Source organism: Plecotus auritus, assembly GCF_963455305.1.
Source record: "Plecotus auritus genome assembly, chromosome: 7".
Taxonomy (NCBI): Eukaryota; Metazoa; Chordata; class Mammalia; order Chiroptera; family Vespertilionidae; genus Plecotus; species Plecotus auritus.
In genome coordinates, this window is record NC_137774.1 from 170,972,763 (window position 1) to 171,549,478 (window position 576,716).

The 576,716-nt window shown below is 46.5% G+C and overlaps 2 protein-coding genes and 1 long non-coding RNA gene across 5 annotated transcripts; 2 read left to right on the top strand and 1 right to left on the bottom strand.

The window, feature by feature from the left end:
- The first annotated feature begins 83,591 nt into the window (after positions 1-83,591).
- Positions 83,592-193,449, top strand: LIFR (LIF receptor subunit alpha). 2 transcript variants are annotated; one of them, XM_080678467.1, is made up of 21 exons: positions 83,592-83,678; positions 85,465-85,510; positions 142,442-142,602; positions 144,643-144,757; positions 149,312-149,451; positions 153,628-153,791; positions 157,148-157,322; positions 159,499-159,753; positions 163,845-163,974; positions 164,599-164,768; positions 166,025-166,170; positions 167,349-167,511; positions 170,090-170,160; positions 172,530-172,743; positions 176,639-176,818; positions 178,412-178,513; positions 179,505-179,672; positions 183,901-184,062; positions 184,659-184,752; positions 186,566-186,644; positions 187,014-193,449. In XM_080678467.1, the coding sequence occupies exons 3-21, from the start codon at positions 142,464-142,466 to the stop codon at positions 187,635-187,637; spliced, it is 3,291 nt and encodes a 1,096-aa protein (XP_080534593.1). In that variant the 5' UTR covers positions 83,592-83,678; positions 85,465-85,510; positions 142,442-142,463; the 3' UTR covers positions 187,638-193,449. The 2 variants fall into 2 exon arrangements, with proteins under 2 accessions (XP_080534593.1, XP_080534592.1); XM_080678466.1 differs by lacking the exons at positions 83,592-83,678; positions 85,465-85,510 and adding an exon at positions 119,731-120,013.
- A 4,849-nt stretch (positions 193,450-198,298) lies between these two features.
- LOC308252961 lies at positions 198,299-203,692 on the top strand. Its single transcript, XR_013961086.1, has 4 exons — positions 198,299-198,591; positions 200,629-200,907; positions 201,148-201,221; positions 202,198-203,692. It is a non-coding gene; the product is annotated as an uncharacterized lncRNA (long non-coding RNA).
- Positions 201,104-336,850, bottom strand: EGFLAM (EGF like, fibronectin type III and laminin G domains). Of its 2 annotated transcripts, XM_080677919.1 has the most exons (23): positions 336,661-336,850; positions 286,787-286,896; positions 285,755-285,835; positions 283,043-283,069; positions 278,605-278,722; positions 277,118-277,253; positions 260,370-260,536; positions 245,836-245,951; positions 244,941-245,259; positions 243,722-243,822; positions 242,108-242,208; positions 241,085-241,229; positions 237,576-237,765; positions 236,622-236,747; positions 234,554-234,797; positions 230,893-231,004; positions 229,188-229,304; positions 226,184-226,364; positions 217,312-217,390; positions 214,202-214,342; positions 206,179-206,262; positions 203,467-203,570; positions 201,104-202,675 (listed from the first exon to the last, which is right to left on the bottom strand). In XM_080677919.1, exons 1-23 carry the CDS (start codon positions 336,755-336,757, stop codon positions 202,521-202,523), a joined length of 3,051 nt encoding a protein of 1,016 aa, XP_080534045.1. In that variant the 5' UTR covers positions 336,758-336,850; the 3' UTR covers positions 201,104-202,520. The 2 variants fall into 2 exon arrangements, with proteins under 2 accessions (XP_080534045.1, XP_080534046.1); XM_080677920.1 differs by lacking the exons at positions 226,184-226,364; positions 229,188-229,304; positions 230,893-231,004; ... (13 more) ...; positions 286,787-286,896; positions 336,661-336,850 and adding an exon at positions 217,471-217,557.
- Positions 336,851-576,716: the final 239,866 nt, after the last annotated feature.

Consider the following 576,716-nt stretch of genomic DNA (forward strand, 5'->3'; position numbering starts at 1 on the left):
TGGGGCATCCTCTTTCCTAGAGAGATGGCTCACCCATGCAGGGCAAAGGATTCTTCCTTTACCATGTGCAAGGGGAGGTCACACTCACCCCACTAAGTATGCAGGAGATGTCCTCATGTAGCTCAACTTCCTCTCATCTCCTGAGGAACAAGGCCCAAGGTTGCAGCCGCTTTCCTTCATTCCCCTCTGCCCCAGGACAGAGCTGGCTTGCTCTGGAGAAATTGTATGCCTCAAACAACTCGACTTCAAACACGCTGATTCTCTCTACCAATGTGGGGGAAGACTGCGGTGAGAGTAATGGAGCTAGACGTTAGAACTTTATCCTACAACAGCCAATACTTACTGCTGGACTCACTATGCATAGTTAGTAAGCACTTTCCATGCATCTCATTTAATTCTCACAACTCTTTGCGGTAGCTTTAGGATTAAGCAATTTTATAGTATAACTGGGGAAACTTTGCCTTTAGACACACAGTTAGGAAGTGGTTGATCTGGGATTCAAACCCAGGCAGATGGTCTCCAGAGTCCACATCCTCAGTAGCTATATTGTACCAGGATTTCTTACCAAGTCATCCATTGCAGACCCAACTCCAAGCTACCTGCTTACTCTGCTTTCTTTATGGTCCCAGGTCCTAGGACTGTCCTGAAAATGACTCCAGGGAACTTGGTTACCACCTTAACTGACATCACTTACATTCTTTTTATTTGTACTAAACCTTTAGAATCTAATGTGTGGTTTACACTTACAGCGCATCTTCACTCGCACTGGCCTCACTTCAAGTGTCCTATAGCTACCTATGGCTACTAGCTGCCATGCGAGAGCACATCTAAACCGTTGGTCCCCATGGTCCCAGCATCCTCAGACAGTTGCTATTCGAGGTGTCCATTTTAACAGTGTGAGCCTGTAACACAGTGCCAGGCCCGCAGGACAAAGGCAGTGCATGCGTTAACTCTTCCTTCAGGTCTTGCTGTTACACAATCACCCCCATACTGACTGATCCTTTTCCTCTTGTTATGTTTCTTCCCCCTTTTCAGGTGCTTGGAAGGGTGTTGGGTGACCTTTCTGAGGCCAAAACAGTTAATCTGGCCAGAACTAAAACTGGATCCCCACTCTGTAGACTCTTTACCCAGCCCTGTTGTATTTATCCAGACTGACTTTGAACTAACTACCGGCAGTAGAAAACACTTATAGATAAATAGTATTAATGTCCAGAAAATACATAGACTGTTTTACTAAAAGAACACCAGAAAGCTATCCACGAGAGCTGGCTTCTTCTCCCAGAAGTGCCAGATGGCTCATTCAAGGACATGTTTTCTTATCTCTTGTAAGCATAGGTGGTTGAGGTTAACTCTCACACTTATACTAATGCAGTGGTTTTTAATCAGGCAGCGTATCTGAATCACACCTCCAAGGAGATTTCTCAGAACGGGCTCCGCCCCAAAAGTCTGGCATAAATTAAAGTCACAGAACCAGGGACACGTGTGTTTTGAATCGGACCCTATCCCCCGCTCCTTACCCTAACACCAGCTTTCTAATCAAGAACCCCCATCACGGTGGCTTTTCAGATAGACGGCGTCCGAACGCTCGGCTCTGAAAGGAACGTTGAGAAAATGAAAATAGTCAAACTTCTGGCAGAGACCGTTCTACCTGCTCCCTGATGCTCTGCCTTTTCAAAGCAACCCCTCTTTGCAGGCCACACGCAAAGGCTCTGCCTTAACTCCCTTTTCCCAGCATCATCCTGGCTTCTCCAGCCTCTGCTCTTCCCCCCTGTCTCCAACGTGAGACATGAAACGTGACAATAACTCACTACGGACCGCCAAGTGAAGGATGGGGCCCAAGTGGAATCGGGTCTCCCGCCTCTTCTCCATTTGCCCAGGAACATGGTCTTTCTCTGTCGGGGTCACTCTTTTATGCACGTAAATGCGAATTCGAACATCCCTGCCCTGCCCCCGTCCCCAGGGCAGCTCTGCGATGGCGCGGGCGGGGCGGCACATTTGCCATAAATTTGCTTTTAAAAGACATTCTCTTACAATACTGTCAGTGGTCCTTGCATTAAGAATGAGAAAAGTATGGAAACGTGCATTAAAATATTCGGCAACAAATGGCTTCTCTGTTACATAAAAGCTCTCATGCATCTCAGAGGTACTGAGAATAGAATAATTTATCGTAAATGAGATTATTATTGCTGGGAAAAGGTCTATTTTAACGCCAGTTTTCTTGGAGATGAAACCAAACTCTCACAGTCCACTGGGGGTGTTCACAAATGTGTAAGTCAAACACTTAAAAGCTTTGAGTGGGAGTATATGCCGAGGCAGCAATCTTGGGGGAGACAGAAGACATTCTGTTTGTTCTTATCTCTGGGGGGGTCAGCTACAGTGTCCAGGAAGGAAAAAAAAGAGAATGACTTCTCTGAAACCGAGACGATCCGCTGTGCTCTGGGGTTTGAATTGCAGCGGCGGAACCTCAGCCTCTCCGCCTCCAGGGTCCCGGCAGCTGGGTGGTGTCCAGTGTCAGGAATACACTGCAAAACAAATATCGTCTTGAGAAAATGTTACCCTGGTGTCCTTTTGGGTGCGTGTTTCGCAAGAAGATAAATGGGGACTCGAAAGGAAAAGTGCAGATCTGGGGTCAGGGAGGAGAGTGCACTGGGTTTTCGGGTAGAGATAGGAACGAGGGCGTTTGGGTTCAGATGCACAAAGGATGTATGGCCGAATTTCAGAGACGCAGATCAGATGTATTTCTCATGAAAATTACATGAATGTGACTTGATCTTCCTTTGTTGAACCAGGATCAGCTTTATAAATATTAATAGTCATTGTACAGCGACCAAGGACAGAGTCAGTGATTAGAATGCCACTTGAACCAGTGTTTTGGGACATGGTTTTAACGGTCCTGGGAGGAGAATACAAGCCTTCGCACTCCCCCGGGCTGCCCGCTGGCTTATGGGAGGTAAGGGGAAAGTGGTTTTGCTGCCTGGGTAACTCCATGGAGGACTGGCGTGCTGGCCATTGTAGTTCACATTCCCTCTCCTCTCTGCCTCATCACAGCCCCCAGCATTGCGAGAGCAGCTGAAGGGGATCCTGTTGGGCGCCCTCCTTCCCCTCCTATGTCCTATTCCTTCCCAGCACCCTTTACCCCAGGGCCTTTTGCAGCTTCGTTTCTGTCCTGTGCCCTGCCACCCTTCTGGAAAGATGCGTGGAGCTGAGTGCTAAGAATGTCATGATTGCCCTTGGGTTGGAGGCAGTGGGGAGGGCTGGGCAGCCAGGATCCAGGGCTGGAAGAGAGGAGCTGGCAGGGAGGAAGTTTGCCTTAAGGACAGGCCTCCCAGGACTGATGCCTTGGCAGTTTATCCTAGTCCTTGGATGTCTGCACCGGGGTTATTATAACAAGAGCCAACACTTATGAAGCACTTTGTGTGTGCCAGGGGCTGTGTGTGCATTATCCCCTGTAATCCTTACACAACCCCGAGAAGTAGGCACTTATCTGTGTTCTAAAGAAGAGGGCCGAGGCTTAGCACGGTTGGGTGAGTTTCCAAGTGCACACATCAACCTTGTGGCTGATCCCGATTGTGTCTTATCTCACAGCCTGAACTCAGACCACTGTGCTCCTTGCCCCCTACTAGACGCAGCTTCCTTCTTTACCTTATCCCCTTTGTCTCTCTCTTCTTTAAGGTGATGACGACTTCAGAGAATGTGTCCACCTCATCTCTGGTCTTTGTAAACTCTTAAAGGGCGACATGGCAGTTCCTGGACTCAGACTCACAGGGCCCAATTCTTACCTCTGTGTAGCCGCCAGCTCACTGTAGCATAGTGACACCGGACCATTGCGCCTCCGTTTTCCCATCTGTAAAATGGGGGAGGTGGATTAGATGGTGTCTGAGGATAACTTGGCCTCTGACATGGGTGACTCTCCCAGGTTTTAAGAAGGGCTGTGGGACATGACTTTCCTGGGTTGTCCCCACCTGGGCTCCGAGTGCCAGGAGGACAAGACCTCTGATTGCAAAGACTGGATTCCCAAGCCCTGAGTCAGAACACCCATGGTCTGAACCATCTGTAATAATAACACTAAACATGTTGCAGGAATTCAACAGCATGGGAAATGTGGTGGATGCATCAGGACCTACCCTCATGTGAACAGTGAGTACATCAGGGATTTCTTATTTCTATCACCTTATCTCTCCTTGGACTCCCAGGCCCTGAACTGCTCCCCTGCCCTGAGCTCCAGCAAGCAAAATAGAGCTGAGAGCAAGCAATGTTTCCCCTCTGTTATAACAGCATTCCTAGGATTCTGGGTGGTAGAGCTGATTTGCATATTATTCACACCTGTTTGCATGTTGCTTTCTGTTAAGTGGTTCCAAGTCCGGTTTGTAAAATAAGAAATTGCAGCAGATCAGAGCAGACAGGGCCGCTGCATTCCCGTCCAGAGCAGACACACCCAGAGGAAGTGCATTTTTGAGCCAGTCCATGGAAACCTACCCACTGTAGGAGAGAGAAAACATAATTAAGCAAATTTGCCAGGGTGAGAAGCCTGGCTCTCCCCGCCTTTAATGGGGATAGAGCACTCAGAGAGGAAAAGCGACAAATGGTATGTGAATTCTAGAATCCTGTGTTTAATAATTAATCCTTGTTTTCCTTCCATTCTTCCCCTCCCCCTCAAGTCCTTCCCCTACTCAAGTACAGAGCTTTGATATCCTCTCAGGAATTAGAGTATCTGGAGTTGTTTACATAACCAGAGATTAAGTCCACTTTTAAGAAGAAAATTGGCAAAGAAAGAAATCGTCATGATAAGAAAACCATTAATGTTGTGAGCCGCGGGGTTCGGTCCTCAGGATCAGTGTTAGCAGCCCCTGAGGGGCACGGGTGGAAGGGCTCTGGTGGGCTCATGGGTTGGGGTAGGAGCAGTTGGTTGACTATTCTCTGCAGAGCTGGGTTAAGTGAAAGCAGATGGTAAAGGACACCTGGCCTCCTCTCTGAAAGGGATCTACTGTGCTTGTGAGAGAAGATAAAATTCGAACACAAACAATACTGACTTCCTTTCTCCTCCTTTGTGTTTGCTTGCTCTGCTGGGTTCTTGTTGTGGGCTTGATGCTGGTGCACCTTGCGATTTTCTAGGTGGACAGTTGTTGCATCTTTGTACCCGGTGGGTCTTGTGCATGGAATGGATGTAGCCCAACCTTTTGCCTCTCCTTCCCCCTTTCCCCCGCACCACACCTTCTCTGATGGGCCCGACTCTCAGGCAAGACGAGCCATTACTTCAATAAGCCATTATTCAAAGCGGATTGGAATGGTGAGTGCACACAGTGAGCTGGCATCTGTCTTGTGTTGCTGATCCTGGAAGAGCAGATGGGGGTGTGCAGGGGAGGGAGGATGTGTGGCAAGATGGATTCGGGCCACTTCCAGTGTGAAGGGGAGGTGGGGAGGACTGAGTAGTGGAGGACTGAGCAGTGGTCAGCCTGGCTCAGTGGCTCTGACCTCCTCGGGTACAGAAGAAGCAGCTTGGCCGCTTGTGAAAACGCAGAATCCTGAGCCTCAGCTCCAGAAAGTCTGACCCCACCCATATGGGTAGAACCTCAGATCATTCTGATGCAGGTTACTGGGATCAGAAACAATGCCAAGGGCAACGGGAGGCCTGCCAAGGAGGAAAGGTCCAAGAGGAGGAGAAAGAGCAGAGGAGGGAAGGCAGCACAGAGTAAGGGCTTTGGAGTCACACTTAGGTGCCAGTAGGGGTGATAATAGGTAATAGGCCATGATGAGTTCTCATTTACACACACCTCACAAGAACACTAGAAGGAAGGCAGGTCTTTATCTCCATTTTACATGTGATGAGACCAAGGACAGACGACTATGTAACTTGCCTAAAAGGCCACAATGATAACAAGTATTGGAGCCAGAAGGCTGAATTGAGGGAATTCAGTGAGAAAATGTGGCGAAAATATGTAGCCCCCACCCTCACCCCCATGTGACACAGGGGGAAAGGGTCTTCTCTGCAGTTCATTCCTTCCCATTCTGTCCTATTCCCTTCAGTACAATTTGATAAACACTAAGGAACTGTTGTAGGTCGGGGAACTGGTAGGTGCTGGGAGACAGAAGTGGAAGCAATCCACTTGTACTTCTGTTCTCCTGCATCCAGACTGGAAATGGGCATCATTGAGCCAAGGGGTGCTCTGTGTTGTTTGTTTGTTTGTTTGTTTGTTTTTGGATAGAATGAGATTAGAGAAGACAAAAAGGCCACAAACAACCAGGATCCAAAATATGGATTTAGACTTTGGTGATTAGGCAGAGGGACTAAAGTAAGGGGACATGAAGACTTACCTCTATGCAGGCCATCTGGGTGCAACTCCATGAGTATTTTCACAGAGATAATAGAATTTGAGAGTTTATAATGTACTTTCCCATGCAGTGCTTCACTTCTTCCTTAAAACAACCCATGTTATCACCTTGATGAAGACACTAAGCTCAGTCATGACTTACCCAGGATCTTGAAGTTCTTACATGGCCAAGATGCTACATTGGACTCATGCCTTCCATTTCCAAGTCTGTCATTCCTTCTGCTCTGTCACAATCTCTATGAACACCTTGTATTCATAGAACATCTTGCCCCATTAAAAGTACTTTACGTTATATTGTCCTATGAGTAATTTGTTTATATTTTACTTAAACCCTCCACCAGGGATAATGTAGCCTTTAGGAACTGTGGTTTTATTGTTGTCTTGTTATTTAACAAAGTCTTGGTTTCCTCACCTTTAAAAGTTGGGTCTGGACTAGGTAATGTCCAGCATTGTTTAAGTTCCAGCATTCTGGGATTCTGAAATCTGTTATTACATTAGTTCACACTCCATTTTTTTTTTAGTCTTCCAAAAAAAATCACATTTTGTGAAATGGTGTTCATGCCAAATTCATTAGAGTTTGAAAACAGAGCTATATTTCAGCTCTTTGGAGGCAAAAATGAACTTTGATATTTTTGCAAATGTGAGAGTTCTTTCAGTCATGCCAAATGAACTTAAAACATCTGAATGGTCTGCCTCCAGGTACCATAAAATTTGCTCTTTTAGGCTTGGAATTCTATTTTAGAGAAATTCTATTCTCATAGATGTAGTAAGACGCTGAAAAGTCACAGAGAACTCTGGGGCAGAATGATATTTGCTGGGTGGGCTGAGAGCCAACTATTGTTCTTGCTGATCCTCAATAGAGAAGGAAGAAGTATTTACTAGCTATCTCTGGAATCTCTGTCAATTAGCTTGGAATTCGAGGGATTTTCCTGATGTGTTTTGTGGCGGTCATTTGTCTTGGAGGGGCCCAGGTGACAATTCTTAACCCTGCAGGGTAAGGCAGGCTGACTCAGAAGACCAGTTTAGGGTGGAAATCCCAGTCATTTTATTCAATCAGCTGGTGGCTCAGCAGTTTGATACCATGGGTGACACAGAAGCAATTCAAGACCTGCTCTACACTGAATAACTTGAGAGTAACTTTCTCAAGGTGCTATCTTCCAGCCTAGGTTTCTAGGCCCAACCTCAGACCAAGAGTTTCTTTGGGTGGCAACCAAAATCTGTTTTACTGAGTATCCAAGTGATACTTCAACATGCTATAGATCAGTGGTTCTCAACCTTTCTAATGCCGCGACCCTTTAATACAGTTCCTCATGTTGTCGTGACCCAACCATAAAATTATTTTCATTGCTACTTCATAACTGTAATTTTGCTACTGTTAATGAATCATAATGTAAATATCTGTGTTTTCTGATGGTCTTAGGCGACCCTGCTAGTGGTTCTCAACCTGTGGGTCGCAACCCTGCTAGTGGTTCTCAACCTGTGGGTCGCAACCCTGCTAGCGGTTCTCAACCTGTGGGTCACGACCCACAGGTTGAGAACCGCTGCTGTAGAGCCTAAGACCATCAGAAAACACAGATATTTACATTACGATTCATTAACAGTAGCAAAATTATAGTTATGAAGTAGCAACGAAAATAATTTTATGGTTGGGGGTCACCACAACATGAGGAACTGTATTAAAGGGTCGCGGCATTAGAAAGGTTGAGAACCACTGCTATAGATGGACAATCACTGCCATACAGTCTTCTGAAGGAAGCACAATTTATAGTCACACAGAAGCACGAAATACTCATCACAACAAAATCCCCTGCCTTGTGGAGTGACAGATAGTAGGGCAGCAGCTGTATGACCAGCTCCTATGGACTCTATGAGTTGCTGGAGAGATGGAGAGGATCCCCTGTACCTGTTAGGGCCTATGAGACAAGATGCACCAAAGAGGCAAAGAATAAGGCAGACAGGAAAGTGAAAGATGGGTGCCAGTGGATTGTGGTAGAGAAATGTATGGATGCAACTGAACTCAAGCATAGCCTTGAGAGCGAGCAAGTGAGAGAGAGAATGTGGATATAACAAAGGGGACAACTAGAGGTGATCTATAAAGTGCCAAACAAGAGCCGTGTCATTCCTTGAGAAGTGAGCAAGGACATAAGGGCTCACAGGGATGGTGGGAAGTGGGGAGGCCAGGGGGAAATGAGCTCAACTCTAGGGTTAGGGGGAAGTTACATAAAATAAACAGGAGAGAAAAAGGACTGAGAAGTCTCCCTCTTGGGGAGCAAAGGCTGGGAGGGGAAGGAAGGGTTCGGAAGGGACATCCAATTCTCTTCCCCCTGTCTGGCTGTGGGTAGAATTCTGAGTTTCCACCATCTTATGCTGGGCCATCTTGCGGTCCTAAAGGCAGGGTCAGCCCCGGCTCAGTGTGCACAGACCCAGCTTTGGGTGGCAGGGGGACGGGGAGATGGGGGGGTAGGGGCCTCGGCCTGCTTGCAAGCGTTCCTTCATGAGTTCCAATGGTCATTTTATGTGTAGTTTATCTCTGGCTCCTCATTTGCAAAAGGGAGCCAAAACGTTAATGAATACAAAAGGTTAAGCGGGTGCTTGACCTCCTAGTTGTGCAGAGAGGGAAGGGCCGGAGCCAGGAGGAGGGGGCGGCCTTTGTTTATAGGAAGTGCCTCCTTGCTCCGGTCCCAGCCTGACTGTAAAAGTCCTGGAGGGTGTGATTACCAGGCTGGTGGTAAATGGGGACACACTGCGGCTTTGTTTGGGCTTGTGGGGAGTTCTGGGAGAGTTGTGTGTTTTTGTTTTTTTGGTTTGTTTTTTTTTTTTTTTTTTGCTTTCAACCCCCCTGTAAAAATATTTGGAGACTCATTGATGCTGACTGTGCCTTTCTCACCTCAAGCCCACACTTTCTCTTCTTGAGTCTCCGTGTGGTTCCGCAGTAGCCCTTGCTGCCCCACTGGACCCACTCCTGTAACTTTACACAGACCAGATGTGGCTCAACAAGTCCCCACTATTGCACCCGGCCAGGCTTCCCTCCTGAACATGAACAAGAGCTGGGGAATGTCGGTTCCTGGAAGCTCGCAGGGATTCCTCTCAGCCAGCAGGACATGTTTATTTTATTATTAAAAAAGTGGGTTTTTTTCATTGAAAAGGGGACACTGCCCACATTGAGAGACTCACTCGTTCTTTCGAGTCAGTAGAGTTGAGCGGCGCTGGAGCTGAGTGCCCAGAGCCCGGGTCCCACCCGCGCCCAGCTCTGGCCCGAGAGCTCACCCCTGGCATCAGGAGGGACCACCAGGCTGGCCTTACCCTCAGACCCGGGGTGAGTCAGGGGTTACTATTTCAAGCTTCTGTTTTCAGGGATAAAAAGAGAGAGGTATTTGACATCTCTTCTTTAGGGTTAGCTAAAGCTTGGCTCTGCCTGGCACCAATTTTTGCCTTTGTCACCAAGCTCACGGGACAGCCCGAGGGAATTGTGGCCTCGGTGACACAGACCTCCCTCCTGACCGCACTGCCTTGCCCAGAGCCCGGGCCTGTGCTTGGCCCAGCTCACCACCCGGCGCCACAGGATGCACACATGGGAGGCAGCGCATCCCGCTTCCGAGCGTCTCGGAGGGAAAGGTGCCTGTTGAGAGCAGGTCATTTGACAGGTACAGAGGCCCAGGGAAGTAGGATTGAGTTTCCCCCAAGAGGAAGGGAGGTAGCTGCCACCGCCTCCTGGACGCGCACCCCCCCCCCCCCCCCCCCCCCCCGCCTCAGCAGTGTGCTCTCCTAATTTCCGTTTGGCTTCTGTCTGCCATCAGTTCCACAAGTGTGTGTAGTCAAGAACTATGCCATGCAGAGGACCAGATGCTGACAGTTATCCCTTAATTTGTCTTTTGTGTTATAATTTTCAAGCCACTTCACCACCTGTGGTCCCAGGGTTTTCCTCTGTTGCTGAGCAGGTGCTCAGAGCCTCATGGGAAAACGAGGTGGCAGAGGCTGCTGCGGGGTACCTGCAGCCACAGAAGCAGGAAAGGTAGAGTGGGGCTGCAACCCGCGTGTTTCAGCTGCAGGAATAGAGCCTCTTCCACGACACCACCGCCCCTACAGGTCCAGCCCGAGGGTCTGCGAAGAGATTGGCTGTGACCGCCCCTAGAAACTGGCAACAGTAAAGTCGGGAAGCCAGGTGGGCGGGGAGTCAGAGACGGGTGTCTGGGGTGCCCACTGCTCCTTCCACGTGCCCGGAACTGACAGCAGCGGCTCAGTGCAGGGTGAAGAGCTGCCTCGGCTACCCCCTGGCTGTGCGACTTGAGCCACTTACTTAACCTCTCTGTGCCTCAGTTGGGGACAATAAAAACTCTCGGTTCATAGGGTTACAGGCCTTAAATGAATAGTCTTGGAACAGTGCCTGGCACACTGTAAATGGCAGGTAAGAGCTGGGAAAAGAAATAAATAGAAATCTTTGCTCCCAAGCTGAGCGTGGGCAGCTCCTGGGATGAGGGTGTGAGTGGGCACAGCATCCCAGCAGACACTGGCCTGGAGGCTGCGCGGGACATGTGCGGACAAACAGCCGGCGTCATTGTCAGGAAGCAGGAGCCTCTCCCGAGCTGACAGTATTTTGTAAAGTAAGAACTGTGCACGTGCTTTGAGAGTTAGAGAAGATCCTTGAAGTCTTTGCTGCGCCGGGGGCGCTGGCCTGGCTGAGGAAGAACTTCTTTGTAGAATCACAGATGCTCAGGATGGAGGAGATCTTCCTAATCAGCTCGCTCGGGCTCCTGAGATTCCCCCCTCTCCTTCACAGATCAGGAAGCCGAGGTCCAGAGAGGGCGGTCCACTTGCCGGAGGTCACACAGCTCAGATGCCAGGTCACCTGACCTTCTGAATTGGGCTTTTTCCTCTACAAATGGAAGACCTAGCATCCGGGTCCTTGGGAAACTGGCTGAGGACCCTTGTTGTCCGGCTCTGTGCTTATTATGGACCCACTGTGAGGGCTTTGATGGATTGTGGGGTTCCCCTGGAAGTTAGAGCTCTGTTTGTTCCTGGAAGACTGGGGACACCTCCCAGAGGGAGAAGAGTTCTGTATCTTTCCACCCTCCCCGCCCCCCCCGCCGCCAATCCTGCTGCTCATGGGCACTAAGGTGGCCTACTATACTCTCAGGCGATCTTAGCAAAATAGGCACAGACTCCAAAGGCATCCTGGGGGGTCTTCGAAATTTTGAGATCGGCCCCGAAACCTAACATACCCCTGAGTTCTTGGGCCAAATGGTTCAAAACAGGGATAGTTGTACAACCTACCATTTTTTTCTTTGCCAATGACAACCCGTGCCTGACACACACACACCAGTTTAAAACATGAGGGTGGTGGTGGGTGGTTGAATAAGCATCTATATAGCTGCCAAAGTGCTGGAGCCAAATTGTTGAAGACAGTGACAGCTAGTGTCACTGCTCATTATGAACTAAGTACTCCTGTTGCCCCTGCTTCACAGATGAGGAAACTGAGGCTCAGGGATGTTAAACGACTTGCCCGTGATTACACAACGTGGCAGAGCAGAGCATCCAAATGCAGGCTGACACCCAGCCAGGACCCTGGCCCTCCATGCTGTACTCCCTCTGCGGACATAGGGAAGTAAATAGGCCCATGAAACCTAGTGACCGCACAGAGAAGGGACCCGAGACCTCAGTGCAGACTGGGATGTGCAGGGCGGAGGCGATTAAAGAGCCTGAAAGGGAAAGGAAGGCCCATTTATAACCCAAATGGAGAGGAAGCACATTGCAAGAGCAAACACAAAACGCCAGGCAACAGAGGGACCATTAGGAAGAAGGCGGGAGGACAAGAGAAGGCCAGGAGAAGCATCCTCTGCCACCCGCCTCATCTAATAGCTCAGGAACCAGGTTTTATCTTCGTAAGTTACAGCTGGCTGCAGCCAACTGTTTGCATAGTGTGCGGATTGAAGTCTTTTATTGCTTTATGGATGCTGTAAAATAAATGTGATTAAAGGCAGCAGTGACACTAGTTCTGAAGGAGGCTGTAATGCTAGGGCCAGAGTTTTATCTGGGCAAGGTTTTTAATCAGAGAGAGGAGTCAGCTTCCACTCTTGTGTTGGGAAGATAACCTCAGAATGGAGGATGGAGGATAAGAAGTTCTAAAGCGTCAAGATCTGAAAATGAGATGAGGGAAATGCCTATCTCATTGGGAGTGAGAGGCAGAGGTAGAGAGGCATTAATGGCTCAACATATGAGGGCAGGTACATGGAGGGTGGCTGCCCTCTTACAGGAAGCAGGTGTAGGGTCTGAGACACCCAGGGGAATAAGATGGAAGACATCTTGAGCATGCTAAAATGATAACTCCCCAAGTGATTAGGGTAAATGTTTCTTTCCCAGCAAAGGAAAGTTCTAACAAGGAATTATGAAATATGAAGAATTGGGGGATTCAAGTTGAGATAAGGCCAAAGGTCTATGGTAGGAGGAAAGGAAGAAGCAAGAGACTCAGAGAACTGGCATTCACAACTGGAGGGAATGGTGAGTTCCAGTAACGGTGAGCTATGGAAGAGCTGCTTTCACTGAGAAAAATGCACGTTGGATCCACAAATATTGACAGTCAGGAACTGTGCCAAGTGTTCAGGACTAGAGGAGGGAGTGAACAGGGGGAAACACAACAAGAATGAATCAGGTAAACACCTGCCATCTTCATGAAGGATTTTGTACCCACGTGAGGTGGTGATGTCAGCATCTCACTCCATAACGTGACACAGAATGGCATCAATATGAAATGTGGTCACTGGAATAGCAGTTTGGACGGTAAGTGGAAGAGTACTAGACACATAGCATCCTGGTGACATGGAGAGAGTCAAGGAGGGTGTCACAGAGGAGGTGGCACTTCAGATGGATCTTGAAGGGTGAGGACTGTGTGAAAGAAAGGAATCCAAGACTTCATAACATGCCTTCTTAGCAGAGACACGAATGCAGGAGAGCCCAGGTACAAGTGTGGAAATTTGGAATGGCCCGGTCCAAAGCTGTTTGGAGGTTTGAAGAGAAACCAGATCACATGGCATTTTGGAACCATGCTGAGGAGTCTGGGTTTCATTTTATAGGCTGGTTTTCTGCCTCACACCATTTATAAACACAATATAAATTCCTGGCTTCCATAGGCACCTGCCCCCTGAGGGATCAGATGAGAATTGGGGAGTAATGGCCCTTTAAGGAGGAAGATGGTAGGATCAGAGCTGGGAGATGAAATAACCAGGATGGAGACTTGTAAGGAATTATGGTTGTCCAGGTAGATGACGGCAAAATTCACCTGAGTGTATCGAGATAGAGATGACTGGGTTTCATTCATTTTTGCCTTCACTGAACACCCACAATGGGCCAGGCGCCATGTCTGTTATTGGGGATACAAATATTAAGCCCAAGACCTACCACACATTGCTTATAGTCTATGGGGCAGGTAAACCAACACCAAACCATGTGGAGACCATGGTAGAGGCAACAGAGGGACCTTTAGAAGCACAGAGAAGAGGTGTTTAATGACATATCGTTTCAAAAAAGGACTTCCTGAAGTAAATAGGCTTGAGCTGAGGCTTAAAAGGTTAAGTAATCTCTACCCAGGTGGAGAAAGGGAAGACAGGCCGAGGAGGGAGTGGGGAGAATAGGAGAGTGTGTACAAACACACAACGGCATAGAATGACATACAACATAAGAGAAAGAGCAAATATCTAGGCCAAAAATTGAAAGTAGTTGCTATATATTGAGCTAGGGTCTATATCAGTAAATTCACATGTGTGACTGCATATGTGAGTTTTGGGGTGTACATAGCGTGGACAAGAGGACCATGGCCAAAGGTTGAAGACTGTCATATCAAGGAGTTTGGACATTAAATGGAAAAGTGGTGTAAATCATTTGTGTTTTAGAAAAACTGTTCTGGCTGCAGCATGAAGGATGGATGGAAGGGGCACAATTTAGGAAGCAGGCCAACAAGTTAGGTCAGTGGTCGGCAAACTCATTTGTCAACAGAGCCAAATATCTACAGTACGATTGAAATTTCTTTTGAGAGCCAAATTTTTTAAACTTAAACTTCTTCTAATGCCACTTCTTCAAAATAGACTCGCCCAGCCCGTGGTATTTTGTGGAAGAGCCATACTCAAGGGGCCAAAGAGCTGCATGTGCCTCGCGAGCCGCAGTTTGCCGACCACTGAGTTAGGCGGATAGTGAGGTCATAAGAATAGCAGAGGGGACAAGTATGAGACAGTGTGAATAGGAGCAGTCAGCATGAGTGGTGATGGATCATACCTCACAGAAGAGGAAGGCACCTAGGAGGAGTCCAGGGTGCTTATCTGATGGTTGTGGTTGACAGTGATATAATTCATAGAGCTAGAATATAAAGACAGACAGGTTTGGGGTAGAAGAAAAAAAGAGGTAATGGGCTCTGTTCTGAACCTATGGAGGAGGAATTGTCTGGGAGTGATTTCTAGTAAGCAGTTGGGTACACAATTCTAAGCCAAGATAGAAGCCTTGGCTGAAGGTCTGGCATTGGGAGTCGTCCTCCTATGTCGGTGGTTGAAGCCAAGGGGGTGGCTCCGATCACTCAGCCTCATGTGAAGGGAGAAGAGGGCCAATGACAAACACTTGGGCAATAGTCACATTTTAAGGATGCGTAGAGGAAGAGGCAACTTTGAAGGAGACCAAGAAGGAGTAATACAGGGGTAGGAGGTAAAGGAGGAGAGAGCGATACCTAGAAAAGGAAGGATTTTCAGTAAGGAGGGGGTGGTCAACATCGTCCCAATTAAGCAAGAAGCTAGAAACAAGAGAAGGTTCAGCCAAGCCCTGTAATGTGTGGGCCTTTGATACCAGCAGGGAAGAAATAAAACGTATTCCTATATTGTGAATACTTTGTGAGGGCAAAAATAAAAATGATAAAGGAAGATGTGATATTATGATTTATAATAAGAAATATACTTTTGCTCTTCTTCCCATTTCTGGCAGAGTTCCTAAAACTCTTGGAATTTCCTGATAAAAGCAATAAAGGTTTCTTGATATTCATAACAAGCCCCTTTCAATCCTATCGTAGTTTATGTAACAGGTGACTTTTGGAAAGCACCTAAGGATGGGAGCTGGCTGCCAGGGAAACCAACCATATGCTTGAGGGTTGGAATTTTCAGTCCCACCTCCAGATCTGGAGGGTGGGAGTGGAGGGAGATTGACTGGACGTTGAATTCAACATCCATGGCCAATGACTTAATCAATCTTGCCTGTGCAAAGGAGCCTCCATGAAGCCCTGCAAGGACCGGTTTGGGGCGATTCCAGACTGGTGAACCAGAACTCGGCCATGTGCCATTGTGTTGGGCCCGAACGCCACAGGAGAGGAGCTCCTTTATCCAGAACCTTGCCCTATGTATCCCTTCATCTGGCTGTTGATTTGTATCCTTTAATATCCTTTGTAATAAACTGGTAATCTAATGAGTAAATGGGTTTCCTGAGTTCTGTGAGCCACTCTAGCAAATTAATGGAAACCAAAGAGGGGATCTTGGAACGTTTGATTTATCGTTAGTCCATAGGAAGCACAGGTGACAACCTAGACATGCAATTGGCATCTGAAGTAGGGGGAGGGGAGCAATCTTGTGGGACTGATCCCTGAACCAGTGGGATCTGATGCTATCAGATGGTGTCAGAATGGAGCTGAATTGTGGGATACCCAGCTGGTGTCAGAAAATTGCTTGGCGTTGTGAGGAAAAACCTACATGTTTGAATTGATGATCAGAATCTTAGAAGGCAAGTGTAGAGGCCTCAGAAATGGGGCTCTGTGGGACAGGCAGAGAAAAATGCTGTCAAAACAAAACAATATTCTAAAAGAATCATTACAAAGCCCACTGCACCATCATGATATTCCTTCATAGGGGGAGAGGGGTGGGCAGGAGGTAGAGGAAGGAAGAGTAACCATCTCATTGCAGAAGACATAACACACTAGCATGATTGATGGAATTTTGGAAACTGATGCTTAAAAGAAAGAATGTTATATAACTAATGGAAATGAAAATGGGCTAAGACAATAAAACTCACAGGTATTGTAGTGAATATATTTTTTTTTATTTTTTATTTTTTTTATTTTTTTTATTATTTTTTTTTTAAATAAATCTTTATTGTTCAGATTACAGGTGTTCCTCTTTTTTTCCCCCATAGCTTCCCTCCACCTGATTCCCCACCCCACCCCATGCCCTTACCCCCCCCCCCCCCCCCCGCCACTGTCTTCATCCATAGGTGTAAGCTTTTTGTCCAATCTCTTCCCACACCCCTCACACCTCTCCCCCCTGAGAATTGTCAGTCCACTCCCTTTCTATGTCCCTGATTCTATTATATTCACCAGTCCATTCTGTTCTTCAGATTTTTTATTCACTTGATTTTTAGATTCACTTGTTGGTAGGTATGTATTTGATGTCATTTTGTTGTTCATAATTTTTATCTTTACCTTTTTCTTCTTCTTCCTCTTCTTAACGAACACCCTTCAGCATTTCATGTAATCCTGGTTTGGTGGTGATGAACTCCTTTAGCTTTTTCTTGTCTGTGAAGCTCTTTATCTGACCTTCAACTCTGAATGATAGCTTTGCTGGGTAGAGTAATCTTGGTTGTAGGTTCTTGCTGTTCATCACTTTGAATATTTCTTGCCACTCCCTTCTGGCCTGCATAGTTTCTGCCGAGAAATCAGCTGACAGTCGTATGGGTGCTCCCTTGTAGGTAACTAACCGTTTTTCTCTTGCTGCTTTCAAGATTCTCTCTTTGTCTTTTGCCCTTGGCATTTTAATTATGATGTGTCTTGGTGTGGTCCTCTTTGGATTCCTCTTGTATGGGGTTCTGTGTGCTTCCTGAACTTGCAAGTCTATTTCTTTCACCAGGTAGGGAAAGTTTTCTGTCATTATTTCTTCTAATAGGTTTTCAATATTTTGCTCTCTCTCTTCTTCTGGCACCCCAAAAATTCGGATGTTGGTACGCTTAAAGTTGTCCCAGAGGCTCCTTACACTATCTTCATATTTTTGGATTCTTTTTTCTTTTTGTTTTTCTGGTTGGGTGTTTTTTGTTTCCTCATATTTCAGATCTTTGGTTTGATTCTTGGGGTAAGTTGATCTACAGTTGAGTTTCTGTATATTCTTTATTTCAGACAGTGTATGCTTAATTTCTGACTGGTCCTTTTCCATTTTTTTGGTATTCTCATTAAGATCCTTAAAGGTCTCACTAAGATCCTCAGCGGTTTTTAGAAGATTCTTGAGTAACCTTATAAATGTGGTTCTGAACTCTATGTCGTCCAGTAGTTTGCTTTCCTCCATTTCTCTCATTCGTGACATGTTTCTTGGTCTCCGCATTTTGCTGCTTCCTTGTGTTGATGGAGTGGCTTTGTGTGATAGGTGACCTATAGGGACCAGTAGCTCAGCCTCCCCAATCACTTGAGGTGGACGCCTTTGGTACACCCCTTTGTGGGCTGAGTGCAAAGTCTTGGTGTAGTTAAGCCTTGATTGCTGTTGGTACACTGGGAGGAATTGACCTCCAGGCCAATTGGCTGTGAGGACCCGCTGTGTCTATAATGGAAGAACTGCTGCGCTGGAGACACGCTTATGGTGCAAGACTTGTTCCAGTGGGGCTTTGGTGCTCACTGAGTCTGCCTCTTGAATGTGTCACTTATGGATGTGAGGAGTTGAAATCTGGTGTCTCACTCTGACCAATAGGTACACTGGCTTCTGGATCTCCAATGGAGTGCAGGTCAGCTACTGTCTGAGGCCACCCAGCAGGCGCTACAGCGAGAACTGCAGTTTTTTCCTCTTTGCTTGGGGTTTGGAGGTTTTGGAGCTGTCTGACCCGGGCTGCAAGTTTGCTAGGTTAAGCTGCGATAGGGCAGACCATTCATATGCTAAAGCAGCTGCTTGGAGCTTGGGTGGGTTCGTAGATTGTGCAGGGCGGGGTCTCAGGGTGTGACTAGGCTAGGGCGTGGCAAACAGCGATGGCTGCCAGTAAGCCAGCTCTGCAGCTCTGTCTCCGATCGCGTCCCGCGCCCAGCACAGTAAACAATTATTCCTGCATGCAGCCCTGCAAGCAAGCCTCCCTCACTTTCCGACCCCACGGCAGACAGTCCAGCTTCTCCCCGTAGGAGTTTGGGTCCCCCGCGTCTCCCCAGAAACTGGAGTTTGGAGTAATTGGGAGCTTATCTCCCTTCGGGTTGAAAACAGCAGTGCTCCCGATTCGCGCGTCTCTGTACCTCAGCTTTTCCGCGCTTGTGCACCCCTCAATGCTGTTTGCTCTTTCCTTCTAGTTGTAGAACTTCCACTCAGCCAGCTTTCCCGTGGTTCTGGGTGATAGACGTTTTGTCTTTTAGTTGTAGTTTTGAAATTGTTGTGCGAGGCAGCAGTTTAGGTGTTTACCTACGCCGCCATCTTGGATCCTCTCTGTAGTGAATATATTAAACTATGTATCATATCACCCCCAAAATGTGGGGTCTAAAGAGTTTATAAGAATAGATGATGACTGCTAACATCACAAAAGAGAGAGAATAATGATGTGCCTCCTGAAGACTGTACATGACACCGTCTATAAATGATTCTCAACCAAAACACAGAACCTGAGTCAGATGAGGCCTCTAGATGCACCCTTCAGTTTGCATGAAACAAGGAGGCTGAGGAACAGCTTATACAACAGCATGGAAATAAAATTAGCAAAATCTAGACAGTGCGAAGCTCTGCAGGATGAGTAACCTGGTGTCTTCAACAAGTTCATTGCAAAAACAAAAGACAAAAGAGAGGGGGCCTTGACTGTGAGACTTGAGATGTGTCAATCAAATGCATGTGGGTGGAATTCCTGAATCCTGATTTCAATAAAGCAATTATAAAAACAATTTGGTAACATAAGCCAGAGGAATTTGAACATTAATGGGATATTTTATGACATGGAGGGATTATTTCAAATGCTTTTACGTGTAATTTTCTAAGAATTCTTATTGCATACATATATTTATTGATTGATGAAATGACAATATCTGGGATTTGCTTCAAAATAATCTAGTGAAACTAGGATGGAAATATGTATGTGTTACAGATGAAATAAGGTTGATCCTAAGATGATAAGTATTGAAACTATATTTTGGGTTCATAAGAATTCAGTGTACTATTTTCTTTATTTTTGTGTGTGTTTGAAAATTACCATAATGAAGGGTTAAAAAAAATCAAAGGGTAAATATGAACATACCCATGACTTTCTTTTAGAACTATAAAAGGAATAAGCTTGAAGTGTTATTATTTCAAATTGTCATTATTTCCTTTTGATGTTGAATCTCTTCTGGTTTTAAATGTTCCTAATTAAAGAGCTTCCACCAATTCTTAAAAGTTAGATTGCTGCTGGCCACTATCACACAATGAAATGTGTGAGGGATGTGTGTGTGTGTGTGTGTGTGTGTGTGTGTGTGTGTGTGTGTAATGTATAATTATGACCCAATAAAAAGGAAGACAGTGTTCTCATAAAATATGGGATTCTGTGAAAACAGAATAAACAGGACAGCTGTCTGAAGACCTTAGGGAGTTTAAAAAATGTGTCATTCTTCCTCCTCTGGAGGTCCCTTATTTACAGAAGTCAACAAATGGTTGCTGATGCCTTCCAAGTGCCAAGCACTCTTCTGGGTTGTGAGGATATAACAGTAGACCAGATGACCAAGATCCCTCCCTCTTGGAGCTTACGTTCAGGTGCAGAAGCATTTCTAAACCCACAGAATGGTGCAGAACATCCTATATAATAAAAGGCTAATATGCAAATTGACCGAATGGCAGAACGACCGGTCACTATGACACACACTGACCACCAGGGGGCAGATGCTCAACTCAGGAGCTGCCCCCTGGTGGTCAGTGCACTCCCACAGGGGGAGCATTGCTCAGCCACAAGCCAGGTTGATGGCTGGCTGGCGAGCACAGTGGTGGTGGCAGGAGCCTTTCCCTCCTTCATGGCAGCACTAAGGATGTCCCACTGCGGCTTAGGCCCACTCCCTGCAGCTTAGGCCCGCATCCCCTGAGGGCTCCCAGACTGCTAAAGGGCACAGGCTGGGCTGAGGGCCCTCCCACCCCCAGTGCACAAAGTCGTGCACTGGGCCTGTAGTGTACAAAGAAAGCATTTGACGATTGAAAACTCTCTACCAATGTCTGGTATTGTCGTAGTGAGATGCCAGAGGTAGGAATGAGAGATTGACTTGAGATATCTGAAAACCGCCTGGCAGAATCCAGAGAAATGCTGCAGTGTGGACAAATGTAAATGGCTCTTGTTTCTGTTGGGGTTTCCTATGGGTTAAATTCCTGGAAAAAGTTTCCTGAAACTTTTGCCCAGTGAAAGGACTTATCTTAAAGGCCTGCATTTGGCACTGTGCATTCTCCAGAGGTAATGGGAAATGCGAATTTAATGAGTATCATATTAGAATGAATGCATTTTAGTCTCCAAATAGTCCAACCAGCTTGAATTAATCTAAGTGTAAAATTACTCTTCTGAATCAAATGCTCTTCTGATACCCAAATATGTAAAGTCCTATTTGTTTTCCTTCATTCCCTAATTTTAAAGTTCTGTCCAAAAGAATTAGCAAATTTCCCTGGCTTCATCTTCTCTTTTTAAATCCCCAAAGTAGCTTATTTCTTAACTGGTTTGGGTTGCAATATGTCTGCATTGGATCTTATCAACTCACAAGTTGGCTTGTTGACAGCGTTTAAAGAATCAGCTACTCCTACTAGGGAAATTACTGCCTCAATGAACTTCCTAAGTAATACTCTAGTGGCTTGAAAGAGTTAAAATACGTTTTGAAAACAGCCTAATTTCCAAACGGGGAATAGCTTATTTGCTGGCAGATTCTGTCCAAAACAGAATAGTGATGAATTCATCATAAAATAACTGTCCAGAAGACTGAAACCAGAGTATGCTATACAGAGACAATGGAACCTGCTCGAGCCAAAATATGAGGGGAAAGATGTATTAAGCAGGCCCACAAAGGAGACAAGTCCACAGAGCTAAGGCTTTCAGCCCTCTGCAAATGAGCACCCGAAGGTGGTGATTCATTACCTTACTCCTGGACTGCATCCGAGCTTGCCTGCAGTTCATGTTTAGCATTGTTATTAGGGTGATGGTTTCACTGCTTTGCTAAAGAATCCAAGATTGAATATTCATTTTACTTCATTGATCCTTGCTAATGTGCATGGTCGGTTTGTAAACTGTGCTTCTGTTGATAGGGCTAATCTCAAAAAAAGAAAAGAAAAGCTTAAGGCTTTCATTTTGACTAAGTCGTAAGCAGATGAAATTCCTTGCTAAACCCAGGTACCTGGTCTGATATGCAAGGCTTGTACATTTCAGACATGAGGCAGGAATAGAAAAGGATTCTTAAAAGAAAAAAATCTCCCAGAACTTAGAACCCAAAGGAATGCCGTCTCTTTTCAGCACATTCTCACTGGGAGGTCATATACTTACTCTAATTACGTTGTTTTTCCTCTAAACATTTGGAACTGCTCTTGTGGAACTGTCTTCGGAGCCTGCAAAGCATTTTTCTGAGGGCCCCGCTCTGTGCCAAGTCTCCCTCCTTTGGGGTGGGATGGGGGATGGGAGCCATGGAAGGGAGTGGATTTAATGATTTCTGGAAAGAGCCATAAGTCATCCAGAGGCCAGTCTAGTGAGCGGCGTGAGTATAACCGTTTGGGGTTAAAAGGAGAGAGAAGAAAGGCTGTTTATGAAGTGCGGGGGCCACTCTGAAGGCCGAGGCGTCCTCAGCAGGCCCTCCCAGCAGCTCTGGCCCGGGACTGACATTCTTGGAATAAATGTATAGTCTCCGAAAGTGGCTGCTTTTGATGCAGCACCTCAGACACTCACTCTCTTCTGTAACACGCCCCGTGCTTCCTCACGGACGAGCATGGCCACCTGTAGAGAAGAGCCATCCTGTGCTAAGGCTGGCAGTCAAGGTGAAGACTGTTAGGTAAACATACTTCCTCAATGTCACTGAGGAAAGAGGAGAACTTGCTGTGAAAGTGTGGGTGGTTCTTTCCCCACAAACCTCCTTAGGATTGGCCATTGTCTATGGATCCACCGTGTAAGCCCTAGCATAAGGCAACGCCAAACGTGAGACCCGCTTCCGTTTTCCAATAAGTCCTTTCCTTCCCATCCCCCAAAATATTAGAAACGTAGCAAAAAATCACCAATTATTTACTTATCAATACTTTATCAATTAGCTATGTATATTTAAATGATTGCATATACCTATAAAATGGATACATTAATATCATTTATATATTATTTTATATGTTGTATAAAGAAATATTACTATATATAGTTCTGTTTTTTCCACTCTCATATTTCAACTTTGCCCCAAGCCACAGCACAGCATTAAAATCCTTCTTTTCTTTCTTCTTCCTGCTGTTGCCTATTCTCAACATCTACACACAACCAATTGCTGTACCACTTTAAAAAGTGATGCTTATGAAGAATTTTTTTTAAAAAAGTGATGCTTAAAGGCTTGTTTTTTTGTTTTTTGTTTTTTTTTAAATATATTTTATTGATTTTTTACAGAGAGGAAGGGAGAGGGATAGAGAGCTAGAAACATAGATGAGAGAGAAACATCGATCAGCTGCCTCCTGCACACCTCCCACTGGGGATGTGCCTGCAACCAAGGTACATGCCCTTGACCGGAATTGAACCCGGGACCCTTCAGTCCGCAGGCCGACGCTCTATCCACTGAGCCAAACCGGTTTCAGCTAAAGGCTTGTTTTTAACACCCACTCTTGCAACTGTGAGGCCATTCACCCAAGTGAAAGAATACTTAAATATGTATTACAGTTCACTGGTTCCACTTATAAACATCAGAATCTGCATTGATTCAGGGTGTTTCAGGATAATGTGTCTTCTGTGAAAAGAACTGTGTTGTTTGATATAAAATAATGATGAGAAGGCCCTATATAGCAGGAGATGCTCAATACAGTTTAAGATGATTCTTTTTCCAACGAATGGCTTTGGGGAAACCTTGCTTGGCATCTGAGTGAACACAGAGTTAATGATTTGCTCTCCGTTACCCCACAAAGAGCGGACTTCTCTCTGAATGTTCATGTCTCTTGAAAGGGTGAAAACAGATTTTGAGCAAAAGTCAGAGCCCTTAGGGAAAAATTTGAGAGGAAGACAGTGTAAGGGATAGAACAGAGTCCTGTTGCTTTTCTCTTGGCGTACCGTAGGGGGGAAACTAAACTCGGTGCAATGGTTGCCCCTGGAGATGGGAACGCGTGCCCTGGATCACAAAGCAAGCCCCACAACACTCTGCATTTCTGCACGTGGGGGGGTAATAGAAACTAGCTGAGGGAGAGCGGGAGGAGGAAAGGAAGCAAGCAGGCAGGAGTCTGTTTAGTGAAATGATGATGCCACGTACACCGGGGCAGGATCAAGAGGCTGGCTTTGACCTTGCAAACGCTGGGTTCTTGTAAACCATTCTGTTTTGATGCTAAGCCCCATACAAACTCTCACTATGGTATTTAGCATTGCGGCTGAGGCTGGTGTTCTCATCCTGGCCGGGGCCCAGGTTCTGTATGGCCTTGGTGGCTCTCCTCATGTTCCAGAATGGTCCATGGTCTTGACACCTTCGTGGGGACAGCAGCATCCAGCAGGATGGCAGGCTTCCCGCGGTTGGCAGCCGTGTGCTGGCCTCCACATTGCATTCTGGAGACAGAAATAAAGGCGTTCTTCCGGAGGAGGGCAGAGAGCCCTGCTTTTCAATTTCTCTTCCCTTTCTACTTTGCTGGGTCTCAATAAAGGCCTTCAGCCTGATATGTCCACAGCCTGCTGGCCTGGCTTACTGCACCCCGATTCCTAACAGCCTGCCTCCTAATTTCCTCTTCCTAACTCTATAGGCACCTTCCCTCCTAATTTTGGACAATCATTGGCATGACTTGGAAATTGCATTATATCTTTGAAAAGAGCTATTGTGGTTAGTCTTTTCTATGTTCCATATTTTTTTATTCCCTTCACTGTGCTTTATGGGCCAGAAATGTTGACACCATGCGGATTTAAACGCCAGGAATAAAAATTCCTCTTAGTCCCAGGAAAACGCGTTTGTGTAAGTCTTCTCGGGAAGCCTGGGGAGGCAGGGAGTGGAAGTGGACAAAAGTGGGTGATGAATGAGGTGAGCTGGCATCTTCTTTCCGTTCGCTGCTTATCTGCAGACTGTGGGCAAGTCCCCCAAGCCCTCGTGTTGTCCAGCCTCACAGGAGAGGGACAGAGTTGACTCGTTGGCCAATCAGATGTTGTCAGATCCTAACATTCTGCGATTTCAAGTAACAGTGACGGCTGGGCACTGACCCAGACACTGCGTGGGGACTGCGTGTCTGGGCTCTTTCGATGCGCCTGTCAGACCTGGCGCAGGGGCACTGCTACTCGCAGGGGATGACACTGAGGCCTGAGGGCTCAGCTGCAGGCCTGGGGAGGGGGGACAGGTTGTCTTTGACTGGGTCCTAGGAAACGCTTCCTTTTTTTCTGAAGAAGCAAGATAGACATTTCAGGACAGCGAGACAGAGATCGGCCCGAAAGGTTTCTTTCCTTTCTTCACTTGGTCTTAGGCCTGGGGCAGGCAGAATTGAGCTATGAAAAGTCTTTCTTCATGATCTGTGGTCAGCACTGGTCCATGCAAGGCCCCGCTCACTATCTTTATATCTTCCCCCTTTACTCCTCCTCTCACTCCCTTCCTCTCTCTGACTCACTATAGTGTATTCAGTCTACATCTGTGCCATCTGTCTTCCTGGTGTTTATTTACACATAGAGATCCTGGTGTTTATTTACACATAGAGATCCTTAAAACGTAATGGTTTTTTGCCCTGGCTGGTGTTTCCCTGTGGTTAGAGCATTTGTCTGTGCACCGGAGGGACAGTTTTTTTCGTTTGGTTTTATTTTTTAAATGTATTTTTATTGATTTCAGAGAGGAAGGGAGAGGGAGAGCTAGAAACATCAATGATAAGAGAGAATCATTGATTGGCTGCCTCCTGCACGCCCCCTTCTGGGGATTGAGTCTGCAACCTCGGCATGTGCCCTTGACTGGAATCGAACCAAGGACCCTTCAGTCCGCAAGCCAATGCTCTATCCACGGAGCCAAACCAGCCAGGGCTCAGAGTTTCGATTCCTGGTCAAGGGCATGTGCCTGGGTTGCGGGTTTGTTCCTTACCCCCCAGTCCAGGTGCATGCCTGTGGGAGGCAAGGGATGGAAGTGTCTCTTTCACATCGACATTTCTCTCTCTCCTCTCTCTGTCCCCCTCCACCCTCCCTTCCACTCTCTCTAAAAAAATCAATGGGAAAAACATATCCTCAGGTGAGGATTAAAATACATATATATATATATATATATATATATATATATATGTATATATATATATATATATATATATATATATATATATACATATATATATATATATATAATGTTATTTTGTATCAGTATTTTTGATTTACATAATGCTATCAAGCTTTGACTCTCATTCCCTGATTATTATTTTTTTACTCAACGCTTTGTGTTGAGGTCTGTCCATGTTGCTACGTGTAAATCTTGTCCATTATGTCTGGTGGTCACACAGAATTCCATGAATCATAGCACACATTTTGTTTGTCAGTTTCCCTGATCAATGGACATTTAGATTGCCTCCCAGTCCCTGCTCCCACAAACCACTGGGCACGAGCCTCCTCGAAGAGGTCTTAACACTCACTGTTTAGAGGATCCTCACAGGAGTAGGATGTTAGGGGTGCCGTGCCAATGCCTTCTTCATTTCAGGTGGCATGGCTAGGCTGCTGCCCAGGAAGGCTGCATCGCTTTGTGCTGCCCCAGGGGTGTATGAGGTGACTGCTCTCACATCCACACCAGCACTTGTTATTTCCGGCTTTCTCATGTTGGCCGATCTCTGTGTAGTAAGTGGGATATCATTCTTGCTCTCGTTTACATTCATCGGATTACTAGTGAGGGAGAGCATTCTTCATATAATTACTAGACATCTGGTTTTCCCTCATGTGATTCATCTGTTTATACCTTTGTCCATTTTTTTCTTACTGCATTTCTTAACGTGGCTGGTGTTTATAATGTGGTTTTCTAATTTGTCATATTATCTATAAAGGAGGGTTCTTCTCTCCATGTTCTCTCCTTTGAACTTCACCTTCAATGTTGACTTAATTGAATTGCAAGAGAATCTTAAAATTTAATTATTTGTGGGTTTTAGCTATTGTCCTTATTGTCTGCCACTTTTGTTAGCTTTTTCGGTTTTGCCTTAACTCTTTAAGAATTCTTACTTTCCTACATAAATTCTAGAATCTATTTTATGTTTTAAAAAATCCAGCTGGGATTTTGATTGTAATTGTATTGAATTTAGGGATTAATCAAGAGAAAAAATGAACTCTATAAGATATTAAAGCAAGCTGTTAATCTACGTGGTATTTAACGCTCCATTTATTTAGGTTTCCTGCTATGTGCTTTAATAGTTTTAAAGTTATTCACTATAAAAATCTTGTGTTTTCTTTGGTTAATGTCTGTATACTTTGTAGCTTTTGATGCTACTATGAATGGCATCTTATATCCTGTTGTATTATTCGCTGGGTAATTGCTTGCTTATAGTAGCACTGTTAAGCTTTATATCTTGTTTTTATATCTAACAAATTTGCTGAACTCCCTTTTAACCCTTTGTACACCGTAAGCGTCTATAGATGCAAGCGGAGAACCTTCCCCACACGCCACGCACGTCTATAGCCGCAAACCTCGCATATCAACTCTGGTCGCCCAATTTTAAAATCAGACTTGTTAGTGACATCTGTGAGTTTGTAGAGAAATTATGGTAACTTAAATTCGTCAATATTCCAGCGCATATGGAAGAAATTCCAATATCGATATATAGGGCTGCCACTCAGACACGCGAGAGATAAACACTGCGACACTTGAGATTTTTTTGTTCATTGTGACACTTGAGATCTGTTTGTGTTATCATGAATTTCACGACTAAAATGGTAAACATGGTGTGCATTCTTCATTATTTTTTTACAGATTTCATCTTTGGAGCGTCAAAAACATTTAGTGTTTTTGAGGCTTTTCGTGTCGACGGTTTTTTATTTCGCACTCGCTTTTGTTGATATTTCCATAGAATTGAAAATTATCATTATTTTATTATTGAATTTATCGTCATAATATATTGTGCAAATAAAATTCAGCCCCCATAAATGGCACCAGATGAAGAAATAATCGAACCAAGCACCTCACAAGAAGAAGCTGACACCCTTTATTCGACTCCAGAGTCAGATGATTTTTTAAATTAAATTCAAAATATGGTTGCGTGTGGGGATGGTTTCCGTTTTGGACGCGTGGCAGTTTACTGGTTTTCCTCTCTTTCCCCTGCATTTGACCATGGTAGTGTAACTGCAAAGAACAGCAATTTGATCTCCTTCCTTCCTGGTCTCGGTGCATTGACCAGGACTTCCTGTGCTGTCCCGAGGCAGCGGGCCAAGGCTTTCCTGTCTCCTTAGCTGCAACGGAATAAGGAACGAAATTTGAGGATTGTAGTAGATCATTGCTAGAAAGCCTTCGTTAGGTTAAAAATGTTTCCCTCTGTTCCTAGTTATCAAAGAGTTGATTTAAAAGACATAGATGTTGAATTTTATTTGATGCTTTTCAGGCATTTGTTGAGATAATCATGTAATTTTGCCCCTTTAGTCCATGAATGGGATAAAATATTTTAGTAGTTTTATATTTTCTTTTCTTAAACCATTTTTCTTGAATGGGCCCCCTTTGATCATGTTTTATGCCTTAAGTTTATTACTGAACTCTGATAGCTGATATTTTAATTATGATTTTCATGTTCGTATTCCTAAGTGAAATTCGTCTAGAGACAGTTTCATCTTCTTGACCTGGATTTTGTATTAAGACCGTACCAACCTCACAAAATGAGTTAGACTCTTTCCCTTTTATTTTTATTATTTCTGCCACAGTTTATGTAAGACAGGGTGATTCACCAGAAAACAGCCCTTCTCCCAGTTTCTTCACATGAATAAAGTGCTATCAGTTTTCAGAGCAGACGCCTCTCTCTCGTTTGTAGCCACGTTTGATTTCTGAGCAAATCATACTGGGGGTGCCTTCACAGTACTTCTCAATCCAGACACATCTCCCCATCGCCACTCCCACTCTCATCTCTGCAATGAGAAGCGTGTCTAGATGATGCCACAGTCCCCACCCGGTCTTGTTTTTGCCTCCTTGTAGCTCATTCGTAACACTAGCTGGCATCCACGTAAAGCATAAATCAGCTCACGTGATTGTTATAACTCCCTCCTAGTCACCCCATCGATGCGGTAGGATTCCCGCCTAAACTTACGGGCATGACTGATAGTCACAGTACTGGACAGATGGCATTGATGACAGTTTATTAGTCACGTATGCTTGCAGTCTGGGGGAGGAGTACATTGCAGGCCATGGGGGTTGCACTCAGGAACAGAGTATGCATCCAGGGTGGGGGGAGGCTGGCTTTATAGTATCAAGAGGATGTGGTGCCCCGTGGTTCCCACAGGGGGATGTGCTGGGTTGTTTGAATAATCGAGGGATATGCAGGGACTGCACCTCGACAATTTGATCGAAAGGCTGTTTGGCTAGGGGATCTTAAAAAGAGCCTGTGGGTAGTCATGTGAGGCCTTCCCCCAGATGTCAATGCAGAACATAATACTGGACCTTGATTTTTGGCCTCACACCTCCGGGTTTCTGATCAAAACTTTCCAATGGCCTTTACAAGGCCCCTGTGGTCTACAACTGGCTCCCTCTCTGTCCATATTTTCTATCCTCACCCTCCCCGCAAATACTCTCCTCCAGCCATAACAGCCTGTTTGTTCTTACTCAGACCCATCAGATGTGTTCTCACCTCAATGAATAAGAAGAGGCATTATTTTGCATGCTTTCAAACTTTGTATAAATGGTATTCTGCTCTATATTGCTTTTCTTTTTCATTATTACATATTTTTACCGATTGACTTAGAGAGGAAAAGGGAGGAGGGAGAGAGAGAGAGAGGAAAAGTGAATTTGTTGTTCCACTTATTGGTGCATTCATTGGTTGCTTCTTATATGTGCCCTGACCAGAGGTCGAACCCGCAACCTTGGTATATCAGAACAATGCTCTAACCAACTGGGCTACCCAGCTGGGGTTCTTCATTATTACATTTTTTAAATTCATCCAGATTGCTGCATGTATCCCAATGTCACTTATTTTACCTACTGTATTTATTCCATTCTATGAATGCAGCAACATATATTCATCATCTCTTATGGATACATGTTTAAGTTGTTTCCAAGTGTTTTCCATTACAGACAATGCTTCAATGAACAGCCTTGTCAGGGTCCTTGTGGACATGTGTGAGCTTTTTCTCTAAGGTACCTATGTGAGTATGAAAGTGTTGGTCAAAGGGCACTGAGGACTTCGGAGATTTGGTCCACAGAGGAGGGGTAGAGGGAGTCCTATGCAGTCTTCCACCTGCTGAACAGCACAGAAACTGCTGGGAGAGATGAGAGACCCCGAGATCCCAAAAGACACCGACATGAGTAAGCCCTGACGGTTGTCTCCATGCTTCGCTGGAGGAGCTTTCTCTCTGTGTGAGAGAAGTCATTGCTCCCGGATGCTGTCACTAAGGGCCACCCTCTGTGAAGCACATGTTGCCACTGTGTCACGATGCTCCCACTGGCAAGGGTGGCTGCTGTGACAAATGGTTAGGCTGGGGAGCGGGAGAGTCTTAACTCTTAGAGATGTTGGACTTTCTCCCTCAGCCATCCATGAGTCACTCTTTACCTACAGGGAAGAATAGAGAGACTTGGTCTTTGTCAATAATCCTCATTAAGCTGAGGAAAGAACAATTTCTCCCATGGGAATCCTTGGTAAGACTCAGATGCCTACAAACTATGAAAAAGAACTCAAAACAGATTGGCTCCTGAATTAGAGCCCAGCTTTCAGATTTCTGGTGAAGGGTGCGGCCCAGGAAAAATGGCTTTGTTAGCATATGTATCTACTCTTTCCAGTTCTTTTTTCTTTTTTTTTCCCCCGGGTTCTTTTTTTTTTTTTTTTTTTAAACCCTCACCTGAGGAGTGAGGATATTTTTTCTTTCTTTTTTTTTTTTAAATAAATCTTTATTCAGATTATTACAATTATTTCTCCTTTTTCCCCCCATAGCTCCCCTCCACCCATTTCCCACCCCACCTTCTGCCCTTACCTCCCCCCCACTGTCCTCATCCATAGGTGTATGGTTTTTGTCCAGTCTCTGCATGAACCCCCCATACCCTTTTCCCCCTGAGAATTATCAGTCCACTCCCTTTCTATGCCCCTGATTCTATTATATTCACCAGATTATTCTGTTCCTCAGGTTTTTAATTCACTTGATTTTTAGGTTTGCTTGTTGATAGATATGTATTTGTTGTTCATAATTTTTCTCTTTACTTTTTTCTTCTTCCTCTTCTTTAAGAATACCTTTCAGCATTTCATATAATACTGGTTTGGTGGTGATGAAATCCTTCAGCTTTTTCTTATCTGTGAAGCTCTTTATCTGCCCTTCAATTCTGAATGATAGCTTTGCTGGGTAGAGTAATCTTGGTTGTAGGTTCTTGCTATTCATCACATTGAAAATTTCTTGCCACTCCCGTCTGGCCTGCATAGTTTCTGTTGAGAAGTCAGCTGACAGTCGTATGGGTGCTCCCTTGTAGGTAATTAACTGTTTTTCTCTTGCTGCTTTTAATATTCTCTCTTTGTCTTTTGCTCTTGGCATTTTAATTATGATGTGTCTTGGTGTGGTCCTCTTTGGATTCCTTTTGTTTGGGGTTCTGTGTGCTTCCTGGACTTGTAAGTCTATTTCTTTCACCAGGTGGGGGAAGTTTTCTGTCATTATTTCTTCAAATAGGTTTTCAGTATCTTGCTCTCTCTCTTCTTCTGGCACCCCCATAATTCTGATGTTGGTACGCTTGAAGTTGTCCCAGAGTCTTCTTACATTATCTTCAACTTTTTGGATTTTTTTTTTGCTTTTTGCTTTTTCAGTTGAGTGTTTTTTGCTTCTTTGTATTTCAATTCTTTGACTTGATTTTTGTGTTCCTCTTGTCTGTTTTGGGGTCTCTGTATAATATTTTTTATTTCAGTCAGTGTATGTTTAATTTCTAGTTGGTCCTTTTTCATATCTTCGAGGGTCTCGTTATATTTATCGGCCTTTTCTAGGATATTCTTAAAAAGCCTTATAACCGTGGTTTTGAATTCTATATCCAGTCGTTTGTTTTCCTCCATTTCTTTCGTTTGTGATCTGATTCTTTGACGCCGCATTTTCACTGCTTCCCTGAGTTGGTAAGGTAGATTTGTGTGCTAGGTTTCCAATATGGCCCAGTGGGTCTGCCTCCCCAGTTAACCTGAGGTGGACACTCTTGGTGCACCCCTTTGTGGACTGTGTGTACAGCCTTGTTATAATTAAGTCTTTATTGTTGTTGGTATCACTGGGAAGAATTGACCTCCAGGCCAGTTGGCTGTAAGGATCAACTGTGTCTATGCTGGGAGAAGTTCGGTGCTGGAGACAGCCTTATAGGATTAGACTTGCCAAATTGCAATAGCCTCTGTGCTCAGCTTGGATGGGGTGGAGTCTCAGTCTTGGCTTCCTGTCAGCCTTGCCCTTGCACGCACGTGCGTGCCTTCAGACCTCTGCCTTCCCGGCTCCCGAGTCTCCGCCCGAGAGTCCAGACTCCCCCCACAAGAGCGTGGGTCCCCAGGGGCTCACCTGGAACTGGGGTTCACTGCAGTCAGAACTGGGGCTCAGTGCATTCAGGAGCCTCTGACTCCCTTCCACTAGGGAAAGCCTGTGGCAACCTCCGCAGCCTTTGTGCGCACTGGCATGCGCGCGCTTTCAGTCCTCCGCCTTCCCCGGCTCCCGAGTCTCCGCCCGAGTGTCCAGACTCCCCCCGTAAGAGCGTGGGTCCCCAGAGGCTCGCCCGGAACTGGGGTTCAGTGCAGTCAGAACTGAGGTTCAGTGCGGTCGGGGCTTCCTTCCCCCTTCCGCCAGAGAAAGTCAGCCAGGCTCTCAGCCGCCCTTTCTCTCTGCGCGCACAAAGACCCTTTGCCGTACCTCCAATTCTCTGTGAGCTTTTCTCTTTCCTTCTAGTTGTAGAATTTTCACTCAGCCAGCTTTCCTGTGGTTCTGGATGGTGTCCGTTCTGTCTTTTAGTTGTAGTTTTGAAATTGTTGTGCGAGGCAGCAGTTTAGGTGTTTACCTATGCCGCCATCTTGGTTTCTCTACTCTTTCCAGTTCTTGTGTGTGTGTGTCTATATCTCCTCTATCTCTGTCTCTAGCACTAGCTCTAGCTCTGTCTCTATCTCGCTCTAGCTCTCTCCTTCCTTCCCTCCCTTTCTTCCTTGGTCTTCACTTCCTTGGTCCCTTGTATGTGTTAGTATTTCAAGACTGTGTTTTGCCTCTGTGGTGTTCGTGTTTTGGCACCAAAGGAAGCCAGAGGAAATGTTTAATACTTGCAGTAACAGGACAGGGTCCAGAAGAAACCCATGCATACTGAGCCAGCCCCTACCCAGGAACGTGTCCTTTGGCTTGAATGTTTGAGCCATGTTCTTGGTACAACTCTCCTCAGTGCATGATGGAAGTGATGCTTCCCCTCCAGGGTGTTTTCATGGAGATCTCTTGGTCACAAGCACTTCCTAGAGGCCCAGACAGATGGCTATCATGGCCTAATTGGCTAACCATTTCTCATAAAATACCATGATGCATGTATACCTAATTTCCTCAGAAACAAGGGCCAAAAACAATGTGGAGTGAGGGGTAAAACAATTAACTGCAAGACAGAAAACTTGAGTTCTGACTCTGCCACTATCTAGCTGGTGACCTTGAGCCATTTACTTAACCCTTCGGGGCTTAGTTACCTCATTTAGAACATGAAGGCTTTGGGATAGCTGATCTGTGCACTCTAATTTTAAGCATCTACTTTAAGCACCTGTTGGAGGCTGTAATCTACTAAGCAACTACTAGATACATTCCAAGGTACATTTTAGGGTTTAAGTGTCTTGACGTTGGAAGGAATTACAAACTTTTTTGTATGCTCGAGGTCACTGGTGTTGTAATCATTTGAGGTCTTGAGTGATTTTACAGATGCCATGTGGCAAAGAGGTCACATGATTTCTCTGCTCCAAACTCATGCCTATTTTCTCATCTCAGCAGTTACCATGTAGTCGTACTTATGGGGACACACAATCATATCAGAGTCAGATCCGTTCTGTCTTACATGACCACTGTTTCTCAGCCCTTCCCCTGTGGCTCAGGGGGAGTGGTCCCAGGCCTACCATTCTGTTCCTGTTGGGACCATACACTCTAAGCTTAACAGTGAGAGGCATTGTTTCAATTAAATACTTTCCACTAAATAAGGTCTTTAGTCTACTTCTGTGGCTTCCCACGGGGCATTTTCCATGAAATTGGAAGGAACATTCTTTTAAAGAGGTTGGCAAAGGCTGGCATCTCCTATTACCCGTTGTGAGAACTTGCTTCATATAGATATGGCTCCATATTTTTGCCAGAGCAGCACATTCCTCATATCATTTCCTATCCAAAAAACGCCATCAGCCCTTATCGCTGACCCCCCTTTTAAAGGAAAACCTTTATTTTCTGGCCCTATCTTACCTCTTTATCACGATTTCCCATTGTTCTAGTTCGCACATTTTTTCTTTATTCTCCAATGAACACATTTCCACTCCCAGGAAATGGGGAGAGGACAAAACTTAATTGATTACCTACGCTGTGCTCATCACTGTCCTAGAGATTTTTACCTTTGTTATCTGATTGTATAGCTGAGGAAATGAAGGCTCAGAGAGGTTAGATACATTGCCCCACTCATAAGTGGAAATGCTATTGTTACTAAGGACTCTTTGACTTTGAACCCATGATCATTGTGGTGTAACGCCTGCCTCTAGTCTAGGGGCCCCACACCCCAGCGGGTTCATCAGATTCACTCTTGGCGGAGCGGCCAGTACCTGCTCCTCCAGCCCTTTCAATCACCTCTGTGAGCACCTATCTCCCTGAATTACATTTCTGGCTGACATAGCTATAGTGAATCTGGACTGATACACTCATTATTGAGGAATTTTTTTTTTAACTCTCTTTTTTGTTGTTTTTTTAAATATATTTTTATTGATTTCAGAGAGGAAGGGAGAGGAAGAGACAGAAACATCAGTGATGAGAGAGAATCATCATTTGGCTGCACACCCCTCACTGGGGATGGAGCCCAAAACCCAGGGCATGTGCCCTTGATCAGAACCAAACCCGGGACCCTTCAATCCATAGGCTGACACTCTATCCACTGAGCCAAACCAGCTAGGGCTTGGGGAATATTTTTACATAAGTATAAATACAAAATTATTTTACAGCTTAACCTTCTTTTAGCCCTGCCTTTTTATGGTATTCTTCACAGTTGAGGTCACTGAAGCCCAGAGAGGTAAAGAGAACTGCCCAACGTCACATAGCTAGTCGGGGACAAACTGTAAACCATATCTTTGCCCAGAAACAAGGAACCCAATGGCAGCATGGTAGTATTTTAGAGGTTTAGAAGTCTTTAATGGATCTCAATTCTGACTAACACTCACGAGCTCAATCTTCATTCTCTGGGCCTCAGTTTCTTCATCTGTAAAATAGGAATGATAGCCTTTTGCACCATTGTTGTGAATATTGGGAGATTTTACATGAAAATGCCTAGCAGAGCATCTGTCTCATAATATGGGCTCCATAAAGGAGAGCTCAGTGCATTGCTCTCTATTATGCACAATCAGCAAGGCCAAAGCTCCTCATCGGGGACCAGCAGGAAGTTGTCCAATGAAAACAATCATCCTTTAGCTCCCTCCTGCCTGACTCAACAAAGCAAAGCAGGTGTCCGCGGGCTACCACTAAAGAATACCATGTCTGAGCCCAACCATTGGCTTAGTTTTGCTCTCTCACTGCAGAGGAAAGAGTTTCTAATCAAGTAAGGAGTCCTAAGTTTTGCCCCACAGCACATATAGTGCAGAGTTGCAGGGAGTGAGGACATTACTTTTGTTCCCTCTTGCTAAAGAAATGCTCAGTGCACCCCAATTTTTAAAACCATGTCATTTGTCTTTAATCTCTTGTCTTAGAGCAGGGAAGGTGGGGACATAAAAAGCTCTGTTTTTCAAATACACAGGAGTTAATCATGATAGTGTTATTTTGCATTTTCAATTGACATTCAGCAGAATGCAAAAGGCGCTGTGACCTTTATAACCACATTAGAACTCTTTAATCTCTGATTTCTGGGGGTTAAAGATTCCTAGGCCCTCTCAGGTTCTGGGTCATGTGGAGCTGCAGGCATTTGTAAGGCACAGGTGTTCGGGTACTGAAATGCTCTCCTGCCTGTCGACTGACTTGAGGCAGCTGTGAGCTGTGTGTGAGGGGCGGAGCTTCCCAAAAAGGCATCTCTAGGAGGTGACTGGCTGCTGGACCCACAGGGAATGTGTGAGCAAGGACAGGACCCTGGACTGAAATTCATGTGTCTTTGAATCCACCATTGGTCGTGTAGTGTAGTACTCAGGTCTCACCAGAGAACAGAAAGTGTGTTCAAGGCAGTAATTGAAGAGTGTTGAAGAGGGGACTGGCCCTGGACAGTTTTTCTCAGTGGTTAGAGCATTGGCCCTCGAACTGAAGGGCCTTAGGTTCTATTTCTGGTCAAGGGCACATACCTGGTTTGCAGGAATGATCCTCAACCCAGGCCGGGTGCATGCAGAATTCAACCAATCAATGTGTCTCTCTCATATCAATGCTTCTCTCTCTCTCTCTCTCTCTCTCTCTCTCTCTCTCTCTCTCCCTCCCTCCCTCCCTCCTCCTTCCCCTCCACTCTCTTAAAAAATACCAATGGAAAAAATATCTTTAGGTAAGGATTAAAAAAAAAAAAAAAAAAAAAAAAGAGGGCCTGTGTGTAGAGATTGTATGGACCCAGGTGTGGAGTCAGGAGGGAGGGTGAGGCACCAAGGGCCTGACAGTGAGCGGCCATGACCACTCCTCGGCTTGAAGGTCAAGGGGAGAAGGTGTGGTTATCAGAACATAGTAGGAGCTGTGATGTGGGAGAGGGTCTGATAGGAGTGTGACCATCAGTAGGTGAACAGGCCACCACAGCCAGCAGAGAGGAGGTCAAAATACCCTGACTTCTTTCCCACCCTCTGGCCTCCTACCAGTGCCTCCCACAGGCCAGCTTCCCGGGTGCCAGGCAGAGTGAAGAGGGTGGCAATGGACTCGAAGGGGCAAGTGGAAAATGCCTCTGCGTGGCCAGTTTGTGAGTGCAGGGGGAGGTAAAACGTCCCTTCCCTCCGTTTTCCCTGCGTTATAGTGGCTCTACAGCTCAGTCACACCACTGATGGATACAAGTACCTATTACACTCTTGCCCCAGGTCATGTTAGAGGTGGCTGTTGGAAGGCTAAGCTCAGTTCTCTCAGGGAGCTGAATTCTCTGAGCTTGGAGGATGCTCAGCTTTTAAGCCATAGAATGATCCCCAAGGGTTCAAGTTCTCAGTGGTCCTCTGTGTATGCAGGAGCTTTAAGGGGCCCAGAAGTCACACTTTCGTGCCTTACTCAACATAGACACAAATTTTTTAAAAAGTCCCCTTTAGTATCGATAACGGTGACATTAGAAAGCAAGGTTCAGTAGGAAAGCCAATGGGTTCCTGAGATGGCTACGGAATACAACGTGCCGCCCAGGCGGGGGCAGGGCTGGGAAACTGCAGGCCGTGCCCACGGGGCTGGGTCTTTACTGCTAGGCCCTTGAGCAGATGAAAACACGTGCTCCATGCAATGGACAGACCCCAAAAGGGGAGAGGCAGGAGCTGAGGCACCGTCCTTCATTCCTTTTCCCCAACTCAAGGGACAAGTCTGTCCTCGTCCCTGTGGGGAAGAGTTCCAACAACTTTTAGAAAAGTATAAAAATAGACCGATCAGTGGGACTCCTGGTTAACCCATCCCTCTTTCCCTTCCTGAGAGCAGCCCCCGGGGGACATCTGTAAGGGAAGGGGCCCAGTGGTTTCCCAGCTTCCTGAGTCCTTACCTGACTTCCAGGTTCCCTCGCTGGACCTGTGGACACTGATTTGCACAACTTCTCAGGGAAACCAGGTCCTTGTTCCCCACCCCCACCCCGCTCCCGCCCCCGCTCCATGCACCTGCACTGAGAGGCAGGAGCAGGGTCCACCTCCGCTTCTGTCCTCCAGGTGGCAGAAGCAGCCTGGCCTGGCCCGCTCCTGGGCAGCCTCAGGCCAAGCCAAAGACAGCACTGTCCGAGCACACTGCTCGTGAGGTTCCCAGAAAAGCAAATCGCAGTCAAGGTCAGCAGTGGTGTTGGACTGTGGATAGCTCCCCTTTAGGGTTTGAAGGACAGAGATGAGGCCTTAGAACGTCCTTTTATCAAGGCTCAAAGCCCCCTGCCAGTCCCCTCTGAACTTTTGCTAACTGGGTGCATGCAAGCCCTGTCTACTCAGCTTCAGGAATTCTCCACCAGCCAAGTTCAAGTACCCAGGGTAGAAGGCTGCTCCAGTTGCTCTGGATGGAGAGCAAGTTGTTGCAAAGACCCTCATGCCCTGGTCCCACTGATTCTCTTCACCAATGTGTCCCCCTCCCCAAGGACCATGCTAAAGCTGGTGCCACCTAAAGCAGGAGACCTTTGCACATCCTCAGGGCAAGAGATTGTCAGAAACTAGAGCCATGTATGCAACTGCCTACTTGACAGATCTTCCTAGATCTCTCAAGGGAACTTTCCTCACCTCCATCCCTAGCCTGGTCCTTGCGCAGTGTTCCCTGTCTCTGTGAAGTCACCTGCCCAGACAGACATGCAAGCCAGACACCCAGGAGTCACGGCTGCTGGCTCAGCCCATGCCCAAGTCGTGGCCAGCTCATTCCCAGTCGGTCCCCTACTGACCCTCTGAGTGCCCTTCACTGCCATCCTGGTTGGAGCCAGCATCATCTCTATCCCTAACTGTGGTGCCTGCATCTCCTCTCGCCCTGTCCCAGGTTAGCCCCACACTGCAGCTAGGATGCTTTCTTCTTTCTTTTCAGAATGCAGCTCTCGTCACTGCACTTCTCCTCTGGAAAGCCTCTCAGCAGCCTCCTCTTGCTCCTGGGACAGAAATGAAGGTCCTGCGATGACCCACTGGACCTTGCTCTTGCCCTTGCCTCATCGCCACCCCCTTGTCCACCTCTATGCCCCTCCACCTCCCTCCACACGCCAGGCTCCTGGGCACCATTTCTCCTCCCATTAAAGGGCCGGACACACGTGCTTTCTCTGCTTGCGACACTCTGCTCCTGCAGGTTTGAGGCTCGGACACTTCCGTCCTCAGCTGGCAGTCCCTGCCTCGGGGCCCCCTCTGGCTTTCTGGAACACCGAAGCTCTCTTTTCATGAACCAATGCATCCATCCCTTTAGAGCACTTACCACATCACAATTTGGCACTGGTTGGTGGGTTGCTTTATTGATGTCTGTCTCCCCAACTGCAATGCATCCCCGTGTGTGCAGGGACCACCCCTACTTCTGCCCACAGTGGACTGCACCGCAGCGCCTGGAGTAGAGATTAGTGGGCTGTCTGTATTATTTGTTGAGTGAATGGCAAGGTCCTCAGATGCCCCCTGGAGCAGGGAGGGAGCACCGGGGACTGTTACTCCCACTCTGAGCTGTTCCCCGCCGGCTCCTCCTGGCTCCTCAGATGGTCCAGCTTCTACCCTCGCGGAGGCCTGTCCTTCCTTTCTGCTCTGAGCCCCACAGAGTGACACTGTCAGGGTGGCTTCCAGAGCCCGAAGGGCCATCACTGAGACTGCTCCGCAAGACCCCACCGACGTCCCCGGAGCCACGTCAGTGACTTAACTGCTTTAGGAACTTACCTGCCCTCAAGCTGCCAGTGTCAGCTTGACTGAACTTGCTAGGGCTTTCCTGGCCCTTCCTCTGTATCAGGCAGAGCACAGAAAGGAGGCCTGTCATATAAATAAGAAACTTGGCGCTCTCTCTCTCCCCCTCTCCCATTTTCCTTCTCTTCTGTCTCCTCCTAAACTCCTCAGCCAATGCCGCTTCTAAGACATTCTTCCCTCCCAGGAGAAATACAAACCAAACCTCTTCAGAGCTGGTTGTGAATAATCAGACCAGTATGACAGACCGAGTCCCACACCAGCGCTCCAAGCCCACACACCTGGAGCAACTGGAGCAGCCTTCTACCCTGGGTGGAAGGGAAGGGAAGGGAAGGGAAGGGAAGGGAAGGGAAGGGAAGGGAAGGGAAGGGAAGGGAAGGGAAGGGAAGGGAAGGGAAGGGAAGGGAAGGGAAGGGAAGGGAAGGGAAGGGAAGGGAAGGGAAGGGAAGGGAAGGGAAGGGAAGAGCTTGGCTGGTGGAGAATTCCTGAAGCTGAGTAGACAGGGCTTGCATGAACCCAGTTAGCAAACGTTCAGAGGGGACTGGTAGGGGGCTTTGAGCCTGGGGGACTTTCGTGATGCACACTGTTTTGTAGAAAAGTATCTGTGCCTTTCAGAAAACATAAATCTCTCATTGTGTGCATCCGTAGCGTGTGTGTGTGTGGGGGGGGGGCACGCACGCGCACATGTGTGTAGGGGACCTGGAGAGGGGTCAACCCCTATTTTCGTCAGGCGGCCTCTCACTTCTCCAGCTGCCTGAGGTCTCTGCCATGAGAACACACCTTGCAGACCTGCAACATCAGGGAGCGAACTTGAACCTGGCTGCTGTGATCTGAGAGCCATCTCCGGTTTGCCCGAAGATCGTACTTTCTTCAGGTTGGTCCCAGCTGATAACTGGACACAGCAGGGATGCCAAGGCTGGCTTGCTCCTGGGGGGAGGAGGGGCATGGGACTCCTCTGACCTCCTGACCATCTGGAAGAACCACTGTAGACTTCAGGGTGATCTAGGATGCACCCACCCAACCTTCCTTCCCTCTTTCCTCTATTCAGGTCAGACCTGCATTGCCCCTTCCAGCCACACCAACTCCTTACATGTGGTCTGTCACAGGCATCTCCCCTGTCAAATCCTTCATGTTCAATCCCACTTTATCATCTGCCTCTCAGAGGACCCAGGCTAATTCATCTTACCCATCTCCCAAAGAGCAGCATGTCAATAACAGCAAAGCTTTCCAACCATGCTTTTGAGATAAGAAGGCTGAAAAAAAAAAACATTAAAAACTACACATATACAGTGTGTAGACATATGGATGTGTTAGTAGTGTCGGATCTCAGTACTTGACTTCATGTGGAAAAGATTTCACAAGTCCAGGTGCTTTTAAGAGTACATTTATTAAAGCTGGAGACAGTGAAACAAAGGAAGGGCAAGATCATAGGGAGGGACTGAGCCTAGGTGTGGATGCCTTGGCCCTTTAGAAAGAAAGTCACAGAGGAAGAAGTGAGCCAGCTGGGCTGCGTGGACTCAGGAAACAAGTTAGTGAAGCAGAAGAAGGGCTCTTGGAGAAGGAAAACAAAGATACATGCCTTAGGAAAGAAGGAGGGGAAGGCATGGGCATGTTCTACAGAGAGAGAGAGAGAGAGAGAGAGAGAGAGAGAGAGAGAGAGAGAGAGAGAGAGAGAGAGAGAAAACACGTGTGCATACTGGGTCCTTGCCTTAAGGGTTTTCTAAAAGTGGTAATTTTAGAGGAAGTCTTGGGAGGATCTCAAGAGAATATTTATCAGCCTTCTAGGTATGCCCTTTTAGGGTCATGGTCGCTACTGATTGGTCGGCTCTAGGGTAAAGGGTCATTAGTCATTGCATCTGGTCCTGATGCCAGCCATGGAGTCACCTTGTCTGGTTTTGCTGCTTTCCTGAGCCTGGAGCTGAAGCACAACTAAGGCCTAGATGTTATCTCTAGTTTGACCAAAACTGTTTCTGTGGTCAACAGACCCAAGGCGTTGTTCCTAAGATTATTTGATGCTGAGCAGAACTTCATTGTCCTGATGACTTAATGCTTAAGAAAATGGCCATGCAAGGAAGAAGGGGGCAGGTGAGTCCTGGGGCTGGAGGAGAGCAGTCTGAATCAGCCATCTGTCTCAGTGTCCCCATTCCACTTGCCAAGGAATTTTCCTGGCTTCTTACTATCCTGCCTCACATGGACCACACACTATATGTATTTCTTACATAAATTAAAAGACGGCGTATTTCTTTAAATGTCCTTTAAAAGGCATGAAAGAGCTCAATCAGCTGGGATTCAGAGGCAGTCTTGCCGAATTTCTTCCCGACTTTGAAAACCATGTGACATGTCGAGTCCTTCAGTGGCCTCAGCAAGGTCAAACTGCTGTGCATAAAGGCCAGGCCACCTCAGCATTCAACCCAGGCTCTGAATACTCTTGGTCTTGTGAGACTTCCCCTTCATAGGGTCAGAAACCAAAATGAAATGTTTTGTATTTCAAACAGAAAGGAGGAAACTAGTGAGAGAAAGAACAAAGCATCAATTTGGCCGCGGGGATCGCCAAGGCTGTCCTGTGGGAGATGAAGGTGAAGTTCATGGCTCCGCCAACATCCTGGGACTAACCGATCCATTGGCAGAATGGTGTCATTTACATGTGTATGGTGTTCATTGTCATTTTAACTCATACATGTACTTATAAGCAACATCCTTTTAAATCTAGGAAATGATTGCTCTATGCTTCTAATCAGAAAAGTATTTATTATGAAAATAACTAGAGCACTTACTGAATACTTGAATATGTCTTAAGTAAGTCACATACAAATGCCCTTACATTTCATTTAATTTCCAACTTATGGGAGATGAAGTTATATAATAGGATAGGATTCTGCACACCAAAGACAATGTTATTCCCTATGGTTTATTTTCTAAATAGATTTATTTTTAATCATAAAATCAGTAACCAGATCAACTAATCATAAGGTTCTAAGGAGAGAACCACCTGGAACGCTTCTGGAATAACCAAGGCAAGTTTAAGAACTCACCCTGGTTCCACAGCTAGCAAAGCCAGAAGCAAGATTCAAACTCAAAAGTGTTCAACTCCAAAGATTTCTATTAGAATAGCAGCAGTGAGCTCTTAACAATAGAGTTAGATGTCTGAAAAACAAATAGCTGAGTGTATGATTAAGGAGAGAGTCAGACAATTCAATATGAGACATTACCATAGATTTCAACCTGAGTTCTGGTTCAGTTGTTAAATGACCTTGACAAACAGAGCTTTGTCTTGGGAGAAAATCACCTATTTTCTTAAACACACAAAAAGGGCTCATGGTATTGAAAAACACTGCCTTCTCTCAGAAGCAATAGGGGGAATTACCAAAAAAATATAATAACACATCAATATTGCATTCAATGTAATTGCTTCAACCAGTCTAACAACAGTTTAGCGTTCTTATGGGTGTGGGAAACATTATCGCGGCTGAATTATATTTTCCTCTCTTCCTCATGGCCCCAGCAATTCCAAGTTGCAAAATGAACTAGCTTTAAAAAAAAAAAAAATCCCTACTTCTTTGAAAATTGTTCACTCTTTTCCGCCTGTTTTCTCCCCGAGAAATATTTTTGAACAGTGTTTGCTACCCCTATTTATAGCTTTCCAGTTTTGGCAGGTATGGGAACATTTATAAGTGGTTTGGGGTTTTTTTTGTTGGTTTTTGTTTTTTTTTTTCTCTATCCAGTGTTGATTTCAGTGTCTTTAGCCACTAAAACAATTGGAAGCACTTTCAAGGAAGGTTGAAATCTGTTGATGACTGATAACATTGTGAAATCTAGATCATCACAATCAAGATTTCGGGGCATGGGGGTTCGGGTCAGTTAGACAATCTTACTCCTGCTGTGGTTTGAATAATTACCTTTATTTCTTTTTTGGTGACTGTTACTTTTTGTGTGTGTGACAGTAGAAAGAGCATCTCCTGCATATTTTCCCAGTTGTTGGTAACTCTGGGTTGGACTCTTAGTTTGACAGTGAGGTAAAAGAGCATGTGACACCCAGCCTGTGTTGCTCAGTGGTTAAGCATTGACCTATGAACCAGGAGGTCACAGTTCAATTCCTGGTTAGGGCACATGCCTCGGTTGCAGACTCCATTCCCAGTATGGGACATGCAGGAGGCAGCTGATCAATGATTCTCTCTCATCATTGATGTATCTCTCTCTCTCTCCCCCTTCTCTCTCTGAAATCAAATTTAAAAAAAGACATATTAAAAAAAAAAAAAAGAAAAGAAAGCATGTGGCCTGCAGGCCCTCCCTATCTGAGCTCTGGCCTGTAAGGGACCCTCCTTAGGAACCTATGTCTAACTTTTGGGTTTTAACCAAGTTTCACATGCTGACCAGAAGCAAACATTAGCGGTTCTTTTGTTTGGGAGAGATGCCTGGAATTTCTGGGTTTTGTTTCATAAATGACTGAACTAAATACATAGGAAAGCCAGTAGAATTATAGGCATCTTCCCCTCCCATTTGGCATATTTTTATGGGTGGTATGGTTGATTCTTGTTTTTCGTGTGCTTTTTTTTCTGGATTTTTCCACCCTTTGCCTCCCTATAATTTGTGGGCCTTGAAAAAGTCATGGTTTTCCCTGTAAATGTAGAGGGAGAACGAGTTTGGGGTCGGCTCACCCTTTCTTGTCGCCAGGCTCTTGTTGGCCACAGGGAGGGGGACCACAGGGCCCCAACACAAAGAGATGATTTCCAGCTTCACAAAAGTCAGAGAAAACGGCCCTTGTCTGAGATTCAGTGGCTCCCGCCCAGCCAGCCTCACTGGGGCCAGAAGCAGGGCGGGGTCAGCCCGCTGGTCATCGCCTCCAGGAGTAGGACCATCAGAGCTCATCAAGAGACTTAGGAGAGTTTGAGGCCCTTGAGTAGCTGCACCCCATTCACTGGGGATGGAGAGCACCTGACAGGCAAGCACTTTCCCAGTTCTACCCGAGTAAGGGACTTCATCCAAGGTTACTCAGTCAGGCTAGGTCAAGTCTAGAAATAGGTCTGAGGCAGCTCCATACCCACCATCCCCCCTCCTCCCCACTTCCCTCCACCCATCTTCTAATGTGCAGGTCAGTTCTTTCCTTTCCTCTTTGCTCATCACTGTGATGTATGTCTCTCTCCTCTTTTAAAAATGTTATCAGTACTTTAACAAAGTCTTTAAACCTCTTTTTATTATGAGAACTTCAAATATATACAAAGCTAAAAGAATGGTATGCTGAACCTCATATGCCATGACCCAATTAAACAATGGTCAAGTCTTGCCACAGTTGCCCCGTGTCACCCCCACCTCGGTCAGATCCCCACTTCCGTACGCATCTCTAAGCTTTGTAGATATTTTCATGTGTAGACATGCCATTTTCCCTCTCATGAAATTCCTTAATATCCTCTCCCCTAGCTTTCTATCTAAAAGTTCCCAGTTGTCCCAAAGAAGTCTGTTAGCAATGGACGTGATTGAGCAAGGAGCCCATGAAGGACCTCTCATTCTTGCCCTGTCATTGCATTGCATCTTGCATTGATCCCTCTCTTTTTCTTCCCAACACAATTTTGTTTTAAGGAGACAAGTCCACTGTCTAGATTGTTTTCCCACAATTACATGGATTATTTGAGGACTAAGCATTGGGACAGCCTCCCCCACCAGAACTCTTGCGGCAACCAATGAAGAGCATTAAGTATCCAGAAAGAAGATATTATTGATGTGTAGTCAATGGATAGCTAGTAATGGTATATCACAAACACTTAAGAATTTCTTTAGATGGTGACACAGGTTAGTAAGAAGGGTTGTCATGAAAACCACTTGCTGTCGTTGAGGTATAGCTCTTTTCCACAGATACAAATTAAAGTAGCAGGACAAGAGCGCAGTTTGGAGACAGTTGGTTGAAACTGGAAGGGAGTGCCCACCAATAAAAGCGTTGAGCTGCACTAGGAGAAATAGTACATTCATTGCACATTTTGCCCTCTGGGCCAGTTCCCTTATCCTGTTATCTACTTTTTCTATCAAAAAGCTGTTTTAAAAACAGCTTTATTGAGGCAACATACAATAAAGTGCACATATTTAAAGTGTACGATTTGTTGCATTTTGAGGTGTGACTATATTCATTAAACCAGCACCACAATTAATATAATGATCATATCATTCAACCCAAAGTTTCCAGATCCCACAGTGTAATTCCTCCCCACACTATCTCCCATCCCCACCCTGTGGCGATTCAGTGGGGACAGGATGTCTTTTTACTTAGAAAAGCTTATCTTTGCCAAGAAAGCAGTCTGATTTGCTTGGCCTCTACTCCTATCTTCTCCCTACTCCAGGCAACCACTGAGCTGACTACTGTCACTCTAGGTGAGTTTGTATTTTCCGGAAATTTATTTCAATGGAGTCATAGAGTATGTACTCTGGTCTGGCTTCTTTCATTGAGCATAATTATTTTGTGGTTTATTGGTGATGTACTACTGAGTATCAGTTATTTCCCCTCCTTTATTGTTGAGTAGTAAGTAATCCATTCTAGTCCTGATTAACCGTGGGAAGGATTTAGAAGGAGACCATTAAAGTTCTCTTGGGTCTTCAATGGCTTCAGTACTTCTGATGACACACTGGCTTTGGGACAAATGACATTTGATCCATAAACCTACTCCTGAGAGAATACATTCTTGCCCTGTCAGTACATTCTTGAACTTCTCTGACCCTAGTTCAGAATGATAGGGATCTGAAGTCAACGTCCTCTTCTGATTCTGTAATCACATGAGTATGTAGGTGGTGGTGCTGGACTTGGGTGGGGTGAGGGGGAAGAGTAACATCCATTTGATAAATCATAGTGACACCAAATTTATCTTTAAGGCAACACCGAAATCCCTTTACCCACCAATTCTATGAATGCTGCCGTAAACTACGGAATATTTGAAGGGTCCTGTTTCTTTAACTAGTATAATACAAATACCTATGCCTTTTCTAAAGATTGAAGCAATTATCATAGTGAGAATGACTTTCTTTCAATCATATGCAGAAGGTGTTGTTATTGTTCATGACTCATTATTACTTAAGATATGCTAAGTATTCTTCTAATGTGGTTTTTAAGCACAAGCTCAGAATGATGATCTGATGATTGTGAGACACATTGGTAGAGAACAGTTCCAGAAAGGAAAGGTGAACCAGCATGATCCTGGTGAGAAAAGAAAGAATGAGTAACACTGTTTTTTGTCTTGCTCCTCATCCAGATTATAGAATGAGAACCATGTCCCCACACTATCTCCCGTCCCCACCCTGTGGCGATTCAGTGGGGACAGGATGTCTTTTAACTTAGAAAAGCTTATCTTTGCCAAGAAAGCAGTTCTGATTTGCTTGGCACACACTGGCCTGGAGCAATTCAGCCTTCTTCCTTAAGGAGTCAAAAGGCGAGTGTGAGGAGGGTGTGGCAGGCGATCCAAGGTCACAACAGCCATTTCATTTCTTCCTAGAATAACATTTTCTTTGCTGGTTGCCAGCATGCTTATTTTTATGTAGATTTGACCTTGGTGGCAACCTTGAACAACTAAAATAGAATAAAAGAACTATAAGCTACTTCAAAAAGCTTGACCTTATAAAAAGTATATAAAAATGTAAGACAAAGGCAGGAAAACAAACCAGGCCGCAGCTTGGAGCCCAGAATCAGCGAGCTTCTTAGGTCTAGTTAAAACCCCAGCTTTGTGCATATCAGATTCCATCCTGTGCTTGATTATTTCTGCAGTGAGTGCCGCCTTCATCGATTGTGAGAGTGGAATGTTCACCAGCATTATGTTACGATCTGCCTCCAAATGGATCTTCGGAAAGAAATTTCCTGTAACTCCGAGGCAGAAATTATGCAGGGAACTGAAGGGGAAGAGACTGGACAGCTGAATTGCATCCAGACTTTTGCATCTGGGAAGGTGATGGAGTGTTTGCCCAGAGAGAACTCCGACTGGTCTTCCTAGAAAAGAGGGTCAGTTTCAGCTCATTATTATCGCATCCCCAGACACTGTACTGAATACTCCATAAAGCCACGCTGACGGGGTGGTGGTCCTGGAAGCGTGCTGTACAGCTGACGTAGAGGCCAGGGCCTCTGGGCTCACCTGGCTCCCTGGCCTTCTCTCTCCTTCATCCATCTGCCTCCTACGTGTTCTTGCCTACATCTCGCCTCCTCCATGCAGCCCCTCGCCCTCCTTCAGAGACTGTCTGAACTGACTGCCATCTGCACATGCTTTCTAACAGTCACTTAAGCGTCGGCTTTAAGTCACAGTCACACTACAAGTACGTCTTACACATGGCTGTCCCCCGAGGAGAGCTTGCATGCATCATGCAGAGAGGGAGAGCTGCATGCGTGCGCGCGTGGATGTGTGCGTGCGTATCCCACCCCATCACCCATTAGTGCTCTTAGTCAAAGATGCGGTTTGTCTAAATTAATACTATTTGGGTTGTGTAGACCAGAAACTTCAATTAAACTCAGCTTAAACAATAAAAGGAATTTATTGGCTTCATGTAACCAAAAACATCCCGTTGTTGGTTGGGTTTCGAGTGAGGTTCAATCCAGTGGCTTAAGGATGTCAAAACAGACCTGGTTTCTTCCGGAGTCTCTGCTTTGCTGTCCATGAAACTGGCTGTCTCCTGTGATCTTTTGGTGGCAGGATGACCGGGACAATGTGGGTGTCCTTGTTCACATCCCAAGGAGAGAGAGCATCTCTGTCCCAGCATTCCCAGCGGAAGTCCTGGGAACCGTTGCCTGGATTAACTTACGTCCGCACATTCACCCCTAATGACCCCCTGGATACACAAATTCGCTTCGGCCGGCTTCCCTGGGATGAAAGGGATCCCCGAACTGAAATTGGGGAGGTCAACTTAGTACATGGGAGCTTGGGAAGCGACCAACAAATGCTGTCACATTTCAACAGACTTTGTTTCTCAGCCTCCCACAATCTGCTCAGATTGAGTCTCATGTGGAAGGGATCTGCTCTCTGCCTTTTAGGTATTTTTATCCCGGAGAAAATAAAAGGAACCAATCAATCGCTTGGGCATCGTCTGGCCTCCGCTGAATCTGGCAGATTCTCATGTCGGCACATCACTAATAAAGTTCTCCAGGGACCACAGTTCCATTCTATACACTGCCCATCACTGCAGTTATATCTTCAAAAAAAAAAAAAAAAAAGTGCAAAGAGGCATGAAAGAAAGAAGGAAAGGAAAGAAGATAGGAGGGAGGGAGAGAAGACATGCACTTGAGCTTGAAGGCAAACACAGAAGCCCCCCTGGGTCTGGTTCCCTCAAACTGAGGACACTTCCTGGACCAGGTCTGCCAGAATGCATGTCAGCATTGCAAAATGAAGAGCCACCTTCATCGGCTGGACTTCTGTGCCATTGCTAGTTTGCTGCCAGGTGAGTAGCAGGTATTTTTGAGGGAGACTGGGCTCCTGAAGGAGACATTCGCCGCCAGTGTGAAGCTTGTTTTTTTTTCTTGGCCCCATTTAAAAACCCTGCAGAGGAGGGCCCCATGGATCCAGTTCCTGTGTCTCTATTCATGATGTGATCTGAGCTCACTCCCGCTGGCAGGACTAAGCTACTGGTCCATGGCAGGACTAACATGGATTTTCAGGTTGTGGGATTGACCAAGCAGAGCCTGGGTCTCGGACATCTGCCCACAGGAGCTAAGAAAGGGGGGGAAGGCGCCCAATGAAAGCGATCGTTCCTGCCCTGATTTTGCCATCTGAGAAAGTCAGTCTTCAGTTTGAACCCACGGTGGGAGAGGGTGGCAGGCAAGGGAAAAGATAAACCTCTTCAGAAGGAGAGTGTGTGGAAGCCTTTGGCACACACCAACTTCAGGCTTGTAAACAATAAATACTCTCCATTTGCACAACCCTGGTGTCTGAAAATACAGGGCGGGGCAAAGGAGGTTTACAGTTGTGAATACACAAAACACGGTTTATTCTTGTATTATTATTTACTCATTTTCCACACAAACAGCCATAAACCTTCTTTTGCTCCACCCTGCATAATTTACAAAACATCAAAGAAAGAACTAAAGGCGATGGAGTAAGGAAGGAATTCTTTCTTTTACAATAAGATATCTGCAGGGATCACTTAAATGACAGGCTCCCCTGAGCCTTGTAAGTTGGTTCAGCACTCCCCAAACTTTTCTGGAACCCATCTACTTCATAAAAGGAGGCAGACATAAGATTCAATGTTTAGCTACTTGTTGAGACTTGAGTAAAAATGTGGAGGACTGGCTTAATCTGCCTAGGAGAAGACTTCAGTGTAAAGAGAGCTGAAATGCATTTTTCTTTAGCGCCTGACTCAAATTACTGCATTGAAAGAGATCTGGGAGATAGGAGAAGTTCTTGCTTTGGGGAAGTCTGATGAAAGAGCTACAGACTTGACTGAAACAAAAGTGATGTTTGCAGACACCTCGTTCCATCTTCTCCCAAGACCTGTCTTGACAAGAAGAAGCTGCAATCTGGTCCCGCCATCCATACAGTGCAGGGAGGGGGTGCATCTGCCCATGTCAGGGCCCTCTGGCCCTGTCAGTCTTAGAGTCTGTGTGCCTGGGTCTGCCCAGCAAGTATGGAGACTGACACAATGCAGGCATTCAACCAGCCCGTTCTTCTTGCCAACTGTGCCTCCCGGGGAACTGATTGTCCCAGCACAAGGCGATTCCCACATTCCCAACATTGTTTGTAGCATTGGAGTGCCTGCTAACTACTTTCTTCACAGCAAAACACCTGTGAAAGGAGCACTCTACAACAGCAAAATTAGAAAAGTCATTTATATCTAATGTTTGGATAAGATAAGCTGGAGGTCATGGAGGTATGGCCGTTACTAAAACATTGTTTAAGAACAAGCCGTTGCTCTCTGGAGGACTCCAGCGCGGTCAAGGCTCCATGGTTAGTCCTGCTGTGTTTTAAATTCTTAAAGGAATGTTCATGGCTAGATGTGGACCTGTAATAGAGGCTGAATGTCAAGGGCAAGGTAGTTTTCACAGCTATGTTACGGTAGAAATAATATCCCCTGGATCCTTCCTATAAGATCAGGCTCAATTCTCGGTACCAAATGCTAGAGGGACCCACAGAGAACCTTGGAAAAGGCACAGAGGAGACCAGGAAATTTGATTCAATCTTATTGGAAAATAAGAAGGAAGCTGATATAAGTCTTGGAATTATTTAGCTTAGGGAAACATGAAGGTTGCTCTGAAGTTATGGTAGCTGGTGTTTCTTAGAAGGGAGAATGTGAATGTCAAGGAGTTTGCTGAACTGATAATTTATATTTAAAAAAAAAACTGTGCCTAAGAGTAGAAGAAAAACTCCATAAAGCTGCCTTCTCTCCATGGAACTCATGTTTCAAAAAATTCTGTAAATCAATTCTACTTACTATAGAATCATATATTCACTTTGGTTTTTCTAGGATACTCACAATTTATGCCTTTTGTCCAGTGCACTTATTAAGAGCTTCCCCTTTCAATCTCTAACTATCCCATTTGAAAAATAAGGTATATGGCTATCCTAATGAGAACCAGCATGGTTTGATTTTGTAAATATATATGGATCCCTCAGGCTATTTCTTTTTAAAAGTTGCTGAAAAGACTCAGACTCTGTTTTTTGGAAAATTGTTCTAGATAGATTATTTTTTTTTAGCCTGAAAATGTGTGATTCTGTGACCCTACTGGAATTATCTAGAACACCCATTATTCATGCCATGAGAGTGACATGGACAAGTACCCGCAGCCTGTTCAGCCTCATTTGGAACAGACAAGAATAACAGAGTACATACTTTAGTCAAGGGAGAGAAAACCTCCATCTACCAACAGTATGATGATTGCCAGAGGGAAAGGGTGGATAAATAGAAACCAAAGGAGACTTGACTTAGGATGGTGAACACACAATACAATATACCAGCAATTTTAAACAGGTGTGCTGTGGCACACTGGTATGACACAAGACTTTGTAAAACATGCAATGCCTGACTATTCAGTCAGGGGCATTGACCTCTTTTCCCTTAGAACACACACACACACACACACACACACACACACACACACACACATATATATATATGTATATCCTATATAATAAAGAGGTAATATGCAAATTGACCATCACACCCTCATACAAGATGGCTTCTCCATGTGGTCACAAGATGGCCACCATAAGATGGCCGGCAGGGGAGGGCAGTTGTGGGCAATCAGGCCAGCAGGGGAGGGCAGTTAGTATGTGTGTGTGTGTGTGTGTGTATGTATATATATATATATATATATATATATATATATATATATATATTTCCAACACAACAACAGCCTTCTGCTATGAATGAATCAAAATTATACCTATTTGCTCAGATTGGCCAAAAATATAATTTTTTTGTGTTACAGTATTTTAATTACTTTATGTGTTCCATGAGATGAAAAAGGTTGATAATCACTGCACTATACAGATGATGTAATACAGAATCATACACTTGAAACCTATATAATTTATTAACCAGTGTCACCCCAATAGATTTAATAAAAATGTTTAAAGAAGATAAGAATCTTAATCCCATCTTCTTGGTACTTACAATTTCATTGGGAGACAGACAGTAAACCCAAAAAGTGAATAGATCCATATTTTGAGGTGTAGTCACTAATATATTGTAAAATATTTTGAAAGAATGTAGGCCTGAACAGTAGAACCCAAGCCACTAGAAAGAGAAAGCAGAAGCGCCCATTCTCCAGTCCCGTCCTTGGGTTGAAGGTTGCGCCATGGGCTGCAAGATGCATGCTTCATCCCTCAATACAAATAAAATGATAACTGCTGGTGACACAAAGCAAGTGATTGTCATTGCTTCAGGCCATGCTGGGGAGTTGGGCTCCCCAAATGCGAGGGTGATAGCTGTGGTGCTTCCCTGAGCTCTCAGGGGGTGTGGCCAAGCAGCACTCAAAGGAAAGGCCATAGCTGCCCAAGGGTTCCATGCTTCCCAAAGGCCAGGGAGACACAAGTTTTGTTTCTGAGAAATTAGTGGTTTGGGGATTTGAGTTCATTATTTTCTTCTCCATTCTCACGCACTGGTTTCATCTTCAAGCCTCCTCCCCTTTGTGTTCCATTCCTTGGGTGTCAGTCAGAGGGAGCATTATTAGCTAAAAGAGGGCTTGGGTTTTATTTTTTGCTCTTGTTGTTTATAAGTCACAGAAGAATTTTAGAAGGGAAAATGGTCAAAAATAGAATTTTAAGAATTATACCATGACTATGGTCTTAACATGTTTCACAAATGAGCAACAGAATGAATGGCACAGTTGTTATATGTGTCCTAAAGAAAACCAGATGGAGCACTGTACCTGGGTTTTACAAGATAGTTGCAGGTGCATGGACGGTGCTTCAGAAAAACATATTGAATCCAATGGAACATTTAATGTGTTTGAGAAACAAGGGTTGCAGTGGATGGAGGGCCTCACCAGCACTTTGTTCTGGCTGCATTCCAAGAGTTGTTGTCACTAAAGTTGTTATCACCAATTCCAAGAGTTGTTGTCACTAAAGTTGTTATCACTCACCAATTCCAAGAGTTGTTGTCACTAAAGTTGTTATCACTAAACAATTCCAGGAGTTGTTGTCACTAAAGGTTAAAATGTATGAGGATGGTCCAACGGAATTGACTTCCATGGAAGTAAACTGATTCACACACCACAAGCTGAATCACTTGGTTTTTCAGGCGCATGGAGAGGAAGGGCCATCTCCCCTCGGCTAGGACACACTGCCAGCTAGTCGATGTACAGTTACTTCTTGTTTGAAAAGGAGTAAGAAAAGGACCAGAATCGAGAGCTAAAACTACAGAAACCACAGAGACAATTCCCACAAGGACGAAGAAGGCATGGCAGGTCCACTGGGTTGTCCAACATCACAGTCTGGCAGCATCAGGCTCTTCTTCCTGTGTCAGAGGAGTGGAGCTTGTCTCAACACAAGGATTCTTCCAGGTTCACCCGGTCGACCTCTCTCTCCCATTCCCCAACCATCCTACCTGTCTCCATGTCTTCAAGCCCAACAACACCTTCCCATCCATTCCAGCAGAGACTTTCTCTCCTGCCTCACAGGTAACAGACAAGACAAGCCTCAAGCTCATCACCTCTGCCTCAGCACCACCAATCTTCTCTGGGCTCTCCTTAGACAGTCGAAGAGCTGACTTTCCTCCAATGTCACCTCCACCCTGTGCTCAAGATCCATTTCTCCTCACGTCTTTAGGAATTTGCTCCTTTAACCACTATACTCTTTCCTACATCCTATGCTCACATAGGGATGTGCCCAATTCTCTCCAAATTTATTTTATTTTTTTAAGTATATTTTTATTGATTTCAGAGAGGAAGGGAGGGGGAGAGAGAGATAGAAACATCAATGATGAGAGAGAATCATTGATCAGCTGCCCTCCTGCACTGCCCCTACTGGGGATTGAGCCAGTAACCCAGACATGTGCCCTGACCAGGAATCAAACCGTGACCTCCTGGTTCATAGGTCGATGCTCAACCACTGAGCCACACTGGCTGGGCGATTCTCCCCATCTTTAGAAAATAAAATAAAATCCTTCAATTGTACATTCCTCTAACGAGGGACCTTAAGCACTTCAGGGCCAGGATTCTAGAAGAGGTGGCGTCTCCTCTTCCTCACTCCATTTCCTCCTTACCTGCAGTCCACCCACCCACAGACATGATTCTCCGTAAGGGCTCTGATGCCTTTCTGGTTGCTAATCTCGTGGACGTGCTTTCATCCTGGCCTTTCTTGACCTCTCTGTGGCATTGGCACTCTTGTGTCTTATTTCTTAAAGCACTCTCCTCCTCGTCCACAAAACCACTTGCTCTTGGATTTCCTTTGAATTCTTTGGCTTCCCCTCTCCGCCTTCCTCTTGGCTCTGTTTCCCTCATACATGTGGGAGTTCCCTGGGGATCTATTCTGATACATTCTTGTCCTTCTTCACTGTTCCCAGAGCGATTTTTTTTTAAGGCAAATAGAATCCTTTCACTCTCCTCAAGGCCTTTCAGAAGCTCTCAATTAACCTCAATAAATCCTGAGTCCTCTTGCCAAACCTCTCCTGATCAGACTCATGGTAGCTTCATCTCTTTCCTTTTCCCTACAAACTCTCTGAGCTCCAGTAAAATTAGCAATTAACTGAACAAACCATATTCTTTCTGGCTTCCATGTTTTAGAAAACATTGTTTCCTTTGCTCAGAGCACACTTTCTTCCCCCATCTTCACCTAACCAATTCTAAGATTTTCTCCCAACGCTCAGCACCCATTTTTATCATAGGGTTTATTATTTTGTATTGCTTTTTTTCATTAGAGTTTGAGTTTCTTAAGACAAGGACTCTTTTATTTACTTACTCTTTTAAGCTCTGTAGACTCCCTGCCTAACACAGGCCCTGCATGAGCAATACATTTGTTGAATGAATGAGTGAATAAATGAAAGACCTCATTCCTCTTGATTCCAAGTCCAGTAAACTAAGTTCCAGTCACATAGACTTTTCTATCAGACCTGAGTACAATGCTTCTAAACCAACTGCACATTCTCCGCAAAATAAATATCTTGGATATTGATTTTCTATCTTCAAAATAAATGTAGTTCCTGTTGAGAGTAATATGTTTGTTCTGGCCTTCCTGGTAGTCATGGAAATGAATTACAGCCTTGGGTAAAAGGGCATCCCTCAGTCAAGGGGATGTGGTGTGATCTGGTGGGTAAAGAGGGCGTCTTGGAGGCAATATTCTATTTATAATTGGCGTTGACTCCTCCAGGCCACTAAGGTGACAGGCAGTAAGGACTGATCCCTCCTCTCCTCTTTTCCAGTCCATCCCTGACATGATGCTAGCAGAAGGGATTTGCTCTTCTATTTCCAGTTGAGTTTTTTTCTAGGTTAGAAAAGCATTTGCTGAGAGATGGAGGCCAGAGAGAACTTTGCTAAGATTTTATTCTCATGGTTTCCTGTTTGGTTGCTACATCTGTGTAGTTCTTATGAGCTCATTAAAGGTTCGTGCTGTTTTCCTCACAAAATATTAATGTCTTTAAGAACAGGTACCAGCTATTTTTCTTTCTTTGTAGTGTCTCTCAAGTCAAGTTTAGCTATCTACTTTCAGAGTTTTTGGCTAACAGATCTTAATGGTTTATGAGTATAGTTACCAATCATAAACTTATATACCTTTCTTGAGTAAAAGTGGAAAATAATGATAAAACCACCATTTAATATTTAAATCTCCAATATGATGACATATAAGCTTCTCTATGGAACCCTAGAGAGTGTGAGAATACCTCAATCAGAAAAGATGCAATTTCATGGCACAAGCTTTACAGCATAATGATATGATTTTCCAACCTATTTCTAGGACAATAATGTTTTTAAATTGTGGCATAATCTGCTGCAGTAGATTACTGCAGTGATGGATTGCTTCATGTAAACATAGTTGTGTGTAGCAAGAAGAGAAATTATGGTCCACATATAGAATGAATTTCAACCACACCCACGTTCTGGATATGTGTAGCTCCTGAGTTAAGTAATAAAAAGACTGAGTATTTGATAGAAGGACCTTTGGTTCAAGACTTCTAGATCGATGAATTCTCTTTGTGGTGTCTAGTCTCCAAGACAACCCCCTTTGGTCTTTGCCTTCTGTTATTAATATTCTTGTGCAGTCTCCATATACAATGAATAGAGCCGGCATGCATACCCAATGGGATTTATAGACATGACAGCGTGCAACATTTGAGGTTGGCTTATAAAAGACATTGTGACTTCTGGATTACTCTGTTGGATTTTCACAGCAGCCCTATGGAAATGTTCATGTGACCAGCCATTTTGGCCTCTTGCCTCCATTGACTTGCTGGCAATATGCATGAGCCATCTTGAAAGTGGACTCTCCAGTTCCGGTCAAGTCTTAAGATGACTGCAGGCTCAGCCAACATCTTCACTGCAACCTTGTGAGAGACCATGAGCTAGGACCAACCAGTTAAGCTGCTCCTCAATTCCTAATCCATAGCAACTGTGAGATAATAAGTGCTTACTATTGTGTTAAGCCACTAAATTTTGGCTAATTTCTTACACTGCAATGAATGAAACTCAAATCTGAATTAGGACAAACCGATGGTCTAATGCTGTAGTGAATACTATGATCACTGCCTAGATTGCTTCTTCAGAACTAACATAACCATCAGCCAACAACACATAGCTATGTCCCTCACTAGAAATTGTTCTCAGCTGAAGTTACGTCTTATCCAAAATTATGTCCCCTGCCTGGGGCAGCCTGTGACCAATGAGTAACTGATGTGGAGATAAAAATATTTCGCAGTCTTGCTTTATTCTGTCCTTCTCCCCAGCCTTGCTTCCTTCACTTCCTTAAAGATGAATCTCCTGAATGTTCTCCAAAAGAAACCTTCTACATCCAACCCTGTCTCAGAGTCTGGTTTCCAGCGCACTCAGCCTAAAGCAATGGTGCCTGGATGGTCCTTGGAAGCAGAGTACATGGCAGATGGGCTGGTTAGCCTGGGAAGGGGACAAGGATACCTGGAGAGCAGGCCCTTGGATGGGCCTATGTGGGTGGCCACCACTAACCTATACTGCAGAAGAGGCATTAAATAGCCAAGTGACTCAGCTGGTAGATGTCAGGCAGCCTCTGTCCTCTCCAACCTGGTGCTTATATGATGGATTCTTGAACAGAGCAGCCATGATGGCAGAGATGATGGCTTATGCCTGGACCCAACAGCACACTCACAACAGCCAATGTACCAGTAGCTCACAGTGCTGCCAGCAACAGGGTCACACTGGCTCTCCAGTAACGCACCTTCACTCAGGACACCAGCAGTTGTTCGGTAGCAAATCAATTCCTTCAGTTTGGTCAGAGCAGCCTTAGCCCTTTACAGCACGTTGCCTGGAGGGTGCCACCTGCTTGAGTTGCTCCTGAGACGCCATTTCAGCGCCACCTTCAGTTTGCAGGTCCCGAGGCCTCTGTGCTTTGCTGACTCCCTTAAGTGAATAAACATAACCAAGGGGCACAGTGTGCACGATCCTACTTCCGGGTGCAGTCCTTTCCTACAAATACCTTTGCCACGTCCAGGCCCATTGACTTTAAAGAAAAGAGGGGACAGCGAGGGGGTCCTCCTCTCCGTTTCCCAGCCTTTGGGGCCTAAGCAAGGAGTGAGTTAGGATGGAGGAAGTTAGGTATCCAGATGCCCGACACTTGTTCAGGACAGAAGCATGTCCTCCTTCTTCTCGCTGTGAGAAGAAGCCATTGAAAGAACAAATTCAGGCCCAGCCAGCGTGGCTCAGTGGTTGAGCGTTGACCTTGGACCCAGGAGGTCACGGTTCGATTTCTGATCAGGGCACATGCCCAGGTTGTGGGCTTGATCCCCAGTAGGGCCCATGCAGGAGGCAGCCAATCTATGATTCTCTCTGATCATTGATGTTTCTCTCTCTCCCTCTCCCTTCCTCTCTGAAATCAATAAAATATATATTTAAAGTAAAAAAAAACAAACAAACAAACAAATTCAGCTGATGCGGGTAGATCCTGGCTCCACTGGGTGATGCTGAGCTGAGGTTCTCCCCACACGGGCCACGTGGCTGGACACAAAGTGGTGGGAACAGAGCCCCTGCGTTGTCCCCAGAGGACAAGGCATCTGGAATGTGAACTGGATGGGCAGGTCCTGGCTCCAGAGGGTCTTTCTTAGAGTAGAAAAAGGAAATGTTACTCAGAAGTGGGCGGGGCCCAGAGAAGTCCTGTGTGACCTAAGGAGGACCCGGAAGGAAACAGCCCAGCTGCCCCACAGGCTCTGGCTGCAGGACTCAATCTGCCCTCCCAGCCACGAACACTGGGATCCTTTCTATGGCTCTTTTAGGACCTGTTTGGATGGGGGGAGCAGAGTCAAAGAGTGCATTTCTGCTGCTATTCTTGCTCCTTTCCCCAGCCAACCCTCAGTCGCCAGCAGTTTTCAAACCATCGTTTAGCTGTGAATACCCGAGATTTTCTTCCTGGGCTGACCACAGTCGCCCGGTGGTCATGCCACTTTCTGGCAGAGCCGGGCAGAGGGCCAGCTGCCTCAGATCCACAGAGAGGAGGGGCGAGGAGAGACGCCTCCCCTTCACGGGCCAGAGGGGCTGTGGGTTTCAACCGCCTGGACACTCAGGGTAGAATCAAGCCGAACAAATTATAGGGAGTAATTTAGGGACAGCGTGGGGGTGGGGGTGGAGCCTGTGCCTCCATCCAGACCAGAGTTCTCAAAGGCCTTCATTTTGCGAAGGTGTCGCAGCCAAATTTTGGCTTTCTTTTGTAAAGGAACCTATGTATGGAAAATTCTGGAAATAAAAGACTAAGAAGAAGGAAACAAAGAGAAAGACAAATGGGTCTTTTCAATGCTAGCTCTCAAATGACCCTACAATTTCAGAGCCCGTGTCCCCTGGGGGTTTTCTGCCCCTGTTAGCAGTATTTTGGGCTCCCACATCTTCTTCCAAATGCCAGGATGAAACCTGGTCCTCTGGGAGGCGGGCAATGCAGAGAGACCACTCAGTGTCAGCCGCTGGCCAGTGGTCACTGAGCAGGGGGCAGCCTGTGCTGGGCGTTCACACGGCTCTTCTGCTTTGGTTTGAAAGCTACAACTTTCATATGTAAAGCATTAGAAGTAATCTTAGATCCATACATTAGCAAGGGTGGTGGATAAAGTTATAAGAAAAGAGGGATTTGACGTTAACATTCCCTCCCTCATTCCCTCCCTCCCTGCATCTCCCTCCCTCATTTCCTCCCTCATTCCCTCCCTTCCTGCATCTCCCTCCCTCATTCCCTCCCTCCCTGCATCTCCCTCCCTCATTCCCTCCCTCATTCCCTCCCTCCCTGCATCTCCCTCCCTCATTTCCTCCCTCATTCCCTCCCTTCCTGCATCTCCCTCCCTCATTCCCTCCCTTCCTGCATCTCCCTCCCTCATTCCCTCCCTCATTCCCTCCCTTCCTGCATCTCCCTCCCTCATTCCCTCCCTCCCTGCATCTCCCTCCCTCATTCCCTTCCTCCCTGCATCTCCCTCCCTTCTTCCCTCCCTCCCTCATTCCCTCCCTCCCTGCATCTCCCTCCCTCATTCCCTCCCTCCCTGCATCTCCCTCCCTCATTCCCTTCCTCCCTGCATCTCCCTCCCTCCTTCCCTCCCTCCCTCATTCCCTCCCTCCCTGCATCTCCCTCCCTCATTCCCTCCCTCCCTGCATCTCCCTCCCTCATTCGCTTCCTCCCTGCATCTCCCTCCCTCCTTCCCTCCCTCCCTCATTCCCTCCCTCCCTGCATCTCCCTCCCTCATTCCCTCCCTCCCTGCATCTCCCTCCCTCATTCCCTCCCTTCCTGCATCTCCCTCCCTCATTCCCTCCCTCCCTGCATCTCCCTCCCTCATTCCCTTCCTCCCTGCATCTCCCTCCCTCCTTCCCTCCCTCCCTCATTCCCTCCCTCCCTGCATCTCCCTCCCTCATTCCCTCCCTCCCTGCATCTCCCTCCCTCATTCCCTTCCTCCCTGCATCTCCCTCCCTCCTTCCCTCCCTCCCTCATTCCCTCCCTCCCTGCATCTCCCTCCCTCTTTCCCTCCCTCCCTGCATTTCCCTCCCTGTACTGAAATCTTTCCATCCTCGTTTAACCCCCATCTTCTTCACGTAGACCATTTCTGCACCCTCACCCCACGTTGATTTCCCTTCTGGAAGCTCTCCTTCTACTTGTAGTCAGCATCACCCAGCTAAGTGCTTAGTGGATTTCTGTTTATTTCAAGTGTGTGCCTTGTTGATCTTGACAAAGGATACGGCCCTTCAGGACCAGGATCCTGTCTTCCAGGGGGACGAGCCATCGCAGGAAACAGTGGAGCCACTTGGCAAACACTGACTCGATGGACTGAGAGTTCAGGGCCTTGTTTTTCTGGGAACATCCTTGTGCCAAGTGTCCCCTCTGGAGCCGCTTCCCATCCCCTGGCCATTCCACCAGCAGCTCCACAGCCCGCCGCACGCTCCCTATGGCTCTGCAGTACTCACTCCCTCCTCAGCCCGGTGGGTGAGAGTGTGAGCTCCCTGCAAAATGTTTTAGAAGACGGATGGCATTGTTCTTCCACGACAGAGAAGAGCTGCTGGCCTGCTTTTTGTACTTTATACATAAATCTTTGTCTAAGCCACGTTTGGAGACTGCACACTCAGCATGGGAAGGAGGGCAGGTCAGTTGGTGATCTTTTCAGCTACACACAGCAGTGTCAGCTTCCAAGTGGGGAAGAGCTGACCTTGGTTAATCAGTGTGTGATGCAAGACCTTCGCTCTGGCTCAGGTCTCTCCTGTCCTCTTTTTACCCTTTGAGTTTCTAAGATTTCTCCTCTCCCAGGGCGCCTGGAGGATAGGAAAGAGGAACAAAGAGAAGAAGACAGTTAACAAAGGCGCCTTTGTTAGTGGCCACACTGCTCTGCTTGGAGACTTGCTGGAGGGAAGGCTGAAGGTTATGCTCAGAACAAAAGTTTGGGGTTTGGGACCCCCTTGACACTTAGGGGATGTATGCCAGCCATGTCCCATGGCCCTGGAAATGACCAGAATGGTAGTCTGAAAACGAAGTGGGCCACATGCAGAATTTTAAATACATCATGAAGAACTTCACCCACTGCTTTAACTTTATTCCAAGATGTACTCATAATGACTACCATTTAATACATGGCCGTTAAGTGCCACTTTATGTAGGAGATTATCTGATCTGCAAACTACGGTTCCCAGTGAAAATAATCATATACAGATCGGGACACTGAGGCTCCGCGGAGTTAAGTAAGCGTCATCTGTTCAGCAGTTACTGAGTGTGAGCCTTCCCTGTGCCAGGACTTAGGACCGGAGCCAGGTGGGGCCTGGGGCGAGGGCGGATGCGGCTGGATTCCCAGCCAGCAAGCTTTCCATGGAAATGCGTTCCCCCTTCGGGAGGAATGTCTCCATCTTCTCTTCCATCCCCATTTCAGAAACATTCCCTTTGAATTCTGGAAGCTCTGTGAGTACAGGTGAAGACTCTTCACTACGTTCACCAAGTGGCAGTGACCATATTGGAATATGTCTGGCTTGTTTGTTGTTTTTAAAGCAGAGAGAGACAGGTTTTGGACTTCATTTCATGCTTCTTCACTTGGGAGCTGATCTGGGGAAGCACAGGAGAGCCTGCCAGGAGTTCCTAAGAGCAATATTTTGGCTGTAGAAGCCTCCTCAGTGGGATTATCAGAGTGGAAGGGATCGGGTGGTTTGCTTAAAGGGACTTAGTCTGACAGTTCAATTATCTTCTCCAATTGTCCTCTAGGTTCTGTCTCAGAGAAGCTATCCTGTTCCCCAAGCCACACCCCTTGGAGTCAACTTGGACTCCCCTCATATGGGCTTACCGAGGGAAGCCACCTGTCCAATGTGCCACTTCCCATCCACACTGCCATCCACAACTCAGACCATGGGTTTTCTTGCCTATTTTTCTGCAACTAATAAATTTCCATAGCTCTGGTTTTATTTCCCTCAATTCCATTTCCCACACAGCTGCCAGGGTAAATTTTCTGATATGTAAATATGTAATATGTAAATTAGATCCTGTTTCTTCCCAATGCACTTAGGATAAAGCCCAAACATTTTAGCAGAGCAAATAAGCTCCCTCATAATCTGGCCCAGCCCTGTTCAGTGTGATGTGAGTCACATGTACTATTTAAAATAGTCCAGGAGCCATATTTAAAAAGTAAAACAGGAGAAAATATTTTTTCATATCTCTTATTAAACTCAGTATATTCAAAATATTATTATTTCATGCAATCAGTATTTTAAAAATACCAAGGAGACACTTTTTCAGTCTTTTTCCTTGTAATTTATCTTCAAAATCTGAAACCAAATTTCTATCAGAAATCTTTGATCTGTACTTAGATTTCATAAAATTTATACTTGAAAGAGTCAGTTCACATGTCCAAGTTGTCCAAACATACTTACAATTATTCCAATAACTGAGTCAAGCTTTGGTTTAAATTAAAATGAATTAAAATTCGCCATAATCCCAAATTCAATTATGCTGTCACATTGGGCACACTTGAAGCACTTGGTAGCGACAGGTGCCTAGCGACCACCATATTGAACTACACAAATCTGAACCTGGTTAAATCCTCAGAAAGACCTCAAGGTCATCCTGCTAAGTAAGGTAAGTCAGACGGAGGAGGACAAATACCAAGTAATATCACGTACATGTGGAATCAGACACATAAAAAACGGAAGATTAGATGGCAGTTACTGGGGCCTTGGGGTGGGGGAATGAAGAGATGTTGCTTAATGGGCCAGACTTGCAACTCTACACGAACAAGTCTGGTAGTCGAATGCACAGCCCAGTGAACATTGGCAGCAGCATTGCGTCGTAATCACCAGACTCGCCAAGAGGGTAGATCTTCATTATCCCCACCACAAAAAAGAAATAATAATTATGCTACATGGTACAGCACTATCTTTACAATGGCAATCATAGTGCAATGTATAAATGTATCAAATCAACATGTTGTACACCTTACATTTATTTATACAATGCTATATGTCAAATATATTTCAATTTCTAAACAAAAAGGTAATAGCATTAACAATGCTGTATGTCAGGTGCTGGTCTAAGGGTTTTCGTATATTAATTTATTTTAAGTGGAGTTGTCATGGAACAACAATCCTATGTAGAACTATTATGTCTACAGCTAACGAAGGCAAAATTGCGACGCAGAGAGGTTAAGTAATTTGCCCCAATTCACACACCTAGAAAGTAGCAGAATTGAGGTTTGAACCCAGGTTGCCATGCCCTTGAACTTGTGCTCTTAACTGCAGCAATCTTGACTGCCTCTGATTCCTGGACTCTCAGAGCTTCCTCTGGGCTGTCACATCGGGTTCCCCCCTGTGCTTTAGTGATTCTCCCGTGGCCGGAGGCTCACTGGCTCCTTCAGGCTGGGAGGGTGCCATTTCCCACACTGCAGCGCTATTTTTCTGGTAATTGTTTGGTGCTTATCTATGTGGATTGTGGAATGTCAGGATTCATAACAAATTCCAGGGCAGAAAACATAGTTAATTAGATGTGCTTATCAGGGCTCCCCTCCCTCCCCCGCTTTAGAGATGTCCAAGCTGCTTTTAAGCCCGTACTGTCCCACCAACGAAAGCCTTCGATCAACCCTCGGGGTTACATAACTCGGTGTGAACTCTGGGCTCCAGCCTCAGAGATGGTGGTTCTCGGACTGCTGACAGGACCATTTCCTGTCCTTCCCGGCTAATGGAGAACAGCCCTTCCAGGAAACATGTGCTTTGTAAAATCTGACATGAAGAGCACACTAAGTCAGCCCGAGAATGGGGCGCAGTTAAGTGTGATTGAAAGTAGAAGATTAAAAATGTAACAAAAATATTACCACAGGAAATGAAAAAGCAGGAGAATTATGAGCAAGGTGGCTCTTACTGCTCTTTGACCTCAAGAAGTTACCTGGTAACGTGAGAAGGTAAAGGAATGCTGTTGCCATAAATCACTATTGAAATTCACATTAACAAAATGACATTTAAAAAATTAGATGGGAAGAGGCAATGCTAATTGGATTCAGGTGTAGTCACACTAATTGATATGCTTTTCACAGACGGAAGATGGGATTTATACAGCCATGCCACTGACATGTTAATGGTGAACAGCACCCAACGGTTTAGCGAAACCAGTAGAAATGAATCAGCTTCTTAATTTAACCCCAGAGGCATGAACCGAGAAAGATTATCTTCTAAGGTGCTAGCCAGAGTCTGGCCTTCACGTAGCTCCAGGCTCTAAACAAAATATGTGAGCATCTGCGGGCCTCAAACCGTGGGTGGATAGCCTATGACGGAAATCCTGAGGTAGCATGTGAGTTGTTTAGAGAAATAGTATATGGTTGGGGTGTGCAAAACAACTTCTCCACTTGCAGGGGAAAAAATGAACCCTTCCTTTCCTACTCCTCCGTACACACCAGGGTTTCTCCTTTACCCCTGTCCACTGCAGAGAAAGAAGAGAATAGATGAGTGGCCTGCCACTTCAGCAAGGCTGCTGGTATCCACTCACGATGCTTTTGCTGGGAGCCCAGACTTCTGCTTCCAGCCACGATGGAGCAACAAGTCAATGGAATAGACTAGAAAGTCTGAAGTGCATCCTCATATACACAAGCAAATGGTTTCTGACAAAGGAAAAAGGCAATTCACTGGAGGAAGGATAATCTTTTCAAAAAATGGTATTAAAAACAATTGAACTGTTGTAACCTATACCTCATACCAAATACCGACGGATCAGAGACATAAATAAAAAGCCAAAACAATAACTCTTCTCTAAGAAAACATAGGAGAAATTCTTCATAGGCTTGTTTAGGCATATTTCTTAGATACAACACCAAAACCACGATCGATAAAAGAAGAGATTGATACACTGGACTTCATCAAAATTAAGAACTTCTGTTCTTCAAAAGATACTGTTAAGAGAATGAAAAGATAAACCATAGATTGGGAGAAAAATATTTACAAAGCGTATATCTGATTTGTATCCAGAATACATAAAGAACTCTAAAGATTCAATGAAAATGGTTGCACAAATATACGCCCTGAGCAGTAGCGTGTTAGAGTTCCTGCTGCTCCACATTCTTGCTAATACTGGGACAGGAATACTTTGGATCACGTTGTAATTTCCGTGTTCATATCCCTAATCTTACCTAATAATAGACAAACATGTAAATTGACTATACCTCCACTACACCACCAGCCAATCAGGAGTGATATGCAAATTAACCCAACAAAGATAGCAGTTAATTTGCATACACAGGCACTGAGCGACAGGGGGCGGGATGCTTGCGTCATCGCCATGGCGATGATGCAGGCGTTCTGCCCCCCCTCACTCTCCCCACCCCCCCCACCCCCCTGGTCTCTCAGGGCCTCTGGGCAGTGTGGGAAGGCGGGGCAAGAGGAAAGAGGCGGCTCTGGGGTGGTGCCAGCAGCCAGGGAAAGGAAGGCCCATTCTAGCATGAATCTTCGTGCATCAGGCTTCTAGTTATTAATAAAATTAAGCAAACTTTCATAGGCTATGTAGTACTTGAATATCTTCTTTTGTAAAGAATTTTTTGCCCATTTTTGTTCTTAGTCTGCTTTTAAAAAAATAATATGTAGATATTTTTAAAAAATATTCCAGCTATAAGTTGCATACATGCATAGTAAATATCTTTTTCCAAATTGAAAATAAAGAGATTCAATAATAAGAAAACCACTGACCCAATTTTTGACAAGTGAGCAAAACATTTGAAAAGACACTTCACCAAAGAAGACATATGCATGACACATGAGCACATGAAAAGATGCTCAAGTTGTTTAGTCATTAGGGAAACACAAAGTGAAAATCTGATGAGATACCAGCACACTTCTTGGAGAGGCTGCCGTGAAAAAGACTGATGAGATCAAGCATTCTCCAAGATCTGAAGGAACAGGAACTGGGAATGCAAAATGGTACGACCACTCTGGGAAACAGCCTGGCAGTTGCCTTTTTTTTTTTTTTTAATGAATCTTATTTTTCCATTTAATTGAGATATAATGGACATACAACACTGTATAATTTTAATGTGTTGATTTGATAACTTATTGGGTTGATCCGATACATTTATATATTACAAAACGATTAACCATAGAGTTAGCTAGTACCTCCTTTGTGTCACATAACTACCATTTCTTGATTTCTATGATCTAGTCTCTTCCCAACTTTCAAATCTATAAACAGGCTTGTTAACTATAGTCACCATGTTGTATATTAGATTCCCAGAACTTATTTATCTTATAACTGGAAGTTGGTGCCTTTGACCAACATCACCCCATTTTCACCACCTCTGAGCCCCTTCCTATTATTCCCACCACCATTTTCCTCTGTCGAGCAATGGACTTGGTAAGCTTGCCTGCTCCTTGTAGTGGGTGAAAGAACAGATGCCAGTTTCTATCTCCGCCTTCTTCTCAGAAAAGGTCCCAGAACCACAGTCTGGTAAACTCTCCTCTCGGTGGAAGCTCCGAGGTTCATGTGTGTAGATCAAAGTCAGTACCAAACCCGTTTCACCAGTTTCTAGGACCACGGAGTTGGCACCGGTGCAGGACGGGCTCACTTCCAGTTCCTCATGTTGATGTGAGGCCATGTCTCCTTGGTGATGATCACGTCAGACCCACATGCACTTTAAAAATCACACATCTGCCATCTTGGTCCACCCATTACTCTCCATGCTAAAACAAGGCTAAGAGCACCTATGTGTGAAGTTCATATATAAGCATGTTGTCTATATGTTTGAAATCAAGTAAATAAAGGAATCTTTGTTTCTATAAAAGGAATTTTAACTATGCTTTATAGTGTGTGCAAATAAACCAGCATGAGTGACGATAGGACAGTTTGGAAACTACTAGAAAATGCTAGAAAATTCTAGTGCCTTAATAGATCTTTTTGGCCTCAGCTTGTAATGTGGGTGTCCACGGTGCTCAATATATCAATTCTCCCTTAGCCTGGTGTCCACTAAGGAGCAACATTAAATCTGTACTTGGTTGAGTTTGGTCTTGAATTTCAGGATTTCCTTTCATCTCTGTGGAAGAACTGCACCATTTGAGCCAAGGAGATATTTCTTGTCTCTGGTTTGGTTTGTTTGGATATTTTTGGCAGCGAACACTTGCGTTTGTTTGCATGTTTATAATGAGCCCTTTATTTCACCCTGTGTGAATTTGACCTTTCACTTTTAATATAAATAAGTTGCAAATAAAGCAGTAGTCATTTAACCCTATGCCAGCCAGAGCAGCTAAATACTAAAACCGGAAAGTCTGGAAGCTTTCGCTGGAATGACAACCTCTTTGCACTGGTTCAGAGCTGAATGGTTCAGGGAACTGGAAAAGGACCAGGGGGTTCGTTTCCTATTTACTGCCTCAATTGTGGTTCACAAGACTCATCAAGCCATTTTGACATCTTTGTTAATGAGCCTATGACACAGCCCACATGTTTCTGGTTCTGACCAATACTTGGGCAGTGACTTCTGGTCCCTTCAGGACACAAATGTACAACCTGTGCGTGTGTGTGTGCAAATAATCCCTGTAAGACCTGATTTCTCAGCTGTGAAGGGTCAATAATAATATTCCTCTCACAGAGTACTTCTGAAGGCGAAATGAATTGTGAATGTCTCTTGCCTGTGTCTGGAACATAGAACATGCCCAATAAATGTGAGAACCCTGCGCCGAAGTTCTCTTCTGTTCCCAGGGCTGACTTCGTGGGTAGGTGGCCTGTGGCGCCACATGGGGCCCCTGCTCCAAAGGGTCCCGGCTGTTGGGTTCATGCTCTGCTGCCATTATCTTGAAATTGTTAATACCTTTTTTTTTTTTTTAAAAAAAGGGGTTTACCTTTTTTTAAAATATATATATATTTTTTTTATTGATTTTTTACAGAGAGGAAGGGAGAGGGATAGAGTTAGAAATGTCAGATGAGAGAGAAACATCGATCAGCTGCCTCCTGCACACCCCCTACTGGGGATGTGCCCGCAACAAAGGTACATGCCCTTGACCGGAATCGAACCTGGGCCCTTCAGTCCGCAGGCCAACACTCCATCCACTGAGCCAAACCGGTTAGGGCTGTTAATACCTTTTGAACAGCAGTTCCACCATGCTTTCACTTTGCACTGGGCCCTGTGGATTACACAGCCGGTCTGCCTGTCCATTTTTACTCTTTCTACTCTTCTTCAAACGTTTTGGGTTCGGCGAACTGGATGAGCTCTTGATTGCCTGGTGGGTCCATTCTGTGGGCTACCCACAGGGTGTTCTCGTGACTAGAGTGATGCCCATGGCTCGTCCCCTTCCCAGCTTTGACCCAGGCCTTGCCCTTTCCCTGCACAGTGCTGTCACCAACCTTCTGGTTGGGGCACATGTGAATAGGTCAGGGGATAGCTTTGAACAGAAAGCTTTTCTGCAAAGAATATGTTTGCCCACAACTTCTAATTGACCCAGCACAGAGGTAACCTAATCTAAAGGCCCCGTCGGCCACCACATTGCCAGGGCATTGGTGGTTTCTGATGGCATGTTCTGTTCCTGAAGCTCCCCCACCAGGGGCAGAGCCCGGTGTTGTGGGGCCTGAACTTTAGGAATCTGGGGGCTCTCTAGAGAAAAAGAAGCACTAACCTACAAATACAAAATCCTACCCAGGGCCTTGTCGGGCCGTGCTGGTGAAGGAGCCTGCGCTTGCGTTTCCTTTGCCTCCAGGAAATCTGCCCTCTCCCTCCCTTTAAGGTCAAGGTGTACTCTGGCCCATTCATCCACAGCAGGTGCTTTATATGCACCAGTGACACGAACAGGTGTACGAGACCCTGAACGTAGCGCATTGTTCAGCTCCTGGGAAGGTTGCAGTGACTGGGAACAGGGCTCCCTCTTTTTAATTCCACAAGTGACTTAATCTGCTCCTACCCTTTGATGCCCTGCGGTTGTCAGAAGCGTGTTCAGCGCTGTCCCCACCCTGTACTCTTCCCCAAAATCCAGTAGCCTCCTTGACCCCTTCACACGGGTCTGTCTTCTCTTTCCCCCCCTCCTCACATCCGTCACAGTCCAAGGTAAACCTCACATCCAGCCATAGTTTTTTGCCTGCTCACTGCCACCAGCCCAGCCCACGTCTCCTCAATCTCCCAGATGGTCTCCCCATCACCACAAATGTTCCGCTCCCATACAGTCTCTGTGTAGCGCCCAGAGTAAATGTCTAAAACTTAGATTCTTGTCCTCCCCAATGTAATATCTTTCAACAACCTCTCATTGGGTTTTAAATAAATTCTCTATCTGATCCACAAAGCCGTGGCTGACCTCCCTCCAGACTCACCCCCGCTGCTTATCCCCTTTAATCACAGTGCCCAGTTCAGGTCCCCAGGCTCGCCACGCTCACTCCTGCCTCCCAGCCTTTGCCGTGCCGTGCCCCTGCCCTCACCTCTGCTCTTTGCATGATGGGCTCTTCTGTTCTTCAGGTCTCAGCGGAGATGCTGAGAAACATTTAAGAGTATAGGTCCACCCCTCCTGTTATCTCTGTGCCCTACTTGTTTCCTTTATGGGACTGAGCATTTCTGGAAATGACATACTGTTTTTGCTGTTTGCTCATCCACTTACCTATTCTTCCATTCATCTGCAGGCTCCGTAAGGTTAGAGACTGTGTCTGTTTTTTTCTCCCCAGTGTATAGTACACATGTGGATAGTGGCTGGAGGAAATAGGCACTAGATACATACTTGTTAAATGAATGAATGAATGAATGAATGAGCTACCCCTGAACAATGAACAGGCCTTATCGCTGTACATCTATCATGTGTGTCATAATTGAATTACTTCCCTGCTTGACTATGAACTACACAGGCAGGTTATAAATGATGTTTACGCTCTGTATTGCCAGCGTTTACCACAATGCTCGCGATGCACCTCTCCTACACAGCTCTCAATCAATGCACATTTAATTAAATTCGCTATCCAATTGTCGATGACAACCAGCTCTCAGGTTAGAAACAGTCTGTGGGACACGACAAAGGTGGTCATCTCAGCTGGAGGAGCAGGTGACAGGGGAGGGACTTCCATAATTACCCAAGAATAAGATAAACCCGTGCTATTTCCATAGTAGTAAGTTAGGTACATGAAAGAGACTTGAGACAGTGGATAACGCCATGCTACTCACTGGAGAGTTAACGCAGTGTATTACTGTAGTTTATAAGAATGGAGAAAAGTGACAGCTTTTCCCCAAACATATCAGTACTATTATCTGTGATACTCATTAGGTGAGGCACTAACTCATGCAATAGGTTCCCAATAAATGTTCACTGATGTAATGAAATACCAGTTGGCACATCTGGATGTTCTTATCTGATGTAACTGTATCTCTCCAATTTTATTGATAGTAAAACCATGGAGATATATTACTATTTCTTTCAAGTGTCCATAGCAAGGCCCCATACTCTTTTTGGTCAAGAGAGTACTCAGGACATTTTTGTTGATTGATCAATGGCATGTTTCCACAGTAAATGCCAAGGCAATAAACCAGGCACTTTGCTGTTATTTAGGGTTGCCCGACTGGTAATCTGCCTTCTTGCTAATTTGAACTTGAGAATAATTTCACATGTCACCTGGTGGCACCGTCATATTCCTGACACGGAAGCAGTCGGGAGCGGTGCAGTGACTTGCTAAAATAGTCCCATGGCATGAACTAGACATCCAATGTTTACTTCGTTATAGAATGCTGAGTGTGTGGCTTTGGAATAATAATAAAAAATAGAAATTAGATATGATTTACTTAAGTTACATATTATTTAATGAGATTCCTGAGCATTGAGAAGTATTTTTATTTTCATTTCCTTTTTTTTATTTATCTTTATTGTTGAAAGTATTACAGATGTCTTGTTTGTTTGTTTTTATCCCATTGACCCTCTCCACCCTCCACCCGCCCCTCCCAGGCCTTCTCCACTCTATTATCTGTGTCCAAGGGTTATGCATCTATGCATATAAGTTCCCTGGTTAATCACTCCCCTCCCACCCCTCACCTCCACCATCCTTCTGAGATTCAACAGTCTGTTTTATGCTTCTTTGTCTCTGGTTCTATTTTATTCATCAGTTTATTTTGTTCATTAAAGTCCACATATGAGTGAGATCATGTGATACCTGTCTTTCTCTGACAGGCTTATTCTTTTCAGTTTCATTAGGGAAAGCGGACTAATGACTGACTCCAAGGTTAATGCCAGATTAATTTGTATTATAAAGACTCCATTGTATTGAAACAGGGAGGAAATGTACAGAATTAGAGTGGTCATATATCATAGAGACAACGTTTGTGATTTATGGTGCTACCCCATTATTTTCATAAACCATGATTCCTCCTCTCAAAGCTTTAGTACAGGGTGACTTTATCTTCCTACAAGAAGATAAAAACATTGTTCCCCATGACTCATGAATAGCTAGCAGAGACTGCTTAATTATGAAGATAGCTTTTACCCTCATTTCCTGGTGTTGATAAATATTTAAAATTAGTGTAAGCCCCAGTTTGAGACATAGAAAGACTCTGAACAATGAATCTCAAAGAATCCAAATTTGCCCTGATGACCCAGGCTGACCACAGTTTTAAGACTTTCCTCCTCCCCTAGTGCTAACGGGTCCAGGTGTAACTTCCTACCGCTCTCTGGGCAGGTCTGCTCTGCGCATTCAACAGGCTGCCAGTCCTGCGGGCATTAGCTCTGGCTGCACAATGTTATTATCTGGCGGGGGGCGGGGGGGGGAGTGTTCTAAAAAATATCACCCAGAACCCACCCCAGACCAGTTTAATTTGAATTCCGAGCATGTGTTTTCTAAATATTCTAAGTCTTTGAAATGACGTGAATTTGATGTGCAGCCAGCGCTGAAAACCGCTGGTCTGAAATGGTTCTCTCCCCAGGTGGAGTCCCGTGTCCCAGCCCCAGCCCCGGGAGAAGAGGGACCCACGCCGGATGGAAAGGCTGGGTCCACAAGATCCTGAGCTGAGAAGCGAGGAAGAGAACAGCGGGCTCCAGGTATGGCCTTGGGGACACATTGTGTTTTGTTTTGTTTTTGTCTTTCTGCCAAAAGTACAAAAAGAGAATCAAGGGCTCACTGTCTCCCCGAGCAGGAGGCTCAGCCTGGGCTCTGCTGGCATTGAGGGCTGGAGACTCCTTTGTTCTGAGGGGCTGTCTGTCTAAGGTAGGATGTCCAGCCGCAGCCCTGGCCTCTACCCACTAGAGACCAACAGCTCTCCCCGCCTCAGATGTGACAACCAAAAACTGTCTCCACACATTGCTCTTCTGGGGGAGCAAGGTCACCCAGTTGACATGTCCTAGAGATAGCAGAAGCCCTGGTGGAGAGTTTGGTGGTGACAGGGATGGCGTGGCTGTTGTAAGTATTGGCAAAGGGAGGCAAGCATGCCTGTGTAGGTGAAGACACTGGAGGAAGTAGGCATTGGGGACAAGGTCATAGAAGCCATGGCTAAGAGTGGTCAGAGTGGCCGTGACTCCGAGCCAGTGCCGTGTGGCGGGCAGGAGAGACTCCACGGAGGCTGCAGATTATGGAGTGATGCGAGGCAGCCAGGAGGCGGGAGCAGCTGCAGACTGTTCAGGGAGAGGGCAGGTGTTGGTTAACCTTGACTGGGGCTGGGAGAGAGAGGAGGCATGGCGAAGGGTTCACAGGGGACTTGAATGCCACTCTTGAAGGACTACAATGTCCCAGTTGGATTGGACTGCTGAGGACGGCCAGTGAGAAGGAGCTCTGCTTGATAGGGTGGGACTCCTAGGGAGTAAGTGAATAGAAGGAAAGGAACAGACGCTGCTTTGAGATCTCCTCAAGGTGTACTAAGCACTACCATTAATGTCTCATTAGTCATAGGCATTGCACTGGGCCTTTAAAAGTCATATCTACCTACCTCACTCTCCCTCCTCAGAGAAAAGAGGAAAGGGGGTTAGAGAGGATGAGAGGGAGCCATTTTCACAGCCTAAGAGATTAGTCCTAACTTCACAATTTAAATCACGGCATTCTACCATTTACATTTGGAGGGGACCATCATTTCTTCTGTGCTTTTCTATGATATCCTCATACAGAAAGATCACGTCTACAAAGATTGTGTCTGCACTGATAAAGGGAGTTACGGCGTTGGTAAACAATGTGTAATACAATGCATATTTGTTTTATGTGTGCACTAAACTCTTTGAAACAATCAAAAAACAATTCAGGAATATTTCCCAGAGCTGTTTTACATAATTCACCAGGTTTAGCGAGCAAATGACTTTCTTTTTATAGAGAATCATACATTTTAAAGCAAAAAGTGATGTTAAAGGTTGTCTGGTCCATCAAATATCAATCTCAATAAAAACTATACACTATTAGAATGTTGTATTCAGCCGTTCTAACCTTAAATATGCATTTGGCTAAATACAAGGATGGTAAGTGGTGCCTAAGTTTCAAAAATTTTTTTAAAAATCCATTAGCTCTCTAGCGCCCCTTCTGACGTACTAGACTACCATTTTACCACTGGAGTGTGTCAATGGAAATGAACCAATTGCCCCTTGGAAAGTGTGTTTGGAGAACCTTACACCAAAGTTTAGTTGGTCGTGATCCAGGTCCCATATCATGTTGCAAGCAGGCTCCTTTTAGACCAGCTCAGTTGGTGCTTACTTTTTTTTAAGGCCATGGAAACTGAAGGTTGAAAAAGCAAACAGAAAAAAACACCACATTTCTTTTTAAGTTAGAGATAAGCAGCGAACCCCAGGAGCATGTTCCTAACAATAAGACCTCAGTAATAATACTGAATAGAAATTCAACCAAGTGCATCCGACAGAAGCCCAGGCAGGCATTCAGAGGAGCCCATGTGAGCTGCTGAGTCACGCCTGGGCCTCCTCTTCCTCACCTGTACATTGGCGTGTAAGCGAGGAAGCCTGTAACATGAGGAAAGCGCCCTCTCATTTGTATGTATTTAAAATGTTTATAAATGCAGAGATTATTTCTGAAAGAAACACCCACATGAGAAGCAGTGGTAGAGCGAATGCACAATAAACATGAAAATAAATAAAGCAGTCTCTGCATTTGTTTTTGAAATGTTGCCCAGGATTTGGGGAATGGAGAATGTGAAGATGTGAAGGAGAGAGAGGCTTGCTTTTTAATTGTAGTGTGTGAAACAAAGGGGTCATGTGCAAGTTTAACTTTTCTTTTCTTTTTAAATATATATTTTTATTGATTTCAGAGAAGAAGGGAGAGGGAGAGAGAGATAGAAACATCAATGATGAGAGAGAATCATTCATTGGCTGTCTCCAGGCCAGCCGGAGACACCTCCTGCCAGCGGACCAAGTTTAATTTTTCTAATAAAAGTACTAGCGAGTTTTAAACATATAGGTGGGAATCAACATGAATTACATGATTTAAGAGGCTTATGAGCCCAGCTGGCGTGGCTTAGTGGTTGAGCATCGACGTATGAACTAGGAGGTCCTGGTTCGATTCCCGGTCAGGGCACATGCCCGGGTTGTGGGCTCGATCCCCAGTGTGAGGCATGCAGGAGGCAGCTCATCCATGATTCTCTTTTATCATTGATGTTCCCATCTCTCTCTCCCTCTCCCTTCCTCTCTGAAATCAATAAAAATGTATTTTTTAAAAGAGGCTTATGAACTGCTTCCTGACCAGAGAGTCATGGAAGTACCTCTAATGCAAATACCCACCCTGAGAGAAAGTGTCACTGAATGAGGAAGGATGGGGTTTGGGAGTGAAACAGGCGTGAATTGGAGGCCTGGATCCATCCCCTAACTCAGTGCTGCACAGCATGGCACATGCCCGCCTCTGAGCCTGGTTTCTCTAAGAGCATGAAAATGATGCCCACTTTGTAGGTTGTCGGGGATGAAATTGGACAACAGAACTGACTCTTATTCCTACTTTTGCCCAGGAGGTTCTGGCACTGCTGATAATTTGCACTCTCTGGCCATGTTCCTTTGTATCATCTTGGATCTGCCCCAACCTAGAAACTAATATTGATCGATTGATTTTACAAACACATATAGCATTTGCTACATGCCAAGCACTCTTCTAAATCCCACCTGCATTGTAACTCATGTAGTCCTCATGAGAATCCTAGGAGGTAGGTACTATGATAATCACCCCTATTTTACAGATGAGAAAACTGAGGCATAAAGGGATCAGGTAATTTGCCCAAAGTCAAAGAGGCAGCAAGTGATGAAGCCAGGACTCCAGTCCAGACACTGGGCACAGTGCTCACCCTAAACCCCTGAAGGGCACTGCCCCTACGCAAAACTGGAAATATAGTTTGAGGTCTTTAAAACAATTGGCCTTCTTTGGGTCAATGTGCTGGATAGCCAAGTCAGAGATGCCCACAGGCCCCTTTCTCCCATCTGAGGATCTGGGAGTTAAACAGGAACTAATGAGTTCATTCCTTCTAAGCAGAAGTGAAGGAAGGGTCTGCTCCCCTCAGCCTCAGCCGTTGCAGAAAATGCCCCCCAGGGGTTTGACGTACCTGGAGTTCAGGCTCTGCCCCATCCCATCTGCCTCAATGCAAATAGGAAATATTAAATGATCCTTGTGTTTCCTGCATTCAATAAACATTGCTTTGGTGCCCTGTGTGCTTGGGGCTTGCAGTCTATGGGAGAACCCCTGCCTGCCTTCGGAAGCCTAAAGTGTTGTGACTGGAGACCACTAGGCCATACACAGGAAAATACCAACAATAGGATAGTAGATGCAAGGCAGTAAGTGCGCTGAGTTTAGGGATGTGATTCAGCCTGCCGCAGGCCAGTTCAAAGCTGAGTCTGACCACAGGAATGAATATGAGACAAGAACATCCTGGAAGACTTGACTTTCTTTAAACTCTCCTGATGATCACATCCAACCCTGAAGTTCAGTCTCTGGAAGTATTAGGGCACCAGAGTTTCCCTCTTGGGGATTAAATTGCTGACTATGCCTGGTCAGTGTGGCTCAGTGGTTGATCATCGATCCATGAACCAAGAGGTCACAGGTTCGATTCCCGGTCAGGGCATATGCCCAGGTTGTGGGCTTGATCCCCAGTTGGGAGCAAGCAGGAGGCAGCAAATCTTATGTTTCTCTCTCATCGACGTTTCTATCTCTCTATCCCTCTCCCTTCCTGTCTCTCTAAAATCAATAAAAACAAATTTTTAAAAAATTGCTGACTAATCTATTGGGAGGGATGGAGGTCACTTCCTCTAGAAATGCTGCGGCCCCTGAGCCTGGGCCCACCCTTCTCTGCTCCCTGGTCACCTGGGCACGTCTCCACCTTGGCCTCTGGCACATGTGTTGGAAGGTTCTGCTTAGGCTCTCCCACTGCCCTGGGTTTGGAGAGAAGGAGTTAAACTAGATCTTTCTGCTGAAAGACTTCACTGAGCTCCTGTGTATTGTCAACATGCCGCCTTCCTCAAACACATCTGACCACCAGTTCTTGTGTCAGGAAGACCTTGTATAAATTGTGGGGTGGGAACTCTGGAGAACAGAGTTTAGAAGCACTGTGTGAGCTGTAGGGAGAGACCCTGAGATGAGGCCCTGCCCTCCAGGAGCTCAGAGTTTACGGGAAAGATATAAACTTAAGCAAGGAGTTAGAATTCAGTCAACTAAGTGCTAGGTTACAGGTGTGTACAAGGGATGAGGAAGTGGAAAGATCTCGAAAATGTCAGAGAAGGCTTCAAAGAGATGATGAAACAAGAACTGAGTTTTCAAGGACAAGCTGGCCTCCATCAGCATAAAGGGAAAGGGCATTCCATTTAGGTTATTTCCATAGCTTGGCTATTGCAAATAACGCTGCAATGAACATAGGGATGCGTATCTATTTTTGAATTAGTATTTTGGATTTCTCTGGATAAATACCCAGAAGTGGGCTAGTGGGATCATATGATGGTTCTATTTTAATTTTTTGAGGAAACTCCATACTGTTCTCCACAGTGGCTGCACCAGTCTGCATTCCCACCAGCAGTGCATGAGGGTTCCCTTTTCTCCACATCCTCGCCAGCACTTGTTTGTTGATTTGTTGATGATAGCCATTCTGAGAGATGTGAGGTAATAGCTCATTGTGGTTTTGATTTGCATTTCTCTCATGATTAATATTTTAAGCATCATTTCATTTGTCCATTGGCCACCTGTAGGTCCTCTTTGAAGAAATGTCTATTCAAGTCTTCTGCTCATTTTTTAAAAATCAGATTATTTGGTTTTTTGGTGTTAACTTGTATGAGTTCTTTATGTTTTGACTTTAATCCCTATTGGATGTATATTGGTGAATATCTTCTTCCATTTCATTTTGTTGATGGTTTCCTTTGCTGTGCAATTTTTTTTTTAGTTTGATATGATCCCATGTGTTTCTTTTTTATTTTGTTTCTCTTGCCTGAGGGGACTTATCAAAAAATACTCCTGAAATTAATATATTATTGGAAGTCAATTGTAATTGAAAAAAAATATTTTTAAGAATTACCTTTAAAATCTCTAATAAGAAAATATTGTGGGGGAAAATATTGTGGTTAAGCAATGTTAAAAAGGCAAAAGAAATGAATGGGCATTCCATCTCGTGGGCAGCCATGCAAAGGCAGGGGGTCAGGAAAGCATGCTGTTTAGGAGATTGCCACCAGGTGTGGATGAAGCATGACGTACTACTTGGAAAATGACTGTAAATAAACCTAGAAGGAAGAGGTCGAGCCAGGAAGGAGATGTGTGTTAGGGATCGTGTCTAAATTCTATCTGGGGATAGGCAATGAGAAGTCATCAAGCCATGGAGTAAGATCATCAACTTCCCACTTTGAGAAGTATCGAGTGGCATGGGGGATGGATTGGGGGCTCGTAAAACTGGACACAAGTGACTGGTTAGGAAGCTGCTGAGATAGCCAGGTGAGAGATGATGGGGCATAACCAAGAAATTGGCAGGGGAGAAGGAAAAGTGTGACCAAATGAACAAATGGTCAAGAGGCAAGATTGACTTACAGATGGAGGAAGATGAGTCCAAGATGACTCCCCAGTTTCTGGCTTGGATGACCAGGTGGCTGTTTGTATCATTATCAGGAGAAAAAACAGGCAGAGGAACAGAGTCAGCTTGGAGGAGGATGGCTTCCGTTTGGGGCACGTTGATGCTCAGGTTTTTATGGAATCTATAGAAATGCAGATCTTGAGTTTAGGCTGGAGATGTATATTTGGGAGTTGTCAACCTAAAAATAGTATCTCAAGCCATGGGAGCGGATAAGACCACCCAGCAAAGTGAAAAAGGAAATGAAAAGAAGCCAGCCATATGTAGAACCCTAGACAACAAATGCCAGCTGAGCATGGAGGAAGCAATAGGGAGGGCCCAGTAGAGTGATACATCAAAGCCTCGTGGGCCTGTGGTCTGGAAATCAGTATTTACTGCTGTCCTGATTTTAGAGGGAGGGACTAACCCGGAGAAGAGCAGTGCCATGATCCGAACTCAGCATCCATGAGAGAAATCTTGAACCGACATCAGACCTGCCTGTACCTCGCATCTCGTCCTCTTCCTATTTCTAATCCAGTTCTTCAAGTTTGTGTTCTGGTTGACTGGCCCCCCTAATGTCAACCTTCCTACTGTGTTTCCTGCTCTGCCTCCATCCTGGTCCACTCTGTCCGACCAGTGATGGCTTCCAGCATCCAACAAAGTTGCTGGCAGCTTTTTTAAAAGGTGCATGCACTCAGCTCTTTCTCTCAATTCCAGAGGGCCAGCAGTGACCAGGCCCAAAACGATCAGGAAAGATAGAAGCCACCGCCGAGAGTATGGATGAGATTGTCAAGGAAAAGTTTCAAAAAGGAGAGGAGAGCCCTGGCTGGGTGGCTCAGTCCGTTGGTGCATTGTCCCATATATCAAAAGGTTGCAGGTTCAATTCCCGGTCAGAGCCTATACCTAAGTTGCAGGTTCGAACCCTGATGAGGGTGGGTACAGGAGGCAACTGATCCATGTTACTCTCTCACATCAATGGTTCTCTCTCTCCCCCCTTTCCCTTTCTCTCTCTCTCTAAAATTAATGAAAACATATCCTCAGGTGAAGATAAAAAAAAATGAAATCAAAACAAGAAAACACAGTGATATGAAAACCAGGGGAGGCAACTGGTAAGCGGAGGTGGGTAATCGCAGTGCTGAGTGCTGAATGCTGCAGAGTTTGCAGGAGACTGGAGAATAAGCCAATGGATCTGACAAGGCTGAAGTCAGACAATTTGCTAAAGAGACATTTCAGGCTCAGGATGACGCAGAACTCAAATCGTTAAAACTAAAGGGAATGGAGGCCAAAAGAAGGCTCTGTCCTAAAATTCAATGATGGAGAAAACAAGTTTAATTAATTTACTTAATACACTGAATTCTTAAGCATCTACTCTGTCTAAACACTAAGATGATAAATAACAATTTTTACGTGTCTAGAGCTGCCCCTAACACCAAGGAACCTGCAATAGAATTGAGAACGTAAGCTTCACATAAAAAGTGAAGTGAAAATACTAGACATCGTGGAATCGTTTGCCATTTCCCAGGCTCAGCCCTCTTCTCACTCTCATTTCATCCACATCCACAGCTCAAAGACCACCTGGGCCCAAGCCCTCTGGACTGACATGGCCCTGAGCTGTGCCTCAGGCCCACTCCACCCTCCAACCTTCAGTCCTGCTTCGCCTGCACACTGAGCTCTCCGTCTCCCAGAGTGTTCTTATCCCCCTCGGATTCTGTAACTGGGCTGGAGACTCCGTGGTGGCACCAGAACACAGAGTCAGATTTGCGGCCACTTTACCGAAACTGCTTCTCTTAGCTCGCAGACCTGGAGGCCGTGGTTTTCAAACTGTGTTTCCTGGAGACGTGGGCATGGCCACTGGTTTATCTTTTAGACAGGAGAACGGGAAAGTCTTAAATTTACAAAAGCCCATGTCCCCGACTCACTTTGTGTTTTCTGTGGCTCGTCTCTGAGATATGCGGTTTTAATGGGGAAAATAGACATTTTTTTTTGGCGGGGGGGAGGCCTAGCAATCTGAATTTGTGCCAATAACCTAATGTACATTCTTGATAACCTATAATTAAGTCACTGCCCGTTTCCTCCACAATCTGGTCTTGCATGACCTGTTACCTAAATGCTCACATTTCACAGAGGCCATAAACCATGACACAGCCCCCAGAGGGGGATTATCAGCACTGGCGCCAGGCCAGGCCCTTAGGTATGGTCTCAAGACCCCCAACACCTGGGGCTTTTTGCAAAGCCCGTGAAAGGCCCGGAAGTATAATCCATATTTGGGGGACCAAGACACCAAAAGGGGATAAAAGAGGGGCTTCCACCATATTGGTTTGCTCAGATTTTGGAGGTGACTCCTTTGAGACCGCCGGCGTAATAGAGCTGGGTAACTCCATTTCTCTAAGCGTCACTTGGGTTTCTTCGGGCTTCTCCAACAGTTCCACTGAAGTGCATAACTGGAGGAGGGTTCATTCTCTCTCCTGGCTGTAGGTTCGGTGAGGCTTAGGAACCAGAAAGGGGGCAAGCTGGTTGTCGGCAGAGCCAGCATTGCATGCCCTACCCCTGCTCCTGGAACCACTGCGTGGATCTACGTGCCTGGTGGCTGAGCGACCCTGGGGCTTCCGTGGGTCACAGGTGGAAAATGACTGTCCTGGGCATGGTATTAGCCATGGGAGTCCAGGCCTCTGGCATCCTTCTCGCCATACCTGTTGTTTATTTCCTCAGTCATCATCAGCCGCCTGCCTCAGCATCTTCCCCGCGCAGCGCAGGACAATTCGCTCGGGAGGAAATTAGATCAACGTCAGGAATTCCGACGCTGAGGGGAGAGCCAGGCTGCTACTCCATACTTGTGGGAAAGGACTCCTGACATGGGGATTCCCGTCCATCCATCCCTCCATGGAAAAAGCCCGGTCTTGTCCTCAGCAGGGCTTCCGTCCATCCATCCCTCCATGGAAAAAGCCCGGTCTTGTCCTCAGCAGGGCTTCCGTCCATCCATCCCTCCATGGAAAAAGCCCGGTCTTGTCCTCAGCAGGGTTAGAATGACAGCCACTGCCCAGGTCCCCCGCTCCATAGTCCAGTCCAGTCCAGTATCTGGCCAACTTAGCTTGTGTTCCAGCTACAGCCCGTGGTGTGTGGGGCCCCCATGGCCACGGGTCCTCCTGAATCCTGATACTCAGAAACTCTGTGACATGGTAGATACTTGTCTTACGTTCTGGGGTAATTTGTTATGCAACAACAGATAACTGATACGTTAAATTCCAAGATGAAATATTAAGCAATTGTTAAACTCGTGTTTTCAAAGCCTGTTTAATGGCACAACTGCATTCATATGAGATAGCATCAAGGGTAATAAAAATATTTTTAAAAAACATCAAGTAGAATTTTATGAACAGCATGATCCCAGCTTAAATTCATCTTTATAAATCTTGAAAGAAAACATACCCAAATATTGGCAGTAATGTTACACAGGATAAGGTAAGTGCACGTTTAATCCTTCTGCACTCTCCTGTTCCCCCCAGATGTTCTGTAATGAGCTTATATGCCTTTTATAATCAGAACCCAGAAAGGAATCATTAAATGTAACCTATAAATTTGTGCGAAGAAATTTCCATGAGATAAAAAGAAAGGAAGGAAGAAAAAAGAGAGAAAGAAAAGAAAGGAAGGAAGGAAGGAAGGAAGGAAGGAAGGAAGGAAGGAAGGAAGGAAGGAAGGAAGGAAGAAAAGAAGGAAGAAAGGAAGGAAGAAAGGAAGGAAGAAAAGAAGGAAGGAAGGAAGGAAGGAAAGGAAGGAAGGAAGGAAGGAAGGAAGGAAGGAAGGAAGGAAGGAAGGAAGAAGGAAGGAAGGAAAGAAGGAAGAAAGGAAGGAAGAAAAGGAAGAAAGGAAGGAAGAAAAGGAAGAAAGGAAGGAAAGAAGGAAAGGAAGGAAGGAAGGGAAAGAAAGAAAGAAAGAAAGAAAGAAAGAAAGAAAGAAAGAAAGAAAGAAAGAAAGAAAGAAAGAGAAAAGGAAGGAAGAAAGGAAGGAAGAAAGAAAGAGGGGTATTGCAGGGGGCTGTCCTGTGTACGGCAGGGTGCTGGGCGGCAGCCCTGGCCTCTGCCCCGGATGCAAGGAGCCCCTTCCTCCCCAGTTGTGACAGCTCCAATGTCTCTGGACATGGCCAGCATCCCGGAGAACCACGATGCCAGTGCTTTCGCTGCTGGTTCTTCTGCTCCTACAAAGTGATATTTGCAATTTTTTTTTAAATTTCTTTATTGATTAAGGTGTTACATGTGTGTCCTTCTTCCCCCATTACCCCCCTATCCCTCCCCCACACACACACACACACTCAATTACAGTGACTACGTTTCCAGCCCGGGAGAGCTGGCATCCCTGGGCCGGAGGGAGAGGAAGGGGAAGCCCTTGGCCCTGGCTTTGTAATCCTCTCCCCGACATACTGCTGCGTCTTCTCTTTATGCAGCGCTGAGCTCCCCAGGCAGACCTCCCGTCTGGAGTTGATAATCTCATTACAACTAATCCTGTTTACTGCCGTTCTCTTGGCAGGACAGTCTTGTCTGGACCAGGCTCTTTCCTTGCACCCACTGTTCTTGCTGCTCCATTGTTCGTGGGGACGGTGGCCTGGCCCTGTAAGCACTCATTGATAGGGCTTATCCTGTTTACCGGGAGTCTGTAGGAGGGCCTCACCAAATACTTCCATCCCTTCCTTCAATAAATGGCTCTCTTTGATCTGTGTGAGGCAAAATAATGTTTATCAGAAGCTGGGCTTCCTTTAGCTAATGATGGGCACATCCTGTCCCAGAAAGCTCCCCAAAATAACACTTTCTGAAGTTCAGAATATTTTCAGGTTTCTCTTTCTTTGTACACTTTTTTTTTTTTTTTTTTTTTTTTGGCAGGGTATCTCTTCAAGGCAAGTGAAGAAAGAGGCTGATTTTCATTTTTTGAGCTCAAGGTAATACAAGGCTGAATGGTTTTCTGCAGGTCACCCCCAAACAGGAGCAAAGGAACTGGACTGATGATAATATAAACAGTTGGACCCAGGACAATGTACCAGATTAGGGCTGGCCAGGTGAGATCCCTTTTCATATTGCCGTTCAAAACTCCCAAGTTATTTAATGAGGTGAACAAAAGGTCGCGGCGTTAGTCATCTGAGTAACAGGGTGGCAGAAGCCAGTTCAATCCTGTGGGTGAATGGTAAGTGGAATTTTACACTTCCTTGGCTTTTCACAACATTGCTGGGTGAGGAGAGATTCTCTGTCTACAGCCGTGGTTCTCAAAGTGTGGGCCCCGTGTTACAGCAACCTCTCAGGCCCCACGCCAGGTACTGAATTGGCTACTGCGGAGGTGGGGCCCGCAAGCTGTGTGCACAGGAGCCCTCCAGGTGGTTGGGGCGCGTGCTGGAGTTTGAGAACCCCAATCTACATCAATACCACCCCCCCAACTGCAGTGTCCATACAGAATCACTTAGGAAGCTGATTGAAAGGAAGGCAGACTCCCAGGCCCCATCCTAAAGGCACGGATCGTAGATCGCTTGGTCTAGGTGGGCTCCGGAAGTCTGTCTTGTCTTTTGTTTGTTTTATTGAAATCTCTTTAGCTGACAGTTGACAATAATATTATATCGGTTTCAGGTATGCAACACAGTGATTCTACATTTATACACCTTACCACGTGATACCTGTAAGTCTAGTAACCATCCGTCACCAGGCAAGGTTGTGATGAAATCATTGACTGCATTCCCGCTGCTGTACATTATATCTCTGTGACTCATTATTTTATAACTGGAAGTTTATACCTCTTGGTCGCCTTCACCTTTTCAACCCCCTCCCCACAGGCAACAATCAGTTTGTTCTTTGTTTCTGGTTTTTCTTGGGGGAGGGGTTGTTTGTTTGTTTTAAATATGATTTGATTGATTTTTTTTTTTTAAGCGGGAGAGAGGAAGGGAGAGGAAGAGAGATAGAGAAACATCAGGGAGAGAGAAAATGGATCGGCTATCTCCTGCACGACCACCACTGGGAATGGAGCCCACAAGGTATGTGCCCTGACCAGAAATCTAACCGGCAACCCTTCGGTGCCTGGGAGGATGCGCAACCAACTGAGCCACATCGGCCAAAGCTCTGTTTTGAGTCTGTTTCTGTTTTGTTTGTTCATTTATTTTGTTTCTTGAGATTCCACATGTAAATGAAATCATATGGTATTTGTCTTTCTCTGTCTGACTTATTTCACTTAGCATAATACCTTCTAGAGCCATCCATGTTGTCACAAATGCTAAGACATCACTTATTTTTATTGCTGAATAATATTCCATATATATATATATACATATATATATATATATATATATATACACACACAAACACACATATAGGTATATTGTGTGTGTGTGTATATATTATCTGTTCATTGATCATGGATACCTAGGTTGCTTCCATATCTTGACTATTACAAATAATGCTGAATGAACATAGGGGTGCATATGTCTCGTTGAATTAGTATTTACGTTTTCTTTGGATAGATGCCCAGAAGTGGCAATGCTGAGTCACGTGGTAGTTCTACTTTTAATTTTTTGAGGAACCTCTATACTTTTTCCATAGTGGCTGTGCCAATTTACAATCCCATCAACAGCATGTAAGGGTTGCCATATCTTCACATTGTCACCAACACTTGTTATTTATTGACTTTTTGATAGTAGCCATTGTGGTGTGAGGGGATATCTCATTGTGGTTTGGATTTACATTTCATATGTTGGCCATTTGTATATCCTCTCTGAAAAAATGTCTGTTTGGTCCTCTGCCCATTTTTCAATTGAACTGTTTGCTTTTTTGATTTTGAGTTGTATGAGTTCTTGATAGATTTTGGATATTAGCCCCTTATCAAATATATCATTTGGAAATATGTTCTCCCATTCAGTATATTGTCTTTTCATTTTGTTTCCTTCACTGTGCAAAACCTTTTTAGTTTAATATAGTCCCATTTGTTTATTTTTGCTTTTGTTGCCTTTGCCTGGGGAGACATAATTCAAAAAAAAATTGTTAAGACTGATGTCGAAGAATTTACTGATTTCAGTGACTCTCCAGCCTGTTGCTGGCACCCACAGAGATGGTCATTCTTTGTCCCCAGCCACATAAGGATGCCAGCGCCTACAGCCCCACAATAGTCATGGACGGGGCCCCAGTAGAGCCACAGTTGTGCAGTTTGTGCCCTGCACCAAGGTGCCCAAGGGAGGGAGGGGACAGGTGTGGGCTGAAACCCAGCTGGCTCTCTGCTCACCAAGAGCAGTGCCTGGCACTGTGCGGTGGGCACCCGGAGAAGGGCCCTGTTGTTTGCCCCTTTTATCGGACAGATATTTGTATTTAATTACATTAGATTATCCACTGAGACTAAATTAATGTTTTATTGTCATCTCATTGTTTAGGTGAAAATGGGGGCTTTAGAGCACTTGCAAATATTTTATGGGAAATAGTTAATTCATAGATGCTATTTCATAGAGCAGGTTCAGGTTTAATAGATTAACTGAGCAGAAAGTACGGGGAGTTCCCATATGCCCCTCCCCACGTCCTCCTGCCCTCTCCAGGCGCCCCCATTAGTCACACCGCAGAAGTGCGGTGGGTGTCTTACAGCTGCTGAGCCAATGTAGGTGCATGTTGTGAAGTCTGTGCTTTGGAGGAGGGTGCGCTCTCTGTGCTGTCCGTTCTGTAGGTTTTGACAAATACGTGATGACATGTATTCACCATTTCTGGATCATACGGAACAGTTTCACTGCTCTGAAAATCCCGTGTTTCACCTTTCACCCCTCCATCCCTTCTCTCCCCTCCCAGGCCCTGGAAACCACTGGTCTTTTCCTGTTTTACAGTTTTGCAGAAGGTACGCTTTTTTCTTCATACAAAGGATTATCTGCCAGCCAGAACCGCAGGATGTTTCTGCCCAGAGCCCCGTCATTTTTAACATTCAGCGAGTGCCTAGAGCAGCCATGGGCAAACTACGGCCCGCGGGCCGGATCCGGCCCGTTCGGCTGTTCTATCCGGCCCGCGGAGCCGAAAGAGCGGAGGGTTCTCTTGCTCTCCCCTCTGCTCCTTTACTTTGAATTTATATTAGTTCACACAAACACTCCATCCATGCTTTTGTTCCGGCCCTCCGGTCCAGTTTAAGAACCCATTGTGGCCCTCGAGTCAAAAAGTTTGCCCACCCCTGGCCTGGAGTCTAAGATCAAACCCAAATCAGGTTCTTTCTCTGGGTCACTCCGTGTAACCCATCTCCCTTGTTTCTGCTTGTCCTTCTACCCCCCTTCCTCGCAGTCATCCGCCCTTCTCTTCGATGTGTCTGTGTCTGCATTCTAAAGGACCATCCACAGGGATGAGGGTGCTGGCCGCCTGTGTGGGCCGCACAGCAGCCACTAGCGTCGTGGGGTCACTGAGCACTTGAAATGTGGCTGCTGTGATGGAGGAACTGAGTTTTCAAATTCCATGGCATTTGAACAATTTCCACTTCGCCCCATGCGGCCAGTGGCGATTGGATTGGACAGCACCGGTTTGAGCTCTTAGCCATGGCAGATCCTCCATCCCGATGGCATTCACAAACTCTCCCTGCACCTCCTGCCTGACATCCTTCCCTTCTTGAATCCGCCCTGACCCATTAGAAAGGGACGGAATCCCGTCAGACCCCGTGGCTGGGATACACAGCGCCCGTGTCTGTCACATTTATTGCCACCAGCTTTGCTCACATTTTCTCTTACACGTACCATGGAGACACCCTGTCACAGTTCCTTCGCTTATGAGGCTTCTCCACAGTCCTTTTCTAGACATTTTTGTGTCTTCCTCTGTGAAGTGTTTTCGGTTCCAAACTCTACTCCTGGAAAAAACAGTAGTTACATCACTGTTGGCAACGGCGCTAAGCCATTGTAGGGGGTTAACACGTGGCATTTTAGCTGCTCGTGGCAGGACACTCGAGGAATGGAAAAGGGAGAAGAGAGGAAACATTCACATCAGAAGGAATGAGGGGTGTCCGTCTAGGAGTCAGCGTGGAGTGAGTAAGGGGCTGTGGATGGCGGCTCTCAGGGGGATGGAGGTCCAAGCACATCTATGCCCCCGACAGGCCCATGACATTGGTCCTGTGACTCAGTCTCTCAGGGACCCAGCTTTCTCCTTCAGAAAACGCAGGGTTTGGGCCAGACACTCCAATTGAAGGCGGCTCTTACTAGTAGATTCCAATGCTCCTTGTGTCCAAAGCAGTCTGGGAATGACCGGGAACATTGAAAGGAACTTTAGTCACCCAGAAAATGTCAAACAATCTCATCCCCGCGGCCCCCTTCCCCAACCAGCAATGTTTGTGATGAACACATCAACTTTGCTTAGGACAAGACCCAAACAGTATTTTATGAACCAACAAAACCCAGTCCAGAGTGAGTCATTGGTCCTACCTACTGCAGTGGCTGACCCAACCACAAGAGTTTGTGAATAGCCTATAGGGTGTCCTCAAAACATCTGCACAAACCTTTTATTTCCAGTGCTTTGAACAGAAATAAACACAGTCATTAAGCAAACTCTACATCCCACCAAACAGACGGAAAGTTCGAGCAGAAGCATGGGCTCCCTGGCATGCCCATGTGAGTGGTCAGTTCGATGCCTGGCCTCTGTTATATAAGCAGCAGCAAATGTTCGCATGTAAAAATAGGGCGAGTTGGTGCTGGAGTGAGAACCATGTTTTGGAACTCTTAATGTGCGGATAATTGCCACTTAGGCTTCCAAGCTAAACGATTCACTAATGGCAGCTCGGATGCGACATGACACAGAGTGAAATCATTGATTCATGACTTGGGAGACTCTGAGTAGGCTGTCCGCAGCCAAGGGCCTAAATAGTTTTTCTCTCCCTCCTTAAACCTTGCTTCTGCTGCCCCGTGTGCAGAATGCACATGGAGGTACCGTGGCGATTAAATGAGACCAGGGCGTAGCGTTGCAAACTATTCCTTCAGCCCCCTTGGCCCCACTGCAGTTGTATATCTGTTTGCATCGTCACGTGACTACTGTCTCTCTTTCCTGTGTCTGAGTTTGCTCCTCTGTGAGGGAGGACAATGATGGAATCTACTTGACTGAATACTGGTGAAATTTAAGTGAGATAATACACACCAAGAGCTTAGGACAGTGTCTGGCACATAGCGAGGACCCCATAAACGTTAATGTGTTTTCAATGATGATGATGATGAGAGTTAATGTGTAATCAGCACTTCATAAATGACAGTTCATCTTTTATTATATACTATCGTTGTTGAGAGGGTATTTGCCCTTTTGAAGCATCCGTTATATGGAGGTCTTCAGTTCACTACACTGTAACACAGGGGTGGGGAACCTTATCTCTGCCAAGGGCCATTTGGATATTTATGACATCATTCACGGGCCATACAAAATGATCAGCTTAAACATTAGCCTGCTGTATTTGGTCAGATATTTAATTAATTCACCCCTAAGGCCTTGGCAGGGCCAGACCAAACGATTTCACAGGCCTTGTACAGCCCGCGCAGGCCGTTCCCCAGCCCCGTCAGGACCACTGCTCTCCCTTTCATTGCTGCGCGAGGCAGAGGAGTGTGTCAAAGGAGACACCAAAATGATGCACACAATGGCACCTGGGAGTCAGGCACGCTGGGTTCCAAGTCCAGCTGTAGAGTGACTTTGGGTAAAAGTGCACGCTGCCTTTTTGCACCCACTCTTTTTGCACACTGTTTTTGCACCCACTCTTTCCTCTGAATCTCAGTTTAAATCTGATCATTAGTGTCTCTGTCCACCCTCCTGCCACACACACACACACACACACACACACCAGTGTCAACAGCTACCACTTTGAATGGCCGCGTGTTGCCTTTGGGATAAAGCGCCCAACCTGGCCGCAGGATCTGGCCCCCTTTCCGTTCTCTCTCCCGGTTCTGTCCCTGTCCTCTCAGCTCCGGCCGCAGTGGCCTTGTTTTCGGCCCTCAGAAGGGCTGTTTGGCACTTTCTTGCCCCTGTCATGTTCAACAACATCGTGTCTCTTCTGCGTGGAATGGTTTTCCCTCCCAGCATCAGCATCGCCTCGCCAATTACGCGAATCACCACGAATGTCCAGGCTTAGACATTGCTCAGTAAGATCTGTCCTCCCACCTGCACCTCAGTCAGAGTCCCTGTGGTATGCTCCTTGGTTTCCTCTTTCTCTACACGCACTACACTGCGATGTCTGTCCCCCTTCAGCTCCATGGGTTACCTGTGCGTGTGGAGGGTGAGGCCGGGCGGGGTGGGGAGCATCAGGCCCACTCAGGTTATTACTGCGGTCCCGAGTCTAGCCCAGTGGTTGCTCATAATACGCACGGGCTGGATGCACGGAGGACTTAACATCAGGAGACTCATGGCGACCCCTAGATGTGAGAGGCTGAAGGAGATGATTTGTACAGAGTTCAGCACAACCCTTGCTCATGGCAAATGTCCACTCCATGGTGCCCACGGTCCTGGATCAGAGTGTCTGAGTGACGAATGTGTGTCATTTCTAAATTCTGTGGTGGACACTTCTCCAATGGGGAGTTCAAGGAAGATAGGCACGCTGCCTTTTTGTGCCCACTCTTTTGAATACTATTTGAGAGTTTTAGAGCAGGACAAGATGAAACACGTGCCAAACCCAAACTTGGAGCCAGGACAGAGCGGCTTTGGGGTGAGAGCTCTGGTGTACCTGTCTGTCTGCATGGGCCTCGGGCGCCAACGTCCACAGCCCAGGTCGTCAACCAGATGGTACCAGTTTGCAGAGCTGTTTTTCAAAAGAGCAATATGACCTCTGCCTATAGAAACCTATGTGTTGGCACTCAGAAAATGACTGTGGGAATAGCATATAAACATACAAGTTGCAAAAGGTCCTTATGGAATCTGCATGAATGTCAATAGCTGAGTCAGACCTGAGTAATAACAGGTGAACACTGTACCTGCAGCTGGAATTTGAAGATAGGGTTTTCATAATGGAGACGATATTATGTAAAATTTGGTGTGTAGAGTTGCATCTTCTTTTATTAAAAGACTAGAGGTCCGGTGCACGAAATTCGTGCACAGGAGGGTGTGTCCCTCAGCCCAACCTGCACCCTCTCCAATCTGGGACCCCTCGAGGGATGTCTGACTGCCCGTTTAGGCCCGATCCCTGTAGGATCGGGCCTAAACGAGCAGTCGGACATCCCTCTCACAATCCAGGACTGATGGCTCCCAACTGCTCACCTGCCTGCCTTCCTGATTGCCCCTAACCACTTCTGCCTGCCAGCTTGTCACCCCCTAACCACTCCCCTGCCAGCCTGATTGATGCCTAACTGCTACCCTGCCATCCTGTTTGCTCCTAACTGCCCTCCCCTGCAGGCCTGGTCACCCCAACTGCCCTCCCCTGCAGGCCTGGGTCCCCCCCAACTGCCCTTCCCTGCAGGCCCGGTCGCACCCAACTTCCCTCCTCTGCTGGCCTGCTCATCCCTAACTGCCCTCCCCTGCAGGCTTGATCACCCCCAACTGCCCTCCCTTGCAGGCCTGGTTCCCCCCTCCCCCAACTGCCCTCCTCTGCTGGCCTGATCACCCACAACTGCCCTCCCTTGCAGGCCTGGTCCCTCCCAACTGCCCTCCTCTGCTGGCCAGATCGCCCACAACTGCCCTCCCCTACAGGCCTGGTCACCCCTAACTGCCCTCCCCTGCAGGCCTGGGTCCCCCCAAACTGCCCTTCCCTGCAGGCCTGGTTGCCCCCAACTTCCCTCCTCTGCCGGCCTGGTCACCCCTAACTGCCCTTCCCTGCAGGCCTGGTTGCCCCCAACTTCCCTCCTCTGCCAGCCTGGTCACCCCTAACTGCCCTCCCCTGCAGGCTTGATTGCCCCAAACTGCCCTCCCTTGCAGGCCTGGTTCCCCCCACAACTGCCCTCCTCTGTCAGCCTGGTCACCCCTAACTGCCCTCCCCTGCAGGCTTGATCGCCCCCAAACTGCCCTTCCCTGCAGGCCTGGTTGCCCCCAACTTCCCTCCTCTGCCGGCCTGGTCACCCCTAACTGCCCTCCCCTGCTGGCCATCTTGTGGCGGCCATCTTGTGTCCACATGGGGGCAGCCATCTTTGACCACATGGGGGCAGCCATCTTGTGTGTTGGAGTGATGGTGAATTTGCATATTACTCTTTTATTAGATAGGATAGAGGCCTGGTACATGGGTGGGGTCCAGCTGGTTTGCCCTGAAGGGTGTCCCGGATCAGGGTGGGGGTTCCCTTGGGGTGTGGGGCAGCCAGGGCAAGGGGCCTGTGGTGGTTTGCAGGCTGGCCATGCCCCCCCCCCCCCGGTGACCCAAGCGGGGGCCCTGGTATCTGGGATTTATTTACCTTCTATAATTGAAACTTTGTAGCCTTGAGTGGAGGCCTAGGCTGTCCAGGGTGTGCAGAAAGCTTGGCTTCCTCCATTACTGGGGAAACCCAAGCCTCCTGCTCACTCTGTGGCCGCAGCCATCTTGGTTGGGTTAATTTGCATACTTGCTCCTGATTGACTGGTGGGCGTGGCTTGTGGGTGTAGCGGAGTGATGGCTAATTTGCATATTGCTCTTTTATTAGATAGGATTATGAACAAGGGTGAGACTTCTTTTACTTTCAACTGACCAGGTCTCTTACGTTACGAATTTAACATGGGCAGGATAAATGCTAACGACCCTTAGTGTTAGAAGAACCTTTATAATTCCAAGGAATGAAGTCATAATGTTGGTATGCGATGTATCAGGATTGATGTTACAAAACGGAAACTTGGATCCCATCTTCTAAGACTGGTCCAGAATTGCATGAGAAGGCGGGGTGGGTGGCTATGAAAGGATATTTGGAAAAGGGAAGGAGAACCCACTGGCTTCTACCTCTTCCAAACTAATTCCTCTACTACGAGTAGCCTGAGTCTGGCTTTCCCCTGGGCAGCCCTGACAGAGCTTCTATTAATAGACTCGGTGTATCAGTTCGGAATGTATTTGGCTGCAGGTAAAAGAGTGGTGTCTCTGTCTCCTTTTAACAGAAAATTAAAGCTTTATCGGAACTCTCAGGCAAACAGCTACTTGTGTTTTATTGGCTGCGAAAATGAACACTTAGTTGGGCAAGTGTTTAGTGAGGGAAAAGATGGAAGTGGATATTGGGTAAGCAATTAACAGTGACGCTCCACTTGGCCGAGGCTTCATGCTATACTGGTTGCTGATGGCATGTAGGGAAGGGTGTCAACTGACCTAGGTGGCCGGCCATGCTCTCCTGGTGGAGAGGGAGTAGACAAGAGAAGGTCTCACAGGCCCTTTATGGTGGATTCCAAATCCATGAGCGCTCAGCTAGCAAGGGAGCTCACTGGTCATATTTTACTATCAACTTATATTTTCAAAGTTATGGTGTAATTCTGAGCTGAATTGGATGCTTTGCTACACAGGAAATGAGTGACTAAGTGACCATTCACAATGGCTCAGAGGTGCCTCTGTGTGGCTGTGGGTCCCTGCCCTTTAGAAATAGCAGGGCCTTCCTGGTGTCCCGTGGGCACACAGCCTATTTGAAAAGTTGGACGGAGATCTGAAAATTCCCATCCCATTCCATCTGCCAAAGCCGCCACGGCGTTTCTTGTGACCCGCATGGGAAGCACATGGAGGTCATTGGACGTTGGGAGCCCTTCGATGCTCAAGTTGTGTTTCTCAAGCAAGGGCTCTGATAAACTCACCTCCAAACGTGACCCTGCAGGAGGCAGTCGCCATGCTTGTTCTGGCCCCATTCCTGGTGCAGTCCAGGGTTCTGGGAAGATTCGCTTGAATTACAACCTCTTTCTCCCCCTCCCACACTCACAATTTCTTACATAACATGTGTTACAGATACCAAAACGGAAAATCTCCTGCTTGAACTAATTAAATGGATGTAATTTGCATTTAGCTTCTTTTTCTTTTAGGAGAGCTGGCCAAATTAACATGTTGTCCTGTTATTACTGTTTTTTTAGAGCACACATAAATTCATTTTATTTCTTTCACTTTCATGTCTTAGTGAAACTTTCAGTTTTGTTTTCTGTAGCAAAGATAGCAATGAGACATTTGGTACCTTCTGCATTTTCTTTAGCTCTATGATATGTATAAAGACTATTTCTTTTTAAGACTGTATTTCTCTTAGTATACTTATACGTTCTCTGGAGAATTGGTTCATTTACAAATGTCATACATGGTGTTTATGTATGAAAGTTAACAGTCACATTAATTAACTCAAAACATATTGGTTAATACTAGAGACACTACATTCCCCATAAATCATGAAAATATTAGCTTGCATGAAAACAGCAGATCAAAAAGCATTTTTAATTGTTTCATGTTACCACAAAACGCGTAAGCCATATTTCTCCCTGCAGTTCAGCAGTGACTCAATCTAACAAACATTAATTGAACATCGTGAGTCTGTGCAAAGGCACTTGCTCTGCGTGTAGAGAGGAATTGGACATGGCAGTACCTGCTCTCAAAGGCTCTTATCCCATTAAGAGGAAACAGACACAAAAACAAATAATTATAATGCGATTTGATAAAACACAGTGATAACTTACAAAGGACAAGATTTCACTGTTCGAGGATGGTGAAGAGAGGGCATTGGGCAAGCTCAAGAAGAAAAGTGAAGCCTCATGAGGGAGGCTGAGAGTGAGAGGCTGAGAGTGGTGGGAGGGCATCTGGGCCTCTGAGACACCACGTAGGGGAGCAGTCACGTGCCGGTAAGAATGATGGCACCTGGCCTAAGACAGTGTCTGTGAGGGGATGACAGGGATGACTTTGCAACAGTTAGGGTTGAACTGAACACTCAGCACTTTGATGTAGTATCGTGTCAAGAGTCTACCAAAGGTGAAACTTACTGATGATTCATTAAGATGATTTTGCTGATATTGTCTTCTCAACAGGTAATCTGATTTGAGGCAAATGTTTTGACAAATACTATATGGGCATAATCTGTTTTCATTTGAGTATTACGTGTCTATAAATGCTCAAGGCTATATGCATAATCAGTATCTTTTCACGGCATTGATTCTTGGTACATAGCAACGGACTGAGAGCAAAATAAGAAAATGATCTTCGTATTTGGTAGGTGTGAAGAAAAAACCACGCTGGCTTTCCCATTGGTCTGAGAGCCTCCATTCTGCCTGCATGACGGAGTTGGTTGGCCACCTACCACGGTACACAGGCAGAAGCGCTTTCCCAACCATGGCTATGAAGTGGCGAAGCAGCAGACTGCCTCTTTTATTCATTTTGTTGGCATATTCTGAGTACCAGGATGCTTGGAACTGGGGATAGACAAGTCAAGAAATTGAGACAAAGGGAGGTGTAAATAGATACTGTTTTGTAGAAAGTGGGGCCAGAGACCTTAGAGCAGTGGTCTTAGGCGACCCTGCTAGCGGTTCTCAACCTGTGGGTCACTGTAGAGCCTAAGACCATCGGAAAACACAGATATTTACATTATTATTCATAACAGTAGCAAAATTACAGTTATGAAGTAGCAACGAAAATAATTTTATGGTTGGGGGTCACCACAATGTGAGGAACTGTATTAAAGGGTCGCGGCATTAGAAAGGCTGAGAACCACTGCCTTAGAGGATGAAGAGAAATGAGTTAACTCTGCCTGGTGCCAACAGAAACACTTCACAAAGGAGAGGATGACTTAGCTTTGCAGGTTTTGAAGAATGGGGACAAGGAGAGACATACGGTGGCATCTCAAATACAGGGAAATGGGAGGTGATCTCTTTATTTCTCATCATTTGCTCCATCTCCCTGGGAGAGGTTGATATTTATCTGCCCCAGTTAAGATCAGGCTTAGTCATGTGACTTGCTTTGGCCAAGAAAATGTGAGACATATTTTGTGCCACTTCTGAGGAATACCTTTCAGATTCATCATGACATTCCAGCATCACTCCTTTTCCTCTGCACATGAAAAAGCACCACTTTCAGAAAAAGGGCTTCTCAGAGTAAAGAAGACCTTGGAGTAGAGCTGCAGACAACACGTCCTGTAATAAGCAAGAAATCAGCCTGTGCTGTGAAACACCACTGAGACCTGGGGATGGTTGTTACAGCAGCAACTTAGGAAAGCTGACTCACACAGATGTAGTACATGCAAAGGTGCAGAATTGTCGATGGTTATGAGGTGTGTGAGGAATGGTGAGAAGTTTTGCACGGCTCAGAATGTAGAGTAAGTGTTTAGAGCCTCAGGAATCAGAAATGGAGATGGAATGGCAGCTTGGGAACAGATATTTGAAGGGACTTAAATGTCCTGCTAAGAAAGTTGAACTCACCGAAACCGGTTTGGCTCAGTGAATAGAGCGTCGGCCTGCGGACTGAAGAATCCCGGGTTCGATTCCGGTCAAGGGCATGTACCTTGGTTGTGGGCACATCCTCAGTGGGAGGTGTGCAGGAGGCAGCTGATCGATGTTTCTCTCTCATCGATGTTTCTAGCTCTCTATCCCTCTCCCTTCCTCTCTGTAAAGTATCAATAAAATATATTTAAAAAAAAAAAAGTTGAACTTTATTCTTTAAATGGTAGAAAGCCAGGAGGAGCAAAGGAGTGACGTGACAAGATTTGTTTCTTAGGAAGATGATTCGAATGGGAGTGGAAAGAGACTAGTGCTGGTGAAGAGTCATTATAGTCCTAGTAACTAACATTTATTGTGCTCTTTCTATTGGCCAGGCATTTTGTATATATTTATGGAAGTAATCCTCACAACCCCATTTGGCAGCTATTATAGTGATCCTTTTTTCATAGGAAACTGAGGCACAGATAGGTTAAGTAACGTGGTCACTCCACAGCTCTCTACGGGTTGTGATAGGGACGGTCCACAAGAGTCAGAATTCCATCCCAAGCCACCTGGGTGCCACAATCCAACTCTTCACCCCAACATCACGCTCTCAAAATCCAGGCAAATGGTAACCAGCATCTGAATGGAGGCAGCACATGAGATGGAGAAGGTCTCGAGTCTCATGTTTCTTGGACTGCACAGAATAGGAGCATGAGTTGGAGCTTAAGGGTGAGGGAGGGGCCAGGGATAATGTCCCACTTTATAACTCAGGAGGCTAAACAGGTGGTGCAACAATGAGTGGAAACACGAGCTTGGGGAGGAAAAGAAAGCGTTTGGGGAAATGTTAATTTTGAGGCAAATATGCAGTACCAGGTAGAGATGACCTGCTGGCAGTTAGAATATGGCCCCCGGGCTCAGGAGCCATGTGGCGTGGAGGCAGGTGCGGGTGGAGCAGAAGGCCAGGGAGCAGGTATAGAGAGCGAATCAAGAAGACAACTACCGGCAGGAATTAGAAGAGCCCTGTTGTTTAAGGATAGACAGAGAAGGAGGAGGCAGGGAGAGGCTGAGAAGCAGTGATAAAGGCAAGAAAGAGGTCAGAGAACAGAGGAAGGCGTTTCAAATAGGTGTTCCCCACCAGCATGACTTAAAACTGGAAATATCAGGAGGAGACCACAGCCACCTCTGCTTCTGGCATGTGCCAGCCACATAATGACTTTGAGAAACAAGAGCCTCCACGTGCAGAGTGACCTCACAGTGGAGGTCACCAGCATCCCAGTGAGGGGCAAGGTGCACTGGGTGGAGGGAGAGAAAATGACCTTCCCCATCACAACCCTTAGAGAGCTGAGTACTTTTCTGCTTACTTATAACTACAGAACTGCTATGAACTTTTAAAATGACAGGTTCCCATAAGTGGGGGGGGGGGGGGCGGGGGGGAAGTGCATTACCTCAATTTACAGGCATTGCCCAATTCCAAACATGGTAATGAGAAAGATTTAAAAGTAAAATCTTTTCTGGAACACTCCCATACCTGGAAAAACCAGCTTATTTAATTCACTTCTTATATGCTTTCCAGTGACACTATTACATTTCAACCGCCTGTAACTAGTTAGAATAATAGTAAGGATATTTGCATAGATTCTTCTAGTTTTTGATGACTTAGTAGAAAACCAGAATGTTTTTACATACAAATAGCTTGAAGCTACACAGAATTTATTGTGCAATACTCTACGAGGAATATTCCACATGCATGCTCTGTAGTAGGCGAAGAAGAAAATGCTATTTTGTCTACAGTACAAATAGCATCTGTGTCCAATGCACCTCAAATTGTTGAGGTATTTTGTGATGATGTTTGAAAAGGGTTCCATGGAAACAAAAAATGTATAACGAAAATCATAGAGCATTTTAAAAAAGTTTAAAACATGGAGTTAAACAATCCCAATATTTTTCCATTGCAGGATTTGCAAGAGTCTTTATGTACTGGTTTACCTTGTATAGCTGCAGAGATGACTAGAGTATGCAGCAGTTTTCAATCCTATGTGACCACAGAGTTCCCATTTTTTTTCAAGAACACATCAGCTCCTTAATCAAATGTCCTAGGTGGTAGAGTATATTTCTGTTCAAAGTATTTGCTGCCTCACCCTACACCATCCTTTTTCTATGGGATTATCCTTCCCTGCTCCAGTGAACACAGTGGTGGATGTGTGTCCTTCTTTGGCCAATGGCTTGTGGCGTGGGCACGGGCCACTTCTGAGTGGACACAGTTAGAGCTGCCTGTGGCCGCCTACCCCTCCTCCCCAGACCAGCTATGTTCCACATAGAAAGTGCTCCCACACCCAGAGATCTGGAGTGTCTCATAATGAAAATGTAAATGCATAGGAAATAAACCTTTAGAGTTGTATGCCACTAGAATTTGGATATTTGTTGCCGCAGCTAACTTGGCCTACACTGACTGCATCCTAAGCACTTCTAAATTCAATTTCCAATCTTATAAATGATGAGATGTTCTTAGAATTATTCTTTAGGTTCAGGCAGTAACACTTGAAGATGTACTAAAAATATATATAGGAAACAGGACTTAAAGGAATGGCACACCTTTGAAAATTACCTGATATTGGCCCAAACGAACATTTCCAGGCCCAGTTCCCAGAGATTCTGATTAAATGGGCCTGGAGGGGGTCCAAGGACTCTGAATGTTAAACCAGCCTCCCAAGACATTACCAATGCAGGTGCTCAGTCAGCTGTGCCTGGGACAGTATTTTGCTCTAAAGCTACTCATTGGGTTAACAATTATATGCTAACGTGTATTTAAATAAAAGCCATTCCAATTTAAGGAGGCACTGGAGAGACTCTTCTTTTGAGTTCCTAGAGGCATGTGTGAAATTAGTTTCATTGCATTTTAGTTTATATTCATTATATTTCATCCTATATAATAAAGAGCTAATATGCTAATTAGACCGAACAGCAGAACAACCGTCCGGACAACCTTCCAGATGAACCTAGGGCTGCAAGGGTCGGCCGGGGCTGCGAGGGCTGAGCCCCTTGCACAAATTTCATGCATCGTGCCTCTAGTTATAATATAGTGCAAAATAATGTATGCACAAAATGGCACTCTCATGTTTGAATACCTGTCTTATTTCAAAAAAGCCTGGCTCTAAGTGACCTTTGGCTCCTTAAAAAAGAAAAAAATCAATCTTCTCTAAAAAGATTAACTTCTGTTACCAATGAAGATCACGGATTTTTCAGTTGCAAATGACAGAAACCTCATTCAAACCTCCTTAGGCAAAAAATAAAACTAGCCTGGCTGTGTTGTTCAGTGGTTGAGCATTGGCCTATGAACCAAGAGGTCATGAATCAATTCCCGATCAGGGCACATGCCCAGGTTTCGGGCTCAATCCCCAGTGGGGGGCATGCAGGAGGCAGCCAATCAATGATTCTCTCTCATCCTTGATGTTTCTATCCCTCTCTCCCTCTCTGAAATCAATAAAAATATAGTAAAAATATAAAAATAAATATTGGTTTATTAGTTAGAGAATTAAAATGTCCATCGTTTTGGGAGAATGAAGTTTAGTTGCTGATTGAACGAGCAGGACATGTTAGAACTGGAGACCAACTCTGCCTTGGGAAGGCGTCACGAGTGGGGAGAGGGCAAGACCAGGACGGTGCGCAGGTTTCCTGGGGAGAAGAGGCAGCAGGCAAGGCAGGACCTGAAGAGTCTGGGGACTGTGATTTCCAACAGGGAAGTTTGACAGGCTGTTACCAGGCAGAGGTCCTGGCAGCAGGGTACGGAATGACTAGGGGTAGGGAGTAGGGAGGTAGACAGTAAGGGTGTTGGTCAACTATATTCATTTATAGCTGTGTTACAGAAAAACCAAAGAAGCAAGCAACACTTAGGGCAGTGGTTCTCAACCTTTCTAGTGCCGCGACCCTTTAATACAGTTCCTCATGTTTTGGTGACCCCCAACTATAAAGTTATTTTCGTTGCTACTTCATAACTGTAATTTTGCTACTGTTATGAATCGTAATGTAAATATCTGTGTTTTCCGATGGTCTTAGGCTCTACAGCAGCGTTGGAGAACCACTATCAGGGTCGCCTAAGGCCATCGGAAAACACAGATATTTACATTATTATTCATAACAGTAGCAAAATTACAGTTATGAAGTAGCAACGAAAATAATTTTATGGTTGGGGGTCACCACAACATGAGGAACTGTATTAAAGGGTCACGGCATTAGAAAGGTTGAGAACCACTGAAGAGATGGAGTTACACCTATTATTATTATTATTATTATTACACGTGGGCCCAGAGAAAAATGTCTCTCAAATTCTGGGCAAAAAACATGGAGGACGTTTCTCTATTTATATCTTTTTACCTTCTTTGTCTCTCAAATATGGGGTTTTTCTGGTCCCCTTTGCAAGTTCTTAAAGAGCCCTATGTGCTGGGACTTTGAGACCTCAATCAAAGGCTTGGCCTGGTGCCAGCACTGACAACTTCATCTGGGGAAGGTTTATGGCCTCTCTGGAATGGGAGCAGTCTTATTTTCCTTATCATTTAAGCAAGCAAGCATTTACAGAAGCCAAAATAACAGGGTTAAAATTTCAAACAGCAGTTTTTATATAAGATGGATGCTTCAGCTGGATCTAGATGCTCAAAGACAGCTTTGAAGTATGTCTCTCCATCTCTCAGCTCTGCTTTCTCCAGGTTAGCTTCCTTCTCAGGCAGCTCTCCCGTGAGGAGCAACATGGCAGCCACAAGTTGCTGCTCCCCAAACTGGGTTTCATTGGTCTGGCTTGGGAAGGCCAATCTTTGACCCAATTTCTATGGCCATTTTGGGCCATGTGCCCAGCTCTGGAGACAGGGATGACATCACAGCTACCTGAATCATAAACGTTCCCCCCAAAGAAATGAAGGCACTGTTCCCAGCAGCAAGGGGGCAATGAAGACTGGGCGGGGAAGGTGCAATCTTGCCACTGTGGACTTCATGCCATTTCTCCGACGGTATACCAGCAAGCTGACAGGGAAGGGAACTCACACACTGGATTTTCCCCCCAAAGGAGATTTTTTCCTAAACTGTGTGAAGCAAGCAATTTTAGTCCAAAGTGTTTGAAGTAAGCAAATAGTATCTCTTCCTTCCTGAGAAAATCTCAGAGAGGAATTCAATGTTCTAGATTTCAGGGAGGTCTAATTGCAGCCATAGGAACCTGTGCCCTCTACTGCAAGGTTGCCTGTTCATAAAACTTCTCTACCAGATATGTTGAATCTATGTACCTATTAACCTTGCTTTAAATTCACAATTATTTCGTTTGCATGGAAGCCATATTTTCTGGAGATGCATAAAGTTTAGTGAGCAAAATGCTGGCGTGGCAGCCCCCTGTCCCTTGAAGTCAATTACTAAAGGCTGGAATGAGAGCCATTTGCTACAAAGAGTTCTTTAAAGTATCGCAGAGAAAGGCAGTTCAGTCTTTATTAGGACGTCCATCAACTCACCTGTGATTTTGAACCAAGACGCTATACATCAAATGTCTGTATAAAAGCAGGTTTTAGATTCTGCAGTGCCTTTCTGCTTACCGCTCATAGTTTCACTTATTCATTGTCAGGGAACAGTTGTAGGGTAAGGACATTTACGAAGATGTTTCTCCATTGACCTGTATCTTTTACCTAAAGAAAGCTTCCTCTGTGTGTCCCCCTGGTACAAATACCTCCCTATCTTGAAATTTTGTTTGTGTAATGTGCTAGTATGAGGCCGCGTATACAGTGAGTATGTAATAAATGTCACTAACTGATGACTCAGCGCAGCCTCCGCATGTTCTGCATTGTGCCACCATTCGCTGAAGCACTGGGAGTCATTTCTGAGACAACTTGGAGTTTTGCCCAGATCTAGATATTTGGGTATTTTACCAGAAATTTGGGAAATTCCAAAAATGAGATCTTTAAAAAAAAAAAAAATGTGGCTTCTTTTTCTGATCAAAACATAGCAGCTGTGCTTATTTGTTAATGCTCAAAATATAAAGTGCAGCACAGCAATGAGGTGAGGCTTGTTTAGGAAGACTGTTAAACTCGTTGTTGTCAGCTTCGGCCTCGGATTTCAACACCTGACTGCAGAGGAACAGCTCCGATGTGCGTAATCCGTGTGTGACTTGTGTGATCATGCAGATGGAGCAGCTTCTTCTGCCCTCCCTCACTTCACCTTCCCTCCTCGGCGGGACTGATGGAGTCACGCGTGTCCTTGCTGTTTGCAGACCATTGTAGGAAGCACAGAGCCAGCCAGGAAGCCAGACTCCTGCCCCTGCAGCCGACTGACCATCGTGAGGGTGATAAGTGGCTGCCATCCCACGAAGCGTTCAGGAACTGAAAAGTTCAAGGGCATGGAGGGCCTATCGGTGTCAGCCCCTTCCTTTGGTAGCTTGTAGACAAACTGCTAGAAGTCAGAATGGAAAGAAAGAGGAGGGTGGAGAATGAGTTGCCTGGATCCCGTGGCCAGATGTCCAGAAACCAAATCATAATAATAGTCTTTGCAACTGGTGTCCTTGAATTCCTTGAGCGACTCATGAAATTCTTCTTCTAACTTCAGCTGTCTGTTTGTGTCATCATCACGGATCCCACGGACAGCTTGATAAGCGATCTCCAGTTTTATCTCAGACAAGCGCATTTGGCTCAATCAACGGTCTCGCTTTGGAAGCAATTGGGATTTTGTCTAGAAAGCTATTTCGAGCTAAACATTTTGTTTTCAGCGTGTTGCTTTACCAATTTTCACAAGGTTGTGCTTTGGATGGACCTGGATTTTGCTCACAGCCCACCCCGCAACAGGCACACAAGCAAACCGGAGGTAAAAATATTATGTGTTTGGTTTCCTGATCTTTTCTTATCACAGGCAACTAACTACTGTATCTACGTAAGTCCCTGCTGACTTGACTGCGAGGCCTGCCAATAGAACTGTCTCGTGTCATGTCAAGGCAGCGGAGTGATGACCGGCCCAGCTTCGAGTCCTCCTCCACGCGAGGCTCCGCGGCATGCTGACTTGGCGTTTACAGCTGTTTGCTTACAGAACCGTGTCAGGTTTCTATGGCTCCGAGTGCTGGCTCACATTACAGTCAAGTGGAAGCAAGAAAATGCAGGCCAGCCTTTCATGGAAAAAGAGGCTTGCCGCGATTTCAGGTTTCTCGGTAAATGAGCGGAGAAGAGGGAGATGCAATCTCCCTTGGCTTTTCCAAGATTTTGACAGAAAGAAGTTGTGGAGTTGGGGGTGTGGGTAGGTCATGTCAGAACTGGAGACCAGACCTGCCTGTGCCTCTGGGAAGGCAGTGGGTGGGGTGCTGCTGGTAGGAGGGGAGGGGTGAAGGCTGGGCACAGGCCCAGTAGGGGCTCAGCACCTGGAGTCCAGGGACAGGAAGGTGGCGATCCAGACAAGTAATCTGCACGAGGAAGGTTAGATATAGTGTGCGCAGGTGAATGGTCTGTCAGGTTAGGGCTAAGCCTGACGGGCAGTGGTGAGGAGGAGTGAGGTCGTCAGAATCAAGAGCACTAGTCAGCCAAGGTCATGGCACCCTCTGGGCTAAGGGATAGACCCTAATGTTGATTGGTGGGGTTTACAAGGAGAGCCTTACCTAAGACAGGAGCACAAGGGTTAAACCCTGAAGCCATCTGATTACAACAGTGACTTGGTCACGAAGAGCGAGGAAAAGGGAACCCCTATTCATCGATTGCCTCCCATATGCATGTCAGACTCTGCACGGACCATAGATTTTGTTCAACAAGTGTTAATTGAGCACCTACTATGGGCCAGGTGCTGCTCTAGGCCCAGGGGAAGAGCAGTGAAGAAAACAAAATCCTTGCCCCCTTGGATCTTACATTGTCCTAGGGCAGACAGACAATAAACAAAATAAATAAACTTTATTCTAGGTTAGAGGGTAATACGTGCTCTGGAGGACAACAAAGCAGGATAGAGCGATGAGGCGTGCGGAGGATTACAATTTGTAATGAAGTTGGGCAAAGCCTCCCTGAGAAGGTGACCTTTGGGCAAATCCTTGAAGGAGGTGATGCAGTGAGCCTTGCAGACCCTGGAGGAAGAAAGTTCCAGGCAGAGGAACTAGCAGTGCAGCAGCCAGGAGGTGCGAGTGTGCCTGGGGTAGCCCACGATCGGCCAAGACCAGAATGGCCGGATTCGTACGAGTGAGGGCAGAGCAGGAGATGAGCGAGGCACAGGCTACCGGTGCAGGCGAGGATCATGCAGGCCCTTCCAGGCCAGTGGGTCTCAACCGCGGTCAGTTTGCTTCCAGGGGACATTCGGCAATGTCCCTGGAGCATTTCTGGTTGTCAGAGGTGGGGGCTGTTTGTTCCAATTTAGACTTTAAAGATTCGAAGTGGACTTTCTACCCGCACAGGAGCTCCATCTGGGCCAGTGGGTGGCCAGCACATTGGACAGGGGCATTCGGTTTCAAACCGGTGTCTATTGATTGAACTAGTCAGAAACAAACAGATAGGGGGGTTGTTTTGTTAGACCTATTATTGAAGTAGAATACACATAAAGAACAGTGTACATGTCAGCAGGACACACTGATCGATTTTCACAAGTGAAGCACTGATACTGAACTAGCTCCCACATCGAGAAACAACATGGTCAGCCCCGCGCCACCTTCTCCAACCCAGCACTCTTCCGAGAGTAGCCACTATCCTGACTTTTCATACCACAGATTAGTTTTGCCAGTTTTCCAACTTCTTATACATGAGATCATATAGCATGTGCCTGGCCTCCTTCCCTCCATGTTGTTAGTGAGATTCATCCATATTGTGGGTAAAGTGCAGACCTTTCATTCTCATGGACACATAATGGCCCTTGTGTGAATGTAGAACAGCCGATCCAGTCCCCTGGACGGGCGTTGGCATGCTTCCAAGGGGTTATTGTGAGTAGTGCTATGAAGATCCCAGGGCATGCCTTCTGGAGAAGGGGTACCCCTCTAGGAGTGGGGTTGCAGGGTTGTAGACGAGAAAAGAAATCTTGATAAGATGAAATGTGGCGTAACTAGAGCGGTAAACAGTGGGTAGAGATATTGAAGCATAGTAACCTCCATCTTGTATAAAAACTGCTGTTTAAAACTCTCTGCTATTGTTAGATAGTCCCTAGTCCTGTAAGCTCTGTCATTATAAACTCTGTCACTTTAAACAGTCTGTTGTTCTGTAAAATGACTTTGTTTTTTAGTTTAAATAATAGAAAAAGATAAACTTAACTGCCTGACCTTGCAAGCTAGCCATCCAATGTGATAGATAATTCCCATATTCTTATGCCAAGTACAAACTCATTATGTATTCAAGGTTACAACTGTCTGTAACAATAACTCACACAAAGCCCTTTGTAATATCTGCAAACAAAGAGGCTCGAAAAGTATAAATACGAGACACTTCCTCTATTTCGGGGCTCAGAGATTTGGAAAAGACACCTCCCTCTGGACCAGGTGTGAATAAACGACTCCTAATTAATTGGATCATTAAAGCGTCTTGTACCTCATTTGATGATTTTCGATACAACAATATAATAGGGAAGGTTTGGACAGGCTCAAGAGTGAAGGAGAAAGTCCAGAGCTCAGGATAGAAATGGCTGGGATGGTGAGGAGGTGAAGTGCAGGTGAAGCCGAGGTGAGCGATGCTGTATGTAGACAGGTGTGCAGCTTGCCGAAAGCAGGGGCAGCTGTGTGGGCTCGTGAAGGGCTTGGGTGGGAGTCAAACAGCCTGTGTTTGAACCTTGCTGGGCCAGCTGTGACTGAGTGACGTGGAGGCCCAGTTCTGGCTTTCCAGCGCAGGCAACCCAGGTTATGGAGAAGTTTAAATCCATCCGTTCAACAGCCACTGATGGAATGCACACCCACGTGCAGGGCAAGAGGGAAGGGTCCTTGTCCTCACTGGCTTTACCAGGAAAAGACAGTGAGCAGTGATCATTTAATTACAATATGGGATGAAGGGATCTTCTCTGAGCCCAAGTAGACGGGAGCCAGGCCAAGAGTTGGGGGAGAAAAATTCCAGGCGGGTGAAATAGCATGAGAGAGACCTCAGGAGGGTGAGGAGCGCGGCGTGTGTGAGGAAAGGAGGCAGTGAGAGTGCAAACAGGAAGCAAAGGGAGAGCAGCAGGGAGAGGCGGTGGGAGGGGCAGGCAGGGCCTGTAAGTGATGGGCTTTGCCTTAATTGGTTTTGAAACATTTTAAACTGAAAGTAAGGAGAGAGCTGGGAGTGGAGCAGGAGTGGGGATAGAATTGGGTGAGTGCAGAAATATAGATTGATTTGTGAATTTGCGTTTCAGTATTCATCCATGAATTCATTTACATTTATGGGATGAGGGACCACCAAGGGATTCTAGTAATGTCCGAAATAATTTGGGTATCAATCACTATTGAATCAATGAATACATACATAGTGATTTATGGGGTTAACAGAACTTGAAAAAAAAAAATCTGTTTAAGATTCCCTCCCTTTGCTCTGATATTAACTTGGTTATTCAAGTAGATTTCCATTCTAGGAATATTTGTTGGGTTATTAGGCATCGACGTCCATTCTAAGCGGTATGTATTGTCTCATTTAATCCTCATCACAACCTAGGGAGGTAGGTTTTCTTTCAGTCTCCCTCCTAGTGATGGGGAAGTGGACACTGAGAGGCACATGGATCCACTGGCCCGAGATCATCCAGTTAGTAAGCATGGAGCCAGGCAGGGTTCACACTCAGGCAGTCTGATCCCGACCCACAGGCTCTCAACGACCACTCTTTGCAGCCTCCAAAAAGAGGTCACAAACAAGTCAACAAAAACACCTGCTTAGGTTGGTTGCTCCACTTCTCATTTTAAATTAATAAATTGGCATCGTGCTTGCACGTTAATCTGGTGAGTTGATTTGCATGACACTAAGAAGCCTGAGCTTCCAAACCTGCAAATCCAGTTGTGGATCAATGACTGGAGCTCAGGAAATCGGGAAGAGAAGAGACTGGGTAGGTACCGGGGGTCCAAGTCATGCAGGCCTTGTAGACTATGGAAGTGTTTCGGATTGCTTTCTTGGTGCCAAGGGCAGGGAATCTGGTTGGTTAGGAGGTGATTGCAATAGTCTGGGTGAGGAAGCTGGCACTTAGACTAAGGTCAGAGCAGTTAAAATGAGGTGCAATGAGAGATTCTAAGTAAAAGGCCTCACAAAATGCTTGGCCCAGAGTGGGCACGCTGTACAGAGTGGCTATTGTTAACAATGAGGGCAAGTTCATGCCAATCTACCAGGCCATGTTCATGGATGGGAAACTGCTTCTTTGGCATGGCCTTGAGAATGATTCTGAACCCCTTGCAAACCTGCATGGAGCGAGTGCGTGATGGATGAGAGATGTCTGCCATGAGCGCGGGACAAGCACACAAGCCACGGGGTGCCTCAGTCATGATTTTCAAGTAAAGACAAGGTTCTCAGAGAGATGGTTTTGAGTCATTTTTCTCAATATTAAAACATCCAAAATACTATCTACACTAATAAAAGAGAAACATGTAAGTTGACCGTACCTCCGCTACGCCCACGAGCCACGCCCACCAGCCAATCAGGAGAGAGTATGCAAATTAACCCAACCAAGATGGCTGCAGCCACGGAGTGAGCAGGAGGCTTGGGTTTCCCCAGCAATGGAGGAAGCCAAGCTTCCTGCCCTGGCCAGCCCTGGCCTCTGCTCAAGGCTACAAAGTTTCAATTATAGAAGATAAATAAATCCCAACAAAAATGGCGGCAGCCACGGAGCTGGAGAGAGCAGGAGGCTTGGGTTTCCCCCAGCAATGGAGGAAGCCAAACTTCCCACCTAGCCTGGCCTGCCCTGGCCTCTGCTCAAGGCTACAAAGTTTCAATTGTAGAAGATAAATAAATCACAGATACCAGGGCCTCCACTTGCATCACTGGGGGGTGTGGCCGGCCTACAAACCACCACAGGCCCCTCACCCAGGCCGCCCCATGCCCCAAGGGAACCCCCACCCTGATCCGGGACACCCTTCAGGGCAAACCAGCCGGACCCCACCGGTACACCAGGCCTCTATCCTATCTAATAAAAGAGTAATATGCAAATTGACCATCACTCCAACACACAAGATGGCTGCCCCCATGTGGACACAAGATGGCCGCCACAAGATGGCAGCAGGGGAGGGCAGTTGGGAGGGACCAGGCCTGCAAGAAAGGGCAGTTGGGGGCAATCAAGCCTGCAGGGGAGGGCAGTTAGGGGTGACCAGGCCGGCAGAGGAGGGAAGTTGGGGGTGACTGGGCCTGCAGGGAAGGGCAGTTGCGGGGGACCCAGGCCAGCAGGGGAGGGCAGTTAGGGGTGACCAGGCCTGCAGGGGAGGGCAGTTAGGGGCAACCAGGCCTGCAGGGGAGGGCAGTTAGGGGCAATCAGGCTGGCAGGGGAGCAGTTAGGCATCAATCAGGCTGGCAGGGGAGTGGTTAGGGGGTGATCAGGCTGGCAGGCAGAAGCAGTTAGGGGCAATCAGGAAGGCAGGCAGGCGATCAGTTGGGGGCCAGCAGTCCTGGATTGTGAGAGGGATGTCCGACTGCCCATTTAGGCCCGATCCTATCGGGACTAAATGGGCAGTCGGACATCCCTTGAGGGGTCCCATATTGGAGAAGGTGCAGGCTGGGCTGAGGGACACACACCCCCATGCAGGAATTTCATGCACTGGGCCTCTAGTATGATAAAAAAGGAAGGTAGGCTTAGACTATAAAATGATTTTTTTAATTAGAAAAAAGCAATACCTGATGGGTGGTGGGCTATAGAAATTTACTGAATTGAGCTTGGGTTTGGAGCTATTCGTGGACAATGCACTGTAAACAAAAGATTCAGCAGGCAAGATAGTTCGACTGAGACCAAATACTGATTCCCCTTGTGGAGACCCATAGTGCAGATTAGCATGTTGAACGTTCAGAAAAGCAAGCACACTAAAGAGTCTTCCAAAGTGATATGATCGTGGGAATTTTCCCATCTAATACTGATTAGCAGCTGGCAGAAACACAATAACATCTGCATTAATATTGTGTTATAACATGATGCTGTGCAACAAAATTTATAACGCCCTCTTCTTTTGGTTCTGCCTTAAAAAAAAATGTTTTCATTGATTTCAGCAAGAGAAAGGAAGAGGGAGAGAGAGATAGAAACATCAGTGATGAGAGAGAATCATTGATCAGCCACCTCTTACATGCCTCCTATTGGGGATTGAGACCGCATCCCGGGCATGTGCCCTGATGAGAAATTGAATTGTGGCCTCCTAGTTCATAGGCCAATGCTAAACCACTGAGTCATATCATTCGAGCTGATCCTGCCTTTTATAGACCTTAATCAGTGGGAGAAAGAGAGGGTGCAAGAGACAAGCATATAATATTTGTTTTTAGAAAACCATTCTCACTTAATGATAATTGGTTTTATATCTGGCAACTTTGCTCTGAATCTAATCACCGACTCTCGAGTGACGACGCTTCACCTTTGGCTAATGAAGACCAATTCAATTCCTAGCCTGAACCCATGTTCTGAAGTGGCTTGAACTTGGACTACCCAGCAGACACACAGATTCCACAGATGTGGGCCAATCGCAGAACACTAGGGCTTATTCATTTTAATATGATTTAAAATTCATTTCCAATGTTCAGTTCAGTGCTTGGTCCATGAAAGACTCTCCACAAATGACTTTCGGGTAAATGAGTGAAAACATAACTGAATGAATAATTACGGTCACTATTTGTCCTCACAGGAGAAGGTAATTATGAAACCAGTAGGTATTATGCCAAACCTAGGAGAAATTTTGAACAAAACAAGAAGTCTGAGAAATAAACAAAATGTCTTTGTTGTTGCTCTGTGCAGCTTTAGCAAGTTAGAGCTACTTTTGTTTGAATTATGCATACTGAAGAAAATAGGGCCTTTGGGAAAAAGCTGGGTAATGTGATTGAGTAACTTTGTCCTTTAATAAGTTGGATAAGTTAGTGTGCATTAGACAAGTCACATGATCTCCTTGTTTTCTTGTCTCCTGGACTAGGTGAACTTTCAGGTCAAAGGTGTCTGTGAAGTGATTCACTTTTCAATTCATTCCTAAATGTGATGCTTGGTGCTTGCTTTCTCTTTGCTGCATTAGAAATGTGCTTCATCTTCATCATCAAACCAGTCTTAGTTCAGATTGCAAAGGCCCCAGGAAAGCGAAGAATTCCAATGTTTTGCAAGAATACGCTCTCATTAAAGGAATGCGCGTAAGAGGAAAACAAGAGCTCTGTTACCAGATTTCCCTGCAGAAGAGATGTGTGAAATCCCCTTCACTGAGTATATGGATGTAGTCTTCTCTGCCACAGACTTGATGAGCATGGGTGAACAAAGGCCAGCGAGAGGATGGTGACATGGGCAGGTCCCTTGGCAATCTCTATAAGCCAACACTTATATGTGCTTATGAAGCCGTAGCCACTGCTCTAAATGCTCTACTTGTGCTTTTGCATTTCATACAATGGTAGGCCCGTGAAGTAGGTGTTATCCTTATTTTATAGATGAGCAAACTGAGGCATATCATGTTAAATCTGCCCATGTTTATGGACCTACTAAGTAGCGGAGCCAAATTTGAACCCAAGTAGTATGGATCTAGAAACCCTGCTCTCCGCCTCTCTGCTATACTGCCATCTCAGGAGACCATCAGGCAATTGATGAGAGTGAAAATAGACCAGTCACCCAACATTTACTGGGAGCCCATGATGCTAAATGCTGTTAGGGACTGTGGGGCGGGGGTTGAAATGCTGAGGACCTCATTGCTGCCCTTGCTCAGCTAACAAATAAGCAACTCACTCCAGGCAGAGTGAAACGTGTACTAGAACAGAGGTCCTGGGAAGAAGGAAGGTAAAATATGAGCTAGCCTCTAAGAATAGGACTTGGATAGATAGGATTTTGAAGGAAAGCATTTCAGGTTCAAGCAACAGCATGGATTTCAGGGTGTGCAGAGTAGGCACATCGGCCCAGATTGTGAGACATGCAGTGGGGAGATGTTTGGCTCTTAGAATGCTCTGAATGATATGCTAAGGAGTCTAAATCTGATTCTATAGGCAATAAGGAACAATTTGGCTTTCGTTTTGGAGCATGAGTCTGGAGATAGCATGGTGGAGTGTGGTCTAAACAGGAGGAAGGAGAAATTAAATCAGGGCAGTTTCAGAGACAAATGGAAAAACAGATGGTGTGGTGGATGTTGTAATATGGCACCCAGACCCTTTTCAAGAATAAAGGCCTCAGCCCAGCTGGCATGGCTCAGTAGTTGAGCATCGACCTATGAACCAGGAGGTCATAGTTTGATTCCTGGTTAGGGCACATGCCCGGGTTGTGGGCTCAATCCCCAAAAGGCAAGAGGCAGCTGATCAATGGTTCTCTCTCATCATTGATGTTGCTCTCTCTCTCTCTCTCCTTCTCCCTTCCTCTCTGAAATCAATAAAACAATATTTTTTAAAAAGGAATAAAAGCCTCACTAACCAAGTCACTGTGAATGCTGCCAACCGGGAGCCCTCAGCTGTGAAGCCCCTTTGCGCATGGTCATGCCCTCTTTCTGGAATGGTTAGCATCCAATGGCTGATTATTGTGGGTGATTTAAAGACTCCTACCTCTCACATAGCTCAGAACAGCTCTGAAGGATCATCACAGATTCAGAACTCCCTGCATGGCCATGAACTTCTTTCTCTGCCCAAGCCTGCTCTTTCTCTTCTCTTCAACAGGCTGTTATCCCAAGAGGACTCCCTAATAAACCTCCTCCATACTAATCTGTCTTAGAATCTGCATCCTGAGAAACTCAACTGTTTCCAATGGCTGTGTGGTGCACTGTAGACATAAAACCTGCAGTTGGGCATCTATGCGGGGATGTAGCAAGTGAAAGATAAGTGTAGTCCAAGATGCCAGACCCAGGTAACTAGGAGGATGATGGTCTGAGGTAGCCTGATTTCTACCCTGGACAACTGTACTAGGTTCCTCAGTGGCCCCCCTGGTTCTGTTCTTGACCCCTATAAGCTACTCTTCACACATAGGCTAGAGCAGTGGTCGGCAAACTCATTAGTCAACAGAGCCAAATATCAACAGTACAACGATTGAAATTTCTTTTGAGAGCCGAAAACCGACTTCTGCACATGGGCCACGAAGTTTCAATCGCACTGTACGTGCGCGCCCGCACGTGGCATTTTGTGGAAGAGCCACACTCAAGGGGCCAAAGAGCTGCATGTGGCTCGCGAGCCGCACTTTGCCGACCACTGGGCTAGAGGGATCACACAGAGAAGGAAATCAAAAGTCCTTATCATACCTGCAATGCTCCATCTAATCTGTAACCTGGCCCCGATACCTCTGCATGCTCCCCATACTCTTAAGTACCCTGGCCTCCTTTAAGCCATGTACCTGTGGTCCCAGATGATCCCAAGGCTCCATCTCTCACCTCATTTTGGCCTCTCTGCTCAAAAACTTCTCAGTGAGGTCTCTCCAACTACCCCATTTAGAAAAGCAACCCCTCTTATTTTCTATCCCTTAAGCCTTTTATTTTTTCCCAAAGCACTATTTCAGGTTGACATTGACATTATGTTATCTACTTATGTGTTCATGTGTTGTCTGTTTCTCTCTCTCCAATGAGTGCTCTATGATGATAAGAACTGTGTGTTTTTCACTGTCATATCCCTGGCCAGGAACATAATTATGCATAAGTTCATGAAAACTGGGGACATAGGAGGAGTGTATTTTCAGCAAAAAAATCTGAGTTTCATTTAGAGAATGTGAACTCTGAACAGCCATCTCAGGTTTCCAGGTAAAGATAAGGGAGAGGAAGTTCCGTGAAGTGTGCGGGGGAGAATGAGCTAGAACCACAGTTCCCAAATTCTCTGGGGGGTATGAGTCTCATAAGAGGCTCTTTGGGGAAAAAAAAAAAAAAAGAATAGCATGGTCATATTTATTCAGTGGAACAGAACCCAATTCAAACAGGTTTAATAAAAGAAAAATAAATAAATAAGCAAAGAAAGAACAATAGAGAGACAGGCAGATAAAGATAGAGATGACAGATAGAGAGATGGGAAGATAGGTAGGCAGACAGACAGACAGATAGATAGTGTATGCCTGCAGAGGGAGGAAGGAAGGGAAAGGGCTTCATTGGCTTATGCAACGGCAAAGTTCAGAGGTCAGGCTGGACTGCATCCAGAGACTCGATCAGCAATACCAGAACTTGGTCCTTCTTCATCCCTCAGCGTCGCTCTTCTCTTCGCTGAGGCAACTGCTTTCTGAGCCAGGCTCTTTCGAAATGGGTCACATGGCAAGTAGATCACCAGAACTCTTTCCAACTCCTTCTCTCAGCAACCCAGCTGAAGACATGACTCTTCCACAACAGTTCCAAAAATATTCAAGGAATTGGGCCTCAGGAGCTGCTGTTCTGAGTTGAATTATGTGCCCAAAGGGATAGAGGATCTGATTCACTTTGTCCGGGACATATCGGATATGCTGAGCTGAGCTGAGCTCCCAGGAACTGACTGTGTGTCTCTTCCCAATGCCACATTCCATGATTTCACCTTGGAAACGTGAAATTGGCCATGGCGGGAGTGTTTACACCATGGACATAGGCAAATGCTATAAACCAAAGCTATTTTTCTTAGAATTGGTTGTTAAATACTAACTGTGCCTCACTGGTCATATGACCATTCCTAGAGCCAGGAAATGGGGGACCAACCCACTAGAACTCAAGGACTAAGAATGGGGAGGGGTGGATCCCCAAGGGACAATTAGGATATTGTTACTGAAAGAATGAGTATTGGGCAATGTCCTCTACCCTGTATGTGTTATATTATCACATCACATCATATCACATTATATTATAGTTGAAGATCCACAATAAACTAACAGCTCTAAAATGGCCTAAAGTGGTTTGGGTTTATTTAACTCATTATCACCCAAACTTCTCTGATTAGGGAGCCCCTTTTTTTGCACAAAACTGGTTAACTTCCCAATGTCTTTGGAAACTAGTGAACCAGAATATAGAGACACAAGATAAGGGAACTAAGAAGAAAAATACTAGTATGTAGATGGATTGCTGTGTTAGTGGATGGGACAAAATGATTCTTTTATGTTCTCCTTTCCCTTGAATAGCAATTTAAAAATGCCTGAAAAGAAAAAAGTGTTGATTTTAAACCAACTGATATATCTGCATATTTTTATTTTTACTTTTAACCACTAGAAAGGTTTTTAAATCAAAGGAACAACACATTTCCTATATCTTTTAGGATGAGTATTACATGTTAATTTATATTACTTTCATGAGCTGTGATTAACATTGGGCCTTGAGAAATCAAAGTTAAGATTTTAAACATTTAGGTCTAAAACTTCCTGTCATGTGATGACAGGAACAAAAAGAAAAAAAAAAAAAGGAAGAAAGAAAGAGGAAAAGGAAAGCAAAAAGAAAAACAGAGAGCAATAGAAAACTATTTTTAGTTAATTAATAGGAATTTAATTTCAAAGCAGGAGTATTTTGGGCAACTCGGGCTAATAAAGCACATTCTGACCATGTTTTAAAAGGGTCTTAAAATGTAAACTTCATGAAGATAAAGTCTCTTTTGGTTTTGCTCCAAAAGTTTGTATGCTTATTCATGACCTCTCCCTCCTCCTTTTTGCCCTGCATTGCAAAATTAGTTAGGGTTGCATTTCTACCACTTGCGGAAATGGAATCTTCATCCATCAGTCTTCTTTGGTATCTGTTATACTGATCACTATATGGAATTCTAACATTTTTTGTTCTTTAACTGAAAATTTTTATTTTCTACGGATGGACAAATGTATTGAAAATCCAGGGCTCAGAAACTGAGTATAATTATGTGTGTAAAATAAAGATGTGTCATAAGGCATAAGCAAAAAGAACACTCTCTCTAAATCCAATGGAAGTGTCTGGGGGCGGTGCTCCTGGATGTTGGGGGTTTTAAACATAAAGATACTTTCATGTCGAAGGAAGCACTCACCCCACAAGGTAAATGACAGTGTTAAAATATGATTATGGGGTCTCAACGCAGAGCAGAGACGCTTGGGAACAATGGGGTGAGCCAGGCCCTACGGACACACGGTGCTTTACAGTGGCAGAACTCACACCACACCCAGAAGAAAGAGCATGTCACCTCTCACAACGAGTGAGAAAAGCTGAGACAGGGATGTGTAAGAGAGAGAGTTAGATTCAAGCCAACAAGGCAAAGTTGAGTTGCAAATCGGACTAAGGAGAGATCGAAGAGCAGGCCTTTGGGTTGGGAAGGGCTTTGCATAGCTCCTGGTCAAAACCCAACTTTATCAAAGCCCCAGCTTCCGTGGCAGCAAGTTGTAGGCAAGAGCCCAGGGATGCTCCTGAAACTGGAGGTGGCAGAAGGTTTAGTGCTGGCACTCAGAGTGGGACGCAGAGCCCAGGATTGGAAGTGCGGGGTTTGGAGCCAGACTGCGGTGGTTTGAATCACACTGTTGTCAGTGCCTTTGTGGTCTCCTTGGTAAATGGATGACAACCCTCCCTGCAACTCCCAGAGTCGCTGAGAGAACAGAATGAGTTGGTTCACAGCACCAGGCCCGCTGGGAGTACGCATCAGTGTCCATTGCTGTTACCTGCAACGAAGTGTTCCGAACCCTACTTCTAGCCGGTGTTTTCCAAATCATTAAAATGACGTTGGAATTAGACTGCTATGTTCGAGCTTTGAGCTTTGTTTTCTTCATCTCTTCATCTCTAAAGTAGGGCTAATACCTAGAACATTAAAAAACCGCCCAGCACTGAGATGATGTATGTTAGTAACCTGTTAGTACTAATCTCCTAGCCAGATGATCACACCAACAACCACCTCTTTCCTCCTTAAGACAAAAAATAAAAATGGGGCAAATTTAGATTAATTGGTGTAGTCCAAGTTCGGCCTACCGAGGTAGATACAAGGAGATCCTGTGAGCACCTGAGTTAGAATTGCAGGATACCTTGAGTTAGCTAGTGTTAAGGTTTCTGTCAGCTCTTGGAGCATACAATTCTGTGATTACACCAAATCGCCAGAAACCCAAGATTTCTTGGGCTTGTCTCAGAATGAATCTCAGACCGACCTGCAGACTTTCCCTTTGAGAGTGGTGTCCTCAGTTACCTCAAGTGCCAGCAGGGAAACCATCAACAGCCATGTCCCTGTGGACCAGAGCTGCCATAGTGATGGCCGCTTCCACTTTCCGATAGGAGATCTGGAGGCGTCCCAGGTTAGACACCGGAAGGAAACCCTGGGGACATCGCTGTTTTTGAAATTACTTAACTGACTCGCTATTTTCAGCTGCCCAGTGGGTTAGAGACCTTGAAGTAAGCCTGTTGGCAAATGCTTAACCACTGGAAGTTCTTCCCAGCCAAAAACTGGAAATGAAAACTCTCTTCCGGTTTTAGACTTTGGTGATGTTCAGACCAGGGAAGGCTGTGGGTTAAGTGCATCAGTTAGAATCATATATTCAAGGATTTAAGGAATTTGGGCCAATTTCGAACTACTCCACTATCTCTGGCTTGACCTCAGCTCAATGCCTTAATCTTTTGGCTTCTTCCTCCATCCTCTCAAGACGCCTCTGGCAACACAACTGAGTGCAGCAGCTGTAGGACTAAATTAAATAATGGGCTTTATATCGCCACTGAGGATGGAGTCAATTGCTCTTTTGTGGGATCCATTAGCTCAACGGAGAATATTAGCCCAGGATTCTGGGTCTATGATGGACTAAGAGGAATAGGGTAGCATCGATTCTAATGTCTTGCTTTGCCTCTAAATGACTCTAGACAGCAGGTGAATACAGGGGAAGAAAAAGCAAAAGTGGGGACAGAGGAGAGGGCTTGGGGAACCAAAAGAAGAGATGAAAGGCGAAGGGATGCAGGACCCTAAGAAAGGATGGGAGGAATGAGGGGAGATGCAGCAAAGAGAAGATGGGGATGGCAGGAAGAAAAACAAGAGCAGAATTTGAAATGAGGGATCCGATGAAGGATGAGGGGAGCATGATGAAGGGGACAGAGCAGAGGGGCAGGCAGGATTCTTACAGAAAGAGAGGGCTTGCCAGTTGTGTCCAGTCCTTTCAGGGGCTCACTCCACATCCCTGCCTCTCCCCGCCCCAACCCTTGGCTTCTGGCTCTGGGAGTTAGCTTTAACAGTGTGAGGCATTTACCTCTCAAAACTGTAAGAAGCCCTAACCGGTTTGGCTCAGTGGACAGAGCGTCGGCCTGCGGACTGAAGGGTCCCAGGTTCGATTCCGGTCAAGGGCATGTACCTTGGTTGCGGGCACATCCCCAGTGGGAGGTGTGCAGGAGGCAGCTGATAGATGTTTCTCTCTCATCGATGTTTCTAACTCTCTATCCCTTTCCCTTCCTCCCTGTAAAAAATCAATAAAATATATATTTTTTAAAAAGTATAAGAAAGTTAACAAGATTCTTTAGATGAGGGGTCTTAAGGACCCAAGGCATTAACTGTTAGTCTGTTGAAGGAAGGGCTATTACTCAGGGTTCCTAAGTCAAACAGTTAAGCGCAGCCATGTAGGACAGAACGTGATAGGCAAACAATGAGAGCAATAAAAGAGAACAAGATGGTTTTACGGGTTCTCATTGATGCCTGTGTACTCCCCAGTCCTCTAAGCTTTACCTACTAAGGCTAACAGTTTCTAATCCCCTCACAACCTCACCTAGCCCCAAAGCGAGCTCACACATCTGCTTTGGTCATTTTAGGAGTGGAAATAGAAAAATCATAATAATGATAAAAGCCGCAGCTAACGTTCACTGCCTACTTTATGTCAGGCTTATACACCACGCATTCTTCCAAAAGGGGATGGAGGTGGTTTACAATAAAAGACAAATTTTAAGAAGAGAGGAAAAACTATACCTACACGCCTCGGCTGAGGAAAACTAGAGCACATTTAACACTTACAGCAGTAAGTGCTTTTATAGACATTAACTCCTTGTTCTCCTCACCACCCTGTGAAATAGCTACTTTTAATAGCCCCTTTTTTATGGAGAAGGAAAACGGAAACCAAGATTTGACATTACCTCCTTGGCTTGCCTTCAAAGACCAGTATTAAGAGGAGGAGGAGGAGGAGGAGGAGGAGGAGGAGGAGGAAGAAGGAAGGAAGGAAGGAAGGAAGGAAGGAAGGAAGGAAGGAAGGAAGGAAGGAAGGAAGGAAAAGAAAAGAAAACTCTGTAGGAGCCTGGCTACTTACTTTCAACAAGACCAATTTCAAAGCTATTCACCAGAAAAAAAATAGATTAGCTCTGCCACCAAAAGATGCCCCAAACCGTCATTAGGCAGTGTCTCTCTTAATTTAGTTCTGAATATTCCTCATCCAAAGACCCTCATGACAAATTCCTCTCAGAACATAGCCAGGAAAGACGTTCTCCTAAGCAAACTGTGTGATTCCTTCCACTTGGCAATGAGAATTAGGAGAACCTTCATTTCCCCCATTTCACTTGGCTGTGAGGAAGCTTGGAACTAAGTTTTGTGCTCAAATGCTATTGTTAGTCTCAGTGAGTTTTTCTTGATTTCTATTTATTTTTTTAATATTTGTCTTTCATGGCAAACCACCTAAGTCTCTTTGGGAGAAAGCACAGTGTAAGTAAACAGAAGACAAAGTACAATTCTGTTGGGGCCATGCTAGGGACATGATAATTTACCAACATGGTTTACATAACACTCCTGAAATCTTTTTATCTGAAAAAAAGAGTACTCTAAACAGAATCCTGGGCAGATACTATTGTTCATGGTGTTTATTCAATTTTTCATGCCCCTCAAATAGCATTCCAAACCAAACCACTTTGGGTAAAGAACAGAACAGCTAGAGAAAATTAGCTGATTGCTCTCATATGTCTTCTTGTTACAGGGATCTAATTAAAGTTTTGAATCTTGTCCAAAACTGTGCTCTAAAATAAACCAATTGAAATCTACATTTATCAGCCAGGCTTAAAATGAAGAATAGTCTCACTCATTTCAACCATTCACTGGTAATGACTATGCTTCATTTGTAGATTTGCATTTGGTTCCAAAATTTCTTCCAGGAACAAAGCCATATCTTGTCCCACTGATGGATAAACACTCCATTACATGTTGTCACCCATCGGAGGAGCCTGTCAAGGGCCAAGATGTAATTTATTAACAAAGGCCCATCATCTCATGTTTGCTGCTTTGGTGAGTGGTCCATTCTTTCAAAGAACAAAGACTTTCATTTCCAGAACTTTCATTACAGGTGTGATTGCCTCTGCCTCAGACTACTTGATTTTAGTAATTTAGCAGCTTGACTATAGCGACTCCATTTTATTTCTTCACTCCATTCCTCAGAAACATTTAGTTTTTCTTTTAATTTTATTAAATTGACTGGGGTGACATTGGTTAGTACAATTATATATGCTTCACGTGTGCAGTTCTATAACATCATCTGTACGTTGCACTGTGTGTTCACCATCCAAAGTCAAAACTCTTTCCGTAACCATATATTTGACCCCCTTTCCCCTTTAATGCCTCCTACCCACCCCCCTTTCGTTCCGGCAACAAAGAAGACAAACACTCACAGGTACAGAGGACAGAGCGTTTGGTTTTGGTGTTCTAAACGTGCAACTGGATAGAGCTCATCGGGACGCTGGCATGGACCATGTGTTAGGGTGAAACATTTTCTTCTAGGTAGCCTACTTAGTAAGCAATGCCCTGGCAGGTGTATTCCTTTGCCCATTTTAGTTACATTATCAACAGGGAAAAGTTATTGCAGAAAATATGCTTCATTTTGCCAATTTAGAAATTGCTTTGTAATTTCATCCAATGGTCTCCACGAAACACGTTGGCCTGGATGCTGGTGCCTTAAATAAACAACAAGTGAAACACACAAGCTGGGCTCTTACTGAAGGTGTGGCTGCAGAGCCCTGGACGTCCAGCTGCATGCTGGCGTTCTCGCTGGCACGTTTCTGAACTTCGCCAAGTTAATTGTGCCGAAGAGAACATCATCAAACGCGTCCGGCACAGAGCGTAAACATCTTCACACCGGGTTCTGCGCCATCAAACGCTCTCCAGCTAATTTCATTTGGTGCATTACTCTGGAAGAAAATCGAGGCCAAGTGAAACTGCGGAAATGGGAACAATGCAGGGAGGAAAAATCTCACCCCATTAGGGGAGCCTTTTCTTCTCCGCACAAATAAGCCCACCACGCCTTGGAGGCAAGACTAGATGGCTCCAGGATATTCTTAGAATGCCCCCGCGGGTCCTGTCCAGTAGGCTGAGCGAGCCCTGCACCGGGAGGAGGAAGGTGGCCCCAGCCGCAGCGCCCCGGCCTTGGGGGTATTTTAGGTAACTCATAACATCGATGCAATCGCCCTCACCCCCGCCCCACGCGTGTATTTACAGAGGAAGCTAAAACAAGGCCCCGCGTTGTCTTCTCCGCCATGCACTGTGTGCAAAGCGCCTTCAAGCCTTTTGGAGAGCCCCTCTCCTTCCCGCAGGGCCTCCGCGCGTCCGGCCGGGCTTGCGTGAGGCTCTGCACCGGCTCGGCCGCTCCGGTCTCCCGGGCCCTCCCAGGACCTTCCGAGACTGGCCTGGGGCCCGAGATCAGCCTCGGGACCGAGAACCGGACTCTCCGCGGTGCCACCACTCGGGGCGCTGGGGTCCCGCCGGCTGCTCTCCGCCGAGTCCCAGGGGCGGCCTAGCGGGCGAGCCCGGAGCGCGCGGCCGCCGGGCGGAGGGGGGGAGGGTGGGGGCGTCACGGCGGGGGCGCGCGGGCAGCTTCCGGCGGGGGTGCGGGCGCGGGGCGGGGCGGGGGCGGGGCCGGGCAGCAGCGCCCCCAGCCGAGTGGCGTGCAGGCACCGCCCCCGCGCGCCGCAATCCCGGCCGGACCGTCTCCGTCGTGGCCGTGGCCGTGCCCGTTGCTCTGGCGGCGGCAGCGGCTCCGGGCGCGCAGAGGGCAGCGGGCGCCCCTCGCCCGTCGCCGTGTCCAGCAGCCCGCGCTGGGACCCGGAGGCAAGGCGGCGGCTGGCAGTGCCCGGCCCTCCTCCTCCTCCTCGTCGCCAGCCCCGGGCGACTGCGGACTCCGGGCAGCCCCCGCGGCGGCCGAGGCAGCCGAGCGGACGGCGGGGGATGGCGAGATAGCGGCGCGGGAGCGGCTGGTGGGTGCCGGGGCGGGTGGGCGCGGCGCGGGCAGGGGGAGCCCGGATCCGGAGCCAGTCCCGTGGGCGCATCGCCGGGTCGCCCCCGCGGCCCGGGCAGGGTGGTAGGGTGGCGGGCAGCGCTGGGCCGGCTCCGGTCTCGGGGTCTGGGGAGCATCGGAGCGGAGTGACCGGGTGGGGGAGGGGGAGCGCTCCGAGTCCGCCGCTGTCCGCGCGCCCTTGGCCATTCTCGGGTCTCGGAGGGCGCAGACTCCGCGGCTGCGAACTTATGCCCCACGAAGGGCAGTAAGTTCTGAGACCAGAGGCAACTTGGGGGATGGGAAGGAGATTGAATTCTTCTTGTTCTTTGATTTGCCTGTATCTTCATATGCTTATATCCCAAGGCGCTATACTGATGAAATCCAAAGTAAAAGTGTTGGCGAGGACAGTCAGGCTTCCTGACAAATGCCACTTCTGGTGTGTTGTCTCACAGGACAGAGCCGGCATCATGCGTTCTGCCCCACATCAGTGCTGCGAGTGTGCGTCTGGGCTTGAATAATGTGACTTTCTGGTCCTCACCTTCCGCGACCGTAAATACATGAGCTCTTTTATTTGCAGTTGGGTATCTTTGCGTTCCTTTCTGTATGGGTGTGTTTAATACAGTCAAATATTAATCTAATGTGTTACTCTTATGAGTGGTGTTTGTGGAGAAATGGTGGGTTTGTTGGTGGTTGTTTTTTGGGTTTTTTCTGCATTTCTTTTTATGTGTTCTTTTAAGATTACATTTAGCAGGAAAGTTTGTTAAAGTTTGCCTTCCTCTTTGTTCGTTTTCAGTTCCAGATTTATCTCTAAGTTTAAACAGTTGCTTGAAGTAAAATTAATGCGACATCATAGTACCGGTCAGGGCTATCCAAGTGATTTCTCACCTAAATGTAAAGCGAGCTCCCCTCCCCCACAAGTGGCAACTTTTAAAAGCCTGATTTTCTGCAAATGATGCTTGCCCCTCCCCGTACATGACTATTTTGCCTCAGATCTGAAATCGTAGTTCACTAAGGTCAGAGGATTCCTTCTCTAAGCCTGGCAGACCTCACTGTAGTGGGTTTTCACAAACAGGGGGCTGGCCCTTCACTTGTTTCATCCTTGGACTGGCTGTTTTATGGCCAGGTAGCAACCGTGTCGGTTTGGAGGTTTCGTTGGCTAGTTACATGCTCCATTTAAATATGAGGCATATTTTTTTAGGTGAACCCAGCAGCTCTCTCTCTTCCAAGAGTTGAATGGAGGCGTGTTTGCTTTGTAATAGGTGAGATCAGGAGCCTGCCTCTCTCATTAGCGGAGACCTGGGTTCTCTTCTGGGAATTAGGATCAGTGACACCGCCGTGGAAGAGCACAGACTTTTGTGACTTGGACTGCTTTTGCGTTTTGATGGCCATCCTGAATAATAAGTTGGCAATAATACAGACCATTCTAACATTTAAAATTACCCCATTAATCTGGGGGACAGGCAAGCTGTGCACGCTGTAGGGGGTTCAGCCGGTATAGAAAGGGACAAAAAGTATGTACCCCTCTCCCCATGCCCCACTGCACCCTGTTCCCCCCCGGGAAGCAGGGTCACTGGCTCCTGGCTTATCTCTTTGCAGATGTAGCCTGTGCTAGTCTGAACAGCTAGTGTGTGTCCTTTTTATTTGTCTTTCTCCTCTGCACCAGCTCCCTGACCTCCCCGTGGAGTACTAAATCTTGGCCGACTCTCTGTCAGTACCTAAGAGCGCTGTCTCACTCCCTAACAGCTGCCGAGTACTCCATTAAGGAGAAACCATAATTGATTTAACCTCTTCTTTATTGAGATATGTGTAGGTTGTTTCTGATATTTTGCTATGAAATGGTGAAACATTAGCTCTTGAGGTTTTTAAGTGGATTTCAATGATTTCCAGAGGCCCAAAGAAGTAATTTACTTCTTTGCAGTACATTCCAGGAAATAAACGCCCCTGTACTCCGATGCGCACCTTTTGATTTTATATAATTTCAAAGTGGTCCATGAGGACCTTTGGTGTCTTTGTGGCGAAATGATAATGGTCAGTAACTAAAGCCATATTCCTTGATTAACGCCTTAGCTCTTCCACACAAGGAGTAAAAGAACAGATAGACAGTTGTAAGACTAATCTGGAAGGAAAATTCTTCAGGGTTTAAAGATTTTTTTATTCTATCAAGCATGAGGATAGTTTGTGTTTTATAAAACTTGTTTGCCCCTGGGCGCTAAAATCCCTCCCTTCTGTAGATGATCACCTATATCTCATATTGGAATGTTGCTACAATAGGGTCACAGAGTGTACAGTTTGGTAGGAGGTTATGAATAAGTCTTAAAGGAGAGGATGCTTTTAGAAAATATTTGGCTCTTTTAAATAAAAAATTAAGGTCTCAGAGTGCTTTCAGAACAGAATCAATTGTGGAAGCAGTGCTAATGCTAGAAATTGAGCCTGATCCATGATAAAAGTTGAATATTAGCCAGTGGTGAGCTTTATATTTCCATTATGCTCATTTTTGAGAATGTTTTGAAGACCAGTGTAAGCAATAATGACCTTTCTTTGTTTTAACTGATCAAACAAACCTTTTAGCGTTTAAGGTGTAGTCTTTCCCCTTTATTATTTACTACCTGTCATGGTGGTACAACTCTGCTAATATTGTTTATATTAGCTCTTCTAAAGACATAGAAGGATTCCATTGGTTATACTGCTTCAGGCAGTGTTTTAGGGATTAAGAATAAAGCAATGCACAGGGCCAATATGCCCCACTATGAGTTCACACTTTGGGGCGGGGGGAGACAGATAAAAAGCAGCAGAGAAACTGTAAAGGAGATACTATCAAATAGTAATAAATACTGGAAAAGTAATAAAATAGGGTTGCTGTGGTAGAGGGGTGGTGGTGGTGGTGGTGGTGGTGGTGGTGGTGGTGGTGTGCTGTTGGTTTAGATTAAATGCCTCTACAAGGCTCTCTGAGGTGGAGAGAGTTGCGCCAAGAGTTGAAGGACAGGAAGAGGCCTTGTGTTTTGTGGGAGATCTGGAGGGAGAGCGGCTCAGGCAGCGGGAACAGCAAGTGCAAAGGCCCTGGGGCCCTGGAGCGGGGCTGAGGCTCAGGTGCCAGAGGACCCGAGGCAGCCTGTGTGGCTGGAGTTTATGGTGAAGGGGACGAGTGGCAGGCAGGAGAGAGCAGGCGCTGGGAACGGTGCCCTGTGTATTTGCATATGTCAAGGAATGTCCCCAGGACTGGAAGAGAGACCTTGGATGGCGGGGTTTCTCCGTAGGCACACATCTGCTGGCTCCTGGTCGCTTCCCAAGCACGGCAACAGCCTCGGTCACAATGGGCTGTGAATATTTGTTGAGATAATGAGTAATCAGTGAGTTTAAACAGTAATCTTGCCCCTTTGGTCAGAATGTTAGGTTTGGAAGTCTTTTTTTCTGCGCGTTTCACCTTGACTCTGGCCCTTGCCGTTACCAAGTCTGTTACGCTGTTAATGCAGCCTCTCAAATGATGGCCTTAAGTCCGTTGCATTTGATTGCTAGTCTCTGAAATTGAAGTATGAAGCCTTCAAAACATATCTAATTTTCTAGGGCATTATAATGGTTTTCTAAGTCGTTTGCTCAGAAGTTTCACCTTGATTTCGACGGGTTGGCCATTTGGTTAGGTGTAGAATTCTCAAAGGTGCCCTCTTTCTGAACTGCATGTTTTAGTCCTTTGGGGCGGATGACGGACCGATGAGCACATCTCTGTACTTTCTGCAGGTCCTTTTTTCCTCACAGGAAGAATGTGTGCATGGTCTATTTTAGGGAATATCAGGAACCGGGGTATTTCCTCTTCCCACTTCTAATCTGTTTGTCATTCTAAATATACGTTCCTTTATGTTAATTGGAAGCTTGGGAAATGAATGTTGTGCCAAGCAATTGTCATAGACCTCTCATAAGAACCCGTCGCCTGTCCCTGGACTGGGACTTTCGGGCTCCAGTTCAACATCAGGACCTTTGTGATGCGGCAGAACGAGGGTTTCTGATTTTTTTTTTATTTCCTATTCTACTTGGTTGATCCCAGAACCCAGTGAACTGTTTCCATGTAAGATCATATTGTCTTCCAACCCTCTCTCGTAAGCTCTTGCCAACACTATGTCAGGGGTGGATTCTGTGACTCCCAAATCTTAAGTGAATCGCCTTTGTCACTGTCCTTGAAGCCAAGGCCCTTCAGGCCAGCAGCAGAAGCCCATAGCATCTGCTGTATATTTAACTGGTTGTGACAAATGTAGAGACTTGGATGCTTGAATTTAAGGTACTTTCACGACTTCCTTTGTGAACTGTAGAGATGCAGGAATTGCACACACCTCCTCATCAGTCATGGTCATTGCTGCTGGTGTCGCTCACGTGAGCAGAGGCTGTGTTCTGTGTTGCCAGTTGAGGAAAAACTTCTGGTGGGTAAATTTTCCGTGTACCTTTGCACAGAGGTAAGAAACTCTTGGCTCTTACCCATTCGTCTGGTTTGTAGGGCAGGTACAGAATAAGCCTTGGAATCCTTCTATGTGCCTATGGTTGAGAATACGTATCTACACTATTAAGTGGCAGTATCCCAAACGACCACAAGGAGGCGATATTTCTTCCTGAAAGACTTTGTGTGTCTCTTCCCTAGAGGGGGCGCTGGATCCTGAGGCCCCCCCCCCCCCCCCCCCCCCCCCCCCCCGCCACCACCCGAGCTGTACCTTCCTCTCACTGATGGAAGAAGCACACTCCTCCCAGGAGACCCCAGACCAAGCACAGTTGAAGTGGAGGTGGCAGGAGCATCTGGTGGAAAATAACAAGTGGTGGCAGAAGTGGTGCTCCCAGTTCTAATATTAGAAATGCCAGGGGAGCAGTGAGCTGTAGACGTTCTGTGGACAGAGCTGGGTGTGTATTGAGGTCGGGGTAGGACTTCACACCAGGACTTCAGTGGGGCAGCCCCTGAGGGTGGGTGCCAGCGTGCCACCTAAAAGCTGGGTGCCCGCCATTCCTGTCCGCAGGCCTGGGGACCCACCGCCATACCAGTGAGGTCCTGTTTCACGTGTCATGCCTCAGTATTTATAGTGCAGTGTGAAAGGGGAGGAGGCAAGAGCATTCTGGAAATCTTTCCTGGGAAACAGTTAAAGTGGGAGCGTAAGTCTTCATCTCACCGGAACCTTCTCCCGTGTTTATGCCTTGAAGATACCTGCATCATCAACATCGTCCTGTCAATGCAAAATTGTTTATTTTGGAAAACCTGGTTCTGATTTCATGGGAGAACACTATAGAGCTTAACGTGCAAAGCTCTTGTGAGTCATAGGAACTTAAACCAAAGGATGTGTAGAATTGGAGAGCCCGAAGAGGCTTAGGATCATCTGGTCAACCTCTAAAGTTTACTGATAAACAAGACCCAGAGGAGTAGGCATTCGATATCTGTGGAACAAAGGGTTATCTAAAAGGATTTGAAGAACTTCAGGTTGCACCTTAGCTATAAAGCAGTATTTATAAAGTTTGGAGGGATATACAATTTCATGAGTTTCTTGTTAAGAAATAGAGGATGTTGCTATGAAAGCCCAAACTATTAAACCTCGTATGAGCCAGAAGGGCAAGTGAAGATGCTGTGCCTCACTCCCTGGCGTGGGGTCTTTCTGAGCCTGGGGTCTCTGGATCTCCTAGGAGTCATTCCTCTGAGTTCAGTCTGCCGGGACCCGATGCCACTGACGTTTTATTATGTTTTGTATCTGAAAACGTACGTACGTTAAAATCTAGCATTTTGTTGTCAAACTGTTTGCTGTTTTTCCAGAAGTGCTTTATGAATAGCTTCACTGTTTTTAAAACGTAGGGCCATATAGGGATTTGATTGTTTAAATACAAAGCCAGCCAGCCGGAGAGTTTTGGAAATTGCCACTTCCAAATGCTGCCGGTGGGTGTTTTAATTGTGACAGCTTTCCAGGAGGGAATTTTGTATTACTCATCGAAAGCCTCAAAAATGTGCCATGTCCCCTTAGTCAGGCATTTCCACCACCAGGAATTCAAGAAAAAAACAAGACAAAATAAAGCATGTGTACAGAGCGCAGTCTATAGCACTAGTCCTCGCCCACGCGGTGTGTGTGGACACGTATTCCTGTCAGTAGCTGTCTCCCCCCACCGTGAGTCTTCCCTTGGTGGGAAGTCTGCTAAATGGGGTGTCTTCACATCGGGAGGGGTGTGTTCTCTGGAAGTTTTGGGGGGGAACTCTCCTCTCCAGAATCTGGTGACCTCCACAAAAAGCGTACGCCAAAAAACCACCTCTAATTTGCAAAACTGACGTTCGTGGCTTTGCCTGCAATATTAAGATAATTATAAACTAGAAACAACTGAAATGCCCAACGATAGGGAGATTGATTGCACAAGTGATGGTATCCTATATAATAAAGATGTAACATGCACATGGTTGTTACACCGTGAAGCGTAACGACCAGATCACGGATCAGCAGGAGGGTGGGGCAGCGAGCTATAAGCGGGCGGCAGAGAGCTACAGGAGGGGGCAGGGCAGCAAGCTGTGAGGGGGGAGGGGGTGGAGGGAACTACAGGAGGGGGGGGCAGTGGGCGGAGAGCTACTGGAGGGCAGCGGCGAGCTCCTGGTGCACGGATTCCTGTGCCGGGCTACTAGTATCCATATAATGGAGAACCCTTTCTGCATTAACCTGAGGGAGGGCAGTGCTGATGGATGTGGAAGGTACTCAGAATTTGTAAACCCAAAAAAGAGATTGCAAAACAGTATGTGTAAGTTGATCTAAGGTTTTTGTTTTTGGAAGGTGAATGTGAGAAGAGAGCAAGCTGGGGTGTGTGTGTGTATGAGTATGAGAGAGTGAGGGGGGCGGGATGTGCCAGAAAGATTATATACCAAATGTTAGATGAGATTACCTTTGTGTATTGAAATTACAGATGACTATTCTTCTTTTTTTTTTTTTTTCCTGATTTCCAACATATAAAGCATGTTGGAAACGAGTTCATATCCCACTTCCCACCACTGGTTGTGTGAACTTGGGCAAGTTCTGTGTCCGTCTCCTTCTCTGTAAAATGGGAATGATAACATCCAGCTCACAGTGCCTGCAGGTGCCGGTGGGGAAATGTTACGTTACCAGTGGTCGGCAAACTCATTAGTCAACAGAGCTGAATATCAACAGGACAACAATAGAAATGTCTTTTGAGAGCCAATTTTTTTAAACTTAAGCTTCTTCTAATGCCACTTCTTCAAAATAGACTCGCCCAGGCCGTGGTATTTTGTGGAAGAGCCACACTCAAGGGGCCAAAGAGCCGCATGTGGCTCGCGAGCCGCAGTTTGCCGACCACTGCGTTAACGTCACCAACCTGATAGGATGATTGAGGCCAGTGTTATATATTCCTGTTAATACAGGGTTTCTAAGCTGGATAACTTTAAAAAAAAAATAGCTTACATCAAACTGTTGTGAAAAGCATTTCAGGACATTCCGAAAAAATATTCCATTGCTTCTGGCCACTGGGAAATATTTTGTTGACTTTTTATTTACTTTAAAAGTGAAATGCTTTCTGTTGCCAAGAAAGTGTATTTTGAATGGAAGGCAATTTTTTCTTTTACTGTTTTCTTCAATAATCCTCTACGATGAGTTCCTGAAGGTCAAGGGTCCGCTCTTTTATGGCGTTGTTAGAACGCAGGGATGCACTCACTCAGTCGCTAGCAGCGGCCTTTTTGTGCCAGGCAGTGGGCACGCTTCAGATGCCAGGACAGACGTGCCCCGGGATGGGGATGACACGGGAAGTGACCGGTACAGTTCAGGGCCGGGAGGTGCACACAGTCCACCTGTTATCACAGTTGACCCTCAGGTAGCCTCGTTTCGTCCCCTGCAATTTCAAAAGAGACCTTGTTGTCCTGTTACTTTTCCGTGAACACAAACATTCCTCCCGCTTATTCCACAAATTACACGAGGAGCAGATGAGGTGACTTCTCCCTGACACTCGCCGATGATTTAGTGACGACTTACGTTCTACACGCGTGAGAACATCCTGGGCTAATAGTCTTACAATTGCTGCTATATATCTTCTGAGAGGGCCTTGCCTTTTTGAGATTGCCTTTTATAAAATTACTGAGATGGGTCCCTACTAATAAATTTAGGGTGAGTGGAATTCATGGGTGTTCTGTTTGGGAAATTCCAGCACATAATCTTACTTTGCATGACAGCAATAAAGCTTTCAGTTTAAAATAATGTTCCTATCTGACATTAATTTCATCATTTGTTCTTTATGCAGGGACAGTTGTGTGTGTTTTTTCTTAGTTGGCAGCCGTTATAAATATTTTTTAAATATATTTTATTGATTTTTTTACAGAGAGGAAGGGAGAGGGATAGAGAGTTAGAAACATCGATGAGAGAGAAACATCGATCTGCTGCCTCCTGCACACCTCCTACTGGGGATGTGCCCGCAACCGAGGTACATGCCCCTGACTGGAATCGAACCTGGGACCCTTGAGTCCGCAGGCCGACGCTCTATCCACTGAGCCAAACCGGTTAGGGCCGTTGTAAATATTTTAATATGAAGTAAACCCTCAGTGGTCACGAAAGATGTCTTGGAACTCTCCTGACAAGCGCTGACCTTGGCTTTTATCCCCCTGGCGCAGCCTAATAAAGAAGCCGGTTCCACAGATGGTTTTTGTCTTGTACCTGTGCGGAGAGCATGGTGGGTTAGGTCACGTCACAGGTCGGAGCCACCGGCAGCGTCAGCATTTTATTCTTTCTTTATGTCCCATTTTGTTCTAGCCCCACCATTGCTTTCCAAGGCCCACGCTGCTCCCCCGTCCCCATGGGAACCAGCAGTGAGCCTTCTGGTTTTTGATTGGAGGGAGGGGGGGTGCACTTTTCATGGAGAGACACCCAATGCCTCTTTGGGAGGTGCCCTGAGTACGTAACTGCAAGGAGAGCAGCCACGTGGTGTTGACATGCAGACCAGTCTGCGGGCAGCACGGACCATCGGCAGCGCGCCCTTTCTCAGATGCCGGCTCCGGCAGTAGCAGAGCGCTCTGTTCGGGAACTTTGCAGCTCCCGTACCCGGAGGCCGCGCTGTGATTGCCGTGCTCACACATCCCCGGGCCGTGCTGCTGGGATCACAGGCTCAGGTGCTCCGGGGAGCCGCGGAGGTCCCCTGCGCAGGTTGCCGAGCCGAGCGAGTCTCCTCTGCCTTTTGTCCTTAGGCTCCTGGTAGAGACAGTAAGGATGATTTCACTTTCTTCCTAGTCCCACTACAAGACAGACAGCAGGGATACACTGGATGGGAATTGGCAGCAGGAATTTGTCTGTTTTGGGGACCAGTAAGGAAAGACAGTGGGAAGGAGAGATGCCAGCCGAGTTTTGAAGGCTGCGGTGGGGTTTGCTACGTGGACAGGGAAGAGTGGCGTGAGGAGGGCATCCGGGCAGAGGGGACAGCGTGTGCAGTGACATGGAGGACGGAGCCTGGCGGGTCTGGCGGGACCGGAGCACAGGGCAGTGGGCAGGTGTGGGACTGGGAAGTTAGGCGACACGAGACAGCAGGGAGCCTTGCCCATGCTGAGGTTGGCACCCTTTCTGTGGGCCCGGCACAGCCATGGAAAATTTCAGGCGTGAGCCTGACATTTCAGAAAGGTGACCCGAGGTTGTGCCGGGAGGACTGGGGCGTCCAGAGGCAGCGAGGCGCGCTGGTGCGGCCGGGAGGGGCCAGCCACGGCGGCCAGGCTGCTGGAAGTGTGTCCTTCCCACGTGGAGGGGGCGGCGGCCCGGTGCGCCTGCTTTTCCTAAAGCTTCTGAGGAAACGTCTGAAGAAGCCTCCGTGTGTTTAAAGCTCTCACACACAGATCTGCAGAGCCCTGCCCTTGCACACACATGCACGTGTTTACTGTGTGTGCCTCCTGGCTGAATGACCGGGGAGCCCCCCGTGTGGGCGGCCTGGGAATCAGGGAGCCGGTGAAGCCAGCAGACACAGGGGCTGCCTGAGCTGAAGCTGCTGGCCGGAGGGTAGGCGCCTGCCGTTGTGAGAGGGGTAATTTCCGGGAGCTGATGGGCAGCAGCGTGACGGGTTCTCATACCGCCGTGGCTACTGGACGTTGGCCGGGAGAGTAGACCCCACACAGAAAGGAAGGTAACGGGGAGGTGGCAGATGTGTTAATGAACTTGACTGCGGTAATCACTTCACAGTGTATATAGCAAGTCACCACGCTGTACACTTGAAACACATAAACCTTTTTGTCAGTTACACCCCAGTCAGGCTGCGGGAAAGTCGGGAGTTGGCTGCACCGGCGGGGGATGGGATGAGAACACTTAGAGTAAGATCCGTATTGGAGTGGGAATGTGTAATAATTTGGGCAGTAATAAAGGCAATCATAATAGCTTCTGCTTCATGACAGCACTGCCTGAATGTTGTGTTACCAACTTGGGAATTTTTCAGGCTAAAAATGCCTCCCCCAATTTTAATACCACTGGAGGGCAGGGTTTTCGACAGGCTTTGTGATGGAGTGAGGAGACGAGACACGCCCCTCTCGTTCTTATTTCGGCAGTTCCTCTGCCTTATGGGTCCACTTCGCTGAGCAGTCTTTTGTGTTTTTCCTGCGGGTTGCTGCTAAATCAGATCTGCTCCAGCCCGTGTGTGTTCATCCTCTGCCTGTTCCCGTTACCATCATCATCGTCTGAAATGGCCTGTGCTAAATTAATCTTACTGGATTAGGGTTAGTTCATGGGATGAATTCATCGGAATCCTCTTTATTTCATTCAATAGATTTGCTATTTTGCCCATTTTTTAAGCTATAGGTTTGGTTAATATGATACCTGTATCTTCATCCAATTCATTAGTCACAGTGTCAGGAACTCAGTCACATCTGCCTGCAGCCTTGTCCATGTGGACGGCATCCATTAATCAGCACCGTTGGTCACGTGGTGAAAGGAACCCCCTCTCCCCCCACTCTTTTTTCACATTCTGTATTTCTTCATCTTGCACGTAAATATGTTTCGGGCATTCAGTAAGATCTGTTCAAACCAAGACACCTCGTGCGTGTTTCTGACCCCTGCTTCCCCAGTGCAGTAGCTTCGTCCGATAAGGGGGTACGGTGGGGCTGGGCACCCCGCCCTAGGGCCCCTCTCCCGTGCGCCCTGTAATGGAATCCAGGATCCGTGTCCGGCTCACACGTCCCTGGTCTGTGGAATCTGCTTTCCTGACAGTGTTCCTTTCCTAAATAGCTTCGCCCGGTGCCAGTTATTTCAGGATCTGTTGTGTTTTTCATTCCGCCTTCCACCCTCATGTAGGAGGCTTAAGAAAACGTAAGTTTCAGGGGTTTTTTTTTTGGTGTGTTTTTCTTTTTGAGAGAGAAGCATTTGTATTCTAAAAGGATGCTGAGGATTTCTAGATTCGGGATTAAACAATACCATAGAGAAAGAGAAAGACTACTCAAGTTCTTTTGGAGAGGAGGGCGTTCAGATTCAAACCCCCAAAAGAGTGTTAAGAAAGCATTCAGGCACATTTATGTCAAAAATCTGTGTGCTGAAAGGAAAGTCTTCAAACAGTTTATATCTTCAGGTTATTTCAGCAGCAAGACCAGAAGTTTTTAACGCCAGTGCGTTTTGAAACAGGTTGTTAACTGGCGCCCTAAGAACTGTGTTTGGCCTGTGCGTGTGTTTTGTTTGGCCCGTGCAAGGTTTTTGAAAAAAAAAAAAAAAAAATGGAACTAGTTGCCAGCATTTACAAATAAGGAGATCTCACATTAAGAAACAACAACAAACCTGCATTTCTTGGAAAACCCTGAAGGTCGTGACGACACTGGACTCAGGCTCCTCCAGGAGGCGCCCCAGCAGTGAGCAGCTAACGCCCCCCCCCCCCACCCCTCCCCCTGGCATTTCCGCTGACCACCTTCCTCCGCCGCCGATGGGCTGGCCCTCCAGTAAGTGGGAGCTTGCACTTACCTGCTGCCATGAGAGCTAAGCAGTTAAAAGCATACTTAGAGTTGGAAGGAGAGCAGTAAGGTGGTGGCTGGCGGGTTTTCTTTGTCCCCCGAACTGCCGGGCCTTTGTCATGATGTGGTACATGGAGGTGCTTGGTAAAGCAGGTAGCATTTCCCCCAAGAACAGCATTAAGCCGGGGGTGCGGGGGTGATCGGCATTCCTGATCACATTCTCCATCTTCTAGTTCATAGAGGAGACAAACCAGGTGTGACAGCTAAGAATCAAGCAACTATCAGTTTTTTATGACGTTTAACGCAGGGAAAGTAGGCCCTGGGTCGTAGCTGTGTAATGTCAGAGCTGTTAGGGGATGTGTCTCAGGTCACATACCTGCCACTTAGTCATTGATGGGTTGGGGACTGGAGCCCAGGACTTCCACTCCGGCTCAGTGAGTTTTGCTCCGCATTTTCCAGTCTAGTGTCATGGTCTAGGGATGAGATTTATAGTCAGACCTGGATTGAAATCCAAGCTCTGCCCCTGACGCACCGAGTGTGCCCGCAAGCGAGTGTCACAACCCTGTCGGTGCTCCATTTCCCTTGTTATAAAAAGGGGAGAATAAACTGACCTCCTAAGGTTGTTACAGGATTAAACTTAATATTGCATTTAAAGAACGTAAAACCGTGCCTGCTCGTAATAAACATAAACAGTGCATGATATCTGAAAAATAATACTTAAGAACTTTATGGCAAACCAGTGCATTCAAAAACGTATCATTCAACTCTCTCTCTGGAATAGAAAGCGACAATTGGGTGTCATCAAAGTATTTGAAGTCCTTACCGAAGACTCCATTGGGGTGGATCTGCTCAAGCCACTAAATAAATGTAAAGCCCCCTTGGGTGCAAGATAGATCCTGCTCGTAGGGAGGTCATAACCGATGGGAAAAGAGGGTGGGAGGAAGGGAAAGAAGGCTCTCTGGAATGCCTGGTGTGATCTGGCAAAGGCCCACGTGGGAGTTAGATGAGGTGCAGCGGGAGGGAGCATTAAGAGAGCTTGTGGTGGCGGTCTGCCCCGGGAGAGGTCAGAGGAGAGCAGATGGTGGGGTCCAGGTTTGAGTTGGAGTTTGTCCCGCCTACAGTCTGGTGCAGCCTTCTGGCGTTTAGCTTGGAGTTTGAACCGATGAAGAGGGTTAAAAATAAAGGTGAGATCTAAAGCCGGGGCGTCATTGTGGAAGATGGATTGTCGAGGCCCTTGCTGGAAGCCAGGGGATGGATAAGTAGTGATTTGGTTGCCCTGAGCCAGAGCCCTGGAAGTGGAGATGGAGGTAGAGAGGAGGGGAAAGAATCAAGGCCTGTTTGGGGGGTAAATCTGGTGAGTAGGTGGAAGGGGTGAGGAAGGAGGAGGAATCAAGGGTGACTCTTGCTTGGTGCCATGAAGGGACCGGGGCGCACGAGAGCCTCTTTGCAAGGGAAAGTGAGTTTCATTTCGTGCATGTGGAGTCTTTGAGCAATCTCTGAAATATCCACGTGATACGGTAGTATCAAAATGTCATTCCCGAAGGACCGCATCTGAGTGGATTGGTGTGGATAGGCAAGAAATTGCCCACTAGACCAGCCTTGGGCAAACTACGGCCCGCGGGCCGGATCCGGCTGTTCTATCCGGTTCTCTTGCTCTCCCCTCCGCTCCTTTACTTTGAATTTATATTAGTTTACACAAACACTCCATCCATGCTTTTGTTCCGGCCCTCCGGTCCAGTTTAAGAACCCATTGTGGCCCTCGAGTCAAAAAGTTTGCCCACCCCTGCACTAGACGGTTCATCCGGAACCGGGAGGAGGCCAGTGCAGGGCACACAGGTTTGGAAGTCATTAGTCCGGAGTGATGCTTAAAGCCCTGAGAACAGATGATGCTGTGCAGTGAGCGACGGTGGGGTGGAGGTGCCAGGGGCCCACCAAGGGCTTGGCAAGGAGTGGCATCCTAGGTCCCACTCCGGTCGGTGCGGGGAGGAGTGGGTTGTTTAATGAACGGTGTTGGGATAAGCGGTAACCATTTGGTAGGGATGAGTCCCTGACTCATACTGTTTACCAAAATTAATTTCATATGGATTACAGCTCCTTAGGGTACTTGAAGACAGTATAGGTGACAATTTACATAATCTTGGCAGGAGAGGGAAATTTTGTTCAGAATCCATAAGGGACAAAATTGAGAAATCTGACTGCATGAAAGTCAAACAGACACCTCACTGGAAAGTGAGAAAGCAAACGGGGAACTAGATTTACAGTGTATATAATAGTTAATGTGCATCCTGGGATATTTCTTTCTTACCAAGCAGTGAGGAAGAGATTAATACCTAATGAAGAAAAAAACAGGCAAAAGAAAGAAAAAGCAGTTTACAACTAAAACATTGCAAATTACCAGTAACCATCAGAAAAGGGCATTTTGACCACACAATCCAGGAAATGCATTTATAGCCAAACAGTTGGAAAAGATTAACGTTTAAGAAAAAAGATATTCCTGCCCAGCCTGTGTGGCTCAGTCGGTGAGCATCCACCCAGGAACCAAGAGGTCATGGTTCGATTCCCGGTCAGGGCACCTGTCCAGCTTGCAAGCTGGATCCCCTGTAGGGGGTGTGCAGGAGGCAGCCAATCGATGTTCCTCTCTCATCGTTGATGTTTCTATCTTTCTCTCCCTTCCTCTCTCTCTGAAAATCAATAAAAACATATTTTTTTAAAAAAATATTCCTTGGTCTCGGTGAGATTGTGAGGAAGCAGATGCTGGGAGACGGAGCTGCTCCTGAATCTCTCTGAAGGTCAGCTTTGACCATGCTTTCTGCATCTTAAAGATCTTTTGGATGTTTTTGAACGAGAAGGAGTGTTCTTTAGGTTGTTCCTTTACTGTAGTAATAGGGTATTTCATCATTGTGATAGAGGGATACACACGTTCATTTGTGTGCTGGGCATTTACTAACATTGATGGGACGCTCCTGCCTGCCGGTCACTTTCTCCAGTGTGATAGATAGAGCTTCCGGTGGCCCCTGAGGGTGGGAAGGAGGGAGGGTGGGGGACATCCCCAGGGGAGTTTCTAAGATGCCCTGGTTTGAGGGGGAGCCCCAAGACCCGCGGCAGTGTGGAGCCTTGGGGGAGCTGCAGTGCTGGCCCTCTGTGGTGTGGAGGGAGGGGGATGGTGGCCAGGTGAAGGGCCTGGTCTGCCAGGCGGAGCAGGAGCTTGAGGTGCGGAGCAGTGGGAGCCTGGGATGCGCTGCCGTGATGCGCTCCTGCGTGTTGATGTGTGAGGCTGAGCATGAGCAGGCTCTCGGATGGACAGGGGAGCCCTCCCTGGGGTGAAGACTGCCGGAACGGGTGGAAGGATCCTGAGAAACACAAGTCTGGATGGCAGGGCAAAACGTTCCCGGGAACGCAGAAAACTGTGAAAACGGCAGGAGTGTTCTCTTTGAATTGCAGACCAAGAAATAACTGCGGCCCGTTTGGCAGAATCCACTAAGATGTGTTCTTTTCACAAAGCAGGAGCTAGGCTTCAGGTACCCTCCTGCAGGGAGTGCACGCTGAAGCATCGCCATGGAAACGGTGAGCCGCTGAGCTGTCCGGCTTGGACTCCCGCACCTCCTGGGTTCACAGGCCCTTAGTGTCTCCTTAACGTTTTCATGGTGCCCCCAGGTCCAAAGGAATACCCAACAGGTCCTTTTATGAAGTAGTTGGGTCCAGACAGCTTACTAAGTATTTATAACCTGACACAGTAGTAGCAGTTTAAAAAAATAATGCATATCCATTTAAGAGGGAAATATTTTTATTTCATTCGTCAACAGCCACATGTATGAACCTGTTAGGGTCTGCATAGCTTCCCAAAACTTTGGCACCAGACTGGACACCTCCACCCTCGTTTCCATTTCTTTCTCTTTTTTTTAATTTTTTTTATGTATTGATTTTAGAGAGAGGGGGTTGTGAGAGAGAGAGCAAGAGAGAGAGAGATTTGTCGTTCCACTTATTTATGCATTCATTGGTTGGTTCTTAGAAGTGCCCTGACCAGGGATTGAACCCACAACCTTGGTGTATTGGGATGACCCTATAACAGCCGTGGGCAAACTACGGCCCGCGGGCCGGATCCGGCCCGTTCGGCTGTTCTATCCGGCCCACGGAGCCAAAAGAGCGGAGGGTTCTCTTGCTCTCCCCTCTGCTCCTTTACTTTGAATTTATATTAGTTGACACAAACACTCCATCCATGCTTTTGTTCCGGCCCTCCGGTCCAGTTTAAGAACCCATTGTGGCCCTCGAGTCAAAAAGTTTGCCCACCCCTGCCCTATAACCATCTGAGCTCCCTGGCCTGGGCTCATTCCCATTCCTGCGTTGAGCTCTGGATGGCACTTGTGTTTTATCACAGCGACTCTCCCTTCACAACGACATGCCGTCACCGAAAGGCCGGCAGCATGGCCTCGGGTGGAACTGAGCTGTCTCGAGCTGAAGGTTTCCACAGTGTTGAACAGATATCACTTCCTTTGCTCTGAAAATGTAAAACATACCGTAATATCCAGTTCATTTGCTTCTGTGCCGGGGGCTCCTCGGCACAGGGTCCAGGAACCACAGCCCCGCCTTACGCTCCACGTGTCAGCAGTACTGGGTCAGCTGAAGCCCAGCAGTCCAAAGCCTAGAGCGTGGACGTGTATGCATGTGTGTCTTGCTATTCACGCATCCATCTGCCAGCTCAGCCTTTGCAGTGTGTGCTCAGTGCCAGGTGCTGGGGCTTGGACCCGGGGGCTGACGGGGAACAGTGAACGCCGCCCAGGGAGCTTGCAGGCTGTTGGGGGGATTACAGAAGCGGGAAGTGCTGCCTCCGGGCAGGGCCAGCCCACTGAGGGCAGGGAGCCGGGTAATACACGGTTTTGATTGTGCAGGCCTTGCAGTCTCTGTGGAAGCCACGCAGCCCTAAGCTGCAGTGGGAAGTAACCAGGGGCCTCGCACAAGCAACGGGCGTGGCTGTGTTCTAGTGACACTGTTTACAGAGGCGCAGGTGGATGAGCCTGGCTCCAGGCCCCAGTTTGTGGAGCCCCTGCAGTGGGGTGTAAAGTGTGCAAGCAGAGGAGGGGGCAGCTGGCCTCCTGGGGAATGCCAAACGCCTGGCACAGGTGTGGTGAGCTCTCCCACCTCCTACCTGGAGGTTCCCAGGTGAATTGAGGACGGTGGCAGAAAGGAGTGGAGAGGGGATTCTAATCAGAAGGCAACATCTGTGTGCATACGGACTCATGAAGGGATACCGCAGCCTGGGAATAGTGTTCGTTTTGATATGACCTGGAATGAGATTGGCGTGGGGAAGGAAGACACAGGACTACAGGGCTACGTCTCAGGGTGAAAACTCCAGTTTCATGGATCATTTCTCGTTTATTTTTTTGGTTAATCCTCCTCACCTGAGGATATCTTTCCATTGATTTTTAGAGACAGAGAGAGAAACATCGATGTGAGATAGACACATCAATTGGTTGCCTCCTGCACACGTCCCAACCAGGGCCAGGAATCGAGCCTGCAACCGAGGTATGTGCCCTTGACCGGAATCGAACCGGGGACCCTTCAGTCTGCAGGCCGACGCTCTATTCACTGAGCCACATCAGCTAGGGCTCACCTCTCATTTTTGTTTTCTGCCTCATTTTGGGGGTGGATCACGTCCTGTAGTAGCCTTTCCCGAGAATGGGTTCCTGGCCGGTGGCCACCACCTTCAGAGACTCACTGCCTGTGCAGTTCGGTGCCTGCCCTGCTTAGGCATTTGCATTGTTCGTCTGCTGATGCAGCAAGAGACGGCTATCCTAGTTTTGAAGATTAGCTCCTGGAATTCTATAAAAATGCGTTCTCCTCTCAGAGTAAGGCACGGGTGGGGAGAAAAGCAAATTCTGACAGCGTCGTGACCAGAAGGGAGCAGAGACAGGTTTCACGGGTCCTTTTCCTGGAAATACACCCGAAGGCTCTGTTCACGTGTTGATCAGCCTCAGCTAAGTCCGCTTGAAAGTTTTGCCCAGTAGAGAAACGAGGTCTATTACAAACATAGCATTGCATCACCTAAATCAGCAGTCGCCAACCCTTCGGACCTCACGGACCACCGGGGCGTGGTCCGCTGGCCTCCATGACTTGCTTGGAATGTTCTCCGTCAGTGGGATGACAAAGGAAGGCGGTCATCGTCATCCTGCCTGTTCTCAGTCACGTCGGGGTTGGCGACCTGCCTTTGATGCTTCTGTTCCCGAGTGCCCCCACCCTGATGCCCACTGACCTCCTCGGGGCGGCCTGGGCAGTCGCTCTTGCTGGCGCGGGCCTGTGCCAGGAGTGTGTCCACCTGCGTGTGGCCCAGCAGGCGTGCAAGGCTGCAGCCTCTCCCTTTGGGAAGTTTCCCCTGTGGCCTGAGCAGAGCCGGCCTCTGCTGCCCTGCCTGAGGCAGAGGCGGGAGGTTAAGCGATTTGCCCTCAGTCTCACCGCTAGTTAGTGATGGAGCCGGGGTGACATCTGAGTCCCCAGCACCTGGCTTGGGCGGGCCTCAGTGCCTCCACCCCCTGCCCTTGCCACTTCGTGGGACACCCCCCCCCTTTTTTTTTCTAGGATGACTGGGAACTTGTAGTGAGGGGCTGTCTCACCTCAAGGTCATGCTTAGCCAGCCAGTGAATACGATGTGTGGTTATTTTTGTCTCCTTCATTCAGTTATTCCCATACAGACGATGTAATTCTATTACATTAGCAACTTGCATTTTAGGCGTTCTGTGAGTACATTTTCATTCTGATCAGTCATTTTGATGATGCTGGAATTGACTAGAAAGTGGTTCATCCTGAGAATCGTTGAACACTGTCCCCACGTGTGGTCGGCCTCGTGTATGTTCCGGTTCTGATTGTTTAAGCAGTTTGGGACCCGTCCTTGGTTTTGGACAGCACTTAGCAGCAGCCATGCAGGGCCTTGCCATTTCTTCCGTTAAGGAGTGTTTTCTGGATTCTCCTATCAGGCTCTGGATTCTCCTATCAGGCTCTGAGTTCTGTTAGGCTCTGGATTCTCCTATCAGGCTATGGATTCTCCTGTCAGGCTCTGGATTCTCCTATCAGGCTCTGAGTTCTGTTGGGCTCTGGATTCTCCTATCGGGCTCTGGATTCTCCTGTCGGGCTCTGGATTCTCATATCGGGCTCTGGGTTCTCCTATCGGGCTCTGGATTCTCCTGTCAGGCTCTGAGTTCTATTGAGCTCTGGGTTCTCCTATCAGGCTCTGGATTCTCCTGTCAGGGTCTGAGTTCTATTGGGCTCTGGGTTCTCCTATCAGGCTCTGGATTCTCCTGTAAGACTCTGGATTCTCCTGCCAGGCTCTGGATTCTCCTGTCAGGCTCTGGGTTCTCCTGTCAGGCTCTGGGTTCTCCTGTCAGGCTCTGGATTCTCATATCAGGCTCTGGGTTCTCCTGTCAGGCTCTGGGTTCTCCTGTCAGGCTCTGGGTTCTCCTATCAGGCTCTGGGTTCTCCTATCAGGCTCTGGGTTCTCCTGTCAGGCTCTGGGTTCTCCTATCAGGCTCTGGATTCTCTTGCCAGGCTCTGGATTCTCATATCAGGCTCTGGGTTCTCCTATCAGGCTCTGGATTCTCCTATCAGGCTCTGGATTCTCCTATCGGGCTCTGGATTCTCCTATCAGGCTCTGGATTCTCCTATCAGGCTCTGGATTCTCCTGTCAGGCTCTGGTGATTTAGATGTTGGATTTCCCTTCCTTTATCAAGTCCCTGTATCTATCTCCTTTGACATTTTCTATTTTTGTCTTTTGTTTTGTTTCCTCTGAAAGATTTTTCAATGTTTTTATCTGTCTTTGAAAAAATTTTAATATTAAGCAATGTCTTCAACTTGTAAGAGCTATTTTTATTGCTGATTATTCCTTTTTCATTGGATCATTTTTTTTTAACTTTCTAAAGTCTCCCTGTGCAGAAGACAGTTTATTCTCTACATTTCTTTTTTATTGAATTTACTGAAGTGACACTGGTTTGCAAAACCACACAGGTTTCAAATGTACAACTCAGTAAAACATCACCTGCACAGTGCATTGTGCACCCATCGCCCCAGGCAAAGGCTCTGGTTTTTTTTTTTGTGTTTTTTTGTTTGTTTGTTTTGTTTTTGTTTTTGTTACTCCTCACCTGAGGATGTTTTTCCATTGATTTTTAGAGAGAGTGGAAAGAAGGGGGCGAGACTAAGAGAGAGAAACATTGATGAGAGAGAGAGAGACATCGAGTGGCTGCCTCTTGAACGCACCCAGACCAGGGCCAGGGATTGAGCCTGCCGCCGAGGTACACGCCCTTGTCCGGAATCAAACCTGGGACCCTCCAGTCCGTGGGCCAACACTCTGTCACTGAGTCACACAGGCTAGGGCAAGTCTCTTGTTTGGCTGGCTGGGCTATGTTTGCTGTGAGAATACTGTTCAGAGGTGGCTGTCTGTTGTCTTTTTCCTTTTAGTTTTTCCAGGTTCTCCCAATTTTCTCTGGGGGTAATTTTCCTTTTCCTTTTCATTGTTCAGTTTATCCTTAATTTCCCCTTAATGTCATCTGCTTTGCCTATACAGGGCGGGGCGAAAGTAGGCGGTGTATAGTTGTGAGGATGTGAAACAGTTTGTATCCTTGTATTGTTATTAATTAGTTATCATAGTGTGTATTTGTATTCGTCTTCTGTAAACCTGCCTTGCCCACCCCTGTATGTTTTGTGATCCTCGGTGGTCTGTGCCAATATAAAAATGAGGCGACATTAGGTCTAACAGGGAGTTTTCTGTACGTTGGAGGCCGTGTCGGCTGGCAGGCTTCATTCAATGAGAGTGGACGGGAATGTGTACCCTGGGGACTGCCACAGCGTCATGTGTGGGCGGCTTCCCTCCTGGGCGCCCGTGACTTCGTTAGCTGCTCCGGTTCCTCGATGGTTCTTGGTGTCTGTAGGGAGGAGGCCTCTGTGGTGTGGGGAGCGGGAGCACATCGGAGTGCACTTCTGTGAACAGACCTTCACGTCCTTTCATTTCAGCCCCAGACGTCACTGCCTCCTCCTTCATGCACCCCGAGAGGGTTCACATAGCACCCACCTCCCCCTTCTTAGGGGGTCTCCCTGTACCTCCCACAATACACAGAAGGCACTTAGAGGACCTATTTATTATCTGCTTGGCACTCTTCCAAGTGCATTTTAGGGATGTACTCATTTAATCGTCACAGCAGGCTTATGGGGAAAATGCTGTGATCAGCCCCACTTCACAGATGAGGAAGCAGCCTAGAGCGGGCGAGATCACACAGTGGATGGCAAAGCCGAGGTTCAGCCTGCATCTGTTGGTTTGTGTGTGTTTTTTAAATTTCTTTTTTATTTTTTCTCTGTGTTGTAAGCAGCACACTGTCCTGCCTGTAGTGTGTCGGTGAGACCTCCATCCCTGGAATGGAGCCTGAACCTCACCACCTGTTGCCCCCTCCACTCTTAGAACCCTGGCCCTTGCCTCTGACATGCTCAGCTGGACTTTGGTTCCCCTGCCTCTGCTCCCCGCCACCCCCCAGAGTCTGTCCTCCACTCAGCAGCTGGAGGAATATTCTCCAAGTGCATCTCAGATCGGGGTCTCTTCTGATGAAAGCACTCTGGTGACTTCTCCTCTCAACCCCGTTAAACCCCATACCCTTCCCTTGGCCGTGACCAGCCCACGTCCCTTTGCGTCTCCCTGCTCTGGGCCCCTCTTCCTGGGAAGCTTGTCCTTGTCTGAGGGACTTCGTACTTGCTGCTGCTCTGTCCCCTGATATTGTCATGGCACCGACGCATCCGTCAGATCTCACTCACGCTCACGCACACACTGACTTACTCTAGTTCTCGAAGAGCGTATCAGGAGGGTAAAGCTCTTACTGGTTTAGGTGTGTGTCTTTCCGAACTAGAGTCTGAGGTCCTTGCGGGCAGGGACCTAGTCCCTGGCCCTCGGGCTGCTGCCCTGGCCCCTCGCTGCCGCCCACCAGGCCCCTCCCTGCCACCCACCAGGTCAGTCACCGTTTGTAAGCGTGTTGTGTTTACGTGTCATTATCAGTATTTTTATCACATCTGCAAACCCCCTGTCTTTTCCCATTTCTTAAACTATTTAAATGTATACGAAATAGAAACTTTATACCACAGTGTCAAAGGAACACTGATATTATTGTCATAAACAAGTGCCTATAAAGGTGAATATAAACGAATTAATTTGAAATGTCATTCCATGGATCACTTAACATTGTCTGTCAGAGCTTCAGTTTCACGCCTGCTGCTCTCTACTCTGGTAGCATTACAGTGGAGAGCAGCGTGCTCGGTCGTAATCTCGAACTTGAAGCCCGTCGTTTGAAAAGTGACCCTCTAATGGATCTGCAGCAACAGCTGTGTCCGATCGCTAATGTCTCCTAAAGCTCAGGGAGCGGAGCCCCGCGTCCCCAGGGATTAGCGGGCAGGGTTTCAGTCGTTGTCCGTTGTCCGTGCCAGCGTGCCCCTGCACGGCACGAGGCCTGCGTGGGGAGGGCCTGAGCGCCCTTTGACATTCTCCTCCTCCTCTAGGACTGACCACGCTGGACGGAGGATGGACATTGCCTCGTGTTTAGGACGACCGACCCGGATGGCGGCCAGCGAAGGGATGAGGGTGACTTCAAATCTCCGGTGGTTCCTATGCACATTCATTCTTCTGTATTTAATGGATCCAGTCAACAGCCAGAGAAAGAGTAAGTGCCTTAGCGTCACAGGGAACGAACTGACGGCCGTGGGGTCCTGTGTCTTCATGGAAACCTTTAGGGCAGCCGTGGGCAAACTACGGCCCGCGGGCCGGATCCGGCCCGTTCGGCTGTTCTATCCGGCCCGTGGAGCCGAAAGAGCGGAGGGTTCTCTTGCTCTCCCCTCCGCTCCTTTACTTTGAATTTATATTAGTTCACACAAACACTCCATCCATGCTTTTGTTCTGGCCCTCCGGTCCAGTTTAAGAACCCATTGTGGCCCTCAAGTCAAAAAGTTTGCCCACCCCTGCTTTAGGGTTTGCTGGGTGGTTAAAATCCATCTCTTGGTCATCTTTTTTTTCTGCATACGTTTGGTGTCTTTTTAAAAGGCCCTTAAAGATAAATCTAAGAATTCTCTCCCCATTTTAAAAGCTCGGGTATAATTTACATTCAGTAAAATTCACCCGTTGGGGATCAAGTTCTGTGAATTTTGACAAATGCATACAGTTAGGTGGCCACCAGCACAAGATGCAGAACCGTCTCTCCAGAACTTTCCCAGGCTCCTCTGGGTCAGCCGCTCCCATCCCACCTCCCGCCACACTGACCGGTTTCTGTCTCTCCAACGCCTTTCAGAATGTCCTGTAAATGAAATTGAATACTGTGTCTCTCTTTAAGATGTTACTTGTTGTCATTTTATTTCACTGCATTAAGAATGTTTGTTTAGATGTCACCTAATTTATTTCTATAAAACATTATCCTTAGTCCTGATGTTCTTTCCATTTCCCCAAGATCACGATTAAATAACTTTATTATAATCACTGATACTTTCCAATGTGAGCGCTTATAATGTTTTTGTTTTCTTTTATACAAACACATTATGATTTAGTGCTGTCGTAAATATCATGCCAGCTCTATGTGAAAACTAGAGAAAAAGGCTTTTTTTCATAGACATTTATATAGAGCAGGGTTTTTTTTTTTCAGCTGGTGTACCGCAAGAATTTTTAAAACGTGACTATTTAGTCAGGGCCACTGACCTCTTTTCCCTTAGATTGTCAACTAAGAAAATGACAGCAGTCAACACACTGGTCATAAAGTGTGAATTAATTGATACCTATTTTTTTGTCGTATTGGTGACAAATACATTTTTTGGTGTGCTCCAGAATCTTAGTAGTTTATGTGTGCCGTGAGAAGAACATGGCTGATGTAGAGAGTCTGAGATAGAATACCTCTTTTATACTTTCATTGCTTTTCCCTCTCCCTCCCCCCCCGCATTCCTCTTTTCCCGTTCATCCTTTCTCTGTCCCTCCTTTTGTGCCCTCCTTTCTTCGCATTTTCCTCTTAGAAGGACATTTTCCCATTGCACAGTGCTGACATGTTCCGTGACGTAATGTTGTTTTATAGGCGCAGTGAGTGCTGTTAGATTGTGATCTTCCGGACGGTTGCATTGCGGTTGTTTAGGCCCACGTGAACTATATATTTCTCAGATACGTGTGTGAGCTCATTACCGTATAAGTTTAATACGCTGCATAAAAATCTGAAGGTTGGTTATGGGATTTCTATGTAGGTGGTAGTCTGGTAGCCAGCAGTGAGGCAGGAGTGCCTGGGAGTGTCTAGAGCCCTGTTTGTGGGAAAGACGTAGCTTTTACCTAGAGTTATATATATATATATATTTTCTTTTTAGCAAACGAGGCTCTTGGAGATAAAAATTCTCCTAGGCCCCCTCTGGGTCCCACCACAGAGTCCACACAGGCACGCCCTCTATTTATCTTCATTGCCTGGAAGTGGAATTTGTGATGGAAGCCTACCCCCTGAGTGGTTAGCGGTTGGCCCACTTTCATCAGGTTACTCTGGAGCTTTTTAAAGCCAGAGCTACAAAAAGAAATGTAAAACCAGCCCCTTCCTGGGCCTGCGGGCTCATCTCCACACGAAGAGCGTGGGCCCTCTGTAGACACATATGCTTGTACTTACTGAATACAGTTGAACTTGCTTTTCACATGCAGTGCCATCATTAAGCACGGTATGTGTGTGTGTGTGTGTGTGTGTGTTCTCCAGGCGCTCCTCGGGACGTGAAGTGTGTAACCAGCGACTTACAAGCGTGGGACTGTTCCTGGAGAGCGCCCTCGGGAGCAGGCCACGGCGCTCTTTACGATGTTTGCATCAGAAACAGGTAATGGGAATACTTTGATTCATTGACAGCTGCCGCCTAAAAGCAAAGGTTCTTTCTCGTCCATCTTGGAGCATAAAGATCTTGTTCTGTGCATTTTATGAAGGAAATTTGAAATCTGAGCCCTCTCTTTCCTACAATTGCTGACTCTTTCCTCAGTCGGGATGGAAAGAAGCCTCTCTCCTGGCCAGAACTTCGATTCTCTGATCGTATGAACAAGGAGTAGGTGGCACACCTGAGCTGTGGGTGGGTTCTGATCTCTCCGGGGAAGGTTCGCTGGTCTGTCCCAGGCCAGCGTCTGCCTGTATCGGTGAGGCCAGTGGTTCCCAACATGGGGCACACGTTCCACAGGGGGGCAATTTGATTTTTAAGGGGGGGCGATTAGAGAATGAGTGATTAACAGTGAATTTTTTGCATTTGTTACGGTTTTAGGGGCCTCTTATACAGTATATAAGTATATATCGTGACATATTTATGCATTTCAGGTCTTTATTATATGTTTTGAAACTTAATTTTCTATTTTTTCATATCACTTCATATTATTTTTTTAAACAATTTCTGAGTGATTTCGTCCTCAGTACTTCAACTCTCCTTTCGTTCTTTTATTTTTCTCTCCCGTGGATGCCATGTTCTTCGGAAGCTTGTTTAGACCACGTTAATAGCCTTTTAGGCTTCCTCCACATGAAGAGGAGTTCACTTTTTGAATAATAAGAACTTTATGTCACTGGGGCAGTGGTCGGCAAACTCGTTAGTCCACAGAGCCAAAATATCAACAGTACAACGATTGAAATTTCTTTTGAGAGCCAAATTTTTTAAACTTAAACTTCTTCGAACGCCACTTCTTCAAAATAGACTCGCCCAGGCCGCGGTATATTGTGGAAGAGCCACACTCAAGGGGCCAAAAAGCCGCATGTGGCTCGCGAGCCGCAGTTTGCCGACCACCTCACTGGGGCATCAGGATTTTAGAGATGCTTAGGTGGGGCATGGCCAAAAAAAAGGTTGGGAACCACTGAGTTGGGCTGGAGTTTGGCCTGTGCCTAACAGATAATGTCAGGAACGGTGGCTTAACAGCCGGGCCTTCGCGCTCGTGTACAAGGTCTCGAGTGCGAGTTCAGGGCTGACCAGCTGGTTGTGGCCACGAGAGCCCCGGATTCCTCTGTCCCTGCTGCTCCGCCATCCCCGGCATGTGGTCACGTGGTTCAGGATGAGGCCTGAGGAGTGGCTGTCCTGTCTGCCTTCCGGGAAGCGGGAGGAAAAGAGGGAGGAAAAGAGGATGCTCTTCCTTAAGGACACTTCCGAGAAGCGCCACACACACCTGTGCTATGTGCCATGGGCAGAACCCGGGCAGATGGCTAAGCCAACTGGCACAGAGCTGGGCCATGCTTTCTCCCAGATTAACATGGTTCATGTTAATAAGGAAAAAGGGGAAGTAAACCTTCTGTCACACCACCTGACCCTCTCAGGTAAGCTGGCCGTGGGCTAGACGCTCCGAAGGCCGGGGTTGAGGCCTTTGGGCTGCCCGCAAGCCAGAACATGCTCCTCCCCCTTCCCATCCCATCCCATCCCATCCCATCCCATCCCGTCCCATGGGATTGTCTAAATCGGGGGGTGGGGAACCTTTTTCCAGACAAGGGCTATTTAGATATTTATAACACTGTTTGTGGGCCATGCAAAATTATCAAATTAAAAATTAGCATGCAATATTTGGTCAAACATTTAGCTAACTCATCCCTATTGCCTTGGCAGGGCCAGACCCAGTGGTTTCCTGGGACTCATATGGCCCTTGGGCAGGGGGTTCCCCATTCCTGGTCTCTGATTCCGGAGGATCCCATTGAGCAGCTCCAAGTCCCAGTTGGCTGATGGGCGGTCCATGTGAATGGATGTAAATGTGTCTTTAAATACTAGTACACTCAGGTTTTTTCCTCATTTGGTGGGCACTGGTGGAGTGTTGTCCTAAGAACCGGGGTCATTTATCCGTTTGGATGAGTTTGGTTGTGGTGCAAAAACAACCCTCCATCCTCAGGCCTTTCCTTTCTGCTGCGAAAATGAAGGATGCTTTGGCGCTTGTGTCCTGTGCTTTCTTGGGCCCGCTGCTATCTCTGCCAAGCCTCTTCCTCAGGCCCAGGCCCAGGGCTGTGGTGACCCGGAAGCAGGGAGCACAGCTGGAGGGCTGCCCACTTCCTCCCGGAAGTGGAAGTGATCATGTGACTTCACTCAGCTTTCTCTGCAACTGAAGTCACATCTCCAGGCCCCGCTTCGAGGGGTGGGAGTGCAGTCCCACTGCGAGTGCGGGAGGGGAACCCTCAAAAGTGTGAAGAGCCCCACAGGCCACAGGGGGAGGGAGGCAGCGCCGCCCCAAGGGGTTTGCAGCGGACAGACCCTGACGGGATGCTGGCGGCCACTCCACAGACGCTGCTCGGAGGAAGCGAGGCCGGAGAGGGAACACCGTTTCTCACAGAAAGGGACACAGGCCGCTCCGGGTGGGAGGAAGGTTGGGCTCAGTGCGGGAACAGATGACATCCGCAGGATTCAGAGAATTGGGTGGTTTTGATGCCGGAGAGGCGAGTCCCCAGGGGGCACTCCAGCCCGCGCCCAGCGGGTTCTTGGCTCCGCACAGGAAAGAGTTCAAGACCCGAGCCAGCCCGAGTCATTGCGGGAGGGCTCACTCGGGGAGCCGGGAGGCTGGGGTCTCCTCCCAGCAGGGCCCTCTCCTGACCCGTGAGGCAGGGAGGCCCGTCTCCACAGGTGGAGCTGGCATTGTTTGTTCTTTCTATGGGAAATAGCTGGGATGGGGAGGCAGAGTGGAAAAAACGCATTGGGATTAACTTTAACCTTTACAAGGTATATTTTGTGTTTTGTTTTTCTTTTCCGGTATGAGTAAACGTTTGTGGTATGAGCAAGCTATTGATAGCAATCTTATCTCATGACTGCTTAGCCAAGTTTTGTATCTGGTGGCAGGTAGCAGGGTAGCAGGGTAGCGGGTAGCAGGGTAGCGGGTAGCAGGTAACAGGGTAGCAGGGTAGCAGGTAGGGTAGCAGATAGCAGGGTAGGGTACCAGGGTAGGGTAGCAGGTACCAGGATAGGGTAGCAGGGTAGCAGGTAGGATAGCAGGGTAGCAGGTAGGGTACCAGGGTAGCAGGTAGCAGGTACCAGGGTAGGGTACCAGGGTAGGGTAGCAGGTAGCAGGGTAGGGTAGCAGGGTAGCAGGTAGGGTAGCAGGTAGCAGGGTAGCGGGTAGCAGGGTAGGGTAGCAGGGTAGCAGGTAGGGTAGCAGGGTAGCAGGTAGGGTACCAGGGTAGGGTAGCAGGTAGCAGGGTAGGGTAGCAGGCAGCAGGGTAGGGTAGCAGGTACCAGGGTAGGGTACCAGGGTAGGGTAGCAGGCAGCAGGGTAGGGTAGCAGGCAGCAGGGTAGGGTAGCAGGTAGCAGGGTAGGGTAGCAGGCAGCAGGGTAGGGTAGCAGATACCAGGGTAGGGTACCAGGGTAGGGTACCAGGGTAGGGTAGCAGGGTAGCAGGGTAGGGTAGCAGGTAGCAGGGTAGGGTAGCAGGTACCAGGGTAGGGTACCAGGGTAGGGTAGCAGGTAGCAGGGTAGGGTAGCAGGGTAGCAGGTAGGGTAGCAGGGTAGCAGGTAGGGTAGCAGGTAGCAGGGTAGCGGGTAGCAGGGTAGGGTAGCAGGGTAGCAGGTAGGGTAGCAGGGTACCAGGATAGGGTAGCGGGTAGCAGGGTAGGGTAGCAGGGTAGCGGGTAGCAGGCAGCAGGGTAGCGGGTAGCAGGCGCTGAGTCACATGGCTTCACTTGGGTGTGTTTCTTTAGTTCCCGCCCTTCCCTTGCTAGCTGTGTGTTGGTGGCACCAAAAGAAGCCTTGCCATGAGCTGGGAGGAGCGAGCCCCGCGTTTGACGTCCTCAGCCCTGAGGGAATAATGTGAACAGGCCCCTGTTAGGTGCTGGGGTGCAGGCAGGGGTGTGGGAGCCCCCAAGAGTCCCTTTGCTCGAGTTAAATTTTTATGGGAAGTTAGAAATGCTTGTGAATGACGGTGGAAGAAAGGGAACGTGTTTGGTAAAGATACAAAGGGCCATGGAGCCCCAGAGGAGGCCGTCACTTCTGTCCGAGAGAGCGTGGGTGGGAAGTAGAAGCATTTTGAAGGCAGTTGCCCAGAAAGTTTGTTTTTAGGGTGACAAGCAGCCAGGGTCCTTTCTGAGGTCAGTGTCGGGTAGAAGAGAGGGGTGTTTAGGGAGGTGGGTGTGTGCAGTGGAAGGTCAGGCTGGGGAGGGAACGTGGGCCGGGTTTGAAGAGCATGCTGCAGTCCTGGTTCTGGAAGAAATCATCCATGCTCCCTCAACTTTCTGCTACAATCCGGTGATTTTTCTTCCACCCATATCGATGCACTTGCCATTATACTCTCTCTCAGCATTCTTAAAATGCAGTACAACCTGTCGTGTTTTTGTGTACAAAAAAGCATACAATATTGTCCAGTGCATTTTTTGTTAATCACGTTTTAATGGAACTTGTTCTGTTAGTTTTATCTGCTGATTAAAATTTGTTTTCTTATATTGCAGGTCCCGTTCTTGTTACCAGTTGGGGAAAACAAGTACTAAAATCCCAACCCTTTCACCTGGGCATTATGAAATAACAATAAGCCCTCTACATGATTTTGGGAGTTCTATAAGCAGATTCACACTGGATGAAAAAAATGTGTGTAAGTATTTGAAAAGAATGTGAATTTGGGAAATAACTCGGATTTCCCAGTTGTTACCTAAATATAAACTGCATCCTGTTCCATTGAATGGAGGGGAGGTACCATAATTACTTTAAATGGTTGGTTGTTAACATGGAGAGTTTTATTTCCAGTTTTTCAATATTATAACCAATGCTTTAATGAACGTCTTTTGCACGTATAAGTTTCTGACTTTGTGTGGTGATTTCCATAGGCTGAGGGCCTAGACTTGGGAACGCGGTGTTAAAGGAAATCCCACTTTTTATGGCTTTTCATATCCATGGCCAGTTGTTCTCCAGAAATTCTGAATCTCTTTGTAGTCCCCAAAACGTCGTCTTAGAGAGTGCCTGTCTCCCACCTCCTGGCCAGGACCGGGCATTGTCCATCCTAGTTTTCCATTTCAGTCTGACGGCCCCAGATGTCAGCTCCGCTGTTTCTGCATTTCTGTGATGGTTATTTTTTTAATTATCAGTCATTTATATTTTTTTGAACGACTTCTATCCTTCGTAAAATTTCTCATGCTGAAATTATTATGGTTGTTACTTCTGTCATATTTGTTACAAATACTTCTCCAAGTTTAAAATTTTAACTTTTGTGGTGTTTTTCATACCACGGGTTTTCGTCTTTATGTAAATAGGATTTCTTGCTATTTCTCTTGATGAGTTTTCGGTTTTGTTTTCATACCTGATTTAAATCTTTCATGCATGTGGAATTGCTTTGTCGTATTGCATGAGGAACCTCAGTTTTTTTCCAGGTTTTTAAAAATCCCCCAGGACTCGGTCTGAGAGCGCGTTTGTGCTGTCTGATTCTGCAGTAGGTGCTCGAAGGTCCTGTCTGGGAAGCTGCTTGAGGGTGACAGTGTCAGGAAGGATGAGGACGGCACATCAGGGGAGAGTCTGGCTGACTTATTTGATTGATAGCTCATGCTCATTGTTTTTGCATATCGGGTAATCTCGTGATAGCATTTTTAATAATGGCTTGGTTGTGATTCGAATGTTAGATAATAGTATCCCAATACCAAGTATTACTACTACCACTACTGCTAAGAGGGTACTGGTAAGAAATTGAAAGGCGCTCTAGCCAGTTTGGCTCAGTGGATAGAGCATCGGCCTATGGACTAAAGGGTCCTGGTTCGATTCCGGTCAAGGGCATGTACTTAGGTTGCAGGCTTGATTCCTGGCCCTGGTACAGGTTCATGCAGGAGGCAACCAATCAATGTATCTCTCTCACATCGATGTTTCTCTCTCTCTCTCTGTCTCTCCCCCTCCCTTCCACTCTCTCTAAAAATCAATGGAAAAATATCCTCAGGTGATGATTAACAAAACAAAAAAAGAAAGAAAGAAAAGAAATTGAAAGGCAGATGAGATGAACAGGAGAGAGGGAGGTGGATGCATCAGCAGGTCCCTGGGCAGGGGAAGCTGTGGGATGAGAGGTGCCGAGCGCTGGAGGAAGCAGGGTTCTTTGGCCATTTGCCACTAAATAAAAGCAAGCGAAATCAGGTTTTCCCCAGATCTTAAGATGCTTTTAAAAGTGTACATATCAAAGGAGAACAAGATGTCTAACATATGTATGCATATACATGTAATAACTTTAAATTGGCAAGGGCTAGGCACAATGCTAAGTCCTTTTCAGAATTTTAATGTCTAGGTTCCTTGTAATAGCCTAGTCATTTGAATCCATCTGAGGCAGAATAAATACCGTGGAGCCTACGAAGGAACTGGGAAGGCTCCCAACCTCGGATGTCCCGAGGCAAAAAGAACAGGGAGGTTTGGGAGAAAAATGCTCTAGCTTTAAAAAATAAACAAACAAGAATGATGGAATTTCTTTCTTAGCTGAAAGTTTCTAGTTTCTAGAAAGCTAGAAATTGTTCTCAAGTATCTATTTGCAAGTATCATGGGAGCTCAGGGACCTTCCCGTGCATACCATAGAGAAAGAAGTGAAGGAGAGAGAGAGAGAGAGAAAGAGAGAGAGAGAGAGAGAGAGAGAGAGAGAGAGAGAGAGAGAGAGAGATCCTTTCATTTATAATTGCTGCCTGCAGCTTGAAATACTGGGTATGACTTGTGCTTTGAAGAGTCGCCCACTGCTATTTAGGTAAAATGTAAATTGTGTGGACTTTTCAGGGAGGAAAGCACTTGAATGGATGAATGGTGCCTTAGTAAAATATGCCCGTGTTTCGTAATTTTAAAATCACTACCTCTTGCTATCTCGAAGTGTTTGAAAGAACCGCCCTGCTGGAAGCCTCTGCACCGTGTGGTCACGCTGGCACGCTCTCCCGCTCTCGGCACTAAAACGCTTCTTTCTCCCCCTTCGCCCCTTTTCCAGAAGCAGAGCCCCTGGAGCAGCTCTCCTGAGCAGCAGGCCCCACGGTCCTTAGATAGCCGAGTGCTGTCGACGTTACTGTCGGCAGGTGCTGTCTCTTGCGCAGCCCCAAACGTTGCACCTAGACCCCCGTGGGCACTGTGGCCAGCAGATGGAGGTTAAATTTAGTGTGGACTTCGTTTTAAGTTCCAAGATGAATTTATGATACGGGTTTGCTCTGCTGTTTTTGTTACTTAACGCATTCGGCCACCCCCTTGCCGGGACTTCACGGGCCCTCGAGCTTCGTGGGGCAGCCACTAGGATGGTCTGAGGCCTGGGAAGGTGCGTCTGTGTGTTTCTTTGAGCTTCCCCACCCCTTATTGTCATTGAGGAGGGAGCATGCAGGAAAGAACCCTGGGTTTCTGGCCCCTCAGACCAGAAAGCCTGCATTTCGTAGAACGGGACAGGCCCATTCAGACCCTGTGTGTTTTCCACTGATCCACAAAATACTCAGGAATTTCCTCGTCCCTTATAGAGAGGGGGACCTGAAGATTTAGAAGGTTCCCTACTTTCCTCTCTCTACCTTTTGTAATACAGCCCCTGAGGTCTCCCCACCCCCACCCCCCAACTTCTTCCTTGATGTAGAGGGGCCCTCACCAGTGTTACTGGTCTTCTCTGTCTTCTGTGAGCTCTGTTTTGTTTGCCTGGATGGCAACCCATTTCTTTCGGTCTCAGTGGCCCTGGATTTTCCCTGGTTTCCTTCTGCTTCCGTGCCCTTCCCTGCAGGGTCTCTGGTCTCTTGCAGGTGGAACTGTCTGTCCATGGCCCCCCAGGCAAGCTTTGGCTGTTCTGCGTCTGTGCGTGCACATCCATCTCTCCAGCTCCGCTCAGCAAGGTCCTCTCGAGTCGGGATCCACCGTCTCCCTCTGCTGCTCTGCTGTCTGCACACCCCTCCGTTACACCTCTTCTTCCCTGGAGCTTGGGTCTCCCCCAGCAATCTCCTGCATCGCTTCACAATGGTCCCTCCTTCCTTCAGCCTTCCCTGCTTTTCTGGGCTAGAAACTTGGGGAGATCGCAGGCATTTGCCTTTCTCGTTATACCAACCCTGCATTTCTTTGATCCAGTCATTTCTTTGACATGCCCACCAGATTGTGCCCTGGCTTTTCCATGTATGTGTCATGATCCAAGCCTCATGGCTCTCAGCAGGCTCTTACTTGGTCCCCTTGTCCCTTTCTCGGCCCCCTGCCCTTCTGACCTAGCCTTCCTGAAGGACTTGGGGATCTGCCCGGGGACCCATTGGCCGCCTCCCTCTTGGCCTTTATTATGGTCTTGCTGCTACTTATTGATACCTATAACGAGGACCAGCCCATGGCATCCTCCTGTGAGCGACTCCCCCAGCGTAGGGGGCTCTGACACTGGGAGGTGAGAGGGAAGGCTGCAGAGAGAGCTCCCAGAGCAAGCTTTCCATCCTTTTCCATCATTTTCCTAGGCCTGACCTACAGCCGCACAGAAGTTCCTTTACTTCTCTCTGAGGTGACCTGCTTGTAGGTCTCCGACCAGGTGACACCAGCGTGTGGTGGTAACCCAGCTGCTGTTACAAGAGACATTAGGGATTTGAAACAGCCGGCTGATACAGAATTTCCTCACGTTTGGCCGACGAATCACTGGTAGCTGCTCATACAAATAAATACGTATATTCTCTTTTTTTCAGGAATAGGGTTAAGAGTTTGCATCTCATTCTTGGGTACTTATCTTTTCATCAGGAAGGAGTAGAGTTTAAGATGAGTTGACTAATCCAAGTACAATATGAAAGATCATTACTTATTTTCCTAAGTGTTACCTCCTGTTTCCTTTTTTAAGCCCTCATTCCAGACCCTCCGGAGATCCTGCGTTTGTCTGCCAATTTCTCAACTTCTGCGTTACACCTGGAGTGGAGTGACAAGGGCTCTGCTTTCCCCCATCACGCAAACGTCATTTGGGAAATTAAAGTCCTACGTAAAGAGAACATGGAACTCGTAAAATTAGTAAGTCTGAACCGAGTAGATTTTTTTCCTATGGCATTAAAGAAGCTGGATGCTTTTTAAAATGGCTTTTAAGGTGGCATCGGTGAACCTTTGGATTATTAGGGAAGTAGATCAGATGTCCTTTCGGGGTTCATTAAAAACTAATCACTCATGCCCGGCCGGTGTGGTTCAGGGGTTGAGCATCAGCCCATGAGCCAAGAGGTTGCTAGTTTGATTCCTGGTCAGGGCACATGCCCAGACTGTAAGCTCAGTCCCCCAGTAGGGGACATGCAGGAGGCAGCCGATCGATGCTTCTCTCATTGATGTTTCTCTCTCTTCCTTACCCTCCCTCCCTCTCTCTATAAAAATCAATTTAGAAAAACCCCCACTAATCACTCAATGATTAAAATTATGTGCAGCCTTTATAAAAAGGAAGTTAAGGGAGGAACAATCCATGATTTTACCACTTGGGCACAGTAAACATTGTCTTCGTGTATTCCAGTCTAGCCTGTTTTATATGCATGTTTTTACATAAATAAAATAGAAGTGTACATATAATTTAGTCTATTATTTTATCTTTGTCTAATATTATAAACGTAAAAAGAAAGGTTTTGAAGCATATTTAGCCATAATAATTATTGAGAAATTTTGTATAAATCTGTAAGTTTAAATATATCTTAATCTGATTCTTATATTTAGTGCTAATGCTTTTTCCTCTTATTTTTTTTTAAATCCAATTTTAATGGGTTTCCTTATGATCTGTCTTTAGTTTGCTCTTAATCTAAGGCAGTGGTTCTCAACCTTTCTAATGCCGCGACCCTTTAATACAGTTCCTCATGTTGTGGTGACCCCCAACCATAAAATTATTTTCGTTGCTACTTCATAACTGTCATTTTGCTACTGTTAATGAATTGTAATGTAAATATCTGTGTTTTCCGATGGTCTTAGGCTCTACAGCACACACGACCCACAGGTTGAGAACCGCTAGCAGGGTCGCCTAAGACCATCGGAAAACACAGATAATTCTAAGGGATAGTGAGAAATAGTAGTGAAAAGTTTTGACAGCTGGTACCGTGGTAATTCCCCCTTCTGTCCTTTTACTCTTCTTCCTTAGTGGGTTTGAAATATGCTACTATTTCTTTGCCTAAGTACATAGATGAAATAGTAAAGATAAATAGGATATTCTATTTAATAGTTACCTTATTTTTCCTTTTTGACAATCCAAGTATTACATTCCTGAAACTATAGCAGCCGCTGTTGTTAGCATGTATCTCACTCCTCCAGAGCTCCCGACACTGTTGTAAAAGTTCTGTACATGTTAATTCTTTGCTCCGCACAGCAGGCCCATGTGAGAGGCACTGCTAGCATCAGCCCCATTTCACAGATGAAGAGACAGAGTCCCGGAGAGACACTAAGTGGTGGGACCAGGACTCAAACCCAGGCAGTCTGGTGCCAGAGTCTGCTCGGCCACTGTAATTATTGTACATAACAAGAATATAATTTTTCATCTGTGATGCCCTCCCTTCCTCTTCACCTATCCATGCTGAACCTAGGTTTCCAGACTCATGTACAATCCTACTCCTTATTTTAAAGCCCATCCTACTTGCCTCGGCCTAAGATGTTCTTTCTTTTCTTGAATTTTAATGGCAGTTCTTGCCTGTCAGTGTAATTTACAGCTAAATGTGACATAGCTCTACCCTGTTGTCTCCAAGTTATTATTTAAAATTATACTGAGCAGCTTTTTATTATGGCTTAAGATTTTGTGGGTTCCTACTTTGTGGGTTCCTACTTCGCGGCTTAGGGTAACTTCTCGAAACCCCCCTTTTCTCATCTGTAAAGCGGTGCTAATATTTGCTCTAGTTAATGATATGGTATTTATAAAGCTGCTAAACAATTATTAGCTGTCATTACTTCCTTTGTGGGTAGATTTTTTAAAAAAACTAATGTAGGGATGCTAGAATAATAGGGAATCTCTTTGAAGTATGAGTGAAGTCAAACATGAATGAACAGAAATATTATTCTAAGGTTACATGACTCATTCATAACAAGACTGCAAAGGCAAGGTAGTAATTCTCTACTTTTGAGAGTACATGTGGTCTTTGAAGAAAAATCTTTGTATGGGAGACACAGCAAGAGGTAAGAAAATAGAGATCGAACAAGTTCATTTTAAAAAGTGAAATATAAGAGGGTAAATGAGCCAGGTCCATAAAAGTGACATTTTTATTTATAATTATGCATTATTAATATCAGAATTCGTTAGAATTGCTTATTAGTCATTTTGTGACAGGTTATAATGCAATTATTTTATAATACTTTAAAGATCAAGAACACTGTATATTGATGTTCAGCTTATAAGTATGTTTAGAGTGTTTTCGTTTATAAGTTGCCAGTTTCTGCCCACCAGCTCCCGTACAGCCGCGGAAGCCAGGCGTAGCACAGGCCAGGGTATGAACGACACCCATAGGTCATGCGGAACTTTTGCTATTCCCATTGCTCTCTTCCTTTTTTTTTTCCGGTTGTGAGCAATGTTTTATTACCTCTGAACAATGAAAGATGAAATTTAGTCCCCTGTCACCTCACATACTTGTGTGCTTGCTTTCATGCCCCTATGCCCTCCCTCCCTCCCCCCCCCCTCTGTCTCTCTCTCTCTCTCTCTCTCTCTCTCTCTCTCTCTCTCTCTATATATATATATATATATATATATATATATATATATATATATATCTCACACACACAGAGTTTCTATCTTTTCTCAGTATTGTTTGGTTATAATTTTTGGTAGACCAGTATTTATTTTTTTTGTATTATAATTATATAAACACTATTTACAACTCACCAAGTAGTAGATACTATTCTTTTTTTTTAGTATAATTTCTTATATTGTCTTTAGTTTCATTTATCATTTATCTACTTCATTAACTCAGTCCTAAGTTCTCTCCAGAATGTGTAAATCCCCTGTTAAAATGCTCAAGCCTACTAGTATTCTGGCAGTTATATATTTGTGAATAAATCTCCCTGAGGATCTTCTAAGTTTGCAGATTCAAACCTAGGTGTACCCATCACCCATTCAAGACAGAACTCAAGTGTCTTTCGGCACATTTGTTAGGAAGCTGTGGTCCAAGGGTCTCCAAGATCGGCCAGTGGATTCCTTTTACCTTTTCCTTTTATTATTATTATTTTTAAAAAATCTTTACCCAAGGATATTTTTGCAATGGTTTTTAGAGAGATGGAAGTGAGGCGGGGGGGAAACAGAGAGAAATACCGGTGTGAGAGAAGCACATAGGTTGGGGTTGCCTCCTGCATCCGCCCCGACCGGGGCCCAGGCGGGGAGGAGCCTGCGCAGGGGAATAGAGTGTGGCGTTGGTGTTCATTTGCAGGAGACCTACAACACCACCCTGAACGGGAGGGACACAGTCCACCACTGGAGCTGGGCCTCGGACCTGCCCTTGGAGTGTGCCCCTCACTCCGTGGGCCTGCGGCGCTACATCGACGACGCACACTTCTCTGGCCGCAAAGAGTGGAGCGACTGGAGCCCCCTGCAGAAGGTTTCTGGTGAGCTTCTGGTTAAAGAGCGTTCCTTTCCCATGCCTGGGATTGCCCTGGTTTCAGGGGAAGATGCAGTTGAAGCTTTCAGCTCTCGGACCCCCATGCGTCTGCATGAGGGTCACCTGGGGATCTCCCAGGCCCCCCATCCCAGTGTGTTTTCATTCAGGAAGTCTGAGATAGGCTTCAGGACTCTGTATTTTTAAAGAACTTTCTGTGTGATTGGCAAATGATCCAGGTTTGAAAATCACTGTGGTAGATATTGAAGACCATGTAGGTGGTAATGAGATCAAGTCTGTATTAAAAAAAAAAAAAAAAAAAAAAAGGCTCCCCATTTCTCATCCACAGAGCAGACCCCACTGGGTGACAGTTTTTGCAGAGACATGGGAATCGGCAAATATGCCCCAAATCACCAGCACACTGAATAAGACTCCTATGCAGGTAGAGTGCTGGCCATTCAGGAGGCGCCCAGCAAATTATTGGCAATAAAACGACGTTCTTAAAAAGACTGCTCCTCATCGTAGATTCTTCACCTTAGTGACAGTCTGGAGAAATGGATCCGAGGAAGGAAGGACTGGAGCAGGTGGATAAATAAGGAGAATCTCATTGCAGTTTAGGACAATGAAGGCGCAACTAGATCCCCGGGGTTAGAAAGGACGAGGGGGAAGGGATGCAAACACTGAGGAGACAGGAGAATCGGGGACGGTGCGTTTGGTCAGGGAGCAGTAGAGCCAAAGATGACTGTTAGTTTGGGCAGCTGGGTAGCTGGCGCTGCTGTCCACTGAGACAGAAAAGAGATGGACACATCAGGTGGGAAAGATCCACTTCACTTTTCAACATTGAGCTCGAGGGACGTCGGAAGTGTCTGGAAAGCAGTGTCTCCTAGGCAGCTGGACATACAGGTTCGCCACCCATGTGGTTGGTTGGAGCTGGAGATAACGTATTTGAAAATCAGTAGCATATATGTGATGTGGAAAACGCTTCCATCCCGGAGGTTCCCGTAGCTCAGGGAAAGGGGACCAAGGACCCAGCCCTTTGAAGCTTTATATATAAGGGGAGGATGGAAGAGAGAGACCAGCAAAGCATACAGCCGCCAGGAGGAGACAGCCAGGGAACCCAAGAGCGAAGGGTGTTTCGAGAAGGAGGACGTTGGGCAGCCACCAGATGCTGTGGACGTCGAAAAGGAAGATTGCTCAGAAGTAGCCAGTGACGGAGCACTTTGGCCAGCCGGCCACTCCCGTGCGGAATGGTTGGTGTAGAGCCACCTTGCTGCCTGGGAAAGAGTAAGTAGGTAGAACGGAGACTAGAAGTAATTTAAAAGAGTGGCTGTTCAGGAGAATAAAAACCAAAGGCGTGGCTTTCAGCTGCATAGCGTTGGGATTAGAGGAGAAGCGCTGTTTAGGAGGTGGAGTACTCCAGCGTATCTTCAGGCTGATGGAAAGTAGGAAGCCTGCCCTAAATACATAGATCAACTCACAGGAAGGGAATTAATGACTGACTTGTGCTTGGTGTTGACTTTTCACATGTGGATATACTAGTAAACCCATTTATCGAACTTTTAGAACTTCTTGGACATGAACCTAGGCCCTTAGACATTGACCTACGATCGCCACCATTCGCCACCATCGCTCTACCATCTATATATATATATATAAAGCCTAAGTGACTGTTTGACCATTTGACCATTCAGCTGGTGGCTATGATGTGCACTGACCATCAGGGGGCAGACGCTCAACACACAGGCATGGAAACATGGAACAGACTGATGAATCTCAGAGGGAATGGGGTTGGGGAGGGCGGGAAAAGATTAACCAAAGATCTTATATGCACACTAGAGGCCTGGTGCACGGATTCGTGCACTGTTGGGGCCCCTCGGCTTGGCCTGCGCCCTCTCGCAATCCGGGACTCCTAGGGGGATGTTGGACTGCCGGTTTCTGCCCGATCCCCGCAGACCAGGCTGAGGGATCCCACCGGTGCATGTATCCGTGCATCGGGCCTCTAGTATGTAGATAAAACCATGCATACTATATTTCTTGTATGGGCCTTGCTCCTTTGTAACCTGGAGGACATCCCTTATCTTCAGGCAACCGTTATTATAAAGCTGCCAAAGTATGTTTTGTTTGCACTGGTTTACGTTATGGTGAAAGACTTCTAAAGTCTTTGTAATTCCTTTTGATCTTTCTAGGGTCTACTGGTATTCAGAATAAAGTTTTTCCTCAAGACAAAGTGGTGCCTGTGGGCTCAGATATAACATTCTGTTTTGTGACTCAAGAAGAAGTGTCATCAGCACAGATCAGCTATGCAAAGTATCCCCTTATTCATCTCGATGGGGAAAATGTGGCGATCAAGGTCCATAACATTTCTGTTTCTATAAGTAGTGGAACAAATGTGGTTTTCATGACAAACAAAGACATGTATGGAACAGTTATTTTTGCAGGATGTAAGTATAAAATGTATATTCTTAAAACTGTTTTTATTAATCAGTTTTTACCCTTTGAGAGCCTTAATGCTTTTTTTTGAGGGGGGGGGGGGCGCTGATTGTATTTCTTGTTTATTTTTTTATTCTTTGATATAAATGATATAAAAGGCAGAACTTTTACTTGTTTACAGGTGAGATCTAAGCTTGTTTTCTACATACGTGTATCTATATATCTTGTAGGTTTTGTAATAAGAATTTTATTTTAAATGCTCAGTTAACAGGTTCACTGAGTCAAGAGAAGTTAGTATATAATATTTCTGAATCCTTTGTTTAAGAATTATGTCATATAAGTTAATTTCCCACCTTATTATAGCATACCTTTTGAAAATAAGCACCCGAATTAAAGGAGTTGTAATGATTTTACGCAAAATCTTTCAATAGCATGGTATTTGTTTCTCCCACTTTAAGAAGAGCATATTTGAGAAGAGGGCAGTTGGAGACACGGGTGAGAAGACGTCCTCCCTCTTGTGTTGTGTGTCCTGTGTCCCAGAGTGCAGGGGCACCTCTCTATTCGTGTGCTCACTCCTGCAGATCTAAACTCCAAGGCAATCCAGAAGTCGCTGTGGGGTTGCCAGATCTATATGGGTTGTGTTGAATGTACACAGATAAGATTGTTATGAGTTCTCGGTCTGCTCCCCTGCAGTCACTCTGGGCTGGTGCAGAGATAGCTCTGTCTCCTGCAGCGATTCTGCTCCCCCACCCCCCGCCCCGCATTCTCCATTCAAAGGCTCTGTGTGTGGTCTAAGGGTCTCCTGAAATGAAGTCTGTGAATGTAGTGAGTGGGTTTCGATTGCTTTGTGATTTTCGAAATTCATGCACTGGTAGGGTCCTGATCAGGCCAGCGATCAGGGCTGCTCTGTGGAGCAATTGGCAGGGTGATTGGGGGAACCCCACAGGCACCCGCCTTGGCTGGCCTGGGTCCTATGGGCTGGGGGCAACTCTTGCGTTGAGTGTCTGCCCCCTGGTGGTCAGTCTGCATCATAGTGACGGTTGTTCCACTGTTTGGTCGACTTGCAAATTAGGCTTTTATTATATAGGATAGATTTCACAGAGGAAGGGGAGGGAAAGAGAGAATCATTGATAGGCTGCTTCCTGCACACCCCACACTGGTGATCGAGCCTGCAATCCAGGCATGTGTCTTGATTGGGAATCGAACCTTGACCTCCTGGATCATAGGTCAGTGCTCAACCACTGAGCCGCACCCGCCAGGCTCTTAGGCTTTTTTCTGATTCTCGGCTGTGCTCCAGGTCAGCGGCCCTCCGTCTCTGTCTCACTTCCACAGAAACTTAGGGTGAGTTACCTTCAGTTGCTGACCCACTTCCAAGGGAAGAACCAGGATTAGGTGCACTTCTCAGCTTGTCGGCCGTAACCTTACTCTCTTTTGGCCTCCCCAGTAATGCACTGGAATTCAAGTGAGGGTGAGGTTATGTTCAAATTTAAGTTTCAGAAAATTAGATTTTCTTTCCTGATGGTATTTTGGGCCATGACGTGCAGTCTCAGTTGAGAAGCAGTGATATACAGAGGGAAGCTAGCTGCCCAGTAGCTGATACCAAAAGTGAGATACCCACTTACAAGCAGGAGAGAAAAAAATTAAAACTTAAAGGATGAGAATATCCACAGGTGTTCTTATTTCAGTGTTCTAATCTTTTATCCGAGTTCTAGAACAGACCCGTTTTTTTCCTAACTTAACCTTCACATGTAACATCTGTCGGTGGAAATATCACTCCCTATTTGTGAACTCAGAAGGGGGCTCTTTAGAAACTTAGCACCAGGGCAGTTTATGGTGTGAGGAAGGGATCGAGTTTTGTTTGTTTTCTTTCCCCTGTGGGGATCCTGTTAACCCACAATTTATTGAAAAGACTGGAAAGAATTTTAGAATCAGCTTGTCAGCGTCCCCCTCTCCACACACATTCGTAATAAAAACCGGCCAATATTTTGATTTGGATTACATTAAATCTATCAATTTAGGAAACTTTTCTTTCTTACGGTATTGAGTCATTCAAACCAAGACCATGGTACAGCCCTCCGTTTAGTTAGGTCTTCTTTAACTTATCTTAGTGGTAAGAGGTCTTGTATATCTTTCAGTAAATTTACTTCTATGTTTATGCCAATCGAAAATGGTGGTTTTTTTTCTTCTCAAGTTTATTCTTGTAATTGAAAATAAATTTATCATTTCACAGACAGGAAAATTGTTATTTACCAATACGTGTCAGTGTTCACGTATGAGCTAATTTAGTCATAAGCAAAACAGATCTTCTGTGAACATTATTTGTTCAATAATCATTCAAATGAGTCATTTTTATCACTGGAGCTACTTCAGCATTAAATATTGACCCAAGTGTTAATCTTTAATCACACTTAAGATGTTTTAAAGTAATACACTGTGACATAGGATTGGAGCATGTAAATATTTACATCCCATGTCAAATTTAATACGTTCTCATTTGAAAATATTTTCATAAAAATGGCTTTGATTTTTAAATTGTTATGTGCTGGTACATAGAAATACAACTGATTTATACCTAGCTTGCCTAGCTTCAGTTGATTCTTTTGTAAGTTAATTTCTTTGAAAGGAAAAGAAAAGCCATACATTAACTTGTAAATACTGCCCTCTCATATTTTTTCTCTTTCTCACTTGGCTTCCACTTCTTTCTACTTTGCGCCTGTTATTTGGACTTGAAGTATTTCAACTTAATATATCTGCCAAATACTAAAATAATAAGTGTTTAAAATATACTAAAAAAAATTGCTGTCATTTTAATAAAGTGACTGAAAGTTTGGCCTTAGATTTAAAACAATTTTCAAACCAAATATGTCAGTATTAGTTTCATTATCAAATTATTAGACTTTGATATAAATACTCATTACTCCTCCTGGTATTACCTAAAACATCACTGTAGGACATTATTCTTATCTCTGGAGCAGGTACATGAAATTTGCTAAGTCTTGGTTGATAAACTAAGAACTATTTTAAACATTTAGTTGTTTAAAAATAAGATTATTTTACCTAATTTTTCAACAAGTAGATAATTGTTTTTTTAAAAACTTACCTTCAGTGGCAGATAGTTTGGATAAAGTTTTGGGACACCCTATGTTTTCGGTTAAACATCACAGAAATATCAATTTCTATAACATTATCAGACTGCAGAATTTTCCCTTATCACTTTAAAAGTCTCAGACACACTCAACAAAACACCTTCTTCTTTTTTCTGGTCCTTCCTGAACAGAGCCAGAGAGAATAGTTTCCATAAAGAATGAAAATGACAGAAGAGCAGTATTCACTTTCAGTATAGGGAGATGCAGAATTTTACTGAGAGTTACTTTGTAAATAATAGTCCTTGGGACTTATTTAAGAACTTGAAACTTGTAACATGACTTACGTTGACGTTTAATATGACTTCATACTTCTTTTCAAGCCATATATATGGTGATCAGTAATAATATGTTTAACCTGTAGATTTTTCTGACTTAACTTATTAGACACACCTTCCTTTGAGAGGTTTTATAGACTCAAATAGTATTTAAGGGGGGAAAATGATAGTCGCTCTCTTCAAGTTGCTATTGGGGGATTTTCAAATGAGTTAATAGTCACTCTTTAGTATAATTTAATCTGTCATTTCTTTTTTTAAAATATATTTTTATTGATTTTTTACAGAGAGGAAGGGAGAGGGATAGAGAGTTAGAAACATCGATGAGAGAGAAACATTGATCAGCTGCCTCCTGCACAACTCCTACTGGGGATGTGCCCGCAACCAAGGTACATGTCCTTGACCGGAATCAAACCTGGGACCCTTCAGTCCACAGGCCAACGCTCTATCCACTGAGCCAAACCGGTCAGGGCTAATCTGTCATTTCTTATGTAATATGAACTCCGAACAAACATGCTATGGAAAGAACAGTAATTCCTGCATTATTCAAAAAGTAAAATATAAACAGTACATTATCTCATTTTAAAGAAATGGTATAAAATATAATTAACATATATGACACAGAACATTTTCAGGGAGCATATATGTAAAAATAAGTACTTTTTTTTTTCTTTTTCCTTTTAGATCCACCTGATATTCCTCAAAAGCTGAACTGTGAGACTTATGATTTAAAGGAGATTATCTGTACGTGGGACCCAGGAAGGCCAACGGCTCTGGTGGGCCCTCGCAGTACAAGTTACACTTTGTTTGAAAGGTACGCGTCACCAGGAAAAGACGCCAGACTTGAGCAGCACCGAGTCCGTTAGATGAGAAGGATGTCACGTGCTACAGCGAAATGCTCTCCTTTATAGTATGAGCAGGATAGAAAACCAGAGACGTAGCGTCAGATGGGATACACTGCAGCTCAGTGCGTGCAGGCTGAAGGAAGAAGCCTCAAAGATGAGCAAAGACTGTTTCTCGGTCGCGGGCTTACGGCTGATTCTTTTCTCCTGTTTACTGTATCATACACACTTTCTTCTCTGCGGATGTAGTACATCTGTAATTAGAAATACAAATACTTTGAAGACATTAATTATTAGAAATTTACCTATTCATTTTTTTTTCCCCGCACCGTTTATCTCTTGCCATTTTGATATTTTTTTTAAAAAAAAATTTTTTTATGGATTGATTTTAGAGAATGGGGGGTGGAGAAAGAGAGAAATGTTGATTTTTTTTATTGTTCCACTTATTGATGCATTCATTGGTTGATCTTGTATGTGCCCTGACTGGAGATTGAACCAGCAACCTTGGGGTATCGGGGTGATGCTTCAACCAACTGAGCCACCCAGCCAGGTCTTGATATAATTTTAATATTTCTTATTCCTCTCTTCATTTTCAGTTTTTCTGGAGAATCTGTTAAATTTAAAAGAGTTGAAGCGCCCATAAATGAAAGCTATCAGTTATTCTTTCAAGTGCTTCCAAACCAAGAAATATATAATTTTACTTTGAATGCTCTCAATCCTCTGGGTCAATCAGAATCAACGATTTTCATCAACGTGACTGAGAAAGGTAAGCTGCTACACAAGCCAGAGTCTTATAATAACTTTAGAAGTGGCAAAATGTCTTGAGATTAATGAAAAGTCCGTCTAGGGATTACTTTTTACTGATTATTTTCTGCATAATTACTTAGTATTTATCTCGTAAATGTCATTTTAAAAGCTTTAAAATGTGTAATTTCAAGTTTCACCGTTTTATTGAATCCAGGTAAAATTTTGAATGTCATTTCATTTGCATAGAAACTGTCAGTGGCTTTATCTAATAGTTTTTGATTTCTGAAAAAAATAAAAATTTTCCCAATTTTTAAAGATTTTTTTTGTTTTGAAATAATGGTAGGTGGTTGCAAAAAATAATAAATTAGAGCCCTGTGACCCCTTCACCTGGCTTTCCCTGGTGGTAATACCTGATGTTACTGTAGTACTGTGGTCGGCAAATTGCGGCTCGTGAGCCACATGCGGCTCTTTGGCCTCTTCAGTGTGGCTCTTCCACAAAACACCACGGCCTGGGCGAGTCTATTTTGAAGAAGTGGCGTTAGAAGAAGTTTAAGTTTAAAAAAATTGGCTCTCAAAAGAAATTTCAATCGTCGTCCTGTTGATATTTGGCTCTGTTGACTAATGTGTTTGCCGACCGCTGCTGTAGTACCATATCCAAACGAGGCAACTGACCTTGGAACAATACTGCGAACCACACTACCGCCCTTGCCCAGGCCCAGTTTTCACCAGTTTTTATATGCATTCCATTTTGTGTGTGTGTGTGTGTGTGTGTGTGTGTGTGTGTGTGTAAATGTATGTGTGTAGGTCCATGTGATCGGATTTATGTTTAGATTCACGGAACCGACACATTCAAGACTGCTGTCACCACGAAGGCACTTCCTCATGCTGTCCCTTTAACATGGCCCCCATCCCACACACACACTTTCACAGCATTAGGAAGGTTGAGAACCACTGACTCTACTCTTGTTCATTTTCTTTCTTTTGGTTTGTCATCCCCCCAAGTACGTCAGGGGTTCCTCGCAGATAGAGACTGTGCTCTGACCGCCTTTTAGCATTCCTGACTCCAGTTCAGGAACCCGCGCGAGGTCAGTTCTTTAAAAATGTTGGCACGTTGTCGGCACTGAAGCGAGGTTTGCGTTATTTCACAAACACTGAGCAGAATATTGTTGTTCAGCGCTAACAATACCTCCATTGGTCTTTATTTCCCTTGATGCTCATTTGTCATGTTAGAAAAGAGCTGTTAAAGTAATGAATCTTTAAAAATTATATTTACAGTTTCCCCCCACACTCCTACTTCAGTCAGAGTGAAGGATATTAACTCAACCGCTGTCACACTTTCCTGGCACTTACCAGGCAGCTTTGCAAAGATTAAGCTGTTATGTCAAGTTGAAATTAACAAAGCTAATTCAGTACGGGAATTGGTGAGTAAGACTCCCCTGCAAACTCCCTTAGAGGTTATTATTGATAAAATACTCAGTTTTCAAAAATAACCAAGTGCATTTATGTGCATCAGCTCTGATTATTGGTTACGGAGATTTACCAAGAACCACGATACTACGAATGAATGTAATGACAGCATTGTATGTGGCCCTTGGAAACAACTATAATACTGGCTGCTACGGAGCATACGTTTGACTTCTCCTCAGATTGTTTCCGGGTCTAGTTGTAGCACCTGGCGTGTAGCTGGTGCTCAACAAATCTGTGAATTAGCGAGTGGCTTCTGCTGTAACCTTGAGCATCAGATAATGGACTAATTGGCAAGCGGAGAGAAGATGTGATTTTAAAACCGCTAAGTGCAGCTGCAGGAGCAAGTTATAATTGGTTATTATAAGTCAAAACATGACTTCTTAATACATTTTAAATACTGAGGTTGACTTTTATACGGCACCATCTTGTAATTGGTGGTGCGTCCAAAATAAATGATACCATACTTAAAAGTTCATTTGGAAACTTACTAATGGTTTCTAGACTGTCTTCCGTTGCACTGCAAGCTGTAACTCTGAAAGCACCTTTGGAGTACGTAACCAGGAGATCCCCGGCCTCCCCGGGGTGTGCAAATCCTCAGATTTGTCTTGGATGGCTTCCTTTTAATTTTATTTCGTTCAAATATTTGTTGAATAGTCTGCACATTGAGCACCAGACTAGCGGTGCTAAGTGCCACATTGAAAAACAGGGCTAAGCTGAAGCCTGCTTCCAGAAGCTTCCAAACACCGCCTGAATGACACCTGCAACCCTCAAGGTCACCTTAGAGCGCCCAAGGATGTTAAGGTTTACTGCATCATCACCAGCTGTCGATTTGCCAAACTTATATGCTCCTCTCTGCGTAATTTAACCGGCCATTATTCATTAGATTCAATATTAGGATAAAAGACACCTCCGTTTTGTTTATTGCTATTGCAGAGCTTAATTTCACTGATTTGGCATTTATCTACGAATTACAATATGATAGGGGATGATCTTAGAGAGGCAAACTTACGTGGCAGTTCGGTCAATTGGTTACAAATTTGGGAGGCTTATTTTTAAAAAGCGTGTATATATGTATGTATGTATTCATACACACGTGATATTTCATGTGCACATATTGTTTGTTTTCTAATAGCGGAATGTCACAATCAAAGGAGTAGACAATTCAAATTACCTCATCGCTGTGGACAAGTTAAGTCCGTACACTGTGTATGCTTTTCGGATTCGTTGTTCTAGTGAAACTTTCTGGAAATGGAGCAAATGGAGCAGTGAAAAACAATATTTAACCACAGAAGCCAGTAAGTGAACAGAATGATTTATGGTTAATTATTACTATGGATCTTGACATGCTACAACTGTCTTTAGAGAAAAATGTCACCAAAGTGACTGAAAACAGGAGAGTGGGTAGACAAATTGTGTACTTCCATAATTCCTGCTGGTAAAACATTACACAGACATTTTGAATGATGGTCTTGAAGGTTTCCTGATGCTATGGGAAATGCTGGGCATGTGCCGCGTGCAAGGACGAGGCTACGCTCCCTGTAAGTCATGTCTGTGTTAAAGTGATGGGTAGGAGACCACGCTTGGAACCGTGGGGATATCGTGGCGAGGTTTTCCTCACACGCTTTCCTCCTCTTCATGATGTAGGTTGCCTTTCTTAGTAAAAACAAGTGTTAATGGAGGGAATTTGTTGGAATTTTTATTTCTGACCTAGGCCTGAGAAATGGCTGGGGCTAAGGTCTCAGACTTTAGTTCCCACAGTTACACCTGGATAGAGCAAAATAGCTATGCAGTCAGGTAACTGGTTTTCTGACTACAGTCCCCAAAGACAGAATAAGATTCAACCCCTGAACCCCAGTTGCCGGCTTTAGAACAGAAAATAGAAATAGGTGTGGTTTTCAGGAATCATTCATCAAAAGACAGCACATTCTTTATTTGCATTATATGATAGAGGGACTATAAAACTCCTCCTCCCAAATTGAACAAACAGTAAAACAAAAAGTGATGGTTGTTCATCGGATGTTGTGTCTCCACATGAAGACCGAGAGAGGAGAGGGGCTTTGCAGGGCGTGTAAGAATTACTTGCATCGTCAGAAATGAATCCTGTGCATGAGTCCAGAGAATCCATTGCTATGTGACCAGTTACCCACAACTCTGTGCTTTAACGCAGCAAACATTTGCTGTCTCACAGTGAGTGTCCCGGTCAGAGACTCAGGAGCAGCTTCGCTGAGAACCTCTCCTGAGTCCACGCACACTGTGGGGGCGGCCTCGGGCTTGATTGGGGCCAGAGGGTCTGCTTCCAGGCCGTTCTCTCCCAGGGCTGCGGGCAGGAGCCTCCGTTCCTCCCACAGGGCTGCTGGTGTCCTCCGAGCATGGCAGCCGGCTGCCCTGGACTTAGTGATCGCAGAGAGAACAAGGCCGCCTCCACAACCTCCTGATGGCCTGGCCTCAGAAGGGACAGACCCTCACGCCTGCCGTTCCCTGTGGGTCACACAAGCCACCCCTGATGCGGTGTGGGAGGGACCCACAGGGGCAGGAACAGCCCCCACAGGCGCTTTGCCTTCCGTTGATGAGCTGTTGCAGGAGAAAGGGAAGGAGCATTTTGTTTATGCTTCATTGAGGTGAAGCCATTCATCACGTGACAAATCCCTGTTGCGTACCCACCATGTGTCAGGAATTGTTCTGGTCTCCAGGGACAGCAGCAATAGAACAGCAATCTCTGCCCATGGAATGTAGAGGATAGAGGATTTGAAATCATTATTTTTATTATATATTAGTATGCCGGGTGGTAGTGAGTGCCACAGAGAAAAAGGAAACCTAGGAAGGGGGCCGGGGAATGAAGACGGGGTCGGGGGGGCGGGGAGTGGCACTCTTAAATAGGGTGGCTGGGCAGGACCTCGGGAACAGGGTGACCCTGGGTGAGTGAGCCAGCCGGGTGGTTTCTCAGGGGAAGGGCGTTTGGGCAGAGGAAGGGAGGGGAGAAGGTCAGGGAGCCCGGGCAGACGTCCTCCGCAGGTCTGAGGAGCAGCCAGGAAGCCAGTGTGTGGCCACGGCCCACAGAGGGGGACTCTACCCAGCACTTACAGCCTTGAGGGGGGCTGTTACCATGCTAAGGGGCTGGGTGTTTTGCAGGCGTTGAGAGCGTTTCCTTCTTCATTTTCTAAGTGGAAGCCACTGAGTGCTTCCCATTCTTTTTTTTTTTTTTTAATTTCTTCATTGATTAAGTTATTACATACGTGTCCTCATCTCCCCATTAGCCTCCCCCTGACCCCCCCCCCCCCCACTCATGCCCTCACCCCCCTGTTGTCTGTGTCCATTGGTTAGGCCTATATGCATGCATACAAATCCTTTGGTTGATCTCTCCCCCTTACCCCCACCCTCCCCTACCTTCCTTCTGAGCAGGGGTCCTCAAACTTTTTAAACGGGGGCCAGTTCACTGTCCCTCAGACCATTGGAGGGCCGGACTATAGTTTAAAAAAAAACAAAAAACTATGAACAAATTCCTATGCGCACTGCGGGCCCGGGTCGAGTCGGCTGCTAAGCAGGACAGGCAGCGGCACCCGGCGGGCCGGATCAATGTCCTCGGCGGGCCGCATGTGGCCCGCAGGCCGTAGTTTGAGGACCCCTGCTTCTGAGGTTTGACGGTCTGATCGATGTTTCTCTGTCTCTGGCTCTGTTTTTGTTCATCAGTTTGTGTTGTTCATTGTATTCCACAAATGAGGGAGATCATGTGGTATTTACCTTTCTCTGCCTGGCTTATCTCTTACTGAGAATTCCAGAAGCCCAGAAACAAATTGCAAGCACCGCCATCTCAGTCACTGACATCCACTGACGTAGTAGCAAACGCACGTACTAACTTTTCCCTTCCTCTCCCAGTTCCTTCAAAGGGACCGGACACCTGGAGAGAGTGGCGCTCTGACGGGAAGAATTTAATAATATATTGGAAGGTAACTATCTCATGTGTCCTTGAATACTTATGTGACTTGGTTATGGTAAGCCACCTGACTTACAGGGTCCTGGGGCATCGGGGAGCCAGGGTTCCTCAGACCCGCAGAACTGCTGAGAATGTATCCAGGCCCCCCGATTCCTCCTCGCTGCTGCACCCCTGCCACTTTAGTGAGGGCCTCAGACCTCAGCGTTCTGTGCTGTGACTTTACGAGGCCCGAGGGTTTCATGGATTCAGTCCCTCTCACTTCAGTCAGAAACAAAGCCAGACGCGACAAGGTAGAGTCCTGACTATTTGTGGTGCCTTTTTTTTTTTTCTTTGATGAGTAGGAAACCCATTTTTAAAATAGATTTTATATGTAATTTGTCTCCCTTAAATAAATGATACCATAATAATGACAGTTAAACTGGTTTTGTAAAATTTCAGATAAAATTCGAATTGCATTGTATTTTACTGTTTTCCCCTTCTAGTGGAACGAACATTTCTGTCGCTATAGTTTTTATCTGATTTATGAACATTAAAAACACAAACAGTTGTTTTCTACGTCAGATTTCATAGTCAGATTCCTTTAAATAGTGAATTTTGTTGTGGAACGGAAAACAAGATTATTTTTGCAAAACTTTGACATCACTACGGCTTTGAGGGGTGAGGCCTGAGCGTAGAAGTCCCGTTGCTTGGAGGTCATCTGGATGGGACTTGCGTCCCCTTAGCCACCTGCGGCGGCCTGTCAGGTCTCACTGTAATGGTAGCGTTTGCCCACGTTGCTCCAGTGTGGGGAAGTTCGGAATATTGTTCAAGCTAGATGACTGTTTAACCGAGGATTAAAAATGTTGAAGTGATTCAGACTAACTGCAGCCACGAGGTTAATGGTTCTGCCATATTTGGGTAGAAATTACGTTGTTTGGGACATGTTGAGGTTTCTAAACATGTGTCACTGGGATGTCCGAGGCGAGCCGAGTGGGCGGTGGTTTGAAGTAAGGCTCTGAGCTCAAGGGGAGCTGGGAGCTGGAGACAAAGCCTGGTGGCATGCGGGGGGCAGGGGGTAGAAAAATAACACAGCAGTTAATAAACAACAGTCAAGAATTAAACTCGGTTGCCCAGCCCCGTGTAAGCGGGATCCCTGGGAAGGTATGCAGGTGGGAAGGGGTGGGGTGGGACCCGGGGAGGTGGCAGCGTATACAGCCCAGCAAAGCAGGCGGGGCCAGCGGAGGAGACGGAAGGCCCGAGGGCTACGTGGCCAGGAGAAAACAATGCACAATTTCTGTAATGAGCATGTACCCCCTTAAAATGAGAAAACATTTAAAAAGCTATGATGCCATACTGGTTAATGTTTTGCTTTTATATAGAGCAGTGCTTCTTGGAACTTTGTGGTTGGCTTCTGAAAAATGTGAGGTTAAATAGTTTTTTTAAATATCTACACTAATAAGAGAAAGATGCAAATTGACCGTACCTTCGCAAAACCCACCAGCCAATCAGGAGTGAGTGTGCAAATTAACCCAACAAAGATGGGTTAATTTGCATATGCAGGCGCTGAGCGGCCGAGGGTGGTCTGCACCGCCCCAGCTGCTCCGAGCCTCTGGGCAGCGTGGGAAGGCGGAAAGGCGGCTCCAGGCCGGAGCGAAGGCGGTGCCAGCAGCCAGGGGAAGGAAGGGCCATTCTTTTTTTTTTTTTTTTTAATATATTTTATTGATTTTTTACAGAGAGGAAGGAAGAGGGACAGAGAGTTAGAAACATCGATGAGAGAGAAACATCGATCAGCTGCCTCCTGCACACCTCCTACTGGGGATGTGCCCACAACCAAGTCACGTGCCCTTGACCGGAATCGAACCCGGGACCTTTCAGTCTGCAGGCTGACGCTCTATCCACTGAGCCAAACCGGTTTTGGCGGAAGGCCCTTTCTTGCACGAATCTTCGTGCATCGGGCCTCTAGTATTTTTATTGATTTCAGAGAGGAAGGGAGAGGGAGAGAGAGAAACATCAGTGATGACAGAGAATCATCGATCGGCTGCCTCCTGCATGCGCCCTACTGGGGGTTGAGCCCACAGCCCAGACATGTGCCCTGACCAGGAATTGAATTGTGACCTCCTGGTTCATAGGTCCACACTCAACCCCTGAGCCACACTGGCCGGGCTAAATATTGTTTTTCATGTCCTCCGTTTTTACAGTTGTGTGTGTTCATACTGCTCACAGCACCCGTCCTTCTCCTTCAGTCTCACCTTCCTGGTTTGCCCAGGTCTCCGTGGATTTTACACCGTTTGTGATAGCATCATCTTTTCTGACGTTATCTTGTCGTGACAGTGTAGTGTTCAGGTTGGGCCCGATGGTCAGTTTTGCAGGGCTTTGTCATAAATTATTTTCCGTTTTTCGTAGCCTTTACCCATGAATGAAGCTAATGGGAAAATACTCTTCTATAACGTATCCTGTTCGTCAGAGGAGAAAACACAGTCCCTCTCTGAGATCCCTGATCCTCAGCACAAGGCAGAAATACAACTGGACAAGCATGACTACATCATCAGTGTGGTGGCAAAAAACTCGGTGGGCTCATCGCCGCCTTCCAGAATAGCCAGCATGGAGATTCCAAACAGTGAGTGCGCGGGGAACTGGAGTGAAGTTTTTGGAAGGGGTGGCTTGCTCTCGTCCCGCTGCTGGTATACAAGGAGGAACAGACAGGAACACTGCTCACTGAGACCCCGGTCATGAGTCTCACCTTGACGCATCTGCGGATGGACAGAGAACTCGGGTGCCTGTTACTCTAACACATCACGTGGGAGGGTGACACTTGTGGGTGTTACTCTAGGAAGAATGCTGTAACAGTTTATTCAGATACCGTTTTTATCTACCTCCCCAACACCACGGGAGTTGATTCTATGTCAGCTAGGCTGTTTCCTGTCAGGCAGGAAAAGATAATCAGTGTAAATATGTTTTTATTGTTTTCAGAGAGAGAGGAAGGGAGAGGGAGAGATAGAACCATCGATGAGAAACATCAGTCGGCTGCCTCCTGCATGCCCCCAACTGGGGACTGTGCCTGAGACCCGGACATGTGCCGCGGCCAGGAGTCGAACCCTCTTGGTGCATGGGCTAAAGCTCAACCACTGAACTACACCAGCCAAGCAGAAGATACTCAGTTTAAATGGCAGCTTTGTTGATAAGACGTTCTTTTAATAGGAACCCCTTATTGATAAGTTCTTCTTAAAGTCTAAGTCAGACCTTCAGTATAAACTAATAAAAAAAGTTGGTGTAATTTTTAAATTACTTAATGCCTTCCTTTAAGTTTTAGGGGTTAGCAGTGAGTGGGCCATTCCTCCTTAGCCACCTTGACAGCTGCCTGAGTGGGGAGTTCACATACCACGTCACCTCCGCTTCGGATCAGCTCCTCTTCTGAGTTACCCCACCCCCTGCTGTTCTGCCCCAGTATGGGGCATCTTTCTCTGACCACCCACTCCTAAAGGAAGACAGATTGGTCCAGACAGAGCCCTCTAAGTATCTTTTCCCTTCTGGCTCGAGGCAGTCTTATCACTAGTTACCGAACTGGTTCTGTGTTTGAGTGGATTGCCAGGGAATCAGAAGGAGGGAAAGGGGAGCAAAGCACGTTTCAGAAACACAAAACACACCCCAGGCCCAGTGTCAGCGCACACCTGGCTCCACACCCCCCAGGCCCAGTGTCAGCGCACACCTGGCTGTCCTCACCCCCCAGGCCCAGTGTCAGCACACATCTGGCTGTCCTCACCCCCCAGCCCCAGTGTCAGCACACACCTGGCTGTCCACACCCCCCAGGCCCAGTGTCAGTGCACACCTGGCTGTCCTCACCCCCCAGGCCCAGTGTCAGTGCACACCTGGCTGTCCACACCCCCCAGGCCCAGTGTCAGCGCACACTTGGCTCCACACCCCCAGCCCCAGTGTCAGCGCACACCTGGCTGTCCACACCTGGCTGTCCTCACCCCCCAGGCCCAGTGTCAGCGCACACCTGGCTGTCCTCACCCCCCAGGCCCAGTGTCAGCGCACACCTGGCTGTCCTCACCCCCCAGGCCCAGTGTCAGTGCACACCTGGCTGTCCACACGCCCCAGCCCCAGTGTCAGTGCACACCTGGCTGTCCACACCCCCCAGGCCCAGTGTCAGTGCACACCTGGCTGTCCACACCCCCCAGGCCCAGTGTCAGCGCACACCTGGCTGTCCACACCCCCCAGCCCCAGTGTCAGCGCACACCTGGCTGTCCACATCCCCCAGGCCCAGTGTCAGTGCACACCTGGCTCCACACCCCCAGCCCCAGTGTCAGCGCACACCTGGCTGTCCACACCTGGCTTTCCACACCCCCCAGCCCCAGTGTCAGTGCACACCTGGCTGTCCACACCCCCCAGGCCCAGTGTCAGCGCACACCTAGCTGTCCACACCCCCAGCCCCAGTGTCAGCGCACACCTGGCTGTCCACACCTGGCTGTCCTCACCCCCCAGGCCCAGTGTCAGCGCACACCTGGCTGTCCTCACCCCCCAGGCCCAGTGTCAGCGCACACCTGGCTGTCCACACCCCCAGCCCCAGTGTCAGCGCACACCTGGCTGTCCACACCTGGCTGTCCTCACCCCCCAGGCCCAGTGTCAGCGCACACCTGGCTGTCCTCACCCCCCAGGCCCAGTGTCAGCGCACACCTGGCTGTCCACACCTCGCTGTCCACACCCGCCCTTGCCCCAGAGAGGGTGGCAGCAGAAAAAAAGAGAAAGAAAGAGAGAGAGGGGGAGAGAGAGATGTGTGAACAGCCCTGGAGAGAGAGAGAGAGAGAGAGAGAGAGAGAGAGAGAGAGAGAGAGAGAGAGAGAGATGTGTGAACAACCCCGAAGCAGATGACCACTGACTTAGGTATCTCATTGCTCTCAATGATGGGAAGCAGCTGGGTTATCTTCTAACGCGAGAACGATGTTGTTGCCTTTTCCATGTGTCTCCAGAGGACAGTGACCTGCAGAGCTCACAGCACCTGGCCCTCCGCTCTTGCTCCTGACCTCCGAAGCAGCCTTTGTCCCGGAGGGTCCCCGAGCGGCAGGCCTGCGGGCAGCACAGGCTGACATTGGGGGCCTTTAATCTCACTGAGCCAACGCTGTTAATGCCCAAAGTCCTCTTTATTCTGAGCCATATTGTTGTCTGTGTTCTGTAGTGGTTGCTTCATGAATGAAAATCTTGATCAAAAAATCTTTGGCTTTTTACTAAACCCTTAAGCATACGTCAGTTACAGAAATGACAGCCATCCCTCAGTACGTGTGGGGATTGGTTCCAGGAAACCCGCGGATGCTCACGGTTCTCATAGAGAATGGCTAGAACAGTGCGTGCAGGTGGCCTTCGCATCCTCGGGTTCCCAGCCGCTGATGCAGATGACTGCCTTCATGGGTCAATTCAAAGAGAGCTATGGGACTAAGACCAGGAGCTCTTAACGCTGTGACCTAAAATTGAAGTTCTCCATAGGCTGTGATGGATACTCAATAGTGCTGTTTTGTCCTGAGGAGATAAAAGATTAAGCTATTCATATCAATGGTTGGTGATGTGGGAAAGTAAATACATTTTCCAAACTTAGAAAAAGAAAGTACTGTCTTCACCCTTGATTGAATCAGCAGACACAGAGGGCCGACTGTATTTCTTTCTCCTGTTACTGTGGACAAAATGTCCCTCTCCCTCTTGGCCACGCTGTCCTAACCCACGCTAGTTTCTCACCCCCCACCTCGGGCCTCCCTTACCACCCAGGCCCAGGTCCGACACAGCCTCACGCAGGCCCCCTTCCCACCAGCCTCTGCACCTCACCCTTCCATCTTCCACAGGCCCTGTTTCGGTTTCTGCCCCTCTGTGCCCACACCGGCCATCCCATCCCATCCCATCCCATCCCACAGCTGTTCATCCCAAACTATTGCAGCAGATTCCTCCTCTCCCTGCCGAGAGCCCCTGCAGTCCATGCAGGGGGAGGGGGGAGTCTTCCAGGAACGAAGAGACAGGCTGGTGCTGCCACACCTGCCTCCTGCTACTGCGCTCCCTCTCTGGCTGTGTGTGCTCTGGCCGGACTGGGGTTGCAGGCTCAGCCCCCACTGCCACAGAGCTCGCACCCACAGGGGTGACAAGAGGAGGACGCAGCCTGGACTGTCCACTCACGCCCCGCCCCGTCCGGCCTGCCGTCCCCTCCGGTGCCGTCACTATTCCCTCTGCCCGGGCCTTCCCGACCCTGGCCCTCTATCTTCGTGTCCTGGCCCCACTACCCGCCCCCGATCCTCCTGCTTTTTCATTCCTTTGTTTCAGCTGCTGAGTTCATCTGTGTGCACAGGTGATTGCCATAGTTACAACAAAAACAGCAGAGCCCCACTCCCACACTTCCTAAAGGTTTACCTAGCTGGAGCCCTATTCTGAAATTTCTCTGCAGTGAATTGAGTTTTCTAACTCTTGCCCATTTTCATGAGGTCTGCCTTATGTCATTATTTGTAACGTCAGCAAAACGCCCTCCTTTCTCGTTGAAGATGATCTCAAAGTAGAGCAGACAGTCGGGATGGGGAACAGGATCCTCCTCACGTGGAACTACGACCCCAACATGACCTGCGACTACGTCATTAAGTGGTGCAACGCGTCTCAGCCGCAGCCCTGCCTCATGGACTGGAAGAAGGTCCCCGCCGACAGCACCGAGGCCGTGATCGAGTCGGGTGCGTGCTCCGAGGGCTCCCCGGGGGCAGGGTCGGGGAGCAGCCCTCGGGGGCGGCTGGTGTGGTGCAGGGACCGGTCTCCCTCCCCGCTGGGCAGGCTGTGGGCTGGTCAGCTTTTCTGGAAGGTGCTTTGGGGCATGTGTGTGTGAAAGGGTTCACATCCCTCGATCTAGGAATTACTTGTCTAGGAGTTTATTCTAAGAGATAGAGAGCAGCACAGATTCACAGCTGAGAATGCTCAGCACAGCACTATCTATCGTCGTCAGCGTTGAACACGGCGAGTAGGAGAATGAGCCGGTCCTGGCACTTGTATGAAATGGAGAGTGAAGCAGCCCTGAAGCGTGTGTGGAAGGTTTAACAACATGGGAGATGCTCACGGAGGAGGCTATACAGAACTATGAGTGGGGCCGCATGCAGTGGTACTGCCTGTGTTTGCCCAGGGCCCCGGTACCAGGGTCAGGCAGACGCTGAGTACGAAGGCCCTGCACCCACATGACTACTTTGCCTGATGTCCATCAAGAGCACTCGGTGTGGCAGCAGGCACAGTGGGCGGGGCCGGCTCCCTGATGGCTAACCGCCTCTGGTGAGCTGCCCTTGAGGCCCTGCGGCCTGGATTAGCCCCAGGGGCACGTGGGAACCTGCAGGCTGCGCCAGCCTTGCCCTTGGGAATGAGTACCCTCTTTCCACCCACACTGTTCCTTCCGAGCAGCTGACCAGTGTTGTGTCTCTACCCCTGGGGCCCGGATCCCGCAGCCGGGGGTGGAGCCGTCCTTCCCCCACGGCTGGCCCTCCCCTGCTCGTGTGGTTCGAGAGCAAGGAGCGCTGGCTGTTCCCCCACGTTCCCCCTATCACTGTCAGACGGTGGGATTGAGACTCCTTTGTTAGATGACCATGTGTGGGGTCTGGTCATGTTCAGGGTCTGCTTGGAAGGCAGCCAAACGGTTTCCGGTGCAGAATTGGCCAGGGCAGGGATGGTGGCCCCCTGTTATCCTTTCTCCCTGCACCTCCCAGCTGGCTGCACCCACCCCTTTGCTGGGCCTCCCCTCGCGTTTCCCCCACAGGCAGCTCCTGAGCCTGTCACACTGGTGTCGTGTGCTCTCCTCCATCGTCCTCACCTGGGCCTGGTGGGAGGGACGGGGGTGGTGACGTGGAGAGGCACCCCCTTAGATGCCGTCTCTGGATGGAAGTCGAAGCGGACACCTGTGGGGTGAGGAGGAGGGCCTTCCAGCCGCGAGGCAGAGGAGCCAAGGCCCCACTGGGTGCAGAGAAGTTAGGTCACTTGCCCAAGGTCACCCAACGCGGAGTCAGTCTGCCTTTGCCTGGTTTTAAGGAACAAAATCAAAGCCTTGATGACCATTTTCCCCTCTTCAAGGTGATGGGTTATAATGCTGAAGTGTTCATTACAGGAAACGTGAATTTAATGTGTTTTGACAGTTTCCACTCTGAACATTCCCCAGTTTGGGAAATATGGACGTATAACGTTTGTAATAAGAAAGCGTGTGTTGGAAATTTGCTTTGGCCGTTTCAGAGGGAGCTGCTCTAAGTTTGATATTTCTAAAACAGATATTCATAGCCGTTGTGTCCCTCCTGTAGATCAGTTTCGCCCCGGCGTGCGGTACCATTTCTTCCTGTACGGGTGCAGAAACCACGGCTATCAGCTGCTGCGCTCTGTGATTGGATATGTAGAAGAACTGGGTAAGTTACATGGGTACGTTTTCTTAGAGGTCAAAATAACATGAATTGACAACAGTTGGATTCTGAAAGTAGATTAAATTGGGATGTTGAGTTCAAGGAAGGAAGAATAATGTGTGTGATACATTTAAAATTATTTAGGATTCCTTATTCTTACTTCATTTAATGTTTGTATTTCACAAATTTATTGTCACTGAAAAAAAATCGTATTTCAAAAATACTTAATTTGTAGTTAACACAAATTTAAACACCTGGTAACTTATGCCAGACCATCAATAAAGAGGGGAAATACAAATGGAATCTGTTTGAATAGCCGCTTAGAGACTTTGTGTAGGTTGCTGCCCTAGATTGCAACTTCTGTCTTTGCGTGTTTGGTTGCTAGCTTCACAGCCCAAGTGTGTGTAGTAATATCCGCGCACGTCTGTGATTAAATAGGAAATAAGTTTTTCATTTGAAGTGTAGCTCTTCTTTAAGAAATGTATTTTTATTGATTTCAGAGAGGAAGAGAGAGGGAGAGAGAAACATCAGTGGGGAGAGAGAACCATTGATCAGCTGCCTCCTGCACGCCCCCTACTGGGGATTGAGCCCTCAACTTAGGCATGTGCCCTTGACAGGAATCCACCCCGGGACCCTCAGGCTGACATTCTATCCACTGAACCAAGTCGGCTAGGGCAATGGTCGGCAAACCGCGGCTCGCGAGCCACATGCAGCTCTTTGGCCCCTTGCGTGTGGCTCTTCCACAAAATACCACGGCCTGGGCGAGTCTATTTTGAAGAAGTGGCGTTAGAAGAAGTTTAAGTTTAAAAAATTTGGCTCTCCAAAGAAATGTCAATCGTTGACCTGTTGATATTTGGCTCCGTTGACTAAGGAGTTTGCCGACCACTGGGCTCGAGGGCAAGCTTAGCTCTTTCTGAGGCTGGAAGCTCATTAACCGTTGATGTCTTACTCTGCGTTGTGAGCTCTCCCTCAGCTGCTGGCCGTTTCCCTTTTCCAGCTCCAACCGTTGCCCCAAATTTCACCGTGGAGGACACGTCGGCAGACTCGATCCTCGTGAAGTGGGAAGATATACCCGTGCAGGAGCTCAGAGGCTTTCTACGAGGCTACGTGTTTTACTTTGAAAAAGGAGAGAGAGACACCTCGAAGATGCGGGGTTTGGAATCGGGTAAGTGAATCGCTCAGGTGACAGCAGTGCTTCCCAGAAGCTCTTCATTCACTACAAGTAAAGGAGGAAGCGCTGCTCCTTGCTTTAATGCCGGTTTCCAAAACTCTGAAAAACGGGCAAGTGAAAATGCACTCATGTTATGAATGTGAGAATCTTAAGGTCGGAGCTACATTTTAAGTGAAGTGTGCAGTCTTTCAGAAATTATTCAAGTTATTTATTCTGAAGCCTTGGACTCCAAGCCCCATCTCTTACAAGTCTGGCATGATCCATACCATAACAGCTGTGGGCAAACTACGGCCCGCGGGCCGGATCCGGCCCGTTCGGCTGTTCTATCCGGCCCGCGGAGCCGAAAGAGCGGAGGGTTCTCTTGCTCTCCCCTCCGCTCCTTTACTTTGAATTTATATTAGTTCACACAAACACTCCATCCATGCTTTTGTTCCGGCCCTCCGGTCCAGTTTAAGAACCCATTGTGGCCCGCGAGTCAAAAAGTTTGCCCACCCCTGCCATAGCATCTTATGAAGGTTATTTAAAACAAACAAACAAACAAAAAACACCAGTCTTCCTGAACTTGTAATAATGGAGGAGGAAAACTCAGGAACCAAAAGAATAGCTTCGGAGCCGCCTTTGTTTTCTGACAAACAGCCACCCTCACAGCCACGGCCAAAATGAACTGAGAAACTTCACTGCCTCGACGGGGGACGAGTGTATCCATTAGATGTTAAAAATACAGCCAAGCCCTGACACCTGTAAGTGCATGCCCAAAGAATTTAGAGAACTCGGAGCTCCCAGATTTGCGGCTACAGAAATACCGATGTAGGCTTCTGGCTTTTCCCTACGATGTATTTCTGTGGGAGTCAGATGTTCCTTATTCGCAGCCACATTACTCAAGCGTGTCATCGGATCAGTTGGAGGGCGTTCATTTCCCTAAGGACCGCTCCCCGGAAAGAAGCCACTTTAATTATTCAGTGCTGGTCTGACAGGTAGAGAAGGGCATTTCCGCGTGGAAACGCCGACCGGCCTGTGCTAAGTCCCTTCCCCAGAGCAGCTGCGTTAACTGCGCCTCCCAGTCACCGAGCCTGCATTTCCTGAGCCTTCGGAGTGGCCTGTGAAGGAGGGAACCCCTACATGCCAAATTCCACGGACATCAGAGTCTGGTGTAATTGTCCTCAAATGCTCAGAGATTTTACACTTGAGCCAGTTAAAATTCTAGCAGCTAGACCTCCAGTGCGACATGGTGGGTTGGTTAGTAAAATTACAGTAAGACAGAAAAAAAAAAAAAAAAAAAACAAGAATGCATAAAGCCACAGAGACAAGAGAACTAGAGAGGTGGGAGTGCGCCAGGAAAGAGGATTTGGACACTGGGGGGCTGTTGGGAGGGAGTGGTGGGATCCAGGGGGCAGTCAGCGTCACTGAGAAATCATTGGATTCATCCAGAGGGGTCAGGATCAGAGCGAATGTCAGGATGGATCTGGGCTGGACATTGCGGGGTGATGGAAAGTCTGCGTGAGGAGCAGTTAGAACCCAAGCCCTCGCCAGCTTCATGTGGCTGATATGAATGCCTCTGCCCTGCCTGACGACAAGAGGGGTGTTTTTTTGGAGAAACTGAACCAAGAGCCTCCAGATGGGATGGGATGGGATGGGATGGGACGGGATGGGACGGGACGGGATGGGACCGGGGGGGCGGGGGGAGGAGACACCTTAGGAACGGCACGACCTTCCCCCCTCCTCCTCCCCACCCAGCTAACAGGACGTCTCGGGCCTGTGTTCTCAGGCCCGGGATTAGAGGCGCTGCCTTCGGGAAAGGTAAATGGCTCCTGGTGGAGGACATACAGAGGCTGACAGTTGAGGGTCGTCCCAGGGGAAAGCCTGCTCGTTCCCGACCAGGAGGAAGTGGGCCCACCGACCAGGGAACCCACCCACGCGCAATGGGCCTTCGTGGGCCTTTTAGTGGCTCTGGAACGGGGGTCGCCGCCAGGGGTAACCGGGCGGCTGAGAAAGCTCCTTGCATGGAAGACAGGAACCGGAAGAAATCGGGGGGAACGGGCTCCCTGTGGGGAAGCAGTATTTAAAGCAGAGCAAAGCTGTCTTTGGGCCGCTGAGAGCTGCTGTGTGTATTAGAAAGAACTGACACACTAACGGAAACCTCAGAAGCCAGGTCAGAACTCCCTCCGAACTCAGCTGGCCCCAGACTCTCAACAACGCACCAGATTCTAGAGCAGGGGTGGGCCAACTTTTTGACTCGAGGGCCACAATGGGTTCTTAAACTGGACCGGAGGGCCGGAACAAAAGCATGGATGGAGTGTTTGTGTGAACGAATATAAATTCAAAGTAAAGGAGCGGAGGGGAGAGCAAGAGAACCGGATAGAACAGCCGGATCCGGCCCGCGGGCCGTAGTTTGCCCAAGGCTGTTCTAGAAGGTATCACAGCTGTGTCTTCAAAATGCTGAGTGAAAATTATTTTCAGCCTGAAATTCTGTACTCGGCCGTCTACCTACCAGTATGCGAGCAGAACGGAGACATTTTTAGACGTGCAGGCCTGCACACGCTTCCTTCCCGCACGCACCCTCTCTCAGGAAGCCGCTACACCAGTGTACCCGTGAAAACGTCGTGGGGCGGGGGGTCCAGTCCAGGGCAGAGGCTCTGGGAGGAGTGGCCTGGGGAGGGGCGGGGGGCAGCAGACCGGAGGGGGGCGGGTGGCCAGCAGAGGGTTGGGGAAGGGCCATGATCCTGGGTCTTGGTTGTGTTGGACCACGTAGAAAGTTGTATTGACTATTCGTTGGAGGATGTAGGAAGAATCAGGAATTGGTACAGCAAGCAAATAAGGGTAAAAAGCAGTTATAACAACAGAAAAGCAGGTCAGGAGACATCATACCAAAATTCGTCTTAGCACTCTTCCATATTTATATGCTCACAATGGTGCAGACACCAGCTGTGCCAAAGGTGTTGGTGTTTCTGGATGAATGATGTGGGGTTGGGGGCAGAGGGGTAGGGGTGAGAGCGAGCGAAGCGTCTGCCTGTGGGACATGGGTAGATAATTCCGAAATTTAAAGATCAAGCACTGCCCATCGACGTTTGTTTTGAAATTGTTGGACCACAACTTTCTGCGTGGTCCCACACAACCAAATAGCCAAGGAAACAACATGATTGTAAAGTGGGTGTAGGTGGGGGGTGGGGGGCAGGACCTGGCAGGGAACTGCTGCTTTTTGGTTCTTAGCTCTATAATACGATTTAATTTTTTTTAAACTAGTGTCTTGTGTTGCTTCGGGTGAAATTTAAAAAATAATAGTTTAAACAATTCTTTTTCTTTTTTCCTTTTATTTTTACTATGGACACTGTTACAGATGTCCCCGTTTTTCCCCCTTTGCCCGCCCCCTCCCTCTGGCCACCACCACACCGTTGTCTGTGTCTGTGGGTTATGTATGCATCTGTGTGTGCTGGCGAAGCCCTCTCAACAATTCTCTACTTTTGGGGATGACTGAGGGGCTGCCTCACTGGTGTCTCATTGGAAAGCGCCTGTTTCGGGGTGGTTTGGAGTCTTCTCCGCTGATGTGCACTCTCGCTGCCTCTGGCCCAGCCGTGGGCAAACTACGGCCCGCGGGCTGGATCCGGCCCGTTCGGCTGTTCTATCCGGCCTGCGGAGCCGAAAGAGCGGAGGGTTCTCTTGCTCTCCCCTCCGCTCCTATACTTTGAATTTATATTAGTTCACACAAACACTCCATCCATGCTTTTGTTCCGGCCCTCCAGTCCAGTTTAAGAACCCATTGTGGCCCTCCAGTCAAAAAGTTTGCCCACCCCTGCTCTGGCCTCAACGCACAGGCAGGCCCGACGGAGTGACCGCTGCCCCGCCTCGGGGGGGCTTGCTCGTGGTTTTTCATGCTCTTCGCAGCAGAGGGAGAAGCGACTTGTCGTCACTGCCTCCCACGGGCCCGGCGTTACTCCGGGCAGCCAGCGTGTGCGAGAACTTCCCACGGCCTCGCCAGATAAGGCCCGATACTCTGTTTCCTGGTTGGAGACGCTCAGGTTCAGGGCATTTCAATAAAAGTCCAGCTCACGTGGCCACCCGGCGGCAGAGGTGGAGCGTGGCCGTGGCGCTGGCTGGCTCCCCGGTCCCGGGCCTGCAGATGGGCAGCCGCTGGACTCCCCTCCCGGGGACGCGGGGGTGACAGCTACGGTAACCGCGCGTGTAAAATGCATAGAGGTAGTCACAGTCCTCTTCACTTTCAAAACAGGTCGTTCCGACGTGAAAGTTAAGAACATCACTGACATCTCCCAGAAGACACTGCGGATCGCCGACCTTCAAGGCAAAACCAGTTACCACCTGGTCCTGCGGGCCTACACGAACGGCGGCCTGGGCCCCGAGAAGGGCATGTTCGTGGTGACCAAGGAGAACTGTGAGTTTAATGGGCCGTGGAGATGCTTCCCACACTCGGAGGCGCCGTGTTTCCAGCGGCTTGTGTTTAGGTTAGGGGTCCTCTTTCCTAAGGTTCCCATCCGATCGCACGTTTCCAGTGGGTACACGGCAGGGGTAAAAGGCCCTGAGAGGACTTTGCATTTATTCTCGTGAGTTACTTTGGCGATCACACGCTCGCTTACGTAAATGACTGCGAGCTTGTGCTTCTCAGCTCGGGGCTGGGGGGGGGGGCCGCATTTTGCCTCCTTGGGGACGCCTGGCAATGTCTGCTGGCACTCCGGAGAGCGAGGGGTAAGGACCCTAGAGATGCTGCTGAACTTCCTACCATGTACGCAGCTGCCTTCCCCCGCAGTGTCAATAGGGCCGAGATTGAGAAACCCTGCTCGGAAGCCTTTAAGTGCGAGGGTAGGAACTGCTGACGTACTCGAAGGTTATACTTGAATAGTTTCAGTGTTCCTGGAGCAGGCGGGACTTCTTTCTTCTCCGCTACCAACTTAAATATTTTCTAATATAAATGTATTCCATACTCCATCCTGGAAGTGGGGGGTTTTAATATTTGCAACATTCTCTTTCCAGCCGTGGGGTTAATCATCGCCATTCTCATCCCCGTGGCCGTGGCGGTCATTGTCGGGTTGGTGACCAGCGTCCTTTGTTACCGGAAACGAGAATGGTAATGGGACCTGCGTTTACTTGTGCTCATTTGTTTAGTTTATGTTTAACAAATAAGTACATTTTTTTCAGTTGAAGCTAGTTAGTAAAAAGAAATACTTGTTTTAGTAAGGATTAATGTTGGATCGAATGTTGGGGCAAGAGTTTAGCATATTATTTAAAGGTTTAAAAATTAAAAAAGTAAAAGTACAAATGTTTCCCCTGCTGTATTTCCTAATAATTTAAAGGAATAGTATTTGTACTCAAAAGAAATCTTTGCACGCTTAACTATGACAGTAGCTTTACGCAAGATTAAATGTAGCTTAATGATTAAGATCTCACTTGTCTAGTGAGCTATTTAGAAAATCTGGTCATTTATTCGTTTAGTCAACAGACATGGATGTCTCCTCCCACGTGAGGATGGAAATGGTGGTAAACTAAGTCAATGTGTAGACTTAAGAGTGTAGGGGGCGCTGGGCATTAAACCCATAACCCTCCAGCAGATTCACGCCCACAGAGGGCGGGTACGGCAGGGTGGTGGGCACCCTGAGAACAGCAGGAGGACCCGTCACTGCAGGTGGTTGCCAAGGCGCCCTATGGAGTTCCATCTGGCAGAGTCCCAAAGGATGCTCCAGGCAGAGAAAATGACTTCTCTGAGGAATTGGAAAGATGTTGACCATCTGGAGAAAGTGAGAAGCACTATGTGTCTGGATGAATGGCAATAGGAGAAGTGAGGCGAGGCGAGACAGAGCGCCTGGTGGTCAGCTGGCAAGGTCTGCCGTGGGCTGGGCTAGGACAAACGGTGGTGTTCATGCATCGACCGTCCTCACTGGCCTTAAAAATACCCCCATTTGTGACAAAAGCAAGAATTCCTTCTAGCAATCCTGGCTTCTAAATCAAAATAGTAATGATTGATATCTGTAGAATGCCCTGCCCTACCTTCGTAATAACCACATTCTCATGACCAGAAATCACTTCATAATACTGATTTCAGTATTAAAAAAAAAAAAAAAAAAAAGCTGAAGTAAGGAGAGGGTTTGACTTTGATGCTAGAGCATTTCAGATTTGCATTAACAGTTTTTTCCTGCGGGAATGTTGAATGAGAAAGCCCCTTGAATAGCTGTAAGTGGGGTATGGCACTGAGTCTTTCTTTTGTCTGTGTTTAGTTTCTGCTCAAGACGAACAGCCTCTCTCTCTCTCACAGTCCAGAGCCTTCTCTCTCTCAGTCTCGCAGTCCGAGCCCTTAGGAGCGGGAGAGGCTGCGTGATGCAGGTCGTGCAGTTGCGGCACAGACACTTGCTTTACGTGAGCGAGGCCTGCGCTTTGCTTCTGGCCTGCTAGCACGGTCACGTTTTAATTCTGTGCTTTCCGTTTTCATAAGAGACATGAGCTATTGTAGCTCTGGAAATAAAAGTAGGGGTTTATGTATTAAAAGGGGAGCCTCTCAGTGCATCGTGCGGGAAGTTCTAGTGATCACACTAAAAATGATCCCACTTTTTTAAAAAATGTATTTTTTATTGCTTTCAGAGAGGAAGGGAGAGGGAGAGAGAGATAGAAACATCAATGATGAGAGACAATCATTGATCGGCTGGCTGCCTCCTGCACCCACAACCCAAGCATGTGCCCTTGACCGGAATCGAACCCAGGACCCTCCAGTCCACAGGCCGATGCTCTATCCACGGAGCCAAACCAGCCAGGGCTGATCCCACATTTTTATCTCATGTCCGTTACACTATTCTTATGAAATGTCAGAGTAATCCTCATGATGTATTAACTATTGGTTGTCTAATCGCTAACCTTATAATTATTAAATGTACTTAATTCTTTATTTAAAGGATAAAAGAAACCTTCTACCCTGATATTCCTAATCCTGAAAACTGTAAAGCGTTACAGTTTCAGAAAGCTGTCTGTGAGGTAATCCTGTGTTTTTTTCTACAATTATCTTTGAAGTACTGGCTTTTGGTGTTTTTAGTCTTTTGTGAAAATTTTTAACGTGTAAATGTCAACCTAAGTCAAAGAGATGGAAAAAAATAAAGGGCTGTACCATCTGCTGAATTTCTACGATTATTAACTTTAAATCATTGGTGTCATACGCTTTCCCACTGCTGTTAATCCCAAGAATAATATTGATGTGGAGGGACAAAATTAGCTGTGCTCTCGTAGGCACTGTAGAACGCAGAGACGGATGTTTACAAGCAGATGTGAAAAAATAGATGCAATAATGTGGCTTTCCGTGGGAGCTTTGGTGCTTGCCTTAATCTCTGCCTTAAAATTGATTTCCAGGGAAGCAGTGCCATGAAAACATTGGAGATGAACCCCTGTACTCCAAATAACATCGAGGTTCTGGAAACTCGAACAGCAGTCCCTAAAATAGAGGATACAGAAATCATTTCTCCCGTGGCCGAGCGTCCCCCGGACGGCTCCGAGGCAGAGCCCGAAAACCACGTGGCCGTGTCCTACTGTCCCCCCGTCATCGAGGAAGAAATACCGAACCCAGGAGCGGAGGACGCCGGGGGGACTTCCCAAGTCGTGTACATCGATGTCCAGTCCATGTATCAGCCGCAGGCCAAGCCGGAGGCGGAGCAGGACGCGGACCCGGGGCCGGGGGGCGGCTACAAGCCCCAGATGCACCTCCCTGTGACCTGTGCCGGGGACGAGGCCGCCGCAGAAGGGGACTTGGAGAAAACGGCGGGTTACAGGCCTCAGGCCAATGTGAACGCCTGGACCTTGGTGTCCCCGGACTCCCCCCGGTCCACGGACAGCAACAGCGACGTCGTGTCCTTCGGGAGCCCGTGCTCCATCAACTCCCGACAGTTCCTGATCCCCCCGAAGGACGAAGACTCCCCACGATCCAATGGAGGAGGGTGGTCCTTCACAAACTTCTTCCAGAACAAACCGAACGATTAACATGTCCCTTCCGTCCGCCATCTCAATAAGCTCTCCTGGCCGGTGCTGCCGCGTGGGCCCGAGCACCCCGGGGGGTCCTGTGAAGTGTTGCCAGCGAGGTGGGCGCCACCACGTGTGTCACACGGCTGTGTCCGCTGCTTTCCGCGTAGTCTACACGGCAGAGTCACGCCGAGACTCAGCCCACGCAGCTCAAGGTCTGGAGCTGGTTGTGATTTGAGCCAAAGAATTCTCCCTTTCTCTCCCTTCCGGAAGTATTTCAAGCCGAATGCTGCCCCGGCCCATACGTGCAAAACTAATCCCCCGGCAACCGTCCCCCGTCCTGTCGTTCCTGGTTTTCTCATACGGACACTTGGCGGAATTGCAAGCAGGTCTGCAGGCAAGGGGAACGTCAAAGCCACAGGGGGCGTGGGCCTGCCTGCCCTTGACTCCATCCTGGATGAAACCCAAGCACAGATCTGAACACCTTCAACGCTTCTCCTCCTCCCGCCACAGCATTTACAGGTTAATGTCATTGTTTAACGTAGCGACAGCTGGGTGGCGTTTGGTGTGATCCGTGTGCGGATCGCTGTGCCTGCTGTATAAAGGGTGTCCGTCCGTCACACAGTTTTCTCAGGGGTACAAACTTGGAACAGGAGCACGACACTGAGCAGCCCGCGTCGGCATCGTCTTTCCTGCCTCTGGAGGGGTTCTCAAAGCTCTCCGTTACCTTTCTGACTGCCCTGCTGGCTTCCCGTGCCGCACGTGATTGCCTGGTATTTAAAACTTAAATTCCCAAGACTAGAGATCGAAGTTGCTGTTGTTGTTGTTTGAATTTGGGTTACTTTTTGTTCCACGGTGTCAGTTGCATAAATACACGCGCGGATTCAGCATCACCCCTACACACGCGATTCCGGTGGCTTCCCACGTGAGACGGCTACGACGAGGGTCCAGCGGCGTTCGCTCTCTGTGCGGCTGTGACGGCTCCAGCTTCTCCCGGGTGACCAGGCCGCGGCTGGGACACCTCGGCGCCCATGTTCCTTCTGATCGCGCCTCTGAGCCGCGCCTCTCTCTTACGTCATCATCAGTCCAGACTGTTCGATCCAGTCCTCCACTTTTAAAAAGATCAACTGAAAAGATCACGCTTCTCACAGGGACAGTTACTCAAGGGCTCTTTAAGGTGAAATGTCACAGGATCCACGTGAGTCGATGGGCACCCCTGTGTTACAGCTGCCCAGAGTCAGGTGTCCCCCGGCAGCCTCTGCCCGCCCTCGGGGTTCACAGGTGATGTCTGGATTGGACGTGGTTCTCAGAAAAGCAGATGGAAAACTACAAAGTGTATCTTATTTTTGTTCCTGCCCTCAGGTGGTCTATGTATTTTGTCTTTTGATACTTAAAGAGTACTTCAAATTTTGAAATACCTTAAGTCAAGGTATGCCTGTTTTGTTTTGGGGTTGTTTTTTTTTTCTCATCAGAGGTTCTGTAATGTATCTGTACATAATGGATCAGTTTGGGATTTTTCTAGCGTATAATGTATCTTTATCAAAACCATGTTGTGGACAAAAGCCACAGGGTGGCAAAGGGCAAGATCTGTGCAGGTGCTCCGAGTATGAATCCTGATGTTAACTGCTGGAATTCAGCTGAGTCCCTGAGCTTCCACGGTATGTGGACATGTGGAACGAAATAGAATTCTGTACATACACTAGAATATTTAAACTATGTAATAGTTCATAGAGGTTTTCATCAATGAGACAGGTTATCAAATTAGAGCATCCCTAACAGAGTTTGCCCGCTCGGACTCCTGCCCTTAACGTTCACCTGACACACTCAGACCTGGGGCTCCCCTTCCTCCCCCCCCCCCCCCGCAAAGCTCATCATCACAATACTCTTTGTCCCCAACAGGATCCTGCCTCATCCCCCAAGAAACCCATAGGTCCTTCCCTTTATCTCTGTAAGTTTGATCAGTGTTGTCTAAGGCGGGATTTTTTGCTCTACACTAAACCGTGATCATGGGAAGAGATCAGAGATTGTGTGAGCTCTGTCATCGATCCTGATGTATTTCACCTGTGACCGTCTGCCCTTCTAACTAATGATCCGTTTGTCTGGCTAAGGGTGACTAGCCCTGGGGCTCCCGAATCCTTTCCCTCTGTCCACGAGCTGTGTCCCACTGTGTTGTTGAAGAATGCTGCCTACAGAACACACGTTCACGTCTCTCCCAGCCGAGTTCAAGTCCAGCTTCCCTCATGGGGAAGGGAGACCCTGGTGGTCATTGGGATGGGTTTTCTCTTGTGAGTGGCCCCCTTAAGTAAACACTACTCGATATAAAAGCACTCTTAGGAGACTTAGTTAGGTTTTTAACATTAGATGGACCTTTTTTTTTTTAACATGAGTATCGCATGGAGTAGACCCATGTATAACTGAAGTCTTAAGTGTGTTGAGCCTGCCTGTAGAAGCCTGGGTTTGAGACTGTGGTCCTGAGAACCTGGATCATTGAGTTGAGTGTCTGTGTGCTCAGGTGACAGAGGTGCTGTGTGCCTGCAGCTTAGACCCGGAAGCAGCCATTCATGGAAAAGTTCAAGGGCAGAAGTGTCAGCCTCACTCTCCATACCAGCATTGATTTCCTGGCTCATGGATCTGAGGATTTCATGGAGAACATGTAGTCCTAAACATTTGCTGTGGCAAAAGCCCCACTTGTAAAACTTCATGCAACTTGTATTCTTGCAGAAAATTAGGCCTATAATTTCTTAATTTGTCTTCATATCATTCATATTAAAGAACATTACTGCCCTTTCTGTATTTGAGTAATTAGATATAGTTCAGTAAAGGAGACTAAGGAATATTTCTTTCCAAAAGGAATTTGAAATCAATTTTATGGTACTTTGAAATTAAAGTACTCCCTACCATGTCATTACACAGAAAATGCCATCAGAATTTTCTACTGCTCAGGCACATGATCTGAGAAGACTTTTTGCTTGTTTATTTAAAGTAATTTTTGCTGTTTTCTGTTAAAAAATCTGTGTCTTTTATGAAATCTTTTATCCTGCAAGTGTAAAATTGGGCATCTCACGAGTAACATGTGGGCTCATTAGCTAACTTCAAAGACGAGGCACATCCGGAAGCTTAGTGAAGAATTTCTCACTGACCGAGTCCCGTCCCAGACTGTGCGGTTCCCGGAGTTCTCCTGAAGGGCTGTGTTATGTCAAGGTGTAACGTGTAGATCTGAGACTATTGGCTTGAAGACCCAGTGCTTTAGACGTGGCTCCGCCGTGTGACAACTTGGGAAAGACTCAGGCAAACGTATCACCAGAGAGCGCATTCCCCCCTCACTTTAAGTGTTCCCAGTCCTTTGTCCTTGGTGGGTATGCGACGTGGGACGTGTTTGTACCCACCAGCACGTGTTCCAGCAAACCAACAATGCATTGACGTGCAGCTTCGTTGACGAAGTAAGCACTCATTCTCTTGACAAACTATTTCTTTGCAGCATTTATTTTAAACCGGTATTTTCTGCTGAAACAAAAGTTTCATGGTACCGTGCCCATCTTTTTAAAGAACATTTTTTCACGCAAGGATTTGCGTCCACCCTTACTGAAAATGCATCTTTTAGGCATGACCTTCGAATATCATTGGAAAGTACTTGGTTTGATGTTGGTCTGCTTCTATCTTCGTGGATTACGTGCCCAGGGGATTATCAGTGCCAGTGTGAGGGTTAAGAACAACAATCCACGTGTCAGGCTTGATGGTGTGTGGTAAGATTTTAGGGGCTGTGGTTTGATCGAGAACACATCCAAATCCACTGAATGATGATACTGAGTTAGGACAGGATTCTGTTCCGTTTAACCTTAAGTAGTGCTTCTTTCTCCCTGTATTAAGAATGTTAATATCTTGGATTATAAGTGTCCTGGTTATACAGAGTTTACCTATGCAAGACAAATTCTAACTGTGCAACACTTTAATGAAAATTAAAAGTAGTGTTTTAAGAAGGAAACCTTCTGAATGTTTTTATGTGCAAGTGCCTAGCTGAAGAACCATAGAAACAAAAAAGTTTAAAAACTCTTGAGTAACTATAACTGATGGAATATTAACCAATTACAAAGCAGTCATAACTTACATTACTTTTTGGTTGCTATAACTCAATACCGTAAAAACTAAGAGATGTGAATGGGGAAATTAATACTTAATTGAGAGGGGAATTGATTTTATTACATTTGTATATTTATCTCCTAAGATTGCCTTTGCAGTAGCCAATCAGAACTTTTAAAAATAAAAATAACAACATAGACCTTATGCTGCTGCACTTAAGCAAAAAATACTTTGTACACCTGATTGAATTGCTCACTTAAAATTACTGCATTCCTTATATACATTTATTTTTTTCTCCTTATGTTATTTCCATCACCATTTATCCCCCATATACCCTCTTTGACCTCCGTTATATACATTTAAAATGTACTTCTCTTTATAATTACTCCATCTTAAATGGTTAACTTTCAGTTTCTGAACTCATTATTTTTCCTAAGCATTCCAGGGGTGTATTATAAAAAAACACACAAAAGATTTCTGTGTGGTAATACAATATTTTGTTAAAATGTGAACAAGTTAGTGTTTAGGTTTGACATTAGTGTTGTGACATTTGCAACTGATCATAGAAAACAATACTGAATAATGATTTTCATAAATTTTTTTAAATAGTCTGCCCCCAGTTTAATTCCAAATACTCTTCTCCATTACTTATGATATATCCTCCTATTTAGTTTTTTTTCCTACATAATGTTTAGGAAAAGTGTGGACACATTATGAATAAAAGGCAACACACAAAAAGAAATCTTATTCCGTTTATTGTTGATGCCTAAGATTTGTTTTTATCCCATTATTTCCACCCATAAAGGACATGGCCTTTAAAAAAACAAACAAAAAAGCTCAATTTAGAATTGCTTGAAAAGATTGGCCTGGATAGAGAGAGATCCCAAATTTGAGATGGTACCATAGGAATGTTGTTATTTTTATTCTCTTTCATTAGCTGGCCATAAGTTCTGAAAGTGCTAGGAAATCACCATTTCTACTTTCAAAATTGCATTATAGTGAATTACTGTTTACAAAATACACATACTGTGAACAGATATAAGTTTTTGTTTTTTATAAGGTTCTTTGTAGAATGAGTGTTTTTTCAAAAGGGATGTATGTTAAATATCTTCGTGTTTTTTTTAAATAAATACTAGCAACTGTTTACTAATTTTCGTTCAGTCAGGTGTGTGCAAATGTAGCTGAAAGAGAGGGAGAGGCTGCAGATCTAAACCTGTTCCCTTCTTCATTTCTTGAAATGTTACCACTACGGACCTTTTGTTTCTTTTTTTCTTTTTTTACCTGAATGATCAGTCATGATGTTCTGTATCTAAGATCATGCTTAGTCATATAAGGAGAAACATTTACATACATATACAGGAAGCAAACTGCAGGTTGTAGGACATTTGTGCAGCTCGCTCGAACTTGCAAAATTCTGAGTTTAATGTGGGATAAAACAACTCCACTTACAAAGGTAACAAGTATTTTCTGCCTTGTGAAAATTTGGAGATTATGTAGCGTCAGGATGGAAAATTTGGTCATTTTATATTATTGTATAATTTCAGAATTTAGTTTCCATATGTTTTGGAGAACATGGTTATAGCAAGAACATAGAATATAAGTAACCTATTACTAAGAGACCTTAAATGTAAAACTAGTACGCTTGGCTGTTAACTCTTAAAGATGTTACTTATGTCTGTTTTTAAAACATGCATGTATTTAACAATTTTATCATAGTATTGTCATGGAAAAAATAAATATATTTTCTTACAACTTACACTGACAGATGTGGGCTTTTTTATTTTCTTCCTGTGTTAAGCACTTAGGAAAAGTGGATTCTGTTTTAACACTTTTGGTTCCATCCCTTAAGAATTATAGTGGTTACAAAATAGTCACACCGGACAATCACTAAATGGCTATGCCATTGATATAACCCCCTTTGTATGCTTCATTAAATCTATATTCTATTTACCAGGAAAGCTAGCATAACAATAATCAAATAGTGGATATCTGACATTGTCAAATAAATCCCGGTCCTTAAAATACTGTTTTTAATTTCCTATGAAGATAAACATCAACATTTCTGGAGATTCTAGGAATACATAAAACTTTTATTGCAAGTTGTTGAATTTGGAAATATAGTCATTGACTCAGCAAAACCTCAGTAATTTTAAAGTATGAATTGATCTTAAGTAGAACTTTATAGGGAAGAAATTTATTCCTACATAGCCTGCGCTTACCTAGAGCAGGGGTGGGGAACGTCAGGCCCATGGCCGTATAAGGACAGAGAAATAGTTGGTCTGGACCTGCCAAGGCCTTAGGGGTAAGTTAACTAAATGTTTGACCAAATACAGCAGGCTAACTTTTAAGTTAATTTTGTATGGTCTTCGAATGGTGTTATAAATATCCAAATAGCCCTTGGCAGAAAAAAGGTTCCCCACCCCTGACCTAGAGGAACAACTGAACTGAATGGGCTTGGATTAACCGGAGGCACCTGTAGACCACGTCTGAGTTAACTGTGACAGGTGTTAGTAGTTAAGTACCGGGGCCCCCAGTAAATAACTTGTTTTCCAGGTGGTGAATCCTTGAGTCAAAACAGGTTTCACCATTGACCCCAGAAACTTTGGAAAGGTCAGAAAGAGAGGAATGATGTAATAATTTGGGGAAAGAAAAGAGCGCTCTGAATAATCTTTTTTTTAATGTACAGTATTCTATATCACGCTAAAATGTTAGCTTACAAACCCAAGTTCTTTACAAAAGAGCTGTATGAGAATTCACTTCCCCCTGGAGTGACTAACAGTGAAACTGAATTAAAAGCATTTATTCCGTCTGCGAGAACTAGAGAAGTTGAAGTAACCAGAGATGTCTTGAACTGATTTGGGATTAAACTGGAGCTGGTTTTATCCCAGAGTGATTAGTCTCACATTAAAGAGACAAGAAAAGCTTTGGGCGAGGATTCTGATGATCGAAACGGTTAAGCGGCGATCACATTAGCAGTGAGTGCTCTGAGCTGCTCGTTCCTGTCTGCCTCCCAACCTTCCAAAGGTGAGAAAGACTTTCAAGTCTCAGCTGAGTTGTCATCTCCCCGCCAGGCCCCCGCCAGCTCCATCCATCGCTGCCGCCGCACGTCTTCCAATGTCTTCATCTAGATCCGTAGTCAGCAAACTGCGGCTCGCGAGCCACATGCGGCTCTTTGGCCCCTTGAGTGTGGTTCGTCCACAAAATACCACGGCCTGGGCGAGTCTATTTTGAAGAAGTGGCGTTAGAAGGAGTTTAAGTTTAAAAAATTTGGCTCTCAAAAGAAATTTCAATCGTTGTCCTGTTGATATTTGGCTCTGTTGACTAATGAGTTTGCCGACCACTGGTCTGGACAAGTTGTCAGAGGCAGGAACTGGGGCTTATGTTCCTGTCCTGGAGGCGCTTGCACAACCTCCACCCCTTCTCCTGGGCTGCCGGGTGAGCCAGGAAGCCTGGCAGAAGCCGTGTTAACCAATGGGCCCTCCTAGTCCCAGATCACCCATGCAGGCAGCCCTCACCCTTCAGACGTGGGCCCGGGGTCCGATTTCCTCCACGACCGTTCGGCCCTGTCCGTTCCCGGGGTGGCTGATGCAGGTTCCAGGCCCAGGGCAGCTGCCGCCCCACCTGAGCTGCTCAGAAGGCTGGGGGCCAGCGTCACCCCTTACTCCCCGGGTGATCTTAGGGAAGCTACTCCACCTCTCCTCCTCAGCTCTGAACCTAATGTTCCAAAGTTCGGAGGGTTCCAGGCGGTGTAAGTATTGCTCCCCGCAGAACAGCAGAGGTGCCTCTACCCCCTGAGAAACCTCAGCAACACCTGGCTCTCCGACCAGCACCTTGCAGGTGTAAACGCCTCCAAACCAGTTCAGACACACCTTGGGTTCCATGTCAGTTATCCGGAAGTCCTGCTGGACGAACTGCGGGGCCTGACCCCACGGGTGACGGCGATGCTCTCACCTGTCCTCACTTCCGTGCCCGGGTCTCAGCTGCTGGACCAGCGAAGCTTTTCCCAGTGCCCAGGGCCCCGGTCCTGGTCCTTTGCCCTCCCAGCTCCCGCACCCCTCCGCAGCCCTGAGCACAGTCTAAGCAGGCATCCTCAAACTCTGGCCCGCGGGCCACATGCGGCCCGCCAAGGGCATTTATCCGGCCCGCTGGGTACCGCTGCCTGTCCTGCTTAGCAGCCGACTCGTCCCGGGCCCGCAGTGCGCATAGGAATTTGTTCATAGTTTTTTTTTTTAAACTATAGTCCGGCCCTCCAACGGTCTGAGGGACAGTGAACTGGCCCCCTGTTTAAAAAGTTTGAGGACCCCTGGAACGCTTTATCAATAACAGAACTGAGCAACGTCCCAGTCACCCCGCAGCCAGAGCAGAGCATGGTGTCTGCTGCGTCACAGTGCTTGATAATAGTCTTTCAATAACTGCCTTGAACACAGAAGTGGCTTCATGCGTTTATTAGAAATGTGTTATTTTACATTTCTAATGGGGCGATCCTGTGGAGTAGCCTCCAGCTGTGGAAAGACAGGGTCCCCTCAAACTTGCAGGCTCCCTGCGGTGGCGTGGCCAAGGCAACTCCTCCCAGGTCTGGGCCATGAAGCTTTGTCCAGGGGGCGCTCAAGTGGGTGGCAAATGCAGCTCCCCTTTGTTCCAGGGAAATCTGCCTTCATCCTCTTATCTCCATGACAACCAGGCTGATAGGGGATTGATGGGCTTTTATCTGCAGTGCCAACAGGTTAGGCCACCCTCCTCCGCACCTCCTCCTTGTTTTAAAGTGTCTTTCGTTCTCCTGGGTACGGTTCTCTGTATCCTTCCAAGCGATGGTTTGCATGACCAAGTGACCCATTCCTTCCCCACCTGTCTTCCCTGGGTAGCCACCCGCTTCTCTGGGAGCCGACCCCTGCCCGATCTCGGCCTCCACGTTGGGTAGGTGAGCCCTGTGCATCCCCAGATGGCCCTCCTCCCTCAGGGAGCACACATCCCTCTCTGTATCCCAGACTTCCTCTCTCAGGCCGGAGGGCCCCGCCTGTGGTCCCAGGCTCCTCCAGTGGCCAGCCTTACCATGAAGGAGGCAGCACCCCTGCTCCCAGCCCCCACCCAGGGCCGCGATTGGCCTGGCCGGGTCACGTGCCCGCTCCAGTCACGTGGCCGGGCAGAGGTGCTCGCCAAAGGCCGCTTTCACCAGCGCCTGGTGTTAGAGCCGAGAGAGGACCCGTCCTCCAAAGATGAGCGGCGACCTTCCGAGGGGACGGAACAGGGGAGTCACTGCAGGCTCGCTGAAGAACAAGAAAACAGGTACAAGGAAAAAGAAAAAAATCACCCATCTCCTCCCGCAGCAGGAGACTCTTTGCACGTTTTACTTTCTACCCTTGCAGACCCTGTCCTGCGTGAAGGAGTGGGTGGTCACGTGCACGTGCTCTGGGTGTACTAACGGATGTAATTAACGCCGGCAGCAGGCCTGGTAACCCCGCAGCGCACCCCTCTCCTGGGCTCTGCCGGTCTCTTTGCTCTGCCTTCGGCCCGTTTCCTCGCAGGCTCCCTGCAGCTAAGCCCCTGGCCTGCTGCCGGTTGCTTTTGTTTCTAAGTGAGTGCATCGTAGGAGCGAAGTTCTTGAGCTTCCCTGGCCTTCCTGGGCAGAGCTGTTCCCTCTAAGTCATCTGTTAGCCACGTGCGAGCTGCAGCCCCGAGCGCTGGGCTGTCCAAGGAGGCCGTGCCCTGGGAGGGGGGCGGCCAGGGCCGGAGGGGAGGCCGTGCCGCCTGTTCGGAGATGTCTGGGCCTTTGGAAAGCATTTGGATCTTGAACGAGTCAGAGAGACGAAGATAGACAAACAGAGACACAGCGTCCCGCTCACGTCTTTCCAGGAAAAGACGAGTCCTCCTGGAAGCCGGGCACTTTCTAGGACAAAGATGTCTCGGCAAGGCCGGCAGGACGAGGAGGAGAGGCAGTGTGCTCCCTGCAGCCTGCCCTGCTCCTCCGGGTCTTGGCGGGGCCAGGGCTAGGCACGGCCCGGGGGAACTCACCGCTGCTTGGAAACAGCTTGCCACAGCGCCCCGGAGCGCTGGAGGTTATTCATGGTGGGGAAGGCCAAGGAGAGAGGGGCAAAGACTTCAAACCGAGACCTCATGGCCTGTGGGGGAACCCTGACCCCCACTCTGATGGAGTGGCTCTGGTCTGTGCTCTCAGCTCTGTTCAGCCCCCGGTCCTTGCCGTAGGAGAACTTTGGAAGGAGGCAGAGGCGGAGCTGTGGTGAGGCACTGGCCTGTGCCCAAGCCCCCTCACCCACTGGACTACACTGCCTGACAGCGGGCCGGGGGAGCCCCAGGACGCCCTGAGCCATGCTGGCCCTCGGCAGGCTGCATCCGAAGGTGGGGGTAACGGGCACTAAAGCTCCCGTGAAGCGTCGTGGTGGTGGTGGTGGTGGTCGTGTCCAGGGGATGGGACCACGCAAGCCACCCCGGGCTTTCTGGCCAGCCTCTGTCCTCTCGAGTCACACCGGCCCTGCCCATGGGCTCCGGCCCTCGTCTAAGGAGGGCTGTGGCAAAGAGCATTCTTTGGACATGAGGTGGCAGCGCAGTTGCTCACAGGCCGATCCCAGAGCCGCTGGATCAGTTATTCTGCGGTCTGAGTGCCGCCGCCTGCCTGGCCACCACCTGTCCCCAAGACCCTCGCCGCAGCCTCAGGGTGGCGTGGTGGAGGCAGGGCTGCGTCTTTCCCTTCGTGTTCGGCGAGGGTATTGGCGGGGACGCAGGGGAGTGGCCCAGCCATCGGGGCAAGACCTGTGGGTGGGCCCCAGCACCCACGCCCCTCACTGCGGACTGGGGTTCCGAACCTGCTGGCGGCCCTCTGCTCCCTGGGCTCCTGGGGGGCAGCGCTGGGGGGCTTCGTCCTGGAGGACCTCTTCCGCCTTTGGTAAGCTCACCACACACCCCGCTCAGCCCAGGGCCTGGGGTGCCACAGGGCCACCTGCCCCCACCCCTCCACCTTCCAGGGCAGCTCCTGTGTGTTCCTGGCCAGGGCCGGGGCTTAGAGCCAGGACGGGAACGGGCCGCAGCTGCTGCTTTGTCCAAGCCCCTGACCTTGGGCCTTTGCCTGAATTTCGTCCCCAGGGCTGGGCCGGCCAGGCCGCCCGGGGTCCCTCCCCGGAGCAGCCCCCTGGGCCCAGGGCTCGCTGTGGAGCCTGAGAGAGGCCGCGAGCCCCTCCTGCTCCCCATGCTTCCTCCTCTGGGAACTCCCAGTGCTAAAAACAAGCTTTCTGAGAACCATAGTTTTCTAGGTTAAAGGTGAAAAATGCAGCGTTTCCTCCAAGTGGAGATCTGGCTGCCAGCTCCGGGCACTTTCCCGAGCTCCTTCCTCCCACTCAGGGAGGGCCGGGCCGAGGGTGGGGCGGACGTCGGAAGGAAGCGCTGGTCACTGGGCCAGGGCTGCTGGAGGGAGAGCAGGGCCTGTTTGTGTTGGAGCAGCCGGGGCTGGAACAGGACGGGCTCCGGAAATGAGAGGCGAGCGAGGGGGCGGAGAGCAGGCGGCTCCCAGTGGTGCCTGGCAGGCCGGTCATCACTGCCTCCCAGCTTCTGGGGCAGCAGCGAGGGGACGAGGGAGACCCGCAGTGCCTCCCGAGAGAATCCCGGGACCGGGCTTAGAAGAAATGTGGGGTTGTGGCCGTCCGTTTTACTAAAAAAAGCAAGAATAGTCCTTCCCCTGGCCCCACCCTCCAGCCATCCTTGCTCAGAACACAAGGGGAATTCTCCCAGGTCCTGCCGGTGGGACAGAGGTTTCCAGGAACCCATGCTTCACGCGTGCCTTCCTGGGCAGGGCACGGACTGTGTGAACTGAGAGCTCCCTGTGCTCCTTAAGCTTCTCTAGGGCCAGGAGCCCAGCCAGCTTCTCCAACACGTGCCCCCCCAGAGCCGACACCCAGAAGCCCAGCACAGATCCCACCCTCCTCCTCAGAATCACCACAGTGCTGGTGGCAGAGGACAGGTGGGCAGGTGGAAGAATGAGAACAGGGAGGCAGCAGAGGAGGTAGGGCGGGAATAAACGCTGTCCCATTGGATGGGCCTGGCTGGGTCAATCATTGAGAACTTCACAGACCCCATCCCCCACCAAGGGTCCCCACAGAAGGAGTACTGCACCCCTTCTCCCAACAGCACATGATTGTATCACCCTCCCTGTACCCATGCCCTTTGCCAGGTGATGGTGTATGGTGGAGTCTGTATTTTCATCTCTTAAATCTATGAACTTTTAACTCGTAGGATGTGGCAGTTCCAGACCTCTGCTGTGCAGGACCTTACACTTTCCCTCTAGTGCCCTTACCCTCCCCCATCGTCATGCGAAGGGCATGTCGGGCTCCCACAGGTCCCAGGAGGAGCATGAGAGCCACATAGAGCTGACTCGAGTCACCTCGCCGTCTCAGGCAAGGCCATCCTAAATTAGCCAACTGCTACGCAGGGACCAAGTCCAGCCGAGCCCAGAAGCGCCTAGTCGAGCCAGCCAAGATCAGCAGAGCTACCAAGGTGAACTCTCAAGGCATGGAAGCGATAAACCCGTATCCTGGTATGCCACTGGGGTTTGTGTTTGTTTGCCATGTGGCATTATTGTAGATACAGATAGCAGATGCACTTAGAAAACTGGGGACCCACACACCCAGGTCAGCCCGTCTCAGCTCTCCCGCCTCTGAACCTGGGTCTAATCCCTCAGCTTCAGGACCAAGTTTTTACCCTCACAACCACCTCTGCTATAAACTCATCCCGCATCTCCTGGGTTCTGTTCACCGAGAGGGTCACAGAACCTTCCTCCTGGCTTGGGATGTTCTGTCTCTTACCCTGTTCTCCTGCCCGGAGCCTCCCATGTGACCAGCTGCTCTTGGGTCCCCGTCCCTGCAGCCCTCTCACCAGCAGGATCTCTACTGCCCTAAATCCATCATGGTGTCTGTCACCCCTTCCCTTTCAGCCCCTCCTGCATCCCACCCGAGTCTGTGCTTCAGGATTCTCATCTGCTTCAACACCTCCGCCCCCAGCCCGCATCCCTGGGTCACTGCATTCTTCCCTGGATGATACTTGCGCGGAATAATAGCTCATCTACAACACAGCTCTTCTGGCCTCAGCTCAGCGGGATGTTTTGCTAAAATCACGATGATATTTTTGGCTGGAGGCAACTGATTCAAAATGTGCTATGAAAGCAACTCTTACATCTTGGGAAGCACTGGCCCGAGCTGCCTTCAAGGAAAAGGTATGAGGGGAGGGCATATGGGAGGTCGTAAAACCCACTTGCTACCATACCACGTGGCTTTTCTCCAAACTGCACACGCAAGGAGACATGTGTAGGAGAGGTTGAATTATTGTTATTGTTGTTGTTACCATTATCCCTCTGGGAGGGAGGGAGGATCCTGGTCATCAAAGGAGCCCAAAGACAGGAGGCAGAGGTTGAAGCACAAGAGGAGTGTCTCCGGTTTATTTATTCATTTTATAGAATTCTGAATGTGCCTCAGCTGGGCTCTGCACAGAGCTCTGAGTCTTCGCTGAATGAACGCTGCACAAACAAGGGTGAGTCATGACTGGGACTAAACTTAGGCTCTTGTGTGCGTTGGATCATATTTCCCTGCTCGTTGGGGGCAGCGTGCATCTCACCTTTCCCTTTGCGAGTCATGTCATGGGAATCTGCCAGCCAGCCAGCTGTCTCCATCGTCACGTGTGTGAATGGCAAAGGGACAGCCGATGGCTCAGAAGGAAGCATTCCTGATTTCCCCCTCCTCCCCCGCTCCAGTACAGCCTTAGGGACACTAATTGTCTTAGCACCCATTTCTGGATGGGCCTGTGCAGGGTTCAGACACCTGCACAAATGAATGAATGACTAAGTGAATGAGCTCTACCCTTCTTCATCGCCTTGATTCAAGTTTATTATAGACATTCCCCTCTTAAAACAAAAATGACAGTGACCCCTCCTAGGGAACACAAGTACCTTTTAATCTGCTTATTTTGGAAGCTTCAGATCCATTTCCTTGAGCCGTCACCATTTACCAAAAGAGAATGGTCAGCTCCCCAAGAGACTGCCCACCCCCAGTTACCTACCCCACTGATGCCATGAAGGGCCCCAACAAGTCTCCTTTGGGAGAAAATTTTTAGGAACTGTGCAAAGAATTCAGGGTCGTCCACCCAAAGTTGCAAAATTATACTGTGTGGACTATCTGCTGCTATAAAAATATACACATACAAAAGGACAGCTACAAAATCGGGGTGCCCATTTTCTTAGATTAGCATTATAAAAAGTAGGGATTTCTCATTAAGTGGGGGGCAGCATTATGATTCTACGTTTAGTCTCTTCTCATTTTCATGGAATAGTCAGAGCACATTGAACCAGCCAGCGGGGAGTGGAAGGGGTTAATCCTGATACTTCATGGGCCAAGGTGAGAAATCCCAGGTTCAAGGTCACACAGTCATTCTGCTGTCAGTAAGTGTCATGAGTCAGGGAAGGAGAGGAATATTTTAATACTGCCCTCTGGGTCTCTCTCTCTTTTCTTAGTTCACTGCACTATGAATCACAACACAGTCATTGACTACAGCAGACAGGCTCCGGAATTTGCCTTCATGTGTGATCTCTGATGGCCATTGCACAGTCAACAGACAACATTCAATGCGTCCCACACAGAGGATTCCGTGGGGTGTGGCCCGCATGCAGCGTCAGCAGGAAAGGCCACACAGGGACTCCTTTGTTGGGTCCAGACTCTCATCCTGGATGAGAGGAAACACACCTGGCCCCCATGCCTCTGTGAATGGCACAGGGTCTCGGGGCCCCCAGGATTCTCAGGATTGAAGGCTCCGTCCCTTGGGCAAGGCCAGCTGGTGTTACTTGGCTCCACAAGTGTTGATGTTCTTCCCATCCACAGCGTCCTCCACGAGGGAAACGTGGTAATCGGTGGACAGGGTGAAATGAGAGATGCAGCCCACGAGGCCTCGCCGGTAGTGCCTATTAGTGTGCAGAGCGATTTCCTTCATTCCACCTGCCGGGGAGCCAGAAGGAGATGGGTTGAGCCCACAGGGAACCATGTTTCCTTAGCGTCCTCGAGTGTCTGCTGACCAAGGTGTCCCTGGGCTGACAGGATACATGAGGACTGTGGGTCCCTCGAACGGCTCAGTGTATCACATCTACTTTAGAATTATCCTTGAAGGAACAGGTTGACTTGGTCAATTTGATACACAATCAGAGGCTATAAATACCTACATCGTGTGTGATTTCTGACCCAGTTGGCCACTTCAAACCAAATCTGGTAAATTTGAAATGTTGTATAATATCAACAAAATGTAGTGTGTAGTTAGAGGTGCTGTCATCTTAAACTGAAAGAAATTCACGGATGTTGAGTGCTTTCAATTAAGTGCATGTTTAGAAAGTATATGGATGGAGACATCTTTGCATACTTACGGGTGCGCGCTAGCGGGTTCTAAGCTATTTACAGAAATACCACTCATTCTGATTCTGAAAGGGGCCAGGAAAACAGATCCTCCTTCCTCGGAGGGAATTCTCGGGGCTATATTTAGCAGATTCCTGTTCTATAACAAGAAAAGCGTGGTTTTCCTGGTGGGTCCATCCAAAGCACAAAGGCCTCTAAGTGCTTCCTGCCCCCTCAGCATGAGTCAGAAGTTCAGAAAAGGGAGAATGGACTATCTGGAGAGCTTCCTATTTCCAAGCATTTGGCTGGTCCAGGGAAGCACACGCCTCGGAGGAGCCCCAGCACGGCCAGTCGAGGAATAACATGAAAAGGGCATAACTTAGATCTGGTCTAAGGTCACTTACCCACGTACAGAGCTCCATTGATGTTGAGCTGCCTCATCATGCCAGGCGATTTGCCTGTTCTGGCCCCGTAGTCATCCACAGTTATCTTTCCCGATTGACCGTCCCTGGAAAAAAACACCACCATTTCGGGAGTTTCGTTCAATTGTTCAATTCATTTCAATGAAAATGTAGGAAAGCACCTGCTCTGCACCAGGCACTATGCTAAATGATAGAGCTGTAAAGATTTAAAAAAAAGAAGACAAAACAAAAAAAAACCACATTCCTGGCTCCCAGGAGTTTCAGTTCTACTGAGGAAGACAAAACAATCACATTACAAATGACATCTCAGTGTCACTGCGTGACGTTGGAAGACCACCAGCATGCTGTGGGGTGACAGGAGGCTGTGGGGTGACAGGAGGCGGAGAGAGGGTCAGGGAAAGCTTCCCCCAGGGAGTCTGCCTGAGATGAGTTTCGAAGGCTGCGGAGGTCAAGAGCAGGAGGAAGCTGATGCCGACAGGAAGTCACTATGAAGAGAGAGAGAGACGACAAGGGGTTGATGTAGCCTGAGTACTGAGAATTCTGGAGGTGGGAGCCGAGTGGAGAGAGAGAGGAAGCCAGAGCGGAGGGTGCAGGGCACATGGCGCTTCATGAGAATGTATCCTGCAGGTGAGAGGGAACCAGAGAAGAGTTATCACGTGGTGAGTTTGTATGTTATTCCAAGCACAATGGGAAACCGTGAAGAAGATTTCATAGGTGGAGGATTACTCTAGGGAAGAACAAAGAATGGCTTGGAAGTTTTGGAAGGACCCAAAGAATCACCCGAAAGTGACTCCGAGGACAGTGGAGTGGAAGTGCGCATCTGTGGAAGGGCTTTGCAGGTTTCCCAAACCATCCTGCCCCGCGCTTCTTCAAAAAGCCATCTGCGTCCGTAGCTCTTGGGGGGGATACCGACCCAGGCCGCACTTCTTTATTGGTCTTTTAATGTTCCTTTCCTACAGCAAACAGTTCTTGTTTCGTGTGGAAATAACCTCTTTTATCTCTCTGATGATGTTAATATTTATATCATTTGTTCAACAACTCGAGTTGGGCTTCATCAAGATCACTATCGCCAGGACTTCCTATGCTACGTGGGCAGCTGACGGGCACAGATCTGCCTGTGTCCTCACACACCCTCTAGGGCAGGGGTCCTCAAACTACGGCCCGCGGGCCACATGTGGCCCGCCAAGGACATTTATCCGGCCCGCCGGGTGCCGCTGCCTGTCCTGCTTAGCAGCCGACTCGTCCCGGGCCCGCAGTGCGCATAGGAATTTGTTCACAGTTTTGTTTTTAAACTATAGTCTGGCCCTTCAACGGTCTGAGGGACAGTGAACTGGCCCCCTGTTTAAAAAGTTTGAGGACCCCTGCTCTAGGGCAAGCATGTCAAATTTGGGGCCTGCAGGCCGCATGCCTCATTTGTTTGGCCCGTGCTAAAGTTTGACATGCTTGGTCTAGGGCAGTGGTCAGCAAACTGCGGCTCTTGAGTCACATTGCCGCTCTGTTGACTAATGAGTTTGCCGACCACTGGGATAGGGGCTTAATCACAAGGAACAACAACAGCCTGTAATTATTGGAATCGAGAGTCTAGGTCAGTGATTGGCAAACTCATTAGTCAACAGTTTGCTGACCACTGGTAGGGTATCAAAGGCAGGCACAGTGGACAGGAGAGTGGGGTCCAGCAAGGCTACTCCCACTCCAGCCTATGTGTGCGCAGAGTAAGAAACTGACCTTGGTAGTCCCATGTTTCCCAAGCCTCACCTTTGACCTCACCCACTAACCTCCCCAGAAAGGGTTATGGTAAATTCTCAGGGAACCCAAATAAAAACCTCTGTTCAGCTCATCTCCTGGAACCTGCAGGTCACGTGGCAAGACTGAGGTTTCTCACACTGCTCAGTTTGGGCCTGCTATTTGACTTCTCAGTATATTGTTAGGAATATGGACATAGGTAGCAAGGCCATCATTTTAAGGGAGTGATGCACCCAGGGTGAATCAGAAGTCAGGGTAGCGACTTCTATGAGGGGCAGGATGCACAGAGCTTTTGAGGTTCGGGTAAAGTGATGTCAGAGAAGAAGGGGGCAATTGCCTACATAATGAGATGTGGAGCATTCCTCTGAGTCCCCATGTCCCCACATCTCATCCCACTAGTGATACCCGGATCTCACTAAATAGGGAGGCCCTCTTCCAGGTAGCCATCAAAAAGTTATTTCTCCAGCCCTGGCCAGTGTGGTTCAGTGGATAGAGTGTCGGCCAGAACACCCAAGGTTCACGGGTTTGATTAGGGCCAAAGGCACGTACCTGGGTTGCAGGTTCAATCCCTGGTCACCAGTTGAGGCCATGCGGAGAGGCAACCAACCCACGTGTCTCTCTTACATCGATGTTTCTCTCTCTCTGTCTGTCTCTTCCTCCCCCCTTCCCTCCTTCCCACTCTAAAAACTAATGGGAAAAAATATTTTCAGGTGAGGAGTAACGTATCTAACTAAATAAATAAATAATTTCTCCAGAAAGTCGCTGGTGAGTGAAGCTTTGGGAGTTCGCCGTCAATGGAGGGCACAGGTGGGAGTTGGTAGCAATGCCCTGGATGAGGAGCGCAGGAGGCCAGACAGGGTTGGGGAAGAGGACCTGGGACTAAAGGGACTTGGAGAGCACGTCCCACCGCTGCTGGGCTCTGCCCTGTCCTGCGCCGAGGGAGGTACTCACCGAACAGCCTTGACCCGGTGCCACCGGCCATCGCTGAAGGAGCCGTTCACCAGGATGGAGGCCACACCACTGCCCAGGTTATAGCTAGGGCATTGGAGAGAACAAGACAGAACAGTCACACACTGACGCCCAGGCAGACACTCACTCACATGGACCTCGTGGCAAAAGGTCTATGAACTCAGAATGCTGTTTCTTCCACGCGAAACAAAACCATGTTATCAACCAGGTTTCCACGCTAGGCCAGGAACAATCAAAGTATGGTTTTTACTGTGGCAAAATAGACATAAAACCTACCGCCTTAACCACTTTTGTGTGTGCAGGTCGGTGGTGCTAAATATGCTCACCTTGTTGTACAAGCATTCTCCAGAACTCTCCTTATTTTGCAGAGCTCAAACTCTGCACCCCTTGTACAGCAACTCTTCATTCCCCCTCCCTCCCTCCCTCCCTGGCAACCACCATGCCCCTGTTCGCCTTGGGTGTTGGACCGCTTCTGGGTACCTCCTGTAAGTAGAATCGTACATGATTTGTCTGTCACTGGCTTATTTCACTTGGAATAATGTCCTTAAGGCCGATGATCTTTAGGCCCATGGTCAGAAGCATCCATGTAACAATAGGAACAAGAAAGGCTTTATCATTTGTAATGTGTTCTACTCGCTGGAAGAGTGTCCCCCCCAAATTCTCGTCCACTCAGAACCTCAGATTGCGACCTTAATTAGAAACAGGGTCTTTGCAGAAGCCGTTAGTTAAAATGAAGTCATATTGGATTAGGACAGCCCTAAATCCTGTCGGACTGGTGTCCTCATGAGAAAGGGAAATTTGGACCCAGACAGACACACAGGGAAGAATGCCCTGCGGAGATGAAGACAGAGGTTGGAGTGACGTAGCTATGAGCCAAGGACTGCCGGCTGTGACAGCCTAGAGAGGTTCAGACCACACTGCTCCTCAGCGCCCCCCGAAGAAACAACCCTGCCCACACCTGCACGTGAGGCTTTGTTAATTCTCACCTGAGGATATTTCCCCAGAACCGGGACAGAATAAACTCCTGTTGCTTTAAGCCACCCAATTTGTGACAATTTGTTATGGCAGCTCTTGGAAACCAACACATGTGTTTTCACTTTTTACAAAGCAAAACAAAGAGCCCCAAAGAGATGAAAGGAATTTGCCTAAAATCCCTTTGAACTTGGGATTTTATCGGTCCCTCCTCCCCCGCTGTTTACTCTGATACCTGGTCCACTCACAAGCTCTGGTTTCTATTTCAGCTTCCAGATGCCCCGCTACCCTGAGGGTATCAAAAGACACACACAGCCTGTTTACCAGAGAGAAACAGCCCGCTCGGTCCAGTGTTCATTCGATTATTCTAATTCGATTGGTGAGCGACTGACTGGCCTGGGTAGGCCCTGGGGCCGTGCCCAGCCCTCCCCCGGTCATCCTGCTTGGGGAGGACAAGTCTCTCCTGTCCTTCACTGGCCAAGGAGGGGGAAGGCGAGGCCCTGGCTTCAGCCCTGGGCTCCTGCGCGCACTCAGCCTGAGAAAAAAGCCAGAACAGGCAGTGCCCGGCTTTCCCCAGGGAAAGCGCTCCGGGTCCTTTCGTCAAGAACGAGGCTCAAAGGAGTCCCTGCGCCTGACGTTTAACCCAGAATGGAACTCGGTGACCTGACACCCTGCGAGAGGAGGCTGCGACCCGCCCCTGAAAGCACGACTGTTTTCCCAGCAAGTTTCCCACTCTCACGCGAAGCAGCCTTGGGGGAGGGGGGGGGGGTTTCAGATTTCATTACTCAGCGGCCAAGGCCGGCAGACCCATAGGCGCGGGGACCCACAGGTCAGACCCACCTGCCCGGATTCCCACTCCTGCCAAGGACGAGCTCCTGCCCGTGGGCGATGGGCTTCATCTCTCTGAGCCTGTGGTCCCTCATCGGAGAAGTGGGGGTGATTAATCCTACCTGCTGAAGGGCCGTAGGGAACATTCAGTAAGACAACATATGAAGGAGCACAGCACAGAGTAGCAGAGCAGAAACCACACGAATGATCCCGCCACCCCAGGTATGTGCTGGGTTAATGCAGCTCGCAGACGCTGGGCAGCAGACCCCCGGGAACTGGCGGCAGGAGGAAGTTGCCACCGAGAGTTAAACTCGCCGGGCCTCTCCCGGGAGAGCAGTCCTGCGTGAGCGCAAACCACAGGCTGTAAATGTGTAACCAGAAGGGTCAGGAGCGCCCAGAGCAGAGGTGACCCGGGGAAAGCTGCAGGACGCTGGACTGGAACGGGGTTGGAATCCAGGGAGTGGGAACCTTCGCAGTTGTGTTTGGACAAAGGCGGGGCTTCCCTCCTGTTTGGCAGCCTGTGGGCACGCCTGTCCATGCAGAACCAGGCTGTGCTCCGTCCCCTGAGTCTGGCAAATGGGTTCCAGCATCAGCCCACACAGGGCTTCCACGCGCAGCTGGGGTCTCCAGGGCCTGGATCTCCAACCCACCCCACTCCTCTGATTTAGACCTTCTAACAACCTTCTGCTCCCCAGACACCCGGCATCTCTCTTTCCTTTGTCTTTCATATATGTAAAAGCCTAATATGCTAATTGTCCCTCCAACCATTCAAACAGTCACTATGACGCGCACTAACCACCAGGGGGCAGACGCTTTGACCGGTAGGTTAGTTTGCGGATGGGATCTGGCCAATTGGGACTGGGCGAGATGGGCTGTACATGCCCTGGAGTCCCTCCCCGGCCCCGATCATGCACCAGTGGGGTCCCTCGGCCTGGCCTGCACCTTCTTGCAATCCGGGACCCCTCAGGAGATATCGGAGAGCCGGTTTCAGCCTGATCCCCGCAGGCCAGGCTGAGGGACCCCACCGGTGCACAAATCTGTGCACCAGGCCTCTAGTGTAGAAATAAATGACCAAGACTAGTGGTTCTCTTTGCTGCACAGGAAGCCTTGTTGGGTGTGAAAAATGTTCTGTATCTTGTTCTGTGTGTGTGTGTGTGTGTGTGTGTGGCGGGGGGGACAGGAGGACTCCACAGGTGTTTACATATTTAAAATGTATCAAACTGCACACCTAACATTTGTGCACTTCATGTAAATTTTAACTCAATTTTTTTGAAAAAAGGAAAAATGTAAGAATGAGTGAACAAATGAGCAAAAAATGCCTGTCCGGTTTTGCCAGCAAGGTCTTGTGGATCTGGTCAGCATGACTGGTTTCCTGATGCGGGTTTTCCTAATCATTGCGATGGAAATGCCCCCAGGGGAGGCCTCTGGGAAACCATCCGGCCGCCTGCCTGTGGCCACATTCTACTTAGCGGGGCCCTTTACACTGCAGCACAGGGCACCTCGCCAAGGTCAGGTCGCTTCCCTTCTCTGCTGCCTGAAAATGCTACCAAGGTCCCATGGGAAACGAGCGGGGAGACAGTCAGGTCCGGGATCCTCACAGAACCTGCTCCCCGGGTCTTATGGCCCACAGGCAATCACGAACCCAAACGACACAAAACCGGACGGAAAACCGCACTCAGCTGCGCCCTCTGAGTCCTCTTCCTCTACGTGACCTGGCGCAGAAGCCTCAGGTGGTTTCTCTCGGAGGGCCACTGCTCTCCCTCGTTCTCTGCCAGAAGGGCTTTTAGCAAAAGGAGCAGCATTTCGGTGAAGAAATAAAGTCAAAGTTGAGAATATATTTTACCGTCTTACGTTTTCTATTGTTTGCTTTGGACCTGGGTCAAACACCAGAACCTCAAACACGGTTTTTCTACCCAAAACACCAGTCCCCTCTCTAAGCTCCCCCGATGGAAGCTGCTCTGAGGCGGGGCCTGGGTCTTATTAAAAACAAGAATAATCATAGCTCCATTTTGTGAAGCAGCTCCCTACCATGCTAATTTCCTTGTGTTATCCATCCAAGGTAGGGGCTTCTAGAACATAAAAGGGAAATGCGTTCGATAATCATCATCTCTAATTATTAGCTATGCCAGGCCCTTCACGGAGCCCTTTGTGAGAATGAACTAATTCAGCCCTCACCACCAGCCCTTTCCTTCTCACAGGGAGGTCCGGCCACTCGCAGGAGGTCACGTGGCCCTGGGAACCAGCCTGTCTGGCTCTGAAGCTCATGCCTTTGACCAACTCAGACCCGTTTCCCAGGGCGTGGTCCCAGATTGTTTCCTGTCAGAGTGGCGCCCACAGAGACCTGCTCCATCCGAGTCTGCGGGCTGGGCCCAGGAACCCGCCTCTGAAACAAGCTCCCTGCTTTCAAACCACTGGCCTGCGGTCTAGCCCGCTCCGTGCCAGCCTCCCGCAGGGCATCACCCATCTGTATTGGAAGTACCTGCTGGATGCAGGCGACAGCGGAGCAGCAGCTGTGGGCCCAGGCCCAGGGGCAGACCGGGGAGGGGCTGAGCTGTGTCCTGTGCATAGAACACAACCAGAGCTCCGGTCTTCAAAGAAAACCAGGGGCCAATTTTCAGAAACCTAAGAAAGACGCAGTAACGTAGGAAATAGTTCCGGATGGAGTGGAGTTGTTGGAAGGGTGCCCACGGGGTGTGGGGGGCTGGCCAGGGCCCGTGGGGGGGCTGGCCAGGGCCTGTGGGGGGGGCTGGCCAGGGCCCGTGGAAGTGGTGAGGTGACCCCGAGCAGATGAGTCTCCCTGTCCTGCTGGGGCGGGCAGTGAATAGGTTTAGTTGGCGGTTTAGGGGGGAAGTTGGCCTCCCACCCACAGCTGAGCTACTGTTTCAATTCCCTTTTCTGGGCACAATCAAGAACTTGAGGCCTTGGTGAGGTTAACCACAGGAAAACCACAAGAAAATGGCTGCGCGGCAGCCAGCCTGAAACTGGGGTGTGAAAAGCTTGGCGTTTGACCTTGGGGCCAGGGGGAAAGGGCGCGGAGATGGTGGAACTGCTCCCATCGGCCAACCTCTAGACTTCAGCCACAGGGGTCTCTCCAAAGTCCCCCGCAGTCCCAGGATCGCGTCACTGAGCACGCCCTGCTATTTCGGGGCCAGTGCGAGGTTGGCCAAGTGACATTGCCTCCCAAGATGCTTTTTAGTCAGAGGGGAAAGACTGCCATGACCCTACTCCGGCTCTCAGGGAGGCCAGCGCCTGCCCACAGAAGCCCAGAACCAAGTCTCATCCTCTCGGTTGTTCAGTTACCTTCGTCTATTCTAATTCTAATGATTTAGTGGCACTTGTGCTAGGCCCCGGTTGGGGAGGGGAGGAGAGGGAGGTTAAAGGGAAGCCGGATAAGCTCCTGCCCTATGGAGCAGATGGTGGTCTAGAGACCTTGCAGGGTGTTAAACCTGAGTGAGCACCGGCTCACCTAGAGCCGTGGTCGGCAAACTGCGGCTCGCGAGCCACATGCGGCTCTTTGGCCCCTTGAGTGTGGCTCTTCCACAAAATACCACGGCCTGGGCGAGTCTATTTTGAAGAAGTGGCGTTAGAAGAAGTTTAAGTTTAAAAAATGTGGCTCTCAAAAGACATTTCAATCGTTGACCTGTTGATATTTGGCTCTGTGGACGAATGAGTTTGCCGACCACTGGCCTAGAGAAATGGTGGAAACAGCACAGGCCCCTCTCCTAGAGCTTTTCTGCTCTGGGGTGGGCCTGGGAGTTTGCATTTCTAAGACGGTCCCAGGTGACGATGCTGCTGCTGGTCCAGGGACCAGACTTCAAGACCCAGTGGTCTAGACCCAGGGGTGGGGGACCCCATTCTCTGCCAAGGGCCATTTGGATATTTATAGCATCATTCACGGGCCATACAAAATTATGAACTTAAAAATTAGCCTGCTGTATTTGGTCAATCATTTAATTAACCCACCCCTAATGGCTTGGCAGGGCCAGAACAAATGATTTCACCAATTTACCCGGCCCACGGGCCGAATGTTCCCCACCCTGGTAGAGGATGCGTTTTCCTAATTGTTACACAAGCCAGTCTGGGCCCAGTGGGAACCCAGCCATGCCCCCCCTCCCCTCTCCCCCTTCCCATCTTCCCCCCCCTACCCCATGCTGGTGGGGAGAAGTGGTCAGGACCCTTTAGCTGTTTCCTAGCTTCCCAAGTGAAAAACTTGAGCGCTGTCTAAATTCACTGAAAAGGGCTAAGGACTCCAGGGACTTCCTTACCAGTATCACCCAGAAAGCTTTTACAAAAAGCCAAAGGTGGGGTTGATCTGTTGAGATATAAATCTGTGCTTTGCTCTTCTTGGTAGTGGGAGCTTGGAAAGCACGCTTTCTCCTCCCCAAGGCTGCACAGCTAACAGGGAGCATGGTCAGAACTGAACGCCAGGTCCCGACTCTGGGTCTTCAACGCTGCGAGCCGGAGCCCTGAGCCGGGTACTCGGGGCCACACTCAGCTGCACCAAGCCCTCTATTCGGGGCCACACTCAGCTGCTGCACCAAGTCCGCTATTCGGGGCCACACTCAGCTGCACCAAGTCCGCTATTCGGGGCCACACTCAGCTGCACCAAGCCCTCTATTCGGGGCCACACTCAGCTGCACCAAGTCCTCTATTCGGGGCCACACTGAGCTGCACCAAGCCCTCTATTCGGGGCCACACTCAGCTGCACCAAGCCCTCTATTCGGGGCCACACTGAGCTGCACCAAGCCCTCTATTTGGGGCCACACTCAGCTGCACCAAGTCCTCTATTCGGGGCCACACTCAGCTGCACCAAGCCCTCTACTCAGGGCACACTCAGCTGCTGCACCAAGCCCTCTATTTGGGGCCACACTCAGCTGCACCAAGTCCTCTATTCGGGGCCACACTCAGCTGCTGTACCAAGCCCTCTATTTGGGGCCACACTCAGCTGCACCAAGCCCTCTATTTGGGGCCACACTCAGCTGCTGTACCAAGCCCTCTATTCGGGGCCACACTCAGCTGCTGTACCAAGCCCTCTATTCGGGGCCACACTCAGCTGCTGTACCAAGCCCTCTATTTGGGGCCACACTCAGCTGCTGTACCAAGCCCTCTATTCGGGGCCACACTCAGCTGCACCAAGCCCTCTATTTGGGGCCACACTCAGCTGCTGTACCAAGCCCTCTATTTGGGGCCACACTCAGCTGCACCAAGTCCTCTATTTGGGGCCACACTCAGCTGCACCAAGCCCTCTATTCGGGGCCACACTGAGCTGCACCAAGCCCTCTATTCGGGCCACACTCAGCTGCACCAAGTCCTCTATTCGGGGCCACACTCAGCTGCACCAAGCCCTCTATTCGGGGCCACACTCAGCTGCACCAAGTCCTCTACTCAGGGTCACACTCAGCTGCACCAAGCCCTCTATTCGGGGCCACACTCAGCTTCACCAAGTCCTCTACTCAGGGTCACACTCAGCTGCTGTACCAAGCCCTCTATTCGGGGCCACACTCAGCTGCACCAAGCCCTCTATTCAGGCCACACTCAGCTGCACCAAGCCCTCTACTCAGGGTCACACTCAGCTGCACCAAGTCCCCATTTGCAAGTGGGGAGCACACGGCAGAAACACAGTACAAAAGGGGTCACAAACTGTTCTGTAAGAACCAGATAATAAACATTTTAGGCTTTGCCACACAGTCCCTATTAAAACTACTCAAGTGTGCCGGCTGGCATAGCTCAGTGGTAAGGTGATCACGGTTCCATTCCCAATCAGGGCACATGCCCAGGTTGTGGGCTCCATCCCCAGGAGGGGGCGTGCAGGAGGCAGCCTATCAATGATTCTCATCGCTGATGTTTCCATCTCTCTCTCCTCTCCCTTTCTCTCTGAAATAAAAAATATATATTTAAAAAATAAATAAATAAAACTACTCAAGTGTGCCCCTGTAGCACGAAAGCAGTCATAAACGAATGAGTATGGCAGCGTTCCAATAAAACTTCATTGACAAAAACGCGTGGTGGGCCAGACCTGGCCTCAGGCTGTGGACGGCTGGCTGCCTGCTGCTCTGGAAGGAGGACACCGGAAGGAAAGGCAGGGGCCTCGGCCCAGCCTGGAGCTTCAGGCGCCGGTCATTCCAGCAGACGGGGCTCGGTTCACTCTGCCTCCCTTTCTGGCATGACCTGAGAGGTGTCGCCGAAGGCAGCGGGGAGGGCTTACCTGAACACCAGGGCTCCGTCCCGAAGGCCCAAGGAAATGAAGTCGCTGTTGGACCTCTGGCTGTCTCCCCGCCACATCAACAGGCCCTCTTTGGCAGTCGTCTTAAACCTCATGAACACATTTGATCTTGATCCGGACACCCTGGAGGAAACGCACAACCATTGCCCCCATTTAACTCTTGTCCACAGCATCCGTTTCTGAGGTTCGTCCGCCGGCCTCGAGAAGCCCGGGGCGAGGATAAGCCTGCATCTCTGAGAACAGGTGTCACCGCAGTCTCCGTCCCAGGTGCGGTGCGAACCCCGAGAGAGCACGTGACGAGCCACAGATTAACCAGGCTCTCGCCAACTCCAAGATCCCAGGCTGCGCCCCATTCTACACCCGTCCTCCCTCTTCCCTGTCCTGCCACAGACGGGTCCTGGGGAAAGTGCTCCCCATTCCCCAACTGAAAGTGGGTTTTGTAATTTCCAAGAGCCCCAAGTTGGCAGCTTCTTGGGACTACGATGGTGGTTGTGGACGGCCTGCTCTGGTGGTGACCGTCCTTGAGGGCAGAGGGGTGAGTGGGCAGGAGGCAGAAAGACAGATGAGAGGTGTTGTGGCGAAGGCAGGGCGGAAGGGGACTGGAGGCTGAGAGGAGAGGAGACTTTGGCGGGTCCCGGCCCTGCAGCCATGGCTGGGAATAGGATCACAGGCTTTTGAGCTCTTATCAATTCCTGGGACTAGGCTCCTTCAGAAATCGTCTCTCTAAAGCAAGCATGTCAAACTCACAGCCCGCGGGCCACATGCCTTGTTTATTTGGCCCATGTTAGCCTTTGAGTTTGACATGGTTGCTCTAAAGTGACCAGTCTTTCGCAGGGAGAAAAGCAAGTATGAGGTCCTAAAGTAAAAGGTAGTAAGAGTAACGGCGATTTAATATTGCGACTAACGTGGCACCATAGGAAAAGTCTCTAGTCTCCCGTCACTTGCACCAACCCCTGTCTGCCCCCAAACCTGGAGCTGTGGATGCACTTAGTAGTGAACAGGAGGGGACTTCTGTCTAGCTTTCCGAGCAAGGCCGAGACAGCAGACCGCGGCTGCCTTCCCACGCGGGGCCTCAGAGCGGAGAGGGAGGAGCAGGCCACGTGGTGACTTCCCACCAGGCCAGGTGCAGAGCCCCCCGCTCTGGCCCATTCCTGAGAGGCCTGCTCTCCCCAGTCTCCTGTTTCAGGCTCCTGCCTTGCCCCCTTGCCTTGGATATGCTGACTGGTGGCAGCTGAGCATGCTGGTTCCCTTTCTCGTGCAGGGAGTGGTTTAGGGATGGGCACGTGACCCGCTGTTATCCAATGAGACAGAGGAAATGTAGCAGGAAGATTCTAGGAAAGATTCCTTTCTTTTAAAAAGCGTCACATGAGAAAAAAAAGGTTTTTTTTCAGTTCCACTGGAGATTGGCCTGATTTATGTCTATCTTTTAACCAGGAAGGGAGTAACCCCTGGAGAATGCACTGAGAATAATAAGGCCAAAGGACAGCGGAGACGTGCGTCTTTGACGATCCAGCTGATGCTCTGAATTAGTCACACCAGGATCCAGTCTAAGTCCGGATTGCTTGTTACGTGGGATAATAAACACCCTTTAGTTTAAGCCATTTTGAGCTGAGTTTTCTGTACTTGCAGCCAAAGGCATCTAACCAAAACAGACCTGAACTTGACTGTTGCCTTCGGCCTCACGCACATGCATGTGTTCATGCACATACATACATGTGCACAAGGGCCACCGAGTGCCTCCTGTTCCCACCAAGCCGCCCAGTGCCACTTGCTAAGCATCCAGGGGGCTGACGACCTGGGGCCCTTCACACCGTCCCTGCTTTCTGGGGACTGAACGCCCTTCCATCTTTGGAGAAAAGGGCTGAAGAAAGAAGAGGGTGTCTCCTGGTGGAAATCCATCTTGCCGAAGGCCCCACCAAGACCACCTACATGAACCCAAGTGGGACTAGAGAAATGAAGCAATGGCTGCTGTCTGGTGTGGGTCCAGTTACCAGGGAAATGCTCTACCAATGCCCCAGGAAAATGTCTCCCAACTTTGTTCCTTGAAAAGCCACCAACCTCCACCCTACACACTGGGTGCTTTTAGCTTAAAGCTCTGCCTAAGTCTGTTAAGAAGCAGTCAACCTGAAGAGGAAGGAAAATTCTAGGATGGTGCTGGCAGTGTTGTGGGGGATGGCAGACTCGAAACTACAGAGAATGAGGGGAGGGAGAGAAAAAGAAGAGGCAACATGAAAGGACCAAAGACGAGCTTCCCCAGGTCGAGGACTTGCCAAGGGCCAGCCTTCCCATGGTTATGTAAGAGGCTATTCCACACCAGGAGCTTGGGGTGGGGGTGCGGGGGAGGGAGTGATAATGGAGCCTCAGTCACCAGGGCCTACCAGCCAGGCTGGTGACTTGGGCACCTCCGTGTGCCTTGTCCACATGAAGAGTGCTGAGGAGCCCCCACTGAGCTGGCCGGCTGCGGAGGACAGGGACCTTTGCTGCTGAAGATGGGAAGTAGGACATGGACTTGACACTGTTGGTGGAGCTGCGGGAGCATCAGGACCTCCGCTGCAGCTCACGGAAAAGCGTCAGGCCCTGGCCGAGAGCAGCATGAAGCCGGTGTGGCTCACTGGTTGAGCATCAACCTATGAACCAGGAGGTCACCTTTCAATTCCCAGTCCCGGCACCTGCCCAGGTTGCGGGCTCGATCCCCAATGGGGGGCATGCAGGAGGCAGCTGATCAATGATTCTCTCTCATTCATTCTCTCTCTCTCTCTCTCTCTCTCTCTCTCTCTCTCTCTCTCTCTCTCTCTCTTCCTCTCTGAAATCGATTGCCCTGACTGGGGAATCACTCATACCCCTGAAAACCCAAGGCCAGGCAACCTCCTCCATAGGCTTTGGGTTGTTTGAAAGGCTGTCTCTTCAAGTTTTTTGTTTTGTTCTAGTTTCTATGTTTATGATGTGTGGTTGTTTTCCCCTGAGGCCATGGCTCAACTGCCTTCTTTGAGAATTATCTTCTGGCTCATAAAATAAGGAAAAGCCTTGGGAAAACTATTACGGAATCTACCCCCGGAGAGATAAGGTGCCCGATGCCCGTTGAAACGTGTTACCTCTTGAGGATGTCTGGGTTGTCGTAGGTCAGGTAGCTGCGGCCGATGAATTGCGGAATCTCGATGGTTTCTGTGATGGCTGAGGCAGAAGAGAAAACGGAAGTTACATTGGCCGTGGCTCTCCTGACCCAGCACTCAGCCACGGGCAGGGACACACACAGAGGCAAGAAGGCCAGCTCCTGGGATCAGGACAGTTAACAGCTGGTCAGCTCCTTCCTCTCGGCCAGGTTTGGAGCTGCCTGGCCTGAAGGCCTGGGGTTGGCACCTCCCTGTTGTCCCCTCCCCCGGGCTGGCCAGCACCGTGAATGCCCTCAGCACTACTGAGAAGGGCTTGCTACATGCTGAAACTTGAACCCTGCCCAGTTACTGTAAGCCTAAGAGCCGGTCTCGGGCCATGTGGGGAGCAGCTGGGGGCAACCCTAGATGTTCTCCAAGGGAGGCAGAGGAAATAACCCCCCAACAAGCCCACCGGAATTTCCCTATTTGAGGCCAATATGCCCCAAAACCCTTTCAGCCATGACCGCAGGAGATTGGCCTACTATGAGCCACGAGGCCCTGACTTGTTTTTACAAATCCCCTCTGGTGTCACACTTCCTAAGCTCTTCACCACAATGTCATGAAGCAGCAGGGAGACTGGAGAAAGGGGAGGGCTGGTTACTCCCATTCTTAGAAGAGGAAACGAGGCACAGAAGTCATCGAGGATCTGCCTGAGGTTAGACGGCTAAGAGCAACAGGGCAGGAACCAGACTGATCCCCGTGTTCCCGGTTCTGCTCCTCAGCCCACCCTTCACTCTCCAGGACCTCAGCAGCCTGGCTCCTTCCTCTCAGCTTGCCTTCCCCTTGTTTTCCTGAGAAATCTTCCTTCTCCACACAGTCAGCACAAGAACAGGTTATGTGGTTGTGTTTGGTGTCAAAGATTAGGGATAATTTAGGGGATGCCAGCCAAAGAGATCACGGCCATCTCTCTTTCCTCTTTAGAAAAACACAGAAGTGACAGTCGCAAGAATTAAGGTAGAATGAATCTAATTTTCAAACAAATGTGCAAAACAAGAAGAATAAGCCTGCTTACAAAACACGTTAGAGTCCCACAAAATATGTGGTTGGTGCAAAACAGACACTGAACTAAGGATTCTACACCCAGGAGAACATATCTCATTACTGGACGCTACGAACAACCAGGAGAGTTTAAACGTAACTTCTAAACACTTTTTATTTTTTTATATATATTTGTATGGATTTCAGCGAGGAAGGGAGAGGGAGAGAGAGAAAGAAACATCAATGATGAGAGAGAATCACTGATCGGCTGCTTCCTGCACGCCCCACACTGGGGATCGAGCCTGTAACCTGGGCACGTGCCCTGTCCGGGAATCGAACTGTGACCTCCTGGTTCATATGTTGATTCTCAAACACTGAGCCACGCTGGCCGGGCTAAATTTTTTTTTTTTTTTTTAAAGAGAGAGGTAACAGCCAACTCCAAAACCCAATGGCATTGGGCCCCCAAGAATAAGTTCCTATGTTGACAGGTCACCTATCGCATGTTCCTCAAAATCTTTTCATTAAAAGTAAAAATTTTTAAAAGAAAGAAACAAGAAAAGCAAAGGAAGAGAAATCAAAGCTTTAAAAGTCATTTCTGAGAAACTGCTCTCTGAAGCAACGCAGCCCTGGGTGGAGCCTGCGGGCCCAGAGGACCTATTAGGGCCAGACACAGAGAGGCAAGTCTCATCTGTTAAACTCTGGGCCGCACCACCAGCCTCCCCACCTTCTGGTTAAAGTGGGAGGAGGAGGGGCAGGAAAGGCAGGAAAGCAGAGAGAGAGGGAGAGTGGGATGCAAAATGAAAAGACCCTGAGGAGCGGGGGAAGAAGGGGCAAGCTAGAGTGAGGAGAGGAGAAAGAAAATGCCGAGAGAGAAGGAGGGGAGGCAGGAATAGAAAGGGCGCCAGCGGACAGGCAGCCCCAGGGCAGGGAAAGGAGAGGGGAACGGAAAAGGCAGGGTGCAGAGAGAACAGACCAGAGGGCAGACATGGAGGGAGGGCCAGGGGAGAAACAAGAGCAAGAAACTGCAGGAGAAGCCCTAGCCGGTGTGGCTCAGTGGATAGAGCATCGACCTGCGAACTGAAGGGTCCTGAGATCAATTCCGGGCAAGGGCACATGCTCAGGTTGTGGACTCCATCCCCAGTAGGGACATGCAGGAGGCAGCCAATCGATGATTCTCTCTCATCATTGATGTTTCTCTCTCTCTCCCTCTTCCTTCCTCTCTGAAATTAATAAAAATATATTTTTAAAAAAGAAAGAAAGAAACGGCAGGACGTACCGGGAGTTGAGAACAGAGGAGAAGAGAGGATAGCCAGGCAGAAGGAGGAGTCTCCCCGGGCCTGCCCATGACCAACATGCCCCTCTGGGTTTGCTTCAACCTCCGGTGGGAGGTGCAGGCAGGGCCTGTCCTTGCTTATTAGCCATGGACGTGGGCCTGTGGCCGCTAGCTAGGGCTCCCCTGGACTCCTTGACATGGTCAGGACATGCTTGTCACATGTCTGCTCTGCACACGGAGCCTCTCAGGGGTCTGTTGAACCCCGTCCAGCTGCCTGTGAAGGCCCCGCTCAGGAGCTCAGCGCATCGTGAGGCCCAGCGGGGACTCAAGTGCATGCTCAGGGCGGCTCTTCTGGGGACAGGATTCCCGCCACCCTCCAGGGATGTCCAGGTCCCTCGCCGCTCACCCGGGTACCCCTGTGTGTGGTGGCCTGCACCGTGCCCGAGTTGGCCAAGCCTGCCTGGCACCGGCCCGGCGCGCTCCCAGTCTCTCGTAGGACTCACTGTACTTACTGTTGAGGCAGTGGTTCCCACACTCTGCCGCGTGCCAGCATGAAACAGAACAGGGAGAGTCAGACTCTCACGGGCATGTAAAACCCCCCTCTCTCGTGCAGATCATCGGGAACCAGCGAGTTTCCCCCCGACGCCCCGCAGAGGGCCCCGCTCGCCTCCAGCCCCAGCTTCCTGTGGGGGTGAGGTGGAGTGGCGGTGGACCAAGAAGACGTGAATGGAAGGTTGCCTGACACCTCTGAGGCTCCCCGACCTTGAACCGACAGTCCTCGTTGAGGCTAAACCTGGAGAAACAGCTCCCGCTAAAGAGTTACTTACCTTGTCAATCAGTGATTATTACTTTTCTTGGCTCTGGGCTGCGTGTGAAAAAGCAATGATAAGCCAGCCAGCTGCCTCTTTTCTCTCCAGAGTGGAAAATCTCAGCCTCGTTCCCACCCTTGCCCACCCCCCTCTGCAAGTCTCCAGAGCTCTGGTCATCGGCGGTGCATAAAGGGCAGGGGAACCGTCCAGAAGTGACACCACTGAGTACAAAACAGTGACAACACACTCGCGCTAGTCAGTGTAGATTCGTAAGTGTGCGTTCTGTCCTCACACGCGGGGGCTGGAGGCGACCATCTGGCCCTCGGGCCCTTCATGGTGTGTTTAAATCAGACGTCCTCAAACTACGGCCGCGGGCCACATGCGGCCCACCCAGGACATGGATCCGGCCCGCCGGGTGCCGCTGCCTGTCCTGCTTAGCAGCCGACTCGTCCCGGGCCCACAGTGCGCATAGGAATTTGTTCATAGTTTTTTTTTTAAACTATAGTCCGGCCCTCCAACCGTCTGAGGGACAGTGAACTGGCCCCCTGTTTACAAAGTCTGAGGACCCCTGGTTTAAATATTGCAAACATGGTTACATTTAACCTGACCCTTTACGTCTATGTTGTCACACTGCCTTTTCCCTGTGGCGAAGCCTTGCTGAGGCATCCGTTGACATGTGTTTCTGTCACTTCCTCACATTTATACCGAGAAGCCTGTGCTGTCTGAGGACACATGAAAATGCTCCGCCCCGGTGGACGGCAGCCTCCAGGCCAAGCACACTGTCCACCGGGACCTGCAATTCCCCGCAGACTAGAAAGAGTGAAGGGAGGGCCGGCTCCTTCGTGCAGTCCCAGGAGGAGCTGGGGTGTTGCCATGCAGCCTTCCCCACAGCCAGGGCTCCGCTCGGCACCTCCCTGACATAGGGCCGTCCCGCCCGAGGACGCACGTGTCGCACCGGGCAGCTCCCCATCCGGGCTGGGGCAGCTCCAGGAAGCAGACTCTGTGGCCACAAATAAACAGACAAACAAAAACCTGCTCTACACTACAGGCCAACGTCTGGGCTGAACAGCAGCAGTGCTTCATCGCTTCATCACCAACCACCCTAAGGAAAGGAAGGCCCGGTGGCTGGCATGCTTTCTTCATTTGTGTTTCCACATACTGCGCTTTCGTAAAGCACGGCCTGTACTTACTGGCACTGTTTCATACACTGGGACCAAAGAAGATTAATCCAAATCAGACCCAACAATACGGCGCGGGAGCTACTAAAGGCGACATAAAATGTCCCAAGTGTTGCGTAGATCAGGCCAGATCCTGTGTGTTAGGACCTTGCATCCATGAAGAGCGCATGCCTGAAGCCCAGGCGTGGCCTCAGTGGCTATGGGTGTCAGCAGGCAGCGGGCATCAGCTCACCTGCGACAGAGAAATAGCCCCATCTAGTGGCCAGCAGGGTCCTACACCGCCTGAGCCCAAACTTCTCAGCAATGAGGGGACAGGGAGGGAGGGGGACCAGGCCCCTATGCCTTCCCCAAGCAGCCTGTGTGCTATTGGTTGGGAGAACCCCCAGGACAAAACAGCTGCATCCTATACCCGTGTCTCGAACACTCAGAGCACAACAAAGGCTCTGAGAAGTCCTGCAGGAGAGAGAGCTGTTTAACCATGTTTCCCCAAACGTCTTTGACCACAGAACGCCCCCTCCCATGTTGTGCATGGGAATGTACGTGTGTCTGTCTCTCTGTGTGAAAAACAGCCATTAATATTCCTTTTTTTTTTTTTTTGCCATTAATATTCTTTAGAACTTAAGTTCTTGCATGCACTCTGGGAAAGGCGGCTCTGACTTCTCGGTAACTTGAATGGCTCTAAGAGCGGTGAGGAGCTGGAACATCCGATGGCACATTTGGATGAGTAGAAAGAAGAAATCTCTAAGGAAGGGGAGCATTTGCTTTGGAGGAGGGAGGCCTGGCTGACACCCCTCTGGTGAGATGAGAAGCGGGCGCTCAGGATTAGGGTGCTGAGGGTTGAGGTGGAGGAAGGCACCTAAGAGGGAGAGCCCCGAGATGAAGGTGAGGCGATCACCAGAGTCAAGCCTGATGATTTTCTTAGGACCTGAAATCGTGGCTGTGAGTCCGAGAGCCGGTGGGTTCCCGAGGCTGGGAAGAGCGGCCCCAATTCGGCAGCTGCTGCCTCGGGGAGCCGGGAGTGCCCTGGGGGCCCCTGGGGCTCAGAGGACCTCCAGGCCCACCTTGCTCAGGGTCAGGCCCTCCTGCTCCTGACCCTGACCTCTCAGGGACCAACGGGGATCCCGAGACCTCCATAATGGTCAGGGGGCCTAGCGCCTCCCTAGGATTTTTCTGAGTTTTGGGTCCTAGACCCCTGTCTCCCGGCCAGGTCCCAAGTGGATTCACCTGCCTGCCCTCACACACCCTGCACTGCCTAGAGAAACCCAACTCTCGGAGGGGCCCCACACCACACTCCTGATGGAGAAGGCCCCACACCACATTCCTGATGGAGAAGGGGCCCACACCACATTCCTGATGGAGAAGGGGCCCACACCACATTCCTGATGGAGAAGGGGCCCACACCACATTCCTGATGGAGAAGGCCCCACACCACATTCCTGATGGAGAAGGCCCCACACCACATTCCTGATGGAGAAGGCCCCACACCACATTCCTGATGGAGAAGGGGCCCCACACCACATTCCTGATGGAGAAGGGGCCCCACACCACACTCCTGATGGAGAAGGGGCCCCACACCACATTCCTGATGGAGAAGGGGCCCACACACATTCCTGATGGAGAAGGGGCCCCACACCACATTCCTGATGGAGAAGGGGCCCCACACCACATTCCTGATGGAGAAGGGGCCCACACCACATTCCTGATGGAGAAGGGGCCCCACACCACACTCCTGATGGAGAGGGCCCCACACCACATTCCTGATGGAGAAGGGGCCCCACACCATATTTCTGATGGAGAAGGGGCCCCTGGGTGTGGACTGAACAGGCCTGGTGCTGGAGACTCACCCCACGCTGCTCAGTGTACAAGGACGGGCTAACCCCGCGGGGAACACCAGGGCCTTGCTTTTGAAGCATGACCTGGTCCTCAGCTGGGGAAAACCCGAATCTTTACATCAATGAGGCTATGAACCACCTTGCTGGATTAGGCAGGGTTTTCTCTGCCCATCAAGACGGCTTCCAACTATTCCTGTCTTTCAAGCTAAGAATGCACCCAAACTTTTAGAATGTTCTTTTGCATCTCTGCAGAACAGTTAGAGTGGCCCACTTCCCAGTGTTGGCATCCTGACCTGGGACTAGACCAGCCTTGGGCAAACTACGGCCCGCGGGCCGGATCCGGCTGTTCTATCCGGTTTTCTTGCTCTCCCCTCCGCTCTTTTACTTTGAATTTATATTAGTTCACACAAACACTCCATCCATGCTTTTGTTCCGGCCCTCCGGTCCAGTTTAAGAACCCATTGTGGCCCTGGAGTCAAAAAGTTTGCCCACCCCTGGACTAGATGCTTTCCCCAGGATGACAGCCATCTGTGCGCCGCTGTGTGCCCGCGGGGGCCTGGGAGACGTGTTCTGAGCGGCACTAGGCTGCACCCAGAGCCCCATTAATCCTCGGAAGCCGCATGCATAACGGGGAGAGGAAGCTGTATGCAGGCCGGGCCTTCCCTATGTGAATCCCTACCCCCCCACCCCCACCCCCCAGCACTGGCAGCGGCAGCCACGGTGCCAGAGGGCCATCTTTTTCTCAAAGCACAAGGGGGTAACGATGCGACAGGGGAGCAGCTGATGGCTCCAGCCCAGTGAGCTGCAGAAAGAGGCCCAAATGCCCCCCAGGTCCCCTGCCACTGTCCCCTCCTGGGACCTTGCCAGGTAGCCCAGACCCTCCCCGGAGATCTGTCCCTTCATTCTGGTACAATGTGTTTCTCGTTGAACCTGAACCCACGGTTACAAAGCTATACACCTGAGCTTTTCATACCTTCCCGGTTGATGTTCTGTAGCAGGAAGCGAAGGTTAGCAAGCTCACACATGACCCTGTCCTTCCTCGAATTCCCGAAGCTGCTGACTGCTCACGGAAGCCTGGCCTTCGCGCACTGAGCGATAGCGTTGGTGTTTAAGGCAGGAGCGAGCTTGCCCTGCCTGTGCCTGAGCGGAGGCCCCGAGATTCACACACTGACCCGTGAAAGCCAAACGCAGTTTTCTGAGCGAACCGGCCACTCTGCAACTGCATCTCGCCAGGTACACACTGTTAGTGAAGCAGGGACTCCCTTGTTGGGATTCTCCTCAGGCTCCTTCACAAATGGGTCGAGGACCAACCATGGGCAAACTACGGCCCGCGGGCCGGATCCGGCTGTTCTATCCGGTTCTCTTGCTCTCCCCTCCGCTCCTTTACTTTGAATTTATATTAGTTCACACAAACACTCCATCCATGCTTTTGTTCCGGCCCTCCGGTCCAGTTTAAGAACCCATTGTGGCCCTCGAGTCAAAAAGTTTGCCCACCCCTGGCTAGGACTCTTCCGTGGGGGTGATTCTAGGGTGCGCTATGTTAATGCACCCATTTCACACGATTTGCCGTGCAGGTTTCAACACTCATTTAAGTGTAACACTACCGAATCTTCCATCCGGCCACTTGGCATCTTTCCTACTTTCCAAGACTCCTGCAAACAACTCCCATCCTCCCGTACCCCGAAATATCTGCCCCCATTTCCCGTTTCCCTCTAGGCCCTATATCCGATGGAAATGAGGAACCTGGAAACACACAAGGAAGACAGCACACGCCTGCACTTGGGCTGGTGCCCGATGTCCTCCGGGCCTGTCCACCTTTTGAAAAACTAGTTCCTAAACAGGTGAGGCCATCCTGACCCCTGATGAAGAAGCTCTCCATGGCCCCAGGTGATGCCCGTATGAGGGCAGGCCACCTCTGACGCCAGGCCCCGGTACCGCGCCCTGCTCCAGCTCTGGGACAGGGCAGGCTCGAAGCCGAGCACTCATAAATAAAAATTTTATTTTCCTCACTGATAGCAATAATGGCTGGGGCTGGTTGAGTACCCACCCGGCATTCTTCCAAGGAACATGCATCGTTTCATTGATCCCGCACACACTCTGCATTAAGTACTATTGCTATTTTTATTCTCACTTCACCACGAGGAAACTGAGGCACAGGGGAAACGTAGGTGGCAGGGAACACAGCACTCTACAGAAGGTTATTGATACTTTCCAAGTTCAATTTGTACTTTTCTGTATTTGGTAAGATTCTTCATAACATTCACAGGTGGGGTCAAAATATTGAGGCAAAACATTTACCAGCCTATCAGGATGGGCTCTGGGGTTGCCTCAGATGAGGGGTTCCTGGAAGCCCCCCTATATTATGGGCTAACCTTTTGGATGCTGGGCCGTGAGGGGATTTTCAGGGAAGGGGCCAGGGCAGTTGGGTGGGGAAGCTGTTTACCTCCTGTTACAGGAGGATCTCAGCATTTGAATCGTTAAATAAGTATAGCAGTTTATATGGGATTAGCCACCTACTATGTCACTGAAATCGCTGATGAAAATAACCGGGGTGGCAGGCCTGGTGTCACCAGCAGTCCCCTCCCAGCCCCAGCCTGGCCCCATCCCTGCCCCAGCCCGGCCCCATCCCAGCCCCATCCCCGCCCCAGCCCGGCCCCATCCCCGCCCCAGCCCGGCCCCAGCCCAGCCCCATCCCCACCCCAGCCCGGCCCCAGCCTGGCCCCATCCCCGCCCCAGCCCCGGTACCTTGCTGGCAGTGCAGGCCCTCGAAGCCCAGGGGGCAGTCACACTCGTAGCCCTCCTCCCGGGGCCGGCAGCTGCCGCCGTGGGCACAGGGGCCCGCCACGCACGGGTGGGCTGCGTTGTCCACGTTCACGCCGCGGGTGAAGTCGTGCCTCACATGGATGGCGCGGTCGTTCAGGGTGATCTGGGAGAGAAAGCGTAGACAGTCAGGGGCTTGGGAAACGTCTCGGCGGTGTGTAAAGTGTCCCTCGGCCACCGACCCAGACCACGCGCAGGGAGAGCTCCGGGAAGAGGAGACAAGGGCGGGTAGCTGCCTTCGTAGTCCTAAGTGACACGACGCAGGAACCGACATGATGGCCGGGGCGCGTGGGGGCTGTGCCTGTGGTCTGGAAGGCCTGGTGGCTCAGAGCTCAAAGAGAAGACCCAGTCCCTATGAAGGGGGCGGGCGGGGGGTTGTCCCCACCCGGCTGCCTCTCAGAATCTAGGGGGACTTAGGAAATAATTAACACCCAGGTCCACCCAGATATCTGAGTGAGAATCTCTGAGGCTGCGATCAGTCATCAGTATCCTTTCAAGGCTTCCCAGGTGGTCCTGAGATGCAGCTGAGGCTGAGATAGGGAAGAATCCAGAACAAAGAACCCACACGGAGTGAAGGCTCAGGTGAGGGTGGAGGAGTGGCTTCTTGCTGGACTGCTCTGTTGCCTGACTAATGTCCTGGTGTACTGCCTCAGGCTCCATCAATGGGGCTCCACCCGCTCTTTTTTATAATTTTTTTTAATCCTTACCCAAGGAGATGTGTTATTGATTTTTAGAAAGAGACGAAGGGAGAGAAAGAGAAAAGAACATCGATATGAGGATGTGAGAGGGAAACATCAATTGGTTGCCTCCTGCATGCACCTGACCAGGGATCAAAACCATAATCTAGGTATGCACTCTGATCAGGAATCGAACCTGCAACCTTTGGGTGTACAGGACGATGCTCCAACCAACTGAACCAACCAGCCAGGGTCCCCCAGCTCTTGCTGTCCTTTTTCCCTGACACTCTTGAATTCCCTTCCCCTCTACAGCCCCTTCCTCATCATTAAAGAAATAAAAGAGAAACTCAGCTCATATTCTCACCACTGCTGGGCATGCTCACTGGGGCCAGAGCGCTCCAGGCCCCACCCCCTTTTCCCTGCAGGGGGCTCTGGAGAAAGAGGAATTCTAGGAATAGCTTACTGGGCTCCCACCTCAAATACATACACCCATTGTTTCCAGCCCTTGACTCAGACTGTGTATCTACCCAAGCTGTTGGTGTTCCATGTGGGGAAGGCTTTGCAGAACTCAGGGAGAGAAAGTACCCCAGGAGACCCCGCCCTGCAGGGGGTCCTAAGCAGTTAGCAATGGCACTTCCTGCCCCTAATCCCTGTTTCCACAGGCTGGCCTGGTCCTTGGACAGTGTCAGGGGAGGTGGGAACAAACTTTTCCTCGGTCCTGAATCTCAGAAGCTGCTGGAGAGCAGCCAGAATCTCTCCATAACCGTCCATGTCCCTTTTCATGCTGAGTGAAGGGCTGTGAAACTCACCGTAGCTGAGACAAGCCATTCACCGCACCATTCACCGCACAAGTCACAGCAGGATACGGCACAGCCAAGGCTTTGGCCAGGACCTGGGAGGGGAGGGTGGCCTTTCCCAGAGTGGACAGGAAAGGGCTGTGTGTGCTGTGCCAGGGAGGGGGCCTGAGAGGGTGGGGAGGGGGTGAACCCTCTTAGCGCCTCAGCTTGCTTCCCAAGTGAGAATTTCAAACACAACATTAAACAAGGCCAAACCCACTTATGGGGGTAAGAGGGGGAACAATGGTCTGAATTGAGGTGTCATTGTCACCACCATTTGCAACAAAGGGTAACACATAGGAGTCAGCAAATAGTGCCTGGACCCCACACTGGGACACCCAGAAAGACTGAGCCCAGGGGCCCTTCCCAGCTCCCAGGAGCAAATCCTGGTAGCACCTTCCTTCCCTGGGCTCCCCCACCTCAGGTTTGAAAGGGTCAATGGCCCACCTTCCACCCCTGGTGGCCGAAGGAAAACTGGATGTCGCTAACATCCAGGAACCCAACTTGCTTCTCTTCAAGTCCCTTTCCCCCAGGGTTTGGGGGCCTGGAGACCTGGCTGGTGAGTCGCCCTGCATGTCTGCTGCAGACAGAACGCCCTCTTCTCCTACCTGAGAGTCATGGCAGGGCAGCCCCGGGGAAGGAGGAAGAGATGAATACGAGTGGGGTCCGTGTCCCGTGTCTGTCGCTAGCTGAGCGGTTTCCTCCTGCACCTTCTGTGGAAGGACTCTAATCTATGCTCTGGAGAACTGGGCTACATGATTAAAGAACTGGGCTACGTGACTGATGAACCATTGCTAAAGTGGGGGGCGGGGAGAGGCAACAAGAGTTGGTTCTTGCCTTCAGCAAACTGCCAAGTGAGCTACAGAGAAGCGTAGAGCCAAGAGTTGCTACTAGATCAGGGGTGGGCAAACTTTTTGACTCAAGGGCCACAATGGGTTCTTAAACTGGATCGGAGGGCCGGAACAAAAGCATGGATAGAGTGTTTGTGTGAACTAATATAAATTCAAAGTAAAGGAGCGGAGGGGAGAGCAAGAGAACCAGATAAAACAGCCGGATCCGGCCCGCAGGCCGTAGTTTGCCCACGGCTGTACTAGATCCATTCACCTCCTTCCCTTTCGTGGAAGTTTTGGAAGCAACCTGATGCCAGTCCCAGGATATGTTTGTGGATTGGCTGTAAAAATGCATCTTCGTCAAGTTGTGCTCATGCTATGTCTGCTGGGCATAGACCCAGGAGCGGACTGAGACTATGTAAGACATGGGGTTGGAAAGCTTGCTGTGAACATTCACAAATGAAATCTTAAACATGTCAAAACTCTCTCCAAATGTCTTCGGATACAGCGGGTTGTGCATTGGTCACAATTCTCAATCCCACGCCTGGAGTCAAGGTCACACAACAACAGAGCAAGCGAGCCGTACCTTCTGGATGCTTCCGCTGAATGGCCTGAGGGTGCCCGACTTGTTCTTCACCTCGTCGTAACTGGGGACTCCGCCAATAAAAATGTCCGTGTTGCAATTGATCTGCGTGAAGCCGCCCTGCCAACAGGTAAAACACAAAACACGGCGTAACGTCGAGAAAAGATGGTCAAGACGAGCACATGCGCCCTCGGGTCCCCGAAGACCCATCAGGACAATCTGTCTTCATGTTGGCCGGACGCTCACATTGCTTTACGTTGCTCCTCACCACCTCTTTGAATGTTTGTAGATTTCATAGCCTCTCTGGGACTCAGGTTCACCATCTACCAAAGGGGAACCGCAGTATCTACCTCGCAGATGTGTCACAGCAAAGGGGTAGATGCTCAGCCAGCAGGACCCCACCCCGGCAGGGAGCCGGCCTCCAACCTGTCCATCTCATGTGGGGCACGTAGCCTGCGGTCGTCAGTGAAACGGAAGCAAAAGAGACAGGGACCACTTCTGGGCAGGAGCTTTCGGAGCCTGGGAGTGGCTCGCCCGGCCTCGTCCCAACCCCCGGGGCCTCCAGTCTGGGTCTCAGCGGAAGCTGCCGCTGGCCATGCACGGACATGAGCGTGAGTGGGAAGTGGGCCCTGTGATGAGCTGCTGGTACCCGGGGCTGCGTGTGACGGACTGGGCACAGTCTCGCCCCTCCAGGCACTGAGAGGGATGCACACTCCTCACTCGGCATGCCGGCTATTGGTATATTCAGGCGCCACAGCTATGCCTTCATCAGATTTGAATTGTCTCTGTCTATAATCTTCAGGCAGTGTAGGATTCTTCTAATTCCCAAGGAGGTTCGGGACACCCCCCTTCCTCTGCTGTCCCCGAGGTGGTTCCCAGACACGTGTGTCTTTTCTCCTCTCTTCCTCCACCAAACACCTCTGCCCCCACCCAGAGTCTCTTTCCCTTCCTTTTCTTTTTTCTACTGACCCAGTTTCTCACCAGAACACCCACATTCACCATTGCCCTCTTTAAATCTTGCCATGCACAAAATAAAGTCTTGGTATTTAGAATACTTGCAAACATTGTTTTAGGCACCTGTCCATTTTTGGGATGGGCAGAATCCTAGTAGGTTATAGCTTAAAGCAACTCTCTCCTATCTCTTCTTTAAAAGTGTCGTTTTCCTTCGGACATATCCTTGGAAATGAGATCAAGTTGTAAACTTGAGTAGAAATTCTGCGCCCTTGAGGCCATGAAAGTACAATATAAATACTACTGATAAGCTAAACGGTGCTGACCCTATGCCAGGGACTGCTGTGTGTGACATATACCATTATTCTAATTCGCACAGCTCCATGAGGTAGGCACTATTCTTACCCCCATTACAGAGATGAGAAAACACACACTCAGAGGCTGAGTTCACATTATTGGTAAGTAACGGGAGCCAGATTTTGAGCCCCGCAGTCTGGTTTCAGAGCCTACTGTATTACACGCCCACAGGAACAAAGCGGGCGGCGGGCAATGTGTTAGGTGCTGCCCTTGTATTAGCTCACTGAGTCCGTGCAGCTGCCCTGGGAGGCGTCTACTGCGATGGTCCGCACTCACAGCTGAAGAAGGGAACAGTTAAGTAACTTGCCAGGTGGGGGGCTCGGGTTTAGCCCAGGCAGCCTGGCCCTGGCGTCCATGCAAAAGCCCCCACACACCATCGGGTGCACAGGTGAGTCCTTACCTCCGCCATGCCCTCCACCACCTTCTGCTTATCCACCTGTAAGATGCCGTTCTTCGCTGTGCGAGATACACGCAGCTCGTGCCAGCGGCCGAGGGCGAGGGGGTCTTCACTCCTGCGGAAGGAGGGAGACTGAGCGTGGGTTAGCATCCCCGTGTTACGAATGCTGCCCATCGATCCGGCTCCGATGACACGGATGCCAACCTCAGCACCTCACTCTGCTCAGCAAAAAGAAAACCATCTTTCCCACTTAGTGGACACAGCAGTGTTTGCCCCGTTTATCAAACGGCTGCACGGTGGGAACATTGCATTCATTCTCTTATTTATTCCTTACGCAGGCCTGAAACGGGGGTGGGATGAGGCTTGTTTTCTAGATGAGGGGTGGCAGGAGGGTAAAAGGTGACCATTGTTGCACACAAGCTTTGAAGAAGAAGAGTTATACGGGCTGTGGAGTAAAACAGATTCCTTGGTGTACTGATGTCTCGCAGTATCCACTGAAATACATAGAAAATAAAATGGATGGATGGATGAATGGATGAATGGAAAAAAGGAAAGAAAGGAGAGAGGGAGGGAGGGAGGAAGGGGGGGAGGGAGGGAGGGAGAGAAGGAGGGAGGGAGGGAGGGAGGGAGGGAGGGAAGGAGGAAGGAGGAAGGGAGAGAAGGAGGGAGGGAGGAAGGGGGGAGGGAGGGAGGGAGGAAGGGGGGAGGGAGGGAGGGAGGAAGGCTAGATGTGGGATAAAAGCCAATATAACAAAGCACTAACTGTGGATGAATGGAGGTGGGTATGATGTTCACTGTACTCTCCTATCAACTTCTATGTTAGAAAGTTTTCATAATAAATCGCTGGGGCAAGGACAGGTTGCGTGTTCTCTGAGACTGTGAAAAGGATTAAAAGTAGTTTAAAAATTCAGTTTTAAATTCAAGGTGGAAGCACTTGAAGTTTAAATGATGCTGGCCTGAGTCTGGCACATCACCTTTTGCAGTGAGGTGTACAAGGAATGCATCCATTGCGTCTGTATGTCTAGCGCCGCGGCTCCTGGCCTCCGCTGCAGCTCGTTACTCGGGGGTCCCGGGTGATCGCTGGGAAACCATCAGGAATACCAATGCGCCCCGTTACGGGAAGGTCGTCACCCCTTACTTGATCTTTTTGCTCTGGCAAATGCTTTTGTGATTTGTCCTTTGCAATTAGGATTTAATCACCTTGGCTGAATCAATAGGCAATGAGAACCCAGCGGCACTTCCAACTGGCCCGTGTCCACACTGGGGAACGGCGCCTCGGTCCTGCTCTACCCCTCAGAGGCCGTTGCCTGCGGATACACCGCTCGCTCAGCCCGGCTGTATCGATCACGGCCGTCGCCGGCTCCTTACAACTGCCACCATTTTTGAATCTAGCTCATAATGAATTGGATCACCCCACCCTTTTCCTCAAGTTAAAACGCGGAGGCCCATTCAGAGCAGGAAGTCTTTGGAATGGGTTGTAACATAAATATCTCCCAAAGGGGTGTCCGAAACCCCATCTGTGACCACAGTGGTCCGTTTGCCTGGGAGCCCCTGCTTCATCACCACAGATCCTCAAGGATTCTGTTTCTAGGCACCTTTCCTGACAGGCAGGAAAATAATAACTTATTATTATTATTATTATTATTATTTGAACATATTTTTATTGATTTCAGAGAGGAAGGGGGAGGGAGAGAGAGAGAAACATTAATGATGAGTGAGTATCATTGACCAGCTGCCTCCTGCATGCCCCCTCCTGGGGTTAGAGCCTGCAACCTGAGCATGTGCTCTGACCAGGAATGGAACTGTGACCTCCTGGTTCATAGGTCAACGCACAATCACTGAGCCATGCCGGTCAGGCAAAATTATTATTTTTTAATTTAAGAACTACTCTTGTCAAAAGTAGGCACAGAATTAGGAAGAGAAAAGCTGGCCTCCTGAAGTCCCATGAATCTGTGACCCGCCCCCACAGCTTAGCTGAGGTGCAGGGAGCAGCCTGTCCAGGGGGGGGCGCTGATGAGCCACAACCCTCCCTGGCTCCTGCCAGTCATTCCTTATCCAGGACGAAGCCACTTGATAGCACAAGGTGATGATGCGCAAGGAATCTTCCTTTCTCAACTTGACAAATAGTTCTTAGCGAACACTGAGACTGGTTGCATAATCACGTGTAAACGGAATCAATTAAATACCCCCCAAAGTTATCTTGAGACACCAGGTGTGTTTGCGGAACCAGGGGTACAAGCATGTCTGTCCGTCCCCCCCCGGTGGGAGGTGTCACTGATGGGCAGGGGTTCAGCCATAAGGGCAGAAACAAACTGGCCTTTGGAAGAATTATGGAAATCCAATGCAGTGATTTCCCATCAGCCGTGAAATATGACCGGCAATTCGGGGCCTCGCATGGCTGTAACATCTCACCCACATGCTCTCTCTGTAAAAATGACAGCCCAGCAAGACGAGTGGATCGACCATGACCTGCAATCACCTTCAGAACAACAGCAAGCTCACTGATTTCCTGCTGCGGGGCCGCCGGAGGCAGGGCGTCCCCGTGAGCCGCAGCAGAGAACAGGTGAACACACATGGGAATGAGAAGCATGCCTCCCTCCGGCTTGGAGGTGAAACTACCAGGGGAGGAACACAGTTAAGAAGAGCGAAACGCAAACAAGAAAACCGTCTGCCCCTCCCGGGACTCACAGAGATACGGACGCTGCACTGAGCCATCGATCTGAGTGAATTCACACCACAAACCAGGTAGCTGAGGGAAAGTTCTGACAACTCAGAACCAATCCCACAGACACCAGCCAGCCCTCGAGGCATCGATTTGCCGCCGGGCGTGCTATTGGGCCTCCTCGAGCACACTGGTCAGAGGGGGGCTTTGCACCTGCTAGGGACTCTGTCAGAGCACGGGGAGCGGTGAAAGACTCACTCAAGCGTACGTCACCACTGGAGAAACGGCGAAGAGGACGGTTAAAATGCAAAGTGAGGTCACCAAGGACATTACTGGTCATTCAATGTATGTTAATAGTTTTAACAAATATCTTGTCATTGATTTTTAGGGAGAGAGGAAGTGGGGGGGGGGGAGAGGGAGGGAGAGAGAGAAACATCAATGTGAGAGCACATCATCAATTGGATGCTTCCTGCACGCCCCCTACCAGGGAATTGAGCCCGCAACCTGGATATGTGTCCTGACTGGGAATCGAACTGGCAGCCTTTTGGTACATGGGATGATGCTCAACCAACTGAACCACACCGGCCGGGGCTCTGTCAGTACTATTTTACTGGTCATCATTTATTTGCTAAGCACCCACCAAGTGACGCTCGAGGCAAGGTGCTGGTTCATTACAACTCATCCCATCTCTGCTGAGAGCACAGTGTGACCCCGCGTGGAGGGGAAGGCGGTCACCCCCACCTGAAGCAAGCCCGTGTTCCTTAGCTTCAAGCAGAGACTCGGCACCTATTGGGCAGTCATTGAAGGAAAGGGAGCCTTGCAGCAGGCCAGCACGAGCGACAGGAAGCCTGTGCTCTGCATTAGTCAGGAAAGGTTTCGGGAAGGATAACTGCAGGGAAGACCGGGAGGTCACACGCCATTGAATGACATTCACCTTTTCCCAACGGGGCTGCAGCCTGGCTTTTCGGGGGACGGGGAGCCCCTAAAGCTCTCAGCCCTCACCTGAGCACAGCAGTCCCGGAGCCACAGTCAAAGCGGAACTCCACGTGGCCCCCCGCCAGGTTGATGGACAGGAAGTCTCTGCTGCCCGTGTCGTGGCTGTACAGAAGGACGCCGTCGCCCGAGTCCGGCCGGAAGGTGATCTCAAACTCCATGAAGGACAGGTACCGCCGGGGCTCCAGGGGCCAGGGCATGGCAGCGTAGGACCTCAGGGACTCTCTGAACTGAGGAACGGTCAGGGTGAAAGCTGAAGAGGTAAGCATGTGGTTAGAAACCCCTCCGTGGCAGAACTAGCCATGTTCTTTTCCCCTGGGCCAGCCGTGGGCAAACTACGGTCCACGGGCCAGATCCGGCTGTTCTATCCGGTTCTCTTGCTCTCCCCTCCGCTCCTTTACTTTGAATTTATAGTAGTTCACACAAACACTCCATCCATGCTTTTGTTCCGGCACTCCGGTCCAGTTTAAGAACCCATTGTGGCCCTCGAGTCAAAAAGTCTGCCCACCCCTGCGGCCTGGGCACTGCCCTGCGGTGAGGTGGGTGGGCTCCCTGAACTCTGGCCAGTGGCATGAGGCTGGGAGCACTACACCTATGCAGGTGGGGCCCCTAGAACTTGACTCCATCCTCCCTGTGTTCCCTCTGCCCTGCCCCCGCTGGCTGGACGCAGGAATCAGAGGACTGTGTCCCTGAATGACTGCGTGGAGCAGAGGCCAGCCCACCACCGCCAGCACCTCCATGCTCTGCAGTCATGTGAACTGTGAGCAGGGATCGGCCTGTATTACGTTAGGCTACGGAGATACGAGACGGCATGGAACAGCCTCGCTTACCCCAACTCCTATGCTCTCTTCTAGGTGGCATGAGGTTTTAAAAAATGTATTTTTATTGATTTCAGAGAAGGGAGAGGGAGACAGAGATAGAAACATCAATGATGAGAGAGAATCATTGATCGGCTGCCTCCTGGATGCCCCACACCGGGGATTGAGCCTGCAACCTGGGCATGTGCCCTGACTAGGAATTGAACTGTGACCTTCTGGTTCATAGGTCGATGCTCAACCTCTGAGCCATGCTAGTCAGGTAGTGACATGGGATTTTACATTGTACAGTGTTACAAAAACTTTCTCCAGTCTGGCATCTTAAGTCCAAATCTGAATCGCTGGTGGAAAAGTTAAAACACATTTAATTCTGTGTGGTTTTCCAAAATCTTTAAAAATTTTCCATTATTATATACTAGAGCCCAGCCTGCACCCTCTCCAATCTGGTACCCCTTGGGGGATGTCCAACTGCCAGTTTATCAGGCCTAAACTGGCAGTTGGACATCCCTCTCACAATCCTGAACCGCTGGCTCCTAATCGTTCACCTGCCTGCCTGCCTGGTCACCCCTAACTGCACCCTCTCCTGGCCTGGTCACCCCATGCAGCCTGCTTATTCAGTCGTTTGGTCGTCCCTCACTAACCCCCCTGCTGGCCTGGTCGTAGGCAGCCATCTTGTGAGGGTGTGAGGGTCAATTTGCATATTACCTCTTTATTATATAGGATGTGTATTTGTGTGTGCATGTGTTTCCATGTATGTATACATATGTATGTATGTAATTGATTATATATATTTTTATATAATCAATATAAGTGTTATTGAGAGGTGGGATAATTCAGCAGAGCAGTGCAAAGAAAATGAAACAAGATCACTCTCGTCCCCTTGCATGGTTGATGTTTCTGGGCGTGTCTTCCCAACCTTCCCTCCGAAACGCTCAGATATTCTAAGCAGCATGAGATGACAATACTTCGAAATGAGCCTGATACAGGCCACACAAATATAAGCTCTTCAAAGTTATTTGAGGGCCAAGAAGAGGCCCCCAAACCTGACCCAGGAACATCTTAAAATGAAGGTTTGGTTTGACACTGATACTTTAAGACACTCCACCTTAAAGAAAAGAAAAAAGGTTCTCCCAACCATCCCCGGAAAGCAATGTGAATCCCATAAACACAGATGGGCTTTGCTCAAAGTACACCGATGAAAATTCACAGCCCCATCGATTAACAAGCAGATAGAAACTGCCATCAACTTGCTTCTTTCTCACCATCCTCGCAGTGTCGCCCTTTAAATCCCAGGGGACAGAGGCAGATGTAGTTGTCAGCTCTGACGGCCGTACAGGTGCCACCATGGATGCACGAGGTCTCGTCACAGATCCCGCTGCTGCACTCGCCTAGACACAGAACAGGATCACACAGCCGCCTCGTGGCCAGCCAGCCCAAGGTCACGGAGCCGGCCACGCCCACGGCTCAGGGCTCTGCACAGACACAGTTGGGTTCCCACTCCTGTTGATTCCCACCTCCTGCCACTGCACACCAGCCTTCAGCGGGAGTGGCACCTACGCTTCCTTTGCACTGGATTCTCGCTGTTCTTTCTGAACAGCCACAGAGACTTTAAAACGTGGCGGACACAGGAAATCACATACTAGATCTGGGGGCAACTGTAGGACCGCTGTCGGGATGGCTGAGTTGTTTTTGCTCTCATTCCTCCCTCTGTTGTTCCCACGCGAGTGTGACTCACTCCCCGCAATGTGAACAGTGTGTGTGTTGACAGTGTCCTAAGTTGTGTGGCCCCAGTTACCTAAAGCACTGCCTCCTGCTGGTTGAACATTGCGGCAACCAAGCTCAGCACTGAAGGAGCTCAGCAGCCACGTCTAAGCTTATGAACTGGCCTCAGTCTGGAGCAGCGAGGGGCAGGGAGGGCTCCGTGAGGCCTCAGCATGTGACTTCAGGATCCCTGTTTCTACCGGAAAGTTATGATCTTATGAGGGAGAGAAAGTGGTCGCGACGCGAGTAAAGGTGTTCACAGGTTCAACATCAGATGGGCTGGTTAGTTTTCTTCACCCAACACATCAGGGAGGCCCGTGGGGGGTGCAGTTGGTCATTTTCAAGTGCATGTCACCAGAAGACGCGAACACGAACTGACTGCAACTCACCCCCACACCCGCCCACACCAAAAAGGCACGCACAGGAGTACCCCTGCCCACTAGGTACCCACTTACCCACATCGGCCCCCCCGAGGGCTCGCCCCAGGGGCCAGGGCCGCATGTCCACTCTCACCCCGTTCACCCTGAGCGACTGCACGCAGCCTTGAAAGCCTCGGTCCGTTCCTGTGGCTCTGACCAACCAGTAAGTACTGGGAGCCCCACCAAGATAAAGAGGCGTCCGGAAGGTGATTTTGCTGTACTGGCCCTTCAAGAAAGAGGAAAACCGTGATTCAAGAACCAACATCCAAAGCCAGAAACGCAACTGATTTTAATGAGGGACACGCTCAGGATGTAGCTTACAACCCGTCCGTATTTGGCTTTCAGACACTGCCCTTCAGCAAACTTAAACCCGGGGTCACGCAGGAAACTCGGTGAGCTTCTCGGGGGGCTGTTTCGAGAAAGGAGGATTTCGGAGAGCTTCGAAAGGAGGGGAGGGAAGCCCGAGCCAAGAGCAACTCAGCGGGCCGTGCACCAGGCTGGGCATCCAAAAACAACGTTCTCCTGCCAGTCCTGACACCGCTGTGCTGTGGACCTTGGAGGGGTCACAGGACTGCTCTGTGTTCCAAAGGTGGTCACAGTGTGTGTGTGCACGTGGGCTAAGGTTTACCCTTTCTCTGTCCTGCTCACCTTTACACTACATCCTGCAGGAAGCACGGGGCCAGGCGAGGGATTAGCAAGCAGATTTTGTTGCAAAATATTTTGAAATTTGCTCAGGGATAGAACGTTTTGGTTGTTGTTGTTTTTTTTTTTTTAAGTGTTATTACAGTTAGGTGGAGACATTGCCAGTTTTACAGCAAACCGCAACCTGGATCACAGCTTGTGAGGTTATAAAACACAGACCTGAACGTTAGGTGGTCACTCATTTCTGCGATTATGGAAATATCTCGTTCATGTGGATGAACGGCTACAGAGAAGGGGTTTGGGAGAAGGCATGCCTCCAGACTCATAAAATGCCCAGAAGTTAAGCCACTGAAATGTCATCTTTGTCCTTTATACTTTGGTTACAAAAAAGCAGAAGATGCAGACATGGCTTTATCTCTGCTAATGAACAGATAAGACTCCTTGGTAAACAGTGCACTGACGATGAGCTGGCAGGCTGAAGTGCGTGCAGGGAAGGGTAAGGATTAATTGTTTGCCAGCCACCGACATACGGGTCTGTCACAGGGGTTGGGTGCCCTGTTGGCTTATTTCATCCACATCCTCCGGATTCGCTCCTTCTGGATCCCATATCCACCCTCTGGCCCCTTCCCTGACCCAGGACCACGGCAGGGGCCTGAGAGCTCCATCCCTTTCTCCTTGGCGGCTGGGTCCCTGGAGGCCCCATTCACGACACCCCAGGCGACAGTCTTCGAGCCTGGCCTTTACCTGCTCTGACGAAGGCTGCCGTCAGGCCCCTGGAGCCTGCTTTGCCTGCTTATGCAGAGAACTGGGATTGCCCCAGAGTTTGCATTCCCCCGGCACAGCCCTTAACAGTTTCTAATGAGTGCAGAAGTACGAAAATCCAACTCGCTGGCTTTGGGCTGGAGTCACTCGGAGGTGTCAGGTATACTCAAGCTCCCCTGTGGGGTCAGGCTGCAGCCTCGCCCTGAAGAGGTCCGCCTGAGAGCTCACCTGTGCCTATTTCCGCCCTTCCCCATCCATCTCTCCCTCCCTTACAGGTTCCTATGGCAACACTTTGTGAATGCAACATTTGCACAAGACTCCTTTTCTGGCCTGTGGCTGAGGAACTCTAGCTTAAGACAGAGTCATTTTCTCCCTAAGGCCGTTTATTAAACATTCCACATCTGTGGTCCTGCTCATATATCTTGCTTAGCACGTCCTGGGAGTAGAGAGACAAACGTTGCCCTGAGTATCCATACAATTATATGCTTCTTGCAATTAATTCTCACAGTCATTAAAATCACAGACTCTTAGGATTAGAAATAATATGGAAACTCATATAACCCAAGCTCCCGTTGACTGCTGGATTCCTTGAACATCCCTACCAAAGGTTCTGAGAAGTTTCTTTCGGAACATCCCCACGGACAGGGAGCCATCTCCTGAGAAAGTGATGTGGTAAAGCTAAAACTGGCTCTCTGTGGCTCACCCATTCAGCGTCAGCCTTGGGATCACAGAGTACGTTCTTCTTCCTCAACACTCACCCTTTGACTCTGATGAAAAGCTACCCTCCACACCTTCATCTTCTCTTCTCCACACTAAACAACCCTCCTTCAATTAATCACTCCAGGGATTTCAACTCATCTTCCTGTTTCATTGACTGCTTGTTGAACATGCTCCGGTTTTTCTATAAACCTCTGAGAGTGTGGTCACAGATCTGAACACAATCAAACGGTCCAAGTGATCAGTCACCATTACATATAGTCACCAGAACAAAATAGAATTATCACCTCCCTTTTTCCAGATGGTATGCCTCTATTAATGTAACCTATCATTTCATTAGCTTGTTGTTACTACATGGTTCTGTTTATTAACCTTCATAGAACTTCCTTGCTTTAAATCTTACACCACTTTCAGAGGTGTTGCTTCTATGATAGCTTCTTCATCCTTTTTTCATGTTAGTATTTTGGACCCAAGTTCAAAGCTTCTTTATTCCCATCAAACTTAATTTTAATCATATGGGCCTATTGTTCTGGCATTGATGTGACTCTGTAGTTCATTTATTCTGTCCTTTCCTTCCTTAGAAACGTATGCATAAGTGATCTCACTGGATCCACAGTCATTATCTTGAATTTCTGTTCCTTTGGAACCATCAGGGTCCACATTACCGGGGATCAGCAAGGCATGGCCCTTCATATAACATGTCTCGCCGGCACAGAGGAGCGAAGAGCCCAGGCAGAGAGGAAGCTCTCCACATACACACAAAGGCCTTCTTGCTACATTTTCCCTCAGAGAATATGGACAGCTGACTGATTATAATTATAGGTTCGGTTCCTTGGCGGGTTGCTAACCCAAACTGTTTATTCCAAACACAGTTCTAAAATTGCCAAACTGTTTATTCCAAACACAGTTCTAAAATTGACAAATATGTGAATACCTGGGCGATTTGCTGAGTAGCCCAACGGGTAAATTATTTCACCACTTCCTATAATCATGGTCCCCAAAAAAGGTAGGTGAATGGACGGTTCCTGCAGATGGAACCAAGTGAACCTCTTGGAACTATTTTCTAAAGCCGCAGGATTGCAACACCCGTCTCAGAAGCCAGCTTCGCATCTGGCACTGACAGTGGCTCTCCCTCTGCCCCGGGCTTTCCTGTCCTTGTGGAGAAAGAACCTGTCCCTGGGCGCCCACCGCGATGATGCCTGCAGATTCCGCTCTCCTGGGTGGACGGGGGATGGACGTGGGCCCTGACAGCGCCCCCTCGCGGTGGCAAGATCCCACAGGAGCACGCCAGAGCTCCGCTCCATGAACAACGGCCCGTGTGGAGTGCGAGTCCTGCCAAGTGTGCTTCCGCTCCGCTCTGTGGTGGGCCCTCAAGGTGCCTCTGGTGGGTGCCAGGTGGGCGGGCGGGGCGTGCGGGGACTCACCTGGGACTGGCCCGTCACCGGCGTGTTGTTGTTTAGCTGCAGCAGCCCGTCCAGCCCATCTCTGTAGAGTGTGACCGTGTGCCAGGCCCCTAGTTTGATTTTGGTCTCACTTACGATGACGGCAACCCCAGTTCCACAGTTGAACCTGCGGAGGAGGAAAAGGAAAGATCCTTTGATCAATCAGCTCGTTGTGTGTTCAGATGCCACGGACATCCTCTCAGGCTGACGGCCTCTCTGAGAGCCAGTGCACTCAGAATTAGGTTTACAAGAGCCAGGGGCAGTTTAAATGTGTGCACGGAAGAGCCAGAACAGCCTTGGGCAAACTACGGCCCGCGGGCTGGATCCGGCTGTTCTATCCGGTTCTCTTGCTCTCCCCTCCGCTCCTTTACTTTGAATTTATATTAGTTCACACAAACACTCCATCCATGCTTTTGTTCCGGCCCTCCGGTCCAGTTTAAGAACCCATTGTGGCCCTCGAGTCAAAAAGTTTGCCCACCCCTGAGCTAGAACCTGTTCTCTGGGACAACGTAGGTCTAGTTGTCTGGTTCTCTTCAATCTGCCCACATGTGGGAGCTCAAGAAACACGTGCTGTTGAATGAATGAATGGTTGGCAGGTACCTGATTCTGCAAAGCTCACCTATGGCCCTGATGCTCCAGTATTAGTAAACTGGCCCACGTTCACCTTATGCACACTCTTCCCTATCTACAAAAACCCATTCTGGCCCAGCCTGCAGGGCTCAGTGGTTGAGTATTGACCTGTGAACCAGGAGGTCATGATTCGAATCCAGGTCAGGGCCCATGCCCAGGTTGTGGGCTCGGCCTCCAGTGTAGAGGATGCGGAGTCAGCTGGTCGATGATTCTCTCTCATCATTGATGTTTCTATCTCTCTCTCCCTCTCCCTTCCTCTCTGAAATCAATAAAAACATTAAAAAAAACATTCTGCATTTACTTTTTTCACACTATAAAAATGGAAATATAACGTAAGACGGTATTAAAATGTCTGCGGGCTTTCGGCAGAGTTACCTGAATTGGAGTGAGCGCTGGATGAGGGCCAGGGCCATGAAGTCGCCCCTCTCGTGTTCGCTCTCCCCACAGTAGAGCAGCAAGCCGTCCTCCGCCTCTGCCTGTCGGACAAAGAAAAGCCACAGGGACAATGAGCATGGCCCGGTCCATAACGCGCCACCTGGCCACACGCATGAGCATGAACCCGGAGCATGCTCCTCGGCGGGCCTACCAAAGGACAAGCACGTGGCGCCCAGTGAACCCCAGGTACCTAGTCCCAGCGCCCCGAGGGCAGTGGTACACACTGTGTGAGGCATGCCAAGGAGGCGATAAAGGGGAGGCCGCCTCGTGGTCCACCTGCTCTTTGCTTGTTCTCTGGACCCAGCAGGGCTGTTCTCTAACTGGACACAACGGAAGTGTCCTCATGTTTGCCCTGTGTAGCTCATGTAATGACTTATACAGGGAAGAAGGGGCTTATCTTATGCCCAACCGGCATGGCTCTGTGGTTGCGCATCAACCTATGAACCAGGAGGTCGTGGTTTGATTCCCGGTCAGGGCACATGCCCGGGTTGCAGGCCCGATCCCCAGTGTGGGGCGTGCAGAGCCTCAGGAAACCCACGGCAGAGACCAGGGCCACGGGGAGGCTGCTCTCGGCTCATCAATTCTGTTCTCTCCAGCAGCAGCCTGTGGTTTTCCTTTATTTTGTTTTTTACTTCCCTCCCTCAGAGGCGTGCAAATTTGCTTCTTCTCCCCTTCTGCCAGGAGCACAGGACAGTGAAAACAGCCCATCTGACAGCCTGGTTTGCTTTTCACCAGTGGTGGCTCTCCTGGAGTGCGACCCATCATCTTCTGGACGCTCAACATCGTGACCAGGCCCTGGCCGGGTAGCTGTTGGCTGGAGCGTCGTCCTGATGCACAAGGGTTGCAGGTTCGATCCCGGATCAGGCACACATGGGAATCAACCAGTGGGTGCATGAACGAGTGGAACAACCAATCGATGGTTCTCTCTCTCCCCCTCTCCCTTCCTCTCTTTCTAAAGTCAATTAAAAACAACAACAACAACACCACATTGTGACCATGACCTCAAAGGGGACTTGTTTCCAGATCTCCAGACATCTTCCTGCCGTCTGAGATACATAGAACCACTCTAAGCTGAAGTGGCGACTGGATTCTATCTGCAGTTGGTTCAGAGTGGAGGGCATCTACTGGCCTCACTCTATGCGAGGGACGCACATTTCAGCTTTTATTTGTTCTGCTCCAGCCTCAGCAACGAGGGCAGACATCTGGGCTCCCTTTAAAAGCGGTTTGGGGATGAGAATGCATTATGCCTTCTGACGTCCTGGCCAGGGAGGAGTCCCTGTTATGAGCATCATGGCCGGGACCCAAACCTTCTCTCTGGGCACCCTCAGGCCAGTCAACCTGCACAGTTCAATAACACACAGCACCCACCCCCTCACTGGCGCCCTTGAAGGTGTGAACGAGCCCGTCATCCCTGCTGCCCTGGGAACGGGTTTCAGGGCAGGCTCTGTGTCATATTGACCTTTGCTACTTCCCTCCCAGCCCCTCTCCCCTCTCCTCCTCCCCGCTGTGATAGGATGTCCAGTGGACACTCATCAAACAAGGAATCCTTCTTACCCTGAATTCCAGAGTGATTTGAAATGCCTGATGGGAGTTCTTCAGAGGGTCAAAGGTTACATAGGAGTGGCCGAAGAACTGAGGGTACTGTATAGCAACATCTGAAAAGAGGAGAAGACAACATGGAAACAGGTCATTTCCCTCTTCTTCTTCAAATGCAAAAATCAACACGCGCCGCTGCGGGCGGGTCCCTGAGTGAAACCTCTCATCGGCTCAACCTCGTTCACTCTCTTCTTTTCTCTACTTGTCACACCTACAGTCCTCGTGGTTGGGGACTCTGAGCTCCTGGAGTTCTCAGGGAGAACCTGGGCCTTTGAGACTGTCACCGCTTCCCCACACAGAAACGGTGGCGGTGGGATCACCATCACCGACGCCTGCTTGCGAGCGGTGCGTCTGTGATGTGTGTGGGCACCATTAAGCCCTTTCCCGATTTGCATGCACATATCCCGGCGGCACTTGCTTCAGTAGAGCTGTGATTAAAGGAAAGCCCACTCCCCCCAGGTGCCACCGGGATGCTTTATTCATTGCACCAAAGGTATTACCCATTTGGCACACTCAGCAGGAGGGCTGCTCTCTAACTGGACACAACAGAAGTGTCCTCATGTTTGCCCTGTGTAGCTCATGTAATGACGTATGCAGGGAAGAAGGGGCTTATCTTATGCCCAACCGGCGTGGCTCAGTGGTTGCGCATCGACCTAGGAACCAGGAGGTCGTGGTTTGATTCCCGGTCAGGGCACATGCCTGGGTTGCAGGCCCGATCCCCAGTGTGGGGCGTGCAAGAGGCAGCCGATCAATGATTCGATCTCATCATTGATGTTTCTATCTCTCTCTCCCTCTCCCTTCCTCTCTGAAATCAATGAAGATGTATTTTTAAAAAAGAAGAGGATAGAGCGTCGGCCTGTGGACTGAAGGGTCCCGGGTTCGATTGCGGTCAAGGGCATGTACCTTGGTTGCGGGCACATCCCCAGTGGGAGGTGTGCAGGAGGCAGCTGATCGATGTTTCTCTCTCATCAATGTTTCTAGCTCTCTATCCCTCTCCCTTCCTCTCTGTAAAATATCAATAAAATATATAATAAAATAAAATAAAATAAAAAATAAAAAAAGAAGAGGCTTATCTTAGACAAAGGGTTAGAAGAAACCAGAGGTGGACAGCGAACTCGCCCCCTGGCGTCCAGTGGGGCCAACCCACCGCCGTGTCCTTGCCCCACCGAGGGCCTACCTTCCGAGCAGCTCTCACCACCTCTGCCCAGGCTGCAGTGGCACCGTGAGCGCCCCCAGGTGTAGTCATTGGCACAAAAGCTGTCCGCGGGGCAGAGAGTTTCATCGCACGGCATGTCAAAGAGCCTGGGCGCCGCAGGCATGCCGTTCCTCCCTTCTCTCTTCAGCGGAGTGGGCTGGGGAGCCACCGCAGCCCCAGGGAGAGAGGCTGGAGTAGGGGGGACCAGCCTCGCAACGGTCTTTGGGTTTGATCTTGGCACAAACTTGGATTCGACCAACACTTTCTTATTCCCTTCTTCGGTAGCAGGAAGTGGTTTCACCTGCAGCCAGGAAAGGATTGAGACAGAGCACCAGTAATTAGACGGCCTTATTATGGTGGATGGCGAACACTTGAGAACATGGTCACTTCTGATACCCCGGGATGTAGGCGGGGCAGACGGTCCCGACCCCAGTTTATGGCTAAAGAACTTGAGGCTCAACGACTTTTGGTACCTCGCTTTGTATTAGTCAGAAAATGAGCAGTAAAGCTGATATTATATGGCTGTTTATTCTTCTTCTTATTACAATATCACGAAGATGGAATTGTCAAGGACCTGCTCATTTGCTTATAATACCTAACTGTGTAAGATTTGACTTGGTGGGAAATCTCAGTATGGTTTGGCCAGATTGGAAGTCGGCAGGCAGGGCTGCCCACAGAACATCAGCACGGTTGGCCTTTAGTTATTACTCATTTATGATCACCGGGAGCCTAATAGTCAGCGGGAATAGATGCATTCAAGGCAAACGAGCCCATTTAAGTCAGTTTTACGTAAAATGCTTACAGCCCATTGGCCAAATTACCTAGTTCAGCAAGAAAACAAAAACACCTGGGTTTTAACAGCAGAGATTTTTGTTACCTCCTCGAAGGAAATATCCAAATCTAAGTCGTCTTCAAATCCGTCGTCATCCTCGCTGACTCCCGTGTTCATTAGGTAATGGGGTCCATAGCGGCCACTTCCCTCCTCCTCGGGGCCTTCCCAGAGAAAAGAAGCATACTACTGTCAACACACCCTCCACCCCTCGTCCACCCTCATTCAGTCGCACACAGCTGCGCCGAAGACACTGGGATGTAGTGGGCACTCAAAGAAGTCAACACTGAAGACGAAGGATCATGACCCAAAAATACAAAACAGGGTTCATCTCATAAGTAATCAAGAAAGTGCCAATTAGACCCCGAAAGAGCTGCCATTTTATGCCGACAAGACTGGCAAAAAGGTAAAAGCTGAGCAACAAAAAACATCACCAAGGATGGGATCAATGGGGACTTGTATTCACGGATGTTGGATGTGTACAGCCACTCTGCCAAACACTTGGAAATATGTAATAGAGTAGAAAATATTGATTCCTTTGGACCCAGCAATCTTACCCTAACTTACAAAACCTGGAAACACCAGGAGATGTGCAAAACTTGTTCATAGCATTAGAATTTGTAACAGAAAACAAGATCTCAAATTTGTTATTTATAATATCTCTCAAGAGAGAATGGATAATGAATTATGGTGCATCTACGGAGCAGAATACTATGGAGCAGGGGAAATGAAGGAATGGGCATTTAGTAATGCATCAGCATGGCTTCATCTCACATCATTTCATGTTAAAAAAGTAAGTTGCAAAAAAAACCTCACAAAACACATCCAGTGTAATGCCATTTAAATAAAAGTCAACAGCAAGCAAAACTTAATGTATTATGTAAGAATACATATATATGTAGTTTACATGATTAAGACAGTGATAGAAAATACCTGTGGAAGGTTAGGAGAAGGACGTGCAGGAGGCATTCCAGGGCCTTCAAGAATACTCTCTAATATTCTATTCATTAAGACAGGTGTTGGGTACATGTGAGTGTTCATATTATGTTTATGTGTTTTTCTTAAAAAGTCCCTGACCTAAGTTGCAGGCTCAGTCCCTAGTGTGGGGCGTGTGGGAGGCAGCCAAACATTGAGTGATTCTCTCTCATTATTGATGTTTCTATCGCTCTCTCCCTTTCCCTTCCTCTGTGAAATATATATATATATATTAGTATATAAATGTATTTTACTGTGCCAAGAGTTTTTCAGACATTGTTTCTGTTAATCTCCAAATCCTCTGAAATTGGCATTATTACTCCCATTTTACCACGTGGGGATTTAAACTCAGAAAGATGAAAGAACTTGCTTAGAGCATAGAGATGGTAGATGGCAAAGCTAGAATCTATCCTTGGAATCTCTTTGATTACATCGTGCCTCTTATAATCTGACTTGGAATTGTGTCTTCAGCTTCCCCCCCCCCACCCCCACTTCAAAAACCTTAACACACAAGCTGGTCTACCAGTTGACTCCTGAATAAAGACTTTGCTCGACGCTCTTCTCCACAATGCCCTCCTGCTCCCTTTTCTACCTCCTTCTGCATAGCCTCCCATTCCTCCAGCTACACACATTCTGTGGAGACACGGGGCATCATCCAAAGATCCAAACCAAGTGATAGTTTAAGAAGGAAACATCGGACTCTTTTGGAGAAGAAATGGTGACTCCACAAAACATGGAGCTGCCAAGACCTGTAGGACACGCCTCCACGTCCTCCTGGGTGGGGCTGTCCACACACGCACATTTGCCCCTGAGTGTAAGCTCACACTCAGCTCCCATATCTTGATGAAATCAATAGACGATTAAGATGGTAGTCACACCTTCTGAACTCCTGGCCTCAGAATGTTGCCCTGGTGTTTCCCAACTTGGCTGTGAACCCCTTGAGGGCAGAATTGTTATTCCTTCCCACCCTCCATTTAACTAACACACCATGCAGTCACCAACGACCAAGGTCTCCACCGGCACAGGAGACACTCCTGCGATGCTCCACACTACGGTGGACTCTGTCTGTCCGTCCTGGCCCGGTGGGACATGCATGGAGAGGAAGCCTTCCACGGTGAGACTTTGCCCCCAAATCCAAGGACATTCCTTCAAAACTGCCACCGTTCCCATCCCTTCCTCCTACTCAGTCTAGAAGCTTAGAATTGAAAGAGACATGAGATACCTCCCAGTTACAACTTCTCATGTCAGTGTGAACTGAGGCCACAGAAGGAGACGTGGCTTCCTGCCCCCTAACCCAGTGGTCGGCAAACTCATTAGTCAACAGAGCCAAATATCAACAGTACAGCGACTGAAATTTCTTTTGAGAGCCACATTTTTTAAACTTAAACTTCTTCTAACGCCACTTCTTCAAAACAGACTCGCCCAGGCAAGTGGAAGAGCACACTCAAGGGGGCAAAAAGCCACATGTGGCTCAAGAGCCGCAGTTTGCCGACCACTGCCCTAACCCATCCTAGTAAGGCCATCTTGAAGGAAAGTCCTTTAAGAAAAGGACCTCGACGTGTGGCTGCAGGTACCAAATGGCACCATGATGAGAATGGAAATGGCTCCAGATTCTGCTCGTCTTGACAAGTAAAATAAGGCATCTATGACTCACTGGATAAAAACTGCTCTGTTTCCGCACTGTATATAGCAAACATATCTCCTGGAAACCGGAAGTTCCTTCTCAGTTTGGGGACAGAAAGACTGTGAGATAAGAGGGTAGGAAGGAATATGGAATTACCAAGACTCAGAGTCCAAGAAATTTTGACTTTTGCAGCAAGACCTTAGCCATCAGCCATCACTAGTCCATTTTACAGAGGAGAAAACTGATGCTCAGGGAGTCCATGGGACTTGCCCAGAGAGGCAGCTCATTGGTGGCAGAGCTGATCTGGAATTCTGGACCCCCGGTGCCGTCCTCAAGTGCTCTTCGCAGCATCTCAAACTCCGCATTGCACACACTAACCCAGGCTAACAGTCATGTTCCGTTTTTGATAGGAAGGAAATGCACACAGGGAAGGCCAGACGCAGCGTGACTGGGAGACGCCGGGAACCCAGATCGCTGCTGCTGGGTCCTGCCGGGCCCGCTGCCTCAGATCTCAGACCCAGCGCCGACCTGAAGCTTTTACTCATGCTATTTCTAAGTGAAGACAGAACGCGCAGGCCAAGCCAGCGATAAGAATTCTCCCAGTAGCCTGGGGCCATTATAATTAAAGTGCATAACTTATCTCTTTCGACTTGGCACTTTGTTAATTAGGAAAAGAGAACATTAAAAGGAAGGCATTTATTTAGAACCAGAACAGTCAAACCACTAACTGAATGCAAAACAAGTTCAAGGGTACTGCACTATAAGAAAAACTAATACACAAAATGCAAATTTCTATTCATAAATTAAGGATGGCTTTTATTCTACAAAACCTGTGTTTGTTTGTATAAAGGCATCTCAACCATTTCAAGTGGCTCCAAACTAATTCTATAGGGCTCCCAGAGTCTGTGCCCTATCGCCACCTGCTGGGTTACTTGTGAACTGCTGCCATCTGGGGGTGCCTCTTCCTGCTTGCTCCTGAGGAGCATTTGTGGGTCATTTCCTAAAGCAGCCGTTGCCAACCTTTCGGACCTCACAGACCACCAGTGGTCCACGGACCACCAGCTGGCGACCACTGCTCCAAAGGTTTCCTTATGTAGCTGATCCTCAGAATCCGTTGGGCTCTGGAGTCCCTTATGACTGTGTGATCCAGACTACTTATGGGGCGAACTTTCCACTGGGCCAGAATGGGCATGCATTCACATTTTTAAAAGCGGTGGACACTAGGGTTAGAGTTAGATGGCCACCCATCTTGTTCCGTGACAGGTCTCTGCTCTCCACGCAGGTGGAATGAGAAGCTGGAACCACCAAAACGTCCAATATGAGACCTGAGTTTAAACAATGGGTAGTTTCATCCTCAGAGCAGGTGGGTTTTTCCTTTGGGGAAAAAAAAAAAAAAAAAAAAAAAAACTCTCAAAAGTGTGCTTAACCGTGGATAGTACTTATCAAAATACTGAAGGTTAGACTAGCAGGTAAGAGACGTGGGTGTCAAATGCCACCCATATTGCCAATGGCTGTGCACAATAGTCTCCATCAATAAAACTAGAGAGCCGTACCATCCTGCTCCGTGGAGAGAGCGAAAGGGGAAAGAAGAACCTGGACAAGTCAAAGGATAAACCAGGACACTGCCGAGTGGCTCTGCTTTGTGTTAAATAGTGAAACGAGCTAAATGTCCATCGATAAAGAATTAGTAAATAAATGGGGTAGAGCTTTATAATGGAATGCACCATGGTTATTAAAATTAATGTGGCAGGTCTGTATTTACTTATATTCAGAGATGTATATAGCATTGTGTTATAGAAAAAAGCACACATGTACTCTGACCTCATCATTAGATTAAAAACGATTCTGGAAGATTATATGCCAAATTGTGAGTAGCAGTTATGTTGGGATGCTGAGATCAGACATAGTTTTTATTTTTTGCACTTTTTTTATGTTGTTTGTATTTTTTTTCTAATAGTAAGTATGGTTGCCCAGCCGGGTTTAGCTCAGCAGTTGAGCATCGACCCGGGAACCAAGAGGTCACCAGTTCGATTCCCAGTCAGGGCATATGCCCAGGTTGCGGGCTCAATCCCCAGTGGGGGTTGTGCAGGAGGCAGACAATCAATGGTTCTCTCTCATCATTGATGTTTCTATCTCTCTCTCCCTCTCCCTTCCTCTCTTAAATCAATATATATATATATATATATATATATATATATATATATATATATATTTTTTTTTTTTTTTTTTTAAAGTATGGTTTACCTTTTCTATTTAGAGACCACAAGGAAGCTATTTCTGCTTTGGGATTATTAAAACGGCTAACTTCATTGGCCTCCCCACTCTTGCCCCTGCCCCTCTAGCGTCCTGCCTTCACATACCAATGAGAGCGAATTTGCTGAAACCTGATCAAGCGCCACCCTCTACCCCTCCACCCACCTTCCAGTCTTCCCATCTCTCTTTGAGCAAAAGCAAAGTCCAGTGGCCTCCTGTGGTCTCCCAGGTCCTAATCAGCCACCACCAACTATGACCTCATCTCCTTCCACTCTTCTCCCTCGGATCTACCAATCCGGCTCACAGACCTCCTTTCCCTCCCTGAACAAGGAACGCCCCGGGATGTGCCTGCATCAGGACCTCGGCATCTGCCTGCAAAGCTCTTCCTACAAAGGGTGGCTGGCTGGCTGGCCAGATAGGTAGGTAGGTAGATAATTGATCCAGGATATATCCAGAGAGGTCACCCCGTTCTTCTGGCTCAAATGCCACCTTCTCAGGAGGCTCTCTCTGACTGCCCGTCACCTTCCCTGTTTGGTTTTCCCCCTCTGCCATGCTACCTGCATTTTTAGATTTATTTGTTCTCTGTCTGTCTGTCTGACTAGAAGGTGAGCTCTGTGAGGTCCGGGGTTCCTTTTGTCTGTCTTGTTCACGGCTGAATTCTCAGCACCTGAAACAGTGCCTGGCACACAGTAGGCACTAAATATTAATTTGGAAGAATCCATGGACACGGTGTAAAATAACGTGGGGGACTGATTCTTTAGAAAATGGGACTCCCCCTCACAAGGTAATGGCAGCCTGGGTTCCTGCCCAGGACCTGTCCCTGGGTGACCCTGAGAAGGCTGCCGGGTCACGCAGGCCTGCTTCCTCCCGAGCTGACTGAGGCAGTCCTTCCCAGCTCTGAGTTCACAAACCCTCAGTCAACAGCAGTCGACTGTGAGGTCTCATGATGCCCTGTGTTCATTGCAATATGTAAACAGACAAAGATGAATGAGATAAGGTCTGTGCCTAAGTCTGTAAGAGTGAAAGACCAAAAAATGATTCATGGCTTTGGAATTCACATAAAAGGCACCATTCTCTTACTATATGAGATGATACTGTTCCTTCTATGGTGGACTCCTTCCCAATGCCCCCAGAGCCACCCTGCCCTTCTCCACTCCGTCCTGGGCCCCAGGAGCCGGACCTATCTGGCTCCCGCTGTGTTCTGCACATCAGGAAGCCCCCGCAGGAGAGTGGAGGAGGGAGGAAAATGAGTCAGAGCAACCTCCATCCTAAGAGGTTGTCACGGGACACGTGTCCGAAGGTCGCAGCCCTTGCCCGTTGGCCCTCCCTGTCTGTCTCCAGAAGCTGGCAATTGCTTCCCCTTGATTTCCTTGCATCTGTCAGAACTTGTGCAAATAGTCCCTCCGCTAAACTCATTTCAAATGACCCAACTGCACGTGCCTCTCTTCCCTGCCAGGAGCCTGGTGACACCTGAGATCATTAGAAAAGCTGTCTTTTCTCCCAGGGTTGTCTCTGACTTGCACATGTTTGTACCTATTTGTTCCACGTTTGGCTGCATAATTGGATGAGATCCAGCCGACTTGGCCAGCAGGCCTGTGTCCCTCCTGTACGTCTCTCACTGTGTCCTCCCCTATGTCTGTCTCTGTGTCCCCCCCACCCCCCACCCCGTACGTCTCTCGCTGTGTTGGGCTGATTTCCTATAACTTCACTGAGCTACCCCATGATCGTGGCCCATCAGAGAACCTAAGTGATTCAGGAGCTGAGATGGGAAGACACCATCCGAATGGAGAATTGTGTAAAAGCAAGAAGGGCCCCAGCGGAAAGGGCAGTACAGATTAACCATGGAATGAGGAGTCCAAGAGAAAGAGAACAAAATGGGTAACAAGAAAACAGAGGGAAAGAAAGGGAAAATCGTTAACGCTTGTGTTAACTCACTCCAGCATATTAATGTGTGCAAATCCATTGAGACGGGAGGAGTGAAGAGGCGGCTGCTGACCGTGGCTGATTGATGGACAGAGACTGCGGCTGACCCGGAGCACCGCGAGCGCCTTTCGTTTGGGAAATTATATTTGCTTCTCATTTGCCTAATCGCTCTCCCCTAACTAGCCAGAGCGGGTAAAATCTCGGCGTACCGGTTCTGAGTAACTGTATGGTGATGGAAGACGACAAAGGCCTCCAAGGAGCGTCACAGGTAGCAGCGTTTAAACAGCAAAGTGAATCATTTCCTTCAGAACCAATAAAGCTGTGGGAACAGGCTGTCACCCAGATTTACACGCAGGGAGGCTGCAGCACGTGCAGCACCGAGGACTGTGCGGGCGCCGGGATGCAAAGTCAGACCCCAAGTTATGTCTGCGTCGAGCTGCACACTTAGAATGCAGACTGCCTCGGCGCTGAGTAAAACAAACGACTTGTTCTTCCTCCGTCTCCTCGCTCGTCTCGCCTTCCGAAGATTTACAAATCCATAAGCTCACCAATTTATGGGCCTACTTATTCCAAGCTCCCGGAGCAATGCCGGGGAAGCAAGCCCTCCCTCCGCGCCTCTCTCGGCCGCAAGAGCAGCACAGACCTGCCTGAAAGCAGTTGGCACACAGGCCCTCCGGGTCCGATACTTATGTCAGAACATGCGTGTGAACGTTGAACTGCAGGGATCCCTTTCCAGGCGACAATTTCATTCATATGCACAAACTGATTCCTTCCAAGTTTGGCAAAATTGCTACCCATAAGAGGATTCCCCACATTTCCTGGAGACTCTCCTGAGCTCAGCCAACTACGTCCCCGAGGCCAAATCGGACTGCCACCTGCTTTGTACTGTTGAAAGGTCACGGCCCAAGATGCAGCCGCTCCTGCCGGGCGCCACCCCAGCAAACGCACACTCAGGGTCCCTGCAGATGTTCCCCTGGACCAGAGCCACCGGCTGTGTGCCAGGCAATCCGCCAACACCAAGCCAACTCAGCGCTGCACGATTTCCCCCTTCCTTAGCCACTTCCTGCTTCTCCCTCTCTTGTTCTTTATCCTGTAAGCTTCCTGCTTCTGCCCAGCTTCCAGTTCTAGGGACCTTTGAGAATGGAGACTGCCTGCTCCAGGCAGTGTGGGATAAACTTGGCTTTCATCACCTAAACTAGAGGCCTGGGTGCACAAAATTCTTGCACTTGCGGGGGGTGGGGGGTGTCCCCATGGGGAGCGGGCCTAAGCCATCAGTCGGACATCCTTAGTGCTGAAGTGGAGGCAGGGCTTCTGGCTGAGCGGCACCCCCCCTGTGGGAGCACACTGACCACCAGGGGGCAGCTTCTGCATTGAGAATCTGCCCCCTGGTGGTCAGTGCATGTGATAGCGACTGGTCGTTCCGGCATTCTGTCTATTTGCATATTAGCCTTTTATTATATAGGATTGTCTTCTTTAATCATTTTAACAATGCAGGAGTCAAAAATATAGTTTTTACATTTTTAAATGGTTGAAAAACAGGTTTAAAAATATAAAATCTTTTGTGGCACATGAAAACCATATGAAATACACATTTTAGTGTCCACTGATAAAGTTTTGTTGGATCATGGGCACACACATTATTTATCGTCTGTGGCTGCTTCCATGCAGAGATGCCTGAAAATCCCCACAGTCACTATTGAGGGTCAGAAAAACGTGCTGACCCTCATCCAAGTGAATGGCTCTTAGTGGGGAGGTTAACAATAAAAAGTAAACTCACACATAAAAACAGGGGCACAGCACTAACTCTGGGGGTTTTCTCCCCGCCCCGCCCCCCTTTTGGCTGATCCAGGATGTGCTGCATAATGAGTTATAAAATTCTATTGTGCTTTGCAGTTTGATTCTCTGATGTCTTTTAAATCTGCAGCCTTCTTTTTTTCTTTTTAAGAAACAATATGTTTTTATTGATTTCAGAGAGAGGAAGAGGGAGGGAGAGAGAGATAGAAACATCAATGATGAAAGAGAATCATCGATCAGCTGCCTCCTTCACGCCCCCTACTGGGGATTGAGCCCCAAACCCAGGCATGTGCCCTGATCTGGAATCGAACCATGACCTCCTGGTTCATAGGTAGACACTCAACCACTGAGCCACACTTGTCTGGCCAAATGTGCAGCCTTCTGAAACCAACCAACTAAAACCCAGTCCCTCTCTGATGGCTTCCTACCCACCCTAGTGCCTGCCACCACCTTCTGTCCCCACTTCCTCCTCCTCTGCTCACTGCTGCAGCCAATTCAGGGGCACTGCTACTCAACAGAAGCTCTCACTCGTCACAGGAGAAAGGACATCTACTTTGTGGCTACTTGGTGGCAACATCTACCCAGGAACCCAAGCAAACTGCACTGGTCTCTGGGGAGATGTTAAGGCAATTACAGACAAGGGCCCAAATCTCAGAGCAAAACTGGGTAAATGCCAGATTCACACATGGACACATGTGGGACAAAGGGTATAAACAGACATACAAACCAGCAACAGCCGAAGAGCGATGTCTGAGTAAGGAAGGTAGAGAGAAGAAAAGAGGGATAAGGGTGGGGGTGAGGATGGGGTGGGGGGACGTTGTGGAATCAGGGATAGTGTAGAAATTTGATTGCTTTGAGCCAGGCTGGGCTTGTCTCAGCTTGGTAGAAGAAGAAGTTTCTGAAACTGTTGAAGAAATTGGATTGCAGGGAGAATACAGCAAAAACCAAACAAATCAAACATCTCTCCCACCTCCCTATGTAATCTCTGTGGTTCTGAGACCATAATCAGACCTATTAGGATGGGAGGAGAAATTTAGTGTAGAAATGATAACGTTTATTCTAATGATCAAGAAATAGCACAGAAGCAAAACAAGGCCTTGGTTAGAAAGTGTCTCTTCCTCATTTACACTCTGGATCGCTGGATCTCTCTCAGCCACCTCTTTACCATCTTCATTGCCTTGGACTTAGTCCTCAAGGATTTGCTTTCTCCCATCCTTCCTTCTTTCCTCCCTCCCTCCTTTACTGTATTTACTTTGTTCTTATTGGTGTCACTTGACAATTCTTGGAGTTCGACTTTGCTTACAAACTTAGCCACTGGGGCAGCCCAAAGGTTTCTAGACCAACTTTCTCCTCCCATCTCCTCTGAATTCCCCAGCTAGTAGCAGTAGAAAGTTATCCGGCCCCCAAAGGAGTCCCTGTGTTAAGTCACATTCAGCCATTCACGTACTCAATCAATATTTATTGAGCTCCTGCTTTGTACAGGGTGTTGGGAACACAGCCTTGAACAAGGCATTCATTCCAACTCCAGTTGGAGCTTATACGGGAGGGTCGATACAGATAATAGTTTCAGGCAGTGAAAGGGCTACGGAGAAAATCAAGCAGGAAATGGGACCGGGGTAACAGTGAGAGGGAAGCCTGCCTGAGGGATGGTCATGGGAGGATCTGGGGAGAGAGAGTTCCAGCAGAGAAAACAGGTGCACACGCCCCCAGGTGGGGAAGAGAAAAGTGACTTCTGATAGGAAGAAAAGAACACCTTCTACTGGGCACTGCCCTGAGGGCACCAATTTCCCTTCTCTCTGCCTGCATCCTGAGCATAGAGCACGAGAAGTAAGTGGCTTAGGGCGCAGGATGAGATAACCTCCCGGGAAAGGTTGTTATGATCCTAAAGCTGGTCACACATGTGAGTTGTTTTTCATTTCATTTCATGTGTCTATGGTAAAAAGAAAACACTTTCTGACATCTGCCGTGTCTATTATTTATAGTTCACATTTGTATTACTTGTTCCATCCTTCTTGGCTCCCAGAGAATAAGTGACTGCCTGGCAGGGCAAATGTCCTACCAAGCCACGCGTGGACCCGTGGCGGTGAGGTTCCACAGGGCCCCCTGTTCTGATGGGCTAATCTTTAAAAGCAATCACGGGGATAAAAGAATGCCATGAAACTCTGAGGCAAATTATAATGTTGTTGGTATTTCTTAAAAAATCGAGCAGGATAGGGTGAGGGACCGGACCGTGACCTTGGCCTTTGAGTTTCCTAACAGAATGGGTGCTGGGTGGACAGTCTCCAGTACAAGGATGGACATAAACACAGGTAGCATCATTATCAGTCAAGGTCAGTGAAATGCTCCATTTCTCCTTTGAAGACACGGACACTAAAACATCTTAGGATCTTCGTCCGTTGTACAGTAACTTTGTGGAGCTAAGATGTGGATTCTGGGTATGCCTAGCAACACTCCAGTGAAGCCTTCAAAACCCTCCTCCCTGAGCGCTAATGGAGGAAGACGCTGGCCCTGGCCTTCGGGAACTACGGACACAAAAGCAACTGAGGTCTACCAGTGTTCCCACTGAGCAACTAAGCTGCTAATAGGGTGTGGCATTAATAGGTCCCGGGGAAGTCAATGCTTGTCAGGTAGGGAGGGGAAGTGTTATTTTTTCTTTGAAAGGAGGTGGGTGTAGGCTAAAATAGGCAAGAGCAGTCGTGATTGGCCGTGTCCAGGGTGGGATCTAAGGTTGCCATTGGGCACTCTGCCTCAGTAGCCAACTTGAACATTCTGTACCGAAGTTCACTGTTCAGGGAGCAAAGGGGACATCACAGCAAGAAAATGGCGAGGTAAGAAGGACCCTGAGTGGGGAGGAAGAGGAGCAGTGAGTGGGAAAGCCCAACAGCTGGAAATACTGTTCTCACAAATTCCTTCAAGGCCACGTTCAAACGATTTACCACTGGTTGGACTTGGGTCTAACCCAGTGGTCGGCAAACTCATTAGTCAACAGAGCCAAATATCAACAGTACAACGATTGAAATTTCTTTTGAGAGCCAAATTTTTTAAACTTAAACTTCTTCTAACGCCACTTCTTCAAAATAGACTCGCCCAGGCCGTGGTATTTTGTGCAAGAGCCACACTCAAGGGGCCAAAGAGCCACATGTGGCTCGCGAGCCACAGTTTGCCGACCACTGGTCTAACCAATCAGAAGGGCTGCTGGCTGCAGCGTCCCAGGGCTGTACGGATGCATACTGGGTAAATTTAAGGCTGGTATGTAAGGACAGTGTACCTCACAAGGTTTTTAAAAATATTTTTAACATTCATTTTAAAGAGAGAGAGAAGAAAGGGGAGAGAGAATCATCAATGTGAGAGAAACAATCAATCGTTTGCCTCCTGCACGCCCCCTACTTGGCATCTAGCCCACAACCCTGGCATGTACTCTGACCAGGAATCAAACCAGCAACTCTTTGGTGCACAGGACATCACCCAACCAACTGAGCCACACTAGCCAGGGCTACCTCCAAGTTCTCAATGAAAAAAAAAAAGTCTTATAGGTTTGTCCTGTGCTGTCAGAACTTCCTCAGTCCATTTTGTTTAATTGTTGACCTTACCATCCTCATGCTATTGGCATTAGAAGACTAAGAACCACCTTTAATTTGAATCTCACTCAGGGAAGTGGCTTTGCAGGCAACCAAACCTGAGTTCAAATCCTGCCTTTGTAATTTTTATTCTTGGCAAAATACACAACTCTTCAAAAACGCCATTTGTAAAAACCTATGGAAAGGGACACCGTTTCTCCAATGCAAGGTTGTTTGTGAGGGTTAGTACGGGGTTTGCCGGGGAACACGCTCGGTGTGGTGTCTGGCTCACAGGGGATTCACAGCGGTAGCTCTGATATCCAGAACCCATTGTGATCCAAATAAGTGCTCCTTGGTAATTAGGTGATTTTACATATTGGAAAATGGGTTTTGGAAACAAAATTACAGTCTAAACTAAAAGCAAATAAGCAGTGTGAATGTGCCGGAACACAGGGGTCTCTAAAACATTGGAAGTGAGCATGAGAAAAAAACATGACTGAAATACGAATTACAGCACATTCTTAGTATCCATGATTAGGCCATCTAACAGATTCTATTTCTGTTATCCTGATTTGAGTAACTGTATATATATAAAAACCATTAAATTATATTTATTTAAGACTATGTCATGATTGAGAGTTTTCACTGAGTCAGCCACCTCCCCTGCACAAAATTACTTTGAAATGATAACATTTTACTTAGCACAGGAGACCAATTGTAATGAGACGTTACATATCTGTTGGGGTGATGAACACACAATACAATACACAGATGATATATTGTAGAATTGTCCACCAGAAACCTGTATAATTTTAACCAGCGTCACCCCAATAAATTCAATAAAAAACCACTACATATCTGTAAACTACTTTCACATACCTTATCCTACTTAATCCACAAAACTGGGACCCACCAAGGGGGCAATGATTATCAGGAACTCCAAGACCAGACCCATGCTTCAGTTTAAAAAGAGAAAGATCGAGGGATGCCCCAACCCACGTCCCCTCCCCGGACTCCGATGTCCACACCCACATCCTTCTCCTGTCATGCCTCTGTGGGGAAGGAGACACTAGGGATGGAAGGAAGAAAGTGAGTGTGGGTCAGCTCGCAGAGTGGGGTGAGCACACAGTGGGACTGCCCAGGCTCCTGTTACCCCAATTTTGGGTCATGCAGCACAAAGTTTAACCAAAGACTAGAGCACAGATCTCAGCCAGCGGGAGTGGAAGGAGGCCCTCCTTGGGTTTGAAATAGAATAGTTCACATTCCTAGGAAGAAGGTGTTTCGTTCCTGGACATACGCCTGCGGAGTTTTAGCTCCTAAACTCGAAAGAAGAAGAGGAGTCTGACAGTTATTGGGTGATCAGAGTTATTGTGTATGTAGGGGTGTGCGTCTTCATCACATCTCCATATCCCCCAACAGTTCATTGTGAAGGAAGAAGCCTGACACCCACGGTTAGGCTGAGGGCTGCTCTCAGAAGAGCCCACATTCCTAGGACTTGGTGACTCTCCACCCCTGATGAAAGCTAGCTGTGTGGGTGTCCTGTGAGGAGAGGGGAGGAGTTTATTCAGATGCACTAACCAATAGAAATAGGGCTCCGCACCGGCCAATGGAAAGCCAAAGGACAGTGTGGGGCAGGCTGCCTTCCTGGGATAGGGGACTCAGGGCGACAGCAGGACTCTTCAGACAGAAACTTGGCAAAAGAATTTATTGGCAAAACTGAAAAGATGACAGTCTTCCAAGTTTCAGTTCTGAGACGTCCCGGCTACACAGGGTTCCAGCTTTAGGTACATGTGCCCCCCGCTTTCAAAAGACAACGATTTCTAAGCAGAGATTGGCAAGGAGGTCTAAGTAACTGAGGTGGTTCCTGAATCCATCATGGGGGAGTTCCTTAAACTATGGACTGTAATAAGAGTTTAATCTGACATTTTGAAAAAATGCCCAGCAGATCTGCCAACCACCCAGCTCCCCCAGCCCCAGAGAGACAGGAACTTCTGCCATCAGCCCCCCCCCCCCCCCCAAGTGTCAGCACACCAGTGACTCCTTTGATTCTCCCTGACCATCCTCCGAGGGACTGGCTTACCTGGGCGCCCTTGATTTGCAAGCGAACACTAGCCCCGAAGCATCTGGGAGCATTATTTTAGATCCTGTGATTTTAAAATGAACCCATTATCTCAAAGGATAAAGAGTGTGCAGAGGCCGTGGTATGTGCTCTGTTCCTGCGGTCCTGAAAGAAAACTAACCTCACGCTCCCCAAGGATGGTGCAAAAATAAATCCTCCTCTGACCTCGTGTCCATAGAAACAGCCCGTGTCCCTGCTGGAAGGGCTTCCAAAGGGCTGGGAAAAGGCCAAGAGAGGGCCGGCCCTGGCTGCCCTCCCGCAGGGCACTTAGGGGGTCCTCAGGAGGCGACCTCAGCCCTGCGGCTGCGTGCGTCCTGCCCAGGGGCCCGGTACTCACGGGAGGTCCGGATGGTGTGGCTGGGCGGGCTGCGTGGGCTGCGGCCGTGGGGATTCATGGCTCTCACGGCAAACTGGTAGTGGGTGTCCGGATCGAGGCCCCTGATAACCATGGAGTCCATCTGGATCCGCTCTTGGATGAAGGTCCAACTGTTGTCGAAATCTGGCCTTGATTGAGGAAAGAACGAGATAAACAAGAAGCGCGGTCAGGCGCACAGGAAAGGGGCGCTGCGGCCATGCACGCCAATGGCATTGAACTCTGCATTGAACTCTGCAAGCAAGGCTTGTGAAAACGAGGGGACCGGCCCTATCTGAAAGCCATCTTGATTTTCAATCCTAGGTCGTCGTTTTCAAGTGCCTGCCAGTAAAAGCAGGCAGATCCTTTTCGGGGCTAGTTTTTAAACACCGAGTAAGGGCCAGTCGCCTGCTCCTCGCAGGACCTTGGCTGTGCACGAAGATCCCCCACGGGAGTTCTTTTCCAGGGCTCCGTCCTGCAGATGTTTCATAGACCAGCTTCCCCTGACAGCCCCATTCCCGGAGGTCAGGGGAGCACAGATTCCGTGGGCTCACAGTCTGTTCACAAAATAAACAAATAAAAGTTTTATGGGGTGACTAATTTGTAGGAATCGCCATGGGAAAACCCAGGCAGATTCTGTCCGTGGCCATTCTTCCTACTCTGAGTAAAACTGTAGAACTGCTCCCACATGCAGGGAGAACGCAGACCCTCACTCAGAGCTGCCACCAGGGAGGCAGCACACCGAGGGTGACAGTACAACTCAACCGGGACAGCGCCGCTCAAATCCTGCCTTTCACGTCTGTAAGTCTCTGTTTCCTCATCTGTAAACTGGGGGGAATAGTTCTTCTCTAAGGGGGCTGTAGCACAGATGAAATAAAATCTGTATCCTCAGCAGGGTGCCTGGCGTCGCATCGTTAACTCTCAGCATGTGTTAGCCATTATCTAAGGGACTTGCACACATCACCGGGGTAGCAGGAAACCCTGGCCACCTGCTTACTCTAGGCCTGGGTGCATCTGGCTGGTCGGCACTTGAAATGGGGCTAGAATGTATTGTGAGGGTAAAACGTACACTGGATTTTTAAATGAAAAGAATGTACAATATCTCATTGATTACATTCTGAAATGTATTTGGGATGTACTGGGTTAAAATATGTTATTAAAATGAATTTCACGTATTTCTTTTTTTTTTTTTTTTTAATATATATTTTATTGATATTTCTACAGAGAGGAAGGGAGAGGGATAGAGAGTTAGAAACATCGATGAGAGAGAAACATCGATCAGCTGCCTCCTGCACACCCCCTACTGGTGATGTGCCCGCAACCCAGGTACATGCCCTTGACCGGAATCGAACCTGGGACCCTTCAGTCCGCAGGCCGACGCTCTATCCACTGAGCCAAACCGGTTTCGGCTCACGTATTTCTTATTACCTTTACTAGAGACCCAGTGCACAAATTTGTGCACGGGTGGGGTCCTGTCAGTCCGCCCTGATGGAGGCTGATCGGGCCAGCGGGCTGGGGGAGGGGCTACAGGAGGTTGGCCAGCCGGCCCCACCCCCAATCAGGGTAGGGGGCCGATCATGGGCGGGGTCGGTTGGGAGGAGGGGCTGCGGGAGGTTGGCCAGCTGGCCCCGCCCGCATCAGGCCGGTTGGCCAGCCGCAGTGCATGTCATAGCGACCAGTGGTTCTGGTTGCTCGGCTTTTATATACATAGATAATACCACTATTAGAAAACTTCAACCTCCATACCGCTCACATTGCATTTCTACCGCACTGTGCTGCTGCTCTCTGTGGACTTCCCAGCTGGTGGGAGAACAGAGCATTCTGGGTAATAAGAACTGCGAGGTGACACTTGGGAAGGACTGTGAGTGACAGGAGGACAGTGAGGGTGGCCTAGCTGGAGTGGAGATTCTGTGTTAATAGCTAATAATAGTCACCATTTATCAAGTTCTTAGGAAGTACAGTATTCCCCCCCTTATCTACCGGGATACATGCCAAGGCCCCCAGTGGGTACCTGAAACCATAGATGGTACTGAACCCCAGCTATACTATGTTTTCTCCTCTATGTACATACCTATGATAAAGCTTAATTTATAAATTAGGCACATTTTAACAAGAATAACGAATAATAAAATAGAACAATTGTAACAACATACGTGTAATAAAACTTATGTAAATGTGGTTTCTTTCTCTCAAATTGTCTTGTTGTACTCACCTTCTCATTGAAAGGAAACACTTTACGGCTTCACTTTGGCACATCCAAATTGCCAGCAACGCTGCTCTCGCTCGTTGGAGACATCAGTAAGTAAAATAAGGCTAACTCAACCACAAGCACTGTGATGCCATGCCGGCCGATCTGCCCTTCTCACCCGTCTCAACAGTGGATCTGATAGCCACACCGGCTCCTAAATGACTAGCCGGCAGGAAGCATAGAGAGCCTGCGGACACTGGACAAAGGGATGAATAACGTCCCCAGTGGAACGGAGTGGGACAGTGGGCGATTTCATCACGCTGGTCAGAACAATGTGCAATTTTAAAATGTATGAACTGTCTCGTTCTGAAATCTTCAGTGTAATATTCTTGGGACATGGTTGACCACAGGTAACTGAAACCGCGGAGAGGGAAACCATGAGTAAGGGGACACTACCGGACCAAGCATGGTTCCAACTCAATTCATGTATTTCCCCCAAACTACCCTATGCAGCAGGTAATAACATTAAACGCCCTCCCCCATTCTACAGGGGAAACGAAGGCATTAACAGGTACGTCACTTGCCAGAGGTCACAGCGGATGAACGGTGAGGCCAACTTGGGTTGATGGGGAAAAGTTAGACTAAGAAGACCCTTGATATTGGATGAAAACCTGGGGGGACAGTGGCTGGGGGGTAGCCTCCACCCTTTAGCTTGCTGCCTGGTCCCCTCTCTGGTGCTCTATTGTTAAACACCTCTGCTCACAGGTGTTTAGAAGAAGGCAGGAAGCAAAATAGACCGATGTTTATCCTTTATGAACTTACTGGGCATGGAAATACTCATTTTGCTGGAAGAGATGCTCAGATGATACATAGATTTCTCTAACAAGGTGAAATGGAGTCCTTAAGCCCAAAAAAAGATGTCTCCTCAGGCTCACAGAACCGAGTGGCTTGTGGGGCTGGATCACACAGAAATCCACGGTGGGAGTAGCAGAGGTCACGCGGCATGCCCACTGGAGGAAGCAGGGCCGGTTTCTCTTTCTTGAACCCCTCTCCCTAAAGACAGACTTCTCGTGTAAACTAACTTTGTCATCCAAGAGCAAACCTCAGAGAGTGGAAGGAAACGCATTTACAAACTAAAATTAATAAAATCACAGAGGAAAGCCACAGGGCATGCCCTAAAAGTAAGGTCAGAAAGATGCAGTCTTTCTCTCCTCTTAGTCCCTGCCAAGCTTCCCTGTGGCATTTCCAGAGGAACTGACCTGGAACTGTTCTCGGATGCCACTGTTCACCCGACTATCTGCCACAATCGTCCTGTAAAAATTACACCCCCTCCCCGGAAGGGCGATTACTTTGTATTCGTTCATTTAATGCAGGAAAGAAAGCTATGTTTTCAGCAAATAAGAGATTAAAATCATTAACCTTTCATTTCATTATATAGAGTGAGAGGACAGCTCATGCAGACTGAATACCAGTTCAAAACCTTTACCATCTGGCCTCTGCTTTTCATGGGCTTTGCGTTTAAATGCTGTGAGGCTCTCAAGGTGCAGCAGTGCAAAGGGGAGGTTGAGAAAGGGACAACTAGACAAAACTATTGTTTTAGATCTCCCTCCAATGACAGCTTCCTTTTTCAATTAAAGGAAATTATTTTATTCAATTACTCAGTTGCCAGTCAAATCACCATAGCAACTTTGCCTGCCAATGTCCCCAACAATGAAAAGGCTAGAGAGAGAGAAGCAGACTAAGAAGGCGCTGCCATCTCAGGTAAAGATGGGCAGCCACCAGCAGACGGGCACTGGGAGCACTTTTCCAAAGGGTGGGCGAGGGTTGGGTCAGGTCCTGCATCTCCAGGGATCAGCGGAGCACCTCTGCAAGGTGGCTGGGCAGAGGAGTTCGGGGGCACAAGCAAGGTGCCGGCAGTGGCTACTCAAATCCCAGTCAGCTGGTTCAAGTGATCAAGACTCACTCACTGGTACAATGGGGTGGGAAGAAGCATGACCCCTGGCAAGGTAGCATCCAACCTGGTTATCAGCATCTTAGAGATCACTTCGCCCAAGTGCCTGAAGGCTCTCAGAAACTGCATGTGAGCTCTTATGTGTCAACACCATTTTATTTTTCTTAGTAAAGGGTCCTCAGCTTTTATCAGATTCTCAACAGCTTTAAGAGCCACTTGTCTAGTCGAGGCTCACATTTGACCCATATGGACACTGAAGAAAATAATTTATCCAAAGTCGCACAATCAGTAGGTGGTATATTTTTCTGTCTCATTCCTTTTCTTTCTTTTGGCATTTTAAACACCTCTCCCATGGCCAAGCTCATCCTTAGTGGACAACTGTTTTTCTTGGTACCATCAAATCCAGCAGGCAGCTGCCAGGGGCTAGTCCAGGGGTTGGCAAACTTTTTGACTCGAGGGCCACAATGGGTTCTTAAACTGGACCGGAGGGCCGGAACAAAAGCATGGATGGAGTGTTTGTGTGAACTAATATAAATTCAAAGTAAAGGAGCAGAGGGGAGAGCAAGAGAACACTCCGCTCTTTCGGCTCCGCGGGCCGGATAGAACAGCCGAACGGGCCTGTTTGCCCACGGCTGGGCTAGTCAATTGGCAAGTGAGTAATGATTATCAACTGGGCTACCATCACAGAAGATACATTTTGGAGGCTCAAGGAACTACAAACATAGTTCTTAGGGAGTTTACAATCTAATTGGGAGATAATACATCTAAGGATCAGTAGGAAGCCAGTGCAAAATAACATATTTCAAGAGCTTTATTTGAATGGGTCAATGTGAACGAAAATCCTGGGGAAAGTCTATGAGGACCAGGAAGAACTTAAGTTAGGCTTGGGATGTATTTGAGTTTGGATTAACTGAAAAGGAAGAGAGCATCTTTGGGTGGAGGAGAACAGAGCAACATCAGCGCTGTGTACAATGTGCACATGGAAGATACTCCACAGTACATGTTTGGATGGATGTAGGCACATCGTAGGTGTCAAACAAAGGGTGGTTGAGCTGAACTGAAACATCTTTAGAATTTCACCTTAGGAATAACAAGATGATGCCCTAAACCAGGGGGTAGCACTTCAGCCAGCTGCCAGGTTGGGTAAGTAATGTGTTAGGGGAACACAACCTTGCTTGTTTGTTTAGTTGCCTATGGCTGCTCTCCTGCTACAATGGCAGAGCTAAATAGTGGAGACAGAGATCATCTAACTGGCAAAGCATAAAATATTTGCTATCTGACCCTTGAGAAAGAGTTGTACAACCCTTGGCCCGAAACATCAATCTTTATTTATTTTTTAAATACATTTTTATTGATTTCAGAGAGGAAGGAAGAGAGAGATAGAAACATCAATTATGAGAGGGAATCACTGATTGGCTGCCTACTGCACACTCCACAATGGGGATGGAGCCCCCAATCCAGGCATATGCCCTGACCGGGAATCGAACCGTGACCTCCTGTTTCATAGGTTGATGCTCAACCACTGAGCCACGCCAGCTGGGCACCGAAACAGCAATCTTAAACTTGTCTGTGCTGCTTTGATAGTCTGAGGAAGCATCTGACCTCTCTCAGAATATTTTTTATGTATTTTTATTAATTTCAGAGAAATAGGAAGGTAAAGAGAGAGAGAGAGATAGAAACATCAGTGATGAGAGAAATCACTGATCCGCTGCCTCCTGAACGACCCCTACTGGGGATCAAGCCCTGACCAGGAATCGAACTGTGACCTCCTGATTCCTAGGTGGATGCTCTACCACTGAGCCACATTGGCCAGGCTCAGAATATTTTTAATGAATAAAATGACATATATAGGATCACCAAGAAAATCAATCATATTGAAAACAATGACAAAAACAAAAAATTATGTTATACTAATAGATGTACTTCTTTATTAATACATTAAATAACAATACCTTGCAATAGATTTAATTACTACAATAATTTTAAAGTAGTGATGAGCATGACTAGTATTTGGGGATGTGTGCAACATGTAATGGGATAAGAAAACATCTAGAATTCTAATGCTGACAAAGTCTCAGGAATTATTAATACCACTGTTGCTTGTTGCCTATGTTCATATTTTCTTAAAAAGCACACTAGATTTGGTGAAACTACAGATGTAATTTTTGTCCAACCAAAGTCCAGGGACCCTATGAATTCTATCCATGGACCTCCTGAGAATCTGCAGAGTGCAGGCCAGCACCCTGTTCTAGAAGAGACATGATCCCCAAGATCACCCAGGGTGACACAGCAGAGGTGAGCGAGAACCTCACGCTTTAAAGAGCCTCCTCTCTCTGTCACTGTCACGAGATCTGCTCGGCACGGAAATGAATTGCAGAGGAAAGTCCAGAACCACTAAGTAGTCACAGGTTTAAAAATGTATCATTTGACCTTCAGCTTTCAGCCTTCTCTCTTTATTTACAAACTAGCGGCCTGGTGCATGAAATTCGTGCACATTAAAAGGGGATTAATTAGAGAAAATAATTTAATATTGCAACTTGCCCTTTCTCTATAATAGAAGTGTCAGAGATGAAAGAAAATTAGTAAAATGTGTATGAAAACCTTCCTCCTGTCAGAGTCTGGGGCGTACCATGGGACCCAGGGTCAAGTTCCCGCCCACACACATGTGCCTCAAAATCGCATGAGACCCAGACCCGGCCGCCCTCCCCCCCTCCCCCCATTGGGCTAGATCCAGACCCGGCCAGTCCCACCCTTGTCAAAGCCCTGCTGGACAGGGGGCATAGCCTCAGGTCCCCTGGCCTGGCACCAGGATGGGGGGCGTGGCCTGAGGTCCCCCAGCCCAGACCAGGGCAGGGGCGTGCCTTGAGGTCCCCCGTCAAGACCCTCTGGTTGGGGGGCATGGCCTGAGGTCCCCCATCAAGCCATGCCAGGCGGGGGGCACAGCCTCAGGTCCCCCAGCCCAGAACCAGGAGGTGGCGCAGCCTCAGGTCCCCCATCAAGCCCCACCGGCAGGGGGGCGCAGCGTCAGGTCCCCCATCAAGCCCCGCTGGGCGGGGAGCGCAGCCTGAGTTCCCCCGACCCAACACTGGGGGTGCACCTTGAGGTCCCCTGTCAAGCCCCGCTGGGTGGGGAGCATGGCCTGAGGTCCCCTGTCAAGCCCCGCTGTGTGGGGGGCATGGTCTGAGGTCCCCTACCAAGCCCAGCCAGGCAGGGGGGCACAGCCTCAGGTCCCCTGGCCCAGTGCTGGGGTGGGGGGCGCGGCCTGAGGTACCCCATTAAGCCCTGCCAGGCAGGGGGTGCGGTCTGAGGTCCCCCGGCCTGGTGCTGGGATGCGGGGGCGTGGCCTGAAGTCTCCTGTCAAGCCCCACCTGGTCGGGGGCGCGGCCTGAGTTCCCCCGACCCAGCACTGGGGGTGCACCTTGAGGTCCCCTGTCAAGCCCCGCTGGGTGGGGTGCATGGCCTGAGGTCCCCTGTCAAGCTCAGCCAGGCAGGGGGCACAGCCTCAGGTCCCCTGGCCTGGTGCTGGGGTGGGGGGCGTGGCCTGAAGTCCCCTGTCAAGCCCCACCTGCTGGGGGGGTGCAGCCTGGGATCCCCTGGCCTGGTGCTGGGGTGGGGGGAGCAGCCTGAGGTCCCCTAGCCCAGCACCAGGATGGGAAGCACACCTTGAGGTCCCCTGTCAAGCCCCGCCGGGCGGGGAGCATGGCCTCAGGTCCCCTGGCCTGGCACTGGGGTGGGGGGCACGGCCTGAGGTCCCCCAGCCTGATGCCAGGGCAGGGGGCGCAGCCTGAGGTCCCCTGTCAAGCCCCATGGGGGTGGGGGAGGGTGTAGCCTCAAGTCCCTGCTGATTGCTCATTAAGGCTCCTTATGGGAACTTGGCCTCAGCTGTGGGTGCAGCCATCTTTGTGACGGAGTGATGGTCAATTAGCATATTCCCTCCTTATTAGATAGGACTGGTTCAACCCAACCCAATGACAAGCAGACAAATAGAGTGGAGAAGGAAACTCAGCTGGCATTTCGTCCCAGGCCAGCAAGAGCACACTTCCACTCCCAGCTCCCACAGGGCTCCGTGCTACACAAGAGCTCAGTTTACGTCGCCAGCCACAGTCTGACCAGGGATGACATCAGAGGTGCTCGTGGTGGGAGGGGCTGGAGCTTTTGGGGGTCGATGTGTAGGAAGGACAGTTGTTGAGATTCTGCAAAGCACTCAGAATCGCCCTCCCACCCGAGCCCCAGAGGGTGACCTTGACAGACCAGGAAGGAACTCTGGGGCCGGGCACCAGTCTGCAAGGTGCTCCTGAGACTTTCAACTTGGAAACTAAAGGTAAGAAAAAGGAATTCTTTGTGAAGGCTCGGCTGACATCGAGCAAGCCCATTCTCACTTATTTCTAAGGTTATTCCTGGCGGTCAGAAGGCTCAGAGTTAAAAAGCATAACTTCTTACAAAGAAATTGGATTTTCCTCCATTCTCCCCCAAATTAACTAATGGTGAAAAAACAGTTATTTAAATTGTAAGGTCTATAGTTTTAGGGGCAGGAAAACACACCAGACTACATCACCGCTAAGTATTACAGCCATTTGCCCAATTATTGATATACATTCTAGTAAAACGCTGTGAAAAAAGCTGACAGTTCACTCACATACTATAGAGCAGGCGTCCTCAAACTATGGCCCGCGGGCCACATGCGGCCCACCGAGGACATTTATCCAGCCCGCCAGGTGCCGCTGCCTGTCCTGCTTAGCAGCCGACGCGTCCTGGGCCCGCAGTGCGCATAGGAATTTGTTCATAGTGGTTTTTTTTAAACTATAGTCCGGCCCTCCAAAGGTCTGAGGGACAGTGAACTGGCCCCCTGTTTAAAAAGTTTGAGGACCCCTGCTAGAGAGTTCCGCAAGCTGGCATTCAAGATGAAATAAACCCAGAGCGGGACTTTCAGTCAGGCTGGTGCACTTAGGTGTTCTCTGAAGCTTCACCACATCCTGATATTCTTTTCGTGATAAGAAAACAAAAGCAATAAACAATATTGTGTGGGAGGGGGGTTAGAGGTGGGTGCACAGACACATGTGGGGGTTTTGTCTGGCTTTGATTTCTGCAGTGGGGGACGCAGGATGTCGGTTTCTGTCTTGGCCTCTGAGATTAGCGGTAAAGGATTCATGGAACCCCCTGTGGCCAGTGTGGACATACATCTCCATTTCCACGTGGTTCAGGGTAAGAAAAAGAACCAACACAAACTAAATCCCCCGGGAGCTACTCTGCTAATTCCTTGCAGACAACCTTCCATCTGTACAACCTTCCTCGGTCTCTGCTGTCATCATCCCCATGGACAGCGGAGGGAAGTGTGGTGCAGAGAGGTTAGGGGCTTGAGCAGGTTCCAGTGAGTTCTGGGCACTCTCCCGGCCCCTGCCTGACACGTGGTATGTTTACTACACGCCAGGTGCTGTATTCCACAGAAGGGAGGGAGTCACTGCCCACATGTCATGGTGAGGAAGACGGACCTGAACAAGTAATTCACTGCAAGTGTGATGAGTGTCCAAGTAAATGCTGTAGGTGTACCTAACCTAGCCTGAAGAAGGGGCAGAAGCTCAGGGAAGGCTCCCTGGAGGAAGTGATCATTACACAAGCGTCCTGAAGGATGAACAAGAGCTGGGTAGGCAAAGAGGTGGTAGAGCAATCCTGGCAGAGAAGAGCAAGCAGAAAGATTTCTAGCCAAGAAAGTACATGGCTCTATAGAGAAGCAGAACAGATCGATCACAGAACCCATCAACAGGAAGAATGTGCATAGAGGAGACACTTACTATGTGCCAGGTGCTGTTCTGTGCAATTCATGTGCATCAACTCACTGACTCTCACAACTAGATGAGGTGCAAATTGTTATCCCCATTCATCTGTCTGAGGCACAAAGAAGGGGCACAAATAATCCACTTAAGAGCACATGGTTTAACAGTGGTGGGGGCAAGGCTTGGACCAGGGAGCCTAGGTCCAGAGCCTGTACATAAGCCACCAGTGTACACTGCCTCGCCTTTGTCATGAGGATGGAAAGTCAGAGTCACCAGGTTTCAGAGGTCAAATGGCCCAGCCTTAGGGTATATGTAAGGAAGCTGAGGATTGGAATCAAGCCACTGGTCCCAAGGATTGGAGCCAGCTCAGATCTTGTCTTCTGATCCCACATTTGGACAAACTTAAAGCTGAGAGATGAAACCAATAATTGGACTGTAAGTTTTCATCCTGAATAAGAAACTTCTTTTAACTCTCTTAGGCTGTGACCTCAACCATAACTCAAATCACATCATCCCTTAAAAACACTCAAGGAAAATCCAGAATCTGTCCAGCTTCTATTTGAGTCCCCAATGGGATCTTCATTTCAGCAACAGCCTATGCAGGGTCACTTTCTGTGAGGAACTAAGTTCATTTGCTACTTGTACATTAACAAAAAGTGTAGGATGGAAAGACAGACAACTTTTGAAAAAAAATGTCAATTTGTGAATAATTTTCAAAACCCACCCAGGTGGGCATGACCTTGAGATTCTCAAGTGAACATCAGCTTAGAAGCAGCCCTGTGTGAAGATGAATTTCCCAAGTCTCATGATGGGAGGCGTCTGCAAGGGATGGGGGGAATTATTTAGGCAGAAAAGTGTGAAAGGGAAAAGAAAGAAACCCTTTTCCTTCCCATTGGTTGGTGTAACTGTCTCGGGCTGAGATTTAGAGATCCGCATTTCTTGACCCTGTGCCCCTAAAATATACACAGAAATATTGTGAACTTTCCCACATGCACACCAGAAAAGTCAGGGGTAGACTTTTTTATTGAAGACAGCTACTGAAAATTTTAATCTACCCTTTCAGCAATTGACATAGCAAAACTCTGAAGCAATTTTAACAAATCAGGTCATACTACAGAAAAACTACAGGTAAGTTCAATGAAAACTATTTTTCACCTTTAACCAGTCAATGATAGCATACTAGTATGTGAAGTATGTCCCATTGGGAACATCATGGGTGAGGAATATTTTTCCAGGACTTGGTTTCCATTGCCACCATAACATATATTTTTTGCTTATGAGAAAGACACTTACCCTGGGGAAATTCTTAGGCAGAGAGAGGAAAGTTTCTCAGACATTTATAGCCAAAATATTTCAAAACATAGGTAGCTATATTTATGCTTGGTTCTTATTTTAACAAACGCTAAGCATTACTGCCCACAAATAAATTTTCAGTATCACTTTAGAAATGTTCTCTTTCATCATGAATGCACGATTTTTCTGTTTTAAGAAAGCAGGTAGAATTTTTGAAAACATTGCAAAATAGGTTACAGCCTGTAGCCTTACTTAGAATTTGCCTCTTCAAATCTTTTCTATATTGATTAAAAATTTAAAATCTACTGTTAGCAAGGAGGATAATGAACAACCTCAGGTCAACTGTAGGGGAAAACAGAAGCTGGATAAGGAACAAAAATGTGCTTGGTTGTTAAGTCCAGGGCTCTGGAGAGCATCATCCTATCTAATAAAGAGGGAATATGCTAATTGACCATCACTCCATCACAAAGATGGCTGCACCCACAGCTGAAGCCAAGTTCCCATAAGGAGCCTTAACGGGGAATCAGCAGGAACCTCAGGCTACACCCTACCCCGCCCCCGTAGGGCTTGACAGGGGACCTCAGGCCGCATTCCCCACCCAGCAGGACTTGACATGGGACCTCAGACGGCACCCCCCACCCTGGCATCAGGCTGGGGGACCTCAGGCCATGCCCCCCACCCAGCAGGGCTTGACAGGGGATCTCAGGCCATGTCCCCCACCTGGCAGGGCTGGACGGGGGACCTCAAGGCACGCCCCCTACCCCAGTCTGGGCTGGGAGACCTCAGGCTATGCCCCCCGTCCTGGCGCCGGGCCAGGGGACCTGAGGCTACATCCCCTGCCCGGCGGGGCTTGACAAGGGTGGGACTGGCCAGGTCTGGATCTAGCCCAATGGGGGCGGGGGCCGACTGGGTCTGGGTCTCATGCGATTTTGAGGCACATGTAGGTGGGCGGGAACTTGACTCTGGGTCCCATGGTGTGCCCCAGACTCTGACAGGAGGAAGGTTTTCATATACATTTTACTAATTTTCTTTCATCTCTGACACTTCTATTATAGAGAAAGGGCAAATAGCAATATTAAATTATTTCCTCTAATTAATTCCCTTTTAATGTGCACAGATTTCGTGCACCAGGTCACTAGTGAATACATAATGTCTACCTGAAACATCACCAAACTAGCCAGTGAGCAGTCAGTTCCCCATATCCGGGTCTAGTGTAATTTCTCAGGTTAATCTTTTATTAGCCAGTTAAGTATTTTCAAAGATTTTTAAAGACTATTTCCTAGCAATGCCTTTGACACCATTATCCTCATTTCATAAATAAGAAGAGCAACTGATGTATAAGTACCTACCAAGATAAAGAAAGAACTGGAACCTAATTCCAAGGACAGAACCTAGATGGAAACTTCACATTAAGATGGTTGAAATCTGAGTATAACCTCTGGCCATAAACTGATTTAGACAATTTCTTAGCCTTGGCCTGCCTCTTGGATATAACAAGAAACTTTGGGCTCCCAGGGAGACCCGTCACAGGTGTTTCTACTCGCAGGAGGTTATCCGTATCCAGGCAAAAGACTTCAATATTAAACATTAAACAGACCTCTCTGGGGAAAACAGAATGATTGAGGACCCCCAGAGCTGTTCAGGCTAATTGCAATTCGTGCTAGAGCACAAGAAAGCTCTCCCTAAACACATATCCTCAGGCCTCACCTGTAATGGGAGAGACTCGGAGATGTTTACAAATGAATGGGGGGATTTATCTTGCAGCCAAACAGTAAATGCCACAACCAGCTGTGAAAGCTTTCTCTCTGGTCCAACAGCAAACAAGCAGCTGAGCTGAGGCTCCCCATGCCCTTGGCCAGCAGGGCTGGGGGCAGGCGGGCTGCGTTCACACTTCCTTCCCTCTCAGAAGGTGGATCAGAGGAGAAGAGATGTGAGTTGTGTAGAAAGAGCATGGGGCTGGACATCAGGGGACTTCAGTTTCCATTTTAATTCTGTCCCCGTCTAGTCGTTTTGTCTCGGCTAAGCAACTTCAGCAACTGAGTCTCAATTTCTTTCTTTGTAAAAGGAAAATAATGGTGGGAAGGAAACAAAACATTGCTTGTCTACTGTGTATAAACACTGTGTGAAATCTATGCACAGCAGCCCTGCAAGGAGGGTCACATGAACTTGACATTACAGATGAGGAAATGGAGGGGGCTGAGATAAGGTCATGTGACCAGCCACATATTCTGGAAGAGATAATAGAGACAGAATTCCTAGTACAGGCCCGGAATCAGGAGCTGGCTTCCCCATTCTACCATGCTCCATTTGGAACTCCAAGATGTCCAGTAATACTAAATTTGAAGCTAGCTTTCCAGGGCATTCTTAAAGTATATTTTTCAAGCTAAACAGAAAAAAACATATATGTAACAGTTTGTTATGATGGTGAATAATTATAAAATATTTATACATAAGAATTTGGGACCTAAACCCCTCAAATGTTAGAGACAATTCTGAATGTTAAAATGCATCTTTGCTGGAGAGAAATGATAATTATTAAATGTAGGTACAGGACAGCCACATATACCTGGCACTCTTCTAGGTTTTTAATGTTGACAAATTCTTCCTCATCTGTGATTTCCTTTGATTCTCCTAACCACACTTCACCATGTTTTGCAGCTAAGGATACTGTCCTCAATGCCTGGGGGCACATGTCAACTCCCGGGTCCCCCCACTTCTGATTTCAGCGGCAGCTGTGGCACAGAGAGCTTCCTGTGATCTCAGACTCTCCTCCTGGCACAGCCCGAGTCCAACCTCAAGCACCTGCTGTGCTCCTATCACAGCTCCTTCCCTCCCAGGAGCTGTCCTTGATCCACAGCCAGCAGGGCCTACAAGGTGAGAACCATGCCCCTGGGGAAACCCTGGGCAGCAGAGGAGGAGGCAGGTGGAGAGTAGAGGCCCCTGTCGTTTTGATAGGGACATTTCGGAGGAAGAACTCTGACACTCCAGAGGGATCTCAGCAACATCAAGTTCCATGGAAGCAGCTTGAGTCACACATGGTGATGTACCCTCCTTTCTTCTCTCACTTTCCTCATGTCTCATTCTTACTTCTAAACAAAATAAAAAAATAAACACCTGTGCAAACAAAATAAATGACTTGCACCCAAGTCCCAGTCTCAGGCTTTGCTTTGGGGGGACCCCAAACTATGAGAGGCATGGAGGGTCTCAGCAGAGGAAGTGACAGGCACAGGGCCACCTGCCCCAATTCTTCTGGTTCTTAATCCAGTGAATTTTTCATATCTCTACACACAAGGCTACAAGCTGTAATTTCTACCTTCTACCAAGATGCCGGACTTAAAACAAGTTTAAAAAATGCACCTTTCAGTGCAAACTGAGTACTAAATGATAACCATCATTTTTGCCAGGGGGTTACACAGATCATCTACCTTTAAAAAACTTGGCTTTTTCACCCCAAATTTTGAAGTATTACATTTTGCTTTGCTGGTAAATTAGAAATGTTAAGTTTTTGTACATAAGAAAGCTGAAGTTTTAGGACTTTCCTATGTTATACTTTTAACTATTATTGAAACCAGAATTAGAATCTTTTCTACTCCAGGCTTTGTCCACCAAATCTACTCAACAGCAGAATTGTAGATTACCCTTAAGGAAGAGCATTGGCCTGGAGTTTTAATCAGAGGCAACTTTTTTTGTTTAATGTTCTTCCCTTTTCCATTAGTTGCTCCACAATTTCCACCCTCTTGAGCTCTCAGTCATGTACTCCAGGTCTGAATGACTCACCATTCCTCACGTCCAGAGCTCTGAATATGTCATGTGCTGACCACTTAGTGTGGGCTCCTCCCTGGCCACACTGATTGGCTCAGAGGACAGAGAGGAAGCCAAGCCCGGCCACTTAGAGTGAACACGGGGACTTTGAGGGCCCTCTTCCAGCAGGAAGCTACACAAGCCGGCTGCACGTCTTCAGTGCCTGGTGGCCACCTGGCCACCTACAGGAAGGGCCTTCCTGAACTGAGGCCAGCGAAGGGGCGGGCGTGGCACAGAAAGGGATGGAGACAGACTGTCGAGGTCACACGATCTGTCCTCCCTGAATTCAGACTTGCCACTGAACTTTACAGTCCCAGGAGCCCAGACATCACTGCCTCATCTTCCTTCAAGCTCCTGCCACGTGGAACTCAACAAACCAGCCAGAAACAAGCTCTGTACTCTGCATTGAAGAGACTCGGCGCAGAACTTCTCTGGACAAATAAGTATTTCCCACCGTAGAGGTGTTCTCTCTTTTCCGTGTCAGCACGGAAAAGGAACGGGTCTGATTCTGAGCGGAGGAGCTGGGGATTAAGAAATAAAAGAAAGAAAGAGACCAGATAGAAAGATAGAAACAAAGCTGGGAGCCAGGTGGGACGCCATCCTCTCTGATGGAGAGGCAGGGACCCCGAGCCCAGGCAGCACATTTATTTTATACTCCCCAATACCAGGGGGTTTCACCAGAATTTAGGATCAAAGGAGCTTATTTGCATTCTTGAGCATTCCTGGTGCTTGACTGGATTTACATATCAAAGCCCGCTCCCGGGCACCTGGACAAAGGTAAAAAGTCAGTACTGATAATACCCCCGACCTCTTGGGGAGGGCGTAACCGAGACGGGGCTCTGCCAGTCGCCTGGGGCTCAGCTACCAACAATTTAAAGAAATGCCCATGTGCCTTCCCAGGCGGCCCTCTACATCCCGCGACCAAGGAATAAGCTGGAAGTCAAGGACCAGAGCGGAGCTACTCAAATCTTGGCAGAATCCTCTGTCCCTGCTTCAGAGAGCCCGGGAACGAGGTAGTGAGCAAGACCCTTCGTGATCGTGCAGCAGCCAGCCCCAGGCAAGCCCCTCACCTCTCATGCAGAGTGCACTGACTCCACACACCTCATTTCAACAGCTCGGCGCTTCAACTCACATCCCAACTGCAACTGGGATCCAGAGGATGGACCTAGATGGGAATTCCTTCGGCTCATTTTGTTCTTTTGCTCAGAATTACCTAGCAGCATTGAGAAGCCCTGTTTCACATTTTACACTCTTAGAAAGCTTCTAGCCACCCTTGTTCCCTCGGAGAAGCGGAATAAAAAGGGCTGGAGAGGTGATGAGAACAAAGAAAACTGAAACTACACCAAGAAACTTGCCCAAGGCAATACGGATACAATGAACTGTACTTGGTTTTAAAGGTCTTATTCCTTCTCCTTCCAGAAAAGTCACCATCAAGTATTTATATCAAAGACAATGTTTCAAAGGCAGGGAGGCAGGTTCCCAGCCTGAAATGCAGGCAGACTTGTCTCTAATTGTGGAAGGGAAATGGGGAAGAGGTCAGGTGAGTGGGATCAGGTTTACCAGATGGCCCACCACTGAAGAGGAGGGGACAGGTGCTGGCCCAGGCCTCCATACCTCTGTCATCTGTTACACACACATGCTGTGATCCCATGCTCCCTCCAGTCTTCTAGCATGCTTAGAATACCTGAGGTCACTACCTTTGGCTTCTGGGTGTGACATACAAACTCACCTGATGAATTCCACAGAATAGTACTGAATAGGGGAGCTTCCTTCACTCTCTCCAGGTTTCCAAGATAGGGCCACCTCGGACTCGGAAACCACAGTGACGTGCGGCTGCTGGGGTGCTGCCGGAGGCAGGCAGGAATCTAGGCAAGACAGCAGGCAACTAGTTGGTTTAGGATCTTTGCTGCGGGAGAGGCTTAATATATATAGAAACAACAGGTCTGCTTCCTACTGCCTAAACCTCTCTATTCAGAGCAGCCTGAAAATCCACACCACACAAACATAAAAATAAACACAACTGGGTTCACTATGTAAGGCTGGAATCAGTAAGAACTGGTCTCCCCGTCTTCCCCCAGCCCCCCTGGCTGGAAATCTAACTAAACTATCATCCAGACCATTGACTTTGGGATACACCAGTGGTTGGCAAACTCATTAGTCAACAGAGCGGCAAATCGCGGCTCGCGAGCCGCATGTGGCTCACGAGCTGCAGTTTGCCGACCACTGGATACACAATGGAGTGTAACCTTTAAAACCTCAAATCATACTCCAGCCTTCTAACAGCCTTTCATCTGTTTGCATGTTGGGATTGATATTTACCTACAAGGAAAATAAATGCTCAGCCACTTTCTGTGTGTGTGTGTGTGTGTGTGTGTGTGTGTGTGTGTGTGTGTGTGTGTTCTCCCGATGATAATCAGAATACATACCAGTGGAAGGACATTTGGGAAATGCCCTCATGTGTAAAGACATAGGCATCACCCATGATCCTCTTGCCCAAAGCTAACTGCTGCTGCCATTTTCATACCCAGACTTTCATATCACTCAGCCTTCCTTTATACCCCTGCCTCTGCCAGAAACATTTTTCCTGCTTTCTCTTCCCAGCGAAATAGGCAGTTTTCAAAATTTGGGGCAAATACATGATTCTTCCTGAAACCCTCCCTGAGCCTGGAGGTGGAGGACGTGCTCTCTCCTGAGTGCTCCTAGGCCACTGCACAGACCTCGGATACACTGGGGCTGCTCGCTTACTGCTTGCTTCTCGCTCGACAGAAGCTCCCTGTGAGTAATGCCCTGTGATCAAAGCATCTTTGGCCCCAGTGCCTCCTCTGTGAGCCTTTGTTGGGTCCCCTTTGCCTATAAATCTCTCTTCCCATGTCTCTTCCTCACTTTCTTAATTTAATTCCCACTTACTGTCATCTCCACTTAGAAATCAGCTCAGGGAATTCCTACCTCCCCCCTCCATTGGGTCTCCCTTTGTATGTTCTTACAGCACTGCAGGTAGCATTTATCACTATCTGTGACTACACATTAATTAGATGGAGTCTTAACCCATCCCCTCTATGTTCCAAGAAGGCAGGAGCTGTTCTGTTCACCACTAAATTCCCAGAGCCTAGTACAGTGCCTGGTACATAGTAGGTCCTTGTTGATATATACTGAATGAAGGAATGAATGAAAAGCACCCATCAGTTTCCTATTATTAATTAACTGAATCCATTTTACCTTGGGGCAAGGTGGTAACATGCTGAGGAGAGCTAAACCACCCTTTGCCTGTCAGGGTGGAGGCTGCTACGCTCACTTGATATTCAGTGCCTGGTTTCAAATCTCCGATCACTTCCTCCTGTCAATGACCAAACAGGAAAAGTGTCAAACCAGACAACTTCCATGAAGGCTGCATCTTGAGACCCCTGTGAAATTTTGCTTGGGACAGAGGTTGTTTTGCTTTCTTTGAGATTGGCCAAGTTTTCAAATTTGTAAAGAGGAAAACACCATGATGTATTTCCCAAGACTAGAGCATCACCCTTTATAGGAATCTATACAATAAGTGACTAAGGGTGGGGAGTGCGTATCATGTGGAGACTCTGGACAAAGGGATGATTCATGACCTGGGCTAGACTAGCCTGATGGTGAGAGATTTCATCACGCTACTCAGAACGCATGCAACTTAAACCAGGTATTATTTATTTCTGGAATTTTCCATTTAATATTTTCAGACCTCAATTGACCGTAGGTAATGAAACTGCAGAAAGCAAAACCTGGGATAAGGGAGGACTGCTGTCGTCTTGCTTGGATAAGTTCATCTTCTGCTCCCTTAGCTTCCAGCACCTGCCTTCCCCAATCTGCATCTCCAGCTCAGACCTGCCTCTAGAGTCCAGCCATGGGCCTGTGACTGCCTCCTGAACATCTCCACCCAACAACTACCTAGCAACTCAAATTCAACATAACCAAAGCTCAACTAATTCTTTCTCCTCCTCCCACCCAAAACAAAAAACAACCACCTTATTATACCTCTTGTGCTCTCTCTCATTGTCCAAACCTCCCTGTTCGTCCGTCCTCCCTCACCGCCACTCACTAGGTACCAGTACTCTTTCAGATCACTTGACTCTAGTAATGCCATTTTGTCCTCACAGGCATTTCAGTCCAAGTCCTCGCAATTTTGACAATTACGAGGCCACCAGTACTGCCTGCACCTCCAACGCAGACTCTACACTGTTAGAGTTATCCTCCTGAACCCCTAATCTGACCATGTCACTTCCCACTTTAAAACCCCTTAGGAGAGCATATGTGTGTCCCCTATTCATCCCTCCAGCATCATCTCATGTCACCTCCCTTCCCTGCATTCCACCTTCCCGTCAGCCTTAAGGACTTGGCAGGGCTCAGATTTATGCCAGTCAATCGCTTGCCTCTGGGCCTTTGAACCTGCCGCTCCCTCTCCATGAAATGCCCTTTCCCCCAGTCTTGCCTGGCTCAGCCCCACTCATCCCTCATGACTCAGTTCAGCCGAGACATTACCTCATTTCTTTGACCCCCAGCCTCCAGTCTGGTTAGGCAACCCTTCCTCTACGCCTCTGTGCTCCCTGGTGTCCCTGGTGTACCTCAGTCTTAACACCACTCACCTGACATTGTAACTGTCTATTTGTCACCTTCTCTGCACCCACCTGAGGGCAGGGAGCAAGTCCTTATTCCTCTGGCATCCCAGAGCTTAGCATAGTGTTATCAGACATGTAGCAAATGCCCACGAAATGCTTTTTGATGAACAAATGCATAAAGTAGTGAATGAGAAAAACAAATTAAACCAAGATGTCCAAGGTAATCCAATGAGCTCAAAGAGAGACTGCCCTCTCCACCTGGATTCCCAGCATCAATACCTGTGCTCCAGGCCCTGGAGCTAGTGAGGAACTCCAGACACAGGGCTGACTCCCTCCTACCCACCTCCCTCCAGCCACCTGCACACGCCTCTCAGATGCTCCCTTCTTCCACTTTCTCTGAATCCAAGCCGCCTGGAGAGTGTCTACCTCCACTCCCCCACTCCCTAGCCCCACTTTATCCTATATGCAGCTGCACAAGGGGTCTTTGCTGAACATATGGACCTGCTTTCACAGCCCCTCCTGCTCTAGTTCCCTGCATCTGGGCACCTAATTCCACCATCTGCCCCCTGGTTTCAGGTCAAGTTGGGTTCAGAGACTGGACGTAGGTGGACAGCAGACTCAGTTCTCCTTCTCTCCCAAGTGCCACACCAGGCTTTTCCCATGGAAGCAGAGACGCATTTCCAAGCCCACTTGATGCTTTCACAGGCTTTTGCTGTAGGATCCCTTTCCGTGAATTCACTGTGTTGCACGAAGCGTGGGGGCGTAATGCAGTTTCACAGGTTACTACAGACATTAGCTATGAGCCAACACAAATCCAGCTCCCATCAAGTGTTGTTTCTCTGTCCCAGAAACACAGACAGCCTGGTTTAATTCCTCTCCCGGCCTGGGAGGTAGGTATCACTCTGAATTTCATTTGTGGAAGATTAAAGGGAATCCCTGAAAAGTTAGCGATTTGTTCAAGGACATGAATGGCGAGGTGGGCATTTGAAGCCTACTTTGTTTGACTCCAAGGCCCAAGCTCTAATTCTATACTATGTGGATGAAAAATATTAGATAATATTTAAACCTACAAAACATACTTATCATAAACACTGAAGACCAGATGATTATTATTTTATCTATACATATAGAAGTTTTATGTACTAGAAATTTCAGAGTTATCACAGAAAATCAGAACTCACACGTTGGACCCTGATTTCAGACCTCACTTTCCCCCCTCTCACTTTCTCCTACTGCTGGAAACCCAGGCCATTTGTTTCCAGAAATGATGCTAGATGTTTTGTTCACTGGCCCAGACATGGAGTTACTGGACTATGAGGGCAGCCAGTTCACATGGCTGAGAGGAGGCATGAAGTGAGAGCCGTGGACAAGAAGCCAGGAGACCCAGGTTCCGAGCCAAGTAGCTGTGCCACTTAACTTCTCTGGGCCAAAGTTCCAACACTGAAACGCTAGGATTCCCCTTCAGTAACCTTCATTGGTAGCTTTAAAGTCAGGGCTGGGTCTCAGTTGCCCTGGTGCAAGTTGGGAATATCTAGCATCATGAGATGGAAGGCACCAGAAAAACAGAAGAGTACTCTCTTCCTGACATCCTTCTTCCAATGGTCCAGACCAGGGCTGTGTGGGCCAGGGTGGAGGGAGGGGCGAGGGGCGGGGGTGGGTTCCCATTCCCTGGTGGCCACAGAAAGTTAGAGTGTCGTCCAGGGTCTGGCAGGAAGGGCAGCACTGGCTTTGGGTCAGGATCAATCTTTCTCATGTGGGTCTGTCCTATGTGTTACAAGAGCCAGCATCCCTGAAGCTTGTCCACTAAAATGCTCACACAATATGCCCCACAAGGGACAAAGGAACCCTGACTTGGGGACCATTACCCATCAATCCCTTCATTTTATGGTCAAAGGGACATTCAGAGGGATCCAGTGACCTTGCCCAAAGTCACCCTTGCTGCGGTGACAGAGCTGGGACTAGATGCAAGTCTCCTGGTTAAGTTTTCTCTCTCTAACCTTGGGTAGCACCCAAATAGAATTACTGTCCTCCTTTAAAATTCCGTGCAATGTTATAATGTGCATAATATATCAGTGGAGTGGCACATGTATAAATAATAAATACATAAATATACATATATTGGTACACGCTCAAATATTTGTTTACTGATGGTATGCATGATAAAAAGTGTGGAGCCTGCCAGTTTAAACATCCTTTTCTATTTCTAACTCTAAGAAATGGCCAGAGCCGAAACCGGTTTGGCTCAGTGGATAGAGCGTCGGCCTGCGGACTGAAGGGTCCCGGGTTCGATTCCGGTCAAGGGCATGTACCTTGGTTGCGGGCACATCCTCAGTGGGAGGTGTGCAGGAGGCGGCTGATCGATGTTTCTCTCTCATCGATGTTTCTAACTCTCTATCCCTCTCCCTTCCTTTCTGTGAAATATCAATAAAATATATTTAAAAAAAAAAAAAAAAAAAGAAATGGCCAGATTGCCCTGATTTGCTTTATTCTTTATTTTTGCAGGATGAAACTGTAGGTTGCTCTCCTACAAAAAAGGTAAGTGTCAAATGCTAACCAAATCAGAAGTCTCTACATCGGCAGATTATCAAAGAATGCATGGGAATTCCACATTATCAGCCAGGTAATTCTAGTCATTTCACCACTTGCCAACCCAGTCTTTTGTTTATCATTCAATCCAAAGAAAATCAATCACCCAGTTTTAGGGACCGGTCCTGTCTCACGGAGGTCTCAAATGGTTAGAGGAAGTAAGAAAGGGGGGAGAGAAAGGAGTGGGGGAAAATCACCCACACAAAGGCTCTCCCACTAGTTTAAAAATTTCCTTTCCTTTTTAAGCTTCTTCACCGAGCTTTGGAACGGAGCTTAAATGACTGCAACCTTTAACGATGCTCCCCTGCACTTAGGAGGATGGAATTTGCCTGGGATGCTGGGTGGTCCTGCTCCTGCGGGAACTAAGCATCTTCTCTGGGTCTCGGTCAGTGAGAGGCAGATGCGGGAAAATCAGCATTCTGATCAAAAGGGTCCCCTGGATCCCGGGTTGGGGCAAGGGTTTAACTTTTCTCACGCATACTTACAAAGACCGCCGGAGGCTCAGGCTGCCCCTGCGAAGGAGAGGAAACAAAAGCACATGAGAAGGAAGGAAGGCCTGCGGGGTGAAATGAACACGCAGAGCCGTGGTCCCCCACCACGCCAGCCTCGGGCAGCTGCCCACACCGATTCTGCGGACCCTCACTCAGTGCCTCCTCGGGCAGGTATGCGGCTGAGGGCTCTCTGATCAGGACCTTGTCCAATGCTCATGGCAGCCCTATGATACGATACAGGGCGGAGGTTCCCAATCTCCCTCTGTTCACGTCACCTTGAGCATCTCGGAGATACTTGCACAGCAGCTCTACTCCAAAGCAGTGCCTAGCAGTTCCATTTCTTCAGGGGGTCAGTCATGTTACGCCCAAACGACTTGGCAGTACTAGCTCACACGGATGGAGCTGTTTCCTTTGAAAAGTTCAGATAAGCCGCAGCCCCCTGGGGGTTGGCTGCAGAGCCCCCGCAGCACCCTGGCACGCAGCCTGCCGTCAGAGACACACTATCTATGGAAGGATGCTATGGGAAACCCTGTATGTCGGTGAGGGAACTGAGACGGGTCAGGGGACCCACTGGTTGGATGTAATACAGGATCTGAACGTGAGTCCTCTGAATCCAGAGCCCACTCTGCCCTCCTGCCTCACTGCCCTCACGTCTAGTCCGTATTTCCACGCGTGCGCGATCCCCTGGCTCAAACCATCCTGTCCAGCTGAATGCCCCTCCCTCCTGCCTTTCCAGAAAGTGGCGGGCAGGCCTCAGTGCTCAGCCTCCAATTTGACCTCTTGTTCCTACAGGGATCCCTCCCGCTTCAGAACCTCAGTCGGTCTGCTAAGTGGCATGTTAGTGGCATCTGGCCTCCTGCTGCTCTCTATTGTTTAGTCAGCTGACTGGGGTTTCCCCAATAAGACCGACAGCTGCCCAAGAACAGGGCTCTGTTATCTCTGCTGGGCATCCAGCCGCAACCCTGAAAGTTACTGAAATCCGCAAGGTTGTCAAATGCTACCACCTGATAACACACTCTAACCGAGAGGATGTAGTTACCATAAAGGCAATGGCCACCAGGCATGTAGCTGACATGGCTGCTTTTACATGTGACCAAAGACTTACAGAGACACAATTTTACTTGGCACTCACAACAGTGCAATTATTATATCCTTTTTACGGGAGAAAGGTGAGGTGTAGACAGGATAAGTGACTTTGGCCAAAGTTACCCAACCTGTAAGTATAGGAAGGAGGCCTGTACCCCGGGGTGCTGTCCCTCCTGGCCTCTGTTTTATGTGTCCACCGCGGTGGCCGTCCCAGACACGCCGTGTAATGTGGAGTGCACAAGCCGAGGGGTCCGAGTGTCCAGCCCAGGTTCACAGATGGGGCAGGATCTTGATTTCAGAGGCACTATCCAGACTCTGAAACACCTGTCACCCTCCCTGCCTAGACAGTGCCGGCCACACCCACTGCAGGACCGGACGCTGGGGCTGAGACACTGCCTGGAACACTGCCGCCCTCGATGGGTCACAGGCTTGTTGGAAGTTCCAGGGCTACTGCCTAGGGGAGACCGAACCTCAGGTAATAGTTTCCTAGGTGAGGCCACCCCTTCCTCCCCTGTTAGGGTGGAGGGAACCACAGAGCGTGGGGCTGAGGGCTGCTGAGGCGAATGAGGAACAGTCTGAGCAAAAGTCTGAGATAAAAGCACATCATGCAAAGGGCACGCGAGCTGAAACTGTGCAGGACTTCCTTCGGAGTCACGAGGGCTCTGGTGACAGTAGCCAGAGCAGGGCCCTGGAGTGCGGGGTCTACAGGCGGCTCTGTTGCTTGGCAGGTATGACTTGGGGAAAGTCATTCGTCTCCGAGTCTCGGCATCCATCAGTAAAATGAGGTCATCGGATGGTGGCGAAGATGAAATGGAAGCACAAATGGAGAGCAGGGGGGATGGAGCCTGGCAGGTAACAGATGCGCAGTAAGGGATAGCTACTTATCACCCAGGACAAATAGGTTTCCGTGCGCGCCCGCAGGCAGGGATCCCGGGGAGTGACCCACAGGGCCACAGTATTCTGGGCAGCCCCCACGAACTCCTTGCAGGGATGGGGAAGGCTCTAGTCTGGCGGACAATTGCAGAATGGGGAAGGAGGAGGAAGACAGTGAGGGAGAAGCAAAGAGAAGAGGCCTAAGGCAGAGACATTCACCCAGACGGACCGGGACAGGAAACAGAAAAGGAAAGGATGGAGAGCCAGCAACTGGTTAGTGGAAGGACAGGCTGGAGGAGGAAAACAGGCAGGATGGACCCTTTGAGTGTACACGGCAAATGACATCATTTTCTTCTGCACTGTGTCGCCAGGCAGGGGGTGAGACACAGCTGTGTCATATTTACGGATAAAGCTTTATTGAGATTTCACAAAAATCAGAGTTGAACTTTTGGAAGAAAGGAAGGGAAAACAGCTGTAAGGCAGATGTCTTCTCGTGTGATAAACGGGGTGGGTTGAGTCCAGGATGCGAGGGCTGACGTCCGAACTCTTTCTTCGTGTGGCTGCCTTTGGAGGTGCAGACACACGTCTACACGAAAGGCACCCACACATTCGCGAGGACCACACGACATTGTTACTGTCTCTACACATACAGCAGCACCCCGCCCCCTCCCATCAGAAACCCTCCTGAGTATCTGGGAAATGCCAACCCCGGGTGTGCCAGGCGGGCCGCCGGGATGGGGTACTCACGGTGGCGGAGTCCTGGCCCAGCTGCACGCTGCGGTTCCGCTGCCGCAGGGGTTCATCGGCGCCGACCACAGAGTAAGAGACCTGGGAAGGTGCAGACAGTGGGTGAGGGCAGCGCAGGGCTTCCCCACCGGATCTGGGTCTGGGTTCTAGGGGCACTCACATCCCAGTGGGCTTTGGGGTGCCCTGCCTCACCTCACACACACTACAAGGCAACTGACATCACACACAGGGCCAGGGTCACCTCGGAAGCCTGCAGCGGCCAGAGGCAGGCTCTCGTCAGTGAGGTGGGATGGACTGGCTGGAACCAGTTCCTGTTCCTCACAACCACGCTCTCAGGTAACCTTGCATTTTCCCACCCTGGATACAACCTGAGTCGGGAGACACATTTCTCTACTCTAAGAAGACAATAGGACAGGGGCGTTGATGAATGGCTACCCTCCCTTGTTGAAATGGGAATGCGGGCCCAGTGCAGCCAGCTCTCCCGATTGCCCCCAGAGAGCTGAGAACTCCAAATATTTCTCTGAAATCTTTTGACTCCTAAAAGGTGACTCATTTTAAAAAGTACTGTTCAAAATAAACACCTTGGGGGCTCCAGCCAGTCCGATCTGCAACCTGTGGAAGGCAGGAACGCATTCTCTCTTCCCTCCTCCACTTGGCCGGCCCACCCCTTCCCCCTGGTTCAGATGTTACGTTACTTTGTACAAATGGACAACATGCCACAGTGACTCCCTGGTATTCCCCATGTTCCTGCTACTTGACTGCAGGCAACTGGGTACAGGAACCGTGTCTTCTACTTATTTTAATTTTTCCGTTCCCTGAGCAGAGGAAGGACAGGGTAGATCCTAACTGACCTTCCGGGCACTTACAAATGACCTTGAACAGGAAACATTTCCTCTGGCTTCAGGAGGGAAAAGGGGGCCGTGATCGAGATGCGCGGCTGATGGGAGGAGGTCATACCAGGAGGAGCAAAGATGATAAGGAGCACCCGGTTATCCCAACGCACCCACCAGAACCCCGTGCCCAGGTACTCACGGTGTACCCAACGATGGGGTGCCTGGGATGCCCTGGCATCTTCCACTGGATGCTGAAAGCCGTACAGTTCAATGCGTCCAGCACGACATGCAGAGGAGGCCCCACCTTGCCTGTTTTGTTTTTGCCAAAACAAAAGAGACTGTGTTAGAGGTCCATGAACCCTGGGGACTTGCACAGGACGGAAGAGAGGGCACCTAGAGGTGGAGAGCCGGCAGTGCAGCCGTGTCTCAGGTATGGCGTCACTGCTGTCCCCTCCCAACCTGGCATTGAAAGGGAAATCAGCCCAGCTCTTGCCCCTCAGTCGCTTTTGTAACTGCTAATACCTTAGGGACAAGCAGCGGGACATTCAAATGTTCTCACTTGACTCTAGGACAGCCGTGGGCAAACTACGGCTCACGGGCCGGATCCGGCTGTTCTATGTGGTTCTCTTGCTCTCCCCTCCGCTCCTTTACTTTGAATTTATATTAGTTCACACAAACACTCCATCCATGCTTTTGTTCCGGCCCTCCGGTCCAGTTTAAGAACCCATTGTGGCCCTCAAGTCAAAAAGTTTTCCCACCCCTGCTCTAGGAGCTTGGAATGTATTTAAGCAAGATAATAAATTTTTTTTAACTCAGTAGCATACAAATGTTTTATACATGAAGTATATAGACATATCTTTATATAGCCAGTATATTCCCATTGCAGAATGTTTCAAAATATGGTTAAGTGTAAAATGGGGGTTAGAAAATATCAAGTGTTTTACTATACATTTACCTTAAGTAATTTTATACTTACACATAATACATGGAATGTCCATAAAAACAATACATGCAGATTGCCAAAATTTAGAAAATACAGAAATAATAATAATTTCACCATTCAGAAATGAGTCTCGTTAATAATTTAGTAGAGTATACCTCCTTTTAGTCACCTGCAATTTTTAAAATATTTATGTATGCATATTGCTTTTATTCTATTTATTGCTGGATTTATTATACACACTAAATATATAATACTACAAGATTCGTGCACTTGGGGGGAATCTCTCAGCTCAGTCTGCACCCTCTCGCAGTCTGGGAGCCCTCAGGGGATGTCTGACTGACAGCTTAGGCCTGCTCTGCTCCCCATAGGGAGTGGGCCTAAGCCTTCAGTCGGACATCCTTAACACTGCTGTGCTTGCAAGCCTTGAGCCTGGCTTCTGGCTGAGCGGCATTCCCCCTGTGAGAGCGCACTGACCGCTAGGGGCAGCTCCAGCATTGAGCATCTTCCCCCTGGTGGTCAGTGCACGTCATAGCAACCAGTTGTTCCGCTGTTCAGTCGATTTGTATATTAGCGTTTTATTATGTAGGATATATTTCCAGTTTTAAACCCTGGCTCCTTAGGACAGTTCTGATTCTAAATGATGTCACACAACTTTGTCCCCTTGGGTTCTTCGTAGTGGGAGCTAGAGGATTATTGCCACAGGGCTAAGGGACATGAGGTGAATGGCCTAGCCAGGTCTCACAACATCCAGGGGAGGAGTGAGGGGCACATGACCAGAATCCTGGCTTCATGTCTTCATGAAGATTATAACCTCGAGCTGGTGGGGAAGCCCAGTGCTCTGAGATGCTGCCTTCACATAGACTTGCTCCTCTGTCCCCACATACCAACTGGAAGACTATTTCTTTTTTCCCAAAATAACTAATATTTATATGATGCTTTATTTATTATTATTATTTTGATTTTCAGATCATTTTAGAAGCAATAAAATTGGAGAAATATTTGGAAACCATATATCTGTTAAGGGATTATTACCCAAAATGTAAAAGGAACTCCGACAACTCAACAGCAAAGTACTAATAATCCAATTTAAAAATGGGCAAAGGATCTGAATAGACATTTTTCTAAAGAAAACATACAAATAGCCAACAGGCACATGAAAAGATGCTCAACATCACTAATTAATCATCAGGAAAATGCAAATCAAAAACCACAACGACTCACACCTGTTAGAATCTATAATAATAAAAGTGTAATATGCTAATTAGACTGGACGTCCTTCCGGATGTCCTTCCAGATGAAGCCGGGGCTGCGAGGGAAGCCTGGGTCCAGGTGCCTTCCAGGGGCTGGAGGGAAGCCCAGATCCCAGGTGCCAGAGGGAAGCCGGTGACGGCAGCTGGGGGAAGGAAGGCCTATTCTTGCATGAATTTTGTGCATCGGGCCTCTAGTGGTTATTATAAAAAAGACGAGATAACTGTGACAAGGATGTAGAATAGATAACCCTTGTGCACTGATGCAAGATGGTATCCATGGGACAAAAGGCAGAGACAAGATAGAGATGTTCTTCCTTTTTCCACTCCTTAAGGTTGGTGTTCTGGGTGATTCTGCCCAACCTCCTCTTCTCAGTTCCCACTATGCCCTCTACTTGGGTGCTCTCATCCCTGCCAGTCGCTACCACATATATGCTGGTGGCTCCCCAGTCAATTTCTGCAGCCCAGCCTTCCCATTCAGAGGGGCAGGCCTATGTACCCAACTGCCAAGTGGACCCAGATGTCACCTGGGCCCTCAAAGTCAACCCATCAAAACTGAATTCATCATCTTTCTCTTCAACCTGAGCTTTTCCAGTAATCGGTGTCCTGATAAACAACATCACCATCCACCATGGCTTCCAGAAACCTCACTGTCAATATCAAACATCACAGGATACCCATCCTCTCCTATTCATTCAGAATCCTCTTCAACCCGGTGCCTGGAGCAACACTACCACTGTTCAGAGCTGTGTGCACAGTGGAACCTGTTGGCCATTGGTCAAGACTTCCCTGCTGGTTTCTCCAACCTTTCTGGATCCTAAGAGATAGTTCCCTTCCTGCAGCCTCTACAGCCTGCACACCCTCTGGAGAATATGTGTTAGTAAAGCAAATGAAACCTTTTTTCTTGCAAAGTGGTTGAATGCAACACTAAGGCTGTTGGGGCCCAAGGACCGGTGGCTTTCACACTTGTGAGTAGGAAGGGTACATGAATGGCCCTCTGGTTGGAAGGAAGCACAGAGGCCTAGTCTGAAGGCACATTTGCTTAGGGAGCACTGCATTTTTCTCCTGGTGTATTGGTTTGAAATGTCCTTGAGGGTAGGGCACGTCTCCAGCTGGGGGCGCTCTGAAGCTGTATTTGCAGACCAAGCATACTGCTTATACACAGATGGTACAATTATTGGCCTATTTATAAAACAGGGTAGGCTAAAGGCAAGAGTAAGACAGAAAGTGCCTCCTGCCCAACACCCTCCTTACCCCCCGACCCCCCAAGATAAAGTCCAGGCAGGGAAGGGTAGAGGACCAGAAGGCCAGAGACACCAGCGGGCAAGTCTTGCCAACATGGCTTGATGTCAGCTTAAGAGACATCTTTGTGGTCCTAATGGGGTGAGCCAAAGTATTTCCCCAAATCTTTTCCAGCTACCCGAATGAAAGATGAGAGTGAAACTAACTCTTCTCACATCTCTACAATTTCTGAGCCTCCAGGAGAAAAGTCTAATCTTTGGACAAGCCAAGGCCCAGCTGCATTTTCCAAAAAGTGTGAATGAAGCAAAAAAGTTTTGATAATGGTTATAGCATTGAGGTCTTCTGGGATACCAGTGCTTCCTCAATACTAAAAAAATCATAGTAGACCACTGACATGTGGACTGAACAAGGTTTAAGCAGTTAGATGCAGAACAACACTCATATTTAACCAACAATGGCTGCAATGACAGAGAAGTATATTACACACTAGAAGGCTAGTTTTAAAGAGTTGTAGCCTTTAAAACCAGTATGATGCATTTACACAATATGTCCCGGAGCTGTGTTCTCGTAAGCTAAAGCTATACTTCTTAAGAGATAGAGAAAGACAGTGTTTCTTTGCCAAGAGGGAGCTGTATTCCTGGGCTCTCTTCTTCAGAGGGCTTTCAAAACTGTATTAGGGTTTTATACCAGAAAACTCTGAATAATTAGGCCAGTTTCTATGGTAATTGTATTTCATAAAATACTTCAACTTCCTGAGCAAAATTCATCTCTGATTCAATTAGTTTTGTGATCCAATTCATAAAAACACTTCAAAATGCAAATAAAAATATCATCTGTGACAGAAATACATTGCTAGCTTTTTAGTTATTTGATTTTCACGGAATGAACCAAGTTATATTCACTGATGCGCTGGAAAGTGCCCAGACTAACTAAAAATAGTCAGGAAATTCTGAATAGGAAAAAAAACCCCACCTTATTTCCATCTTTTTGAAGTTTGCTCCAACCATTATTACTAAAGTAGCACTATGAATATGTAACCACAGATCTGCCACTAGGGCTAATTCCAAGGTGATGCCTTCAAGGCAGGAGTAAAAATGTGATTTTAAGACACAGGCCAGTGTTTGTTCCAATTACTCGGGGATTCCAGAAATTCTCAGACACTGAGGAGCAGCACGAAGTGTTTTCCAGAGCCCTGCCAGCTCCATTTGGGGGGTCAGGGGGTAGCGTTCACATCACAATTGTGTTTCCCTTTGAAATCTACCACGCCAGTGTATAATTCTAGAGTGTAATTCCAGAGAGTGGTCCACCATTCCACAGTATAATTCCAGAGTAATCCACCAACACTCCAGAGTATAATTCCAGAGAGTAATCCACCAACACTCCAGAGTATAATTCCAGAGTGATCCACCAACACTCCAGAGTATAATTCCAGAGTAATCCACCAACACTCCAGAGTATAATTCCAGAGAGTAATCCACCAACACTCCAGAGTATAATTCCAGAGTGATCCACCAACACTCCAGAGTATAATTCCAGAGTGATCCACCAACACTCCAGAGTATAATTCCAGAGTGATCCACCAACACTCCAGAGTATAACTGCAGAATGTAACCCACCACTTCAGGCTAACCACTCCCCATGGCCGGAGTGTGGCATCCCAGACCAAGAGGACATTCCTGCTGAGAATCCTGGACCCACCCCCCTCACTACCCTGAATACCCAAGACTCCAGATTCCCTACCCAGAGAGCCCTGAGCCCATTTCCTGGACTTCCCTGGGTCTGTCCTTCTGAGCGTGACCATGCTGCTGGAGCGTGTACCCTCAGGGGCAGGGGTGGCCAATGGATTGCAGTTTGCCAGGATGGGTGATAGACAGAGCTTGCAGGCTGAGGTGTCCACATCCACACCCAGGAGCACCCTTCAGCGAAGGGCAGACCAAGAGATGCACCAGGCCAGGGCTCAGGGACCAGTAGTCTTCACGTCGCCTCTTTTCAAGTGGAAGTTCAAGGAGTCTGAGAAATCCAAATTTGAACGAGGTCTTCCAGATAATGATGAAAATACATTTGTCAGGATAGAAGGAGAGAAAATATCACATCTCACAGTTTGTTAGCTTATTGAATCAATTGTGAGTTTCTACACAAATGATTATGTGGGTGTCCTTTTGAACTCCCCACCTACCTCTCTCTGAGCCCCACTGTGAGTCCCATTTTCCCAAGTGATCTCATTCAGTTCCACAGCATCAGCATCCACAGACACCAATAAAATGTACCTTTTCAAGTAGTTCCATGTGGATGTCTAGCTGGTCTTCTCAGCCTTGATGGCTCACACACCCCAAACTCCAAACGTCCCAGATGGAAACCATCATCCTCAGTCTCCGAATCTCTCCCCTCCCATATTCCCTGTGATCCAAAACCTGGGAACATCTTTAATTCCCCTCTCTCTCTTATGTCCTAATGCAGCTCTCCATGCTGTCCAATAGTCCAGAGAATGTGACCACAATGAGGGTCCTTGTGTGGAAAGAGAATCACTATGAGAACACCACAGTGATCATTGCTGCAGACAAAATCCATGGGACAATAAAAACCCCAGTGGGGGAAGCTTTCATACAGAGAATATTTGCATAGCCTCAAAGCATTTCATCAAAAATATTTACTAATTATTGTGGTGATTTTAACACATGTCCACAAATTATTTTCTTTTCTTCCTCTAGGATAGCGATTTTCAACCGGTGTGCCACAAGAATTTTTAAAATATGCAATACCTGACTATTTTGTCAGGGACACTGACCTCTTTTCCCTTAGACTGTCAAATAAAAAAAAAATGACAACACAACAATAGCTGTCCAGTGTGAATGAATCAAAATTATACTTTTTTTTGTCAGAGTGGCAAGAAATATACCATGTTTTGGTGTGCCACAGAATTTTAGTAATTATGTGTGCCATGAGATGAAAAAGGTTGAAAATCGCTGCCCTAGGAGATGGCACGTAACTTCCCCCACTTGAGTGTGGGCTGGATTTAGTGATTCACTTCTAATAAATCGAGTATGCAAGGGAGAAATGGTAGCGTTAGTGGAGAAACCTGCCATCCACCCCTTTCACCAATGATCAAGGTTGACATCACCAATGGAGAGCCACGTTGATATTGTTCATGATGAGACAGGAAGGACACTTCACCTGTCTGGTGTCCCTGCCGCAGTCTAATCGTTAGAAAATATTCGACAAATTCAAATTGAATGACACACTACAAAATAATTAACCAATACTCTTCACAAGTGCCGAGGACATGAAAGACAAAGACGGACAATCTGCCGCAGACCGAGACTAAGGAGATAGGACCCAAAAAATGCAACGTGCTTCCCTGGATTAGATATTAAAATAGAAGAAGACACATTTGTAGACAGACTGATAAGATTTGAGGGAGGACTGTCCTTTAGTTCAGCGGTCGCCAACCGGGGATCCGCGGACCACTGGTGGTCCATGAGGCCCGAAAGGCTGGCGACCGCTGCTCTAGTTAATGGCATGTACCAATATTAACCCCGTGGTTTGTATGAGTATATCCTGGCAATGCAGGATGCTAACATGAGGGGAAGCTGAGTTATGGAAATTCTATGCGATTGCTACAACTCTTCTATCAATCTGAAATTAATCTCACAATAAAACCACTGAAGAAAAAATGTAGTTTTTTCATCAGAATCCAGCAGGAGAGCCTTGTTCTCTCAGGTAGGGCTCCTCTGACAGGGCAAGGCTGCCTCCTGCCTGGAACGCACCTGTCCCCAGCCTGAAAGTCAACCACAGAGAGCCGATGGCATCCCTCACTGCCGCTTGCAGCAGCTGAGCAGCCACTGTAACTCCCTGCCGAGGGCAGCTCTCGCTCTTTCTTGTCCTCTCTGGGCTGGGTTTCTCTTGTTTCCTCCTGCCAACCCTGCCCCGCGCCCCCCCCCCCCCCCACACACACACACACTGTAGGTAGCAGATCTGGGCGTGGTGCCCAGGCTACACCTGACTTAGGAGCAGCGTCCCCCTTCCCTTGTGCTGGGCCGGAATCTGGCCTCTGCAATTTGCAGGATGGCAGCAAGAAGCATTTTGCCAAACCTTCGCCTGCGGCTCCTTCCTGGCAAAGCATTGAGTTAGTGGCACACGAAGCTTCATGGTCAAGAAGCTGCGTAAGCTTGTTTTAAACCACCAAAGGCTTAAGGTTTCTTATCCTTCAGGGAACAGAGATAAACAGTCATTTAAAAAATGACTAAAGCAACCACCGCCATTTCTCAAAATGCTGGAAACTTTGAGAACAGTAGGCTCATAGTTTTGGCATATGGATTGGCTAAGGATGATAATGGTTGCAATTTATTGACCATCATCTCAAAGCCTGGCGGTCTTCAGCATTTTACAGAGTCCATTCCATCAGCCCCAGGACCATAGGATCTGTTTGGGCAAATAAGAAAGAGATTCCTCTCCCTGCCACCTGCAGGGCCCCCCCCCCCCCCGCCCCCCGCCCCCCCCCCCCCCCCCCCGCCGCAGACCCCCAGGCCAGGAGAGGCTTGGCGAAAGGATGGAATTCCCACCCAGGTGGTTGTATTCTCACTCACTCATGTGATCCTTGGCCACATTCCTGATATCTGTAACTCTTGGTTACACATAACTGGCCCACCATTGTGTAAGTTACTTTTTTTTTTTAATCCTCACCCGAGGATATTTTTCCATTGATTTTTAGAATGGAAGAGAGAGGGAAAGACAGAGAGAAACATCGATGTGAGAGAAACACATCGATTGGATGCCTCCTGCATGTGCCCCAACCAGGGCCCGGGCTGGGGAAGAGCCTGCAACCAAGGTATGTGCCCTTGACTGGAATCGAACCCGGGACCCTTTGGTCCGCAGGCTGACACTCTATCCACTGAGCCAAACTGGCGAGGGCTGTAAGTTACTGCTTTTAATGCTTTCAACAGATCTGCAAGGTAGGTGACATCATACCCACTTAAATGAGGAGACTGAGGGAAGACAATTATTAACATGTTCAATTCAATAGAAAATGGAATAGCCAGGATTTCATCCCAGCAGTAGAAATTCCACCCAAAATAGATATTTTCAATCACTTCCAGGATCATATGACGGAAGAACCGTTGGAACTGCGGTGGGTGGGAACAGATTTGCTCCGCGAGACAGGAAATTGCGGCAAAAGTCATATCAACTGCATATCCCTTTATTCTGCCCTGGGACCAAGACTGCAAGTCTTGCCTTGCCCTCCACCCTTTCTTAGTAGCATCTTAAATGGTAACATAAGAAAATGGGGAAATTTTATTTTCCCTGATTTAGGATTGGGGGGAAACTGACCTGGCAAGGCTACTCCCCAGAAGAGAAATAGCAGGAGCCGCTGAATTGGACCTTAGGTCTCAAGGAGGCTCAGGGGTTAGTGAGGAGCAAGTAATGGGAACGTGGGCTTTGGAAGCAGCAGAATGTAATGGAATTAAGCCTGCAAGATGGAGAGAATGGATGACTAATATTCAATAAAAATGGCCAAACTTACAAAATGTGGAAATGGAGAAGAACAACAGTGAACACTTACTGACTGCTCATTATATGTCAGGGATTGTTCTAGAGGCTTTGGATGGATGGATTCACCAATCCTCACGACGACTCTGTAAGGTAGGTACTAATATTGTCCTGTTTCAGGGGTGAGAACTCTGGGAAGGAGCGGGGGGAAGGAGCTATTCCAAGGTGATGGAGACCGACCATGAACTGAGGACAACCCCAAAGCCTTGGGGAACAGGGCAGAGAACTTCGTGCCAAATGTAATCGACCAGCTAGGAACGAGGGAACCCCAGAGACATCTGGGCTAACCTAGTAATAAAGACAAAGAAAAATAACTACTTTTATTTCTGTGCTTAAGCACTTGACACATATCTTCTCATCCAATCTCCGCAAAGAACCCCATTTTACAGAGGAGTAAACTGAGGCGGAGAGAGAGCCAATAGGTTGCCCCTACCGCATACCTCGTAAGTGGAGCTAGGAATCCAGGGCGGCTGGACTCCAGGAACCAAGCCTTGTGATCATTCGACTTTCCCATCCCCCCTCTTGGTGAGGACACCAAAATCCTTCTCCCCCTCTGATGCTTCTCGTCCCTGGTCACCTGTGCAGGTCTGTTCAGTCAGGAGATGAGGTCTTAGGATTAAGTAACAAAGCACAGTGGAAGCACCTCGCACGCAGGCTTGGAAAATATAAACTGTACATAACACATATTCTCAGATGAAGGAAGGCAGGCCCAGGGTGGCGTTAGAGCCTGTGAAGGGACAGAAATAGCAGCAACACTGACCATGACTACAGGACTTATGATCTCAATGAGGAAAAAAGATAGACATAGTGGAAACAATAAAATATGAAGTTGTCGACTGCCCAGCACAGCAAAGCATGTCCTCGGTAACAGAGAAGAGGGGCTGGCGTCGCTAAGGACTATAAAATCTAAGTTAGAAAATCAATGCCCAGTAAGTGAGATTTGAGATATGCAAAGTCACCTTAAAGAGATGGGGTGCTAAGACTTGACTGAAGTACCGGGCCAGCAATCATGGCGGAGTCCTGGCCGGGGTTCATGTCCGTCAGCCCATGCTCATGTCAGACCAACAGTGACATATTCTGACACTTGCTCTCAGTCAGGGCAGGCTAGGTCATGTCGCTGTAATAAATGACCCCCAAACAGAGAGGCTTACAATAATAAGGATTAATTTGTCATTCATTCTGCAAAACTGCTGAGGCTCCAACTCTCCTCCATGCTGCCCACTGCGGGGCTCAGGCTAATGGAGCCTGGGCACCGTGTACTGGTTCTTCAAGCTTCTTCCCAGCAGGGACACATGTCATTACCACTCACCTTCATGGAGCAGAGCAGGTCACATGGCCCCACCTGAGCTCAAGATGCCAATATCATAGATGAACATTATCAACCCGTCAAGGTGTGAGAAAAGATGCTATTCCTTGGTGGGGGGCGGGGAGGGGGAGATGGGGATTCATGTGGAACACAGAGAAAGCAGAGGCAGAGGCAAAGGATAGGGGTACCCACCTAAGCTCTGTCCAGGGGAGCTAACGCCTGGGAGGCCTTTTACATCACCGAGTATCTCCTTTCCACAAATACCCATCACGCTGTGACACGTTCAGGTCCCAAGGATAGGCAAGGAAAAGAAGACTATTAGGCATTTGTAAGTATCTATTGCCCATATCCTCACAGTCACATAATTTTTCTGGCTTTGCTGGGCCTCTCTCTTGAAATAGTGGACTTAAAATGTCCTTTAACTATAATTAAAACACCATGGTATTGGCATAGGAATGAAGAGGCAGATCAATAGGAAAGAACAGATAGCCCTAGAATGTATAAAAAAAAACTTAATTTATGATTAGAGAGGTATCTGGGATCAATGGGGAATGGAAGAACTATTCCACAGATGACAGAACAGTTGGTTAGCAAATCAGAAGAGAAAATCAATTTCAAGCCTTAATTCATACCACACACCAATATAACTTAACTCCGGATGGATTAAAGAATTAGAGGAATTTACATTTATGAACCATAAAACAAAAAGACTCTCCCCCTTTCACTCCAATCACCCCAGATGTTTACTTTTAAGTTTTTGTTAATAGAACAAATCATACTCAAAATAAACAGGTTACCCAACAAATTAAAAACAAAACATTTCTTCCTGTCAAAACAACAACAGAAGATAAAATATAACCTGGGGACAAATATTTACACACAGGGAAAAAATGGTGTCATTTAAAGTATAAAGAACTCATACAAAATTCAACAGGAACAGTTTACAGTTTATAGAGAAAAATGGACAAAGGGCATGCACAGACTAGAAAGGATAGGTTTAAAATCCGCATGCAGAAAAATCCTCAAAACACATGAATATTAAAGTACAACTTACTGCAACCCGCAGGGCCATTGCTTATCTATAAATTGAAATAAGGTTTTAAAAAATGATAAAACCCACTTCTACAAAGGATGTGTTTTTAAATATTTTGATTGTAGTTTTACTTGATATAACTCTTTTGGAAAGTAATTGGGTAACGTATGAAGACTCTTAAATATATACTACTATGACCTAATACTTGTACTTCTCACAATGTATTCTAAGGAAATAATCTCAGATATGGGAGAAAAAGTCTTATGCACAAGCATGTTCATCTCAATATACCGAAAAGTTAAAAACAACATGAGCCCTGGCCAGTATGGCTCGGTTGGTTGGAGCATCATTCCATGCCCAAGTTGCGGGTTCGATCCCTGGTGTGGGGTGAGGAGGAGGGCATACATCATTTTGTATGCAGCATTCTCTCACCTCTCTCTCTCTCTCTCTCTCTCTCTACCTCTCTCTCTCTCTAAAAAAAAATCAATAAAGACAAACAAACATGAATTCAGGCAAGAATGTTTAAGTGAATTATAGTAATTATATGTAATCAATGGCCTATCATTAAAATTATTAAAATGATGTTTACAAAGAGCTTATAATAACATGGAGAGAGGCTTCTGTTAGGATGTTATGGGAACAAGGCAGCCTACAAAATGCATGTACATACAATACAAAATTATACCGAGCAAAACCCCGAAAAAAAATCAGCAAAAGTTTATTGAATGTGGCTCAAAATGATTAATTTTTCTTTCTACTTTCCCAGATGTTTAAATTTTCTATAAAGTGCCAAAACCGGTTTGGCTCAGTGGATAGAGCGTCAGCCTGCGGACTGAAAGGTCCCAGGTTCGATTCCGGTCGGGGGCACGTGACTTGGTTGCGGGCACATCCCCAGTATGAGGTGTGCAAGAGGCAGCTGATCGATGTTTCTCTCTCATCGATGTTTCTAACTCTCTATCCCTCTCCCTTCCTCTCTGTAAAAAATCAATAAAATACATTTTAAAAAATGTGTCTACTGAGACTGAAGAACTAAATTTAAAAAAATAATAATAATAAAAATAAATAAATAAAGGCGGAATAACATCTAACACATCTAGCTGCCAGGTGTGCTCTGTCTAAGCCCATATATCATCCTGTCACTAGGTGTTATTATTATCCCTACTTTACAGATAAGAATCTGAGGCACAGAGAGATAGAGCGACTTTTCCAAAACCACACACAGCTGGTGAGTCTGTGATGGAGCCAAAATGTAAACCAAGACAGACAGGCTCCAAAGCCTGTGCTTGTAACTACAGTGATGATGACATTTAACTCTTGCAACAACCCATGGAGACCATTTGACAGATGAGAACACTGAGGCTTTGAGAATGGTAACTGACTGTAGTTACAGGACTAGCAAGAAAGGAGCTAGTCTGTGAACTCGGGCATGCCAAGTCTGCCCTCCACCCCTTCCTAACCACTGGGCAAACTGCCTGGCTCACCAGTACATACAGTTCCCAGACTTGCTTCCTTTTCCTTCTACGGCCCCCTTTTCCTTAGTTAAGAAAGTATGCATTGAACGTCCACGTCAGCCCTTCCTTCTGTTTCTCCTCTTTTTTGGCTTTCCTTCCTCAGCATCTGCAATTCTAGGCTTGCTAACTGCTCCAAGTTCACGATTTGATAAGGAGCTTAGTGAGAAGGGAGTGCAAATGCATTGCAATGTTTTGTAGATGTCTTTATTTCCGTTCTTGCTTCCATTAAAACAGAAAAAAATTCAAAACAAAACAAAACAAAACACACAGATGGATGCTGCATACAAAATGACATTAGTGACAAACCCCTGGTTCCAAGTAGGGGAGAGAAAGGCAAGGGGCCAGGTGGGGTGGGGGGCAGTAGGAAGTAAGCTGACCCACATCTGGCCACCTCTGGAAGGTGCCTCCCTATCAGCGTTCTGGCACAGAATGACACCTGAGATGGTCACTCTGTGGTAGTTTTCACACGTGAACAGCTCTTGGAGAGAAGGAAAGAGTTTATCGGCCAAACTGGGTTTAAAGGGGGCACGTCAGATAAAATGCCTATGAGATCGAAATCTTAAGTCAATGTCACGACATTTTCAACCTTGCGCTTTGTTTGAACACTGTCTGCAAATTCAGGCCAAAAGGGTAGATGATAATGGCCTTAAATTTATGTAACACATTCGGAAAAATTTGACATTTTAATGCAAGGCATTAGGAAAAAATTATTTTTCTCTTTTTAGTGGTTAATTTATAACATTCCAACAAAGAAATGCCTAGAGAAGGGGGAAAAGTATGAAGAAGGGGATGGGAGTGTGCAACATCCTCGCATGAAAATAAAGAATAATTATAACAGACGTTTTGAGCCCTTACGTTTCACTGGGGTCTGAGCGATTCAACTCAGTACAGAATACGTGTAACTCGTTTACTCTTCACAATGCTCACAGGCAGGAGGTGTTATTGTCATTCCCATTTCACAGATGAGGACATTGTGGCACACACTGTACAGCTAGCAAGTGACAGCAGGAGTTGGGCTCTGCTGAATGGCCCCAGAGGCCACAGCTCTTGGCCACTCTGCACTCGGCAGAGAGCAACCTCAGAGCCAAACAGACTTAGCGAAATGGCAAGATTACACTGTTCAGAGCCTTGGAGGAAGAAGAGCTCGAGAAGCGCATAGCAGGTCTCCCAGGTCTGCTAAAACACTTGGAATGAGCTCTTGTTCCAGGGAAGATGTCCCCGCTAGTGTCCAGGCCTGTGGTCCTCACACATGTGGCACCCTCGAGGCCCTAACAGTACCGGCTCCTGCGAACTCCTCATTGTGGCTCACTGAGCCATTCCCTGTCAGGCTGACAGTGCAGTTTGGGGCTGTGTTGTGGGGTGCGGAGGCATTTGGTGTTACTGTGTAGTGTCGGGGATCTCATTCATTAAAGCGAAAGGCAGGTTGGACTTGACCTGCCCCTGCAAAGAACTGGATTTACTATCTGATAGTGGACAGTGTGTCTGTCCCCTTTGCCTGTTGTATCAGAGGAGCGAGAGGGATGAGGCAAGTGCAACCAGGGATCGAGGCAGAGAGAAAGGCCTTCCCACAACATCAGCGGCAACCTTGGCTTGTGCGCTGTGGCACCAACACTGCGCATGGATATCCATAGGGCGGCAGGGCTCCACTGGAACAGACCAGCCCAAGGTGACTTTTCTCACGGGTCTGAGAAATAATGCAAACTCAGCCGCGGAACTTCAGTGCATATGTAAGCAGAATAAATAGAGTTACGTGAAAGAAAAAATGAATATAAATTACAGAATAGCGACAATAGCAGCAATGCAATTCCAAGAGATGGCCCCGAATATGGAGCTTTAAAAGCCAGCATTGGGGACTGGCCATGGCTTCCCTGTGAGCTTAGCGGCCAGGCCACCAACCACCAAGACTTCAGCCTAAACTAGGTAGCCATCAGGCCTCAAATGGGTTTTCTGCTGGGTCCCCTGTCTCAGAAAAGATATTCCCAACAGACTTCATGTTGAACTTAGATTTGTAGATTGACTAATAATTTGGTGGCCCTTCAAAATGATACTGTCTTTTTAAAATATGGTGGTGACTCAAAAAAGATTTCTGTTCACTAGGCTTAGACTTGTACAAACCAAATAATTTCATAGGTTTCTTTCTACTTCCGTTCTAGGGATGCCACGATGAACTAGCCAACACCAAAGGTCTCTGCAAGTCCGACTGTTCTGATTACTGCTGTCTGCCGACAACCAGGACAGCCGTGCCCACCCAGTGTCTGGTGGGTGAGTGCTGCCTCTGCTGGGGTCCCCCCTCCCCGTTCTTCCTGTGTAGAATGCCCGTTATTTGGACATTTAATGTCCCAGAATGGGCATTACTTTTCTTATCTTTTCTTTCCTTTTTGCCTTCTCTTTGCTCTACTTTCCAAAAGCTTTCTCCAACTTTCTTATTAATCCTTGTAATGAGTTTTTAATTTCTGGTATCGTATTAGCAAAATCCCAGAACTCTTATTTTTTTTATTCCCCCTCCCCCCCCCCACACACACACACATGCCCTGGTTAGTATTTCCTTTTATATACTATCCTGCTCATCTCTCATGGTTGCAATGGTGGCAATATCTTATCTCTAAGGATCTGAGTGAGTACTTTTTTGATGTGTTTCTTTTACTAGTACATAGTTTTCCTTCTCATAGACCCCATGTCTTCCAAGTGAGCCTTTCTGTGGTATAATTTTGGTTTCTATCGTTCACGTTAGACATCCTTCAGATGCCTGAGAAGCTGTGATTATCTGCTCACATTTAGATACTGAGGAATAAAAAGCTCATTGTAAACTTGTGGGTGTTAGTGGGGCTCCCTGACTGTGAACTTTACTGTCGCTGTTGGGACAGTTTTTAATGCCGATATTGTTAAGTCATTCCTCTTAGGCTGGTCAAATCCCAGAGAGGGGTCCTCCAATATCTGACCTGAAAGGGGGAGTCTGTCTGCCAACAACATGGGAGATGAGTAAGGAAGGCTGGAGGGCTCGGCATCCTGTGTACACATTTTCCGTGTGGTGCCCACATCGCTGCGCGCTGCCCGGGGAACCGTGAAGAAGGATGATCAATACATAGGCTTCAGCTTTAGCTGTATCGCCTGGCAATTCAGCTCTGGCCCAGGCTTGCATGGCTCACTCAGCAAAACTTAGAAGCCCTGCAGATACCTGGATCCATCTCCCTACAGGGAATTTCAGGGGCTCTTTTGTTAACAAGAATTCCCTTGAGGGTTTTATCTCATCCACCCCATCCCAAAGTATCTTTATCAAAATGTATCTTCGAATCATAAAGAACTCTCTCTGAGGAGTATTCTGGTAACTGCAATCGCCTTCATCTTATATTTCCAGAGAAACTTTTACTTCCCTGGGATATCTTAGTACTCCTTAGGCGACTGCTCAGCTGCCTCCCCCCTTAATTCCTCACTGATTGAGGACTAAGAGAATGCCACAGTTGACTAGAGAAATGTTTTTATCTTTGGGAAATCCTTTAAAAATCTCCTAGAAATGTTCTGGATAAATCCCAGGGACAATGGGGTGTGTTTTCTGCAATTACACAACCTGCAAGTGCTTTTCTTCCCTCCTCTGTAAAATGGGAATGACAACCCTGCCTGATCTTTCTTTACGAGCAGCTGTACACACCAAGTCAGATGACACCTGAGCCCTGGAGTCTAGAATGAGCTCGCAGTTGAAACTGGTGCTATTAGGGCATGAGGACAGCTAGAGAGTAGCAAGAGCAGAGATTACTCATGAACTCCTCATTTCAAGCATGTACAACCTGTTCAGAAAATCACCCTGGAGCTAGATAACTAAGGCTTTGTCTCTTACCAGGTTTTAGGGAAGCTTTAGAAAAATCTATATTGTCCATATTATAGTTATTTGGACATGGAGATAAAAGGCTTGCTTTTCAGGTTCCCTTTTTTTTTATTCTCAGACACTTAAAAACAAGTTTCTTAAAGAAATAGAGTCCGAAATGTCAAGAGTCTGAAGAAGTGCCTCTAAACCAGTCGTGGGCAAACTACAGCCCGCGGGCCGGATCCGGCCCGTTCAGCTGTTCTATCCTGCCTGCAGAGCCGAAAGAGCAGAGGGTTCTCTTGCTCTCCCCTCCGCTCCTTTACTTTGAATTTATATTAGTTCACACAAACACTCCATCCATGCTTTTGTTCCGGCCCTCCGGTCCAGTTTAAGAACCCATTGTGGCCCTCGAGTCAAAAAGTTTGCCCACCCCTGCTCTAAACTGTTAGGGAAAAACAAACCTAAGATGGAAATAAAATTATTTTATATTTTAGAAGGGTGCAGGGAACTAATTTACTGGCTTCTTTTTTAGGTCTATCAACATTTACATTTATTTTTTCATTGCATTTTTATAACATTTACATTTATTTTTTCATTGCATTTTTATAACAACCCTCTAAGGTGGTCATTATTACAGTTCTCATGATGTAGATAAGAAAATGGAGGCTCCGAGACTTGCCCAAGTTCACACAGCATTGCCCAAGACACACTGGAATTTGAACGTCAACTAGCCTGACTCTCAGGTCTATGCCAAGTCCATCACTATCATCTAAAGATTCCCCGTCTATGTTATGAGGTCCATATGTCTAGTTGAGGCTGGTCTCTTTCTATCACAGGATTAAACCGACCTCTTGGGCTGTCAGAAAAGAGGAAGATTGATGCCTACTACAGAGCAGGCACCGGACAACTTACCTGGTACAAGATGCTGGGTTGATCTAGACATGGCTGATAACCAGTTCTCCCCAGAGTCACAGAATTTAAGATGTGTCGATCTCAATTATCTATCTCTCTTTTCCTTCCCATGTCATTTTTATCTTGTTCCACTCTACCTCTTCCAACCCCCACCTGACACAGCAGCAACATTTTATTGGGTTTTCTATGTGACCCCTAGCACAGGAAGATGTCATAACACTATTAAAAGGATCTGAGCTATTCATCATTTCAACCTACTGTTATTTTCCCATCTTAGAAAAAATTCTCCTGCTTCTCCTTTTCCTGGAAAATACCACCCGTTTCTTTTCTCCCCTCTGCAGCAACACTCCCCCAAAGAGCCATCAAAATTCACTGTCTCCTCTCTCCCCATTTTCCCTTAACCCATATCTGGGGCAGGTTTTTAGCCTCACCCTGTCCCTGAAATGTCTTTCTCTAAGTCACCAATGCTCTCTGCTAAATCCAGCGCAGGTTCTCTGCCCCCCCCTCTCCGCCCCCGCCACCCCGTCACTTGATCTATCAGTAGCATTCGCCAGTTGCCCTTTGTCCTCCTGCCACCCTGTCTTCACTTTGCTTCCAGCACACCATGTTCCCCTGGGGGCTTCCTGGGTTTACCTCACTCCCTCTCAGAACCTTCCATTTGTTCCTCCTTTGCTTTGACTTCTTAATGTTTTAGTACTTACACTCCCTCCACTGCCGGTCTCATCCACCTTTGGCTTTAAATACCAGCAATTTGTCCACGACCTCTCTTCTGGACTCCAGACTCATATTCAGTTGCTTTCCTGACACCTGGGTGTCTCGCAAGCATCTCAAATGTAACACATCACAAACTCCTGCTCCTCCCACCACCATCAAACCTGCTTCAGCCCCAGTCTCCCTCATCTGAATTGACAGGAAGTCCTCCTTCTAGCTGCCCAGGCTAAAAATCATGGCATTATTGTTGCCTCCTCCCTTTTACTCACATCCCACATCCATGTATCAGGAAATCCTGTTGGCCTTATCTTTGAAATGTAGCCCCAACTCAAGCCCTTCCCACCACCTCCACTGCTACACCCTGGACTGAGTCACTGCCTTCTCTCTCTCCTGGATTACAGAAATGACCACCCCATTGGTTTCCTGTTTCTATTTTTAACTTCCAATAGTCCAGTCTCAACACAGCAGCCACAGTGTGCCGGAAGCCAATTCCAGCAAGTCATAATTGTAAGAGTTTCATCAAAAGGTTGATGGAACTTGGGGTCTCAACAAGGGCTGAGTCACATATGTTATCACCTGTTGGGAATGGCTAAAGGCATTTCCCCAAACCTGAAAAGGATACATAAAATGATTGCTTGCTGCCAGACAGCTCAGGGCATCTTAAACTACATGTTATTGCCTCCTCCTGGCCAAACACCTGAACAGCCGGAAGTAATTCCCCAATCTGACAATGGATTCTGTACCTAACCCTACCCTTTGATGTGTATATCTCCACCTTGCCTTAGGACAAATTGTGATAATAAAAAGCAAGGGGTCCTGAGACAAGGAGAACTTAGTGCCTTTAGCTAAGTCTCATCTGACTCCCCAAGATGCCTTTCAAAATTATGTTTCGTCTCTGGACTCTCATTTAATTTACGCATAGTGCCTTCTCCAGGTTTCTGAACCCTTCTAGATGCCGGATCAAGACCACTGGCATTAACAGTGTTACTTTAAAAGAATATTCAAGCCTTGGCTGGTGCTGCTCAGTGATTAGAGCTTTGGGTTCGATTCCTAGTCAAAGGTTACATACCTGGGTTGCAAGTTCCATCCCTGGCCCTGTGTCCTTCCCTAACAGCTCCTCTGTTACCTATCTTGTCAAGCTTAGACATGTTTTCTGCCTGAGTCTTCCTTAGCCCTCAAAGTCTTCAGTTTTCTAGACACCACTCTCCCCAGGCCACTGTCTATGCTCCATGTGGATGATGTGGATTTGGGCTGAATGGTGCTGGATCCTGGCTGAAAGGCACTGGGAAGATATTGTCCTTGGACCCTGATGGGGAGCAGCTGGGAGTACCCAGAAATAGCTCTGAATCTTTGCTGGGAGGTTTTCAGAGCCCAGAAATAATGGAAGCACCTCCTGCTGCCCTTTGGATAGTGAGCCCAGGAACAACACGCTTAGTCCTTTGGTGCTAATCACACTTACTACTGAAAGGCTCCTACTGCCTTTTCTCCTGAGAAGGTGACTTTAGAGATCAGGTCATTACTACAGAGTCAGGACAGGCTCAGAGAGGCCAGCAAACTTGGTTAGGACAGAATCGTTCTGAAATTCCATTTCTGATTTGATTTCTTGTTCATCAGCCTACTCTATAGAAAAAGTCCATAATCCACAGGGCAGCATCAGAAGAAAGAAAATATCCAAACGACAGTTTAATGCTAAACAGAATTGTGTAATTTAAAATTCATTGCCATGAGATTAGAATTTTTAAAATTCCAGGGCTTTCTATATTTCTTGGTAGGTAAATAATAGATGATCATGGTCTTTATTTGATAAAATGGTGACCCTATGATACAATAAAATCCCTTAACTACTAGAATTTAAACTATACCTTTATTTTGCTAAACTTTTTATTTTCAAATAATTTCATGCTTACAAAAAATTTGCAAAATAGAATTCCTGTATAACTTTCCCAAACTTCCCCCAATATCAACACCTTGCATAACCTTAGCACAATGATAAAATCTACAAAAATAACATTCTTCAATACTATTAAGTAAACTATAGTACTTATTCCAATTTTACCACAAATATCCAATTTTTCCACAAATATCCTTATTCTATTTTAGAATCCAATTCAGGATCCCATATTGCATTAAATTGTTATGTCTTCTTAATATCCTCCAATCTACAATAATTCCTAAATCTTTCCTTATCTCTCATGACTTTAACACTTTTAAAAAGTACTGGTCAATTACTTTGTAGACTATCCCTCCATTTGGCTGTTTTCTTTTTTTTTAAATATATTTTATTGATTTTTTTACAGAGAGGAAGAGAGAGGGATAGAGAGTTAGAAACATCGATGAGAGAGAAACATCGATCAGCTGCCTCCTGCACACCTCCCACTGGGGATGTGCCCACAACCAAGGTACATGCCCTTGACCAGAATCGAACCTGGGACCTTTCAGTCCGCAGGCCGACGCTCTATCCACTGAGCCAAACCGATTAGGGCTGTTTTCATGATTAGATCAAGATTACACATTTTGGGCAAGAATACCACAGAAGTGATGCGTCTCTCTGAGGGATATAGAATGTCAATATGTCTTATTACTGGTGAGGTTAACCTTGGTCACGTGGATGAGGTAGTGTCTGCCAACTTTTTCTACTGTAAAGTTAAAATTTTTGGCTTTGTCATTAACAAATATCCTTCAGTGAGAACATAACATGTTACTATGAATTATCTTGCTTCTCCTCAAACTTTCACCCACTAATTTTAGCATCCCTTGATGGATCTTGCCTGTATTAGTTATTATCGCAGCATTTGACTAATGGTGATTTTCTATTTCCTTTAATCCTTTGACATTTATTCATGGTAATTCTTCTGCAAGGAAGAGGCCATTCTCCTTCAGTTAGAGGCAGCTGACGACACTGGGAGGCTGCTCAGTCCAGATGAAAGGGAATGCACGTCAGCGTTAAACTGACTTTTGTTAATCCAGACTATTCAGCTTACCAGGGCACATATTCAGTAAGTCAGTTCTTCCATCATCATCATCTTCTTCATCATCATTATCATTATTATCATCAAAAATGGACACTTGCCTCCTATAGAACAATTCTTTAGCTCGGTTTAAAACAGTTAAAACACTAAGAGCTAAGGGACTGTCTTTCCATCTTTCTGCCTGGGCTTCTCCCATAGAGACTGGATGGAGGCCACTCTTCTTTCTATCCTACCCTCTCAATACCTTATGGACACTTTTTCACCGACACAGCATTTCAAAAGCATTGCATGGCCAGTAGTGCTGGGTGTAACCAAAAGTCAACTGTTAACCCCCCTCAAAGTGTCATGGGGCTTGCTTGGGATGGTATATTGCAGTCTAAATAGCTCTAGCCCTGAATCTATAGCGAGTATTCCTCTACATTTCAGGACAGCTACTTGTACTACCTGCCCTGGGACACTTGCCTTCGCAAAGAAGATAATATAGAGCCATGGCCTTTCAACCCACCTCAATAGAAAAGGGCGGGTTGCTTAGCAGTGGAATAGATTCTGCTTTCATGGGCATTTTTCTGCTGGAAACAGGGAAGGTGGTTTTTCTAGTTGCCTGATAACCATCGCCATAATCTTACTTATTGTGTGGGTGTGTTTGGGGTATGGATGAAGGTCTATCTCAGTTGTAAAGTTCAAAGAAGGATTCCCCTCTCAGTTCCAGCCTAAATTAAAAAAAGAAAAAAAAATCAGTCAAATTTCTATTTGTGATTATTTTCTAACCTTTTCCATTTGGTGAAAAACTGGGACTCTTCTAATATGCACCTAGAAAAAGAAAAGAGATAGCTTATTTGGGCATCCTCCATTAGGCAGTTTATCCATCTACATCTCTTTCATCAGTCAGACTTCAACATTTTCAATGTATTGTGTTAAAACACCCATTTATTCAAAGATCTGACATGGGCTTCTCTCTGTCTTGATTACTGTTACAAACATTCTTTCCTTTCTGAGCCAAAACTGATGAAATGTCAATTAAAAAAAACACCCAGGTCACTACAACGCTCCATGAACTTCACTTTGTAGTCAGCTGAGCAGACACACTGGCCAGTGATTCCTGGAGTCAGCTGTGGTTCTTGGTCACGGCATGCTGCCACCAGCGTGCGCTTTATCACAGCAACTCGTTACTAAGCATCCCTGAAGTTCCAAGCTGAAGGCTGGTTTGTTTTTTAAAACAAACCATGATAGATATACTTTCTGGAAAGGGAGAGCAATGGTCTGATTATAGCTAGATGCAAGGCAAGCTGGTAGCACCTACAGCCTCTCATCTTTTTTCATAGTGGGAAAGATTCTGGATGGAAGCATCATCCTGTGACCATCATCCTCTCTGTGTCACTTCAGGATGGCCTGTGGAGAGGGGCACTGGCTCTATGCTTATGCTGGGGAGTTGCGCCACATATATGTTTTTCACTCAGAGGAACTGAGCTTATGCATTTGGGGTCGATTAAATCATTGACCAAAAATACTTAACCTGTCCACCCCATATGGAAGGAGTATACTTCTCAGCCCCTTTGACATTGGGCTCGGCCATAGGATTTGGTTTTAAGGTAAGCAGGGAAAGTGATGATAGATGATAAAGATAAAAAAGATAAAGACAAAGATAAAAGATAAAGATATGCCCTGGCCGATTTTGCTCCGTGGTTAGAGCATCAGCCTTTGGACAGTAGGGTCATGGGTTTGATTCCTGGTTAAGGACACGTACCTAGCCCTCATCTGAGCTCATAAGGGAGGCAACCAACCGATATTTCTCTCTCCTCACATCAATGTTTCTCTCTCTCTCTCCCTTCCACTCTCTAAAAAATCAATGGGAAAAATATCCTTGGGTGAGGATTAAAAAAAAAAGATAAAGATAGATAAAGATAAAGATGTAGGTGTCGATGTATATATACTAGATATAGCTATCCTTCCTCATCTCTTGTCTTTAAGCTTAGCAATAATACTGGCATTGACCAATGAGATGTTAGCTGTTAGCAGAGATGAAGCAATAAGGGGCGTAACATGTTCCCGTGCACCTGGCCTTGCCTCCTGTGTCATTTCCATGACAGTCCCTGCGGCCTGGGTCCCAGAAAAGACATATATGGAGCAGTCCTGAACTTGAACAAGGAGTCAAGCCCAGAAGAACCTGCACCTTGAACAGCACTGCCCAGCTGAGTCCAGCCTGGATAATCTGACCCAGCCAACCGGCAGAAACACAAGTGAGAATAAATGAGAGCTCTTATAAGCCATCGAGTGTGGGAGTGGTTTGCCAACAACAAGAGTAATAAGGAAAAGAGAAAGAAATGTCAACATAAAGGGTGCTTAATGACTGAGCACCTAGAGTGAATGTGACATGGGAGTGTTGAATCTACTTCTTCCTAATAGATCTCAATGCCCAGGGTGACTGTCAACCCCACAGAGTGTGATTTCAGTGTTTAAACAGAAATCCTTTACCTACAAATAGTTCCCTGATGAGTCACATGTGTAGACATCAAAGCATAGACACTATGCTCTATGCCTAATCTATATATATAAAAGCCTAAGCAACCAAACGACTGGTCGACTAGTTGCTATGACATGCACTGACCACCAGGGAGCAGACGCTCAATGCAGGAGCTGACCCCTGGTGGTCAGTGTGCTCCCACAGCCAACCTCCTGCGCCAGCCAACCTCCTGCAGCCAGCCAACCTCCCGCAGTCCCTCCCACAGCTGGCCAGCCCCTGCCTCCCCTGATCAGCCCCGATGGCTGCCCAGGCCGAGGGGCCCCACCTGTGCACGAATTCGTGCACCAGGCCTCTAGTAATCTACACTAATAAAAGAGAAACATGCAAATTAACCATCACTCTGCTACACCCACAAGCCACACCCACCAGCCAATCAGGAGCAAGTATGCAAATTAACCCAACCAAGATGGTTTCCCCAGCGATGGAGGAAGCCAAGCTTTCCGCCCGCTCTGGCCGGCCCTGGCTTTCACTCAAGGCTACAAAGTTTCAATTATAGAAGATAAATAAATCCCAACAAAAATGGCTACAGCCACGGAGCAAGCAGGAGGCTTGGCTCTGCTCAAGGCTACAAAGTTTCAATTATAGAAGATAAATAAATCCCAGATCCCAGGGCCTCAGCTTGGGTTGCTGGGGAGCGTGGCCGGCCTACAAACCACCACAGGCCCCTTGCCCAGGCCACCCCATGCAGGGAACCCCCACCCTGATCCAGGACACCCTTTAGGGCAAACCAGCCGGCCCCAACCCATGCACCAGGCCTCTATCCTATCTAATAAAATAGTAATATGCAAACGACCATCACTCCAACACACAAGATGGCTGCCCCCATGTGGTCAAAGATCCTGCCCCCATGTGGACACAAGATGGCTGCCACAAGATGGCCAGCAGGGGAGGGTAGTTGGGAGGGACCAGGCCTGCAAGTGAGGGCAGTTGGGGGCAATCAAGCCTGCAGGGGAGGGCAGTTAGGCATGACCAGGCCGGCAGAGGAAGGAAGTTGGGGGCGACCAGGCCTGCAGGTGAGGGCAGTTAGGGGGGACTCAGGCCTGCAGGGGAGAGCAGTTGGGGGGGACCAGGCCTGCAGGGGAGGGCAGTTAGGGGTGACCAGGTCTGCAGGGGAGAGCAGTTGGGGGGGACCAGGCCTGCAGGGGAGGGCAGTTAGGGGTGACCAGGCCTGCAGGAGAGGGCAGTTAGGCATCAATCAGGCTGTCAGGGGAGTGGTTAGTGGGTGATCAGGCTGCCAGGCAGAAGAGGTTAGGGGCAATCAGGAAGGCAGGCAGGCAAGCAATTGGGAGCCAGCAGTTCTGGATTGTGAGAGGGATGTTCGACTACCCGTTTAGGCCTGATCCTACCAGGATCAGGCCTAAATGGGCAGTTGGACATCCCTCGAGGGGTCCCAGATTGGAGAGGGTGAAGGCTGGACTGAGGGACACATACCCCTGTGCACAAATTTCGTGCAACGGGCCTCTAGTAACAATAATAATAAAGACTTCAACAATAATGTTGCCTCCTTGTGCAATGTGGACATATGGCATTGATCTTAGGAAATAACCCCGTAAAGCCTACAATGCTACTGTTTCTATTTTGAGGAGCTGCATATGAAGACACCTGAGGGGAATGGTAAAAAGCAACTGCTAAGGACAAATACGTTTTCTGTGTGGCTAACAGTTCCCAATGGAAGTGTTTCAGGAATTGAGGAAGACCTTAAAGGAGAAATTCTTGGCAGCCAAGTCTCCATACAGTGTCAGTATAATTATAACGCTGATCACTAAAAACAACAACACAATTCCAATTCATGAATGCATACGACTGAATTTAATCCTTACTGTAATTCTGTGGGAAGTAAGCATTGCTATCCTTATTTAATTTATTTTGCAAGCAAGGAAACAGAAGTTCAGAGAGGTTGAAGGTCTTGCTTAGGGTCACACAGCTGACTCACACCAAGGTCTTCGCATTCAACCCCCATGTTCTTCCCACCACAGCACACACGAGGACAGCGGCCTACAGCCCAGATTGGAAAGCCAAGGAAGGGTCTTCAGAGTTTGAAATCTGGGGCCAATTAAAAGGTTAAAAATAAAAGGCCTTATTAGACTAGAAGTTCTCAGTCAATAACAGTCCAAACTTGTCTGAGTGAAAATGAAAAACATGTGAAATCAGAGGCTCAAGGCGAAAATAAAAGCGGCAACCAAAAAACAAACAGAAAACAGCAAAGCAGATTTACAATGGAGCCGCTTAGTAGGAGGGCAACTCGGCTGCATGTTCCGCAGGGAGGGGCATAGAGAGCAGGAACTAATTATGTTTTTAACAGTTGTTAATGGTTCTCCATAGAAATATCACTGTCTCACCAGGTATAAGAATAATAAATGGTTATATGACTTACTACAGCATTATGTTCTTTCCTCCTAACAATGACACAGAATTTGACTCCTGCAGAAAGTTCTCCTTGATTAATCACTGCCCACCCTCCCAGTCCGGGCCAATGCCTTACACATGTATATACAAAACTCACATAATAGCAACATGTATTTCATGTATCTTTGCAAAGTATACTTACATGTGTACATGTGTGTACTATCCTCTTAGTACATCTGGGATCTTTATGTGGTTTTTATTCAGGATAATTATTAATTCATTGACTGGGTTAGTGTAGAATAGCAAATGGGGCACATGAGTGATGTATAAATGGGATGGATTTCAGAGGCTGAAAGGCAGAAACAAACTTTAGGTTGCCTATACTTGCAAGAGACTCACAACCAGGCAGCTGATTTTGTCAATGTTTTCCTTGTAGACTCTCTATTTAAACAGTGGAGACAAACATGAAATACCACAAAGCTATTCTTTTTTTTTTTTTTTTTAAAGAGAAACTTGTTTATTAGAGCAAAGTTTTATAATTTTATAATTGACTTCAACAAACCCACACTTAGAAAAGATTTAACTGCTCTTGAAGATAAATTTAACAGAAATGAACAAGTCTCTTCCAGGGATCAGAAGTGAATTGCTAATGAATTTATTGGGGTGACACTGGTTAATAAATTATATAGCTTTCAGGTGTACAGATCTATAATACATGATCTGTACACTGTATTGAGTTCACCACCCCACGTGAAGTCTCCTTCCATCACCATCTATTCCCCCTTTACCCTCTTCAGCCTCTCCCCACCCCCTTTCCCTCTGGTAATCACCATATTATTGTCCGTGTCTATGAGTGTTCTTTACTTAAATCCTTCACCTTTTTTACACACACCCTAACCGCCCTCCTGTCTGAAAGATGTCAGTCTGTTCTCTGTATCTATGAGTCTGTTTCTATTTTGTCAGTTTATTTTGTTCATTAGATTCCACATCTAAGTGAGATCATATGGTACTTGTCTTTCTCTGACTGGCTTGTTTCACTAGCATAAAAATGCTCTCCTGGTCCATCCACGGCTGCCATTCTTCCAATAAACTCTTAGTCATATAAGAACTAAGGGGCAGTCAATGAAATCAAAAGACAACTCATTTAAAACAGATAAAAGAAATGCTTTCTTCCCCATCCACTACGTCACTGACGTAGGAATTTGCTGCGCAGGATATTGTTAAGGCAAGTAATTTGATAGGGGGTTTTTTTTGTTTGTTTTTTCAGAAAGGATTTGACTAATAATATAATCTGTTTCTGCACTCATGGGGAGAAAAAGACCAGAAGGATCACCTGTCTTTGCTTAGGATGAATGAGCACCTGTGGCCCGCAATGCTGAAGGAGCGGTTGGGGGGACCCTGTTAGATAACCTCATGGGGTAAGAAAAGCAACGCCCCCATTCTGCTGTTCTTTCTTAGTATGGACTCGGCATGCACTGACGGCCATTCTTCAGGAACATGACTGTCCCTTCGAAAGCGAGGCAGAGCCACTGAATTTCATCTTCAGTCCACACCACTCTTCCCAGCTACTGGGAGTGCAACTCAGGCAAAAGGACTTCGTTGGGAACCAAACAAAGCCAAAGGTTTCTGTCCCCTCCTGGTCATTAGCAATCCTTGGCACATAGTCTGGGGTGTCACCTTAAGGTTAATTGCATTCTCCTGGTCATGTCATCCGAATGGGGCAAACCCATCCTGATTCCACTTGCATTTCTAGTGGAAACAATGGCTGGTACACAGCTCCCAGGCCAGACACGTGGAGGGGACCACTGCGCACGGTAGGAAGCCACCCTGCCTTCATCAGTCAGCTCCTCTCCTGTCCCTACTCAAGGACGGAAGGTACAAGTGGCAACACAGATACCAGAAGTCGGGCAGTAGAGAAGCTGATGGGGACACAGCAACATAAAAACAGGAAAACCACCTCTTCTGAAATCCAGACTTCAGTGCGGCCCTTGCAAGGTCAGCCGGCAAGGCCTGCAAGTGATACAAACATGCGTATGGACATGCGTGCACCTACACAGTTATGTTTACCTGTCTATTTCACCACCATTAGAAGAAACTGAATAAAAAATGGTCCATGCCCTCCAGAAACCTACATTCTAACCCAGAGAAAGACCCAAACATGCATCCTTGCCCGGCGGGCCAGGACAGCGGGGTAACTGACCACTGTGGGGTTTAGTCACAAGAGGCAGCGTTTCTGATAAGCAAAGAAGGCTTCGTGGAGAAGGCGATGTTTGAACTGAGCACAGAACCCAGACAGAAGTTAAATAAGAGGCACCGAGCGAAGAAAACTCCCGGCAGAAGGAATGGCACGAACAAAGGGATGGATTAAAAGGGGACAGGATGGATCGGAGAGGGGTCAGTGATGCATTCTGGCTGGAGCACAGACCTGTGTTCATTGTGAGTAAGCAGTAAGCTGTCCGTGTAGACAGACAGTGGGTTTGGGAAGTAGAGTGTTTGGGTTTAAGTCTTATTCACTGTATCCTTGGGCAAGTAACTTCACCTCTCTGTAGCAGACACTGCCAATGCTCATAGCCCGTCAGGTCATCAGCACTGTTCTAGAAAACTGACGGCTTGTACCCCTTTGCCGAAGGGGCTCCTACAGCTGACAGTGTGTGCTTGGCTTGTTGGCAGGGCAGGGCAGGGCAAAAGCAGTTGGTAGTTCTAACATCTCAAGAGCAACCCTCAATAAGACATTCAGAAGTTGGCAGAAAGCTAGCCCAGTCCCTTGGCCTGAAGTGTAGAGCTCTGCTGTATACAATCTCTCAGATGGTCCGCAGCTGGACTGAGCGCCCTCACTGCCCACAATGGTAGCCCATGCATTATCACATTATTCACACTCTTCTCTCGCTGTTTTCACAAGCCCCTTTCCTCATTGCCCTTCCTGGCACCCGAGTCCTTGCTACAGGGTCTGATTTTGGAGGAACCCAAACCAGGACATTCTTTAATCCTCAGTTTCTTCATCTGTCAAATGGAGATAATAATGCCTACCTTGAATAATTGTTGTAAGATATAGGTAAGATAATGAATATAAAGGACCTAGCAGAGTATCTGGCATAGTAAGTGCTTGATAAATATTGGCTAGTCAATAAATGTGAGAGACCCTTGAAATCTAGGGTGTGTGATACTATGAGTGGGGTACTGCGGAAAGGTTTTAAATAAAGGAGTGCTTTGAAGAGACTACCAATGGCGTCCCTTGGAGGATTCTGATTTTCTTGGTAGAATCATGGCCTTCATTGTAGGATTCTTGCCTTCAGTGTCAGATAAAATAGTGAAGCCCCATAAACTCCCCAATATCCATTTCTCTATTTATTCCAAGCGCACAAGAGAATTTCTCATTCCTGCCACGTGACTAGTTCTGGCATATGATTGTGAGTGAAAATCAATGTGTCACTTCTGGTACAGAATATTATTTGTCAATGTCAGATCCTCCAGGCCCTCTAGCCCCTGCCATCAGGAACCGATGAAATTCTAAATAGTAGAGCTTAGGTCACGGAGTGAAGATGCTATGGATATCAGCCTCCTATAATCTATGATGATTATAAACTACAAGTAAATTTTGTCTTAAGCCACTGAGATTCTCTAATTGTTTCTTACTGCAGCATAACCTGGCTTACCCTGACTAATACAGGTGGAAAGAGGCAGAGAGACTGAAGGCAGGTTAGTTAGGAGTCTAGTGCAGGCAAAACGGAACATGAAAGTGGGAAAGAGAGAATGCCAGGGAAGAAGAATCAGCAAATGAAAGAGAAGAGGAAAGGAATTAAACATGACTCCAGCGATCCAAGCTTGGAAACTAGAAGGATGATGGTAGAAGAAAAAAGCATCTGAGAAGAACAGTGGGTCTCAGAAAGGCTGGTTTGTTCTGAGACATGAGTTTGAAGAGGTTCTACCCCACACCACCAAAAGAAGCCCTCCTATCCTCTGCCCACATAGGGATCACAATCCCTGACCACCAGACATTGTTATGGATCCAACTATAGGACATATGGAGGATGGCTCGCACTCAGCCCTGCCTTCTAACCCAGGGAACTTCCTGCCGCTCACAATTGCCCCAACATTGAAGAAGTAACACCTCTGGTCTACACAGCCAGAGGAGGGGTCACTCAACAATGTGGTTACTTTAATATTGTCTAGAAAAATGAAATATGTAACTTTTAAGGAAAATAAAGTGAATAACTGTCATCTTTTTCCTTCTTGTAATCTGAGAGTGTCTTACCAGAAGAAATATTAGCATTTAGGTCATCCTAAGTTTCATTACGTAACTGAAAAAAAAAATCACTTTACTTCAAGAACTAATAGGTGCCCTATATTTTCTCAACTTGTGGATCAAAGTCTCAGAAACTCAAAACCCCACTCTCATACCTTAAATAGGGATTCTTTGATAACGTTTTATGAAATTATTTAATTTTTCTAGGTAAAGTACAATTGTGAAATGAGAGACTTCTATTTGACCAGAAGCTGAGAATAATAATGTGCATAATAGATAATATCGAAGTGAAGTTCCTTTCTTCTTCAGTAATATCTTTTTTTTCCATTTTCCAGTTTTAAAAAATGACCATATTTCTTTCACAACCCCAGAAGTTACAGCTATTTTACTGATCATATTAAAAGTGCTAGATGTCAAGAAAATTGGGTGATACAATAAAACAGTCTCATCATATACGTAGGCCCTTTTTAACAGTTACTATTAAAATCTGCAGACCATCTCCAGGGGTGGGCAAACTTTTTGACTCGAGGGCCACAATGGGTTCTTAAACTGGACCGGAGGGCCGGAACAAAAGCATGGATGGAGTGTTTGTGTGAACTAATATAAATTCAAAGTAAAGGAGCGGAGGGGAGAGCAAGAGAACCGGATAGAACAGCCGGATCCGGCCCGCGGGCCGTAGTTTGCCCACGGCTGATCTAACCTGTGCCCTGAATTTTCAGTTATATAAAAATACATTAATAAAGACCTCTCTTAAGAAGCTGTACCGAAAAAACAGTTCATAGTGTAACTTTCAGCTTTATAATTAGTGCTGTAATCTGTAATCAGATGATTTAAATCTAATATAGTTAAATTAGAAACTAAGTAATTTCTGTTTCCAACAGGAATCATTATGTCTTTGGAATTTTGCAAAGCGCTAATGGGTTTTAGAAAAATTATTATATTTCTTATTCACTTTATTCCCAGCAGTTGGTGCAATACCTGGCATATGGTACTTGCTAACTAAACAAGTGCTGAAGGAATAAATGGATCTGTAATCATAAATAAGTGATTAGCAAAAAGCACATTCATTTGTCACTGCTCCCACTCAGGGCATGAGGGATATTCACTTCCGTGTCTCAGCTCAGACCACGGGTCCATTTATTTCTGATGGGTTGGTTGTCTATTCTGACTGGACGGTGTCTTTGCCTTACAGGCCATTAAACAGAAGTGTGCTGCCTCTGGACAATGATAAAATGCAGCAACTACTCCTGTAAGAGTCAGGAGGCCCAGGGTCTGGTGCTGCCAATCCTGTGAGTGAGCCTGCTTGTATGTGCAAAGATCTTTGTTCCACCTACTGCGGACTGCGCTGTGCCGGGCACATCGCAAGCAATGAAGGACTTCACTCATAAAACTCCAAAAGGGAAACGATTCATCCCCATGTTGCACATGATAAAAGATTGAGGGTCAGAAAGGTGAAGGAACGTGGCCAAGGTCACAAATCCAGGAGGCAGGACTGCAAAACAGCTCTATCTGACTCCCAAGCCTATCACCAGTAGCCAGATAAGAGTTCTGCAAACTCTGCCCTAACCGGTTTGGCTCAGCGGATAGAGCATCGGCATACGGACTCAAGGGTCCCAGGTTCGATTCCGGTCAAGGGCATGTACCTTGGTTGCGGGCACATCCCCAGTGGGGAGTGTGCAGGAGGCAGCTGATCGATGTTTCTCTCTCATCGATGTTTCTAACTCTCTATCCCTCTCCCTTCCTCTCTGTAAAAAATCAATAAAATATATTTAAAAAAAAAAAAGAGTTCTGCAAACTCTGATGCACCATGCAAATAGGAGCTACTCAGAGACATCTCTTATCTGAAGGCAGCTCAACACATCAGCAGGGTCCTGACTTTCCAAGAGCTCTTCAGCAGGCTCTTGAACTGGAGTTCAACCCCTCCTTGGTCTGTTTGGATCAGACTTGACTGTTTGAGCATGTTCACACATGATTATCATGTCATAGGCACAACTCACTATTCAGGAGTGATGTCTGCTCACCGTCTTATAATCTGTATAAAGTACAGGGAATGGTGCTGGGGCACGAGATCCTGCCCTTGGGTGGTCAGCCCAGCGATAAGGCTTCCTAATGGCAATGTTATGTCCATATAGCTAAGTCTGCTGGAGCTTACGGTGCATGGCTGAGGATTAAAGAGGCGTTGCCAGCTCTTACTGAGGGCTTCTCATGCCCTGGTGGGACCTCACTGGCTGGATGTCTACCATGGCCACCAAGGTGTCTTCCTTGAGGAGCCGGGTGATTTGAGGAGCTGTGCTCACCTTCCATCCCCAGGCTATCTCGCGATCACTGTGCTGAGAAACTATCCCTTGTGCTTATTGGAGTGAACTGTACAATGGAAAAGATTTCAATGTCAGAGGGCTCACTTGGGTCAAGTCTCTAACCCACTCTTGGTGGGCAACCTCAGCCCAGAAAGGCAGAAAGACGTGGTCAAGAAGAACAGCTCCAGCCCCTGGTTCAAATCCCAGCACAGCCACTTAACTTCTTCCGGCCTCAGTGTCTTTATCCGCACAATGGCGATGGGGTCAGATGTACCCCACGTGGACGTGAAGAGAAAGAGAAGTGTTTCGTTTCTAAGCAACTTGAAATAATATTTGGCATGTAAAGCTATCTGAATGTTGAAGCTTTATAGAAATTCTGAAATGGTAAATCACTACGTTTTTTACCTACGTGTCATTTCAGAAGATACAGCTTTTATGGACAATTGGAAGGTTACTCAGTGAAAAGAATTTCATTGCTTTGAACACCACCAAGGCCAACCTTAGTTGACAATTTCACCAGCGTTTAGTAGGAGCTTGTGTACTGTGAAGAAATCACCTGTGCAAAATACGAGTGTGAACAAGAGGGCAAGACCTGTTTTAACGAAGCAAAACCAAACTTTTCAGAGCACTCTGAGCAAAGGAAGGTTGACCTTTTTACGTCCTGAATGAATCACCAGCCTCGGGTCCCTCCGTGGAGCGAATGGATGCTGAAGGCTGCCAGGGCCTGGGAAGGCTAGCGGCTGGCAGCGATCCACTCCCTCACCCCCCTCCCCCCTCCCCCCGCCCCAGCTGAGTGTCGTGCTTATCAAGAGTCGGTTGTATTGTTCCATGATGCTATTTTAATCACATGACCTTTCATTTTATAAATAAAATACAAATAGAGTAAGAAAAGTTGTTTCTGTAAAAGCTAGGTTTACTGCTTTGCAATAACTCAGCAAAGGAATCCCTGAACAACAATTACTGCAACTCTGAAAGTCTGAAAAATCTAGCCGCTTTCTGTACTCACACAATGCCCTGGTGCTTGAGTTTATGCTTGAAGGATGACCAAGAATTCCAATCAGTGGGCCCATATTAAAAAGGAAAAGAGCTTCGTCCCTACATCCAAACATTGTCAAATAAATCTTGCAACTGCTATCTCTTCACTAAAAGAAAATGTATATATATTTAAATACTGGGTTCCAGCAATCTTTGACCGTCAGCCTGTTTTGTAAATAAAGTTTTATTGAAACACAGTGATGCACATTTATTTCCATATTGCCTATGACTACTTCTGTAGGGCTGAGTAGCTGCAATACAGACCCAATAAATAAAAATACAAGTACAATATTTGCTATCTGGCCCTTAACAGAAGAAGTTCACTAACCTCGGCTCTAAAGGATCAATTCTTCACAAGGCAGTGCTTTATGAGGTATGACTGTAACTGTGCTTTTTAAAACTGTTCGGGAACGTCGCCATAGTAAATTAATTCCTCAAGGTTATCCCTAACAATGAGAGGCAAGCCAAGTGATTAACTAAGCCACTGATACTGTCTTATGACACAAATTTCCCCTCAACTTCCCCTTCAAGAGTGCCTCCTGGAAGGATGCATTGAAGAGCACGCTGCGGAGATGCTCCAGATGGGCATTCTGATCCTGTACAATGTACTCTTTTCTCAGCCTTGACACCCTGTCTGTCACCCGCGGATGTGGGGCTGGGAAGACGCGGCTTCTCACAGACCCTGCAGGCTGGAGCTAATCAGGAGGTGCGAGAAGGCAGCCTGGGCCACCTTTCACAGGTCATTTGTTTCTCCAGGCACCGCACTGCCTCAGGAAAGTGGCTGGGGGTTCATTACCTCTAAACATACAAGCAAGACCAAACGCCAAGGAAAAGTAGATGGTCAATGAAAAAATAAGTCTTGACCTATCCCATGGTCACAGAGGCGGTGGGTCTAGCAGACAGAGCACTAGGCCAGGGGTCAGAAGACTTGTTGGGTCTTAGTGCTGAATCTGTCACTCACTATCAGGGGTCCTCAGACTTTTTAAACAGGGGCCAGTTCACTGTCCCTCAGACCGTGGGAGGGCCGGACTATAGTTTAAAAAAAAAAACCTATGAACAAATTCCTATGCGCACTGCGGGCCCGGGACGAGTCGGCTGCTAAGCAGGACAGGCAGCGGCACCCGGCGGGCCGGATAAATGTCCTCAGCGGGCCGCATGTGGCCCGCGGGCCGTAGCTTGAGGACGCCTGCACTAGATGCACGACCTTAGGCAAGTAACTTACCTTCACTAGGCCACACGGGGTCAGACAGCTATCCCTAAGGTCCCTTCCGGTGCTAAGATTCTAGGGCTCCGTGATGCCAGCCTTGGGAGTCTGTGCTGTCACTACCTGTGCCTGCCATGTAGCACGTACTATATGAATGTTAGCTATGTTATTGTGCTGTAAATGCATGATTCTTGCCTTTAAATGGAAATGCGGACTCATCCTCATTGTAACAATCAACCATTTAAAAGCAAATTCTAAATAACAGAGCATAACCATAAGCGATGAAGACTGGAATTTCCGCTGGCCGCCTCAATGAGCACAAATGAGTCAAGTTGGTGGGATTTTTTGTTTGTTGTTGATTCTTAGATTTAAAACCCAAGCGATAACCCTTCCTATATACCTCTAACTGGATAAATGGTTCCATCAATAGGCTATATTTTGAACTGCAATGTAGATAGGTCGCGTCCCCCCCCCCACGCCACCCCCCCCCCCCGCCCCCGCCGCGACCCCATCCCACTAAAAATTTTGATTCAGGTTGGGACTGTAAACTGGAATTCAGGGTTTGGACTATCCAAATATCCGCTGCCTTCTTCCCATAACATATATAAATGCTTTGGGGGAAAGGGGTTGTCTACTGTGGATGAAAAGGGGTCACATATTAAACCTGACAAGTTCAGGGGAGGCCTGTGTGGTGACCTTGCAAACTCAGAGACCTAAAGTAACCACAAAGGATGGTCTGAAATTAATACTTTTTAACTAAAAGCAGTTATGGTAGGTAGTCAAGTCCTAGGCCGGCATATAAAAGTCAAAAGTCAATCTTTACCCTAATTGAGCCTGTCTATTGTCTTTTCACAACTACGCTAATGTATGATAACATATCTTTGGAATGTCAAAATAATGTTCCTTTTTCTGGATCCCTCAAAGCACAGGCACCACTCTGGGGAGACCACAAATCCCCTCATTGTTATTGAGTTAATTGTTGACTGGTAACTACCCTGCACCCACCTAAGTCAAAGAAGTATGTGTCTATCATTTCACTTTTTACCCCATCCCAGAGGTTTCCTCGCTTTGCTTTCTCCCACCTCCCTAACTATCACCCATGGATTCCATGTAACCCACCTAGGTCTCCTCTTTTGATTGTAATGTGTAAAACAATATGCAAAAGTGCCATGCTTTGGAGCAGTGGTCGGCAAATTGCGGCTCGCGAGCCACATGCGGCTCTTTGGCCCCTTGAGTGTGGCTCTTCCACAAAATACCACAGCCTGGGCGAGTCTATTTTGAAGAAGTGGCGTTAGAAGAAGTTTAAGTTTAAAAAATGTGGCTCTCCAAAGAAATTTCAATCGTTGTACTGTTGATATTTTGGCTCTGTTGACTAATGAGTTTGCCGACCACTGCTCTGGAGCATCATCTCAATGCATTGAGATTTTCCTTCCCAGCAACTGTCGACTGTTTGGCTCAAATAAACTCACCAAAATTCTCCATAGGTTTGAATGTTTCTTACGTTGACACTATCAAAATGGTAAATGGTATTCAGTCTTGAGTTCCCAAATAAAGTTAGTCAATCTGGATGTAGGAGAACTGTTAGTACCCGCCATAATCCCTCAGGCCTCACCTCGGAGCTGGCCAGCCCACTTCCAGCTACCAATCTGGTTAACTTTCTATCCAAGAGATTTCTCCGAAGACACAGAAGCCCACTGGCAGCCAGCACGCAGGCTGGACGTGTGTGGAAGTAACAGCACCCTCGCCGCAGCCTTCTTCCAGGGACGGAACAAATGGATGTAAATACCCAAGCCTCACCCTCTGGCAGGATAACTCTCAGCCATGAGTTCTATATCACTTTCTAGAGTTTCTCCTCTGAGTTTAAACTCCAATCACCCACAGTGTAACTCGCTTGATGAGAAAACCATGGACTCCCTGTCTCACTTCGCCACTCCCCTGTATTTTGTTTTTGTGTTGTTTTGTTTTACATCTCAAACTATTTTCATTCAAATCTTTGTCCTATGGTTGGTTAATGGGGAATCCAAACAAAAACAATGGGTATAACCTAATTAATTCTTTTAAGTTTGCGTAATAAGCATTTTCAACTCTACTCATGAGTAAAATATCAGGTACAAGGTATTTATAGCCAAGAAATAAGAAGAGAGTCTAAAAAAAGTCAAGAGCATCAAAAGCAGCAACAAACCTAAGATGTGGGAGAAAGTCAAAACTTGCTGGGGTCTTTCCTTCAGATCAAACTCACCAGAGTCATAAGAGGTTAGTTTGACTTTCTCAAGAGATAAAAAATTACCTTCCCTTCAGTACATATGTATTCCAGAAACCTCTAGGCTCCCAGAATTTCCTTTTGTTTTGTTTTGTTTTTTGTTTTGGGGGAGGTTTTTTTGTTTATCCTCACCCAAGGATATTTTTCCATTGATTTTTAGAGTGGAAGGGAGGTGGAGAGACAGAGAGAGAAACATTGATGTGTGAGGAAAACATTGATAGGTTGCCTCCCTCACAACCGGAGCCAAGGATCAATCCTGCAACCAAGAAACGTGCCCTTGACTGGAATCAAACCCATGACCCTTTAGTCCGAGGGCCAACACTGCAACCACTGAGCCAAACTGATTCGGGCCAGAATTTCTATTACCTGCAATTATTTCTCAGCTCCACACAGCAGTGGCAGGTTAGCTTCAATGGGCTCCTATCCAAGAAGCCTGCAGATTTGTGCCCAGAGGTCACGCTCAGTCTCAAAAGGTCCAGGTTTCTATTGCTCTTGTAGACGATCCATGAATGTACAGCAGGCATCCTGAAGCTAAATCAGACCTGACCTTCAGAGAGTTCTGGGTGCAAGCTAAACACAAATCAAACCCTATGGCTATGCCTAAGGAGGAAAGTAGCAGAAATACTGCATATATTAGAAAGCATTGGTACCAAAGGTATCAATTAGGGTCCCAGCAGAGAGAAGAACTTAATTAAAAAAGAGTTTAATTAAAAGGCTAGTCACAGAGGTGTGAGAGGCTTTAAGGACCAACCAGGAATATTGATGCACCCAGAAGCCAGCACCAATGAGACACTGCCAATACCGCCAGGGCAGGAAGTGAAGTAGAGAAAATACTGTATGGAGTCCGCAGAGTTGGAAGCCATGAAGGTCTGGGAGATGTGGTTTTAGTACCAGAGTGCCGGGGTTCTTGTTCCAGCATTAAGAAAGGTTCAGCAATCTGGAGAAAGGCTGTGTGTAGATTAAATAAGAGTCCAAAGATGAAAGATAATTTTTAAAAGCATTGGGGGTCAGAGGAGCTTCAGCTAAAGGAGCTAAAGTTTCTCCTTGTCTCAGGACCCTTACTTTTTATTAACACAATTTGTCGTAAGGCAAGATGGAGATAATACACTTCAAAGGGTAGGGTACAGAAGCATTGTCAGATTGGGGAATAGCCTACAGCTATTCAGGTGTTTGGCCAACAGGAGGCAATAACATGTAGATTAAGAGGCCCTGAGCTGTCTGGCAGCAAACACTCATTCTATTCAGGTTTGGGGGAAGTGCCTTTCAGCCATTCCAACAGATGATTACATATGTGACTCAGCTCTTGTTGAGTCCCCAAGTTCCATCAACCTTTTGATGAAACTCTTGTAATTATGACATGCTGGAACTGGCTTCCAGCACCAGAGGAGGGAGGAATCCAGAAGAAACACAACAGGTTTTCTTCCCACTCTCCTCCGACCTCCTTCTCATGCCGCCCCTGCCCCTGGGTGGAACAGAAAGAACAGAGCAGTTTGAGTGGCGCAGCCGCCAGCCCCAAGAGCACGGAGCAGGGTAGGGGGAGCAGAGAGTGGAGTGAGAAGCAGGACAGCTACACAGGACCCATCAATGTGTGGGTGCAGAGCAGGCCATGGGGGAACCCCACTCTTGACATGTCAGACTTTGCAGTCATTTCGCTTGTTTTCTTAATACTTAGCTCATCTTTTCCATCACTTTCTTAGGGAAAATAATCAAACACCAAGAAAAGTGAAAGGGCTTTGGAGTGAACATGTGTAAACTCACCACGTGGATTCTACCATCAATGCTACTGTACCTGCTTCACCACCTACATACCCAGCACTCTATCCCTCTCTCCACCCACCAGCGAATCTTACTTCTGATGTATTTCAAAGTCAAGTTCAGAGAGCAGTATACCCTCCCCTAAATACTTCGTCATCATATCCTTTACTTAGCTTTTTTATTTGCTATTACAATGCAACTCCTTTTCAACTCTTTATCCACATATACGCAATAGAGCTGAGTATATGCCAAGAGCTAAATATATGTAATTGGTGAATGGGTCAATCAATTTGTTGCTTCAATTGGGCCGCCCAGGAGCATTCGTTTTATCAGGCATGTTGGTCCTTTCAATGGCAAAGACTGCAGAAACCTTTGCAAATACTAGCTTTTGGCAGCTTTGCCTTCCAGGGATTACAGAATTGATCTTTGTCTGCAAGCCAGGGTCAACACAAGAACACCGAAGAGGAATGCTGAAGGCCCTGAGGACTGTTTCCTCCTGACCTCACAGCCAGATCTCATCACGAGAGATGGACTGCCTTCATCCCCTCCTGCATCCCGACCTTCTCAGTCACCACCAATGCCATTCCCACGCAAGGCCCAGGTTCCTTTCTTTGGATCTAAAGACAGATGGGGAGGGAGAGGAATTGAACATTAGACTGTTTTACCTCCTCACTCCTCCCATATTTTGATGTATGAGTAGTAAGGGTATTGCCTTTGCTTCTTAACCTCCAAGACATGATAAAAAGCAGGTCTGAAGCAGCCCCACATGTTACTTTAAGCTCTACCTGTTCTCCGGGTATCGAAAATGACATATTTCAGAGTGTAGACTCAATCAGACGCTCCTTAAAAACCCACAATTCCAATAGCCTCTGGCAGCCCAGAGGTAGGATTGAAATTACATACTGATGCAGACAGACTCCTGGGCCCTTTCCTTCTCTAAATCACACTGCAGTGCGGGTTTTCAAATGTCTGCTCAGGTTAAGTAAAAATGTTCACACATGGAAATGACCCGTTTTCTGAATTGTACTGGAGGAAGGAAATGAATTTGGGAGCTGGGAGCAGGATCAAATCATTCGCACGATGTTCAAACATATTTTCCCCAAACGAGGCCATCATTTTCCATTCCATAGCTGTCTGGGAAAGGCTGGCAGCATGGGAGACACTCCACCAGGTGATGGAGGGGACACCGAAGTGAAGACATCATCGTACTTTCCTTGACAAAGTTACAAATCTAATATCTGGGTCAGATACACTGATAGCATGACACAGGCAGAACGGGAGAAGACAGGAACGGCTGCTGGCTGGGAGAGGGCATGAAGGTTTCACAGAGCAGGGGATAATGGCGCCATGCTTGGAAGGGTCATTGCATCTGAGGGGAGGAGGGATGGGCGAAGAGTAGGTCCATGGAACAGCAAATGATCTCACTAGGCTGGATGGGATACAGGTGTATCCAGTGAGAAGACAGGAAAAGTAAGTTGGGGCCATATGTAACAGACCTCAGATGCTCAGCTTTAGCGTTTGGAAGGCAACAGAAAGCCAGAAAAGAATTTTAAACACAAGAGTGATGAGAACTGCATTTGGGAAGACCATTCTGGCAGAGAATGGTTGACTCAAAATGGGGGGAGAGTAGACATCATAGAAGTAGCATCTTTTACATGCATTCTCGTAATGTCACAGTAGAGAAGGTAGCTATGGGAAATTACTGTTATTCGAACTGCTAATAGCCTCTTTTGGGGAAAGGAGCCATACAGCTGATACTTGAAAATCTGTATCTACCACAGTGGCTACATAAAAACATGTGACCTTAAGTCTTCCTTCTTGGTTGTGTACAAAGTCCAAAGCAAATGTTGGCTATTTTTATTAAACTCTAAGCTGACTCCAGGTCTTTCATCAATGACATGAATGTTATGACTGATCTAGACACTAAGAGTCTTCTATAATAATGTAAAATTAAGGAAATTAAATTCTTTTCAATTCCATTTTCATAGGAGCCTAAGTAAGCTCAGTTATACATTTGTGTCAATGCTGTCAGTATGTGAGGTTGTACCAAACATGACAAGCTATCAGCTCTCCAATCACATAGGCTCTATAAACCTTAATGTCCTACCTGATATGGACGGGCTCTGAAGCGCCCATTGTGACCAAATGTTTCAGTACTTTCCTAGGAGCATTTCCGTCATCACGTCATCTCATTTATTTATTACGTAAAACCCTTGTGGCAGCTATTGTGAGCCTTACCTTTCAGGTGAGAGATCAAAGGTATGAAGAGACCAAGTACTCTATCAGAGGTCAGACAGCCATAAATTTCAAATTTAAACCTAGGCCTGTTTATAGGATTCTTGTTACCATTCCTGCAAGCTGAAGGGATGTGTGTTACATGTATAAGTTGTCGTTAAAATCCATCAATTACTTTAAAATAACTATCAAAAGAATGCTTCCTTGTTCAACCTAATGGTTTACTTATTTACACCAATTGGGAACTCCTAGAACCTCACAGAGATGTTTAAGAAACTCACGGAAAGCCCTGAGACTTGAATGATGCCACATTGAAGTTCCAGTAAATACGTTTGCCGCTAACGAAGATGGCTAAATGGTGGCGTGGCGAACGAAAAGCTTCAGGCTGAGTCATCTGGGTGGTCGTCTATAGAAGACCCCTGGGGAACTCTAGCACTCTCCTTCAGGGACCACAGCTGTTTCTCAACTGCTAACAGCAAAAGCCCCTCAGGCAACATGTATTTGCAAAATGCACGAACCTGCCAGGACTCGGAGTGAAAGCAGTACCAGTTCATTCTAAACAGCGCCCATGGTACGCAGGGACCCTGCCAGGAAAGGGTGGCGCGCCTTGTTGGCAAGGTCCCTGCCGGTCCCTCCGGGCTGCAGGGCTAGACTCAGCACTCTGCAGTGACCATGCTCCGCCCCATCAGCTGCAGGAGCACCTCTGGATTGATGGGAAGCCACAGGGCCGGGATTAAATGACCTGGGTTCATGTCCTGGCTATGCCTGCTTCCTCTTTGCTAAATCATCCACTCCAGACTTCCTAGTGGGGCAAGGGTTACAGGACATCAATTCTCTGAAAGTGCTTGGAAAAGGGCAGTGGCTCCGCTAAAAGTATCCGTTTATTTTCGCTGGGGTAAGTCCACATCATCTTCATCCCCATCAAAGTAGGCTGTGGTATCTCAAAAAATATTTTTCATATTTTCAGATGCATCTCTCACTGACTAAATCATTCTGCCAGGAATATTCTCTTTTATTATGGGGCACAAATAGAAAGAGCTTCTAGAAAAACTGTGTGTGTGGTGGGGGGAGCGGGTTCTGGTTGTTGCTGTGCCTTAGGAATGTTTTCTGCTGGCCTGGCCAGTGTGCTTAGCTGGGTGGGCATTGTCGCCGGTTGGATTCCCAGTCGGGGCACATGCCTGGGTTTCAGGCTCCATCCCCAGAGTGGGGCGTGCAGGAGGCAGCCGATCCATGATTCTCTCTCATCCTTGATCTTTCTCTCCCTCTCCTTTCGTCTCTGAAATCCATAAAAATATATTTTTTTAAAAAATTCCAATGGTAGGACCAGCAAACCAGCTAGCAGGACCAGCAAATAAGCCTGCCATTTGTTAGGCAAGGGATACACAGGCCTGTGTGGAGTGCAGCTCCTGCTGGCCTGTGCATTCTTACCCTGTAAACATTGAAGGGAATGTATAACCTTCCCAGCTAATCCCACATTTCACCAATGAAAACATTATGTCTACCATGATTTGTGCTAATTGACAAACGCTCTGGCTTGGATTTTTGATAACATCCCTTCAAGTATTTCCCCAGCCACCTTTGAGAGTGGACTTCATTACAAAGTTCTCCAAACAGGAGCTAACCAGCCCCGGAGGGTGGGTTCCTGGCTAGCATGTAGGAGAAGCTAGAAGCATTTAGCCACCGGTACCACACACTCACCCACCGAGAGATTAAAATAGATGTAAAATCTTACGCTGGAGCTAGTTTGTCTCCTGGATTACTGCAAGCATTAATTAAGCACCCTTAGGGTAGAGATTAAAGTAATTCACACAGTGACTGTTAAAATAAATCACAAACAATAGAACAGGCATCTAATTCACAGCCGTCATCCAATTTACTTATGTCTCTGCTCACCATAAGCATTACGAGCAAAGGATCATGGGACCTATTCCTAAGTGTAAGATTAGATCAATAAAATTAGCCATCTGTCCAAGGAAGGTTTTAAACTCAGGTTGTCTTTAAGTATTATGTTTCCAACTGTCCAGATGTTACAGAAAAGTACCTGCTGCTACAACTCCTTCTGCACAATGTAAACCATTAACGGGCTAATATAAACGTATGGCACCAAGAAAAATAAATAGCATTAGCATTGCCTTAAATCTGATTCAAGATTTTGGATGCCCTGTCAGCAAACACCAGTGTTAAGATTTAAATTGCTCGGATCTGCAGAGTCAGACGAAGACAGAATCTGCCAGTGTCTTCAGGGGAGTACAGAACGAAGAGAATGGAAATGAGATCAAAGCTTTAGAAAGTGTGTCCTTGCTTGTTCCAGTTGGCTAAGGTAATAATAATTACTATGATTGTTGTTAGATAAAAATATCCTATCTTTTTGTACCACCTTAGCTTTCAAAGCACTAATCTGCTTTATTTCCTTTGATTCTGAAAATAAGCTGGTGGGGTTTTCTGGGGTAAGTGGGGGATTTTTTTCAAAGCTGAGAAAATGCAAGAATCATTCATAGAAAAAGGAAGAGCCACTGGGTCTTTATCTTTCTACATCACAGGTAGAGGCTCAGGAATTACTCCTATTGACAGATTAATGAGCAAACATGGACCATTTCTTAGCTTTCTAGCTCTGTTGACATTTTCACCAATCCTCAGTCACACCTCAGCCTGGGTAATTCTCTCCCCTACCACCACCACCACCACACCCTGCAAAACTTGCCCAAGACAATTACTAGGCAGAAATCATCCATCACCCTTGGGGTTACTGGTTCTCAAAGAAATCCATTCAAGCAAGACCACACACTTGGCAGCCGCATTTTCCAAATGAAAAATCAAGGCACGCGGTTGACCAAAGAGTCCTTCTGATTTGTCAATGAATTTATCTGAAAATTTTTACAACTCAGTACAAATTAAATCACATGCAAGCAATCACACATTAACATGTATGGAAAAGGATAAAAGTGCATGACTTCCTAAGTGCCTGTGTTTATCAATCACTATGCCTGAAACATAGTCTTTCAGTTAACCTAGTCATTCAGGTTTTTTCCCGTTTACAGTAGATTAAACAATCCCTGTTTCATAAATATTGCCTTCAAGCTTCAGGCTTCTACCCCTTTTTAATGCCTTGGTACATGTACTGCCCCATTTAATCTTCCTTTGGACTTTAAATGGTGGGTTCTTTCGTTATCCTGTTTTTACAGATGAGGAAACTGAGGCTTACAGAGCTCATACAGCTTGCTCTCTGTCACCAAGTCACCAATAAAAAAAACGTCAGAACTTGAACCCAAATTTGCCGAACCTCAGAGTCAGTGCTCTCTCCCAAGCCTTCCTGCTCAGCCAGCAGAAACCAGCCATGGAGGCAGGGAGACAAGCTGGGGGGTGGAGTGGGCCTGAGCGAAGTGGGGAGGAGCGGCTGGTTAGATGCAGCTCGGCGTGGCTTTTCCTTAATGCTGCTGCAGGGTTTCCCTCTTTTGTGCAGCCATCTCTCCATGACAGGCAGGGGAAGCCAGGTGAGTAGGAGGACGGTCTGCTCGGAAGAGATATCCCTCAGGAGACCACTGGAGTCCCACATCCAACCTTCAGAACACCCGCAAAGAGTCTAAGCACGAGGCTGCCTGGTTACAGTACCGGTGCATGTTGTTGCTGGCAACCCACCTGGTGTGGATGAACAAAGTGGAGACTGTCGGTGGTGTGCAGAGTGCCTGGGGTAGAGGCACTGAGGAAGGGAGGCAGTGGGAGGAGCCCAAACTCTACTTTGTCAAGTCTCAAGGTGTGGACTTCAACCTACATGCAACAAGTCACCTGAGGTTCCTGTCAAAAAGGCAGGTGCCTGGGACGCACTTCAAGAATTCTTACCCACATGGAATTACTTGCTGGGGTCAGAGGCCTGAGACCTTCTGAGGTCAGAGACCTGCTCTGAACCAGCTTAGGAAGGTGCGCCCTCTGCTGGCAGCACTTTGATTTCACTTTCACCTGAGTGTCTATCCCTCTCCCCCATACCTCATTCCTCCGCCACCTCATTCCTCCGCCCATGTCCCCATCCCATGAGATCAGGGGTTCTTCAAGGTGGCAATGGCTTCCAGCTCATTTCATAAGGGTGGGGCCACACTCTGGTGTCCTTCTTCAAAACAGAGGTCCCCAACCAATGGAATCAAAGATGGGTCTGGGGGTTTCCCCTACAACTGCCCTGTGGGCTCTGTAGTATCTCCTCCTCCTTTTCCCTTTTCTATCCCTAAAACAGCAGGTGCACTTCCGATCCCTGCAGCATGACATGACGCGACGGAGACAAGTGGCAGGGGTCTTGGCCAGCTCCAAAGACCTGTTGCAACAAGACATTACGTCATTCATTTAGTCGATTGGGAGAGACGACAGTCCTGCTTGCCGAGTGGGTGAGGCAGGAGAATACAGAATATCACAGGGTAACCCTGTGTGAGCCGAGGCCCTATCTCAGCCTCAGATGCTCGAGTCCCTGTCTTCCAGAAATCTAGTTCTGACTCACCAGACCGCATTGGAGCTGTAGTAACCCGGGAACAGATGGACAATCGGTCCCCAGAGAATTCTAAGGCTATGAGAGCCCTGGCTCAGGGTAAGAAACAAAGACAAAAACACCACTCAGTTCTTTCCTGGCCAAGTCACTCTTGCGTGAGAAAGAATTCTGAGAAAGAAGTACTGCCTCATGTTTTACTACATTTACCCCTGACCTTGGCTTCTCTGACCCTTGACCTCTTAGAAAACCAAAGTGGGTAGAGGAGGGAGGAAGAGAGAGGGTGAGAGAGAGAGAGAGAGAGAGAGAGAGAGAGAGAGAGAGAGATGACTGGGCTTCTTTATAGGGATTAGATATGATGAAGGGCAGGAGGGCTGATGGAATGAAGCGTAAAAGAAAGATACTTCCGCTGTGGTCCTGGACTGAGTAGCCAGGTGCTGGGATGTACACACCGGAACACCTCGGAGATGCACAGGTTCGGTTCCCTCAGTAAAGCGAATATTGCAATAAAGCAAATCACAGTGCATATAAAAGTTATGTTTACACTGTACTGTAGTCTATTAGGTGTGCAGTAGTAGCATTATATCTATCAAAAAGTGCACATATCTTAATTTTTAAAAGTTGCTAACCATCGTCTGAGTTTCCAGTTAGTTGTAATCTTTTGGCTGGTGGAGGATCTTGCCTTCAGTTTGAAAAAAAAACACACACAATATCTGTGCAGCGCAATAAAACGAGGGGGAGCATGGTTGGTTGGGAAGGGAGAAGGAGGGACATTCAGAAGAGACGAGCCCCTCAGGCCCTGTGCTTTGTGCTTTGTGCTTTGGGAAGGGGATACTCTTATCCAATCTTACGGATAGAGAAATACAACGGGAAGTACAAAGGTAAAGATTAGAAACCTGCGTCTCCCTGATGATGACTGTGGAGTCCCAGGTCCTCCGGGGAAAACCTCACATTCTGAACCCTAACCTGACCTTGTCCTACTGACCCTGGGACGTCAGGCAAACCGGAAAGGAGGAAGGAGGGCCGGACCCTCCTGCGGTCCTCCAGCCCAGAGAGTTCATCAACACCGAGAGGTACCAATCCGCCTTTGGGAGCTGGTGTGGCTGGGTGCATGCTGGTCCAGCAGGTACGTCTGGCCTTCCCTTCCCCTCCTCCTGCCCCGCATCGTAAGGCTCACCTGCACTTCTCCGTGAGACTCAACGTAAGGGAGAAGTGCCAGAGATCACTCAAGAGGGCCTGGGATGATTTCAAGTTCAGCATCTGTTAACCTGCACAGTCCCTTACCCACCCTCAGCCCAGCTGTAAAATAAGGGCTTTGCATGTCCTTCCAGGTCTATGATTCTAATCTGTAATCTGAAAAGGAATGAAGGACATCCAATAAATGGCATTTCCAAGTCATGGGGGTATGACGGAGTGCTGGCGATCTTCAGAGGCCCCTTTTCTACCTCCAGGTACCCCAGTGGGCTCTCTAGCCCCACCCAAGCCTCACCCCCACCCCCCCACCCCACCCCCCGCCCAGGAGTTCAACGAGAGAAAGCAAGGTTACAGCCTAATTCCTGTGGATGAGGTCAGTAGACAGTAGCTTTCAGAACTCCCTAGTGGTATCTTTCACATTCTGTTATCTTTGGAGGCCTGGGTGCAATCCCAGGTACAAATGTTCATCAGCATTCAACAGGCTCCCCCCACAGAGCAGCAGGGGTAACCCCCTGCCGGGCTCTGTCTCTTGGAGGGCCCCTCCCCAGCCAAGAGGCAGACCCTCCATGCCAGGCTGCACACTCTGCCCAGGAGCTGCTAAGGACTGTTTCTGGTCCCAAACATCAGAGCCTGAATTCCCACACCCCCACGTACTAGTTGTGACCTTGGAAGAGATATTGAATGCCTCCAAGCCACAATTTCATCTTCAGCTAAACAGGGGTAATAACGGTACCACCTCACAGAGCTGTTGGGTTGATCAAATACATCTCAATGTGTGTCAAGTTCTTAGAACAGTATAGCAAGCACTTAATTAGGTATTATTATTTAATTTGACTTAACTTAAAAACTGTCATTTCTTGTTTTTCTCAGAAAAATGCAGAGGTTCCTTTATTAATGTTCAATTACAGAATTTGAACTGTCTTGGGGTGTCTCGAGAGAAGGTGCCTACGTTGGACCCAAATTAGACTCATAACTGAAGCTGCTACTTGGTTTTTTGTCACCAGATGTAGGTCGGATGGGGAACTTTCAGGTTGATTCTGAATACAAGACTTCTCCAGCAAAGCTAGACGTGTCAAAAGTAGATTTCAGTGTGAGGTGACAGACGGGGCCACCAAATAAAACAGCGCGCCACCTACATGGTGGCTACACTGCCTTCAAAGTACTGCCCACAACCCAATTTCTACTGGGGAAACAAGGCACAAAGACTTTCCATATGGATCCTCCCAGGACTTGCTGGTGTCTGGGGAAGATTATAAATTAGCTGGTTGCTGTTCACATCAGAGCCAAACGGGGCACATTCCGTTTTTAATCTGGACCAATTTTCCGGATCAAAAACTGGTCTTTCCGGGGGATGTAAATGAGCCCAGGAGGAATTTTTTTTTCCCCCCTGAATTTTATAAAGTAGCTGTCATTTTAATCGGAGCAGCTTTCCAACCTGACAGCCAGTGTCTGGATAAAATTATAAAGTAATGAAACATTTGTCTAAGCTGAGCATAGTCCAAACGCTCCTATTACCTCAAATTTGATGTATTTACTGGTAAGACGCTAACATGTTTAACAGGTGGAGTTTCCAATACCCAAACCCCATCTAGGCTTCAGATAAAACCGAAGAGGCATCTTCATGGCATGAACAGCAGAATGAGGCTCTGACTGAACCAGGTAGGAAATATTTCTAGGAGAGGAACTCCAAAAAAATACAAAAGGAAACATGATGGATCATATGAGCAGTGTTATACAGCAGGGTTTTGTAAAATGCTTTGTTTTAAAAATCTGCTTCAAGGCTTGAAATCCTTAAAAGAACATTGCATATACTGTTGATGGTTAAGAACTACAGATAGAACTACTATGCATTATTCAAAACTGTGAGTAGATGGTTTTATGTGAATAAATAAACCCAGAGAATGTAATTGGTCACGATGTGGTTACTTTAAGGAGGAAAGTTAGAAAGTGGCCCTTCTCTGAAATCCTGGTAGATGTATGCATGTGTGCATGTAAGAAAAGAAACTAACATAACATTACCTTGGATGGCTGCTATTATCCTCAGGATGAATTGAACAGTGGAAACAGGGAAATAGAATAGCTCATATTTTAAGTATGCTGCGAAATATGCTAATGTTCTCCATTCCAAGGCAGGTAGCAAGGTGATAACAGATACAGTCTGAAGAGCTAGGGTGCCTCCCAGAGCTGAACAGCAACAAGTCATATTGCCAAAAGGAGAGATCCTTGAACTGCGAACATATTTAAGCAGCCATATGGGAATCCGCCAAGGTTATTTCCTCTGCCCTCTGATGAGTTTCCCCTGGTTTGTCTCTTAGAAAAACACTATTTGTGAAGACGAACTGCACTTTCTGCAAAGTTTTGCAGGCTGCATTCAAATAAAGTTATATTGTTTTCCATTGTTCATAAGGCTTAATTAATCCCATAAGACAACCTTGCTTACAAAGTAAACTAAGAAAAAAAAAACAAAACAGATTTTCCAGAATTCTAAATACAGTGCCAACAAAGAAAAATAAAAACCGTTATGAGGGGCAAACAATGGTTAGAACTTCATTGCTTAGAATGTTTGACTTGGAATAATCTCACAACACAGGCCAAATCAAAGTAAACAAAATACTTTTTACCAGTGAAACCAAAAGAAATGCAAGTTATTATATTTCGAGTTCTCTCCAATTCCTTCTCATCGTCCACAACCCTGACATCTGGGTTGAAAGCTCAGAGCAAAGGCAGGAGTTCAAAACAAGATGAAATTCTGAGAGAGCATCCTCAGTCAGAGTGGAAGAGAATCCTGACATTAGAGGCCACATCCCTACACAGCGCGTGGGCTGCGCAGGGGGGACTCCAGGCAAACCTTCAGACACTTCACAGGAAATGGCTGGGCTCTGGACAATATGAATTCAATAAGATGTTTGGAGACACAGGAGGAGCTGTCTGCCTCTGCACAGTTGCAATCCTCCGTAATTGAGACAGCATGATCGCTACCCCCGCTCTCAGGTCTCTGGGATCAAATGCTGAGCCTTCCACCTCTACAGTGCCTGCATAATAGATCATTCTTTTAACAAACAAATATCCCTGGAACACCCCCCACCCCCCACCCCCCGGCCTCGGGCTGGGGGCGGGGGTGGGGAGGGCGGCTCAAGTCTTTTCTCAGCCCTGGGCAGCGATGAACCCAGTTAAACTGGCGCTGGTGAGGGGAGAGAGAGGCGGCGCGCGGACCGCTTAGCGTCCTCGCCAGGGACCGGGACCGGGACCAGGACCTGGGCGCTCCCGGCGTGGCGCCCCACCAGCGCGCAGAGCGTGTTACCTGCTTTTCGGCGAGCTTCCCCAAGCAACACGGAGCCGGATCGGAGGCTGGAAGCCAGGAGCAAGAGCCGGAACAAGATGCCTCGGATTAAATCCATTTCACCGCGGGCTCCTGCAAAGTTTCACCAAGTCCCGGGCGCACAGAAAAAGGGCTTCTCCTGGGGGGACGAGTAGGACGCCGGCCCCGCGGACCCCCTGGCGGGGTTGAGGAGGTGAGGGGCTGAGGGAGCTAGACCAGCAACCACCAGGAGTCCAAGGAGGCAGGACCGCAGCCGGAGGTCGGCGTGCGGGAGTGAAGCCAGTTGCCAGCAGCAGGGCTGGGGGGGGGGGGGGGGGCGGCGAGGAGGCGGGGGCTGCGAAGGAGGCCCGCAGGGAGGGACCAGCTGGCTGCGGAGGGAGGGAGGCTGGACCCGCCCGGGGATGTAATTACAATCGGGTGGAAGTGAGAGGGGCGGGCCCTGAGACAATTGACTGTTCGCCTACCTCTGGGGAAGACGGCCCGCCCATCACCCCCTCTAATGACCCCCGGCTCAGCCCTTCCCGGCTGGTGACCTAGGTGAGGGACGAGGTAGGGCAACTTCAGCCACTAGAGATGCTGGGCGGGAGATCAGTGACTGCAAGTCCCGGACCCTCGGCCGCGGTCCTCAGCCTGAAATGTTGCTGCACCTCCCCCTCCCCTGGTTGTGCCCCCCTCCAGCCGCTTCGCTCTCGGTGGCTTCCACCCGCCTGGGGACTTGCCCAACACCTCCCCAAGGGAGCTCTGGTCGGTCCAGCGCCCTAGGGGGAGTGAGAGGGGGAGGAGAGGGTCTGTGGTTTGCAGGTGGGTGAGGGAAAGAGGAAGAGGGGGCGGGGCCGGCCGGTCTGGGCGCTAAGAAGATAAATGGGACTTAAGACGCCGCAGATGGAGAGCTGATGCCCCATCACCCAGACGCCACCTCCGGGTGGAGATTAAGGCAGGCCCGGAGTTGGGGAGCGGGGTCCCCTGGCATCAGAGGAAGGCAACTGGAGACCCTTCAGGGGCGGAGATGAAACTCCAGGTTAAGCCCGACGCTGGGGAGAGAGACGCGAGCTTAGCCCCCTGGAGGGCGGAGAAGACCTGGCTGGGAGCTGGGCGCGGGGTCCTGGTGCCTGACACTGGATCGGAGTTCCTGGGCCGGTTTCCTGGCCCGTGGAGACACCTTCGCCTCCGGAGTTGCTGCCCAAGGGCTTAGCAAAATGCGCCTTTTGCCAGGTTTCCCTGCGAGAGGAGAGACCCTGGCCTGTAAGTCGCCGGACACACTGGCGCGCTGAGCTCCAGGCCAGAAGAGAAAGCAGGTGCAATAAATAAACCAGGAGGGAAACGCAGCTTACCAGTGCTGGGAGAGATGGAAGGCCCTGGGAAGGCCCCGCAGAGGAAGACTGTGGTCGCTGCCCCGAGGACCAGGCGCTGAGGCTGAGGCCCTTCCTTCAGCCGCGGTCTGGGAGAACCAGAGGCCACACCTGCTGACCGATATGTATCTCCCCCCATGAAGTTTCCCGGGGCCGAAAGGTCTGTCAAGAGCCGATCTTGTTTGTCAGCAAAGCTGAGGATATATCCCCTGAGGGTGGCGTTCTCCGATGTGCAGCTGCCCATAAATAAATGCCAGGGCCACTCCAACTGGAGTAGTGGGAAGTCTTAGCGGGACACCAGAGCTTGTCCCTTACACGGATCTGGACTAGGAAAGTCAGGAGGGACTGTGCTTGTCACTTCATGGCCATAACAAAGCCCGCCTGGGAGCCTGGCAGGGTGACTGCCCCAGGGCGCTGTCTCAAAAGCAGGGGTCACAGATCTTAAGGATGATCACCGCCCCTAGAAGTCCCCGAGGCCCTGCGTCCGTACCCACAGGGACCTGCGTTCAGCATCCTTGCCGGTCAGGGGCCTGGACTTCAACTCCAGCCCCGATGTTGTTGGCAGCTCTTCCCATGAGAAGGCATTTTCTTATATCTGACCTCAGGTGGCACCCACAACCAGTCAGGTGCTACCCTGCTGGTTCTGCTCCTTCCCACTTCAACGTCATTCTCCCTGATGTGGAAATTGGAAGTAATAATAACCATTAGCACGATGGCCAGCATTTATCTAACAGACCCTCTGAATTGCTCACTAATCCCAATAACAGTTACCCCACACAGGTATCCAGGTATCGTTAGTAGCATTCTCCCATTTGACAGACGAAGAAACTGAAGTCCTGAAAGTTAAACAACTTGCCCAAAGTCCTGTACTCCCAAAGGACAGACTGTGGGTTGAACCCACGCAGGGTGGTTCCAGAGCCCAGGGTGTGGGACAGGTGCGGGGAGAGCTGACACAGGGGGGACTGAGAAACAGGGCCTGTGGGCCCTGCTTGTTGTAGATCTCGGTAAAATATAGGGCCTGGATAAAACCATCAGTGAATTCCAGATTTTGCTCTCTCTTCACATATGATAAAATAGCACTGTCTAAGCCAAGTCACTTTTGCTCGGAATATGCTTTTTGAGAGACCTGTACAAATTGTCCATTGCACATTTTGCAGGCCTGAGCTGCAGCCTGGCCCACGTCCTCCTCCTTTGTCCGCACCACCTCCTCAGACTTGGCCCTGGGCCTCCCTTCCATCTTCGGTGGATGGCCCTGGGCGATGTGGAAACTGGCCTGCTTTCTTCAGAGGCCCCTCTTGTTTCCTCCTTGCGGGATTCCCTCCCATCCGATCGCATGGTTATATTTTCCTTGTGAGGCCTCCAGAGCTCTGGGTCTTCAGGCCTTCGAGTTAAGAACCTGCTTCTTGAGATCTGCTTGTGCCAAATCTAGGGCACACGTTCCACTGAACTTGTTCCTTTCCTTTGCCAGTCAAACCGCACCCCCCAAGGTTCCCTCTTCCAGTTTGTCAGCCAGCTTATGGCCCTTGGAAACACGATGAAAGACAAACAGAACAAACAGAATGCTTGCCTTTCACACGCTTCCTGCCTCTGGGGGGAAGAGAGCTAAAGAGGGCAAAGAGGCTTTGAATGTTTCATTTTTAAAAATCTGTTCAGATTCACTGGAGGTCTAAACTCAATTAACAAGGTCACCAGCAGAAGACTGACCTGCCTGCTTTGCTCAATATCATGAAAGAAGACTCTGACCCTTGCCCCCTGGAATGGATTTGGAGGCTGTTAGAAGAAAGTGAAGGCAAACTTACCAATTACAAAATGTTTAGAAAGTCCCTAAACGAGAGAAAAAGACAGCAGCAAAGAAATTAGCGTTAGATTTAATTTCGTTTTTGAATAGGTTATAGGTACAGATAAAATTTGAAATGTGCATCAGGCAGTGTGCATGGTGAAAATTAAGTTTCCTTTCACCCCTTCCTCTCCCAGAAGCAATCACTGTTATCAGTTTTTTATGTGTCTTTCTTTAGATATTCTAGGAACAAATGTGTACACATATATTTTACACAAGCAGGAGCATCTCGTACAAGCTTTGGAACCTGAAGATCCTTCCACATAAGCAAATACCGATCTGCCTCCCTCGTCCTAACTGCTGAATAATATTCTATTGTATAATGTACAGCAATTTGTCCTTTCTTCTATTTGTCCTTTCCATTTCTACTGTTACAGACAACACTGTAGTGAATGCTCTTGAATATACAACAGTGTGCGCATGTTATAATAGACTGTAGGGTGCCTTTCTAGAGTAGCCATTGCTCAGCCAAAAGGATGCATGCCTTTTCAATTTGATAATTTGGCCAAATCCTCCCAAGGAGAGTGTATGGATTTACATTGCCTTGAGCAATAAATGAGTATGACCATTTCCACAAACTCTCGTCAACATAGTGTCTTATCAAACTAGAACTTTGTTCCATACATGTAGATGACATGTTTTAATCAACATAGAACAAGTAAAGTACACAAATAATAAATGCACTGAACGATGCCTTATAGCAAAGAGCACACTTTACAACTACCATCACCCCCAGTCATCCCTCCTCATGCTCCCTCTCTAGATGTATATATTTTTGAGGAAGTATCAAGAGAGTTCAAACTTCCCATACACTTTCAATTAAAACACACAAATAAAAATAGATCAGCCAAACATGTAAGCTCTCCCCACCCCTGAAATGAAGCAAGCGTTAATTGAGATTTGATCCCATTCCATAGAAGGCTCTGTGCTTCCCAGAAAGACTAATAGGAAAGAAAACCCAACGGTGTCTTCTGCACTCAGAAGACTACAATTTTGTGGAAAGAAGACAGCTGCACAACCAACTGCTCCACAAAGCAGACCAAAGAAGCACTAGATAACAGTGCAAGTATCATGCTGTTGTGTCCAGAGAGGAAGACCCTATATTACAAGTGACAACCTATGTAATAATACATTGAAATATAGCCATTAGCCTCACAACTGTATAAATTAGGCTTATGTACATAATAGGACTCCCCAGGGGCAGAACTGGAGTGACCAGGGTAAATTAGCTGGTATTCCCAAATCTGTCCTTCCTTCTGCATACATTCCTAGCAGCACTGGTTAAAAGTGACTGGGAATTATAGTTAAGTTGGGCAACCTGATGATTCTCCAGCCTTTCATTTTAATGTAGACTTTTTAATAAATAAGGTGAATAAATCCTAAGTGTATAACTCAATGGGTTGTCACAAAGGAAATAAACCCGTGAGATAAGCCTCCAGATCATGAACCAGAACAATGCCTGGTTCTAAGAGCTTCTTCATTCCTCCCCCGATCGTAACCTACCCCACAACCAAATGGGAACGCATTTTCCTGATTGCTAACATCTGCATTAGTTTTGCCTGCTTTGACCTTTATGTCAATGGAATCCAGTAGTTTACTCCAGTTCTATAATCATTTATGTCTAGCCTCTTTTACACAATGTTATGTTTCAGATGTTCATTCAAGCTGTGTGGTTATCTCTCGTTGCTGTATACTATTCCATTGTGTACATGTATTTTTACTTGTTTTCATTCTCCTGCTGATGGACCTTTGGGTGTTTTCTAGTTTGGAGCTACAACCAAAAATGCTTATATGATCATTCTGGTATGTGTCTTTGGTAAGCACAGTAAGCATTTCTGTTGTGATAACTGTGAGAGAATTACTGGGTTATACGGTAGGCATATGTTTAGATTTGGAAGATATGGTCAAACAGTTTTCCAAAGTAGCTCTACCAATTTACACTCCCACTGGCAGCTCCAGGAGGTCCACAGTCTCACCAGCATTGATATTGTCTTTTTCATTTTAGTCATTTGATGAATGTGCAGCAATATCGCATCGTTTTCATTTGTGTTTCTTTGATAACTAATGAAGTCAAGAACTTTTTCACTTGTCCATTGGCCATTATATATCCTATTTTGTGAAGTGCCTGTTCATGCCTTTTGCCCATTTTTCTATCAGATTATCTATTTCTTATTGGTTTGTGAAAGTTCTTTATATATTCTGGATACAAGTGACAGTATTTTTGTTGGTGGTGGGTATTTATTTTGAAAACATTTTTTGTTAACCAGTGTTACCCCCAATAAATTCAATAAAAAGGAAGAAAAAAATATTTTTCACCCTCTGTCTTGTGTGTTAACTTTCTTAATGATGACTTTCATTGAATAACAACTGTAGTTTTAATGTAGTACAGTTGGTCAAGTTTTTTTCAAGCATTTTTTATATCTTGTTCAAAAAACTTTATTTACTCCAAGGTCACAAAGATATTAGTTGGTATGTTGTTGTTTTTCTAAAAGAGTTATCAGTTCCTTTCCATATTTTGATCAGCAGTAGATGTCTGTATATGATATGGATGTGGTCACAGCCTTTTCAATGGCCTCTCCCTCCTGAGATAGAGACAGGCAGCTGCATCTCCAAGGGAGGAGAAGTGGTTTCCAGGATGCTCTGGACCATGTCTTTTCCTCTGCGAGCACCAGCCCAGCTGATGTTCGGGGCTAACGCTCTGGCCGCCCTCCTCACCTGGTGTAAGCATGTACACAGCCACCCTGCACTCTGTGTTTGGGGCAGAAACAAAGCCCTTCTGCTCCAAAATCTCTCACTTACTGTTCTCTCTGTTTTCCTGAAATTCCTAAGATTTGAAATACTGCCATGGGTTGAAAGTATGACTTGTTTAGGACTTATCCCCCTTCTGTCCCAAAATGCACTGGCGAGACATGGAAGAGAGATGTTTTAAGAACTTTTATCTAAGTGACCCCTCTTGAAATGAGAATATTCTTCCTGCAAAGGAAAAAAGGCCTGTTGACACAGAGGTGAAGACTAACATATTCGCTAATGAAGCTGTCACCTAGCACATCAGCACCAGGGTCTACAGCAGGTAGAACATGAGTGTAATATGCTTTGGGAGGGAAAATCGTGGTGCACGGGGGTCAGAATGTGGGGTATGGACCGCTTGCAACAGCAACACCTGGAATTAATAATCATCTCCTTCACTAGGGGAGAAGCTGGGAAAATACATCAGGGACAGAAGGGAGCATGACCCTGCTACCTAAAAATAATGGGCGCAGCCGTGGGCAAACTACGGCCCGCGGGCCAGATCCGGCTGTTCTATCCAGTTCTCTTGCTCTCCCCTCCGCTCCTTTACTTTGAATTTATTTTAGTTCACACAAACACTCCATCCATGCTTTTGTTCCGGCCCTCCGGTCCAGTTTAAGAACCCATTGTGGCCCTCGAGTCAAAAAGTTTGCCCTCCCCTGGCTTAGAGTTTCATGCGCCAAAATGGATCAAAATGGACAAAGCAAGATGCAGAATGGAGTGCAGGTGATGACTGAGTATGGGAAGGGGGTTGGAGGGTCTGGCATAGATGGGGGGAAATAGCATTGTGTTCTCTTTGACTGCTTCTATTTTACTCCTGGGAATGTCTTTATTTGCGTTAAAAAGTAGGACTGCATTTTAAAAGACTACAGGGCAGTCCAGGTGGAGTGACAGGAGGGATGATAGGGACTGAGAAACCCAACGAAGAGATCCGGGTGCCACACGTCTTAGGAGAAGGAGGGAATGAAGAGTCTGGGTCAGGGACTGCCAAGGGGAGGGGGCACGAGAGGCAGAGTCACCATGATGTGACTCAGGCCAGTGCTGCCAGATTGAATGCACAAGAAAGAGAGCCAGAGGCTACCTCCTCCTGCTGGTGCAGGCGACCCTGCAGCGGGTTGGAGATGTCAGGGATCTCCTGGGTGTGGGATCTCCAGCTCCAGGGACCACATACAACTAGGTGCCAAAGCCCCACAGTGGCCACACACCGTGGCTCAGCCTCCTAAAGGCACCTCTCAGAGAGCCAGCCCGCAATTCCAAGAGCAGGGCTTGTTTGTGACACGTGATGATGTCAGGAGCATCTAGGTGGGCTAGGGGTCAAGGGCGCTGCACTCTCACTCCAGCCCTGTCACTCATGGTCAGTGGGACTCTGGTGATTCCATCACCTCTTTAGACCTGAATTTTCTCTCCTATCAAAGGAGAGTGTTGGCTAAGACGAGTCTCAGCTCACAATCTCAGCTTCTCCAGAAGAGCCTCTATGCTTTCCCCAGGCCAAAGGCCACTGCTTAAAAATAAAGGGAGTCGTGTAAAAGTTCTATTCTCAGAAAAATACTTTTCAGTTGGAAAGCAACAGTCTCTTGCAAATTAAAAAACAAAAAAGAAAACAGTAAAAATGCAACATTTAAACACACACACACACACACATACACATACACACACATACACAAACATACACACACACACACACACATACACACACACACAGGCACTGCATACCCCACAGGACAGTCCTTGCCTCTGAGAAGCTGGAGGCAGAGGACTCACAGTTCCCAGTCCACCCAGACAGGAAATGGGGAGGTGTGAAGGGCGGGGCGGGAGACAGCGTTGGGAGGTGGTGTAGGAAGCAGAGGAATGCTGGCTCAGTGTCTGGGTTATTTAGTGACTTACAAACAAATGCAGATTTTCGGATGCCAAGAGAAAACCTGTGGAAAGAAGCGAAAGGCCAGTTTTTCCATCTGAGTTTGATTATATTTTTATTTGTGTGTTTCTAAGGGAGGAGGTGAGGAGGGGGCGGGGCGTGGAAGATTTGGAGGTGTGGTCTGATGGCCAGGTGTCCCTAAGCCAGTGGTTCCCAACCTTCCTAAGGCCGTGGCCCTTTAATCCAGTTCCCCATGTTGTGGTGACCCCCAACCATGAAATTATTTTCGTTGCTACTTCATAACTGTAATTTTGCTACTGTTATGAATCGTAATGTAAATATCTGTGTTTTCCGATGGTCTTAGGCTCTACAGCAGCGGTTCTCAACCTGTGGGTCGTGACCCTTTTGGGAATCGAACGACCCTTTCACAGGGGTCACCTAAGACGATCGGAAAACACAAATATTTACATTACGATTCATAACAGTAGCAAAATTACAGTTATGAAGTAGCAACGAAAATGATTTTATGGTTGGGGGTCACCACAACACGGGGAACTGTATTAAAGGGTCGAGGCATTAGGAAGGTGGAGAACCACTGCTGAGCGGAGGGGTAGCTCCAGGGGGTAGGGAGTAGCTTTAGGAGCAGTGTGCTTGGTTTGTACTGTGGACGAAAGGAGGTCCAGCCTCAGACCAGCTTACGAGCTGTTATCTAAGCCAGAGTGACCATCGCTGGGAAGCAAAATCTCAAGGAATGGAGAAAGTGCTCTGGAGAACGGCAGTTCTGCAGCTGTTTCTGCACATGACGATCAAAGGAGGAGGTTAGGGAGGGGTACATGAAATTCAAAAATGGGAGATTAAGGGGGTGGGAGAAGTGAAGCAGGGAAATCTGTGAGATTAGATAAAGAGCAAAATGGAGAGACACTTCTTTTCCATTGGCGGGTGCAGGCGAGTGAACATCTAAGCACGTGGAGCTGGCATGCTGGCAACAAGGTGGCGATGAGGGTCTGTGGCAGTATTTTAAAGGGTCTGGAAGAGGAATTACTCTGACATTTCAAAGGGATGTCATCTAGGATGCAAAAAGACAAGAGACAGGCTCACATACGGTAAAGACTGACCTTTGTCAAGGAAGCCACAGGCCGAGGACACGCCTACCCATCACGACCTGCTTTTCATTAGGAATTTTAATGGTCAGACCATCCTAGGCAGTTACTTTCGGTCTCTGAGTGTGTAGGGCCCGCCATGCAGGCCTCCCCAGAGCCTGTCAGGGTTGGCGTGTGGCCCCTTTTCTGTCCACAGTGCCCAGCCCGGGGGAGACGGAGTGTAGAGGAGAGGTGTAGGCAGGAGCAGTTGTCTGCATGTCAGGATGGTAGTGCTGATGGGAGGAAGAGGAACGGGGTAGCTTCCAAGGAAGTGCCTTATCCAAAAAGCAGGAGGGGATAATCGAGATTCATGTTTTAATTATTTTTTTAATATATTTTATTGATTTTTTTTTACAGAGAGGAAGGGAGAGGGATAGAGAGTTAGAAACATCGATGAGAAACATCGACCAGCTGCCTCCTGCACACCCCCTACCAGGGGTATGCCTGCAGCCAAGGTACATGCCCTTGACCGGAATCAAACCCGGGACCTCTCAGTCCGCAGGCCAACGCTCTATCCACTGAGCCAAACCAGTCAGGGCCGGGATTCATGTTTTTAAGTTAACTGACAACACGAAGAAAGATCAACGGTGAAGGACGAGGGACGAAATCAGCCTCGACTCCCTCCCTGTTGGATGGGACGTCACGCCTACTTTGAAGGCTGTGCCCCCAGCTGGGATAACCCAGGGCACCGTGCACACCACCTGACCTGGGCTCTATCTTGCTCCATCTCTCCCCGGGTATCACGGAGACAGCCACGGGCCCTCCTGCGCTACAATGCAGAAGCCCTAGTGGAGTGTGTCTAGGCTGGCACAGAGGACGTGGGGACAACGATGAAGCTTCGATCCAGACACTTTCCACATGACCTGGGAATAATGGGAAATCGAGGCTTGTGTTTTGGAACAAGGAGAGATCTCTCCCAAAAGGTAATGGTGTACTGAGGCAGGGGCTGTCCCGGGAAGGAATAATGGCTGCCGTGCCATCAAAAGAAAGGAACGCCGAAACCGGTTTGGCTCAGTGGATAGAGCGTCGGCCTGCGGACTGAAGGGTCCCAGGTTCGATTCCGGTCAAGGGCATGTAACATGGTTGCGGGCACATCCCCAGTGGGAGGTGTGCAGGAGGCAGCTGATCGATGTTTCTCTCTCATCGATGTTTCTAGCTCTCTATCCCTCATCCTTCCTCTCTGTAAAATATCAATAAAATATATTAAAAAAAAAAAGAAAGGAACACAACCAGGGTATACCTACACGGGTGGGGCACCAGCTAGGCCTCGCAGCTGCTGGGAGCATTCGCCCATTCATAGTTTCCTTCAGCTGCAGTGCCTCCTAATTGATCCAGTGTGCATGTTTTTCATCCCCTTTCTTCTCCTCGGGTTGTTACTCATCGCATGTCCCTGGGTGAGTCACATTGCCGCCCTGGCATCGGTTTCACGGGCTGAACTGCATGAAGCCAAGATCCTACCCAGCTTGGACATTCTTGCATCCAGGCTGGGGCACGGCAGCCCCAGGCACAACCCCCTTAATCCTGTCCAGACCCAAACTTATCCCAGAGAAATGCCACCATGGCTCTGGTGTCTGAGCAGAAGGAATAGACCAAAGAGATTCCTGAACCCAGATAATGGGAAACCCAAGAAGCAGACACAGATGTTGACTTGCACTAAGTAGGCTGTCCGGAAATTATTCATTTGGCGAACAGACAGGGATGGTTTTAATTGCTCTTCGGTCCCAAGCTCTATTATTATCATGAGTTTAATTAGGGAAAAAACGACAACACACAATTGAAGCTACCCCCTTTCACTGGGGTGAACAGCAGATTGGACCAATACAGTGGCTTTACTTTGTATGCATCAGTAAGTGTGTTATGTATATGTGCGCCCCCATGTATCCCACCCATGCCGGGGTACACCTGGGCTTCCCAAACAGTGAAGAACTGTGGAGGGGAATCGGGACAAAGAAGAAACCCAGAAGTCAAGGGAATAAATTGGGAGTGGAGAAAGGAAGTGGAACAGACAGAGAACAGAAGGGACATTCTAGCTCGTATTCCAAAAAGTCCACAGGACTAGCTGACAAGTTCGATAGCACAGTTTCAAATTTTAACTATTAAGCATTTTAATGACAAGTCAAGCAGATAAACAAGATTGCCAGTTCAAATTGGTCGCCCTCACCAGTGTATCCTTCTGAAGAAATCAGAATTTATGTAAAAAAAAAAATGGAAAATGATTTATTTTTTCATGATTTAAAACATTTTTTAGGTAAGTAGTCCCTTCAAAGTGACTTTTCCAAATATTTTCCTTAAGAATAGAATAGACACTTAAGCTAAAGTATTACCTTTAATTTTAATATCATGTATTCAGATATAAAGATAAAGCATTATTGAAGTAAAAATGTAACCCAGTAAAGAAAGTAGAAAATACATATATACACATATATATATTCCTAAATTAAGATTTCATTAAAATTTTTAATACATATATTATATTAGTGGAAAAAAACAATTATACTTAGAAAAAATTATTATTCTTAAAATATCCTCCTTCTTTTCTCATGTTTTCTTAGGAAGCCAAACTGCATGTTCCCTAATGGAGAACAGAAATAATCTAAAGTTCTCTGTTCCTTCCTAGGTACCCAAAACATATCCTCTCTTCCTATAATACATGCTTAGTCTAAAGAGTAAACTTTAATAGCAAGTTATTGCTAAGATAACCTATTAGGATGTTTAAGGAACTGAGAATCAACTTTTTAAATCCATAACGCACCTATGTCAGATTCATGATTAAACAAGCACTCTTGTATATTTGTCTAGATTTAAAGGGCTAGGAGATCAGGGAATGGTGGGGAGAAAGGGGTATGAATGTATTTTATCCTCAAATACCCAAATAAATTAGCCTATAAGTATTTAGTTTGCAAAAAAATATGTAGAAAGAAGAATCTGTACGTTGCAAATTTTCTCAATTTTATTTTCATATGTGAATGATATTCATTCAAATCTAAAGTGAGAGCTTCCAAACTTACATATTAATAAGGATTTGTTTTATGTTATATTTTAATAATAGTAAATTAATATGACTATGGGTAGTAATTTGATTGTCTTTTAGAAATAACAAACTTTTACTTGATTACATATTTAGTCTGTTCAGAATTACTGTTAACATAATTTATATATTTCTAAACAATAATGATTCTAATGCAGCACTATCTAAATATGACTAGATCATTCAAAAGCTAATAGAACATCAACAAAATTATTTCCCCCTAAATATTTGCAAAAGAAAAAAGTTCAGACTTCAGTTTCTTAAACAGTCATGCCACAGACAAAAGGGCTTATTACTCAAGAGGATTATTGAGTGGAGAAAAACTACTCTCCGCTTTTGAAGCCAGCAGGGTTATGACATTAGCAAAATTTCTCGTGGACCACTCAGGCCAAGGACTAGACTGGGAACCCCATGCTCAGCTGATGGGGCCCACCGGCCTGGCAGCCACAGAGCTTCTTACCTCTCCACACCTCTCTTTCCCTGCAGGACCACGAGGGCAGGAGCAAGAGGATGGGCCAAAACCTCAAGTGGGCTGGCCAAAGGGGAACTCCTGGATCTTGGCCTGGCCCCGCCCCTTCCTGATCAAGGCAGCTTAGCTGACCAAGAACAGGTCAACAGCAGCCCTGAAGTCTACCCCTCAGCAACCTGTCTTCATTTCCTGCACTTCCATTTTGTGCGAACTGCCAAGCCAACTAGTGTATAATATCAAAGAGTTTGCAATAAATTATTTGGATTAAAAAATGAACCATATTTCAAAGCACAGTGTAAATGAGGGATACCTGTTTCTGAGGGGATATTTGCATTTTCACAGAAAATCAGAGCAAGGGAGAAAGTAAATAGCCTAAGATACAGATGGATGGCTCTTGACTAGTGGTTCATAACTTGGCTGCACATTAGAATCTCATGGGGAGCTTTATAAAATACCGATGCCTCAGAGCTTATAAAATACCAATGCCAGCCCCTCTCCTGAGATCTGATTTAGTTAGCCAAGGGTGAGTTCTCAGCATTGGGATTTGTAAAAGCTCCCCAAGTGACTTTAATGGGCAAAGTTGGCAACTCCTGCTCTCCAGTGAGAGAGCCTAGGCCAGCCGTGGGCAAACTACGGCCCGCGGGCCGAATCCAGCCCGTTCGGCTGTTCTATCTGGCCCGCGGAGCTGAAAGACCGTACACTTTTATGTAATGATGTTTACTTTGAATTTATATTAGTTCACACAAACACTCCATCCATGCTTTTGTTCCGGCCCTCCGGTCCATTTTAAGAACCCATTGTGGCCCTCGAGTCAAAAAGTTTGCCCACCCCTGGTTAGGCTGAAGCTGGAAGGGGAAAGCTGATGAGCACGTGGGGGTTGTCAGGAGGAAGACACTGTAGATAGGATCTATCCATCAGAAGAGGGGCTGGTCTGGGGCAGCACTTCACAAATGTTAATGTGCACGCTCACCTCTTGGGATCTTGTTAAAATGAAGATTCTGATTCAGTAGGTCTGTACGGCTCCTGAGATTCTGTGCTTCTAACATTTCCCGGATCATGTCTGTGCTGCAGATCCAAAGGCCACATTTGAGTGGTAAGGGTCTAGGTGACCTTGAAGAACCTTCTGATCCTAAGATTCTATTATTGTCTGAATTGAGAACATCACGGCTTGAGGAGAGATTTTTCCAGGGAGGGAGCCCGAGGGCTTGAACCACAGGGTGCTATTTGCCTAATCTTGGCATAATGGTGAACAAACTTGCCAAGAAGCATAACTCCTTTGACCTACAGTTGGAGAAGTCAGGTTGAAACCCAGTGGAGAAGCAAATGTGCTAAGAAAATGATTCAGAGCTCAAAGGGAACAAAGGAGCCGGCTCAGATACTTTGCTGAGTAGACCTGGTATAAGCTTGGAAATCTAGGCACAAGGGTAAAGTATGAAAAAAGTAGGAACGAGAAGTAGATGTATGATATTTAAGTATAGCAAGTGATTTCCAACAGTTTATATTTTACATTTTAAAAGTTACGAAACTTTATTTGGACAAAAACACTAAAGATAAATCTAGTAAATGAATATAAAGAAAAAACAGACTAGCTTTAACAATCAGCAGTTGCCAGAGACTGTGGGGGGGAGGGCTTGTCTACAAGGGGAATGGTATCTGCTGGGGGTGATGATAGCACTGTTCTGTCTCTTGACTGTGGTTACCCAATTGTATGTGTTTGCCAACGTTTTTTAGAACTGTATACTCCATGTAAATTTTACCTCAATAAAAGTGAATTTTAAAAATTGCATATTATGTCTTTTCTATTTTTTCTATTTTCAAATGTGTTCTCTCTGTAATTCCTTAACCTTTGTTTACAGCTGATATAACCTTCACCTTTGTTTAGTCAGGCACAATGCTAAGTGTTTACAATTATGTTTAACCATTTCAAATCACCATTTTCATAGATTAAAAGATGATCAAATAGCTATTTCATGTGATTGAATCTAATATTTACCACAACCCTTTGAGGTAGATACTATCATTATCTTCATTTGAGGTGTAAAATGAGGCTAAGGAGGGTCAAGTAATTTTCTACAAAACCCAGTGAGGAGGAAGCCAGTTTCAAATACATATGTATACTAGTGGCGCAGTGCACGAATTTGTGCACACTGAAAGGAAATAAATTAGAAGACATATTTTAATATCGTTATTTTCCCTTTCTCTATAATAGGGAAGCATCAACCAAATTCATGATCGACAATGACAGATGGAAACACATGCGTGCGATTGGTGACAGCAAGAGCTTTATATGTATCGCACTTGTGTGAGTCAACTTAGCCTTTCATATATATAGAATAAACTTGCTTCATTAGACCTGCTTTCTGATTTAGCTAAACTTTTTCCAGCCCAGTGAAGCACCCCAACTTCTCTTTCAGGTAATTGTCAGCAACACAGCAGTAAATATCAACATGAAGCAGATTATTATTGTAGATCACACAGGGAGAACAAAGGGTCAAATATTTAACTGTAGCAGTGTTTGACTATATTCTGTGCAGTGAGAAAACCTTTCAAGGTCCACCATTTCTTACTTCTTTTCAGTCTGGCCAAGTTTCTAAGCTTTCTAAATCTCCATTTTCTGGCTAATGAAAAGAAAATAGGATTCCACGGAATCTCCTATCTACCTACTCCAGGACTTCTGTGAGGATCAATGAGATGAGGCACGGGAAAACGCTTCACAGACATTTGGTTAAGCTGTGAAATGTTTGCACCTGGCTATAAAGCAAGTCATGTTCCTGGGCTGGAGAAACTCCAAGGAGGCTAGTCGCTAGGGAGAGAAAGCTGGGTGTTGCTATGTGATGTCATCATCCGGTGCCCACAGCGACCCTTTCCGGGCTGGGCTGGGCTGTGGGCCACATTTTGTGCCATGGGGTCTCGGCAGTGTCAGCTGCGATTTGGTGGGGTGTCACTCTGGGGTGGTGGCAGGGCCTGTGTCCCACTTGGGGGAAGGTGAGTGTTGCTTTGTTGGCGCCAGGTCTGGGTGCCATTTATTGTTAAATGGCCTGTCACTAGGGAGAGGAAGCTGGGCGTTGCTATGTGATGTCATTACCCAGTGCCCAGAGCAACCCTTTCCAGGCTGGGCTGGGCTATGGACTGCATTTTGTGCCATGGGGTCTCCGCAGTGTAGGCTGTGATTTGGTGGGCTGTCACTCCAGGGTGGTGGCAGGGCCTGTGTCCCACTTGGGGGGAAGGTGAGTGTTGCTTTGTCGGTGCCAGGTCCACAGCGCTGATTCTCTGTAAATGGCCAGTGCGCGTCACGGCAGCTCCTGTGTTGAGTGTCTGCCCCCTGGTGGTCAGTGCGCATAATAGCAACTGGTCGGATGGTCGGACACTTAGCATATTAGCCTTTTATATATAGACTAGAAGCCTGATGCACGAAATTCGTGCAAGAGTAGGCCTTCCCTCCCCCAGCTGCCAGTACTGGCTTCCCTCTGGCACCCAGGACCCGCACTTCCCTCGAAGCCCCGGCTTTGGCTGAAAGGACATCCAGTCTAATTAGCATATTAAGCTTTTATTATTATAGATATGGATGATTAACAGAGAAAAGTGGCAAAACACAGAGATTCTAAGAAGAAGAAAAAGGACCCACCTACACTACTATCATCACCCAAAGTGATAGGATTTTAGTGTATTATCATTTTCAATTTTCTAAGCATTCAATAAAAATTATTCTGATGCTTTTTCCCTAATAATTGAAGAAGAGAGATACAGACATTGAATAAATCCAGTGGAGCTAAAAATGAAGATTTTTGTCTTGTTTCAACTAGCCAGGCATTTTGATAATTGAGAAACAGTTTAATGCTATTTTATGCACTAACCGTTTTAATTTTTCCCACCCATCTTCTCTCTTCACTTTCTCTCCCCTAGCACTGGAGTCAACTTCACATATTTAAGATGGCTCTTGATAATTATCCCAAATTTCCAATGCAATGCAACACTCAAAAAGGGCCTAAGAATACCGGTGCCCATGTAAATAATTATGGCATTAATTTATCTCCAGGGTTCTCTTATCTTCTCCCTCCTGTGAATCATTGATAGCTTTTGGCTTCAGATGGATTCCATGTGTCAGATACAGAGAAAGTGCATTGTAGAGTTAATTCCAGCTGCCAGAGAAGCTCAATAAGCCTCCAAGAAGCTTTTGAAAAATCAAAAAACTCTTTAAAAAGGTCTTTAAAAGTAGTTTTTCATGTTTGGCCCAACAGAGTCATAATGGTTCTTTAAAGACAGCGGGAGTGCGAGCCAATCAATACACTATTAAGACACTGACCGCACGAAGATAAGATTACATGGCGAAGAAATTGTGAAACCTTTAACTTTTCCATTTTCAGCAAGAAGAATGGAGAGAGGTGGCCTTTTAAAATTTATTTTTATCTGAACAGCCTTAGGTAATACAATTTTTTCGTTTTACATCAAGGAGTTCACCTTCAGTCCACACACAACCAGGAGATCAAGTTAACTTTACATCTCTTTTGTAACAGGGCTTTCTCCCCAAGCCTGCCCAGCCTTCCGGTTCGGGTGGAAAAGCCCAGCTGCTTACCTGGGAAAGACCCCTTCCAATGACTGCCCTTATTCCATCATTAGAAATAGTTGACCAGATTAACTCTCAAAGTAATTTGGCTGCACTTATTGACTTGAGCTCTGAAACACTTTCTAAACAGAAGTCAGTGGTCTATGAGAGATTTTTTTAAGGCCAGAAGTCTTGCTATGAGTCATTTGTATTCCACCTCTAATTTCATAGACAATATAATGAAGATCGATCAGAGAGGTTAACCGACTTAGGACCACACAGATAAATACTTAATACTGGTTTGAAAATCACCCTAAAACTCGGTCCTTTAAAATAGACCAGTGACTTCCTACTCTACCTACACCTTAAGTCATTTCCAGGAGCTTTAAAAATCCTGATGCCCAAGCTGCATCTCAAATTAACTAAATTAGAATCCCTGGAGTGGAACCCAGGCGTCAATGTTTTTAAACTTTCAGAGAGCTCGCAATGTCCACTCTCCAAGTGAGCAGAACCATTGGGCAGAGCCTCTTGCTACTGTGAAAGTTCACTTTTGAAGAGTCAATATGGTACCATTACCAGAAGCATTTGATGTGCATGACTTTGCACATGCTCCAGACCAAAAATTTTGTCCTTCCAACCTTGAATGGCAGGTGGATGTTATTAATAACAGTTTACAAATGCTTTCAGTTCTCTGTCGTCCAGGTTCTAGGTAGGATTGAGTGGGGCATGTGACCAGTGCAGGTCAATGAGTTGTGAGAAAACATTACTTTGGGCTGGAGCCTTTTTGCTGGCTCACACCCTCCCGAAGCTCCATTCTCTCTGTCACAGTGGTCAGCCATGCTCCACAGAGTGGTCATTCTGTAATCCTGGGTCCCGGAGCGAAGTCAACACTTGCAATGGATATGTGGCATGGATGAAAAATAGACCTTGGCTATTTTAAGGCGCTGAGATTTTGAGGTTCTGCGTTACTGTGATTCCCTATGTAATCCTCAGATTAGTGTTATGTGAAAAGTAAATTATCTTTAAAAGAAAAATAAGTCTTCTCCCCCAAAATCAGAATTCAAGATTTCACTGGGTATTTCCCCCCTTTTTCTATTGAGGCTAGATGATAAATATTTAATCTTGAACTCAAACTTTTGAAAGTCCTGTCTTGTTCCCAACATTTACACTGCTATATCCATGCATCATCAAAAGTCAGCTAGAAGAATCACATAGAAGATTCCCAGATGTCCAGAAATGGGGAGCTATCTTTAAGTGATTTGTGTCCGCTCAAAGCACACACACGGGACTTCTCCTAACATACTGCTGTTTTAACATCTACCAATGGACTCACACTTGAACTCATTTTTGTCTCTGCACTATTGAGTTGTTGCTTTAAAGTTGTTAAAAGTCTCCAATGGGGGCACCCATTTAATAGTAGAATCCATACAATTATGACTTGTGATCCAAATCAAACCAGGGGTCTGAAAGAGAGGACCTCGAACTTCCTTCTTGAACTCATATCTTAATATTCTTATTCCTGAATATAATATCTACCCCATTTTCCTCTTCCCCAGAAGTTATGGTAATGACAGAGGCCCATTGGAGCCCATGTATATAAAGGGACTGCCTTGGAGGAAAAACTCTCCTGTCTCCAACTCAGAACCTGCAGATGGGAGAAGCAAATGCAGCTGCACCAATTAGGGGCTTAAATACAACCAAGATGATACCATGGGGTGGAGAGGAATAAATTATGAGAAACTGATGGTTAGAGTCATGGGGAAAAGTGCCTGAGAAAAGGCTTAGGAGACAACACACCAGTTCTAATAACCCCAGCCCCATCTATCAATAATAAATAAACTTCCCATGCAGTCAAACACAGCTGAGAGAACAACCCAGCATTGTAAGGGTGAAGTGGGGTGAACTCGTTGACCTCATAATGAGCTTCTTCTTCATCTAGCATGTATGAGTCTAGGTCTAGCACTGGAGCCCTGTTCCACCACGTTATAGTCACAGACTTCTTAGTCAGGGTGGCCTTTCAAAGCCTTCTTTGACTCTGTAGGGTCTCAATTTATGTAGTTGATGAAACATTCATTTTCAAGCATTTACCTTCATTCCTTTGATTCCCCTAGGAAATTTCTCCCCACCCCTAGTAACCAATCCTGAAACTCAATGGTGGCTCTACAATTTCAAGAATAAAAAATAGGAAGAAAGAAGGGAAAGATAGCTTGCAAAATAGTCAAGAAGTTTCTGAGAATATTATTTTTTTTCTGAAGAGGAATATTTTTCTATTGGCTAAAGTTAAAATCTGTCAAGTTTGCTCCAAAAACATGATTGATGAGCTGTTGTTACTGGGAAGCTACCATGGTGTAGAGGAGAGACTCAGATCTGGGAAATGAAAGGCTTCAAATTCAAGTCTCACTCGATCACTCCCCAGTTCTGCAACTGTGACACAATGAGGTATACTTTCAGAACGTAGGTTTTTCATTTTGTAAAATGGGATAATAACAAACCTGTTCTATCTTAGCTATTGCATTGGGGTCCAATTAGTTAACATACTATTCAAACTCTGGGCTTAACATTGTTATTGATTTGAGAGTGTCTGAAGGTTTAATCATAATCATTACCAAAAATGGAGTTTGAGAAGCAATAAAGGAAAGTATTATGATGACTGCAATTTACCTTTAGAATTTCAAAATTGACAATGTTCTGTAAATGTGTGTTAGTTTTCATAAATACTCGGATGCTGTGATTGCTCTAGCAGGACACGCACATTGCAGGGGTGTCATCTAGGACTCAATAAGGAGGCCACATGCCAGAGACAGCTGCTGTCAGCACGACAGCTATCTTTGTCTCTGATCCACACCAGAGGTTTCGCTAATTAGCAATATGAATATTAACAATGGATTTTCATTGCTGAAAATAGTTGTGTGGATTGGCTAATGCAGCGGTCAGAAGACTTTCTATAAAGCATCAGATGGTAAATTATTTTTGGCTTTGCAGGCAAATGATCCCCGTCACAATCATTCAGCTCTGTCACGGCAGCTCGCAATCAGCCAGAGATGATACATGGCTAAATTGGCATGGCTGTCTTCCAATAAAGCTTTATTTAAAAAATAGGCACAGACCAGATTTGTGCTTGAGCACTCTAGTTTGCCAACCGCTAGGCTAGAACAGTGTAGAAGCACCCACTATCCTTGAATGGACAGGGTTTAAGAACATAAATCTCCGCACACATTAAAATGGTTCCCAAGGTTGAATTCCAAAATAGTCCTACATTCACTGCAAACTCTAAGCTGGCTTGGAGGATTCTGGTTACCTGATGGCAACTACAAGGTTAACCAAAGCTGCCTCTAAGATGTTATGGCATTTGCTCCAAATATTCCGTTTAAACGGAGTAATTGGAACATCTAAATGGGCAAAGCCTGGAGTCACTGAGTTGTGTGCTTTTATGACCTCTTGTCAATAATGTCTGAGTGGAAGCTGTAGGGAGCAGTTATAGGGTTAAGCCTTGGACTGACCTGCTGGCAAAGCCACAAACAAGTCCCAGCTTAGAGGGCACAGCCCTCTTAGCATAATTAAGCTTGACCTTATGATGCTCCCTAGATCCTTCCTGGGTAGCTAATGGGCTGTGGGAGGTGCAGCAAGTGCTGCCAAAACAAGTGGAACTCACAAGAATATTGTAACTATGGTGACCACTACCTTGTTTACCTCTGACTATAAAATAAAGGCTCAGCTTGCAGTCTGGATCTGTTCTGTGGTCTCAGCCAGGCACAGAAGATCCACCTAGACCCAGCTTATTCTCTTTGTCTGTCTTTTCTTCATCCTTCGCCAGCCCTCCCTCAGGCTTGCCAAACCCTTGGCTGTGCTGGCGCGGCACAGGAAGCAGAACTTCTCTCTCTTGCTTTTATTTCCTGCAGAGTGATGGTGGGCTTGGAGGTGGGTGGAGCTCACCTACCCCTGACGACTGGACATCCACCCAGCGCGGATAAAAGAGCCTGAGGACTCTATGCTGCCAAGTTGGGCTGGGCCAGTTCACAACAAAATTAGAAAACAGACAGAAGGGAGAAAGAGTATCACCATCAGTTAAGGGAAGAAGAGCTGATTCTGGACTCTAGAGAGAGGGAAGAGGCAAGCAAAAAAAGCTCTGCTCCACGAAGTCCCAGCCACCCAGAACCCTGCCCTGGGAGTCAAAGATGACATTATTTCCGCATGTCTTGGTGGCTGGAGAGACCACCCCTGGGTTCAATAGTCCTTTCAACTCCCATGGAGGACAGTTCTTTGACTTGGGGCAGCAAATACTTTTACAAAGCTTGTTATTGTTGGCACATTTGCTGCTTCCAATCATGGCAGGCGCTTGGAAAGATCGCCTCCTTTCCAACTGCCTGCACCAGGCAGAATTTCCAACACCCTTTTATAGGGACTGTAAGGATTAAGAAAAACAGGTATCTGAGGCCTGGCCCTTGGTAAACACTCCATAAATGTCAGGTGTTTATTATCATGTCCCAAGTGGTATAATGCCACTCTGTCTCACAGGGATCCTGGGGGTTTGGGGTGGAGTTTTTTTTTGTGTGTGTGTTGTTGTTTTTAAATTCTGTTCTTCCTCTTATGCTTTTATTCACACAATTCTACAATTTTAGGGAAAAGAACATGCTGGATCATCCAACCCAATTTCCTCATTTCATTTTGAAAACCTGATCCTTGATCAGAGAGAAAGTTTGAGGAATTGTTCTTTATCCATATATTTCCATATGGAGATATAAAACACATTGATACTTAAAGCAGGTTTTAGAATTCCGTGGCCAACAGCAGGGACTTAAATGCATTGTTAATCTATTCCAACCAAAACACAGGTCAAAAAATCATTTAAAAATACAAGAAAATAAAATGCAGTAACTTTGTCAACAGTTCAAGTCACTGTAATAGACACACTTCAAATAAAAATCTTTCTTTTCCTCCTCTAGGGTGTGGGGAGTCCATGACTTCATGAAATAATTTCTGAAAGCACTCTGAAAAGTTCATTCATTCATTGATTCAATCAACAAATTTTCATAAAATACCTACATGGGTAGGTTTTCCTCCTAATGATTAGGACTAATAAATAAATGTATAACTCCCTGAACTATACCTCCGACTGCAACCAGCCTCTCCCTTTGCATCTCCAGCTCACTCCTCAGTTGTGTAGAGATGACCTGAGCTTCATTCATTCGTTGAGTACTCATTGGGCACTGATTCAGCCACAGTTCTGAGCACAGGGATCGGAACAGCAAACAAGGCAGACACAGTCCAGCTCCTAAGGAGCTGATGATCTGGAGAACTTTCTAAAGTTAATATTCTTTGGTGCCTAACCATGTTGAAACCTAAAGGCATTCAGATTCCATTCACTGTTAAAGTCACACTGTTTACCAGGCATGTTCACATGCAGCCTCTCTTTATCCCTCACAACGACCTTGGGAAGTAAGCACTGCTATCTTGATTGTTCTGAGGTCACACAGTGTTGGAAGCTGCCTATTGTCTTCACTAGCAGAAAGAGGTGGACAAGGAACCCGGAAGGCTGGTCAACCTTGAGGCTCTGGCAAGGGTCAGAGCCATGCACCCACTGTCTAGATGAGACAAAGGGAGCTGAAGCAACTTCCACCTTTTAGTCTTATGTAAATCCTTGCTGATGGGCCATCATCGAGCTGTTATTGGAATTGCCTGCCTAAGGGCTATGGGTGTACCCCAGACCAGAATAAAAAGGATGGCAAGGCCAGAGCAAAGCATAGTCCTCTCTTGGAAGGGCTTCCGCCTGGCCCCCAATTCCCAAATTAATATTTTCTTGTCTAGTCTCTTTCATTTGTGTGTGGCCTCCTCCAGAGCCTGAACCCTGAACCCAAGCCCTGAACCCCACGCGGGACATGGGGGGAACACTCGCAACTGGCAGCCCAACGTGGGGCACTCGCAACACAGCTCTAGGAAGAGGTGGAGCCAGAATTCCAACCTGGATCTTCTAACCTGGACCCAGCATCAGTGTTCCTTCTCTCTCCTCTCCTCTCTCCCTTCTCCGTACCCCATTCTTTCCACAATCGCACAACCATCTTTTCCAGGTAGTCACCCTTCCTAACCCAGGCATTTCTTGTTATCTTTAGCCAGGCTGGCCTTAATTCTAAATGGCATTGGTCTACTCCTCTCACTCCCCTCACCTCCACCACCACAAGCTCTAAACATCTCTTCATCTTGCAAATTGTTTCTGCTCACCAGCATTAGGTCTAGGCTGCTGTGTCTACTTAGCCCTTCAGCAAGGCCAGGAGAGGCAAAACATTGCTCGCCCCTTGCATCATGGGGCTTCTTTAGGAGAATTTCTCTCTACTAGATGGCATTTAAAGACATAATTATGTAATCACTAGTGTCCTGGTGCACAGCTTCGTGCACATTGAAAGGAAATTAATTAGAAGAAATATTTTAATATTGCTATTCGTGTCTTGCTAATGAAAAGAAAATAGGATTCTACCGAGTCTCCTATCTACCTACTCCAGGACTTCTGTGAGGATCAAATGAGAGGAGGCATGGGAAAGCACTTCACAAACAGTTGGTTAAACTGTAAAATGTTTGCACCTGGCTATAAAGCAAGTCAAGTTCCTGGGCTGAAGAAACTCCAAGGGGGCTAGTCCCTAGGGAGAGGAAGCTGGGCATTGCTACTTGACGTGATGTCGTTACCCAGCATCCACAGCCACAGTTTCTGGGCTGGGCTGGGCTGTGGGCTGCATTTTGCACCATGGGTCTTGGCAGCATTGGCTGCGATTTGGTGGAGTGTTGCTCTGGGTGGTGGCGGGGCCTGTGTCCCACTTGGGTGAAGCCGAGTGTTGCTTTGTGGGTGCCAGGTCCACGGTGCCATTTATTTTTAAATGGCCAATGCATGTCATGGCAGCTCTGCGTTGAGCGTCTGCCCCCTGGTGGTCAGTGCACAACATAGCTACCATTTAGACAGACTGATGGACACTTAGCTTTGTATATAGATATAGATATAGATATAGATATAGATATAGATATAGATATAGATATAGATAGATAGATAGTCCTTTACAGTAGCTCTCAGATTTAAAATGCTCCAATTTTCTGCTCCTTGGTATTTGATTAACAGGCACTCTCACATGTGCAAAGTGGCATTATTATTGGGCAAATATGCTATTTGCAATATTGTAATAGCAAAAGATCAGAAACCACTAAATGCCCATTAATAGAGACTGTTTCAACAGAGCATGGTGTATATGTAAAATGGAAAACTGTACCAAAAAGGAAGTTCTTCAGATATTGTCATGGAAAGTTCTAGATGATATCATTACATTATAAAAAGAAAAGTTACAAAGAGTTTTTATAGTATACTGTCATATTTGCATGGAAAAATGAATGTACACATGCCTTACATAAATATGCACAGAATACTTTTGAAAAGATCTATAGGAAAAGGGTAATAATGATCATTTTCAGAGCAGGAAACTGGGTTACTACGGTAAAAGGCGAGGGAGAGGGAGGGCTTGCTTTGTCCCCAGATGATTTTTTATGCTTTTTGATATTGTATACATTATACTATCTACTCAGACAACAAGTTAAATTATCCTATATAATAAAAGGCTAATATACAAATTGTCCCCTCACGAGTTTGACCAACTAGGAGTTTAACCACTTGCTATGACGTGCACTGACCACCAGGGGGAGGCACGGAACGAAGGAAGGCCCTGGCTGGCAGCCAGCAGCTGGGGGAAGGAAGGCCTGATCGGCCCTGATTGTTGGCTAGGCCTAGGGACCCTACTCATACACAAATTTCATGCACTGAGCCTCTAGTTTAAAAATAAGATGCCCACAAAAGATGTGGGCAGCTCAGGAACAAAGACAATTTCAGCGTGTTAGATGCCTCCCTGCAGCTGCAGTGTTGGGAATGTTGTTACAGTATTTCGTTTCCCCGCATGCTTACGTAAAAGGCTAAAGGTCCCGCAACAATGAGGCATTAGCTGCTGACAAGTAGATTGAGGTTAAAAACGAATTGCACATGTTACAGATGTGATCTGGGTTTGAATGTCTATAATCATCAACCTCATTGGGCGCAGAATCCCACTGCTCTCCAATAACATACAAGTGAGTCCTCAGAACATCGTTAGGAGCCCATTAAAGTAGAACTGTAGACATTTTTCCTGTGAAGCAAATCAGGAAAGGAACAGGAAAGGAAGTCATTTCCAGCTAAACTTATAATGAGAAGCACATGCTTGGCCACGGTAATCACCATCGCCTAACTCATTTAACCACCAAATTTGGTGACTACATCAGAATTTTTTCTTGTTGTTTTAAAACCAACTTAAAAAACAAACATGGATTTTTCAGATGTCATGGCTTCTGCACTGAAAGAAACGTGAATTGGAAGGAAAAGGACAGAGGGCCATTGCGAGGCCGCGGCTCACTGGGTGAGGTCTGCCAGTGAAAACAGCTGCTGTCTTTTCCACGACTGTGGAGTGGGCAGAGGTGACTCCGTGCCAGCTTTATAAAGCCCTCCCCAGCTCCACGGTGCCCTCCTCCAGCTGAACGTGGAGCAGCCATAGGACTCTCTCTAAGGATGCGGGAGTGAGGTGCTTCCTTCCGCTGAGCCTAGGGCGCCTCGCTGGGGATCACACGGATGAAAGCCCAGCAGCTGGAGGCCGGCAGGCGGACAAGCAAACCAGGATTCGGAATGTCACCTCCAACATGAATGCCAGCTTCTCCTCCCTTCCTTCCCATGGCAATGCGTGGGTCATAGACTGCTGGAACAAGCCATTCAAGTCGGTTTATTTCCCGCTCATATCACAGCTTAAAGTGAATTGATGGGGGAGCGGGAGAGGGAGGAGAGGAAGGGGAGGGGTCTGCTCTGAGCAGTCATGTCACCCCACACCCAGGACCCTTCTATCTCGTGGTCTCACCGCTCCACCCCAAGGCAGGGACTCAGATGATTTTGTGTTAGGGACCCACTTGGCTGTCTGGTGAAGCTTAAGAACCGTTGCCAGAGTAGTATATAAAAAATATTATTTTAAAATGCATAAAATGAATTACTTCAGATTGCAAAACCAGTAATACTGAAATACAGATATCAAAATACTTAAGAAATGGTGATATATGCACTTCCTGTTCCAATAAGCACTACCACGGAGTCACCGTGGAGAGGACCACACAGCATTCCGTGACCTCACCGATAACTACATTTCATAATGTGACATGAAAATACCCATCATGCCTATTGGCTACAATGTCAGGGATACTGTTAATTAATTCTACTGTAGTTGGTTGCTTTCATTCAAAATTTAAGAAAATACTAAATTTCAGTTAGCTAGAGAAAATAAAAATGAATTATTTTCCCTCATTTAACTTCTCAGATTCTCTGAATTCCATCCACAGACCTCTTTGCGGGCGGGGGAGGGGGGGAGGGCAGTTTAAACCCCTCGTCTGACTCCAGCAGGCGATGACAAAGGGAGTCAGGAGGACTGTAAACATCACTCTGCCTTCCTCCCATTCATCTCAGACTCCTGGTCACACCTACCTGCAGGGCGGCTGGGCCGCGCAGGCCAGTGGTGAGCCCAGGGGGAGGGCCAGCCCTAGCCGGGGTGGGGGGGTGGGGAGAGGGAAGGGTGGGGAGGATTAGGCCTCTGCCATGGGAGACTTCTGGGTTCAAGAGGGCGGGCCACAGTCCTGACATCGTGCTTAGCATACACTTCAGGAAAGCAAACACTTCTCTATCCACAACAAGCCTCTTTTCTAGATACTTTGATTTTAAGGGAAATGATTCTATACCAATGAACTTTAAAAAAAAAGAGTTTAGCCCAAATTCAGTGTTTAGATGCCAGGGAACCGTGTTTTCGAATCTGAGCCCCAGGACACAGATGCAGCCTCTCCATCGAGTCTCATCCGGGGCTGCCCTCGGCCCTCCCCATGCTGTGAGGTCTCCCCTTGGCAAGACCTGATGCCAAAGAAGTAACACAGAGGGTCACGGACCAGTGCACCAGGGTGCTGACCGTGAAAGGTTCCCTTCTCATCGGCACAGTGAGGAAGCGTGTGCTGAGGTCATTGCCACCGACACTCTGAATGCTCAGTCGGTCCCCGCAGGCTGAGTCTTGGCAGAGCGTGATTCTGCTCCCAGGAGAACCTGGGGACACAGCAGGGCCGGGCCCTGGAGAACGGAGTCCCCATTCAGCCCACATCAAAACGCCAGGGCTTCATCCGCAGCAAGCATGGTTCCTTTCCAAGCAGACAGACCTGTGTCCTGTCCCGTCTGAGCCCCACAGTCCTCCCGTTTGTTTCTGTCTTTCCAAAGGTGTGCCTTGCCCATAACCCAGCCAATCACAATGAGAAGAATGAACAGGGAGTAAGGCGGTGATGGAGCCCATGGAGATGCATGGTATGGGCGGGTTCACTGGGGCCGGCTCCCCGCTCCACCCCAGCCGAGGGCCGAGCTCTCACCTCCTGTGAGGAAGGTGAGAGAGTGGCCTCCGAAGAACCATTCTGGTCCCAGACTGAGAAGAAAGGCCAAAGATTTGGACATGTGTGTGGTGGCTGCTGACACCCTGGATCTCAGCAAGCACTCATGCTCTGTGCCCGCTCTTCTGAGAGGAGACTGGCATCCGCCCCGACACATGGCTTCTGCTGGGGAGTGAGCGACCACAGGCTCCCCACGCCGGCTTGGGCGATGGCTGTTTACTCCCCTGCAGTCATGTGCAGAGGAAGACAAGAGTGGTGAGCTCTCATTTTTTTTTCACTGACTCTTGTGGGAGTTCACAAACCAGTTTATTTAGCATTCAAGATGGCAAAACAAACAAATGCCAGTGAAATCTAGAGTTCATTTAATTATATAGCTACTAGAGGCCCAGTGCACAAATTCATGCACAGGTGGGGTCCACCCCAATGGGGGCCAATCGGGCCTAAGCAGGCAGCAGGGGGGAGGGGCCACAGGAGGTTAGTCGCCACCCCGCCCCTAATGGGGGGGCCTATTGGGAGTGGGGCTGGCCAGGGGGAGGGGTCACCAGCAGTTGGCTGGCCAGCCTCACCCCCAATCAGGGCCTGCTGGGGGGAGGGGCTGCGGGAGGTTGTGGGGGGGGCCAATTGGGGCCCCCATCGGGCTGGTTGGCCGCCACAGTGCAAGTCATAGCGACTGGTCATTCTGGTCATTCTGGTTGTTTCGCCATTCAGGTTGCTTGGCTTTTGTATATACTGATTTAGTGTATAAATCTATTTTACACATATTACAGATTTCACTTCATAATTACACTATTGCCAGTTACTGAACTCACAGCCTAAAAATCATTCCACCGACACTGTTAAATAAACTGTACTGGAAATCTTTTCTTAATTGTGCTTCAAATAAGTGATGTTTGCAGGTCGCCCCATTTTCCATGCTTTCACTAGAAAGCAGGCAGACATGTTCTAAGCATGCATGAGGCACACACAATGAGCACACACAGAATGTGCTGCGCCAAACACAGATCTGATGGTCCTAGACTTCATGGAGTGAAGGTCAAGGTCAAATACCTGTGCCTGTGTTTGGGGCCCTGAGAGTTGGAGGATACACAATGCCTGGCTGTGTGTCCACTGAACTGGCTGCTCAGGAACCAGCCTGAAGCAATCAACTCTCAAGTAGTCAAGGCCTGATTGGTCAGCTTTTGAGTTATCCGAAACCTTCACACCCTTTTTTCCCCTTATTAGGATTGCCCTAAGAAGGTGATATTGTAGTCTGCAATTTTACCTCTTCACAAAAGCTTTGGTGGGGCAGCTATTGGAAACTATTGGGGGTGGAGGAGAGAGAGAGAGAGAGAACTGTTAGCTATTTATTGTGATTATTCTCATTGAAATTGATTCATCCTTACAGCTAGTAATCAAATGTGTCCCATATGTGTCAAACAATTCCCAGTCCTGAAAGCACTTTCTAACTTCATCTCTTCTCCCTCTCCTCGCCCCACTTCCTTCCAAATTCAATGTGTCTTTTCCATTACAAAGTACGTATGCTCACATGCACTCTCTGATCTGATCTTCGCAAGAAGGCCAGGATTTCCTGACTTCCTGCTGAGGAAGCTGAGCACCAGAGAGGGTAAGGAACCTGACCAAGGCTACACAGCCCATCGCGAGCAGAGATGACATCCAAACGCAGGCTTTGTGACTCCGAGCTGCCACCTGAAGTAGCATGTTCCTCAGTGTCAGCTGCTGGCTGAGGGGCGGGGCCAGGTGGGGTTTAAGCTCAGTGATGACTTTAAGCTTATTCTCATCGCACAGCACTCACATCAGCAGAGATTTTGGAAACGATTCAGGGATGTAGAACTGAGACCAAAAAGCAAATGCAGAGGGTGAGGGTGTTGTTTCCTTGGGCTTGAGTGAGGCGGAAATCAACACAGGGAACACGTGCTCTGTGGACCTGAGGAAATCCTGCTGTTAAAGACCCCTGTGCCTTGACCTGTGCGGGTTTCGAGGGCCACCTTATTTCTGACCTTTCAAATCTGCAGACTTTACAGCTACTTCTTTTATGAAATCATGGGCTTTGTAAAATAGCTACAAGACGCAATGAGAACAATGAAATGGGATAATACCAAGTACCTAACACTGTGCTGGGGCATAGACGCTCAGTATGGTGGCTGCTACTGTTGCCAGTAATATTGTTGTTAGATTGACTCTGCTCTTCTCCTAATTATGAAATAGCCAACTATATTTCTTTACCTTGCCTCTGATAGATCACACAGAAATGCTCTATCTGAAATTTTATACCTTATTATTAAAGGTAAGTGCAGTGACATGATAACTAAGCCAACTTTCACAAACAGCCCATTTTGATGTACAATACGTGATAATCACATGTCTTAAACATGCCAACTAGAGTTGCCAATAAAATGTGTTATTAGAAAGGCGTTATTACATGGCCAGCTAGAGTCAATAAACTATGACAATAAGTTATGCCAAATAGTATATTTTTTATCCTCCCTCATTTCTCTCTCCCTTCCCCTCCCCCTTCTCCTGGTCTCTCTTCCCTCACCCCCAGGAAGATGGTTCACAGTGTCACAAGTACCTGGGAAGATAAAACAGACTGGCACCTGTGAGTGGTAATCAGATTTGTGCACAGTGATTGGTTGATGTTTTGTTTCTCAATCCTGCCATTGTGTGATGATCGCTGTCCCCACTGGGATTTGAGAATGCAAAGCCACTCCCCAAATCTTCCCCAGGCCTGAACTTCCTCCTCTGGGGATTGGCAGTGGGAACTTCTTCTCTTTTCCCAGAACTCTCTTTAAAAAGGAAAACAGTCCTGGGAAAGGTGACATTCACGCCCTTAGGACTTGGTACAGAGAAGTGTACTTAATGCTTTCTTCTTTTTATCTGAGTTAGCAAAGTACTCGGATCAAAAAGGAGGAGGTGGGAGAAATGGTGAAGGATGTGGGAGATGGAGGATTTCTAAAGATAAAGCATTCTTTACCTCCCCTTTTGCCCAGGGTCAATTTTGGCTCTGAGATTAACTCTGCAAAGCAAACACCTTCCCGTAAGGCCAAATTGAACCCCTGATCCTCCCTGGAGACCTGCTGACTTTAATAAACAGGTTTTCCATAAGGATTATCAAGTAAATAAACAAGTGGGTTTGGAGCAAGTGACTCAAGCTGAACTCTCTCATCTTCCCACAGGAGATGGACCAGCTGCAGCCTCTGCACACGCAGTCTGTCCCCAGTCCCTTCGGTCACAGAGACGCTTTCTCTGTTCCTGTGAAGGCCAAGCCTCCACTTGTGTGCTGATCTCTCCGCCCCCTTCTCAAGGACTTCGTTTCTGTACTTATTTCTTTCCTCCCCACCTTTCCTTTTCTTCCACCCATTTATCCTCATCCACACACAGACATGCTAGCCTCTCCTGCTTCCCTCTGCCAGTGATGTCTTCTCAGTCTCCTTTCCAGCTGCCCCTTCTGTAGCGGTTCTCCAGGCAGGGACTGTCCAGGACTTTGCCTGTACTCCCCTCATTTTCCTCGCTGCCCTGATCTCATCTAGCTCCATGGCTTCAAATAGCATCAATAGGCGGGTGACACTCCCATTTACATTTTTCAGCCTTCACCTCTTTCCTCCCTTCTTTGGACTTGATATATCTGAATGGATGGCTGGTGGATCTCAAAAGGGAACTATTGGTTTCTGCATCTCCCCAGCCCAAAGTCATTCCTCCCTCCATCTCGGTAAAGGGCTCTGTTCTCCAACCAGGTCATCATTAAGTCAAAAAGCTAAGAGAACTCTTTTCTCACCACCCTCCCTGATTAATCCACTGGGAGAGCCTGTCAAATCTCCCTCCAAATCACATCCCAAATCCATTCACTTAGCTTTATTTCCCACTGTTACACCTTTGTCTACACCATCATAATTTTTTTCCTGAAATAACCTCCTATAGGACTCCCAGATTCTATATTTCTCTACACAACCCATTCTTCATGAACCTGTCAAAATTATCTTTTAAGAATGTAAATAATGGTATAACTTTCCTTTTCTTAAAACGTTCCAACAGCTTCCCATTGCACTTAGAATAAAATAAAAACTCCTGGGGGGTGGGAGTCAATCGGGAAAAAAGGAGACATATGTAAAACTTTAGATAATAAATTTAAAAAAATCAAAACTTCTTATTATGATAACCAGGTCTTCCATGAAAAATCTCTAAAGGGATATAAATGGAAAACTCCTAAGCTCAGTGGCCAGTTACATATAATAAGAGATTGTCCCAATGCTGACAGAGCAAAAATTCCCCATCCCTTAACCCAAACATTACACCAAGGTGACACAGCCTCCTTAATAGCAGAATAACTGCCTCATGATAATTGGGCTTCCTCTCAATATGGAGGCTGGGTTCCAAGTGTAACTGAGAGGTGGGAGCATCGGGAACAATGCATTCTTCTTATGTCCTAGCCTTGGAAGTCACAAAGTAATAATTTCTATCAAAATGTGTGGATCAGAGCAGTCACAAACTCTACCCAGATTCAAGGTGGGAGAACATATAGAGCCCACCTCTCAGTGTTAGCAGTGTCAGGCCCATTATAAGAAGAATATGTGGAATGGGATATGTAGATGAGTGTGACTATCTTTGGGAAAGATAATCTGCCCCTTGTGTGGCCATGGTTATGATTTTATACTGTGAAGCCAAGTTTTCTTTTAGTAGAATTGTTCTTGGTTCATACACAGGAAGAAAGTAAATAGCTTTATATTCTATAGCATTCCACAAAGATTTGTAGGTATTCTGCCTACCAAACAAGTCTGAGAACCATTGGCCCTGTCCAACTGTTTCATTTTGTAATTGATGGACCAAAGGACTAAAGAGATGATTGTGATTTGTTTCAAGAAAATCTATCGCCAATCTCATTCTCACTTTGCTTGATTCTAGAGAGAGTAGAATTAGAGACTGATTCTAAAGGATGCAAGAGTTAGAGTTGGGATGATTGGGCACGTAGTTGGGCGCTGCTGACTTGTGAGATGGACTTTGAGGAAGTTTGGGGCACTTAGTTTTCCCTCGATGTGGATTCTGAAGAGTTCTGCCTGGTGGTGGGAAGTGGAGGGGGTACAGGATAAGCAGAAGGGGTCCGTGACTGGAAGGGGATGCGGCAAGGTATTGTTCTCAAAGTACCGCTGGTGGGCCAACTGGGAGAAAATTGGAATCAACTAGAGTGTTTGTCACAAGGCAGGTTCCTAGGTCCCATGCCTTTTGAGTCAGAATCCCTGGGAATGGGGCCCAGGAATCTACAACTTAACAGACTTTCAGTGGGTTCTTATGTTACAGAACTGAAAGAATTGGCCCACGGGCTCTAGGAGAGCCAAATACTAAACATGAGAATTGCAGTGGAGAAAGATTGGCTGTTTTATTATGAATGGTGCCATCCGGGAGAGTGGGAAGCTAATGCTCAAAAGCCTGGACTCCTTGATAGCCTGTATGATACAGATTCTAGGGAAATGTCACAAGACACTATGTGGGTCAGGGGTTCAGGGTCATGCTGGGAGCTGATTGGTCAGAAGTGAGGTAAGGTTAATGAATCATTTCTTCAGGTCTTGAGGACTGCTCTGGCTTCTCTCTGTCTGGTCTCATGGGAAAGTAGCCAGAGGGTGGGTCCACTTTAGGGCTCAGGAACTGAAACATAAGTTAGGCCAAGATGTTATCTTTAGCCTGCCAGAGGTCCAGACCATGTGACCATTAGTCAGGCCTGGGCTACTTACTGTCTTCTCCTGCTTTGGAGGTTGCTAATTATTCTGGGGAAAGGCTAGTTCTCTCTGATAGAGAGAGATGGAGACAGAGAAACAAAACAGAGATACACACACACAGAGGGAGAGATTTCTAGAGCTAGGATTTCAAACTGAATTTAATCAAAGTCATAAAGACCCTCAATTTCACTTGTGCACTCCATTATTTGAGAATTACTGAGACAGATGATGAAACTAACTTTGGTTTATAAAATTGAGCCTGGCTTATAAGTTTAAAGCCAGCAAAAGGGTCCCAAATATTTGTGTGTCACCTGGACACAGCTCATCAAATAAAGTAGATACTCGAGCAAAGAAGGAGAATTGAAGATTTAAGTTTTCCTCAAAATAAAAATGCAGTTTGGGGGTAAGTGACAAATTAAATCTCAAAGATTTCAATCTTTATCCTTCAGATACGATTCAGCTATATTTCACAATCCACTGTCATTGTCGTTTTCAATAAATAAATGTCTTAAAAAGAAGGCTATAGGTTGACTTCAAGACATCCCTCTACTGCTTCACTTGGTAAGAGAGAAAAACACATCGCTTTCTGGGACACTGGGCTGATTTGAGCTTCAAGAGTCAGGAAACATACATTTCCATGGAAGCCTAAGGATGAAAAGCCGGAACACTGTATGGGGGGGCACTTGATATGATCCCATTATGCCTAGTCTCACAGCCCATCCATGGTTTCCATTAATATCTTCCCTGCCTTGTCTCTGAAATTCTTCATAATCAATAGCTTATTGTTAAGAACTCTCTTCTCTAGCCTCAGGCCATTTTCAACAGACAGCTCCATGTTCCTCTGCCGCCACCCAAGATTCATTTCTTCTTCCTGACACTAAAGAATGAACTTCCTGATGGCATGCAACCATCTCAGGCATGTTAAGACTCTCTGGCCACGTCAACGGATTGACTCCTTGGGTCTTCTTGTCTAATAAGACACCCTCACCTATCTAATGGACACCCTAAAATGTCACAGATACTCCCACAGAGCTTTGCCCAAGGCAGCTTGCAATCTCCATGGCAACAGCCATCCATCTGCTTAACTTTCCTAGATAAGACAGTTTTCTTTCCCTGGGGAGTACTGATGATGGGTCCTATATGCTTTGCATTCTTATTCTAAGTTCCCTCCTCCCTTCCTCCTCCTCCTCCTCCTCCTCCTCCTCCCCCTCCTCCTCCTCCTCCTCCTCCTCCTCCTCCTCCTCCTCTTCCCCCTCCTCCTCCTCCTCCTCTTCCTCTTCCTCTTCCTCTTCCTCTTCCTCTTCCTCCTTCTCCTTCTCCTTCTCCTTCTCCTTCTCCTTCTCCTTCTCCTTCTCCTTCTCCTTCTCCTTCTCCTTCTCCTTCTCCTTCTCCTTCTCCTTCTTCTTCTTCTTCTTCTTCTTCTTCAATAAAAAGGTGTTCTTTAACTTTGTTTCTTGAAACAAACTGTTGCTCTTTCTTTGGATTTCTCTGCCTTCCTCTCCAGCCCGCCCCCTTGTCTGCTCCCTGCCCTCCCCACCCCCATTGGTGGGCTGCTCACTGGAGGGCTCTTAAACAACTTTAACACAGTCCACTTTGTTTGCTGCATATCTGAGTTTCTGGCCTTCTGAGAGGAGGCATTGTGCTAGGAGGCAGAACCATTTGGTTGGAGAATTGTTTAGACTGTGGCAAGTAGAACAGTTAAATAGGATGTTTCAATGGAATTAAACTTCAAGGGGAAAAGAAGGCATCATTAATACACAAAATAGGAAAAAAAGGAAAAAGTTGGCATGGGTAGGGCATTTAGGTCACACTAAAACAAGAGTCAACTCAGATCTTCATCTCTGCTTTACCAAGTTGGAATTTTCGCTTTGAAATGGAATCCAACGGGTGAACATTTCAGTATGTAAAGAGGTAGAATTGGGGGTGGGGATTGTTCATGAGCATAAATCATAGCTTTCATATCAGTGCTTCTTAAAACCCACTGTCTTCATTTTTTCATCACTCTTCTTCATTTTCCCCCCATCATGTGGGATTAACCAGCAAAATGGAATTTATTTTTCCAATGCTCTCTATTCAGTGTACAGAGACTGGAAGTCTATGTCTGTTAGGGTTTATGTCAGGATGGCACACAAATTCTGATCTGCAATGAGGCACATGCTAGTGGAAGAGTGAACTCAAACCCTTGCTGGACACAGAGCATCGCAATACATCCTCGGCTGGGAACCATGACCAGGGTTCTATGCTTGACTCTGCCACTGGCTGGGTGATCATCAGCGAGCCTAGGTATCCCTTTTCTCATCTCTGAGTAAGTTGAATGAACTGAAGTTTCCTTTCAGCTCCAAATTTACAAGTTACCACCATTCTAGACCCAATATTTCCTTTTACATTTACAAGTTACCACCATTCTAGACCTACTATTTCCTCTTACATCTTTGAGGGACACTAGGCAAGGTCTTCCTACCTCGGGGTGCTACAGGAGATCACTTTCCAGGGTTATTAGAACAAAACAAGAATGTTGTATTCATTTCATGTTCACTTGCTGTGGGAAGGCCTGTACTCTTCATGCTCAGAACGTGTCCATGTGGAGACAGTAGAGTACATGCCCAGTTCTCATTGTATAGGAATCTTTCCCTAAACATACCGTACTCCTGTAAGTAACACGGTTACAGAATCACAGAAACAGGGGAAAAAGGATTGAGGAAAATGCAAGGAAGAAAAGACGTGAAATGAGGATTTTAGAGAATTACGTGGGCTGAAAATCCCACCTGCCCATGGCTTCACACACGACAGGACTTCTTTTTGCTGTTGGATATCTTATGAGTTCATAGAATGCAGGCAAAATCTTACTCATTTGAAAGTCCACATTTTCAAATGGATATACAGGATGTTCCTGATAGATCCTCCCTTCCCCCAACTGGTGGGCGGAGTATGACATAACCTGCGTCTGCTGCCGGGACATTCCTGAGACATTGAACCACCAATCAGCGCGTGCTGAGTGCCCTGGGTCCCACCCCTTCCCATTCCTCCCTGGGCCCCACCCCTTCCTGTTCCTCCCCTCAAAAGGCGTGTTCACCTCTGCACGTGTTGCTGTTCTCTCTCCCAGAGAGACAGCCTGGCTGGATCCTCCTCCTCCTCTAATCCTGGTTTTTCTATCTTAGTGTGGAATACACTTCCTCTTTTAACATGCCTTGGTCTCCAACTCCCGTTTCCTGTGCCTCGAACCTTACAGTTCCAAAGTTTATAAGCTCAGAAACCTGAACTGTACTTTTCCGTTCAGCTAATAATTACAAAGGGCCTGGCTATACCATGCACAGATGTTCACATGACATGCTATGACAAACTCTTGGAAATAAGAAGCTCACAAGGTCCTATGGGCCAGATGCCAGAAATATCTCCCTCCCTCAGACACAAATCTGAATGTAGATGACTACATCCCATGCCATGGCTGCCCCTCATGCATTCTCAGTGTTATCGAAAATCAGTGTAAGTTAATTACATTATAATTACTGTATCATTATATGTATGTATAATTATTGTCATTATTATAAGTCAATGTAAATAATTAATAATTAATAATTAATGATGTGTACTTATGTTTCTACCTCTTTTTCTAACACACGTTACTTTTGTCAAACACTAGCTTTTGCCTTCTCTGATTATGAAAGCCATATATTCTCAAAGTAAAAAATGTAAAGACAGCAAATCACATTGGAAGAAACAACATCATTTAGCCCGCAAAGCCTTCTCGTCCCTCTAAATCCCTGAAATGTGTTAACCACACGTACTGTCATGCATTGGGGCACCTAGAAATATAGCATCCTGAGTCTGGGGACTCTTCCCAGGAGGGTCCCTTCCCCTCTGGCTCTGCCCAACATGGGACAGAGCCCCTGCACTTTCAAAGCCCCTCACCCCATTCTGCCCTAGAGCCTCCTTTGTCTCCTGTACCCAACAGCAGTTCAAGGTCACACTCCATCTCCTCTGCGCCACTCAACTTCTCCAGAGACTCCACCCCCTTGCCTCAATCCCAGAGAGTTAGCCCTGGCAACCTGCCCATGCCTGATGACAGTGTGTCAGCCTCCAGAGCGCCTGGGAGGTGAGATGCTCATGAGAGGTGAGAGTCAGAGAAGGTGACCACTTTGTGCCAGTCCCGGGAGCACGCTCACACCGCATTCTCTATGACAGTGCTGCACAGCCTGACTGAGGTGGTGGTCCCAGGAGCTGCGCCACACGGTGGCCTAGTGGCCAGCATTCTAGGAGTCCCGGGGCTGCACAGGGCAGGTGTTCAGCAAACGTTTGCCATTATTGTTGGGGATCAGGGCAGTGACTCACACAGCCATGTGTCTCATCTACTGCTTAAACACCACAGCTTCCACGTGGCTGCCATTTGGCTTTGACTTTACTGGTCACACAAAAGGCCACCTACACCTTAGAATGACCCCCAGCTCATCTTAAAACAGGCACTCGCTGCCCATTCTAGAATGACGCAGAAAACTCTGACTTGTGAAATAATTCCACTCAATGCCCAAGGGCAGTGCAAGTTAGCCAGTGTGAGCCAGCAGGTGCCCTGCGCTCTAGGCTGAACACGCCATCTGAGAGCATTCTGATTAACAGTGGGAGGGGAAAAGGTAAACAGCTTACAGAGACCTCACATTGTGCCTACAATTCAATAATCTCTGCACTCTCCCCAACCACTTCCTTTCACTTAAAAAAAAAATTTTTTTATTGATTTCAGAGAGGAAGGAGAGGGAGAGAGAGATAGAAACATCAATGATGAGAGAGAATCATTGATCAGCTGCCTCCTGCACACCCCACAATGGGGATCAAGCCCACAACCTGGGCATGTGCCCTGACTGGGAATTGAACCGTGACCTCCTGGTTCATAGGTTGACGCTCAACCACTGAGACACACCTTCTTAAACTTTCTTTCCCTTTCTTAAACTTAAAAAGCATGCCAACCCTGGGTCTGACTGGCATTTAAAATCATACTAATGTGACTGAGGCATTGGTATTTATTTGTGATTATTAGTAGCTTAATGTGCCACCTGCCCTTCCAAAAGCCACAGCCTGCTGGTGTCTGCACGCCCACACATTCTAATAGGAGCTGAAGTGCCTTACCCGAAGGAATGCGCAGTGATAGGATTGGTAAGTGGTCACAGGAGCAGATGTTTGGGGATAAGGTTGCCTAAAACTATAACTGAAATAACAATGGGCAAACTGGATTTTTACCATCTTCATTCAAAAAGGACCTTGTTTCTCTCCTGTCCTTTCCCCTGCCCCTTCACTTCTGCACACCACTGGCTGACATCTCCCCATGACAAAGGCTGTCTGGCCTGGCCGGCATGGCTCAGTAGTTTGTAAATATTTCTCTTTTCTGAGTCCAGCGCAGCTAGAGAGCGGTCTGGTTCCTGAGTAGGGGCTGCTGGGGATTGAGAAAATGAAAGAGACAGACACAGAGATGGAAGGAAAAAGCTGGGGCCAGGTGGGACCACTGTCCTCTGATGGAGAGACAGGGACCAAGAGCCAATACAGAGTGTTCATTTTATACAGCAAAAACCAGGAAGTTTTACTAAAGGTCAAGACAAAGGAGACAGGGGGTAGGGGAGGCTGGGGGAAAGTCAATGGGGAAAAAAAAAAGGAGATATATGTACTACTATGTGTAATACTTTAAACAATAAAAAAAAGATTAAAAAAAAAAGAAAAAAAGACAAAGGAGATTATGCGAATTCTTGGGTGGGCCCGAGTGATATTCATTCCTGGTGCTTGGCTGGATTTAAATAACAAAACCCACCCCCTGGCACCTGGGCTGAAGGTCAAGCTGACAACACTCTTGCCTCTGGCAAAGCGTGTTTCCAGGATGTGGCTTTGCCAACCCCACTGTATTCAGCTGACAATAATTAAAGAAATGCTGCCCTAACTGGTTTGGCTCAGTGGATAGAGCGTCAGCCTGTGGATTGAAGGGTCTCAGGTTCGATTCCGGTCAAGGGCATGTACCTTGGTTGCGGGCACATCGCCAGTACGGGGTGTGCAGGAGGCAGCTGATCGATGTTTCTCTCTCATTGATGTTTCTAACTCTACATCCCTCTCCCTTCCTCTCTGTAAAAAAATCAATAAAATATATTTAAAAAAAAGAAAGAAAGAAAGAAAGAAAGAAAGAAAGAAAGAAAGAAAAAGAAAGAAAGAAAGAAATGCTCATGTGCCTTCCCAGGTGCTCTCTACAGTAGTTGAGCTTCAACCTATGAACCACGAGGTCACAGTTCGATTCTCAGTCAGGGCACCTGCCTGGGTTGTGAGCTCCATCCCCAGTGTGGGGTGTGCAGGGGGCAGCCGATCAATGATTCTCTCTCATCATTGATGTTTCTATCTCTCTCTTCCTCTCCCTTCCTCTCTGAAATCAATAAAAATGTATTTTTTTTTTTTTAAAAGACAGTGTTGAAGATCCCACCCCTGAGGAGGAAGGAATTTTATTCTTGAAATCTAAAATTTGACCTGGAGAGAATCTTTTTTTTTTTTTTTTTAATATATTTTATTGATTTTTTACAGAGAGGAAGGAAGAGGGATAGAGAGTTAGAAACATCGATCAGCTGCCTCATGCACACCTCCTACTGGGGATGTGCCCACAACCAAGTTACATGCCCTTGACCGGAATCGAACCCGGGACCTTTCAGTCCGCAGGCCGAGGCTCTATCCACTGAGCCAAACCGGTTTTGGCGACCTGGAGAGAATCTTAATGGCTGTGTGCTAGGCTAGCTGATGCTTCAATAACAAACAGCCCCAAAACTCAGTGGCGTCAAAAACAAACAAATCAAAAAGAGGGGTATCGAATACTTATGCTCCAGGAGGGTCTACACTGTCCACACCCTGCCACCAGATGACAGAACATGCGCTTCCTGGAACATTCACGGTTGCCATGGTAGAGGGCAACTCGAGGAAAGAGGCCGAGGGGATGTGTGCGCAGACTAGTGGAGTGTGATCAGAAGTTGCACGTGCACTTCCTCTAACACTTCATTCACCAGACAACTCCAAGGCCACACTGACTCCCAGGTGGGTGGGAAGCACAGATCTCCCTGGTGTCACAGAGTCAGGGTATTTATGAAAAGCCCAGGTAATTCACCGAGAGCATCAAACACGATCATTGTGCAGTAAAATGCAAAGAACAGAACCTGGCGTTTAGCAAGAGCTATTACTTTTACTATCACTGTCATTATCGTCACACATGAGGAAACAGATCCAGGAACACGGAGCGATGAGCTGTGACCGCACCACTAATGAGGAACAGAACAGAGATGAGGACCCACGTTCACTGAATCCAAGGCTGGAGTTCTTTTCTCTCCACTCACCTGAAGGCCCAGACAAGCGGCGAGGAAACAGCTCCTGGACCAGCACTCTCAACCCCACGACCAGGAGTTTGCTTGTTTTCATGTCGGGTTGCCTTCAAGAACAAGGGCCAGCAAACGTTTTCTGCAAAGGCCAGACAGGATGCGTCTCAAGCTTCTCGGGACACATCATCTCCATCGCCATGGCTCAGCTCTGCCATCGCTGCACAAAAGCAGCGTGGTGGGCGTGGCTATGTTCCACTAGAACTTTCTTGACCAAAGCAGACAGCAGGCTGGAGACAGCTGTCCTGGAGCGTCCCTACTGGAGGAAGTCACCTGGTCAAGGAAAGTCAGGGACTGCCCAAACACAGAGACCTTGGCCAGGTCACCTGCCTCTGTGCCTCGCTTCCCAGGGTTACTGTGAGGCTGAGCAGGCTGAAATGGGCAGCACCTTAGGACAGTGCTGGCTCAGGCGAGCCCGCCCCTCCCCGCTCAGAGCTCTGCTGCCCCCCCTGTGGGGCAGCCTCTGTCCTCCGAGCTGGAGGCTCCTCGGAGAACGAAACAGAGCCTCTGTTCTCCGGGGATGAATTTTCTGGTCCAGCAAGTGAGACAAAGGAAAAATAGCCATGCCAGAGGTCAGGAGGCTGAGAAAGGCTGGAAGGAAAGTAGAGCAGGATTAGGGTGGACAGGGAGGTGTGTTTGTAAAGTTTTATGTGGGGGGGGGGGAGGGCCAGGGGAGAGAGTTCGAGCAGAAAACTTCATGAAGGGAGGAGAGGAGGCCTATAGATACCTGGGAAGTGTGTTTTAACACTGAAGCAGGAGCCTGGGGTCTAGTTCCCGGAGGTGAGGCGGGCATGGCCATAGCACTGTGCCAGGCTGGGGGTGGGGTGTCTCCTGCCTCCCTGCTCCCCCCCTTCCCAGCTTCTCTCTCCCCAGCTATCTATGCCTCTTTTTCTGTGCTCCTCTCTTACCCTTTGCCACTCTTCTTCCTTCCGCTAATATTTCACTCTGCTGGTGGCATGAGAAAGCGAGGAGGTCATCACCCTGGGAATAAGCGAAGGCGAGGGCTGGCTCAGGCCGGGCCCTCCAGGAGGATTTAACCTAATCCCCCCAACGCTGGGCATCAGACAGAAAGGCTTAGGAGGAACACGATGAGAACCGAGGCAGAGACCGTCAAGAATATTTTGTTGTTGCTCTTTAAACAAGATCCCCAAGTCTTTAAAGAAAGATGCTTTGGGTGATGTGAATGTGGGGAGAGACAGGAGGAAGAGACTCTGCAGTGGGAGTGAGCACGTGGCTGTGGGCTCAGGCCAGGACTCAGAATACAAGCAGCACGTGATTACCAGGGCTAATGGGTGGGACATAAATACCCCAAGCCCTGTGCCTGGCAATCAGGAAGTGCTTTCCACAGACAATTGGCAAGGTAAGCTGCTGTGTTCTGATTAAACAAACATTATATATGTATATCATGGTGGATCTTCTGGCACATTTCCTATAGAAAGAGGGGGGATGGGAGATTGGGAAAGAGAGAGAGAGAGAGAGAGAGAGAGAGAGAGAATATCCCAGGACCATCAGTAATCAGGATCACTGTGTAATGCGCTGAAATCCTGCTGTGCTCAGAAGTTTGTGGCTGCACCTGCCTGCAGAGAAGCACCCCCTTATTTTTACAGGAAGGAGGCAGATGGGCTAGCGGCTCTCCTGTGCCTCTCAAACTCGAATGTGACAGGAATAACCTGGGAGTCTTATTCCAACACAGAGTCTGAGCCAGTGGGTCAAGGGGGGGTCTGAAAGTCTGCATTACTATGAGCTCCTGGTTTGGCACACGCTGCTGCTCCAGGGGCCACACTTGACGACAGCGGGCTCTTTAGTGCAACCATAACCTCAAAAGCTGAAATCACACGAACTACCGATTTCATTAAATGCTAACGTTGGTAACAACATGTCTTGGCTAGAGGTGGGCAGGTGTGTTCATTCTGGGTTGGGGAACCTCAGAAGTTTGTAAACAGAAGTTTCCAAGGTAAAGTTGTTTGGTTTGGGAAAATGTTAATAAATCTATGGGGGACATTCCCAAGGGAGTCCCGTGTTGGCTTAGGTGTGCAGAGGTCTGGAAGCCAAGTGGGCGCTGAGCCAGCTCGGACCCTGGTGTGAGCAAGAGGTGAGGCCTGCCCTGAGCGTGCCGGAGCGCCAGGCAAAGCTGTACCAGGCACACCCATTAGCCCTGGGCAGTGACTTAGTTCCCAGCAGGCAGCTTGTCTGGGCTTGTTGGCCTTGGGCGCCATCTCGTGGGGAAAGAGAAAACTTTTTATGGAAAGAGTCCTAGAAAGTGATTGATCCTTTGCCATGGGCACCCCGGGGCCTGCTGTCCTTCACAGCCCACTGCCTCAGCCCCACGGGGCCCCTGGCCACCAGAGTTGACCAGAGTGAAGGTGCCCTCCCAATCCTGGCCAGTCATGGCTTTACATGCAGCAGCTCCTGTCCCAGGAGTCGGGGATGTGGTAGATTGAATTGGGGTAGTGACCCCAATTCTTCAAGACCTTTCCCCAGAGTCACACCCTTCATCAGATCGTCCCATTAGGAGCAAAGTGTACTTCCCCACCCCTCAGCCCTGGACATGTGTTGCCCAGTGGGATGTTAGAAGACACAATGCAAACAGAGGCTGGCACTGTGCCTAGCCAGGTGGACTCTGTCCTCTCTGTGAGAAGAACATGTTCCAAGAATCCCACTCGTCCAAGGGTGAGGAGAGCCTCCTAGAACAGACTTGGACCAACCTGCAGCTGAGGGCCCAGCCCAGCCCAGCCCTGACCTGTGGCCTGTGAGCAAAAATACATGGTTATACATGGAAACCAGTGGTTGGCTGGCCTCCCTCCTGCAGCCAGAGTCCAGGAGCTGAGCTGGACAACTGAGTAGATGAAAGACCACCTTTACTCTACCGTGTCTGAACTGTGTTCGTAAGATCTGGGTCTGCGTGCACAGTCATACCTCTGTCCTTTTCTTCACTCCCATTCTTCTGTCAGGAAGTCTCCCAACTCTCTAGGTGAAGCCATAGGTATAACTGCACCCACAGATATCCTATAGGGAGCATGAGAAGGTCAAGTTCCCCTTGGAGATCGCCCATGGGAGCTACCAGAACCACGCTCTCTAAAGTTATTTGGCCCAGCCCTAACCGGTTTGGCTCAGTGGATAGAGTGTCGGCCTGCAGACTGAAAGGTCCCAGGTTCGATTCCGGTCAAGGGCATGTACCTTGGTTGTGGGCACAACCCCAGTAGGAAGTGTGCAAGAGGCAGCTGAGCGATGTTTCTCTGTCATCAATGTTTCTAACTCTCTTTCCCTCTCCCTTCCTCTCTGTAAAAAATCAATAAAATATATTTTTAAAAAAATAAAGTTATTTGGCCCAAACACATGACTTCATTACTCCATTCGAGGGGAGGAGGAAAGGAAGGATGTGCAGGTCAGGGCTGGAGTTGCTTGTGCACAGAGCTAAGCATGTCCCCGGGAGTCATCTACCACAGAAATCTGATGTGAGCCAGGAAAGGTGGAGACCCACATTTCTAGTGCATCTTCTGCCTTAGGGAGTACTATATCCAGGCTCTTCTGATATTATGTGCCTTATTCTGAAAGCTTTGGGAAGAAAGCGGGCCCGTGTTTATTATTCCTCACTGACACAGCCTTTGAATTTTTTCTTTGTCCAGACAAATTCCCTTAAACATTCTCCTGACAGACTCTGCCTCCCAGCCCTCACAGAAGTAGGTGGCTCATTTGTTAGAATACTCCTGCTGCCCCTCCTTCCATTCCTCCCCTATGAGAGGTGCCAACTGTTGAGTTTTGGTTTTCCCACTTTTTAGTTCTTTAACTTTGGGAAAAGTGCCATAAGTCTCTGCCTCCACGTGCTCATCCTTAAAATGAATCAAATAATAGTATCTACTTCATAGGGTGGTTGCAATGATTCAATAGCGAAGTCGATGCTTAGGCTGATACCAAGAATAGGATGTACTCTGTAAGATTTAGCCATTATTACTAGCTGACTTTCCAAGAAAACAAATTGAATAATGATAGTAATAAAAACAAAAGTAATAACTTCCTTTGTTTAAAGACTCACATACCAGGCAGTATTCTAAGTACTTCGCCAACATTAGGTTGGCATTTAAGAGTGGTTAAGGCCTGGCTGGTATGGCTCAGTGGTTGAGCATTGACCCATGAACCAAGAAGTCACCAGTTGAATTCCTGGTCAGGTCACATGCCCAGGTTGCAGTTTCTTTCTTTTTTTTTTTTTTAAATATATTTTATTGATTTTTTACAGAGAGAAAGGGAGAAGGATAGAGAGCTAGAAACATCGATGAGAGAGAAACATCGATCAGCTGCCTCCTGCACACCTCCCACTGGGGATGTGCCCGCAATCAAAGTACATACCCTTGACCGGAATCGAACCTGGGACCCTTCAGTCCGCAGGCCGACGCTTTATCCACTGAGCCAAACCGGTTTCGGCACCCAGGCTGCAGTTTCGATCCCCAATAGGGGTTGTGCAGGAGGCAGCCGATGGATGCTTCTCTCTCATCGGTGTTTCTTTCTCCCTATCCCTCACCCTTCCTCTCTCTCTCAAATCAATAAAATTGGGTCGTTGTTTTTTAAAAGAGTGGTTACGTTTCTGGAGCCAAAACTGTCTGATCAGATAAGGGGATTGGACAAGATCAGATACGCAGCATCCATGTGTTCAACTTCTCAGGATTCAGAAACCAGATGGAAAGAGAAAAGTGACTTATTGCTTGTGGAATTCAGGCATCAACTATAATGTCGGAGGGTGTGGTGGGGAGAATGACATGTAGGCCTGGACATTTCCAGTACCTTTCAAATCGCAGCATGCTTAGCTGGCCACAGGGCAGTTCCTGCTCAGCGATCCAAGATGAGCTCCCCGGGCTGTGTTTCCAGGTACTTGGGGGCCACCCACGGACAGTGACGGAAGGACCTTTCTTCTCTGCCAGGGCACGCGTACTGCTCGTCATCTCCTGGCCTGGAGGGGAGATCTACTCCTATAGCAGCAGCCCCGGAGACAAGAAGTGGCAGCAGCGAAAAATCAAATAATGAACAGGTAGAGAGAAGTAATAGCTTGAGCCGTGGCTGGACTGCATTCAATGTCTGTCTGCAGCATTTCGGTTTTAACTTACTAACCCTTGGTCAGAGGCTACGGATCTGAAAAGCAATCAGAGCGGCTGCCAACATGTTGGGAGGGTCCACGGTGCGTTTCTAACCCAGCGCTAATCAAATCAATGCACACGCGACGAACTGTGAAATTGAGAACATGATTGTCCACCGTCCCCCAGCCAAAGGAATAAAAAGGCCATGTTGCCTTTATTTCAGATGACAAAAGAGTCACGAATAATCTGTTAATTTGTACCTTTGTCTGAAACATGAAAGGCTGTGTGTCTAATGGCATTTGTCAGAAAGGAGAAGACTTCGACGATGAGGGTCCTAGGCTTGCCAGAACCCCGACTTCAAACAAAAGCAATCAAAACTGCAAGGAGGAGGGCTGGACCTTGAGTTAGAAAGCCTGGGTGAGGAGCCCAAACTCTGTCATTCCGTGCTGTGTGAAGTGAGGGTATTCATTCCTATTTTACATCATCAAAGTGAAGTTTAAATGAGGTCATGTTTGTGGAGAGCATTGTTTTAAGTGTAGGAATGAGTGAGTAGAAGACAGGAAATAGGGCATGCAAATATTTCCATTTCAGTTTGAGGAATTACTGGGTAGAATATTTTTGCAATTTAACCACGGGTGTTTTTGTTTGTTTGTTTGTTTTTAAAGAACCTTAAAAACCTTAAATTTGTTGCTATAAGTACCACTCTCATAGCATGACAAAGGCGATAGAACTGACTGAGATCTTAGACCATGTGGAGCATCAATTCCAATCAACCAGTATTTGCTCCGAGTATTCACTGAGTTCGTGGCACTGAGCCCGTTGCTGTAAGACATATGACAATGATTACGATTCGGCGGCTGCTTTCAAAGTGCTTACAATCTAATGGACACTGCATGGGATAAAATAAGCCAATTTTCTACAAGATGACAAATGACAAGTGCCCAAAGATGTCCAAAAGGTGTTAAATAATAGCAAGCAGTTAACAGATGACCTCTGGATGGGAGATCAGAAAGAGTGTCGTGGAGGAGAGGGCCTTAGGGTGGTGAATCCCTCAGAGTCTAACCTGAAAAATGTACCAAACAACACATTTCTAACCTAGAGGATTTCATCCAGGGGATTAGTTACAAAAACACTGCCTGGGCCAGGAAAGCAAAGCCGGGGATGCCAGGCGACCCAGAGATTCGTAGCTGGCGGAGCAAACTTCGGTCACCTTGGCTGCAGAAACAAAGAGGTGATGTTACCCGGGCTGAAGGCCATCCTCCCACACCGCAGTGCCTCCCAGCTGCTGGGACCGCAGCGGGGCTGCACCTGGAACAGTCCTGGGACCACAAGGCCACGTCCCTGATGGGAGCACCACGGGACAGAGCTGATTGCCGAGGGGCCGTGCTTGCTGGTGCTGGGACCACTGAGCTTCAGCGCTAGGACCAGGAGAGAGCCTCAGTGCCACCACGCCCCTGCCCCAGGAGCCAGAGCCCAGGACTGTCCCTCACTATCTGCCCGGCAGAGCCCTCCACACCTCAAGACAGTACAGCTGGTCCTCTACCCTCCTCGCTCTCAAACACCCGGTGAGTGCTCCCCCTGGTGAAACCCAAGCAGAAGACGCCTGGCAAGGGCCTCTGGGACAGGGACCCGGGATCCCCAGCTCCCACCCCCTGGCAGAGTGGGCGGGCGGAAAGCAAGCAGCCATATGCAGGCAGCAATGGGAAAGGTGGCGAGAAGCAGGGAGGGAGGAAAACTTCTCAGGATTGCCGGGGTTCTTGTCCCAGCCTTACAAAGGGTTCAGCGTTCAGGAGAAAGGAGCTGTGTGTAGATGATTAAAAAGTCCGGAGACAAAAGATAATTTTGAAAGGCATTGGGGGTCAGAGGAGCTTCAGCTAAAGGGAGCTAAAGACTCTTTCCTTGACTCAGGACCCTGCTTTTATTATAACACAATTTGTCCCAAGGCAAGGTGGAAATATACACTTCAAAGGGTAAGGTATCAAAGGATTTACAGAATCATTGTCAGATTGGGGAATAGCCTACCGCTGTTCAGGTGTTTGGCCAACAGGAGGCAATAAAATGCCCTGAGCTGTCTGGCAGCAGACAATCCTATTCAGGTTTGGGGGAAATGCCGTTTAGCCATTTCCAACAGGTAAATTACATATGTGGCTCACCCTTGCTGAGCCACCCAAGCTTCACCAACCTTTTGGTAAAACTCTTATTATTACATGCTGGAATTGGTTCTCGGCACAGGATGAATGATGAACATGAGCATCTACCAGGTGCCAAGCGTTTGACCTATATTATCCCACGGAACTCATACTCAATCGTCTGAGGTACATATTAGTTACCATTTTACTGATGAGGATTGAAGAAATTAAGGAAAAAGTCCACATTCCTACATATAATAAACAATGGAGCTGGGATCCGGACTCATGCCTGACTCTGAAACTTACACTGGTCCATTACACGGTGCCTTCAGGGCGGCAGGAGGAAGACAGATGTAAGACATATCGGCAAATGATCAAGTCTGGTGAGTGGGACAGAACATGAGAGAAAGTGGAGGAGTGGGAGGTTTTGAGCTGGAATCACCGGGAGAGTGGAGAGACCATTAAAGGACATCGAGACATCAAGGGGAGGCACTTTCAGAGACAGGGAGCTCGGATCCGCATTGGACATGCTGAGGGGGGACAAATGGACGGAGGGCAGTTTGAATGCAAGTCGGGACCCTGGGAGCAGCAGCCGAAAGGAAATGGATTTGCGGGCAGCCTGTATCGAGATGATGGCATGGGCATGGGCATGGGTGAGAAAAAGTTACCCAAGGGCAGGATATGCATGTACGTGGTCCAGGCAGGGCGTGTGGTGGGACTGAGTACGTACACATCCTCAAGTGTGTCCTGAAGTAGGTCTCCTTTCTAGTTCTTCCTATCAGCGGTTCTCTTGTGATTTCCCGCATTATATATGTGGGGTGTGTTCCAGGGGGAGGAGCTGTGATGGCGGCAGGATCTGCTGCTGGTGACCTCAGTGCTGTGCACGCACGACTCGCTCAATCTTCTCAGCAGCCACATTCAGCACTGCAGATGCTGATGATTCTGTCCGGGGCCTGAAAACCCAGGTGCCCGGAGCCTGACTCCGCGTCACCCACCTGTTTTCTGGGGCCATCGGGACAGTCCCCAGGCATAGTCTCCAGGATTGGATTTCTGTGGCGGCAGGTGAGGGCCCCCTTCTCCTCCGTCCTCCTCCCCATAAAGACTTACTGGGCTGGACCACCTTGTCCCATCCGAGGGGCCCTCCTGGCTGGCGCGCTCTGAGCGGCCAGGTTACACCGTGAAGAGTGGTCACTGATGAAATGCTATGTCTCAGGCTGAGGCGCCTGATTACAGCCACGTCACCTGGCCACCTTCATCTCTCCATGACCAACCAGAACCTGACCTTAAATGTCTATTTGGACATGGATAATCCCAAATGGCTGAACTTTATTTATTTATTTTTTCTCCTTGATCAGCTGCCTCCTGCATGCCCCCCATGGGGGTTGAGCCACAACCCAGGCATGTGCCCTTGATGGAATCGAACCTGGGACCCTTCAGTCCGCAGGCACGCTCTGTCCACTGAGCCACACCGGCTAGGGCTGAATACCTGATTCATGACTTTGAAAGTTCAGAGAAGTTAAACTCACCTCCATGAGTTCTAACTTATAAAGTACCCTTACAAAAAACATGTAAATATTGAATCTATTTTATTCAAGCTAGACAAATGCCCAATCACTTTAAAATTCAGGTCCTTCTATTAACAGCTGAATCTGAGAATGTGAATTAGACTTGAGACCTAAGTTGGCCCCCTACTAACACCCTGAGTCTGTCCTTAGTACCCACTCATGTGAACACAGACAAGAGTGAGGTGAAGGCCTGGAGAGTAGGGGTGGGGAAAAGGGGTCAATAGGAAAAAGGGGGGGGGGGAATAACTGTAATACTTTCAACAATAAAGGTAATTTTTAAAAATATATTTTTATTGATTTCATATAGAAAGGGAGAGAGAGATAGAAACATCAATTATGAGAATTATAGATCGGCTGCCTCCTACACGCCCCCTCCTGGGGATTGAGCCCACGACCCAGGCATGTGCCCTTGACTAGGAATCGAACCTGGGACCCTTCAGTCTGCAGGTCGAGGCTCTACCCACTGAGCCACACCAGCTAGGGCTAAAGGTAATTTAAAAAAAAATAGAACCACTCATGTAGAGAAGCAGAACCAGAGACCAGACTCTTAAGTCAATTGCCAAACAGCCAGAGCTGCCAGGTGGCATGCCTGTAGTCGCACACAGACTCTCGATTCCAATAATTACAGGCGGTTGTTGTTCCTTGTGACTAAGCCCCTATCCCAGGGGTCGGCAAACTCATTAGTCAACAGAGCAGCAAACCACGGCTCTCAAGACGCATGTGGCTCGGCGAGCCGCAGTTTGCCGACCATTGGCATACACCACATAGCATGCACGGCATAGAAAAGGCCTTGCAAAGACAGTGGCAAACGCTTCTTCTCGCGGAGGAAAACTCGGCCTCGTCTCTTTCAATTCTATCACATCGTCAGGAATCCTACACGCCTGAACTTTAAAAATAAGCATCTTCTTGCACGCAACGTTCTATCGTGGAAGAATACCCTGATTAACCCAGGAAAGCATTTTGCCCTAACTTAGTTATAATCGACTGGAAATGTGCTCTCCCGGCTGCCTAGGATGAGGTTTCCTGAGCATCTGTGCTAACACAACAATTTCCATGACAATGCACACCTACACTTGTTATCTGATAGCTGCATAATTGTGGTTTCTTCTGCGGGTTTTCACACAGGCCGAGAACTTTTTTAAGCCCCTTAATTTTTTCCAAGGGGAAAAGAAACAAATGTAAAACACGCCAAGCCAGAGGAAAGAAATCGTCCATGTCATGGCTGCGCGTAAGCTGCAGGTTCGTTGGCCAGTTGCCCTTTGACTTTTCCTGTAAAGCCCTTCCCCAAGGGGTTCTGTTCAGTTCGCGCTGAGTGGCAATGTTCACGAATGACCACCAGAGGGCAGTCATGGCCTCAAAATACACCAGGAATACACCCCGTCACCAGCAGCAGATCCCGCTCTCTCCTCCATCCACAAAATGAGCATTTGGCAGGTTAAACATTCTCTAACTTCGGCCACCTCTCTCAACTGCTGTATAAATGACCGACATGATGGAAAATAATGTGCCAGAATTCCCGAGTTAAATTCCAATTCTGCCCCTTACTAGCCGTGTGACCTGGACAATTTCCTTAACCTCTCTGAGCCTGCTTCCCGCCACCTCGTTTCTATAACGAGGATATGACAATAATCCATATTTCATAGGACATTGGGAGCATTTAATGAGTTAATATTTGTCAGAACAGAGCCTTGCATGTGGTAAGCTATTACAGTTATTGTTATTACTAATAGTATTATATTAAGCTCTCATTTTCTCTTTGAGGACCAGCTAAAGTGTCCAAGGAAAAGGGTCATGAGGAGGAAGAAGAGAGAGTGTCGGCCATGCCAGGAATCTGTGGGTGGGGAGGAGAGGAAGTCAGAGATGCCTGCACCCTGCAGGAAAGCATCCTCAGGGACAGTGAGATGGAAGAGGGACAGGCCCACGAGTGGGCCACGGGATGGCCAGCAGGCATCTGGCACACGAAGGAAGGGCTGGAGGCAAGGGGAACTGTCCTTCCAGCAGCATGGAAGCTGGTGCAATTAGCTGCCGCCTGCGGGGGTCGCCCCGAGGCACCTGCCGCCTGGGCACCAAGGACAAAGGACACCCCTCTGAGAGAGAGGCCTCGGGTTATTTTATTTTATTTTTATTTTTTTATTTTATTTTATTATTATTTTTTTAATGAAAATAAAGGAAATTTATTACCTGTATACGGTACGGTAGTACGGTAGTTGTCAACACAAACCAGACAAACTGCAGCAAAGGCATGAATGTGCTAGAGCATTAGGGGCGTCCAGGAGGACTCAAAGGCAGGAAGGGGGTGGGAGGGAGCCGCGTGCTCTTCTGCAGTTTCAGGAACCTCTGCAGAGGGCCCTGGAGGAATATTCTAGGTCAGCTTCCTGCAGGCAGGGCCCGTCTCATCCAGCCTCGTGGAGCAGCAACGGTGCCCGTGACAGGGCTGTGAGCAAATGTTCCAGCTCTGTCTCCTCCCGACACCACAGGATGGCACGTCCCTGCCCACCTGAGGTCAGATGGTGTGTGACTTCCATGTTCTGTTTTTCCTCTGCCCCGAGGGCTGCTCCGTGGCCCTGCGTCCCGTTGTGACCGCAAGGAGCGGGGCTGAGCTGCGGTCAGCATGCAGCGGGAATAAGAAATCTAGCTTGGCGGAACGGTGGAGCGATTACCATGATCTCACTTGTTACTGAAGCAAAACCCAGCCTGTGCTGCCTGAGCCCACATCCCCCCTTTGTGCAGCCCACTGCCATGTACACAGGACCATTTCCCACGGCACCCCTTCGCCTTGGGGAAGCACTACAGCACAGGCCTTGCCCAGGCAATGAGCGGGGTCCCAGAAAGCTCAAGGATTCGGGGCTCCAGAGCAAAGGGGCGGGGCCAGGACTCCGTCACCCTCCCGAGCCTGATGCCTGCGCCCCAGCAAGCGTGTGCTGGTGCCAATGTAAGAGGTGGCGCTGGCGGCGCCGTGGTCACTGCCCTCATGCTTCCCCCAGGACGGCTCTCCTGGCGTACCGCCTAGCCAGGCCACACACAGCAGGCAGCAGCCCCGGGAAGGCCAGCTTGCTGTCCCTAACAACCTGACATTGGTGGGCGTGCGTTTCCCACCAGCTTCTGGAACACCACTTCTTCTCCCCTCCCAGTTCCTAGTCGCAACCTCTTGCTCTGTGCACGAAGCTGTCCTCTAGTGACTGTCCTCACACCTCTGTCCTCGGCCCCTGTTTCCTGGGAAAGTGGCAAGTGACGCCGGGCAAGAGGCTACAGACGGCCACTGCCCCACATGGCACATGGGTCACATTTATGTTTACCCTGCTCTTCCAGTCCTCCCAGCATCTCAGAGCAGCTGGGCAGGCTGGCCCCGGAGGCACCCCTGCACCCCGACTTTTTCATTGCCCCTCCCATCACATCCTGTCATTGGCGGCCGATGCCCCTCCGCCTAAGACCGCCGTCTGCATCCCCCACCCTTCGCTGCTGGCTCTGAAGGGATCAAAGGAGCCCGTCCAGGTCCCTAATCTCCCTAATCCTCACCCCGTCCCAGCCAGGAGGCAGGTCTCATCACCACCGTTTTTCAGATGAAGCGAAGGCCCAGCCGGTCTCAGTGACGGACCCAAGGTCACCCCGGGAGCCGGTGGCCGAGCTGGGAACAGGACGCGGCCGCTCATCTCCCGGGTCATCCGTCTCCATCAGACCCTGCTGTCCCGCCGGTTCCCGCTGCCGTTTTAATTGAAGATCATGTTCTTCCTCGCTTCCTGCCCTAAACACGGCGACAGCTGCCACTTGCACTCCCGGCTGGCGGGACTTCAGTGGTGGGTGAAGTGATCCCGGGTACGGAGTGGGCGCAGCCGCAGGATGAAAGGGCCCATCCCAAGGGAAGGTCCGCGCGGACGTATAAAAGGGGAGCCCCACTCCACTGCTTCCCTGACTTTCAAATGACACGGTGTCGGCCACAGGCTAAGAGGGAACCCTGTTTGTGTGTGTGTGGTGGTGGTGGGGGGGGGGTGAGGCTGGGCTGGGAGGAGGAGATGTGGTGGAGGGAAAAAAATGTGTGTCACTGGATGTAAACTTCTTGCTTCCCCCAAGCCCCCCCAAAGGAGCCTGGTCTTGGGGAGAAGCCCAGTGTGCGCCACTGGATGGCCTGGCTTCCTTTCTCCTCTTGGGGACGATGCTATAGGGTTGCAGGAGGATTACAAGCAAGAGGACTAGATCCGTTCTCCCCTTTCCATCCACGGTCCAGGTTCTGCAGCCTGGACCTCAGACCTGGGGTATCAGAGCGTTTCTGCTCTGCGCGGAGACTGGGGACGCTCGGGGGGCATCTAGGAAAAGCCGTCACTGTGCCCCCAGGGGTGTGAGGGGAGCAGGGCTGCAGGGAACGGCTGTCCCCTCCCTCGGGCCTGTCAGGTACCCGCCTGGAGCGAGCCTGTAACACACCCCCGTGCACGGAGGGCCCCGGAGGAGAGGGGATCTCATCTCGCCCTTGGAAATCTGAGCAGTTTGGTCCAGGCCAGGAGGAAATTGAAAAACTTCCCAACCAAAACGTCGACTTCCCGAAGAGATAAAGAGCAGCTCAGGGTCATAAATCCGTGCCAACACCCAGCCCAGAGGTCAGGCTGGGGCCCGGAGGGGATCAACGCGCCGCCCGAGGCGAGGAGTGCCCTGGCCATCGGGATCCCTTCCCCACACGCACCCAGGTCGCAGGGGCCCGAGGGCACCAGGAGACCCCCACCCCCACCCCATGCGCCCACAGGCCACGGCGGGCAGGCCCTGGAGAGGGCAGCCGGAGCCCTAAGCACAGCGGTGTGCACTCTGCAGAGCGGCGTTTTTCTTGGAGCCCAGCTGGGGCCAGTTCAGCGAAGGGAAGCAAGTCATCAGGGAGTCGGTGTAAACAACTGGCAGCCTCCGTTTTCTAAGCTGAGAACCGGAGCTGAACCAGGAGGCTGCTGACCAGTGCCCGGCCCCCACCCCCAGAAGGGGCTGCCTGCCCAACTTCGCACTAAGCTGTCCGCTGATGACTGTCCTCACACCTCTGTCCTGGGCAGGTGGGCCCTGCGGAGCCAGCCCCAAGGCCCGCAGGAACCCCCGGAGGGCCCAGGACACCGTGGGCAGGGCTGCCACGGGAGGGCTGGATTAGGAGCGGGACCCTGTGGCTTTCCACATGCCCAGCTCCCCCTCTGGGAGCGTTTCCCATGCCCCCTCTCACGGCAAAGTCTCCGTCAACCCCAAATTACGAAAATCTCCAGAAAGGTGTCCTTAGAGTCAGGGACATGCCTATGCTCTTCTCACAGAACCCTTCAGATTTGAGTGTCACAGAGGGTCGTGGGGAGGAGTCATATCCAAGGGCAAAGGTGAGCCTGCTGGCACAAAGCGGCTCTATTTCTGTCTTTGAATCACTTTCCACTCCTAGAGATGGAGAAAATCTAGGCCGGTGGTCGGCAAACTCATTAGTCAACAGAGCCAAATAGCAACAGTGTGCAGAAGGCACCCAATCGATGTGTCTCTCTCACGTTGATGCTTCTCTCTCTCCCTCTCTCACCCCCTTGACAAGGGACATCCTTGCCCCCGTGGCTGGCAGACGGCCCTCCTTCCAAGCTGGAGAGAAACCTCGGCTTCCTGCTCACAGGGACGCCTTGACACAACGTGTCACCGTTAGAGGTTGCGGCCCTGCCTTCCCTCTGAAATCAGCTCTCGGGAAACCGTTTTGACGTTTCAATAAATACACTGAGTGGCCAGATTATTATCTGGCCACTCAGTGTATTTATTGAAATTTCTTTGGAGAGCCAAATTTTTTAAACTTAAAACTTCTTCTAACACCACTTCTTCAAAATAGACTCTCCCAGGCCGTGGTATTTTGTGGGAGAGCCACACTCAAGGGGCCAAAGAGCCGCAGTTTGCCGACCACTGGTCTAGGCAATTCAGGGATGGCACTGCAATGGCAGATAACTCCTCTAACCTTTCTGGGCCTCACACCTTTCTCTCTGCTTCGGCTGTGGCTTCATCCAGTAAGCAAGCTGTGAGTCTCAGCTGCCTCGGAAGGACCTCGCACTCCACATCTGAAAGGCAGCAGAGGCCGAGCGCATATGACTCAGTGTGTGGTTGTTGGAATAAAATCGGGAACTCGGGTAAAAGCCTGTGGACGGTTGGTGGGCGGCCTCCCCAAGAGAGAAGCAAACTCTGCAAGGAGAGACCTCACTGCTCAGCAGAGCTGAGTCCCTTCGGGGCAGTCACCACTAAGGGAGTTACAGAAACAAATGGAAATCAAGACAAAGAGAGGTGGCAAGGGGCCGAAGAAGACCCCTGGCCTGGACTTGGCCAGCTCCAGACCTCGCCCCAGCACTGACGAGTTAGGATCATGGGCAAATCGTCCCAACACGGGTCCTTGCTTTCATCATGTTTTTGCTTTTCAATTGTGACTTAAGAAAAATACACACAACGTAAATTTACCCTCTTAATAATGTCTGAGTACACAGGCCAGTATTGTTGACTGAGTGCCATGCACCGTTCTACAACAGATTTCTAGGACTTTCCATCTTGTGTTACTGATACTCTGTACCCACACAGTGACTCCTTCTCTTCCCCTCCCCCAGTCCCTGGCAACCATCATTCTACTTCTGTTTCTTTGAGTTGGATTACTTTAGATACTTCATATAAGTGGGATCACTTATACGTATTTGTCTTTTTGTGATTGGCTTATTTAACTTAGCACAATGCCCTGAAGCTGTATCTATTATTGTAACACCTGCTGGGATTTCACTTTTTAAGGCTGAATAATATTCCACTTCATGTGCATACCACATTTTCTTTATCCATTCATCTACTAATGGATATTTAGGAGGCTTCTGTAATCTTGGTTATTGGGAATAATATTGCAATGGATGTGGGTATCCAAATACCTCTTCCGGATCTTATTTTCAATTATTTGGGGTATATACCTTGAAGTGGTATTGCTGGATCATATGGTAATGCTATATTTAATTTTTTAGACCCCCTCATACTGTTTTCTATAATGGCTGCATCATTTTATAATCCCACCAATAAGTGTATAAAAGTTTCAATTTCTCCACATCCTTGTCAGCAGTGTGTGTGTGTGTGTGTGTGTGTGTGTGTGTGTTTCCTAATGGGTGTGAGGTAATATCACATTGTGCTTTTCATTTTTATTTTTTATCCTCACCCAAGGATATGTTTATTGATTTTAGAAAAAGAAGAAGGAAGAGAGAGAGAGAGAGAGAGAGAGAGAGAGAGAGAGAGAGAGAGAGGTGAGAAAGAAACATTGATCGTTGCCCCCTGTACGCACCCCAATCTGGATATAACCCACAACCAAGGTATGTGCCCTGATCAGGAATCAAACCTGAAACCTTTTGGTGTATGGGGTAATGCTCCAACGAGCCACTGGGCAGAGCCATGCATTTCTTTATATTTTTACTAGAGGCCCGATGCACGAAATTCATGCAAGAGTAGGCCTTCCTTCCCTCTGCTGCTGGCACCAGCTTCCCTCTGGCACCCGGGACCCGGGCTTCCCTCACAGCCCCAGCTTCGTCTGGAAGGTGGTCGAGAAGAACATCCAGTCTAATTAGCATATTATGCTTTTATTAGAATATAGGACATATATATATATATATATATATATATATATATATATATATATATATATATGGATCCCTGAGGATTATGTGGTATTTTTGCCTGCTTTTAACTTTATATCAGTTATATCATACTGTGTTTATTGGTCTACAAGTGGCTTTTGTTCATGACCTTCATCCATGTTGATGCTTGCAGCACTTGTTAACCCCTGTCTAGGACTTAATTGTATGAAGGTGGCACAATTTATTTATGCACTGTTGATGGATGCTGTTATTTCCATTTTTAAAACACATAATCTTCCTCTAAATGTTCATGTACATATCTCCTCTGCACTGTGTGAGACTTTGCCTGGCCACTGTGGCTCAGTGGTTGAGCATCAACCTATGAACAAGGTCAAGATTGGATTCCCTGTCATGGCACATGCCTGGATTTCAGGCTTGATCCCTAGCAGGAGGTGTGCTAAGGCAACTGATCAATGATTCTCTCTTATTATTGAAGTTTCTATCTCTCTTCCTCTCCCTTCCTCTCTGAAATCAATAAAAATATATGTATTTTTAAAATGCTACATTTTTCTCTAAAGGACTTGAACCAATGTATACTCCCACCAGCAGGGCATACGATTTCCCAGCCTTCAACATTCGTACCCTCACTTGGTAGTGTCAGACATTTCTACCCCATCTGATGGGCATACAATGGTGACCTTCTGTAGTTTTCACTTGCATTTCCCTCCTAACAATGATGGATGTCATATGTTTGGCAACCACACACATTTCCTCTTCGGAGTTTGCTTCTTTGTAGTTTTTTCCTACCTTTGATTTTTAACAAGGGTGGACCGTAGCTACTTCCTATCCCAGGAAAGGCATAGATTGCATGACCAGATCTCACTACTGTGAACTGCATGCTGGAGGGATTCATAATGCAGCGCCCACTTGGACCACGAGAATTTGTGGGCGAGCATCCCCTCTCCTCAGGTTCATTCAATGTAGCCATACTTTCTCCGTGCAGACGGAGAGCGTGAGTCTCCTGTCTGAGGGCTGAGCCTACGCAGATGGCCACGTGCGCCACCTGAGCCAGAGAGGCCTGAGCACGCACCAGAGGGAGGCCATGCACACTGGTTCTCCACGTGCAGAGTCGTGGAGAGAGCTTGTGCTCCGATACTGAGAATTTCCTGGGGTTGATGGGGAAACATGTATTCCTGGTATTTTCCGAAGTTGCAAAATGCTAACATTTATTTGGAGACGTGTCATAAGCGAAGCCAAAGGAAACAGGCCCAAGGTTGAATTTGAGATTTCTCTACCTGCAACTTCAAGCAGAGCGTGCACCCAAGAAGGGTCAGCAAGGAAGAGGCCAGGAACCTATTGTGTCGATTCTTGCGTAACTCTTCTCACAGCGAACTGATTTTGTTTACAATGAGAAGGATGGTAACAAGAGGTTTAAACAAGTCAGGATACCAGAGGCCATGGGCACACAGGATTAATCAATCTCCGCCTGCGAGTCTGTCTGGGCCCCGATCGTGTGAGTTCCAGCTGTGGTCACTGCACTGTTGTTCGAGCCGCAGTCAGGTTGGACTGGCTCACAAAGGATAGTGCTAATGTGGACGGCCGGTCCACGGTGGATATACCCTGTCCCCTCCCAGGAAAGACTAAACTCTCCCTGTCAGGGCCGAAGGGAAAAAGTAGATATTGTGGATTTGGCATTGACACACAATTCATAAGGCATTAAAGAGGCAGAGAGGAGAGAGTTTTATTTTTCCCAGCTCCAGCCTCCTCCAAAAATATGTACACACACACACACACACACACACACACACACACAATCCAGTTCATAAAAGCATATCTTCCCCATAAGCCCTCATTCCACTGATTTTAGTTTCTCCCATGTCTCTTCCAGGTAGCAAGAAAAGCTGAAAGTCAGGAGAATGAAGAAAAAAAAAAAAGCAAGAACAAATGTAACTATCAGCTCTGAAATTCATAAAGGAATGAACAAACATGTTTAACAGATCATGAAGCAAACCAACAGACCATCAATATGTTAGTCAATTAATGCATAACTATTAAGTGCTGTGTGCACTCTGTATTATGGCTTCTCCCGGGCTCCTAGAACAGGCATTTAGGAATAGCCTATAATTGTGCTGTTTTGACTTTCCACAGCATCTTAGACACAGCCAATAAAAGAAATATAGAAAAGAAAGAACTAAGTAGCGAATAAATAGAAGACGATATAAAAGGACCCAGATGAAGAGAACCTTTGAAATATATGAACCTTGACTAATCAATCCCCTTGCAAATATCTATCAAGGTCCTAGTTCAGCCTTGGGCAAACTACGGCCCGCGGGCCGGATCTGGCTGTTCTATCCGGTTCTCTTGCTCTCCCCTCCACTCCTTTACTTTGAATTTATATTAGTTCACACAAACACTCCATCCATGCTTTTGTTCCGGCCCTCCGGTCCAGTTTAAGAACCCATTGTGGCCCTCGAGTCAAAAAGTTTGCCCACCCCTGTTAAACTCTGGGCTTCAGATTTCTCAGCTGAAAATTGGGGATAATAGTTGTACCTCCCTTGAAATTTTGTTGTGAGTGTCAAATGAAATAACACAGTCCAAGCATGCAGAAGAGCATCTGGTGGGGTAACCAGGCAATCAACATTAAGGAAGGAGACAAAGCATAAGTGCATAGAAACCGAACAATAAAGACATCAATAGAAGAGATGTCAAAAGGCAGTGCATTATTAATTGCCAAACAAGTGTTCTCGCCCCTGAATGTCAAAACCGAGGGCACAGAGCAAAGAGAGAGCCAAAAGAGTTTGGTTTCTCTCACTAGCCAAGCACCTGCCTTTTGCACGTGTCTGAGAAGCTGCAAACTGGGTCCCTCCAGAGACACCATGGATTGTGATGGGCTTTTGGGAAAGGACTCAGGGCTGACCCTTAGCATGGAGGCGGTGCAGTGAAGTGCTGGAGCCTGCAGCCACGGTGCCGGTCTGCCCAAGTTCAAAGCTCAGCACGGGCACTCACTACTTGTAGGCTCCCGGGAAAGTTACTTAACTCTCGAGTCTCAGTTTCCTCATATGTAAATGAAGAATAATAATAGTATCTATTTCATAGGTTGGCATGAGGGGTAAATGAGAGAGTTCACATAGATAGAGTACCCAGCATCATACACGAGTTAGATTGTGCCTCTACCTTGGATGCTAAACCAGCTGCTTCTTTAAGACCTCCAAGCAAAGAAATTCCACAACCTGCTCTAGTCTTCCAAACTTCCTCCTGTTAGGAAATCCTCCTCTTTAATAATTTGAGAGGGCCATTAAAGATTTTAATCAACCAACTCATTCTATACATGAGGAAACTAAAGCCGGGAAAGTGTAAGCGATTTGACCAAAGTCAAGTGGTAGTTAGTGGCAGAGCTGGGGCTGGCTCCCAGTGGTCCTGATACCCAGGTCCATTCACTGCTACCTTCTGCGGGCCCTCTCATCCTGTGCTCATTGTAATGGAGACCCTTTGGTCCACATAATTCCAAACTCCTAGGCAGAGCAGTCCAGGCCCTCCACGTCTGCCCCTCATTGGGTTCCCAACACACAGTATCTTCTTCCCCATGTGGGCTCTGGACAAATTGCAAAATAAAAAAAAGAGTGCAAATAGAGCCTGAGAATCATCTTTATTGCTGGTAAAGGTGAACCTGGAGAACCCAGCTTAGTATGAGAGCTGGTGGGCCTACCAGCTGATCCCCTGATTGGGCAAACTCCCCCACAGAGCCCCAGGCATGTGGATTGGGACAGGGAGGAGCAGATTTCCATGCGGCAGACAATCGTGGTCTCATGAGGAAAGAGGAGAAGTCTAAGCAACATATGCCTAAGTCTTCTTCCCTAATTTACCAACCAGAGAAGTCACTGCACCTCCCCAAGCAGGAGAGGAGTCAGGAGTGTACATAGAAAAACCCCCTTTCTTAGAAACCAAGGGTGGGAAAGACTTCCTTTCTAGCCTCACCTCTTTCTAACCTCCCTCCGTCTTGCTCCCCACTCTCTGGCCTTACAAACCACCGTAGCCTTTAGCCGCACTTTGTTATGGGTTCTGCCCAAACTCTTCCTGTTGAACAGAGCGCCTGTGCCCTCTGGGTCCCCTTGTGTTGAGTGCCCACTCATCTTACAAGACCTGTTCATGCTTCACTCTCTAATGAAGCCCTTCCCTCCTTTTCTCAGGCCCACCCTCAACGCCCTGTGGTTCATTGTGTCCCCATTGTGTTCAGTACAGACGTTCAGCCCTTTCAGCATTTAATTCCACTTAATGTCCTACAGGCAAAGGCTACAACATACTCATCTTGTGTTTCTAGCTTCACACAAAACTTTGAAAATGGTAGGTCTTTTCAATAACTTTTGGTTGAATAAATGGTGTTGAAACAATTCTCTAGATATACTATATAATATTAATACAAGTCCTTGCCTTCTTCTCTATTAAAAAACCTTACTCTTTCATTTACCCATTATACGCCAGTAGGTGTGAGGCACTTTTAGGTACCACAAACACTCAGAGTTTGTAGCCTCCCCTTTCTAGAATCCTAAGGTCTACTTAGAAAAATAAGGTATGTTCACAAAAAGCAATTGAGTACATGTATATGACTGATACAAATATGTCTTTGCACATGATTTACAAAGCTAAATCTGCACAGTCTGCCCTTTGATCTCATGACCACCCTGTGAGTCTGAGTGCTCTCACTAGCCCCGCTTCACCGACTAGGACATTGAACAGGTGACTTACAAAAACACACCAAGCTGTCAGATAACGGAGCCTGAATCCAGGCATTTGGCTCCTAACCCAATGTGATCTTCATATTAAGCAGCCCAATAGACGTGATAAAATGGAGGGTGTTTGGCTCCACCATGGAGGACGGGTGGTGTGTTTGCCTGCTAGTGTCCCTAGCACCTTTGGCTAGGCTGAAAGCCAGACCCCTGTGCTTTGATCAAATTCTGCCAGTAGATGAAGCCCAGGGTCTTTCTGTCCAACCAATGGGGAAAAGTTAGAAGGAGTTTAGCGGCTGAGAAAAGTATTACCTAAGGTGCAACGTTAGCTATCCAGGTGCACTGAACAGACCAGAATGTTAAAGAAATGCAGATACAGGCACGTGATATCAATGTCTTCTCTGATTCCTGCTGTCCTAGCTCTGAAGCCTCAAGTCCATATGAAAACCTTTATATCGAAATGTCTCTTGAAGACTGTGAGGGGTGGTGGTTGAATGAGCAAACTTGAGTGGGAACTGAGTCATTTTCTGACCAAAGGAGGGATTAGAATAAATAAGCCATGAGATAGAAGTCATTCAGATCTGAGAGAGAGAGTGCTTTGTTCCTCTGTCTGAACAAGTGACTGCAGTTTCACTTCTATCTTTAGATTTCACTTGAAGGATACAGGCCTTTCCAAGTCTCCTGCCTAACTGTCCTTGTCTGCCCTTGCGTGAATCTGGGGTGTCCAGCAGCCTACCTGGAATTTCATTTATCCTCTGGACTCTACACTTGGAGGAAAATGTGTTTTCTGATTCTGCTGTCAGGATGTTTGATATGTTTGGCTTGGCTTCTTTGGGGGTAAATCTTTCATGAACTTGCTTGTCATATTGTCTGAAAGGACCACATGGGGACATTCTGAGCTTATGGGATCATCTTGCCTGGTTGTTTGGGGACCTAACTGCTGGTCAATGTCCGACTGTGGTACTTTCTTTGAGGAGGTGTCACTTGACGATACTGGGGATGAGGAAGGAAGCAAGAAGGTGGGAAAATGAAGAGGATTGTTAAGAATAGAGGGGATTTCAAAAGGACCTAAAGCCATTTTGCCATTAGCAGTTGACAGATCTAGTGGTAAATATTGGTTACCTCCAGCAGTTAGAGGTGGATGTGACTCCATGCCTTCTTCCTCCACAACTGGCTACCTGGTGCTAGGCAACAATAAACCCAGGTCTCAGACCCCATTCCACCACATTCTGACATTGACTAGCAATTAGGTCCCCAAAAACCATGCAAGATGAACTTGGCCCGATTTCCCCTGGATTGAGAGGCATTGTTTATCATAGGCCTACAGTTGACCCAGGTTAAGCCTGCCCATTAATTGCCTCAAAGAAATTCCTTTGGGCCGAAACCGGTTTGGCTCAGTGGATAGAGCGTCAGCCTGTGGACTGAAGGGTCCCAGGTTCGATTCCAGTCAAGGGCATGTACCTTGGTTGCGGGCACATCCCCAGTAGGGGGTGTGCAGGAGGCGGCTGATTGATGTTTCTAACTCTCTATCCCTCTCCCTTCCTCTCTGTAAAAAATCAATAAAATATATTTTTTAAAAAAAGAAATTCCTTTGGTGTCTTCCTTTAATCCTCCTATGGATGCTTTTGTAAAAGCACATATGTTTGGTAGAATCCTATTTGCTCAGTGCCCCCTGTCTCTATGGCTGACTTTCTGAGCCTGCACCCCATGGGGGGTGGGGTCAGAGGACAGGATCCTGATCAGAAAGAGCTCAAGAGACCAGGCATTTGAGGTCAGTTTGAGGACTATGAAGAGACAGTCAAGACAGAGAGTTAAATTCCCATTGTTCTGCAAACACAGCCATGACAACCAGAATGCAAAAGGAAAACATTAAAAGGAAATGCAGTACTTTAAATGAAGACACACATTTCTGTGCAACAGACATTTAATATAAAGGTAAAGTCATAGAGATTTAAAATATAGAAATAATAAAATCAAATAAAACAATGTTGGGCGAACACTACACTGGTCATAGTTAAAGAGAGGATCTGTGAATTGGAAGACTGTTCTGAAGAATTCACTCAGAACACAGTTCAGAGAGATAAAGAAACAAATGAAAAGATTGTCAGAAACAAGGAAGGTCGACTGAGAGGTTCCAACATGCATCTAATCATTTCAACAAGAGAAAGAGTGGCTGGGGCAGAAGCAGACTTGAAGAATTCATGGCTAAGAACTTTGATGAAGTGGCAAAGGTTATGAATCTTCAGAAAGCACATACTGCATACAGGGCAGCATTTACACAACAGCGGCAGATACTTCATGACATGAATACCAAAGATAAGGAGAAACTCTTGAACTGAGTGTGTTGGGCTTAGGGACCTGTCTTCAGATATCTGAAAAGCTATGTCTTAAAAGGATTGTTAGTTAAAATGCCTCTCAGTCCCTCAGAGGGTGGGCCAGCGTGTAAGGGTACAAATCACAGGGGAGCAGACGGCAAGTGACTTGAGGAAGAAGGTCTAATGACAAGGGCTCTCCAGAATGCAGAGCCCCACAGTAATGGGGAAGAGACTTTTTGCCCCTAGAGTTTCCTTTCTCTGTAGAGTCCCCCATCTCACAGCTTTGGAGGGAAGGCAGGCTTGAGAGGGACTGGATGGCTGGGGCCAGGGTGGTGAGACCTGGCCTAGTTGAGCAGCTTAATGGGACCTGGGAAATGGGTCCCGAGGATGCAGGGAAATAGAGAGAAAGGAGTAGTGTACAACGGGGAAATGTGATTGTACCTCTGTCCCGATTTGTTCGGGTCTGTTCTCTTGCTTGTCGTTTTTGAAATGAATTATGTACTTTTCCTGAAACCCTACTCCACAACCTCCCCAGGCGTCAAGCAACGTTCTCTTTCATCAGCGGTGCCTTCTCCCACCTGGCTCTCAGCAGCGCGGCTCCCCACCTTGTGCCTGCCCGCCCCGCCAGCAGAGGAAATTAGACAGCCAATATAAAGCCAGCAACCGCCACATATGAAGGTGTCAGTGGGAGGTGTCTACGTCTGAGCCCTTTTCCTTCACTTCATTCCTGACGTAGAACCCAGAGTGACTGCTCTGAAATCATGACAACTCAGTTCAAAAGACGATTATATAAGGCTCTGTTATATGCATTAACCTCATTTAATTTTTACACACACCAAACAGATAAAACAGTCATTACCACCACCAGGAAATCAAGGATCAGAAAGGTCACATAGCACATAAACCAACGCTCAGCCACAAAGCAAGTGCTGAGTCTCCAAACCAAGAGACCCTTGTTCGCCCCAGATGGTGGACGCCGTCTGGCACAAGAGAAATCAAGAGATGGCTCTGGTGGCCCAAGCTGCCTCCAGGAGGGAGCTTTTGTCTGCCGGGCATTGTACCTGCCTGCCCCCACGCTACCTGGAACGGGCTCTGTGGGTCCCTAGCACTCTCCAGCTGACACTGGGGATATTCCCAGAGAACTGTGGTTATGGTAGCTGAGATATTAGTACCAGCACTTAGCCCTGATCCCTGGCAGACAGTGGGCATCAGGAAATGTGCATGGCTTTGAATTAGAATTACAGCTTAGACGTGTTATGGGCTAAATGGACACCAGTGGCCTGGCCAGGGGAAACCAGCCAGTATTTCTCTCTCCCCAGTGCTCACCCTGCTCCAGCTCATCTGACCTGCATGTTGTTCCTTAAACAGAGCAAGTTCACTCTTGCCTTGAGTCTGGAACTTTCCTCCCTCCTCACTCTCTCACTCCTTCAGGTCTCTCTCAAGTAAGGCTCTTTCAGGCCACCCTACGTATAACCCAAGCCCACCCCAGTGCTCCTTACTCCTCTCTCCATTCTACTCCTTCCCATGGTCTCGGGATCAGCTGGTGTATTCTACAGCTCACTTGTTTATTTGTGGGTTATCTGTCTCCTCCGCCAGGGTCCACACTCCTTGAGGACAAAGGGTTTTAATAAGCTTTATTCTGCAGGACCCCCAGCACCTAAAAGAGTGCCAGCCCCGTGGTTGTGCTCAAGATGTCTTTGTTGACTTGTTGAATGAATGAATGATATTTATAATATTGTTTCTATGAACCCCCAGATTCAAACAATGAATTTACAAGCTGACTTTTTGGAATATATGTCAGTTCCTAAACAGGGACTTCCCGGGCGTTTTCTTGTGCACTGATAATGAAATACAGAAATTATTTTTACCAAGTCACCTCAGGTCAAGCTGTGGACCATCCAAACCTGGAGACAGGTACAGGGAAGGAGACGACCCCCAGAGCCCTGGGAGGCAGCCGGAAGCCACGTGGGGATGCAGTGGGCGCTTTGCTGAGCGGGAGTTAGAGTGGGAGGCCCGGGACTCAAAAGGAGACAAAGACGAGGGGAGAACACCAATCCATCAGCATGAAACTGAGAACCTACTCTGAGCCAAGGACTGTGCTGGGCAGTGTGGGTCAGAGGAAGTCTCAGGGAGTTAACCATGGGGGAGGGGCGCAGGGGAGGAGCAGGAGAAGCTCACAGGGGAGTCTCAGGTGCTGAACCCAGTGTGGCCGGTGCCAAGGAGGCAGAGGGGCGGGGCTCCGGAGGGGGCTGGTGGAGCAAGTGGTCCTGCAGCTGACCTGGAGAGGTGAGCGGGTCTTCACCTCGGAGGGAAGGACGGAAGGACGAGGACTGCCTGTTCCGAGCGGGGCCAGCAGACCCGGTACCGCAGACAAGGGACCAGGGTGCCCCGCACAAAGCCCTGTGCTGGCAGATCTAAAAATACCGCCCTCTATTTTTTCTTGCCCTCTTGGTCTCTTACCTTTCTTCTCCCCCTCCTTCCCAGTTTCTTCCTTTTTGGACGGTCCTTTCTGGCAACCCGCGGACTCTTTTGCTCATCCCCCCAGGGAGCCTCCTACCGGCTGGGTGGGCCAAAACCTTGCTGGGCTCCCTGCTGTTCAGGTACAGGTTGGCAGCTGATCCAAAGCCTCCCCCTCCCCCCGCCCTCGACTCACTTCTCTCAAATGCCAATTAACAGGTGTCAGAAACGCTGGCCGGGCCTGAGACCCATGTCTGCCTAACCACGCAGCTATGCTGGCCATTCACCCAGGGCATAAATATCATGGTGTTTGAGCCCTTGGGGCCTGTGGAGTTTGCGAGTCTGCGGTCAAGATCTCTCCGTGAGGCTGGTGCTTGAAGTGCTTCCAGCAAGCCAGGGGACTCCTGTGCTTTTATGTGCTCCCAAGCGCAGGCCGCCCTGGCTCCGCCAGGGGCCCTCTGGGGACCGAGTGTCGGTGTGAATCTCAAGCAGCAAGCTGGCATTCCGGTTGGGAGTGTGACAGTGCATGCCTGGCTGATGATGCCAAGGTGGCAGGTGACAGGGGTCCGCGCAGAGGGGGAGAGCAGCGGGAGCAGCTTCCAGTTACATGTCCTCAGGGCTCTGAAGGATGGAGTCAGGGTCGGGGGACAGTGATAAAATGATGTAACAAAATCCGGATGTCCTGACCACATTGAGACCACTGAGATGGGCGTTTGGAGCACAGATGACACCCGTGTTCCCGAAAAAAAAGGGCATCCGACTTGGGCTAATCTAGGATTAATGCCACTGCACGCCGGAGACCGGCTGTAGTCAACCATTGAAAACACGCAGAAGCCCACGCAGTCCGTCAGGCACAGGGAGAGAGTGGGCATCCATCTGTCACACCCTAGATGCCCCCCAGAGGAATTGTCTTCCGGGGTGCTCTTCCCCTGACCCCCAGCCCAGGCCCCATGCGAGCCACTGAGGTTCTAACTCGGGGTAAACATCTGACAACAGCCTGGCTGCCAGGGAGGAGAAGAAAGAGGCGAGGGTGGAATGGGATGGGGTGGGGCATGGCGACAGGAAGGGCTCAAAAGATTCTCAAGTTGGGTGACTACCAAGGTTGGCTTGTCCCAGAGCACAGTTGGGCCCCAGCCTGGCGGGCTGGGGAGCAGGTGTAACTCGGGCTTCTGCCAGTAGGGGGCAGCATGCCCCCCGCCTTTCCCACTGCCCCTGGGCTCTGCTCAGGGTTCAGATGAGGGAGAGTTTGGTGGACCTTTTATCAACTTGGTTCCACTTGGACCATATCAAAGGGCTTGAACAAACTTGGCCTCCTCCACTGTGGGGTCTGCACAGCAAGTTGGAAAACCCCACAGAAAGAGTCCTGATCCGGGGGACTCCTGGGACACCCCCCCTCAGGATCAGCCTGGTTATGGTTTTGTGATCATTGTTCTAGAAACTCCAATAAGGAAGGCTTTCCTGATGCCCCCAGCTCTCTCCGCACTTGTCACAGAAGTCCCAAATATTGTAGACTGTCATTGTGGGACCACGGCCCAGAGCGAGGCAGGGAGGCCAACAAGAGCACATCGTTCCTTGGTGGCACAACCCAGCCCCTCGGCCGTGAGTAACTCTTCTGTTACACTATTCCTGGTTCTCTCCATCTTAACTTATCGAGACGATAAAGTACAGTAACTAAATGCAACCTTGGGACTATTTCCTCTTCCCCGAAGTGGAGGAGAAACGCTGTGAGCAGACCCAGGGGCTGCATCCCTTTGCTCCCTGGTCCCGAACTACCTCCCCGTCCCTGTGCACGCCGACTCCGTGTGCTCCCAGCCCCCGGCGACTGGAGGGGGAAACAGAGTCCGCATGCCCTGGACTGCCCTGAGAACTGCCCGGATGAGCCTCACCAGAATCCTCAAGACGACAAGAAGTCTGACCCCTCAAATGTCAGGATCTGAAGGAGTCACCTGCTCTGAGCGAAAGCCAGATGCCTGTAGAGGTGAACTGGGAAGATTTCAAAAGGATGAGGTCAGTTTTTCTGAAAAGAAAATCTTCTTGGATGAAGACAGAAAACAAATAATTTCATCCAACACAAGCAAGCGGTTTATTTCTCTGCTCCACGGTGGCCAGAGGCCAGGGAGCTGGAAAATCCCGAGGCAGCGTGGGTTTCAGAAAACGATTGATGGGTCATTTTTATTGTACAGTGCGTGGCCTCCCGGGGCCAGCAGGGAGGGCGGGGCCTTGCAGCTTGGCCGTCTTGAGAGGGCCCCTGTGGGCAGACATTTCGCTGATCATAATCACTTTTATATGTAACTGGACCTTAATTCATCTGATAGGATGAACTACGGAAGGGCGGCAGAGATTAGAGAGCTATGTCTGTAACTGACGATGTCTGCGCCTGGCGTGGATTTGAGGGGAAATTAAAAATAAAGTGAAGCTCATCTGAAAACTGCGTGGACTGGAATTAGCCGCCTCCTGACCAGTCACGCAGGGAGCTTGTCGGAGATGACCAAGACAGAAAAATGAGACGCGGGCAGCGGATCGGGCCGCGCTGGCCGCCAGGCCCCCGGGAGCCTGTCATAATTTATAATGGATTAGCTTAGGAAATGCACGAGGGCGGCCTGTGTTCGGGAGCCAGAAAAGACTCCTTCGGTTTGAAAAAGAAAAAAAAAAAAAGCCCAGAAAACATGTTTCAGAAAGGCATGGCCATGGTTGTTTATTCTCCAAGACACTTACTGCCTGGGCTTGAATGAACTCATCAGATCCTGCGCTCTGAACATGACATTTCAGAAGAGCCAGCATCTCCAGGCCAGGTAAGCGGCTCTGCTCCCAGGGCTGATGCTGGGCTTCTTCTTTTGTTTTTGGTTTTTTGTTGTTGTTGTTGTTGTTGTTTAAAAATATATTTTATTGATTTTTTACAGAGAGGAAGGGAGAGGGCTAGAGAGTTAGAAACATCAATGAGAGAGAAACATCGATCAGCTGCCTCCTGCACACCTTCCACTGGAGATGTGCCCGCAACCAAGGTACATGCCCTTGACCGGAATCGAACCCGGGACCCTTCAATCCGCAGGCCGACGCTCTATCCACTGAGCCAAACCGGTTTCGGCATGTTTTTTGTTTTTTTTTAAAAAAATATTTTTATTGATTTCAGAGAGGAAGGGAGAGGGAGAGAGAGACAGAAACATCAATGATGAGAGAGAATCATTGATCAGTTACCTCCTGCACGCCCCCTACTGGGGATTGAACCCATAACCCCAGTACTAGTATGTGCCCTGAATGGGCATCGAACCATAACCTCCTGGTTCATAGATGGACGTTCAACCACTGAGCCACGCCGGTAGCGCTTGCGGCCGTGACATAGTTATCGAAATAAATGTACTGGAGTTTTTACAGTTTATCCTTTGAGTTTCAAAAAGTGGGACACCCCCCCCCCCAAGGTTATTTCCCCTCTGCGACCTCTCTTTCCACCCAACGCCGCCACGATGCCCACTGACTGCAGCTGACCTCACGGAAGGTAACTGCGCGGGCCCAGCTCCATCTGGTCGCACAGGGAAGGGAAGGGCAGCAGCCTCGGTTGACTCTCGGCCGGGCAACGTGACAGCACGTTACATAAATTCTGTTTACCTTCACCGAGACCCTTGGAGATACTGCCATTCTGCGCATTTTACTGGTGAGGCAATTGAGACATGAGGAGATTACATGGCTTGCCAAGGCCTGCCATCTGGTAAGTGGCCTCGCTGGGCTTTGAACCCAGATCCCCGTGGCTCGGAGCCTGGGCCTGCACACCCCGTCAAGGTGAAGTCCGAATCCTACTGTCCCTGGGCAGGCTCTGCAACATGAGAAGAATTGTGGTGCGGCAGCCAGCTCCACCTCAGTCCTTCACTCCCCCAACAGCCCTCAAATCCGGGCTTCTTTTCCTGGAACCGTCCGGAAAGGCAAACGCACTCCACACTGTCAGCCTGGCTTCTCTGCCTCGGCAGAAAGTCTAACGGGATCTTTCACCAGGATGACAAAGACAGGGAATGAAAGTCGAGCTGGCGCACAAAGCCCCCCTGAAAGCTCCGTCATTAAGGGCTTTGCATTGTTCTTTCCCAAGTCGCCTTTTGGAGAATAGAGACGCAAAGCCAGGGCGCATTGGCATTCCAGCCACGCGCTGTGCATGCAGCCTCTAGTTTCTCATTCAGAAGAACTGCAGTCCAACCGCCGTCGAAAGAAAGACCAAGGAGGTAGCTGTTTCATCCAGAATGCATCCCAGCAGTCAGTGCACCCGAGGGGACATATGGACCTTCATGCCTAGGGTCCCAGGGAGGTTTTCCCCGGTTAAAGGGAGAGCTGACGAGAAGCCTGGAGGCTAAATATAGTCACGACCTTCCTACATGACCCATCTATGTGATAGAGCAATGGAGTGTGAGAGTGTGTGTGTGTGTGTGTCACTGGGGACAAGTCCAGTGTGTCCCTTGTGTTGTCCCTGGAGCAGAGGAAGCAGCCGCCACCTGCTGTTGAAGGATTTCTGAAATAGTCTGGAAGAACTTTGACTCCTGCCTAACAGATGCGTGGACTCTGCCCTGGGGTCACAGCGAAAGGGAAGAGTTAAGGGGCACCTACTATGTGCCAGGCACTGTGCTAGGCACCTTCTCAAGTCTCATGAACCCTCATCACAGCTCTCTGAGGTATCATTCCCTTTTTAGAGATGAGGACATTGACACCAAGACCGGTTCGGTTGCTTGCCAAACATTACATAACCAGCACGTAGGCAGAGTCTCAGATTCAAGTCCACGTGCAACCGACTCCCAGACTGAACTCTTTGTCCCCTGGTCCAAGGTGACTGTCCCTGGGAAAGGTGGCACCTGGGGCCTATCAGTCATTTACACTGTAGTGTAATGCACCGAGCTTACCCTCTCCCGAGAGCAAGTCCTGCTTAAAAAGCCGAAAGGTTCTGGATTCTGCAGAAGGGAAGAAAGAGTACAGGAGAGAAAGGATGGTGATGACAAAGGCACCTACCAGTCACCCCCCCGCCCCCTCATTTGCCCAGCCCTAAATATCTGTGGCAGTCTTAACAGAGCAGGCGAAAGGGGCAAAGGAAGATGTGCAATACAATGTTTTTGCTCAACCCTCACTTCTGAAAAGAGAGTGACGAATGGAAATGCTGCTAACGTTCCAAGGGCAATGGCTTTGAGGGGGGAGAAGGGGGCTTATTTATAATTTAGTGAAGCGCAACTCAAGGTCCAAAGGCAGCTGACCTGACAGGCCGCCCTGTGGTCTTGGGTCTGAGGAGCCTCTAGGCTGAGTGGGTTGGTCTCTTTCCTCAAACCAATCTGGTCAGCATCACACTTGGCCCCTGGGGTGCAGCATTGTGGGGCTTGGAGAGCAGGAGAACCTGTTTTCTCACATGCTGAGCTGTGGCCTCCAGCATGCTACTTCCTCTCTGTTTCTTCATTTGTACAAGGAAACTCATTATGTCTACCTCACAGGATCACTGTGAGCATTCACCATGATAACGGGCAGGTAGCGCTTAGTCAATGGTAACGAGTGCGGCCATATAAGCCGTAGTCGGGATACAAGGGGAATTTTGATCAGAAAGCTTTGGGGCTACTGATGAAACTTTCAGCTGCTACCCAGCGTGAATTGAGGGGTGATGGAAAGGACTTTCAGCTCCAAACTCCAAAGTATCTCCTTTATCCCAAAGCCACAATGTCTGGAGTACCACAGTCCGGATATACTATTCCTTTGGCAATTGCCCCATTCTTTTATCAATTCTTTGATGGGCTAACCGTTAGTACATTAAATCAGTGACTACCAATACCAGCTGCCCATTGGAATTGTCTAGAGAGCATTTATAGGTTCAACTGTAAGTCCATTTTTTATGGAAAATTTTAATCACTTTCCTATACACATTTTTCATTTAGTGTTAGATTATTTTAGATACTTTATATTTTCCTAGATTTCGATTTCAATTTATCAACAGGCTTTTTAGCTATGTCTATTTGTGTCTTTATAGTTTTTTAATGGTTGCTTATAGATGAAGATAATTATTATTAGTATTTCATAGTCTCCTTAGAGTTAATATTTTTGTATATTGCAACTGTATAAGTCAATATCCCACAAGCATGTCAAACTCGCAGCTGGCAGGAGCATGTTGTCATATGTATTTCATTTTATATATGTTATACACCAACAAGACAAGGTTAAAATATTATGAATTTTTCTTTAAACAGTCAAATGTCTTTTAAAGAAATTAGGGAGAAAATCTTGTATATTCAGCCAGATATTTACCAATTCTGATGTTTCTCATTCATTCCTAGAGGTCCAGGTTTGCCTCTGGCATTCTTTCCCTTTGGTCTGAGGAAAACCATCAGACTCAAAGGATATTTCCACTTGTCCATACTGTCAGCAGAACCAGTCCACACATTTACCTTACATTTTTAACTCTTTGCCATAGGGGAATTGTCTTATAATTGCTTTAATTCCACTGGAATCCATATTTTAACTCCATTTTCATTCCTAATTCTTTTTATTTTTTTACCTTAATTAGGCTGGCAAGGGCATTTCTTTTTCCTTCTTATATTTTAAAAGTATTTTCAAAAACACTGCTTTTGAAATTTATTTTCTCTATTCTAATTTTTCTCTTTGTTTATTTCAGCTGATAACTGTAGAGTTCTGGGAAGAAAATATAAGAAATAGTTGTGTGTTCGCACTTGAGCTGAAACAAGGAGACCAGAAAGATAATTTTTACATCTTTATTATTTTTAAATTTAATAAATCTTTATTGTTCAGATTATTACAATTGTTCCTCTTTTCCCCCCATAGCTCCCCTCCACCCAGTTCCCACCCTACCCTCTGCCCTTACAGGCCCCCCCTCCCCCGCACTGTCCTCATCCATAGGTGTACAATTTTTGTCCAGTCTCTTCCCACACCCCCCACACCCCTTTCCCCCCGAGAATTGTCAGTCCACTCCCTTTCTATGCCCCTGGTTCTATTATATTCACCAGTTTATTCTGTTCATCAGATTTTTCATTCACTTGATTTTTAGATTCACTTGTTGATAGATATGTATTTGTTGTTCATAATTTTTATCTTTACCTTTTTCTTCTTCTTCCTCTTCTTAAAGAATACCTTTCAGCATTTCATATAATACTGGTTTGGTGGTGATGAACACCTTTAGCTTTTTCTTGTCTGTGAAGCTCTTTATCTGACCTTCAACTCTGAATGATAGCTTTGCTGGGTAGAGTAATCTTGGTTGTAGGTTCTTGCTGTTCATCACTTTGAATATTTCTTGCCACTCCCATCTGGCCTGCATAGTTTCTGTTGAGAAATCAGCTGACAATTGTATGGGTGCTCCCTTGTAGGTAACTAACTGTTTTTCTCTTGCTGCTTTTAATATTCTCTCTTTGTCTTTTGCTCTTGGCATTTTAATTATGATGTGTCTTGGTGTGGTCCTCTTTGGATTCCTTTTGTTTGGGGTTCTGTGCACTTCCTGGACTTGTAAGTCTATTTCTTTTACCAGGTGGGGGAAGTTTTCGGTCGTTATTTCTTCAAATACATTTCCAGTATCTTGCTCTCTCTCTTCTTCTGGCACCCCCATAATTCTGATGTTGGTACACATGAACTTATCCCAGAGGCTCCTTACACTATCTTCATATTTTTGGATTCTTTTTTCTTTTTGCTTTTCCGGTTGAGTGTTTTTTGCTTCTTTGTATTTCAAATCTTTGACTTGATTCTTGCGATCCTCTAGTCTGCTGTTGGATCTCTGTATAATATTTTTTATTTCAGTCAGTGTATGCTTAATTTCTAGTTGGTCCTTTTTCATATCCTTGAGGGTCTCACTAAATTTATTGGCCTTTTCTAGAAAATTCTTGAAAAACCTTATAACCATGGTTTTAAACTCTATATCCAGTTGTTTGCTTTCCTCCATTTCTTTCATTTGTGATCTGTTTCTTTGTCTCCACATTTTGGCTGCTTCCCTGAGTTGATAAGAGTGGCTTTGTGTGCTAGGTGTCCTGTAGGGCCCAGTGGCTCAGCCTCCCCAGTTACCTGAGGTGGACACTCTTGGTGCACCCCTTTGTGGGCTGTGTGCACAGTCTTGTTGTAGTTAAGCCTCGATTGTTGTTGGTATCACTGGGAAGAATTGACCTCCAGGCCAATTGGCTGTGAGGATCAGCTGTGTCTACGCTGGGAGAACTTCTGTGCTGGAGACACCCTTATGAGACAAGACTCGCAAAAGCCTCTGTGCTCAGCTTGGATGGGGCGGAGTCTCAGGGCAGAGCAGACAGCATTGGTTTCCTGTCATCCCTGCCCTAATAGGCCCCTGTGTCTCAGTGTCCCGTGGTAATCGCTGCAAGCACCTCTGAGAGAAAGCAGCCCTCGAGTTTCACCTGTTGCCAGACAGTCCAGTTTCTCCCTGAATGAGTCTGGGTCCCCAGAGTCTCACCCGGAACTGGAGTTCTGTGCAGTTGGGAGCTTTTGTCTCCCTCCCTCTTGAGAAAGCCAGCTGCGTACTCAGTTGCCAGTCCTCCCTGCGCGTGCGTCTTAGTACCTTTGCCTCCTGCAGCTCCTCTGAGTCTCAGTGTGCTTTTCTCTTTCCTTGTAGTTGTAGAATTTCCACTCAGCCAGCCTTCCTGTGGTTCTGGGTGATGTTCGTTTTGTCTTTTAGTTGTAGTTTTGAAATTGTTGTGCAAGGCAGCAGTTTAGGTATTTACCTATGCCGCCATTTTGGTTTCTCTTAATTTTTACATCTTAATCAATATGACCAAGGCAGTAGACAGAGGGTGCTTAGGAATATGGGGAGGCAGGAGAAGAAGAAGAAATTTCAGCCACTCCCAATGTCTCACTGGTCTTGGACCATTTTGTTTGCATCTTAAAATGATTTCCAGGGGTGTTGCGTATTTTTTTCCTTGAGGTCAGTACACATCTTGTTCTAAAAGACCTACTTAAAGTTCTTTGTTGAAGCATCGATGAGAAGAAATTGGAATAATACAGCCCAGCTCTGATATCAATGGGGAATAAGGACACAATCAAAGAGACTGCAAGAATGGAACTGTCTTTCTGACATAACATAAAGGGGCCGGAAAAAAAAGAAGTATTTCTAAATGGAACCATGTCTAAAGAATTGACAGTGTAATTGCACATGTGGCCAGGTCTTCTCCCCATGGTTGAGCTTTGCTCCAAGCTGATAAACCGTTTTTTCGGAACCACTTACAAAACCTTGATATTAAGTGGCAGCATGCAATGTCAAAGGGAAGCTTAGCCGTAAACATCAGTGCTAGCAGCTCCTGTGTATCCAACCCACCAAGCTGCAGAGGGCAGTGCAGCAGGAGGGACCTGTCATTGGGCTGCCAACTGTTCCTCATATAATCACGCGGGTCCTTTCAATGTGGAAGGAGGAGACAGAGGGGTTAGTATCAGTGGTGCAGTGTGAGAGCAACTCAACCTGCCGATGCTGACTTGAAACATGGAAGGGGCCATGAGCCAAAAAGTGCAGGCATCCTCCAGAAGCTGAGAAAGGCAAAGACACGATTCCTCCCTGGAGCCCCTAGAATGAACATAGCCTGCCAACCTCTCAATTTAAGCCCGTTCTCATCTACTTCAGGTCTCGAGAACAGTAAAATAATACATTTGTGTTGCTTTAAGTCATTAAGTCTGTGGTAATCTGTGACAGAGGCAACAGAAAACTAATACACCCATCTGGATGCTAACTTTTTTCCTGAGACTTTTCTGATTCTACTGAACTATCAACGCTGCTTGAAAAGAATGTTTCACACACCAAAGGAACTTCTGAATATGACACTTGGTTTTCACATTAGTTTCCTCTTTGTACCTAATTATCTGTAGATGCAAAATCACCAGAAGTCGCCATATCTAACACAGGATATACCAGTGTAAAAGTGTTAATTTAGGGGTTTCAAGTTTCCTGAACAAGTTATTTTTCTCTACTTGTTTTATTCTTAAATTTATGATTCAGCATTTTGTGCAATGGTGATAGCCCAACCATGTATCAACTAGTGCTGCAACATGGGCCACCACCAATAACAGAACAGATGTTGGCCACTATGTTCTCAGAGTGCACACCAGGCAAAAGGAAACCCTGATATCAAATGTCCTAAAAATTACAGATATCTTCTCTTACAGATGGATATGGATAAAGTCTAATGAATTCATCTTTGCTGTTTTCTAACACTACCTACTTCCCAATTCTCAATTAGAATCCATCATATATAGCATGGCCTTGCATAAATCCCAATGCCAACTTCTATTCAAACATAGTGAAGATTGCCGGGGAAGTGAATTCCAGAACTCTGGACTTGCCACCAAGAATCTTTGAAGTACAAACTAAAGAACTAGTATTGTTGGCAGAAATGCATAGGTCATCAAAGCTGCCATCATGGAAAGGTACCTGGAGGAATAAAGACCCCCAAGGAAACTAGGTCTCATCTGTCCTAGTAGAGTTTCCTAAATCAACTCAGACAACATGAATAACAAGCTGCTGAGTCATTTGGAAGTGAAGGACAAATGGGATATTTGGGTACTGGCTGGTGCCAATTCTGAGAATGCCTGGAGCTATAGACAATGGTTGGGAACCTGGTCTCCATGGATAAAACAAACCTACCAGTGCCTGGGAGAAATCTCTACTCTGGGCCAAATGTTGAGTTTAGCCAAAGTTGCCATTGGGCCTCACTCCAACTCTTACACCCACTATGAATATCTTGGGGGCCCTGGTACCCTTGCATTGCCTCTTGGATGTCCAAGACATTTCAGTGAGGTGACTCTTATAAACCTGAACTTCTCTGACCATACTACTTGTCCTTAATGTCTCATCTTTTCACTTCTAGATTACTGAAAATATCAAAATATAATTGCTTTATAATTATCTAGGCCCTTCCAAATCATTAATTAATAAATAACAGCCTTTTACCATTGCCAGACTATTATCATCTCCCCAATTTATTCACCAATCAAAAAATAATTTCACTAATAATATCTCTAATTAAGAGGCACTTCCTAAAAAGACATGGAGGAAACAAATGCATATTACTAAGTGGAAGAAGTCAATCTTAAAGGGATACATATTGTATGATTCCAACTGTATGACATTCTGGAAATAGCAAAACTACACAGATAGTAAAATGATCAGTGATTTTCAGGGTTTAGAGGGGAGGAATGAATAATCAGGGCATGAAGGATTTTTAGGGCAGTGAAACTATTCTGTATGCAACTATGATGGCGGATGCATGTCAGTATACATCTGCCAAAACCCATAGAATGTACAACACAAAGAGTGAACTCTAATGTAAACTATGGGCTTAAGGTGATGATGTGTTAATGTAGGCTGTAACAACTACACCACTCTGGTGTGGGATGTTGATAGTGGGCTGCGGGGCGGGGGGGGGGGGGGTGCTATGCATCTACAGAGGCAAGGGCATATGGAAACTCTCTGTACTTTCTGCTCAATTTCACTGGGAACCTAAAACTGCTCTAAAAAATTAATTCTATTTTTAAAAAGTCATCTCCTCCCAATACTTTTAATGGATCTTCTCTATGTATTTTTAAAAATATGTTTTTATTGATTTCAGAGAGGAAAGGAGAGGAAGAAAGAGATAGAAACATCAATGATGAGAGAGAATCATTGAACAGCTGCCTCCTGCACGCCCTCCACTGGGGATCAAACCCACAACGCAGGCATGTGCCCTGACCGGGAATCGAACCATGGCCTTCTGGTTCATAGATGGATGCTTAACCACTTAACCATGCTGGACGGGCAGGATCTTCTCTATATTTGTTATAAATACCAACCTCCTTAGCCTGGAACCAAATGCCAACCATGGGTTACCAACTTCTTTCCTCCTAGGATAGCAGAGCTCCTTGCTTTCCCTGTATGCTCCCCGTGCTTCTCATCTCTATGAAAATCTATGTCTCAACTGTCCTTTTCTCTGTTTCCATTTCAGAGTCCTCCCCACCATTCTCCCTCCATCCTCTACACCATTCAAAGTTACAGTTCCTACCTCTAAATGCCAATAACCAGCCACATCTCCCTGGCACCACTTTATACCCTGTTTTCTGTGTGCTTAGCTCACTCAAACGAATAGATTGTCAGATGGAGGACTATTGTGATATATTCTTGCATCTCCACTGGCACCTCCCATTGTGCCTTGCTATTAGGTGCTTTAAAAAAAAAAAGAGTTGCCAAATAAACATTAAACAAATATCCTATTTACTGTGCTATACCACTCCAAAATTATAAATGCATTTTTTTTCTTTATTCATGTTTGGATTTTTCTTTTTATTTATTTATTTTTTATTTTTTTTATTGCTTAAAGTATTACATATAGTAATACATATATCTCCTTTCCCCCCCCCATTGATCTTCCCCCAGCCTCCCCTACCGCTGTCGCATGCCCTCATCCCCCGCCCCCGCCCCCCCGCCAGTGTCTTGTGTCCATTGGTTGTGTTTATATGCATGCATACAAGTCCTTTGGTTGATCTCTTTCCCCCTCTTCCCAACACTCCCCAGCCTTCCCGCTGTAATTTGACAGTCTGATCGGTGCTTTACTGCCTCTGTATCTATCTTTTTATTCATCAGGTTATAATGCTCTTTATTTTCCATAAATGAGTGAGATCATGTGATATTTTTCTTTCATTGCCTGGCTTATTTCACTTAACATAATGCTCTCCAGGTCCATCCATGCTGCTGCAAATGGTAAGAGTTCCTTCTTTTTTATAGCAGTGTAGTATTCAATTGTGTAGATGTACCATAGTTTTCTAATCCACTCATCTGTTGATGGGCATTTAGGCTATTTCCAAATCTTAGCTATGGTGAATTGTGCTGCTATGAACATTGGGGTGCGTATATCCTTTCTGATTGGTGTTTCTAGTTTCTTGGGATATATTCCTAGAAGTGGGATTACTGGGTCAAATGGGAGTTCCATATTTAGTTTTTTGAGGAAACTCCATACTGTTCTCCACAGTGGCTGCACCAGTCTGCATTCCCACCAACAGTGCACAAGGGATCCTTTTTCTCTGCATTCTCGCCAGCACTTGTCACTTGTTGATTTGTTGATGATTGCCATTCTGACAGGTGTGAGATGGTACCGCATTGTCGTTTTGATTTGCATCTCTCGGATAATTAGTGACTTTGAGCATGTTTTCATATGTCTCATGGCCTTCTTTCTGTCTTCTTTCGAAAGGATTCTATTTAGGTCCGTTGCCCATTTTTTTATTGGATCGTTTATCTTCCTTTTATTAAGTTGTGTAAGTTCCCTGTAGATGTTGGAGATTAAACCTTTATCAGTGATAACATTTGCAAATATGTTCTCCCATCCAGTGGGCTTTCTTGTTGTTTTGTTGATGGTTTCTTTTGCTGTGCAAAAGCTTTTTATTTTGATGTAGTCCCATTTGTTTATTTTCTCTTTAGTTTCCATTGTCCTAGGAGTGGTATCGGTGAAGAAATTGCTTTGGCATATGTCTGAGATTTCTCTGCCTGTGGATTCCTCTAGTGTTTTTATGGTTTCCTGTCTTATGTTTAAGTCCTTTATCCATTTTGAATTTATTTTTGTGTATGGTGTAAGTTGGTGATCTAGTTTCCTTTTTTTTTGCATGTATCTGTCCAATTTTCCCAACACCATTTATTGAAGAGACTGTCTTGACTCCACTGTATGTTCATGCCTCCTTTGTCAAATATTAATTGAGCATAGTGGTTTGGGTCGATATCTGGGTTCTCTATTCTATTCCATTGGTCTATATGTCTGTTTTTGTGCCAGTACCAAGCTGTTTTGAGAACAGTGGCCTTGTACTACAGCTTGAAATCTGGTATTGAGATCCCACCTACTTTGTTCTTCTTTCTCAGGATTGCTGTGGCTATTCGGGGTCTTTTTTATTCCAGATGAATTTTTGGAGAGTTCTTTCTAGGTCTGTGAAATATGCCATTGGTATTTTAATGGGGAGTGCATTGAATCTATAGATTGCTTTGGGTAGTATGGACATTTTAATGATGTTGATTCTCCCAATCCATGAACATGGTATGTTCTTCCATCTGTTTATGTCTTCCTCTATCTCTTTTTTCAGTGTCTTGTAGTTTTTCGCCCTATAGGTCTTTTACCTCCTTAGTTAAGTTTATTCCTAGGTATCTTAATTTTTTTGGTGCGATGGTAAATGGGATTGCTTTTTTAGTCTCTCTTTCTGTAAGTTCACTATTGGTGTATAGAAATGCCATAGATTTCTTGGCGTTAATTTTGTATCCTGCTACATTGCCGAATTCATTCATTAAGTCTGTTAGTTTTTTGATGGAGTCTTTTGGGTTTTTTATGTACAATATCATGTCATCTGCAAATAAAGGACAGCTTTACTTCTTCTTTTCCAGTTTGGATGCCTCTTATTTCTTCTTCTTGTCTAACTGCGATGGCTAATACTTCCAGTACTATGTCAAACAGGCGTGGTGAGAGTGGGCATCCCTGTCTTGTTCCTGTTCTTAGGGGAAATGGTTTTAGTTTTTGCCCATTGAGTATGATGTTGGCTGTGGGTTTATCATATATGGCTTTTATTATGTTGAGCTATGATCCTTCTATTCCCAACTTGCTGAGAGTTTTTATCAAGAAAGAGTGTTGGATTTTGTCAAATGCTTTTTCTGCATCAATTGATATGACCATGTGATTTTTATCTCTCAATTGTTTATGTGATGTATTACGTTTATTGATTTGCAGATATTGTACCATCCTTGCATCCCTGGGATAAATCCTACTTGGTCATGGTGTATGATCTTTCTGATGTACTGCTGGATCCAATTTGCTAGAATTTTGTTGAGGATTTTGGCATCTATGTTCATGAGGGATATTGGCCTGTAATTCTCTTTCATTGTGTTGTCTTTATCTGGTTTTGGTATTAGGGTGATGCCAGCTTCATAGAATGAGTTTGGAAGTGTTCCTTCCTCTTGAATTTTTTGGAATAGTCTGAGGAGGATAGGTTTTAGTTCTTCCTTGAATGTTTGGTAAAACTCCCCTGTGAAGCTGTTGGGCCCCGGGCTTTTGTTTGCTGGGAGCTTTTTTGATGAGTGCTTCAATTTCTTCCATAATTACTGGCATGTTGAGATGTTTAGATTCTTCCTGACTGAGTTTTGGAAGGTTGTATTTTTCTAGGAATATGTCCATTTCCTCCAGGTTGTCCAGTTTGTTGGAATAGAGTTGTTCATAGTGTTTTTTAACAACCCTTTGTATTTCTGTGGAATCTGTTGTTATTTCACCTCTTTCATTTCTGATTTCGTTTATTTGGGTACTCTCTCTTTGCTTCTTGGTGAGCCTGGCTAGAGGTTCATGAATCTTGTTTATCCTTTCAAAGAACCAGCTTGGTTTTGTTAATCTTTTGTATTGTTTTTTTGGTCTCTATGTCATTTATCTCCGCTCTGATCTTCATTATTTCCTTCCTGCTTACACTGGGCTTTTCTTGTTGCTCTCTTTCTAACTCTTTGAGTTGTAGGGTTAGGTAATTTATTACCATTGTTTCTTGTTTTTTGCAATAGGCTTGTAGAGCTATGAACTTCCCTCTCAAGACTGCTTTCGCTGTGTCCCATAGATTTTGGATGATTGTGTTTTCATTGTCGTTTGTTGCCAGGATGTTTTTTATTTCTTCTTTGATCTCTCTGGTAAAATAGTCATTGTTTAACAGCATGCTATTTAGTTTCCACGTGTATGATTTTTTTGGATTGTTTTTATTGGAGTTGATTTCCAGTTTTATGCCACTGTGATCTGAGAAGATGCTTGATATGATTTCTATCTTCTTTTTTAAAAAAATATATTTTATTGATTTTTTACAGAGAAGAAAGGAGATGGATAGAGAGTGAGAAACATCGATGAGAGAGAAACATCGATCAGCTGCCTCCTGCACACCTCCCACTGGGGTTGTGCCCACAACCAAGGTACGTGCCCTTGACCGGAATCGAACTCGGGACCCTCCAGTCCGCAGGCCGACGCTCTATCCACTGAGCCAAACCGGTTTTGGCTGATTTCTATCTTCTTGAATTTGAAGAGACTTTGCCTGTGACCCAATATATGGTCTATCTTTGAAAATGATCCATGTGAACTTAAGAAGAATGTATATTCTGTGGCTTTGGGGTGGAATGTTCTGAAGATGTCAATTAATTCCATCTGGTCTAGTGAGTCATTTAGGATTGATGTTTCTTTACTTATTTTTTGTTTAGAGAATTTGCCCAATGGTGATAGTGGGGTATTAAAGTCTCCTACTATGATTGTATTGCTGTCAATCTCTCCCTTGATATCTTCCAGGAGTTTTTTTATGTATTTGGGTGTTCCTGTATTGGGTGCATATATGTTTACCAGAGTTATTTCCTCTCGTTGGATTGCTCCCTTTAGTATTATGAAGTGGCCTTCTTTATCTCTTTTTTTATGTTCTTCACTTTGAGGTCTAATTTGTCAGATATAAGTATTGCTATCCCCGCTTTTTTTTCATTTCTATTTGCCTGAAAACCCTTTTTCTATCCCTTCACCCTCAGTCTGTGTGCGTCTTTCTTTCTGAGGTGGGTTTCTTTTAGACAGCAGATATATGGGTCTTGTTTTCTTATCCAATCCGTTACCCTATGTCTTTTGATTGGGGCATTTAATCCATTTACATTTAAAGTTATTATTGATAGGTACTTGTTTGTCGCCATTTTTATTCTTTACCCCTGTGTTCCTTCTTCGCTTCCTATTTCTTTTTTTTTTACAGCAGACACTTTAGCATTTCGTGCATTGCTGGTTTGGTGGTAATAAACTCCCTTAGTCCTTTCTTGTCTGTGAAGCTCCTGATTTCACCTTCAATTTTGATTGATAGCCTTGCTGGGTACAGTATTCTTGGATTCAGACCCTTCCTTTGCATGACTTTGTATATTTCATTCCATTCCCTTCTGGCCTGATGTGTTTCTGTTGAGAAATAAGTCGCTAGTCTGATGAAGGATCCTTTGTAGGTAACTTTCTGTTTCTCTCTGGCCACTTTTAAGATTCTTTCTTTGTCGCTAGTGTTTGCCAATTGAATTATAATGTGCCTTGGTGTTGGTCTTTTGGGGTTCATTTTGCTTGGGATTCTGTGAGCTTCTTGGATTTGTGTGGGTTTTTTCTTTCCTATATCAGGGAAGTTTTCTGTCATTCTCTCTTCAAACAGGTTTTCTATTTTTTGCTCAGTTTCCTCTCCTTCTGGCACCTCTATTATGCTGATGCTGTTTTGTTTAGTGTTGTCCCAAAGTTCCCTTAGGCTCTCCTCCTGCTTTTTAATTATTTTTTCTAGAAGCTGCTCTACTTGGGTATTTTTCCCTACCTTGTCTTCTAGCTCACTGATGCGGTCCTCTGCTTCTTCTAGTCTACTCTTGATGCTTTCTATTGAGTTCTTTACAGCAGTAATGTCATTTTTCATTTATTCTTGATTCTTCTTTATTTCCTCTTGATCCTTACACATATTGTTGAATTTGTCTTCCATTCTTTTCACCCACCTTATGACCATTTCTCTGATTTTTTTTCTGACAAGTTGCTTGCCTCCATTTCATCTACTTCCTTTTCTGGTGATGCCTGCTTTTCTTTCATATGCAGGCTGTTTCTTTGTCTCCCCATGTTCTCTCTTCTTTGCGTGTCTGGTTATGTAGTTCTCTCTCTCCTTTCCGTGGTGGAGTGTAGAGCTCCTCTGAATCCGCATGCTTGCACCAAGTGGGGACTGGTGTTTTTGGATTCGCAGCTGTTTGGTGCGTGCCGTAGCTGTAGATTCCCTGGGCTTTTTAGGCTCCCGATAACATCCACTTTTCCTTCAAGATGGTGCAGTCTCCGTGTCTGAGCCGGTCGCTCCAGGATGGAACCCAGCAGCAGTGGGGGCTGCCCTGTCAGGGGAGCCCCATTCAACAGTCCCCCACAGTCTTCTGGAGTATAGCTGTCCCTCAACTCACCAACAAACACTCCCTGTGCGACCACACACTCTCCCTTTGTTTTCTCACTCACACACTCTCTTGCAGTCTGCTTTCCCATTGGCAGCCATCTTCTCTCCACCTATACATGCATTTTATTAAGTACTTTCATTCTGGATAAAATAATTTAACCCAGAAGAATAAGGTAGGACTTTTCAGAAGGCTCATTAGTGAGACATTTTGGAAGGGTAAGCATGTTCATCCATTAATCATAGCTTAATAGCCTCATGTCATCAGTTAAAGCCGCCTGTACAAAAAGTCACCTCACATTCCTCAGACACACCTCTCCCGACTGTGCAGCAGAAGAAGCTGGGCAGTTGGAGCAGACATTGTTGGTGTCTTGGCCGTCATCCATTGCTCCCTTCCTTCGTTTTTGCTCAGGCCTGCACCCTTCCTTTACATGACTCAGGGAGCAAATCTCCATTAATCCTAACTAACTATTGTAAATTTACCTCCCTTGTCAATGATTGGTTTAGAAAAGAGCATGGATCCAACTGTGGTCAGTAATACACAAAAACTTGCTTGGAAGATTCTGAGAAGGTTTCCTTGCAGCGAAGAAAAGATACATGGGGAAGGCAGCCTCTCTTCTGACAGGTAGATGTCACATAGATCCTATAAAAGCCTGGATTATCTATACTATAAAGTTGTAAAATCTCATAGACTTAGGCTATACATTTGGTATTTTCAATAAGACAGTGACTGCACTGAATTTTGCCTTTGGTTTAAAAAGAATCTTATAAAACCAGCCGACAGTGTAAATATCACTTTAGAAAGCATAGTTAAGGAGAGAGGTACTAAATAAGATGATTAATGAATGGATCAATGATATTATATTTTTTTATTTATTCATTTAACTCAGAATTGATAAGCCCCTTCAAGTATGATTACAAAGCCCTATTCCTGAGGAACCAGAGAATCACTAAAACCAAACTGTGTCAAAATACTTTTTTTAAAAATCTGTTTTGTCCCAGAATGGTGGGTGAAGGCAGTGCTAATTATAGTATATCTTCATTTCATCAAGGCAGTTGAAACATCTTTTAGAATGACATTTCTTTCAATATGAATTTATGTACAATATATTTTAAAATTCAATCATTAATTAACAATAAGAATAATGATTATTAGGACTGGGCTACTCAATAAGTCAAAACTCATGAGCTACCGACTCAGTTTCTAGTGATTTCACAATGTCATATTCCGTGTGACAAACTGAGGTCATTAAAGAAAGCCCCTCTTAAGTGTAAAGTGCTATTGACTATTCCTTGCTTTGGAATAATTGGACAATGTGACGCTGATTGCTTCTTACTTCTTAAGAGACTAGAAGGGGGCAAAGGAGGTAAAAATTCAGCTGATCAATTTCAGACAAATCATCAGATTTGGTCCATATGTCAAAGTAGTTCCCTTCCTCTTCCCAGAAATGTTCTTGGAATTAATTTTGGAACATTATAAAACAGTTGAGCTTTGGAAAGTCTGTGCATCATTAGTGTCAGTGGATGCACAATAGAGTAATCATCACATGAGTGTAACCTATCACAGATTGGCACTCCTTCTGAAAAAATCAGGCAGAAGGACAGAGAGAGGCATGGTGCTGGGTTCATCCATTGGAAAGCTTTCCTACTGGGCAGCAAGTTGGTCTTAAAAGTCTGGGTTCTACCAACTAGAGTTGGTTGGTCTCCCAATGCTACTCCCATGACGCAGCAAACAGACACTACTTCTGTTCCACTCTCATCCCACACCCAAAAGTCACAAGTGCCTTCTTGATGCATTGGCTCCTGGAATTGTGCATCCCCCACAGCTGATTTCCTTTCTGGCAAGCTGCCTCCTGGTAAACATTGGTGGGGTGAGCAACAGGCTGTGTGGGTACAGAGCAGTGATAAAGGCTGTGACTATGATTATGCTTTTTGTCATCATCATTTCCAAATTGCACATTATGAACACAGACTATATTGGGGATGTTGGAGTTGGAGGGAAAGGCTTGTTCATTTCTATTCAGGGAACAGTTGCCAGAGTCTGCCATCTCCAAACGTCTACTGCTTAGAACTGGAGAGAGAAAAGATGCAGAGGGGAGTCTTCCTATGCCTAGAAAAGGAGGTGATAATCCTGGTTCAACTGTAGCATCACCCCTTCCCTCTTGGCTTTTGTTTACAGACCTTTAGCCCAATCTGGAAGATAGACATGTTTCCTTGTGTTAGGACACTTTTCCCAGATGCAGACTCTGAAATGAAGATTTGTTTTATGAGGGACTGAGGAAGATGGATGGTGGCTATGGAATGGGGGACAGTCAGGTAGGGCTATGATTTCAAGGCAAATTTCACAAAGGGTGAAAATTGAGTCTGATCTTTCAGGAGAACTCTGGAGTATGAATTGCACACCCACATTTTTTCCAAGTTAAGGCAATAGATCTGGGCTTTCACTCTCCTTTGCAGGGAGATAGAAACCCTCAGGCTCTTCTGGTTTTCAAGCTGCAGGCAAAGGGGCAGCCTTCTGTAGAGTCACAAATGTGAACCAGGGGGGAAAAGCACATGGAAGCCAGGGGAGGGCCATACTGAAATGGTAACATGGACTTGAGGGGATCTGAGGAGAGCCAGGCAGTGTCCCCTACACTCCTGGTCTGAGATGTTGTATCCTTTAGCTCAAGGTCATTCACTACTTTTCAATGCTTATCTCAGGATCCTAGCAGAATATGGTTTTGTGAAAGTCAAACCAGGACCCAAACTCAATATAATCAGCACATAGATCCTGTTCATCAAATTGCTATACAGTTTTAGATAGTATACTTTCTCATTCCCTGTTTCAACTCAGAAAATATGGAAATATATTTCTGTGGAATGAGGAGGAGGATATATTAAGTTTATTTAATAAGGACTAATGAAAGGTTATCCAAAATATTTCCCTTCTAGGCCATAAGTCTGATCTGCAAATAACTGAATGTAAAAGACCCATCAGATGGCCACCAAGTAACTGAAAATGCTTGTGAAGTCAACCCTTATTCTAAACTTCAGGAAAAGGAAGAAGACGTGAGGCTCAGATTGGACCACCCTGACACCTGGGAAATCAAGTCAACAAGTAAAGCTACTGTCAGAGAAAGTGAACAAGCCCTTGACGATTTAATCACACCTCATTCTTCAGCCCTTCATCCACTCACTCACCCTCTCAGCACCCATTGAGCACCTAGTTGATGTAAAATGCTGTGCTGGGTGCCGAGCAGACCAGCAGGCTGTACTGAAAGTCTAACTCACGCCCTAGCTGGTTTGGCTCAGTGAATAGAGCGTCACCTGCGGACTGAAGGGTCCCAGGTTCGATTCCGGTCAAGGGCACATGCCCGGGTTGTGGGCTTGATCCCCTGTAGGGGGTATGCAGGAGGCAGCCAGTCAATGATTCTCTCTCATCATTGATGTTTCTATCTCTCTTTCCCTCTCCCTTCCTCTCTGAAATCAATAAAGATATATTAAAAAAGAAAGTCTAACTCACTTGCAGACCTGAACTACTGAGAATGATCACAGAGCAGTGAAGCACATTGCATCAAAATATCACCAGGTCAAGCAAAACCACCCTTTAAAGCTACCTTTACATACCAGGTTGACCACCTCTTTCTATTTACCCATTCACTGAGCTTTAGAAAGATTCTTCTCATTGCTGATAAGGCCAGTCAACCTGATAATCACCCAGCGTCCCCTTCCCCTCCTCCCCTCACCCACCCCAGTGTATAAAAGGCGTTTTTGTTTTCCTCAGCGTGAACTCAGAGGCAATCCCAGGGGACAGTGAAACATCAGGATGGAAATGAGGTGTCTTGGTGACAGTAAACTCTTTCTTCGGCCCCCCATATCGAGATCAACATGCCTGAGTCACCCGCGATGAAACCAATGATTGTTTTACTCTGCCTGCCCCGAGTCACTCCCTGAGTCAGTGGGTAAATGCGAGCAGACCCAGCCTTGTCCTCCAAGGCTGAGCACGTCTACTATATTTACCCGGGGTCTCATGATTCTTAGTGCTTGCTGCTCTGCCCTCTAATTTGCACTGTGCCCACTGTAATATCTCAACGGGAAGTTGCCAGCTAAAATGGTCATTATCCGAGAAATCTATTTAAACTTGTTTATAAGGTCAAATGAAGTGGGTGGTGGATAAGCTAGACAGAAAACAACAAAAGCTTTGGTTCAGCAGACAGTGAGGCTAGAGCCAAAGAGAGCCGTGTTTTAATGTCGAGCTAGCACGTGGTGAGAAAGACAATCTAACCAAAAGTATATCTAAATGTGGCAATGAGCAGTCAAAATATTCAACCAGCCAGCCAACCAACCATTTCTATTTAGGAGGTGGAACAACAGTTTGACTTATTTTAATTCGATGGATTGAGAGTTTGAGGCAGCATGTCAATAGGGCCCCAAATCCAAACTTGAGAAAGGATGTTTGTATCTGTGATGCATTCCCATGAGAGGGAAAAGTTGGGATACTCCAAATCATCCAAAAAGGGTCTTTGATGAACTCAATAGGTGGCAGGGAGTGCAACAGGACCAGAGGGAAGCTGGACTGTCTGCACAGTCAAGACTTTGAAGAACAGCTTTCAACCCCAGCAAATCCCACATCTCACAGCTTTGAGCCAACCACCCAGAGGCTCTGCTCAACTCACCTTGCACATTGAAAAGGAAGAAGGAAGAGGGGGGAAATAAACTATTTTCTCATTCCTGTTTTCTAAGAAACGTGGGTATAAGTTGGGGGCTTCAGGTGGCAGAGAAGAGTATATATAGGATCTGAGAATGCTCCCGCATGTTGCGGATGAGCTTGGATGCTAGTTCATAAAGAAGGAGATGGAATGATTAAATAGATTCTATGCAACTGAAGGAAAGCCAGCATGGTTCCTACTGGGCAATTTGACACATTTGGGCATGGAGTAATTAATCACAGAGGAGAGTTAGTATTTCTTTCTTACTAGGGATGAAATTAATTTAATGAGCTCTTTTCATACTAAATTCACTTAGAAATATTATTTCTTCGATCTTGATATAATTTAGGCTACCACTGCATACCATTTTTTTGGGGTCCTATTTCTCTTCTCTTATACCACAAAGTTAAGCTCTTTTTGTCCCTTTTTTCCTGGTCCTGACTGTCTTCTCATTTCTAATGATTCTAGAAGTGACTTATACAGGTCATTGGTATAAGAAAGAAAAGGAGAGAAAGAGTGGAGATATTGAGAAAGAAGTTAAGGGGGGCACGGAGAAAGAAGGGAGAGATTTCCAAAAGATTGGGGAGAGAGACACTGAGTCTGGGAAGACAGATAAAAGTAGCTTTGACATGGAAGACATGGGTCTTCCCAGAGCTGTGCTGATCCTCGTGGTAGCCACTAGCACATGCGGCTACTGAGCCCTTGAAAAGCAGGTGCTGCACGTGCAAAATGCTCACCAGATTTTGAAGGTTTTGTACACAAAAAATTGCAAAGGATCTCACTAATATTTTTATAGTGATTGCATTTTGAAATGAAACTATTTTGAATATATATGGTTAAGGTACATTATTAAAATTAATTTCATCTGTCATGTTAAGGTGGGCACTAGAAAAATTAAAATGACATATGTGGCTCAAGTTATATTTCTCTTACATGGTGCTGTTCTCCATTTTTGTGAGAAGTGGTAGAAAAGCATGCACTCCCCCCATCATCTGCACAACAACCCTCAAATGCTCAGCTCAAATTCAAGTCCTGACATCATTATAAACCCTTCAGTAGCCATGGCAATGCCTGAAGTTTCCTTTTGGAGGCAGGTGACATAACTAGCAGCTTCTAGTCCCTGGGAAGCAGGTCTGGAGCCTAGTTCGGGGCGGGGGGAAGGGGGGTGCATGAGAAAAATCCTGCCATAAGAAACATCTGACTGGGTGTTGCCCAGGCTTTCTCAGTCCCACTCTACTCCTGACTCTCCCACCAGCCCCAGGGGCCCTAGTACAATGGAGACTTCTGTCGTCCCACAGCTCCTTTGCCACAGTATTCTCTCCCCCAGCTACCTTTCCAAAGAGTCACCTTTTTTCCTCCCCCACAGGTACTCTCAGCCTAACTTTGGGTAAGCCTTAAACACCTTTTACAACTCACAGAACACAATACTAGCACATCCAAGGGAAGGTGAGCCTAGCCTGGAGTGTGTTTAGGTTGTTACGAACCTTTCGGTGGTTTTGGAGCAAGATCAGAACACAAAAGGCTCCAGGTGGAAAGAAAAAGGAGGAAGAAAGAGCTGCAATCATAACGTCTGGAAAGAGGGCAGGAACTATCCATCAGTTGCTTGGATTAATTCGGTGAGTCCAATCTCTGCAACATCACCGTGTGCCACCGACAGCAGGGGACGGCCCCTGGCAGTGCTGCTACCATAAGTGCAGCCCAGTTTTTGCAGGATGCTCAGAACTACAGCAGACCCCATGTAGGTTTTGGACGTGACTGTGAGCACGGGGGTGGGATTCTCACCACTGCTGGAGACAAGACATAGCACAAATTGCACACCTCCCCCAGGACAGGGCTCAGCATCATGTTCTTTTGGACGAAGCCCTCACCAGGCAGGAACTCATCCCTGCCCTGAGCATTTCCTCTGAGAGGGCTTCCTGGGCTGGAGCAGCACAGGCTGGTTGTGACAAACCCTCTCCTTGTCCCAACCCACAGTTCACTCACCTGAGAGTGCTAATGACCTAACAGCTTGTGCTGCGATTTAGTACAACCAGTTATATGGCATCACAAGGAATTCCCTGTCTAAGCTAACCTGTATGGGGAAAACTACATCTTTTCAGGGGCATCCCTGGAAGTTTGGAGAATAAGAGTAATCTACTGTCTTTGGCCCTCTCTTCTGTCACCCTTCATCTATCGCTTGGGATTGGGGTATGTCTAGTGATTCTCAGGCAGACATTAGTATGAAGGCCGAGAGATCTCTGAGGCCAGCTTCTCACGAATCACCCAACGTAGGAAGGTTCCTGTGACTCTAGATCAGGGGTGGGCAAACTTTTTGACTCGAGGGCCACAATGGGTTCTAAAACTGGACCGGAGGGCCGGAACAAAAGCATGGATGGAGTGTTTGTGTGAACTAATATAAATTCAAAGTAAAGGAGCGGAGGGGAGAGCAAGAGAACCAGATAGAACAGCTGGATCCGGCCTGCGGGCCGTAGTTTGCCCAAGGCTGCTCTAGATTGATAGCTGCCTGCTGGGTTGTCAATGGCCCTTTTTTGGGGGTCCAGAGACCTGAGACCTCGTTTTTGTAGTGCCAAAAGAGTGACACTAGGTTTTCTTCCTTACTTAAAATGTGAGCCCTAATGTAAGGAACCAATTTGGGATTTGGGTACAGTATTGTGGCCAAGACTGTCTAACCAGGAGTCCTTTCTTTCTCCCCAAACTAACCCTAACCGGATTCCAGGAAACAGTGTGCCCAGCTGAAAGATGGCGTTTCTCAGCCTCCCTTGCATTTAGAAGTGGCTTCTGAGATGCGAGTGATGTTTTTCAGGCAGGAATTCAAGGGAAACGCCTTAAAAGAGGGACAGGCAGCTGCTACATGTCCTTTCCATCCGTTTTCCCTTTTTCCTTCTTCCTGTCTGAAACCTAGACGTGATGCCTGGAGCTTTAGCAGCTGTCTTGGACCATGAGGTGGGCCTGAGGATGGAAGGCAAGCCTTAAGGATGGTCAAGATGAAAGACTGAAGGAGCTTGGAACACTGTTGACCTTACAGCCCTGGGTCATGGACCTCCTACTTCTTTACAGAAGAGAAAAATAAACCTCTATCTTAAGCCACTGCCATTGGTGTTTTCCGTTATAAATTATCCAATCTAATTCTGATAAATGTAGAAATCAATTTCTGTAATAGCCATTCATCAATTTAGTGATTTAATACATTATCTGTTTACTTAAAACTTGTTTATAATATATACTTATAAAGTATATGCCAATTTGTATTTTGACAGAATCCTTTAAAGTTCACAGTTTATTGGGGCATGGTAATTTCTTCTTGTTTTTGCTAATGTTGAACATACAATGAATTTCAACTATTTTCTAAACAATAAAAGATCTGTCTTTCTTAGAAAAAGAAGTTTAATTTTATGTCTACAGTTTTTCATAAATTCACAGAAGAAAGTTTAGAGTTATGGGTGGGAACTGGGAAAGTGTGACTAGGAATATCTTCACATATGTATCTGCCATGCAACACACATCCAGCACTCTGTGTATGCTCAAGAAAACATACACTTAAGTACATATAAACACCATGACCACATGTAAACTTCACATTCAGAGTCATACAGACTTTGTTTCTCCATTTGACAAAGGGAAGTTTTTGCTTCACTCCTGACAAGCAAACTGCATCAAAGGGAAAGTTATCCCATTTGTATATGAAATATTCAGCTTTGGAGAAGTGCTCAGAGTATCTGGAACACGGAACGCTCATGAAATTGACATTCAGTGGAATGGCATTGAGAAATGTGCACATTAAAGAGAAATGACAGTGAACCGTGTTGAAAAAATGACATCATCACATTTGGTTTACCATTTATGTTTCTTTTTAATAACCTTTCTGGACATTTTCTTTCTACTATTTTGAAGGTTTGGTACTATATTATGAACTACTAGTTTCTTCCTGCAAATGGTTAAGTCAGTGGTTCTGTTATTTCTCAAGATTTATAAAATGGGAATCTAACAGCCTCATAGGACTGCAGCAGAGATGAGGACTGCACATCTGGACAGAGACTGTCCTCGGCATAGAACAGATCGATGCTCAGTAACTACTGGCCTTTGTAGAGCTCACGAGAAGGAGTAAGTACATGGTCCCGAGCTCATCCATTTTCTCATTCTGTTCCCTGTGCCTCCCAGAAGCCCCAAGCCACCCATTTCTTCTCTGGGCGGCTCTCTGCTGCTCCCTACGTGTCCTTATCAAGGCAAACAACTCCCTTTGTCATCCTCCAGGCACAACCCTCAGCATGGCCACACCCCAACTGCCTCCCCTACTCCTTCCTTTGGCGTCACGCCGGGCCAACCTCTCTCATGGTATGCATCACACGGTTTTGTATTGGCCCTGTTAACTTGTCTGGCTCCTCCCATAAATTTATCTCTGCATTCTGAGACTGCCACAATTCTCTAGATTTTTTAGTAGCTCTTTCTTTCTTTTTTACTATCCAACCTAATATTTTTAGCTTCATTGTTTTGTATATATATATATATATATATATATATATATATATATATATATATTTATTGATTTTTTACAGAGAGGAAGGGAGAGGGATAGAGAGCTAGAAACATCGATGAGAGAGAAACATCGATCAGCTGCCTCCTGCACACCTCCCACTGGGGATGTGCCCACAACCAAGGTACATGCCCTTGACTGGAATCGAACCTGGGACCTTCAGTCCGCAGGCTGACGCTCTATCCACTGAGCCAAACCGGTTTTGGCAGCTTCATTGTTGATCATTAATTTTATTTAGAACGCATTCGTTCAAACCCCAGCTCCACCACCTACTCACTGAGACTCTGGGGAAGTCATTTCCTCTCTCTGTGCTTCAGCTTCCTCACCTGTCCAATGAGGGTAACAACAGTGGCCACCCCAAAGGGCTGTTATATGGACTAGATGAGTTCATAATAAAAAGGCCTTAGAACAGTACCCAATACATAGGAAGCACTGTAAATGCTTGCTCATCTCCAGCAAATATGTTGTGTGCCAACCTCATGTCAGGCACTGTGCCAGGCAGTGAGGATAGAGCAATAGCGGCAAATAGATGGTCCCTGCCCTTCTGGAGCTTGCACTGTCCTGGCAGATCTCCTTGGCTCTCCCTCAGAGATGCAGAACCTGTCCTTGGCGTCCAGGAATTTGCATGTTAATAAACCCCAAGGGCTTTGAATCAGGTGGTCACTGAGCCGAACTTGGAAAAACGCTGAAAACTAATGCACTCTCCTGCATATGTGGGATTTAAACCCCTGCTCCAGTCCCATCATGCATCTCGTATGCCCTGAGCCTTTGAGAAGAGCCCAAACTCGGAACACCAATGGGCTCAAGGACAGTCTGGCATATGGTGGGGGGATGGGAGTTCGTTTGCATGAAAGGTTTGAACACGTGTGTGTGTGGGGGGGGGGGGCGTGGTTAAGCACAGGGATGGCAGGGAAGTCTCTCCAGGTATTAATGGTTCCCATGTGGCTCTTTAGAAAGTGAGTGAGGACCACAAAAATGGTTAAGTTACGTAACCATCACCAACTATGCTCTTCCTGTCTTCCAAAAAGACCAACTTGGAAAGAACCACTTGAATTTGTTTGTTTCTAGAAAGGTTGACTTTTCCTACAAAAAGTACATTTGCTGACAACAGAGACAGATTCAAGCAAGTGTAGATACATGCAGGGTTACACATATCCATAGTGAGGTATTATTTCCAGATGTTTCGGACTCTGTCTTCACCTTTGCTTTGAAGTAATTTTGGAGCAGCCCTCTCCGCACAAACCATCATTTTGTTGGGAGGTGCAATGCATCCAGCTAATCATCCACATTTCCCAGAGTACCAGCCCCTGGGGTGGCACAGAGGTCTTGTGGGTGGGGCTTAAATTAGGACAGGCCTCTGCACCATTTTACATCTTTGTTCCTCTCGGATCTTCTGTCTTTAAGCCATTTTGCCAAAGCCATTAACCACTATCCTCAAGACTTTTTGAAAGTTTGTGTAAGCTACTGTTTGGGGAATGGGAGCTGTTACTTGTAGCTATTATTTTCTGATACAGACATCAGGAAATAAACATCTTTGCTTCCCCATAAACATCTCTGCTGCCAGGCTCGTGATAAATACAAACCTATCTACTGTCCTGCAAAGATGTGGAACCCAATGAGAATTTGACTCTGCATGTTAGGGACAAAACAAAAGAAACTATCTTTGTGGTTTCCCTTTGTGTCTTTAAAGTAACTCATTAGTCTCATTCTTTTATTCCATAAATTAAATTATGCTTAACTGAAATAATATTGCTATAGAAATCACACAACAATTTCTTACATAATCAATCACAGGAAAACCTTCATATGTCCTACAGCTTCAGAAAATACACAGCACCTATCCTTATAAAATCATAGGCTAGGAATTATTTCATTGCTAATGGGAGACTCAAAATGGGCAGTTTCAGTGGAATATTTCAGGAGATTCTCTTACCCAATTAACTTGCAGAAAGTTTCTAGGCCAAAAGGCTGTGTAACTAATGTGGGAATAACCAGAGGCCGCCATTTCCCCATCAAATGACAGATGGCCACCTGTGTCCAAAAGGACCCCTGTAAATCAACCTTAGGTGGTCACTCGATGTGAAGGCATCCAGCAAAGATTAACTTTCCTCTTCCTCCTGGGCAGCTGAGATGCTCTTCACCAGGGGTGGGCAAACTTTTTGACTCGAGGGCCACAATGGGTTCTTAAACTGGACCGGAGGGCCGGAACAAAAGCATGGATGGAGTGTTTGTGTGAACTAATATAAATTCAAAGTAAAGGAGCGGAGGGGAGAGCAAGAGAACCCTCCGCTCTTTTGGCTCCGCGTGCCGGATAGAACAGCCGAATGGGCCGGATCCAGCCCGCAGGCCATAGTTTGCCCACGGCTGCTCACAGACAATTTCAAGGTAATTCTGGAAACGATGTCATGCCGTTTAGAGAGGCATTAGATTCATCTTCCCAGACACTGAGCAGGACTTGATTCCAGGACTAACTCTAAAATGAAGGAAATCACTTTACCCTTACATTTAGGTATCTACAGGGCAAATGAACAAACTCTAAACTAAAAGTTTCCCATGTAGGAACTTCAAACGCTAGTTCTCTCCATAAACTACATCTTCAAAGGCCCAACACCGTTCTTCCTCTCCTGATTGCTAAGAGGAGACAATCAATCTCTTCTGTGGAAATAACACAACTGCATGGCATATGCAGGCCATGTGGCCTAGGAAATCTACAAAAATGTTTCATTTACGTGTTGATGAAAGACACAATAATCTTCCAAGAACATTAACCATTAATTTTAGAAATGTAGGATTAATTTGGGAAGAGGGCTTAGTGAGTAGCTGTCAAAGAAAGAGTCCTTCATTCATTTGACAAATACTCAGTGAGCCCCTACTATGCTGTGATTTAAGGATCGTGCCATCCCTGGCTACAGTGGCATTTGTATGTAAGAATGTGAATGATATTCATATGACATTTAAAAAATGTGTTATAGTTTAAAGTTTTCTAAAACAAGGTGCTCAAGAAAAATGTTAGGGATCAAGAAGGATATTTTCTAAAAAAGAATAACCATCTGATTTTTCTCATCTACAAAATTCCTTGATATTTTGGATAAAGCTTGTCAAATTGAAAATAGTGGGAACTAGCTTCAGAAAATGTGTGCACCTTAGGGCAGAAAGTATAGCTGGGCCTTATAATGAGTTAGACCAGAAACTGTGAAACTTTCAGAACCAACTCAGTTGCTTCCTCTCTCTGGGGCCACATGGTCTATGTTTCTGCTCTTCTCTGTGTACCTGTATCATTCTATTTTTCCCTTTCTGATCACCAGTCTTCTCTGCTTCTGTCTGAGACCCCACTTCACATCACAGCCTAGCCCAAACGTTCAGCTGAATCGGGCCAAAATCTCAGAACCCTAATTCCAGGTTCTGGGAGAAGAAAATTTGATTGGCTCAACCTGGGTTGGGTGTCCCCTCACTGGTCCAATCAGTTTTGACAATGAAGGAGAGGTTACCCAATAAAGATATGCCATAGGAGCCCATCCCTATGATGGTGCCCTAGAGAAGGGGAGCACGGACTGGGCAGACACCTCGAACCGCTAGTTCTCTCCATAAACTTTCTTTTCTTCCCTTGCACTGGAAACATTTTCAGTTGTGAGCATAAAGACAACAGTCTAGTTCTAAACCTCACTCAGCTTTGCAGAAAATCTGCCAGAACGATTGTATTTTCTCTCTTAGCAGGGAGCAAAGTTGCAATTCATTCTGGAAGTGGAACTAGCTTCCCCGAGCATGACAGAAGCATCTGGCCTCTCTTAAAGCAGGGGTGGGAACGTCCCACGCGGGCTGTGTAAGGCCCGAGAAATCATTTGGACTGGCCCTGCCAAGGCCTTAGGGGTGAGTTAAGTAAATGTTTGACCAAATATAGCAGGCTAATGTTTAAGCTGATAATTTTGTATGGCCCGTGAATTATGTTATAAATATCCAAATGGCCCTTGGCTGAAAAAAGGTTCTGCACCCCTGTTAAAGGTTGCATCAAGAGGTGTGCATTTTAGTTCAGTCTTACTTTCTTTTTTTTTAAAATATATTTTATTGATTTTTTACAGAGACTAAGGGGGAGGGATAGAGAGTTAGAAACATCGATGAGAGGGAAACATCGATCAGCTGCCTCCTGCACACCCCCTACAGGGGATGTGCCCGCAACCAAGATACATGCCCCTGACTGGAATCGAACCTGGGATCCTTCAGTCTGCAGGCCTCTATCCACTGAGCCAAACCGGTTAGGGCTCATTCTTACTTTCATTCAAGTTTCTTCATGGTACTTCCCATGTGGGAATTTCTATGTGTATTTCCATAGTCCTTTAGCTCGATTTTTCAGCTAAGACACATCGCCCCACTTAGTTATGGGTAAACTGGATACAATTGACATGCTTGCATGGGCTTGGAAAGCTGTCATTGCTACTAGGACATCATACAATCCTCAGAATCATTCCCTCCATTCAAATTGAAACCGAGAATGTCTACATCGTTCCATCTTTCCATCTGCCCATCAGTGGTTTATAGCTATTTCAAGTTTGCCCCTATCATTTTCTGGAGCCAAATCTCTGCCTTGTCTCAAACCCTGTCCTGTGGTTGCTTCCCCGTGACTCTTAAGAGACCCTGGCGACATGGCACAGTTGCACTTTCAGACTCCCTCTTCCTCATTAGGAAATCATGTCAAAGCTTTTCCCTCATTGCGCCAATTCTCACAAACTCATCTGAGTGAAACATTACACAACTGATGGATATTTAAAAGATATGTGGGAACACAGCGTATGAAGCACAGTTTTCCTCCCGGACTTGAGAAAACTGAATTAGCCCCTCCACTCCGGTCACACAATGTTTATCAGACAAGCGTAAGACGTGTCCACTCCTAATGATGTCTAGGGTCTCAGACTTTCTCAGTGGAGACACGAACCTTCTCAGAATAAAATTCATTTGAATTTGCATGTCTTTATTAAAAGCACTATTTATCTAGCTCTCCTAAAGTTTTTTCTAAAACACATCTACATAGATGATCTGACTTTCTCCTTACAACAGTTCCATGAATGCAGCAATGACAATGAAAGGAAAATATTACCCATCCCACTTAAAAGATGAACCAACCAAGGTCCGAAATAACTAGCTGTGACTTGACTGCCACTCTTCCAAAGGCGCTTTGGCCCCAATGTGTAGAATCAAAGTGTTAAACCGAGGGTTCCCTAAAGTCCGGTCCAGCACTCTAATTTTTCATTGTTATTTGCTCAACAGAACGCACACTTTAGTGCTAGAGCTGAGGCTTAGAATTCAGACTCACACCCAGATTCTCTGATGAGGGCGATTTCATGAGATTGAACAAAAACAGGATGTTAACAACTCCAAAGAGTTTGAGGTTGCTGAAGGAGAGGTTCCATGTCTACGGCCATGACAATACCCAGAGTGAGTTAGAGAAGACAGTGTAAATAATTCTCAGGGTGAAGCTCCGCTCCACTGGCAGAATCTTAGCAACAAGTGGAATATTTGAATAAGAACAAAAAACAGTTTATCTTTCAAGCTGTAAAATGGTCATGCTGAAAAATTCCATCCATTTTCCAGCCAAATGGCCCAAATACAGTGAGTGACACATGCAGGTGGACCTGGAGCAATTTTTCAAAATGGAAAGGTTTTTATACAAGTGACATAGTTCTCACAGCGATCCCCTTCGGACCATGGCTGGCTGCCCGGGCCAGATTTAGCTGACGGGTCAGAGGCAAAGCACTCTAAGCTCAGCACGGGCGGCCGAGGCTCCGCCCTCAAGTGTGTGCTGGAGCCGGGGCGGGTGCTTACCTCCAGGCACAGGGGTCCAGCCACTCAGGGACATGGAGCCGCTCCGTTCAGGAAGCCTGTCACCAGATCACTTACTCTCCTAGACCAGCTGTGAACTTGTTCTTACTTGGCAGAATCTTTAACCCCCCAGTAAACAGAAACCCTGGGTCCAGCTACCCAAATCTACCTTGATCAATATTTCCAATCGGGAGGGTCTGGTCTTGTGATTTTTTTTATTATGCCTTTACAATAGAAATGACTATTTTTTCTGTTCAAGGTGTCTTTTTTTTTTAAAAAGCAGCTTCATTGAGATAATTTGCATATCAGGAAATTCACCCATTTAAAGTAGACAATGGTTTTCAGAATACTCAGAGTGCGACCATTAGCATCCCCCAAAACAACCTCTTGCCCAGAAGCCATCACTCTCCAGGCCTCCAGCCCCAGCCCAAGCAGCCAGTCTACCCTAGTCGGATCTCTCTCTGTAGAGATGCCTATTCAGTGCATGGTCTCAGGTGATGGGCTTAAGTAGCATGTTTTTACGCTTCATCCAAATTGTGACATATATCAGTACTTCATTCCTTTTTGTTGTTGAATAATATCCCATGCTATCAGCATATCACAGTTTGTGTATCCATTCATCCCTTAATGGGATTTGGTTGTATCCATTTCTGAGCTAGTCTGCATAATGCTACCATGACCGTTCATGTACAAGACTTGGTGTGGACCGATCTTTTCATTACCTTGGATAGATATCTAGGAGTGGAATGGCTATGTTCTAGCTCAGCGCTCGGCAAACCGCGGCTCGCAAACCACATGCGGCTCTTTGGCCCCTTGAGTGTGGCTCTCCCACAAAATACCACGGCCTGGGCGAGTCTATTTTGAAGAAGTGGCGTTAGAAGAAGCTTAAGTTTAAAAAAATTGGGCTCTCCAAAGAAATTTCAATCGTTGTACTGTTGATACTTGGCTCTGTTGACTAATGAGTTTGCCGACCACTGTTCTAGCTAATTCGATGATTAACATTTCGAGAGCCTGCCGCGCTGTTTTCCATAGCACAGTCACCACCCTATATTCCCAACGGCAATGTGTGAGGGTCCTGACTTCACATGCTCAGCAACACTTATCTCCTGTGCGGTCCATGGTGTCTTAATACCAATGGCACGTCTCTCCCAGTTGGCTCTTCATGGCAGTGTTGGTGATGCTAGAAGATGCCTGTCCATCCTTTTGACGTCATCACTGTGGGGTCTTCCAAAGTGTCTGTCTGGTACACCCCAGTCAGACCACCCCAAACATACCTGGAGAAAAGGTTCTCCACTGTTTTTGCATGATGTTATGGCAACATTTACTTTCACTGACTTAGTTAGGTTTTAGCCAGCTCAGTTCTAGAGAATCTAGAAGCGCTGATGCCGCTGTGTGAACCCTCCGAGGGGAGATTCTTTGCGGCCTGGGGACAAGGGAGGAAGGCAGCTCTGTCCTCGGGGGCGAGGCTGGTGAGGGCTGGAAGCCTGGGGCCTGGTTCCCTTCCTGAAGACGTCCCTGGTGAGAGCAGCCCCACAGGGACAGAGGCACCCTGGAGCACAGGGAGTCACCATTTCCAGCCATTAGTGGTGCTGAAAACTCTTTGAAGGGAAAGAACTCAGGCAGCGACTTCAGGAAGGGAAAACAAACAAACAATTCCCCAGGCAGAGGTGAGAAGGTGAGCCAGGTTTCTCCTCGGATTTTAGGAAAACCACAAGTCTGCACCTGGGGGTGTGACGGGAAGGCCACTGTCCCTCAGGCCAGGCTGTTTTTATCAGGATGCAACTTTTATCCTCTGTCCATCATCATTGGGAAATTTTAACATCAACAGAGGTGTTCAAAGCGGCCTCCCGGTGCTGCGAGGGGCTGAGCGGGGACACACGTGAGTGGTGGCCGAGTGCTGAGAACGGGAGAGGGTGGATTTACGAGGTGAGCAGCTCATCAGAAACAAGGGGCACTCAGAACGCCGCGAAGCAGGTGCGGAGCGACCGGGTTCCAACAGCTGAGGCAGGCTGATACTTTGTAACAAGAGAAGCCTGGGTCCTGCAGCCGGGGACAGGGTCCAGTGAGACCAAGACTGACCAGGGCACGCTGAGCCCACGGCCAGCTCTCCGGAGCTGAGCCCACACGGAGATGACAAGCCGGGCTCAGGGGGGCACGCAGGCAGCCAGCGGAGGTGACCGCAGGCCCCAGCTGGCCAGGCCAGGCCAGCCTCCCCAGCCCGCAGGGCCACCAGGCAGGCTGGTGCCTTATTCAAGAGCAAAGCTTGAAACACAGTGTGAAACACCGTACAAACCCAAATATCAGCCGTCCTCGGGGAGACTGGACTAAGGATTTTCTGCCTCTTTCTGGCAAAAGACCGAGTCAGGAATGGGCTTGTCTTCTGTTTTAAATGTGCAGTTTCCTTCGAAGTAATTCAGGATGCAATGCAAACTTTTTCTTTTGAAGAGCGTGCCAACCCAACCAAGCAGGTGAATTGTATTGATGGCACTGTTTGGAGTTGAGTAAAACTACTCTTTAAAGAGACACACACAGAAAAGTCAGTCACACACCGCAAGGACAGGGGTCCTCACACTTTTTAAACAGGGGGCCAGTTCACGGTCCCTCAGACCGTTGGAGGGCCGGACTATAGTTAAAAAAAAAAAACTATGAACAAATTCCTATGCGCACTGCGGGCCCGGGACGAGTCGGCTGCTAAGCAGGACAGGCAGCGGCACCTGGCGGGCCGGATCCATGTCCTCGGCGGGCCGCATGTGGCCCGCGGGCCGTAGTTTGAGGATGCCTGGTGGGGCAGCCCTTTCCCTCTGACGACACAGGGTCACTCGATGTCTTTGAGAACAGAGCACACGTGTGCCCCAGGGCCCCCAGTCGGGGATGTTTGGCCGGGAAAGGGCCCCGCACAACTGCCTCCAGAGGATAAAAAAAGTCGATCCGCTGAGAGAAAGCCACCACCAACCTGGTATGGAGCTTGTTTGCTTTGCTTTGCGTTGTGTTTTCTTTCTTCTTCTTCTTTTTTAAAAAAATATATTTGTATGGATTTCAGAGAGGAAAGGGGAGGGAGAGAGGGATAGAAACATCAATGATGAGAGAAAATCATTGATCGGCTGCCTCCCGCATGCCCCTTGACCAGGAATCGAACTGTGACCTCCTGGCTCACAGGTCAACACTCAACCATTGAGCCCCACCGGCCGGGCTGCTCTGTGTTTTAAATAAACAGAACGTGTCAAATGCCATGGGACCCTCACGGGTGACATCCCAAGGCCCCTCAGCCTGGGGGTGCTCTCCAGACCAGGCCTTGGAAGCAGTGGGAAATGAAACTGTGGTTCTCCTCTTTTTGTTTCTTTGTATAATCTCTGAGCCCCCGTTGGAGAGGTCAGAGGTTCACGCAAGACCAGCAACATCATTTGCAGGCCCAGTGAACATGCGGGGCTCCGTCAAAAAATTCGTGAGACTTTCCCCGTGGCGGCCACGGAACACCCGGCCAGCTCGGGGCCTTCAGGGCTCCGTCCGGGCCTCAGGCGTCACTTTACCCTTTTCACCTTCAAGTGCAAAGCCGAGTCCCAGGCAGGCCCGGTTTCCTCACTGGACGAGGCAGCGCTGCTCAAGGTGGCTCTGAGCTCGGCCCACCTGCTGGAGGTGGCACCCCTCGCCCTGCCAGGCCAGCCGAGGAAACTGTGAGGTCTCCACCATCACACCAAGAAGGCAACGCAGCTGCCGGGCGCGCTGCCCTAGAAAACACCAGGGTTTCCATCCCATTTCCCCAAATCATATATATGTGTGTGTGTGTGTGTGTGTGTGTGTGTGTGTGTGTGTATGTGTGTGTGTGTGTATATATATATATATATATATATATATATATATATATATATATAGTGTGTGTGTGTGTGTGTGGGGGGGTGGGCATTCCCTAGTAATAAAAAATAAGACATTTATTGAAGAAAATGTAAAAAATACAGAAAAGCCTGAAGAAAACAGAATCACCAGTAATCCAACCACCCAGATATAGCTAACTAATTATTGTTATGTATACGAATCTTTGCTTGGTATGTTTTGTGTGTGTGTGTGTGTGTGTGTGTGTGTGTGTGTGTGTAATTTTACAAAGCTAGGATCAGACTCTAATACTGTTTTAAAATCGTTTTCAACTTCTTTACTACCTCTCCTTGTCATTGAATATTCCTTAATCACCTTATTTTTAGGATACAGAACACACACACACACACACACACACACACACAGAGCATATTTTTAGCACAATGTATTTAACACATATTATGCATATCTGTACTTTCTATTTATAATCTAACCTATACACATATATGTGCACGCACACACACGCACACACACACACACACACCAGAATATATTTAAGCTGGGTTATATCATTATTCACAAAAACAATGCAATCCATGTCTGGCCACACTAGTCAGGCGGAATAAATTCCCTGCTCACTTTACACTTTCAGAACCAGGAGTTGAATTCCTTTTTTTCAATCATAAAATAAAACCAGGGCATCCCCAGCCTCTGCAACATATGTCCGCATGCTTGGCATTCTGTGTCGAATACTGCGCTCCCTGCGTGCCATTCTGCCGGGGGGACCGGGTGAGAGGCATTTCCTGACGGCCCGGCGATGACTCACTTGGAATGGACGCGTGTCCAGCGGGAGATAACGGCGATACTCCGGCTCACCCACCGGAGCGGGGCCTCGTGCAGGCACGCAGCGGCGGCCCAGCGCCCCGCTGAAGAAGAGGGTGCTAATAACGCGCCCAAATGTTTCTAAGCCTGAGAGCTTTCAGAAGTGGCTCTCCATGTCAACATTCTTTCAACAGTTCAGTCAACTTCTCGTAAAATTCCTAGTCAATACTTTTTCCAGGGAGGGGTGTGCGCTGGTATTTTGGTGTGATTTGTTTTGTGTTATTGAAATATGCGACCCTGGAAAGCGCTCGGCTGTAAATGCCATTCTCCACGAACACGAGCTGGGCCGCTGCCGCAGCTTTGCAGCTCTGCCTTTGCTGCTTTCGGCCGCCTTCCTCCCGCAGAGCCTGGATGCTGAGGTCAGGGCGTTGTCATAGAAACGGACTCTTTTGCTGAAGGCAGAACTGGGCGACACCGATGGATGGGCAGTTGCCCTGCGCCAGGCACTGTGCGGGGTGCGTCGGCATCTCTCACGCACCCTCGGCAGCCCCCTGAAGTGTAACCAGCCCCATTTCCAGAGGAGAAGACTGAGGCAGGCCAGGGAAGCGTCTTGGCTAAGCCACACCATTGTTAGGTGGCGGAACTGAGATGGGAATTGGGGAGGAAGGGGGTGTGGGGGGTGTTGGGAGAGACTGGACAAAAATCGAGCACCTATGGACGAGGACAATGGGGCGGGAGTAAGGGCATGGGGTGGGATGGGAACAGGGTGGAGGGGAGCTATGGGGAGGAAAAAAAGAGGAACAACTGTAATAATCTGAACAATAAAGACTTATTAAAAAAAAAAAAAAGGAATCAAATCTTCTCTAAGCATCACTGCTTTTCCCACTCATCGACCCCCACCTCTTCAGAGGGCCAAGAGCAGGGACCCATCCAGTCCCGTTTCTGCTTAGTATTTGGAGGGCAGTTCTGTAGTATATGGCAACTTTCAGGTGACTTTTTCAAATTCCCACGCCTGACAGCATTTGCTAGTGACCAGCTCCCTGTCACGGGTGTACCCTTAAAAGTTGGGATCTGGACTAAGCAACTCCAGAGGAACAAGCCAGCTTTCCTGGTGATCTTACCAGTGGCCTGAACTTTTCGACTTTCCCTAAGAATTGAAAAAAGAAAGAGCATTATGTAGGTGTGGGCACATACACGCGGACATACAATGGACTTGAAGGGACCAGGGTGAGGTGCCGGGTGATAGAAAAAGCAAAGGCCTTGGGAACTCCACCCACGAGCAGGATACACGTGCAGTTTGCCCTTCCTCAGCCCATAGCCCCCGACTGACGCTGAAACCCGAGGTCATTCACATGAAAATTTAAGCTGGAGAAGGTCTGCCGGAAACTCCAGAGGCGGGATGCTCAACCCTGTGCGCACCTTAGGATCACCGGGGAGATTCTTAACCGGCTAGAGCAGGGGTGGGCAAACTTTTTGACTCGAGGGCCACAATGGGTTCTTAAACTGGACCAGAGGGCCGGAACAAAAGCATGGATGGAGTGTTTGTGTGAACTAATATAAATTCAAAGTAAAGGAGCGGAGGGGAGAGCAAGAGAACCCTCCGCTCTTTTGGCTCCGCGGGCCGGATAGAACAGCCGAATGGGCCGGATCCGGCCCGCGGGCCGTAGTTTGCCCACGGCTGGAAGACATGGGCCTGATAGGTTTTGATTTAATTGCCTAGCCCTCAGGCGTCCTCAAACTATGGCCCGCGGGCCACATGTGGCCCGCCGAGGACATTTATCCAGCCCGCCGGGTGCCCCTGCCTGTCCTGCTTAGTAGCCGACTCGTCCCGGGCCCACAGTGCGCATAGGAATTTGTTCATAGTTTTTTTTTTAAACTATAGTCCGGCCCTCCAACGGTCTGAGGGACAGTGAACTGGCCCCCTGTTTAAAAAGTTTGAGGACCCCTGGGACTGTGGCTCAGCCAGGGGTATGTCTTACAAGCTCCCCGGGTAAGGTTGCCAGGTTTAGCAAATAAAGTTACGGAGCACCTCGTCAAATTTGAATTTTGGATAAACAATTTTTTTTTTTTACTATAAGTATATCCTATGCAGCATTTGAAACATACTTACATTAAGAAATTAATCCCATTTATCTGAAATTTAAATGCAACTGGACACCCTGTATTTTATCTGGCAACCCAATCCCCAGGTAATGCTGGTAGAACCCCAGGGTTGAGGGTCTCCGGTGTGCAGAAGGCCTATTTTTGTGCAAATACTTGTGCTGGAATTTCCAAAATGTTCCCAATTTTGAATGTTCTCCCCTGTGGTGTCATGGGTCACGCTTTTGGAAGGAAGACATTTCTCATGACTGTGAGCAACCATCACGCCTGAGTCTCATAATGCCAGTGGATGGGAAAACAGTTGCCAGGTGACCTATGTACCTGGGATCGGTCCCGTATTTAGTGATTTGTCCTGTGTCATGTACTGACTTCACCAGGATTCCTTAAGTGTCCTGTATTCAGCTATTTAAAAATAAATAAATTATCAAAATTTGGCATTCAAAGTTATTTTTCAAATTTAATTGGATGTCCTATATTTTTTTATTGTGAACTCCAGCAACTCTATGAAGAAACCACTCAGCCAAAATCCAGGGAATTTATCCTGAGAAATTTGTCCTCCCAGATTCAGAACTTGTCTCAACCTCTGTTGAAGTTTTTCACTCCAGACCTCTGAACTTCAGCAGGTCGACTTCGCTGAGAAAACGTAGCTACTCTACTAGCCAAAAATTTCACTTCCTTCTTTGCTGTTCCTGTTGTTTAAGTCAAATATAATAGTTTGGCACTTATCTCACTCATATATCACACACGGGATAAATTAATATTGACAGACATTTGTTGCTAATAAAATGATCCCACACTTCTTGGTATTTTCTTTCTTGCGTGATTTTGAAAAGATTAAAATTAAGACAAGCAGTGGCTATGAAAATAGTGAAATGGGACTCACAGACAAGCCAGGATGGACATGAAATGACTATTCATGGACCCCAGGGCTGTGAATGCTACAGGAGGGATGAGGAAGTTGATGGATCTCAAGTGTTCTCAGCCAAAAAACACAAACATGGTGAGAAATCCTCAGGGAGGTTTTTGGTGGGGACCCAGTTGGCTGGGGTCATGTTGGGGGGATGTTGATGACCTTATGCTGGAGAGAGCCTGGGGCACAGTGGAAGCGCCAATCATGAGAAAGAGCTTGTATTTGAGTTATTTTCTCATCCCCACATTCCCTGGCCTGATGCCTACCCTGATCCTTACTGTGGGCCAGGAAACAGCGGATACAAAGTCTGAATGTACAAGCTGGATGCTCAGATAAAGAATTACCCCAGTAGGCATCAGGAAAGGCTAGAGATGAGAAGAATGAGAGGAGAGTTAAGGGATAGAAGTGTCACCATCTCTAAGAGGAATCTCAGGAGGAAAAATGAGAGCAAACAGAGAAGGAAATTATGGGTCAAGCAGACAACAACCACATGTACAGGTTTTAATGACATGATTAAGAAGTACTAATATGTTAATATAAGTGCTCTAATATACAGGCTGGGCAAAGTAGGTTTACAGTTGTGAGTACGTGAAACACAGCTAATAAAGTCATTGTAAGAATCATAACCAGCATGTCTTATTCTATACCAACAACTGTATACCGACTTTTGCCCCACCCTGTATATTAAATGTGTGAACATATATAGGTATCTTCATTTCAAAGAAATAAAATTCACATTCATTCAAGCTCATATGAAATATTACAAACATTGGACATACTTTGGGTTGCTAAAAAAGAGTCAAGACATCTCAAGGCATTAACATCATGCACATACAGTTCTCTGACCACAGTGCTATAAAATTAAAAATCTACAAAATGATACCTTTAAAAAAATTCCACATGTCTGGAAACCAAAAAAATAAAAAATCCAACTAAACAACATTTGGGTGCAAGAGCAAATAAGAAGTTATTAAAAACACAGAGAGGGGAAAAAAGAGAACAAACCACAGAGATTTATGGCAAGAAGTGCATTACATGTCATAATGGATGCAGCTAAAGCAGTGCTTAGAGGGCTAGTGGGGGCTTTAAATAAATACATGTCACACAAAAACATAAATACATGTCACAAAAAACCAAGAGAGATGGAAAACGAGCTAAGTATTCAACTCAGGAAGGTAAAGAGTAATAGAGCACACAAAAAGAAGAAAGAAAATAAGGGGTGTGAATAATGAGCCACAAAGAGAAAGAGAATAATGAATATGAAAAATGAAAGCCAGGTTTTTGTAAAGCTCATATGACAGATTAAAGGGAGGAGGGAATTGCAAATAAATAAAATGTGTACCGAAAAGAGAATATAATTGGAGAATGATCAGTATTAAAATTATCCTATATAATAAAAGAGTAATATGCAAATTAACCATCACTCCGCTACATCCACAAGCCACGCCCACCAGCCAATCAGGAGCAAATATGCAAATAAACCCAACCAAGATGGCTACGGCCACAGAGAGCAGGAGGGAGGCTTGGGTTTCCCCGGTGATGGAGGAAGCCAAGCTTTCCGCCTGCCCTTGCCAGCCCAGGCCTCCACTCAAGGCTACAAAGTTTCAATGATAGAAGATACATAAATCCAAACAGAAATGGCCGGCAGCCACGGAGCTGGAAAGAGCAGGAGGCTAGGGTTGCCCCCAGTGATGGAGGAAGCCAAGCTTTCCACACACCCTGGCCGGCCCAGGCCTCCTCTTAAGGCTACAAAGTTTCAATTATAGAAGATACATAAATCCAAAAAAAAATGGCTGCCGCCATGGAGCAAGCAGAAGGCTTGGCTCCGCTCCAGGCTACAAAATTTCAATTGTAGAAGATAAATAAACCCCAGATACCAGGGCCTCCGCTTGGGTCACCAGAGTTCGTGGCCGGCCTGCAAACCACCACAGGCCCCTCGCCCAGGCCGCCCCATGCCCCAAGCGAACCCCCACCCTGATCCAGGACACCCTTCAGAGCAAACCAGCTGGCCCCCACCCATGCACCAGGCCTCTATCCTAGCTAATAAAAGAGTAATATGCAGATTGACCATCACTCCAACACACAAGATGGCTGCCCCCATGTGGTCAAAGATCCTGCCCCCATGTGGACACAAGATGGCCACCACAAGATGGCCAGCAAGGGAGGGCAGTTGGGAGGGACCAGGCCTGCAAGGGAGGGCAGTTAGGGGTAACCAAGCTGGCAGAGGAGGGAAGTTGGGGGCGACCAGGCCTGCAGGGAAAGGCAGCTGGGAGGGACCCAGGCCTGCAGGGGAGGGCAGTTAGGGGTGACCAGGCCTGCAGGGGAGGGCAGTTAGGGACAAACAGGCTGGCAGGGGAGCAGTTAGGGATCAATCAGGCTGGCAGGGGAGTGGCTAGGGGGTGATCAGGCTGGCAGGCAGAAGCAGTAAGGCCAATCAGGAAGGCAGGCAGGTGAGCAGTTGGGAGCCAACAGTCCTGGATTATGAGAGGGATCGGTGGGATCGTGCTTAAATGGGCAGTTGGACATCCCTCGAGGGGTCCCAGATTGGAGAGGGTGCAGGCTGGGCTGAGGGAAACCCCCCCCCTCCCCGCCCGTGCACGAATATCATGCACCAGGCCTCTAGCTAAAATATAATAAACAACTAAAAGCCAACAAACTTGAGATAGGTAGATAGGTAGGCAGGTAGGTAGGTAGGTAGATAGACAATTAGGCAGATAGATATATAACAGTGATTCTGAAAATGTAGTCCTGGAATCCGTATCAGCATTGCCACCTGGGAACTTCTGAAACATGTAAATTCTCAGGCCCCTCCCAGACTTCCTGAATCAGAAACTGAGAGTGGGGCCAGGAATCTGGATTTGAACGTGCCTGCCCACTTCACTCCAGGTGATTCTAGCACCTGCTGGAGTGTGAGAACTTTTTGGTATAGGACTCAGTGGTCGGCAAACTCATTAGTCAACAGAGCCAAATATCAACAGGACAACGATTGAAATTTCTTTTGAGAGCCAATTTTTTTAAACTTAAACTTCTTCTAATGCCACTTCTTCAAAATAGACTCACCCAGGCCATAGTATTTTGTGGAAGAGCCACACTCAAGGGACCAAAGAGCCGCATGTGGCTCGCGAGCCGCAGTTTGCCGACCATGGGTCTAGGTGATAAGTGCCATGGGGAAAAGCCAGGGGAGTGGAACTTAGTGGAGAAGAATGTTTTTATTTTAATAATTGAATAATTAAGGAAGGCCTCACTGCTATGTGTGACTTTTGAGCAGAGAACCTAAAAGAGGAAGGGAAGAGGATAGAGCAGATGTATAAGTAAAATGTGTTCCATGCAGATGGAATGGCAAGTGCAAAGACCATCGTGCAGAGGCAAGATCATGCGTAATGTGTCCAAGGAAAAGCAAGCAGGTCCGTGTCGTTGGAGCAAGTGAGCCAGCCCTAGAATAGGAAGTTAGAAAATGAGAGAAGTGAAGCGGGATGGGTATGTGGGGGAGATGCTGGTGAACTACATCTGATTTCCTCACTAGATGAGAACCCTGGATGTACTTCAGTGGATCAGCTGATCTCATTTCTTAAGGACTCCCAAAGTCACCAGCCACAGGGAGAATTCTATGCAGAAAACTGATTCCAAAATGATGGAGGAGGCATGGAGAAGCCACGTGTGTGGATGAAACACCATAAGAAGCACCTCAGAGCTCCACCAAATCTTCCACCTCACAGCCCGGTGCCAGGCCAGGCTGCCACGGGCCTCCTCGGGCAGTTCCTGCCACTGCCATCTAGCTGAGCTTCTTGCTTCTAAGACATGGTGGGCAGTTTCAACCTGCTGGCTCATTCTTCATTTTGGAGAGAAGGCAACATTATTTCTAGAAGAGGCAGCAAGCTGGCCCAGAGGGCAGAATGGTTTTTATAGTTCCCTTCCCCAGGCATCGCCCTTCTTCCCCAGGACACTGGCTGCGTGTAACTCACTCACATATTGCATGACTGTCTAGCCAGGTGGGACCCAGCAGCAGCGGAGAGAAAACTACTTTCAGTCTCAAAGAACTGTTAACCTTGATTTTCTCTGCCGGGAAGCAGCAAGCGTCATGGTTAGGAGCACAGACTCGGGGGAGAGAGATGTGCCAGATGCCAGTTCTGGCTCTGCCAGTTACAAGCTTGGATAAGCATCTTAACCGCATCTCATTCTTTCTGTCTTTAAAACTATTCAACTTTATTAACCACTTTGGACCTTTTCACGAGTTTAACCTAGATAACACCAAAGAGCCTAACAGTTTGCATGTAGATCAAACTCAGTAATTCACTACTGTTATCGTTATTTTTTTTAACAGCACACTCCAGATCAGATTCCTACACTCCAAATATTAGGAGGGTCTTCCTTTTCTTGTATGCAGTTCCTGGGCCTATATATGTAGCCTTAGATCCCTTCTCCATCCTCTTCTGTGCTGGCCTGGATCACTTACAGGGGATCAGGGGTAGAGAGAATGGGGAGGGCTTCCGCAGACTGCATTTTCCTGGGATCCCAGAACCTGTGACTACTTCTAACTGGTTTCAGCTAGTGGTGGCATGGAGCCAGGGGAGAAACGACGTTCCTCTCCCTTTCCTGCTTGGCCTCGGTTGGTATCTATTGCAAAGGCCGTATCTCCCCTGTGGCTCTCCCTTCTGCCCGATGATCCTGATCCCTAGACCTTAGTAACCTTGCTTCTTCCCTTTGCCCACATCCCTCAGAGGGCAGCAGTGGATTTCCCGCTCTATCTCCACTTTAAGTTCTATTTTGTGTTTGGTTTCCCCATTTCCCTAAACCCTAATCCTTCCCCTTCACACCTACTGGATTGCTATAATAATTTTTTAAAATAAATAACAAGTGTTGGGGAGGATGTGGAGAAACTTGAACCCCTATACATTGACAGTGGGAATGTAAAATGGTGCAATCACTTTGAAAAACAATGTGGTATTGCATTGAAAAGTTAAGCCTAGAATTACCATATGACACAGCAATTCCTCTCCTATGTTTATACCCAGGGGAATTGAAAAAAGGGACTAAACAGATACTTGTACCCCAATGTTCACAGCAGCATGAGTCACAATAGCCAAAAGGAAAATAATCCACATGTTCACCAACATATGAATGGATAAACAAAATGTGCTATATACACACAATGGAATATTATTCAGCCATAAAAAGAAACAACGTTTTGATACATGCTGCAACATGAATGAACCTTGAAAACATGGTGCTAAGTGAAAGAAGCCAGACATAAAAGGACAAATAATGTGTGACTCTACTTACATAAAATATCTAGAAAAAATTCAGAGAGATGGAATACTAATAAGAGATTACCAGGGGTTGGAGGGAGGGAGGAATAGGAAAGTATCACTTCATAGGCACAGGGTTTCTGTTTAGGATGATTAAAATGTCTTAGAAGTAGATAGTGGTGGTGGTTGCACAACACTGTGAATGTAATGTAATGCCACTGAACTGTACATTAATAATAGCCAAAATGGCAGATTTTATATTTTATGTATTTCACCACAATAAAATAATTGCAAGCCTGTAGGTTGATGGACTGGATGGAAACAGGAATAAAAGGGGTGTGCATAGGAATCTCTCAATTCCCCCCCCCCCCCACACACACACACAGTTGCTGCAGTCAGTCTCCTAGGGTCAGCTCACAGATCGCTTTTCTGGGTAGATTTCCTGAGTCCAGTTTACAATTGAGGATCTTTGCATACAGAGAGGGCGCAGGATCTTGGGGAAGGTGTGATGTGAGAACAAGGAGTAGCGGGAGTCAAAGGGAAGGAAGCATGTTGTTCTGGGGATACCGAGGGAGAGGGTCCAGCAGCTGCTGGGAGGGGAAACCTTTGGGCTAAGGGCAAGATGGCTAAAGACATTGCTAGGCGCCCTCTAAGGAAACCTATAATAAAGGTGGATGTGATTTTTCAAGGAAGGCCAGGGCAGGGCTGCTCTTTCTTTGAATGCAATGCTGTGTAAATAAGGACTGGAGCTACAAGGAAATGACTGATTTTGTGCAATCTACACGCACAACAAATGGTCATTTGTCCCCAGAAGGCGGCAGCCCAGCCGCACCCCCATCAACAATATTTCAAACCAATAAACAGGGCTTCTATCTACAAGCATTAGAGGCAAGACTACCCTGCCAATGACAACAACGTTCCTCCAGGAAAATTCATGAAGCAAAACTCACTTGCCAGACATCATCCCGCTCTCAGAGGTGCCCTTTTGAATGTTGACATTCCAAGAATTCTATCAGTGGCTTTCCAAATCTGCTCCAAACTCAGGTGTCTTCAACGGACTGGCCCTCCCTCCCCCAAACACACGCACTCTTGTTTTAGCCTTTGATATGCCCTTCCCCCAGATCTGCAATGTCCTCCCACCTGGAATGTCCTTTCCGCTGATCTCAATCCCACCTGGCCCCAACCCACCTCTTCCTTGAAACCCTCTCCTGATTCCAAATTGCAAGGATGTCTCCCCATCCTGATTTCCCATGTCCGTATTTCCTCTACCTCCCACGTTAGCCCTTAGGCATGTTCTGGTTCCTATTGTTCTCTCAGGTTACCCAGGCAGCTTGTAGTTCCTCGCAGGTAAGGCCCACAGCACGCATCCAACACCAGCTTTGAATCCGACACCAGCCAAGCGCTGTGCCAGGCACATGACAGGTACTCAGTTAACTTGCTTCTCTGCTTTAACTTGGTCCATGTGATCTTTCCTTTTCTTTCTTCTTCTTTTTATGTTAATCCTCCCCTGAGGATATTTTTCCATTGATTTTTAGAGAGAGGGAAAGACAGAGAGAAACATCGATGTGAGAGAAACACATGGATTGTTTGCCTCCTGTACGCTCCCAACCAGGGCCCTGGGCCGGGGAGGAGCCTGCAACCACAGTAGGCGCCCTTGACCAGAATCAAACCCAGGACCCTTTGGTCCACAGGCCGATGCTTTATCCACTGAGCAAACCTGACCAGGGCTCCCTTTTTAATTGTATAACATGAAGTCATGTCACCTACTGAAGGCTACTTTGTAAAGTGACTAGTTAATTCCAGTCCCTGGAAGCTGCCTCTCTGGCAGCCAGTCCATCGCCTTTCTTGTTAGCAGAGCCTTCCTTTTGTCCAGAAAGCAATGTGCTCCGCCCCAGGAAATGAATGCAGCTGGTCTAACCAATCAGAACAGGCCTAGTTCACTTTACCTGGGAAGCCTGTGGCAGTCAGGTGACCCACTTCTGGGTCAGGTGACCCAATGAGATATAAGAAGAAGTTGGCTGGGATTTTCTAGGAAGGATTTTTTCCTGGTAGGAAGTAGCCAGGCACCGAAGGAAAACCTTTTGCTTTCTTCTTTCTTTCTGTCTGGGGAGCTGTCCCATGAAGACCGTGATTTTGGAGGTCCTGCAGTCATCCTATGGCCACAGGGAGATGTAGTTCACAAACAGAGGATGGCAGAGAGCCACCTGGAGTGTGGGAACTTACCTAGGAGCCTTCTTTTTTTGAACTTTTGGATGTGAGAAAAAGTACGTACCTCAATTAATAGCAAATGTCCATAGTGATGCCCTCAGCCCACTCTAGACCTGGAAGGGCAGCCCAGGTGGGCCAGGCTAATCAGGCCAGTCCCCTGTGCTCTTCCCCGCTCTGTTCCCCTCCCCTCCCCCACCTGCAAAGCTGGAAGATGGACCCTTGGGACAGGACAGACATGCGTTCAGACAGAGCCTATCTCTAGGACATTGGCAACAGGGTCCACTGCTTTACAAGCTCCCCTGATTCTGAGAATTAATGAAAGCACTAGGAATGTTTTCCGTCCTCACACTCAACAAGCTGGAGTCTTTTCTGGGGGCTTATCAGACCCACTGCAGAAAGGACATTTGTGATAAGAACGATGAAATGGAACCATCTGGCCACGTCAACTCACAGAACAGGCAGGGGCGGAGGAGACAGTGTTTTAAAGGAGATTTGGGTCTTGTTTTCATTTGATCCTTAATGCCTTCTTTTGCTTACATAACAAAGTCATCACTAATGGTGAGGTTCTTTTTACAGATTCCTTCTCCCGATTAAGGTGATGATCTCGAGTTATGAGGAGCCAAGAACTGCTTAGCCTCAAACAATTTTTCTTTAGAAACATAAAACCCAGGACTTCCTGCCTTGGCACATCAAGAGTTATTTAACGATCATTAAAAACCCCATAATTTTGATTATCTTCCTTGACTTACCCATAAACAGGCCAGACTGTGCACGCTGATGGCTAATCTTTGATAGGTTTATTTCTCTGTCTACATGAGAAAATTGTTTTTCTCCTCCAAGTACTAATCACCCAGCAGCTAGTGAAAGACTGTGTCCCCCACTCTCACACAAGCCAAAGGGGGTTTTAGTACTTTACAAATCAAAGGCCTTTAAATCATGTTTGATAAAGGGAAATTTTAAGACTTTTATATGGAGCTTTTGTATGTTTTTTTTTTAGACATTCTTTTAGAACAAGATTCAAATCTCTGGCACACTGAAGAGGCACATGAGGTATAAACAAGCCTTTTGCATTATTCAAGGAAACAAATGCTTTTACTTGACTATATGGCGATTTCAGAACCTAATGAGGATTTTGGGTATGAGGTTATAGAGAGACATGTTTTTTAGTAATTGACATAACAAAGATCCCAACCAATCAATGATTTTTTTAAAGATATTTATTTCAGAGGGGAAGAGAGAGATAGAAACATCAGTGATGACAGGGAATCATCAATTGGCTGCCTCCTGCTCATTGGACTGAGCTCACAACCCAGGCATGTGCCCCTGACTGGAATCAAACCTGGGACCCTTCGGTCCACAGGCTGATGCTCTAACCACTGAGCAAAACCAGCCAGGGCATGAGTGATAGAAACAAATATTCAGTTCACAGAAGGGCAAGTATAAATATCTGATCATTAACAGTCAGAACCCTTACACGTTAAAAAAGAAAAGGAAATTAAAATGACAAAATGAGATAATGTTTTTCAACTATCAAATTTTGGAGGAATTAAATATATATATATTTGCCAGATACAGGATTATGATACAAACACAGACTTTGTGAGGGTATAAATTGGCAAGAAATTTGGGCTATTTCTATTAAGAACTTCTAAGATAAACATACCCTTTTGACCCAGGAATTTTATTTCTAGGAATCTTCATGTAGTAGACACAAGTTTAGGTGGATGCTGTGCTCACAATGCCTTCCCTGGTGTGTGTGTGTGTGTGTGTGTGTGTGTGTGTGTGTGTGTTCTGTCCCTTATCTGCTGATTGATCCATGGTTTGACTTCAGCCACAGAGACTGGCCGTGGGGAGCAGGGAGACAGAGCATGAGGATCACTGGGTCCTGCCTGCCTGACTGTAGGTCAACTACCAAGTTCTCCAACTTCCAGAGCTCCTCCCAACTCCTTCCACTAATTCCAACTGTAACACATCTAAGCAGAATTGTGACTATATATTTTAAATGTTCATACTCTTGACCTGGTGTTTCTACTTTTAGAAACTTGACCTATGAAATTAATCTGATATTTGGACACAAAGGATACCAGGATCATTTATAACATAAAAAAGAGAAAAATATAAGTGCTCCAAGATTGGGAGAACGATTGAGTAAATTATATTTCTGTCAAACAAATTAAAAATTCTGAAGCTATTTAAAACTATGCTCCTAAAGGCATTTGAATGACACGGAGAAATGCTTATGATATCATGTCTGATGAAAAATAAGATTATGTAAAGTAAAATATGTAAAATACAATTATATAAAGTTATAAAATAGCGTGATGTCAACCATAAGTATCATATATGCATGCACTTTAAAATGAACAGAAAGAAACACAGTAAGACAGTTACACGCAGGGGAGAGGATTCAAGATGGCGGCGTATGTAAACACCTAAACTGCTGCCTCGCACAATAATTTCAAAACTACAACTAAAAGACAAAATGTCTATCACCCAGAACCATGGGAAAGCTGGCTGAGTGGAAGTTCTACAACTAGAAGGAAAGAGAAAAGAGCATTGAGATGTGCACAAGCGCTGAAAAGCTGAGGTACAGAGGCGCGTGATCCAGGCTGGCGGCTGGCATTGCTTTTTTCAACCCGAAGGGAGACAAGCCCCTGATTACTCTGAAATCCAGTTTCTGGGGAGACACGGGGGACCCAAACTCCTATGGGGAGAAGCTGGACTGTCTACGATTGGGTCGGAAAGTGAGGGTGGCTTGCTTGCAGAGCTGCGTGCAGGAATAATTGTTTACTGCTCTGGGGCGCGGGACTGGGGACATGGTCGGAGACGCAGAGCCGGCTAACTGGCAGCCATCGCTGTTTGCCTCGCCCTAGCCTAGTGACGCCCTGAGACCCCGCCCTACACAACCTACAAACCCACCCAAGCTCCAAGCAACAGCTTTAGCATATGAATGGCCTGCCCTATCGCAGCTTAACCTAGCAAACTTGCAGCCCTCCTCAGACAGCTCCAAAACCTCCAAACCCCAAGCAAAGAGGAGAAAACTGTAGTTCTCACTGTAGCTCCTTCTGGGTGGCCTCAGACAGTAGCTGATCTGCACCCCATTGGAGATCCAGAAGCCAGTGTACCCAGTGGTCAGTGTGAGACACCAGATTGCAACTCCTCACATCCATAAGTGACACATTCAAGAGGCAGACTCAGTGAACACCAAAGCCCCACTGAAACAAGTTCTGCACCATAAGCGTGTCTCCAGTGCAGCAGTTCTTCCATTATAGACACAGCGGGTCCTCACAGCCAATAGGCCTGGACGTCAATTCCTCCCAGTGATACCAACAACAATCAAGGCTTAACTACACCAAGACTTTGCACTCAGCCCACAAAGGGGTATACCAAGAGCGTCCACCTCAGGTGATTGGGGAGGCTGAGCTACTGGCCCCTATAGGTCACCTACCACACAAACCCATTCCATCAACACAGGGAAGCAGCCAAAATGCAGAGACAAAGAAACATGTCATGAATGAAAGAAATGGAGGAAAGCAAACTACTGGATGACATAGAGTTTAGAACCACATTTATAAGGTTACTCAAGAATCTTCTAAAAACCTCTGAGGAACTTAGTGAGACCTGTAAGGATCTTAATGAGAATGCCAAAAAAATGGAAAAGGACCAGTCAGAAATTAAGCATACACTGTCTAAAATAAAGAATATACAGAAACTCAACTGTAGATAACATACCCCAAGAATCAAACCAAAGATCTGAAATATGAGGAAACAAAAAACACCCAACCAGAAAAACAAAAATAAAAAAGAATCCAAAAATATGAAGATAGTGTAAGGAGCCTCTGGGACAACTTTAAGTGTACCAACATCCGAATTTTTGGGTTGCCAGAAGAAGAGAGAGAGCAAAATATTGAAAACCTATTAGAAGAAATAATGACAGAAAACTTTCCCTACCTGGTGAAAGAAATAGACTTATAAGTTCAGGAAGCACACAGAACCCCATACAAGAGGAATCCAAAGAGGACCATACCAAGACACATCATGATTAAAATGCCAAGGGCAAAAGACAAAGAGAGAATCTTGAAAGCAGCAAGAGAAAAACGGTTAGTTACCTACAAGGGAGCACCCATACGACTGTCAGCTGATTTCTCGGCAGAAACTATGCAGGCCAGAAGGGAGTGGCAAGAAATATTCAAAGTGATGAATAGCAAGAACCTACAACCAAGATTACTCTACCCAGCAAAGCTATCATTCAGAGTTGAAGGTCAGATAAAGAGCTTCACAGACAAGAAAAAGCTAAAGGAGTTCATCACCACCAAACCAGGATTACATGAAATGCTGAAGGGTATTCTTTAAGAAGAGGCAGAAGAAGAAAAAGGTAAAAATAAAAATTATGAACAACAAAATGACATCAAATACATACCTATGAACAAGTGAATCTAAAAATCAAGTGAATAAAAAATCTGAAGAACAGAATGGACTGGTGAATATAATAGAATCAGGGACATAGAAAGGGAGTGGACTGACAATTCTCAGGGGGAAGGGGGTGTGAGGGGTGCGGGAAGAGATTGGACAAAAACACCTATGGATGAAGACCGTGGTGGGGGGTAAGGACATGGGGTGGGGTGGGGAATCAGGTGGAGGGGAGCTATGGGGAAAAAAAAAAGAGGAACACCTGTAATAATCTGAACAATAAAGATTTATTAAAAAAAAAAGAAATTAAAAAAAAGACAGTTACCCGCAGTAGTAAGATTTTGATGTTCTTTTATCCTTTTTCAATTTCCAAATTTTCAAAACAAGCATCTATTACCTTTTTAGTCAGAAAAACATACCCTATCTTAAATCATTAGAATTAGGAGAATTCTTTTAGTTTCAATCATCCACAGTGAATGAGATGCCGTTCAATTGGACAGCTTGGGCCATGGCAGCCACCTAGCTGCTCGTTAAAGTCACTCGGAACACTTTAATCTAATTATCTATTTATTGCTTCACTTTGATGATGACTTTTCTATAGTCAAAGATGAGCTAAGTTCACCATGTGCTCATTAGAAAGCATGAATGTGCCATGGGGCTCCTGGCATTTTGGTCCCATCTCCTTTCACAGTTGGGCAGCTTGCCTGCCACCATCAGGCTCAGTCCCACTTCCGACACAGGGGCCAAACCTGGTTTTATTTGTGTTTTTAAAATATATTTTTATTAGTTTAGAGAGGAAGGGAGAGGGAGAGAGAGAAACATCAATGATGAGAGAAACTCATTGATCAGCTGCCTCCTGCACGCCCCCTACTGGGGATCTAACTCAAAAGCCAGGCATGTGCCCTTGACCAGAATCGAACCCAGGACTCTTCAGTCCACAGACTGACACTCTATGTCTACCGAGCCAAACCAGCTAGGGCCCAAACCTGGCTTTTGAAGGAAGGGTTGAACTAGGCTCCATACAATGTTTAGGGTCTAAGCATTAAGCCTTGCTCTCGACCATCACAGGTACTATGTGAGTCCAGTCATTTGATTTGCTCTGAATAACCAGGTGTATGACTCTCTCTTGCGCTCCAGGTAAGGTAATAGGCACAATACCACAGACTTTTTAGGACTGGGGAGTGGCATGCTCTTGCATTTCCTTTACGTTTAGGATCCTCTGATCAACTACCCAGGTGTTGCTGAATGCTCAGACTGCCTGTGAGGACAGCGGGGTCTTTAAAATGATATCCATGCCCAGATAACTCTCATTTAATTCACAGGTGGGGAGGGGAAAGCCCAGAGCCTGCATTTTTAAAGCTCCCCAGGTGGTTTTCATGCACAGCCAGGGGCCAGAACCACTGGTTTCTTGGGATTTGATCTGTATGGCTAAAACCTGCTGAGTAGGATGGGATACAACTGAATGATTAAAATTGATGAAAATGAGCTATCTGTCCATTTCAGACACGTGGGCCTGGCCCTCATGTGTCACTGACACCTCCTCCATGACTTTAACTAGTTTCTCTACACCCATGCTAGAATCATCTGTAGCCCCAAACTCCAGGCTCTATTTTCATATGCCTGCTGGCCGTCCATAGGTGTGTCCCAAAGAGCTCTCATTCCACATACCCGAGGCTAACAGTTAGTCCTCTCGCCCTGGCCTCTCCTATGCTGTGTCACATCAACAAAGCACCATCATCCACACCACCCTCAAGCTAGACACCCTCGTTTCTGACTCACTCGGTTCTCCCTGACATCAGGTTCTATGGAACAGGGGTCAAAAATGTGTTCACCTTCAAAGGTCAGGCTGGAGAGGGAAATGAAGGTGGAGTCTGGGTCTGATATGGGGAAACAGAGGGCATCCTCCATCAAAGTGCACTCCAAGCTCAATCTGTAAACACTGCAGGATGAACTGTGCAGGTCAGTGGCCCAGTTTCTAGTCCTGCAGGGAGTGTCCCTCATTTGTGTCTTTCCCTCTGCTCCATCTCCTCTCCTTCCTTCTCTCTGCCTCTGACCTAGTTAGACTCCTGTTGTTTCCCACCTGAGCCCGGCTGCCCTCTGTCCTCCACAGCCATGCCTGAGTCATCAGTAGCCACATGGCTACTATTCTGGGTACCCTGGAGGACTCAGGCCTTGGAGCAGCCTGCCAGGGTTTAACTCCCACCTCACCAGCCCAGTGTGGTCTAGTGTGAGCTTGGACAAGTTACCTAACCTCTCTGTATTCAGTTTCCACATCTGCAAAATGGGAATGATAATTATGGTACTCACTTCATCAAGTTGTCATAAAAGATTAAATATAGATAGATAGATAGATAGATAGATATATGTAATCTTCTTAGACCAATTCCTGACACAAAAGAAGATATATATTGTTATTTGTATGAAGACTATCCTATTTTTTTTAAAATATATTTTATTGATTTTTTACAGAGAGGAAGGAAGAGGGATAGAGAGCTAGAAACATCGATGAGAGAGAAACATCGATCAGCTGCCTCCTGCACACTCCCTACTGGGTATGTGCCTGCAACCAAGGTACATGCCCTTGACTGGAATCGAACCTGGGACCCTTGAGTCCACAGGCCGACGCTCTATCCACTGAGCCAAACGCGTCATGGTAAGACTATCCTATTATTAAAGTCCTGCTCCTTTTGAAAGTGTTCCAGGCCCCCAGACTCTGGGCCCTTCCTGCCTCCCAGCCTGATCCGTCACTACCTCACTACCAACACACCAGCACTTGCAACACTAGAGTATTCATCCCTAATTTCCTGCCTCCTGACCTTTGCTTACCCTTTGTTGCCTGGGATGCCCTTACCCTCATTGCTGGCTATGGAAATTCTGTGAATTCTTCAAGTCCAGCTCATAGGCAAACTTATTCTTGACCTCGTTACCGATGCCCCAACTTGGAATTAAATCATTTTTTACATTTAACAATTGTCCCTTATATAACAGGAGGCATCTGTGGCCTCCTTCTTTCTCCTACCTCCTCTACAACCCCCTGTTGTCCAGGAAACTGCAAGATCCTGAAGGCTGGGTTCTTGTCTTGTTCATGGTTTTAAACACATTTTGATTTTCAAATCTGTATTTTATGACCTTGTATTTAGCAAAGTGCCTGGTGTAAAGGAAGTTCTGCTGAAGTTTGTTGATGAGAATTGTTAAATGTGTATAGACACTTTCATGTCTATTCTAAGCTGAAACAGACACTGAGTAATTATCTTGAGACTATAAATAGGGTGAAATTGGACACTTGGGACAAAATAGTCTCTCTCAGATCTAAGTGGTCTGACCTGGGTGTCTACACTGATGAACCTGATGCTGCAAATCGAAGACATCCATTGCTCTGGGTGGGTCTCTTCAGACTTTTTTGGCTGCAAGTCATAGAAAACCTGATTCAAGCAGATTTAAACAATGGAGGGCCTTGGGGCCACGTGATGCTGAGGTAGGAAGGCTCGGCAGGGCTTGTGTGGGTGCTTAGCAGTGTCACCAGAGAGCCGGTTTCACCCTAGATCTCCAATGTGTCTGCCACGTGTGGTATGAACCCTAGGGCCGGTGTCCCTATGGCCACAAGATGACTGCCAGCAGCTTCTGAGGATATACGAATCCTCGTGTCTGTGAGAGGTCCTCAGGTTGCACAACCTCAGAGTTCACCATTCATGGAACTTAAACAAACATGATACCAATTCTACCTCGAAGATCCCGAGCACCCATTTTGGATGGTTCCACACCACCATGCAATTCTCAGGCACCAACTGGATCTCCTACAGTTCAGCTTAATCTGACACGATCTCCCCAGAGACAGCACCAGATGGTAAGAAGGGCCCAGGTGAGCGGCTCAGTCCCACAGGACTATTCCTGTCCCCCTTCAGACCACCCCGGTCACAAGTCCATGTTATCACCTGGGCTTCTGGCTGACTGGCTATCGATGGGAGGTTCCAAGGACCCTCTCCTTCCTTGGTTTTGATTAATTGGCTAGAGCTCATGGAACTCAGAGCAACATCCGACCTTCTAGATTTGTTTACTGTAAAAGGGTCTGCTTCAGGAACATCCAGACGAAGATCTGCATATGACAGAGCTTTCAAGCTCTGTCCAAGTCTCTATGCTCACCAACCTGGAAGCTCTCCCAGCCTTGTCCTTTCAGGCTTCTATGAAGGCTTCATGACATAGACATGATGGATTAGATCATTGGCCACTGAGGGATGATTCAACCTCCAACCCCTCTCCCCAGAGCTCAACTGCTGGGACAGAAAGTTCCAATCCTCAAAGCACTTGGTTGGTTCTCCCAGCAACCAGCCCCCAACCCTAGAAGCTTTCTAAAATTCACCTCACTAACACAGCAAAAGACACCTTTATTGCTCTCACCATTAAGGAAATTCCAAGACTTGTAGAAACTCTGTGCCAGAAGACCAAATATATATCTTATGATAAATCACAGTACCACAGTGCTCCCTGAATGTGTGCAATGCAATGGCTCTGTCCATCAGAAAGAGGGAATCCTGCCAGGTGGCTTCCACAGAAGATAGGAAACTTCTTCCCCAGTAGACATCAGGAAATTTCTTTTATATATATGGATCCCATCCTCTCTGCCAGTCAGAGCCATATACCGGGACCACTTGGATTGATCATGTCAAGCAGCATGTTTAGGAGACTCTAAAGTTACCGTTAGAGTCTCCCAAATAAGATGACCAGTGACTCAGCCAGGAGAGAGCAGGGAACATAGTGTTTGTTTCATCCAACCAATGACAGACAGACAGGCAGACAGACATACACACACACACTCAAATACATATGCATCCAAAACATTGGGGGGTCAGGGCATGTATGGGAGTGGGGTGGGGGGGGGCAATGGTAAGATATGAACACATATAATACCTTAATAAAAAAATAATGTGGATATACAAAGAGTACAAACAATAGTAAAATAAGTGTACAATAAAAATTTCAAGGCCTCACCTTTAAAAAAAATATATATATATGCATCCATTTAATATGTGCATAAGATATGTAATAAAACTACAATCTTCATTTTTTCAACAAATACTTGCCTGCTATGTGCTAAATACAACGAACATTACTCAGTCTCTCCCCTCTGGAGCGAACAGTCCTTTCTCTTTTCTCCTCTCCTTCATTACCAAGTCAAAGTGTCTGAACCCTTCTCCATCCTAGACACAAGTCTTTTCAGAATCTTTGTTTCTATCATGCACCTTTGTTTCTCCTTTAAGGTGGCTCACTGGATCATATTTAAGCCATCAACATGTGTCTAGAAATTGAGGTGCTGTAGGGAAGTTATGCCTGTGGCCCAATAGGTATAGAAGGGTGGCCAAGGTCATGCTGGCCATAGAGAAGGGACTGCTCAGGCTGCCCAAGGACCTCCACAGACCTCAGAGTGGCCCTGGAACAAAGGCTGATTTCCACAACTGAAGACTCCCAGAGCGATCCCAGGCATTCTACCTATATCACTACTCATCCAGGAAGACATATTTGGCTGCTTTTTATATGAATGATGTATTTATATTGGATCCCAGACATTTTGAGACTCAATTAAAACAGTGATTTTCCCATGTGTAGTGATATTTCTGACCTCCAACAAAGTCCATATTTCTAGTTTTATTGGAATTAAACCTAACAGATGAAACCGAGGAGACCAGAAATCTGGGCTCTGTCATTTATTAGTTATTTTACTCTGAACAAGTCACTTCACCTCTTCAGGCTTCAACTTCATTAATCAACAACAGGATGCAGAAAATATTTATTGGGTGCCTGTTACGGGCCAGATTCTGTGCTAGAAGCATAGGACATAACCATAAAGGCAGGGGGAGGCCCAGAGGATGTCAACCTCCCTCCTGCTATAGCAACTGTGGGCCTTGGAGATGGAGATGGCAGGTATGTGTCCCCAAGCTCTGCAGCAGCTACTCATCAGCAATGGGGTGTGATGAACAAAGAGCCCATCCCCACCTGTCACAGCCATCTCTCCTCTCCTCTCGGCGCTGGGATGCATGATCAGGGTGTAAACTGTATTCTGCCAGGGCCTGCAGACTTCTGACGTTCAGTAATTCATCATTTAGTTTATAGATTAGTAAGTTATAAATATCCTATCCAAAATAAGTCATATATTCTCCTTTCCTTAAAGTATATTCCCAGAGAACAGGTGTGTTTTATCTCTTTTCATATAAACATCAGAGCCTGACCCTGTAAGTTCATTTAAAAAAGAACCCATTGGTGGGTGGTAAAATTCCTTCTGGAGCCTCTGGCTGCTCATGGAGTTGTTCTCAGAATGATCAGTGATCATCTGGACAGCAAGAGAAATTAATCACATTGGAAGCTTGTCTGCTGCTATAAACCAAAGATAATGATGCCCGCGGTTACAAGGCACAGGGGAAGGAGGCATGGAATCGGAGCTGAGAAGCTGGGTTGGTTTAAGTCTCAGCTCAGCCAGCTTACCAGACACCTTGGCTATGTCCTTGACCTCTCTGAGCCTGGGTTTTATCTGCAAAACGGGTATGCCTATTTCTCGGAGTGGTTATGAAGATTACAAGAGATAATGTATGTGAAATGTACTCTACAGATGCTATCATTCTCTGTAGTTCGGGATTTAAAGTACTTTCTCTTAGAATAAAGAAAAGGAAGATGCTCCATTGGGCAACTAGTCATGGGCTAGAACCGTGGTTTTACATCTGGATAGGACTCTGACCACATCCAGCTCGTCCACGCTATTTTACAGAAACTAAAGCCCAGAAAGGTTGAGGGGCTCATCAAGAGAACAAGTATTTGATGCCATAAAAAAAAAACACTAATTTTTTGCCCGGCCACCACGGCTCAGTGGTTGAGTGCTGACCTACGAATCAGGAGATCATGGTTCAATTCCGGATCAGGGCACATGTCCGGATTGTGGGCTCCATCCTCAGGTGGCAGCCTATCAATGGTTCTCTCTCATCATTGATGTTTCCATCTTTCCCTCTCCCATTTTCTCTGAAATCAATAAAAATATATGTTTTTTAAAAACACTATTTTTAAAAAAATAGGGGTTCATCATCTCATGTAACAAGAAGTCTAGAGAATGGACTAATTTTTAGAAAGTCAACATTGTTAAGACTCAGACCTTCCTCTCATATTGGCAAGATGGCTGCCATAATCCTAAGTATCACATCCTCACATGACAATATCCAAAAGGAGGCAGGGTGTGTGCGTGCAAGTGTGTATGTGTGTGTGTTGGGGGGGGGGGGCGGGGGAGGTTGGGGAGGAAACTCCCCTTGCCCGTTGTTCCTTTCCTACAAATATGCAAACATTTCCCCAGTGGACTTCCTGGCAGGTCCGTACCATTAGTCATAACTGAGTTATATGCCCACCTCTAAACCAATTACACACACACACACACACACACACAATGGGTATTACTCTTATATGGTTAGATGATTCATGATTTTTGCCCTGGGACCACCTTCCTGAGCATGTTGCTGACGCACTCCTAAATAAAATCAGTTTCTCCCTCTAAAGAAAAAGTGGGAAGTAGTCATAGAGCGGCCAACAGGGTCTGCCATTCTGTCAAAATAGTGCCATTCTTCCCAGCATTTGTTAGAGGTGGTGGTGCATTGGGGAACGGGTGGCTCTGGTCACATAAAGAAATGACTCCATGACAACCATGGTCTACTTTCTTCAAGGTTGGTGATCTTTTGCAACACACATGAGTATTTTTGTCTATTCTTCATTCTCCAAATATAAGGAAATGCTGGATTAAACTCTAAAAGTTAATTCCTAAATAAGAAAATTAGCTTAATTATTTATTCATTGATTCCAAACATATTTTTTTGTTCCAACTATGAACCAGGAACAATTCTTGGGTGTGACTTGTACCTGGTGCTGAGATAAATGTTCAACTTTTTGGAAAAAACACAGCAAATGGATGCCTAATATATTGAAGAGTTAGATGTTTTTAAAACAATATTTATGGAAACTTAGGTTGGTAAGATCTATTATTAAGGAAAGGAATAACATTAAAAAGGAAAATTTTAAGTTGCAAACATGTTTGTAAATTTCTATGCATCAAAAATATGTTAAAAGATAAAGGACAAACTAGAAAAATATTTGTGATATATTTGAGAGAACTTGCTTCTTTAATACATAATAAGCTTTACAAACCAATAAGAAAAAGAAGTAACCCTAAAATGGTCAAAGCATGTGCATATATGAGTTATAAGGTTGGAAATATAGGTGGTCAATAAATAGATTTAACATGTTCAACCTCACGGGTAGAATGCATAAAGTTGCATGTTTAAGCAATACGATACCATTTTAACTTATTAAACTGGCAAATGATCTTAACGAGTGTCGGTGTGAGCCTGCAGGGAATGAGCATTCTCACATACTGCTGGTGGGAGTAGGACTGGTTCAGCTCTTTGGGAATGCAACTTGATAGGCAGCAAAACTTTAATAAAGGACGTATCTTTGATCCAGCAATTCTCCATCTAATCATTTATTTAGAGCAATAATCAAGGGTATGTGCAAAGATGTTTTGCATCAATATGCTCACCACTGCTGCTTATAACGGCACTTGAAACTCAGACTATGGTTTCCAGACACCAGACTTCACTGTACATTGAGTTGAACTTAGTGGTGAAGCCTGTTAAAAGCTTGTGTAGCACAAAGACCTTTAAAAAAGCAACGTATTCCAATTGGGTAGGCCCTGCTTAGTTTTGCTTTAAAGGGAAAGCCTCTTTGCTAACCTCCATGATGATACTTTTGTGGGAAAGAATAACCAAAAAGTACGTATTAAGAAAAAATGATCAGCACCTTCACATTTTCAAAAAAATGTTTTTTAAAAATATATTTTTAAAATCAGATCATCAAGTGAAAATTAACCTTAAAAAGTGATACTAGCCCTAGCCAGTTTGGATCAGTGGATAGAGCATCGGCCTTCGAACTGAAAGGTCCCAGGTTCGATTCCGGTCAAGGGCACATGCCCAGGTTGTGGGCTCGATCCCCAGTGGGGGGCGTGTCGGAGGCAGCCGATCCATGATTATCTCTCACCGTGGATGTTTCTCTCTCTCCCTCTTCCTTCTTCTCTAAATAAATAAAAATATATCTTTAAAAAAAGTGATACTAAAATGTTTAAAAGATGAACCTACAGGTGCCATAAATGCAAAGGGAACACGAAACAAGGCTTTTAAGCAGCAGCTCTGACAGGATTTAAATGAGGCGACAGAGGAGCTTAGGCCAGACAGCCGTGGGTGGCAGACGGGCAGACCTTAGGTTCCAGATTTTTTAAATTGCTTTACAATGATTACTACTTAACGTTCAGTTACTTACTATTTAATGAGTACAATTCTGCACTGTTTGGATTGCTCATGTTGTAACCTGTGGCCTGTATGTTACTTAAGAACTGATTAAAGAATGAAGGTGATTTGTAAAACAATTGGAATTTTTGTTGATGGTTTGTAAGACTTCCTCAGGGTATGTGAGAAGTGCTCCAAAATCAGTAACCCGAATGGTAGCTGGCCTGTACTGAGCGCTCACTGCGTGCCTGCTGTGGTTTAAACTCTCCGCGTGTGTTAACTCCCTGAGTCCTCCCAGCAACCCCAGAAGGCAGCGCCATTACTGTCCCCATTTTACAGATGAGGAAACAGAGGCACTAACGCAGGGGTCCTCAAACTACGGCCCGCGGGCCACATGCGGCCCGCCGAGGACATTGATCCGGCCCGCCGGGGGCCGCTGCCTGTCCTGATTAGCAGCCAACGCGTCCCGGGCCCGCAGTGCGCATAGGAATTTGCTCATAGTTGTTTTTTTAAACTATAGTCCGGCCCTCCAACGGTCTGAGGGACAGTGAACTGGCCCCCCTGTTTAAAAAGTTTGAGGACCCCTGCACTAGGGGGTGAACAGCCTCCCTGGGTACACACTATAGAGCATGGCAAAGTGGGGGTTCGACCCCAGGCGTTCTTACGCCAGAGTCCTAGCTCTAACCACTGACCCACACGGCCTCAACTGCCTAAATCAGACGGGGTCCCTACCTGCGGAGGATAATGACTCCACAGAGTAGGAGGAGGTGTACCCAGTATTTCCAAACCGGATCACCAGACAACTCCTCTGGGGAAAGTTGTGAGAAATGCAGATTCTAGAACCAGAGCATCCCAAGGTGGGCGCGGAAAGCCGCCTTTGCCCAAGTCGGGGAAGGACGACGTGACTTCTCAGTGTTTACTGGGCGCCAGGCCCCAGCTAACCGCCCGACACACCTGACCTCAGGGATTGATTCTCAGCTCCACGTGCCCAGGCCACACGCTTCCTGTTTAGGGACGAGGAAACAGAGGCTTCAGGAGGTTAGGTCATGCGTCCAAGGTCACACAGCCCGTGGACATCAGATGAGGACAGCCTGGGGCTCCGAGCCTTGGCCTCTCACTGCGGCCACGCTGCACAAGGGCTGGGCAGGGAGACAGCAGCCTGCTGGGTGTCCCCAAGGGCTCGCCCAGGCCTCCGGGGAACGAAGTCGGCTCCCGGGGTGTAGGGCCCACCTCTCAGAGGCTTCTCAGGGTGAGGGGCCCTCGAGTGGGCTCGAGACTACAGGACAGAGGGCGAATCCAGGTCAGGGCGCCACGGGCACGCACAGGCAGCACCCCCCAGGCGGCCGCGAACGCCACGGGAGGCAGGGAGGACGGCGGCCTGGACCAGGGCCCTGGCAGGGGCGACCTGAAATCTGCGCCTGATGAGAAGAGTAGACCCTCCAAGCGGTCCTGGACCCCGACGCTCACGCAATTCAAAATAAAAACAAAACTGAACAACAAATTAAAACTCACCACAGCTCTGCTTTTCTCACCATCATGACTTGGGTGCTATTTTGAAATACCAAGTGTCAATTTCTCTTCCACTGCCTCGCATGTGCTTTGTTTGCCCCGAGGCACTGGTTTTTACTCACTGCGAAGGTCCCATTCTGCGACATCTTTGCCATCGATTAAAGTCTCCTTTATGGTAAATTATGGCCAATGTGCATATGTGGGAAGGTGGACATTTCCTGCCTCAGTTTAGACTGAGGTGTCAAAACGATGAATATCAGGGTAACAAAGCAAACGTGAAACAGATTCTTCCACCATCACACACACACACATATGTACACACATGCATGCAAACACACACCCACATATGCACACAAACACCCCCATACCCACTCATACACACACATACACACATGCACACAAATACACACATGCACAAAAACAAACACAGGCCCACACACGCACACATGTGCACACATGTGCACAAATGCCCACAAACACACACCCACACACGCACAGAAACACCCACACATGCACACATGTACACAAATACACGCACACAAATACACACCCACACATGCACACATATGCACATATGTGCACACATGTGCACAAATACACAAACACACACCCACACAGGCACACAAACCCAGAGGAGTAGCTCCAAGAACATGGAACATAAGTCAGGGATCAGAGGATGAAGACATGAAAGAGATGTGAGAAAATTTTCAGAGAAAACTGTTCTCTGAACTCTCTTCCCCTCATCTTCCCAGTGGGTTTGGGGAACACCTAGCGAGCCGTCTTTCCTGGATCCCCGTCATTGAGCCCAGTGCGTCCTGCAGAGGGGGGGGATGCGCTGCCAGGAGCTGTGGAGCCTGCTGGGGAGGAGGCCGGAGTGGAGAGCCAGCAGATGGAGGAGGCCGGAGTGGAGAGCCAGCTGCCCTGTGATGATGGAGGTGCCCCAGGCCGAGCCACCAGAGATGGGCCCTGTGGGCCAGAGAGCTGAGGGCAAGATGCCCACAGGGACCTCGAGGAGCCATAGAGGCTTCCCCGAGGGCAAGTGCCAGCCATCTGCTGGGACCCAAGAATCTGGTTAGGAACAGCTCTGCCCCTTATCTCATTCCCTCCTCCCCCTGCCCCGGCACAACACACACACACACACACACACACACACACACACCACACTGGCAGGGGCAAGGAGACATCATTGATGATAGGGGAAGGAAGACAGCTGAGGCCAGCATGACCGCAGACCCGGGGCGTCGGGGTGGAGGGGAGATTTGCCAATAGGTCAAGTGCAGAACATTTACTGTCACCAGTGCGGGCTCTCCGCCTTCTGATTCCGGACCATGTGACCTAGAGGCACTCCAAGCTGGGAACGAGCCCGGCAGTCACAGGCCTGCCTGATTTTTCATCTGGGGGATGGGAGCATTTCCCCCCTCCCCTGCAAATAAACTGCAAAGATACCAAGGACAGCAAAGATAAAGCTGTGTCTTGAATACATCACAAGTTGTACTGTTCCATATACTGCTCTCACTCACGTTTTCCAACGCTATGCTGGGCGAATCCCTTTCTTAAAGCTCAAAGCAGCCCTGTGGGCGGTCATAAACCTCCTCAAGTTTACAGACGAGAAGCCTGAGGCTCAGAGCGGGCAAGCGAATGGCTGAGCTGAATCTGAAGCGCAGTGTGTTGTCTTCTCTACCTGGCTCAGGTGGAAGCAGGGATGAAAGTGCATGAACACTCACACTCCGAACTCCGCCGCCCAGTGGCACGTCCCACCTGCCCCCACCTGCCCCCACCTGCCCCCACCTGCGCCCACCTGCCCCCACCTGCCGTGGTGGTAGACAAGCCAGTTAATAGATACTGATGTGGCCCCCTTGAAGCTATGCTGGAAGAGACTGTGCAAGCCGCAAACCCCCAGCATGGCCACATCCACGCCAAGCAGGGTGTCTAAGAGAGCAGGCGGACCAGGCAGACGAGGCAGAACTTAGAATTTTACGAAAATATGCCATTTAAAACGACTTGGACACAGGGGCTGTGCTAGGAGTAGGGTCTTTGGGGCATGGGGTCAGGGTTGGAAAGAGAAAAACCTCATTTCCATCAATCTTTAACTTAATGTGTCAGGAAACTGGAGAGGTGACTTTTTTTTTAACTTTCATAAAGTCTCCATAAATCAGGTTCAAACTGACTTGTAAATTTCCAGGCAATCCACATGTCACTCTCCACCCTCACTCTTCCCCAGCCCCGACCCCCCGCCCCCGCCCCGCTCCGGAAACCACATAAACACATCAACAGGAGCAGGTTCCTCTCAAGGACAGCCTGCCGCATTCTTCAGATTACTAACTCGGCATGAAAAGCCACCATTGTCTTGGCAAGGCATTCACGCCACCCAGACTGCCCCAGTCTCCCACAGAATCGCCCATTTCAGGCCACAGGGGGCTCCCAGCCAGCGGGAAGGTAAGTGCACCAGGTCCTGGGGGCAGGGCGCGTGGGGGAAGGTCACTAATTTATCTCAGCGGGGTGCTAGCTGAAGGCTACTTAAATGTTAACATTTCCGAGGGGAAAGTACAAACACCCAGCTTTCAAGCCATCAAATTTTTCTTTTAAGAGATAACCACTTCTGACTCAGAGGACAAATATTAAAAATAAAAATACCCAATCCAAACAAAAACCAGACCAGCGCTCAGCCATCCATACGCTCTTGGTGGTCTCCAGGTGAAAGAAAAGTGGTGTGTGTGTGTGTGTGTGTGTGTGTGTGTGTGTGTGCAGCCCACCGTAGGTTTTCATGTTTTAAAAAACGTTTCTTTTCCTCCACCTTTCAAAGGTTAGCTAAGTTACACAAATTCATCGGACCAAGCAAATCCCATTTATAAGTGATGAAACATGGTCTTATGAAAGATAAATAGAGATACTTCATTAGAGTGAGGAAGAAGGGAAAAAACCTCACCTAACACGGAATTCAGTAAGGAGAAAGTTGTCTTCAAGAATCTAAACAATGAGGCTTAAGTAATGGCACTATTGCATGTTTTAGAAGTTACTTGTTCCTCCTTTCATTTTCCTCCCTCCCCTCCTCCCAGTCCCAGGAGAATGTTACCAAGAAAGTGATGTTCTTTATTTGCATTCAAAGCTAAACCTCGGGTTGTGAAATCCAGAGTTTGAGCTTAAAACAAGCCTTTCCAAGGCCTGGATTTCGACTTTCCCTCCTGCCAAGGCTTCTGCAGTCAGAAACCACTTCTCTCACTCACTGGCCTCTCCGCTCACTCTCACGGGGTGACTCACAGGGATGGGTCAGAGCTGCAGGCCGCCAGCCCCTCCAGCAGCCATGCACTGACCACCCCAGAGGAGCCACTTTCCTGTCAGTTGCAAACACTCAGGGGCACCTTTCTGGTTGACCAGGACCAAGTGTCCTTCCCATTCCTTCTCCATGATGGATGAGTCTTCCCCAAAGAATTCCAATGGGACGGGGCTCAGAAGTTGAACAAAATGAACAGAAATTTTGAACAGAAAGCTTCCCACCATCAGCAGGTTTATTAGCCCAGGGGAGCATCTTGGGCTCTCCGCAACCACCCGGAAAACTGAAAAGGTAGAGGAAGACCCTTGCAGCAGGCGTGACACCCCCTCCAAAGGGATTTTGAAACTCAAAGGTCCCTTCCTTTGTCTATGTAGACAGAGCACACATACATGGAGGCTACACAAGGTTCTAGTCCAACAGCAGTGACTGGACAGCCAAAGCTAAACGAACACTGGGTTATTCCTTTTACTCTCAATTCACATCCTTGTCCAGATAGCATGCTGCCTTTCCTCCATGTCTTTGCCTCTCGAGACCATCTGAGCAAGAAAAGAAACCTCACCCACCCACCCAACCAAAGAAAAAGCAAGCAACCTTGGATCTGATATAATTTTCAAATGCTTTAGTTGTAATCATGGCCTCCACAATGGTTTCAAATCTGTTTGCCCACCTTCTCCCTCTCCCTCTCCTTCTTGCCTTGCTATTTCAGCCAGAGCAATGAACTCCGTATTGGAAATTTCGGGCCAGGTGTGAGGTATTTAGATTAACCTTGGCAGAGAGAGCAAAGACTAATTTAAGAAAAATATAAGTTGGCAGAGTCATTGCAGTAGATGTTTCCCCAGGTACAGGATTAACAAAGAAAAAGGAAAGAAAAAGACGTTCTATCCAGCATAATTCAAAGACATGAGAAAACACATGGATTGTATAAAAAAAGAGTAAGCTCCAAGTTGGCTCAATGCATAAAGAATTAAGGCGGCAGCAATAAAAATGTGAGGCAATATATATACAGCAATTTCCTTCCCTTTTTCTGTAACCCCCTATCCCCACTCCCAAAACACATACAAAATGCATACATGCCTCCCACAAACTTTCTTGGGTATTTTTCTTGGGACTTTGTTTTTACTCACCACTGACAGCCTCACAGTTCCTCCACGCCCACAATTCGAGTCTGTGCACCAGCAACATGGCCCAATTCCACACTGGTTCTTTCCATCCCTCCAACAGCCACCACCTCCAAGATCTCCCCCTCTGAGCCCTCCTCACACATCACCATCTCTCTCTTGGTTTTCCACTGTCTCACTCCCCGATTCCTCCTGAGCTTACCTCCCCCCTCCACCTAAGTCCCCTTCCTACTTTCTTACTCTGGTTTCATGTCTACCCCTATCCAGCCCAAACTTCAACAGCCCTGTCTAGACCATCTTAACCATAAAATCCCTGATCTGGGGAATCCCTAGGCTCTCCGTTGTCCTCCAAGAGCAGCGGATCTCCCTGGAAAAACCTATTCAATACAAATGCCTGTCATGTGCCCAGGAACCCTCTTCAAAACCCATCATTTACTCCTTCTATGTGTCACAATTCTCTTGCAAGTCATTGTCTCTGATGCCAAAACGCACACTCTCTTTCTCCATCAGTTCACCTAGCAAGGTGCGGTGTCCTGCTGATTTTATCTCCACAATAATTTTTCAGTTCGGTTTCTATTATCAATGCCCCACCTCATTCCCCAATGGTCTCTCTGCTCAGCCATTTATTTCAACAAACTCCAACTGGTTCACCCAATTCCCAGCCCACCCCCCCCCCCCCCCCCCCCGCTTTCCAGTCATTCAATCCTGAAGTCATTTCAACCCTGTGAAGAAGCCTCCAGTGGTCCCCTTGGGGGCAATTAACTGAAATTCACACAACCCCCAGCCTGGCACAAATCCATCTACAATAAAGCCTCAACATGCTTTTCAGCCTCATCCCTCATTAGCCCACCATTCTTTGGCCAAACTGGAAAGACATGCCATTTTCACACCTCTACACTTTTAATCGAGTCCCATCCACCTCTCTTTGGCTTTCACCATTCTAGCCATCTCTCTAGCCAGCTGTGGGCAAACTACGGCCCGCGGGCCGGATCCGGCCCGTTGGGCTGTTCTATCCGGCCCGCGGAGCCGAAAGAGCGGAGGGTTCTCTTGCTCTCCCCTCTGCTCCTTTACTTTGAATTTATATTAGTTCACACAAACACTCCATCCATGCTTTTGTTCCGGCCCTCCAGTCCAGTTTAAGAACCCACTGTGGCCCTCGAGTCAAAAAGTTTGCCCATCCCTGCTCTAGGCTCTTCTCAAACTCCCCATCCTCCAAGAAGCCTTGCTGGCCAGCCATCTTCCTCCCCTGCAGACTGGGTCACCGCCAGTGAACGCGACTCACCCGCCTCAGATAGCTCACTTCTGTACTTGTCTATCTCGGAAGCTTCCTGAGGAGCCTTGTTCTTAATTTTGTATTACTACAGAGTTCGTGAAGTGCCTCCCATGAGACAGGAGCTGAAGAAACATTTGTGCAAAGAATAAAAAGAAAGAAAAAGTTAAACAACCAGCAGGATCTAGCATGCCAATTTTCCCCTCTGGTCTGTATTGCCCGGGTGGTCCAGGATTCTCCTCTCTTAGTCTTGTCCCTTTCCCTCAAAAAGATCCTTTCACTTGATGGTCTCTAAACAAATGGTCTACCTCAAATGCAATATGATTTCTTCTGCTAGCTGAATACATTTTGAAAAACAATGACAAGCTTGGTCTGACACTTCCGTTAAGAAAGACCTCCCCAAATAGGTAGCCCCAGGCACTTCCAATCACAGTATTGTCGCCATCAGGGTTGGCCACATATCATCGTACTTAATGGGGAAAGGTCTGGGGATCAAGGTTGCGAGCCCAGTGCTGTCTGACGTCTCCTGACCCACACACCCACCCACCCCAACATTTTTATGGGCAGGTATTTAAACTGCATGTTGTTTTCCCATGGCTTAAAATGAATTCCACCGCGTCCTCCTTTCAAAGTCTTATTGGGTCTGGTGAGAAATGATGACAGGATCAGGGTCTGCCATTATTTATTTGTTAATTTCATTTCCTAAGTCGGTCTCACCTTTCCCTCCTCACATAGTCCAAGGGTAAGTGGTGACCTCTCTTCTGAAAGAGGTGTTTTATTATTATTTATTTGCTTCTTTATTTATATGGTTCCCACAGAAAAAGACCATACGGAAGCTCTGCCATATTTTTAAGTAAAAGAAACATACTTTTGCTTTATCCTGTTGGTAAACCACGCGACCACCGACAGAGTAAAGGACATTTTTGACTCTTGGAGATGACACTGAACCTGATGGCATGCTGATGAGTTTGCAGAATGAATAGCACTACCTTAAATATTAAGATGATGATGTAGGCTATGGACATATTAACGGATCTTGTTAACACTACCACGTCCGTCTAGGGACAGGAAGGAACTGGGTAAGACTGGGAAAGTGACTGGTGCGACGCGGTCCTGTGTTGGAACTTCAGAGCTATGCAGCTGATACTTGCCAAGTGCTTCACTTCCCAACACAATCGCATTTCATCCCCGTGACGAGCCACGGAACAAGCAGAGCGGGTGTGCTTATCCCCATTCAACAGATGGCAGGACGGAGTCCCCACTTACTTGTTAAAGGGCACACTGGGGCGAGCCAGACAGCATTCAGGAGTCCTGGGTCCTGGTCCTGTCACCTGCCACCAGACTGTGCTGCCCCTGAAAATGAGCACATGAAAACGCTCATTCCAGGCGCACCTTCCTGAAAAGCGAAAAAGAAGGCGGGGAGTGTGCCCAGTCCCCCCAGGCCGCTGTGGGGGAGCAGGCGAGAATCAGCCTGGGACTCCCCAGCCAGCAGCCAGTCTCTGCTCACCAAAAGGGAATAAATTACACAAAAACTAAACAGTTCTGAGGGAGCATCAATCATGCAAGGCCAAGGGCATTATACACGTGCAATAGCCCATGTAAGTATTTCAACTGTGAGAAAACCGGGATGCCTGAGCCGGCCGCCATGCTACTTGACGATTAAGAAAATAATATGAGCCTGTGAGTATGCTTACTGCTGCATTCCACTCCAATTTACCAAAAAGTTTGTGGTTTCATAAATTATATACGTAATATACACAAAGGTATTATCCAATTTCGTGATGATCTATAATTGTGATGTGTAATTATATACAATATGTAATTATGTATAATAAACCAATTTAGTGATTATATATAAATTTGGTGATATATAATTTATATCATTATATGTTATATACACATACATCCTGTTGGGCAGATTAAAGAATGGGCAAAAATAGAAAAATACAATTGGCATCGTACAGTCCAATGCATAGCTTTTCTCCTTTGTCAGTTGTCCCGCCTCTGTTTTCAGCATCAGTGACATCAGTTTGCCCTGGTATCCTGCACTCTGCCTGCCCCCCGTGAATCAGCTTCTCCCACCCCCACCCTCCAACGCCCAACACTTGTGGACATACACACACACACCACATACAATCCCATGCTCTTGCTATTTCTTCTAGAATACCCTTCCCACCTTTATTTGCCTGCCTACACACCCCATATACTGTGCAACTCAAGCGTCCTCTCTAACTCCCCATTAGAATAATGAGCGTGTGCTTTCCTAAGCATTCTGTGCATACCTCCACTGGCACTGTGCCATGTTTCATTTGTGTTACCTGTTTGCCTTCTCACCCGATTAACCAGAATGCCGTTGGTTAGGGATTTTCGCTGCTGGTCCCCAGCGACACAGAGTTGGTGATTAATTGGGAGCACCAGAACCCGGGCTCATTCGCGGAGTAACTCACAGGAGCAGCACCTCTTGTAGAGACCACTGAGCTAAGCTGGTGGATGCATCTAAGAACACTATCCAGTAACCCTCCTCTGTCATTGCTCCACCTTGGCAAAATCCCCTCCCCATTTTCATTTTCCCTTACAGTTTCGCCATAAGTTATGCCACCCCTCCTCACCCTGGTAGGATGCTCTCAGTCCCACAGTCTGATAATCTATGACAACCATAAGTCTTTTTTCTTTAAAACCTGGAATGATGTAAGATGTCTTCAACCGTGATGTGGCGCATAAAACCTGTTTTTACTTATGAAATGGAAAGTCAAGTATTTGATTGGTCAGGCTCAATGTTTTCCTTGAAAATACTTAATAAACTATTTCTGATACCGTTAATAAAATTACATAAATAGACTCAAGTTGTGCCTTATTTGAGAATGAATACATTCAACAAGTATTTTTTAAAAAGACAAATGAAATGTAATTGCACAATATCGGATAAACTTCTTCAAAGATTCTTAATTATCTTCTCTCCCTCCTCTGATCCAAATACACTTTCCCAAACACATTGTACAGAGTGGGCATTTTTCAAATACATGTTTATGCTTTTCTCCCTCTCCCGCCACTCTGACCCACCGCTGCCATCCCTGCCCAGCCCGGTAAGTGTGTGCCAGCATCTGGCCACCGTCTCCAGGGCTCAGAGAGGCATCACCACCATTGCACCCACTCGTGTCTGCTGAGCTTGGCTGCTCTGCCTTTGCCCCAGTGTCTCCCAGAGTTTTGACTCCCCATCTTCTCTGTCCTCTGGACTCAGACATGCTGTCATGGAGGAACTGGCTGAGAGAGGCCACCCCATCAAGGACCAGGCTTCTTACTGGGACACACCTGTCCAGCCTCATTGTGTCCCTAGGATAACTGCTTTCCAAGAAAGTGTCACCATGCACACGGGCTTCTGTGAATGTGCCCTTAGAGGTATTTGAATTAGGAATCTAGCTTAGGCTCAGACCAGGGCAAAGGATGCTACCCACATTCTTTGGCTAAAATTTTGTCTGGGTGTAAAATGAATGTGAACATTCAGTTAGGCTTTGCAAACGTGGTCTTTAGTTTATCTTATCACAGGAGGATTCTCAGATACATATTTGGCTTTTATGAAGATCCTTTCCAAAAGGATAGTTTCTATGAAGTAGGATTTAAAAAAAAACAAACCTGTAAGATCGGAATATTTTTAAAAAACATTTGAGTATGTGGTCCTGGAGGAAACGCAAGAGAAGCTGACATGGAAAATTGGAATATTCACAGGATTCGACCCCGGCGGTCTCAACTGTTAAGGGAATTACTTAATGGCCATTCTCACATACTTGTTTGGTTACTTCCTGTTTAGATCTGATGCAGATGCACCAGTCTCGCTGTATGTGATTATAAATGGCGCACTACTGGAAAACTGGGAGTTTGGAAAACAGCAACAATGGTGATTGAATGAATGGCAACAAAGACAAGATAAGGAAACATTTAAGGAGATAAATATCTATATTTACATGAACTATATGTAGCGTAAACTCACATCTGAAATGTATATATGTGCATGCATGTAGAATAGCTACTGATAAACAGCTCTTTCACTTTTACATATGACATCTATTATGTGTTGTTGTGTGAAAGACTAGACATCAAAAGCTGGAAGGGACTGGAACAAACCATTTAATCCACTTGTTAGGCAGGTCCTCTGCAGCAGGCATGAAATCTTAGATGATGCTCTTAAGCCGTTCTCCAGCTTGGCAAATTGCTGGCAGAACCACACAAACTATCAACTTCCCCCAATGCTTATTCTTACCCATTAGGATCTGTAGGCAGGCATAATTGCAGCTAGATACATTTCATGCATATTATTTCTTACTTAAATGTTTGGTAGCATTCACAAATGAAGCCACTTGGGGTCTGGAATTTCCTTTGTGGGGAGATTTCTAATTATGGGTTAGAATTCTTTATCGAATACAGGAGTAGTCACATTTTCTATTTTTACTTTTGATAATTTCAGAAAGTTGTCTTTTTCAAGAAAACTGTCCAGTGCTTTAAGTTTTCAAATGTATCATCATAAAATTATTTATAATATCCCCATTATCATCCTCTTGATGTCTGTAGGATCTGTACAGATGCCACATAATTTGTGTTTTTCTTTTTTTTTCTCTACCAGTCTACCTGTGGGTTTATTAATTTTATTAATACTTTAAAGGACCAACTTTTGTTTTTATTCATTTTCTCTATTTTTTGCTTATCTTCTATTTCATTGAATTTTGTCCTTTTCTTTATTACTCCTTTTCTACTTTTTTGTTTTGCAAAAACAATAAATTAATTTCTTTTTAGTAAAGAATAAACAAATGAAGAAAGGAAGGAAAGAGATATACTCAAAAGCATCAAATGTCTAGAGCTGTTAACAAAAAGGGTCAGAGAGAAAGTAATTAAAATTGGGATCATTAGCGACTTTCAAAATGCTTCGTTGTACATAGGAAAGACTTGGGGTCAGACACATTTCAATTCAGGTAATTCAATGTGTTTTTCTTTTTGAACATCCAATACCTGAACCCAACTTCCTTCATTTAAGAATACACCCTGTTCCCCAACACATACATATACACAAATTATGATTCTTGAAGGGAGACAAAACCTATTTCCCACTATAGACATAAAAAATTCCAGACTTGCTTTCCTAGGAAAACTTGTAGCTAGGGTGCAATCCCATGACTTATGTTCTGCCAGTCAGCCATAGCTACCTCTTATCAGGGGGATGACAAGAAATTCCCCCTGATGTAGTAGGAGTTGTAGAAATATGAAGTTCCTGGGGCAGTGATGAGCTTGATGCTGATGAGGGCATCTACTGTCTACTGTCCATTTGGCAGCATTAGCAGTAAAAGCCACGATGTCCAGAGCTGCCTGACGTGTCCTCACCCATCTGCCTCCGGCTGGAAGAGGATCACTCTTCACTATGCAGCCTGAAATCTATATCTGGCCTGAGAACAGTCTAACCACATGATCAATTCACTCTCTGCTGGAATCAGCCAGCCTTTGTTTCTATTGCTTGCAACTAGGAATCCTGACTGTTATAGGCTGAGTCCACACTCCACACGTATCTAAATGGGTGACTTTGCCAGGGTCTGCAATGAACAGCTTTGTCTTCAACATCTTTGTTCTCAACTATTAAATGACAAAATGGCCCCTACTTCAGTGTAGTTATGATGATTAAACAAGACAACAATACTAGTATATAAAGCATCTGACATGTAGTTGGTGCTGACTAAAGTTAATTCTATGAAAATGAAAGTTTCTAAGTCCCCTAAAACATTGATTAAATCTCATTAAAAGTCATTATCAAATCATACGTCATGGATCACAATGGTTAATAAGAAATTTTGAGGTAGGTATAGGCAGTGTTGCCTTTACCTTCAAGATGTTAAGAATAAGAAAAGAGAAGCATAAGATGCTAACTCAGGAGGGAGCAGGGTTGAAATAAGATTTTTAAAAATCTTTTTAGGAGTTGGAAGTCCTGAGCTTTTTTTATAAGATAAGTAGGAACTAATAAAGAAAGAACAATTTTGACAGAAAGAGACTGTTGACAAAAGTGTTTTAAAGATATCAAGGTTCTGGATTAAAATCATCTTTTGGTCGTAAAAATAAAGAAGGCAGGAAATTATACATAGCTGTTACTCTAAGACAAAGAATGAGAAGTGTTATCCAGGTGGGCAGAAGTTCCTGTTTAAATTAAATCTATACATACTCTGTATCTTGTCATCATAAAATTGAATTGTTTATTGAAAAAGGCAAAGAAGCTCTCCTGTGATTTTTCTGCTTCTAACTACAAACGTTTTATCGTATCTCCCATGGAATGTAAACCTTGACTGCTAAGCTATGATTGTCGCAAATCTTCCTTTGCATAGCTGTTGTAAAGCTTACATTTAGACACTTTATATTTCTTATAAAAGCAATTTTTGCTATAATGTACTAGTTGTAGTAAATGGAATTCTACTCCCCTAGGTTATAATGTACATACCAGCTTTGTGCTCATGGTGACCAACTGTATGGACTCAGCTGTATTCTCTAACTCGCTACTGTGTAGTAGACCCCTTGTCTTGCTTTTTTCATCAAAACCCTGTTTTTGAAATTAAATTGGTGACTCCAACAGATTTGCTTCTAAACTCAACATCAAGTATCATTCCCTGTTTTCTTCCCCTTCCTCATTCCAGGAGAGCAGATACAGCAACGGGGATGGAGTATGTTCCACGCTGTTGAGTGGGCTCTGAATCCTGGAGACCCTGTGAATGAGTGGTGTCCACAATGTCCTGTCCTCACAGCCCCAGTGGGGATGAAAGCCAGACTGAGAGGGATTAGGGAGAACACACCGGTGAGGAAATGGAGGCAGGCAATTAGACTCCACTTTAAAATGCTGAGGGTAAATGATAGGGCAGGGAGATAAGATGCTCACTCAAGAGAGTAGAGGGGTAAGAGAAAAAAAAATTTTTTTAGATAGGGAAGGCCTGCATTTGTTTGTAAGACAAGAAGCAGGAGCCCCTAACAAAGGAGTAATTGGTGTCCGTGGAGAAAAAAAGGGGACATCTGTAATATTTTCAAGAATAAAGATAAATTAGAAAGAAAGAAAGAAAGAAAGAAAGAAAGAAAGAAAGAAAGAAAGAAAGAAAGAAAGAAAGAAAGAGAGAGAGAGAGAAAAAGAGAGAGAGAGAGAGAGGGAGAGAGAGAGGGAGGGAGGGAGGGAGGGAGGGAGGGAGGGAGGGAGGGAGGAAGGAAGGAAGGAAGGAAGGAAGGAAGGAAGGAAGGAAGGAAGGAAGGAAACTCAGCAGAGCAGGAATAAGAGCAACACAACAAAATCTTGGAGGAACTAGTAAAATAAAGAATCAAGGACATATAGTATGGGACTAGCATTTGAAAGGGAAAAGAATATTACTTCCTCTGAGAATAAAGAGAAGAAGAAGATGGAAATTTTAGGATGAACTTGAAAACTCACATGCAGGTACCTTTAATAATTCATTGAGCAACAAAGGCAGAGAAGTTAGTTTGAGGGCTGGAGGAAATGGAGAGTGTGGACATTGTTCAGAGGAGAATGCTATGGAGAAGCACTGAGCTGAATAAAGTAACTATTGAGCAGCAGTGAGGATACAGATGAAATACCAGTGGGTCCAATTAGCAGAGTTCCTCAAGTTTTTCTAGCTTCATGTGGGTATAGAGAATCTCTAACAGAAATTGGAATATTAGGGACACTGGTCTTTCCATAACGCTACAAAGCTTTTGGAAACAAACAAACAAAACAACAAAAATAAAAAAGAAGCACACAGAATCAAAATAATAGAGCTGGTTAGGGGGAGATACCTGGGAGACAGTGGGGCCCACATGCTGACCTCCACGCAGAGGGATGGCTGGACAAGCTGCTGACAGCACTTGATGGTAAGGCAGTGTCCCCTAAGAACTTGGAAATAAAATGAATGTGTCTCTAATGCTTTAAATTTTGAAATCAATACAAAATAGATCAGAACAGAAATATGCATGACCACCTTAAGGACCAGAGCAGCTCTGAGGCCTGCTGGAGTAGATGGTATGATCTGCTTTAATGTACTAACATATGCAAGGGAAGTGTCAACCAGCCCAAGAAACAGAGAAAAAGAGCACCATCAAAGGGAGTTTTCTGGTTCCATGAGCAAGATCACCCCTAAAATGGAGTGAGGAATGGCAGATGGTCTTTACCTCAAGCCATTCAACAGTTCGATCATGTGAATTGATGTTGACCTAGATATATTCTCATCAGAACTTGGCTTCCTTCAATTGTAGGTCTTTCTACAGCAAGCCCACCCCTGAAAGCTAGATCACTGGGTGGGCTAACCATGGGGTTTCTCAATCTGCAAAGCTGAGGTTAGATGGAATTCACCAGTCAGGCCCCACCCCTCAAGTTTTGTGGGAGACAACAAGCTGGCCTTCCTCTGGTAAGAACCCACATCTGCATAGCTTCTCCCATTTTTTTTTATTGATTTCAGAGAGGAAGGGAGAGGGAGAGAGAGATAGAAACATCAATGATGAGAGAGAATCATTGATCAGCTACCTTCTGCACCACCCCTACTGGGGATCAAGCCTGCAACCTGGGCGTGTGCCCTTGACAGGAATCAAACCTGGGACCCTTCAGCTGATAATGTATCCACTGAGCCAAACCGGCTAGGGCTAGCTTTTTCCATTTTGAAACAAAAATCGGTATATAGCAGACTGGACAGGGTCTGGTGTCTTTCTCCCTTACTTGCCATATGGACATCCTCTGCAGGCCCTCCAGGTGGCCCTGGATAGGAGAGTCCCTACTGCAGGGGGAAATGCCCTGTGGTTGGCAGGGCAATTACAATGCCCAAACTGGGTAAATATGTCATTGTGAGCAGCCTTGGAGGAGCCAGTGGTCAGCAGTTTTGTGTTTCTCTCCCCCCGCCTGCCCCCCCCTTTTTTTTTTGGTAAAACTCCAGGCTGATGACTCTAGATCGGCCATTTCTATTTCTTCTATCTCTGCAAGAGTCCAGTTAGCATTTTGCAGGTAACATAGAAAGAGGAGCCATTTCTTCAAAATGCCCACATGTGCTCCTAAAAGGTCTTCCAACCGTAAGGTACAGATTTCCCTCCAGGATCTGGAGGTCTTGCCTATTAAAAAAAAATGACTGTTTAGCCCTGACCCGTTTGGCTCAGTGGATAGAGCGTCGGCCTGCGGACTCAAGGGTCCCAGGTTCGATTCCGGTCAAGGGCATGTACCTTGGTTGTGGGCACATCTCCAGTAGGGAGTGTGCAGGAGGCAGCTGATTGATGTTTCTCTCTCATCGATGTTTCTAGCTCTCTATCCCTCTTTCTTCCTCTCTGTAAAAAATCAATAAAATATATTTGAAAAAAAATCACAATTTTTTTAAAAAAATGACTGTTTGCCAGGCAGGTGCATGACATCTCTCTCTATATCCTTGGCCTTGCTAAGTGATAAATGCAATGTGCTTAGCATTTTCCAAAAACATGCATCCATCTGGATGTCCTCTCATTTTCTCCACCTCCAACTTTCATACTAGAATTTTTTGTGTGTTGTGGGGTTAGGTATGGAAAGGAAGGGGATGGAGGGACTGTATTTTTTTTAACAGAAAAACTATGATTGATTTGTACAATATTTTCTCTGGCTATGTAACAGGCAAAGGAATAAATGATTACACTGATGGAAATACTTGGGTTGTGGGTGACCAAAGACAGGGTTGGCCGTGCAAACAATGGGGATTAGACAGGAGTGTGTGAGGCAGACCAGGAGCTATGACACATGAAAAGGTAGAGGCTGAGAGATCCATTGCTACTAGGAGAGACTCAACAGGAAGTAGACACCAGGGAAACAGGAAGGGGCCAAAGCACATGACCATTCGGGGCGATAAGGAATAGTGAGAAAGCCAGACAGAATGCCAGGGGCAAAAATGACCCTGGACTTGGCTTAAAGAGATGATATAACCAATAAACATGGGATCCAGTGTGAAGTCTGATATGGGTTCTTCTGTGTAGACAAAGTCTGTTTTTCTTAGTTAGATCGATATAATCAAAGATACTTTTTAATAATAACATAATTTTGTGATAAAACAAACACTACAAAATATGAAAATTTAATTAAGACCATATGAAGGAACGTTTAGTTTGACAACAAATTTAGAACAGTTTTTGTTGTCATTGCTGATTAGACTCAGGAATGAGAGCAGGACATGGGTATTGGGTGGAGTTTATATTTCCTCCCTCTACCTTGCTGCTTCTGAGTCTTTGGAAACGTTTTGGGATCCTTCTGACTTCCCCCAAGAAAGCTCATGCTCTGGCCCCTGGTGCTGTTAGCCAGGAGACTAAGGATCCTCACAGGGACCACTCCAGCCCAGGCCAGGGCAAGAGCTAGACTCTACTCCAGCATTTGGCAACAATAAGCCTTGTCAATGGCCACAGGCTACACTCACTTGGGCCACTCAAGTCCAGGGTTCTATTATCTTAACAGCACTCAGTGTTCCATGAGTGCAGCATAATGCTTACAAAGTAGACGGCCCAGAATTGGACTCTGGTTTCTGCACTGAGTCACTTAGAATAAACAACTCACAAAAGCTTGGAGAGTAAATAAGTCAGAAGGTGAGGCAGTTCCAGGGTTATTTCTGAAACCCAGGCTCTTTCCAGCTTTCTGTTCTTTCCAATGGTTAGATTGCTGGTCGTGGGCTTGTGACCTTGTGGTCACAACATGGCTGCTATTGCTCAAGTCTCTATTTTTCAATAATGTTCAAAGCAGATAGGAAGGAAAGGAGAAGGCCTCTGTCTCATTTCTACATTCTTTCTTTTCAGAAAGGAACATGTTTCTCAGAACTATTCCCCTGCCCTCACCTCTCCCACAAAGTTGGCTTCCCTGTACATCTGCCAGAACAGGATCACCCGACCTGCACACAAGTTTGAAAAGTAAACCTATGCCTTGTAAACCTCTGCTGTGGGAAGCACATTTTGCTTTCAAAGAAAAGAGAAGAAATGACTGGATAGACAACTCTGTTACCTGTTGCCACAATAATGCTGCACAACAAATCACCCTAATACTCAGCAGCTAATGACAACCATTTATTACTTTTCATTAATCGATGGGTTGGCTGGGCAGTTCTGCTGAGCTGAGCCAGGGTCAGCCAGTCTCAGCCGGGCTTGCTCATGGGTCTGCAATAGGTAGGTTGATGGGTTGGCGAGCGGCGGGCTGGTCTAAAATGGCCTCAGCGAGGACTAGCCTAGGCTTGTTCCCATTGGGGAATCGGGGGCTCAAAAGGGAAAGCAGAAGCGCCCAGGTGTTCTTGAGGCCTAGGCACCACACACACTCACTTCCACCATAGCTATTGGCCAGAGAGAGTCGCAAGGCCAGCCCTAAGTCAAGGGAAAATCGACTCTGTCCCTTTATAGGAGGAGGGGAAGTCACATTGAAAAAGATATAGATGCAGATGAGGGAGAACCAGAGCCATCTCTGCAGTCAGTCTACCACAGCAATCAACAGAGCTTCTGTAGGCTCTTATTAGACATACAGCCATGGAAAGTTATTCAACCTCTCAGCCTCAAGTCCCCCACCTGCAAAATGGGAATAATGAAACCTAACTTACAGAATTGCTATGAGGATTACATCTACAAAATAATCTATATCAAAGAGCTTATAAGAATGTCTTCACTTAGTAAATAACCAATGTTAGCCTTCATGATTGTTGGCCAATGACTGATCATTGCAGCCCTGGTCTTAACTATCTTATGAACAGGTAAGAATAACTAGGGCCCAGCCAGTGTGGTTCAGTGGTTGAGTGCCAACCTATGAACCAGGAGGTCATAGTTTGATTCCTGGTCAAGGCAGGGCACATGCCCAGGTTGCAGGCTCGATCCCTAGTGTGGAGTGTGCAGGAAGCAGCCAATCAATGGTTCTCTCTCATCATTGATGTTTCTATCTCTCTCTCCTTCTTCCTTCCTCCCTGAAATCAATACAAAAAGAATAACTAGGAATTCCGATGCTGCAAACAGAGAGCATGAATTTCACCCTCACACGTCTTGAAATTCTCTTTGTAACTCACGATACAGCTCACAGATGGGTCTTAGTGGCAAAGTTGTCCTATGCTCTAATTTACTAAATTCTTCTTGCTAACTACGATTTAACTCAGTTGTTCCTATTCACTGAGAAAGGGCTCATGTGTTGTCAACATGTGAATGTCACTAATATTTAAATTACTTTTATAAAAGTAGTTTTTCACACTGTTTGTGCCCTGTAACCTTGGAGCTCCCTGGTAGTAAGGCCTGATTCGTCTGGACCAAGTGCCACAATGCCTTCGGGGTGGCTAAACTGAGTGGGTCTCCTGGGAGCACATCTTGGCCTGCAGGGCCTCTGCTTCCCTATTGTCAGGTCAGGAGCTCCAGTGAGGGCTGGGGTGAGCTCAGGCCAGCATAGCTATCTACTAAGCTCTCTGCTCCTCTGGGGCCAGATAAATGAGGAAGCAGATTAATCCAGCACCCAACTGTGAAACAGACTCATTTGACCTTGACCCCAGAGTTAACAGTACATTGTCTGTGTAGGTTTACAGAGCTCAGTCATCACAGACAATGCATATGCATATGCATATACATTGGCCATACAACGCACAAACATACGCACTTATAAAACTGAAACAAGTTTCCCTGACCAATACCTACCTTTTGTATATGCAATGACCTCTGGTATATTCTTGCCTATTGTATTCTTTTTTTTTTTTTGGTATTTTAAGTTTTTGAAATGCTGCTCATGATCAATGAAATTGGTTGGGAAATGTTTGAACTATTTTGAAAAACACTGATTCCTGTGCCATAATGTAAGGCGCATTGACCAACACTTCTCTTTTTTTTCCAGAAGTTTTCCTGATACCAAGAGGGCAGTGTCAGAGGGCTCTGGGGCGGGAGCAGTCTTGTGCGGCAGTTAAGAGCAAGGAGTCTGCAGGGAAAATGCTCAGGTGCAGAACCTGGTTGGGCCACTTGTTATCGATGTGACTCTAGCAGAGTTATTTAATCCTTCAAGCTTTGGTTTCCTCCTGAAAAAGCAGGGATGACATTACCCTTTCATCACTGTTATGAAGATGAGAAGAAGTCACTTGGCATGGCACCTAACACAAAGTAACTTGGATAAATATTACCTATTGCCATTCCCTCTGGAGGCATTGTCAGTCTTTAACCCCCTGGTGAAGCTATTTGGTCCAACATTTTTCTTAGGAGAACTCACCGGCTGGGTGGTATGTGATGGGACATAGCACAGTTGGTACAGAAAGATCAGCAGCTTGGGGCAGCCCTGGGTGGGACCCGCAGAGGAGGGATGGGGGTTGGGGGGAGAAGTTCCACCAGTGAGGAGAGATTAAGAAAGAAGTGGGTGGCCCTAACTGGTTTGGCTCAGTGGATAGAGCGTCGGCTTGCGGACTGAAAGGTCCCAGGTTCGATTCCGGTCAAGGGCACATACCTTGGTTGCGGGCACATCTTCATTGGGGGGTGTGCAGAAGGCAGCTGATTGATGTTTCTCTCTCATTGATGTTCCTAACTCTCTATCCCTCTCCCCTCCTCTCTGTAAAAAAAAAAAAAAATCAATAAAATATATTTTAAAAAAAGAAAAAGAAAGAAGTGGGTGGAGGCTGCCAGCTCTTGCATCGATGAGCCCAGGCCTTTGATCTTGTGGGAGAGTTTTAGTAGGTCTCCATGAGGTAGATGGAGGTAGATGGCCCTCTTTCCGAAAGTGTAGCTTTATAATACATGCGCTTGAACTTGCAACAAACGCATAGGAAACCAGCCCCCAGTGCTAACATTCATGCAAGTGAAAAAGAACCACCTTGCTGGAAAAGGCAGCCCTGCCCAGGGCAGGCAGGCAGCCCAGGAGCAAGTGGGGGGCTAGATCTCCGCCCCGTCTGCGAACCCTGCGCTTTCACCCTCGCTGACCCTACTGGAACTTGACTAACCCAGAGTTACCTCCTTTCAGGATGCCTCCTTCAGGATTGCCTTCAAATTCTGTTCCCAAAGTGGGCAAGTCCTCCACTGTCCGAGCTAACTTGGATTTGGGAAGCAGTCAACATTGTTTTGATCCCAGAGGTGGCAGCAATGAAAATGTACCACTCAGATCTCCGGCTGCTGGGGGCATAATTGACTGCCGGCCCAGCTGCTGCCTCTTGGGTGGGTTCCACTGTACTTCTGCCGTGTGGCTTCCAGACGATGACTGAGCATCATGGGAAATGAAGGCAGGCCCATTCCAGCAAGACATGGGACTCCAGGGCTCCCCTCAGCCCAGCTGAACATTTCTTAGAACTGTGCTGCAGTCTGACATGCTTCCCACCGAGGCCTTCCTCCTTCCCTCCCACCTTCCACGGGTGCCAGACCTGCAACACCGCCCGATGGCTCTGCCTGCCTTTCATGCTTCCTCCTTTTCCCTGCACTTCGCACACCTTCTAGGCATCTGCTTCCCAGCAGATCCAGACCATAGTACCAGGTTGGTGAAGAGGGGGGTGGTCAATCTGTTAACACACATTTAGGGCAAATGCTAGAAGTGGCTATAAAATACATCAGATGAATTTCCTTGTGTAACTGAGAAAAAGGACTCGATGGATATTGGTGAACTATTAAATGAGGCTGTGAAATAAAGTAATGCCGTCTTCCATAGTTTGCCCTAGGTGTGTACTGGTTCAGGGCTATAGCGTGGCCCTGCAAGTTATTCTTGGGAATGCCCAGAGAGTCCTCACATGTGCCTGTCTGTTCTCATTCTGCTCTGGCTCCCACTGCTCCATACCGGCCTGCAACACCACGGGGAAATGATCCATTACTTCCATTGCCCATCCTGGGAGCACCAAGGCCCAACTGTGCCCCAGGGGCCACTCCAAGGAGCCCCAAATCCTCTAATTCCTCTTGAACCTGAACGGGCCGAGTCATATGAAGAGGCCAGGAGAAGCGATGAAAAGGGTGGTTTTCTCTCCAACTCTACATGGTGTTGACTTGGACCTACCTGTAAGCCTCCCTATGACCAGATAAGGGATGTTTCATCAGATTCATCCCTTTTATTCACAAGGAGCTTCAAATCAGTCTAGGGAGAGACCGTCCCTCCCAGGGCTGGCTAATTCCCAGGGATAGCAAGGAACTGCGCTGAGAGCATGCCTTTCTTTCAGTATCTCCAAATATCTTCAAACTTTGTCTCTAAAATGAAGACAATTGCTGACAGGAATAAACAAATTGAGAAGGTGGACATGAGATAATGTGTAAACGAGAGAGGGCTATTCAAATATCATGAACCAGCCACGCCAGAGCCCATACCTACCAACTGCCTGCTTCATCAGGGTCTCCCAGGTTGAGCCACTATCCGGTCCAATCACTCCAGGTCTAGGTACAGTCCCTCCACCCCAGAGCCTGCTGAACTCATTCACACCCGCCACTCCCAAACTGCCTAGCCTGCTCACCCAGCCTTGCTCATTTCTTCCCACAAAAACCACAAGTCAGGTAATGCCCATGCTTTCCCCTCATTCCTTCCGTCTCCTGCACGACCCTGGAGCTTCCCCGTGTGGCCCCACAAGGTATGGGATGCCCCCTCCTCTTGGGAACTGTGAGTGACAGACTCTCTTTTCAATGGCCATCCTCTCCTGATCCGCTGGCCTCACCATATCTGACTAACTTAAAAAAAAAAAAACCTACATTTTAAAATAGACAGATAGTGAAGAGATTTCAATATGAGGCATCTACACCAGCAAGAGCCAAACCCACATTTTTTTGGTTATATTTGAATAGCTCCCTTTTGTTTACAAAGTATCTCATATACACCATCTTAATTCCTTTAATTCTATTAGCAATCATCTTCGTTTTAGGGGCAAAATTTGGAGATATTTGCACAGTGGCAACATGGTTGGAAGAAATGTATACTTTCTGTGAGGCTGTGTGAGAGGTACAGGTGGCAGGAGGCAGAGCCAGGCTCTGTAGTGTTGGTTTTAAACAGGTCTCCAAACACACCAATAAAAACAACCATCACAGCCTCTACGACTTCCTGAGCGTGTCCCGAGTGTCAGGCATCAGTGCAGGGAATTTCCATACATCAGCTCATTTAATCCTCATGTCAGTGCTGAGATTGGTCCCCACGGTACTGACAATTACTTGCCGGGCCTTACAGATCTGAAATTAACTGGTTGAAAATTGATTTCCATCATACAATGTTAAAGCCCCAAATAACTTTGGCAATCAGCCGTCCCTATTTTACAGATGAAGCTAATGTGTTTATGTGTCCTACTCCACCTGAAGCTGTTGCTATTTTGGGAATAAGCTTTTGTCCATTCCCCAAATAGGCATATACACCCTGGTTTTGCTAAGTGAGTTCCGATTCCTGTGACCTCTAGCCCAGGTATGTCATACAAGGGAAGTAACACCTATTACAGCCATCTGAAACCCCATAATCCATCACACATTCTCTGAAAGCACTGAAGGGAAATGTGTTACAATAACCAAGCACACCTAGTGTATATCACACGGCTTGCCGAAATATTTCCCATTTACACTATTTTGAGATCTGGCTTCTAGCCCAGTTCCGACAACAACGTTCCAGATTCAGTGGAAGGCCATGTGAGCCTGGTCATTGAAAATACAATCTCCCCCTCACTACCCCCCACCCGAGGGCTGTTAGTTATAAGATTACTTTTTTGTGTGTGTGAGATCCCCTTTGGAGCATTTGTGAAACACGGATTCTGCAATTGTCTCACTTACTGGAAAAATGTGTGTCCTATTAGGTTTCAGAAGACAATGATCGGTGGACTCAAATCAGCCTTCCCTCAGCAGAGTCAGCAGGAACCGGGCCAGGAGCCCCTCCTTAGACTACCTCCCCCTTAGCAACCGCCTCACTCCCGGCAAAGCGACAGACGCTCCGCTCTCCTCAACCCTGGTGACCTCAGTCGCGTTAGTAAGCGAAGGGTCCTAGACAACAGCCGTCACAACAGAACATCTCAGAGCCAGCTCCAGGGGCACCGGGAGCTTAGTTCCTGGACACGATCCCACAGAGTGTTTGGGTTACAGCCCTTGGTGGCACGGCTCCATCGGTGGGCATAGCCCGTCCTGGGATCAAAACTATTGGCCAATGACAAGCTGCTGCCTTCACTTGGCCGGGATGTTCTGAGCAAGAGGGCCATCGAATTCCGATGATGTAGATGAGCTCCATCTTCCTTCCCACCCCTGTATATGCTTCTGCACCAAGTCTAAAACGGAAAGAAAAGGAGACTACTTGGGAGAGGACATTTTCCAAGAGTGAACAGCTGACTCAGATCTATCCAATTGCGGCTTTGCATTAATACACTCTATACTTGCCCTGTAAACCAAGGAAAAGAGCAATGAACCAAAGAGCTGGGAAGAAGATTTTGGGGTTCTTTTACATTGTGCCCAAAGGTCTCTAATTCTAATTCTAATTCTGAAAAAGAAAAGGATCTTGGTCCAAGGTCTCTGAGTGTGTAGGCCAAACAAATTCACAGGATTCTTTGGCATATTATTTGTGCTTTGGATTCTCCCAATGAGAATAATTTACCGCATCAAATAAAGTTATCATTTTGATTTCGCTGTGTCGCCATTCATAACACCATCAGAAACAGCACAATATCATTTATAGTCATAATTCTGTGCTTTCCCAGTTACAGGGTTCAAAACTGCTCCAACTCGCTGTTCCTCTAGGTGCTCATTCCTTTGTCCCGTGATTGGTTCGGTCAGGACCATCACACCATGTCTCTGGTCAACCCCTACCTCCTGCCCAACTTTCATCTGAATCCGTAAGTTTAGAGGCTTGAAAAAAGTTAAACCCCCCAAAAAAGACCATTTGCTACGTTCCTCCCAGGCTGTATTACAGGAGGTCACCACAGGGACTTCCTCACAGGCAGCGGCCTGGTGGATGGCTCAGGCAGCGAGTGTGTCCACTCATACTCACACTAAGTTCACACCCAGAGGGAGTAAGACCGGACAACAGGGAGCTGCTCCGTCTTCACTGTGAACACCTCTTTTCCATTGGCTTTGTTTTAGAATTAGGCAGACGGCCAGCCTTCGAACCCGCATCGCCTGGATCAGACTAACCGCCTGAGCTGGGAAGCTCTGCCACGTCCAGACCCTTGTTCTCTAGCCGCTCTCACCCCAAGAAGAGGCTGTGCTGCCTTCCAGCCAGCGGCCCAGCACAACTTGGAAATGGCTTTTCCTGCATTTTCTGGCAGGGAGTATGGAAAGAGTGTGTGTGTGTGTGTGTGTGTGTGTGAGATGATTTGCTTGGTTTTGGGTTGTGTTTTTATTATTATTATTATTATTATTATTATTCTATCTTTGAGCTTCTAGAATAACCATTCTGACTCTCTTTATTTGCTGGGTTCTAGAAGTCCTCTACAAATTGGTGCTGCAAGCCCTAGCTCCAACAAGCTTTTGTATTTTGTTGAGATATAACTGACATATGATATCATATCAGGTTCACTTGTACAACGTAACGATTTGATGTTTGTATACACTGCAAAATGATGGCCACAGGAAGTCTGCTCACCATCCTTCTCCATAAGAAGTCACTTTTTTAAAAACTTTATTTATTTATTTATTTATTTTAAATATATATATTTTTTATTGATATTTTACAGAGAGGGAGAGGGATAGAGAGCTAGAAACATCGATGAGAGAGAAACATCGATCAGCTGCCTCCTGCTGAGGATGTGCCCGCAACCAAGGTACATGCCCTTGACCGGAATCGAACCCGGGACCCTTCAGTCCGCAGGCCGACGCTCTATCCACTGAGCCAAACCGGTTTCGGCAACTTTTTTTTTTTTCTTGTGATGAGAACTTCTAAGGTTTACTCTCTTGGCACCTTTCAAATACGCACTACCGTGTTATTGACGACAGTCCCCATGCCAGACACTACTGCATCCCCATGACTCACTTATTTTATACCTGGAAGCCTGCACCTCTGGACCCCCTTCACCCATTTCGCCCACCCCCACCCTCTTTCGTTCTTCTGCCAGTGAGGTTCAAAGCAATGAAACAACTGGGGTATGTCCTGAGGGCGGCATTTGTCCTGTCAGGCTTAATTCTATAATTGTTCAGAGAAAGGGTGTGGCAAAGAGACACCAAAAAGAAAGTGTTTATAGCCTAAAAATGGGAAGTCAGGGGATGCAGTGTCATGCCGACTGGAGGTGGGGTTAGATGAGGATTCGCAGCTGCTCTGCTCCTTTGATGCAAGGGCTTAACTCACAGCAAGAGGAACTGAGGACCCATCAGAGGAAAAACGTCCTGAAGCTTCCAAGTCCTGGCAAAGTCTCACCAGCAGGGGTTGCCGGGTGCACCTCTAGATTTTGTTTTGTTTTGTTTTTAGTGTGATGTTGTTTTTGTAAATTTGTCTCCTTTTTGTTGTTATTCATTCTAAATTATAGACATTTTAGACTTGTTTTTTTCTTCATTACTCAAGTAACACATGTTTATTGTAGAAAGAAGTGGAAAATACTGATAAGCTATGAGAAAGAAATTATCTGTAATTTCACCACCCAGAGATAAGCTCTGTTATCATTTTGAGGCACGTGTTTTCAGACATTTTTCTCTGGAAGACTGGGTAAGTCAATGCTGGTCCAGTCATAAGATGTAGCGGCTAAAAAAAAAATGATACATATGTGCTACACCAGCATTGGGCCTTGGCCTCTGTGTTTTTCCAAAATTTGCTCCTTGGTTTCATCTCTGGCCTTGGCCTTGGCATGCGAAAGAGCTGAATACCAACTTTTCCACCATGTGGCAACCTTGAACTCATGTCTGTTCAGTGACTGTATGGTGCAACAGATTACCATCAATTTTACAATAATGTCTGTTACTTGAACAAGACATAATCGGATTTTGAGCTGATATCTAAATAGTCACCTAAAAATATACATAAACATTTTAAATGTAACCTGGAGGGACAATTCCTATATGTGTTTCATATATTAAAATTCTATCAGTTGGAGAATTTGTTGCAAGTATAAATATAAGTATATATAATAAGTCTAAATATGTATGAATATAAATATATATGAGTAAAATGCTATAATAATTAAGAATGGTTATAAGTTATTAATTTTATGTATTAAAGTGATTACTGGAATCTTTTAAAAGTTAAATAATTAAGGAAATAGTTGGCAAATATTAACACAATATTAATATAGAATAAACTAACCAAATATTAATAGAGAATGGATTAGCAAGATAACTTAGGAAGATCATGATCTCCTTTCTAAACCAAAGCATGCTTATAACACTTTAAATAATAAAATTGGGCAGAATGATATTCAGCAACTTAATTCTAGTTGGCCATAATTTTTTTAAGGAACATTTCTGTTTTGTAATTCTTCACCTTTTTTTTTTTTTTTGAGTTAACATTATTTATTTATTTGCTATTTATTTATTTATTTATTGTCTAAAGTTTTACATATGTCTCCTTTTTCCCCAATTGACCCCCCCCCCCAACCATTCCCACCCCAAGCAAGCCTCCACCGCCCCAATGTTTGTGTCCACTGGTTATGCTAATATGCATGCATACAAGTCTTTTGGTTGCTCTCTAACCCCTCCACCTCCCCTGCCATTTGTCTCTGGATCTATTTTTGTTCATCAAATTATGTTGATCATTATATCCCACATATGAGTGAGATCATGTGATATTTGTCTTTCTCCGACTGGCTTGCTTTGCTTAGTATAATGCTCTCCAATTCCATCCATGCTGTTGCAAATGGTAAAAGTTCCTTCTTTTTTATAGTGGCATAGTATTCCATTGTGTAGATGTACCATCGTTTTTTAATCCACTCATCTGCTGATGGGCACTTAGGTTGTTTCCAAATCTTAGCTATTGTAAATTGTGCTTCTGTGAACATAGGGGTGCATATATCCTTTCTGATTGGTGTTTCTGGTTTCTTGGCCTATAGTCCTAGAAGTGGGGTTACGGGGTCAAATGGGAGTTCCATTTTTAACTTTTTGAGGAAACTCTATACTGTCTTCCACAGTGGCTGCACCAGTCTGCATTCCCACCAGCAGTGAAGAAGGGTTCTTTTTCTCCACATCCTCGCCAGCACTTGTCGTTTGTTGATTTGTTGATGATAGCCATTCTGACAGGTGTGAGATGGTACCTCATTGTTGTTTTGATTTGCATCTCTCTGATGATGACTTTGAGCATGTTTTCATATGTCTTTCAGCCTTCTGTGTGTCCTTTTTCAAAAAGTGTCAACTTAGGTCCTTTGCCCATTTTTTGATTGGATCGTTTATCTTCCTTTTGTTAAGTTGTATGAGTTCTCTGTAAATTTTGGAGATTAAACCCTTATCTGAAATAGCATTGGCTATTCTCCCATGCAGTGGGCTTTCTTATTGTAAGGAAAATTTCTGTTTTGTAATGGTAAATGGGATGGTTTCTTTTGCTGTGCAGAAGCTTTTTATTTTGATGTAGTCCCGTTTGTTTATTTTCTTTTTAGTCTCCATTGCCCTAGGAGCTGTATCGGTAAAGATATTGCTACGACATATGTCTGCTATTTTGCTGCCTATGGAGTCTTGTAGGATTTTTATGGTTTCCCATCTTACATTTAAGTCCTTTAGCCATTTTGAGTTTGTTTTTGTATATGGTGTAAGTTGGTGATCTAGTTTCATTTTTTTGCATTTATCTGACCAAATTTCTCAGCACCATTTATTGAAGAGACTGTCTTGACTCCATTGTATGTTCTTGCCTCCTTTGTCAAATATTAATTGAGCATAATGGCTTGGGTTGATTTCTGGGTTCTCTGTTCTGTTCCATTGGTCTATATGTCTGTTCTTGTGCCAGTACCAGGCAGTTTTGAGAATCGTGGCCTGGTAATATAGCTTGATATCTGGTATTGTGATCCCTCCAACTTTGTTCTTCTTTCTCAGGATTGCTGTGGCTATTCGGGGTCTTTTTTTTATTCAGATGGATTTTTGGAGAGTTTGTTCTTGATATTTGAAATATGCCATTGGTATTTTAATGGTGATTGCATTGAATCTGTAGATTGCTTTGGGTAGTATAGACATTTTTAAGGATGTTGATTCTACCAATCCATGAGCATGGTATGGTCTTCTATTTGTTTATGTCTTCCTCTATCTCTTTTTTCAATGTCCTGGAGTTTTCCAAGTACAGGTCTTTTACCTCCTTAGTTAAGTTTATTCCTAGTGTCTTAATTTTTTTGGTTCAATGGTAAATGGGATTGTTTTTTTGTTGTTGTTGTTTGTTTCTCTTTCTGTGAGTTCATTATTGGTGAATAAAAAAGTCATAGATTTCTGGGTGTTAATTTTGTATCCTGCTACACTGCCGAATTCATTTATTAGGTCTAGTAGTTTTTTGATGGAGTCTTTGGGGTTTTCTATGTACAGTATCATGTCATCTGCGAATAAGGGCAGTTTTACTTATTCTTTTCCAATTTGGATGCCTTTTATTTCTTCTTCTTGTCTGATCACTATGGCTAGCACTTCCAGTACTATATCAAACAGGAGCAGTGGGCATCCCTGTCTTGTTTCCGTTCTTAGGGGAAATGAGTTTAGTTTGTGCCCATTGAATATGATGTCGGCTATAGGTTTGTCATATAAGGCTTTTATTATGTTGCGGTATGATCCCTCTATTCCCACTTAGCTGAGAGTTTTTTATCAAGAAAGGGTGTTGGATTTTGTCAAGTGCTTTTTCTGCATCGATTCTTCACTCTTTTTTAAAAAAGATGAATTAAAACTTTTGTGTAAACTCTGTCACCTTAAAATTTCACAAGGAGAAAAAGTTCCCAAATCATGAACCATAGCATCCACAATGAAACGTATTTTCCAGGCACAAGAAATATAAAGAGGCCCTAGCCGGTTTAGCTCAGTAGATAGAGCGTCAGCCTGAGGACTGAAGGGTCCCAGGTTTGATTCTGGTCAAGGGCATGTACCTTGGTTACGTACTCAATCCTTGGCCCTGGTGGGGGTGCATGCAGGAGGCAACCAATCTATGTTTCTCTCTCTCTGCCTCTCCCTCTCTCTTCCACTCTCTCTAAAAATCAATAGAAAAAAATATCCTTGGGTGAGGATTAACAAACAAAACAAAAAGAAAGAAGGAAAGAAAGAAATATTGAAAGTATAAAGCATAGAACAAGGTATTAGAGAAAAATGGATCCACATGACTAATCCAATTTTATAATTATAAACTTCCTAAGAATCCTCTAATAAAACAATTCTTTATAGTCTTTGAGCTTGTAGAAGCTATCATTTTAAATAAAAAGCTTGTTGAAATTATTACTATAGCTACCAGTCCTTTATCGCAAAGATAAAGAATTTTTGTGATTTGCTAATGTTATGAATCTTCAATAAAAAACTTCTAGAAAACACAGTGTTGTCCTGGCCCGGTAGCTCAGTTGGTTGGAGCTTCGTCCTGTACACCAAAGGGTATTGGATTTGATCCCTGGTCAGGGCACATATGGGAGGTAACGAATCAATGTTTCTCTCTCACGTATTTCTCTCTCTCTCTTTTTCTCTCTCTCTCATTCTCCCCCTTCCTCTCTCTTTCAAATTAATAAAAACATATCTTTGGGTGAGGATTAAAAATATATTTATTAAAGAATAAAAAAAAGTGTTGAAACTATTGCTTTAATTATATCCTGCTATGTACAAGTTGTTGGTAACATTCTTAAATGTGCCAGTTGAAAGTGTTCCTCTCTTTAGTATTGGAATGTGCAGAATAGTGGCTAAAAGAACTGTCTAGCAGTTGCCAACTCTGAGAAACTATTATGTTCCTAGAATATAATAACAAAATTTAAAATTTTGCCTGTTAAATATTAACTATGAAAATAATTGAAACATCCTACATAATAAAAGCCTACTATGCAAATTGTCCCCTTGAGCAGTCATTTGACTGGGAGACCGGGAGTTCGACAGCTCGCTATGATATGCGCTGACCACCAGGGAGAGGCGTGGAACATGGTGGGCGTACGCGGTGCTGGCAGTGGGCAGCAGTGGATGTGCTGCAGCGCTTCGATCACCGGCCAGGCCTAGGGACCGCACCTGTAAACAAATTTCGTGCACTGGGCCTCTAGTTTGCATATAATTTCAGATTTATTCTTATAGTCCAAAAATTCTTTTAACGATCATGATATTTGACCATAGCCTCTGCATATTTTCATCCTTGGCCATTTGCTATTTAGAATTGGAATCAGTGTCTCCTGAGCATATAAGTTATATGTTTGAGACAGAGAGATAGGTGTCTGTCAGTATGCTTTCAACTGCATGAAACAGATATCACTATCCAAATCACCTCTGAGAAGTGGAAAGGGGAGGAGCAAGTATTGGCTCATATACTTGAAGAATCTGAGGTCATGCAAAATAGTTGCTTCAGACAAGGCTTCACCAGGGCTCAAGGATATGAGGAGCACCTGGTTTCTGGCTCACCACTTCCCAGCTCTACTTTTAGCTGCATTAGCTCCATCCTCAGGTCTCTCTTTAGGATGCAAAGATGGCTGCCAACAGCGCCTGAAGCCACTTGCTTCTACATTCACAAACTTTAAGAAGCAAGGCAGTCTTTGTCCCTGTAGTTCCCAGCCAAAGGTTCAAGGTCATCCCTGCGAGATGTGATGCTTACATGGTATGTGCATCCCCACAACATCACCGTGGCCAGGAGGATACCACATGGTTATTTACTTGAATCAACCAGCTCCCTTGCGTGGAGGTGGGAAAAGGTCAGTGGGGAGTGATGGTTTCCCAGAGGAGTTATAAGATGCCATTACCAACAAGTAGGAAAAATTAATGTTGGCCAGCAATGGAGTCATGTTTTTCATTGTTAAATAAAATAGGATCATGAAATGATATATAGAGCATGATCCCAATTTTGATGTGTAGTTTTCAATACAAACGTCTTTCATTGCCTCATTGGTTTTATAATTGTTTGTACTATTTCACCATTAGAATCAATACTTGGACTAGCATAATCGTACATAAATTATTGTACATATGTAAGATGATCTTCTTTGAATAAATTCTTGAAAATTGAATTGTTTAGTTAAGAATATACACAAGTTAATGCTTTTAGACACCTTGCCAAATTGTCTTCCCTGAAAGTTCTAGTTCCAGCAGTAGTGTATAGCAATGCCAACTTCCCATAACCCACCTCTCCAACAGATAAAATCACTCACCAGTTCAACAGGCAAAAATCACATCTCATTGTTTAAATAGGTATCTCTTTGAGCACTACTAAGATGAAATAATTCTCACATAAGTTATCCACTGATATTTAATTTTGTATCTATTAATATTAGCTGTCTTTTGACACCCTGGCTCATTTCTCAATTGACTGCTTATACTGTATATTAAAAATAGTTAAACTTTTGTTTGTGATATGTTGTACATTTTTTTCTCATTTGTCAGGAGTAATCAGGATACAAGGGATGCACAGAGAAGGAGGCCAATAGTATTTTTCAAGCAAAGTTATTAATTTTTCCAAGTTAACATATAATTCGTAGCACCCAATATAATACATGTGCATAGCAGCTGCTCAAAAATTGTTGAACTAGTAAATATAAAGAAATCATATTGTCTTTCTAGCCAGACAGTGCTAAAGATTTCATTTGAAGTGAATATTGAGAAAGAAAAACTTAACTAATAATGTTACTTAAAAATGTGATTCAGTAAAATAACATTAAGACTCTTGTTCAAGGCTTAGGGTACATCTTTTTCCCCATGATTACCCCATGTTTATATACATGCAGAAGAGAAAGATAATGAAAAGAGAAAAAACGCTTAGGAATCAGTAATCGGAACAATGATTTCATTTTCTTGAGACCTGCAATATGTTCAACCATAGAATAATTATGCTCTTTTATAATCTATGTCACATACATTCACGTTTGTGAGCGCGCGCACACACACACACACACACACACACATACAAGTCCATAAACAGGCATTTCTTGACATTTAAAACAATTCCAGATTGGCTCAATTCCCATTAATCATATTAAAATGTCAAGAAAATTAAGTATTTAAGATGCAATATAGTCTTTCTTGAACTTGTTTACTTGTTCTTTAAAAAAAAGAGAGAGATGGCAGGGAGTAGCTGACTACTTCCTTTCAGCAGACAGTTTAATTATGTCTTCTTGCTTTCACTCAAGAAATATCTTTTACCATATGTAATAGATGGAGAGGCGGAGGATCCCAACCTCACATGAGAGATGGAACGGCCATGTGTGCTGTTTTCCTTTGAGGTTTAAAGTGCTGGGGCAAAGCCACTGACAGAGACTCTGAGAATCTCTCAACTCTGAGTCATCTTGGGGTGCCAGTAGCATTTGAAATGTTGTGCCAAAGAATTATTAGGAACCAAAACATTAAAATCACTCCCATGTGAGTGTGAAACTTAATCTTCTTGACTTTTAGAGGAAAGATGTTTCCTTTACATTCCACCATTTTCAATGCCCGTAATTGCACACTGGATCAAAAGACTGATGAGGAATGGAATTGGAAACCTGGAGATAATTTAAGAATAGCTTAGGTAACTAGACCCAGTCTTTGAAGAAGAACTCTATGGGGGAGGTCTTAAAGGATCTTAAGTCTTGACCACAATTCCTTGGACACCACCACAGAAAAAGAAAACACCATTTATGTTTACATGGCATCTGAAAATTCAGCTAGGCCAGCTTGAGTTGATTTTTACAGCCATTTTCACAAGTGATTTAAGTCGCTAATTAATTGGCAAATGTTCAATTCCCATCCAATCTAGTTGTCTGGGTCAAGAGAAATAGACCTGTCAACGCAGCCAGCAAAGGAAGAATTAGAGAATTCCTTTATTGCTCTGTGAGCCATATTCCTCTGCTATTGTGAACCAAATAACACACTTATCATGGTCAACTCAGAGTTTAAAAGTAGGCATACTTTCTACTTAATATGTGGCCTTATGTTAAATCTCATTTAAGACAAACTTCTGAAGTCCAAGGGTTTCTTCTAAAGATTTTAGAAAACAAAAGAAAGAAAGAAATGATGATAATGGTGGTGGTAAAGAGTGGGGAGGAGGAGAAAAACGAAGAAAGGAAGGAAGGAAGGAAGGAAGGGAGGGAGGGAGGGAGGGAGGGAGGGAAAGGAAGGAAGAAAATAGGAGCCATCTAAAGAATAAACCCCATATTAAAGAAAGTAAATGTATTTGTTTTCTCCAAATTCATTATTCTGTTATTCATTTATTCCACACAGTTTTATTAAGTGTCAATCACTGTTCTTGGCATTGGGGATGAAATGGTGATCAGAAAAACAAATACTTTCCTTGTCCTCATCGGAGCTTCTAGTCTAATGAAGGATATGGCCAATAATTAGATAATCTGACAAACAAATGCAAAATTCATCACCGGGTCAAGAGACAACACATGGAAGAAAAGAGATAGGAAAATCCAGGGAGGTCAGGGAAGGATGTTCTGAGAAGTGACACCTGAGGTGAGTTCTGAATGGGGAAGAGGACAGGCATGAACTAGGTAAGCAGGGGAGAGATCAGCATGTGCAGTGGCTGTGGGGTGGGAGGAAGCCAAGCGAGTGGGGATTAAAAGAAAGCCAGTGGTGCACTGGGAAATGGGGCGGGGCGCAGGACCGAGCTGGAGAGCCCGTGCTGAGGAGTTGTCTGTGCCTTAAGAGCAGTGGGAAGCCACTGGAAGGAGTTAAGCAGGAGGATGATCTGATCAGAATTACATTTTCACAACCATCCGTCTGGATGCAGTGTGGGGACTGGATGAGAGGGCACCCAGAGGGCAGTGGGGAAACCAGCTGGGATGTCAGGAGTAAGCTATTGCTGTTATCTGGCTGTGGTAGTTAGATCGGGACGGTACCAAGGGAGATGAATTGAAGGAAAACCCAGAAAGACTTGAATTAAGTTGGAATAAGGAAAAGGGCATATGGAATAAGCTTATGCGGTAAAGCTAGCTGCTTTGGGTGGTGGGAAGGAGGGTGAACACAACAGCAATACTTTATAAGGCCAAATACTGCTTCTGACTCAGGCAACGGGCATCCTAAATCTAAATAAGTCTAAATCCAGAATTGTGGCTAGTTAGGTCCCTCTAAGGCCTTACACTTGCCTGCAGAGCTAATCTAAGACAACACTAGGAGGAACGATGGAAAACCTGCTCCCACAGAAAGGCATGGAGATGATCACTTTCAACATAATGAAAAGAAATAACAAGCCAAAAATTATTATGTTTTCCTTTAAAGCCATCAAAGACTACCAGCCACACACACACACACACACACACACACACACACACACACACACACTAAATAACTAATTCCAGAGCTACATGCCCTTCAAAGAAGAGCATAAAGTAGTGGTTCTTTTCATACTTGGGACAAACTGCCTAGCTGAGGACAGGCGGGCGGAAGAGTAGGCCTGATAGAGAACGGAAGCGTTTGATAGGATGAAGAGAAATCAGCTGAACTTTTCACAATAGTGTGGGCTGGCATGGAACACTGGAACCTGGAGCAGTCCCAAACACAGAAATACACCGGTCAGAACAGCATTGCTCCCCAGTAGGCATTTTGCTGGGTCAGCAGCCGTTGGGGAGGAGCTGGGAGGGAAAGAGAGGTCTCCCAGGCCCTGGTGCTGCTCAGGGTTCCAGAGCCCTTCTGCAGACGAGTCTGGAGATGAAATCAAACGAATTAAAACTGCAACCAGCCTGGCCGGCGTGTGACTCAGTAGTGGAGTGTCAACCTATGAACCAGGAGGTCATGGTTCAATTCCCGATCGGGGCACATGCCCAGGATAGAGGCTCAATCCCCAGTGGGGGCATGCAGTAGGCAGCCTATCATGATTCTCTCTCATCATTGATGTTTCTATCTCTCTCTTCCTCTCCCTTCCTCTCTGAAATCAATATAAATATATATATTGATTTATATGGACTTTAAAATGCAAAGGAAAAGTGCAAAGAAGTAATATAAAATTAAGCAAACTATCAAAGTTTTACTTTAAAAAAACAACCAGATACACATAAAGCAGGATTGTTCTAGAGAGAAATTTGTATGCAACCTGAGAGATTCCCCTTCTAGCAATCTAGGTTTACTGCCAGGGCTAGCCCCAGCGAAATTTCTTAACACATTTATGTTCAGAAATTCAAACCTACTAATTTCAGTGTTTACTCCCAAAGATAAAGAGAGACAGTTTGATGGGAAAAGCTGGACTCTGGAGCCAGGCAACCCTAAATTCAAAGCCAGTCTGTGCCTAAGCTGCTGTGTGACCTGAGCTGCCAGCCTGACCTCTCTGAGCCTTGATTTCATCAGTACAATGGCGAAAAGATTGCTTTGTACATTAAAGAAGGTAACATATGGGAAGCATGGCATGTAGGCAACTCTCATAATTAGTTGCTGTAATTATTACTCATGGAGAGGAGAGAGCCTGAGAGGAGGTGGTAGACTAGGGAGGAGCTGAAGTTGTCAGGAGGGAGGTGTTTGTTTTGCTGAGCAACTGACCCGTGGCACCTGTGCTGAGTGTCTGAATCCCAGAGGCATTTTTGTATTAATGGGACCACCACATCCTCCCTCACTGGATGGCTCCAGAAGTCTGATTCTAGCTCGGCCCCTTAACACCCACAAAACAAACGAACAGGCAAACTAAACAGGGCTCAGAATGGCTGCCTGGGTTTTCCACAATCTGGATGGGGCTCAACAGATACTGTAGTTTTTAAGGATAACAGGGACTGGAGCACCAGATCACTTCCAATCCCATTCTTCCGGAAGAACATAATCACAGGAGCCATTGACTGACTGTTTCAGACCAATTTTCTGAAACATCGTTAGTCCCTCAGGGTTTTCCCATGTCAAGATCTCATTTGTACAGTCTAAGTTCTCTGTTCTCTGTGGAATGAGGCACGTCTACTTTTTCTGTTTGCTTATGAAATGTGTAGATAACCCCATTAGACACGATGTATAATAGGATTTCTCTGCCTTGATGCTGTGCTTACCATATCACCTCAGTGTATCTCAGAATTGCAAGGGATCTCTTTGGAGATGAGAAAACCCTCTCACCTACCTGCTTTATACTCTACCTACCGAGGTCTATGGTTAGCCCTATCATTTCCATTGTCTTGAACTTCATTATCTTGCAAGGTCCCTACATGCTGTAATTGGAAAGCTTTTTTCTTATGAGGAAATAAAATCTGTCCTTCAAATCACCCCTCAGGATTCCTTATCCATCCTCAGAAGAAAACCAGGATTAGCACACTTCTGCCTCATATGGGAGGTCTTCTCACTTTCCCAGTGGCCAGCAATTGACCTGCCCACACCATCAAACTAGGATGTTCCTTCTTGTTCTCTACGTACACCCTTGCTGTTTCCTTTAAAGTGCTCACTGCAAGGTGCAATTGTTTTTTGTGTGTATACTTTACAAGAAAACGTTAAGAGCGGCCACATTGAGCTGTTTTATGATTGTTATGATTGTTCCCCCAGCATCTGGCATATTGTGGGCACTCAATAGACAACGGACAAATGAGTGCATGTCTTCGGCTATTTTAAATAGCTCATATTCTCTCCTTAGCCTTCTATAAGCTGACCATATGTCTTTAGTCCTCCTGAGAGTTTTCAAATTGTAAAGCTCAGAGAGCAAGGAGATAACCCAGCTCTGTGAATGAGGCTGGCAGAAAGAGACAGGAACTGGAGCGGTCGCGGGACTGGCCAGATAAACGCTTTACTCAAAGACAATCAAATTCCCCCCAAAAATTTAAGCACTAAGATTGCTGAGCATAATGTTTGTGGCTGGATTGGTCTGCAGGCCATCATTTTCCAAGCCCTCTCTCAACGCTTCTTCCTTAGTTTCCAGATCCCTCATCTCCTTCCCCTGGAAATATTCCAGGTGTTACTGTCTCTCTGAAAGTTTGCTTCACTGACTCAGGAGTCACAGTGCTCAGGCCCCAGGGCACATGGACTGCTACCTTCTGTGGTCTGGCTGGTATGTGGCTGTCCACGCAGCCCAGCAGGCCTGAGGTCTCCCAGCAGATGTCCCACATTGTTGGCTCCCATTAAGTTTACAGTCAATATGTCTTCTTTTTACCATGAGCTGCTGACAAGCCACTTAATGATAATAATATTTATCAAACAGCCTAAACAAAGATCCCTGGCCTTGGAAAATTCCAGACAATACATTTCTCAATGACGTTTTCCTTCAGCACAAGTCTTGAGGAAAAGAATAGGATCCCAAATTGCCCTGATCTCCCACAGACAGACGAGGCCCAAGCAATCCATCCAATCAAAAAGGAATAATCCAGTCAGTGACTCTTCCTGACCAAGATAAGTAAACTAGACCAGGAGTTCCCAACCTGGTCTAGAGTCATCTCTAGCCTCAGCCCTGGAAATTCTGACTAAGTCTGGAGCACTAGGAATTTGTACTGTCAACAAGTTCCCTACATGATGTGGCACATCCAAGGACTCCAATGTGAGAGCCACTGTCTAGACTAGCAGCATCACCAACACGTGCAAATTCTCAAAACTCCAAAAACAAAGCCATCAAAATGACAGATGCATCCTAAAATTTGAAAGCTACTGATCTAGATCAGGGTTGACATACTTTTTACGTACTAAAGAGCCAGATAGCAAATATTTTAGGCTTTATGGGCCAAGAGACAAAGTTGAGGATACTGTGCCCACACTTATATATATATATAAGTATTTAAAATGCAGCCATTTATTGTGGGTTAGAGAAGATATGTTGATGCCCTGACCTCTAGGACCTCTGACTGTGGCCTTGTTTGGAAATAGAGCCTTCATAGAGGTAATCAAGTTAAGATGAGGTCATTGGGGTGGGCCCTAGTCCAATGTGGCTGGTGTCTTTATAAAAAGGGGAAATTTGGACACAGAGAAACAGATAGAGGAAAGACAATGTGAGAATCAGGAACAAGCCTGAGGCTACCATAAGCTGGGAGCAAGGCATAGAAAAGATCTCCCTCACAGCTCTCAGGAGAAACCAACCCCGTTGACACCTTGATTTTGGACTTGGCCTCCATACGGTGAGACAATAAATCTGATCTTTAAGCCACTCTATTTGTAATACTTTATTATGGCAGCCCTAGAAAACTAACACATCATTTAAAGTGTAAAAACATTTCTCAGCTCAAGGGCCATACAAACACAGGCAGGTAGATACCATGGGTTGTGTCTAAACTGTGCCCAACTGTATCCTGCCTATCAACCCATTGTTCATACTCTCCTAGTAAACTGAGTTTGAGGTCCCCAAGTCCTACTCAGATATCACCTCTTCAGAGAGGTTTTCCTAACTTCTGTGTAATGTTGAGCCAGTACATCGGGGGTCATGCCATCCTTGCCCATTGCTATATCCTTACAACCTGACACATATATAACTTTCAATAATTAATTATTCAATGAATGAGTGAATTCAAGACAGATAAGCAGAAGCTCTTTCAGCTAGAAGAGACTGCAGATGTCATTAATCACAGTCCTCCAGTTTTCAGAGAGGCAACTTAAATCCAGAGTGTCAATGATTGCCCAAATTGACACTGAGGAAAACCCAGGATTAAAATCCACTTGTCTAGACTCCCAAACTTAGAGCCCTTTCATCTACCTCTTAAACATACCCAAGCCTATCCTCAAACGCTGGTACTTTAGACACAACACACTATCCACATTTTTACGCAAGAGGTCTGCAAATAGGAAGGGAGGTGTTAGGAACTAGGGGTGGTTAGCACCTGCCCATAAGGTAGCCACATGCAGGTCCAGCAGGAGGTGCAGTAGAACATTTATGAAGAAAATTGTGGTCAACATTTACCAGGGCTACCTAGCTCTATGTCTTTTTGTTATCACACCTGATTTCATTTGGGGAAATCAGCTCTTTCCTATAGTGTGTAGCCTTGGCAGGAGGTAATTCTCAGAGCCCACTTCCCAAGTACAAAGAGAAAGACCAATCTGAACAATACCTGCCCGGGGGTACAGTCAGGGGCCTAAGCTCACTCAGTAAGACACTGTCTCCAAGAATGTATAACTCCCAAATGACACAGGACACAGTATACAAGTGGGCAAAAGTAGGTTTACACTTTTTCCTATGAAAAATAATCTATACTAATAAAAGAGAAAGATGCAAATTGACCATACCTCCATGATGTCCACCAGCCAATCAGGAGTGAGTATGCAAATTAACCCAACAAAAAAAATGGTTAATTTGCATACGCAGCAAAGACTAAAGGCTCCAGCCTGAGGGAAGATTGAAGACTGAAGACTGAAGAGGCTTGGTTTCTCCGCTGTGGCCAGAGTGAAGGCCTGGGTCCCGGGTGCCAGAGGAAAACCAGTGCCGGCAGCCAGGGGAAGGAAGGCCTATTTCACGAATTTTCGTGCAACGGGCCTCTAGTATAATAATTAATAAATAATAACACAAGAATAAACTCTGGCATACTCACAACTGTAAACCTTCTTCTGCTATTAGTTACTGATTGCTATGTAGCAAATGCTTACATACAGCATCTTAAAACAACACTCATTGATCTGCTTATAGGTCTATATGAGGTCAGAATCCTGGGATGTTGTGGCTAGGTTATTTGCTCCATCAATGTCTGTGATGGTTAATGTTATGTGTCAACTTGACTGGTCTATGGCAGTGGTTGGCAAACTCATTAGTCAACAGAGCCAAATATCAACAGGACAACAATTGAAATTTCTTTTGAGAGCCAAATTTTTTAAACTTAAACTTCTTCTAATGCCACTTCTTCAAAATAGACTCACCCAGGCTGTGGTATTTTGTGGAAGAGCCACACTCAAGGGGCCAAAGAGCCGCATGTGGCTCGAGAGCTGCAGTTTGCCGACCACTGGTCTAAGGGATGCCAAGATAGATGGTAAAACATTATTTCTGGGTGTGCCCATGAGGGTGTTTCTGGAAGAGACTAGCATTTGCATCAGTAGACTGAGTAGAGAAGATGGCCCTCACCAATATGAGTAGGCATCATCCAATGGAGGGCCTTTGTAGAATAAAAAGGTGGAGGAAGGGTGCTGTCTACTTGAGCTGGGACATTCATCTTCTCCCACCTTTGGACCAGGCCTTCAGGCTTGGACTAGGACTTACACTACTGGCCTCCCAATTCTCAGGCCTTCAGACTCAGACTTAATTATACCATTGGCTTTCCTGGTTATGCAGCTTGCTGATGGCAGATCATGGAACTTCTCAGCCTTATAATCATATAAACCAATTCTATAATGAATCTATATCTATATCTTTAATCTATATCTTCTATTGGTGCTACTTCTCTGGAGAACCTTGACTAATACAGAACCTACAAGATAAAAGATGATGGCCAGCTGTGGTCTCATCTGACATGCCTCTTCCAGGCTCATTCTTTTATTTTTTTATTGATTTCAGAGAGGAAGGGAGAGAGATAGAAACATCAAGAATGAGAGAATTATTGATCAGCTGCCTCCTGAACATCCCCTGGTGGGCTCAAGCTCAAAAACCAGGCATGTGCCCTGACCAGGAATCAAATCATGACCTCGTTCATAGGTCGACACTCAACCACTGAGCCACACCTGCCATTGTAAGACTTTCTTGTTTCCTTTTGGGCTCTGTTAGCTGGAGGTCACTCTTCGCTCCTTGCCGTCATTCTGTGGTCCTGGCATATGGCCCCCTACTTATTGAAAACCTGCAACAGCACACATCATCCTTCTGATGCTTCGAATCTCTCTGACTTCCCCTTCTGCCTTCCTCTTCTGCTTTAAAGGGCTCATATAATTAAATCAGGCCCATTTTTATTATCTCCATATTTTAAGGTCAACTGACTTTGGACTCCATACCTGCAAAATCTTTTCACACCAATATGTAGATTAGTGATCTATTGAATAACCAGGGGATAGGAATCTTGGGACATCCATAGAATTTTGCCTACAATAGGCAGGGAATCCCCGGAAGTCATCTTCATTGCAGAAGCAGCAGTGGTGGTAACATCCCAGCTACACGGTTTTTGCTAAGAGATAGAGACAGTTGCTGAGTTTCCCACATCCTGTTTCCTGGGTCTCTGCTGTGTTTCCCACTTTCCGCTTCTTGGTTCCTATCATTCCCAAGGTTGGTCTCCCAGCTGCTCACCAAATCTGATGACTCCTAATATAAATAAAGAAATCTCCATTTGCTTGACATTAGGCAAAGCCTGCTTCTGTTGCTTGCCATCAAGAAACCTGATTGTCTCAAGCTCAAATAAGTATGCAGCAATCCACCACAAAACAGAGGTTCTTAAAAAAGGAAGAGTGTGGTCGAGTAGGAAAGATCACAGGTACATGGAGAGCTTTGTCAATCCATCCCCGCCCCCCCCCCCCCAACACACACCCCACCCCCGCCAATGCCTCCAAATCAGACATGCTGAAATATTGGAGTTCTACTAAACTGTAGGAAATCAACCATTGTTTTATTTAAACAAAGGTAGTCAGGGTCTATATGGCAAAAATAAACTAACTGGTCAACTTAAACCTTTGTTTAATTCTTTTCTTTATTTGAAAAGAATGGATTAGACAGAAGCTGAAGTTAAACAAACTAACACTAGTTGAAAAGTGAAAAATCTGTTAAAAAATCCTTTGACCTCATATAGTTGTTATACTATATTTAACTTTGTGTTTTACTAAACCAAACAAATTCTTCCCACAGACTCAGCTGGACTACACATGCCTCAAGGTTTGGATTTTGCACCTGAGCTTGTGTGCAAGGTCACTTTCAGTACAGAAGCTGACATGGACAGGGTTTTGGGTTGGCATCAATGGAAGCATATAAGGATCAACATATCCCTTTCTAATCCATACTTTCCTCCCAGAGACTCCTTTGCTCTATGGGATGAAAAGACTTGGTCATCTAATTTATCTACTCCCAAGAGCTCAATCTATTACCTTCCAACCCAGGTTTTTCTGACGCTAGATAAGTCAAAGGAATGTCACTGCTTCAGGGAGATGGCATGATTTGCCTAGATAAGAGTGGCCAACCAGTCCCAACTGCACAAGGAGAAAAACAAAAACCCAAACACAAAGCAGCCCGCTCTCCCCCAAGCCTTGATTTTGTTTACAGAGGGCAACCTTTATGTGGAAAAATGTGTTCGCGCCAGCCTCCCTGAGCAGCTCTGAGGCGGCTCTTCCCTCCTTTGTTGAACTTAGCTTGGAAAAAGCACCGCGCAGTGAGGAATGGTTGGCACCCGCAGAACGTGCTGTGTCTTTCCACAGTCTACTCCAGCATAAACAGACTACACGTATTAGTCAGTGAAGAGTCAGGAACTACCCTGCTTGGGGAAGACAAAGGCCACAGCCAGGGAAATTGGGAAACAGACCAAGTGCACACTCTGTGCCGGTCTGCTGCCTCTCCCGCCTTTTATGTCCCAGAACTCACTTTCCGCTGCATGGCTTCGGGCACCCTGGAATATGGTGTCTGGCCTTTTGCTCCAGGATGCGGTGCTCAGTACCTCTTCCTTGGTTTTCAGGAGCAGACAGGGAAAAGCAAAGGAGGCATTTCCTATTCTGAGCTCTTGATTAGTGAATGCAAAGGACATTTGAGCAGTACAGAGATCTGGACTCTGGAGCCTGATGGCCTGATTTCTACTCTAACTCCATCACTATATTTGTCAGGGAAAGTGCTATAATTAACAAACACAAACCCCCAAATCTCAGAGACTGAACATAACACAAATGTACTGATCCTCAGGTCACTGTGCAGTGTGCTTGTAGCCAAGAGACTCTGCTCCATGCTGTCATTCAGGGATTCAGGCTCCTTCCATCTCATGGCCCTACCATCACCCAGGGCCTTGAAGTCAGTAGTCAGGGAAGAGTGATCATTGTCTGGAAGTGTGTGATCATTGTCTCACCCACCAGCACTCCATTACACATTCTCACCTATCTGCAAGGGAGGCTGGGAAATGTAGTCTAGTTGCATGACCAGAGGGAAGAGGAAAATGATTTGGTGAACAACTACCTACTCTCTGCCATAGCTTCTTACTTATGAAAGTGCCTGTGTTTTAGCTTCTTTCCCTGTTAAGTGGGTGTATTAGTCGGGGTCCTCCAGAAAAACAGAACGTGTGTGTGTATAAGAAAGAGATGTGGAGGAGAGTACTCTGCTTTATTCAAAGTCTACTGATTTAAATGTTCATCTCCTTCTAAAACATACCTTTCACAGCAACATCTAGACTACTGTGTAACCAAATATCTAGGTACCATAGCCCAGCCAGTTTAATACTTAAAATTAATCATTACAATGGTTATAATAAATTAGTTTCATAAAGCACCCAGGACCATGCCTGGCACCTAGCAAGCTCTCTGTAACTATTACTTCACTGTCACATACTATTCATTACTTTACCGTCACATAATATTCATTAAGGCCTGAACACAGCCCCATAGCTCCACCACCACCTCAGCATCTTTCCCCAGCTACCCCATCGAAATATCTAGGGAGTGATGGACCTTAAAGGGGCTTATTTTTCTTTATTTTTTCCCCAAAGCATTTTCCTATCTACTATCTCACTCAATCCTCCACTCAAACCTATGAAGTGGGCAGGACAAAATTATTCCTACTGTCCTTGTTTTAGAGCTGAGGTTCAGAGAGGTGGCTGCCCCCTGCCACCCTCAAGCTTCCTAATCTGTGCTCTGTTCATGTTCCTGATTCTGTTCTAAGAGGCACCCCTGCCCTATGCAGGAGATGGCTTTCTTAATGCCTGATCTAAAATTTAGCATCCTACATTACACTCCCATAGAAGTAATAGTAGCAAGTGTGGAGTAGGACTTATTGAAATACTTCTAGTAATACTATTCTTTAGATTCTCCATGAATTAAATAGATTTTTATAGCTAGATCTTGGGCAACCTAGTTCACCATTTAAAACATTTAAACTACGATTTCCATGGGAAAACAAGCCCCACGATTCAAGAAATAAACATGAAGGAACTTTTGGAACACGACTCTGTTTATAAGAGGGGATTTCCTGCGTGAGAGCTGACACCAGAACTGGCTTCAGGCACAGCTGGGAGGCAGTTAGAGTTTGTCTTTGGTCTCCTTCCCATTCCCTGTGTTCCGGGGCTCGGCCTTCTGCAGCCGATCTGTTTTCTTCATCATCACTTATACTTTAAAAAGGACAGAAGCAGAGCCAGAAGCCTGGATATCTGATGTGGCTTCATCCTAACCGATGGTGTGGCCTCAGATGCGTCTTTTTACTCTGGTTTCCCTGACCAGAGCAAGGGGGTTAGATAAATTCAGATAGGTTGACTCGCAGCTACACAGTTTCTCTGTCTGCATTATGTCACCTCTCCATGGGGTCAGCTGCCTGACAACTGAGATGAGACTCACATAGCTTGGCACCCTCTCATCGATGAAGTGGTTCTAAAGGCTCAAAGAGGGATGATAATGACCCCAAAGACGTCGACACATACAGGAATTCATTGTGAATGGTGGGAGTTCAAGCATAGAGCCTCTCCACGGAAGAAATCTTCGGGGGCAACGGAGCCTAGCCATTGACACTGAAATCCTGACAACTGGGAAAGAGCACATTCTCCACCCTCACACTAGCCGGGTCTTGGATAACGTGCCTAGCCACCCATGACGAGAGCGAGAATGTCCATGCAGCCTGGAATGATCCGGGTAACTGGAGCCATGTGGAGTTCAATTGGAGAGAGTCATTCAATCGCAGACATTGCCCCTCAAAACCCAAATGCCTTAGAGGGCAAATTATTTCAGCTGCCTGAGCTCCTGCTCTTTACAATACACTTGGTGCACAGCCTCCTGCCCGCTGAGAAGCACGATCCCCTCTCCCCAAGGGCACTGGTGACCCCCGCAGAACTTTTTCTCTCTGACCTGCGTGCTGGCCAATCACGCTCTTCTGAAACCAGATACTCTGAGGCCAGACCTGAGCAGAGCCAAAGAGACCGCCCCAGCTCACTAATCCAATGAAAGGATAGCTTTACACAGGGCACATAGTGTTCCACTCAGCCCATAATGCCTGCATGTGTCTGGGGGCGGCACTGCTGTGAAATACCCAAGACAAATCTAAGCCTGCTGAGCGGTCCGCCCACTCTGTCAACCCTGAGCCAAACAAGTCAGACAATGTCGCATCACACAGGCCTCACTGTGCTGAGACCTAGGGTTTGGCCAGTTTCTGTAATTCACTTAATACGTGACCTTGGACAAGTCACTTAAAGTCTGTGGGACCTTCTGGCTTTAGATTCTGTCAATAGGATCACATACTATCACGGAGTCATGACATTCTCACTTTTACTATTTTCTCTCCAAAAGAATAAAGTTACAGAACAAGAGAAAACAAACACCGGTTACCTTGGAGTGCCATGTAATCTTTCGATGCTCCCACTCACCTAGTGAGGCAAGTATGAGTGTCCTCATTTTATAGATGAGGAAAGGTTTCAGTGGGTACAGTGACTGCTACAGACTTAACCATGTCCCCCACAAAATGCATAAGTTGAAGCCCTAACCCCCAAGGTGGCTGTATTTGGAGATAGGGTCTTTAGGAGGTAATTAAGATTAAATGAGGTCATAAGAGTAAGGTCCCAATCCAGCCTTGGGCAAACTACAGCCCGCGGGCCAGATCCGGCTGTTCTATCCGGTTCTCTTGCTCTCCCCTCCGCTCCTTTACTTTGAATTTATATTAGTTCACACAAACACTCCATCCATGCTTTTGTTCCGGCCCTCCGGTCCAGTTTAAGAACCCATTGTGGCCCTCGAGTCAAAAAGTTTGCCCACCCCTGTCCTAATCCCATAAGATCTATGACCTTATAAGAAGAGGAAGAGAACTGCCTCCCCCTACACACAGGTGAACAGAAGTGTCAGACCAGAGAAGCCCCATTTCCCAAGATCTTCGACACTATGACCAGCCTGACGGAATCATCTTCAACGTCTGAAGAGAGATGACCAGGTTTTGAATGCATTCTTCCCTGTGGAGGGAGGACAACCAATCCCCATCAGTAAACAGGTGACAATGGAGGCTCAGAAATCCTGCATACGTCTCCAGGCAGCAAGAGACCAACCACCCAACCTCCAGTGGGGAAGGAACTTGGAAAGCCCAGGTGAAATGAGCCTGCTTCAAGCTCTTCTGGTCGTTCCCAACAGAAAGAAATACATTTTGCAACGAAACCCAGTACACACATGCATCAAATCTAATTGTCACTGATTTCAAGATAGCATTATTTTACCACCGAGAAAGAAAAAAAAAGTGCTGTCTATAATAAAATTCATCTTGATTTCAGAGATTTATAATGAAACTAGAGGCCTGTTGCACGAAGATTCGACACTATGACCAGCCTGACTGAATCATCTTCAACGTCTAGAGTAGTAAATATCAAAGTGGATTCACACAATAAAAGCTTTCCAAGTTCCTTCCCCACTGGAGGTTGGGTGGTTGGTCTCTTGCTGCCTGGAGACGTATGCAGGATTTCTGAGCCTCCAGTGTCACCTGTTCACTGATGGGGAATGGTTGTCCTCCCTCCACAGGGAAGTATGCATTCAAAACCTGGTCATCTCTCTTCAGATGTTGAAGATGATTCAGTCAGGCTGGTCATAGTGTTGAATCTTCGTGCAAGGCCTTCCTTCCCCTGGCTGCCGGCACCGGTTTTCCTCTGGCACCCGGGACCCAGGCCTTCGCTCCGGCCGCAGCGGAGAAGCCAAGCCTCTTCAGTCTTCAGTATTCAGTCTTCAGTCGTCTTCAGTCTTCGGTCTTCAGTCTTCGGTCTTCAGTCTTCAGTCTTCACTCTGTGTGCCTATGTATGCAAATTAACCTGTCATCTTTGTTGGATTAATTTGCATACTCACTCCTGATTGGTTTGTGGGTGTTGCGGAGGTGTGGTCAATTTGCATATTTCTCCTTTTTAGTGTAGATAATGGGGGAAATGTACATCTTAGATGGGATGATATGTCTTGAATGGAATATAGAGAAAATTTCAAGCAATAATACTAACTTTTATTGTGTGAATCCACTTTGATATTTACTACTCTAGTCTATTTAATATCATTTCTCCCCCCGCCCCAAACCATGGGTAAATTGATGTCAAATCCCTTAATGTGTTGCAACTTAGAATTTGAAAAACACTGGATTAGAATGAAGGTGTAGGACTCCTAGATAATTTTATTGAGAACTCCGAAGAGGTTAAATGAATCTACTGGTAGGATGACAGAGTCCAAGTGGTAACTGCTGTTCAGTGTATCAGTACATATCTCTGGGCCAAATCACCTGGAACCTGCAGGCAGACCAGCATGCAGACGTGGCTATGGGAATAATTTCAGACACTAATGCTATGGATGTTAACTGCTGTGACTTAGCCATGAGACCTGTCAGCCAGGGCATTTCTGAGTGCTGATTCCTACATGCCTCCTGTATGTTGTAAGGTGTGTGTCCAAAATTAGAGTGATTGAAGCACCTAAAAAATGCCATCATCCTGCTCTATAATACCCCTGCCTAGGATGTTAGTCTATTTATATATCTGGATTAAGAGGGAAAATACTCTAACTTCTGTATTACAGGTATCTACAAATCTAGATGCAATGGCCAATCAGAATGCTACTTTAGTGCCACAGTTTTGCTTTGATCTTGGAGTCAAATCTGTTCTGTTCCCATGAGAAATCAGATGAGGGGTTCTTTGGTTGCTCACTTCTTGAGCTCTTTGCTATGCACTGAGCATCACTAGAGGCAGAGGTGCATTGAGCCTCACAGATCACTGAACAACTTGCACTTGGAATTACAGGCGAGTTGAACATCTACCAAGAGAGCGGTAGCATGGAACAGACTGATGAGTTCCTTTATTTTGTGAATCACAGAGAATGAGGACTAGTCAAGAATTATCCGCTGAAACATAGAAATGGAAAATGTTTGCCTTTCTAAAGGATTTCCACGAGTGGGCTCTCCACTCGATACATATGGGGGAAAAACATAAATGGAACTTCTGTGAGCTGAACAAAGTTTACCTCTTATTTTTTCAATTTAGAAAATAATACCTTGGGGAGGAACATTTAAACATTTCCCCTGGGACAAAAGTATCAAAGGGGGTCAAAGAGCAAGTCAAGTGTGACCCAAGAAACCCAAACCAGAGGGTTAAAACTTAGGGCTTCATAAGCAGATAATTAGAGCCTTTACTGATCTCAAAAAATGTCTTTCCTGTCCCTGACACATCAGGACTATTGCTACTCTCTGCTGGAAGCTAAGATCTTCTGAATGTTTGGAGCCACAGCAAAGGACGAGCAGGGACCGCCATTCAGGTTGTTTGCTGCACAACAGCACCCAGGCAAGAGGAGACTGGAGGCTGAGATCCAGCTCACACTCCTCTTGTCCGATGTGCATCCTGGAAGAGGGTTGCTTCTGCCTGCAGAGAGAGGTCTCGTTCCACATTTGCAGTAAGGCGCTCCACATGTTAGTGGAAGGCCCAGTAAATGGGGAAAGAAGGGGTGAGTCATTAGCTCTATCATATCTAAGACAAATTCCAAATCACTCGCAATTCTTCCTAAGTATCACCCAGCTCTATGGAATAAATGTGTGTTTTAATCCAGAAATCTGAGCCTTAGTCCAGTGCTACATGTACTTATGATATATTTGAAATGTATTTATAAAACTCTCTTAGGGCCTACTTATTAGAAATTTGGTTAAAAAAAAATCCCTATGCAATCTGTGGATGAAAGCTGAGGAAGAAGGGAATAAATGGAGGGGGGAGGTATCAGAATTGAGCCCCTGAAACATAATAGTTTTCTCATATGCTAAAATATGTGTAAATCAGAATTGCAGTCATTAAAACAGACTATACTTTGGTATGTTCCCCATAATCCCTAAAATTTTAGATGAAACAGACATTTCTTCTATCTGGAAAACCTACTGGTTTCCATCACAAACCCAGCAGATTAGTTCTCTTGTTAATTAACCACTCAGCACAAAAAGCAGGCAGCAGAATTTAGCACTTGGTGTAGGCATAACTTCAAAGCCAGGCCATCTACCAAGAAGCATCAAAATGAAAACTACATGTTGCAACTTCTTGCTCCAGCTCCAGCCCAGCTTCCAGTATGTTCTCCCATTGCTTTTTCATGGGATCTTACAGACCAGTCCAACGAGCACACCTGCTATTTAATAAACCCACGCTGGGCCTGGCTCATGCTCCTTTCCCGGTGGAATACCCACTCCCCTAATCACCTTTCGAGACTCTGCTAATAACCAAGCCTCCTTCTCCCTTCTCCTTGAAACCTCCCCTCGTTCCCACAATTGCACCCTAACTTCCAATCCATTCACTCTCAGAACATACTTAGCTCTGTCCCACCTTAAGACCTTCATGCAGGTTCTCCAGTCTGACCGCCACCCACATAACCCATGGCCAACATCTCTTCATCCTCTAAGTCCCCCATGTTCAGATGCCCCCCAAGAGGCCACTCCTGCCACTCTTTTCTTTTTCCCAGGTATTTCCTTCATAATTCCTATCACAACTTGTAAAAATCCATTTCTTTGTTTACTTGTTACTTGTTGGTCACACCTACTAGACTTTAATCTCCACGGAGGCCAAGCACCTCATCTGCTTTATTTCCCTAGCCCACTGCCTGGTGCAGAGTATGTGGGCACTCAAAAAATATTTGTTAAATAAATAAATAAATAAATAAACAAATCCCATAGCATTTACTTTTTACCTCTTTTATGTAGGGCAACCATATAATTTACCATCCAAACCAGGACACTTTTTTTTTTTATCCTCACCTGAGGAATGAGGATATTTTTTCCCATTGATTTTTAGAGAGACTGGAAGGGAGGGGTTGGAGAGAGAGATAGAAACACATAAATTGGTTATCTCCCACATGCACCCTGTCTGGCGGCAGGGATCAAACCTGCAACCCAGGTATGTGCCCTTGACCGGGAATCAAACCTGCAACCCTCTAGTGCGCAGGCTGATGCTCTAACCACTGAGAAATGCTGGCCAGGGCCTACCCAGGACACTTTTGAGGGTGAGCTGGATGCTAATTACTAATCATGTTGAGATAAAACAGGCATAAACCAGAACATATGGTCATCATACCCCACATCTCCTCCTAAATGTCCCATCTTTACCAACTAAGTTCACACGATTCACAATATCTTTCGATGCCACTTGCTAAACCATTTTCCTTTTGTGAAGACCAGAATCCTTCTGTTCAGGATCAAATACCGACTTGATGTTTCCATAGAACAGTTTCATCTGTGTCATTAACATGGGCTCAGTGGGGCTGAGCATTTTTCCTGTAGCCCGGCCTTGAGCGTGTCTTCATTGATAACCATGGCCTTGCTCAAGGAGCCCAAGGGAAAGGTTGCTTCATTTCAAGGGCAGCTAGTGCCACCTTGGATATCCAATCCAAGTTTATGTCAGGACTGGCAGCATAGTGCCTCAGTCAATGGGGCAAGCAGATGGTAACTCTGCAATGGGGCAAGCAGATGATAACTTCCAGCCTTGTAGAAAGGGAAGGAGGAGGGCAGAGAGAAGACCCAAGCTGAAGGAAGAGCCTTCTCTACTCAGAACCTTCTAGACATAACTGGCAATAGCCAGAGTCTCCCAAAGAGGAGGGATGAAGAGAGAAGGTCATGAGGGTTTGAGATTAAATACTTCTGGGATGGGTAGCTGGGTCTGCTGCTTTTCGGCTGTGTGACTCACCTATCTATAGAATAGATATCATCCGACTTAACCCTGGTACGAATGAGAAGGTCAGCAAAGCACCTAGCATGATACTTGACACATAGTAAGTACTCAGTAAGTGTTGCTATAAAAATAATAATCATTATTGTTTAATAAATGATGTCACTATTATAAAACTAGAATTTTACCATAACATAGCAGTCAAGAACTCCAGAGCCCTGAGTTCAAGTTCTACCAGCGCCACGTTACACCCTGTGGCCTTGGGGAAGATGTTTAACTTATATAGACCTCAAAATATCTGTTAATTGAAGATAATTATGTCTATTTCATAAGATTGTTCTGAAGATTAAGTGAAATCATGCACATAAAATGTTTGGCACAAGTATTAGCACACGGTGTTGCACAATAATGATTTCTGGAGTAGAATTTGTTGCAAGTACAGGTACTAAAATAGAAAGGACTACAATCTTTCTGAGGGGCTGCTGACCAGCTGCAAGAGGGGCAGGATGTGTCCCCATCTAGTGTAGTGTCTGGCCCAGAGGAACACCTGGGAGGGGAAAATGAAAAAGAGGAAGTTGGGATATAAAATGTCCGCTGAGAATCCCAATCGGAATAACGAAAGTAATCAGCACACTCCCTAAATGCTTCTAGGAAAGAGACTGGAGAACAGGAAAGGAATTCCAATCTGGTAGGTCCAATGACTTCTATTTTCCATTTGACCTTGCTATTAAAATAACAGAAAATGGCATTCTCTTAGATATTACAACAGTCATTTTTTAAACACTCACATTTTAATATTTCTCCTGTTACAATGTTGACCATATTGTAAAATTCACTTTGGTGAGAAAACTCCTCCAGTTTCCCTCTGGTGACCTTAGGAAGCATACCGCCACCAGGCATTAGTGTTCTCCCAGCCCTGCCTTACTACATGAATGCTAGGTGAAACTAGGAATGGCTTCGCCTCACAAAAGTTGTGATTGTTTTTGAAAGAACACTGCTAATTACTTTCCTGGACATCTGACTTGCTCCATTCCATGAGTTTAAGATGGGAAAAAATCATTTGGAAATTCAAATTTTAATGATTCTTCAGTTTACAGAAATTGCCTTAGGATGCAAATTCCATTCCATTTAGCTTTGCATTGGACAACTGTATATATGCAAATATGATAAAATAACTATTGTTGAATAAAGTATTAGAACTCCAAAAGTTGCTGCATGTTGCAGCATTTAATGAAATAGGACAAAATTTCACACACATAAACACACAATAATATTTAAGTTTAGGTGTGAAAGATACAAAACTTTTCATTTGTTTTGCGGGGAAAATGCTCTCAATTAGGTAGGCTAAAGACCCTCTGTGTGCTTTGAAGAAATGAATTGATGAGAGAAGGGCTTTTCAAAATCAAATATCTCCAATCTTTATAGAAACTGAAAAGACTACATTTTGGTGTTAACCTGAAAGAGTCCCTTGAAATCCACATAAACATCATTATATGAAGAAAAAGAAGCGCTTTTATAATAACCACTGTGTCTGCCAATCTGGTCAGCATTATATGTACCCACACACACCATTTAACGACCAGTTTTGCAAATCCTAAATGGGGAAAATATTTGCCACACTTCAATTTAAATTTATAATATTTAAAAGTGGTTCGGAAGGCTGGGTAGGGTTGGTGGGCATGTATATAAGCATAACCGAAGGACTTGTATGCATGCATATAAGCATAACCAATGGACGCAAGGCACTGGGAGGGGGGGTGAGGGCATGTGCCAGCGGGTAGGGGAGGCTGGGGAAGATCAACTGGGGGAAAAAAAAGGAGACATATGTACTACTATTTGTAATACTTTAAACAATAAAAAAAGAAAACAAAAAGATTATGAGGAGGAAAAAAAAAACAGAAAGTAAATGTTGCTAAAAATCATGCTCCTTGAGAAGTAGGAAGTTAATGATGCCACAAAATTAAAAAGAGAATTAAAAGTAAAAAATAATAATAAAAATAAAAATAAAAGTGGGTCTGATTAAAATTTATTTTCTTTCCAATGAATTTTTTTATATGTTGTTATTGATTTTAGAAAGAGAAGAAGGAAGAGGGGTAGGGAGAGAGAAAAAAACAAACATTGATGTGAGAGAAACATCAACTGGCTGCCTCTTGTAGGCCCCCTACTGGGGATTGAGCCTGCAACCTGGGCATGTGCCCTGAACTGAAATCGAACTGGCAACCTTTTAGTGCATGAGACATCGTTCAACCAACTGAGCCACACCAGCCAGGGCTCCAGTGAAATCTTTTAATCCCTGCAGCCTGCATTTCCCATTTTATGAATCAATCATCTGAGACCCAGAAGACATGCCTGGGTGGGGTGGCCAGATTTAGCAAACAAAAATACATATGCAAACACTGCATGGGAAATACGCGTGCTAAAAAACTACGCACTGTTCATGTAAAATTCAAATGTAATTAGGCATCCTACCTATTTTATCTGGCCACCCTACCCATGGGTCACCCAGTGAATGAATGAAAGAACCCAGCACTAGAACTCGGTGCCCTTTCTGGTGAAAAGGTATTCACAAATAAATTATTGACAGCTAGATCTCTGGAAAACCAAGAGCTATGCAAGGCAGCCCTGCCCTCAAGGAGCCTAGAGTCTAATGGAAAATTCTGGTAAACCTGGAAGAGAGAAGGAAATATCAGAGTAACCATCACAGCAAACTACTACCGAGAAAATGACTCTCAACCCTGGCTACACATTAAAATCAGCTGGGAGCTTTAAAATAATAATTCAGTGCCCTGATTTTGATTTGATTGGTCTGGAATGGAGTCAGGGAAATTGGTCTCCCTCCTCTTCCCCCCAAAATATTCCCAGATAATTCTAATATGCAGCCTGGTTTGTATGATTACCACCAGCCTAAGACTTAGAAATCTCCTCCCAAGAAATCTTGATTTATAGACTGTACAGACCTGTGCTAAAATGTGTGTCTGTGTGTGGAGGGATGTTCCCAGAGTCCCATGCTTCCTGTATATCATGGAAGTGTTCAAAAAGGCCGTTTGGACTTTGACATTGGATTTATTAAAAGGAAAGCATTTTGCTGGAATTTATCATCTGACCTAAGTTGTTAGTCATTTCTTAGCTGATATAGTTAGTAGTCTGTGTCCTAAAAAATTTGTTCTAGGTACACAGTTCCTATATCTCTTAAAAACAGAATCTAAAGAGGTAGGCCCATCTAATCCTGCAGTCTGCTCAGGTTACCCCCCTTACCTGGGGTCAGACATGGACCCTCTGGTCCAAGATAGATCTCATAGGCTTGAGGTATCTCACAGTTTGTATATCCACCCCGCAATGGGACCCACTAAATGAATGCCCTATTCAATCTCATGACTTCCCATGGAGAAATAAATAAAGAAGCATTCGAGGTGTTTTCATTATTGTCATTATATTTACTGTACTTAGGTAGCGAGAAGTCAGAGCCCAAACTGGGCCTTCCTCTGCTCAGCTGATATTATTACCTAAAGACATGGCAGCAAATGTACAAAATCAGAGTTTCGCAACACAGTCTCATGACAAGAGAAAGGAGCCGAGTCGCCTATATCCTGGGCCCCCAGCTTCTCGTTTCTGACATCAGTGATGAGGAAGGCAAGTTTAATGCCTCAGTTGCTGCAGCTATTCTCAAACTATGCCATCTCCCAACACCAGCTTAACTTAACATTTTTTTCATCATTTTGACCAAGAAAATGTATCTAAGCCCCAACTCTGAGGATTCATGTGGCTGTGGGTCAAGCCACTTTCTAAAGGGTCACCATTGTGTAATTCATATTTAGGCCATTTTACGTAATTGTTAATCCTCCCATTTCAGAATCCATCTGGGATCAATTCAGCCTGTGACCGCAATGCTGTTCTTTGGGATAGTTGGTCAGGACTGATTTTCTCAGTTTAACATTTAAGAGACTCCATTTCTCCAAAAGGGTTAATGTTGAAAAATCTGGTACAAATAAAGAACATGATGGAGCCAAATCAGGCCAACTTTTTGTATCCAGGATGAGAGGGCACATTTTTAACACACAAAAGGGCTAGATGAGTGTTCAGTAATACTAACACCTGGAAACCTTAGGCTCAAGACAAAGAAAACTTTTCCAAAGGAGTCTGATTCACGTCAAATATTTCCTGTCTCAGTGACCAACAGGCCATGTTAAAACCAGTCCCGGCTCCTTTTGGTAGTCTTCTTCTGTTACCTACATGAAAGGCAATGCAAGAATTTGGACCAGTGATGCAATATTGCTCATTCTCATTGGGTAATTTTCCCCATTAGTCAGAGATTGGCCTCGCCAATTTGGAGGCCTCGCCAATTTGGAGGCCTCACAGGCTTTTCGGGCTACCACTGGGAACTAGAGGTCACATACTAGGACTAACGGAAATGTATTCTGAAGGCCAACTTCCACCCTTCACTTTCATGGAGACAGTTCCCAACCAGGCAAGGGGGCCTCATCTGCATCCCAGTTCTAAGATCTCCAGGCTTTCTTTGTGACCCCCTTAGTCTCATGTCATCAGCAAATCCCTATGGACAACCCCTCTCTCTTTTCCCAAAATATTCCCCAGAAAGAGCATTTTCTTTCTAAATTCTTAGTTGAATAGGGAAGAAGCACCTTCATTACACCTGAGAGGCCTAGGATTTGGTCTTATAAGCAAACTAGAGGCCCAGTGCATGAAAATTCATGCACTGGAGTGGGGGTCCCTCAGCCCGGCCTGTCCCCTCTCACAGTCCGGGAGCCCTTAGGGACGGGAGGCGACCCAGCAATCAGGGGAAGGTGATGCCCCATCACACCTCTGCTGCTGCCACTGCCGGCAGCACAAGCCTCGGCTGGCCCTAGTTACCTGAGCCTTGGGTGGCCCTGGGTGGCTGGGAGTCTGAGGGGACTGGGGGACTCCAGAGGCAGGCACACAGAGTGGCTGGGCCCACCTGGGGGCGGGCCCGGCCTTGCTGTGGGTCTGCTGCCCCAGCAGGGCTGAGGGGACTGGGCGCCCTCTTCTTTGAGGGCGGGGCAGTCAATTAGCATATTCCCTCCTTATTGGCTGTGGGAGCCACCATCTTTGAGGGTGGGGCAGTCAATTAGCATATTCTCTCCTTATAGGCTGTGGGCACCGCCATCTTAGCGATGGCGTGGGTGTCAATTAGCATATTCCCTCTTTATTAGATAGGATAGGCCAATCAGACCTGGAAGGTGCTCTATACCCTCTAATTCATTCTGCCAAAATAGGCATTCAGGAATAAACAGATCAGCTCTCTTCACTGTCTTCTCCACTGACGGTTCAAGTGATGTGATAGTTATGTTCATGTAGAAACGGATGTGGATTAGTATGCCAAACGCAACCCAAACTGGGCCAATACCATCAGGGATGTCTAGAATTAGAATGTGGTTCCCCTGCTTCAGATCTGAAGAAACCCAGTCACGTGGTCTATACAAGTGCTTACAAAATCTGTAAATCCCCACTGAGCTATGTATCCAGGTGAGCCAACTCCAATTCACAGGCAGCAATGCAAAACCCCTTCTTCCTCTGCCCCATGTAAAAAGTGAGTCTGCTCCATCTGTTTACAATGATTGCTTACTTTCCAACATAACCATAATCTTATTTTCTAAATCCTGTTCCTGACACACCTCAAACCATCTGCCTATTCTTTCTTGGGTTAGCCTGGGGCTGTTTGGCAAACATTTGTCATTACCTATAAGTAGAATATTTTTTAGCAGAGTACATGTCTTCTAAAGGCATGTTGCCATGGCTGCTAGGTGTTCCTAAATAACCTCATTTGGTTCTTCCTCCCAACCCAATATGTCCTTAGTAATTTTTTTTTAAAATATATTTTATTGATATTTCACAGAGAGGAAGAGAGAGGGATAGAGAGCTAGAAACATCGATGAGAGAGAAGCATCGATCAGCTGCCTCCTGCACACCTCCCACTGGGGATGTGCCCGCAACCAAGGTACATGCCCTTGACCGGAATCGAACCCGGGACCTTTCAGTCCGCAGGCCGACGCTCTATCCACTGAGCCAAACCGGTTTCGGCTCCTTAGTAATTTTTAATATGTGCCAAATAAAGGCCAAGAAACAAAAATGCATAAATGCCACTGCTTGGACTTAAGATTCAAAGTCAGTTTATACATGTTCTCAAACACAAGGAATTGGTTGAAATTTTACTACTAAAATTCTGTGTGTCAATTTGAGGAAAAAGGTAGCCGTTGTTTCAGATTCAGACTTGCAAAGAGTTTTGGAAATAAAAGTGATAAAATCTGAGTGGTAGGATTTCTGCCATTTCTTGTCCTCATGGAGCCGGGCCAGGGTTCTCACCCAGTCTGCACAGTCTGTCTCTCTATCATTTTGCCATGTCTCCCTTGGTTAGAACTACCGGCTGCTGGGAAAGACCTTGGAATCCTAAACTGGAGAAGGATGTGTGCTCGGGCAATTCCAGGAGCACGGACACAAGTGAACAAACATGAGAACAGATAACTCACCTAATTAGTAACCAAGGGAATGCAGAATAAAATAATGATGAGATCACTATTGGCCCCACAAAATGGTGAAGATGGAAAACAATGAAAATCTGGAGCAGGGCTGTGGGGAACCGGGTTCCCTGAGGCACTGCTGGGGGAGGGCGAGTGTTCATACACCTCTCCTGCAGGCACGTTGCAGCATCGAGCACAATTTTTCTGGTACAAACCTTTTTCAACCTTTTGCTTCACTTCTATGCCTCTACCCTAGAGATATACTAGCATGTATTCACACATGCAAAAAAATGCAGATACAAAAAGATTCATTGCAGCATTGTTTAGAAGGCCCCAAAATTGTAACTGTGTGTGTGTCCAAGAAAGTTAGAGCAAGCCTACGTGTCACATTTATAGAGCAGCAAGGGCAAACTGCTTTCTACCTACACCACACGGAGTCCCACTCTCTCAACGTATCATTGACAATTACACCCATATAACAGAATACAGTCTGAACGTTTACACACAAAACCAACTGTGATCTCTAGAGAGCAGAGTGTGGTTGGAAGCTGAATGGAAAGAACTCATGCATTTCATTCTATACACTTCTGTATACCAGTTTGACTTTCAAAAACAAACATACATCCTCATCTTTTTGGTAAACAGAAACTTAAGCTACACACACACACACACACACACACACACACACACGTCCATTGTATAAAAATTCAGAAAACAGCCAAACAAACCATAAATATAATTCCACTCCTCCCAGACCCCGCCTCCATTAGTATTTTTTTTTGGGGGGGGCGTGTAATTCTCAGTTTGGGGTTTGGGCAGGCAGGTTCGCACTGGGCTCCACCTGCCTAGTTAAGGTAGGAAGAGCTGCAAGGATTGTTTACCACCTTCATCCCCTGCATTCCTTCTGTGGCTATTTTGGCTACATGAGAATTTGGGTGCAAGTGCATAGGAAACTGATTTGATACCTGTGGGTCTCCCTTATTCAGCTCAAAATGCTCAGGATGGAGGTGGAGATAAAAACCATCGGTGTGACATTTCATGAGCTGCCTCTCGACAGTAACAAAGTGGAAGACTAGAAGACAGCAACACACTGCTCCTCTAACAAAACCAGAAACACACCTTCCTTGCCTGGAAATGAGCACGCAAATCAGACTTGCCAAGGCTCACCAAGTGTGCCCAGAAAGCCCCTCTGAGCTCCAACACCTAAGTGCAAACTGAAATTTACACAAAAGTCTAATCTGTTGCAAACTCATCTCCTAAAATACACAGATGCACAACTTGAGACCCACAGAAAGTGATGTGGCTGCTCCTTGTTGGTTCCAGTCTCCCTGTCTCCCCTGGGAAACAGAGAGAAAACTCCATTTCCAAACCTTGAAGCAGCAGGAACAAAGAGCAATTGTTTGCCCGGAAACAGCAGATGAAGCCTATTATACACAATGGCAAGTAAGCGGCATTGTCTTGGGTTGTGTTTACTAGACGGGCTTCGCGGCCGGTAAAATGATACGGTAGAGAGCGGGGCTGGTGTCCCGCTCATTAGAAACCTCTGAGAAACACCAAGGGGAGCATCCAACTCCCTTCTGTTTTTCCTCTTGTTGAGTATAGGTTTGGGTAATTACATGTAATTTCTCATGTCTGACTACATGAATGCAGCTTCTTACCCATTTCCACCCCAAACCCTCTACCAGATCAATGAAGTTAGGGTGCGCAGAAACCCGGGGCCATGCAAATATGCAGCAAAGGTCTTCAAGAGACGACAATCTCACAATCCAGCAAACAAGCGACAGAACACACCAACGTCCTCTTGGTTTGGGATATGAAAGCTTTTTTCCAAGAGTAAATTAAGTGGAGCTGAACTTTCAAAAGCGGGAATGGCAAAGCGTGTTTTCTACCAAATCTGTTGGAAGCCAGTCATGCCCTGAGAATAAACCCAAACTCAGACTGGTGCTAAAGTCCAGTTCCCTTCTTGCATTTTTTTTGAAGAAGAAGAAAGGGAGGAAAATAAACTTCTAGACTTTAAAAAATGCAGCTTTTAAAACAAGGTTCCAGGCGCTACTTGGATGTTGGCTGGTGCTTATAAAACAATACAAACAAGTTGAGTGTAAATGAATCAAAACCAGACAGATTCCATTTCCCTTCAAGAAAATGGGTGTTTGGGGGGAAAATGTAAACAAATAAAAGCTTCCAAAAATGTATGTGAGTTTTAACAAAACCAGTGTTCTGAAGAAAAACTGGAAATCTGTCTTCTGAGCTTCAACCATGGCTGGGTTTCAAAGAAGTGACACGGAGGGGTCAGAATGACAAACATCTCTTCCATGCCAAGCACTGAGCTTAAGGAATTCCATTGCATCCTCATAGTCACCTACATGACAGGTAGGGGTCTTCTCCCACTTCACAGAGGAGACCGTGAAACTCCAGGAGCTTAAGTCGCCTTCTCTAGGTCATGCAGCAGTAAGTGACCCTGCGGGACACCTCCTCCTGATGCCTGAGGACCAGCGATGACTTCAGCAAGTGTGACTTGCTGGTCTGATAAGGCAATTTTGGAGCACACGACTAGTGCAATGCGACATCTTGTCAAGGCCAACACACCTGTGCTGGCTTGGATTGGTGGCTATGGAAGACCCAGACGGAGAGGGGAGAGTCTTATCTTGATTTAACGAGGGTCACTTGGGATTCATGTCATGGCTCCAAGTGACTCAACTTTATGGCAGGTCTATACTAATTGCTTTAGCTGCATGAATTCCTTTCATCCTCAAAATGACAACGGGAGTTTTGTAGCATTTTTTACCTGATTTTATACCTAAGAAAACGGAGGCATGGAAAGGCTAAGGAAGAGTCAGAGCCATGGAGGGCTCTAGCGCAGCCTGTCCCACCCCTGCAGGTCCAGAGCAGGTGCTCTCAGCGCCTTCCCCGAACTGAAAGGGCACCATCGCCCACGTATCACAGAACTGAGTTCAGGATGGCTATAAGCCCAGCAGTTGAGCAGTGCTGGCTTCTTACCTGGGGCCACTAAGGCTGCTATAATAACATCCCACAGACTGGGTGCTTATAAACAACAGGAATGGATTTCTCACGGTTCTGGAGGCTGCAAGTCTGAGAAGAAGGCACCAGCACGTGGGCTTTCGGTGAGGGCTCTCTCCCTGGTTCAGCCAATACCTCTCACTGTGTCCTCACAGGGGCGAGGAGGCTAAGGGTCTCTCTGGAGCCTCTTTTATAAGAGCACTAATCCCATTCATGAGGGCAGAGCCCCACCTACTAAAACCAGAATTGGTGGGGGGGAGGTTAGGACTTCAATATGAATTCTGGGGAAACACATTTATACCACGGCACTTCTCAAGTATGTGAGCATTAGCACTTGATAGCATCTTGCCACACCTTCGCTTATTCATCTGACAGGATTGATTAAGTGTGACGATATATATATGATATATATAAATAGAGCATATAACAAGATCAAAGGTGTACAGGTTGTTTTTCTCAGGAAATGTAAAACATAATAGCCTTGAACTGTTCCCTTCCCAAATGTACTTGGTTCTCCCTTTTCCCTGGCCTGCTTTCTGCTTTTCTTTACCTTTTCAATTCACTTATTATTGTAACCATTTCTTCTTTTGGACACATCCAAATTAATGGTTTAAATTCACTTGTCCCCAAGACTAGTGAATCTCAGCAAGAGTCAAATGTGTGGAGAGACAACTTGAAACCGAGGACCTCTTTGCGTTATAGAGTACTAGAGGCCCAACGCACAAAACCCATGCAAGAGTAGGCCTTTGCAGCCCGGCCTCGTCCGGAAGGTTGTCCAGACGGTTGTTCCGCTGTTCGGCCGTCCGGTCGATTTGCATATTAGGCTTTTATTATTATTTATTTTATATTATAGATCAGGCTTTGGAGGAACCTGGAGATGGAGCCTGCATGGGCCAGAGCAAGCTAACCACTGTAACTGACAACCCCGAACGCTGACTTCTGTTCTCACAGAATCCAGTATAGATGCTCCTGTTGCGCCACTCTCCTCCCAGTGGTGACACACGGGATCCAGGCTACTTCCACGCTGTGGCTCCACCATCTCGATCAAGGGTTCCAAGACACCCAGGCTTGTTCAGCCAGCAGACAGAGGGAGGTGTGCTTACTTCCAACTGCCTCTTCCGGTTCTGTTGGCAAGAGTCAGTCACATGGCCAACCAGGCACCACGGTTACCAGGAGAAATAAGTAGGTTTACTGAGCATGGAGCCCATCTTTCACAGAGACTCCCAAGGCCACCCATGCAGGGAAGCAAGCTGTGCCTCAAATCAGCTGAGTGAGTTTCCCGTTGTCACACAGGAACAGATTCTGTCTTCCAATGCAGTGCTCTTTGCCCAAAAATATTGACACTTTATAAAAAGTCATTTGCTGTTTTTATTTCTTATCTCATGCTCACTATAGAAAATTTGGAAAATATGGAACAACTTAAGAAAATAAGAATTTTTTCTATTTTGATGCCTATCTGCTACTCTCTTCCATATATAGGATGACCCCCAAAAATGTATACACACACTTTGAATAATTAGTGTTTATTCAAATACATTTCATTTTCAAAATTGAGCTATCAGCTGTTAAAGTGTGATACATCTTTATCACAGATACAGGGGGACATCCTGTATCTTTGAATATCTATTATATATATTTATTTTTAATCGTAAAATATTTCAAACATACAGAAAATAATATAAAAGAAGCTTCTATACCACTGAGTGTACACCAAGGTTTCTCTTTTCTTTAAAAATAAAACAGGTCCAGCTACAACCCATTAATTAATTAGCTAATTAATTCTCCCACCTGAAGGAAACGAAGAAGTACCAGCCATCCTGAGGCTGGTGGGTATAGATTTGGGGCACAGTTTTACACTGTTACTGTCTTATACATCCATAACCATGTATGTTACTTTTGTATGTTTCCATTTTTGCATGTGGCTTTTTTCAGTCAACAGTATGCATGAAGACTGATGCCTGTTGACCCACAGAGATCACTTCCATTCAGTTGAACTGAATGTGGTATTCCACTCGATGACTAAGTCACGGATCATTTACTCATTCTCCTGATACAGTCGGACTGCCTACACTTTTCCCCTTTATAATCATTAAAACACAAAAGTGGCATCAAATTATACATATGAATTTGTTTCCTGCCTTTCCAGTTAACATTACCTAATATTCATATGTATTCCATGAGAATATTATTTTTATTAGCTGCCTAGTGTTGTCTCACATGAATATACCAACATTTATGTAAGCGTTCCCTCTGGTAGAGCGTTCCCTCTGGTAGAACATGCAGATGTTTACCACAGATGTGCTATGTACAGGAAGCTCCCACGAGCATCTTTGTATGTACATGTTGGCATGATGACAAACAGAAAAGCCTAAGAAGTGCCTGTCCACTGGTTAAGCAGCCATGCTCTGGTCCCAAACTTCCTGTGTTCAACTCCTAGTGATGCCACTTCCTAACTGCGTGGCTTTGGTAAATTACTCAAGTTCTTATGTTTCTAAAAATGAGATTGATAATAGTACTTACAGCGAAGCAGATAGCTTTGTGGCTTGTTGTTGTTGTTGTTTTAATTCCCTTGGAGGCGAACTGTAGGCAAACGAGGACAATTCCACATCTGTAGGTCGAGCTTGCTTACAGAAATCAAAGCACCACTCAGAGAAATGATGTCTAGTGAGATTCAAATCACAGACTCCAGAGCAGTGCCTGGCACACAACAAGTGTTCACTTTAAAATGTTTATCTTTGTCTGACCAGTGTGGCTCAGTGTTTGAGCATTGACTCATGAACCAAGAGGTCACTGATTGGATTCCAGGTCAGGGCACATGCCTGGGTAGTGGGCCCGATCCTCAGTGGGTTATCTGCAGAAGGCAGATGGATCAATGTTTCTCTCTCATTGACATTTCTCTCTATCTCTCTCTCTTCCCCTTTAAAAATCAATAAAAATATTTAAAAAAATATTTATATTTGTAGTGACTATACATCCATACACATGCATAGGCGAGTACATATATACACACATCAATAACTTTATCACATTTTGGTTCTGTGATCTGATGCTGTTACACTTTAATTCTATCCCAACTTTTCCTTATTTATAAGGTTATCCAATCGTCTCCCTAGTTATTTTCCATTTGGAACATCTTCCAGTTTGGGTACCTTTTGCTGGGAACCTTATTAGACTCCCCAGCAATCCCTCACCATCTGACACGTATACACCCAGCAAGTACACCGAAGCCTCTAATTGACTTTCTGAACTTCTCAGGTGCTCCCTTTCCAATTCAACCAAGTAGTCTGTCTACCCCAATGTTTTAAAATGTCACCTCCCACCGCCTCCTCCTCTCCTTTTGTCCTATGCATGACGTCCCACTTCTCAGCTGACATCAGCTGGATTGAACCTCAATTCAGATTACCTTTGCACGGGAACAATAAAGCACAAAGCAAAGAAAGCCACTTAGTGTTTTAGACCTTCCAGATACGGGTCAATAAAAACTCCATTGGCCTCGGGAGACATCCCCTAATTCAGTTTAAATAGACGTGCTTCCTTCTATTCCAAGGAATGCTACTGGGCAGTGTCACGGGCTTTGAAAACCTGCGGAGCTCCCGAGCTGAAAGGGGGACGAAAGGAAGCTCCGGATGAGCAGTGAAGCAGTCAAGCCCGAAGCCCCGCCCTGGCCTGCCCATCAGCAGGCTCCCAAATCAGATGAGAACCGTAAGTTCACAGGAAGCATTTGCCACACAGTCTGTCGCTACAATTTCCAAATGGCCTGCGATGATCATGCACCTTTCATCTCTGAGGTGCCAGGGGAATACTTAAAGGGCCCTTAATCATCCAACACCATCATGGCTAGACAATGTCCATATTAACAAATGTGGTCTAAGTTGCCTTAAAAAACAACAACAAAAAGAAGCTTCCAGAGAAGAGGAAACGCATATTGGTTGAAGAGACTAGGTCCCACCCCTCCTTTTATGGGGAACATTTGTGTCTTCTAATCTCTAGGAATGTATTTGTTTCCCTTAGCTGTGAGCTTAGTTACACTCTTCCTTCATTAGCATTAATTCCTTTGCCTACTGCAGCCTGACCAGAACTAATTCTGTTGTGAGGACTCTTAGCAATAAAATCCAAATCGAGTTTTGCCCTCTGGCCTGTAACAATTGGCATTACTCCTGTGAGACCACATCCAGACTCTTATGGAAAGATGCCATCCTGGATTGGCTTGATTGTGCTTTTTTTTTTTTTTTTTTAGTTTGGTGAAGTTAGATAACCCTGCTGCCCCTTTTATACCCTCAGGAGTCCCAGATCCCTTCTTAAAATTCTAGGGATGCAGGAATCAAATACGCATAAATCTAATCTAGTCTATGACCATGTCATCCATTATCACACTTTCTTCACAAGAATGCCATTAGGAACTGCAGATTTCACAGTCTTAGGGAGAAGCCTGTTTAAATCTTTGCTATACATCTTTTTTTCTATGGTTGGGGGTTTGGTTTTGTTTTTAGTTTAGGGAGCCACCAAATAAAATGTTTTATTTGAAAACAATTAGCATTGATTGAGTCATAAACATACCCTGTAACGTCATCCTGACAATTCACTCGCAACTATTCCTTTAGCAAAGGAGGAGCAAGAAGGAGAAGGAGGAGATAAGTAGAAGGCTTAGAGAAGGGGGAGGAGGAAGAGAAAGAAGGGAGAGAGGAAAGAGAAGACAGAAGGAAAGAAGGAAAATAGGGGGAGTGGGGAGGGAGGAAGAGAATTTTCTGCCATAGTATCTGAAAAAAAAAAAGATTATAGAATTTCAAGACTTTGACATTATGGCCAATAAGGTGCCCAACCCTCAGTACATTCTAATTAGAGATATAGATTCACAAAGTCTATACCTCCCTGAAGGCATAAAACAACCAGCCCCTCAAATACAGCAAGACTTACAGACCATGATAATGAACAAAAAGAATCCCATAGAAACCCTAAGAAACACTGCAGCCACAGTGCTAGGCTCTTCCTTGTATCATGAGTTTTGCTGATACCCATGCACAATGGAGCTCTCCCCATTGGAGCTGAATCTGCCTTATGGTGACTGGTGTACAGAGCACTGCCTTACAGGGAGGCTGGATGGTACAGGACCAACAGAGTCAAGGCCACAGGGAAGTGGCCCCGCCCCACCGGACAACTCACTGTGTCCATCTTGGACGTTCTATTTAACCCTCTCTGAGCCCATTTCCTCCTGCGTGAAGTTTCCACAGACGTTCTCTCAGGTTCTCCCTGCACTGAGAAGTCCAGTTCAAGCTTGAGAGCAAATTCATTTCTAACGTTACTCCGTCAGTGAAACTGGAAAACGGGACCTATTCCAACGGCATGGTATGTGGCCTATCCTAGAAATTTACATCCACTGCATAAATCTTAGAGAACACTCAGTACATCCTGGTAATAATGTAAAAAAAACTTATTTAAATTAGACCCATAGTGAGTGTCCAGGGTAGTGACTGGCCTTCTACACAGTCCCAGAGGGATCAGCCTGGCCAACCTATCATTCATCCCTTGATATGACAGGGTTTGGAATGGGTGGGAGGACAGAGGCATCGGTTGGATAAAAAAGAGAAAGTGAAGAGTTTCTGGACATTCCCTCCACCAGCATTATTCCCATCCTCTGACTTCTGGTAACCACCACCTACTTAGCAGCCTCTTATTTGAAGAAACGCAAGACAAGAAAGTGTCAGAATGGGACATGTTCTTATCTAGCGCCCCCAACTGACTTGGAGGTGGAATGGCAGTGGCAGCAAAGTCCACACAGCCAGAGTGGACCCAGTGGAAGGACAGGACACAGCGGAAATGCAGCAGGAGCTGGAGTGCGCAGACGTCCCCCACTCGTGTCAAGTACAGTAACGGGACATCACTGGCTTCAGCCTTCTGTGTGGTGGGTGTCAATCCCGCGGCAAATGTTCTACAAAGGGTGCATTCATGTCTGCTGGTGAGGTCTTGGTAAGGTTGGCTCCTGCCCTACAGGTCAAGTGGGGAGAGACCAGGAGGAGTCGAGAGCACAAGAGGGAGGGGGCCCCTCTCCCCAGAGGCTGCTCCACGCTGAAAGTGCAAACAGAAGGCGTGCTTGTCACAATGACAATGGTTCAAGAACACCAGGAATAACGCTCAAACGATTGGAAGGCTGTTGCTAACTGAATGACACAAGGCTGCAGCACATTTGCAGTAAAAAAGGTAAATACCGCTGTGGGCCAAAAGAGAAGAATATCTGGCCCACAGGCAAATATCAACGTAGCAGACTGTCCTTCTTTAAAAAAGATTTTTCAAGTTATCACGCTGAATCCTTCCTATTGGCTAACAGAGTTGGAAGACAAGTGCCCCCCAAAGGAGAAGAAATACCCAGAAGTAGGCCACATCCTGAGAAGTTAAAATATCTCTGCCATTTCTCTCCTCGTTGATACCTCGGCGTCTCCGCCAGGAGCAAAGCTGAAAATGTACCCCGGGCCTTCACTTGGCATCCCAGTCCCACAAGCGCTCACTAGCCGAGCTCGCAAAACGTCTTGTCAGGACACGGTCAGGATTTAGACTGAACAGCCCGGATGGGCCTGGCCACAGCTCTGTGTGGTGAGGCCCCCGAGCAGGGGAGCCAGGCTCAGCCAGAACAGTCAACATTTCCCGCAGGCCAACTCCTAGGTAGTCATCTGTGTTGGAAACCCTGAGTCTTCAGTGGTGTCAGCCCTATTTCCAGGCCGGGAGATGAGGAGGAACGTTGACTAAGTCATCCATCCGCCACCTGCGGCATCCAGGACGCCAGGCTCCGGTCTCAGCCTCAGCCTCAGCCTCGCCCCAGGCCCACGCCCAGCAGCCCGCTCCCTGCCCTGCCCTGCCCTGCCAGGGCTTCAGCCTCGCTGGGTGCGGGCTCACCTCGCTCACGCCCCTCCCTGCACCAGGAGACTCACCGGGAGCAGAGAACAGCCAGCATCCAAACCAGGGGTCCTCAAACTTTTTAAACAGGGGGCCAGTTCACTGTCTCTCAGACCGTTGGAGGGCCGGACTATAGTTTAAAAACAAACAAACTATGAACAAATTCCTATGCGCACTGCGGGCCCAGGACGAGTCGGCTGCTAAGCAGGACAGGCAGCGCCACCCGGCGGGCCGGATCCATGTCCTCGGCGGGCCGCATGTGGCCCGTGGGCCGTAGTTTGAGGACGCCTGATCCAAATGCTTGCAAATCCATGAGTTTCTGAAATCCTCGAGGTGCTATTATAACGACTCTTCCCGAGCCCGCCCCCCCCCCCCCCCCGTCCCCCACAAACCCTGAAGAATCCGATGGGCCGGCAGGGAGGCTGCTTGGCAGGGAGTGGAGGGGGAACTGGGCCACTCTCTCTCCTTCTTGCCTCCCAAGAAGCATGGCACAGCCCACCCCTCCTGGTCACCCCGCTCACCACATCGGCGTGGCCGGGAACCAGAAAATCCCCAGTTGTGGAATTTATACTTCCCTCAACCTGGGCGCCAACTAATTAGCCCTGGAGAAGGAAAACTGAGGCTTTCTTGTTTGGTTTTATAAATATTTGAGGCAAAATTATACTCACTTTACACTTTCATAGAAATTCTTGGAAAGAAATGATGAGGGTGGGGGCCGCACATGCCCTTTCTTTGGGAGCCGGGATGACGGTCCGCTTGTCCCACTAAGGCGCTTGTATTGGGCTCGGGAACACACACTCCGGCCCCGTCTGCAGTCTGAAGTCGGCTGCTTTCACGCTTTGCGGTAGTTCTTCCTGGAAGAAGGATGAGAGCTGTGCTAATGAGCATTCGGGAGAGGAATCTGATCCTGGCTCTGGCATCAAGTGCTGCGTCTTTGTAAAGAGCGCGGCGAGGGGCTCTGAGGTTCACAGGACAGGCCCATGGCAGCTCCTGCTCCTGCTCCTGCTCCTGCTCCCGCCCCACAAAGCTCAGCGCTGGCTTCGCAGCTCTCAGAGCACATTGCTGACAACACAGGAGAAGCCATTCCCCCCCCACCCCCCAGCCCACGACAGCCACGGCCACCGGTGCGCCCCCCGTGGGCTCATCCACCGCGCAGGAGCGGAGAGGGAGTGTTAGCTGGTGTCGCTTCAACCTGCTGGCAATGTATGCATAGCCCGCCCTCCCCGTTTTCTTAGAAAGAAGTGTCCCTGCAGTAAAACATTTGCAAGATCTCCTACCTACAAGGTGGTGGATATGCAAGGATTTCCCATTTGGAGCAAAATGATAGAAACGGAAGTGTCATTTCCCAGCCGTGCGGTGGTTTCATGCTCACACTTATTCGTTGTGAGGCAGCCCTCCCAGGTGAACATCAAGGCGGCTCGACCAGGACATGTGTCCCGTTCCAAGAACCAAGTCATTAACAGGGTGGCCACACGATTATGAGTTTGGAATGGAAAGAAATGAGAGGAAGCAACATTCCCTGAGAATGGGGTTTCGTGTAACAGAATACAAAGTCCTTATTTCAGACTTTATTACAGGGAAGGGAATGATTGACTATCAAACACCTTCCTGCCACCTTGAAATAACAAAACTGAAAGCAACAAATGAGCTAACAAGAAAAACAAACAACTACTCACAGACACAGACAACAGTATGGTGGTTCCCAGAGGGAAGACAGATGGGGGGAGGGGAGTGGTAGTGAAGGGTAAAGGGGGTCAAATACACGGTGATAGAAGATTTGCCTTGGGGGTGGGCACACAGTGCACTATACAGATGATGTACCAGAGAATTGTACACTTGAAACCTATATAATTTTATTAATCAATGTGACCCCAATAGACTTAATTATTTAAAAAAAAAAACAACCCCTGGCCTGGTAGTTCAGTTGATTAGAGTGTTGTCCCAATATGCCAAGGTTGCGGGTTCAATCCCCAGTCAGGGCACACACAAGAATCAACCAATGAATACATAAATAAAAGGAACAACAAATCAATGTTTCTCTCTCTCTCTCTCTCTCTCTCTCTCTCTCTCTCTCAAAATCAATTAATACATTTTAAAAATCCAGGTGATTATCTCACAGACCTTGCTCATGTGGCCTCCTCCTCTTCTGCCCAAAGCGAACCAGCTTCCAGGTCAATGTGCCACTGGAGCCTCCGCTGGGCAAGGCCTTAGCACCCTCTTCTGTGGAGCTTACACAGGCTTTTGCTGAATGAAAGAGAGTTTGTGCTTCTCAGGTCACAACCAGCCTCTCGCCATCCACTGCTTTCATTCAGAGTTGACGGCCTGTCTTTTCACCCTATCCATCTTCCAGTGCGTGTTTTCTAACCAGGATAGGGAAATGTCAAGTTCCCTGTAGAGGGGGAAAGTTCTCAACTATACATCCAGATGTACTCAGCACACAAAAGAGGCCCAGAGCGGACTCGCCCGAGTCGCGCTGGAGGGACAACTTTTGGCCCTCGCCACTCTGAGGACAAAAGCGGGCACACAGGAAGCTGCCTCGGCGCCCGGCATGGCCAGGTCAGGCCCAGCATTCATGCCGGAGTGTGGAATTTCCCCATCACAGAAAACCATGAGGGGTCAAGAGGCAGATACACTATTAAGGAACAGCGGGACCTTTCAGTGTCTCCTCTCTGGCTTCGATGCCGGGGGACGTGAAGCAGTTTTTACAGCCGGCTTAAATGTCCAGGCAAAGTCACTCCACTTGGTTAGTGACCCTCTCCGCAGCCTGACAAAGCAATCTATACTAATGAAAGGGTAATATGCTAATTAGACTGGGTCAACCAGCCATCATCCGGATGTCTGACTTCCTTCCAGACAAAGCCATGGTGGTGGGGGCCAAGGCAGAGGCAGTTAGGGGTGAGATCAGGCTGGCAGGGGAGAGCAGTTAGGGGCGAGATCAGGCTGGCAGGGAGTTAGGGGAGAGATCAGGCTGGCAGGGGGTTAGGGGCAATCAGGCCGGCACGGGAGGGCAGTTGGGGGCGACCAGGCCTGCAGGGGAGGGCCATTGGGGGCGACCAGGCCCGCAGGGATCAGGCCTAAACTGGCAGTCGGACATCCCCCGAGGGGTCCAAGATTGGAGAGGGTGCAGGCCGGGCTGAGGGTCCATCCCCCCGCCCGCCGTGCATGAATTTCGCACAGGCCTCTAGTTAATAATAAACAAAAATGAACGGAATACCCCCTCCCTGTGTGAGGCATTGAGATAGGCACTTGTTAAGCTATAAAGAAGTAGAACAGAGGCCCACTGTCAATGGGGGTGCAAGCCCAGGCAATTATGGCAGCATATGGATGTCCCATGAGTGACAGCTGTCTATCCAATAGCCATTACCCTTTCCCCCTGCTCACAGAGGATTAACTTTGTTCATTTATGAGGTGGCTAAGTGTTTTCCTAAAGGGTGAACTTCTTCCCAGCCCGGGAGGCAAACCTGACCGGTCAAAACCAATAGATCTAAATTCTGCCGGCACACGTGAATCACCTTGTCCCCCTGTCACCCAGCCCTTGATTCGGGAGGATTTGGCTTGGGTGTGAGTAGGGAGGCAGTGGTTTAAACATTCCAATAACAGGCACCACCCCAAGACTCTGACTTAATTGGTCAAACATGGTCCCAGCATCTCAATATTTCATTATGAGAACTGTCACACATACAGAAAAGTTGAAAGAACTGTATAGTGAACAAGTAACATTTTGCTATATTTGCTTTGCCATATATCTCTGTAACGACCCAACTCCATCCATACGACAATCCACTTAATTTCTTTGCTGTATTTCAAAGTAAGCTGCAGACATCAGACCACTCGTAACGCATCAGCTGCAGAGTTCAAACCAGAGTTCAGTACTTGTACACTGTTCCTTTTTTCAGGTTAAATTTACATTGAGCAAAATGTACAAATCTCAATTGTACCATCCCTGAGTTTCTAATTTCCTTCTGCTTATGTTTCTACTTTAATAAAACTAACATTCATTAATTTGCATGCTTTATGCATATCTTCGTAATCAAAAGCAGGTAGCTACAATGAGATGTATTAATAACATCTTACAGTTTTCACATCCATACAACACGAGTGCTTTTTCCATCTGACTTTGACATAATATTGTGAGATGTAAGAAGTTATTAGTGATTAAAATGTGAATCAAAAATGTCTCCCCCTTCTTCTTTTAATCTCCTGGGTGGGTTTAATTGGTGGACAGCCTGTTTTAAAAGGAAAAACTGCTCCTATCGGCAAACAGCCTCTGCGAATCAGGGTTTTCTCAATATCGTGTAACCTGCACAAACCACAGGGAGCTGACGCACTGGCTGCTGTGGTCCTAAAGGAAGCCTCACACAACTGCCTTTAACAAGTGGCCGTGGGAAATGGAAACTTGCAAGACAGACCTTGTAATGACCTCTTGCCTACTGGTGCTTTAGATAAAATATTTCATGTGGGGGGCAGGAAGGTTAAATTGTTGTGTTTAAAAAAAAACAAAAAACAACTTTGTAAACCACTGCATCATTATCTTCATCCTGTTGATGAGAAAACTGAGGCTCAAGGTCCAGAATTCTTCCCTCTTTGGGTCCTGGTCCCTTTTCGCCATATAATATAAAAGTAGAATCAATTCATAAATTCTTATTGTGCAAGGTGATGTGCCCAGCCGTGTGCTTGATCCTGGGGTCCAGCCGTGGGCAAACTACGGCCCGCGGGCCGGATCCGGCCCATTCGGCTGTTCTATCCGGCCCGCGGAGCCGAAAGAGCGGAGGAGGGTTCTCTTGCTCTCCCCTCCGCTCCTTTACTTTGAATTTATATTAGTTCACACAAACACTCCATCCATGCTTTTGTTCCGGCCCTCCGGTCCAGTTTAAGAACCCATTGTGGCCCTCGAGTCAAAAAGTTTGCCCACCCCTGGTTTAGACAAACAGAAGGAAGGCAGGACACCTTCCTCGCTCCTGACAGGAGCCCAGAGAAGAGCTTGTAATTCCAACAAAGAAGAAAGACTAACGTGTGTGAAACAGCGCAGGGATGGCATAAATCCTGAACGGTCCGGACTGCAGAAGTGCTAATTGAATCCAGAGGAGGGGCTGGAGTCGCTGGGTGAATCAGGTTGTGTGAGGAAAGGGGGGCTGCCGGGGAAGGCGCACGGTGGGACGGTCTGGGATGCTCTCTGTGGAAGACAAAGACTTGTAGAATCATTTGTAAGAGCCTGCCCTACAGCGCCTTTGGGAGTTGCTTCCGCTCATTGTGTACTTCATTTGCTGTGGGAAAACTCTAAGTTCTCTGCTTTTCCATTGACCTGGTCTACAGATCTTTGACGTACCTTCAAATATGACTCAAGCCAACTCTAGATAAAGGCAAACCCTACAGGGGGCCATTATGCAAATCTAGAATGGAATGGTTTGTTGGATTGTTTAAACTTGGAAATGGGAGGCATGAGGGAAGGAATAAGAGCCATACAGATTTTTCTACAACAAGGCTTTAAATCTTATTGCAGAGAGGTGAGAAATGAAACCATTATCAAGATTGTGTCAAATCCAGGCGGAGGAGGGAAACAACTGGATCCAATTAACTTTGCCAACAAGCCCCCCAGTAAGACGTTTGCCTGCTAAAGCGATAAGCGTTACCAGTGTTACGAAGATTATTTAATTTTCTACCATCTTGGTCTCTGGCATTGTTCAGATTTGGTTCCCTAACTACTAGCAGCTCCAGGCCTCCTGGTTCACTGCTTTGAAAATCTAAAACATATGACAGGGAAATTCGAGTGAACTCAACAAGAAACCCTGGTTTTTCAAAATTACCAGTCAATTCAAATGCCCAGTACATGTGGAGCGCCACACGTTCAAAGCCTATAAAACTTAGATGTTGTTGACCCAAGCAGCTTGCTTGCATGGCAGGCCAGACACAAAAAATGTCCCCATCACTCCTTCTGTAAGAGGACACTGCCCTCACCCCCAACCTGGAACTGGCTATTGATATTCAATAGTGCCACAGGGCTCGGAAAGATTTTAAATAACCCTGCTCGCAGTAAGCACTCAGAGCTACACTTTTTGGACCCTTACTTGTAGCTGTGTCACCCCAAGAATGCTACGTGGGTCACTCACAAAAGGCAGATGCTCTAAATGATTTGGCCATTCCCCAAAGCAATCCTACTCTCGCGAACTTTTGCTTTTTTGGTGGGAGAGTGAGGCCATGACTTCATTATCATGGGCATCTGCCCCTACAAGGGGGAGTAAGACTTTTACCCCAGTTCTCATGTCTAGGTTCCAAATCAAGTGATATCACCCTATTTTTCTGTTCCTCCATGTTTTAAATGTCTCTGAACAATATCCACACGAACTCAACATACTGCAGAGGCAAATTTCTAAGTCAACATGAAGTATTATGAGATAGCATACACCTGAGGAGCCAGGAGAGTTATTTTTTATTAAGAATGGGTAGGTTCAGGGGGAATTCACTGCCTCATTTTCATGATCAAGGAAAACTTAATGAGGATTTTGGTGCACCCGAAAGAAAATGTATTTCTATGTGAGGCAAGATGACTCTTTAATTCTATATGAAAAATAAACATTAGGGTCAGATGTCACTCCATGATGTCGCCAGTGATACAGAGACACCTACACGGTGTCCTGGCAGCAAGCCCAGCACTGGGGGACCAGAGGAGGGGGCAAGGAAGACCAGGGCAGGTCACTGGCTTACTGGTTTGCTTCAGCACCGAGTTTATCCTTTGCTAGTTCCAAGCAACCTCGTCATAACACCACTTGCCTCTGGGGCCGGTGGATCCTGTGGTACATGCTGCTGAAAGGAATTCAATATAGACCTCAGGGGTCCTCGCGATGAGCCTGGGTCCCTCGCATCTGCGAGGGGCTGACAAATTGAATTAACCAGCTTCCTGGAAGCAGCAGGTGACCATCCCCATTAAGCTAGTGGACATTTTATTGTCATCTGTGACTGATGAGCGATTCATGGAATTCCTCTTCTCTTTGCACGTCCACTCACTTAAGGCCTTATTGTGCATCATGTATGCAACCCACGTGAAGACAACATGCTTGTTGACAATCCTTGATGGAGCAGGATAATGCCTCCTGGAATTGATTAGTCTGGTGGTCTGACTTTAAGTGAGAGTGGAGCTTAGGATATTGATCTCCACTTGCAAAGTGTTTCTTTAATCACTTCATGAGCTATTCTTTGAGAGACTTAAGCTGGTGTTCTGCCTCTAGGTTGAACATTAGAACCAAATCCAAGGTCCACTTCTAAGATAATTGGGGCCCGGAAAGTGATGGTCAATGGTCCAAGGACTACAGGCCCAATCTTCAGAACAGATCAGGTGAGGGGAAAGTAAAAGAGACAGTGAGAAAGAGCACAAACAGTGCCGGGCAAATGGCCCTCACTCCACAACAGACAAGATGCATCTTTCCAGAACATTCAGAAGGCATCCGGCCACCAGGGTGCTCAACAATCAACAGCCACGCTGTCAACAAAGAATGAGGGCAGCTTCAGGAAGAGGGGCATGCACAGATAGGGACATAATCCAGGAAGCTCGAGCTAACTTCAGGTCCCATGGCCCAGGTCCAGGAATCTGACGTGGGACTGGACCCTGCAGATCAGAAGGGGGTGGCCCCTGAAAATCATATGGCTCCTGAGCTCATAAACCTCTTTGTCAGTCATGCCAACCAACTGAGAAACAGCACCCTGGCCCAGCTGCCCCTGGGACCCAGGAGCCCATTCCACTGAGAAAAACTGAACCATCTGGTCCCTCCATGTCCTCCTGGCTTCAGTACCCAGAGCTTGTGCTCATCGGACATCTGCACAGCTCAGAGAGAGGTCCTGAGTCCTCAGAGGTGGTGGTGGTGATGGCGGGGGCGGGTGTTTGTGTGTGCATGCGTGTGTGTGCGTATGTATGTGCGTGTGTGCGTTTGTGTGCACTTGTGTGATTTACTCTATCAGGGGCCTTAAGATGATTTCACATTGGGAAGAACTCGAGCTCTGGAGTGAGAAAAACATGAGTTTGAATCCTGACTTTGCCAATTACTAGCTGTGTGACTTGAACAAGTTATTTCCCCTTTGAAATATCAAGTTCCTCATCTGTAATGAGGGTCATAATAACTTCTGCCTTGTAGCTATTGTGAGAATTTAAGAAGTAGATGAGATGATGCCTGCAAAGTTCAGCACATAATCAGTGCTCAGTGGTTATTGTCTCCTTTGCCCACACTGGCATCTCAGAATCTATAGCACATGCGCGCACATGCACATACACACACTCTGTCCTTTGTCCTATAACTTCCAGTTCTCAGAAAAGCACAAATTCTTACCCATGGTCCATCCAGGATGTCCTTATTACTAAAATCTATGAAAACTTAAAAATATTTAAAGAGGGTTCAATATATTAAAAGGACTGAGGTGCACACTATGACGGGTGCCTTAAAGATGGACTCAAAGTTTACAGTGAAGAATTGAAAATGAAGTTGGATAGATAGCTTGAGCACAGAGAGCTCTCTTCCTTTATTCAGCGTTTCTGAAATCCTATCTTCTCTATAGAGTCTTCCTTCAGTAAGAAGGGGAGGGCGATGCCGGGAATCTTCCACAAGCCATTCCCTTAGCACAGATATCCAAGCTGAGGTAGGGTGGCGAGTGACGGGAGGGGGCACAATAGAACTGGAAGCTCCAGAAAAAGTGTAGGAACGTATATACGGCTATTTGTAACAACTGTGCATCAACATCTTAACGCCCCTCCGCCTAATATCACCCCCCAACCTTGTGAATGGCACGCAGAATTTTCCTACTTGAAGGAAAGTTATCAAGTACTTGCTTTATCTGAGGACTTGTCGTTTTAGGACCCTGTTGGAAGCCAAGTAGGCAGAAAGGAGAATCCACAGACAAACCACTCTGGGGGAGGAGGGGGAGAGCAGGGTATTCCTCCCAATCCCCAAAGCAATATGTATGAATATTATACCTATGGAAACAGACATCCAGATACACCACACAAATATATCACGCTCCTGCTCTTGGCAGTTGCCCAACTAGCCCCAGGTGCAGCCTTAAGCAAAGTCTCTCAGCAGCCACTTGTGGTGGCCGTGAATTATGATCGGACAGGAGTCATATTCCTCGTACCTGTTCAACTTGGAAAGCAAAGTTCTGTGGAAAGCAGTGAATGTATCCCCAGCTCGCCTCGTCAAAGAGCCAGTGATTGCAAATCTGTTGGCAAAGATTTGTAAGTTGGTGTCAAGCAAAGTTAAAGTGGGGACTTTCTGAGAATATGCATTTCATGGGAAGGCACTAAGGGAACTTTTCACCACATGAAGACCCTGGTGGAGATGTTCTGCTCGGGAAGACAAGTAGGTCAGATGGTGAAATTCAGAGAAGAGAGAAATCAGAATGGATTGCAGAAATCTCCATGGAGACAGGAAACTTGCACTGGGACTTAGTGTTCATTTATTCACTCACTCATTCATTCACCAAAGAGTCACACCCTATGCACCGGTATGCTCCAGGCACTGGAAATAGGACGGTGAGCAAAACGAGATACAGGAGCCATCCTTATGGAGCTGATGAGCTAACAGGTGACCAGGCCTCATCAAATTTCATTACAGCACAGCCTTGCTTTGAACCTCCGTAGGTTCCATCCAGTCAGTCACCTATTTCCATTTTTCCTGCTGCTTCCCTGATAACCAGCCTAAAGGCCCCCATCCGTTGAGGACTTACCATGTGTCAGGCACTACTAAAAACTTAACTGAACACTCACGCCAGCCTTATAAAGTCAGTGTGATTATCCTCACTCTGAGTTTCGGGAATTGGGCCCAGAGAGGTTAAAATTTTACCCAAGGTCACACAGCTTGGAAGGATTGAGAGCCAAGCCTCGTAGATGGCAAAGCCGCCTGTTCTCTGAGGTGTCCCTTGAAGATCCAGTCCGCAGTTTAGGGGACATGGGAAGAGCGTTTTGTTGTCACCTCTATTAGAATAAAAAGGGAAATGATGCAGATAGACATAAGGTTTCAAAAAGCAGATCATCCAGTCAAATGACAATTATGCCTTTATTTCTCCTTGACCAGCAAACGAACAACAATTTTTTTTTCTTTTTAACACCAAAAATCTAAAAAATGCGTCCTCTCTTTAATCTGGTATGATGTTTTCATCTGTGCTCTGAAGCATCAACTCCCTCCTGAGGCTCCCTGGGCGGGTCCACCTAAGGAAGATCTGCCGTTTGCTCCAAATTACCGATGCCCACGTACCCTTTCTCTCCCTTCGCAGTCACTGCTCAACTTCAAGGGCCACCACCGGCAGCACGGGGAGGTTCCCCTCTTGCAGAATTGCTGCTCAACTCTACCCTCCCCAGGGCGCCCCAGCAAAGGAGGGGAGGCCCGCCTCAGTGACCTGACATTTTCCATGGCCTCTTTGAAGGAACAGCTGGGCCGTAATAGAGGGCTACTCAGGGATACCCACAGGTTTGACAGGAGCTCATATTTTAAACAGGGCGGATGCTAAATTCATCCCGCCCCTGGAAGGCTGCTGCCCTCTCAGGAACCCAAGGGAAGTTTCGGATGCCGATCCATAAATCTCCCTGGCCCCAAATACCCACAATTAGTTTCTGTGCCCTGGGAACGTAAAAATGCTATGGCTTTCTTCTTTGACATGTCAGTTAATAAAGAGTGGGCGGTGGGGCCCGGATGCTGCCTGACAGGTTTCTGAAGGCTTCACTCGTTTAAAATGGGAAGCACTTTAATTACCTGTTTGGATTTTGTTATATGCATGTGTTGTATGTTTAAAAGAAAGAAAAACCAGGGCTTAAGGACATTCAGGAAATTATACCATTCATTATGCCTGTCAGAACATCCTGTGGCCGAAACTAAGTGGACATTTCTAAGGGTTTCTTTTGTCTTTTGTTTTGTTTTCAGTATTTAAAATGTTTTTTTTTTAAGTATTGTTTTCATAATGTTTCCACAGACTCTACTATAAGTGCTTGATTGATGAAGAGAGTGGATTTTTTTTTTTTTTCAACCAAGTAACTGCAAAAGCTACGTATTTGACTTTGGAATTTGTTAATGGATGGCTTGCTTAACAGAAAATTTACTTCCCCAAAGTATGTGTTACTGAACCTAATATTACTGCAAATTTGCATTCCTAACGTACAGTAGCCACTGTAGGGGGTGTGGGGGCGATGACATGGGAGACTGAGTGGTACATGGAGAGAGGCGGTGGGCTGGTCCTGGAGCCCGGAAGGCATCTCCCGCTCCAGGTAGGAGACAGGATTCCCTTTCCAATGTGGAGCGCCACCCCCTGATGCAAAGACCACTAGCTTTTGCAGCAGGGAAGATGGATTAGACAGTACAGTTCAGGCAGCTCTGGATAGTCAGTCAAGGAACGGTCAGCCCTCCCTGGACAAGGCAGAGAACATCTGGCTTTGGGCTTTACACTGCCCGATTGTCCCCAAACCTAGTTCCCATTCAGCCACGTTAGGTTGGCAAGTCAAGGGTATGGTCCCGGTGTCTCTGGGAGATAAATTCTACAAAAGGTTTGGAAGAAGATGCCCACTCCATGTATCCAACCGAGAGCTGGTTTGTAGGGAGCCCCCACGGAAGCAGTCTTGCCGATGATTCTTAGAATAACTCAAAGGAAAGAGGAGATCATTGGAGCCCTGAGGAGAAGAAAATTTTAGCCAATCTACTCCAAAGCCAACAAGATCCTTCTAAAAGCTCTGCAGGGTTCTCACCTCTTCCATGGCACCAGGGTTCGCACCCAGGGTCACTGCCATTCTTACTGAAGGGCCCAGCATGGCTAAGGAGTCATCAATATCTCCTTCTGTGAGTCCGTGCATGAATATGGAGGATGCCCTCGCACACTGTAATGACTTCAAAGAATGCACCAGAGCCTCACATGCAGATGGGAGGATAAATTAATGCAACTTTCCTGGAAACCTATTTGGCATAATGTGTAAAAATGTTCACGTGTTTTAAACCAGCAATATCCTCCCTAAGGATCTACCTTAAGGAAATGATCAGAGATGGGAGCCCAGATTACGTACAGGAATGTTTATCTCTGCATTATCATAACAAAAAAACTGGAAACAAACTAGATATCAACAATAGGAGACTGGTCAGATACATTCTGAAACATCTGTACTGTGGCATTTTAAAAGGCTGTCATAAGTAATGGTTTTGAAAAATTCTTAATGACATGGAAAAATGTCCATGTTGATGGTGACTGAGTTATTGTGGATTATGATGGTTTTTATTTTTTTCTGTATAGTTGTTTGTGTTTTTCAAATTTTCTACAATTTGCAAGAATTATTTATACTTAGGGAAAACCATATTATTATAGACCAAAAAGAAAGAAAGTTATAACCAACCTTCGAGCTAACAATGATCTGGGCTCCATATTGTTCTCTAGGATGGATGGAGGACCCTGCTGCATTTGAATGGAAGGTCATCAACCATTCCCATGGCGAGCTACACTGATGTGACATTAGTGCCTCGCTCCTCTTTCACACGGGCAGTCTCTTCCAGAGGAACCAAGAAGGCATCCTATACATGCTACAGCCAGTGACCTGCAGATGAACTGAGGTTTATGCAGAGACCCGTGCCTTGGCAGCCAACTCAGAAGGGCTGGTTTTCCTCTTGAGTTCCTGAAGGCCGCCTAGCGAAGATCACGCCAATACTGATGGTGTCCTTGGCCTGAGAGGGCAGGACACTAGTCATTAAAACAGAACCAACGATCCCACAGCACTTGTCGCCAGTGTAATTGTTGTCCTGCTTTCCCATGCCCTATTCCAGGAAAAAATTATTTGGTTGGGTTTGGGGTTTTGTAAACTTCAGTGACCCTTCTGGGGAAGGTCCACATCCTCCTCCCCTTTGCTCAACTCAGCTCATCTTGGTCAGAAGGCAAGTCTCCCCCTTGCCACCCTCTGACTCTACATTAGGACTCTGTCAATCACATCACAGGGGGCACGTGGGAGAAGATAAAACTGTCTTTATCCAAATCCCAGGCACATTTTGCCAAACACTTTCCCCTGAAATTTTCAAGGCCACATGTTTGAACGGGAAATTTAATCCACATGTTTCTGATTCATATGTATACTTAATGCATCAAAACATCATCCCTTTGAAGTCCAAATGGCCTTTTTATAGACTTCTTCCTTAGGAATGGAAAGTTGTGCTTGGCCAAGAACTAGCAAATTCAAACTCTCCAAAGTCCAAGTTCCTTTCAAAGTTCCCAACTTGGAATATCGAACCAGGCTTTGAAATACGCCCTTCATCCTTACAGCCACCCCAGGGTGACTGTAAATCTTGGGATACTTCATTCCACCACACCCTTTCAATCTTGATCATATACATTCATGGAGGCTTCCAATGAAAGCCCATTAAGAGCTATCTTTCAGCAAATTACCACAATAATGCTGTGAGGGAGAGCAGATGGCGGAAGGGCTACACCTCACCCCACTCCAGAACCCGAGAAGGGAAATCAAGTGATTGGCCAGGAGTGACAGAGCGGCTGGGGACAAGCCAACAATGTGGACTCAACTGCAGACCCAGGGTGGGGTCTCAGGCTTTCCCTGGAAACCCTAATGGTAAAACACCGCAGTTAGAAGATTTGGATTCAGAGCTTCCACAATTCTGCTCATAAATGTTCCAGTGCAGATACTGCTCCAAACCTCATGCTGAACGGATGAGATAGTAACCCATGTAGCCTCTTCCAATCTCCTATCTGGAGATGATTGGAAACATACGTCGATGCTATCAAAACTGAAAACTGGAAGAGCATTTGGAAAGGTGAGAGAGAATTATCCATTTCATGCAATGCTTCCATCAAGCTGAGCCCTCCCTGACAGCTGGGCCCTGAGTTACTCATGGTTAAGGGGGCCAGACAAGGGTGGTCTTGTCTGAGTTAAACAGAGAGGATCCATTGTTTGCCTCTGGACTCCTCTCCTAAGAGTAGGTCCCTCAAGAACAAGTCTCTAATTAAGTCATTGTTATATCCACCACAGTGCTTGGTATAGGATGCTCAATAAACTTTTACTGAATAAATTGAGTGTAGTTATTTAAAATAAAATTTTAATGGACTCTTCTATTGTTCCTTTGAACATCCCTTCCACCTCCCTTCACTCACTCGTACTTTCAAAATTTGACTGTAGAATAATTATCAGGACCATCTCCCAATGTACCTCCTATTAAGCATTATTTAGTAAAAGTAAATAACTGTATCTTAAGCAATTTGCCAGTCCTCCATCATTAATCTTTTCAAGTGGGCGGATGAATGGTCATTTGCAAATGGGATTAAAACACTGAGAATGTGAACTACAAATTCAGTTAAGCTTGCCTTCTTAAGATAAGTAAAAATGTTTATCAACTCAAAGATAATGCAGAATCTAAAAATACCCAGTCATGACTACATTAGGGAGTAAAAAAAAAACTGTGGCTTAATATTTCCACCATTTTTTGGCTTTCTAATGAACTTCACCAATCAAAACCATAATGGTCTACACTTGCGTATATAAAACAACACTTAGTTCATATTATTTTATAGAATGGCATGTCAGAGTTCTATCAACCCTGAGGTTTGACATGAAAGAAATAAGATGTTCCTCATCTTTTAGCTTCCCTGGTGGAATCCACATCCATGAGTTTTCAGTCAGCCAAAAATTGGAATAAATTAGCCAGGCCACCATCTCTTCTTCAAATGGTGTATAGAATTGACATAACTACCACGTGTTTTAGAAAACCAAGTTGTGTGCTTCTTCTGTTATCCAGATGGGAAAACTGAAACAGGTAGACGATTACATACTATGCCCAAAAGCTGGATTTAGAATTGGAAGGTCAGCATCCCCTGTCTATGGCTTAAACTTCTGAGTGGTATCATATCCCAAGAGTTCTTCCTTCCTCTTATTCTCATGGAACAGCAAGGAACCTTGGCAATGATCCGATTCCCTGACTTTTCAAAAAATGCTTAAAAGCCAGTCCTTCCTATCCATTAAAATCTATGCAAATGGCTAATATGTAAGGTCCACACTGTGAGGGGACTCTGGTGAAGGTCAAGTTGTTGAGTACTGGGAACCCATCTACTTGATCCCCAGAGGACTCAAAAACTGACTAGAACTCCTCAAAGCACAGGCTGTGAAACAGGTTATTCCCCAAAGCCTGAAAACGTAAATACAATGACTTGCCTAGACTCTCTAGGCTAATGACAGCCAAGCCTACCCCCGGTGTCTAACTTCCTACTGAGTGCTTTGCCCACCATATTACAGTTAATATCATCAACAAGGCTTTGAAGCTACAACTTTAAGCAAAACATGTATAACAAAAACAATTTTACCATAGGCTAATTAATATAAACAAGAATTACATTTCTATGGCATATTTCTGGTCACAAAAACACCAAACTTCTAAATAAGGACCCAAAACATTTCTAGTATTAAACACTGAAATAAATGTCAGCTATACATACATTTAAGAAAGATTAATAGAAGCAAGTAAGATCATTATTTTCCAACCCACTTATTCCAGTTCAGGGTCACAGGTCAGGGCAGCCCAGGGTGCAAGGTGGAAAGCCACCCTGAACAGGACACCTTTACAACGCAAGGTGCTCTCACCCCCCAAACCCCACACTCACTCAGACTGGGACAATTAGACACACCAGGGCCCCTCACACACACATCCTTGGGGTGTGGGAGGAAGCCAGAATGCCCAGAGAAAACCCACACAGACCTGGGGAGTACATGCCAACTCCACCCAGAACGTGGCCCTGGCTGGAAATCAATTTTCTTTCTCATCAACATTATAACAAATCAAGGACACTGAATGACACGACCTTGAAATACAGGACCTTGAGTGAAATGACGTTACTTGAGGACCTGCTGTATACTGAAATCTCCTAGCAGGGGAAGGGTTCAGTTTCCAAATCGGCAACCCCATGACTGCTATAACCTAAACCAGCGATTTTCAACCCTTTCATCTCATGGTACAGATAAACTAATGACTACAATTCTGCAGCACAACATATTGTTTGCCAACCTGACAAGAAAAATAGGTATAACTTTCATTGATTCACACAAAAAATAATAGTAGTAGTTATCTAGCCTTTTTGCTCCAAATTGACAGGTGTCTATACTTGCATATATAAAGTTTGTGGGCCCTAATCGGTTTGGCTTAGTGGATAGAGCGTCGGCCTGCCGACTGAAAGGTCCCAGGTTCGATTCTGGTCAAGGGCATGTACCTTGGTTGCGGGCACATCCCCAGTAGGAGGTGTGCAGGAGGCAGCTGATCGATGTTTCTCTCTCATCGATGTTTCTAACTCTCTATCCCTCTCCCTTCCTCTCTGTAAAAAATCAATAAAATACATTAAAAAAGTTTGTGGTACCGAGAATTAACCAACAAGACACAACCTTATTATGTGACATGACCAATAGATGACCTATGTACTCATAGTGCAGGACAGGGCATTCACACTGGATGGCTATTGCTGTGTTGGCAGTTGCCATTGTTGTATTTGACAGTCTAAGGGAAAAGAGGTCAATGCCCCTGACTATATAGTCAGGTATTGCATGTTTTAAAAATTCTTGTGGCACACCAGTTGAAAATCATTGCCCTAAACACCAGAATCAAAAGTAAAATGGTTAATGTATGGAGAAGAGAAGCTTCTTGAATCAGCATAAAACCATAAATAGGAGGCAGTATAATCGTTTAGATCAGAAATTGGCAAACATTTTCCCATAAGGGGCCTGACAGTAAATAGTTTAAGGTGTTGCCATAAGGTCTCTGTCAAAAGTGTTCAACTTTCACTGGAATCCTAGACAATACATAAAAGAGAAAGCATAGCTGTGTTCCAATAAAACTTTATTTATGGACTCTGAAACGTAAATTTCATATACTTTCACAGGTCACGAAATGCTATACTTCTTTTGATTTCCTCCCAAACTTTTAAAAATATAATAACCACAACTAGCTCGGAGGCTACAGAAAAACAGACAGAGGGCTGGCTTGGCCCATGGACCAGAGTTTGCTGACCTCGGCTTAAAAGAAATCTTGGCTCCACAAACCACTTAAGCAGGACTGAATGGGGTGCACAGGTTCTGTAAGTTCTTGGGACACAGTTCTTGGAAGAGCTCAGACAATGCAGTCACTCTCTGAGCATTAACACCTGGGCTGCCTTTTATTCAAGTTCTGAAGGCCTAGCAGAACCCCACTGGGGGAAAGTAATGCCCCTTGCCTTCGACTGGGAACCAGTGGGATCAGTGCCTGTTAAGAGGCATGGTGGGTGCTGGGGAGCTTACCGGAGGGTCTGTGGCTCAGCATGGAGGGAGAAAGCTGAAGGCCGGACCCTGGTGCCAAGATCCCACATCTCTGATGCTGGGACCACTTGGAGCAGATCAGTTGGAGACAGTGTAGAGTAGGTGTGATCCTAGGAGCCTGGAAGTCACTTATTTGACTCTCATATCAAAATTATTAGTTCACAAGCTGGCATACTTATAACCATCATGGTATTACCTAGCGTGGGCAACTAAGGGAGTGTCAATGTGCTGTATTCCATCTTTTGGGAACTGGTAAGTTTTTCCCCAAAGCAACAATTTTAAGAATAATTAGTAGTGTCACCATTACATTAAACAAGCATAACTCATGGGATTTAGCCATAAAACAGCTTCCTCGGTGGAAGTGAATTGGTGGATACCTTGGGTGAAAATTTGGATGAAACGTTCATTGGAACCTCCTGTTCTCGTCATTTATAGGACAGCTTATCAAAGTGCACCTTCGACGTAATGTCCCCTGGGAGCGTTCCATCAGCATCAAGGCCCTGCTTTCCCTGAGGCACGTCCCACTGAGGCATCTCTCTGGGTGGCCAACGTATTCATTGCTTTAAGCTGCATGCTTCCTTTCTAACGCACTGTTTACCACTACAGACGTGGCATGTGATTTTAAGCACCACAACTACCATGCAAGGCTCTACAGAAAAAGGGGGGTCACTTATAGCATTTTTTTAAAAGGAAAGAAAAATAGTTTTCTGCATTACACTATTATATGGGAAATGGGCAGGTTAAATCTCCGAATTATATGCTCTGCATGGATATTATTTTCCTAGGGAAAAATGAAAAACTAAGAGTTTTGAATCCTGAGAGAATGACTTTGAATCCCAAGTCTGTTTCAAATCAGATGGGGGGCCTTAGGTACATTATTTTACTTCTCCTGGCCTCGGTTTTTTCATAAATAAAATGGATATAATAACACCTAACTTGCACCGTTACAGTGTCCAACACATGGTCAACATTCAATAATTGGGCATTGTAATGAAATCAGTGGTGATCATACAGACCTGGCCTGTACTGGAACCTACAAGTACAAACACAATACCCCACCATGCATAATGAAAACCCTTGAATATAATAGAGCACTACTGGCAAAAGTGAAAACTTGGAAGACTGCAGTTGGCGAAAAGAGTATGTACTTTGTGAGCCCCACGTACCCTGGCCAGCATGTCAGGGATGATCTATCTGCAGATAACCAATGTCTCTTGGGAAACGAGAATATAAACATCATTGCGTGAGAACTAGGGAAGGAGTCCTTCCCAAGACAGGTTGCAACTGCACAATCTCAAGCTGACATTTTATTTCACCTTAAAGAAATAATTGCGTTTAATAAGTAGTGATCATGAGAGGACTGGGGTCTGGAAACCAAACTCGTATCATCTGATGCATAACAATTATAAGCGAGATCTGTTTGAGGTTGAGGAAGTCAGAGCCCAAAAATTACTTTTCAAAAATGGTTGTTCTTCCAACAAAAGAACTTAGGGACTGACACCTTAAACGCCATTGGCGTCAAATAGCGAGTTTATTCTTAGAATGGGGTGTATGTATTTGTTACTTCCATTTTTACTCTTTTTTCTGGTTATAGATCAGGTTTGTTTTGTTTTGTTACAAAAAAAACAGCTCTGGACAGCCCCGACCTCTCTAGAGGTAATAGAACAGCGTGTGATAGACTTGGTTTGTGAAAACAACCAAATATGGCCAAAACATTTACCCTATTTTATATAACCACTTGGCTGTCTATGAAGAAGCAAATCAGGCAAATAAAAGCTAAACTGCTGTTTACTTCTGGTTGCAGGCTCACCTGATGGACACAGTCCTCCCTGACTAGAAGCCTGAAGGACTATTCCAAATTTCTAAACAAGCTAGAAATGCAGCCCTACGGAGGGCCCACAGCCAATCGACGCCTTCCAGCCTCTCAATCCTACGGGAGAGGAGCAAGCCATAGGCTCGTGGGTCTCTCTGAGCAGACAAAATTGATGCAAAAGGCTGATTTATGGGGGGTGGAGTGGGAGACACTTTAAGAATCTACCTTCTTTTATTCCTCGGCCTTTGATTTGAACTTAATTACATTTAAGGCAGAGAAGGATAATGTCCCATCTTCATCTTCTTTGTATTTGTTCATGTCAAGCAACCACATGTCATCATAACAGGTACAACAGTAATTTAAGAAGTAAATACTTCTGTCACTCACTTGCTGAGCATCATGAAGGCCAAACAAATCAATCTCTTGACCAAATTAAACTTATTTGGGTTTTTGTTGTTTTATGGAATTCAGACGCTCTGATTGTGAATGCTCCAAATTGTTTGGCATAGCATAAAATATTCAAGTAAGAAAAATCATCCTTTGACCGGGAGTGAGAGATAATTTACATAGATAATCCCCAAAAGATAGACACAGAGAAGGGACTACCATATACAATGGATGGATTAGATGCCTGACTTGACTACTAGACAAATCTTGACTCTGGACACGTTTTTCATCACCTTTATCCCTAGGTATAAGCTAAGAAACATGGATGCACGGGATGAAATCTAAAATTGCTTCTAGCTGTACGGCTCTGATATTTGGGGTGGGGAACAGCCATGTGACACACATAGTATAATTACAAATTTCATAAAAAACACAGCCATGCTTGTAAATAGAATTGTTGTAAAATGAAAGTTAATTTTTCCCCAAATTCACTATTCTCACTGCAACACAATAAAATACAATTTATATTAAGTTGACAGTGAGTCTTTGAAAATTCAATTGATTTTTAAACAAATACATTGATGCCTTTATTATTTCTAGTTTTGCCTCATTTGTTTTGTAACTCATATAGATCACTCAAATAAGTGATGGTCTTTTATCAACATTATGATACATTCAGTTTCCATCAGGCAGGACCCATCAGTAATTTTTCCAAGTTTGTGCATGTAAGAAACAAGACATACATGTTAAAACTGCCCTGTTTGTGGATTCGTGTATCACTCTCTGAATAGGTGATAGATCCCACCTGAATACAAAGACATGCCTTAGTCATTATTTTTTTTTTTAGGATCCTCGCCTGAAAATGATAGTAATAATGACATGGCTCTGATTTCAAATGCATCAAAAACCTTGCCAAAATCTGAACCACTTCTTTTTCTCTCCAACACATCAAACCAAGCTCAAACCTTCAAGATGTTTCTTGTTTTTATCATAACACACAGTTCCTGTTGCAGGTTGAATTCCCAGGAAAACACCCTGAGATTGGTGTGTAGGCAGTTTACTAGGGAGTGCTCTCAGGATCAGCACCAAAGCAGGAGAAGGGACTCTGAGCAGGATTGAGAACAAGGAAAATTCTAGGCTGTGATGTAGTCTCAGCAAACACCTCTACCAACCCCATGGGCACCTCTGAAGCTGGAATGGCCCTTCAGAGCTGTCCCAAGTCGAAATAAAGCACCTGGAGGAAACAATCCTTCACTCCCAGAGGGAGATCTGTGTAGCTCATCACAGCATCCCCTACATTTCCTAATGGAGCCTGTTCTAAGTATGCTGATAGTCCGGTTGGTTTGTTACCAACAATATTTGTTGAACATACACCATGTGCTCACTTCTATGGAGACCATCAAATTGTGTGTGTGTGTGTATCTTTTTTATCAAGAAACTAGAGTCCCAGTGCACAAAATTCATGCACAGGTAGGGTCCCTAGGCCTGGCCAGTGATCAGGGCCAATGGGGGCCTTCCAGCTGCCGGCTGGGGCCTCCCTTCCCTGCTGCCGGCGGCCAGCCAGGGCTTTCCTTTGTTCCACACTGCCCCCTGGTGGGCAGCACAAGTCATAGCGAGCAATCAGTCTCTCCGTCAAACTCCCGCAGGGACAATTTGCATATTAGGCTTTTATATATGTAGATGGTTTAGTTGAGGAGAACAGATTAAATGGCAAACAAAATCACACAATAAAATTTTAAAATAACAAACAAAAACAATACCAGAGAAATGAGGGTAATGAGACAGAGAGCATTTGGAATTTGAAGAACAGAGAGAGGACTTGATCCTGGGAAGCCTGGAACAGGAGAACTGGGATGATGTCTTTAAGGTTACTAGGGTTTTGATGGGTGGAGAGCAGGAGCACCGTCATTCTGGGTAGCAAGGCAGCAATAAAAGATCAGAGGGGAAAACGCAAGGCATCTGGACGCAATCTTCATAAAAAGGGCCATAACCCTTTGAAGAAGAGCACATTGGGACCGGAGGTGGGAGAAGAGAAGGGCACAGTGGGATGCGGAAGCCACTCAGGTGAACCCAGCCCTTCAGGTAACCATGGAGGCAGAAGCATTTGGCTCTCCTGGGACCGGCAACAGCAGTAACAGCTCTTGATTTATCAATGTCTGATCTGGGCAGAGATGACTGGGTGGCTCTGATCTGGGCCTCACTGTGGCAGCAACTCTCTTAGCCAGTTCTGCAGTGTAATTCCTGGAATCCAGCCTTGAGGTCATTCTTTCTGCACCCCCAATAATTCTGTGAGCTAATATCACTTAATAAATACCTTTCTGTTTAAATTAGCAAAAGCAAATTCTATTCTTCACAACTAAAAAATTGAACATATACACATTTTCTTATTTAGCGTTCACAACCATTGCCTGAGTAGGTAATATTATCCTCAACTTACAGGTAAGAAAACGGTGAGACTAAATTAATTAAATAATTAGTTGATTGTGAGGTTAAATAAATTGTCCAAGGTTTTCCAGTAAGTATATGGCAGAGCCCAGATTTGAATGTAGGACTATCTCATACCCAAATCCATGTCACGTCTACAACATCCTAACTATTTCCCAAAGATGGAGACATGGGTGAGTCAATATTTTCCATATGAGCATAGGTATTTGTAGACAGAATAGTTTCCACCATGGGTCATAGAAGATTACATTCAAACTCGGACTACATTGTACTAGATATGAATCATTCCAATGGGAAGGCAACACCAAAAAGTGGAAAGTTGCCTGCAATCCATGCCAAAGACAGGAAAGGATGAGTTGCTGGAACCAGTGGGTCATCCTAGCTCTGCCTCACTCTACTTTCTGTGATTGTGCATACATTATCAACACAGCTCAACAATCATCTTTATCGCCTCATAAGTAAATTCAAGGCCACAATGTAAAGCTAGTTTTCCATTACTCAGCCCATGTTGTTCCTTATGTTGAATTTAATCAGCTCATAATGGCTAAGTTCTTCTCCAGGAATAATAAAGGCAATTTGACCACCTGTCTTAGCCTTTTCAACTTCAAGGTCAATTTTATTAGGCAGACTCACTAAACAGCAGCCAAGATGATGCATTTCCAAGACCAACTGTTCATGGTTAAAGGTAGACTCTATGGCAGGACAAGAAAGTAAATGATATGGTATGACCACTCCTTCCTTCTGGGCCCAAGGAAATACGATCACCATGAGACTCTGGCTTAAAGGCTTCTCCTTGGTAAACTAGCAAGGGGACTCAAGGTCAATGTGCTTCAGTGCAGCCATATTGGACCAACCACAACTAGTTTTCTGAAAATCTGCCAGAGAATGACTTAGGCTCCAGGGGAAAGAGAACTTACCCTGTGACCTCCACACTTCAAACCCAACTTCACACCCGTTTAAAACACTTTATGGCACCCTTCCATTCATATAGTGTTCTTCTGGATATTCCTTTCTGTCCTCAATTCCATCTTTAGCACAGCTGACAAATGCTGCGTGGACATACAGCTGTCTCCCGAGAGGAGCCCCATCCTTTTTAAACAGTTTTGCTTGGTGACCTGACCTCCAAGCAGGCTGCATAGTTCAGTGCACTGACAGCTAAGTCATGTCTTTTGTCCCAAGCACACACATACAGCAGGCTAGGGAAGTTCACATGCAATGCTCACATTTCAAAACGTAAATAAATGTCTCACACCGGAGGCCCAGTGCACTTAAGTTTGGAAGACAAAACCTCCCAAAGAAAAGAGTGACCCAAAGGGGACTGTGCAGGGATCCCCGCAGGACCCTGTGGCTGGGATGGCTGCACCTGGTGGGATGAATGAGGCAGATCTACTACCAGCGGGAGACCAGATGTCCGGCCCTGGGTAGGACATGTCAACAGTCTTACTTGCTGTTCCTTCCTGACCTGTTCCCTAAATATCTTTCTAATATTTTTTTTCTACTGAGCCCTATTTCTTTTTCTTTCCTTTATCCCTCTTTCCTCTCCCTATTACACTTTGTACTTCTTATTCCTCTAGTCTTTTCTCGTATTTCCTGGTCTGTAGCTCCTATTTTTCTTATACTTGGAACCCTTTTCTTCCAGTTTCCAAAGAACTTTCACAGCTGGTCCCATCTGTCTCTCCTAAATGACCCTCCTCCCCCTTAATCACACTCACTTCCTGCCTGATTCCACCTGCCTTTAATAGGAGGGACTTTACAATATCCATAGCCTAAATCCTATTAACAAATATGGGTTTGGGATTGGGGCAGCCGGGGACTTGAATTCTATCCCCCTTTCAACTCGAGCTACAGATAACAGACTCACTAATGTGTTACCACCCTTTATCCTTTTTCTAGAGTTATCTGGGTTTTTTTTTTATTTACTTAGTTATATTTAACTTTTTTCAAAACTTTCACAACTTTGCAACACAGGTAATGCATGTCCATTGTAGAAAAGTAAGTCACAACAGATAAAAAGAAAGACAAAATTTTTAAAGCTATCTGGCAATTCCATTTTTCAGAGAATACCTCTGTGTCCCATGATTGACTTCATGAACATGTTTTAAGGATATAAAAGTAAATGTGAAGAAGATATCCAGCGGGGAAGAAAATTAAATGATCAAATACAACAGAGCGTATTTTGAAAACAGCAGAATCACTGGGAATAAGGGCAAATAATTCACACTTTGGGAACACCTCCTGGAGAAAATGACATCTAAGGTATTGAGCTTGTTTGCTTTGCTTTGTGTGTTTTTTAAATATTTTTTATTGATTTCAGAGAGGAAGGGAGAGGGAGAGAGAGATAGAAATATCAAGGATGAGAGAGAATCATTGACTGGCTGCCTTCTGCATGCCCCCCACTGGGGATCGAGCCTGCAAATTGGGCATGTGCCCAACATGTGCCCTGACTGGGAATCGAACCATGACCTCCTGGTTCATAGATGGACTTGCAACCACAGAGCCATACCAGCCGGGCAAAGAGAGGCTAAAATAAGGGACACTCCACGAGCACTCTCAGTGCCCAAGACTAGAAATGATAACGTGAAATTATCCAGGTTGCCAATGTTTCAAAATCACAAATAATCATTCAACCTTATGCTCCCATTTCTCTGTGCAGCTCCCTTCCCATCACATTTCTAAATATTATTATTGTTGGAAGTTGGTCCGGCTCCTAAAAGAGCTGTGATTTCCCCACTCTGGAGAGTGCCTTTTCTATTCCTCACTGACACCAGGGCAATTTCTGTTGCTCATTAAAGCCATACAGTCAATATAATTGTTTGGACTTGAGCCTTAAGATTAGGCAGGTACTTAAACTTTTTTATGGAAATTCAGGGAAAAAGAAGATATATTTCATACTAAGATCTAGTATAAACATAAATATCTATGTAATTGAAATGAAAGTCTGAAGAAACAATAATTATACTACTATAGCATCTGAGGCAAGCTCCCATCTTCTTTTCCATTCCATTCAACACTGTTCTAGTTCAGTTTATTCTATTATATTCAATTCAAAATTGGTAGGACCACTTCGGAAAACTCTTTAGTAGGATCCACTAAAATGCACTATACCATATTTGATGACCCAACAGTTTCACTCTTAGATATATACTCAGGACAATGAGTGCACATGTTCACCATTAAAGTTGTTTTGAATGTTCACAGAAGTGATATGAACAAAAGAAATGTTCATAAGGTCAAATACTGGCAACTACCCAGAGGCTCATCAACAGCAGGATGGATCAGTAAGTGTTGGTAAAGTCAAACAATGGAGTACTACAATTGTGTGCAATAATGTTAGACACATAAGAGTTCATACTATATGATTCTAGTTACACAAAGTTCAAAAGTGGCCCAACCTAACCTCTGCTGGTATAAGTCAGGACAGTGGGTTACCTTTGAAGGGGCAGTGATTTGAAGGAATCATAGCAGGGGTGGGGGAACTACAAGGGAACTGGTAATTCTGGATCTAGGTGGTGTTGAATTTGCAAAAATGTATCAAACCGTATGGGTACTTTTCTGTATGTAAATCATACTTCAGTAAAATATTGAGAAAAAATGCTGGCCGCAAGCCACTAAATTAGATTCTTCTGCTCCCTAATCACTTTCAACCTGAAATTTGAAATAACCTACACTAGATATCAAGAACACCAAGGGAAGACATACTATGACAAATGAAATTTTATTATTTACAATAATAAAATAGAAACCTCGAAAATCTTCTTTATGAGCCATTAGACATCACCAAAATAAAAAGAATCCAGAAAGAAAATGAAACCGCTAAAAGTAAGACTATACTATCCCTTCTTACTTGATTTTTAATAACTTTACAGCTGCTTTCATTCAAATTTTTATTAAATCTTTCATATTAATCTATACTTGCTGCCAATCACTTTAGGAAACACAGCGTTTCTAATATGCTTATCCAGCTTTTTCCATAGTGTTCAAGCCACCAGTCTGTGCTTATAGAAACAGCCAAGAGCAGCTCGCTGTAAAGAAAATCTCCCCTAATGCTCCCCTTTACGGCTGCGCCTTTCCCACTGGAATCTGTTCTTCCCCGTAGCGCGTCCATCTATGACGACATGTCCTCAGCACCTCCACCCCGCCCCAGCCCCTCTGGTGTTGAGCAGAGGTGCCACCCAACCATGGCTGATGGCAATCCATGTTTACACATTCGTAAGTGACTTTGGTGGTCGGTATTTTAAAGAGAGCCAGATGTGTTTCCATCCACAACCACTATCTCTCTCAAGCAAGGTGTAGATTACAAGCTGCACTACATATGATTTGTGTTTTCCCACCAGCAGATTGTTACACACATCCATAGGGCAGATGTCTTCCAGGACGTTTCTTGGCTGACATCTTTATTCCGTGATTCCATGAGCGTTTTCCTCAAATTCTACACAGCGGTAAGTAAGGTCTCCAAATGAAGGCGGTCCAGCAATCCTGGGAGAGTGGTTTCTGCTTAGCTGGCCTGTACGTGTCAATCCATCAGGGGTACAGATGCCATTGCTTGGCTTGGGTCCCCCCTAACACCTCACTACGGAACCAATAAAGGTCTTCAAGGCTTTACGACCTCGTCTGAAACCTAGATTGCATCAGTTTCCAAGAATGTCTGACTGTGTTTGGCTATCCCCAATATCTGCCCCAGTCCTCCTTCCCCTTCACATCTGTCTAAACACAAGGGCAGGAGATACACTGCACACGATGCGAAGTCAAGAGTCAGCCAACGCTCTTCAAACTCAGAGTCCACAGTGACAATGACATGAAACAAACTCCACCTGCCCTCCACCGGAGCTGAATTTAAATTTTCTGTCTGCTAAAAGTACATGTGAAAAATGAAATCTTTCCATATGGCTTTATTTTCTTCTATATAACAGGGTTGGGCTGAATTCTGCTTTATTTTTTTAAAAAAAAAATAGAGCTCTATGTACATAGTGCTGACATATACACTAAAGTCATCTGGAAAAAATACAAGCTACTATAACAAATGCCAAACGACAAAAGTAGCCAGTCTCATTCTATTGAGACAAATAAATCGAAGGGGGAACGTGTTTAGTCGACAGAGTGAATAGAGAAAATTGATCTCCTATTGTCAAATATACTGTAACCGGATGGGAGGGTTGGGAAGTTCTGAAACACTGTATTTTGCACACAAGATAAAAGTAAAGCTTTCAAATGGCCCCATTTCAAAAGCTTCTTACAGCCAAGAATGGAATTATTCACACCAGACTAAGTGTTTACATTAGATATTCCTCTTTAATTCTCTAGAGAAAGAAACACCATTCTTTAGTGAAGAAGTATATTTTTGCACAAAATTTTGAATCTCAAATAGAAACAGCATATTCCATAAAAAGCACATTGAACACCTAATGTTCGAAACACCCTCTCCCCTTTTATAAGTGCATAGCTGTATCAGCGCCCAGATTGTAAAGGTTATATAGCGAACTTGTAATAGAACCACATTTCCTTTCAGAATACAATACAGCTGCAAACAAAAAAGTGAACTATTTCCTCCAATCTTTTGCTAAACGGCCATGTCTTCATGCCAATAAGAGAGTCTAGTTCAGTGGTCGGCAAACTCTTTAGTCAACAGAGCCAAATATCAACAGGACAACGATTGAAATTTCTTTTGAGAGCCACATTTTTTAAACTTAAACTTCTTCTAATGCCACTTCTTCAAAATAGACTCGCCCAGGCCATGGTATTTTGTGGAAAAGCCACACTCAAGGGACCAAAGAGCCGCATGTGGCTCACGAGCCACAGTTTGCCGACCACTGGGACTCTAGTTGAATCCAGACACCACCAGGAGAAGGGGCAGGGATCAATGAGGGATCAAACCCTTCTCTTCCATTTGCCATTGAGTAAATCCAACAAGAAAGAAAAAGAGATGCATTTCTGAGACCAAAGGTCATAGTTTAAAACATAAAGGTCTGTTACTTTTTAAATATGTCTCGTTTTTTTTCTTTTTGGCCAAGTAGCAGAACCTTATTTTTGTTATAACACAAGAAAGCATTTCACAAAAGGCCTGAATTACACATAACACACACATGTGCGTGCACACACACACACACACATATCATGGGCTCATTAACATAATCCCCACAGTCTCAGCTCTTTCAAAATACCAGACTAATTCCATTTCCTTCCATTCTCCCAGCCAATTCTGCCTCTCTCCACTGCCACCACTGCTCCTGCTTTGTTTTGTCTTTCCCTTCAGTAAACTCGACACTCTGGTAATTCAATCTCCCGTTCAATGTCATGGTTGAGTCAAATCACTGTCACTCAAAATATAACCTGCGGCTTGAACTATGGCATGGTTGAGTGATCAGGGCAAATATTCCCAAATCTGGAATTTCTGGATTTTCAGCTACCGAGCTACTAAGTGGCTTTAGACAAGATCTTCCCTCCGCCTCATGAGAGCAGGTCACATCCTGTTTTTTACCGACTGGGACTCCTCAGGGTGGGTCGCTGCCAGCGAGGAGAGCTCACCTGTGACTGGGCTCTCCGTGGGCGAGCAGAGAATTGGTTGTAATGGGATTTAAGCAGCAAGTTGGTGACAGCAGAATTGACCTCACAAGATGGACGCGGGAATTAACAAATAATGGAAAAGCTTAGCAAGATGTCACTTTCACACCAGGCAGAAGTCAGAAAAGACCCAACGAGGGCCCTGTGTAAAGATGTCTTAACTCAGGTAGTATAAATAATCAGGTTTCCCAGAGAAAGCCATTTCCATTCCCACCACTAGCGCTACTTACACAAGTTTGAAGGCCAATAAAAACAGTGTTCGTTTACAAGGTTTGGGAGAAATGAAGAAAGATAGGGAATCTTCCCCGAGTTCAGAAGTTTAAAGAGAAAATTCTAAGGGTGGAAAGTGACACATTGTATCATTACTGGCTTTTTTTTTTAATTTTATAACTCATGACATGAACCAGGACCAAGCATATTATACAACTGTTATTACACAAAGAGTAGAGACTAGTCTACAGACTATGATAGAACACCTAAAGAAATAGGGCTGATCGTGAATTAGAAATTACAGACACATGAATGATTGCAGCCAACCACCCTGCTGGATTGGGCTGTGCTCTGTGAGAGGAGTGTGAAAGGTACCCAGGTTGACACTGGTCTTGGAAAACCACCTGACAGAACCCAGGGCTCAGATACCCTGCTCAGAGACCAGAGACCCTTGCCTAGCAAACTCCCTCCAAAGGGGAACGGGCCCAGGCGGATAGCTCTTCACCGAGTCCCATCACAATGCAGGCGCTCCATAAATCTCTGTAGAATTGAACTGTTGAAATAAACCACACTCAGACAGAAGAACTGGGATTTTTCAAATCAGAACAGCTGCCTTTATGAGTTGTACTGGCCAGACAGAGAATGGTTTGGGAAGGAAGAGACACCAGAACTAAACAGTCTCTTTTGCAACTGATGGTAAAATTAGAGGGAAAGTGAACAGCCAGAGAGCAGACAATCAAAATCAAATGGATGTGGGCCACTTAAGTAATTGGGTCAAAAGGATCGCGAATGCAGTTCAATTTAGGATAATGTTCAATCAATTGCTTTAAGAAATGACCTAGGGGATACAGGTTAAATGGAACAACCATGTAGGAGATTGATCTGGAAGTCACAATAAAGAAAATCATTGGAGCTAACCACCGGAGCATTACCAACATTAGTAAAAGGCTGTCGCGACCCTGAGAGCAAAAATGCAAATAGACCCGCTCAGACCAGAGAGCAGGTGTTCTCATGCAGGCACTTCTCTGCTCTTCCTGTGCTCATGAAAAGTCACCCATTTTCCATTTTCTCCACAAACGATATATATCAAAATTACCATGGGCGTACCCTAATTTCTCTCCCGAGTTCCGTTTTTGCTTGGGAAAATTCACAATCGTAGTCACAGGTTAAATGTTGCAAACGTTACTGCATTTGTCGGAGGACCGCCAAGGAGTGACCATGGATCCACATGCCACAGTTAGAGCTTTGCCCTAAGAAGGATGGGTGTGGCACAGAGACAATGCCAACCCTCCAGGAAAGCTAAAGGTGACCCAAACCCACACTTGCCCCAAGAGTGGAGAGAGTTGGAAATGACTTGATTGGCACTTGTCTGTTTTCATTTAAATTGATTCCTTTAGTTACACAAGAAACACAGGGATGCCAGTTAACTTCAATGGACATTTGCTGAGCTGTGGGCCAGGCACTGTGCTGCGGGCCGCAATGACTAAGTTGTACCCCGCCTCCGGGGGCCCACAGTCAGTGATTACAGCACAACACACAGGGCAAGCACACCTGCTGCTGCTTGTCAAGTGATTGCACACATTCTCTGCAGACCTGGTCCTGACATAAATTTGAAGCAAGTTTTCAAAACTCCAGAAATAACATTTTTAAAAATATTTGATTGGTATCTTTAAGGCCCAACCAAAGGAAAGACAGGGTGATGAACTACAATCATTTTATTAAACAAAAAAATGGTCTCTTCTTGCCAGTGAGGCAGCAACTTGAGCAAGAAGATTCCAGCCAACGGCCCTTTCAGCTCAGATCTGTCCCATTTTGCCACAGCCTGGGAGGAGTTTGCTCTCCCATCAGGTGAGACCCACCTGGATTTCTGAAAGAAGCAGGGCCACCCCAACCAGACTAATTAGGTATCTGGATTTCATTGGCTCGGGGAAAACATTTTAATGGACTTGGAAGTCTGAGAGAGACTTTATTGGCTGTGATTTATCCTCTCTCAACCTCAACCTACTCATCTTTGTAATGGGAATAATAATGACTTGATCCTTACACTAAACAAAATAACCGATGTGACACAGTGCCTAGCACACAACTCAATTAATGTTAAGACCCCTCTATGCCACTACTCCTGTCAGATGCTGGGAGAAAAAACTCTCCTACATTCCATGCTTCCATTCAGCATGTCTCTGAAGTGTAGTAGACAATGGACATGGCCTTGGCTGGACATGGAATTCCAAGGAATACCTACATTTCTGTCTTGTGAGTAAAGACATGAAGTGTCTGTGATGGGGAAGCCATCCCATCTTCTAGAAAATACTTCAGAGTCATTGTCAAAACAGTCTTAGAGAGGAGACGCTCTCGGCTTGGTCAATGATAAATCATGTTCTAGTCACAGTGAAAGAACCGGATGTGGTAGAATTTTGCCAGAGGGTATGAATGAAAAGTGAAAGGGGAGCCCAGCTGGTATGGCTCAAGAATGGAACATCAACCTGTGAACCAAGAGATCAATAGTTTAATTCTCAATCATGGCACATGCCCGGATTGCAGGCTCAGATTGCAGGTTCGATAGGGTGCGCGCAGGAGGTAGCCAAACAATGATTCTCTCTCAACATTGACGTTTCTATCTCTCTCTCCCTCTCCCTTCCTCTCTGAAATCAATAAAGATACATTTTTTCAAAAAGTGAAAGGGGAAAAATAATACTATGATCATTCTCATTATAGGTTTAGAATTTTATAGAGGAGAGAGGCTGAGTAACTGGCCAAAGACACACAACCTTTAGAAATAAAGCTGATGAGTTGGTGTGTCTTAATTTCCAGCGCTGTGGTCTATTTGGGCATGAACTAAGTCAGTCTTTTTCATTATCATAGCCTTCACACCTCCCCCATAGCAATGCCCAAAGCCTGTAACACTTCACCATGGTAATCACCCAATAAATGCACGTAAATGAATAATCTTAAGAAAGGTCAAAGTAAAAGCATGTAGCAGCTCTGAACATTCACTTAAACCCAAACCTAATAAAATATGTAGAGAGAAAAGGAGATATCCTGTTTCAAAGCAGGAATGAAGTGAGACATTTTGTTCCAAACTAGCAAATACTGTCGAATAAGTTCCCATTTCTACCAAATCATTATCTTGCGATACTTTTCCCTGACTTTTTTTTCCCCAGGGCAATTTGCTATCCATTCTCAAAAGCAACTCCCCAAATAAAATAGATTTCATCATGATTCAAACTTACAACATTTTTTAATAAAGGAACACACTCGGAGAGCTCATACTTTGGTGCCAAACAACCAAACAGATGTGATTCCTACCACTTCCTACCTTTCCAAAAGACGTGATTAATGGGGAATTATAGGAATATTCTAATTCTTGTTGAAAAGCTTGATCGATTTATTGTTGCTTGCAGCCAAACCATAACCAGGTCCATGTTTCAAATCACTGCAGATGACCCAGAATCTGGGGCTCATCATGATTCTATACTTTGCTGCAAGACTGGTGCCAAGAAGATTTCCTCCTAACTCAGTAATCCTTCTTCCTTTCTGGATAAATTCTACATAGCTTTCCCTTTGTGCCTGCCTTGGGTTAAGATTTCTTGCAGCAGCCTTGTAAATGACTTCTGTCTTTGGAAGATTCATTAAAGTTGCACTGTGTCTTTGATTCCCATCCTTGGAACAATTTCCACTTTCCTCCCAAATAGGACTTTGCACAGAAGTCTCAGCTCAGCATCAGCCACTCCAGAAAACCATTGCTGACCCTTCTGTCCCTCGACTAGGTTAGGTTCTTCTCACAGTATTTGCATCTCCCCAAACTCAACATCTTCACATTATTGTTTCCTATTTAATTATTGTCTATCTTTCAAACGGGATTATGTGGCCATTAGGAAAACATCATATCCTTAGTACATGGTGGTTGTTAAGTATTAAGTGAATGCCTCCCAAAGTTTTATCAGCCCCTCAGTCCAAATTTCATTCCTTTTCATGACAGAAACCACAGCACCTTTACATAAGCTGAGTGTCTCCTGCGATCCAGTCTAATCTCTGTTCTTTGGCTAACGGAACCCCAGGAGTTTTGGCAGGGAACACGGACACAGGGCTAGACACATTTCCAGCTTCCCTTGCAGCTAGGCTCTCTGGACAGCTGGATGTAAGCTGAAGAAATATGTGCAATTTCCAGGTCATGTCATTCAAAAAAGAAGCTTCTCTCCACTTGCCTTTCCCAAAGCCTGGAAAGCAAGTACAGTAGTGGTCAGATAGTTTCAGCCAGGGAGATGGGACAACAATCTAAGGGATGGCAGAAGCACAAGACAGGAGAAACATAGTACTTGGTGACCTTAGAGAGCAGACCCACCCTGGACTGCTCACCTGTCTCTAGACTTAGTCAGAGAGAAGCAAACTTGCCTCTTATTTTGCCTCTGGATTTTTGGTCTCTCTCTCTCTCTCTTTCTCTCTCTCTTTATTTATTATTTGGTTACCTTAAATTGAACTTTTAATAATCCACATCAATTGTAACTTCCTATAATTTAATTTTACCTACAGAAGGGGAGATTTTTAAAAGTTTCTTATTCATATATCCAAGTACATATTATCACTATCACCATGGATATAGGAAACTCACAATCATCTAATATTCATGCAGCTACCAGGCACAATACATAATTTAGTAAGCTTTACTATGTTTACCATCTGCACTTGAATAAATGCGTTGTTTACTTAATGGATAGCTGCTGTTTTAAATTGAAGTTGTAAAAGAATTTGTGCTAAGTGACACAAATTGGCAAAGTGACAAATTGTCCTTCCAAACATCATTTTGGAGTATGAAGAGTCCTTTTATATGAATAGTGAATTCAGTTAGGTCTAAAGTATTGCTCAATATCTGCTACTCACCCATAAGAACTTATGAGGCTACTAGTACAATTGGGATAAAATATAACTGATTTTCATAGGGTGCTTATGGCATCAGTGTTGGGTCTTCCAGCTACACCTTTTATATCTGAGTGTTTTAGAAAATCAATATTTGGCTATTAAAAATAATAAACCCCAAGGGACATTACCACAAACTCAGTCCTTCTTTTTACTTTTCATAACACAAAAACCTTGAAGTCAGAGAGAATGCTCATAATGGCTGGTAAGAATTGTTTCAGCTTTTACAGCTTTTAAAGACCCATTGAGCTTGCCATGGCTGTGAGTTGGACTCAACCTTTGCCATTCCTAATATCCTGCAAACAGACTCTGTGGTTGGCAGAGTGCTCTAGGTGTCCAAGATGGATCAGGTGGGAATAAACCAAAAATAGATGTTGAAGTCCTAACTTCCATTAAAATGTGACTTTATTTGGAAGCAGGGTCTTCACAGAGGTAATCAAGTTAAAATGAAGTCATTAGGATGGGACCTAATTTACTATGACCGATGTCCTTATAAAAAGGGGAAATATGGACACAGATGTGCAGAGAGAAGATGTGAAGACACACAGAGAAGATTACCATGCAACTAACTACTAGTAGAGTGATGGACCTACAGCCAAGGAATGCCAAAGATTGTCAGCAAATACCAGAAGCTAGAGGGCAAGGATGGATGTTTCCCTATAGCAGAGAGCTTGGCCCTGCTGACACCATGATTTCAGACTTCCTCTTCCACGACTGTGAGATTATAAATTACTACTGGGTTAAGCCACCTACATTTTTGGTACTTTATTACAGCAGCCCTAGGCAATTAATCAGCCTTCTATAAAACTTAATGTAGGGCTCAGTTTCACTTTCTCTCTCTCCAGACTTGGCTACATGTCTCCAGGCTCAGGTGGGTCTTCTCATTGCTCCTAAGATGGCCACCAGCAGTATTTCTCCCAAATAAACTACTTGAACTGAAATCTTTGTCCAGGTTTGCTTCTGATGGTATCCAAACCAGGAGAAGGCCCCATCATTTGCAAAGGAGGAAATGCAGAGTTCTGTTAGAAAGGAGAAAGGGTAAAAATGGAAAGTACTAGAAAGTTACCCAATGAATGTCCATTATATTAATTATTGTTTCCTCTCTTTCAATTAATTAATAAGCCGATCATGTTTTTTCCTACGGTTTCATTAAACAGACAAGAGCACAGCATTGCCTGACAGACCAGGAAGTATACACGCTGGGTTCCATTTTTGCTATTCCTTCTCCTACCTGCTGTGTTTCTATTCTCAAGTCATTTTCCTTCGTGATATATCAAGTTCCTACTTCATGAAGACTGAAAATGATGACCCTTGTCCCTTTAGAGTATGACCTCAGAAAAGCAGAGCATGACATAAGGTAAATCCATCTTTAATCTTTTCCCAGGTGTGTCTATTGCTGAAAGTCAGAAGGGCATATTCAACACCATTCTCCATCACTTGGTTCAGGGGACAACATTAGACATTAGGCCTAATTAAAGCAAAGATCCAAGTCAGAAAGACCCATTATCTCTGTAGTTTTCTCCACTCTCTGAATATCAGCTACTCTTAATTCAGCAAACGAACTTCAAAATACAACTTATTTCTCATTTATACATTTTTTCCAGCTTTATTGAGATAAAACTGATATATGCTACTGTGTAAGTTTACAGTGTACAGAATGTTGATTTGATACAGTTATGTATTCCAAAATGATTTCCACCATAGCATTAGTGAACTCCTCCATATCAATAATAATCAGGGAAATGCAAATCAAAACCACAATGAGATATCATCTCCCACCTGTCGGAATAACTATTGAAAAGACAAGAGATCACTAGTGCTGGCAAGGATGTGAAGAAAAGAGAACCCTTGGGCACCGATGGTAAGTATGTAAATTGGTGCAGCCACTATGGAAAAAGCTAGGGAAATTCCTCAAAAAATTAAAAATAGAACTACCATATAATTCAGAAATCCCATTCCTGAGTATATATCCAAAGGAACTGGAACTAGGATCTTGTAGATATATCTGCCCTCCCAAATCCATTGCAGCATTATTCACAATAGTCAAGATGTGGAAACAAACTTAGTGTCTGTCAACACATGAATGGGTAAAAAAGATGAGTTACATACATACAATGGACTATTATTCAGCCATGAGAAGGAAGGAATCCTGTCATTTGCAACAACTTGGATGAACCTTGGGCATTATCCAAAGTGAAATAAGTCAGACACAGAACGATAAATACTGTAGATCTTCCTTATATGTAGATTCTAAAAAAAAACTGAACTCAGAAACAGATTGTAGAACAGTGATTACCAGGACTCGGGGTGGGAAGGAAGATTAATCAAAGAGTACAAACTTCCAGTTATATGATTAACAAGTTCTGGGGAACTAATGTGCGACATGGCGATTACAGCTAATAACACTGTATCATATACTTGACTGTAGCTAAGAGAATAAATCTTAAATGTTCTCACCAAAATACATAAATATAATTAAAAATACAACCTTCAACTGTTCTAAAGGAGCTCAGAAATGGTCCCCCTACTGAGGTCAGGTTTGCCGAGCCCCAGCCTGAGCGGCCCATCTAGGGTAAGCTTTCGCCAAGCCCTTCCAGAACATCTTGCCATTGCGGCAGAAAAACAATCCCTGAGAAAGCCATCCTGCGTCTCCAGCAAGCGAAGGCAGCTCTTCGCAAGTGTTGCAGGACACATCCTTCCATTCTTCTTTGTTCTCTGAGTATAAGCAGATGTTCGACATTCTTCTCATTATCTTGGGATACTGTATAATACTATTACGGTGTCAGGCTATTAGAGGCGGCAAATGCTCTACAACAACAGCCTTAATTGAGGCTTAGAGATGAATTATAAGTATGTAGCCTTACTTCGGGGTGTTTGTAAATGCTTTCTGGAAACAGTTAAAAAAGATGTTTTCAATTGTTCCTACAGCGACTTGCCCTGCCAAAATCAAGTAAAAACTTCTTAAGATATGGGCACCATAAACATATTTCTTAAGATTTCAATTCTTTTTTTTTTTTTTCAGCCAGAAGCACAGCAAATCTGTGAGCCAGAAAGCCTCATGCATGCCCCTTCCTGGGCCGTTCCAGGAAAAACTAATGAAATGCTGCACAAGTTGCACTCAGCTCTACCGCGATCTCACGGCCACAAAAATTCCACTCCTTCTTTGAAATTCCTTTACTGTGATGATAATTATCTGCCCAAGAACCTGGCCTTGGAGCTGGCCAATACCTGGCGATGGAGGTTTGGGTGCCCTCAACCACACCCCACCTTCAGCAAGGAAGCCTCGACATAGAAGGCTACGTGTTGATCTAGGCCAGTGGTCGGCAAACTGTGGCTCGTGAGCCACATGCGGCTAGCAAGCCACGGTTTGCCGCTCTGTTGACTAATGAGTTTGCCGACCACTGTCATATACTACCCTTTACCTCTTTGCACACAATATGCCACAATTGCCTAATCCTCACAGCTTCCAACTATACGGTAACATTTAGTCTAGTCCAGTGGTCTGCAAACTCATTAGTCCACATGTGGCTCACAAGCTGCGGTTTGCCGACCACTGATCTAGGCTGACACTCTTGTTGCCATGCATGGAAGTGGCTGGCCTGGAGTTCCCAGGGTGAGTTACAGCTCTCACACATTTGGTGGAAGCGCATTATGATTCCAATGTACGGGATAAAAGACAGAAAAAACTGGGTCATTTGAGATTGGTTCCAGGCAGAAACTATTAAATGACAGTCCGAGTCTCCTTTACTGGAGAGAGTAAAGGAAAACAGAAACTGAACACTTTGAAAAGTACATTCAAAGAAGAGAATCCAGAGTTCAGAGGCATATTACCCAAGCTGTGCATTATGCGGACCACTTTTTCCAAAGTCTACTCCCAAAGAATTGATTCCAGTGGTGTGTGTTTTTTAAGTTCTTACTAGCATGTGCACAAGAAAGAGACAGTCTTTTGATGATCAAAACTTGTATGGAAAAATCCAGAAGAATGAGGGATTAAAAATCTCAGTAATATAGATTCTGGAATCCACAATTTATTACCATCCTATCATTACTGTCTTTCCAAGGCAATTATTAGTGAACAAAAGGCTGGAGGCTGTGTTGAAGCAATTTATTCCATTAGAATTTCATCCACTTCAGCAGGGGATTAGGAAGAGGTGAAGGCTATATATCATTGTTGCACAGGATCTATAAACAACAGTATTTGCCATGGAAATAATATTATTTACCTAAACAAAACTGCATTCCTTTGAAAAATAAATCTATAATTCAGATACTGTAAGTTCAGTTAGGTTTATTGCCCAACTCCATCCTTGAACCCAGCAATAAGTCTGGTTTCATGAAGGGTTTACTATATTAACTAGATAAGAATCAGCCTTTATGGTTTTCATTTGTCTCATTTCTCATGACCAAAACTGATCTATATAAATAAGGTGTTAACCTCAAGGTACCTCTGGCAAGTAAAAAGGGATACCCAGCACTTGCCACAGTCCACATTTCCTCTGTTACAGCCTCTCCCACCTGTTAACATTACTTAGACTTCTGAACTTATTTTTTTAAAAATTCTACTTGAAACACAAGACTGAAATTGGGACCCAACACCCAAAAGAAGGCCAAAATAGCTGAGATGCTATGGCAATGTATTTATAATAATGATTTTAAACCCGGCCAGACTTAGGTTCATGATCTTGGCTCTCCACTCACTTACTATGTTATACTATACACGTTTTTTAGCTTCTGTGCCTTGGCGTCCACATCTACTAAATAGGTGTAATATTATCTACTTCACAAGTGTTATTGACGAGATAAAAAGAGATCATTTGTGCATGCACGTGTCACAGATCTGGCCACGTACCATTTTAACATGTTTATGGTGCTTCCTCACTGCCAGGCATTATTGTAAGTTTGAAAGTTAAAAAACTGAGATTTGAATTGCAGGCATTCTGGTTCCGAAGCCAAGAGCCTAAACTTCTATGTTGAGCAGCCTCAATATAAACTCAAATGGGTATTCAAAAATCGTAATGATTATTGCTTCAATTAAGGCTGTGTCCGTTAGCTATTGTTATATAACAACAGATTCCATAGCACAGTGGCTTAAAACTATAATAATTTATTAATTCTCGCTGGTCTATAAGTCAGTTGGGTAGTTCTGCTCATCTGGCTCATGCATGGCTGATCTTGGCTAGGCTCGCTTATGAGTCCGTGGACAGCTGGCAGGATGGCTAGAGGCTGACTGGTCTTGGATGCCTCAGACAACCTGAATCTTCTCTATGTGTCCTTTATAGTCCTCTAGTGGGATAGCCTGGACATGTTCTCATGATTATGGCAAAGATACAATAGCATCAAGAGATTGAGTCCAGAGAACATACTTTAAACCACATTTGTTAACTTCCCATTGGCCAAAGCAAAATTCCAATGGGCCAAATTCCCATTGGCTGATCACAGAGTCAAGAGTTGAGTGTCAAAATGCCCCTTCCACAGTAGGAAGAGTAAAAGTTTTGGGCTATCAATGCAATTAATCTACAGCAGCAATATTCAGAATTATAGAAAGGGTAGAATTAAACCTGAAAAATAAATTCCTTCAACAAGTATGTATCTAAAACCTTCAGGAACCCATGAGAAATTAATATACCTAAAATTGCTTTATACAAGCTTAATAAAGTACAATGTACAGTTACATTATTAACATTTGATGAGGGCTCTGACATTTCTAAGTGATACCACATGCATTTTTACACTCAACCCTCATAAGACATCACAGAGAGGATAGGCAGCAGGTGTGTGATTAGTTGGCAGCTCTCCACCAAAAGGCGAGTCAAAGACCAAAGTTCATTTCATCTTGTGGCTTAGCATCTTCAACATTTGGTTTGCAAAGTTACATTAAGAACATAAATTGCCCATGTCAGAAATGAGAGGATCACCACCACAAGTCCAACACACATCAAACGGTTAATAAATGGCCATTATGAAAAACTTCATGCCAACAAATTCCTCAAATTACATGAAGTGAACAAATTCTTGAAAAACACACCTTCCCAATACTGAAGCAAAATATTTGAAGAACCCTATAACTATTAAATACACTGAATTTATTATTTAAAACCTTCCCACAAACAAAACTCCAGACCCAGATGGTTTCACTGGTGAATTCTATTAAATATTTATGGAAGAAATCATTCCAGTTTTACACGAAGTCTTTTAGAAAATAGAGAAAGAGTGAACACTTCCCAACTCATTTTATGTGGCCAGCATAACCCTAATACTAAAACTAAATAAAGACATTATAACAAAAAAATTACATTATTTCACAGGGCATCATCTCCATTTCAGTCGGCTGGAAGGGGAAATGGGCATAGATGATTTCCCATCAGAATTTTTCTTATGGGCCAGACCTGTATATGGAATACACCACATCACTCACATTCCTTTAGCTAGAACTCAGAGACATGGCTATACCTGGTGATAAAAGAGTTGGGGAAATTTAGTCTAAGTCGTGTGCCCTCAAGAAGAAAAGAAACTAGTACAATGTGATAAATGCTATAAGAAAAATACATATAAAGTGTTGGTCTAGCACAGAGAAAAAAATGTAACTGGAGGAATGAATGAATGAATGAATGAATGAATGAATGAACGAACCAGTAGTTAGCTAATGATATAAATCAGCCCTATTAAAGTTGCCTCTATCTAGCTCCAGATGATGTAGTAACTGTACCAACAGGAATAATGATTTTCAAATCACTAATAGGCCCTGTTTCAGGGTTAGCTTTGGCTAAAACACTGAGTGTGCAGTTATTTTCCATGGGACTTGGCAAAAAGCCCAGCCTAGAATTAAATGTCTCAGTACTACTTCTATGGTAAGCCGGTGGTATACTTCCGTGGTCCCTTAGCCTACCACCCCTCAAAATTGCTTGCTTTTTTGTTTCTCTGAGAGGGAATCGGAGAAAGTGGGGGAACTCCAGACATATATCCTTGTTGAATTTTATGACAAACATTGTGTGGTCTTCCTGTATACATACGTGGAAAGTTGGCCCATTTGTTTTAAAAGATAGAAAACTTGTCTCCTTTAAATGTATGCCACATGCTTCCCCTGCTTAACTCTTCTTTTTTTCTGTAGCTGTGTTTTCCTTATTTCTGTTCCCTCTCCTATTTTTCCTTTTTCATTTCCTGACCTAACACAAAATACCGTTTCCCACTGAAGAGCCAGACGAAGGGAAGGTAGGCTTTCGGAGGTTTCTGGGCATGGCTCCAATCCGGATTGTCATTCCCTGAACATTGAGATACTATGTCTTCCCAAGACCAGCAACACCATTTGGAGAGCAGCATATTAACTGCACTGTAAAGAAAGCTGGCAAGCCCGGCAGCTGAGCTAAAAGGAGCTCAATGACATTACCCATGACCTCACGCCTCCTTTATCATTTCTACAGTCACCTGATTGCGTCTGCAAGCACAACGAGGAGGCTTTCCCTGGGTCTTCCCCGCCTACCACCACCATCATCTCTGCCCTCAACATTTCTCTGGGTCGTCACAGCTTCCCTGGCTACCCCTTCCACTAGACAGCAAAATCACAGGGGGGTCTGAGCGCAGCACCTCTGAGGAACCCAGTCTGGAAGCAGGAAAATGCCCATCCAGCTGCCTCTACATTTCACTTTGGCAGCAAGTCTACCTTCCCAAGACATGCTGTGTTCAAAATCAAAATTTAGCATTGAACTTGTATTTTGTTGTTTCTAATGTATATTAGGTTCCCTTCCCGGGCTACATCTTAAGTCCCTTGGGGGCAAGTCATATCTAATGCTACTTTGGCACTTCCACAGCCCCACACATGCCCTTGCATATAATAGAGTGTCAATAAATACAGTTATTTGATTCAGGTCAAACAAGGGTGCAATCACCAGCTAAAAGGCAAACAACCCCAGGAAAGATAATACTATGAGCCTGTCATATCATTAAATACCTGCATTTGAATGGTGTTTCTTGTTACGGCATTTAGATTGGGACTGATAGTGAGAAGACCCAGAAGAAAACACAGGACTAAGAAGGTTAGGGAAAAGGGGGAAGCCCACATCAGCACTTCCCGTACAGCGTTCAGTGTTGAAGAAGATTACTACTGATTCATTTAGCTCCTGCCACTCTAGTGATGTTCAAAACAATACATCAGCCATGGGATATCCATATGAAAATGACGCCCCCACAAAAGAAAGGCAAGCACAAAGAAATGACACCTGGGACTTCAGAAGCTAGATCACAAGAAGTTTTTCAGCTCCTGCCCAAGCCTTTGGGAACATTTGCTCTTGGAACCCAACCACCATGCCGTGAGGAAGCCCAAGCAAAAGGGCTCATATGGAGAAGAACCAAGACCCTGGCTGACAGCCCCCGCTGGGCAACAACTCGCTCATGGGAATGAGCCATTTGGAAAACGTATCTGCTGGTCTCAACTGGGCCAACCTAGCTGGCACTCTGTGGAGCAGGGACCAGCCCAAGTGATCGATCTCTGAGTGAAAATAAATGACTATTTCCTAAGTATTGGGAGTAGTTTGTTATATAACAACATATACTCATAATATATGTGTAGAAATCATCCTTGTTGCTCCTCGCACAATTTATACACATATCACTAACACTACATAGGAATTTATACTTATGTGATTAATCTTGGTGAGGGAGGGAGGGAGGGAGGGAGGGAGGGAGGGAGGGAGGGAGAGAGAGAGAGAACGCGCACTGTGCCGTGGGTACCACTGTTTCTCAGGTAAAATAGTCAAACTCTCTGCAGACTTCCCTAAGGAGCCCACATGGAGTGGGCCTTAGTCCCAAGATCCTCTGTGTGCTAATATAGGGAATCAGGTAATCCAATCAGCACCTTAATGTGGTACCTAAACATATTCCTCCTATTAAAGGACAGATTCTTAAAAAGTCAAGCTAATGGGAACTTCAGGCACTATGGCAATCTTTAGAGAAGATATATTTAGTTGAGGAATCTCAAATTTCAGGTTGAGGAATCTCAAATTTCAGGTCATGAAAAGCTTTCTTTTGGACCCATACTTATGCCTGACTCTAGACCCTGGAGTATAGGCCAGATAACTTCCCACAGGTCCGCCAAACACTGGCCTCCCTTATCTTACACCCAGGTGAAGGCTGAGATTCTATCATAGGGAGGAGACCGGGCAGGAATATGGTGCGGTGAAAGTAAAAGGTGTTTGTATTTCTCCTTTAGACCAGTCATTCTGGAACCTTAATGTGCATGCAAATCACCAGAGAATATTGTTAAAATGTAGATTCTGATTCTGCTGGTCTGAGATGGAGCTCAAGCTTTTCCATTTTGAACAAAAACCTGGTTGGTGGTGGTCTATAGACCACAGCTTAAATAGTAAGGATTTGACCACCACCATTAATACTAAGCCTTAAGTGCCTCTTATATGTAACTCCTTCCAAAGACTGAGTCTGGCAAGGTAGTCTCACCAGCCCATCACCACTTTCCCCATGACCTCCACCGTCACTCCACTAACACCACCATCTTCATCACTACCACTACTGACCCTCAATAACACCACCATACCCTACCTCCACTCCAATAACACTACCTCGACTACCATTACCATCTCTATCACCACCACCACCATTTCCAAAAACATCACCATATCCACCACTACCAACAGAATCTCTATCACCACCATCCCTAAAACCACTGTCCTCTCTACCATTGCCCATTATGGACCAGCAGAATTGCTTAAAACTGTGATACCTAACCAAACAATAACAGTGATGATAACTGAAGGTTGGTGGTTCATCAAACACAGTTATAACAGCAGGGAACACTAGCTCCTTCTGAAATAGGGAAACCCATTTGATCAAAAAACCTGCAGCACAGAGAAGAGTTAGAGCAAGACAAATCCTAATGAACATAACATAGTTACATATGCCCAAATACCCCTTTCCCGTAAGTTCATTTCGGACTTGTAGAGGAGTTCGTGTACATGAAGGGTAAAAGTGCAGGTAGGTTTAGCTTTCAGCTGAAACAGGAAACGCCTCTGTTATATAAAATTAAAACCAGAAGACTGGAGTTGTTTCCTAATCGCTCTTTCTTCCTTAAGATCTCTGGGATGACCTGCCAAGTGTGCTTAACTTCTGTTTTCACCAAACTCTAGTCCCGGGTGAATATAATTTTCATTCTGGAAATGCGAAATCTGCCCAAGCAGTAGCAGCATGGAGTTCAAAAACATCTGTCCTGCAAGGTAAAGATGATCTGTATACATGATGTGGGCAGCGGAGACTTCCTCCACTGAGCCTCTGAAACGGGAGAGGCTGGGAA

Excerpts from the sequence above, each read along its gene's own strand:
- LIFR (XM_080678467.1), top strand. The coding sequence starts at position 142,464 with ATGGACATTGCCTCGTGTTTAGGACGACCGACCCGGATGGCGGCCAGC. Across the intron at positions 163,975-164,598 it reads AGTTACACTTTGTTTGAAAG|TTTTTCTGGAGAATCTGTTA; the intron begins GTACGCGTCACC and ends CTTCATTTTCAG. Across the intron at positions 164,769-166,024 it reads CATCAACGTGACTGAGAAAG|TTTCCCCCCACACTCCTACT; the intron begins GTAAGCTGCTAC and ends TTATATTTACAG.
- EGFLAM (XM_080677919.1), bottom strand. The coding sequence starts at position 336,757 with ATGGATTTAATCCGAGGCATCTTGTTCCGGCTCTTGCTCCTGGCTTCC. Across the intron at positions 285,836-286,786 it reads ACCCCATCGTTGGGTACACC|GTCTCTTACTCTGTGGTCGG; the intron begins GTGAGTACCTGG and ends GCACCTTCCCAG. Across the intron at positions 202,676-203,466 it reads CAATGGAGCTCTGTACGTGG|GTGGAATGAAGGAAATCGCT; the intron begins GTAAGTGACCTT and ends GCTCCCCGGCAG.